Source organism: Odocoileus virginianus, chromosome 19, assembly GCF_023699985.2.
Source record: "Odocoileus virginianus isolate 20LAN1187 ecotype Illinois chromosome 19, Ovbor_1.2, whole genome shotgun sequence".
Taxonomy (NCBI): domain Eukaryota; kingdom Metazoa; phylum Chordata; class Mammalia; order Artiodactyla; family Cervidae; genus Odocoileus; species Odocoileus virginianus.
Genome location: NC_069692.1, coordinates 18,405,112 through 18,962,134, shown reverse-complemented (window position 1 = coordinate 18,962,134; position 557,023 = coordinate 18,405,112). Strand labels below are relative to the sequence as shown.

At 40.5% G+C, this 557,023-nt stretch overlaps 1 protein-coding gene, 1 non-coding gene and 2 pseudogenes across 2 annotated transcripts; 2 read left to right on the top strand and 2 right to left on the bottom strand.

Moving 5' to 3' along the window:
• Positions 1-32,520: 32,520 nt before the first annotated feature.
• LOC110142499 (heterogeneous nuclear ribonucleoprotein A3-like) lies at positions 32,521-33,894 on the bottom strand (annotated as a pseudogene).
• A 57,108-nt stretch (positions 33,895-91,002) lies between these two features.
• Positions 91,003-500,922, top strand: SLC35F1 (solute carrier family 35 member F1). Its single transcript, XM_070449917.1, has 8 exons — positions 91,003-92,045; positions 337,516-337,691; positions 414,990-415,117; positions 443,223-443,382; positions 450,856-451,012; positions 453,105-453,157; positions 461,785-461,939; positions 497,561-500,922. Exons 1-8 carry the CDS (start codon positions 91,879-91,881, stop codon positions 497,783-497,785), a joined length of 1,221 nt encoding a protein of 406 aa, XP_070306018.1. The 5' UTR covers positions 91,003-91,878; the 3' UTR covers positions 497,786-500,922.
• Positions 244,711-245,436, bottom strand: LOC110142502 (glycine cleavage system H protein, mitochondrial pseudogene; annotated as a pseudogene).
• Positions 500,923-531,451: 30,529 nt separating the features above from the next.
• Positions 531,452-531,577, top strand: LOC139029759 (U6atac minor spliceosomal RNA). Its single transcript, XR_011481961.1, has one exon. It is a non-coding gene; the product is annotated as a U6atac minor spliceosomal RNA (small nuclear RNA).
• Positions 531,578-557,023: the final 25,446 nt, after the last annotated feature.

The window sequence follows — 557,023 nt, the reverse complement described above, 5'->3', positions numbered from 1 at the left end:
CTTGCCCTTATAAGGACAGGGAAAAAAGTATGCCTCAGGGAAGGAAAACCTGACCAAAATGATGAAATCAGAATGATGTCTAAGTGTCAACATAATATTTTTACTTGTATAACATGTATATTTCCTTTCTGATGATTGATTTCAACTACTAAATCTTTTATAAATTGGTCCGTGAACCATTCCTTTATTTTGATTAAGTGTATTTTGCCATGTCATTCCCCAGTAACAGCCATATGTAACAACTGCTTAAAGATACTTGTACAGAATTCACTAGAGAAGTAATGGGTAATGGTAATAGTAACCAACTGTTTTCCCCAGAGAGGAACCTATATTTTAATTAGGTTTCAGATAATTAGAAAATGGGGCATCAAAATATGGAAGTTGACTCAACTGGAGATATTTGACAGCATCTATGGAGTGTGGTTGTTTACTCCAGCTGGAGTGGTCATGCCCACTGCTGGACATAGGACGATGTCTGGAGGCAGTTTTATTCGTCCCAGCTGGGTGAGGAGAGGAGTACTCCTGGTATCTTAGGAGAAGATCCCAAGGCTGCCGCTGGCAGTGCCACAATGCATCTGACAGCTTTCAAAACAACTGTCCTGCCTCAAATGTCAGTAGTGCTGAGGCTCAGAACCTTTGAGGAGGGTTGCCTGGAAGATGCTGTACGTAATTGTGGGGGAAAAATACAGTTTGTTTAGATTTGAATCCATAGAGCATAGTTTAGAGATGAAATATTTGTGTGCATATTATATGATGATATAGTAACTTTCCCACTCAGGAGTTCTATTCAATATTTTTACATTTATCTTTGACATTTTGAGATACCTACCAGTTTTCCAAAGCTTGTCAGCTTTTGTCTAAATTTATTTGAAAGAAAGTCATGTTTTTTGAAAGATGGTATACACAGGTATGATATTGTAAGAAATCTAATGCTTCAAATTACTCATTGTATAAACAAGTTAGCAATTTCTTTCATGCATCCTGTAGGTAATTTATCTCCATAACCATTTATATTGTTCTTAAAAATTATATGTATTTTTAAGCTTTTTATTTTGTATTGGGGTCTAGCCAGTTAACCATGTGATAACTTCAGGTGAACAGCAAAGGGACTCAGCCATACAAAAAATTATCTTTAAAATGCTTGTATATATGCTGTATGCTTATTTTTGAGATCCTATCTCCAAGGACAATAAATAGGTTTTATATTTCTTTACCTCTTGTTTTTAAATAATTTACCTTTTTTAGCCTTCTGAAAATATTGATAGAAGTGGTTTCAGTCTAATGTGATTTCCCCAAATACTACCTGCAATTTAAATAAATAATTGAGAGTGCTCCTTGTGAAGAGATTTTGCTTGGCCTGGACACAGGAATTTTCTGAGGGATAATTAGATACAAACCTTCTTATATCTGGGTGTTCATGGGATGTATGTATGTATACGTGAAAACAGTGAAGTTCACCTGTATATAAATACGCAGAATATTAAGTTTGCAAAATCAGTCCTTATCAGCTACACTCTGAAGTTCTCAGCTGACCAGATGGAATATAAGACCAGCTATGCTGCTCAGCATGTCAATCTGATGGTGCTTTTAATTGTTTTAAGAGAAAATCATAATTTACCTACTACTTACTCTTACGGCCCAGGAAAAGAAGAAAAGTGAAGTTAACACAACCAGCGTGTGTACATATTTTATTCATGCAGGTAGAAGTAAGATTGTGATTGATTTCTGTGTCAAAAGGTAATTATTGCCAAATCCCTCTTCATAGGACCTATACCATGTTCTACTTCCACTTGCAGTGTATGAGATTGCCATTTCCTAGAGTCTGCTGCTGCCAACTCTTAGATTTTTGCAATTTGATGGACAAATTTTTTTGTGCTTTTAATTTGCATTGAATGGTAGATTGTGTTTGCAAAGATGGCTGCAAGAGTAATTTCTATTCCATGTGTTGTTTTTTTTTTCCTCATGTACTTTTTAACTATGTTACTTTGCCAGTTTTTCCTAATGAGATAGATAGTCTATTTCCCTGTTATTTCCCTATTCCTTGAATCTGGGCTGACCTCGTGACTGACTATGGTTAATGTATGTGTCAGAAGTGACACTCAGCTTGCAAGCCTGCATCTTAAAGATCTTGCTTCTTCCTCCTTTTTCTCAGAGCGCTGACACATAATGAGGTCTGTCTGTCTTACTGGATAGACCACGTGTGAGTGGAGGGGGGAAGGTCTCAGTGAAAGGAGGAGAGAAGGAGAGAGGTTTAAAAGGGGCTATAAATGGAGATTTAAAAGACATCAGTCAGTTCCCTTGGGTAGACCTTATTTTAATCCAAACTTCTGTTTGTTATTTTTATTTGTTTCAGGTTAAATGTACATATTAACTTGGAGAGAACTGATATTTTTATGGTGTTGAATTGACCAGGTCCAGTGGACATCATTCATTTGTTTAAGTTAACTCTTGAGGTTTTTAATCCTTCAGGATTATTTTAAAATTTTATTCATGTAAGTATTGCAGATTTCTAAGTTCACATGCAAGTATTTGTGGCTCAGCTAGTAAAGAATCTGCCTGCAATGCAGGAGACCTGGGTTTGATCCCTGGGTTGAGAAGATCCCCTGGAGAAGGGAAAGGCTACCCACTCCAGTATTCTGGCCTAGAGAATTCCTTGAACTGTATAGTCCATGGGGTCACAAAGAGTTGGACACGATTGAGTGACTTTCATTTTCTTTTGTATAGATTTTTTGTATGTTTTTTTATATTCTACCTCATTGTATTCTCATATTGTTTATAGTAGTTTTGCTTTTGTTTTTCTTAGGTTTTCTAGATATTCTATCATATCATCACCAGATAGAGATAATTTTACCTCTACCTTTCCAATTCTTTTAACTTTTCTAATTATGTTTGCTACTACCTCCAATGTAATAAGTGGTAGAGGTAATGGGTCCAGTTCAGTTCAGTTCAGTCGCTCAGTTGTGTCTGACTCTTTGTGACACCATGAACTGCAGCACGCCAGGGCTCCCTGTCCATCACCAACTCCCGGAGCATACCCAAACTCATGTCCGTTGAGTCAATGATGCCATCCAACCATCTCATCCTCTGTCATCCCCGTCTCCTCCTGCCTTCAATCTCTCTCAGCCTCAGGGTCTTATTTTAAATGAGTCAGCTCTTCACATCAGGTGGCCAAAGTATTGGAGTTTCAGCTTCAGCATCAGTCCTTCCAATGAACACCCAGGACTGATCTCCTTTAGGATGGACTGGTTGGATCTCCTTGCTTTGGGATTGCCTTTCTTAGGGGTTAGAATGAAAACTGACCTTTTTCAGTCCTGTGGCCATTGCTGGGTTTTCCAATTTTGCTGACATATTGAGTGCAGCACTTTCACAGCATCATCTTTTAGGATCTGAAAGAGCTCAACTGGAATTCCATCACCTGCTCTAGCTTTGTTCATAGTGATGCTTCCTAAGGCCCACTTGACTTCACATTCTGGGATGTCTGGCCCTAGGTGAGTGATCATGTCATCGTGATTATCTGGGTTGTGAAAATCTTTTTTGCACAGTTCTTCTGTGTATTCTTGCCACTTCTTAATATCTTCTGCTTCTGTCATGTCTGTACCATTTCTGTCCTTTATTGAGCCCATCTTTGCATGAAATGTTCCCTTGATATCTCTAATTTTCTTCAAGAGATCTCTAGTCTTTCCCATTCTATTGTTTTCCTCTATTTCTTTGCATTGATCACTGAGGAAGGCTTTCTTATCTCTCCTTGCTATTCTTTGGAACTCTGCATTCAAATGGGTATATCTTTCCCTTCCTCCTTTGCTTTTCACTTCTCTTATTTTCACAGCTGTTTGTAAGGCCTCCTCAGACAGCCGTTTTGCTGTTTTTGCTGTGCTTTATGCCTGACTTCAATGAGAATGCCTCTACTGTTTCCCCTTTTGTTGGTGCTGATTTGAAAGCTAAGCATATGTATATGTTTGTGTTTATACATATAAATTATGATAAATATTTAGCATTTCCTATTTAAACAGTTGATTAAATATTAAGAATGGATGCTAAATTTTGTTCAAGACTTTTTTAGGATATATAGGGGAGATCATATGATTTTACTTCTTAGATCTTTTAATATGGTGAATTATACTAATGGTTTCCTAATATCATCATTGTATTCCTGGAATAAACCACACTGAGATACATTATTCTGTTTTTAAAAATGAACTATGATTCTATTTGCTGATATTTTAATTCAAAGTTTGCATTGATGCTCATAAATTAGTCTGAAGTTTTCTATCCTTTGCAATATAATTCAGGTTTTTGAATCAAAGTTATATTTCACAGGATACACTGGATGTTTTTCTTCTTTTAGAACAGTTTAATAGGGTTGGTATTATTTGATCTTTGAAGATTTGATGGAATTTCCCTCTGAAACCACCCAGACCTGGTGCTTGTTCTGGGGTTAGTTCTTTGATAAGTTTGTAATTTCAGTTTATATTTTCTATCTGAATAGATGCTAAATGTGGTAAAATATATTTTCCTAGTATATTCATTCAAGTTTTCAAATTTGTTTGGAAAGACATGAACTAAGTTGTCTTTCAGTGTTTTCTTTTTAAATACAGCCTTTGTTTCCAAGTTATTTTTTTCCTTTTCATTTCTATGTTGTGTATTTATGTTTTCTTTTTCTTTTTTTATTAATTATCTAGTCCCCTCATTTATTTCATTGATTAGTTTTTAAAAAGCATCTTTTAAATTTGTTAGTTCTGTTGTTTCATTTTGTTTCTAAACTGTTATTTGTACCTTATCTTTATTATTGCAAATTTCTTCTTTCAGCTTTCTCTGTTGTTATTTTTATAGCTTTGAAGTGACTATTTAATGCAGTATATTTATTCTTTATTTTTCTTAATGTATACATATATATATGTATATATACTTTATATTATAGGCTTTAAATTGTTCTCCTATCACTGATTTAATTGTATCCTACATATCCTGATAATGTGATGCTTTTATTATAATTTTTAAAGAAATATGGCAATTTTGGCTTGTCTTTTTGCTGTTATGTAAGTTGTTTAATAAGTGGTTTTTAAAATTCTGGTAAAGTGACATTTATGCTCTTAAAAACTTGTTTATTGTCTTATAATTTTGTTATATTGTGATCAAAGAATATCATTTGTGTTTTCCTACTTTATACAACTTTTTGGAATGTTCTTTTTGACATAATACATAGCCAGTTTTCTCAAATGTTTCATGTTTCTTGAAAAAAAGATAGGTTGTTTAATACCATAGTACAAATTTTTATATATATTCATTCATATAAGTACCTACCTTATTAAGTATGTTATTAATATTTAGGACTTTTATATGCTTAGATGTATTTATTTTTGCTTTATCTGTCTTGGACTAATAATGATGTGTTATTAATTTACCTTGCAAATCTGTGCATCTTCTGAAGTTTCTGCTTTATGAAGGTGGCTGTGATGTTATCTGGTATAGAGATACTCAAAACTGCTATATTTTCATTATGAATTATGGACTTAATGTCACACAGTGTCCTTTATCTTTGGTCAGTGCTTTGGGGCCTGAATTTGCCCTGTTGGACATTATGCTCACAGCTCTGCTTTCCTTTTGTTTGCAACTGCCTAGTCTCTTCCGCCTATTTCTCTAGTTTTAGCCTTTTTGAGGGATGTCTCTTGGAAACAGCAGAAGCTTGGACTTTACTTTGTTCAGCTATATGGAAAAAATAAGTAGTTGGTTAAGCTTGTTTACATATATTGGTATATCTTACTTCCCATAAGTAGTTGGTTAAGCCTGTTTACATATATTGGTATATCTTACTTCCCCATAAGTAGTTGGTTAAGCCTGTTTACATATATTGGTATATCTTACTCGGTAAATCTATGCATTGATGTGGAGATAGTTTGCTGAAGACTTCCAAATTCATGCTTCCTAAGTTTTCAATAATGTGTATTATTTTTATAGATGAACACCTATATAGAGTAAACTTTTATATTAGAAGAGCTGGGGTTTTATATTTTATGTGCGTGGGCTTCCCAGGTGGCACTAGTGGTAAAGAACCCACCTGCCAGTGCAGGGATATGAGACGCAGATTCGATCCCGGGGTTGGGAAGATCTCCTGGAGGAGGGCATAGCAGCCCACTCCAGTATTCTTGCCTGGAGAATCCCAAGGACAGAGGAGCCTGGCAGGCAACCGTTCAAAGGGTCACAAAGAGTTGGACACTGCTGAAGTGACTTCACATGTGTGTATTCATTGTATATATTTAATTTTACTTACATAGTTTATATATGTATAATATTTTTTATTTTAAAATATCTTGCATGACTTTTTTTTCCTTTGATTGACAGTGTTGACCTGAAATAAATAGACTGACAAGTATTTCTCCAGCAAAGGTAGATTTATGTGGGATCAGCAGACAATTGCAGGTCTGGGTGAGCCTTGTTCAAGTCCCCACACAGCAAGGGAAGGAGAGGCCTTATGCAGAGAGGCCAAAGGACGGTAGGGGTGTGGTAACAGAAAGCCCGTGGCTTTTTACTGGCTGAGTCCTTGTCAGGAAAGGGGTCTTTCTTCTTCCATTGATCTATTGTTGCAGGGCGTGACAGCTCCCCGTTCTGGTCTGCCAACTCTATTCCAACTGAGGTTCCTGTGTTAATTTTTTTTTTTTTAACAACAGTTTAAAAAAATCTGTGCTGTGCTTGCTGAGCAGTCCTCTCCCACTCTCTGTGACCCCTGGACTGCAGATCCTCTGTCCACGGGGATTCTCCAGGCAGGAATACTGGAGTGGGTTGCCATGCCCTCCTCCAGGAGATCTTCTTGACCCAGGGATTGAACCCAGGTCTCCAGCATTGCAGGTGGATTCTTTACCGTCAGAGCCACCAGGAAAGCGCTTGATATTTTCATTGTCATTTTCTTTTGTCCTTTTTTGTTATACCTTCTCCCACCCCATAGTAGTCACCTGCTCATAGTGGGTATTTGGTAAATAGTAAATAACATGAATGACTGTCCCTAGGCAACTTTAATCTCTGTTTGAATGTGTCTGCTGGAACCAGATCTGTGATATAAATAGAGACCAACAACACTGTGTGACTCGACATGATCTGGCCGTTCTGTTTTCAAGGAGAATTTAAAACACTACTGTTCATCATTTCCTTGAACTCAATTTCCCCTTAAGCTGAATGTGTCATTCTTCTTTAACTGGGCACTTTTGTCTTTGGTATTCATATAACATGCCGAGGAAATGGAAATTTAAAAAATACTATTTAGCAGCAGATTGTGATGGTGTTCTAGGCTGAATAATGGCCACCCAAAGATAGCAAGTCCTAAACCCTGGAATATATAAATGTTATCCTAACATTGGAAAAATGGTTTTGCAGATGTAATCAAATTAAGAATATAATTATACAATTATTGTATTACTATTTCTTCCTTCAGTCCTGTTAATATTTGCTTTATATATTTATGTTCTCCTATATTGCTGCTGCTAAGTCGCTTCAGTCGTGTCCAACTCTGTGCGACCCCATAGATGGCAGCCCACCAGGCTCCTCTGTCCCTGGGATTCTCCAGGCAAGAATACTGGAGTGGGTTGCCATTTCCTTCTCCAACTCCTATATTGGGGTGCATATATATTTACAATTGTCATATCCTCTTGATGAATTGACCCCTTTGTCGTTACACAGTGATGTTATCTGTCTTTTTTGACTTAAAGGCTATTTCATCTGACATAAGTATAGTCATTTATCTCTCTTTTGGTTATCATTTGCATGGAATATATTTTTCCATCCCTTCACTTCAAGGCTTCGTGTGTCATTAAAGCTAAACTGAGTCTCTTGGAGGGGCCAAATTGTTGGTCCCCCGGAGCAGGTACTGGGGTCCACCACCATGCTCACTTCACTCTCCTTCCCCCAAGGGAGGACGACTCTGCCGTGCTGCCTAGTTTTGCGGTAGGGTGAAAGGTGAAGTGTGAAACTGTCTTATCTCCCTTCTTCAGTGCATCTTTTCTTATTTGTTCCATCCAGGTTCTGCAATCTCTCACCTGAATCCTTAGCTCTTGTGCAGGTATTTTTGTGAGTTGTGCAAATTGATGTTTCTGTGAAGTGACCAGTGCTGGAAACTCCTGTCACACCATCTTGCTGACATCACTTCAACCTGCTTTAAAAATAGATGAAATAAGGGCCAATTTTTGATGCAGTAATGTTGTCGCTATCCATGGCTTGTTGTTATAAATCTCATTTCTCAAAAAGAGTTGCAGCATCAGCAGATTTCAACAACGTGGTTATTAAGCATATCTGGCTCTTCATGCGGCAGAGTCACTTCCTCGTGATCTTCATCAGACAGAAACTAACAAGTTTTGAATATGCTAGTCTTTGTGTAGTGAATATTAATGTTTTCTTTATTTTTCCCAGTGATATTGTATCAAATGGCATTTGACAAATCAGTCAACTGAAATAAAATTCTGGGGTTGTCTTCATCCCTCTTTATTTCATTAGGGGTGGAGTCATATCCATTGTGATTCATTTTTCTTTTTTTATTTTCATAGCCAGATACATGATTTAATCTTCCCTCGTAGCTCAGTTGGTAAAGAATCTGACTGCAATGCAGGAGGCCCGGTTTCGATCCCTGGGTCAGCAAGATCCCCTGGAGGAGGAAATGGCAACCCATTCCAGAATTCTTGCCTGGAGAATCTCATGGACAGAGGAGCCTGGCAAACTACATTCCATAGGGTCACAAGGGTTGGACACAACTTAGCGACTAAACCACCATCACATGATTTAAGGGCAGTTTACTTGGAGAAACTGCATTTCTCTTGGATATGTTACATGAAATAGGAAAAACCTAATTCTTCATCAAAAGCATCAATAAGTTGATGCTTTTGGACTGTGGTGTTGGAGAAGACTCTTGAGAGTCCCTTGGACAGCAAGGAGATCCAAACAGTACATCCTAAAGGAGATCAGTCCTGAATATTCACTGAAAGGATGGATGCTGAAGTTCTAATACTTTGCCAACCTGGTGCAAAGAACTGACTCATTGGAAAAGACCCTAATGCTGGGAAAGATTGAAGGCAGGAAGAGAAGGGGATGACAGAGAATGAGATGGTTGGATGACATCACTGACTCGATGGAGATGAGTTTGAGCAAACTCCGGGAATCAGTGATGGACAGGGAAGCTTGGCGTACTGCAGTCCATCGGGTCACAAAGAGTCAAACGTGATTGAGTGACTGAACTGAATTCTCTATCAGAATATAGGAATTTATTAGACATGTATGCCCCTACTTCATAGGACTGAAAAGCTTCCTTTGGTGTCTCCCGAGACTATTCAGATACGGGGCTTCTGGAGTGAAGAATTTGTTGTCAGACTGAATTACTGGCTGATGTTTCTCCTGTCGTCCATGTTCAGGCTGCAGATCCTGCTTCTCCCTCTGCACCGATCACTAGGATGCTTAGACGTGTTCCTCACTTCTACTGAGTGTAAGAATAAATCCTGCCTTCATATTATAATCTTTAGCCTCATTTTTCACCAACTCCAATTTCCTCCTTTACTTATTTTCATCTTTAAAGAGCTTAGCTGGTCATATTTAGGTTGTCCTAAAAAGGTGGATCTCATCTTTGCATGTTTTAAATCACAGAGTTTTGCAGATGGGTGAGTGTGTTACACAGGCTCCATCAGGAAGCATAACCCAGTTCTTGCTGGTTCTTGCTCTTGCACGTTTTCCCTCCTCTGGGCTCCAACTCCTGTCCTCCTGGTGACAGACACATGCTCTCTCTCCCTCTCGAGGCTCCCTAGGGCAAGCTCCTCTAGCAGATATTCTCCATCCACCCCTTCCCCATTCAGATCATCTCATGCAAATAAATATCACAGACTTGGAAATGCACTACTTCATAAACATGCTTTCTTTAAAATATTCTCTTTACTTTAAAAACATTTATTTATTTATTTATTTATAGGCTCTGTTGGGTCTTGGCTGCTGCGCAGGCTTTTCTCTAGTTGCGGTGAGTAGGGGCTACTCTCTAGTTACTGTGTGTGGGCTTTTCATTGCGGTGGCTTCTCTTGTTGCAGCTCCTGGGCTCTAGAGTTTGGGATCAATAGTTGTGGTGCATGAGCTTGGTTGCTCCTTGGCATGTGGGATCCTCCCAGACCAGGGATCAAATCCGTGTCTCCTGCATTGGCCCAGTGGATTCTTCACTACTGAGTCACCAGGGAAGCCCCATAAAAATTCTTGAAATCCTTTTAGCTCAGCCCAGATCCACATTACAGGTTTATTCAGCCTAGGAAGTCAGGAAGTATGCGGAGCACAGGAGAGTGATCCAACTTGCTCTATTGCTTCGGCCTACGTTTTGTTTCTCTGCAGCCCCAGGGCTGTGTTCCCATTCTCCAAACATCTTTACTGCTCTTTTCTACCACCTCTGAGGTCACAGTCAGGGTGCACCCATGCCGGCGATGCCCTCTCATGAAGTCTTCCTATCCATGATTTTCTTGCCTCTAATGCACATGCTATTCATGGGATGTAGATGGACGTTGCTCCATTTCCTGATGCTTTGTTGAATATGTAGTTCTTGAGAAAAACAGTGTACACTGTTAATTGAGAAAAGTCTAGGGGTTCTATGCCCTTTACAGATTCAGAGGAAAAAAGCATTAATTAAGTAAACTATTCTTTTTTTTTTGTTTTTCATTTAAGTCTTTCCAAGTTGTATAATCGAATTATGGTTTTATAATTTTTCCCATTCATTAATTATCCCCTTTAGCTATTTGATTCAAGTTAGTTCAATTAAATATTGAACTGTACATATGGCATAAAATACATGAGCTATAAAATAAACAAGGCATTGCTCCTACTCATAAGAAGTTTTAGAGTAATACTTTTTTTTCTCACTTCCCTTGGGGAGGATTTAAAAACACTGATGTCAGCACTCTAGTCCCAGGAACTCTGATATAAATGGTTTAAGGTGGGGTCTATGACATTTTTTAAAATTGAAATATAGTTGGCGTACAGTATATTAGCTGCCTGGCTGAAAACCTGCTCCTTCCTCAAGGACATTTTACTGCCCTCTGGTGGAAACTTGTGGTAAGCCAAGTACTTTATTAGGTCTCCAATGTGAATGGTGTCACTTAGATGTGGGCTGAAGTAAATATTTTTGGGGGGCTCCAAAATCACTGCAGATGGTGACTGCAGCCATGAAATTAAAAGACGCTTACTCCTTGGAAGGAAAGTTATGACCAACCTAGACAGTATATTAAAAAGCGGAGACATTACTTTGCCAACAAAAGTCCATTTAGTCAAGGCTATGGTTTTTCCAGTGGTCATGTATGGATGTGAGAGTTGGACTGTAAAGAAAGCTGAGCACCAAAGATTTGATGCTTTTGAACTGTGGTGTTGGAGAAGACTCTTGAAAGTCCCTTGGACTGCAAGGAGATCCAACCAGTCCATCCTAAAGGAGGTCAGTCCTGGGTGTTCACTGGAAGGACTGATGTTGAAGCTGAAACTCCAATACTTTGGCCACCTGAAGCAAAAAACTAACTCATTTGAAAAGACCCTGATGCTGGGAAAGATTGAAAGCAGGAGGATAAGGGGACGACAGAGGATGAGATGGTTGGATGGCATCACCGACTCAGTGGACATGAGTTTGGTGAACTCCGGGAGTTGGTGATGGACAGGGAGGCCTGGCGTGCTGTGGTCCATGGGGTCGCGAAGAGTCGGACATGACTGACCGACTGAACTGAACTTAACTGAAGTAAATAACTCAAAGCACAGCAAAATCAGAGGTGAAACATTTATAACTGAATATAACTGACTATCTCATGCTTCATAACAGAACACTGGTGCCTCCCCACTTAGTTATTCAGAGTGTCCCCTATGGACGCCTCCTCATCCTCTACCTTTCTCTCCAGCCCTCTCACTCAGCAGTCTTCCTCCAGATCTCCTCACTGACTGGTCTACCCTCTCTTGGGAAACACCACTCTTCCCCACCAAGTAGATAATGCTTATTTGCAGGAACATTTGTTGTTGTTCCGTCTCTCAGTTGTGTCTGTCTCTTTGCGACCCTGTGGACTGCAGCATGCCAGGGCTCTCTGTTCTTCACTATCTCCCGGAGTTTACTCAAACTCATGTCCATCGAGTCAGTGATGCCATCCAACCATCTCTTCCTCTGTTGCCCCCTTCTCCTCTTGCCTTCGATCTTTCTCAGTATCAGGGTCTTTCCCAATGAGTCAGCCCTTCACATAAAGCAGTCAAAGTATTGGAGTTTCAGCTTCAGCATCCGTGCTTCCAATGAATATTCAGGGTTGATTTCCTTTAGGATGGACTGGTTGGATCTCCCTGCTGTCCCAGGGACCCTCAAGAGTCTTCTCCAGCACTGCAGTTCAAAAGCATCAATTCTTTGGTGGTCAGCCTTCTTTATGGTCCAGCTCTCATATCTGTGTATGACTACTGGAAAAACATACTTATGTTAAAAGCTGTTTGTGTTTATCTGAAGTTTAAAATTTAATGGGGCATTGTGTATTTTTGTTTTGTCTGACAACTACTCCCTGGGCCATTAGCTGTCATTGGCAGCACAGACTTGGTTCTAGGGTCAAACACATATGAGGAATGTGGTTGATTCCAGAGTCACATTTCCCCAAGGCAGGTCTGACTTGGCCTAAAACGTAGGTTCTCTTCCCATTGCTTGTCTGTCACTTAGAGAAACTTCTCTTCATCAGCCCTGGTGGGTTTCTTCCAAGTGCAGCTTGGAAGATGTTAAAAGAACCAATAATACCATATTATTATTATTTATTGATAATTGATAATAAATGATCATTTAATTACTTCATTTTTAATATGGCACTTTGCTTATATGCTGGTATACTTTTCCATATATCATCATTTACCTCAAAGACCTTATTAAAGGAAATTCCCTGGTGGTCCAGTGGTTATTTGATCCCCAGTCGGGGATCTAGATCCTGCACACCACAACAAAGATCCCACATGAGGCAACAAAGATCCTAAGTGCCCAACTAAGATCTAGCACAGTCAAGTGAATTTTTAAAAAGTGTTTTAAATCAATTTATTTAAAAAAATTCAAAAATACCCAAAAACTCTATTTAAGATCTTTGGGTATGATGTGTCTGTCCCTTTGCTTTGTTTATATTTATTCAAGCATTCATCAGTAAATATTTTAAATACTTTCAGTGAATAGGACATTTGGTAAGTACACTATGCAAACAGTGTAAGACCCTCTCACTGACTCTCTGAACTTCGTGCTTTGACAAGGATACCCCAAATACTTGGAAATTTGTATTAGTCGTTGATACATAAGAAGTCAATCCACCAAATCTCAGTGGCTTAAAACAGCAGCCTTCACATCTCCTGGTTTCTGGAGGTCGAGAGCTGGGTGCAGCTTACCTGGATGCTTTGCTCCAGGGTCTCTTTCAGGTTGGTCAGGGGTGTGGGGAGCGGGGGAGTTGCTCCTCCAGTCTCCTAGGTGGTTGCTGGCAGCATTCACTTCCTTCATGGTTGTTGGGCTGACGGCCTTAGTTCTTCGCAGGCTGTTAACTGGAGACTGACCCCAGTTTCTTCCCACACAGACTTCTCTCTGCCGTAGCTCAGAACACGGCAGCTAGTTTATATCAGAGCAGATAGACAGGAGGGCCAGGGAGTGCCGGCAAGGTGGAAGTCACATTCTTATGTAACATAATCAAGACAGAAGTCACAATTTTTTATAACATAATGTCCTAACACTTGTATGATATTCTGTTTGTTAAAAGGAAGTCTCTAAGTCCAGCCCTTAAGAGAAATCATGGTTAGGGGTGAAAACTGAAGTCACCTTTAATAACTTTACACTCTGGCTTTTGTTTTGCAGAAAGTCTGACCTTATTTTTTTTTTAATGATAGTTTTATTTGTTTATTTTTGGTTGTGCTGGGTCTTTACGGCTGCACGTGGGCTTTCTCTAGCTGCAGTGAGCAAGGGCGGCGCTCCGTTGCAGTTCATGGGTTTCTCTTTGCGGTAGCTTCTCTTGTTGCAGAGCGTGAGTTCTCGACGCAGGGGCTTCAGCATTTCAGCTCACAGGCTCGAGTCTGTGGGCTCAGCAATTTTGCTGCACGGGCTTAGTTGCTCCGCAGCAAGTAGGATCTTCCCTGACCAGGGATTGAACCCACTGTCCCCGGCATTGGCAGGCAGATTTTTATCCATTGCACCACCAGGGAAGTCCCAGTCTGACCATATTGAATTGATTACTTTGAGGGACAGAGGAGAAGAGAGGAGAATGCTTTTTAAGTGATGAAGGCGGGGCTGGAGAGATTTCCACAGGAGTAGAGAAATTGGAAGTCAAGGAACCTGTGGAGAACTACTGCCCTTGGTTTGCATGGAGTGAGGGATCAGAGTTGATTTTAAGTACATTTAAAGGATAAATGGGTATTTCTTACACACCCATATAAATTTATGGACTGAGAGTCATAGTCAGTCATGGTATTTGTTAATGTTTACTTATTTTAAGAGTAGATATGGGATTGAAAGGGAACTAATAACAATGTGGTGTTGGAGGAGACTATTGAGAGTCCCTTGGACTGCAAACATATCCAACCAGTCCATCCTGGGGAAATCAGTCCTGAATATTCATTGGAAGGACTGATGCTAAAGCTGAAACTCCAATACTTTGGCCACCTGATGCAAAGAACTGACTCATTTGAAAAGACCCTGATGCTGGGAAAGATCAAAGGCAGGAGGAGAAGGGTATGACAGAAGATGAGATGTTTGAAAGGTATCACTGACTCAATGGACATGAGTTTGAAAAAATTCCGGGAGTCGGTGATGGATAGGGAGGCCTGGCATGCTGCAGTCCATGGGGTCGCAAAGAGTTGGATACAGCTGAGTGACTGAACTGAACTGAATACCAATGTTTTAAACAAACTGCATTTATGGATTTAAATCTTGGTGTGTCTAATTTAAATTGGTTGTTTGTAGAATTCTGTAAAGCCTATTAAATCATGTTAGGTAGAATTAGTTCCAGAACAATAATCAGTTCTTCCACCAGACTTCATATTCTTTTTCTTAATTATTTTCCAATACGTGAAATGCTGTAAAAAGACCAGAACAACTGAATTTTTGCTCATTTGCTATTTTGAGTTGTCAGAATATAGTATTTATTGGACTTGGAAAATAAAAATATTACAAACATTTTCAAGTTTGAGATAAAGTCTTAGTAAAATGAACAAAAATGATACATCCATGTCTCATTCTTCATTCTATGTCTCCTTCCATTTGAAAAAAAATGTGGACATTCAACACTGACTAATGTTTCCTCTGTCTTGGGTCTCAATGGAAGGATGGTTGCCCTTCCATTCCCACTGCTGCCATCTTGGCTGGAGCAGACAGTGCATCTGTCTCTGTTGCACTCCTGCCAGAATCTCCCAACAACACCTCCCACCCCACTGCCCCACCACCCCTGCCCACTGCCACTCCTGACCCTCGAGCCCCACCTGTGCACTGCAGGAGAGTGATTGTCAAACAAATAGAGTCAGATCACCCCACCCCCTTCTCAAGACCTACCCACAGCTTCTCACCCAATTTTGAATAAAGCAGAAACGTCTTAGCAATCCTGAGCCAGCCCTCCGGGGTCTGCTCCACTCACCCCTCATTCTCTCTGCATTTTGTTCTGTCCTCAGAGTTACTAAACTCCAGAGCCTGGTTCAGACGAGGCAAGCACCCTGACAACAGAACAAATGAGTTAAAAAAAAAAAAGCACATCTCCCCAAGGTGGTCTAAGTGTGCATACTGCTTGTTTTTAATAGACACCTTTTCCCATAAGCTTTTGCCTGGATCCGTTCAGGTTCCGTCTCATGTATTAGCTTCTAGTTCATTCTGTCAAATGACTGAATATAATTAAGAACCTCGTGTGGAAAGCAGATAAATGCAGACTTCTCTGCTTCTCTCCAAGGTGAGTAAAGATGACCTGTTTGGCTGTTCAGCTAATTTTTGTTGAGATTTAGAAGACTGATAATGTTTATCTGTTTGATGAAGTTTAGCAGTAACACTTGTGGGTCAGATATGTCATGGTATTTAGGAACTGGACAGTGGATTGTGAGACTGAGGAAAATTTGTTATTAAATTTTCTCTCCTTCAACTCACCAGTCCTCACGTGTAGAAATCTTCTAGTTTTCATAAATAACCTGCCCGTCAACAACCTTGGAAGCCCCCCATTGGCCATGTCCTTAGAAAGGAGATGCATCTTCTTGATTAAAAAATACACCATCAAGACTTCCGTGGTGGTCCAGTGGTTAAGACTCTGCACTGCTACTGCAGGGGCCATGGATTGGACCCCTGGCTGGGGAGCTAAGATCCTGCATGCCAGACGGTGTGCTCCCCACCCCCTCCAAAAGGTAAAAATATACCATTTCCAAAATCCTGAAAATAGAGTTATTAATCATTCTCAGTGATCTTGGAAAAAGCAATTTCTGTGTTAGCAAAGCAAATCATTTCTCTTTGGCTAAATAACAAAAGTGGACTCTAACCTCTCCTTAATTTTGGGTCGTGTCTGAGAGCCTGGGTCTGTGCAAAGTCTGTAGGGCCCAGTTCCATCTCGATGGTACTCTTTCTTCCAGCTGTCTCTGCATGGTGGACAGAATTAAGCCAAGCTTAGGTTACCTTTCCTGGAGATTCTGTGTTAACTTACACAGTTCTCTCAAAGCACATCGTGCCTAATGGACTTTAAGTTCTCAGGGGAAAAATGACCATGTATAAGCCATAGAAATGTATCTTAAGAGATGACAAAAACACAAAATGGTACATTTACAGCTTTTATCACTTTCTCCAGAGAGTGAAAGATATACCTATTAGGCACCTATGGTGCACTTAGTACTTGGCCAGGCTGAATAAACCATTTATTTAGGCACTGTATAATGGCAAATATACAATGATGAATAATATACAGCATGATAGAAGACAAAACCAGGGACTGTAGGAACTGAAAGGATGGCAATCAAGATGACTGAGGTCAGCAGCAAAGCCTTCAAAAGTCTTCACTGATAAGACGATTTACCCAGGAGTCTAAGCATGTTCTCCTTATGGAGCCTGCACAGTAGCTTCCTTGATTTTTGCTTTTGTTTTTTTATTTTTCAAGCTATTGTTCCACTCCCTCAGAAATGTGATCATTTGGCCACAACTGGCCACTTCTAAAAAGACCCTAAAGGAAACCAACTCTGAATATTCATTGGAAAGACTGATGCTGAAGCTGAAGCTCCAACACTATGGCCACCTCGATGCAAAGAGCCAACTTGTTGGAAAAGACCCTGATGCTGGGAAAGATTAAGGGCAAGAGGTGAAGGGGATGACAGAGGATGAGATGGTTGGATGGCATCACTGATTCAACAGACAGAAATTTGAGCAAACTCTGGGAGATAGTGAAGGACAGGGAAGCCTGGTGTGCTGCAGTTCATGGGGTCACAGAGAGTCAGATACAACTTAGAGACTGAACGACAACAAAAGAACCCAAGTCCTTCTCTGTCTATTTCCTGGGAACTCCAGATATTTGCAGAGTATGGTTCAGCTTATAGAACCATCCAATCCCATTTCTGCCTTCAAATCTGGGCTCAGGTTTCTTTGGAGGCAGCACAGTAATTTCTTTGCAACACTCTATTTAGAACCAGACCACCATACACCGTCCTCTGTAACAGAGCCTCAGTGCCTGAAGGACCCTCTCCAGATGCCCAGCACCATAGTAAATGCACCATGGCTGCACGCTCACACGCAAGCCTTTCTCTTTGAAAGCTCAGGCCTTTCATCTTTCTCCTTTTCATCGCCGTCTTAGCTGGTCACTCGTCCACACTCAGTAATGACTGTGGGCTGTGGCTCACATCTTCCTCTTCATCCCAGGCTCCACCATCATTCGTGAAAGCAGCACAAGCATTGGAATCAAAGAGAACTGGTTTTGAAACACAGCTTTGCCCTCTACCAAGTGTGTGACCATAGGCACATTGCATAATATCTCTGATCCTTAGTTTCTCCTGTAAAACTTAATAATGGTGCTTATTTCAAAAAGGTGGGGAGACGTGTAAATTGCTTATCACAGTGGACAACTCATAGAAACTGATAAATAAATGTTGCCTATGAGTATTGCTGTGATGTCGACAGTCAACCTCCGCATCACCCAGCCACTTTCAGCTTTGGGCTACACGCTAGCAATCTGAATTGTTTTTCCTGCAAGATCTTAAAAAAATCTACCTTCTTTACACCACATTTTTCTGTTATTCTATCCCTCTTATTTCTCTGTTCAACTTTCCTTGATCTTCAATTCCTCATTGTTCTCCACCCTCTCTTATGTTTCAAAGGAGCGCAGACCTCAAGATGTTGTTAACAGCTTTCTTAGACAGTTGCTTTCTCGTCTTTTCTCTGCATCTTTATAACAAAATCCCTAGTGCTAAATCAAACCAGGTGATTTCCACTTCTGTTTTTATGCCCAGTCTCCAGAGAGCTGTTAGAAAAATGAAATTGCACTTCAGTGAGGATCTACAGGTTCATGGTCTTCAGCCTCGCCCTGGGAGCTGCTGGGCCATGTCTTATGTTTCAACCCACAACATTCCCCTCCTTCAGGTCACCTCTCTGAAAGTTCCTGCTGAGTTCCTACACTCTTGCCATCTACATCATAAGAGGAACTTCCTTCACTTCCTGCTACATCCCACACCTCAGTCCTTTCCCAACTCCTCCTCCAATGATACAGATCCACATGCTCTTGTAGCAGAAGATTCTGTACTTTATCCTTCCTTAGGGATGTCATTCCACTGTCCGTCTCTGCTGTCTTCATTGCTTTACCCTTCTTCCACCTGCTTGCTGTCTCTTTCAAAATACAAACATGTTCAGGATATTCTCTCCTTCAGCTGATCCCCTTCCCCGGACACTATTGGCTGTGTTCTCCGTTTGAAACATGTCTCCTGGTATTTCCTGTTATAAATCTTTTCCCTCTCTTCCTTCTCTCTCCTGCCCCCCCTCCCCTTGTCTCCCACTCTTCCCGCCAACTCCTCTTCCTTCTCCTGGTCCTCCTCTTTCTTCTCTCTGCTTCTCCTTTCCTCCAATAAACACATGAACATTTTTCAGGAGTCTGTCCTCCACCCTTTCCTACTGTTATTCTGGATCATCTCATACAGAGGTGAGAGTCACAATATTTAATAGCTGGCACAGTTGGGCACTGACAGAACAGATCCTGGCCATGAGCATCAGATTTAGCCATGCCAGAGCGTACCAGTTGACGTTAGTCCTGCCTTCAGGGCGTCCACAGTCACCTTTGTCTCTGGGCTGTGCCTCTTGTCCCAAACCTCTTTCATAAGTCCAAGTAGGCATGCTGGCCGGGATGGGAAGGATGACGGGTACCATATGTTTTGTTGTTGTGGTTTAGCTGCTCAGTCATGTCCAACTCTTTTGTGACCGCATGGACTGTAGCCCACCAGGCTCCTCTGTCCTCGGGATTTTCCAGGCAAGAATACTGGAGTGGTTTGCCATTTCCTCCTTCAGAGGAACCTCTCTACCCAAGGATTGAACCTGCTTCTCCATGTCTCCTGCATTGCAGGCAGATGCTTTACCAAAGTCATGCTAACTGTGTCTTGTCCATTTCTACGGCATCTCTAGGCTACCTGATCCACTGTCATCATCACCAACTCACCCTGACCGCTTTGTTAGAATAGCTCTTACTTATCTTTAAAAACTAGGTATGCATTTCTTTTAGGAGGATTTTTCTTGAGATCCCCAGTGTGCAGTTGTGGGTTATGTGAACTCCCCCTGGTCTCATCCTCATGACGGCCTCTTCCATTCCACTTACCAGGAGATACTGTGTCTTCTACCTGGTCACCTCTCTAGCTCTTCCCTGCCACGTGAAGCCCTTGAAGGCAGTCTGGACTTGTGCTTGGCACTCAGTAGACGCTCAGCAAGTGTTTACAGATTTGAAGGACTGATCACCCCAGGCGGGAAGACTGTAACACACTGGGTGTGTTCATGGTTACTGGACAGACTGTGCTCATCATTTGGAAAGACTTGAAACTGGCAATGTGGACAACACTACCTGGTCTTTGTTCAGTGTTTGGGGGAAGTATCGGGACACCCAGTGTCCCTCGGGAGTTCCTGAGAATTTAAAATCGATTGGAGGGCTCTGTGAACATCTGCTGCCTTCCCCTGGTACCCGTGGATTCTTAATGAATCTTGATTGACTGACTCTACCTTTCTCTGTGCTTTGCCAAAACATACCCATCTGCTTTAGGTTCCTTTCATTTGCCTCTGTCCTCCTTTCTGGATTTTTCTTTCCTGGAGTAGAAATAACAGCAGAATGGTTGAAAGTTATAGTCTCACATTCCTCTTGTGTGATATTTCTAGTGCCTTCACAAACCCTGCTTTTCTTTTAGTCATTTCAGTAAAATGAAATTATTTATTTTTATATGTTTCTCTTTTGCCTTGTAACTTTGTTACATCAAAATTATGTTATAGACATAAATTGCAGTTTAGCTTGTTTTTCTGGATCCTGCATTGCCTGTAACTATTTGATTTAAGCTATCAATATTACAGACAGACGCTACACTTGCTAGAGACTCAAGCTTCTGCGCCTCTGGTGACATAGGGGTGGTGGCCAACATGTGGGGAAAACACAATCTGTGAGTAATAAAGCAAGAGGCCTCCTTTAGTCAGTGGAGGAGGCAAAGTTGTTTGGAGCATATTAACCTCCACACTAGTAAAAGGACCCTTTCTTCAGAGTTGTCTTTTAAATTCTTGTCCAAAGTGTGGTTAAAATATTTCCTCCCTAGCTCTTGTATTTTTATTTCATCTCATCATTTCCCCCCCAAAGACGATTCACAAGTAGAAAAAATGAATTTCTCAAATTCTTAACATAGAAATTCAAGCTTATTGTATCAGAGCATTTTATTTTTGTTAGACAAATACTACCTGGTGGTAATTTAAATTTGGCTTGTGATTGAAATGCAGAGTAACTCTTCTATCCTGGATCCTTGCTGGGGTTTCCTGAACTTGTTATCTGTGTCAGGCCATTCTCACGTTCTCTCTTTCCACTAGGTCTCACCACTACACCTTGTGTTATGTTGTCAATGGCAAGCCTGGTGTTGGTTCGTTTCATATTATTAAGGAATGCAGGAAATTGGCTCTCACTGATCACACCGAGTACTAAAGCAGAACTGAGTGCTTTATATGTGCTGTCCTGTTTTAATTCCCATCATAATCCAGTGATGAAGAGATTATTTTCATCCTGTTAGATAAGTGCACTAGGGTTCGGAATGCTTAAGTAATTTGATTTGACCAATGGACCACAGAGCGGGGCGGGGAGCCTGGATTTCAATCCAATTATGGTTGCTTTGGGAAGCCCGTGATTATTCTTCTATACAAGGTTACATCTTAGTGTGACCAGGGAGCACCACAAAATTTAGTATTTATTTTCTTTTTTATTGGTATTGACATTTTTTCTCCTAAAATTTCACTGTGGTTCCCAGTGGATCCTCTGCGTCTCTTGTAAACTGCTTTGGAGGTACGCTATGTACATATATGCATACGTGGACATGCGTGAGAAATTAGAGATAGTTTTGTTGATACGTTAGAATATGTAACCAGTTGCATTTTCTACTGAGGATTTTTCTCTTTTCTATATCCCCGGTTTGAGAGTTTTATTAAATTGTCTCTAGCTTACCAAAGGAAAATGTACTGGGTTGGCCAAAAAGTTTGTTCAGGTTTTCCTGTAAGATGCTATGGAAAAATTCAAACAAACTTTTTGGCCAATCCAATACCAACAAATGGCTTCTCTGCACAAATGATGGAGTGGTTGTATGTGTGCGTGTTCAGTCAGTCGTCTTCAACCCTCTGGGACCCCGTGGATTGTAGCCTGCCAGGCTCCTCTGCCCATGGAAATTTTCCAAGCAAGAATTAGTGGGTTTCCATTGCCTCCTATTCCCACCCAGGAATCAAACCTGCATCTCTTGTGTCTCCTGCTTTGGCAGGTGGATTCTTTTACCACTAAGCCACCTGGGTGTGGCTGACATGGTCCCAATTCTTCTATTCTGTATCGGTCCTCATCTCCTTCCCACCTTATTTTCTCTACTTGTCATTGTGTTCTCTTGCAACTTGGTGTCCACTGAAACCAATTCCTAGAAGCTGACCTGCCCCTCCTGCACCCTTCTCTTTTGGGGATTGGCTTGTCTCCTTTCAATGAAACCTTTCTCTACTTACTGTCACCTTTGACTCCTTTTAGTCAGGACCTCACAGTTGAAACAGTGAGACAGGTGATTGTTAGCAGTATTTCTGCAACTAAATTACAAGTGCGAGAAGGTTGGTTACAAGATTTTATCTTTTCAAAAACTTAGCTAGAGTGACTGCACAATGCTGACATATGGTGAGCCCTCAGCACACATCTTCAGGTAGCTGGTCAGGGCTGACTGTGTGTCTATACAAGAGTAGGGACTGTACAACATGGCATATTAACCAATTTGGGGTTTCTTTATCAAGCACTTTGAAAATGACCAACCCAGTGAACGGGGTGAGGCCTGCCATCTGCCAGGCACATGTAGATCAAGAATCTTTAGCGAGAAAAGGCTCTTTAACATGAGGAATACTTTGGTGTCATTTAGTGCCAAGTCAGTTAGATGATGTGATGTAAATCACAAGCCAGGGCTAAAGTTACTCAGTGGTCTTTTGAGCCCTACTTTTCTTCTGTCCTAAACAAATCCAATCCTTTGCCCAACATCTGCTTTGTGACACCCAACCCAGTCACAGCCCTGTCTCCATTTTCACTTGCTGAAATTTTCTAAGGCCTGTGTGTGCTACCAGAGCATCCCGTACTTCTGCTAGCAAAGCACTTACAACCATTTAAATTATGTGTGTGACTGGATAATCGATCACAGCCTCCCTGGGAAGCTATTAGATGCTCATTGCTTCAGAGGAGCAGTGTAGAGAGCAGAAAGCGAAAGGCTTCTTCAACATCCTGGAAGTAGAAGAGCTTCCCCTTATAGTGAAATTTGCTGTTGCAATCACCAAAACCCCTTTCGTTTTTCTCTTGCACACAACAGCTAGATGATGTTTTTCGGACTCCCCTGGAGTCAGATGAGACCATGACTAAATCCGACTTATGGAATATTGATGAAAACAACCCGGGCCCGAAGAAACCTCCCTAGCAGTCCCGGCTCCATCTCTCTTCCTCTGCTGGCTGCATAAAGAGGACCGTAAGGACCCCGAGGATGGTGGAGCCATGAAAGGGAAGGAGAATAGTTCCCTAAATCACCACGTGGGAGATCTGCTGCTGCACACTTCCAGTGAACTGTCTAATGAGGATGGAGGATGAGCTGGGGACAGAAAGACCTGATACAAACAGGTGGAACCTGAAAACAAACGCGGAGAGCAGGTTGGTAAAAGTGAAAGTGAAGTTGCTCACTTGTGTCTGACTCTTTGCGACCCCATGGACTGTAGCCCACCAGGCTCCTCCATCCATGGAAGTTTCCAGGTGAGAGTACTGGAGTAGGTTGCCATTTCCTTCTCCATGGGATCTTCCCAACCCAGGGATTGAACCTGGGTCTCCCGCATTGTAGGCAGACACTTTTACCGTCTGAGCCACCAGGAAAGGTTGGTAAGAGAACTCTGCCAAAAAAACATGTACGGAGTGAATCTTGAGTCCCTGAACACCATGCAGCCCAGCTCAGGCACAGGATACAGGATTGTGGGACAGAGGCCATGATGAATGAGGGGCCTGATCAGTCCTCATCTCCTTCCCACCGTATTTTCCCCTCTTGCCACTGTGTTCCCTTGCAGCTTGGTGTCCACTGAAACCAGCTCCTAGAAGCTGCTTCCTCCCCTCCTGCACCCTTCTCTTTTGAGGGGTCAGCTTGTCTCCTTTCAATGAAACCTTTCTCTGCTTACTGTCATCTTTGATCTTCTCTTAGTCAGGACCTCACAGTGGAAACAGTGAGATAAAAGTTAAGTGATTGTTAGCAGTATTTCTACAACTGTGAGAACTTTGGCTATGAGATTTCATCTTTTTAAAAACTCACCTAGAGTGGCTGGACAGTGCTGGAATATGGTAAGCCCTCAACAAACATCTCCAGGTGGTTGGTCAGGGCTGTCTATGTGTCTCTACAATAGAGGGACCATACCAAATGGCACGTTTACCAGTTTGGGGTTTCCTTATCAGGCACTTTGAAAATGACCACCGCTTGTCACTGGTGACCGCAGAGGCTGACTCCAAGCATCAGATGGAATGCTGGATGTCTCAGCAGATGCAAGCGGGCAGGTAATCACAGGTGACCTCAAGGACAGAGTTGCCCTTCCTAACCCCTCCCTAGCAACTCTTCAACACTTTATAAGACCCACCTCCAAAATTATATGCAGGCTGTGGAAAGAAGAGGCCTCAAATGGGCTGAGATGATGTTTCTGCTACTCTAGGGGAGTGGGAGCTTAAAACAGAAAGTAGGTTAGGTTGTAGATTAAGATTCAGAAATGTGTATAGTTAAAATTTTTTTTATTGAAGTATAGTTCATGTAATCTCTGCTGTATGGCAAAGTAGCTCAATTATACACATATAGACATTCTTTTTTTATGTTCTTTTCCATTATGGTTTATCACAGGATATTGAATATAGTTCCCCATGCTATACAGTAGGTCCCTGTATATCCATCCTATATACAATAGTTTACACCTGGTAATCCTAAATTCCCAGTCCTTCCCTCCTCCATCCCCTTCCTCTTGGCAACCACAAGTCTGTTCTTTAAGTCTGTGAGTCTATTTCTGTTTCCTAGATAGGTTCATTTGTTGCATAGTTTAGATTCCAGACATAAGTGATATCATATGGTATTTGTCTTTCTCTTTCTGACTTACTTCACTTTGTATGATAATCTCTAGTTGCATCCATGTTGCTGCAAATTGCATTATTTCATTCTTTTTTTATATCTGAGTAGTATTCCATTGTATATATGTATCACAACCTCTTTATCCATTCATCTGTCAATATACATTTAGGTTGTTTCCATGTTTTGGCTACTGTGAATAATGCTATGAACATAAGGATGCACGTATCTCTTTGAATGATAGTTTTGTCTGGGTATATGCCCAGAAGTTGGATTGCTGGATCATATGGTAATTCTATTTTTAGTTTTTTTAGGAACCTCCACACTGTTACCTATAGTGGCTGCACTAACTTATATTCCCACCAACAGTGTAGGAGACTTCTCTCTTCTCCACACCCTCTCCCACATTTGTTATTTGTCGACTGCTTAATGATGGCCATTCTGACTTGTGTGAGGTGGTAGCTCACTGTCATTTTGATTTGCAAAACAAGTATGTGTTTTTCACCACCAAGGATGAGGACTAAGATTCATCCCGGCTCCCTCATTTGCTTGCCTGTCTTTCCTGCTGTCCTGGGGGCTCTGTGAGTCAGGGCCTGTCTGGCTCACCAGGGTGTCCTCAATGCCCAGCACATGGTAGATGCTTTATGATTATTTATGAATATGTGAACAAATGAACAGTCTGTGGGTGAGAGAATGGTCCCATTCCAGTTTGTCAATAATGGCTGTGGGAAATAACTTCACATCAGCAAAAGCAGAGAATCAGGTTGAGAGAGCCTTCTGGTGGCGGATTTTGTCGTTTCCTTTGAAAGGTCAAAGGGTTTCCCTGGTGACTCAGAGGGTAAAGAATCTGTCTGCAATGTGGGAGACCTGGGTTCGATCCCTGGGTTGGGAAGATTCCCTGGAGAATGGAAAGGCTACCCACTCCAGTATTCTGGCCTGATGAATTCCATGGACTATAGTCCAGGGGATCACAAAGAGTCAGACTCCACCAAGTGACTTTCACTTTCACTTTTCTTTGAAAGGTCAAAAAGCTAAATGTCACTGAATCTATTTCTGGGAGACAAGGTTAGCTCCTAGGGCCTTAAAATACAAATGACCAATGACAGAACACTGTCATCTTTGTGGAGGCTTCCTTTAATTCATGTTTAACACTTAGGGTACTAAGTTCAGAAGACAATAAGCAGATGCAGTGGCAGGCTTCCACTGTGATATTTGCTTTTACAAAAAAACACACACACAAAAAAACAAGCTTCTCCATTTTACATACTGTCTCTCCATAACTCTGATTTCAATCATAATGATCATGAGTAAGTATCCATAGTACTTTTATATGAGCTGGGAATACTACTTTTGATAATGGTTTGAGAGCGGTTATTTTTGACGTATAAGGGTCTAAGATAGTTTCAATACAGGGTTTTCATTTTACATGGTAATTATAATCATGACAATAATTATTAACATTGTTATGGTGTGGACCACTTATTCAGTGCTTAGCACTAGTGGTAAAGAACCCGCCTGCCAATGCAGGAGAAATAAAAGATGTGGGCTTGATCCCTGGGTTGGGAAGATCCCCTGGAGAAGGGCATGATAACCTACTCCAGTATTCTTGCCTGGAGAATCCCATGGACGGAGGAGCCTGGTGGGTTACAGTCCATAGGGTCACAAAGAGTGGGACACACTGAGTGACTTAGCAAACATGCACACAGCCTTAAGCCAAGGAACGCCAAGGGTGGTCAGTAGTCACCAGAAGCTTGGAGAAAGTCACAGAGCAGTTTCCCCTGAGAGCTTCCAGAAGGAACTAACCCTGTAAAAACTTGACTGCAGGCCTCTAGGCCTTTGAGAGGATTCATTTCTGTTGTTTTAAACTACCCAATTTGTTTGCTTGTTTCTTTGTTTTGGCCACGTGGCATGTGGGGTCTTAGACATGGCATGTGGGGTTTTAGCTCCCTGACCAAGGAGCGAACGCAAACCCCCTGCGTTGGAAGCACCGAGTCTTAACCACTGAGCCACCAGAGAAGCCCCGAAGCCCCCCAATTTGTGATCGTTTGTTACAGCAACCCTAGGAAACTAAAACAGGAGTGGGGCCACACAAGAGCGCTGGCCTGTGGTGGGAGGTTCTGGGAGCTGACAGGCACAGCAGCTGTGTTCTGATTCCTAAATTGTTGTTGGTCATTTGCCTGTTTGCTCCCACTCCTCCCCGACCTTTTGAGCTCTCTGTGGAAGGGGGTGCAGAGACTGTGAAAAGTTCCTGTGCAGATTCCCTCTCCAAGTAGTGCCTAATTAGTTTTGGCCGATCAGTATCAGCATCAGTTCAGTTGCTCAGTCATGTCCGACTCTTTGTGACTCCGTGGACTGCAGCATGCCAGGCTTCCCTGTCCATCACCAACTCCTGGAGCTTGCTCAAACTCACGTCCATCGAGTCGATGATGCCATCCAACCATCTCATCCTCTGTCATCCCCTTCTCCTCCTGCCTTCAATTGTTCCCAGCATCGGGTGTTTAAAAAAAAAAAATTCAACCAAGGAAATTCTAAAGATCTTATTGGTTTTATTCAGCTGGTCATGAATCAGGCATCATTTCATTTAGCAGAAAGAAAAGAACTGTGGGGAACTGTACAAAATGAAAGGCTTCTATGGGCACAGTGAAGCAAGAACAAGGAAGTTATACTATGAAGAAGTGGATTGGTTGTGGCAAGGTCACTTTTCTTTAGGGGAAGGCAGGGGTCCATCTGTCACCAGATGACCTCACTAGTGCTGATCAGATGATACTTGATTGACTAGTTTGTGATTTTATTTCTGGAAGAACCGAAACTGTAAGTCTTAAGTTTCAGTTTGGTGTCATAGGACTTAGCATAAGTGACTTCATTTGGAGACTACTGTCTCTCTTTTAACACGAACAGTGTCAGGAGACTGGCAAGGCAGGGATAGCGAATAACTGAGTTCCATCCACCTTCTTTTCATACTGTTGAAAAGGTCCATTTAGTCTGAGCTATGGTTTTTTCAGTAGTCATGTACGAATGTGAGAGTTGGACCACAGAGAAGACTGAGTATCAAAGAATTAATGCTTTCGAACTGTGGTGCTGGAGAAGTCTCTTGAGAGTCCCTTGGACAGCAAGGAGAACAAACCAGTCAATCCTAAAGGAAATCAACCTTGAATGTTCATTGGAAGGATTGATGCTGAAACTGCAATACTTTGGCCATCTGATGCAAAGAACTGACTCATTGGAAAAGACCCTGATGCTGGGGAAGATTGAAGACAGGAAGAGAAGGGGATGACAGAGGATGAGATGGTTGGATGGCATTATGGACATGAGTTCAAGCAAACTTTGAGAGATAGTAAAGGACAGGGAAGCCTGGCATGCTGCAATCCATGGGGTCACAAAGAGCTGGACACAACTAAAGTGACTTAGCACACACGCATGCACGCACACAGTCTTTTTTTGTCTTTCCAGTCCTTCCAACACTGTTGCAACCAACACCTGTATTGAATTTCTTGTGTTTGAAATGTCAAGAGAAATTTGGGGTTCTTTCCCTAACTGAACCTGACTGGTACTCTTTACTTCCAACTACAGCAGAGAAGGCTGTCCCCCAGCGGACAGTTTCGCCGAGCTATTCTAGGAAACATTCCTGAAGTCTGCGTTGAAAGATTCTCCTTCAGCCCTTCTTCTCAGTTATACAGGAGATACCAGATATCCTGCACCTAAACTTTCCACTTAGATGAGCCCCAGTGACTCCTATTCTCTGCAACTAAACCAACCCTGACTGAAATGACAGGATTCTGGGATTCAAAGACTTGGTCATCTCTCTACTGCTCTGTCTCTAAAACATCTGTGCACACGTCTCACTGGCCGAGCATCAGACTGTGGAGCCACACATATATTCTGGTGACCAGAAATCCAGAATCTAAGACAGTCTGCTAACTGCTGGTGAGGATACAGGGCAGACAGGTCTGGGGGTTTATGGGCTTCACTTTGTTGGGCATTTGTGATTACAATGATCAGTTCCAAGAGTCGTTTGGAGGTGACTTTATTGATTTTACACACATTGGCAGTAAAAGGAAGTATGACAGATATGCACACAAGTTTTAGTCAGACACATCCGAGTGAGTCCAGCTCCTCCATACATGGCTTGCAGTTCTCAGTTTTCTTGTTGGAGCATGGGTAAAATATCAGTAACAGCTTTAGAAGATTCTTGTACAGAATTAGGTAAGATAACTTATGCATATTGGTAAAACACTTAGCCTGGTGACTGGCATATGCTAAGTAAGTATTCAATTTTTTAAAAATAGCTATTATTTTTAAAATTAATCAATTAATTTTAATTGGAGGATAATTACAATATTGTAATGGTTTTTGCCATATATCAAAATGAATCAGCCGTAGGTATACATGTGTCTCCCCATCCTGAACCCCCCTCCAAACTCCCTCAAAAATAGCTAGTATGTTCCTAATTTTTCAAAATGGTTTTGCTTGTAGGTATACCTTTTAAAAACATGGATGTGTAAATTCATGATTTAACCAACTCCACCAAACTTTGGCAAGATCGCCTGGGCCAGGGCTAAGGCCAGGGCCAGGCTGTGTCATTGAATGTTGTGCCTTTTCCTCCTGACATACAAACCCAGAGGTCTGCATTCAGGACTAGAGGAGAAAATGCCCAGTTATTTCTGTCAGCCACAGTGATGGTTATTCAGGAAAGAGCATGAAGGAACCTAAGTGTACTCTGGGTGTGTTTCATCCATAGATTATTCCCAAAAGGCAAATGTGGTTACGGAAGAATGTAAAAGACTGCTGATGAATAAGTTCCATTTTTTCAACAGAGTGCACATTTTGACTCTGGGGACAATTTTCTAGGAACGTCTCCATAAAACTAGTGCTGTTTCTGGGGCTATACCTTCCAGGAATTGTTCTTAGGAGAGATTCTGTGAAGAAAAATTTGAACACCAGAATGGTCAAAGGGTTACCTGGCCCATTGTGCGGGAACTTTGTTTTCTATGTCATACACTGCTGATGGCCTACTCAATGGTTGTTTCCTCTTCTCCTTGTTTACAGAATACAATTTTATTTGGACTATAACTTGTGATGAATCATGAACGAACTAAGTCAACTAGAGCAATCCTGTTCCCCATTGCCAACAATTGGTTTAGGGGTCTAGCCAATGGCACAAAAAGTCAGGAGGAGTGTTCTAGGAAAAATCTTCCTTTCTGCTGCAGGAGAGTCACCCCATCCATCCTGCTTTGGAACTTTTCATGTAAAGTTGTGATGCTTGGAGATGTTGCATCCATGTTGCAACTATGAGGTCAAGAGAATCCCACAGATGAACATGGAGAGCTCTTACATCATTGATCCACTGACCCCACCCAGAAAGTGACTACCTTCAGACTTTTTGCTAAGGAGATAATAATGAAGAGGCTAATTTATTATGCTACTTTGATCCTGATTCCATCTATGTGCAATTTGATGTTCTAGTCAGAAGATAATTTAGTACAAGATCTAGTTGATAATTTCTGGTTAAGTGTTAAACTCAAATTTTCCTAATTTTACTCTTTGTACTGGTCTCTGTTTTATAATAAATGGCAAAGGAGTCTGACTCCATTTTCTGTCTCTTTGGAAGAAGATCGAGCAGAATGTGACTGCTCTTGATCCTGGTTCATCTCCAGTTAACAAGTTTATTCACACAGTTGTGTAGGGACAACAGAGATTCCCATACTGAGAGTCTTCAGTTATGCTATTTTTAGTTGCTTGCAGACAGGGTCATGTTTGCTGCCATAACCTCAATAACTGGTTCTACCCCAAAAAAAAACCAAACCTGAAAACCAAACAATGTCACAAAAAATCCAAATGATATCTTAATGATGGTTATGTATTTTTTCTTTATATTGGCTCTTTACAGTGCTTCTCTACCATCCTGTTTTTTTTTTTTTAATTCTTGAAATCTGCTGCATGCTTGACATAAAAAATGTGTTTTGCTAGTCCTAGTGGCTAATTACTTGAAGTGGGAAGAAAAAAATCTCAAATACAGACTGATTAACAGTGTAAGCTTACAAGTTACCACCCACACATGGAGCCACACTTCTTCAATGAAAATATTTTGTAGAATTACATAAATTCACCAGGAAGCTTAAACTATATATTTTGGGAGAAAAGGAAGCAGGCTTCCTGTAGGAAGACCCTAGTTACCTCTATTTAGCCACTCTGAAAATCTTTTTGTATGTTGATAGCCTTGTCATATTTTAGAGTCAAGAATGGGCAGTGAAGCTGCTGGAATTTTTGCTCAAATAACCTAAACTGGATGTACATTTTTAGTAAGAAGTTTTAGAAAAAGTTATTATAAACTAACAATATTCCACAAAATAAAATACTTGCACACATGTATGGAGAGAGTAGCATAGAAGCATATACACTACCATATGCAAAATAGATAGCAATGGAAATTTGCTGTATGGCTCAGGAACTCCTAAAGGGGCTCTGTAACAACCTGAAGGGGTGGGATGGGGTGGGAGGTGGGAGCGAGGTTTAAGAGGGGTGGGACTTAAATATACCTCTGGCCAATTCATGTTGATGCTGGCAGAAATCAAACCAATATTGTAAAGCAGTTATCCATCAATTAAAAATAAATTAATTAAAAAATAATTTATACAAAGAATTGCAATAACATCTTGTAAACTTGTTAAGCCATTCCCCCCCCTTTTAAGAGATCTATCTTGTTCATTTTGAGTGTAAAAGTAACATATGCTCCATGACACAGATTCAAACTCCACATTCAGATGTTCAGCTGTATAGTGTGGAAGTTTCCTGTCAGCTTAGCCTCCTACAGACCACAGCTACTATTTTGTGCACAGACTTCCCATTTCTTATGCATACATAATATATTTGTATAAATGGGATCTCACTCAGCATACTGTTTATAAACTGCTTTTGTCACTTAAAATATATATCCTGAACATCTTTCCAAGTCAAAAGTTACATACTTCATTTTTTAAAACAGATGCCTAACTGGCCAATGGGTACATATACTATACTTTATTTAACCAAATAAAGAAGAATTTTAAAGCTTTTTAAAAACTCTTGTCAAAAAATCTATAGGGGACATTCTATGTACCTACATCCTTTTGTACTTGTCTGATTATTTTTCTGAAGATATATTCTAAGAAGTGGAATGACTATTAAAAGTACTTTAAAATTTTACTACACATCAGCATATTTCTTATATTGATTTGCTCCCTTATATACCATGAATGAGAGGACCCTCTCCCCAATATCCTTGCTATTGCCAAGTAACAATCATTGGAATACTAGTTAATCTGCAAGATAACATCATTGATGTTTTGTTCTGTGTTTAACTGATGACTAGTGAGGCTGGACACCTTTTTCTTGGCTTATTGACCACTTGTATCTCATACTTTGTTAATTGCTTGAGCATATACTTTGCCTACTGTCAACAGGAGAAGTTAATGTTTTACATGGAAGAGTTTTTATATAGTAAGGGCACCAGTGGTTTGCATTTGTAGAAGTTACTTGCTTATTGAAGGACTATTTATCCAGCTTATTGAGGGTTAGTTTCTCACATAGCTCCAGTCTTCTTGGAGAGAACATAAGTTGGGTGGTACCTCTTCTTTGATTCTGTGGTACTTTGTTTTTTTTTTTTTTTTTAAAGTTAAAAATTCCTTAATTTTTTATTCCTGGTACCACTACCACAATTTACAGGGCAATATACCTGATGTAATGAAAAGAAAAAGAAAAAGCTACAACAGATAAAAGACCTCAGGAATGTACATCTAATTGACACTACATTGCATTAATCAATAGCTGCACTTTTTGCAAACTGTGGCTATGACAGTCCTGAACAAGAAGGGTTTCCTGTTTAAGCTGCAGTAACTTTTCTGACTATGGATCATCGTTCCTCCTGTGGCAGATTTTTACAGTTCCTCTAACGCATTTGGGACGACTGTCTCAAAGTAACCTGCAGCTTTCCTGACAACTCCTCGCTCTCTCTCCTGCTAAGAACTGTAGCCCTTTTCTTCTGAGTTTTTAGAACCTTCTGCTACCATATCCACCACTTCCACCACCAGATCCATAACCACCACCATAGGGACTGCCCGAGCTTCTTCCACCAAAACTACTCCCTTTCATGGGTCTGTTATTTGATTGCTGTTGTCCACTATAATTTCCAAAATCATTATAGTTTCCACCACCACCATAGTTACCACCTCCAAAATTTCCTCCTTCATTGTAACCGTCATATCCTCCACCACCGCCACCATATCCACCACCTTGGTTTCCATATCCTGGTCCACCACCACCGTAACCTCCTCTACTACTATAACCAGGACCACCGCCATAGTTGCCACCATCACCTCCAAATCCATTGTATCCACCATCACCTCCTGCATAACTCCCTCGGCTGCCACCACCTCCACCACCATAGCCTCCTCTTCCACCAAAGTTTCCACCACGGCCAAAGTTACCTCCACCACCTCCAAAGTTTCCTCCACGACCCATAAAGTTGCCAGATCCACCTCCACGACCTCTTTGTGATCCAGCAGATTGCATCTCTTGTTTAGAAAGGGCCTTTTTCACTTCACAATTATGCCCATTAATAGTGTGGTATTTCTGAACAACAATTTTATCAACTGTATCATGATCATCAAAAGTTACAAAAGCAAATCCTCTCTTTTTCCCACTCTGCCTGTCTTCCATAACTTCTATGGTTTCAATCTTGCCATACTTTTCAAAGTAGTCTCTCAAATTATATTCTTCTGTATCTTCTTTAATACCACCAACAAAAATTTTCTTCACTGTTAGATGGGCATCCTCTCTAGAAACAGCTCTCTTTGGCTCCACTACACGCCCATCAACCTTGTGTGGTCGTGCACACATTGCTGCATCCACTTCTTCAACACAAGAGTAAGTCACAAAGCCAAAGCCCCTGGGACGTTTTGTTTGGGGGGTCTCTCATCACCACACAATCTGTAAGCGTGCCCCATTTCTCAAAATGTTCTCTTAAGCTATCATCTGTAGTTTCAAAGCTCAGACCACCGATAAACAGCTTTCTCAACTGCTCTGGTTCCTTGGGATCATGACCCTCCATTTTGAGACCGGACTCGCCTCTTCCAACTCGAGTTCAATATGGGACCGAGAGGCTCTGTGGTACTTTGGATATGTATCCACTAGAACACTTGCGCCTAGTAGGCAGAGTTTCAGGAACTGACTCCTTCATTAAACCTGTAGCTCATGGGAGGCAGGGAGAGTTCTTGTTTCTCTTCGTGCTTTGGATCCAAAGGTGACACTCCTAGAAAGTGGCCACTAAAATGGTAGCAAAAGCAAACCCAGCTGGCTTTCTTTTTTCTCTTTCTTCCAAAACGCACCCCAGGCTGGATCCGTGGAAGATTAAGACATACAATCTTGCTCTCTTCATCCCAGTGTTGAATACTAATGGCATGCCAGCATTATTCCAAAAGCAGCTCCCTGTAAGGGAAGCACCGGACTCCCCTGTTCAAAACACTGGACTCCTCTGCTGTTTTCCAAGTCAAGGAAAAGGGGTTGGTCCCCAAATTTGCAAAGTGAAGACCAAAACATTAAAGCCACTGTCTCCATATATAATGCTGTATATGAATGGAGAAAATGAAAGCAAATGACCCATGCTGGGAAGAATTAGCATTGCAATGCCTCAAAAATGATAGATTCAGAAAGGACCATTCTATATTTTGAAATGCAATTAGATATTTACTCATTTATTTCTAGCTGCAAATGTATCTCATTTTTTAGACTAGTTTTGTAGCTTATTCTCTTTTTAGTGATCATGTTGATAACTGAAATTTCTGAAGAGCTGTTGCTAAGCGATGTAACTTGAAGCATGTAATGAAGCTTTCCTGTGACTGACTTAAATGTAAAAAAGTACTATCTTAAGTTTACTACTTCATAATCAATCTAGTTTTCATGTTTGTATGATTGTGTCTTCTCCCTTTACCTAATTTAAAAAAAAGTCATCTAAAACTGATCTAATAATCTAGCAGAAGACCAAGGGAGAAATCTTTTTCAGAAAAAAATGCTTAGAGTGACAAAGAGACATGACTTGAGTATTCAACATTGGGTTAGCTGGCATTATCTAACTGGGTAACTCTGAGGATGTCCCTCTCTCTTTGTGAGCCTAAGACTTTATTGCAAGTTCCAGCCAATGTTACAAGATGTAAAAGACACAGAGTATAAGCATTAGAAAAAGACATTTTCTGTATAAAGTGAGCATGTGCATGCTCCGTCACTCATTCGTGTCCAACCCTTTGTGACCCCACTGGACCGTAACCCGCCGGGCTCCTCTATCCACGAAATTTTCCAGGCAAGAATACTGGGGTGGGTTGCCATTTCCTACTTCAGGGGATCTTTCCAGTCAAGGGGTCAAACTGGCATCTCTTATGTCTCCTGTACTGGCAGGTGGATTTTTTTTTTTAACCACTGGTGCTACCATATAAGTTGTACTCTATTATAAATTTGAAAATCCAAATGACTTTAAAGACAAATTATTAGATATAATGAAATAGTTCAGCAAATTTGCTAGTAAAAGATTAACATACAAAAATAATTTATATTGCCATATCAGCAATAAGCAAATAAGAATAGAAATAGGAAAAAAAATGTCAATCTAAGAGCAACAGAAAAATATGTGCAATTCATCCATGGAGAATATTAAAATATGTTACTGAAGGACCTAAGGAAAAAAGTGAACAGATAGAGGTATATACTCTGTTAATATATGGAAAGACTTGATATTGTAGTTTATGTTATTTCTTTCCTGACAAAACTTACAAACTCAATAACATTCCAATAAAATCCCAATAGAGTTTTTTATGAAATTTGACAAACTGATCCTGAAATTCATATGAAAAAGGCTAAGAGGCCTTTTGTATAAAGGGGCAAGAGAAGCCAAGACAATTTTCAAGAAAGCAAGAAGGAGAGGCTTGCCATTCAGATATAAGGACAAACTATAAAGGTAGGGTACACAAGGTGGTGCTTTTTTCCAGAGATAAACAAAAAGATAAATGGAACAGATTGGTAGAAAATAGAGCTCAGCAAAAGCCCACACTCATATGAGCACTTGATACATGACAGGGATACCATCATAAATCAGCAGAGAAAGGATGGGTCTTATTAAATAATGTCTGTATAATATAATAATGCTAGATAAAGTGAAAGATAAATCCAGGAAGATTAGACAAATCTGAAGGACAGAATTTTAAAACTATTAGAAGAGAAAACAGGTAAATATCTTTATAATCTCTGTATAGGGAAGGGTCTCGTAAATGCAAAGACATGATTGAAGGCAGGAGGAGAAGAGGGTGACAGAGAATGAGACAGTTGGATGGCATCACCTACTCATTGGACCTAAGTGTGAGCAAACTTCAGGACAGAGAGGACAGGGAAGCCTGAAGCGCTGCAGTCCATGGGGTCACAAAGAGTACGACACGACTTAGCGACTGAACAAAAGACTTGAAAAGCACGAACAAAAAGGCTGATAAATCTAATTATATTAGCATTGTAAAGCTTTTTCATTATAAAAGGTATTTAAAGGGCTCAATTACAATCTGCAGACTGGAAAGATCTTTGAAATAAATATAGTTGGCAAATAATTCATTCTAGGATACATATAAAACACCAATGAATCAATAAGCAAAAGGCAAACAACCCAACATAAAAATGGGCAAAAGAAATGTGTGAATAGCCAATCACTGACCAAAGAAAACACCTCACTGGCCTGTGAACACATGGAAAACCACTCACTTTCTAGCGAGGGACTTGAAAAAAAAACAATAGTCAGATAATATCTTAAACACCTAAGACTGGCAAAAATGGAAATGCTTAATATAGCAAATTCTGCAAATCTTTGGAGAAATAAGAGACCTTTGCAGTCTAGGGGAGGAGAACTTAGTATTTAAAAGGGTGGACTTTCGAGGGAGCCTGTCTCCTTCACTGGCTGTGTGACATCGTCAAGTTATTTCAAATATCCATATCTCAGCTGCTTCATCTGTGAACCACAAATGACAGTAATAGCCAAATGTGAAGAGAGCTTACTTATATCAAACCAGGCCTTGTTCTAAGGGACCTCACTGAGTTTTTGTGAAGATTAAATGAAAATCTTTAAATAGTTCCTTCTCCAGTGTTAATACTATATAAGTGTTAGGCATTTTTTTTAAGTGTTAAGCATTTTTATTTGTTAATATCTAAAGTAAAACTAAAGTAAAACTAAAACTAAACTAAAGATGTCAATATCTAAAGTAAACAGTCATTCATATACTTTAATCTGATGACTGCATTTTGAAGTGCAAATTCTTGAGAAACGCTTGTACGTGTTCTCAGGGGGCCTATATAATATTATTGCAGTATTGTTTATTACAGCAAAAATTATCCAAATGAATAGGAGGAAAATAGATAAGTAAATTGGGTGTGTTCATGTAAAAGAATTACATGTAACAGCATGGGAAAATGTCAAACACATTAATTGAAAAGCAACATGCATTTTGATAAACCTATACATTAAGATACCATTTGTTTAAAGTTTAAATCCATGCAAAACATTATGATGTGTTTATGGACAAATATAAATGGTGCAAACTTATACAAACAGGTGTGGAGGACATTATCAACTTCAAGATGATGGTTACGTGCAGGTGAGAGAAGGGCATCCAGAATCAGGAGAATAAAGGATCCGGGTGGATGGGAACTCAGTCGTATTGTGGTTGCATCATCTGGACCACACAGCTCTCTGTTGCTGCTGAAGCAGACAGACAAGACAAGAGAAACACCAGTGGGCTTTCTACCACCTCAGCCCAGAAATGGCACAGATGGTTTCTGCTCACATTTCACTGGCTAGAACCAGTCACGTGACCCCGCCGACCTGTGGAAAAACTGGGAAAGTCTTGCTTGTGGTGAACACATGATGTTCCCCACACTTGGCCAGTGGACTAAATGTAGCCAGAGCATATACTGAACTTCAGAATAAATAGCTTCATATTGTCCTTTTTTCTCCCCTCTTGATCTGAACCTCTCCAGTAGCTCAGTTTACTTGGATCCCTCAATCGTTTGGTCTTCAATGACTAGATCAAATGCCTTGAATACCTTTATAGAGACCAGCTGTTCCTTTCACCAAATCAGCAGATGGGAGCAGAGGTTACTAGGATTTTCTTCAACAGTGACTCAAAGAGAAAGTCTGGAGTGGTTCTACACCTTTGAAAGATTTTGTGTGAGTGTCTAGAATATTTTGAGTCTTCCAAAGTAAATGTTAAATGTTAATTGTTGTTGCTATTCTTTTAAAATAAATTCGGATTTATCCCTTAGTGACTTAATAAGGCTCTTTGATTAGGGAGTCTTTGAATGAGGTAAATGCTGGCTGGTAGATCATCTATGAGCTTGGGAGTCTTTGAAAGGATCATTCATCAAAGCCAGCAGTTTTGGCAAACTCTGAGCTACAGCTTTAATTAGCATTATGTTGCTTTCTTCAGTTTGGATTTTGCATAAGTTAAAGCAGCCAGGGAAATATTTTACTAAAATCCACCTGCTCACTCAGCATTAGCTACCCCTTTGGTTTTCCATAAATAGCTCAAAATGAAGAGCTGACACTTTACTTGTTTCCGTACTCACAGCTTGGGTGCCTCAACTGAACATATGGAAAAGTAAAGTTTACGACTCTTCTTGACCCAGGGAAGTAGGTACCCGAGGCTGTTTTCTCAGTGTTCTCCTCGATCCCCATCTGGCTCTCAGGTTTGGAGCTGGCCTCGTAATGAAGTCAGAGCTCTAGCTGGCTTTGATGCTGCCCTGGCATGATCTTTTCTCTTTTTTCTGAATATGCTTAAAAACCCAGCTCTCTTAGAAGTCACTCTCAGAACTGCCTGGATCTGTTACTTAGTGTCAACCTGTCTTCAGTTAAGTACAGGTGATAAGTAATTTGGTTATACCATGAAGCCAGTTTCTATAAACATAATATTGAAATAGGATAAAAATTATTTTGATAACACAGGATACTCTGTATTTAGCAGTTGGCCTCCCCTCTTAGTGATATATTCTTCATCTGAAAAGTGAAAAAGTCTTAGTTGCTCAGTTGTCTGACTCTTTGTGACCCCGTGGACTGTAGCCCACCAGGCTCCTCTGTCCATGGGATTTCCCAGGCAAGAGCACTGGAGTGGCTTGCCATTCCCTTCTCCGGGGGATCTTCCTGACCCAGGGATCAAACCTGGGTCTCCTGCATTGCAGGCAGACTCCTTAGAGACTGAGCCACCAGGGAGCCCTATTCTTCATCGACTTCCATTCAAACAGTGTATGAGATTTGTGAGTTTCTCTCTAGTACAGGAGGAAAGAGGAACAGAAGTATGGATGGAGGTATGTCAGTGGTGATGGTGCTAGCAATTCACCATGATAGGAAATAGCTTAATGCTTTCTGGCAGTTTGGGTGGATTCTCTTTGTCCTCCATAGTTTCTGGAAATGAATATCTGACTCTACAGAGACCTCCATATTTCACAAAGCTTATTGATCCCCTTAGAACCAACTGAGCATATTCAGTGCCTTTCAGGATAAAAAGGGAAATAGATTCTTGCCTTCCACGTTCCATATTCTTTTCTTAAGTATAACTGGAGCTGTAAGAACAGAAGCGTGTCCACCTTAATCAAGCAAATTAAGACTCACACATGGTGAAGCTGACCATGGGCAAGCAGCTCTCATCAAGAGGCTAAAGTTTGGGAATTGGAGCATTGTCTTGAGGGAGTGGTTAATATGGGGTGTAATGAAGGGAGATTATTGTGCCCCCCACCTTCAAGTAAAGTGACAATGGCTTCCAGGGGCCACCCCAAGGGCTGGGTCACATCTCCCACCAAAAGGAAGCTGGAAATCAGCCTGGGGCCACAGAGCACAAGACTGCGGTTTAGGAAACAACAATCCCACCAGTGATGGAACAAAGAGGGACACTTTCCATGATGGGCTCGAGAGAGAGAACTGACCTGGAGTCTTCAGACAGCACTTGGCACAAGAGGGCTGCCGGGAGGGGAGATTAAAACAGAAAAGTCATGCAGGTGGATTACTGAGAGAGGGCTTCCCAGGTAGAACTAGTGGTAAAGAACTTACCTTCCAATGCAGGAGACATAATGAGACGTGGGTTCAATCCCTGGGTGGGGAAGACCTCCTGGAGAAGAGCATGGCAACCCACTCCAGTATTCTTGAAGAGTCTCAAAGACAGGGAAGCCTGGCAGGCTGCAGTTCGTGGGATCACAAAGGGCTGGACATGACTGAAGGGACATAGCATAGCATAGCATAGCGTAGCATAGCATATTACTGAAAGTCAGAACTAGAGGGGAGTTTTAAGAAGCTGATAGGAAAGCATACCTCATGCCAGGAACTGCAGGTGCCAGCCCGGTGATGGGGGTTCCCCAGGAGCTCATTGAGGTCTGTTCCTGAGGCCAGATTGGCTTTAAACATCAACATGTTCTGGGAGCTAATGCTAGCTCACTGTTGGAGGGTGCCCTCCTCCAGCCTTTTCTTATCTACTTTTCTTTCTCTTCCAAATGCCCACAGCCAGCTAGAAAGGGGTGAGAAGTCCGCCAAGCCTCTCTGCCCCCCAGCACGATGCCTGTGACAGCCGCTAGCTGGCAGGTGCTAGATGCCAGAAGATGCCTGTTTAGAGCATTAAAAGCTAATATTACATTGTACCTCATCTATTATTTACTTAATGGTGACTGTTCTTTTGCTTTGAAGTTACTGAAAGCCTTTTTTTCTCTAGGAGAAAGGCTGTGAGAACTGCCTGGGATTTCATTCAAGGAGGAGGTGGGGCATGGGTTATGTGTAGAAGGGAGCTGATAACAGATTTGCAGTGGCAGGACTGAGAAAGCAAGTTGCTGGATGAATCCACAAGACCAAGGTAATGGGTAAGAGTAGAGACTGGAGCCAGATTACATGTGTTTGCACCCTACACTCCGCTGTTTGACCTTAGGCAAGTAAGATCCCCTGCAGGAGGGCATGGCAACCCATTCCATTATCTTGCCTTGAGAATCCCCATGGACAGAGGGGCCTGGCAGGCTATAGTCCATGGAGCCACAAAGAGTCGGTCACAACTGAGCGACTAAGCATAGCACACCACAATTTACTCGAGTTCTCTCTGCTCTTGGGCTTCCCCTGTGGCTCAGCTGGTAAAGAATCTGCCTGCAACGTGGGAGACCTGGGTTTGGTCCTTGGGTTGGGAGGATCCTCTGGAGAAGGGAAAGGCTACCTACTCCAGTATTCTGGCCTGGAGAATTCCATGGACTATTGCATGGGGTTGCAAAGAGTTGGACACAACTGAGCAACTTTCACTTTCACTGTTTCCTTACCTATAACATGCCTATAATAGTAGAATCTACCTCATAAAGTCCTTATGAGAATTAAATTGATTAACACATAACGAACACATGCAACAGGGCCAGACACCATGAGAAATGCTTTATAAATATTGGCTGTTATGGGTCCAGCACTCAGGTTACCTGTTACATAAGCAAGCAGAAGGGTCTCAAGGATGACCATTCCAGTAAGCCAAAAAGTAAGTGAAGTGAATTTCCTCCCTGGTTGAATTAGGAAAGATTGGTCTCTGCTCTGCCGTCCAGAAGGGGCACGTTCATTATCATTCTACAGATAGTTCAGCAGATTTCCTTTCTCTCTAGGAAAACGTAGGATGTACTTATGCACAGCTAGTAGTATAAACACTGGCATAACTCCCTAACAAGTCTTGAAAATGCTGTTTTATTTTAAAATAAATAGCACTTCATCTTAAAACAGCATTTAAAATTTTATGCTCCTCCTCGCACCAGGGCTGAATTTTGCTTTCATCTGCACACCAGCAGGAGGCGCTGTCCCTGAGGAAATCTAGTGGAACTGGCGCATGCCAGTTAGCATTCAGGATACTGCATTTGAAAGTGAATGTTTAGCATCACTTGAATAAGATTTCTGGTCTGTCGTGTTGATTCTCATAGTCTGTGAACTCCAGTGTCAGTTAATAGGAAATCTTTTTCGGTTCCTTGCCCATGACTACAATATGTATGTTTACAAAGGAGGAGGGAATACAAACGTAGATTTTTTTTCATCTCTTGGAAAATGAGATGTCTGAGGTTTGGAATCTGTCTAGCTGTTTCCAAGTATTCAGAACAGAATTTAAAACAGGAACTATGACGAGAATTTGACATTTAATTTCTATATCAATGAGTCATGTCACTTGTTCTTAACTATGATCTACACACTTAGCATTTAAAATCAACATCCATTTGCACCACATGCAGTTGAGTTAACTAATAGCCACATATGAACAAAAAGGTCAAGGATTTTTTTTTTCATCCTCTGTTCCAGTTTGCTTGTCTCGGTCTTGTATTTACTTCTCTTGTCATATAAACAATCTGAAACTAGGGTGATGACTGAGATATCACTATGATATATGATTAAATTACTATGAATACAGAACAGATATTACCTTGCAACCTGGGACACACAGATACACACATAAATTAACTGGGGGTGTGTAGTTTGGCCTTCCTATGTATATTTATCTCTGTGACAAATTTGAGTTTAAAAAATCCAGCTGAAGTTAATGACTTGTTCAAGTTGTTTCTCATATGGGCCTTTGAAACAGAGACCTAGATTGAATAACTTTAGTTAGTTCTGTATCCCCAAGATTGCTGTTACTTCACTGGAAATCTCCGAAAGAGGTTTTGCCTGGATGGGTTTATGTCTGAAAGGGTGCTTCAACCAGCTTTAATGTGGAATGATTGGGCCACCCTAAAGGTTAATTTTCTGGCAGTTTCTTTCTCATTCGCCATGCACTTACTGGAAGGAGCAATGTGTCCACAGTTATGGATGTGGTGGGAGAGAGCAGTATAATAGTGACTGAGCATTCAGTGCCTCTATGGTGTTAGTTTCATAGAAATGCAATGGACTCCTACACACAAAGGGAATACAAGAGAATATGTGTTTCCTTTAATGTTAATTCAAGGAAAAGTGTTTCATAAAACTCTTTTTAAATCTCTTATACACATTGAATAGTAAAACCCATATACAAAGCTCTTACCCATCATACATAGTCTTGAAAAGATCCCAAGTAAACTACACAACCGTTGGTCTCATCCAATTTAACATAGCATAACTATAGCTGAATTGAGTAGCAGACCTACCTGGCATAAAATATAATATATTTAGCCTGTTCTGGGTAATAGGTCTCTATAGATTTTCTGGGCATGTTTCAACCAGAAATGTAGCTAGTTGGTGAATTAATTGCTAAGGGTTCTAATGCACCGCTTAAGGGAGAGTTAAATCAAATAGGAATGTTGCTAGTCCCAAGAGTTGAACCCTCTGATGGACAGTGACCAGAGAAAATTTGCCCTGTAAGCCTGGGTAGGATTTAAGACAGTTCAGTTAAACTTCTGTATTAGACGGTACATCTACAAGATGCCAGACATTGCAGAAGAAATCCAAGGCCTTAGGAAGTAGGAACACATTACTTTTCCATTAAAAGTGTTAATCACTCAGTTGTGTCCAACTCTTTGAGACCCCATAGACTGTAGTCCACCAGGTTCCTCCATCCGTGGGGTTTCCCCAGCAAGAATACTGGAGTGGGTAGCCATTCCCTTCTCCAAGAGATCTTCCTAACCCAGGGATCAAACCTGGATCTCCCCACATTGCAGGCAGATTCTTTACCATCTGAGCCACCAGGAAAGGGTAAACTCTTCATAAATACCAGGGAGACCAAACCTAGAGCTTCATAATGAGCATTAAGGGCAAGAGGGTAGAAGCAGGTTTAGAGAATAAAGAAGATTCTCTTTACTTTGGAGGATAACTGAAAACTCACTTGTGTTATTTCTCTGTTTCATTTTCTCTTTCTTCCATTCTTCTCATTCATTTCTTTTCACCTGTGTGTAGGTACAGTCCAATGAACATTTATGGTAATAGACCCCATGTAAATACTATTGTTGCTGTAAGATTTGGTGCCTGATATTGTTTTATTAATAAGTAGAGTTCCAGGTCATTTCTGAGGATTTACTTGCATTTTTAGATGATTCCCAAGCATTGTAGTTTAATTACTAACAGAGTAATGGCATATGTGTTGAGATAATTATAAAAGTGAGAAAGATTTATTCCTTAGCACCTCAATGTGATTTACTTTCATCTTAGTTATAGAAAATCCTAAAGGGTTTTCTTCACTTGAGATTAGTTGTTGGCAACTCATTAACAACTCACTACAGATATTAAAAAGGGTCAGTGATTAAAATATGTCCACCTCATTCCACTTGTGAATTAAGTGAAAAATATTCATCCAATTTTGGTGAATTTTTCATTATTACCTAGTATCTTCAGATTGGCCCTGAATGCAGTGAAGGTAACATTTATCCAGTTAATAAAATGGTAAAAAGAGGACTACATTTATGTACTGCAAGGAGATCAAACCAGTCAATCCTAAAGGAAATCAGTCCTGAATATTCATTGGAAGGACTCATGCTGAAGCTGAAGCTCCAATACCTTGGCCACCTAATGTGAAGAACTGACTCATTTGAGAAGACCCTGATGCTGGGAAAGATTGAAGGAAAGAGGAGAAGAAACGACAGAGGATGAGATGGTTGGATGGCATCATCGACTCAGTAGACATGAGTTTGAGCAAGCTTTGGGAGTTGGTGATGGACAGGGAAGGCTGGCCTGCTGCAGTCCACAGGGTTGCAAAGAGTCGGACACGACGGAGTGACTAAACTAAACTGACATTTATGTACATGAGAGATGCTATCTTGGGTCAGATTACAGGCAGGTGCCTGACAGTTGAGCCTAGAGCAGTGCCGGGAGTGGCTTCACGTGGGAGGCAGGATGAGGGGATTGAAAGCACAGTGACCTTGATTTAGGCAGACCCTTTGAGGAAAACTTCCAAGTCATTAGGATTTTATGTATTAGGTTCTGAGTTATAGGTTATTTTGTTTGACCCAGGCCTAACTTTCTTCATATAAAGGGCTTCTATTTTAGATTTTGATGTCATTTCCAAATCAGGCTGTCCAACTCTCATGAGACATAGTTGAAGCATTGAGAAGAAGCCATTTATTACCAACTTCCACACATGTCCTATTCCTAGACTACACTGACTATGAATTAATGTTCTATTTATTATATATGTACTGTTCTGTGCTTAGTCACTCTGTCATGTCCGACTCTTTGTGACCCCATGGACTGTAGCCCACCAGGCTCCTCTGTCCACGGGGATTCTCCAGGCAAGAATACTGGAGTGGGTTGCCATGCCCTCCTCCAGGGGATCTTCCCGACCCAGGGATCAAACCTGGGTTTTCTGCATTACAGGCAGATTCTTTACCATCTGAGCCACCAGGGAAGCCCAAGAATACTGGAGTGGGAGCCTATCCCTTCTCCAGGGGATCTTCCTGACCCAGGAATCGAACTGGGGTCTTCTGCATTGCAGATGGATTCTTTACCGGCTGAGCTAACAGAGAAGCCCTCTATTGTATATACTTTATATCCAAGAACTTATTTATTAAATGAAAACATTCATTGAAATATATAGAAATGTGTAATTTCATATTTTTAACATAATGGTAGCCTTGTAAACAAATAAAAGTAGCTTGGCCTCTATTATATATATATATATATACATATATATATATATATATGGTACATAATTTATTAATACAATATACATAAGACTGGTTAATTAGCATTTTAAAAATGCCAATTAGGAGTCCATATCCCAGAGGTAACTAGTTACCTGTTGTTTTCTAAATCTGCACCAGTGGGTTTTGTTATTTAGCCAAAAGCGTGTTACAAATAATTACTCATTGAAGAAATGAGTAGTGTTTAAAGTGTATGGTTGGCTAGAACGACTGTACAGCCAATTTTTATCCTTTTATGAAAAAACAAATCAAGCACCCAGAAAACATCTTGCAAACACAGCAGCATAAACTGAGTGAGGCCTTAGCTCTAGAGCTCCTTTAGGTCATTTGTGCCTCCTGCGATGGAGAACTAAGAGGCTTATTGATCCTGTTTTCAAAATATTGTTGGATCTGCTTTGTAGTTTTCCTACGGGATGCTTTTCGGAGTCGAGCTGTGTTAGCACGGGCTGTAATAACAAAACACCACAGACCAGGTGACCCAAACAGCAGATCTTTATATCTCACAGCGCTGGAAGCAAGGCAGTCTGAGGTCAGGGAGCCGGCGTGAGCTGGGTTCTGGTGAGAACCATCTTCTTAACCTGGTGACTGCCTTCCTGCTGTGTCCTCATAGGATGGAGAGAGAGAGAAGGAGAGCTCTGGTCTCTCTTTCTCTTTTTAGGAGGGCACTAATCCCATCATGGGAATTACCTGTGGATCATGTAAATCTAATTACTCCTAAACCCCACCTCCAAATATCATCACACCGGGGCTAAGGGCTTCAACTATGAATTTGCACTGTGGGGGGACACAGTGTGGGGGTACTTTAGAGAAAAGTTTAAGCCTAAAAGAACAGGTTGTATGACTCTTTTTGTATCTGCGTGCAGACAAATGTTTTTTTGTGTGACACAGTTTAGTCTGACTTGTTTTCATTTATCATACAGCCTGGCAGCCAGGTGGTGGGGAGGAAATGTATAGTTCTCAGATCTCTAATTGTCGCTGTCAAACTTGGGAGGCCCTGCTCTGAATGTAACAATCCTGTTCTGTATCTTCATTAATATTTCAGACTGAAGAAGCAGTCCTTCTTAACTGCATTACAATTTTTTCCACCAACAAAATCAAACCATGTAAATACATGAAATTAAACTATATGTAAAGAGCCTCCAACATGGTGTTGAGATTTTTCTTCATGCAAAGAAATCATTATTTTTTTAAAAAGCTTATTGAAGCAAAGCTGATTTGAATCCCCTGGCAGCTCATACAGTCAAGAATCTGTCCGCAGTACAGGAGACCTCGGTTTGATCCCTGGGTTGGGATGATCCACTGGAAAAGGGAATGGCAACCCACTCCATTTTTTTTGCCTAGAGAATTCCATCTACAGAGAAGTGTGGTGGGCTAAAGTCCATGGGGTCGCAAATAGTCAGACACGATTGAGCGACTACACTTTACTTTCAATGATTTACAATGTTGGGTTAATTTCTGGTGTACAGCAAAGAGATTCAAATATATTTTCTTTTTCATGTTCCTTTCAATTGTGGTTACAGGACAGTGACTATGTTCTCTGTGCTATGCAGTCGGATCTTGTTGTTTATCCATGCTATATATAATAGCTTGCATCCACTAGTCCCAGACCCCAAATCCCTTCCCGGTGCAATCATTCCTTATTATGGTGAATTCTTGAACTGCAGGAGGATGGGTCAAGATAACCACGACAGAGAGTTGTCAAGCACTGAAACTGTTCTCAGTGATGTTCAGAAGGAATGGGGACAATCAATGGATTATTTCATTATCAGTGACTCAAACTGTACAGGTCTACTTAATTTTTCATATTCCTAGTCTGGAAGTCAGACGGACATTCTTTAATGTAAGCATTGTTGTGCCCATAGAAAACAAGTTATTTGAAATTCATTTTTATCTTTTTTATCTTATTCATTTGGACATTCCATAAGTCTCATTTCCAGGCTTGTGATTTTAAAGGGGTGATCATTTTGAATCTCTTAGCAGCAGTGACAATGTGTTGTTTTAGAACTATTTCAGATGCTTTGTTGATAAGGGATGAGGTACTTGGGATATGGAGTTCAAAGCAGAAATCAAAATGTGAAGGAAAGAACAAATGGATAGAAGTTTCAAGGCTCAGATTAATGCCTTAGGATCTTGCCTATTAAAAGTCTTATCTCTTTATTAAAATCTCTGTATATGTGGAACTGAGTTTAGTAACAGTTAAGAACTTTTTACATTTTTAAATAAGGTTCTACTGTATAGCACAGGGAACTAAATTGAATATCCTATGATGAACCAGAATAGAAAAGAGTATGAGAAAGTGTATATATGTATCACTGAATCACTTTGCTATACAGCAGAATTAATATAATGTTGTAAATTAAATATACTTCAATAAAAAATTTAAAAAAAAGAACTTTGTACATTTTCATTGGATCAGTGTTTGAAAAGAATATCTTCAAGTGCCCTGAGGCATTTGATTAGCCAGGAAGGATTTTGCTAACAAAAAACAGGTTCCATTTTCCCCACTGGATGTTTACTCATTTGTCCAGAGACCCTATTCATCAGTATGGAAATGAAATCCACTGACTTTAGAACCCAAAATCTCCTCTGGAGTCTTTCATGTAGGTGAATTTTCAGGGCAATTCATCAGACCTCAGCCATGAGTAAGATCTTATGGATTCTGAGTTTCACTCTTTGCCAAGGATACTATAATTAAACTTTCAAGCTTCTTCACCAACTTAGCACAGGGGCTTCCCTGGTGGTCCAGTGGTTAAGACTTCACCTTCCAATGCCGTGGACGTGAGTTCCATCCCAGGTTGGGGAGCTAAGCTCTCACTTGCCTTGTGGCCCAAAAATCTAAAACAGAAGTAATATTACAACAAATTCAGTAAAGACTTTAAAAATGGTCCCCATTTAAAAAATCTTCAAAAAAAAAGCTTGACCCAGATTATTTTTTATCTCTACTTTATTTCCTAATATTTCCTAATTAGATATAGAATATTAGTATTTATTACTGTTATTTGATGTATTATCTTTGATATATTATCTTCAAAAGGCAATTGAAAGTAGAAATTTTCCTTTTCCCAAGGTAAAGACCAAAAGGATATCAAATGGATGCATTTTTAAAACTGAGTGCTCCTCTTGTTCAAGGCATTATGCTAACTGCTCCAAGCAACTAAAGACACATTGTTTCTTGCTTTTTAATCTCCTGATTGCATCCTTTGCTCTCTGATTATGTAATATTCTCTCAGAGTTTGAAGCTGGTTACCTTTCTTTGAAATTTAAAACATGCATTTTTATTCTTTGCAAGGTCGTCCTTGAATTCCTTCTTGTGGTTGTGCCTTAACATCTAGTTTCTTCTTGCTTCTTCTCTCTTTGGCCATCTTTTCATTTTAAAAGAACACTTTCTTCTCTATGATGTTCCTCCACCCCCACCCCATGCCCACTCACACCCCTCCCCACTCCCAGGTCTGATTACTATGTCACTTGGTCTATATTTATTCCAGGACTTTGAGAGGTTGTATTAAGTTATTGCCGGTCTTCTTGGGGGCTTCAAAGACTTGTGCTAAAAGACAGTTATTTGTCTTTTACTAGCTTTGCTTTTCAATCTCTTATATTGAATTAAAAATTCTCTGTTATCATTATCTGATCTATTATTACTTCTTCTTCAATGTCATGTAGCTTTTTCAGATCAGTTCTATTTTCCAGTCCAAGGTTAATTTTGTCATGTACAGAACCACCCACAGAAAGTCTGTAGTTCCTTCTTTATCTAGCAAGTTATTTCTGCAATGTTTCTGTTTTCTTTTTTTGCATGCAGTCCATTCTTAGTCCCACTTTTTAATGTATCTATATCTTTCCTTTAGAATTCAAGCTCTCCCAAATTCCCCTGGCTCTTCCTTTCTTCAAGGCTCCAAGATGCTCTTAGTCAGCTTGGGTTGCTATAACAGAATGCCATAGACAAAGTGGCTTAAGCAACAGACATTTATTTCTCACACTACTAGAGGCTGGAAAATCTAAGGTCGAGGTGCTGGCAGACTTGGTCTCTGGTGAGGACCGCTTCCTGGATTGCAGATGGCTGCCTTTGTGCTTGAAGAGATCTCTAGCCTTTCCCATTCTATTGTTTACCTCTATTTCTTTGTATTGATCACTGAGGAAGGCTTTCTTATCTCTCCTTGCTGTTCTCTGGAACTCTGCATTGAAATGGGTATATCTTTTCTTTTCTCCTTTGCTTTTTGCTTCTCTTCTTTTCACAGCTATTTGTAAGGCCTCCTCAGACACCCATTTTGCTTTTTTGCATTTGTTTTTCTTAGGGATAGTCTTGATCACGTGCTTCCTGTACAATGTCACAAAGCTCCGTCCATAGTTCATCAGGCACTCTGTCTATCAGATCTAGTCTCTTAAATCTATTTCTCACTTCCATGGTATAATCATAAGGGATTTGATTTAGGTCATACCTGAATGGTCTAGTGGTCTTCTCCACTTTCTTCAATTTGAGTCTGAATTTGGCAATAAGGAGTTCATGATCCGAGCCACAGTCAGCTCCAGGTCTTTTTTTGCTGACTGTGTAGAGCTTCTCCATCTTTGGCTGCAAAGAATATAATCAATCTGATTTTGGTGTTGGCCACCTGGTGATGTCCATGTGTAGAGTCTTCTCTTGTGTTGTTGGAAGAGGGTGCTTGCTATGACTAACGTTGGCAAAACTCTATTAGCCTTTGCCCTGCTTCATTCTGTACTCCAAGGCCAAATTTGCCTGTTACTCCAGATGTTTCTTGACTTCTTACTTTTGCATTCCAGTCCCCTATAATGAAAAGGACATCCTTTTTGGGTGTTAGTTCTAAAAGGTCTTGTAGGTCTTCAAAGAACTGTTCAACTTCCGCTTCTTTAGCATTACTGGTCGGGGCATAGGCTTGGATTACCGTGATCTTGAATTGTTTGCCTTAGAAATGAACAGAGATCATTCTGTCGTTTTTGAGATTGCATCCAAGTACTGCATTTCGGACTCTTTTGTTGACCATGATGGCTACTCCATTTCTTCTAAGGTATTCCTACCAAGGTAGTAGATATAATGGTCATCTGAGTTAAATTCACCCATTCCAGTCCATTCTAGTTCACTGATTACTAAAATGCTGAGGTTCACTCTTGCCATCTCCTGTTTGACCACTTCCAATTTGCCTTGATTCATGGACCTAACATTCCAGGTTCCTAGGCAATACTGCTCTTTACAGCATCAAACCTTGCTTCTATCACCAGTCACATCCTCAACTGGGTGTTGTTTTCGCTTTGGCTCTGTCCTTTCATTCTTTCTGGAGTTATTTCTCCACTGATCTCCAATAGCATATTGGGCACCTACCAATCTGGGCAGTTCATCTTTCAGTGTCCTATCTTTTTGTCTTTTCATACTGTTCATGGGGTTCTCAAGACAAGAATACTGAAGTGGTTTTCCATTCCCTTCTCCAGTGGACCACATTCCGTCAGACCTCTCCACCATGACCCGACTGTCTTGGGTGGCTTAGTTTCACTGAGTTAGACAAGGCTGTGGCCCACGTGATCAGATTGGCTAGTTTTCTGTGATTGTGGTTTCAGTCTGTATGCCCCCTGATGCCCTCTCTCATCACCTACCATCTTATTGGGGTTTCTCTTACTTTGGACATGGGGTATCTCTTCACAGCTGCTCCAACAAAGTGCAGCTGCTGCTCCTTACCTTGGACGTGGGGTATCTCCTCACGGCCACCACTCCTTACCTTGGACGTGGGGTATCTCCTCACAGCCACCACTCCTAACTTTGGACGTGGGGTATCTCCTCACGGCCACGGCTCCTGACTTTGGATGTGGGGTATCTCCTCATGGCCACCACTCCTGACTTTGGACGTTGGGTATCTCCTCACGGCCACGGCTCCTGACTTTGGATGTGGGGTATCTCCTCAAAGCCACCACTCCTGACTTTGGACGTGGGGTATCTCCGCTCTAGTGCCACGCAGCCACCACTCACCGCTCCACTTATATGTGGGATCTAAAAAATAACACAAATGTATAAGCAATACAGAAAGCCTCAGATACAGCAAACAAGCTTGTGATTATCAAGGGGGAGTTAGAAGGGTGGAGGGGCAAATTAGGGGTATGGGATCAAGAGATACAAAAGTCTATGTATAAAATAGATAAGTGACAAGGATATAGTATATAGCACAGGGATTTATAGCTGTTATCTTGTAATAATTTATAATGGAGTATAATCTGCAAAACTGTTGAATCATTACGGTGTACATATGCAAATAATAAAATATTCTAAACCCACTGTACTTCAATTTTAAAAATTAAATAAAACAGAAATAAGATATCTTGGATCAGTAGATCTTTGGAAGTAAATAGATCATTGCAGTATACGTGTGCTAATTCTGTTAGAATTGCTCTATAACAGATGTAATCAAAATTGTTCTGTCTATTCAACAAAATGAATTATTTATTCTCTTATGGACAGTGTTATAAAGGCTCAGAGTTTTAGCAGTACTATTGGAAACACAAACCAGAGTAAGGGGGAGGTTCAGAGACTGTTGGTAAATTTGCATATTGCTGTGTTTATTTCCTAAGGGAACACTAATAACTTGGTGGGGAAGCAGAAAGAAGAAACACTTATTCTCCTCCATGTATAGTCAAATGCAGCATCTTTAGTTTATTTTTCAAAGACTTTATGTGTTCATATTTGAAGATATGAAGTCCTGAAGACTGATCTTTCAATTGTTTAAAAATATTAGAAATGATAGCAGAAAACAATGTTTTCTGGTGTGATTTTTTACAAACTCTTAGAAAAATACTTAATAAAAGAGAAATATATTCTCTTTGGTGACATTTCAAACAGCATATGTTTCAGTTTGAAAAAATATATTTCAGCTTCATAAGGAATAACAACATAAATAACCAAAATATATATTAGGAAATAAATCCTTGAGTATTTCTTCTGAACCAAATTATTTTCTGAGCAAATTCTATTTTCTGAAATAGAGACTGACTCCTTCAAAGAATAACTCTATCCCTTTTCCTATCACTAGGACTAGGCAGTTCTGTAAGGTGATGGTGGTGTTCTATTATAATACTGACATTTGGAGATTGAAAACAACATTTTTAATGAGGTTTGCAAACTTAATTTCTGTGATTTTTGTCTATGTAATGCTCTGCCAATAAATCAAACATATCAATAAAATCAGCAAAAATAGATATCATTGAGTTCACATTCATTCACTCAACAAATTTTTACTGAATCCCTACTATGTGCTAGATACTATTCTAATCACAATAAACCAGAAAAACCTTTTTGACTTCAAGAAGCTCAGATTCCAGTAGGGGAGACAGATAAAAATAAATAAATATGTAACTAGATACGTATCTAAGTACCTGAAAGAGTGACTAACATATAATAGGATTTCAGTAGCTTTTACAAAATCAGTTTTTATTGAAGTAAATTTTCTATAAAGTGTGGTAGGCAAGATGATGTCCCCCTAAAAATGTCCATGCCCTAATCCCTGGAATCAATGAATGCTACTTGACAAGGGGAATCAAGGTCATGGATGGGATTAAGAATGCTAATAAGCGGACTTTAGGGTAAGGAAGTTATCTTGTATCATCTGGAGGTACCCAAAGTCATCACAATGGTTCAGATGTGGAAGAGGGAGGCAGTGTCAGGGCTATGCAGTGTGAGGAAGCCTTGAATGGCTATTGCTGGCTTTGGAGACAAAAGGCAAGCATAAACCAAGGAATGTGGGCAGCCTCTAGCAGCTGGAGAAGACAAGAAATGGATTCTCCCTGAGAGGTCCAGAAGGAAGAAACCCTGCCAACACATTGATTTTAACCCAGTGATACCTAGTTTGGATGCCCAGAATGATAAAATAGTAAGTCTGTTTGTCTTAAGCCAGTAAGCTGGTAACAATTCCTTGCAGCAGAGTAGGGAACTAATACAAACAGTGAAGTTTACAGATCTTAGCGTATAAATCAATAAGTCTTAATAAATATCTTTACTTATGCAAGCAACCAAGCTACAGATAATCCCATCACCATCATCATATTTCCTTCACTGAGGCCTTCTGGTCAAATCACTCTCCCCCAAACAGAGGGAATTGCTGTTCTAATTTTTATCACATTAAATTACTTTAACTTGTTCTTGATCTTCACATAAACCAAATCTTAGAGTATGTATTCTTTCGTTTCTGATTTCTTTCAACATACTGATTTTGAAGTTTATCAAAGTTGAGTTTACCTGTTCAACCCCCCACCCCTTTTTCAAAAAGTCTTTTTGGCCAGGCTGTGGCCTGTGGGATCCTAATTTCCCCGACCAGGGATTGAACCCACAGCTCCTGCAGAGGAAACAAGTGGAGCCTCAACCACTGAACTGCCAGGGAGGTCCCAGTAGTTCAACCCTTTTTACTGCATAGTAATATTGCATTTAAGCACACAGTCAGGTTAGATCAGGGCCATGCCTGAAATCAGAACTTCTGTCATAATCCACTGGTCAAAGCTGTAGCAGCACCTACCCAGATCGAAAGGGATGGAGAAATAAATCTGTCTCATTTTAAACTTTTTCCCATTTTTAAAACTGAAATAGATTTTAATACACACAACGAAGAGAGCATTTTGCAAATTTTTCACTCAAAGGGATATCTCTATTTGAGGAAATCAGCATGTTACACTTTGAGAGATGAAATGCAACAGAATGTGCACCAAAATCAAAAAATGAAATTGAATTAAAAAATGAAATGGTTATGCCAGGTGATGCAGGGTAGGAGATCAAAGGTGAAGGGTCATAACAATATCCAAAAGAAATTCAAAATGACGGCCGCATCATGGTCTTATTAATGTTCCAAAAGTGCCTCTCTTTGGATAAACTTGAGCATTTTGGCAGACATTCAAGCAGCTTTATCAGTAAAAAGATTTTTACATGACTACTATTGCTATTCCTGTGATTAACTTCTATTGGTGGCACGGTGTTGAGAGCACAGTAGGTGCTAATGCTGCAGAATACACTTGGGTAAATGCTCTTCGAGCTTGTTTTCGCAGTCATTTCCCCTCCTCATGCTACTCCTTCTGCTCCTTGTCATAGGACCTTGAGTATGCACTTCTTGTCACTCCCACCGCCCACAACTCTGCCTCTTGAGGTGAGTGGCAAAGGCCCTATTGTGGACCAAGCTGTCTCCTCAGATTCATGTGCTAAAATCCTAACCCTCAACCCCTCAGAATGTGAAGGTATTTGCAGATAGGGTCTTTAAAGAGGTGATTAAGGTAAAATGTGATCTTGTGCACGTGCCCTATTGCAATATAACCAGTACCCCTTATAAGACGGCTTCCCTGCTGGCTCAGATGGTAAAGAATCTGCCTGCAATGCGGGAGACCTGGGTTTGATCCCTGGGTCGGAAAGACTCTTTGGAGAAGGGAATGGCTACTACTCTAGTATTCTTGCCTGGAGAATTCCATGGACAGAGGAGCCTGGGGGGCTACAGTCCATGGAGGTCGCAAAGAGTCGGACATGACTGAGCAGCTAACACGTGCAAGAAGAGGTTAGAGCAGGGACACGCACAGAGGAAGAAGACAACGTGAATACCCCGGGAGAAGATAGCATGGACAAGCCAAGGAAAGAAGCCGCAGAAGGAAATCCTGCTGACATGGTGATCTTGGACTTGTAACCAACCAGAATCAGGAGGAAAGAAGTTTTTGTTGTGTAAGACACCTGGTCTGTGGCATTCACTACAGTAGGCTTGGAAAGTGAAAACGAGTACAGACCCATGCAGAAGACGGGAGATATTATTGTGGCGATGTATGGTAAGTACCGTCTGCTACAGTGAGGTTTAAGCCCCCTGCTTTCTGATAGTTTTCCGTTTGTCCCATCTGTTTCTAGTGTTCTATTTCTCCCTACCCCCCACAACCTTTCTTGCCTTCCTTTGTTTTAATTATTATTATTATTTGCAATTCTGTCGTTCCTCCTTTTAAGCTCTAACTCTGTTGTATTCTCTTAGTGGTTGCTCCAGGGGTTGTTTTGCATCCTTATTTTATCACAGCCTGCTTAGAACCAACATCGCACCACTTTACCACTTAAGAGACTTCAAACAGTATGATTCTTTTGGTGCTCTCGTCCTGTATTTCTCTTCTACGTATATTATAAACATTATCTTTTAAAGAAACTAGGAAAAAAGAAAAGAGACTCATAGTTATGTATGAATGGAGCATTTCTGGAGTTCTTCATTTCTTTTTGTGGATCTGACTTTTTGATGTAGCATTTCCCTTTGTCAGGCGAGTGTATGCTCCTCGGTTCTGTCTCATCACAACAAAGATTTGGAGTGACGGACATTAAAGCCCTCGGCATGTCACAGCTCTCGGATCTTGGGACAGACAGTGTTATAGCTCTCATGTCTCAAATGGACTGTGTTATAGCTCTTAGACAAATCAGTGTTACAGCTCAGTGTTATAGCTCTATTTTATTTAGAAGATAGCAGGAAAATCCATCTTCAAGGTGTGAGGGCACGTGGATCCAAAGACACGAAGAGAAGAGCTCCCCAGCGCGCAGGGGAGAGACAGAGAGCCTGCTTTGGCTCCTTTTTATATGTTTTTTCCTCCCACTAGGTCTGCCCTGTGTAAACTGGGCCAGCCAGGAGTGCTGTTTGTTCTATCTGAAGTCCTCACTCCAGTCCTCGGACCTTCCTTTGTTTTATTTTTGTGGGCTTTTCCTTGTCTTTTAGCCACCGCCATTTTGGACTTCTTTTCCCTATTTTTACTACCTTATACCTTCAATCTAAAGAATTTCGTTTAGCATTTCTGAAAATAAAGGTCTAGTTGCAGAAAAGTTCCCTGAGTTTTATCTGAAAGCACACACACACACACACACACTTTAATTTTACCCTCATTTTTGAAGCATATTTTCACTGGATATAGAACTATAATTTGACAAAAAGAGACTCGCAGATTTAGAAAATGAACTCATGGTTGTGGGGCAGAAGGGATAGTTAAGGAGTTTGGGAAGGTCATGTACACACTTCTATATTCAAAGTGGATAACCAAAAAGGACCTATTGTATAGTGCATGGAACGCTACTCCGTGTTTCATGCCAGCCTGGATAGGAGGGGGGTTTGGGGGAGAATGGATACATGGATATGTATGGCTGAGTCCCTTTGTTGTTCACCTGAAACTACCACGACATTTTTAAAAATTAATTAATTTATTTTAATTGAAGGATCATTGCTTTACAATATTGTGGTGATGAAACTACCACAACACTGTTAATTGGCCATACCCCAACACAAAATAAAAAGTTTAAAGTTTGAAAAAAAATAACTATAGTTTGCAAGGTTTTTTAAATGTTCTTTTGCTATGGGTTGATTTGTGTGTCTCTCCACCCCTCCTCCCTGCTTCAAGTTCCTTTGTTGAAGTTCTCATCCTCAGTACTTGACCTTATTTGGATATAGAGTCTTTACAGACGTAATCAAGTCGAAGTCTGTCATCAGGGGAGCCTGATCCAATATGACGGGCCTCCCTGGTGGTTCAGATGGGAAAGAATCTGCCTGCAATGCAGAAGACCCGGCTTCAACTCCTGGGCAGGGAAGATCCCCTGGAGAAGGAAATGGCAACCCCCTCCAGTATTCTTGCCTGGAGAATCCCATGGATAGAGGACTCTGGCAGGCTACAGTCCATGGGGTTGCAAAGATTCAGACATGACTGAGTGACTAAAACACACACCCCAGTGTGGTGTGGTGTCCTTAAAAAAACAGAGGAGATGTCGATAGAGAGACAAACGCAGAGGGAAGAGAATGTGAAGAAGCACCAGGAGAAGGCAGTCATCTGCAAGCCAAAAACAGAGGCCTGGACGAGACCTCCCTTCATAGTCCTCAGAGACAATCAACCCTGTCAAGGAACCAACCAACCCTTGGCTTTGAACTTCTAGCTTCAGAACTGTGAGACAATAAATTTCTGTTGTTTAAGCCATCCAGTCTATGGTACTTCCCCAGCAAACTAACACACTTCTTGTCACTTTAAAGATCTTGTTTCACTTTCTTCTGGCCTCTGAATCTTTTCTAACCAGAAGTTAGTTGTTTTAATTATGTCCCTATATGTAACATTTCTTTTTTTTTCCTCTGGATACTTTTTAAGATTTTATTTTTATCTTTGATTTTCAGTAGTTTGAAACTTACAGGGCCCAGTGATCCTGCTTGGAGGTTACCTGTGAATTAATTTTGTCATCCAATTTGGATATATTTTTTCCATTGCATCTTAAAATACTTTTTTCTGCCTTATTCTTTTTCTCTTTCTCCTGGACTCAATCATCAAAGGAAATACTATACCACAGGTTACTAAGATTCTGTTCATTTTTTTCCAGTATTTTTTATTTTGGTTTTTCAATTTGAATAATTTCCATTTATCTGTTTTCAGGATTTAGTTCTTTTTTATATTTTAATTCTTTTCTAGATCTTTTTCCATTTAGTTCTTTTTAAAATATATTTTCCATTTCTCTGCTGAGACTCTCCATCCATTTATTCTATCATTGTCCATATTCTCTTGAACAAACTTACAGTAGCTTTTAAGACCCTTTATCTACTAAATCCAACATCTGGATCATTTTGGAGTCTGTAGCTATCATGTGCTATTTTGTGTGATTGTGGGTCACATTTTCCTTCCCCCATCACTAGGAATTTGTATTATCTGCAGGACATTTTAGGTAACAAATTGTGAGGAGTCAGAATTATATTAAATTCTGTTCTGGCAAGCAGGTCAATTTACTGGTGAATCCTTTTGGTATATTTTGCTTTGGTCCTGTCCTGGGTCATGACTTTTATTCTCGGGAGTGCTGCTTACTCGTAAGCCTTTCTGGGTGGTACTTGAAAGCCCGGTGCTCAGCCAGGTCTCTCAGCTTTGGCATGGCTGGATTCCAGTTCCTCCAAGAACGGCCTGGGAGCATTTCCATTCAGCCATCTGACGCCCAGCGCTTGTTCTCTGCTATACCCTTGGAGTCTTATGTTGCTTATGTCTGTCCAGCACTCAGACAAGTACTCCAGGGTACTCAGCATATAAATATCTGGGGACCCCTCTGTACTGCTTTCTCTTAGCTGTACCATGACATGTGCATTCCAGCCACCTCAGCAGCCTCAAAGTACTCTGCCTCCTCGGATCACTGAAATCTTTATTCTCCTCCCAGGTTCCACATTTCTGGGTGGTCAGGAAACTGCCCCAAGGAACTGTAGTGAATGTGCAGCTCACTTTGTGTTTCCTATCTTTCAAGCATCAAACCACTGCTATCGTACAATTCCTGAAAAAAGTTCTTCCACTTATTTGTCCTGCTTTAGAGTTGTTCTTGGTAAGAGAACAATTCCAATACCACTTACTCCACCATAGCCCAAAGTGGAAGTTCAACACTCAGAACATTTTTATGCATAAATGAATGAATTTGACTTTGCCTTCCTAGTGTTCAAATCTGGCACAATTGGAGCTTAATAAATTTCTAAGATTTCAAAGAATATCTACCCTTAAACTCCATTATTGGTCCACTATAAATGTGGAAGATAGGAGTAGGGGAAGGTACTAAGTGTTAATATGGATCTTTTTTTTTCCCCTGATTTTTAGTTAGCTTGCACTTTGTGCAAATGAAATATTTCTGTATCCAGAGCTGTTTTATCGGTAAACTCTAAAGAGGAGATTGAGGAACACTGACACAATGCAAGTTATTTTCTAGGTGGAGGGAAAATGACATCTGTAGTAGACTTGGCTGGGAAGAAGCAACCATGTTGTTGAGATCAGAAGAAAAATAATTTTCTGTGAGGAATAAGAAAGGGTGATTTGTTAAGAAATTCGTATCTTATTTGATTGGGGATGTCATCATCAACTTCCCAAGGAGCTTTATGAAGAGGGCGACCCTCTCTCCTTCTCAGCAATTTTCACCTTGTTTTCTGAGGGATTTTTTTTTTTTTTTGTGGTTTCTCACCAGACTCAACTGGGTCTAAACAAGATCAGCTGGGGGAATCCTTCCACATTTGGGTCCCACAGGTCCATTCTGTGTCACCAACTAGGGTGGGAGTGGCCAGCATCAAGCTTATTCCTCAGTGGAAGTCTACCACTTTGAATAGCATGGTGACACCTCAACTTTATGCTAACAGAATAAAATGTTCATTGCTTCAAGTTTCCATAATGATAAAATATTCACTTTCCTTCTTTTCAAACTGAGATTCCCTCTAGAATATCATTAGGGGAATCCACTGTGATTCATTGTCACAGCTTTGATAACCACTCTTCTCCTTTAACCCTTTTACTCCAATTCTTTGCACATCACATGGAGATACAAACTTTTGTTCTTGTTTCCTAGAGAAACAAAGAAGCAGCAGAGTTAAAATTTGCTAATAAATCACATGACCATCTGTAGTACGAATTTTTATTGAAAGACGGAACTAGAATTATGCAGATCTCCCTAGCTGCCTGAGTCCTGACACTTCCTCCTTCGGAGAATTAATTTGATTCAAGACTCTGGAAAGCAAGAAGATGAATTAGTTATTAATAAGATTGATTTATGCAAAAGAAGCCACAACAATGAATACATTGTGCATTATGCAAAGCAGAGGCAATGTACTTCAGAACAAGAGTCACTTGAAATCTTAATTACAGGTTATATATTGAAGTACATGGCAATGACAATGTCCTGCATTTAACCTCAGTGATATCAAATGAAAACCAGTTTTAAAAGAAATGTTTAAAAAAGTTATTAAAAAATCACAACACCTAAATTGTTATGAATTTATATGGATTTCTTGACTTAAATGTGACAAGATGACACGTGATAGAAGACAGCTGAGCACATTTGACGTGTGCCTTTCTGCTCCACAACACACCTTATATGCTTAATGAGGATGTAACCTTCTCTATTATAACACAGTGCACATCCCAGCGGGGAAGAAGGCAGCCATTAATACACAGCTGTTGGCTTCTGTGTAATAGAGATATGGAACAAAACAGCCTCTATTTTGCCGTTGCCTTTTTGTGAAACAGCCGTGAAATTTCCTACAATAATAGTAATGATAATAATCTCTTACAGTTACTCAGTGATTTACAGTATGCAAAGCTTTTGGAGACTTAAAATAACAATGACTACCAGTTATTTGCTGTGTTTCAGGCACTTTCTTAAATGAATCACATCTACTTTGTCAGTTGAACTCTTAACAGCCACTCTATGAGGTAGCCTCTGTTTTTTTCTCATTTTCCAGATGAGAAACTGAACGTTAAGAGATGAAGTGGCTTAACTAAGATCATGTAACTTGCTAAGAGGTCAGAGCTGAGATCTATGTGACTGCAAAATCAATCGTTAAAAACTCTGCTGTCCCGTCTCACTGGATGTCACAAATAGATTTGAACGTTAAATACTTACAGCTGTTCCCTGCTGTGCTCCCAAAGTGTTACGATTTGAAAAATAATTTATCTATATAAAAGGAAAAAAATGCAAGAAGCTGTTGCCTGGTAAAATTTTTTTCTCTTCATTTGCTTAATTTTTCTCATATCTTCAACGGGCTCATATACCATCACCTCAGGCAGAGCCCACCATTCTTCAGCATGTGTTCCGCTGTCTGTTAGCCTAAAAGTCCTCCTGGCTACCAGTCATGAGACAGCTGTGTTCAACAGGGGATTCTGTTCTTCCATCATAAATATTTTACTCTGTGTGTGTGTGTGTGTGTGTGTGTGTGTGTGTGTGTGGACACAGGAGAGAGTAATTAGATCCATCGGGAGCCAAGTTTAACTAGCTCACACACAAAGGGAGCAATCTGTTTTTTCTGCTGCAATAATGGCGGTTCCTGTGCAGTAATTTTGAGAATTTGTTGAGCTATGCCTGGTATTCATTCAGTTACTAAATAATACTTGAGCATCTTACTCTATGCCAGGCTCTGTATTAGACGCTGAGAATACAGGTAAAAGTATAGATACGTTATTCCTTTCACTCATGAAGCTTTTAGTCCAGTTGGGAAAAACGATAATACCTATGACAACTGGGTGTGGAGAAGGAGATCTTGAAAATAGTGATAGAGTATAAATCAGAGATCAGCAAACGACTAAGTAGCTTTGGGGAGCGGAGAATCACTGGCTCCCAGCTCCTGATATTTCCATCCTTGTTGGGGGACATGAATTTGCATAGCATCTTTCAGTTTGTATTCTGGTCTCTGGATGTCACTAATGTTTATCATCAATCTTTTTCTCTACCCTTCCCCATTCAATCTTACCTGATTACGGAGTTCGGGAGGAGGATCCAGACACAGATACACATATAGTCCCATTCCTTCCACTTCCTTTCCTTTTGGGAGCGCCTGCCTATGGAAGTATATATGTGTATATATGTATATATACACACACATACTCTTGTCTGCTCCTCCATACTGCCCTCTGGGAAGGTCTGTGAATTTCAAAACTGTTGAGACCAGGTGGGTCAGTCTATCTAATTCTGTGGTACAGTATTAGAAACATATTGTTGCTTCACATTTAAGCCACATTCTTTCATATCAACTTAAAAACTAATAAAGGTGATATTTTAACCCTAATGCATCTTACTCTTTTGCATTATTTCTCAAGTGGCTCAGAAAGCTATATAGGTGGGAGAGACTGGTATTAATTAAGTTCATGTACTGATTATAACAAGTATCTTTTAAAGCATCTCTGTTTTAGAGAGGAGATCCAAGAAGCACAGAATTATTCTCATACTCTATTTGTAAATATGATTACTGACTGTTATTTCCTACAGAAATGCTATTTGAATAAAAGTAGTGCTGAAATGAAATTGTCAGGAGTTCAGTTATTAATATAGAATTCCTCTGACCTTTACTACATATATAATTATTAATGATAAATTTAATTTGGGCTGTTTTATAAATGAGCTTTCCTCATTCCATAATATTAAGACACAGAAATTCATTTTGCTTTTAAAAATTATTATATAACATTTATACAGAAAAGTGTATGAGCTATAAATGTCCACTAACATGAATTAAGTTATTTAATTCCTTGAGTTATCACTGGACATCCACTGTTCAAAATATAAATTCTGGTGAGGAAAAGAATATAACGATTTTGCTTTTATATTTGTTGATTTGTTAATGAAATCGAGGAAGCTCTGATATCCACTAATATTTTGGTTCCCCTTTCTCTTCCTAGCCATGCAGCAATGCAGACACCTCCCAACGTGTGAACTACCTCTTATCAACTGTGTGAGGAGGGCTCTTAGCTCATCTTCATCTGTCCTCACGCATGTGTAAGTATATGAAGGTCCATAGAGAGAAGCTGTCAATCTGATGGTACTCTTAAATTTTTTAGGGACGTAGGAGGATTGGAGCGAAAAAAAGGAAATTTTAATCACCTTTACTTTTTTTCATTTTAAATGATTTGAGTTAAATTTCAAAGATGAATCCGCCAGCTCACTTCTGGAGAGCTGCAGCTTTGCTTGATTAACACTAATCTAAATACAATCAACCCTTCTTCTAAACCATACACAGGCACATTTTCCCCACATAAATTTGCATGTACTAAATGTTCCTTTAACCACTTATTGAATACTTAGTAAGGCCTTTCCTGGGTCTTAGAAATGCAAAAACGAACCCGAAACAGAATTAGGACAGGGTGATCAACTCTAGAGTAAATTTCGGAAGTAGATTTGGGAGCATAGACGTGTGTCCCTGCGTGCTCCCGCAGTTGTGTCTGACTCTCTGTAAACCCCGTGAACTGTAGCCCGCCAGGTTCCTCTGTCCATGGGATTTTCTAGGTAAGAATACTGGAGTAGGTTGCCATTCCCTTCTACAGAGGATCTTCCCGACCCAGGGATCAAGCCCGCGTCTCCTGAGAAAGTGCTAAAGAGCCAACAGAGAAGACTTCACCATAAAATAGAGGGTGGGAAATATTTTGGAAGGAGAAAAGTTTATTTACAGAGGATTTGGGAGCTCAAGGGGCACAAAGGAACAGGTAAAGGTGAAATTCAGAGGTGAGGAGACAGGAACGGGGACAGACAGGTGGAAATGAGGGTAGGGAGAAGGATGGAGGATCCTAAGGCTTGCATTGTGGATGACTAGGCTGTGTGACGTGAAGAGAATTAACTGGCTCCAAGTTTCCAAAATGAATGACAAGGAAATGCTATTTTGGACATATCTGAACTTCAGCAATTTAAAAAATATTTATGGGAATGCTATTAGGGTCAATTCTGCTCACTACCTGGCTTCCCAGGTGGCGCTAGAGATGAAGAACCCGCCAATGCAGGAGACAGAAGAAATGCGGGTTCGATCCCTGGGTAGAGAAGATCCCCTGGGGGAGGGAATGGCCACTCACTCCAGTATCTTGCCTGGAGAATCCCATGGACAGAGGAGCCTGGTGGGCTACAGTCCATGGGGTCACAAAGAGTTGGACAAAACTGAAGCGACTCAGCACGCACACATGCTCTGCTCGTTACCAATTAGAAGGGAGAAATGTTGGAGGGAGAGAATGACAGGAAAGAGTTTGTACATCAGAAAGTCAGAAAATGCATCCAATACCTGGGTATTGGAAAAGACTCATGCTGGGAAAGATTGAAGGCAAGAGGAGAGGGGACGACAGGATGAGATGGTTGGATGGCATCACCAACTGGATGGACTTGAGTTTGAGCAAGCTTGCGGAGTTGATGATGGACAGGGAAGCCTGGTGTGCTGCAGTCCATGGGGTCGCAGAGTCAGACACGACTGAGCAACGGAACTGAACTGAATACCTGGGTGGTGATCATTAGAGCTACTCTTTTATAATATGTGAATATGATTTTACATTGTTTTTGAATTTTGGTTCTGTGGTCTTTTTTTCTAAATAATATGGAAACTATTACACTTCAGGAATCATACTTTGTAATTCCTTTATTTACTCTCCCATACATCACTATATAGTACAGAATGTTACATGTTTTGTTATAGCTATCAGTTATAGCTTTCACTTTTGGGAGAAACTTTTAAAATCATCCTTCGTTATAACCTTCTATTTAGCTACTTAATACATGTTTGTTGGAGCTACAAAAATAGAAATAACTTGGACAGTGGAGGCTCAAGTGTTGCTATGGTCTATGAACCCATGGAAGGTCTGAGAACACACATCATTTCCTGGCATGGAAACCAAACAAGTCTGCATGAACATTCAGTCCTGTTGCCCTGGGCTGAATATCCAACATAAATGCTTACATCTACTCTCTACACCCAAAGAGAGCATTCTCTGTGAAATAACAGAATATGCCAAGAACTGTCAAAGCCAACAGCCATAGATATTAATGATTTTTCTTGATTTTTTTTCCCCTGCAAGTCTAGCTTAAATAGGCTTTAGAATAGCAGTGGAGTGTAGGTTTTCTTTTCTAGGTAACACTGTCAGCCTAAATGTGTGTCTTGTTGATGTGAAAAAGGAAAAAAAAAAAAAAACCAGACACTAAGTATTTTCTGTTATTTGCACATTTGCCTCTATATGTTTTACCTTGTATGAAAACTGTTGTTGACACTTCATGACTCCAGATCCCAGAAGGGATATTTTTAATGAACAGAGAAGCAAGCAATATGGTGCTGAGCGACGATTACTTAGCAATGATGTTCAGTTTTTAAAATGATTTTTGAACACAATTTTAAAATAGTTGTAGATTTACAGAAAAATTACACGGATAGTACTGAGTTCTCATATAACTTTTTCTCAGTTCTCCCTGCCACTAGCATCTCACATACCAACATCTGAATCAATGTTGGTATATTATTATTATCTAAAGTAAATGCTTTGTTCAGAATTCCTTAACTTTCCCTTAAGTCCTTATTTATTCCAGAATCTCATTCAGGATACTGCATCACATTTAATCACACTTTCTCCTTAGGCTACTTTTGAAGGTTGGACATTTGTACCAAGTAATAGGAACTAAGATGAATGAGCCCTTAGTGGGTGGATTTGCATTAACTGGGCTGGACGTCAGGCTGTGTTCATGTTTGCTCTTGCTACAGGTGCCAGAGCCTTAGCATTTCTTTAGGGGCCCTTGTTCTTGTCTCCCTTCCTGACCTGAGGCTTCCCCAAGTCCTCACCCTCAGAGATAGTCTGTGTCCCACAGCTCTTTCAGCTGCAATCAATCCACGGATAGTAAACTGGAGCCCTGTGGATGTTGTGATAAAACCTGGAAGTGAAATAGCATCCTATAATCTTATGATTAAATCTCAATCTTTCAGTGTGCTGTGACTTTACCAAATATTTCTCAGCGGTGAAATTCTCCCATCCCAATCCTGCTTCCAACTCCCTTCTCTCACTGCGATATTGCCAATTTATTTCCCTGAAGCTCTGATCTCTGGAGTGCGCTTTTTCTCCTTTTGTTGAGTCCTTTCAACAAGTACTTGTTCGGCATTTACTGTGTTCCAGGTACTGCTTTGTCACTGGGGAAATGATTTAGTATTGAGAAAAAAGTTGATGTTGCAGGAGAAATTAAGGATAATATCTGGAATGATGTCCTCGATTAAGAGGTAAGAGGATGTGACTTAATTTACAAGCAGAGAGGTTGACTTTAGACAGGAGCTTGCACACTGGATGCTAGGAGCTTGTAACAGGAAGGAAGACAGTAATTTGGCCCAGATGCAAGTAGTTTGGTTGATTTGGTCCCATAAGGGACTGAAGCCAGGAAAGTCATCAGAAACAGACAGATAATTCCTTTCTCTTTCTCTGATTCTTAGACATCGTGGTGTCTTGTAAGTCTCCCTGTTTGCTTCATTCTACATTCTCTTTGATGTCTAATATGCAATACTTAAGCAGGGATATGATAGAAAATGACTCCACTGTAATTCTTTCAGGTCATCAACCTAAGAACTTAGAGGTACTATGCAATTTCAGTTATAAACTTCTGGAAGAGAGAACCACACCATTTTCCCATCTGAGGTTCGGGGTCTACCAGGGTTTCAGTTATTTACAGTTGGTATTTTGCCCCACTGTTCATTTTGCTGGCACTGTGAAGACCCTCTCTCTGAGAAGCACATTTAAGCTGGTTCTAAAAGGGTATGTGGAGTTGGGGAGGAAATGATTCCAATCTCTAGCTCTGTGTGTGTGTGTGTGTCTGTGTGTGCACAGGTGGGCAAGGCATGCATGTAAAGCATCCAAAGTCAATCTGTATCTTTCATTTATCATCCTTAAAAATACCTATCACTCTGCTCAAGTGAATTTAGAATCTCATTTTGGAATTAAGAACCCAAGGAAAAGGAAATTGTATTTTAAATTATGGCTTGAATTATTAATGCATAGTTTAAATTAGCATAGTTTAAGTTATTGGTGTGCATTCTCTTACTAAATTTAAATTCCTTAAGATACTGTTGAATATTGTCAGGCAAATTCTACCGTGCAGGGCTGAACCATGGCCCTGTAGGTGCTGAAGCAATTCTCCTTCTGCTTCTAGTTCTTTCACCATATCCCCTAGCCCCCCAGTTTTTAAAAAGCTAGCTGTTCACCCCATATGGAATCTGTTGTTCTGCTTGATGACCACTCAAGACAAAAACGAATGCTTCTTTGTCTTAACACTTGATAACACTGGCTGAATTATTTAGACAGTTAGACACTCTTGGAATTATCCCCCAAAAGTCCTGTCCACTTGGAAAAAAAGCTAAATTCCATAAAAGTAAAATGCCACAGGAAAAAATTCTACTTTGGATTTATGAATATTAATATTTCTTTAATTATAAAGTATTGTGATTTCACTATCTATCCAGAAAGAAATGTTCGGTAAGTTTAGGAAACTGCTTTCATTTGGTTAAGAGACTTAAATGGGAATAAAAGTGGAGAAATAGATAATGTTTGTTCTGTCAGTGATGTTTTATCGGCACAGATGGCTTCCAACTGTCCCCTAGTATTGATCCACCCTTTTTCCCTTGGTGATAGAGTCTACAATTCTTAACTAGGCACAGGCAATAGAAATAAAGACTGCATTTTCTGGTCCTCACCTCTTGTAGCTGGATGTGATTATTAGTAAGTTCCTGTATTAAACTTCCAGAAAATTTCCTTAAAAGGAGCATTTGCCCCCTTCTTCATCTCTTCTTTTTTCCCCACTGGCCAGAAGTTGGATGTGATGGCCAAGCAGTAATATTGGGTCATGAAATGTGCTGTGGGCTCAGTAGCTTCAGTCGTGTCCAGCTCTTTGCAGCCCTATGGACTGTGGCCCACCAGGTCCCTCTGTCCATGGGATTCTCCAGGCAAGAATACTGGAGTGGACTGCCATGCCCTCCTCCAGGGGATCTTCCCAACCCAGGGATCAAACCCGCGTCTCCTATGTCTCCTGCATCGGCAGGTGGGTTCTTTACTACTAGTGCTATCTGGGAAGCCTGGGTTCATGAAATAGCCACAAATTGAGGATGCAGAGCAGCAAAATCAAGGTAAAGGAGCATGTGTCCCTAACACTTCTGAGCTTTCTCACTTGCTCAGATCGCTTTGTTCCTACATCAGTTCTCTGTTGCCACAGTAATATTGAGTAAGAAATGTTCACAAAACCTCAGCAGCATGTGACAATGCCTGTCTCTCACACATATGTGGGATTCAGCTGCTCTGAGGCTGGGCCCCCTTCTGGGGGTCAGCAGAGGGTTGGTGACCTAGGTTGGGTTCAAGTGGGGCAACTTTGGACTCAGCTCTGCTTGGCCTGCCTTTCATCCTCCACCAGAGCAGCTGCGGCACATCCTTATCGAGTTGTGATGGAGGCACACAAGAGCCAGTGGAAACATGAACAGTCCCTGAGGGTGTAAGCTTGGTACTGGAACACCAGCATTTCTGCCTCATACTACTGGCTGAAGTGAGTCATAAATAAGCCCAGATTCAAGGGAGTGGATTCTACCTCTTTACTGAGAGTAACGACAAGCTACAAAACAAAGGGGGTGACAGTGGGAAAAGTGGAGAACAGAGGCTATTTCTGCAACCTCTCACGTTTTACACTTCTTTTATGTAAAAGAGCAAACTATCTTGTTGAAGCTTCTATAACTTAGCTTCATTTTTTAAAAGATAGAATGCTTTATTGAGTAGTTAAAATATCATTTTGATTCCCAGAGGAATCGGGTGCAGAGGGAGGTGGGAGGGGGGATCCGGATGGGGAATACATGTAAATCCATGGCTGATTCATGTCAATGTATGAAAAAACCACTACAATATTGTAAAGTAATTAGCCTCCAACTAATAAAAATAAATGGAAAAAATTTATCATTTTGAGATGAACAAAATTAGATAAAAATTAGATAAAAATTCTAAGCTGAAAGTCTGTTAGGTCAGCTGACCCTAACCTTCATTGATTTATTGAGTTCCCACTGGAATGTGAACTTCATGAGGGCAAAGATGTTTCTTTTTAAAATCACTGTTTATGTCCACAGAATGGAATAATGCTTGTTCCATAGTAGACAGTCAGTACTTTTTGATAGAATAGATAAATGATACGGCAATTAAGCTCAATATTTTAGGAAAGAACTCATCTGTAGAAAGAATGCCAGCATGAAAAGTGGTGATGAACAATTGGAGAAAAAAAACAGGATTGTGAATAGCTTTAGAACTCATGGCTCAGACAGAAAAGAATCTGCCTGTAATGCAGGAAACCAGGTTTGATCCCTGGGTCAGGAAGATCCCCTTGAGAAAGGAAAGGCTACCCACTCTAGTATTCTTGCCCGGAGAATTCCATGGACGGAGGAGCCTAGTGGACTACAGTGGGGGTAGCAAAGTGTTGGACATGACTGAGCAACTAACACTAGTTAGCTAACTAGATTGCTATACAATAAATATTTTTTAAAATGTGGATGTATCTTAAAACAATCTGGTGACTGTAGCTGATAATATAATTTGGCTCACTCAGCTCCCATTCCAGTCACTTTGAACTTGACTTCTAGAAATATAAAGACTGTAAAGCTAAAATCTACATTCCACACTCTCTAGCCACCAGTGTTCCCCAAGCTACCTAGGTTTCATCACGTTGACTCACCTACACTTGATTTGGAGGGAGCGGTGAGCAGACGGGTTCGGGGGTGGTGGCTGTGCAGAGTGTCTCCTGAAAAGACGGATGGCAGAGGTGCCCAATTTTCTTGGGTCGGATACAGTGAAGTTTCTGACTTGGAATCACAGGATTAGACTGCTGGGGGCACTGCAGCTGTGTCTCCCCTCTAGTTCCAATGCTGTCTTTCAACTTTTCTCCTCTTTGCTCTGTTCCTAGCTGTGTGATATTTAAACCTAACACTTGGAGACTCCAAGACGTTCTGTAGACTACATAATATTTTCTAAAAGAGCTTTCTTTTCACAAACCAAAAAAGAGGAGATTCAGTTGTCTGTATTTTCAGAAATGACAGGAGATTTGATCAATTTTATTAGCATCACATTTGCTAGAGTGCCATTTTTATAGATCTTTAGTCAAAATGTTGTGGAAAGTTATTTTTGATTAAGGATAGAGGCTGAGCAACTTCATAAATAGGTATATTTTATAAACATATCTTTGACTTTTGTTTACTTTAAAAATATTTCTTAGTAGGAAAAAAGTGATGTTACAAAATGGACCATGATTAAAGAAACAAGAAGTGAAAATTATTAATATTTCAATTGTATTTTATGGTAATTTTTTTCTATATCCAGATAGCATGGAGGTCAAATTTTAATTGTTGTTTCTTTTTCTATATGCCCTTTCCTGTATTCTTGAACAGATTTTTATCCCACATAGAATACTGATAAACTTGAAAATTTGGAAATAATGCATTTACTTTTGGTGATCTTTTTGATAATGTTTCTATACAAGTAAAGGAAGCTGATTTTGTGAACACTCCTGTTTATTTTGGGGGAAATAGATATAAATGACAATATGGAATTGTAAGAAAAATAAGTAGAATTTACACGTGAGCTTACACCTGGCTTTCTCAACCTCGGCACTGATGGCATTTTGGGTTTGGTAACTCTTTGTTGTGGAAGGTGTCATGTGCATTGTAGGATATTAGCAGCATCCTTGACCTCTTATACTAGATGCCAATAGCATAAACCTTCCCAAGTTATGATGATCAAAAATGTCTCCAGGTGTTGCCAAATGTGCCCTGGGGACAAAATCACCACCCACCTCCCAGTAACAGACACTGTATTACACAAATATATAAAACATGGAAGCAACTTCTAGTGAAGTGCTTAATGATATTCTTTCAAGTTCTTGAAAAAGGGCTTCCCTGATAGTTCAATTGGTAAAGAATCCGCCTGCAATGCAGGAGACCCTGATATTCCTTGGTCGGGAAGATCTACTGGAAAAGGGATAGGCTACCCACTCCAGTATTCTTGGGCTTCCTTTGTGGCTCATCTGGTAAAGAATCCACCTGCAATGCAGGAGACCTGGGTTCAATCCCTGGGTTGAGAAGACCCCCTGGAGAAAGGAAAGGATACTTACTCCAGTATTCTGGCCTAGAGAATTCCATGGACTGTATAGTCCATGGGGTTGCAAAGAGTTGGACATGACTGAGCGACTTTCACTTTCAAGATCTTGAAAAGCATCTTAATACATGAAATATTCACCATAGAAACACCTTAGTATCATATCAAGGGATGTAATGATATAGATGCATCTTTTTCACTCTATTGCACTCATTATGTAAATTTTTTTTTTCATATTGGATCCAAATGAGCAAGTTGTCAACTTAATAAAGACAAAAAAGCCAGGCACGTATACAATGAAAAAACAAAACAAAACTGGAAGCACCTAGCAATTACCTGTGATTCATTTTTTTTGTTGTTGTTTTCTGTGATTCATTTTTGAGCCTATGGTGTTTCTACTCTAATTCCTAAGGATATTTTAAACAGTTGGAATCTAGACCTCGGGGTGAAATGAAAAACTATTTCCTTTTCTTCCCAGCAGCTGAAAAGAAAAATGACTGTTTACCTGAGTTTCATTCTCAAACCATGTTGGGTGGCCTTTGGGCTGTATTGTCACTATTGTTTGTTTATATGTTCTATGATCTTTGAAAGTGCTTCAGGGTTGCAGGGGCAGTTTTCAGACCCCAGAAATAATAATTAAGCTTGAAATACTCAGTAAAAACAAAAACTTTTTCTGACCCAACAAACATTTGTTTGAAGCACAACATCAAAAATTTTATGTTGGAATGAAAGTTTCAATATTTAGTATCCAGAGAGGCTTTTCAAGTATTATGCCAGAGTGACAAAGTCTATGATTACAAACATAGACATTTGGTTTATTTAGGTAAATTGAATAAACTACCTTACTTTTAAAAATATCTAGAAATTCAAGAGATCCAAACTTTTATTCTACTACTGAAACAACCTAAGCCAGTGATTTTGAGCAGAGAGAGAGGAAACAAATGTTTAAAAAATAACTCTCTGGCTCCACATATTTTTGCAGGTACCTTACTTATATTATTTCTTGTCTCTTAAAACCCCTCTCTGTTTGAGTCCTTCACCCTCAGATCAGCTTGTTGGATCTGGTCAAGGAATCCAATTGAGATCCATGCATGAGATTCAGAGAGGAGGTCCTGAGAATTCTATAATGATGTACATGTATGTATGTGTGCTAAGTCACTTCAGTTGTGTCTGACTATTTGTGACCTTGGCCTGCCAGTCTCCTCTGTCCGTGGGATTTCCCAGGCAAGAATACTGGAGTGGGTTGCCATTTCCTCCTTCAGGGAATCTTCCTGGCCCAGGAATGGGACCTGTGTCTCTTATGTCTCCTGCATTGGCAGAGGGTTTGTTTTTTGTTTTTTACCACTGAGCTACCAGGGAAGCCCCAGTATTTAAATGCAGATGCATATGCGTGTGTGTGTGTGTGTGTGTGTGTGTGTGTGTGTTTCTGAGAAGTAAGGTAGGATGATGAATAAAATATGAAGCATGAAATATTTTATTTTAGGATAAAATTGTGTGGAGAAAGTGGGATTAAAATACAAGCTTAAGGGACTTCCCCGGTGGCCTAGTGGGTAAGACTCCTCACTCTCAATGAAGGGGGCCCAGGTTTGACCCCTGGTCAGGAAACTAAATTCCACATGCTGCAGCTAAATATTGTTGTGTGCTGCAACTGAGACTGGGGACAGCTAAATAAATAAATATTTTAAAAAATACAAGTTTAAGAAGAAAGGGGATTATGTACACTTTCCAGCTGTCAAAGAAGAACTAATTCAGGTATGTGTCAATTTCGCCATATATTGCAATTCTGCTTTAAACACAAACTTGTTTGTAATATATTAACCTGTGGGTATTTTAACATTAATTTCTGTTTTTATTGTATTACTTCCTTTTTTCTATTTCCTTTGGGTTTAATTTGCTGTTGTTTTTCTACCTTCATGGGAAAACATTTTAATCATTTTTTTTTTCTAACTTTCACTTTGTATCTAACAAATTTCCTCAAAACTCTAGTTGATATCCACAAATATCCATACATTTTGATATGTAATATCTCATTATCTTTCAAAGATTTTACGTCCAATATGTTGTTTTGAACATGGGTTTTTCAGAAATGCATTGCTTAATGCATTTCCAACATTTAGGAGATTGTGTTGCTGTTGTTACCGATTTCTAGTTTAATTATAGTATCAGGCAAACATATTCTGAATGATTTCCATTATTTGACAAGTTTTTTGACCTGATACATCGTCAGTATTGGCAAATGTCCCATGTGCGTGTGAGAAAGACATGGAACGTCCAGTTTGACCTGACAAACTCGTCCTTTCCCGACTCCCTCCCAATGTCCCTTCACAGGCTTCGACTTCACGCACCTTCTGATTCGTGGCTACTCCAGTCCTGACACCTGCTTCCTAGAGGAGGATGTGGAATAACACAACCCACTCACTCTCTATTGCCTTTTGTGCAACTGTTGTCGTGTATTTATTTGCACATTAAAAAAAAAAATTGAAGTATGGTTGATTTATAATATTGCTTGCACGTATGTTTTAAATCCTACAAGACATTATTGTTTTTTATAGTCAGTATCTATTTGTATTCATTTATGCAGAAATTTACTTTTTAAACAATTGGTCTTTATTTCTTCTCGCATTTTCATGGCCCCAAACTCCTAGGACTGGAATCATATTTTATTATGGCTTAAGAACCCCTTCAGTTTTTCCTTTAGTGCTGGTCTCTTGCTGATAATTTTTTTTACTTTATCATTCATTTGAAAATATTTTTATTTGGGCTTCATTAAAAAAAATTCTTTGCTGGCTATATAATGTTAGGTCTTCTGCCAGCATCCATGAAACTGGCAGACTAACTTGCTAGCTTGCAAATAGGGTACAACCTCAGACCACTCACAGCTCTTGGTTATTACTGCCGGAAATTGTATTTTTATTTGCCTACTTGTATACATTGTCCAGCTCCTTCTCTAGAATTTAAGTTTTATGAGGGCAGAGACTTGATTTCTTTTCACCCTGTATCTTCAGGATGTAAAACAGTCCTTGGCATATAGTAGACACTCAAAAAATTTGCTGACTGAATAAGAAAATAAATGAAAATCTTTTCTTACACATATTACTAGCATAACGTTTCAAAAATCTATAGAGCTGTTTTCCTCATCATAACCTAAAGGCAAACCGAATCTTATTTTCTCAATGCTACCTAGATCATTTTTCTTCCTGACTCAAATGTTTCTTAAAGTCTCATCTCAGCATAATCATATTAGTCACCATTTCATCCAAAGCACATTGCTTACATGTGTTCCTGTTGTAGGAGTTTTGAGCATTGTGGGTAATGTACTTAAGAAGACAAATGGTGATACTATGAAATCTGGAGTAAACTGCTTCTCAGTCTAGTGCAGGCTTTACTCTTTACTTGCAGTGTATCCTTTAGCTAGTCTCTTAACCTTCTACATCCCAGTTCCTTAATCTTTAAGATAGGGATAATGATAATGCCTAATTCATAATACGGGAAGATCCCCCGGAGGAGGAACTGGCAACCCAGACCAGTATTCTTTTCCAGAAAAATCTCATGGACAGAGGAGCCTCGTGGGTTACAGTCTGTGGGGTCGCAAAGTGTCAGATACGACTGAGCACACACTCATTCAGTTCATAATGTTGCCGCAATTATAAACGGACACCTCACAGGTAAAATACTTAGTCGAGAATTGTGTCTATGTACATTTTGAATAAACATGCACTGAGTTGTCTGTGGAATTTGGATATGATTTTTCCTCAAGTGCCAACAGTGCTGGAGCGTTAGAACTCTGCCAATTTTGTTCACAAGTTCTTTGCTCCACACCGAAGGAAATCACAAAGCCAGTGAACAATAATAGGCTTAGAACTGTTAAGCTCTGGGTTGGGCCACTAAACTTTCTCCTAGCTTTCTGTTTGGTGCGGGTGATCCGAGACCCCTTCTCCAAGGTAAAGGATGAGCAGAAAAGCTGGGCAGATCTTTTGGAAATTCCAGGAAGTTAAAAGAAATACATTTTGAGTTTTTGAACTGCATTTCTGTGTTTATGGTAGATGACATTTTAATGAGTTTCCTTGGTCAGAATTTCTCCCTGAATGATAGTGTCAAAGCTCAGCTTTATTAAAATGAGAGAATAACAGTATCATTGAAGTCTCATTTCACAAGACAGGAAATTGAGACGTTGTGTTGTTATTCAGTTACTAAGTTGTGTCTGACTCCTTGTGACCCCATGGACTGCAGCACCCCAGACCTTCACTATCTTCTGGAGTTTGCTCAGATCCATGTCCATTGACTCAGTGATGCCATCCAACCATCTCATCCTCTGCCACCCCTTCTTCATTTGCCTTCAATCTTTCTCAACATCAGGATCTTTTCCAGTGACTCAGTTCTTCACATCAGGTGGCCAAAATATTAGAGATTCAGCTTCAGCATCAGTCCTTCCAACGAATATTCAGGCTTGATTTCCTTTAGGATTGACTGTTTTGAATTTCTTTTGCAGTCCAAGGGACTCTCAAGAGTCTTCTCCAGCACCACAATTCAGAAGCATCAATTCTTAGGCACCCAGCCTTCTTTATGGTCCAATTCTCACATCCATACAGGACTATTGGAGAAACCACAGCTTTGACTATATGGACCTTTGTTGGCAAAGTGATGTCTCTGCTTTTTAATATGCTGTCTAGGTTGGTCATAGCTTTCCTTCCAAGGAGCAAGCATCCTTTAATTTTGTGACTGCAGTCACCATCTGCAGTGATTTTGGAGCCCAAGAAAAGAAAATCTGTCACTGCTTCCTCTTTTTCTCCTTCTATTTGCCATGAAGTCTTGGGACTAGATGCCATGATCTTTGTTTTTTGAATGTTGAGTTTTAAGCCAGTTTTTTTCACTCTCCTCTTTTACCCTTCATCAAGAGGCTCTTTAGTTTCTCTTTACTTTCTGCCTTTAGAGGAGACATTGTGGTGAAATGACAAAAATATCATAATGAAGATGTAAATCCTGGCTGGATAGATGTTCATGAATCTATAGCCCAAGTTTAAACCTAAATACCTGTGCTGAAATTATTATATAAGTTATTTAAAAAATCGTTATGTTGCTAGATAGGAATGTAACTGCTTCATTCTGATATAACATTTTATTTTATTTTTTAACTGCAGAGACTATCTGAGAAAAGCTTCTGACCAAGAGGAAAATTTGAAGATGGAGAATGTTTCTTTTGTGGGGTAGTACAAAGACTCAGACACTTAGTTCTCAAATGCTGGCAGCCAGCAGTCATGCACATCCAAAGTCGCAGTTCATCATGAACTCCACGTCAACACCAGTGCAAAGGGTTGCTAAAAACTAGACTGAGAGCTCTAGAAATAGATGAATTTCAGAGGACATAAACAGAAAAGGCTTGACATTCTCAGATGGTGTTATATTTACAAGTTGCTCTGGCAAATGAAACCGAAAGCTGGTGACAAAGCATTCACCAGAAAATAAGTAACAGAAACAGTCCCTTGGGCCTGTGATAGAGGATGGCATTTTGCTACATCATGCAGAAAACTTTCCTTAACTAAGGCTAAACTTAAGGAGTGTGAGACAGGATAAATATAAACAGCAGCTTCACAGAGACAAATGCCAATGCAGAAATGGCATGGGGCACATTTTCTTCTAAGCACCTTATTATCATCGTATTATTGTTATCAGTAACCCTGTGTTCATACTAGTTGGACCACACAGCATGCATTCTGGTGTGTTTGGACTGTACTGGTTTGCACAATCACACATTGTTCCCATGACCCTGCCTGTTAGAGTTCACAGTCACTCTCACGAGTGTCCTGGTTTAGGGATGATAAATTGTATAGTCACTCTGTGCGTGGTACATTGTTAAGCATTTGGAGGCTAATCCAAGAAAAGCTGTGGCTCCTGGACTTAATGATACTTATTTTTCTCCTTTATGGGTGCAAAGAGTTCCCTGCTGGGCTCTAGAAAATCTGGTGCAGGGAGGGGTAGCGTTGAAGGGAGCACAGGAGTATCCAGTGCCTTGGCACTTGCAAGGCTTAATAATAGGTGGGTGAAAGAAAAAGAAAGTGTTAGTCACTCGGTCATGTCTGACTCTTTGCAGCCCTGTGAACTGTAACCCACTAGGTCCTCTGTCCCTGGAGTTTCCCAGGGAAGAATACTGGGGTGGGTTGCCATTCCCTTCTCCAGGGGATCTTCTTGACCCAGGGATTGAACCTGGGTCTCCTGCATTTCAGGCAGATTCTCTACCATCTGAGCCACCAGGGAAGACCCAATAGGTGGGTAAGTTGGTTGAATTAAATACTTAACCACCCCAGAGCCTCTTGGATTTAGGTAAATGCTACAACTCTGATGAAGATTCTGAGGAGTTTAAAGAACACTGCAGGCCAGACAAAGAGAAATTGTGTTCAGTCTTACCATATTGGAAAGCAACCATGGTGCAGTGTTTGGCTGGAAGGCTGCACCAAAAATAGGACCAGTCCTTCCTTCATGCTGAGAGTGGGGAGTGAATGCATCTTTGTTTTTATCCTGTTCAAAAGGTCCCAATCATGAACTTGTTAAACTCGTGAAGCTACTGCTTAAACATGTTTATGGATTCAGCATCCCTTTGCCACTTATCAGGGGAAGTAACCAATCAGCTGGGTCCTGAGTAGAGTTTATTATTTGGAGATGTTTATGTTCCCAGAGTATCACACTGAAAATAAAAAAAATTTGGACTTATCCTTTTAAATGAGTAATCTAAATGTGTGCTTCTAAACTTCATGCAGGTGATGAGAAATTTCACCCAATTTACAGGCACAGATTTTGGTTTCAGTTTCTGTTGTTCAAATGCTCAGTCATGTCTTGGCGACTCTTGGTGACCCCATGGGCTGCAGCACATCAGGCTTCCCTGTCCTTCACCATCCCCCACAGTTTGCTCAGACCCACGTCTGTTGCATCAGTGATTCTATCCATCTCATCCTCTGTCGCCCCCTTCTCTTCCTGCCTTCAATCTTTCCCAGCATCTGGGTCCTTTCCAATGAGTCAGCTCTTCGCATCAGTTTCTTAGGACAAATCTTCTCTTCATCACTCAGTGTTGCCAGCCTGCTTTCCATGATATGTTTTTGGGCTAGTGAGCAGAGCTTATTCTCTCTCTGTTTAATGCACTGGGCTCTTCTTTCTGACTTTTATCTTTTAAGCAGGGAGCTCAGTCCCCACTAAACCAGGCTGTGCAGCCTCAGCCACAATCCTCGGCCAGACAGCAGATCCTGCCCTCTTACCTCATGTCTCCTGATACTTCTCAGGACTGTTTAGCTTCTGTCACCCCTTCAATTTTCACTTTCTTCATCGTTTCTGGTATCTGTGGGCATCTTTATCTTACTTTGGAACTCTAGTGACTGTAAGAAAAAATAGTTGATGTATTTATCTAGCATTTTTATGTATGTGTGTGTATCTTCACGTTAGCTTTGTCCACTGTATTGAATAGAAATTCTGTCTTTTCACAGCTAAGGAAACAAACACTAGAAAATTTGCAGGACCAAAGGTTACAGAGTGACTTGGTAGGAGAATCCTGTGTATGCCCATCTCTGGTATTTCTGCTTTACTTTCCTGCTCTTGGGGTAACTGGAATTGTTTCAAAATGTTTAAGCCTTTTCATATATGACTTCTCCTTTTCAAAAAGGCAATCAGTTCTAAAGACTTCCAGAGTTCTATATTGTGACCAAATGCCCTTGAAATGTTGCTGTAGAACAGATAGAGAACAGAAGATCGCATTAGACTTAGAATGGATTCCACTTCATTCTGGGCAACCTGAAGTATATTTAATTTGCCAGCCTAATTTTGGAACAGGATAGTACTTGGTAAACACAAATACCTCTAAACCTGCAGAATATTAACTCAAATATTAGCCATATGCAAACTCATCAGTTTGCTGGAATTTACAAAGACAATATTTATAGCCCAGCTGCTCATGTGAAAAAATATTTAAAATGATTAGATTAAAATATCTAGATTTAGGGATGTAGGTCAAATTCTGGACTTTCTCTTGCTAAGGAAGAGGCTGATTTTGGTATATCAAAATGGGAGTAAAACGTTTGTTTTATAGCTAAGAGTTTGGAAGAAGAAAATTACCAAAATGCTCTCTTTCCATTAGGTCTTCTTTATTCTTCTTTACTGCATAGTCTTTATAATAGTTGGTTGCATATTTGTGGTCTCATTACATATAAAAAATAATACTAGTCAGCTGTTTACATAACTGAATACACTCAAAATTAAAGCTCGTTACTGACAGAATGAATCACATAAAAGAAGTAAGTTAATGTGAATTTAATTCTAATTTTTCTTGAGAAACAAGTAAAGACAAAATAAACACAAACCCAAGAGCCTTCTGTATTGTGTTGTAACCAAACTTTCCCATTGATGCCAGATTAATTTTAGTTATAAAATGTAGCTGATACTACATTGCTCATATTATTTTTAAGCAGAAGGAATGATTTTATCAAAAATGCAACCTAAATAATTCATCACTGTGATGTGAGAATCACTTAACTAGATTTCTTTGCTTAACTCCATCTGTGCTTAACATCCATATTAATGATGTATTATGTTGATTAAAATTCAAGGATCAGTTATGGTTGGGTAAACCACAAATGTTATTTTTTAAGTCCAAATTCTCCAAATTTTTGTAGTAAATATTATGTGTAATCAATCTTTTGTATCTATTTGTGGACTGCTCCAAGTAAATAAATTAGAAGTATACCTGTGCATTTTGTGGGAAATTATTAAACCCTTTACAAATATAATCACTGGAAATATATTTTAATCAATTTATTCTAAGAACCAAAGTGCAGTGTACAACCAGACTTTTTTTATTCATGGTCATTTCTTATGAAATTAACCACATCCTAGTGTGATTAATGTTAGTTGGAGATAAAAGAATTCATTTAATGTCAATATTTGTACAATCTAAACATTTTTACTCATCAACATAGTCTGGCAAATATTAAAGAAATTTCTATTGAGCCTGATACAGTTAATTGTTCTCTTTCTAGGAAAAACTTAGTGATTATGAAAGAGAGAAAGCTCAGTGCAAGATTTTTGACTGTCATTGACTGTAACTTTTTTTGCCTTGTCTATGAAAGGAGAAAGAGATGTAAATTAAGGTGGGAGGGGGGATCAGGATGGGGAACATATGTAAATCCATGGCTGATTCATGTCAATGTAGGGCAAAAACCACTACAATATTGTTAAGTAATTAGCCTCCAACTAATAAAAAAAAAAAAAAAGAAAAAAAAGATGTAAATTAAATGAAGTATTAATATATGTTCATTGTTACAAAGAGTCTTACCAGTAATCACTGAGAAATAATTTGAAGGCCCAAGAATTGTGAGCATTTGATAAATCAATATATTAAATTATCTCTGGAGTGTCTTGGAATTCCAGTTGTTCTCTTTACTTTGAGACTGAGGTGACTCAGGTCCATGGGTCTAATATTGAGAAGACAGAACCTTCACATCTGCTTTCATGCCTGCAGCAATTTATTGGTTTTTTTTCCACATCTTTTCCAGAAAGAGCAAACCTTTATTCTGTACAACCGTGCTCTATTCTAACAGTAAGCTCTTTTCCGTTTTGATTCCCTCTCACCTGCTTTCAGAAATGTTTATGGCAGCTTATCAGAAAATAGGATCCATGCCCACAGTAGTCACCATCGGGAACGGATCACTTTCCCTGGGGGGTTCCCCTCCAGTGGGTCCACGTGCGGTACCTGAGAGGCTGCTGAGCCGGCAGCATCTTGGTGCACAGAGCAGATTGTACACACGCTACTGAGGCCTCGCACAGGCACCCGCTTTAGTGTCATTCTGCAGGCACAGATGAAATGTCCTTCAAAATAAAGGAGCAAAGCATTTCCATTGTTCCGATTTACTAGTTGCCTTCTTTTGGTTTGCCCAAACACGTGTGCTTTCTCTAAGAAAAGAGGTAGCCATATGATCCTTTGATTAATCCTGTAAGTCCCAGCTGGGCTTCACTGAACAAAAAGCCTTTTCAAGGGGACAGTGGGAACATTTTTCATTGCTATTTCTGAAGAAAAAGAAAACTAACACAACATAACATAATAGAGTGGTAGTTCTATAGCATTAAAGGTCTACCTATCTCTTTTACCCATTTCTTTCTGGAAGTTCTAAAAGCAGAATTTTTTACTCCTGGTGAGGAGAAAAAGATGTGGAGTGTCTCTGTGTGTGTGTGTGTGTGTGTGTGTGTGTGTGTGTGTGTGTGAAATAAGATGAAACAGAGAATTGGAGGAATATTAAACCCCTTAAAAAAAAAAAAAACCCTTCATTTTCTTTTCATCCTCCCCACTCCTCTTTCCCTTAACATGTCCTGAGAACTCACTGTGCTATTGACACTCTGAACACATTTCCATAACCATCTCATTAGGCAGCAGAGTCAACATCTGGTTAAGCTCTTTTGTCAATCAACAGGTATTTAGTACTTGAAAAAAAATCCATTTGAAAAGATTTGACTTTTCTCTCTTAAAAATACCCCAATTATTTTAAAATGATGATATTAGCAATTACAATTGCCCTCCCCCAACAGGATCCTGCCTATCTTCTCTACAGTAATAGTACTGATTTGACTGCTCTAATGAAGTGGTCCTCCCTCTGTCACTTAGCTAGGTAACTGATCATTGGCTTATCTACGTTTTCTAGATGTTCTTGGCAAGTAAACAATGGTAACATAGGAACTTGGCACTTTGACAAGATGATCAGACTCTTTGATACTGGTGAAACCCCAGAGGGGAGAAAGCTTATTATATAGAAGTCTTTTGTGAAGTAAGTGGGACTGGGAGCAAGGTATTTTAATAGATCTATGCCCAGTTATGGTATCTAGTGAAGAGTAGTGGGGATGCTAAACACCCTGCAGAAAGTAGGACGGTCTTTTAAAAGGAAGAACTGTCCCATCTATTGGCCAAAAGTGCCCCTGGAGAAAAAACCTGGGTCTGGTGTGTATTGTGAAATGAAGAATGCCTTTAAGTCCTCTCGAGTTTCCCCCCTAGCAGTTGCTCCTCTGTGTCGTATGAAGTCCCTATTACTCCCACTTGTACCAAGGACCACTACTCATCTTGCTTCTAGTCACTTTATGACACTCCTGGACACAGTCTGTTTCAGAGAATGTTACTCCTTCTCCCTGGAACCAAAGTGAGGACTGATCCCACAGTGCCTCCCTACTCCACACTTCTCCACTGTGTTATCTGATCCTATAGGAATTTGGCAAAACTAAAGAAAAAGATGTTGTAAATAGGAAAATGTTTAAAACTACACTAAATGTGACTTTCTGTATAGTATAATGGGGAAAAAAGGACTGGAGTTAGTCATAGTGCTAACCATTCTTAAGTCTGAGACGCCCCGTTAGAACACTCTAAATCTTTGCCATGTGAATCCATCTTTCAGAAACTTTGTGCTATAACGATGAAATTATTTTTCCCCAGGATTCATCACCTTCCTCAGCAACACGTTTTCTGAGGTCTGGGTAAGTCTGTCTAGAACTATAACAAATATGTACACAAACACACACACATATACATACTTATATGTATACACATCTATATGTATATAGTGTAGTACAGTGATAGTGTAGTATATTTTTATATACTGTATATGTTATATACATTGTATATACTAAATATATGTACACTTATGTGTATAACATGTAACTTATTACTAAGTGTATATATATTTAGTATATACAATGTATATAACATATACTAAGTATATATATGCGGTGTGTGTGTATGTGTATGATGCATACTAGAGGTTTAATCAAGGCTCATTGAATGGATGAATAAATGAATGAATGAAAATATCCCCTCTCCTCTATTCCTGCAGTGACTCTTCAATTTTTCTTAAGATAGATTTGATTTCTGTTGCTTGAAGTTAATAATCCCGACTGAGAATTGCACAGGTTTTTTTTTAAGCCCTTATCTTTTGAGAAGAAAAAGTGAAAGTGAAAGTGGTTCAGTTCGACTCTTTGTGATCCAATGGACTACGGAATTCTCCAGGCCAGGATAATGGAGTGTGTTACCTTTCCCTTCTCCAGGGGATCTTCCCAACCTAGGGATCGAACCCAGGTCTCCCACATTGCAGGCGGATTCTTTACCAGCTGAGCCACAAGGGAAGCCCATCTAAATTCATTATTTTCAACTACAGAGTTTGTCAGTTATCCCTGGCTCAACTCTGCTCTTGAGCACTTTCTCAGAAACACAGTTGGGTAATACTTCACTCCAACCTCTTTTCAGATGTTCAGCACGCTTTCTTCTACTGCAGCTCTGTTGAACGGACATGAGTCTTCTTACTCTGCCTTCTGACTTTCTAACACTCTGAGTAAATCACATACACAAGAGCTTCAATCCCGATGCAGGCTGTCCTCAGCAATACCTGACACCCTTACCTTAAAACTTTATGAGAACTGATCCTCCACAAGTATCAACTTCTGTAACCCTCCCTTCTTTGTGCCTGGTTGTTTTCTGGGAGTAACTATCCCTGAGAAACAATAGAAAGAGCTTCTGAGGGGGAGTGAGGTGGAGAAGAGACTGACTTCTCAAGAAGCATCATTCACAGGGCAGATGGGAAGTTGCCAGGTTTTCTGATTGATGTTTTTCTGACCCAGTGATTAAACAGTGGGGAGTAGTAAAGTTGTCTCACTCCCTATTATCATGTAGGTATCATATGGCTCCTCTGTATAGTTAGTTTGATCTGTTGTACACTTAGAGGAAATGCCTCTCAAATCTGAGCATCAGCTGAGTATCGTTTTCAGGTTGCAGCCTCAGAAATCTATATATCCCTTTATGGTTCTTTATAAATATTTTTTGTGGAAATTTGGAGAGATCATGTTAGAACTGAAACTAAAAGGTCCAAGAATTATTCATATGCAAGTTATATTTCAAGTGTTAAGGGCCTTTTACCAAATATGACATATACTCAAGTATGAGTCCAACTATTACTAGTATTCATACATTTCAAATTTTGATAATGTGATTCTCTAATTCAGAGGCATAGTTTCCAGCTTTGACTTTGACCATTGTCAGTATTGGAACTCTGGTTCCCCTATCTCCATTTCAAATCCTGCTGCCCACAAGAAGGTGTTAAGAGTTTCAGTGGTATGTTGTCAAATGTGCCTGCTGCCTTGAGGCTCTCTGCTGTTGGACCATTATTTCCAATGATGGTGGTGGCCTTGACTTGACTTTAAGAGCTTGTCTGGAGCCTGAAGTTGGTTGATGGCAGCCACAACTTCCTCACTGATGACTGCACTTGGGCTTCCCTTGTGGCCCAGCTGGTAAAGAATCTGTCTGCAATGTGGGAGACCTGGACTCGATCCCTGGGTTGGGAAGATCCCCTGGAGAAGGGAAAGGCTACCCAGCTCTGAAAGTGCTCCTATATTCATTTAGATTTAAGTTCTTTGGATGTGGGAGACATTCCTGTACTTCGTAAGAAGCCTACAGACCACATGGACACTCTGGTGTCCGGTGCAGAGGTGACATCTGATGGCTGTTGGTTTATTGATTACCATGAAGGTGGAGGTTGTCATGTGTGAAGTGGCAGACTCGCAGAGTGGGAAACTGAATCTCAGCTTCACATGTCGTTAGAAAACCATGCTATGAATGGAGAAGGACTTTCCATATGTTTCACATGTATTTATAGGTATTTTCTATGTTTGTAGCCACTAATTCCTATGTGCTGTCTCATTTAATTTACTCTTTACTGCAGACATAATTATTACATTTTTCACTGACAGAACAATTCAGGTTCAGAAGTGATTATAAGGTCACAGTAAAGAGAACAAGAATAACTCTCAGGAAATTCCAAGAATTTTAGGAATTATGAGCCATGAAGACCCAATGTATAAAAAATGTATTTCTTATAGATCACAATATCACAGCCATTCACTGAATTTGTGAAGTTATTTCAGGAGAAAGATACTGAATTCAGTTGAGTATTTTGGGTTCTAGATGTTTGTGGGATAAAAAAGTAGAGATAGTAGGCAGTAATCTATAGCAGTCAGAAGCTCTAGAGAAGGACTTTGTTCTGCAAAATCATGTCAAAATGATTTGAAAGTCATTTCCTTTCAAAATTGAGGCCATAAAAACATATGAGATCACCTAAGGAGAGGTTGTGGAGAAACCAGTTACCAAATTATTTTAGGATACATGGCTATCATCATGTGTGGGGTGGCTTATAACTCAGAAAGCTTGTGATTTTGTAAGTAACCTCAAGGAAGAAGTCTAGAGACTGAGACTTGAGGAATTCTGACATTTGATGGCTGGGGATGGGAGATTGAGTTTATAGAAGAGACTGAAAAGGAGCTACCAGGTTAGAATTAAACCAGGAACATGTGGGTAATGATGGGATTCACTGAGAAATCTAATTTTATACAGAAAGAATTAGTATCATCAAAGGCTAAGGTGAGGACTAAAACCTGTGCTGAGTTTTACAACATGGAAATCATTGATAATCTCAGTGAAAGTTTTTATGTGAAGTTACTGGACAGAAGCCAGACTGATTGAGGAGTGAAGGAAAAGTGAGAAAGCTGGGATAATGAATCAATGAGTTCAACTGTTTGGCTTTGAGGGGATGGTGAGAAATGGGAGGGTGATGAGGAATCTAGAGAAGGTACCTTTTTTAAGATTGAAGAGGCTTAAGTATGTTTGAATATCTGCAAGACAAGGAAGATGTCTCATACATAGGAGGGAGAAGAGACAATTGATAGATAATATAACTGAGAAGGAATGATAGAATAACGTTTCTTCTCAGAGAACACACCAAAAAAGTTTGGTTGGGAAGTCAAAGAGTAAAATAGCTGGAGAAAGAGTGTCAGAAGTAAAGCTAGTGGCTTTTGTGTTTGATTTCTAAACTACCTTTAATCCCAGATATTTAACCGATCATGGTCACATCACTCTTTTTGCCTTAATAGTCTAGGACTGGTAGGTGACCTAGTCATGGTCAATAACATGTAGGAGAGATCTGCTTATGGGTTTCTGGAAGACATGGCTCTTTTGTTTTCTGGATGTTGGTATATTTGGATTTGACACCCAGAAATGCAATCTCTGGCAACACTGAAGGAACCAAGGTAAGGGCAGAAACAACTTACTGAGGCTCGTAGAGAAAGATGGATAGAATCTAGTTCTACGGCAATATCTTTGAGATGTTGTATTAACTGATTCTGGCTCCTGCCCAACTCTTGTATAATGAGGACATTATACTATACAGTACATTTCCTATTGTGTGAGCCAGTTTGAATCAAGGGTTTCAGCTGTTAGCAGTTGGATATGTTCTAATAGGACAATAGGACTAGTTGCTCTCAGGACTGCACTGACCTTGGAGTACTAGCTGGCTTCTAAGACTAGATAGTACTCATATTTTTAGATCCCACAGTAATCTGTGAGCTTTACACTTATTCCACATGGAACATATGCTGTTTGTTGTTGTTTCTGAGCTGAATACACCTTGGTGCTGGGTGACAGAGACATTATTTTAGGACTGAATCAATACACAAGTAACTAGTGCTCATAGAGTCTCATGACCTTGCAAAGTCAGCCCTAACTAAATTATCCCCGAGAAAAATTGAGCCTCAGTAAGGCTGGGCCTCTGTAAAGTTTATTACCAAGTAGAGAATATGGCAGGCTCCACTGTGAGTCACAAAATAAAAAACTGGAGTTAAATACAAAATTAGGAGCTCACTTGAGTTTCTGAGTAAACAAAAATTTCACAAATATGTTTTTTGTATTTATGGGGAAAAATAAGTAGAAATTCTTTAAAAATAAAAAAGAATTTATAGGTAAAAGAAAAGTTGTTATTGAGTTGGAGGTAGGCTACTTGCCTTTTCACTATTTGACAATTTAATGTTGAAAAATACCTGATATGAGATAACTTATTTCCATTGACTTATGTTCCATTGTGAACAACTCATTCATGTTTACAACCTTAAAGGGTAAAGACAAATCTACTGTATCCAGTTGAATGAATAAACTCAACCATGTTTAATTTCTGATTTGTCAAGTGAAAAAAAATGTTTACCATCTTCCTACCTTCCCCACTTTGCTGTCAAAGGATATTAACTAGAAAATGATGTCTTACCATCAAATTAATATTCTATCATGTTATATCAACATTACAGACAAGAAATTATTGAATTGTAGCTAAATTAATCTGTTGGGAAATAGAAGATTTATCAGTGAGGAAAGGATAGATCTCTCCAGAGAATGGAAGCACAATTAGCAAATTAATTAATCTACCTATAGATTTACTGTGATGATTATCTGTTAGCTTAACTAAGAAATTGTTGCCGCTCTTGGTAGAGACCCCTACTTTCCCCTGTTAGCTGCATTTGCTCAGGCAGGTGTGTTGACACCTCCAAGAATTCAGTGGAGGAAATACAAAGTCAGGGTTATACTTCTGTATTTCCCCCCACATTTTTTTTTTTAGAAAAATTTATATCTGCACATTGTTTATTTCTTTTTATTCTATTTTTAATTGAAGGGTAATTACAGTATAGTGTTGGTTTCTGCCATACACCAACATGGATCAGTCATAGTTTACATAGCTTCAAGATTCAATCCCACAAGATTTGGTAAGCAAAACCTTGGTTTTTTTCCCTTCCACCATTTTTTCCCTTCACCAAAAGCAATCACTTTCCACTGTCTTAGTTGATTCTCTTATTGATTGATTTCTCGCTATGGAAGCTGTGGGTTTAGCTTTCTGTTTTCCTATCCATAAATATAAATATTCATCATTCCATCCTCTCATCAATCAGGTTTAGTTATAAATTTAGCTAGATCAAGAGGCAGTGTCTGCACTGTTATGGCTCAGCAAACACTATTCAGAGTTTAGACAATTAATGAACTATGATTACATTTCATCTCCTGCCTGAACAATTCTTGGTTATCACTGGAGTTCTTCAGTACCGTTTTAAATTTTTTATTTTTTACTTGCTGTTAAGATCTACTCATTCTTTTCCCTTTACCCTCTCCACAAATTTTCCACCAGTTTGCTTTCTTCTCTCTTGTGTGAATTCAATTATGTGAATGAAACTCTGAAACTCTGTCATTCGAGATGCCACACGTTTAGTAGTGTGTGTTGAGCAGATTCAACCCGACTCAGGAGAGAAAGAAAAGAGTGATATAATGGCACAGGGAAAGTAGATGGGCGCTGGGCATCTGCAGCAGCACAAGCAATTCCAGACAACTGTTGAGCAATCTGGGGAGAGTCATCAGTTACTTTTGGAGCACGACTTGGAAGTTTTTGTCTGATAAACATACAAGTGTGGTCTATGCTAAACAGATGGGTCAAAATGCCTGGTGATTCTGAGGTCTGAATCACAGATGAAATTCTACTCTTTCTTACCTGAGTGGAAGTATCTTCAAAATCAGCAACGTTAGAGAAGGTGTAGCTGAGAGTCAACTTGTGCTTCCTAAAGGAATTCAGAAGTGGTAGTATGTGGGCTTGCCTGGTGGCTCAGTGGTAAAGAATCTGCCTGCCAATATAAGATGTGGGTTCAATCCCTGAGTCGGGAAGATCCCCTAGAGGAGGAAACAGCAATCCAGTTCAGTATTTTTGCCTGGGAAAACCCATGGGCAGAGGAGCCTGGGGGGTGGTCTATGGGGTCACAAAAGAATCAGACACGACTTAGTGACTAAACAACAGAAGTGTGTGTCTTAAGCAAGGCTCAGAAGAGGTAAGTGAAGAATAGAATGAAAATTTTGCAATAGTGATGTGCCACTAACCACAACTGGCCAGAGAGGTAAACTGAGCAATCAAGTATGACCCTGACATCCACGTACCAGCACTGAAAAAACTACATACATCCCCAGCCAACAGACCTCATTCCTTTTTTGTTTGTTTACAGCTCACAGAGGATAGATTTTCAGGCCGAGGAGGCAGCAGGGAAAAGGGAAATAGGCCTTCCCACTTCTTTTCTGTTTAATTCCATTTAGATACACCACTTGACCTTTGCGCTTTTGGTACCTGTTTCTGGCTCTCAAATGCAATTCAGCTCCTTTTTAAGAGATGCTTATGAAATGCAGAATTGGGGGATGAGAAGGGGAGCTGATGTTGTATCCCCTTTACCATAAAGAATAATAAAAACACAAGGCTGGAGGCTTCTTTGGGGTCTTTATAGCGAGACTGAAATCCTACATCTCTCATCCTGCTCCCTCCCATCTTGGTTTTCTCCCTTTCTGACTCGCTGGAGATTTAGATCATTTGCTTTCAGCGGTCTCTTGAGGAGAATGACCAGGCACAAATGCTGACATTAAAGTGCAGACACCACACTGAGTTGTGATGGGCCAAAAACAGTCAAAAGGAAGCAAGCCAAATGTGAAGGAAGAGGGCACGGAAGCAACCAGTCATTCTAGGCAGACACCTGAAATGGCCATAAATGTTTTAATGCAGAGACTCCAGCCACGATTTGCTGCCTGTTTCAGCTGAAGTGCATTTTGTTCATGTCTCCTGCACTTGGTGGGTCTTCCAAAGGCAAACTCATTATGAACTATTAGAATTTTAATGCCCATGAGGTTACAAACCCTGGTCCTATTTGTAACAATTCTTCAGAGTGTCCAAGGTGGAAAAAAATTGAGAATGAAAGGCTGTTGAGAAAGAACAGGACAGTGTGTTCATTTTAAAAGGGGAAATGTTTTAATTTGAGTTAATTTTGGTAGAAAAAGACCTTAGGGATATTTCAGGTGGGAACTAGAATTTACATAAATTGAAACATAGATCGGAGAGCTTTTTTAGATGGCTGTTTCCTCAAATATTTCATGGTTTTTAAAAAGGGCTCCCAATATTGTTACAGGAATGGAAACATACATTTTAACAACAAAAAAAAAAAAAAGAATCTCATCGTCTTTTTATCCACTTCTCTTCCATTTCCCCTCTGTTAATCAGATAATTAATTCCTTTTAAAAAATTAACTTCTTTATTTTAAAACTATTTATTTTGTATTGGGGTATAACTGATTAGCAAACAATGCTATGATAGTTTCAGGGGAACAGCAAAGGGACTCAGTCATACATATACATGCATCCATTCTCCCCCAAACTCCTTTCCCATCCAGTCTGCCACATAACACTGAGCGGAGTTCCATGTGCTATACAGTGGGTCCTTGTTGGTTATCCATTTTAAACAGCAGTGTGTACATGTTCATCCCAAACTCCCTAACTATCCTTTCCTCCCTACTCCTCCCAACCATAATCTCATTTTCAAAGTCTGTGAGTCTGTTTTGTAAGTAAACATTTGCATCATTTCTTTTTCCATTCCACATATAAGGGATGTCATACAATATTTCGCCTTTTCTGACTTCACTCAGTATGACACGCTAATTCATTACTTTCTTGAATGTTGCTTTCTCCACAAACCCCTTTTCTGTGGCAAATCCTATCACCAGTGGTTTTTATTTGCTGGTTTCCAGTGCATTTGGCAGTGGTGGTATCAGCATATCTCTCCACAGATATGAAAAGTGAAAGTGTTAGTTGCTCAGTCCCGTCCCACTCTGCAACCCCATCGACTGTAGCCTGCCAGGTTCCTCTGTCCATGGGATTCTCTAGGCAAGAATACCGGAGTGGGTAACCATTCCCTTCTCCAGGGGATCTTCCCAACCCAAGGATCGAACCTGGGTCTATCTAGAGCAAATAATTCCAAATACTGCGTGAAATGGGGGAAAAATTAATGTGTATCATTTTTCACTGTAGAATCTCTATCCAGGGAATCTAGATAAAGTAAAACGTAAAAAATCTCTCTCTTAAGGAGTCCACTATTAACTGGGATCTGGATCAAGGGGTCTAAGAGATGCTTGGGACAAAGAATCAGTTTCCTTTGGAGGCAATATGGTATGCAAGTGTAAGATTTCTGAGCCAGGTACACAGGGGTTCTCCCTCGGAGAGTGGAGATGCGAGGTAGAACACCACGACCCACCATCAAAGAAGTTGTCAGGGTCCCCTGCTGGGTGGTTCCCCTCATTTAACTCTTACAGCTCCACGGGGAGAGGGACACAAAGTAGCCTCGTTGCACAAACGAGTCTGTGTCTCAGAATTCAAGTAAATGGCTTAGGGAGTCGCTGCTAATAAGTTTCAGAGGCACGAAGGGAACTCAAATCTGCCTACGTGTCTCTCGCCGCGCTCTGAAACCGAGACGCTGAGTTGGTCCGCTAGGCATTTTTCCAGTTCCCAGAATGATCGTGAGACGTTGTTTCTCCTCCAGTTTTCTCCAGGCCCATTATGGTGACTGTAGGTGTATTGTTTTTGATACCCACTCGCGTTTGGGTTTGTAATCGGGGCGGCAGGCTTCTCAGCATCCTGTCGCTGTCCCGGGAGGGTGGTGCTAGTTTCTGGGGCTTCTCGGCAGGAGCGGGGATTCCCCGCCAACTAAAGAGGAGGCTCTATTCTCAACCTCACAGGCCGGGAACCCGCTCCCCGCTTCCCAGCTCCCCCTCCCCTTCCCAGCCTAAACAAAATACCCCCCTCCCGCCCCCAGCAATCGGCGCCTCGGGTGGACGGGGACCGGGAGCACCGGGGCATCGAGGCACCTCGGGAGCGCCCTCTGGCGAGAACAGAGCGCGCGCGCCCCGCCCGGCCCCCCTTCCCCGCCGCCGCGGCGCCCCCGCCCGGCTCTCCGGGTTCACTCTCGGTCCCTCACTCCGAGAGACACAGACGGCAGCCTTCCGAGCGAGCCGGGGAACGGGCTGAGGCAGCGCCAGCACCACTGTCGCCGCTCGCTCGAAGCCGACCTGGGCACCGGGAGAGAAGGCGAGGCCGGAGCCCCATCCTCTCTCTCCGCGGGGGTCTCCTGAGCTGACCGGCCGCTTGGCGCCCCCGCGCGACACCCTCCACGGCCACTTCGCGGGGCGTGCCGCGACTTGGGGGACGCAGCTGGGGAAGCGCCGGGGCGGGAGGCGGCGGCGGAGCGAGGGTGCGCGCCCTGGGACTGGAGAGGAGTGAGCCGCGGGCTGGGCGGCGGCGGCCGTAGCCGCGGGGGCCTCCCCCGCCTCGCTGGTTGGCCGGCAGCACCGCCTCCCCGGGCCGCGGCCGCCCGGCCGGGTCCTCCGCGCGTTCCCGGGCCCGGAGCCGGCGCGCGATGCGCCCGGCCGCGTTCTGATCACCGCCGCGCCGCCGCCTCCGCCGCGATGATCCCCCCCGAGCCGCAGCCGCACCAGCCGCCGCCGCCGGCCCCGCCGAACCATGTGGTGACCACCATCGAGAACCTGCCGGCCGAGGGCAGCGGCGGTGGCGGAAGCCTGTCCGCCTCCTCCCGGGCCGGCGTGCGCCAGAGGATCCGCAAAGTGCTGAACAGGTGAGCGGCGGCGGGGGCGCGGGGCAGGGGACCCCCTCCGTCTCCCGGGCGGCCCCGAGGCCCTTTGGGACGGACGGAGTCGCTGCGCGGAGACCGGGGAGGACGGAGGACGACGCGCCCCTCGCTGGCGGAGAGGCCGCTCGGCCGCTTTGTCCCGGAGCGGGGAGCCGTGGAGCGCCCGGGCGCCGGCTGGTCCGAGGCGGGAGTTCGGGGAGAGGCGGGGTTGTGCCTGCCGGGTTGCGGTTGTCCGCGCTCACACCCTCGCACACGCGTGTTGCCTCAGTTCCCTCTGCCCCGCGGGCCCCAGCTTTGCGCTCCGGGGCCGGAGAGGAGCCGGGGGTGGCCGGGAAGGAGCGGGGCTGCGGGAATGGCGTGGAAGTCGCCGGCCTCGGGTCCGCCGGGAGGTCTCGCACCCCGTCGCATGGAGAAGGGGTCACGGCGGCAGCAGCCCCCGCGGGCGGTCGAGGGGACCCACTTCTGCCGCCCGGTGCTCCAGTTGCTGCTCCGACTCCTCCTGGCCAGGAGCGGGGAAGGGGAGATTAGAGGCCTGGGTCAGACCCAGGCAAAGTGCACAAATGTTGCGGGAAGGGGGTGAGGAAGGAGGCGCCCGGTGTTGCAAAGCCAGAGGAAGCAAACGCTGGCGGCCGGCTCCAGTGCTGGAATCTGCGCAGTGAATGGAGCAAGGATGAGGCGTTCTGGATGAGAACCCGGGTTGATGTGAAATGGGGCCCCTCTGGCGCCCCAGAGTCGGCTGTGATGCGAAAGGGACTTTTTCTATTAAAGCAACTTGACATGGTTGAAGAGCTGACCCTTAAAATTCAAATAGAGAACTGGTTTTGTGTGTTTTTATTTGGGTACCTGTGTGCCTTTCCATGCATCTATTGGGGATAACTCAGAAGGTTGCTCTGTTCATACAGGTTTTTGTAGGGCGCTTTTGTGGGTAGCTGAGAGTCCCACACGGGATTCACCTCGAGCCCTTTGGGGCTGGAAGCGCTAGTGGGAACACAAAATATGTACACAAATAGAAACCTGAAAAGCTCCGTATTTTCCAAGTATAGTGTAATTTAGTTATATGAAATTCCAAACCATTCAAGAATCCCTTGTGAAGACTTAAGGTATATTAGCTTGTGGGTACTTCTGTATGTTTCCATTTGTTATCAAAGGAGAAGAAATTCACTCTGAAATGAGACAAGAGATGATGATAGAAACTCAAGTCTTTACTTTCCTCTGATTGGTAGCTTAGATTAACACCTTCCAAAATACTACATTTAAAAGATAATGAGCAGAATAAATCAAGAAGATGCTGGCTCAGTACATATTAGGAGGGCTTCCTAGTCTTTATGAATATCTGTGATTTTTTTTGAATCATAAATGCCTTGGCATTGGATATTTAAAATTTTATGCAGAATATGTTAATTATTAATTTCCCTCATCAAACTGGGGAAAAAAACCTGGTGCTACAGTTCATTTATGTTTGCTTGATTACAAGCTATTATTGATTCTGTGCAGGTTATTTCATGGTATTTCATGAATCTTAGAGTCCAGAATAACACGATCACTGAGGCAGAGCTGAGGGGACTTGGTTTGTCATGACTCCTCTGCCGCTGACTTGCCATGTGGCTTGGGGCAGAGCTGTTCATCTTGGTCTCTGGTTTCTTCACTTGTAAACTGTGTTTTATACTTGTCTTACCTCTCTTATCATAGTGTTGAGAAATAGATGGGGTAATACAGAAGAAAAGACTTGGGAAAGTATAAAGCTTTACACGAATTCGTTGTTCAGCAGAATTCTGTTATCTAAGGGAGGGTGGTGGGAACATCATAAGCAAATTAATTGAAGTCATGGGACATTGTGGGGGCGGGGAATGTTGTGTTTTATTAGCTTTCGGTGATCTATGACATGAGTTTTGTAGAGGAGGAACTTAGACTGAAAGGTTGAGTCCATGACATTCCACGGCTTGTACATCTGTGAATGGAACCCTAGCGTTATAGCCTCTAGACTTCAACTGAAACATTTGGTTGTCTTTCAAAGTTTTGCAAAATTTTCCATATAATATTTGGCATTAAATAATGGTCTTTCCTTATCCTTAAAGGATAAGAAAATATTTCTTTTGAGAAGGAGTGCCTTTGGTAAGGAGACTAAAAAAAAATCAGTATAAGTATAAAAATCCTGGTGGATTAATTTCATTAGCATGCTGATGGGCCTGACTATTGCTCCGGGGTTATGGCAACAGGAGACAGCACTAGTTGTAACTGCTGAATGAGCATGGAGTGGGGAGTGGGATTTTTGAGATTCTGTGCCGGCGTTTCAGTATGGCTCCCCTCCGGTTTGAACCCTCCAGGTGTGTCGGACTAGTCCAGTAACGACTTTAAGGCTGGCCCATGGGATGCCATATCACACGTATCCTTGTTCATTTTTCTAAAAGCTAAAGATCACCTTTTCCTCCTTTTTTCCCTCTTCTTCTTTCCTTAATATTTGTATTTCCTTCACCTGTCTTGCCCTATCAACTAATTATCTTCTGGACTTTGTTTCCTTTCATCTAACCCTGGCCTGCAGCAGCTTAGCTGCTAGCAGAAAGTGAGGTTGCAAATCTGGAAGCTTTGGAGCCAATATGAAAAATACCCCTCTAACTTCTGGCATGGAGATGTACTGCTGGCAGCCTTCTATTGCTGTGAGCCAGCCAGTTGAGTGTCTTTAGTGACTGAGAGGGGCCTTGCACCCCGTTAGTTACTCTGAGCATCCCACTGGGCCGGAGGGGTGGTGCTTAGAGACTGAGGATGATGTTCTGGGATGAGGAGGGTCAAAGTGTGAGCACCGCAAGCTGGCAAGCCTGGTGAACTGCTTGCCACTGTCACAACCTGTAATAATAGCTACCTGCCAACCCAGAGGAGGAGACGCAAACACATATGTTACCTGTATCCTGTCTACCTAGGGACAGGTAAAGAGAGAAGTACTGATTAATAATTAAAGGTACTTGCTCTCAAAAATCTTAGAAGGAAAATCCAATGTTACCTTAATGCAACCTGCCTTGCATTGTCCTGCATCATTTTATTTTCCCAGTGTATCTCCAAATCCTTTTCCCCTTTCATTAAAGGCTTGTAGAGTTGGATTGTTACCTTTCGTATATGAAAAATGGGTTGCCTCACTGATTGACTCTTGTGCTGTGCTGTGCTTAATCGCTCAGTCATATCTGACTCTTTGCGACCCCATGGACTGTAGCCCGCCAGGCTCCTCTGTCCATGGAATTCCCCAGGCAAGAATACTGGGGTGGATTGCCATACCCTCCTCCAGGGGATCTTCCCAACCCAGGGATCAAACCCAGGCATCCCGCATTGCAGGTGGATTCTTTACCATCTGAGCCACCGGGGAAGCCCCCACTGGTTGACTACTCCCTGTAAAACATTCGAGTAGAATATAATAGTATCCATGATTTTGGTGAAAGAGAAGGTGCTAGATAATTATTTTTAACCAATTAATGGGATATGTCACATGCTTCTCCCCTGTACTAATAAAAATTGCTTCTGTCAATGCAAAAAGTACCAAATGATTTAGCTGCTGATATAATGGTTACTTCTTTAATTCCCAAAGATTTAGAATAATGTCTTGGTTCAAAGAAGAAAAAAATTATAGCAAACCCCGATTCACTTGTTTCTTGAGTGTGGAATAGCATTTATTATCCTGCTACAGGCAAGCAAGGTATGGCAGAAAAGAAAATACTTGAAGGGCAATAGTTGATGACCCTCTCACAGAAGCTGTTGATACTAGTAGATTTCTTAGAAACATATGAGTAGATACTTACCTATGTAGTATCTGAAGATTTTCTCCTCTAAAATTATTTCTTAATAAAATGTTTGTGAAAAATCAGTGATGGCTTGTTTTATGTTTTGCTTGTGTGTGGTTTTATCTTTCCCCATTTGAATATTATTTTCAGATCTTAATAATAATCACCATGACTTTCCAGCTTTGGCCCATTTTCTCTCTAATAAGAGATGAATTGGGTTGTCTCAAGTTATGAAGGGGTTCCTGCCTTTTTGAGTCTTGTGGTGGGGATACTTGATCATTAGAATGGAACCATGAGTGTGACTCTGGGTTATCCATTCATCTGATTTAAAACTAACTGGTTTCTAAGTTACAGTTTGATATATTTCATTAATTTTTGAATATGTGGAACTTTTTTGAATTGAAAACTAAAGAGCATTAAAGCATACATGGGAGAGTTGGTAGCAAGCCTACACAGAATTGACATCCACGTGGGGAGTTACCGTATGTGATGGAACAGTATGTATATATAGCTTTTCTGGGTTATTAAATAAAGTGGAGAGAACATGGTGAACCAGCAGAGTGCCTGCCAAAAACAGGGTTATGCTTGTCCTGTTAAATACAGTTGATGAAGACATCTATTATCTCTTAGGTGATCCTTACTTATCAAATGGTTTTTGGTAAAAAATTGATAAAGAGGTTCCTCCTCAAGCTGCTTCTCCTAACAGATGTCAGAATGAAAGGGGAAGACCAATCAGTAATGAGGATAATTGATACAAAGTATTCCAAATGGAACAGGATGGTGTGATTAAAAACAGACATTTCTGAGATCAGTAGTAAACACAAGATGTCTGAAGGACACATTTATTTTTAACTAAAGGACAATATTATAAAAATAAAAGATCAGTGTGGTTTTTTTTTTGCACAGAGCTTAGAAAAATGAATGTTCATATTAAAGGAATTTTGGTTTCCCCTGGATGAAGACAGTACATTTCCAAGGAAGTAATGTGGAAGGAAATGGACCTATCTTCATGTAACTTTTCTGTGACCTTTTACCTCTCTCAAGATCTTTTAGGGTCACAGGAATATAATAAGAGATGTCTGTTTTTACTGTACACTGCTATAGATGTAGATGATATAGCAGATTGACTCGACTGCCATATAGTTCTAAGTTACTTAATGCAAGTGCTTATTTGGCTTATTTAATTGTGGCTTTATTTAATTAATGGCTTATTTAATTGCCATTTCTCATAAAAGCAGAATGCAGCATGCAAAAGTACTACCTCCAGGTTTAGTTTAGCTTTCTCATTCGAGTTCAGGCCAGTGAGCATTCACTGTACCTTGTTCAAACACATTAATTCTTGATTATGTTTTTAAAAATGTATACTTAGGAAGTCAACTCCAAGAAACACCTGGAAAAATACCCCATACTACTTGGTATATTTCTTGACTGTGGCTTAAGCGTCTGTAAGTACACACTCATTTATTCTTTTATTAAGGGCCAAAACCACTTGACATAAAATTGACCATCTTAACCACTTTTAAGTGTATAGTACAGTAGTCCTAGCTGATGGGTATTATTATGCAGCTGATCTCTATGATTTTTTCACCTTGCAAAACTGAAAATCTGCATCTGTTAAACAACGGCTCCTCTTTTCCCTTCCCCACTGACCCTGGCAACCACCATTCTACTTTCTGTTTCTAAGAGTTTGGTTATTTTATTAATAGATACCTCATATAAATGGAATCATGCAGTGTTTGTCTTTTGTGACTGGCTTATTTTATTTAGCATAATGTTCTCAAGGTTCATCCACATTATCACAAGAGGCACGATTTCCTAAAGCTACATAATATCTATGTATCTATATCTCTATATCTGTCTATATCACACTTTTTTTATTCACTTGTTGAGGGACATTTAGGTTGCTTCTATTCTTAGCTATTGCGAATAAAGCTTCAGTGAAAATGAATGTGCAAATGTCTCCTCAGGATCCTTTTTTCAAAAATTTAGGCTATATACCCAGGAGTTGGATTGCTGAATTTCTGTTTTTATTTTTTTAACATTTTGAGAAACCTCCATACCATTTTTCATAACAATGGTACTATTTTGCATTTTCCAGTGTCTGCACATCCTGCCAACACTATGTGTGTGTTTGTTTTTGATAGTGGCCATCCTAATGGGTGTGAAGTGATACCTCACTGTGTTTTGATTTTCCTTAATAATCACTGATGTTGAGCTTCTTTTCATGAACTTATTGGCTATTTTTGTATCTTCTTTGAAGAAATGTCTGTTCAAGTTGTTTAGTCGCCAAGTCATGACTGACTCTTTGTGACCCCATGGACTGCCCCACACCAGGCTTCCCTGTCCCTCATTATCTCCTAGAGTTTGCCCAAGTTCATGTCCATGGAATTGATGATGCCATCAACCATCTCATTCTCTGTCACCCTCTTCTTCTGCCTTCAGTCTTATTCAGAATCAGGGTCTTCTCCACCTTCAGTCGTTTGCATCAGGTGGCCAAAATATTAGATCTTCAGCTTCAGCATCAATCCTTCCAAAGAATATTTGGGGTTGATTTCCTCTAAGATTGACTGGTTTGATCTCCTTGCTTTCCAAGGGACTCTCAGGGGTCTTTATCAGCATCACAGTTCAAAAGCATCAGTTCTTCAACGCTCTGCCTTCTTTATTGTTCAGCTCTCACATCCACACGTGACTACTGGAAAGACCACAACCTTGACTGTATGGACCTTTGTCAGCCAAGTGATGTTTTTGCCTTTTAGCACACTGTCTGTGTTTGTCATAATGTCTATTCAAGTACTTTGCTCATTTTTAAATTGGATTTTGTTGTTGCTTTTGAGTTGTAGGACCTCTTTATATATTCTGGATATTAACCCATTATCAAATATATGATTTGCAGATATTTTCTTCCATTCCATTCATTGCCTTTTCACTCTGTTAATTATATGTACATTTATTTGTCTTTAATCACTTGCTGTGTTTTGAGGCATCTTCTGGAGGACACATTCATAGCAAAACATTATTCTTAGCTTGAAGGACCTCAGAATTAACTGGGAAACTTGGCATAGGTACTGCTGTTGAGAGTGAATGATTGTAATCTATAATCTGAATTTTTATGTTTAATGCTTAATTTTATGCTTCCAAATGTCTAGATACTAGAATCATAGAAATAAGTTGTCCAATAGGTGATCCATATTGAACTTATTCTGTGTTATACAGGTACTAGCTGAATGCAAAAAAGTTGAGAAGAAATTTCCCAGGAAATGGCAAACGAAACACTAAAATCAATGTCTCAGAAAATGTTTTCTTAGAAAAATGACATGTGTCACTCAATGGCCACATGAATGTGATTTAAATATACTGTTACTAAAATTTTAAAAATATTGTTTTCTATTGCATTTAAATTTTGAACATTATCTCAGGAAAATTTACCTTTTAACTGTGATGATTAAAAAGTACCTTACATACCATTTTGCAGGTTCTGATATTCAGTTCAGTTCAGTTCAGTCTCTCAGTTCTGTCCAACTCTTTGCGACCCCGTGAATTGCAGCACGCCAGGCCTCCCTGTCCATCACCAACTCCCAGTGTCTATTCTGAGATTATGAACCATCAATTTCTGCCATTTTAAACAAATTATTTAGAGAAACTTAGTACAGCTGAAAATGCACTTAAAGGGGGTTAAAAGCCAAATCATGCTAATTATATTCAGATTTAGAGTGGTAGGACTCCAATTCCTAACAATTCCTGGCTTAGAATTAGTATAAGGTTCTGATCCATTATATAAACAAATACTTCAATGCATTCTCTTTTTTCTCATCCATTCATTCATTCATTTAATCAGTCATTTATTTAATGAGTCTTTATTAAATGCTTACTATATATTGAGTACTGCTGGATCACAGTGGTGAACCCGACAGGTGTGGACTGAAGTGGACTCCTGAGTGCATTGCTCAAGTTTCTGTTATTACCCTTCCAATATCCATCAAGTGGATAATTTAAGTAAAGTAGAAATAAAGACAACATGCATCTTTTCTCAAAATGATTAGATTTTTCAAGCTGATCTAACAGAGATTGTTTTTTAAAAGTCCCATGATTTAGCTGTTTCTCCTGTAGAAAACTACTCAAAAGGGAGACTGAACCCATAATAAAATTACTTGAAGTATACAAAGAGTCAGAGGCAGATCTTTCTTGATGAATACAATAAAATTTGTTTCACTTATGACTTAAAAAAAGACAGGATAACCCTTAATGTTCATCTAGTTTCAAAGTGTTAGAAGGAAAAGGAGAAGAGACTTGGATCTCATCCTGCCATTTCAGGGCGAGCCTATCCAGGCCATTGCCATTATAACCCAAGAAAATAGAGCTGCCTAGAAATAATAACATTCTGACAGTGCATACACAGTTTTGAGGGAGCTTGGCCACATGTTCGTGCATTGCAAGGTAAGAGAAACATAAAATATGACAAAAACATGAGGATGAGTTGGAAGTACTAGATTGCTTTACTATAGAATTTGATATAATCTCTGAGAGTGTTTGAATGAGCATGTAGATAGTGGCTCAAGTTCTTAAATTTTTACATTGTAAAGCATACATTTTATATTATGAAATTTTACATATGTAAAATTTCTCAAAATCATCTTTTTATAGATATGGAAACCAATCTTTATGGCCGTGCAACTAAGTGCTTTTATAAGACTACAGAAGGAGAGACTAGGCTGGAGACGGGGCAGGAGGCTTTAGGGCTGGCATTTGTCTTGGCCTGGAAAGATGGTGTCTAAGGTTGGGGGGATATAACAAAATATCAGAGACTGGGTAGTTTAAACACAGACGTTTATTTCTTACAGTTCTTGGAGGCTGAAATGTCTGAGATCAGAGTGCTGGCAGATTGTGTGTCTGGTGAGGGCCTTCTTGACTTGCAGACAGCTGTCTTCTTGTATCCACATATGGTGGAGGGAGGGAGGGAGAGAGAAAGAGAGAGAGATCCTTTCTCTTCTTATACGGATGCGAATTTCATCATGGGGACTTCACCCTCGTGTCCTCATCTAAATCTAATTACCTCCCGAAGGTTCCACTTCCAAATACCATCACACCAGGGAGTTGAGCTTTAACACCTAAATTTTGGGGGAACATAAACATTTGATCATAGCAGATGGATAAGATAGGAACTTGTACAAGAAGGGGGTTGATAGAAAGATGAACCAAATAGAGAGTAAAGAGGTTGGAGGAGGATTAAGTGTTCAGTTTGACAATATTATGTATAGGTAAAAAGGCAATAAAGTAAGGCTAGAATTGTAGGATGGAGTCAGACAATGGAAAGTTTTATACACTCCTATAGGAGTTAGACTTCATTCTCTACATTCTTGAATAGAGAAAGGACTTAATCAGATATGTGCTTGAATATGATATTCTGGGTAAAATCTGTAGGATAGAGGGACAGGGGATGGGCTAGGGTTTGGGGGATCAGTTAGGTGTCTACTGTAGCCATTTAGAGAAGTGGAGATAGCAGTCTAAATGGGATGGAGATGAAAGTGCTGTGATTTGAATAGAGTGTGGACCAGGGCCAGAGAGAGGAAAGTTAGATCAGATTATTTTTGAGAAAGTACTCAACAGTGCCTGCAACATAGTGAGTATTTAATACTTGCTTGTTGAAAGATTATAAACTTGCTACAGGGAAACTATCTGCTCACTAGGGCAGAAGAGACCTAGTGTTACCCTGAACTAGAGAGTCAGCCTGAGGACCGCAGCCAGCTACTCAAGAGTGTGGGCCATGGACCTGTGCTGATTCACAGACTGTGTAACCAGACTGTGATGAGGACACAGATCAGGATTGCACATTTCAAAATACCTATAGCAACTTGACAGATTACTTTTATGTTTTTTCTTCTAATATTAAAATACTGAGTCATGTATTTTCATTTTTTTGTTTTTGTATTTTATTTTTCTAGCAGTTGATTTTTTGAACTGCACTTTTCAAAAGAATTGTCTTCAGTGAATTGAAAAAAAGAACTGATATTCTGTAATAGATCATTTGAGAAGTACCGGTTCCAGCCCAGTATCCAAGAGGGAGCAACATCGAGTCTGGATTCTGGAAGTACGTCTGATCGTGGGGCAGGATAGCATCTTAGGGCGATGCTTGTCATGGCCCTGGAAATCTGTGTATCCCAGTTGGCGATGAGGAGGCAGCAGGTTGGGCCTGAAAATAGTTGCGTCAAGTATCAAGGACTCCACCCAGTCACCTAAAAGGGACCCCCTGGAATGGGGAAACTATTTAGAGATGAGAAAGGGTACAGTGCAGCATCCCAGTTCTGTGAAATAGGCTACAAATGGACAGTGCTACTTTCAGGGACCCTGAAGTTAAAGAGAGCAGATTCTAGGTCTGAGTGACAGAAAGGAGGGTCAGGGTTACATGGGGCCTCAGCATGAGTGGCGGGAGCACTGGCATGGCTCTACTTGAGGCTCTGAGGGGCGCAGAGTAGGAATCGAGAGAACCTCGGGGGCCAGACAAGCACAGCGTCAGCTGGTTGGCATGGTTTGGGGAGGGATTGTGAGGTGGGGGTTTCTAAACAGAACTTTTGAGAAGCTCTGCTCTGACTAGGAGCCAAGTAAATGAAGAGTTCGTTCATAGAGGACATCATGCAAAAGGTCTGTGTGCTGATGATATGATACAGTGGAGAGGGAAAAATTGTACATGGAGGAAGGAGTGGGATGAAGGAAGGCTTGGGAGGACTGAGATGGTGGGAGCCAAGGTGCAGGGGAGGGGGTAGGCTTTGAGAAGCCAGGACACTCCGTGGTTCAGGAGGGGAGAGGGAGAAGATGGGTATCAATGAAGACAATTGGGTAGATTTGGTGGTGAGAAGAAAAGCTGATTCCTGTCTTGTGGCTTTTCTTTGTTGTTGTTTTTAATTAATTTATTTTTATTTGAAGGATAATTGCTTTACAGTGTTGGTTTGATTTCTGCCATCCATCAGCATGAATTAGCCATAGGTGTACTTATGTCCGGAGAAGGCAATGGCACCCCATTCCAGTACTCTTGCCTGGAAAATCCCATCGAAGGAGGAGCCTGGTGGGCTGCAGTCCATGGGGTCGAGAAGAGTCGGACATGGCTGAGCGACTTCACTTTCACTCTTCACTTTTATGCATTGGAGAAGGAAATTTTGTTCTTGCCTGGAGAATCCCAGGGATGGGGTCACACAGAGTCGGACACGACTGAAGTGACTTAGCAGCAGTCGCAGTACCTATGTCTTGAACCTCCCTTCCACCTCCCATCCTTTCCCAGCCCTCTAGGTTGTTAGAGCGCCTCAGTTTGAGTTTGTCATACAGCAAATTTCCACGGGCTCTGTGTGGTGGCTTTCTTTTTCTGTGAACTCTGAGCTCATCCTATCAGTTCAGACTGAAGGTGCTGGGCGGTGAGGAAGGGGTATAGGGCGTCTGTATAGAGACAAGAGGGAAGCAGTCATTTTGGTGAGTCAGAAAGGAGACAGAATAGAGAAGCAGAGTAGGATCTAAGGATTTATGTGCCTATTTAACATTTGTGGTGGGGAAGGGGTGAGGAGTATGACGGATGGGAAGAAGCTACTGATGTTTAGAGTGTGTCTTGGAAAGGGTTAACTCCGAAACAGATCTGGGCCCTGGTGACAGGGCAGGCAAGAACCCTCAGTGGATGCAGCTATGAAGAAGTCAGGATATCAGTGCAGGGCATGTTTAGGGGAGCTGGGGAGGATTTGGGGCTTGATTGTATTTGGGAGTGGGGTGTGAGAAGAGGGGGGTTAAACATCCCTTGGAAATTTTGTGGGCCCCTGGAGTGATAACATCCCCTTCAGAATGTGAAATGTCAGCTGTTCTGTCTCAGATAACTGGCCTTCCTCTTTTTTTTTTTTTTTTTTTTTTTCAGGGCGGGGGGTGGTCTCAAAATTCTAATTTGTAAACTGGTTAAAATAATCCCAGCCCTCTATTTCTCATTGCATTTGGGGAAGTTTTAAATGAAATAACATCTGGGAGAGGGCTGGGAAAGCTGCCAAGCCCTATGCATCTGTTATCTTGGTCACAAAATTGGATGGGGAACCCGGTTTCTCGTGGCCTCGCGCAGTCCCAGCCCGGGATGAATGCTGATGGGCGCCCTCCGCGCGGAGGACTTGGAGATGCAGGCGCTGCTGGCTCCGGGTTTTCCTCCCGAGCCTGGTCGAGAGTCTGCAGTAGAACCCACCCATCCATGAATGAGGCACAAATCTGTTTATTTCAATGCATTCCATTTTTTCCGAAAGCTAGATAGATTTAAAACACTTTTGGCTTTATTTAAAGAAAGACTCTTCTAGGGGAAGACTGACTTGGCAGAAGGTATCTGTCCTGCTGTCTGATCGCGCCCCTCAGAGAGATGGTTCCTTCGGAGATGCCTGTGTTTGTTTAGGAGAGTCTGACAGGCTTCAGGAAAGGGTTAGTGCCTCTTGAACCAGGGAGATTTCACAATGAGCGTGCGCCTAAAAGGCTCCATAGAGCCCGGCAGTGGGACACAGAGCGGCTCAGAGGGAAGGGACAGAGCAGCTTTAATGTGCTAATGAGGGGAAGCCCAGATGCCCGAGGATCAGAGGAGCTCTTTGTGACACGCGGATGGCTGGAGGCTCTGTCCTTATCTGGATCCTGCCGCAGGCGGGAGAAACACTGTGTCCTCACAGAGGGGCCCTTTCCTCCAGAGATAGCCCTCCACGGGCTCCCAGTGCTGCTGGGCGCTGAGGGGCCTGCGCAGAGTCCCAGGGTGAGGTGAGGGCTGGAAAGCAGGGAGGCTGGGGGTGGGGGACGTGTAAGTGGGGAGATTGGAGGATGGGAAGGGGGAGCGCTGTCCTGCAGGGTGTGTGGAGTCAGAGAATTAGGAAAGACCTTTGTGTTAGTCGCTCAGCCGTGTCTGACTCTTTGCAGCCCAATGGACTGTGACTTCCCAAGCTTCCCTGTCCTTGGGGATTCTTCAGGCAAGAATACTGGAGTGGGTTGCCATGCCCTTCTCCAGAGGATCTTCCTGATCTAGGGATGGAACTTAGGTCTCCTGCATTGCAGGTGGATTCTTTATCATCTGAGCCCACTAGGGACGCCAGGAACAACCTTTATAGCATCAAAGAATGACCTGTTGTCTCTCCAGTGCTGCCCGGAGCTTGATGAGTGGCAAAGTCCAAGCCTGTCTGGAAGGTGGTGACCTGTCCTTGAAAATAGCACAGGTCAGTTTTCATCTAGTTATGGAGTAAGTCTGAAACACCACAAAACCTAAGCAAATCCAAAGTACCATCAGCCAGTGAGTGCTGGGATGAATTTCACATTCTGATTATTCCATTCAGTGATGGCTAGTGGGGAGGGGTCAGGAGCAGGATCAGGGACCTGGTCCTAAAGATGAGTTTGCATAGAAGGACATAGTATTTACAAAGATCGTGTGTTTGCTTGTGCTGACCCACCTACTGATGGAGAGACTGGGTAGGCAAAGCACACCTAGCTTTGCTACTGTCTCTGGAAGTACGAGTTCCCAGAGGAGATCAACAGATGAAGCCCTTGGTCCATGCTGCCTTGACCTTCTCTTTATCTCTCACTTTTCATTTCTGAATCTTTCTAGGGATATGTAAATACTTAAATATAATATCTATTATATATGTGTGTGTTTGTGTTAAGTTGCTTCAGTCATGTCCAACTCTTTGCAGTCCCTTGGACTGTAGCCTGCTCCTCTGTCCATGGGAGTCTCCAGACAAGAATACTGGAGTGGGTTGCTGTGCCCTTCTCCAGGGGATCTTTCTAACCCAGCCATCGAAGCCTGACTTTCTTTATGTCTCCTGCATTGGCAGGCAGTTTTTTTTTTTTTTTTTTTTTACCACTAGTGCCACGTGGGAATCCCCATCTACTATGTGTATTATTTCCCACATAATATGGATCCCCAGGTGGCTCAGTGGTAAAGAATCCACCTGCCAATGCAGGAGACATGGGTTTGATCCCTGGGTCGGTAAGATCCCCTAGAGGAGGAAATGGCAGCCCACTCTAGTACTCTTGCCTGGGAGAATCCCATGGACAGAGGAGCCTGGCGGGCTACAGTCCATGGGGTTGCAAAGAATCGGACATGACTGAGCAACTGAGCACCAAAAAATGTATATTTGATATTATTTGTAATGAATCTTTGTCTAGTCATTTGTCTGTCTCTTTCCACCTCTGTTTCTCTCTGACGCACACACACACCCATACACAAGTTGATAGAGAATAATTTTCCATTTGGAATAGTTTGTTTCCTTCTTGAAGATAGCCCTCAACTTTCCTTACCATGTTTTTTTTTTTTTTTTTGGCTCAGAGTTGGTTCAAGGAGAATGCTTTATTTTTAGTGTGTTGGCTTTTTATTTAGGAACCACACTGAATTGGTATCACTTAAGAAAACAAAAATATTCAGTGTGGAATTACCTATGAGCTAGCTATATCTGAATGTGTGAATACAACTGTGGAACAAGTCAGCACAGAAAGCTTCTGTCTCCCCCTCCTCCCCTTTCCCTGAGCCGCATGTGGTTTCATTACAACACTTCAGTTCCAAGTGGTGACGAGTCTGGTGACTTTATTTAATTTTTTCTTCTTCTTGTTCTTTTTAGTTCTTCTTTTCCTTAATGCTTCCTATCTATTTCCTGCTGTGCTAATAGGGTCCATGCATTTTGGGTTGTCCTTCCCCAGTGCAAACCTAAAGAAGTATAGTAGGCAATAAGGTGCCTCTTGCACTGGTTTTAGAAAATTGATCATATGCAATTCTAATGCTGATTAGTGGACACATCTGCATCCACTGTGAAGAGACCATAATTATTATCTGCTTAGCCCCAAAGTGCATTGCAACCTGAGAATATGCCTTTGACGATGACAGAAGAAAAGCACCGTCCAATGCACTTACAGCGATGGATATCAGACTGCTCCTTTTGGACATCAGTTTGTCAAAGAGATGAAAGTCTGCAGGTGGGAGTGTATGTGGATGGACTACCGGGCCACGACTGCAGTTGCCTGGCCGGTGGTTGGTGAATTGAGGTACGACAACAAAAATGTCACTCCCTGTTTTCCCCTTGTCACAGCAAGAAGCAGTTCATTGGGTTTAGGAACCTCTTCGTTTTTAGTTATTCTTGGAGTAGCAGGTAAAGGAGTCAGAGCCTATAATGTACTCTTTTACTAAAAAAGAATTTTCTGCAGTCTGCTATTCTTTACCACACACTCTTCCAAATGGTGGGGGCAGGGGGGAAGTAAGATACATACGAGAAGCAAAGACATTTTCAAGTGAAATACAGAAAGAAATGGGGGAGCCTTTCAGAGAGCTAAGCTTGCATTTCTAATATTCTCTGCTATTTTAACCATTGAAGTAATTAGCTTCATAAAGCATAAATTATCGATCCCTGTCCCTTCTTAGGTAAATGCTAGCAAGTGAACAAATGAAGAAAAAAGTCCCAGACAGCATGTGACATGTGAATGAGTCGAAGTAAAAAAAAGTCCAAAAAATTGACTGCTTCATCCCATGTCAAAAATTCCAATTTTGATGAACTGTTAATGCTCTCTGTGGAAATATTTTGAACTTAAGCGATGAATAAAGTAAAGCTGTGAATGCCATGATAGAGCCCTGATCCTCTATCTTCAGGTGCTGCTCGGCAGTGCTGTGAATGCTTCAGAGTACAGTCCAAAGATGAACTAATGTAGAAGCTCAGTCTGTGAGACATTGTAATTCTTCAGCCAAACCACAGAGGCACCGATGCATCTGAAAACGTTGACGTCAGACCCTCAGCCCCCAAGTCTGGGTTTCGTGTCCCATTCCATGTGCTGGCTATTTCCTGTCATTTCTTATTCTATGTTATTTACTTGTCTGAACCCTCCCCACGTGTTGTAGGACCAGAAGGGTGTTCTTTACTCAACATCTTACATAAAACCTGGCATAAAGTAAGTGCTCAGTATATATTGAGCCCATTGAGTGATGGGCCAAATGGTCTGCTAGAGGCCCTTTCAAAACAGAAGTTATTTTCAGCAAATTGATGTCCTCTGATTTTATCTTCTCAAATAATGTGTGCCATAGTGCCTGGCATAGAGTTGGTACTCAATAAATTTTAGTTTTAGTTTTTTTAAATTAACCTGTGGACAGGTAGGGAGTATAGAAAAAGTATAGAAGGGTAATTTGAATGGTGACAGAGTTAGGAAAACACTAGGTATGCTAATAGGTCCTACTTATACTTTACAACTCAATTCACATTTCTATCAACTCTCTTTCCCCCATGTTTTCAATTCTTTCTGCCCAGAAATTTCTTGTGGGATCATCAATTGTAGGAATGCAAATAGAAGTCATTTCAAGCTCATCATAGGCAGCAGTGGTTATGAACAGGGCTAGACTACCTACTGTAGCACCTGAGTGCTCTGATCTTGGAAACAATTTCTTCTGTTTTTCTAGGTTGGTGTGAGGACTAAAAGACTGTATCTATCACTGAGAATAGCATCTGACGTATAGAGAGTTCTACTCAAACTTGTATTATTATTATTAGTGTCAGTATTAATATCAACCATCATCACCATCATCATCACTGGCAGGTAAAAATCCCAGGAAAAAATAGGGAAGAAGGAAACTAATTGCTAAGAAGACTATGAAAGTAGGGTCCATGTCTGTTTTTTTAAAAGATGTTTCTTTATGTGGACCATTTTTAAAGTCTTTATTGAATTTGTTACAATATTGCTTTAGTTTTATGTTTTTTTTTGTTTGTTTGCTTAGCCTTGAGGCATGTGGGGTCTTAGCTCCCAACCAGCGATTGAACCCTCTTGCATTGGAAGGTGAAGTCTTAACCACTGGACCTCAAGGGAGGTCATCCATCTGGTTTGATTAGTGCTTTTTGCCCGGCTGCCAGCATAGCTCTTGGGCATAATAATGTTGATAATACTTGTGTAATGAATTAATAGTGTGGTCTTATGGTGTCTTGAGAAAACAAAGGTAGGAGAGTTTTATGATAGAATTCCTGCTCAAAGCAAGTGAGGTGAAGGGAGAACACATCTTATTCCTGTTCATAAATATTTTCCAAAACAATTTATAGCAGTTCGAAATTACAGTTAAATTTCTTCTTTAAATATATCACCTTGGGAAAATTAAGCAAGATTAGATTTATATCCTTTGCATGTCTGCTTCAAGGGCATGCTGTGCTAAGTCACTTCAGTTGTGTCCGACTCTGTGCAGCCCTATGAACTATAGCCCGCCCGGATCCTCTGTCCATGGGACTCTCCAGGCAAGAATACTGGAGTGGATTACCATTCCCTTCCGCAGGGGATCTTCCTGACCCAGGGATCGAACCTGTGTGTCTTACATCTAACCTGCATTGGCAGGCAGGTTCTTTACCACTAGCGCCACCTGGGAAGCCCCTGCAAAGAAAGCAGTTCTAAGTGTGGTTAAGAGATGCAAACACATATGAAGTTAGGTCTCTGCTTGCCAGTGTTTTTTATAATCAGTTATTATTTCAATTAATCAATTAGATTGCTTCCCTCTTAAGAGCTGACATTAGTCACGGGAAAGAATGGAACACTGCTTAAAGGTGGCTTTGGAACATGAGGCATTGGCATGTTTGTACAGAGTGGGAGATTGTGGCACTAGAGAGCTGGACGCCTCCTGGGGTCGAGAACAACGCCCAAGTGAGGGAGACCACTAAAGATCAACTTGGCTGTCTCCGAACTGTATCCGAAACTCCCCACCTGAGGAGCCAGAATCAGCTTTACCCGAAGTCTTTCAGAGGCTTACTGGTCAATAAATGTTTGAGGATGTGTCTGTGTGACAGCTGTGAGAATTCTGACAGGTCATTTGACATACACAGTCACTGAATCCCTCTCCAGCTCTTAGGATATTTGATTATACATGACAACAAGACCCAAAGGCCTTCTGACACATCAAATGCTGTTTATTTCTAAAGCATATGTGTAGTCTTTCTTCTTTAAGTGTTGGTCCCTCAGAATAAAATGACAGCTCAGCCATTTCAGTGGTGGTTCCATGTCCTTGTGTCCTGGAGGCAAAGAGCTTATGCAGAGAGTTTAGAAGTTAAAGATCCTGTGTGCTAGATTAGAGTTTCAACCATGGAATTTTTGGACACCTCAGTATACTTAGATAAACCCTGCAAAGATGAATTCAGGATAACTTGACAAGTTATCTGCTCTGGAATAGAATGGACATTAGCATACACTTTTTTTTTTTCCCTGAAAACAAGTTGGCTTTTAAACTCCTTTTCCAGAACACACAAATGTGACACTTTGGGAAGCAGGACAGATTCACAAGGTTGCTAACTGTGACAGCCTGTTTTTCCCTCTCTCCAGCCTTTGTTGCATCACTAAGATGTGATGTTTTTGCCTTTGTGGAGTGATGGAAACTTCCACTTTATGATATTATCAAAGATCTGCATACATAAAAAAGAGTAATGAAGTCATTTGGCTTACATTCTTAATATCATTTGTATTGCCTCTGTGAAGGGTTGAGTGAAGCTGTTTTCTATAGCTGCTGTAAGCAGTAAGCCTGTAAATATTAAATGCTGACTCAACATAAGCATGTCTGCAGAAAAGAAGATGATTAACTCGAAGAGAAGCTAACGTCAGCAAGAAGAAATACAACCACACATTCAAAAGGAATAGGGAGTATTTCCATGTGACATCTTCAGGAGCCTTTGCAAATAGAAAGAGAAAAATACAGTAATTGCGTTAATGTGTCACTGAGTATACTCTTTCTTTTCTATCCTTGTTGGAGATTTTGTTCTCCAGAGCCTGTTTTGGGTCCCTCATTGTTGTCCAGTCGCTCAGTCGTGTCTGACTTTTTGCAACCCCATGGACTGCAGCATGCTAGGCTTTCCTGTCCTTCACTGTCTCCCAGAGTTTCCTCAAACTCATGTCCATTGAGTCCTTGATGCCATCCAACTGTCTTATCCTCTGTCGCTGCCTTCTCCTCCTGCCATCAGTCTTTCCCAGTGCATCCATCTAACCCCAGATCGTCTGCATAATCCAGTGAGTTCTTGGCATTCTTCCACAGATTGTTGTTGGTTTTAAGGTAGGCGGCATAGGTCCCAGGTTGGCCCAATCAGAACGAAGGGGGAGACTTCCATTTGGGAAGAGATTTCTCTTTCTCTGCTGGATTTGAACACAGAAGCAGCCATCTTGCTATTAGCTGTTACTGTATGACCAAGAAGGAAAGCAACCTTCGGATGTCAGTGATGGCAAGGACAGCAGAGTGGAGAGTAGTAAAGTACCTGTGTCCTTGAAGATATTATTGAGCAACTGACTGCATTGCTGCATGCTTGGAGCTTACCCAAGTCACTGGACTTTCATTATATGAGATTATAAATATCCTAACCGTTTTGGCCAGTTTGAGTTGCTCTTTGACCTGACATTGAGCTCTTCCTTAACGGATGGACACATCTCTCATTCTTTGCTCTGAAACTCATGGCCTTTGATGAATACCAGCCAGGGCCATTTCATGTCTTTTATCTCTTTCTGGACATGTCTGCCAAGGAAGAGCAGAGGCTGGTTTGCTCCAGTCTGTGGTATAAAGAGTTGGTTTTCCCAAGATGTGGTTGCATAGGAAGCAGAAGGAGTGGGCTTGATCACCCACAAGAGTCTGTGGCACCTTTGATAATCTCGGGCTGGTCTGGATCAGACACATATTGAGGGGATGGACGTGCTGGATGGTAGGTTCCCCACCGCATCGTCCATTTATTCCCTTTTTTGACAAGCATCTGTTCTGAGCCACATTTGCGCCAGGCCACTGAGCCTATGACAGCTAAGCCAGCAACTGGAGAAGGAGGAGGATTTAGAGTGAAGAGAGGCGTGTGGGTGTGTGGTGAGGGTTTATGGGGAATGATGTTTTAGGCCGAGGAAACAACACATCACAAAATTGTGAGTGGAACCACGGTGCATTCTGGGAAATGAAATTGGTTCTGAAGGCAGCAGGTATGTGTGAAAGGCAGTAAGGGGTTAGAGGCTGGAGTGGCAGGTAGGGCTCAGATTAGGCTGTGCTTTGGAAGTTTAAGTTGTGTGTGTACAACTTAAGAGGACTGAGCAATATTGGAGATGCTAAGCATGAGAATAATATGACCCATGTATACTTTCATAAGCTCTAGCTACCTGCAGTATAAACAGTCCATTTGAATACCGTAAGATTTGTCTCAAGCTGGGAGATGGTTGCAGACGTGAGATGTGGCGTTATGATATACACTTAACCTTTAGTTTCTAAAACCATGGGTTTTGATTGTAATTACTATGTAAGAGAAGGTGAATCGGGTTTGATGGTAGGTGTATGCGATTTTATTTGGTGTGACAGTTGCATGATCTCAGACGCATTGCCTAAACTGAATTTTTGTTTCATCATCTATGAAATTACAATAAAAACACCTACCTTACAGGGTCACTGAGGAGGTTTAAATATGATTATATATTTATAGTCCTTGACACCATGCCTGAAACATGTTCGTCATTATAATTATGAATAAATGTGTAAGGAAGAAGCAGAAGAACAAGGCAATGGAAGAGCTTTCTACTTGAGTTCCTTTGTAGTCGGGGACTTGAGAGTCACATGAAAATCTCAAAGCAAGTATAGTTATGGTGTTATCATGTTTTCTTTGGGAGGAGGATTGAATTTATTGTGTAGACAACAGATTTCTAATAATCATTGTTCTTGGATGGAGAAGAAGTAGAAATCAAGATAAGAAAAAGGGTAAATAGAAAGTATGCTTGGGTATTGATTTCTCAGGGCAGCGGGAGAAGTTAATTTGGTCCTGGGAGATCTGGGAGATGCTGGGAGCAAGGGCTTCCAGAAGACCCATGGTTTCTCTGCAGTGACAATGTTCTGCAGGACACAACTGGAAGTTTAGATGAAAGCAGGTGTATTTCTTTAGGGCAGGGGCTTTTGTCTGCTTTTTTTTGTTTGTTTCTTTTTAATCATGTAGAACAGCTGCCATAGAGTAGCTATTGTAGTCAACAAATATTTGTCGGATGAATGAAGAGATGGATGTGCTTTTACCAAGCTTCGAAATTCTGGGCTCAGAATTTCTGCCTGAGGTCTAGGCACATGCCAGATTGAGTTCCCTCCATTTGCCACCTACAAAGCAGCCTTGTATTTTCTTACAGTCATTAGAGAAGCTAATTAGAGGAGCTGATCAATGGCTGATGAACTGATTCATGGAGATAGATTTCTCAGGCCAGAGTTTGAAAGAAAAGAACAGATTCTTTCCTTGGGCTACGTGAGCAGCTATTTTTAGTCTGCAGGTGTTGCAGCTTTTTAGAAGCTTTTGGCAGGGTTTCCTTCTACTTCCATTTTACCCAGAATATGTAACTTTCATCCCTTCCATTCCAGAAACATGCTGCTTTGTGTTTTCTGAGTAGGAAAGGGGATTGTGGGAAAGAATAACCAAGGAAAAATATATGAAGTGCTTAGCACAGAACCTGGCCCCACAGTGAATGGGTAGTCAATAAGAGAGGAGACAGAAATGCCACAGAGCAGGGAGATGGCAGAGAGATACTGCCTACCGCTGTATGTGAAGGAAGTTTCTCTGCATCCCTGGAAATAATGCATGGCTTCCTGCTTCCTCTGAATCAATTCCTGTGCCAAGAGCCTTGGCTTATAATTTTAGATGTCAATACGTATTAGCTAGGAAGCGCCGATCAGTATTCTTTGTGCATTGCTTAAAAACAAATCCCCTCCGAGTCAACTGGTGAAAACACAGTGACTTCATGCTTTGAAAAATGGATCCCTAGGAAACTGTAAAACATACAATTCTGAGATGAGAACTGTCTCCAGAACAGTTATTTCCTAGGATAAATTTCCAGTCATACATTAGATTTATACCAGAGATGGATAAAGTGGAAGCTACAAATATTAATTTACTCTCTGTTTATGTGTTCCACTGTGAGATGTCATACTTAGGTCTTTGATGAGGACAAGCCTGGAAATGTCTTGCTTCTTGGAGAACAGTTGTGGAAGTCAATCAGATACACTAGTGGCTTGCTTCCAGCTGACTGTGCATTGTCTCGGTTATGGATTGTGTTCTGACTGGTACTGCAAAGGGATGGGGTTTGGAAGCTATGCAAGTTGTGATGACTGTATCAGTCAGGGCTCTCCAGAGAAACAGAACCAATAGGAAATAAAATATGTATTTATAAATAAATATAAAATAAAATAAATATATTTTATATATTATAAAAATAAAGAAATATTGATTTGTATATATTGCAAGAGATGTTTTTCATTTTTTAAAAAAATTTATTGATTTTTTTTTTTTTTTTTGGCTGCTCTGGGTCTTTGTTGCTGTGCGTGGGCTTTCTCCAGTGGCAGAGAGTGGAGGCTTCTCTCTAGTTGCGGTGTGTGGGCTTCTCATTGCAGTGGCTCCTCTTGTTTGGGAACACGAGCTCTAGAGTATGGGCTCAGTAGTTGTGGCACACAGACTTTGTTGCCCCATGGCATGTGGAATCCTCCGGGACCAGGGATTGAACCCATGTCCCCTGCATTGGCAGGCAGATTCTTAACTACTGGACCAGCAGGGAAGTCCGCAATGTTAGTTTTAAGGAATCTACTTACCCAGCTGCCGGGGGCAGGCAAGTCCAAAATCTGTAAGGCAGGCCAGTACACTGAAAACTCAGGCAGGATTTCTGTTGTAGTCTTGAGACAAAATTCTACAGGAAAATTCAGTTTTTGCTCTTAAGACCTTCATTTGATTGTATAATAATGAGACCCACCCTCCTTGTTAAGGGTAATCCGCTTTACTTAAAATCAGCTGATTACAAATGTCAATCACATCTATGAATACCCTGATAGCAGCACCTAGACTAGTGTTAGACCAGATAACTGGGCATCATAACCTAGTCAAGCTCACACATACAATTAACTGTCTCACTGGTGGTTTTGATGATTGTGACGGTGTTGTTTGTAGCCCTCAGATGGCCTGGCATTACCATGTATCAGTTACTGGGGGCCAAATGCTTTCTGCGTGTTATTCTGTTTAATCTTCTTAAGCCTTCATCTCTGTTTGAAAGATGAAGATATTGAGTCAGAGAGATTGTTAAACTGCCCAGAGTTGCCCAGAGACTGCATGGATTGCTAGGGCTTAGTTCTGAAGCCCATGCTATAGTGTAGCATTTTATACGGCAAATGTTAATGGATACCTGTTTGTTTCCTCCCAGTGGCAGAAGCCTAACTGGAGGATACAGTATAGTGTCTCTCACCCTTGGGAAGTCTAAGGTGACTGGCTTTTGGCACAACTGGACCCAGGAGCTAAAAGGATGTTGTCAGGACTTTGTCTTCTGCTCCATCTCTTGGCCCTATTTATTTCCTCTTAGCCTTATTCTGTTGACAGGCTCTCGGTATGTGGAAGGTAGGACTCATCCTCCGACTCAGCAAGCACTGTAGAAAGGGGCTTTGCTCTTCCATAGCTGTATAACGATTCCAGGAAATGGTGTTGGCCTTGCTTGGATGATGCGCCTGTTTCTGGTCTAAATCCTAGGTCCCAAACATGCACCTAACTCTCGGCTCTAACTCTGGACTGGCAGACTGGGAATCCGGGAGCAGGGCAGGATGATGGAAAGCCTAGCTGTATAGAACAGGTGAGGTGGAAGGGCCCTGTAGCGTTCAGTTCCCTGTGGACATCTGCTTGGAAAGGATACCTCCTAGGACTAGGCTGGGTGTGACAGTTTTATATTCTCCAGGAGCAGAAGTGGGCTTCCCAGGTGCACTAGTGGCAAAGAACCTGCCTGCCAATGCAGGAGACTCACGAGACGCAGATTCAATCTCTGGGTCGGGAAGATCCCCTGGAGGCAACGCGCTCCAGTATTGTTGCCAGGAGAGTCCTATGGACAGAGGAGCCTGGCGGGCTACAGTCCATAGGGTTGCAAAGAATCATCTTGACTCAAGTGACTGCTCACGCATGCATGCACACACACACACACACACACACACACGGGCAGAAGTACTTTGAGGCCCTTTGAGGGAGCGCTCTTTTGACTTCCTTGGTCTATTTGAGAGGAAAGCCAGCCCTAAACTCTAGGATTTAAATGTAGAATTACAATTTTTTTCCTCTGATTCCAAGCAAAGGACCCAGGCAAAGGTCTTTTCAAGCTTTAATGCTAAATTAGTTTCCCAGTAGGGACCTAAACATCAAAGGCTGTCTTAGGAAAGGAGATGGTACAACTGAATGCTCGTATTGCCTCATCCTTTCTAACTGCACATCGAGGACTACCCTGAAATTTGGTTGTTTGTATTCCTGTCTTATCTTCTGACAATCTTATCTTCCTCTCAACTGTGAGCTATTAGGGGGCAGGGCCCAATCTTATTTCTTTTAGTAACTCCCTACAGTTCTAGCACAGATTTCTGTCGCAGTGGGCACTCAGTAAAGTGCTTATGAGCAAGTGAATGAATCTGGGTCATCATAGAGCAAACCACCCATTGTGTGCTGCATTCACAGCATTCTCCGGGGTGCATTTTTAAAGGGCCAGAACACAGAACGGGTCTAAGGGCGCTGGTCTGGGTCAGCCTGCCTGACACTTTCTAAACCTCATACCATCATTTACCAAGTGGAGATTGTAACAACATACTACAGAGATCTTAAGATACATTGTAAGCTTCTGGCCCATGGTTAGTATTCAGTAAACATGAGCTATTGTAATTACAGTTAACCCTTGAAGAACACGGGGATTAGCGGTGCCAACCCTCCTTGTAGTGGAAAATTCATGTGTGACTCTCAGCTGACCCTAATTGTACTCGATTCCTCCTTATCTGTGGTTCCACACTCTCAGATTCAACTAGCAGTGGGTTGGGTAACAAGCACTGTAGTAGTTACTATTGAAAAATATCTGTGCATAAGTGAACCCCTGTAGTTCAAACCGTGTGGTTCAAGGTACCAACTGTACTGTTGTTATTTGATTACTAGAAGGTTACCAGGCTCTGTTTGAACCTGGCGAGCGTTTGATTTAGTTATGCTCATCATGTGCCTCTATCACAGGTCAGAAGTTCTGTCTATTCTTACTCGCATTGCAAAAGTAAAGAGATATATTTCAAAATAAGTTTGTTCTTTCCCCTTTTATTCAGACAAGACTAGTATATATCTCATCAAGCTGTTGCAAAGACATACACACAAGCAAGAAACAATACTAGTGTACAGGAGGCTGTTCTCTAAAGATCCTGGTCTTAGGAATTCAGCACTATAAAGCTGCCGCTGGCTTATCTTTTTTTCTTTTAATTTTTTGGTTGTTGTTGTGGACCATTTTTAATGGTCTTTATTGAATTTGTTGCAGTATTGCTTTTCTTTTAAGTTTTGGCTTTTTGGCTGCAAGGTGTGTGGGATCTTAGCTCTCCCACCAGGAATTGAACCTGTGCCCTCTGCATTGGAAGGCAAAGTCTTAATCACTGGGCCACCAGGGAAGTCCCTGCAGCTGGCTCATCTTGATGATCCCCAAAGATGTTCTTCTTTAGGTCACAGAGATCTACTTTCATGACGGGTGTGCCATTTCTCTCCAAGCTAATGGTCGACTAATGACTTAAACCCTCCTATGTTCATTCTCATATGCTACAGTCAATTCCTGGCACATCATTTAATCATCTTTATGTACCAGATGCGCCCAAGTCACCAAGGGGGCGATTTCACTTTCTGCATATGTTCTCAGTCGCCTCTGACTCTTTGTGATCCTATGGACTGTCAGCTGCCAGGCTCCTCTGGACATGGGATTTCCCAGGCAAGAATACAGAAGTGGGTTGCCATTTTCTTCTGCAGGGTATCTTCCCAACCTTGGGATCGAACCCACATCTCCTGCATCTCCTCCATCGGCAGGAAGATTCTTTACCACCTAGCCACCTGGGAAGCCCCATTTCATTTTGCAGATAGAGGTAGGGGAGGGGAGGGGAAAGGAGGAGTGGAGGCTGCCCAGACTTCTCTGGAATTCTCTCTCTGCATTTCCACCTTGGGGAGGATGAGAATTACCTGTAGCTTTGCTATGGTTGGTGCAGACAAAGGAACTCTTGAAGCAGTTTTCTGCTTCATTGTTACTGTTGGATTCTGAGAAACTATGGATAAAGAAGTGCCTCCAGATGAGGTGGGAAATGCATCCTTATTGCTTTTTACTGTTGTTGCCTAATACGTTTTCAATTATCATTATATTTGTCTCACAGAGAAGGAAACCAGGCATTACAAAGTTGCAAATAACAGAGCAAGTAGCCAAGCTGAGATGTGAATTCAGGTTGACTTTAGGGTCGGCTATCTAAACCATCACAGTATACCTACAAAGACAGCATGAAAGAACACCTTTTTAAAGCCTCCTGTGGTCTCTGCTCAGATGAATTAATTTTCCATACCCAAATCCAAGATGGAGAATGCTGGGTGACTCAAATCTCAGACAAATTGAGGCTTTTCTTCTGGCAAAACCATTACATTCAAAACCATTCATTTCTAAAAGTTTTCTATGTGGTGTAATGTTTCAAGATGTATATGACGTTTCGGGGAAATGAAAAAACCACATAGGACCCCTAAAACTTGGACTTACAGAGGTCGATCCAAGTTTTCCTTTAGAGATGGTCAGAAAATGTGAGCTTTGGAGGCTCTTCTGATCCAAGATACAGGACACCTACTTGACTGAGGTTGCCAAGCTGGACAAGCCAGCAGTTTGTCCCTGGCCCCTGGCCCATCCCCTGTACTTTCAACTTCCCTAACTTTCCTGCTGGGCTTTCTCAGAGGTACTGCTTAGAGAATAGGTGGTAACAAAATCAACTTCTTATGTTGATTTCACTAAAGCTCAGAACTTGTTTGACTTCTGCTTTTTGTGCTTCATAACTAGGAATCGCACAGAGACATCTACTGATGCTTGTGAAGTGAATCTGATGCGTGTTGAGATATGTCACACATGGGGATACAGCAGTTATTTCTTCATGATAACCAGTTCCTTTTTTCCATTTTTTGCTCCTTGTAATGCCCCTTGGACATGCATACATTGTAAGGCACTATAAACCATATATAGGCCATGTGTGTACACACACACACACACACACACATTTGTTGTTGTTTAGTTGCTAAGTCATGCCTGACTCTTTGTGACCCTGTGGACTATAGCCCGCCAGGCTCCTCTGTCCATGTGATTTTCCAGGCAAGAATACTGGAGTGGGTTGACATTTCCTTCTCCAAGGGATCGTCCCAACCCAGAGATCGAACCCACATCTCCTGCATTGGCAGGTGGATTCTTTACCACTGAGCCACCGGGGAAGCCCCATATACATACATACATAGTTACGTATATATCTTAAATCGTTTTTTAATATGTACCATATTCAGTACCGAGATTCTTCTTTCTTTAGTTTTCTCTCTTCCAGCAGAAGTAAGCCCCCAAGCACTTCAGATTGTATTGTTTTGGAGCAGCCAGTTGTCTTAAAGCAACATCACATTTAAGGAATTCCCATTTTTAAAGCATTATTTTCTTTTAAAAAAGATATACTGCACTCACAATATTTCTGAATAAGCACAGATGTCTTGCAATGTAATGGTTGCTATAGAAATTAATCACCTCCAAAACAGAATGGTGAATACAAATCCATGTAAATCACCTAAAACAGTGGTTAGAACTGCCCTCTGGGCATGTTGGTTTATGAGGAATTTCAGGAAAAAAAAAGGATGCTTTTCTCTTTCATGGAAAAAGGAAGGAGAAAGCTGCTTTTGTGCTCTGGTCGCCCGGCCTTCTCCCTTCCCACTGGCAAGCGCCAGAAGGTTGCGGGGCAGGAAGGCAGTCACTTTATCTGACAGAGAAGGCTCTTGTGATAACTAATTGCAAAATACACTTGGGCATGGCAGGGCCCATCACTTTATGAATATTCTGCATTCAGTTCTGAATCGCCTGTGCACTTTCCAAGACCCTGCGAGGAGAACTCAGAACTCAGGGGCCCACTGCTTTGGCAAGCGCTCTTCTGCGTGTCCCGACCTAGGTCTTTCGAGTTGAGCTGGAATTTACCACTGATTTCTATTCAACAGAAATAACAAAAGTGGAAATTATTTTGCGGGTTGACCATTGAGCAGGGATCTGCTGAGACAGAGGAAAGCATTGTAAAGGGAAATTCATGAACTCCAGAAAAAAGGGCTCAAAAGGGAGTGAGCAGCTCAAGGATGATTTCCAAAATTTAAGCTATGTTGAGCTGTGCCATCTGGCACCTAGAATAGGATTTGCCTTTTTGCCGACTCCTTGTGGGTCAAGACCTGTAGCTTCCAATCCTTTCAAAGACAGTCTATCCTTCAGAAATGTGATGCATTCCGGTATGGCTGATGTATAGGGCCATTCCTGATTGAAAGGATTTCTTATAGAAAGGTTAATGGAAGCAGGTTAATATATTGCAGGTGTTTTTAGCTAGGACAATTCAAGGAATCATATTAAGGAGATATTCTGTGACAATATTGGGGATACAAGTTTTGATAAGGGAATATCTGATAGTTGTTAAGGATATATTTTTAAGTAGAATTAATAGTCACAAAGAGAAACCTCAATAATTCATGTGCAGGTTTATGTCACTATTACATGATAGTTTAAAAGTCACTTGTCAAAGTGAATTCTGGCCTCAATAAAATGCAGAGTTGCTTTTGGCTTGGAAAAAGTTCATTTCCCAATTATAAAAATTATAATTATTATTTTGTGACAATATTTGATTGAGATGTAAATATCAAACACAAAATTTAAGAAAACCTTTTATGTTTGATGGCTTCATTTAAATGAAAATGATTCTTTTCTGATACTGTTGTATAAAACAAATTTCAAGATACGAAAATTTTCATGTTTGACTAAAGAATAAGATACAGAATTCTAGATAGCCCTTATAGATCCCTCTGGCATGAAAGCTCACTTAGTCACTCATGTAATTTATGCACAAATTCTACACCAAGAACACTTACCAATTTGTTCCACTGAACGGATTTTACTCTCCTGCAAATACCCCTTGAATTAAGCACATTTAATACAATAAGTGATTTCTTACTTTTTCAGTATTTTAGTTAATGCTAGAATTTCTAACCATGACATATAAAGTAGCAAAATTGGAAGCATAGAAAGGGAGAGAAATTTAAAATTGATTTTAATAATTGTAGTGTTTCAGATCAGAGCCAACAGAATTAGATTTTATTTCATTTACATGAATATCAATTTTTAATGGAAAAGTTATCCCTACAGCTTATGAATGTCCAAATAGACAGTTCAAATAGACATCCCTGAAAAGTTAGCTAAGCTATCTCCTTCAGTCCTCAAAATTTGCCACTAACCATGTAGATAGTGGATATGCCTTTAGTTACAGGAACCAGCACTTTATCTGCATCTACTAAGTGTTCAGTACCATGTGGCTCTAATCTGTACAAGAGCCTCGTGAAAGTTATCAGTTACCCAATGGGTAGTCAGTATCCACTGCATTTCAAGAGATGAGGAAATAGGTTCCGAGAAGTTAGATATGTTGTTTAAGGTTGTATGGACAATACTGTAGTTGATATTCAAACCAAGATCTGTTTTTATTACAAAGCCCTCATTTCTTCTCTAGGCAGTAATTTTCAAGTGTTTTAGACAGTAAAATTACTCTTTTTGCCTTATATGATTTGTTTTGGGAACAACATCATATCTAACTGCTAGAAAAAAAGACCAAGTGCCTCAGATATATTGTCTTCATTATTTGGTGAAAGCACATCATCATTGGTGGGAAGCACGAAGCGTCACATCAGAGCCCTAGTGTTCTGGGAGGACCCAGTGTGGGACCAGTGCCTGGGCAGGCTGCCAGTCACAGCCTAGAACTGTGCTAGGTCTGAGAGACTAGGAGACTCTGCCACTTAGAAAAGCACATGATTCTTAAACGCATTTTAAAACAGGCTAATAGGGCTTCCCCGATATGGCTCAGTGGTAAAGAATCAGCCTGCAATACAGGAGACTCAGGTTCCACCCCCGATCTGGGATGATCCCACATGCCGCGGAGCAAGGAAGCCCGTGCCCCTCAGCTGCTGAGCCTGTGCTATAGAGCCGCGCTCGGCAGCAGGAGAGGCCACGGTGATGAGAAGCTTGCCCACCGCAACTAGAGGGTAGGCCCATCTCTCAGCTACTGGGAAGAAAACCTGCACAGCAATGAAGGCCCAGCACAGCCAAAAAATATAAATAAAAAATTATTTTTAAAAAACAGGCTTAAAAATTAGGTAAACATGCAATAAGGTAACCCAGCTTTTTGACTAATCTCAAATGAAAATAGTGGCTTCTGTGACCTAGTCTAAGTGTGGAACCTCTCAGATGGCACAGTGCTAAAGAATCTGCCTGCAATGCTGGAGACCCAGGTTCCATCCCTGAGTCAGAAAGATCCCCGGAGAAGGAAATGGCCACCCACTCCAGTATTCTTGCCTGGAAAACTCCATGGACAAAGGATCCTGGTGGGTTACAGTTCATGAGGTCACAAACTGTTGGGCACAACTCGGCTGAACACACACACACACACACACACACACACACACACACACAGAGTCTAAGTGTACACAGCATTGAGGAAACAAGTCTCCAGAGAGGGCCTGAATTGACTTCTAATGTGTTTTCCCATTTGCTGAATGGCTTTACATTTTGTGTCTCCTTTCTCAACTTGACCTATTTTGTACCATACCAGTCCTTCAGTGAAGTGTCTGTGTGTGTGTGTGCTCTCAACTGTGTCCCATTCTTTGCGACCCCATGGACTATAGCCCTTCAGGTCCTCTGCCCAAGGAATTTTTCAGGCAAGAATACTGGAGTGGGTTGCCGTTTCCTTCTGCAGGGGATCTTCCCCACCCAGGTATTGAACCCGAGTCTCTTGCCTCTCCTGCACTGGCAGGAAGATTCATTACTACTGCATCACCTATTAACGGTCCAATTTAGTTCAGGACAGGATTATAACTGTTTCAGTGCTAGTTACCTTAAAGTTAAGTTAGAGAGGTGGGGTGGGTTTGAGCATAATTGGCAGTCAAAGAATTTTAGATAGCATTCCTAATTGTTGCTCTGATTTTGGGAAAAATCACTTCTTTAGGAATATGACTTGTTTCCCTCTTTAAATTCTCTTTTGCTTTTTTATTCCCCCTTCCTAACCTTCCTCTTGAACTTGTTAAGCTTTGGGATGTCAAAGCATTCTTTTCCAAGAAGAGAGCAATGTTTTTTCCCAGGGGTGACACTGGCCCGTAAAGTCCATGAAATATCCTGCTGTAGGATTCAGGGGTTTGCATTCCTTTCATTTTTTACTGTTTCCCAGCATTTATCTCCTTGGACCCCTCATAGGCTTGTAATACTTTTGTAGTCACCACTTAAAAAATACAAGTGGTCATTAAAGAAGTCTAAAATATAGATATATGTCTATATAATTATTTGGAAACATAGTACTTAATAATGATCAAGTTGTGTCCCATGTCTTCCTCATGAGTTTATTTTTTGTTTTGTTGAAGTATATTAATAATTCTTTTGGAGTAGATTTATGAGTGATAAACTTTCAAAGTCCTTGCATTAAACACAAAAATTCCTTGGATGCTAGTTTGGCTGAGCCTAGATTTGGTTCTCAGATTTATTTACTGTCAGAACTTTGAAGATATTATTCCATTTTCTTTTAGCATCTAGTGTTGTCCTTGTGAATTCTGAGGTTAAATGAGTCTTGTTCTTTTGCAGGAAACCTAGTTTTCACTCTGAAAGTTTTTAAGATTCTCTTTTTATCCTTGGTGTTGAGTTTTACCACAATGTGCCCACCTGTGTACTTTAAAATTCATCCTGCTGAGCACTTAGTAAGCTTTGGCAATTTGAAAAGGTATGTTTCTTTGATTTTGAGAAATGTTTCTGTTCTCTGTCTTCTTCGGTTCTGAAACTCTTACTAGCTAGATCAAAACTTTTATAGTTCTAATTCTAAACTTCTTTTAGTCATTTTGTTTGTTTTTTTTTTTCTTGTCTCTTTGTGGTATCTTTGGGAGAATTTTGGCTTAGTCCAACTTGCTAATTTATTCTAAAGCTAGTGTCCGTTTTGCTATCCAGTATATATACTGATTTTGCAGTTTCTACAATCACATATTTATTTACTAAGAATCTCAAGTTATTTTTTCATACAGTCCAGTATTCTTAGATGCAATAGCCTTTCCTATTCATGTACATGCTCAGTTGCTAAGTCATGTCCTACTCTATGTGACCCTCATGTACGGTAGCCTGCCAAGCTCCATTGTCCATGGGATTTTCTGGGCAAGAACACTGGAGTGGGTTGCCATTTCCTCCTCCAGGGGATCTTCCCCACCTGGGGATCAAACCCACGTCTCCTGCCTTGGCAGATGGATTCTTTACTGCTGAACCACCTGGGAAGCTCTGTGCTATGCTGTGTTCTACTTAGTCGCTCAGTTGTGTCTGACTCTTTGCAACCCCATGGACTGTAGCCTGCCAGGCTCCTCTGTCCATGGGGATTCTCCAGGCAAGAATACTGGAGTGGGTTGCCATGCCTTTAGGGGATCTTCCCAACCCAGGGATCGAACCCAGGTCTCTTGCCTTGAAGGCAGATTCTTTTACTCTCTGAATCACTCAGGAAGCCCAAGAATACTGGAGTGGATAGCTATTCCCTTCTCCAGAGGATCTTCCTGACCCAGGAATCAAACTGGAGTCTCCTGCATTATAGGCAGATTCTTTACCACCTGAGCTACCAGGGAAGCCCAGGAAACCCCATATGAGGGTATTAATTGTACAATCAGTTTTCATTACTCACAGGAGTTATGATCTATTAAATTTGCTGTGAATTAGTGAATTAGCAAATACTGAATTAATGACTATTGAACCATTGATCCCATGGGAAATACAGCATTAGATGCTGCCTGTGAGTTTCTGGTCATAACATTTTATTCAACTGTGAAATAGTGAAAGTCACTCAGTCATGTCCGACTCTGCGACCCCATGGACTATACAGCCCATGGAATTCTCCAGGCCAGAATACTGGAAAGGGTAGCCTTTCCCTTCTCCAGGGGATCTTCTCAACCCAGGGATTGAACCCAGGTCTCCCGCACTGCAGGTGGATTCTTTACCAGCTGAGCCACAAGGGAAGCCCAGGAATTCCGGAGTGGGTAGCTTATCCCTTCTCCAGAGGATCTTCCCGACCCAGGAATCAAACCGGGGTCTCCCGCATTGTAGGCGGTTTCTTTACCAACTGAGCGGATTCTTTACCAACACATGACCTTTTGTAATGTGTGTTTTTGTTGTAGGCACCTTATTTAATAAACAGTAGGCTTTCTGTGTCGGCAGATGCAGAATTTTAGGATATAGAGGGCTGACTGTTGTAAGTCATTTTATATAATGGACTTGAGCATAAAAAATGTGAAAACCATGGCACTAAATATGCCCCCAGAAAAGACACCTGTTTATAGTATGAGCGCTGAGACAAGAAGGCAGAGCATTGCCTTGTGTTCACCTTGTTTGAATGTGCAGAGCAGACCTGTCAGAAATTTCCCTGCTCCGTGCATGTCGTGATTGACCTTGAAAGTGCGACGAGTATCGATTTGGGGTTACAAATTAATTTTAACTAGTAGGTGAATTCACAAGTATGGAAACCACAAATAGTGCAGATCAACTATACATCTTTCAAAGTCATCTTCCGTTTATTCCATTAAAGTCTATTTCTTTAGACATTTGAGGTTTCCTTAATTGAGTTTGGTGCCCTGTCTCAGGGGTTGATTTTCTTGAAATATTTGGTAATTCTTGTGTGTGCTCATTTTTATATTGGAGATTCTTGGCTTCTCTGTGAATACTCTTCCCAGAACCCATCTTCTCTGTTGGGTGAGGGGAGCTGGGGTGTGCTGCCGAGGGGTGATGTTCATGTGCTCCTCTTCTGGAAATGAGGACTTGCTGTTCTTTCTGGCGATGACAGTCCACGTCCGTCTCCAGTCTACTGCCCTCATATGATGCCTAGGCCAGGGGGTGGGTAAAGCAGCTACTGCAGCTTGTGGTGGTGGTTTTGCAAGGTGGGAGAGCAGGGTGTCCTGGATCGTTCACCAGCTAGTTCCTGAGACACCTTCCTCAGGACTCCCACCTGCCGCCTAGTCTGTCATCTCAGGGCTCTGAGTGTTCCAGAGTTACTCCCACCTTTGCAATTGATGGTTCCTCCATGTGACCTGGGTTGTGGTTTCCCCATCAAGTATGATTCTGTCATTCTTCCTTACTTCTGGATATCCTCAAAATTCCCGTCCATCAATTCCACCCATTCTTGTTTTCCAGCACTGTTGTGAATTTATTCCTTTTAAAGACAGATTTTCTGATATTTTTAGGAAATGAAGGTGGGAGTAGATAGGCATAAAGTCTTAGTCTGTCATTTTGATCTAATTCCATACTATTCTAATTAGAAAAATAATACAGTTCTTTAAAAAAAAAAAAAACAACTTTGTATTTTTCAAATGTTCCAGACAAAAATGTCTCGATTCCAGATTTTAAGGCAGGATTTACATGGAATTCTTTCTTGATGACTTATACAGGCATCTATGGGCTTCCTTGATGGCTCAGATGGTAAAGAATTCGCCTGCAGTGTGGGAGACCTGGGTCCGATCCCTGGGTTGGAAAGATTCCTCTGGAGGAGGGTATAGCAACCCACTCCAGTATTCTTGCCTGGAGAATCCCCAAGGATAGAGGAGCCTGGCTGCGGTCCATGAGGTCGCAGAGAGTTGGACATGACTGAGCAGCCTAAGCACAGCACAGCATAGGCATATGTGAGAACACATTAGTAGATTCCAGTTTATTATTGTTAATGGTTGTATTTATTATTGTGTGGATTATTGTTATTGTCATAATTATTCAAATATACTTTATTCATCGTATTTTCATATGAGTACCTTCTGTGCTCTAACATTTGTATCAAAGCAGTGATGCCAGGCACTTTATGGTTCATTATCTCATTTACTTCTCACAGAGATCCTATAATGCAGTGGTGGGTCGTTTTCATTTGGAGGAGAAGGAAGCGGGTTCAGTGGCTTTAACTTTCCAGTGGGTCCCAAGAAAGTAGAGATACTGGACCTGACCTACCTGCTCTCTGGCTCCAAGTTCATCCAGATATCGCACTCTTAGGGAAGACTGGCGCTGCTTCCACGATGCTGATCATCAGCTCTCTGCGCATGTGCTTGTGTGCATGAAAATGAGGATGATGGGAAAGTTATGAGAAATGGGATTTACGTTGGAGGAACCGTGTGGTAAACATTTTGGCATATGCTACAGCCTCCTCTTACCGGATTCGTCTCCATGTTAGAAGGAATAACTATTTAAAAACTTCATCTTTCTAAAAACAAATTAATGATCAATTTAGTGTCATTATCAACCATTAAAAAAATTCCATCCTAATTTAAGGCATAGCAATCAAACATTTATTTAAGAAAAATAATTCTACTCTCCCCAGGGTTTTTCATTTGAATAAACAGATAGTAAATCAAGAAATACTGCACACAGCAGGCATCTAGCTCCGAACAGCTCAAAAATTCTTCCATCATCTGTATTGCAGAAACGTAAAGGAGTTACTTAAGGATTGAAGTCAGAAAAATACTGCTGCTTTTATCTGTAGAGATGGTGAATACTTTAAATAAAAGCAACAAGATCCCAGTTTCTAACTTCTCCAGTTTGAGCTGTTTAAAATCAGAATGAACTCGAATTTAAGAGAAATTTCCTGAGAACATGGCCTGAATATGGCCTCATGTTACAGCTCCTACTGTCTCCACCCTCTAGTCTCTTATGGATCTGATTGGAAGAGTAGAGTTAGGTCTCCACAGGTGCTTTGAAGATGCAATTTCCTGTCTGTGGGTCACTGAAGCATTTTAGATACTAGTTCAATTATCCATGAAATAAAATTTAAATATAAGGCTGTGGAAATCAGACCTTGGGTATCAAATAAGCCTCAAAAATATTCCTTAACTTTCTTATCTCTTCACCTTTTTTTTTCTTGGTGGAGTTAGACAAGAAGATGATTTGTTGAAATTCAAAGGTTCTTATCTCTGCCATGGGCTACCCACTGCAATAGTCTGGCCTGGAGAATTCCATGGACTTGTATAGTCCATGGGGTCACAAAGAGTCAGACACGACTGAGCGAATTTCACTTCACTTCACTTCACTTTATCTCTGCCAAATACTAATTTCTAATCTGTTAGTCTAAGTCATCTGAGAAGCATTATGGAGAAATAAATCTCACTGACATTAAGTTGGATGTCTGTTTTATAGGAGCAGAAGAAAATGTCAGCTCTCGTGATTTTGGTTAATACCACACGAGAACAGGTTTACATTAATAACTGAGTCTCACTCTTCTAAATCTGAGCTTGTTCTGACAGAAGCTGTAGTTTCTCCTGGTAAACTTTTGAGTGTTGCTTCCAGTCAGGACTCCCCTGCTGCCGGCCTCCTCATCCATCCTGCATGGAGACCCCCACCCTTGGCTGCCCTGGCGTTCACCCAACTGGAGGAGCAGTGTCCTGGCAGGTCATGAAGGCTTCTGATAAGCTCCAGCCTGTTCCTGCAGCTTGGCCAACTAGTGAGGAGTGGAATGCACAATGAATCCACCCCTCAGTAATAGTCAACTGAGAAGGTCCCAGAACACTGGCTCTTGGGCCCACACTGTGGCAGACTTGAGTATGATGGCTTTGCCATGTCGCTCAGAGTTCTTTTCCTACCTGAGATTTATCCACGTCACCAGGTGGCTTTGTTTACCTGGATTTCAATACCAACTTACGAATACTGCGCTCACACTTCCCTTTCTTCTCCACCCTCAGGAGAAGATGTTAGACACCTTTGTTAGACAGCTTTGCCCTTAAAGTGGATTTTCTTCTGCAGGCAAGTCTCCACTGTCCTTTCTACACCCTGGTGTCCTCCCTTCTCCTTCCCGAGTTCTGCCAGATGTGGCTGTACATGCCTGGACACGACATGGAGACATGTATCAAGTGTGTTCCTGCCTCCCCCAGGAAGACTTTTTAGCCCTAATGTCAACCAGTGTATACAAATAGGTACTTTAAAGAACAAGGGGCTTCCCTTGTGGCTCAGGTGGTAAAGAATCTGCCTGCCATGCAGGAGACCTGGGTTCGATCCCTGGGTGGGGAAGATCCCCTGCAGAACGGAACAGGCAACCCACTCCTTAGTCTTGCCTGAGAATACCATGGACAGAAGAGCCCGCTGGGCTACAGTCCATGGGGTCGCAAAGAGTCAGACACGACTGAGTGACTAACACCTTAGCTCTACTTCTCAGATCTGAGTCTCATGTCAGCCTAGCCAAGTACTGTGTATAATTTTTCCATTTGTTTCTTTTCCTCAGGAGCTCTTTCTCTGGTATTTTTATGGTTAAACAGCAAGTTATAGTACACCGAGTTTACATAGGTGTTCTGGACCTGAGTCTCCATAATGCCCAACTCATCTGTGAAATTTTCTGACACTCATTGAACGTTACTGAAAGATTAGAACACAGAGGACCTTCATCTCTATAAATTTCCTGCAACGTGCCAGTTAGAATGGACCTAAAGTGTATAAACCCAGGGGCAGGCACAGTAGTAAAGAATCCTCCAGCATTGCAGGAGATGACAAGAGACCCAGGTTCACTTCCTGGGTCAGGAAGATTCCCTGGAGAAGGAAATGGCTACCTATTCCAGTATTCTTGCCTGGAAGATCCCATGGACAGAGGACCCTGGTGGGTTACAGTCCGTGGGGTTGCAGAGTTGGACACGACTGAGTACACACACACACACATGAAGTGTATAAACCTGGAAAAATAACCATACTGTGACGTTTATGGAAGAGGAAAAGAAGTAGGGAGGAGGTGATTTTTAAAGTGACTGAATGTTTATGCGTATGCTCACATTATTTTCCTTTTCTACTTTTAAGTTAGGAGAATTCTCTCTTTCAATGAGCTTAGAGAGGCAAGCCCAAGCATGCTCAGTGGGTACACGTCATCGTATCGGTGTTGCCTTGGTGGGTCAAAGGGGCAGAGGGACCTGACGTGGTTCCCACAGCTCAGGATGCAGCCCAGCACAAAAGTGGGAATGAGTGAAGAGCAATGAGCATGCACCTTCAGGCCAGACCAGACCAGGAGCACATGGTGGGGGCTTCTTTAGGTCGGCCTTTTCCCTGTATCTGCTGATTGAAGAGCCCTACTGGGAAATGGCCATGGCAGTTTAACCAAGTGAGCAATGGCGTGGAGGATGTATGCAAGGAAATCATTTTTCATTTCAAAATGAGTGTAGTCGGAGGAGAGAAATACATAAGGGTCAAGAGCTCTTTCCTAGGCTCATTGCTTTTGATCTCGCATACATCCATTTGCTGAATACCCAGAGGGACAAAAAAGGATGTAGCCTCTGTCACCCATCAGACACTAGGCAGTTGCTGATGAAGTGTTGGTTGAGGATGGAGTTTTATCTCTGAGGCTCACTGGGGATCTTTCATCTATACTAAGACACTATTTATTGCTTTTGTGGTTTTTTTAGATTATGTTTCCGCCCTTGAAACTTTTCCTAGAAATACAATAATGGCAATTTGCATTTGTACCCATATGGTGCTCACTGAGCTGAAATTCAAATTTGATTGCTGGTCACAGTTTGTCTCCTTGAGTCTTTTAAGGCTTGGTGGTCACATGTTGGCTATGCTGTTCCTGTTTGGTTTGAAGAATCTAGACATATCTTTCTGATTTATAAATTCCATATTAAAGGAAGTGTTTTCTAAAGCAAAAGCTCTAGTACCTCTTGAGGGAAAATCTGTATTTAGAATCAATTATTTTTAGGCTTTTATGCTGCAGATGAGAAAACATATTAGAAAGATGTTTTGCTGTTTTAAAATGTGTAGGAGCAAATTAGTCTCACCACATTGTTTAAATTCAGGGTAAAGCTATAGCTGTTTTCATCCCTCTTCTACTTCTATAATCAAGGTAAGAAGGTTTACAGAATAGAAGTAATGTCTTTGATGAAGCCCTAAAGTCTAAACCAGTCAACAACAGTAGCAAAAGCAGCAACATCTACTACGATAATGACCCTTCAAATAAATCAGAAATCATAGGAGGTCAAGGGCGGTTCATCTGGTTGTGAAATGAATCTTTGTCTTTTAACCAGTGACTTTTGTTTCTTTCTTTCATTCAGTATTGTTTGCCTTTATTGAGTCGATTTCCAATAATGCAATTACCATTTTTTTTTAACTTTTAGGTTGTGTGTATTTTTTTTTCAGTAGACAGCATTGTGCATCTTAAAAAAAAATTTTTTAACACCAAAACCATATTGTATTGGGGTGTAGCCGATTAACAATGTTTTGATAGTTTCAGGCAAACAGCAAAGGGACTCAGCCATACACACACATGTATCCATTCTCCCCTGAACCCCCTCTCATCCAGGCTGGCACATAACATTGAGCAGAGTTCCATGTGCTACACAATAGATTTTTGTTGGTTATCCATTTGAAATATTGCAACGTGTATATGACCTTCCCAAAGTCCCTAACTCTCCTTCCCCCGCGGCAACCATAAGTTCATTTTCTAAGTCTGTGTGTCTTTGTTTTGTAAATAAATTCATTTGTGTCATTTCTTTTTAGATTCTACGTATGAGGGATGTCATATGATAGTTCTGCTTCTCTGACTGACTTACTTCAATCAATATGTCCATCCATGTTGCTGCAGATGGCAATATTTCATTCTTTTTAATGGCTGAGTAATATTCCACTGTATTAATATATATGTATGTATATATATACCATATCTCCTTTATCCATGTCTTGGCTATTGTAAACAGTGCTGCAATGAACACTGGGGTGCATGTATCTTTTTGGGCCATGTTTTTCCCTGGATACATGCCTAGGAGTGGGATTGCAGGGTCTTATGGTAGCTCTGTTTCTAGCTTTTTAAGGAACCTCCATACTGTTTTCCACAGCACCAATTTACAGTCCCACCAGCAATGCAGGAGGGTTCCCTTCTCTCCACACCCTTCCTAGTATTTGTTGTTTGTGGATTTTTTTGATGATAGCTGTTGTGACTGGTGTGAGGTGATACCTCATTGTAGTTTTGATTTGTATTTCTCTAATAACTAGCGATGTTGAACATCTTTTCATGTGCCTACTGGCCACCTGTATATCCTGTTTGGAGAAATGTCTATTCAAGTCTTCTGCCCAGTTTTTGAGTGGGTTGTTTGTTTTGATGCTATTAAGCATTGTAAGCTCTTTGTAAATTTTTTGAGATTAATCCCTTATCCATCACATCATTTGCAAATATTTTCTCCCAGTCTGTGGGCTGTCTTTTCATTTTGTTTATTGTTTCTTTTGCTGTGCAAAAGCTTTTGAGTTTAAGTAGGTCCCATTTGTTTATGTTTGCTTTTATTTACATTATTCTGGGAGATGGATCAGAAAAGATTTGTTGTGATTTATGTCAGAGAGTGTTCTGCCTATGTTTTCCTCTAGGAATTTTATAGTGTCTGCTCTCACATTTAGATCTTTAACCCGTTTTGAGCTTATTTTTGTATATGGAGTTAAGGAATGATCTAATTTCATTTTTTTTACATGTGCCTGTTCAGTTTTCCCAGCACCATTTGTTGAAGAGACTGTTTTTCCATCATTGTGTGGTCTTGCCTTCTCTGACATAGAATAATTGTCCATAGCTGCATGGGTTTATTTCTGGGTTTTCTATCCTGTCCTGTTGACCTATATTTCTATTTTTGTGCCAGCACCTACTGTTTTGATGATTGTAGCTTTGTAGTGTAGTCTGAAAGCAGGGAGCCCATTTCCTCTAGCTCCTCTTTTCTTTTTCAAGATTGCTTTGGCTTTCAGGGTCTTTTGTGTCTCCATACAGATTTTGAGATTTTTTTGTTCTAGTTCTGTGAAAAATGCCATTGATAATTTGGTTGGGATTGCATTGAATCTGTAGATTGCCTTGGGTAGTATAGTCATTTTGACAATATAGATTCTTCCAACCCACAAACATGGTATATCTTTCCATCTGTTTATGTCTTCTTTGATTTTGTTCATCAACATGTTACAGCTTTTGGAGTACAGGTCTTTTGTCTTTTGTCTCCTTAGGTAGGTTTATTCCTAGGTATCTTTTTTTTTTTTTTGATGCAGTGGTAAATGGAATTGCTTCTTGAGTTTCTCTTTCTGATCTTTTGTTGTTAGTATATAGAAATGCAACAGATTTCTGTGGATTAATTTGTAACCTGCAGCTCTACCAAATTCACTGATGAGTTCTAGTAATTTTCTGGTAGCATCTTTAGGATCTTCTACATATAATATCATGTCATTGCAACAGATTAGCTTTTGATTCAGAAACAAATTCATTCCATGGAATGAATTATTCAGGTACCACTTAAGATTTAAACAGTCTATATTTAAACAATCACATATATACTTAACCCTATTTCTTATTTACCTGAGGCTTTTCTGAATGAAAACAGACTTCTTTTTTCAACTGGAATCCCCATCCATATCTAGAAAATACTCATATTATTAACATTCCTCAGTAGTTATTGGTGATCCTCTAGGAGTTAGCTGAACAGATTTTCTTCTTCATCATCTTATTATTTGCAAAATAGTTACCTTGTATTTGAATTCCTACTGTGTGCCAAACATACCTCTTTCTCAGGATCATAAGCATCAAGGAGAAAAATAAAGTAACAGAAAGGCCAGTGCAGGCCTATTTTATACAAATTATCATTTAGTCCTCTCTACAACACTTTGAAGTATCATCTTTTTACAGACATTGATACTTGCCATCAGAACCTGGTCACTTATTTACAATTACACAGCTAGAGAGTGTGTGGTAAGGATTTGAACTCAAGTTTCACTTACAACCAAGGCCTTTTACTCCTTATAGAATTTGGATCTAATTGTGTTGTTACTATGAATTATGTGAATATTATAAACTTAAATATAGTAAATATTCAGGGGAAAAAAACAGGTTTTTTTTGTGTGTGTGTAGTCAAGAGATCACAGCCAGTTTGATACAGAATCTTTTGACTCTGAGGATGTTCATAACTTCATGTTTGTGAATTTCAATCTTTAATAACTAACACCAGTTAATTTTAGTCTTTTCTAAAAGCAACCTCTATTCTACTCAGAACAGCTCATTTCATTTTTCAGCTTATTTTTATTTTACTAAAATTAATTTCATTGGCTCACTTATATTTGGTGTAATTTTTAAAACAATGATTTAAAAATACATTATTCAGCTTTTTTCTTTTTTCTATATTAAAATGATAATGATTATAGCTTCTATCATTGAAGTATAAGCCCAGGTTTCTTGGTAAAATGCTGTCATGAGTGAGGTTTTAATAGAAAGATTTAATTCTTCTGTCAATGGTTAGCCATTGTGTTTCATGCTGGTTATTTCTACTAAATCTGATTTTTCAAGATCATTGTCACTAGCAAGATGACATGTGTGGCTGAAGCTATGGTAAATTTTATTTTAAGCCATTTATTCTTACCAGTAATGTATTCATTTAGAAATGAATAGAAACCTGATAGTTTTTATTTCTTTCTTTCTTAGTCCATGATTGAAATTTGATTTTATGATTAAAGTTTGTATCATCACAAATTGTCCTTTGTCAAAATACCATGCCAGTCTCAAATTCTTTTAATTTTAGCACAATCAATAGTCAAGTGCCTCTGAGACAACTTTTCCTATCAAATGCACCAATCTTGTTATTGATCCATTTTTGGATTGAGTCCTGTAGATCCTGTTAATGGATTTCTAAGATACAGGGTACTTTATTTCACATTCCATTTGAAGGTGCATTGTGTATCTCTAACCAAATTATTTAGTAGATCTTAATAGCTGATTTATATTTCATGTTGGGACCAGATTTGTGGAGGTAGCCCAAACCATATTTTTCTGAACCAATTTAAAAGTGGTTGTAGTTTTCTAATATATTAATTTGCTATGGTCTCCAGTGAATTGGAGCTTACAAATTAGAATTTAGGCAAGTGACACAGCTATCTCCTCTACCTGAACTAAATATATAATATTATCAGATGCACTGTTAGCATTCTGCACTCTTTCACTGGATTGTAAAAATATCTGAAAAAAATTTAATGTCATGGAAAATTGAACAGATGAATTAATACCACTTCTTCACACTTGATCTTAGCCAAAAGGGATTAATAATATGACTTCTTAAGCTGGTAAAGAATCTGCCTGAAATGCAGGAGATCTGGGTTCAATCCCTGGGTTAGGAAGATCCCCTGGAGAAGGGAATGGCAACCCACTCCAGTATTCTTGCCTGGAGAATTCCGTGGATAGAGGAGCCTGGCAGGCTATACAGTTCATGGGATTGCGAAGAGTTGAACAGAAAGAACTGAGTAACACTTTCACTTTCTTTTATTCAAGTCTATGGGCATTGATGTCAATGTGAAATTTTGTGTAATGGCCTCTATGGGTTTAAGCATACACTGGTGGTAGATCAGAGATCATTGAAATCATCTTGTAATGGAAATTGCCTAAATCCTAATCAAAAGAGTTGGCTCTATTTTGAATGTTCTGCCAAGGAAAAACCTTTTCATTTGATTGTGGCAATGAACACAAAGACTACTAACCAGCATCAAACCAAATGAAAGCTCTCCATATTTGCAGGTCTAAAAATGTTGTTAAGCCTCAGTTGTGTCAGAGCAATGGTTTTGCTGGTACTGGAAGAAGTTCCTTTAGATTTACATCACTTCTTGTCATCACATCTGGCTCTGGTTGTTCCCCTTTTTGCTTCCCTTTCTTGTGGTCTGATATGCATAAATCTGAAATAAAGATGGTATTTCCAACTTTATAAGCATTGGTCATGGAAGCACAGACTCTGGCAACAATACCTCCATGAGAATGTTCCTTCACCATCCATAGATGATGTCTCTTCATGGAGATGTGAAGTCTAGCTTTGCAGGTATGAGAAATACACTAAAAATGGATGGCTTCATTGCTGTTTATTTTTGAAGATAAGTAGCCATCACAACACAATTTTCTGCAATTATATTTGATAGTCTTGTTGTTCTATATTTGTGCTTGCTATTTAGACACAAAACATGAGCAATTATGACCAATTTTTTCTATAATTGAACTTTGACCAGTTTTCCTATTGGTTATCACTTTGCTTCCTGTCTACTGTCTGTATATATTATTGGCCATTCAAAGGCCATTAAAAAGGAAATTATAAAGGATCTGGGTGAGAGAAGGGACAAATCATCTCTGAGGACAAAGTTGTGAGAGCAAAATCCTACTTCATTGTCAGATGTAGCATAAATTCTGTTGTTGGGCTCAGAAATTCAGAGCTATGCTATAATTGGAAAATGCTATGAATAGCTGGAAAGTTCAAAATGTAATGAAGAAAAAAACACAGTAAAATTTAACATCCTGACAAACTGGTTGTTATTTTTGTTTTATTTTCTTTAAAAAGTTTTCAACTTTTGAGATCCACCTCTTCTAGCACCGAGACACACACACACGGTGAGAATATATTCTAAATGTAAGCACATGATAAGTATTTGTTGATTTGTTTCAACTTATTTTACTGCCATTTTATGGATGCATCTGTTCTGGAGAGAGAATGCCTGCATACAAACAAGGCAAATTTAACTAAACTTTACAGGATTCCAGTTTTAAGGAGTAATTTGTAAGTGGTTTTCGAGATGTGATTCTTATTTCTGTTTGAAGCTGTTCCTACTCTTAATCTCAATTACACTGTCTAATCTGAGTGTTTTTACAGTACTTCTAAATGGTCTGGATTCATGCATAAATGTAGCTGGAACTGTCTTTATGAGGTACAGCAGATTTGCAGCAGGTTGGAAGGGAGTGCAGAGAAATCTCTCTTGGCAGAGAGTGTGGGCAAGCTGCCAGGGCTCCGGGGGCCAGCGCGGTTCCCATCCACGGGTCATCTGGCACTTGCCCAGTCTCAGTCAGGGTATGTTACTGCCTCTCCTTAAGGCACGTATAGATGGGGTTGGCCCTGTTTGGAAAGATCTGCTACAATAGAGGGTGTATTTCTCCTTGTTTTAATTTTTTTTTCACATACAGTCACAAATCTACTACTATTTATTTAATACTTGCTACATACATTATGTGAGTTATCCTCATAAAATCCCACAAGGTAGGCAGTATTTATTGCCCTGTTTTACATTTGAGGAGACTGTTCTTTAGGGAGAGTAACTTGTATGATATATGTTTATATATCGATAATATATTCTTCACAGCTTTTCTGAAAAATAAAAGCTAACTGCTCATGATTACTTTAGAGGGTGTTGCAAGCATTTTTGCCTGTTCTCTAGTTTTTTAAACCTGCAAGTAAAGACTTGCTTCCGGCGCTGCAGGTTTAAGGAGACTCTCCTGGCTTGTCGTCATTCATGCTATGCTTATTCGAGTTGCTGTGTCTTTGCGGTGGGATTGTAATGGGAAATATTTCTCTTCTAGATAGTAACAAGCATTTCCTTTCATAATGTAGAGGTGTTTTTAATTTTGGAAAACGTTATGAGTTGCTCAATATAATGGTCCCTCAGAAATGAACTTTTAGAGATGGCTCTTGGAAGAGCTGAAACATCACAAGGAGAGAGACCACAGTCCTGAGAGAAAATGATAGTTGTTAAAATGTGGTTCAGATATAAAGGAGTATTACTCAGCCATAAAAAGGAATGGAATTGGGTCATTTGTTGTGATGTGGATGAACCTAGCGTCTGTTGTACAGAGTGATGTGAGTCAGAAAGAGAAAATCAAGTGTCCTGTATTAATGCATATATATGGAGTCTAGAAAAATGGTATTGATTAAAGTGATTGCAGGGTGGGAACAGAGACACAGATGTGGAGAATGGACTTGTGGATACAGGGAAGGCAAGAGGAGAGTGGGACGAACAGAGAGTAGCACTGATACATATACACTGTCATGCGTAAAATGGATGGCTAGTGGGAAGCTGCTTTATAACACGGGGAGCTCAGCTTGGTTCTCTGTGATGACCTAGAGGGGCGAGATGGGGGAGGCGTGGGAGGGCGGCTCAAGAGAGGGGGAATATATGTACACAAGCAGAGATTCACGTTGTCATACTGCAGAAACTAACATCTCACTGTAAAGCAGTTATTCTCCAGTATAAAAAAATGATGAGCACTTTCCATGAGTTACAAAAACTGGAAAGAAATTGCGGTTGGCATTGTTAGTTTAGAACTGAAGAACCCGAACTCTGACTCCTTCCTTGTGCTCCATTATTCTGACTTTGGTTCAAGAATAAAAGAAAATGAACCGGATGGTTTTCCTGGTAACACCCATTTCCCTCCATTCTCCTCACACCTTACTTCCAAGTCCTGACTCATTTTGAGACTTTTCGGAAAACATCTGAGATTTGAATAAGAGAAGAGGAGAGTATAAATGGGTTTGCACTTAGTCCAGAAATGTAGATTTTACAATTAGTCTCTTAATAACAATGACATAACCACAAATCAAATGATGCTGTGAAAGCAGTCTACAAAGTGCCATTCAGATAACTCAAACCACTGTAAGATGACAGAAGGGCTGATACTGTGTTTCTCAATTGAAATCTGAGTAAGCAGAGGTTTTGAGAGATTGATGCCTCTCCTTAGAAGGTGCTGAAGGGGTGGAGCTTGGACGAGAACTCAGCTCACATGACATTTGGGGCAATCTTCTTCAGATCACTATGGCTGTCTCGTTTAAACTGAATTTTCTGTGGTAAGTATGAAAGATCATGTAATATATCCCCCTTTAAGGTGCGTATGAGCTTCCCAGGTGGCACTAGTGGTAAAGAACCCACCTGCCAGTGCAGGAGACATAAGAGATGCTGGTTTGACCCCTGGGTTGGGAGGACCTCCTGGAGAAGGGCATGGCAACCCACCCCAGTGTTCTTGCCTGGAGAATCCCATGGACAGAGGAGCCTGGTGGGCTATAGTCCGTAGGGTCGCAAAGACTAGGACATGACTGAAGTGACTTAGCACGCATGCACAAGGTATATATAAAATGGTCTTTGTTAACTTTTGTGTAAATTCTTCTAAATTATTTGACCTAGAGGAAAACCATTAGTGGCTAAATGGAAATGTGCTTTGTGACATTACCAGAGAAGTAGGGACAAGTATCCTTAAAAATTATTGACCTTTTTTTGACACTAAGATTATTTAGATTACCTGATACCGAATTTCAACTGTGGAAGACTTCTTTTTTTTTTATTTTAATTAATTAATTAATTAATTAATTTATTTATTTATTTTTATTTGTTGGAGGCTAATTACTTTACAACATTGCAGTGGTTTTTGTCATACATTGAAATGAATTAGCCATGGATTTACATGTATTCCCCATCCCGGTCCCCCCTCCCACCTCCCTCTCCACCCCATCCCTCTGGGTCTTCCCAGTGCACCAGGCCTGAGCACTTGTCTCATGCATCCAACCTGGGCTGGTGATCTGTTTCACCCTAGATATACATGTTTCGATGCTTTTCTCTTGAAACATCCCGCCCTCGCCTTCTCCCACAGAGTTCACAAGTCTGTTCTATACATCTGAGTCTCTTTTTTCTTTTTTTGCATATAAGGTTATCATTACCATCTTTCTAGATTCCATATATATGTGTTAGTATACTGTAATGGTCTTTATCTTTCTGGCTTACTTCGCTCTGTATAATGGGTTCCAGTTTCACCCATCTCATTAGAACTGATTCAAATGAATTCTTTTTGATGGCTGAGTAATATTCCATGGTGTATATGTACCACAGCTTCCTCATCCATTCGTCTGCTGATGGGCATCTAGGTTGCTTCCATGACCTGGCTATTATAAACAGTGCTGTGATGAACATTGGGGTGCACGTGTCTCTTTCGGATCTGGTTGTGGAAGACTTCTTAAGCAGTGATAGGATAGTATAATTTGTTTTTATTGTCAAAATCTAGGTCTGGAATGCAGGGAAGCTGTTTAATGACCTGATTCATTCATCCATTTAACAGGTGTTTATTTGAGTGCCTACTCTGTGCCAAGCACATTTTTAGGTTTTGGGGGAACAGGCAGTGAACAAAGTAGACAGAAAGCTCAGCCATCATGGAGTTTACATCCCTCTGGAGACAGGCATACAAAAATAAGATACATATGTAAAGTATATGATATGTGGGATAAAGTTAATGGCTATAAAGTAAAACCTAAAGTGCAGGGCTGATGTGAAGTATGGCAATGATGATGAAACTTAAATAAGGTGGTCAGGGAAAGCCTGACTGAGAAGCTGACTTTTGAGTAAAGACCTGAAGGATATGAGGGAACAAGCTCTTGTTTGTTTAGGGAAGAGCTTCCCAGACAGAGGGAACAATCAGTGCAAATGCTAACGCTATACGTGCCTGTGATGTTCAAGAAATAGCAGGAGACCAAGGAGACTGGAGAGGATTGGGAGGAAAGTGGGGAAAGAAGTTCTAGAGATGAAAACAGAACTGATCCTTGGAGAAGGGTGCTGTGGACCATTGTAAAGACTTTGGCTTTTCTCTGAGTGAAATGAGAGATTTTTAGCGAAGGTAAGATGGGTTCTGATCTATAAGAGCTGTCTTGTGAAAGATCATTCTGGCTGCTGCATTGAGAAGAGACAGTCCTACGTGGGCAAGAATAGAATCAGAGATCATCTAGGAGGCGATGGCAGTAATCCAGGTGCTAGTTGGTGGCAGCTGTGTAGAAGACAAGAGGTGGTGAAATTCCGGTTATATTTTGAAGGGAGAGCCATCAGCATTTCTGGGCTGATTGGGTGTGAGGTGTGGAAGAAGGAAAGGAGGTAAAGATGACATTAGGTCTTTTGGCCTGAGAAACTGGAGAGAGAGAATTGCAGTCACCTGTGATAGGAAGGAGGCAGTGAGTGGGCAGGGGTGAGGGAAAGACCGGCAGGTTTAGTGTTGTATTTGGAAGGTGTATTAAGTATTCATGTTGGTTGTTGATGAGGCCTTTGAGTCTAGGAGTCTGGAGCAGGGGAAAAGACTGACTTGGCATACATGTTAGGGAGTGATCACATAGTTAATATTTAAAATCACAGTACTGGGTGAAATCTCCAAGGAAATGATATAGGTGAAGGAGAGAAGAGGACTGTGGACAGAACCCAGGGTCACTCCTACATTGTGATCTAAGAGGAAAGAGGAACCAGCAAAGGAGACTAAGAAGCAGTTATCCATGAGGTATGAGTAAACATTTTTTATATTAGTAGATTAATTTGTTTCAGTGTTTCTTCTAGTTATGAAGCATAGGAAGGAATGGAACCTGGAAAAGTGGCCAGTGGTATGGGGGAAAACCAGGAAGATGTTCATAGGTGACACGACTGTGTGTGTGCGTGCTGAGTCGAGTCCAGCTCTTTGAGGCCCCATGGACTGTAGCCTGCCAAGTCTCTCTGTTCATTATCTCCCAGGTGAGAATACTGGAGTGGGTTGCCATTTTCTGCTCGAGGGGATCTTCCCAACCCAGGGATCGAACATGTGTCCCTTGCATCTCCTCCTGCTTTAAAGGCAAATTCTTTACCACTGAACTACCAGGAAGCCAGGGCTTAACTAAGACAAATCCTAACTGGATAAAGTGGCAGAACTAAGTCTGTGTGGTGGTCGGGGATGAAGAAGCAATTACATTTATTCCCCACTCCACAGTCTTGGCTCTTGAAGGTATACCAATTCTAATTACTTTGGGTTTGACTTGGTATTAAAAGAAAATTTAGGCTCTGATATCCTGGTTACTGGGCTTCCTAGGTGGTGCTAAGTGGTAAAGAACCTGCCTGACAATGCAGGAGACATAAGGGGCCCTGGTTCGATCCCTGGGTCGGGAAGATCCCCTGAAGTAGAAAATTGTAACCCACTCCAATATTCTTGTCTAGAGAATCCCATGGACAGAGGAGGCTGGTGGGCCACAGTCCATAGGGTCACAAAAAGTCGGATACGACTGAAGCAACTTACCATGCATGCACATCCTGGATACTAGGTAAACAGCACCTACTCTGTTACTCGGAATTGGGTCCATTGCCCTCTAAATTTTTTTCATATACTGGGAGTTTAACTTTTCTAATTTGATTCTCAGTTATATACTTTTATTCTGATGTTTGAGGATAAGAGCATCTTTGTTTCTGGTGGTGGTGTCTAGACTTGTCTTCATGGCCTTCATTTATTTATTTAACACACATTTTTCAGAACCTATGGGCTTCCCTGATAGCCTAGATGGTAAAGAATCCACCTGTAATGCAGGAGACCCCGGTTCAATTCCTGGGTCAGGAAGATCCCCTGGAGAAGGGATGGGCTACCCACTCCAGTATTCTTGGGCTTCCCTTGTGGCTCAGCTGGTAAAGAATCCACCTGCAATGCGGGAGGCTTGGATTCAATTCCTGGGTTGGGAAGATCCCTGGAGAAGGGAAAGGCTACCCACTCCAGTATTCTGGCCTGGAGAGTTCCATGGACCGTATAGTCCATGGGGTCGCAAAGAGTCGGACACAGCTGAGCGACTTTACTATTATGTATCAAGTTTTGCACTTCGTTGTGAGTTTACAAGTACCCAACAAGCTAACTCCCTTTCCTGAGCATTCCCATTCTAGTGTGCACGAGCAGTTATCATGTGGTCTGATGTGTGCTGCAGTGGCCATGAGTGTTGAGGGGAGATTTGTCAAAGAAATTCTGGAGAGAGCAACCAACTTCCTGGCAAAATTGAAGAGTGCTTCTCAGAAGAGATAATGCTGAAGCTTTGTCTTGAAGGATCAATAAGAGTTTTCCAGGGAACAAGAGGGCAAAGGATATTCTAAGGAGGAAAGTAGTATATGTCTGGGCAGGATAACTTGGAGCCTAGAGTTCAGAGTCTGTACAGAGTTTAGAAGGCATGTGGAGGAAAAGTCAAAATGGTTAGCAGGAGCGGGGTTATGAAAGCCATCTTTGAGGCCTGTGCTCAGCACTGTTAATGCCTTTTATGTATTTACTCACTGAATTCTCACAACAACCCCCTGGGGTGATACAGTAAATCCATTAAATCCATTTTTTTGCTGATGTGTGTCCTAAGGCATAGAGAGATTGAGTGATTTCTCAAAGCCAAAGTAGATTTATAGTATGTGCAAGAGCCAAAGTAGATTTATAGTATGTGCGTCTGATGCTGAAAGTGTGAGTTGGTTTGTCCTAACACTTTTCCTCATTTTTTTCTTCTTGGAATTATTAGGGACCTCCTTCTTTATGGCTTATCGTTTCTTCTTCACAATACACGTACTACCCTCCATCATTATCAGATTTGACAAGGGCCTTCATTTTTTTCTGATGATTTTTTCACCTCTTTCCACAAATTGGAATTTAAAGCCCCTTTATCAGGTTGGCAAAAATGTTAGTCACTTAGTCGTGTCTGACTCTTTGCAACCCCATGGACTGTAGCCCACCAGGCTCGTCCGTGGAATTCTCCAGGCAAGAATACTGGAGTGGGTTGCTATTTCCTTCCCCAAGCCTCCTGCCTAAGGCTTGGTTTATGTGATATGCCATTGAACCCCTGTGAGGAGCCCTTGGTCCTGGCATTGTAAAAACCATGGCTCAGAAAAACTTCCATCCTTCAACACTGTCTGTGGAACCCACTGTTCACACACCTGCTGATTTCCCTCCTGTAATAATCACCTTCAGGTTGGACAAGATTTGAAAATGGTGTCTGTTTACTTGTGTCGCTGGGGCTGTTGGTTTCCTGTGCTGTAGGTTTCTACTGAATGCGTTGTGAATGGTAGTGTAGGTGGCCTGGGACGTGGTACACCTCCTCGTTAGACATAGATTTACACGGCTCACATTTAGTAACATACATCTCTCTCTGGGAGGTAACTGGAGTCCTTGCACTTGATAATGTGTCTTCTTTACCATTCTGTGGAATGAAATGCTTCTTCATTTTCAGGTCTGGCCTTTTCCTCCTTGGACAGAGCCTCACAGTTTTTGAATAACTCTCGGAGTAGCTTTTTCTTCGATATTACTGTCTCCCATTTGCAGCCCTTCAACTCGGTCTTCATTCTATGTTGCCCATGTTCTTCTTTTTCTTCTGTGTGTTATTTCTGCCCAGGGATGATTCATCTTCTTTAATAAGGTAGTAGAGAGATTCCTCCAGCTCTGCCACATTCTTCCCTAGCAAGGAGTTTGATACTAGTCTATAATATGATAATTGGGGGCCACATGTCTCCAAGGTGCATGGCTGAACTGACATTTTATCTAGACCCTCCTGACTTCTAGACTTTGGGTGCTTTAATTGAGGGCCATTAATATCCCGGAACATGCACTGCCATCTCAAGAGGCTTGAGCCTTCATTAGCTGGACTCTGTAGGCAGAGCTCTTGGTTACAGGTTCTGCTGCTGCTCCAGTTCTTTACATTAAGGACAATTGGTTTTTCTAGTTTTGTTCAAGAAACATTTATTGAGCAGTGTTTATTGACTACTCTGTGCCAGATGCCATGTAAGCTCCTTGGCATACAAAGGTCTCTCCTTTCAAAGGGACTCATTCTCCAGTAGAGCGACTCAAGGACCAATGTGCAGGACTCTTGTCATTGACTTATTTCAAGCATTTCAAACATTCCATTTCAAAAATTCCTATCAATTCAAGTAGAATAGAGGGCTTCCATAAAACTAAGATGGTGGATATAGGGAAGTCATCTGATAAAATTTTAAAGTTTAAATGAGCATTAAACGTTAGCAATAAACATACTCAGATCCTTTGACTTAAAAATGTGCAGTGTTAGAATTATAATTCCCTAAATTACAATTAAGGCAGAGAAGGAAGCAGATGTTTAAACAACATTAATGTTGATAAATAAGGGACTTTTAAATAGTCTCAGATATTTCTAAGAAGTGGAAAGGATTTTTTTCAAGTTCTTTAACATATAGTCAAAGAATTCATTCTTAAATATGTCTAAAATAAAACTCAGAGACATGCACATCTGAATGAACTGCTTTCTTACTCGCTTATGTCTGGATGTTCTATTCTTAGACCTGAATGGGAACATTTCTCTTCATAAGGAATTTATTTCAATTGCATGAATGTGATCTATGAAAAAGAAGATTTTTTTTTAGGATTTGTGTAGAGCTCAGAATCTGTCCAGAATGAACTGAGGGAACTTTGGGGCAAAGCTGGAAAAGCCTAAGATTTAGGAATGAAACTCAGTGCCTAGAACGAAGGGCTTAATTAATCTGCTCTGTCTCAGGAAAACAACAAAAAAAGAAAGTTACATTAGAAAGAGTAAAGAGTTTTCTGCTGGGGAGATTAAAAGTCTTAGTTTTGTCTTGATAACAGTATGGACATGCTTTAAAGATGGGAAAAAAAACTCATTTACTAGAAATTTAACAGTGTGGTTTTATTTTACAAAGAAAAAATGAGCAAACAAGTTAAGTAGAACTGAATGATCTGGCAAAAATTATAAGTACAAATAAGATATATCAAATAACAAAGGAAACATAAAAATCACAAAAGGAAAGAGTAAAAAACACTTCTGCAAGTTGGAGGCATTATCTAATTTTTCTTTCTTCCCAATTTCTGGTTTCTTTGAAAGAATAGTTAACAGACTTGCATCTTTGTTTGCATAGGTCAAGGAATATGTTAGAGATAAGAGACTGGGAAAAGGCCTGTGTTCAAACCAAGGCCAATGTTCAAGGACCCCACACTAATGCTCTTTTTGCTAGCAGCCTGTCCTTACCCCAAGAATGACAGTGGTGGAAGAAGGCGGGTGGAAGGCAAGACCAGGGGAGACAGATGGATTCCGTCCTGATTGCCAGCGGACTGTGCCTAAAGTTGTCCATTAAATCCAAAGGATTCCCTGCGAAATGTCTGCCGGTGGAATGCAGAGCTTCTGAAAGGAACCTTAAAGTGCAGCTGGGAGTGAGCATTGCCTGGGCCGTGGCGTGGCTGCCAGCCGGTGGCCCGCCTCGTGCTGTGCCCTTCTGCCGAGCAGCCATCTGCTGCAGCTTTAATGAATGAATCTCTCTCTCTCTCTCTTTTGACAGAACAATAGCTTCTGTGATGTGATCTGCATTCCGATGGACGGATTGAGTCCTTTGCTGGCACTCCCGTGTGTTTGTGTGTGTGTGTGGTGTGTGTGTTGCAGGGGGGTGGGGTGGTGTGAGAACAGAGCGATGGTGTGTGTCTGCATTCTCTCCAGTAGGAGATGGTGGATGTTGTAAGAAGGTTAATGCTTTAGGTTGGTTTTTAATTGGAATGCTCCATCATCTCTTCCTTTGGAGAACTGGACAGTTGGGCTGCTGCTGCTGGTATCTCTACATGTCCTTTCTACAGCTTCTTTTTCTTCCCTCCTGAACACTGAAGGGGTGGCCCGGGCAATAAAGAATCTGCCTGCAATGCAGGAGACCCAGGTTCGATCCCTGGGTCGGGGAGATCTCCTGGAAAAGGAAATGGCAAGCCATTCCAGTATTCTTGCCTGGAGAACGCCATGGACAGAGGAGCCTGGCGAGCTACAGTCCATGGGGTTGCAAAGAGTTGGACACAACTTGAGTGACTAACACTTTGGAACACTTTGGAAACACTGAAGGATGGAGTCACTTCTTTCCAGAAGTGCTAGTGAAGTACAGGCCCATGGAATAAAATGTTTAAGCAGATTTTTTTTCCTTTTTTCTAATCATCTGACATTAACTTGGGTTGATTAATCTCTGGCCCTCCTGGCCAGTGTCTGTAAATCCATTGTTCTGCCTTTGATGCAGTTCCCTGGAGAAAGTCTCTGTAGCGCCCCCCCTCAATATTTCTTTTCTCTGTGGTGTTCATCAAACTACAGGCTGGTTCTTCTTAATTACCAAAGAGAGAAAGAAACACCCCAAAAGACAAATCAAAAACTTTTATCACGAGACAATTGATTTGGTCTTTGGTTTAATCATCCTTGGAAAAAGAGAAAATCCTATTTTGCTTGTCAATAATGGTCCTGTGGTTATTATCATTAGCCTAAGGGAACTGAAGGAGAAGTTAATTTAGGGGAAAACTTTTGAAGATTATTTTGAAGATTTGGTTTACAGGACTCATTAAGATCATCTAGTTTCTAGTTTTCAAGAAAAAAATAATTTCAAGTAAAATCTTACTCAGAACCTTCACAGATAAATCAGACGCAATTGTAGCTGGTCTGGTTGAGGTAGAGATAAGTAGGCAGGATAGAGGCTCAATCTTACCTCACAAAGTTCTGCATGTACAAGGCTCTGTTGGATGCAGTTTTAAAAGCTACTTGTAGAGCATATTTATTTGTTTGGGGGTAAAATTATGCTAAACTATTGTAGAGAGTAATTGTTATTATTTTTGCATTTTTATTGTTATTCTGCTTTTTCACTATTAGCAGAAATGCTATTTTATAACTTACACTAGTATCACTTCTGCTCATCAATTTGGGCTACAAAAGGCAGAGGCTGGGATAAATGGTAACTAAAAATCCCTTCCATTCTAAAATTCAAAGTCAAATGGAAATTTTTCACTTTTACATTTTTTGTGAAAATTTTCTTATGTAGTTGTCACATGATAGCCTTACCATTAGGTATGGAAGAACTGTGCTTTAATTTTATTGAATTTATCTTTCTATATATGGATGTATTTATAGATATAATGCCTGTATCTATTTATTTATACACATGTACATATATAAAACCCATTTTGTATAATTCTTGCATAGTTCATTTTGAGAAATACATGTATCTCTAAGTAGACAGCAACATAGAGCACTCCTGAAATTCCTTTATACAAATCCATTTACCAAACTCTAAGAAAATCCTTTTTATAGAGACATCAAGAAAGCCTCATCAAATATATGTTGTTGCTATTTTCAATTTAAGGTTCAGCCAGGGCCTAACAGGCTTTCCTGGTTGCTCAGATGCTAAAGAATCAGCTGCAGTGCAGAAGACCCAGGTTTGATCCCAGGGTTGGGAAGATCCCCTGGAGAAGGAAATGGCGACTCACTCCAGTATTCTTGCCTGGAAAATCCCATGGACAGAGGAGCCTGGTTGGCTACAGTCCGTGGGGTCTCAGAAGAACTGGACACAACTTAGTGATAAAACAGCAACCACAGAGATTATGTTGCTCAAGCTAAATCTGCAGAATTAAAGACCACAAGTGACGAAGTTCAGATGGAGATACAGGGGTGAAGATGGCAGGTAGAAATCATACTCTTGACTAGGTATATGCTCTACTGCAGCCCAGCATCTGAATATATAGGAATATATAGGTCCATACTTTCATCTGATGGCTCCTGATCCAGACTTAGCATTCATAAGGTCTGGGGCTCCTTACCACATTCTCTCTGTGCCTCAGTTTTCTCATTTTTGCAAATGGTTAAATGTTCATGAAATACACTGATGACCCCAAGGTTTTCTAACTCAGTGACTATTAATATCAAACTCAGTATAAAATTTGAAATGTTAAACATATTGTATTGTACTTCTTTGAAAAGTATTAACTCACCTATAATTATTTTGGACTGTCCATTAACCTTAATATTAAATTAAGCTTCACAATCCAGTCCAAGACTATTTCAAACACCTAGGGGCTAATACTTCATTTAAAAAATTTATTATGAGAAGATTCCTTCTTATAGCTAGTACATTTTTTAGCATTAAGTTGACTAACATCTGAACATGACATTTATGCCACTTAATCTATTGTAGAATTCTTGTGCTATTTTATATCTCAGGACTCATACCTCCTGATTTTTAAGTGATTTTTAAATTGCTGTTCCCGGAAGAAGCACCTTTTAGGAACTGCAAGCAAAATTAGTACTTAAATTGCATTTTGTAATATTTATTCCCTACCCAAACTAGACACATTATTTCCAAAGTGATACTTGGACCCTATTGTTCAAAGCATAGTATGACAAGTAGCCTGAGAGTGGAATGGACTGCATCTTGGAATCAGGACCTTCCCAGCCTATGGTGACCACACACCGAGCAGCCAGCATCGGGGGAACTTAGCATGAGGTAGAGCTCTGTGAAACTTCTCACGTGGGGGTTATATTATCCTTGGTTTCAAGTTCCTTATTGCTTCTTTGGATCATGAGGGGAGTCTGTTGTTTTTTTTTTTTTTTGACAGGTTTTTATTTTTCATTTTTAAATTAACTGTTTTAATTCGAGAATAATGACTTTACAACATTGTGATGGTTTTTGCTCTACATCAGTGTGAATCAGCCACAGGTACACATGTGCTCCCCCATCCTGAACCCCCCGCCCACCCCATCCCTCTGGGTTGTCCCAGAGCACCAGCTTTGGTGCCCTGCTTCATGCATCGAACTTGCATTGGTCTTGATGCTCCATAGTTGACAACTATGGACAAGACTTCCAAGCCCCCAAAATGGTCCAGGAATTTTTCCCACCTCACCACTTCACCAGAGACCCAAGGTAAAGAAAGGCACTTAGAGTAATCAGAAACTAGAGGGGATCTGAGAATGGTAGGGACTGGGCGGGGGCCTCACCTTAGTGGAATTCTGGTCCAGGTTTACCCATGTTCTCTCATTCATGCCTTTGTTGACTCAGTTACTGCCTCTGTCACCTTGCTCAGGTCAAAGTTCCATACCTGAACTCAAGTGCCCTGCTGGAGGATGGTCTAAGGTAATAAAAAGCGGAAACAGTAGCATAGAATTAAGGACCAAAGAGCATTTTATAACCCTGGAATTTCAGCTGCCAATGCAACTGTGCTGACTTACACCGGCTGGCTGAGCTCTGGCTGGTGGGTAAAGTGATGTCGTGCCATTGGGAGGTCTGCACAATCCGCTTTACAGGAATGTCAGGAGCCTCCAGCCAGAGCTGAACTCAGACTCTGCTTCTGGGCCCACTCACATGTCCTTTCTGCATCTGTGTTGGGCGCCTCTGGGCAGTTCACGGCTGCCTGTTCTCCAGTTCCCAAGCAAGGTGTCTTCCTGGCAGACAGAAGGCAGGCGCCTCGGGCTCTGTCTCTAGTCGGTGATGGGTGTGAGTACACTGGGCCTCTGGACAGGAGAGCATTGGGATACTGTGGGCTTTTCTAGAAGATGAGCAAGCCCGGGTCCTTCTGCCTTGCCCAGCCAGAGAGAACAGGTATGGGGCCGTGCATGTCTTCTGATGTGCTGTTGGGTTGCCTTGCCCAGTGAAGGATGCTGGTCCCTCCATTGTGGGTGGGAAACTGTGATTAAACCGTCAATGAGTGCTTCTTTACTAGCCAACGGGGGGACAGGGCCTGGAATCTAGTCAGTTCATTGATAAAACTCAAGGTTGAAAGCATGACTATTCCTTTGTGCGAGTGTATCCAGGCCTCATGAACGGGCTACTGCCCAACTCGGCCATCTGATCCAGCCGCTGGGTGTTCGGAGGCATTGCAGAGGCCATTTTAAAGTGCTTACAAGTGAAGCTTTTAATTCCTCACCGGAAAGTGTTGGGACTTGCCAGCTGTCACCGAGGCCCCTGTTGATGGGTTGGTATTTCAGCAGATATTAAGGAGGCAAGGAAACCCCATCCTTAGTGGGCATATTTTCAGTATTTTAAGCAAATATCTGACTTCCAAGTCAGGCATTTGTCATAACTCTTAGCATCCAAATGAAAGCTGAAAAAGGGAGGAAGATGAATGCGGACATACATTGTCCCGAGTTTTGTCCGTGGGGCAGTATTCTAAGCCTGTGGTAATGATTTCCTTCTTGGTCCTGGTTGGGAGGTGTTCCTTCAGATACATGCTTGGTGAGCATCTCCCCTCAGGACTCAGCTACTCTGAATGAGTTGTGATTCTGCCTCTGCATCCAGTAGGTCATCCTTTATCTTCCATCTTTTCCAGGTCAAACAAACATTTCAAGAGAAAGAACGACCCCAATTGCCCAAGTGAATATTTTAGTATTTCTTGATTCTAACTTCTTTTTTTTTTGGCTATTCTACACCACTTATAGAAATATCTTGGTCACATGCAATTTTCAGAGGTTAGTGATTCTTGAACTATATTATCCTGGGGCTCTGCTTTGGAGACAGCCACAGAAGTAAAGAAAAAAAAAAAGTAGAGCATCAAGGTGTAAAGCATTGTAGTGGTACTTTCTGTGTATTAGAATCTTCAAAACAGATTCCACCAGTCATCCAAAAAAGCTTGAATTTTAGATGTGAGCTTTGATGGAGGCATATGAAAAGTAGTTTTGCTGTATAATCCATTATTCCTTTAGAATGTATACTGAGAAATTGAAGATTTATATAGGGTTGTGAATTCTTGGTATTGACTGTTTATATATATATATATATATATATACTATTTAAAAATTAAGTTTTCCTCTCATTTTGTGGACAGTTCTTAGCAGCAAAGAGTGCTTCACTGAAAGACTGTGGTTAAAAAAATGCCTTCTTTTGGTAGAACTCTACGTTTTTAGAATTTCTGATCTCGGACTAACTTACCATTCACAAGCTTGGAGAGGTAGTTTAGTGGAATTAGAGCATGGACTTCAGAGGCAGACTACGTGGTTCAGATCTTGACTTCTGCATTTGTTGCGTGACCCTGGGTAAATCACTTACCCACTCTGTGCATTCATTTCTTCATCCATAAAGTGGGTATATTCATAGGGCTGCTCTGAGGCTTATTGGGCTGATCTCAATAATGTTATGTAGAACAGGGCTTCCCTCGTGGTCCAGTGGTTAAGAATCAGCCTCTCAATGCAGGAGACACTAGTTCAATCCCTGGTCTAGTAAGATCCCACACACCATGGGGCAATTAAGCACGCACAACAACTACTGCGTCTGCACTCTGGAGCCTGTGAGCTACAACTACTGAGCCCACGTGTAGCAACTACTGAAGCCCACATGCCCTAGAACCTGTACACCGCAACAAGAGAAACCACCATAATGAAAAGTCCATGCACTGCATTTGTGACAGGAGCTCCTGCTCTCTGCAACGAGAGAAAGCCTGTGCGCAGCATTGAAGACCTAGCATTGCCAAATTAAAAAAAAATAATAATGATGTTTTGTAGACAGCATGACTTCCCTGGTGGCTCAGTGGTAAAGAATTTGCCTGCCAATGCAGGAGACTTGGATTCGATCCTTGGGTCGGGACGATCCCCTGGAGAAGGAAATGGCAGCCCACTCCAGTATTCTTCCCTGGAAAATCCCATGGACAGAGGAGCCTGCTGGGCTGCAGTCCGTGGGGTTGCAAGATTCCGACCCGACTGACCTATGAGCTTGCACACAGACCAGTGTAACACAAAGTAACTTCTCTGAATATTTGGTGTTTCCTAGCATTCTAAGCCTGGAGATGGGTATGGAAATGCACTCTGAGCAGGATAAAGAACTGCCCACAGGGGAGATTGAGGCAGCTGAACAGCTCTATTATTTGGGCTGAGTTTGGGGACTGAGTACCCTGCTCCTTTAAGTACACAGAACTGAATTCTGTCCTCTGCATCCAGAACTTGTGAGACTTCCATGTAAGAAGGGCCCTTTGACATTTCAGTAATGAAATCCTTGCCTGCAGGGCTGAGGCAAAGTTTCTAAGTGCTCAGGATTATTCTACAACTAAGAGTTTTCCATTTTGGTTCCAAAGTATCGTAACTGAGGGGAGGAAAGCAGTTCTAGCATCTAGAAACTGGTCTACCTTGCCATACCTGAGATGTAGGAAAAATAAGTAAAATAGATTCCTATGTGAATATGTAGCTATTAACATAAAAATAGGACTTAATAAACTTTTTGGCTGACATATGCATGGAATAAGAACAGAAAGCATGTTCTATGTGCAGTTGAAGAATAGTTTGCTGAACCAAGAGGTTTTTCAGAAACATTACAGGAGAGATTCTAATATGTATAATGCTGAATTTATATAATTTAATGACACTAATTATAAATTTAAGCAATTCTTTTTGATCACCTCCTATATGTTAAATACTTTCACAAGCTTCCTCAATGTTCTTCGCAGATTATTAATTCCATGCTACCATTTTCATTTTTAGTAAGTAAAGTTATGAGAGCTTTGCTTGAGGGTATATATAACTAAGAATTGACAGCAGCATTCAAATCTGGGAATTTTTGACTCTGAACCCACATGCTTGCCGCTGTAATCGTATTGTCTTTCAAGGATGATTTAGTTCAGTCCAGTGGAAAACTAGCAATAGCAGCTCCTATTGTGTGCAAGGTGTCAGGAGGTACTGGGATCCAGGCAAACAAGACAGGCTTCATGCTTCAGGAAACTGACAGTCCAGGTGGGATGACAACGCTTAGCAACCAACTGCGTTTACTTTTCTCTTTCTCTTATGCATTCCTTGATGTCTGCCTTGAATAGACACTGCTACTACCTTGAGGACAGTTTAGACAGTTGTTCTCTTGAAGGTAATATTTTTAAGTGTTCTTATTTGTGCAGAAAGCATGTGCACCTTAAATTCTCACCCCTGTTACCTACCGTTGCCACCTGACGTTGGTAACTTATGGATTAGATGATACATAGTATAGGCTCATCGTCAGCTTGGTTACTTTGAAGGATCAGCAGGAGAATTATAAGTTAGTTAGGTTATAACGTGTTTCATGTTAAAATAAGACATCTGATTCTATCAGTTTTCAGACTCCTTACGTGATGCTAGTAAAGCTGAAGTTGATTTGTTCTGATATTGTGGAGCTCACATAGAATGGGAAGGGAAGAACGAGAAAGCAATCCTGATGTATTCCCAGAGAAAGTGGATTGGGTATGGATGACGTATCCTTGCTGGAAAGAAACATTGTGTGACAACTGATGCTCCATGGAGAAGGGACAGATTATTAGTGCAGGCAGGAGAGGGACAAAAGTCAGGTGCCCAGAGAGGCAGGGAGAAAATGAGGCTTGACGGCAAGTTTTAGAGCTTATTTAGGAAAATCTGCATCATTTGTTTCTTACTACTTCATAGCTATATGAAACTTGCATTCCTGCACTGAGCATTTGCCCTTAGAATTTGCTTTTTAGTTTCACTTAAGAACTCAGGAAGAGAAAAATGACCTATGACACCCTGCATCCAGTCACTCATTGTTGGCTAACTTGGTGTCACCTAATATAGCCTTAAATCTGCTTCAGGTCTTCGCTAACATAATGCAAGGGAATCAAAGAAGGATCAGACTGTGTTGTGAATTGCAAATTTCTTGTAGGCTTAGTGTTTTATTTTTTTCCCCCATCCTGAGTACTTAGGCGGCTGCTCATTTATAATGGGAAATCCTATAAGGAACTCCATGAAACACTTGGAAATGAGTCAACAGAATCTCAATGAATGGGTGAGGAAAGCATCTCTAGCAGATTCAGTTCTTGTGACTGCATTTCTCCCCGGCTTTATCACTGAGACTATTCAGAAAACCAGAACAATTGCAGGCAGGGCACCAAGACTCTGGTCATCACCACAGGATGAGAACATTTAATAAAACCAAGTGGAAACCTTGCTATCTCTTCCTTCCCAGCTGACACGCGGGCCGCCAGACAAAGGGCTGATTAACAGAAGGGAGCCCGTTGTCAGGCTCCGGCATTGTTGGGTCAGGCCGAGAGGGGCAGTGATTCCAGGTCTTCTCAATCCCGTGTCTGTGTCCGGCTTCTTCCTTCTCCGCTTCTCTCGTGGCCCTTTGTGCTCAGTTCATAGAAGGCACAGATTCACGGAGTTTGCTGAGGGACATGACTGTCATTGTTCTTGATCCCACTATTGGTTCATTTTTAAAAATAGTCTCTATTTTATTTATTGATCATTTTAAAATTTTTATTTATTTATTTTGGCCGTGACATGTAGCATGTGGGATCTTAGTTCCCCAACCAGGGTTCGAGTTCACACTAACTACAGTGGAAGTCCAGGGTCTTAACAACTGGGCCACCAGGGAGATCCCAGCTGTGGGTTTCTTTAAAAATTAGTCTGAAGTCTTGTGTTAGGTATACAAACTAACATCTACAAATTTAATCTTTCCCAGTAATCTACTGTAAAATGAGAGATTTCTTCCAGTGTTGACCGTACGAACATGTGACATCTCTTATTTTTTATAATTCTAATTTGACATAACTAAAATCAGTATCCCCCTTTACATTTCTGTCTCTTCTGTAATGTATCTTCTTACTGATTACAGATAACGGTATGTGAAGAAGAATCTCAGCCAGTGTGAGATAAAGCAATGATGGTAGAACATTTGCAGATGGAATAAATGCCTGTACTGACTATTACTCCTGTATATGAGGATGAGTGTCTGATGATACTATTGAGGGGGTTGTAGTTATGTTTCTATCCTCTTGGATATTTACTAACTCTTGTATTATGGAAGGAATCCCTCAGTTTCCATTTGGAGGTTTGGAGTCCGTGATGTGTAACATTTTTTTTAGAATTTCAGGATCAATCCATTGCCAAGCCAAGATGTAACCACATACAAGAGGCAAGATAGGAAGGTGGTTTGCTTTCCCACCCAGTCTACAAGTCTCCATTTTCACTCCTTTGTATGGGTGAGGAGACCACATAACTCATGGATTATCCCTCCAGGATTTTAATACAGAAAAACCAAAATCCAGGTGTAGTGTTTTGTAAGACATTGAGAATTGTTGTTTTCTCTTTCACTTATTAAAAATCCCCACTGTTTCTGTAGCCCTTTCAGCATGTTTACATCTTGAAATGAACTCCCCCCCCTTCCCTGCTTTTTAAAATGCAAGACCTTGAACATCATCACACACACACAAGTGCACAAAAGGTTTTAAGAGTCACTCTTCTTTGATGTAAAACCACGGGGTCTTGTATAATCATCTGCTCACCCAGAGCGCAGATGCTGCTCTCTTTCTCGGCAAACAAAGCTTGGATGTGAAGGGCAACAATGCGCAGAAGATGTTCACGCCCACCACCCTTCTCCCACCCAAGAGCTAATGCTGGAGGCTGCCAGCTCCTGTCAGGGGCTCCTCCCGGGGCCTTCCTGAGTGATCAAAGGAGAAAGTGTCTTCAGGGTATAATGTGCTGGAGAAGAAATGTTGAAAAACGTGGAGACGTGGGGCTCTAGATCAGCCGGGAGCTCTTTAATTGCGATAGGCCGCTCTTGCCCACTTTGCATAATGCGGGAAAGCCCAGACGCTCAGCGTGTGGCAGCTGATGCTGGGGGTCACAGGGCACCTGGGCCCCGAGTCTGGCTCCACGACTTCCTGGCTCTGTGATCTGGGCGAATCTCTTAAATCTCTGCGCCTCAGTGTCTCACAGAGTGCTGTGCTGGTAAACTGGCTCAGGGTCATGTCGGGGAGGGTGGTGGTGGAGGGGGGAGGTGAGGGGGTTAGGGGAGGAGTTCTGATTTGTAGCTTTTGCCAATTTCTACTTCTCCCGCTATGGCGATTTCCACTTATCAAGGGTTGTAGCTTGCAAAACTCCTGAATATTTAACAACAAGCTCAGTAGCCAGCACAAGTATATCATTGAGGATCTGTAAAATGGACCTAATAGAGTTCACCTCCTAGGCTGTGGTCAGGATTAATAAGACAGTGTATGCAAAGTTCTTAGCACTGTAAATTCTGGAATATGGTCAGTACTTATTGAATAGAAACTGTTTCAGTGATTCTTGGCTGCATACCACTTTATTTATTATTTATTTAGTTGCCTGCGCTGGGTCTTAGCTGTGGCAGGCGGGATCTTCGATCCTTGTTGTGGCATTTGGGTTCTTTAGTATGTGGGATCTAGTTCCCTGACCAGAGATGGAGCCCTGGCCCGCTGTATTGGGAGAGCAGAGTCTTAGCCACTGGACCACCAGGGAAGCCCCTGCATACCACTTTTAGGGAGTCTCTGTGCTAGTAACTAGTAATCCTGGCTTCCGATGATCACAGAAAAAATGTTATGATTTGATACAGGATAAAATTAATCTTCTTTTAACTCTGAAACTAATCATGTATATTACATACCATTTTAGAGGGAAAAGAGAGATATTAAAAAATGTGGAAGTGTACGCTGCCAAAGAAACTATATTCATTGATGCTTTTTAAACTCCTAAAATCTTTCTAAAAATTAAAAAAACAACAACAAAACTTCTTGGGGATCTTTTTGCCAAGTCTTGAGTATTTTCTGTGTTTTTAATAACAGATCCCGGGCTGTGTTTTAAACAGGGAGCCTCACTAAGGAGCTTGTCTTCCCCCTGGAGGAGGAAATGGCAGTCCACTCCAGTATTCTTGCCAAATCCCACCAACAGAGGAGCCTGGCAGGCTACAGTCCATGCAGTCGCAGAGTCAGACACGACTGAATGGCTGAGCGTGCACACGCACACACACTCATACTCATGGAGGGTCCTCACTTTGGTTGGGTCTAAACAGGACTTGTTTTGGTTCTGCTTACCACGTTCAACTGTGCTCTCTCAGCTCGTCCTTGCCTAGGCATCCTTTCATGACATCCTGGGACATCCTTAAACCTTTCTGGTCGAGTTTTAAATTCTTCTTACGTTGAAGTATAGTTGACTTACAATGTTATGTTGGTTACAGGTGTATAGCAGAGTGATTCAGTGACACTTTGAACCTTCTGATGTATTTTTTGCCCTTCCAAAATATACATTTATGCTGTTTAAGCCACCATCTAGCAAAAGCACGTTTGCTATCCCTCTAATCTGGGGATTATTTATTACACCTTGCTATGGTAACACCGGACTTCCCTGGGGCTCTGTGGTAAAGAAGATGCCTGCCAAAGCAGAAGATGCAGGTTCAGCCCCTGGGTCAGGAAGGCCTGATTCCCCTGAAAGTCTCTATTCCCCTGGAGAAGAAATAGCAACCTGCTGCAGTATTCTTGCCTGGGATAATCCATGGAAGGAGGAGCTTGGAGGGCTGTAGTCCATGGGGTTGCAGAAAAGCCCAACACAATTTAGTGACTAAACAATAAAAATAGCACATGGCAACACCACAGCTTACCAACAGGTTGAGATGTACTGCTAATCCTAACACACCAAAGTGGGAAGCTCATATTTAAATGAAAAGAATTTCTCAAGACTCCAGTTCCCATGTCTATAATTTAATAACACTGGCAACTTTCCCTAAGATGCTGCCTGCCACTCCCAGGTCAAAGTTTAATTGCCATTTGCAGTTAGAGGACTTTAAATTTGGGGAAAGGCATTTATAATGCAGTTAGCTCTAATCAAATCTTTTATCTCAACCTTATCAAAAGTATTTTTCTAGCTATTTAATGTTCTCATTTATTTTGAGGGTGAACGTTATCACTGAAGGGTGTGTGAATGACATGGAAAAGCATTTTTGTCAACTTTCTTCTGTACATCAAAGGAAGGAAGTAAATATTCCCAACTGTTGAGATCATTACTGCTGATAAACAGATGACTGCCAGCCCTGAGGTTGTGGATGGCTAAAGGACTTGGTTTGGATTGGTGGCCATCAAAGTATGGTCTGGGGGCTTTAGGAGCCCCTGAGAGCCTCTCAGAAGCTCCACACTGTCAAAACTATTTTCTTAATCACACTAAAATGTTATTTGTCTTTTGCCTTCTCATTCTCTTACAAATTTTACAACAGATGATGCAGAAGCAGATGTGACTCCACCTGTCTTCTGTGAAGCCAGACATTAAAGAGATTTGCAAAAATATAAACAATGCCACTCTACTCACTGAATTTTTTTTTGCTTTGGAAAATTCAGTTATTTTCCGTAGAAATATGTTGCTTATGCTAACCCACAATTGGTTTATTTTGTTATTTTGGACAATACATAAACATTTTTAAATTTCTCAGTTTTAACTTCTATTGTGGTTAGTATAAATTGATATAATCCACATAGCAAAAGCCCTTTGGGTCCTAAATAATTCTGAAGTATGTACTTGGGTCCTAGACCAAAATTCCTAAGAGCAGCAGTCAGAGAACTCTGTGTGGCCTCAGCATTAAAAAGTTACAATATTAAATTCTGAGGCTCCAGAAGGATCTTTCTGAATTTTCACAATCAAAGCAACCTTCTGCTTTGCCTCAGAGTTTGACTTTGTACTACGTAGGATCCAAATTAAATTCCACTTGAGTACAGAACTAACTAGAAATATCATTCTTACACCCATTGAGCAAAAATCTACTGAGTACCTATGATATATAAATACAACTATGTTTCATAAATTGCTAGTTTAGGAAAATAAAACAGTATCTCAAACTAAACAAAAAAATCTGTGACTACCTCTGAATAATAAGACCTAATGTTTATTAAATACATGCTATGGCCTAGATACCATCCTTAGTGCTTACTGGAATAAATAATTTACTCCCAGGATGAATTCTGTGTATTATTATTATTACTCCTTTTTTTTATAGCTTCCCTGGTGGCTCAGTCAGTAAAGAATCCACCTGCAATGCAGGAAAGCAGGAGACTCAGGTTCAATCCCTGGGTATGGAAGATCCCTTAGAGAAGGTAATGACAACCCACTCCAGTATTCTTGTCTGGAGAATCCCATAGACAAGGAGCCTGGAGGTCTATAGTACATGGGGTGACATGAGATGACATGACTTAGTGACTAAACCACAACCGTTCCTTTTTTCTAGATCAGGAAGCTTGGATACAGAATGATTAAGCAATTTGCCCAAAGTTTAAAGCCTGGTAAGTGGCAGACCCAGGATTTAAACTAGCAGAATCTCTGCAGGGAACCTCCTCAGTGTACGCGACACCATCCAGCACAGTCTCCAAGCTGGACATTGGGACTAAGCTGCATGTGACTTAGAGCAAAACCCAAAACACTCAGCTTTGCTGGAGTTAGTTTATTCTGGCAGAGCTGGAAGAAACCATCACTTCAAGTCTATCGTTTATTCCTGGATTCTTCAGATTAGACTACAAAGTTCGACTGACTGGAACTTTGGGTTACCTTAACATGTTCAGTCATATAAAGTTGTGAAGAAATGACCCTATTACACCAATAATCCCAAACAGTTTTGACCTTGAAATGGGGAGTGAAGCCCGGAGAGTGTACTGTCAGCAAACCAGCTCCCAGTAAAATGATTTGTACACATTCAGTCTCATCCATTTTCACATAAATAAATAACTCAATCAATCAAATATGCTGTCATGGACTGAATTCCTAAGCTGGAGTCCAGACCCTCAGGACACCTCAGAATTGCCTCTTATGAATTTTAAGACAAGCTAACCCTGTATCTAGGGCTTCCCCAATAACTCAGCGGGTAAAGAATCCACCTTCAATGCAGGAGACAAAGGAGATGCAGGTTCGATCCCTGGGTCAGGAAGATCCCCTGGAGAAGGAAATAGCAACCCACTTCAGTATTCTTGTCTGAAATATGGGCAGAGGAGCCTGGCGGGCTATAGTCCATGGACTCCTAGAGTCAGACACGACTGAGTGACTAGACAGCAACAGCAGAGGTCCTATTTAGCATTAGGCTCCTCCCTTTCCAAAACGCGCTGTATGTTGCAGACCTAAATAATCAAGAATTCTGGGATGATTTTTATTTCAAGCAGAATGGTCTCAGTCTAGTGAGCACAGTTGTATGTTTTCTCCCATGGTGAATAACATACAACAGTCTCTTTCCGTTCTCAATATTTTATTTTTATTTTTTTTCCGTTCTCAATATTTAAAAAAATTTTCATCCCTTGCTCACAAGAGGGCGCTGATTCATATTCATGCCTAAAGTGGCAAAAGAATACATTTACTCAAACTGGAGACACAATGGCAACAAGAAAACTGTGACTTGGCTTCTTTTAGCAAATAATCTCAAATTTTACAGTTCTTAGGTTGTAAAGAAAACAAATAGAACCTATTACATACTTGTCAGATAAATGTGAAAAACTAAGTTTTGAGGGGAAAATTGATTTTGACAAAGGTTTTGTTAGTTCAGTTTAATTCTTGTCCATTTTTATCATATTGTTGAGATGTTAATAAAGAGTTGCAAGACATAAGGAAATCTATAAGTCTATAAATACAAGTATTTTAGTAAATACCAAGATATTAATATATGAGTCTAAGCCTTGTGCATATTCTTAAATTAATTCGTATTAATGTTTTCCTTCTTATTATAAATCAAAGCTTTTTAGGTAAACCTAGTTGCTATTTTTCCCATTTGCCTAAGAAGTACACATTTATTGTAGAAACCTCAGAAGATATAAAAAATGTTAAAAGAAAATAATAATTACTCATTCACAACTTGATTAATCATAGTTTGACATATTGGTATATTTTCTTCCATGTTTGTCATATATAATTGTGATTATGCTGTATTTAGATATAAAAATAGAGTTTGTGTGACACTTGGAAAACTTAAGTTATATCAGTTATTTTCAAGTTATTTTCAAGATTGTTTAAAATGCAATTTTAATGACTCTCCAATATTCCATTTTAATTATTCTTTTATTCATGAACATTTACATGGGCTTCCTTGGTGGCTCAGTGGTAAAAAATCCGCCTGTCAGTGCAGGAGACACAGGTTTGATCCCTGGGTCAGGAGGATCCCCTGGAGAAGGAAATGACAACCTACTGCAGTATTCTTGCCTGGAGAATCCCATGGACAGAGTCTGGCAGGCTACAGTCCAAGAGGTCGCAAAAGAGTTGGACCCAACTTAGCGACTAAATAGCAATGAACGTTTATGTGCTTTCTTTTTATCTACTGTAAGTGGTAGTGGATATTTTTGGTCATAAATCTTTGATGAATCATCTGATGACTTCCTTAAGATACATTCCTAGAAGTGAAATTCATTCGTGGAAGAATGTGGTCATTTATAAGGGTTTTGACATATATTGCTAAATTGCTAAATTACTTTTTTTTTTTAACAAATGTGTACAATAGTAGAGGATTTGATGCTCTCTAAATACCTTCATTAATATTGAATATTTTAATTTAAAAAATAATAGCTAATTTGATAGGTGAAAGTGTTAATGATTGATGTGATTAGGACTTGATTGATTGCTAGAGAAGTTAATTATTTTCTATATTCATTGACCATTTTTTTTCCTGTGAATTATCTTTTCATGCCTTTTGTCTACATGGTTTGGACAATTTTGTTTTGAATAAGCTCTCAGTAGTGTAAGGGAGATATATATTCATCTACTATATTTGGAGTATTTCCCAGTTTGTACTTTGCCATTCAACTGCTTGTGACTTTAAGAAAAATATTTGAGCAGTTTTTAGTTTTTATGTGTTTAAATCTATTGAGTACCTGTGTGATTTCTGTCACTGATTTTTTTTTAATGTGTAGAATATTTAGATGATTCTTTATTGAAATATTTTGATCATAGGGAAAGGTTTTCAGAACCTGTGGCCTAAATTTTAGCTTCATTTAGCAAAAGATTTGCAGGAGTTTAATCTGTTTCTAGGAGTACAATTTCATTTTCAGTTGGAATAATAAATGTTGAGGGATAAAAAGCCCTAATTTATTGTTATGCTAATTTTGGAGTAGATTAGAATTTTACTGGGATTTTGGGAAGATTTTGCTCCATATTGCATCAAAGCTTCTTCTGGTAGGCTAATTCAAGCATTTATTACAGTCTTCTATTTCCTTAGAATTATGAGGATGATTTCACCTCAAGGCACTTTTCAATTTCACAACTTATTTGTGAAGTGTTAGTCATGTTTTCTAAAGACACCCCAGTCACCAGTAGCTCTAGTGAGTTAGTTGACTGTAAACTGTTCTTATTTGTTTGTTTTCTGATGCACAGTATCTGGAGCATAGTAAGTACTCAGACATGTTTGTTGAGTGAATGAATAACTGAATGATTTAGTATTTTTATTTTTTCAGAGCAAAGTACTTGTCTTACCTCTTTAGGTGTGCTTATCTAGATTGAACTTGGTTTCCTGTTCTATTGGGCCCATCTTCTCTGAAGCACTAAAGAGATACTTCATTTTTGTGTGTGCTTTGGAAATATCAGAGAGCGGAAATAAGGGTCTGCCTCCTCTTTGGTTCTACTTTCAGAGAATGTTCCTATGTGAGAAGAGTGTCTTTCTTTCTGGCTGTCTGGCTCTCTCTTGCTCCACTTTGCCAGAACAAACACTCTTGTCAGATGACCAGATGCTGTGGGGTCCAGGTCTGCCTTATTATTGTCACTTAGCCTTTCTCTTCTGGCTGGCCTCATTGTTCCCTTCCATCCTCATCACAATGAAGAGCAGTTGATGTAGCCTTGGTGTCTTTTATCTATGGGACCTACTTGCTTATGGCGAAAGTCTTACTTCTTTTCTCTGAACAATATTTCATTCCCAGGCCTCTTCCTCTGGATCCCAGCATGGTTCAGACCTTGGTCATCTTTCCTTGGCTAAAACCAGTGGTTCTCTCTTGCCAGATTCCACACCTTTAACAGAGTCCCTCTCCTATGACAGCTTAATACTGTTCTCTGTGCTAAGAAACCCACTTCATTAGGGTGTTATGAATCAGGTTGTCAATTCTCATCCTCTCATTTAAGGCCCCATTTCCCATTAAGGCCTCATTTCTCTCCTTTAGGATTGCCAGATTTAGCAAATAAAAATACACAACAGACGCAATGCCCTGTTAAATGTGAGTTTCAAGTAAACAAAGAATAATTTTTTTCTGTATATTGCATGCAGTATTTGAGACATACTAATACTCTAAAATTCTTTGTAATAATTCTTTTAAAAAATAATACTTAAAAATAATTGTTTATAGCAATAATTTTGAAGCTTAAAGACTGGTTTTGCCTTGTACTGTTTTCCCCTTTTCTAACAGAAGTAGATTTCAGTTATATTCCTTGCACCTTACCCGCATCTGCAAAGTATTAATAGTTATTTTCCTTTCACCAGCGCAGCTTGTTCTCTAGCAATCAGCCCACTGGTATGTTCCCAATCCTGCTGTGCCCTCTCTTTACATCAAAAAGAGAAAAATCTTGCTTAAATCACTCTTTTTGAAGCGCAGAGGCATTAGCATTCTGTTATTATTTCTTTTCTTCTCTTAGGCTCTTAGCCCAGGGTTATGTAAGAGGGTCTGTGGTAAGAGAACTGAAAAAAAATCCAGTTCTCTTTCCTCCAGGATGGGCCACATGATCCTTTAACTTGTGTCCAAAAGATCCAGTTGATGTGGTTTCCAATATTGGAGCCTTTTGTTTCGCAGCATGATGGCACATGGAGCTTTTCGTACAGCTCGGCAGGAATGTTTGATGTGTGTTTCTCTTTGCTCTGCCAGTAAAAATTACTTACCAGGAATTTTTTTCCTTCACAGTGGTAACAAGTTGCTGGTAGCACAATTATGAAATTCCTTCTACCACTGTACTGACGTTGGAGCTTCAGATTCTTTTGAAGTCCCCGGATGGGTTTCCCTTGGTGCGTGTGTGTATGGCAGTGATGGGGCCAGTTGCCCTGCACGTTGTCCTAAGCCTCAGCTGTGTGATTGCAGCAGCAAGACAGTGTCTGTTTATGAAGCACTTTTAGCATCTCTGTTGATTTTGGAAAAATGTGTGAGGGAAGCTTCAGAAACCTACCTGACTAAACCTTTGCACCAAGGAGCAGATGATGGAATGGGCTAGGTGACCTTCAAGCCCCCTATGAAGTCTGGGATTCTTGAAGGTGCATCAGGAAAGAAATATGGGGGAGGGCAGGTTAACCCCTGACACTATTAAACACCCTGTGTGTGTGTGTGTGTGCGCGCGCGTGCACACGTGCGTGCTCAGTCGTGTTCAACTCTTTGTAACCCTGTAGACTGTAGCCTGCCAGGCTCCTCTATCCATGGGATTTTCCAGGCAAGAATACTGGAGTAGGTTGCTATTTCCTTCTCCAGGGGATCTTCCCCACCCAGGGATCAAACCTGTGTCTCCAGCATTGGCAGGCAAATATTTTACCACTGTGCCACCTGGGAAGGCCTGAACACTCTTGGGAAGAGCCTAATTATTCTCATTTCATGAGACCTTGATGACCTTGTAGAATTACAAGAATTAGGTTGAGTGTCTGGTTCTCATGTTGTATTTGTTGAGGTGTCTAATTCAATGCTTATATATCTCATTGGAAGATGTTACATTTTCTAGAAATATCACAAGATTCAGGAAAAAGCAAAAGTGGAACAGAAAGGAGTTTCCATTGTCATTTGTCTACTTACTGGACAATTGTTGAGGACCCTAGCACTGTGTTGGTGGTTGTCCCTTCAGCTTTAGGGAGCTCAGAGTTTAAATGGAAAGTGTAATCAGAGTATCTTGTACTGCAAGCTGATTAGACTTATTAACAGAGTATCATATGAGCACTGAAGAGTCTGTGTAAGAGAATCAGTCAGTGATGCTTAGAGACCAAAGTAGATGACATCTGAGTGAAACCTGAGAGAAATGGAGGATTTAGCAGTTGTTCTAGAGATCATTCAAGTTGGGGGGGGGATATGAATGGAGACCCAGGGATGGGTGAGGTGTTGAGTTATCTGGTAGCAATAGGGAAGCCTGGATAATTTTAAGCAATAAAGTGACATCAGCAATTCTGAACTTAAGAAACACAATTCAGAAAGTAGGAAGACCAGTTATGGCTATGATAAAAGCATGCAGTAGAGGCAGAGACCCTGGAAAAGGAGAGGAAGAGGTGAATTTGAGACAGCTTTAGTTGTAGAGGAGCAGAAGAAAATACCCTCTCACTGGGGGATCCAATGTAACCAGGTATGTTGAGTTGCTGTTAAATAATATAGGAAACCAAGGATGAGAGAAGGGGGAAGAAGTGTACTAATTATATTTTGGCTGTTTTGGACTAGAGGTGGAACATCTAGATGAAGACGTTGGAAATGCCCACCTGCCATGCAAGAGAGACAGTGGCACAGACACAGATGTGGTTACACAGACATAGGGCCCGGTTAAAACTGTGGTCTTGGAAGAGCTCCCCCAGGAAGAATGAAATGTATGATCCCGAGGACGGAATCCTTGGAACATTTACGGTGGGGGAGTAAGACAAGCAAGAGAAAGACTGCAGGGAGGCTGACTGGGGGGCTCCATCGGGGTTGGTGATGGAGCATGCAGGGGCACATGAGGTAAGGCTGGGAGTTGAGAGCTAGAGTCAGAAGTCATGAGGAAATTCATGAGCCTCGCTGGAATGACTGCAACATTGACATTAAACGTTTAGATGCCTCTATCTTGTTCATTCCCAGGTGTCACCAAAGGGCTTCTAGTGTATATAAGAGCACTGAACTGTGCAAGCTTTCCTTTGCAGTGATGAAAAGGAAATAGGCCACATGAAGTGGATTATGGTTAATGGTTATGTTTACTCTTATAATCTGCTTTAAGCTTTACATTTTCTAACCTCTGCTAAAGAATATGATAGTGGTTGAATACATGTTTGTTTATTCACACCACTACCTACATTATTCTCTTATAGCTCCAACCTGTAGAGTCGTTGTCAGTATTGTTTGTCCTTTGATTTTTTGGGGGTCTTTTTTGAAAGAGATCTTTTCAGAGCAGGTGGAACTCTGATACCTCTGTGACCTGATGGGCAGAAAGGATACTGATGTGGGTCTGACAGGCCATGCGCTGCATAATATACATCTTTCAGGATTGCAGCTCTGTGTCACGCTTTTAAGGGTACAACCAAATAGCAGATTCATACTTAATCTCTGCTCTATCACAATCCCTAAATCTATCTTTTCAAACTTGTATTGGAGTATATATTTAAGATTTCTGTTTTTCTTTGTAAATTAATTAGCCTTTTCTGATTTCTTTTCACAATGATGTGCTCTGGCTCTTAAAAATCAGTTATAGGAAAAGGAAGTTATTTTCACTCTAACTTGACTCTGTATATTTCTGACATATATTTCTTGTTAGCTTTCCCTTCTGAGATGACAGAGCCTATCTTTGAAAATGACTGAAATGCAAAATGCAGGAGAGGAGACCAAGAAGTCAATATTTAATGAGGATTTGGATTAGCAGTGAAACCTTCATCTGTAATCCAAGAAATAGAAACGCCTATGATTTCAGAGAAAAGCAGGTTCTTTCTTTCTGGCTCTTAGTTTCCATTTCCTTACATATAAAACATTATGAAAATCAGAAGGGCAGAAACTTTTTCAATTTTCTTTGACCACAACACCCAAAACATTAGCTGTGCTGAATAATGTGGGTGATGACTTGGCATTTAACTGGAACAAAATTCATGTACCGATGGACAAAGGGAACCTCGGAGGAGCTGACTTAGAATAGATTCCCCTGTGACTGGAACGTGCTTCCAGCTGGTGGAACTGTATGAACATGATCAACAAGGATTTCCTAGAATGGAAAGCAGTCAAGACTTGGTCTAGTGCTTGGACCACTTCTGTTCAAAGAGAATGAACATGGAACTGAAGCAAAAACTGGTGTATTTTTTTTTTTTTCTCCTCTGAGTTTTCTATACATCCCCACTCCTTTAAAAAAAAATATCAGCAGAGTAACCTTTGTGATTTTGAGACATTACCTGGGAGACACTCTACAAATACATTCACTAGTTTTTCTGTGTCTTCAGGCTCTCTGATAGGTCAGTGGGTGAAGAATCTGCCTGCGATGCAGGTGACACCAGAAATGAAGGTTCAATTCTTCGGTCAGGAAGATCCCTTGGAGAAGGAAATGGCAACCCACTCCGGTATTCTTGCCTGCAAAGTCCCCTGGACAGAGGGTCCCCACAGGCTACAGTCCAAAGGGCCGCAAAGAGTCAGATGTGATCAAATGCCTAAGGACACACAGGTTCTCAATTGTAGGATCTTAATTATCCAGTGTGTGTGTGTGCGTGTTCAGTTGCTTCTATCGTGACTGACTCTTTGCGACCCTTTGGACTGTAGCCCGCCAGGCTGCTCTGTCCAGGTGATTCTCCAGGCAGGAATCCTGGAGTGGGTTGCCATGCCCTCCCCCAAAGGATCTTGCCCATCTAGGCATCGAACCTGCATCTCCAGTGTCTCCTGAATTGCAGACGGATTCTTTACCCACTGAGCCACCTGGGAAGCCCAGTTATCCAGCCTTACCCCCTAATTCCTTATCGAAGTGGTGGCATATGAATTTTGCATGCTTCTTCATCTATCTACCTTTTTTGATTTCATTAATCAAACTGGAGAGACTTGGTCTGGGACACTTGCTTTAGAAGAAGAGAAAGATGTAAATTTGCTCCCTTCTGTCTTCTGTCAGCAAGTGGTGGCATTTAAGTTTTGCATGCTTCTCCATCTATCTTCCTTTTTTGACTCCATTCATTAAACTGGAGAGACTTGTTCTGGGACACTTAGTTCAGAAGAAAATAAAAATGTAAATTTGGTCCCTACTGCGTTTCCGTCAGCAGACTTGTAATTGTGTTGCCTTGGTCTCAGAGGACAGCCAGCACTGGAGTGGTGGTAGAAGAGCTTAAAGACTTGAAATCCAACCCCAAGCACATGCCTTTGCACAGATGGTGGGTTCACTCTTTGATGGATGAAGAATTGCCAGTTCTTAACTGCTGATGCTCATCCATCTAGGGAAAGCTCTTACTAAAGTGGATTTCCTCAAGTCCCAGTGGGTTGTTGGGTTCACCTGCCCTAAAAAATTCAGAAGCAATTATGAGTCCAGGTTATGACTTTTAAACAGGAAAGCAACTTTTTTTCTGGTCTACAAAATTTTCCTCATTCTGATCCCACTGGTGAACTGGAAAGGTCTTTAAAGATAAAATAGTAAAACTCACTTATTGTATAGATGAGAAAGTGAAACCAAATTGGTCATTTCTCTCTGTGTTTAATTAAAATCCATATTGATACCTTGTTTCTATTGTGACTGTTGTGATATTTTTGAATATTAGCTATGTAGGGCCATTTAACTGCCATGTCTAGGTTGCCATATAAAATTAGACTAAATTAGAAGTTGTAGTATGAAGATTGGGCTTCTCTGATCCTTCTTGAGCTTTTTGAGAGATATAGTCTATCATCTCATGGGCATTCATCCAGAAATTCCTGTTATAATCTGCCTTCCAATCGCAGTTTAAACTGTACGAAAAAGAAGCACATTTGCCCCAAAATATCTCTATCTGACAGTAACACAGTCCCTCTTTCATTTTCAGATATTGTTATTGGCAGTAATCATAATATTTTTCAGGGTTGGCTGTGGGGCAGGCTCTCTGTCTGTTCTTGAATACAAGTTAAGACTAGTATTTACATTTCTGAGTGGTTGAAAAATCAAAATAAAAATATTTCATGATGGGAAAATTATATGAAGTTCAAATTTTGTTGTCCAGAAGTAAAGTTTTGGAGCACAGCCATGCCCGTGTATTTTTTATATATTGTCTAAGGCTGCTTTTGTGTTACAAGAGCAGAACTGAGTGGTTGCTGTGAGTACTGTGTGACCCACAAACCCTAAAGTACTTACTATCTGATCCTTCCCTGGTGGCTCAGATGGTAGTTTGCCTGCAACCAGGAAGATTCCCCTGCAGAAGGAAATGGCAACTCACTCCAGTATTCTTGTCTGGAAAGTTCTGTGGACAGAGGAGGAGTCTGGTGGGCTACAATCCATGGGGTCACAAAGAGTTGGGCACGACTGAGCGACTAAAACTTTCACTTCATCTTCATCTGGTCATCACTATCTGGTGCTTAAAAACTCTGCCAACCCCTACTCTGTATCACATACTCTAGTCTTTGTTAGTTCCCCCTAATCCTTACAGCAATGCTGTTTGGTGAGTCTGTTTACTATTTCCTTTCCGATGCTGCTGCTGCTGCTAAGTCGCTTCAGTCCTGTCCATCTCTGTGCGACCCCATAGACGGCAGCCCCCGTCCCTGGTATTCTCCAAGCAAGAACACTGGAGTGGGTTGCCATTTCCTTCTCCAATGCATGAAAGTGAAAAGTGAAAGTGAAGTCGCTCAGTCGTGTCCGACTCTTAGCGACCCCATGGACTGCAGCCTACCAAGCTCCTCTGTCCATGGGATTTTCCAGGCAAGAGTACTGGAGTGGGGTGCCATTGCCTTCTCAGGTTTCCTTTCTACAGATGAGTATATTGAGGCTTAAAAGAGTATGTGTGAATTGAGCAGAGTGAAACAGCTAAGGGATGACAGAGCTGAGATTAATTAATACATGTTCATCTGATGGGAAAGTGCTAAGCCTTTTTGTCATATACTAAATTGACTCTATTATTGCCTAACAAGTCATTCCTTTTCTACACTGTGTGGCTGTCTTCCACACTGCTTCTTAATTCTGTCACCATTAATTGGAAGAGTTGGTGAATGCACATGATTATACAGTAAAACTGAGCATAATATAGATCATAATTTGATAAATCTTTTTCCTTAATTGAATAAGTCATCTGCCAAACTCTACTGTTGACTGGGCCTTTGGTAGAATATATGTGAGACTAAAAACGCAGTGTGGTTTGCCCCCCATTTCCTCAGTACTTATCTGATGGACTTTCTATAGCCCATGCTGAGCAAACAGATGTGAGAATAGGTTGAAGCTAAAAGAATAGTTGAACCACAGAAGGAGGATATCATGAGTAAAACTAGTGCTTTGAATTTGATGCCTGTGACTTGAGCTTTTAAGATTGAGCAGTAATTGTAATCATTTCAGTTTCTCTATTTTTGATGGTAATACTTAGCTAAAAACAAATGTTACACAAATCACAATTCGCTTGTAATGGGTACTTGTAATGGAAGGAGAAAGTGCTTGAGAAACACTCTCCGAATGTATGATTCAACTTGTGTGCAGAGTTGTTTGTTATGTAGAAAAATGCAACAACTAAAAAGTTGTTATGTTATACATTTCAAATTGGAATATCTCAAGACAGTCATTAAACAACACAAAGGAGCATCTGAGGCCATTGACTACCTGGAGTTGAGTGATACAAATATCTCTATATGTGTAATTTTAAGCCATATGCTCCGAATGTTGTTAAAATATCTTCAAAGAAACTGTGAATAGCACCTCTATCCATCAATTCATTTCCTTTCGACTTTCAAGTCTTTCAATTAGTGAAGAAAGAAAATGGTTCATAAAACTACTTCCTTTTTTTTCTCTTAATGTATCTTTACATTTGTAGAAAAACTGAAGTAAGTATGTCTGCATTTAAATTGGTATCTGACGTCAAGTAAGGCCTCCTTTGTTTGCTGGGAGTAGTTGCAGACCATATCATCAGCTTGAGTGAAAAGGGGAAATTGTAAACATAGAAATGATCCAGGGGTATCTCATAGAATCTAAAAGCATTTGGTATGATGGAGTATCACAGAGAAGCAGGGCTAGAAATGTTTGAAGGTAAGCAGCTGTGTTTCATTTTCTTTCTCACTGGGTCAGGGTCTCTTGATTCTGATTCTTTCTAGTGTCTTCTTTAGGCTTTTCTTCCACAGTCCAGTCTTTTGTGCTTCTCCATTTACATTTTGGAACATGACCTTCTCACAGGTCACCAGAGACTAACCACTGTCTCGGTTCCCAACGTCTAGGAGACAATCTGGTTTAGCTTGAATCTGGGGCCAATTAGCTGTGGCCATGTATATAGGTCCTATAGTCGAAACATGGCCATTAACATCTTGGGTTAGGGAGAAATTTTCAGGAAAAGGAAGTGGCAGTCTGGGTGGAGTCTCAGAAATGATTCTACTACCTGTCCTAATTGCTGATGTCAGACCAAAAATGAATGGACTACTTATATATTAGCTTTACTTTTTCTTGCTTAACTCAGGAAAACTTGCTGAGATTATCTGTGTGTGTGTGTATGTGTGTGTGTTTGTATGTTTTATTTTCTCCACGTGCTTGTGCTATCCAGGCAGTTGGGATGTTTGTGGCTGCATGATGGAGCAGCTCACCCACTGCCCTGTATCCAAGCTTTGTTCCCGATCACGTCTACCACTGGCTTCTGAGGGCAACTGACCTCTGCATGGCTGACCCCACTCTGCACAGCATGCTTGGTTTTCCAGCTTCATTAGTCAGAAGTTGCTAGTCTATTCTTTCACCCTGGAGTTTTGCAAGATGATGAATCTCTCTATTTACCCCACTTGTTAAAGATGACGAAGGGTCAAATATTTCTGAGGTGCCATTTCTTTCCAGCAGCTCTGAAGAGCTTTTGTTCTTGACAGCAGTGGTAACTCCCACCACTGGAGGTGATTTCCAGCAGTTTCTATTGGACCTCTTACCCTTAGTTCAGTTTCCGACCCATTATGTGCCCAGCAACATGTAGGGTGCTGGAGGTACAGACAGGTAAAGAATTGATTTCCACAATTAGATAGGTGTATTGATTTTAAAATAAACAGAATACTAAGGACCACAGAGGAAGGCCGTTCAGATAAACTACTGGGGAGGAAGTGATGCTCCTTATAAAAGTCGTGTTGAAAGAACAAGCCTGTGCCTCACACCTACCTGCTTTCTCAGTTTTACTTTCCCCTCTCCTGCTGGAGCACTGTTGTCAGCAATCAGAAAACTCTATGTGTGTGACTTTGGTTCTGGGTCCTGTCCACTCATCTGCCTGCGCTTGTCTCAATTCTCTTCTGTCTTAAGACTGTGATTTTTTAACAAGTTCACAGTCAAATAATGTAGGTCTTCTTGCTGCTTTCTTCTTCCTCCCCTTCCTCCCCCCTTCCCCTTTCCTGGTAGTGCATCAGGATTGCCTTGACTGTTCATTTGCATATCAATTTTAGAACCAGCCTTTCAGTTCCCATAAGAATTCTAGCGGGATTTTGATTGGGATTGCTTTGAATCTGTAATTCATTTTGTAAGAACTGATGTCTTTATAACATTGAGTCTTCCAATCCATGAACAAGGTATTTGAATCTTTTAAAAATGCTTTCAATAAAGATATATAGTTTTTAGTAGTAAGGTCTTAGATACCTTTCATTAGATTTGTTCTAGGGCATTAAATATTAATTATGGGTTTAATATTAAATGTGAATTTTTTCTTTTTTTCTTTTTTAAATTATGAAGGTATGATAACAGATTTACAGGAGACTTGGAAAATACAGAACAAGGTCTCATATAGTTCCACTGTATATTACAATTATTTTTTAAGTAGATAGATTAAGATTTTTAGTTTGAGTTCCAATATCAAAGTCTCAAAAATTAATAAAATGATAAATATGGGTTTTAAAATTATAAATGGTAGCTTTGTTAAACTATATTATTTGCTGCTAATATAGACATAAAACTCATTATTTTGTATTTCTGTGTATCTGTAGTGACTTGGATACATTCACTCATTAATTCTGTTTCTAAGTAGATTCTTTTGATTTTTCTGCATTCAAGAGATGTTCAAGCTCTCACTCTTCCGGCCCAATCCAGGACACCCAACCCAATCTCTGCATGGACTTAAGGTTTTACCACAGCCTTTGAATCTGAGCTTATTCCACTTTCCAGTCTCCCAGCAAGGCATCACAAAGCCTGCTTAGAAATGGGGTGGGACCCCAATGTTCATCGCAGCACTGTTTATAATAGCCAGGACATGGAAGCAACCCAGATGCCCATCAGCAGACGAATGGATGAGGAAGCTGTGGTACATATACACCATGGAATATTACTCAGCCATTAAAAAGAACTCATTTGAATCAGTTCTAATGAGATGGATGAAACTGGAGCCCATTATACAGAGCAAAGTAAGCCAGAAAGATAAAGACCATTACAGTATACTAACACATATATATGGACTTTAGAAAGATGGTAACGATAACCCTGTATGCAAAACAGAAAAAGAGACTCAGATGTATAGAACAGACTTGTGGACTCTGGGAGAAGGCGAGGGTGGGATGTTTCAAGAGAACAGCATTGAAACATGTATATTATCTAGGGTGAAACAGATCACCAGCCCAGGTTGGGTGCATGAGACAAGTGCTCGGGCCTGGTGCACTGGGAAGACCCAGAGGGATTGGGTGGAGAGGGAGGTGGGAGAGGGGACCAGGATGGGGAATACATGTAAATCCATGTAGGGTAAAAGAGCGAGGGAATGGATCTAGGAAGAACAAACACAGATGACTACTTCAGTAATTATTGTGCCTGCAGATAAAAGGTCCTTGGATAGTAAAGTGCTGTCCTCTCCCAGACATGTAGATTAAGCTTGTGACTCATTTTGTGCCAGGGCGTTTCCCCAAAACACATTATTTTATGGCTTTTAAATGACTGACAATTTTCATTGGCAATGCAAAATTATAACTTTTGCAGTCCAGGCAGTACTCTTTCTAAAGCTGAAAAAATAGCTTTTATTTCAGTAAGCTTGAAGCTTGAGGTGCAGAGTCAGAATGTCCCACCAGTAGTGGACATTCAGAAAGGGAATGGCCAGGATTTCCAGTTCCACAGCAGGGACAGCCCTGTGAGGCTTCATCCCTCCATTCAGGACATTCCGGAGGACACACCCCACTCTCCAACAGCACCATGTAGCTGGATCACTGCTTAGTTCCCAAACCCTAGCTCTCGCAAGGTGTAGGGCTCAGCAGGTACCCAGCAGTGTTTATTAAGTGAATGGACACAGGGAAGGACAATGAGTATCTCGTGTGTGGATCACTCAGCACTACCTTATTATTTTATCCCCAGGTGGGAGGAAGATGGTGGATTTTTTTGTTTGTAGTCAGCTCACACCTGTCCCAGAGCAGCAAACCCATCTAGAGTGATATCATGTAATAATCCACTCTGTATTTCTTAATTTAGTTCAAATCAGAAATGCAAGGATTTCTCTGAGTCGTAGAAGACCTTTCTTAAGACCAAAGGGAAACCTATAGAATAAAGTGAAATTCTCAAATCTCCCAGCTCTGTTTGTATCTGTGCTGAGTAAATGAACTGAGTTCCAAGCCCCAGCACCTCAACAGAGATGATGCTTCTTTGGAGAGAAGCCCGCAGTGTGAAAGTTATTTCAGTGGTATTATTTGAATATCAGAGATAGATGTAGCTATTATTAATATTGACCATCCTGCCCATAAACTCTGTTTGACTTCTTGTATGATACTGAGTAATGTGCCAATATAAAAGATTTCCCTTGAAGAAGATAAATGTTATAGCTTCCTAACGTAAAGTTGGTTTCTTACTATTTATTATCAGTGTCTGACTTAGGGCTGAGAGGAGGAGGAAGCAGGGAGTTGTTAGTTCCCTTTGGGATGATGAAAAAGTTCAGAGAGTGGTGATGGTTATACAACGTTGTGAGTGTACTTAATGTCACTGAATTATATAACACACATAGGAGTCTCTGTAGCAAAATAGGTAGAAAAGAAGTTCTTCATACCCAGGAAGACAACATGAGCTCAAGTTCCAGATGACTTATGGCTAGTGACCACATATTGGTTATCTCTATAAAGGTCACTGCGTAGGGACCCCTACCCTCCACCCACTCTACAATCCCAGCACCTCTAGCCTATGACAGGGCTCTGTCTCTAAGACACAACAGTTACAGGACCAGCATCCTTGTACATTTCTGGCTGAACACATTTTATTCCTTTTTCTGTTCCCAGATGGGAAGCCTTCTCGTACTGTCAAACCATGCATCCTGTTTTCTAAAAGACTGACACTGGTAGGGGACATGCTTCCTACTTGTAGCCTGTCAGATTATTTGAAATTCTTCTGCATGTGAAGTAGCATGTCTAAGAGAAAAAGATCTCCCACTCAAAGTAAATCGTGGTCTGATTTTCACTGGCAGTTTTTATTTTGAGGAAAAGTTATCTCAGGTATTTAATTGTGGGACATTTTGAAGCCCTTTTGATTTACTGAGGAGGTGTAAAAAAATGGAACTTGGATTGTAATTTCTGACTGATTTGCTTTATTATTAATTAAAAATTATAACCAATAAGTATGGTATTTAAAGTTAAGTATTCTAATATTGGCAATAATCTCTAAAGTTAGTGTTGGGTTGATTTCATTTCTTCATTGAATATGGATACAAATTTGTAATTCTGGTTTATAGGTAGAATAAACTAAGGTGATAAATATTAACAGCACTAACAAAGCTTTGCTTTATGAAGAGGAATAAAAAAAAAGTAAAGATTACTGGAACAAAGCCCCTAACTTGATTTTCTTGCAAAGCCTTCCTAGAAACATGAACTTCATTTGGAATAACTGACTGTGCTTTTTCTATTTTGCAAACTGCTTTGTTCAACTTGTTCTTTTGTTTGTTTGGTTTGGTCTTGGTGGCAGGGTTGAGTCCAATTTAGCCTATGATCGTGACAGCGAGACACTTAAATTCAGAATTTTTTTTCTGCTGGAATATCTGTTTCAAATTGGCAGTTGACAGTTCTCATTTCCTTTGGTTAAAAGTGGTTCAGTGAATAGCTCCCATTTTAAGGGCACTTGAATTATTGAAAGAAAGAAAAAGCAAACAGGTGAGATTCTTTCATCTCATTGTACTTCTACTGATTTTCAGTGAAGAATTGTGAATCCTGAACTTTGGAGTCTAAAAAGATTAACTAGATATGGATACTCAGGAACTTCTGTCTTATTCTGAAGGCCTGTGGGAAGTGTGAGTAGTTGTAGAAGACAGCCTCCCATATGCAGTTTGCACCATATGCTCCTTCTTCTCTCCTCCAGGTAGAGTTTCTTCTCTGGCTTAACCAGTGGTAAATTTCCGATGAAGTCACTAGATAGCTTCCTTTGCCGTGCAAAAGCTTTTAAGTTTAATTAGGTCTGATTTGTTATTTTTGTTTTTATTTTCATTACTCTGGGAGGTGGGTCCAAAAAGATATTGCTGTGATTTATGTCACAGAGTGTTCTGCCTATGTTTTCTTCTAAGAGTTTCATAGTATCTGGTCTTACATGTAGGGTCTTTAATCTGTTTTGAGTTTATTTTTATGTATGGTGTTAGAATATGTTCTGATTTCATTCTTTTCCAGATAGATAGCTGTCCAGTTTCCCCAGCACCATTTATTGAAGGGAATTTCCTCCCACTGGGTAGTTTTGCCTTCTTTGTCATAGCTAATTGACCGTAGGTGTTTATTTCTGGACTTTCTATCATGTTCCGCTCTATATTTTTATTTTTGTGCCAGTGAGCACATGCATGCTAACTTGCTTATGTAGTGTTTGACTCTTCATGACCCTATGGACCATAGCTCACCAGACTCTTCTCTCCATGGGATTCCCCAGGCAAGAACACTGGAGTGGGTTGCCATGTCCTCCTCCAGGGGATCTTTCTGGCCTAGGGATCAAAACTGCATCTCTTACATCTCCTACATTGGCATGTGGAAGTCCCTTTTGTGCCAGTATCATACTGTTTTAATGACTGTAGTTTTCATCAGATTTATCTGTGTTGAGAAAGCTGTTACTTTTTCTGTGATGTAGCTATGTCTAGAATCACACGTTACTTCTATGTGAAAAGATAATTTAAAATAATTCAATTAATGTATTCATTTTTGGAGGATAGAGGGAATGAAAAGTGCCCACTAAACTGAGAAGGACCTGGGGATCAAAAAATGAGGTAGGCAGGTGCATATAATCAATGGATCAGTTTATTATAGGATAATTAACTCATAGGGTAGGATAAAGATATGGAGGAAATCATCCAGAAGCATTCACAGCTGCACTCGATTCCACTAAGGGGCCATTGAGCCACTTTATAGTTAACCTGGGATGTGAGGGTTCATGTTAGGAAACAGGATGTGTATTACTAAGTCAAGATTTATGAATGGATACCTAGTCTGAAGCTCCAGTACTTTGGTCACCTGATGTGAAAAGCTGACTCATTGGAAAAGACCCTGATGCTGGGAAAGATTGACGGTAAAAGGAGAAGGGGGTGACAGAGGATGAGGTGGTTAGATAGCATCACTGGCTCAATGGACATGAACTTGAGCAGACTTCGGGAGATAGTGGAGGACAGGGAAACCTGGCTTGTGGGTTGCAAAGAATTGGACATAGCTTAGCGACTGAATGACCACAACACCTAGTCTGTGGGCCCTGGGAATACTGTCTTCTCCATTGTATTTGGACTAACAGAGCATAAAGGCCACTTTGTCCTAATGATTATTAAACAATATCTATTAACTACAAAGCCTCTGATGACAGAGATGTTATTTACCACACAATATAGTCCTGGGTAGGATCTACGAAAGAACAGGAGGAACTGTATGTGCCCAAGATGGCATCAGTTATGCTAACAGCCATAAAATTTTAACCATATTTCAAAGGAATTTTGTAATACAGAAAAAATGGATTCCTTATGCTCACATTCTGCCACGAATACTCTAAATGGGAAGCTATTCAACTCAGTAGCATAATAAAGGAATGACGCCTTAAAAAAGTCACCAGATAACTGAAGGAGTATATTACTTCAATAATTTTCAAGTTCACAAAAGAAATAGGACATTGTTATGTGAAATAGTGCAACTACAGAACTCATCAATTACTAGTTGCATTCACATCCACAATTTGTAGCTTAAAGAGTGATCAAATGCACACCAGCTCATTCATTCTTAAAATGACCCTGTTTATAAGTGCCTACTGCATGCTGAGCCCTGCTAGACATATAAACAAGATAAGGAGTTGGCTTTCATTCTTTTAACAGCTGTTCTTGATTTTCACGAAGTGTTAAAAAGTCTGTGATATTAATAGGAGAACAGTTGCATGAAGGGGTAGGAGGCAGCCCAGATCAAGCTAGGGTAGTTGGTGTCTCTCTAATAGCTGTGATTTGGATGTGGTCCCGCCCACCAGGTCTGCTATTGATTCTGTAGTATATCCTCATAAAAGACCAGGACTTGGTGAAATTTGGCCAATTTGTGGGGGTTAATGCATTGTCTCCCAAATATCAGAAATAAGGTATACATTTATAAAATGAATGGCTTAGTGATTCTTAATTTTTTTTTCTGATTTCAAAATTGAGTGGACATTCCAGTTGCTGAAATTGTTGAAATTTCAGAAAATGTAAAGAAGAAAATAAAAATTGTTTGTAGCTAGGACCAGTCAAGACATTACACAAAGAATAGACAAATACAGCGCCCTCAGCCCACACTGTATTTCAAAATAAAAACAATACTAAACTGTGCAATAAATGTAAAGAAGTCCAGCTACGTTATGATTTTTGCATGATGACTAATTCTTTGTCTTATTTAATCATGAAGTTTTTTTTCAGAAAAACTTTTTTACTACCTTTGCTCTCATGGTATCTTAGCCGCCTACTGAGTGACCCAGTGCTGCCTCTCTGTGCTACTACCTAGAAATAACCATTCTTTCTATTTTGGTGTATATTCTTGTATATTTGGTGTATATAAGAGTTTTCTTATATAGATAAGAGCAAATTTTATAATTCAGTTTGGGTGCTGAATATGTAACTTTTTATCTTGATTTTTCACTCACCATATCTTGACGATATTCCCATGCCATTAAGAAGTTTTTGAAGAAACTTTCAATATGTCAGTCATGGCTCTATTGAAGGAGTCTCTGATAGTTTTTGATTTTATAAATTTGCTTAAATAAGGTTCTCTGAACAGACTGCTGTATATATCTTTTAATCCATTTCTGAGTTTTATTTGTGTTAAACTTAGATCTGGTTTGGGTTTCCCAGGTGGCTCAGCAGTAAAGAACCCACCTAGCACAGGAGATGCAGACTCTATCCCTGGTTTGGGAAGATCCTCTGGAGAAGGAAATGGCAATCCACTCCAATATTCTTGCCTGGGAAATCCCATGGAAAGAGGAGACTTGCAGGCTACAGTCCATGAAGTCGCAAAGAGTTGGACACAACTGAGCACACACACAGACACACAGACACACAGACACACACACACAGATCTGGTTTACATGCTTGCCAGTAAATCTGTCTCTTGGTACCTTTGACAATCCAGAGTGGTATTATTTTTAAAAGGAATGATAAACAACTTTTCTCACTTGATAGAAAAGACAGCACCTTGTTTTATTTTACACTTATTTGATTAGTAGTGGAATAAATGTTTGCATTTATTTATTGGGCAATTTTTCATTTCTGCCCATGTCCTTTAAATATTTTTCTCTCATGACTATCAAAATTTTTGTAACTGCTATGTCTCTGTTAAGGATATCAAACCTTTTTTCATATTTGTTGAAAATATTTTATATCTGTTTTTCTTGCCTTTAAATTTATGGCATATTTGATATAAAAAGACATGTTTAAATTTTATCAATATATTTCTGAATTTATTATTTAGAGAGCCCTTCCCCCCCCCGAGATCTAAAATCCAAGTAGGTTTTCTTCTAGGCATTGAAAAACTATTTCTCCTTTTTTTAAACTTCTACCTCCTCTGACTGATTTCTGTTTCATATAAGGTATTATTTATTTCCACTTACTAGTTATTTGACATAATTATATTTGAAGTGTTCAGTCCTTGGGTTTGGGAGATAAGATAAGATGATCTAAAAAGTCAGCTGAGTGGATCATCTTTTTATATTCTCCTTTTGATCTTCTGGCATTGTGTGCTGGACATCAGAGCAGGTATGAACTTTCCATCTACTCCTCAAAACATTCCCTTTTTCCTTCTTTGCATCTGTGTTCCTCTTTACCTCTCATCATCCCCTAATTAGCATTTGAAAAATACAAAATCTGTCTTTTGTCTTCTCAGCCAGACAGGTATGAAGACCTTGGTCACAGAGAAATCAAATTGGGAAATTTGATTACTTAGCACATAATATGCCTTTTTGACCGAGAGAAATTGCTGATGTTAGAAATATCTCCTAGTCAGCTCCATGTGTTTTTCTGTGAGAGCAATTTTTAATGGAATGGTTTAAGGTTGTTTTTGAATGCAGTGAAGAGACACTCAGTAGTGAAAAAATTTTAAAGCTAGCATAGTACAGAGAGAAATGCGATTTCTTATTTTGAGTTAATTGATAGTCTTTCCAGGAGTCATCCATATTTCTGAAGAGTATTTTAGTTACATTAGCTTCATCCTTCTACAATCTATATGAGAATGATAGGATTTTTGCAGATGTCATTGGTCCATGCTTCATTTTTGGTCAAATCACATCATAATGATGCCACTTATTCATCCATAAAAGCTTATGGAAGTGCACTGAACATCTGCACATAATGCAGCCATTCATGCAAAAGAAGCCAAGAACCCTGTTTATCTCAAGGGATCTGTGAACTCTGTCTTCCTGCTCAGTCTGCCTCAGGAGCTTCAACTGTCCTGGGAGAGAAGTGTCCGCAGCCCATTAGCCTGATGAGCCAATCCACAGAAACATGCTCTCTGCCCTCCCGCATGCCTGGCCTGAGCTGGGGAACAGCCAGTATTCATTTAGTTCTTCTGGAGCCCATCAGCATCATCTTCGTTCTTTATCCCCAAAACACTGCCTGGACATGCGGCTCCCCATGGTAATCTTTACCCTTAATCACGTGTTGTGCATTCAGTTCAGCTCAGTTCAGTCGCTCAGTCGTGTCCGACTCTTTGCGACCCCATGAATCGCAGCACGTCAGGCCTCCCTGTCCATCACCAACTCCCGGAGTTTACTCAAACTCATGCCCATCGAGTCGGTGATGCCATCCAGCCATCTCATCCTCTGTCGTCCCCTTCTCCTCTTGCCTCCAGTCCCTCCCAGCATCAGGGTCTTTTCTAATGAGTCAATTCTTCGCATGAGGTGGCCCAAGTACTCGAGTTTCAGCCTCAGCATTAGTCCTTCCCATGAACACCCAGGACTGATCTCCTTTAGGATGGACTGGTTGGATCTCCTTGCAGTCCAAGGGACTCTCAAGAGTCTTCTCCAACACCACAGTTCAAAAGCATCAATTTTTCGGCACTCAGCTTTCTTCACAGTCCAACTCTCACATCCATACGTGACCACTGTGCATAGCTTTTAGCCAAAGCAAATTTAAACTTTTTGAAATTAGAGCAGTTCCTTAGTCAGACATTGTTACAAAAGTACTAGTTCAATGTAAAAGCAGCCATGAAATTTAAAGACTTCAGCCATGAAATTTAAAAGACGCTTGCTTCTCGGAAGAAAAGCTATGACAAACCTAGACAGTGTATTAAAAAGCAGAGACATCATTTTGCCAACAAAGGTCTGTCTAGTCAAAGCTATGGTTTTTCCAGTGGTCATGTATGGATGTGAGAGCTGGACCATAAAGGAGGCTGAGTGCTGAAGAATTGATGCTTTTGAACTATGTTGGAGAAGACTCCTGAGAGCCCCTTGGATGGCAAGAAGATCAAACCAGTCAATCCTAAAGGAAATCAACCCTAAGTATTCATTGAAAGGACTGATGTTGAAGCTCCAGTACTTTGGCCATCTGATGCAAAGAGCTGACTCAATGGAAAAGATCCCGATGCTGGGAAAGATTGAGGATAGGAGGGGAAGGGGATGCCAGAGGACAAGATGGTTGGATGGCATCATCAACTCAATGGCCATGAGTTTTATCAGACTCTGGGAGATAGTGAAGGCCAGGGGGGCCTGGCCTACAGCAGTCCATGGGGTCACAAAGAGATGGACACAGCTAAGCGACTGAACAACAACAAACCAAATGTTTTGCTAAGTACCAGTGAAGACCTTTGAGAATTCCATTCAAATTTAAGTCCCGTGAAGGGAAGTTGTCTTGTACACCTGGTGCCTAGAACCTGACACATGACACATGGCTAGTGCTAAATAAATATTTATTGAATGAATGAAATAGTAGATGGATGATGAATTTATATTTTTCACATACACAAAAGGAAACATTTAAGTTCTGGTTTAGAAATGACCAAATATTTTTATTTGGATATTTTAATAGATTGGATGGATTGTCTTGTATAGAAAAGAGAGTACATATTTTTTTATATTCCACAAAAGGAGGCAAACTACCATTGAATAAATTTTAAATGAAATATCAATGTAGGAAAATTCATTAATGCCATTTCCCATTTTGGAGGAACAGGTATTCTCCATGGCTGAGAGAACATTACAAAGACTATCCAAACACCATACAAAAATGATAAACCACGCATATCAATTTTCATTATATTTTTAGTGTGTATATAATTATCTATTCCACAAGATTTTTTCCTGGGATCTTCACATTTAAGATAAGAATATAAAAACTTTGTGTTTATATTTTTTAATGAAGAGTTCAAAGAAAGCATTTGTGTTGAATCTGCAGTGTTTGTAATGCAATTGTTTTACAATTCAAGAGTGTTAGATTAGTGCAAATGCAAAAACTTGCACAGTTGTGCTATATAAAAAGAATCTTTCTTTCCAGTTTAAATAATGGTTTTCCAAGATCTAATTAGACCTATCTCAAGTGATTAATAGCTGTACAAGACATATGAGAAAATATAACCTTTTTCATGAGGCAAGAATTGCTAAACTATATGGAAGAAAAGTCGTAAGAAATAAGAAAAAAGTGGTATCAGAGAACTTAAAAATATTTGGCAGCTGTTCCAACAACTCCAAAGGTGGTATCATTAAATCTGTTTTATATTATTCCCGTTATTTGTGCTTTTTCAACATCGCTTCATCTCTCCACACTTCCCCACGGCTATGAAGTGAGGCTTATGCAATGTTGACACCTCTACACATGATATCCAGATTCTACCCAGTAAATCTACCAGCATACATACAACACGCTAATTCATTCAGAAGGACACAGAACCAGAGAGGTTTGCTGCTGCTGCTGCTGCTAAGTTGCTTCAGTCGTGTCCGACTCTGTGTGACCCCATAGACGGCAGCCCACCAGGCTCCACTGTGCTTGGGATTCTCCAGGCAAGAACACTGGAGTGGGTTGCCATTTCCTTCTCCAATGCATGAAAGTGAAAAGTGAAAGTGAAGTCGCTCAGTTATGTCCAACTCTTCACGACCCCATGGACTGCAGCCTACCAGGCTCCTCTGCCCATGGGATTTTCCAGGCAAGAGTACTGGAGTGGGGTGCCATTGCCTTCTCCGGCAGAGAGGTTTAGTTTTATATCAGTTGAAACTCAGTGTAAAATAGTTTAGGATGATCTTTCAGGGCTCCACCACATCAAAATTTCCTTCACAGTGGAATAGCTGAATCCCTGTGCATGTGGAGGCTCAGGCATGCCTGAAGAGGTTAAGATACCTCTTCCAGCAAATCCAGAACCATGAAAAACACAAAGAATAATGAAAAAAGGATTATTCCTGAGATTCTATCACGGTAGACATAGCGAACTTTATAATCATCACAATAACATAGGAGGTGGTGGCCTGGATGCAGGAGGTTCTGGTTGATTCTGGGCTGGTTCCCATGGCAACCTCCGAGAGGCTGTGGTCCCTGGATAGGTCTCATCCAGGAGGCTAGGGAGCCAGCTGAGTTGAGAGTGGGAGCATGCAATGCTCTTCTGGTTAGAAGTTCTGGCACTGGTAGGCACCTTTATTCTGGATATAATCTAAAGGCATGCTTTCCAGATGTTTGAGAGAGTGTCATAGAGAAAACCCAAATCATAATTCAGTTTTCTTATCTGTAAAATGGAGATAATCATAGGGCCTATTACTATGAAGATTAAGTGAGTTCAGATACATGAAGTCCTAATGTTATTATTCGCCCTTAACTTTATATTAATGACTGCAATTATTTTTCTTAGAGAAGGCATTCCAAGTTGTTTAAAGCTTCACGTCCCACAGAACCTGGGTCCGCCCTGTCTGGCCGATAGAAGTGAGAAGCGCAAAGTCCGTGCTCCCGTACGGGAGTTGAGGTAGAAGGAGAGGCTCAGGACTTGTCCAGCCTGAGCATCTACATCCATCAAATGGGGAGGGTGATGTCCTGGCCACCTCACAGGGGCAGTGTGAGGCTCAGATGAAGAAGGCACATGAAAGTAACTTTAACATGTAAGTCGCTAGAAGATAATAGCAAATGAAACAACTGACAAAGGATTGATTTCCAAAATATACAAGCAGCTCATACAACTCAATACCAGAAAAACAAACAACCCAATCAAAAAGTGGGAAAAAGACCTAAACAGACATTTCTTCAAAGAAGACATACAGATGGCTAACAGACACATGAAAAGATGCTCAACATTGCTCATTATTAGAGAAATTCTAATCAAAACTACAATGAGATATCACCTCACACCGGTCAGAATGGCTCTCATCAAAAAGCCGACAGATAATAAATTCTGGAAAGGGTGTGGAGAAAAGGGAACACTCTTGCACCGTTGGTGGGAATGTAAACTGATAGAGCCACTATGGAAGATGGTATGGAGATTCCTTAAAAAACTAGGAATAAAACCACTATATGACCCAGCAATCCCACTCCTAGGCATATACCTTGAGGAAACCAAAATTGAGACACATGTATCCTATTGTTCATTGCAGCACTATCTACAATAGCTAGAACGTGGAAGCAACCTAGATGTCCATCAACAGATGAATGGATAAAGCAGTTGTGGTGTATATATACACAATGGAATACTACTCAGCCATAAAAGGAACACATTTGAGTCAGTTCTAATGAGGTGGATGAACCTAGAACCTATCATACAGAATGAAGTGAGTCAGAAAGAGAAAGATAAATACCGTATTCTAACACATATATACGGAATCTAGAAAAATGCTATTGAAGAATTTACTTACAGGGCAACAGTGGAGAAACAGACAAAGAGAATAGACTTATGGACATGGGGAGAGGGGAGGAGAGGGTGAGATGTATGGAAAGAGTAACATGGAAACTCACATTACCATATGTAAAATAGATAGCCATGGGAATTTGCTGTGTGGCTCAGGAAACTCAAACCAGGGCTCTGGATGAACCTAGAGGGATGGGATGGGGAGGGAGACAGGAGAGAGTTTCAAAAGGGAGGGAATATATGTATACCTATGGCTGGTTCATGTTGAGGTTTGACAGAAAACAGCAAAATTCTGTAAAGCAATTATCCTTCAATAAAAATCAATTAGTTAAAAAATTTTAAAAATGTAAATCACTAAATTATCATCATCATTGTTATTATGTGGCAGTGTTTGTATGCAAGTCTCTGTAGTCTGCAAAGTCAGTAGGCAGTCTGGATAAATGTGCACCAGGTCACCTTTTAATTCATTACATTTTTGCTAAGCATTTATTTGTTCTTGAAAGATGGTGCTTGCACAGATATCTAGAGTGTACTGTTTTGAAATTTTTATTTTTATTCACTTCAGATCTTGAAATTGAGTAGTCCTTCTAGATGTTCTTGTGGAGGTAGTACCGGCCGAAACTTTGGGGATTCTATTTAGCCTCCCGAGTTTCTATTTTATCACAGTGAGTTTTAGTTGAAGGTGTTTTTTAAACTGTAGGTATTTTGCTGATTGTCTGAAACCTAAATCCTTAAATATGCTAACCATTCATTTGGAAAACAAATTTCAAATTGTACTAGCTTCTTTCCTATCATCACCTGAAATCCAGGTAAACTCAATTCAAAATTCGTTCAAGAAATATTTAGAGCATCTGCTGGTTCCAGTTGCTGGGGGCATATGAAATCAAATAAGATATGGTCCTTGCTGTCTGGGAGCTCAAAGTCTAACGTGGAGAAACAGACACACAGGAACGTCTAAGCAACTTGATGGACATCAGGACAGAGGTGTTTATTCACAAGGGTTAGCACACGATTAGAGAAGTGTCATCTACATTAGGCTGGTGGATGTGAGGGGAGTTCCCAGAGCAGATGACACGGAGAGAAGATGTAAATGTGACTAGAAGATGGCCAGGAAAGGCATGGAGGAGCAGTGTGGTCCTCCACGATAGAGTGGCCCGCATGCGTGTGTCTGCCGGATGCTGAATTGTGGAGTAGAGCCAGAATAGGGGCTTGGCCTCAGGGAAGTCTTCAGTGTGATGCTTAGGAGCTTGAGTGATCTTCTAGAAATCTTGGGAGCCACTGAAAGGTGTTTTCCCTGTCCTTGTCAGTGAAACCACTTTTCTCCTAGTTTTGTAGATTGAAGGTATGTTTCTTTTTTTAAAAATCAATTTTTATTGAAGTGTAGTTGCTTTATAATGTTGTGCTAGTTTCTGCTGTAAAGTGTATATTCCCTCTTTTTTTATTTCCTTCCCATTTAGGGCACCACAGAGCGCAGAGTAGAATTCCCTGAGTTTTACAGTAGGTTCTCGTTAGTTGTCTGTTTTGTACATAGTATCAGCGTCTATATGTCATAGTGTGTATATTATTGCTGCTGTTTTCCAAACCGTTTACTAATTCTTCTTTTAATTTGTTCTTCATGGTGTCTCTAGACTAGGTATTTTTGCCCTGTTTTAGTCTCATCTTTTCTGAGTCTTCCCTGGAGGTTCAGATGGTAATGAATCTGTCTGCAAATGCAGGAGACCCAAGTTTGATCCCTGGGTCAGGAAGATCCCCTGGAGACGGAAATGGCAGCCCACTCCAGTTTTCTTGCCTGGAGAATCTCATGGACAGAGAAGCCTGGCCGGCTACAGTCCATGGGGTCGCAAAGAGTCGGACACGACTGAGGGACTAACCCTTTCACTTTTCCTGTGCAGGGTCCATTGAGGGGTCCCCCTAAATGCACTCCCTGCCTCCCCTCTCCTCCAGTCTGTTCACTGTCTTAACCCTGACAAGTTCATCTACTTAAATCACTTGGGCTTCAGAAAGCCTTAGCCTCTTTATGTGACTCATGGTATTCTGCCAAATACAATAAATAAATAAATTCCAACTTGTGTTGGAATGAACTGGAAACCTCCTCCCTTGACTCCCCAAGCCCGTGATACATCAACAACCAACGAATCATCTCCCTGCAACTTCCCTTCTTCCTAAACCCACCCTCTCATCAAGCCAGGGTTAGCCTGCCGTGTTCCTCCCAGCTCTGCCACCAAGCCACCTTTGGGTGCCCTCTGTAGGAGTCCCTGCTTCCTCTCCATTTCAGTTGCTGCTTCTGCCATATACGTACCTGGCCCATCTTGACCCATATATGCTGCCTGAAAGTGTTAATTATTATTTAAGTTATTTTACAATTATATTTGATTTCTTCAAATTTTAAGCTCCTTGAGGGGAAAATTTGTGAGAGAATCCATCAAGTGCTCAGCATAATGCCTAGCTCATAGTAGGCTCAAAAAATTATAATTATTGTTATTATCATTTTGGGTTTTTTTTTTTTTTAAGGATATGGCTTGTTTGCATCCATAGAGCATTTAGTAAAAGAGGCCCGTACACAGGTGTGCTGTCCAGACTGAGCAGCTGGCTCAGCACTAAAAATGTCTGGCCACATGTTGAGAGTTAGAATGAAAAGATTTTCTCCTTGCAATTGTAAATCTTATAAAGTGTTTGATTCCAGGCACGCTCTTAGATAGAACTTTCTTATTGTTAAAGTATATCTATTATTATTAAAAAATTGACACTTATTGTGTAATTTTCCAAGGATGTGAAGTATACACAATAAAAAGTAACTTTTCTTCCATACCCACCTTCCCCTCAATTCATCCTCCGAAGTAACTCCTGAGATGAATAGATCTTTAACCATTCTGTTTCATGTATGATAAAATACATGATAATAACTTTAAGACACTGCAGATTTATGAAGTGTATACTGAATCATCAAAAAATATGTTCATTATTCTCTTAATTCTTGAGACATTTTACTTATTGTTGCTGTTCTGTCGCTAAGTCATGTCCGACTCTTTGTGACTCCATGGACTGCAGCACGCCAGGCTTCCCTGTCCTTCACTGTCTCCTGAAGTTTGCTCAGATTCATGTCCATTGAGTTGGTGATGCCATCCAACTGTCTCATCCTCTGCTGCCCCCTTCTCTTTTTTCCCTTCAATCTTTCTCAGCATCAGGGTCTTTTCCAGTGAGTCAGCTCTTAGCATCAGGTGTCCAAAGTATTGGAGCTTCAGCTTCAGCCTCAATCCTTCCAAACACTGGAGTGGGTTGCCATTTTCTACTCCAACGGATCGTCCCGACCCAGAGATTGAACCCTCTAGAGTAATACCATTCATTATTGGATGACTTGTGCTAAAGGCTACTTTAGCCATTGTAAACTGGAGCTCATCCTTTCTCATATTGTACACTGAATGTAACTCCCCCCTATAACTTTACTCATTCTCATGATTTTATAATGTGCTTCTGATTCTTTACCTATTGTATTATATTACTATGTAACACAATGACCACAAATTTAGTGACTTAAAACAGTACCCATTTATTATCTTACATTTCTGTGGTCAGTAGTTCAGGTATGGGTTAACTGGGTCCCCTGTTTAGGGTTTCACTTAGATCAGGCTGAAGTTATCACCTACAGAGTCCTCTTCTCAGAGTGTGCTTGAGAATTCAGTTCCCACAAGACAGAATTGATGTCCTTGTTTATTGTTAGCTGTTGGCTGAAGGGACCACTTGCAGCAATTAGAGACTGGCTCCACTCCCTATAGTCTCCATCGGCCTTTTCACAGCATGGATATTTGCTTTCTTCTAAGACAGCTGGGGTGCATCTCTCTGACTTCTGATCCCTTCTGTTCTGCTATGATAGACATGTAACTGTAACCTAAGGGGAGTGACTGTCCCATCACAGTCACCTGCACTCACGGGAAGAGATGGGTGTACATGCCAGGAAGCCAGAATTCTGGTGGGTGCTATAATATTTTGCCTACAGTACCCATGTATGACATTGATATGTTAAGGTCAAGATTTAATTTAGTTCCAAGTTAGACTTGTAAAAATGAAACAGAGGCTAGACTGTGAGAAGGTTAATTACAAGACCGCTACCCTTACTTGGCATTCACGGGAGGCTGGGCTGGATGGGCCATCGCCTTGACCTTATGAGAACATTTTAATGTTCTGCTGAAATAGTCCAAGGATAAAAATTTAGCTCACAATTCAGAAAATGATAAGGGAACCTTTTCTGGAATTTACTTAAGAGGAGCAGAATTTAAACTTATATTTAATGCTAGTGACAGACCTGATTAGACCTAAGCAGATGGCCAGTGACAACTGCAGATGGTAACAGCCTCAGTTTAAAAAGTGTGCCTATTTCTGTGGGGAATAACAATCTTTAATATTTTGCTTTCACTGTCCAAATTCCCTCTGGAGTTGGCTTTGTAGTTTTCCTCAGAATTTAGCTCTTCTTCTAATGTTTTCATCTCGGTTAATAGGAACCAAAGACTTACATGGAGAATTTCAGATGGCACTCTGATTATTACTGAACATGCCACGTTGTAAAACTTAAAATACTGATCGCCCTTAAGAATGTGTGTTGTCAGGACTTTCCTGGCGGTGGTCAAGACTCCGTGCTTGTAATGCAGGAGGCACGGGTTTGAACCCTGGTCGGGGAACTAAGATCCTACATGCCTGCCACTTATGTGTCCAAGAAAAAAAAAGAAATATGCGTTGTCATGGCACTTATGTGCTGCGCTTAAGTATCATTTATCATTTCCTGTAGGTATAGTTATTTAATAGCTTCCTTGGTGGCTCAGCGGTGAAGATTGCCCCTGCAATGCAGGAGATGCAAGGGACTCGGGTTCAATCTCTGGGTCATGAAGATCCCCTGGAGAAGGAAATGGCAACCCACTCCAGTATTCTTGCCTGGAGAATCCTGTGGTCAGAGGAGCCTGGTGGGCTCTAGTCCATGGGGCTGCAAAAGAGTCGTACACGACTTAGCAACTAAACAATGACAACAACAAATAGGCATAGTCACTGAACAGCCAACGAATCAAATTAAAGAGATGTATTGTGTTGGATGCAAAGCACAGACTTGTTCATTTATTCTACAAATATTTTCTGAGTGCCTATCGTGTGCCAGGCATGGTGCTCATGCTCAGGATATGACAGAGAACAAAACGGACCTGGCTCCTGCCTTCAAGGGGAGGGGATTGAGGGATTAGACAGGCTGAAGAGATCCTAAAGATCATTTTATTCTTTTATTCTCTAAAATTAGACTTTCTGTTTATTGTCCAGACAGTGAAATGATAGCCCATCAAGGAATGAAAGACACCTGAGGTCAGGCTGTGGGCGGAGTCGTATTAGTAATGAAATTCCAAAGTGCCAACTGTCCAGCCTTGTCACATATCTCCCTCTTTTTGAATCTGGAGGCAGCTAAGTGACATTGTTTTGAAAAAATAAAGTAGGCATGAAGAAACTCAAAATCTCTTACCTGCTCTTCTTCTCATTTCTGTGCCCCACACTAATGCAATTGGGCCATTTTGCCCAGGGTCACAGAGCTAATTAGAGGCGAGACAGTGATTTGAATCCTCTAAGTCCAATCATCTTTTGACTACAGCTCCATGAAATACGTTAACACTCTCTGCTCTTCTGTCCTTTGTTGCCATTTTCTCGTGTGCATATAATTATTCATTCAGTAAAATGACTTTGAAAGTGACAACCTCAGCTCCTTAGTATAAATTTTATTCTCATTTTCTTTAAAGATTTTTTTTTTGGTCCAAAGCTGTCCAACTGTATTTTCAGATATTTTCTCTTAGATTTATGTTCCACCTATGCCTCCATAAGAATAAATTTTCCTAGTCTCAGGCATCTGGCTTCCAGATAAAGAAATTTTGTTGTTCTACTTAGAAGGAAATTTGCATGCTAGGAAAGTTATTGACCTGGAAATTTATTGACTGCTTAGTTTACAGTTGACCTCTGAAGATGGAAACCACTTGTATATGTGATACTTTTATTATCTTTGGGATTCTTTGAAAAATAAGATATTTATCTATAAGTGGGAATTGACTAGAAAATATCCTCCCTAACTAAATTTAATTTTGTTAGCAAATAGAGGAAGTTTAGTGTTCAATGTGCTAAAATTCTGGAATCTGACACAACAAATTTTCCTTTATGGTCCAAGAAGGTTTCTATATCCTGGAACTAATAATGAATCCAAGATTTACTGATGTCTTGACACATATCTTTTCAAGAGCCTCTTATTAGTTTGTATTTTTTCAGAATGGTAATGCCACTTGCTCTCACATCTGCCTCTTCAGTAAAGATGATACTGATTCTTTCGAAATTAGTGTGCTGCAAGGATTAATTAGTTGTTTATAAAATGCTCTTGAATATATTTCCAGAGCTGATGAATACAGCCTTGTGATAAAGATAAGGGAAAATAAAAGTGGTTTATTATATTCCAACAATGTACTCTTATCCTCAGTTTTTTTTTTCCTGTCTTATTAGGCCCTATCAGTAAGTAGATGCCAAAAAATGTTGGTTTATTAACACATGCAAGAGGTAGAAGAAGCATATGTTTCTGTTAGAGTCAGTCCATTCATAAAATGGACTTGGGTAGAAAATGTTACTCCTTAGTGCTTTTTATTATTGTTTTATTTTTTCCCCCAAGAAACTCAAAATTCTTTAACCAGTATTATGGTGTTCACAGCAGTTCTCTCAAGGCCAGTGTAAGGTGAGTAGATATTATTAGAAAAATAATCTCTCACCTTACTGATTTCCAGTTTCATCCATCTGTACCTGTGACACGCACAAAAACTCAAAATAACTTCCCTTCCTCTCCAACTCATACAAATACTCAGACAGCCAGGCAATATCATCTAGATGAGTGCTTCTCCACTGAGGCTGATTCTGCCCCCCAGTCCCCCTCCCGGGGGGACATTTGGGGGCTGGAGACATTTTTGGTTGGTACAATCTGGGGGGTAGGGATTGCTGTTGGCCCCTAGTGGGTGGTGGCTGAAGATGATGCCAAACACCCTGCAATGCACAGGACAGCCTGTACAACACAGAACTACCTGGTTGGAAATAAACATAGTGCTGTGGTTAAGAATCTCTAATAGAGAGGAAAAAGCACTGGGTGGAGGGCTGAGAGATATGATACATCTTAATTTGTCTCTGCTTCTTCTAGGCCCATCAGAAAGAGAAAAAGGTACTCTGAATTTTCAGAATGAACACCTTATATGTATCATAATCCTTTAAAAAAGATAATAATTCTAATGTTAACAAAAGTTGCATAGACTTTTAAGAAAAGGAAAGAAATCGGAAAGAAAGGATTAAAGCATCTTGTTTTAAGTGTCTTGACATTATCAAAACTGATACCCTATTACTTGAAACATCAGTGACCAAGATGGAGAGGGAGAAGCAGGAGGCAAAAGAAAAGGAGAGGAAAAAGGAAAATGTATGCTGATTTATTTAATGAGACTTGTGATACTTCTTGCTTTTTAATAAACTTGTGTATGCATGTGCTAAGTCGCTTCAGTCTTGTCTTCTTTGCAACCCCTTGAACTGTAGCCTGTCGGGCTCCTCTGTCCATGGGATTTTCCAGGCAAGAATACTGGAATGAGTTGCCATGCCCTCCTGCAAGGGATCCTTCCCACCCAGGGGTAGAACTCGCGTCTCTTTATGCCTCCTGCATTGGCCAGCAGCTTCTTACCAGAGCTACATTAGCAACTGTCATTTCATTGATCTTTGCTCTGAGCTTGGAGCTATCACAGGAGACAGTATGTGGGGGCAATAAATGATTGTAAGAAGACAAAGTAAACTAAAGGGAAGAAAAAGACCCTTTGGACACATGAGTGTGAGAGTCTTCATGGGGGTGGTGTAGGAAGGATTAGCAAGCTGTTGTCAGTTTAGTCCTGACTGCGAAACCTGGGCTGAGATGCCAAGTTTGGTGTATGGACCCTGAGTTATTGAAGGAGCCTGCTGCTTCTGTCCATATTTTTACTTGCCAACTTCCTAAGCGATTCCTGGCACATCACTTACCCTCCCTGAAGTGAGATTATGCCTCACTTTATTTGCTTTCTGTGATTCAGTGAGAATGGAGAGAGATAGCAAGAGGTCTCCATCTAAAGATGCATGCTATTTTACTGGTGTTATTACTTAACTTCGTCATTCATTAATAACATGTTCAACCACCCAAATGGAAACAAGTGCTTCTGTAATACTACAAACTATTAAGCTCTCTGCTAAGATCTAAAATCTTATGTCATCCTCAGGAGTAACTTCAAGTTTTGCAAGCAGTGTCTTTTGCCAGAGCTCGCCTTCTCTGGTGGTTACTTGGAATTTCTATGGATGGGAATTTTTTTTCTTTTTGAGCAATTAGTTCATTGCTGCAGCACTAATCATGAAAACAGGTCAGAGCCTTCTTAGAGCTGGGTTCTTATGCTTCCCCCTAGCCCCCCGGAAAACAGCACTTAAATATTAATAACATCAGTGGGAAAACACGGCAGCTATTTCCCCATTTTCTGCAGCTCAATGAAGAGCTGTTCAGCGTGGACCCCAGCGCTCTCCCCTCATGAATGGAAGTGATTGTGAGGAAGCCATCTCCTACTAAGGCAAGATGTGACACAGTGAACAAAGGCTGGTTTTTAGCCTGATGTGATGAGCTCACCCCAGTGCCCATGTGGGGACTTTGAAGCTTATCCAGGTGCCAGCTTTCTGTGTATATGACATTCTTGGGGACTGGGCAGCAGGCCTTTAAACATTGATCTGTAGTGTATGAATTACAAGGTCAGATGGGGTGAGATGTCATAATTTCTATTTAGCCTGAATTTCCCCCAGAGGAGGCATATTTCCTTTACCCTGAGTAAAGGAAAAGTATAATATTTTCAAGTCAGCCAAATCAATAAAGGTGTTTTAAAAGTAAATTTGTGTAATTATTTTCTGGGGTGGATATGGCTATAAATAAGAAGGTTTATTTCTCCTTTTCAGTACCTCCCACACCTTCTGTTAGGCTATGCTAATGCTCAGGAGAGATGCAATTAGGAATCCAGCTTCAGCATAGGCAGCTGAGATGAGAGAATCTCACAGAATCAGTATTTTTTTAAACTGAAGTAGTGTTGACATAATATTGTATTAGTTTCAGGGGTACAACATAATGATTTGATATTTTTATAGATGACACACCATATAAACTTATTATAATATTATTGACTATATTCTCCATGCTGTACTTTATAGCCCTATAGTATTTATTTTATAATTGGAACTGTGACCTCTTAATTCCCTTCATCTTCTTCACCTCTGGCAACTACTGGTTTGTTCTTTCTGTCAGTGAGTCTGTTTCTGTTTTGTACAACTCAATATAAAAAAAACAAAACAAAACTCTAGCAATAACAGGTAATCCAGTTAAAAACTGGTCAGAACACCTGGATAGGATTTTTCCAGAGAAGAAGTACAGATGGCCAACAGACTCGTGAAAAGATGCTTAACATCTCTGATCATCAGGGAAATGCAAATCAAAACCTCAGTGAGGTATCACCTCACATCTGCCAGAATGACTACCATCAGCAAGACAAGAAGCAACAAGTGTTAACAAGGATGAGGAGAAAAGGAACACTCTTGCACTCTTGATAGAAATGTAAATTGGTGCAGCCGATCTGGAAAAACAGCATGGAGGTTCCTCAAAAGACTGAAAATAGAAGTGCGATACAATCTAGCAATTTCACTCCTGGCTACATAGCTGAAGAAAATGAGCTGAAATAATTTAATAGCTGAAACTAATTTAAAGAGATTCTTAAACCCTGATGCTCTTGGCAGCATTATTTATAGTAGCTAAGACTTGGGAGCAACCTAAGTGTCCATCAACAGATGAATGATAAAGAAGATGTGGTATATATTCACACACAGTGGAATCTTAGCCATAATAAAGAACAAAATCTTGCTATTTGCAACAACATGGATGGACCTGGAGGGTATTATACTAAGTGAAATAAGTAAGAGAAAGACAAGTATTGTGTATTCACTTACACGTGGAATCTAAAAACAAACAAATGAACAAATATTACAAAACAGGATCCATCTTTGATTCACGTGATGTCTTAGGGCCACTCTGGTATTTTTTCTCTTTGAATTGACTGATTCTGTTGTTTCATCATCCTGTAGTCTTTGTTTATTATATTGGCTGTATGCAAATCCATCCAACTACATCAAAGTGAAATTAAATCATATTCATTGTTTTCCACTTATGTAGAGGTTTTCCAGTCACATTATATTTTGTGTATACAAATAGTTAGGCATCCACAATACACATAATACTGTGTTGGGTGTTATGTGAATTGAGAACAAGAGCAATTTATAGTCTAGACTTATAAGAAAAATGACTACAGAATAAGACTGATATTGCTACTTAGTGGAAAAGTGGCATCCTTTGAATCAATGTTTATTAACTAAGAAAACCTTAGGTAAGTTAGTTGAGCTCTGAGTTTCATTTACCTCACTTGTGAAATGAACATAATGCTACTAACCATGTAATACTACCACCATGTAACTGTGATACTACTAACCGAGGGACCTGTATGCATGCATGCTTAGCCACTCAGTTGTGTCCAACTCTTTGTGACCCCATGGCCTGTAGCCCGCCAGGCTCCTCTGTCCATGGGATCTCCCAGGCAAGAATACTGAAGTGGGTTGCCATTTCCTTCTCCAGGGGATCTTCCCAACCCCGGGATCAAACCCACATCTCCTGTCTGTATTGCAGGCAGATTCTTTACCCACTGAGCCATCAGGAAAGCCCCTTGTAGGTACATGATCAAAATAAAATAAAGCATTGTATACAGCACATTAATGCAGAGTGGATGCTTACTAAATGTTACCTACTATTATGAAGACCCCAAAACATGCACTGTGGCTCTCAGGATTCAGGGTAGGAATGTACTCTTTGTGAGTTAGGGTAGTTTGGGAGGAATTCATGGAAATTCCTCTTAATTTGAGCTCTTAATGGTCTATGAGAAATCGTGGGTCCTAAATGTACAAGAATTTGTACATCCTGCAAAAGATGCCAGGATGTATTAACCATGGTAACATTTTGAAAATGAGAATTGGTAAATACCAAAATTGTATATTGTGTAGTATTCAGATTTTGATACCAAAACTCACACTTGTCACTTAATCTCCTTAAAACCGAGCTGTGATTAGATATCTTGGGGGTGGGTGTGGCCAAAACAGTCAGCAGCATTGGTTTTCTCTTGGGCTGAAGTTACGTGTGGAGGGCGTGGGGAGCAGAAGTCAGAGGTAAAACGAAAATCTGGAGAAGAGAGCCACTGTGTCCTTCCCAGGGACAGTCATAGAGATGCTGAATTTGGAGGAAATAGAAGTGGAGCTGTCACAGCACAGGTGTTCAGTGTCACAGACATAATAAAAATGGACTAAGAACAAGCAAGAGGACATCTTAAGTGCCTTAAGCACCAGCCACCCTCTGAGGCTCACCTGTATCAGTTAGCAGGTATATAATAATTAGGTAGATCAGGCTGACTTAGACCAATTAGAAATTCCTGCCTGCTCTAAAACGAGAGTCTTTCCATGTCCTGGTTGATCCACAGGATGACTTTCACTTCTAACTCTCCTTACTTTTCACCCATCTACTCCAACTGAGCTTGTGGTCTCAATGTTTTCTTTTTACACATATTTTCCTAAACTCAAGCCTTTTTCTTTATATCCAACCTGAATTTCCAAGTGTAAGTCGCTCAGTCGTGTCTGACTCTTTGCAACCCCAGGGACTATAGGCTGTCAGGCTCCTCTGTCCATGGAATTATCTGGGCAAGAATATTGGAGTGGGTTGCCATTCCCTTCTCCATGGGATCTTCCCAACCCAGGGATTGAACCCAGGTTTCCTGCATTGCAGCAGATTCTTTAATGTCTGAATCACCAGGAAAGACTGTATTAGTACATCCTTGCACTAGCACTGTTTTCCAGATGTAGTCCATGCCTCTCAGAGAGCCCTGAACAGCTAAGGAAACCAGTTATTTGCTAAATAAATCTGTATTTTTGCCCTTGGAAGATGATTTTCTACATTATTATAATTCCCTGAGGATTTTCTTTTTAATCAAGGAAGCTTTACCACTTATGAATGATCACACCTGCTTGTTGAGATGTAACTGACTTCCAAAACATACACCCATTGTCTAGTTTTATGTCAGTGAGTTCTGCTGCTCAAGAATTCAATTCTTCTCTGTTCTAATCTCAGGATCAGTTTGCTGTATTTTTCATAAGTCGTCCTGTAACCTCAACATTAATGTTTTCTCCTGTGAAATGTTTCTAAGTCAGCCTCAGGGGATCAGGCATCCAGTCCCATGGGTCTTGAGTGAGTGTTTTTATAGCTACGACCATCAACACTCATGCTGCTTTTGTGTCATTTCAATCATTGGGGTAAAAGGCATCCCTAATATTTACTATTTCATGCTGAATACAGAAAAAAAATCATTCATTATGTAATACTGTTTTCCATAGGCAAAGAAATCTGAATTCTGTAAGCTTTTTAAATATTTTTAAAAACATTATTTTGCCCAGCCTCGGTCATCAGCAAAGGTGGGAGGGAAAGAGAATGATTTGTGTCCTATTCCTTTTAGACTGAATAAAATTCATTGCTTAAATCAACATTTTAGGGTTAAAACTGCAAATATTCTTTGTTCAAGAACTTCTATTTTTATAGAGGTTCCAAGCTATTGTGTGAAAATGATTCAGTGGAATCAGTGCCTGCACCATGTCGAGTAGTTAATATTTGCTTAATGCTTGAATTAATCAGCACTAGATTCTTTGCTGGTGTCCTGGGTTCTTCTTATCCAAGAGATTTTTTTAGGCTCACATGCTGCTTTCAAGGTTAAAAGACTTGCCTTCTAATGAATATTTTCTAAAGGAACGGCTCCAAGCCATCCCACCTCTTCCCCACAATCTCCCCTCAAAACTTCTACCACCACCATTATCAACAAAAAGAACACCTTAAACTCTAGGACTACTCTTTTTAAAAAATATTTATTTATTTGGTTGCACTAGATCTTAGCTGCCACACATGCAGCGTAAAGAATCTGGTTCCTTAACCAGGAATTGAACCCAGGTCACCTGCACTGGAGGTGTGGAATCTTAGCCACTGAACCACCAGGGAAATTCCTCTAGATGACTCTTGCTGTGAAGTTTGCAAGGTTGTTTTTCCTTCATGTGAAGCTGACTTTTAAGATTCTAAGGGGATTGTGCCAACTGGGTCTCCTCACCCCTATGCTAAACCTAGAGACCCACAGGATTGCTTCTAGAATAGGATCATGGACTCTCCTGTCTTTTACTCCTTTGACTATTTCTGGAAAATTAAGTAGCTTTGAGATCCGGTCTAGGAAAGGGAAAAATAGAATTAATATCTTGCTTAGTTGTATTTGTTCAGTTGCTAAGTAGTATCTGACTCTTTGTCACTCCGTGGACTGCAGCATGCCAGGCTTCCCTGTCCTTCACTATCTCCTGGAGTTTGCTCAAACTCATGTGCATTGAGTAGATGATGCCATGCAACCATCTCATCCTCTGTCGTCCCCTTCTCCTCCTGCCTTCAGTCTTTCCCAGAATCAGGGTCTTTTCTAATGAGTCAGCTCTTTGCATCAGATGGCCAAAGTATTGGAGCTTTAGCATCAGTCCTTCCAGTGAATATTCAGAGTTGGTTTCCTTTAGGATTGACTGGCTGGATCTCCTTGCTGTCCAAGAGACTCTCGAGAGTTTTCTCCAGCACCACAGTTCAAAAGCATCAATTCTTCAGCATGTGCTTATTTGGGTTCCCTCTAACACTGACGTAAACCAGCAGTGTTTGAATGTCACGTCACGCAGGCACAGGCCACATTCAATGGGTTCAACAGGATGAATCTCTGGGGCCCTTCCTGAGCCTGGATTAAACTGCAAGCAGGATGCAATCTGCAGTGTGGATGTAGGGGCCGGCCAGCCCCTACTAGACTGGGTGCCTTTGCATTGGTGTGAAATTTCCCAAGAAACTACTGTACTCCTTTGTCTATTTTTTTTTTTTTTGGTCACATTATGGAGTCATAGTCCAGCCAGGGTAGGAATGTGGTTTCTCATTAGAGACCTCTTAGCAATGCTCCCCCAGAATTCACAGCAGGATCCTCTGTTCTCGGTCTTCACTTGCTGGTGACTCGTAGCAAAAGCTCAACTTGTAGAGAGGGCTCTTCTAAATAATAGCAACTTGGCCACTGCGTGAACTCATATTAATTATGTTTCTGTCACTCATCCGTGGTAGATCTTTTGCGGCTCTTGTATAAAGTAGCTCCAGGGTATTATTTCTGCGTACTTATATAAGCTCTGCTCATTAAATAAAGTGCTTGAAGTTAAGTTCCCTTTTAATTTTGTTTTCTAAGATCATCTTAATAAGCAACGGACTGCAGTGTAGTAGGCCCTTATTGTAGAATAGTTAATGGCAACTTGATATAAGATCAATTTTTTAAAAAGTGCAAAGAAGTCAAGGGGCCATATCATTACTTTACACTTTGCTTTTTAAAGTTCCTCAGCTCTTGTCCAAAGTGTCACAGTAACAATTCATTCGGTGTCTCCCAAGTAGTCATTATCAGAATCTGGATTCTTTAAGTGGAAGGAGTATTAGACTTGCAATCAAGAGAGGAATTTTATCACTGTCACTTAACAGCTACATAAATCCCTCGATTTCTCTAAGCATCTCTTCATCATTTGAAAATGGGCATAATAATTTTTACCTTACAGGGTTATTATGAGAGTAAATTATTCCTTTGTAGGTGTGATTCCTTTATCCAAAGTCCAAAGCACTTTGTAGATGGGCAAATTCTACGTGTCTTTGATTTTGTCGTTATTATTTTTGTTAATGCCAAACTACTTTAGATAGGGCTATTTTAAATATGCTCTTTGGGCTTCCCCTGGTGGCTCAGTGGTAAAGAATCTGCCTGCCAGTGCAGGAGACACAGGTTCGATCCCTGGTCCGGGAGGATCCCACATGCCTTGGAGCAACTGAGCTTATACACCAGCAACTATTGAGCTTGTGCTCTAGAGCCTGGGAACCCCAACTACTGTGCCCACAGGCTGCAGCTACTGAAGCCCTCTGGCCCCAGAGCCTGTGCTCTGCAACAAGGGAAGCCTCTGCAATGAGCAGCCCGCGCACCGCAACTAGAGAAAGCCCGCCTGCAGCAACAAAGACCCAACAGAGCCAGAAACAAAGAAATAAACAAAATTCTAAAAAGATATGCCTTTCGATGTAAGCTAAGGGTTTTACGTTGGGGATTTAGGCATAAGGCTTTACAGGCATCTTTGAATATTTCTTTTAAGAATAACTATAATGAGTGATATTGTGTAGAAAAATCTCACCTGAAAAATTACGTGCTCCTTGTTGACCCCATGGAGCTGACTGGTGATGTGTGGCTAATGGAACCGGTCGCAGCTGCATGGTGTCCGAATTTGTATTGTTGGGCTGTGCTATGCACATTCTAGTTTGATTGACCTTTACTGACTCTTTCTTAACTCGGACAGTTTGAGGAAATTCCAATTCATATGTCAGGCAGAGAATTCCAATTTGCTTTGTGACAATAACACTTGATGAGGACTGTCACAGTAGACTTAAAATCATTTAAAACAATTTCAGTTCTTTAAGTTGAATGTGTTGGGTCAAACAAGATCAATGGAGTTGCTGCTTCTACACAGCTTTTCTTTTACCCTGAAAAACGGTGGTTTTAATGCTTTACATGTATACATTTGTAACATGGTTTCCATAATGTGAAACTAACCAAGATTTAGTCATTCCTGGGACTAGATTTACACAAACATAGCCTTGATATTAGAATCTGTTTCAATATATGTTATATTTGGTATTTTACATCGTCAGTACATCCTTTTATCCATATGTATGTACATATTTTATACAATAAGTAAAAAACTTTATGTGGTCTTTTCAGTGACCTAATTAAACATGTTTGTGGTTTGATCATGTGAATGCATCTTCTGTATAAGTGTGAATAAAGATTAATAATATATTAATACAGAAAATTGATAGTTGAAGGAGGTTAAAGATTTCTTTTTACTCTGGATAGTTGTATTCAATTAAATTATCAGTGGATATTTAACACCTTCTATGCGATGAAACATTTTTGTAGCTATATTACGGATTGGGGAAGAGGGAGAAGGGAGAGAAACTCTAACAATTTAATATTGTTTTTTAGTTTTCAGACCCAAATTACCCTTATATACCTCTTTCCAGTAGTTCTTGTTTTATATTATATAACACACGGAATAATATATCATCCTCAGTGACTCTAATAACATCCATTTTAACTCCCTTTCTTCAGATTAAACCCCTTGGGCAACACTAGTGGGAAAAATATAGGTCTACTTTTTGTAATATTAATAGTTAGATGGTGGTGATGTTGTTCCATTTGGTTGCTATTTGTCTTCAGTGAAAAATCATTTTAACCAAACACTCCTTCTGCTTGTGTTGTACCTTTTATCATGATGGCTCTAAATCACTGTAATTTTTTTTTCAGTGAGGAGTGTTTTAAGAAGTGTTAGATAAATGTCACAGCATCTGGAACAAGATCAGAGACTGGCCTCTTGTACATTTGAACATTCAGTGAAAGAAGATGTTTCTTCTCCTTTTAAACTAGCCATCATGAGTTCTTCATGGTGCCTCCATTTATACCCTCTTTCTCAGAGACCTCATTATTAGGACATAGTATGCTGCACTTATTATATTGAACTAAAACTAAGCACCAGTCACCTCTTATAGGCTGCAAAGTCCGTGTGGTATTTGCTTATAACTTCTAGTTTGATTGTGAATTATGTGTCAGGCCATCACAGGTTACCTGATCAGAATATGACATGGTGCCCAAACCCTAAAGTGTCCTAGGTGATTGGAGAGTGAAGGAATATGATTACAAAGGAAATATTTGGAACACAAGTGCTTGCCCAGGGTGGAGGAGGGCAAGCCTGGGGAGAATGGGCTGGATCTGGATTAGAGCCTTGGAAATATTAGTGAATTTACAAATATTCCAGCTGGAAGCTTCAATCCCCTAAGAGTACAGTTGTGAAAACAGAAGTCATTAATCTGGCTTCAAACAACTACTTTGGGCAAAGCAAGGATTAGCATCTTGTCTTTGATTTGGGATCCAGGGAGTTGACAGAGGTAGAACTTGAGTTGGTTCCAGAAGAATGGATTAGGAGAAGGCAAAGCTGAGATGAATGAGCGTCCATGACTGACTCAGGGCAGGGGGTTACTGTTGAGCATTTTCCATGTAGCTGAGAGAATTCAACTGTATGATGAAGAGGTGACATACAAAGGAATACTACTAGGAAATAAATTTGTTTTTGTTTTGTTTGGGGCCTGTTCTTTTTTTATTTTTTCAATTAATTTATTGATTTTTGGTTGTGCGGTTTGTGGGATCTTAGTTCCCCGACCAGGGGTTGAACCCGCACCCCTTGCGTTGGAAGCACAGAGTCAACTGCTGGGCCATCAGGGAAGTCCTTTATTTATTTATTTATTATTTTATTGGAGTATAATTGCTTTACAATGTTGTGTTAGTTTCTCTATACAGCAACAAGAATCAGCTGTATGTATCCATAGATCCCCTCTCTCCTGGACCTCCCTTCCATCTCCCCTCCCCCATTAGAAAATAAGTTTGGGTAGATTGACAGGCTTGAGGGTAGGAATCATGGGAGAGCCCTTGAAAGTGACAAAGAATGCATTGACTTGATGAGATGGGAAATAGGGAATTATTTCTTCTGTGTGTGAGAGAAATAAAAGGAATCTTGTTCAGAAAATTAGTCTGAATGCTATAACTTAAAATATTTGGAGGGCACTAAGCTAGAGCTTAGAGTCTAGCCAAGGCATGGCTCTGTAATTCAGTTAGGGATCTAGACTCAGGGGAGAGCATGACACTGGGAATTGAGGGGAAAGGGCAGATCAGAGACCTTTAGAAATAAGCAGGGATGAGATTTTAGAGAAATTGAACTGGAAGGCAAAGGAGAAAAGGATCAAAGATAACTCATAGGGTCCTGGTCAAGGATACTGTATATTTTGAAAAGGGAGAACTGTTCTAGAAACTGATGGACAAGTGAAACTTTTCATCTAGTGCTATAGGTATACAAGGAGACACTTCTTCAGCAGCCAGTGCACAGCATGCTGAGTGATGTCAGGAACCTGCAGGGCCCTAGGGCCCCTGGAGATCTGGGTTCACAACTCCCCCCATATCACACTTCTCCCACGTTCTGTTGGTCAAAGCAGAGTCACAAGGCTGGCCCAGAATCCAGGAGGAAAAGAAAGAGATTCCACTTTTGAGGAGCATTGCCAGAACTGCTTTGCCAATGGGCATACAGACAGGAGTGGGGAGAATGTGTGGCAGGGTTTTTTTCAGTACATCACAGAATATGATCAGATTTTTATTACAAAATCTTTAAGACTATAGCATGAAAATACATTTGGTGACCAGGAAGAAAATTTAGACTGGAAACATGGGGACCAGCTAAGATGTTATGGTAAACCAGGAAAATAGTTATGGGTGTGTTAATTAAAGCAATGGCAAATGGATGGACAAATGTGAACAGATCCAAAAAATATTAAGATGGAAAAACTTGGAAATAATTTTGATGTGGAGAAGAGTCAAAGTTGACTATCAAGTTTCTTGTTGAGGCAATGCAGAATAAAACCATGATAGTCACTGAAATAGGAGCAGACTTAGATGGGTAGATGAAGACTGCTGTTTGAGTAATGTTAAATCCGCGAGATTTATAGGACGTCAATGAAGAAAAAGGAAAAGGTCTCACCTGAGGATGAAAGGCTTGATAGGGTTTTAAGGAGATTGGTAAAGTTGTTGTTGTTGAGAATGAAGGGAACAGATGACTGGGAAATGTGGGACAATGGAAAGTGTTGGGCAGAGAGTAGAAACTACGAATGTGTGTGGCTCAAGTCTTCTGAGTTGAGCAATTTTTTCTAGTAATGGTAAGCCATAAAGTATATGGGTATGCTCCGCTTTTTTGAAAGTTCACTTTATACCACTTTGCTTTCACGTAAGACCTATGTTAGTACCTGCTTTGATAACTGAAAGAAACCTGAAAGGGTTTTTGCTTTGACGAAAAAAGGAAGAAAGCGAAAATTGCTTTTAGTGCGTGTTTTGCAATGAGCTGTTATAGAGAGTGCACACCCTGAGCTGGGGAGGAGGGGTGGGTACCACCAAACTCCTTCCCTGGTAACTACGCTCAGCATCTCAGCATCCAGGTGCCATAGCTTTGAACTGTGTATCTGGGCTTTATCTCAATCTGTCTGTGCGTCTGTTAGCAAGGTATGACCTAAGGTCATTGCTTCTTTGCTTTATGCCAGTTCGGCTTACTAAAGTTTTCGTGTGAATCCTCTACTTTGGGATAGTGGGGGAAACCTGTGTAGGCAGAGAGAATTCCATGGATCAGCCTTGACAGTAGGTATTCAGTAAAATGCCTCTGCTGGATGTAAGGAAAATAAGTGTAGGTAGAGATTTCTGAAGATCAAGATAAGGTATCTGAAAAGGCAATGGTCAGGACCAGCAATATATTTTGCTGGACACAAAGCAAAATGAAAATATTGAGCTCCTTCTTCAAAAATGATGAAATGCAAGATGGCGGCAAGAAAGCATTGGGCCAACCTGGGGGCCCTTCTGTACATGTCGTGTGCGCAGGACACTGGCCTGGCAGTGGGGAAACTATCTATAGACTGAGGAGAACACAATCACTGTGAAAATTTGGATATTTCTCTCTGAACATCCCTTTCCTTCCTCTTCTTTTGTCAAACCTATAAATAACTAAGGTAATAAAAGTGATGGATGCTAAGGAGGTTGTGGACATGGAGGAAGTTGGCTGGCATGATATATTTGGGGGCTGACCCTCACTATTTATCTCTGCCTATTTAAATGGAAAAGCTGATCTCTCTGGCCTCGAGCCCTGTATCACTGTCTGTGTCTGCACTGTGACAGCCCCGCTGAGTTCTCAAGCAATATTAATTTGAAGGTTATCATTTTAAGCACAATTTTCCTAAAATCCTCTATTCCTCAGGAACATTTGAAGCTTTCTTCTTCATTCTTTCCCTTCTCTTTGAATCTGCCTGAATGCTGGCTTGCTTGTGCTGAAGAAAGAGGGGTTACTCTCTAGCATTTTTGAAGAGTCCAAGGAACAAGAAACCAATTTGGGGAGGTGAGAATTCTACCACTGAACCACCAATGCATGAAACAAATTTTGAAATCAAAGTTGAGTTAAGTATGCTGGTCCCAATGAGTCCTAGTTTCTGCAGCACAATTTCTATTGCAGACACATAAATTCCCATCTTTATTTCCCTTAATTTCGAAGAGCCTGCCCTTGAGAGGGTGTGGGGTTACTGGGAGTCAAGCTCGCCATCCTTATTTGAAAGGCAAATGTGAAATTATACTCAGACTTTAGATTTTTTTTTTTTAGCTAGAATGAATTTAGAGATAAGTGATTGTGAATTATAATCTTTTCATTTTATAAATGAGGAATCTGAGACCCAGAGCTGTGATTTGCTTCACATCAGTTAGCTGGAAGGTATTGACTAGAGAGACTCTAGAGGAACTCTTACAATATCCCAATATGCTCTGTTATCTTCCATCCTAAACAACAACTAACTACACAGACAACAACCCTCTCCCAGTTCCTGCCACCACAGTATCTCGAATAGTAATTGGGAAGAAAGTCAAAGTGTTCGTTACTCAGTCGTGTCTGACCCCATGGACTGTGGCCCACCAGGCTCCTCTGTCCATGGGATTCTCAAGGCAAGAATACAGGAGTGAGTTGCCATTCCCTTCTCCAAGGGATCTTCCAACCCAGGGATCGGTCCCAGGTCTCCCGCATTGCAGGCAGATTCTTTACCATCTGAGCCACCAGGGAAGCCCATTTTGTGAGAGGGGGAAGGATTAAAGAGAAATCAATGATCTCCTTAAGTGGAATTTATTTTAGATAAAGCTTACCACGGAATGAATTTCTGTAAATAACATCATTCATTTTTCAATATTGCTTTCAGTATAAGATCACATTACTTCTTTGTGAACTTAAGATAAAGGAAATCATATGCAATAATGAAGCAATTACTTTTGAATTATAAATAAAACAATTTTAGAATAGATATTAGAAATATTCAGCTTATTTGTTTTCAGAAACTTTATCTGCCACTTTTTATCCCGGACTACAGTATGTCGAGGGAAGTGTTTCTCTATAGGGTGAGTTTCATGTGATATTACTTAAATCTTTATTGCCTAGAAATATTTTTTTGTTTCAGTATAACTTGTTAACATTTGAAACTTGTGTATTTTTTCAAAAATAAGCTACATTTTATACAGTTGTAGCTTTACAGGCAATTTTCAAGGATGGTACAGAGTTCCCATTTATTCCACATCAAGTTCCCTCATGGTTAACATTCTATGCTAGTATGTTATCATTAACAAGTCAATAATTATACATTATTATGAACTAAACACCATTTTCGTAGTTTTCTTTTCCAAAGTCCTATGCAGGAGAACACATTATTTGTATTCATAGTTGTCTCTCCTCCTGGTTCTGACAGTTTCTCATACATTCCTTGTTTCTAAAGACCTTGACAGTTTTGAGGAGCACTGGTCAGGTATTTTGTGGAAGGTTTCTTACTGAGATTTGTCTGATGTTTTTCTTGTGTTTGGACTGGGATTATGTGTTTAGCAAAGGAAAAGTGCCATTCCTATCACACTGTATCAAAGATACATACTCTCAACTCGACTTACCATTGATTTTAGTCTTGATCAGTCGGCTGAGGTGGTATTTGTCAGCTTTCTCCCTCTCCCATTTCCATACAATATTCTGTAGAAGGAGTCACTTTAGCCCGTATAAGGAGCGGGGATTGAGTTTCACCTCTTTGATAGCAGTAGATCTGTATAAATTATTTATAATTTCTCTGCAATGGGAGATTGGTCTCTTCCCTCTATTTATTCAATCATCTATTTATGTCAGTATGGATATATATTTTATAATTTTAGTTACATTCCCATGCAACTTTATTTCATTTGCTGCTCAAAGTGTTTTAGCTTTCGCCTTTGGGAACTCTTTCCGTTGAATTTGCATCTATTTTATCTGATAGTTTTCAAATAAGTGTGTTATACTTTCAAAAGACACCAGAATCTATCTTATATAAGAATAAGTCTATTACCTTGACACAAAGCAGAGGTCAATAAAAATTTCAAGTGGACCATTTTCTGTGTTTGCACCACATTTTCTGCAATCACATCAAATGCAACTGACTCTTAATATTCAGCCATTCAACACATGTTTATTGGGTGGCTGTTCCTTCAAGACACTGTACTAGGTGCTGTGGGAAGTTTGAGGATGACTCACACAAGGCTCCAGCATCCATCGGCTTGCAATCCAGTGGACTAATTATGTCAGGACCCACATAAGTCTGTTGTAGAAACGGGGGAATTGTAAGAGAGATGCCAGGCAGTTCACAAAAGGCAGAGCACACCACTGATCAGAGGATGTTCAAAAGGACCTTGAACTTTTTAGAGCATGAAATGGATACTGAAGGACAGCACGGGTTCAGATGTGACGAAATGGGAAGAAGAGCACAACCTGTGCACAGAACACAGTAAGCAGGACTTGGAGGTGGGAAAATAATGGTCACCACAGGGACAGGCAAGTAGTTCAGTGTGGCTGGAACTGCTAGTTATTTTCATTGTGAATTTATAGTGGGTGGCTATACTTCATTTATAGATGGAGTTCACTTTTAGCTTAAGACTTTTTATTAAAGGAAAAAGTCATTCTGACTTCAGGATGTGTTAGTAAGAATGTTGACATCACATTGGAGGTTCTGATCAATTTCTTGTTTTGTGAATACTCTTGTTGTGAATCCCAGAGTTGTGGAAATTTCATAGTTTAAAATTTTTACTCCTATTCTGTTTGCCACAGGTAACTTTTAGAACCACTCTGAACATTGATTTTTGCTATTCAAAAGATTTAAAGATGTGTCATTAAGCTGATACTGAGAAATGTTTTCAGTATGAAGATGGGGGGACCGAAGTTAGCAAGGAGGCTGTGATGAGAAAAATTAAAAAATTACCTTCTCTTTTCTGGTTTTTAAAACATCTTGATTTTTAAAAAAAAAAAAATTCAGGTTTATTGAGGTACAACTTATATGCAGTGAAATTCACCCTTTTAGGTATGAAGTTCAACGAGTTTTGACAAAAGTATTCAGTTGTGGAACCACCACCACAATGGAGAGAGAGGGAGAGAGAGCATTCAAACACTGCAGACACTTTCTGGTGCCCTATGGTAGTCAGTCCCACTGCCAGACCCTAGCAACAACTGATTAGACTTCTGTCTTTGCTTTTTTCCAGAATGAAATAAACAGAGTATGTATAGAATCATACAGTGTGTAGCCTTTTGCGTCTGGTTTCTCGTCCTTAGAATAATGCTTCGAGATTTGTTCTTATTGGTGCATATGTCAATAGTTTATTGCTTTTTATCATGGAAGTATTCCATTTTATTTGTTTATCCATTCAACCCAGCTGATCAACATTTGGGTTGTCTCCAGGTTTTGGCGGTTGTATAAAAGCTGCTAGAAGCGTTCATGAGCAGGCCTTTAAATGGATGTATCTTTTTTTTTTCTCCCATCTGTGGTAAGTACCTCAGCATGGGATTGCTGTATCATATGGCAAATATTTGTTCCCCTTGGTAGGAAACTGTCAAACTCTTGCACAGTGGTAGTAGCTTTTTATAGTCTCAGCAGCAGTACATGAAAGTTCTAGTTACTCCACATTCTCACCAGTACTTGGGATGGTGAGTCTTTTAAATTTTTACCTTTGTTATTGGTGTGTAGTGGTATCTCACTTTCCTAATAAGTTAATAATAATAAATATCTTCTCATTTGCTTATTGACCACCTGTTTCTCCTTTATGGCAAAATAACTGTCAAATCTTTTGTCTCCTCCCTCACCTAAAAATCTTCTTATTGATTGGATTGTAGGAGTTCTTTATGTAATCTAGGCATAAGCTCTTTATCACATATGTGTTTTGCAGTTTTTCTTCCCAGTCTGTATGTAGCTTGTCTTTTTAGTCATGTGATAATTATCTTTCAAACAGCAAAAGTTTTTGATTTGATAAAGTCAAACTTATGTATTTTCTTTTATGGCCCACACTTTTTATGTCTTTTATGATAGTTCTTTGCCCAACCCAAAGACATCACAAAGATTTTTGCCTGCTGTTTCTTCTAGAAGTTTTACTTTTAGATGCAGAATTACACTTAGTTTTGCATCCATTTTGACTCAGTGTTATTTAATGTGGTACAAAGTTATAGTTTTATGTTCATATTTTTTATTAATTCTTAGATTTCACAATCAAATGCAAAATCCAAAATATATACCCGACTTTTAAATTTTCTTGTATACTATGGCCCGCTCCATTCCATTAATGCATATGATAGTTTGATTGTGATATAAGGACTGGCAGACAACACACCTTCAGAGGTAAGTGTCTCTGTTTCCCATCTCTTGTATTTTCTTCTTTTCCACTGTAATAAGTATCAGTGAGACTTTATTTGTAATACTTTTTATATCTTTCATTTTTAGTCTTTTTCAAAAGACTCAAAGGCTCTGGAAGGAGTCTAGTGAGATCAGTGAAAATAAGTAGTCGGAGGCATAGTCATGACTCTGTGGAATACAAAGAGAAATAGAGATGATTAACACAGAGAAGTATTTAGGTGAGGGAGAGAAACTTATATTTCAAGGATTCTGGCTTGCATACACAGGACAAATTAGGAAGGATCGTAATAGAGCCACTCCACTGAGGCAGGGGTTGGTCAGGTTGTAGTTATATTCCCCAGGGGGAAGAAAAGCAGGATAGGGAATGGAGAGGGGCCAAAAGAACACAGTAACAACTGAAAGAGTGTGCGAAGAGTGAGAACGCTGAATAGTGGGGGTGGGAGAGAAGGCAGAGAAGCTACAGAAAATAGTAAAGATAGAGCCAACATTCAAAGTTTTGTAGACAGGGAAAATGGTATGTCTAGGGGGCTTTCACTTTTCACTTTCATGCATCGGAGAAGGAAATGGCAACGCACTCCAGTGTTCTTGCCTGGAGAATCCCAGGGATGGGGAAGCCTGGTGGGCTGCTGTCTATGGGGTTGCACAGAGTCAGACACGACTGAAGCGACTTAGCAGCAGCAGCAGCAGGGGGCAGAAATGGGAGGGGTGGGGATGAAAATCCAGTTTAAGAGGATGAAGATGCTGGATTTTTAAACTATGCTCTTTTGCAAAAGATAGCAGTTGGCCCCGTCTAAATTGGTCTTTGGAAATATAATTTGGGATTTCGTTTAGAGTCATGAGATCATTACAGCTGTGAAGATTGAAAATAAAAGATCAATCTGAGGACAAGAAGAGTAGAAGAAACTTTAACTTTTGAAGTGCATCTAGTTAAAAATGAAAGAGTAGATTGGAAACAACTGAGGAAAACAAAGGAAGAATATTGAGAGAAGTAGCAGGGGAACAGAGCAGGTGGTAATTTAACAAATGGAGATGCTTCAGCAAGTGCTTTAGATCACAGGGTAGTGATCAAGAAGGGTTAGTTCAGTTCAGTTCAGTAGCTCAGTTGTGTCTGACTTTGCGACCCTATAAATCACAGCACGCCAGGCCTCCCTGTCCATCACAAACTCAAGAAGGGTAAGGATGTACAAAAGACAATTATATTCATTTAGAAGAATGATTTTAGTCATTTTTCCTTGAAGGAAAGGGAAAGTACACAGGGGCACCATCTCTTAGCTGTGTTCCCCAGCTTGTGTGTTGATAGCTATTAATAAATGCCACAAGATTAAATATTTTGTTTACAAAAGTTTGACAAAGTTAAAAATATTTCTTTACTGAAAAGGGTTAATTTTTTTTAGTAATACTTGGCAGCCTTCAAGATACTAATGTGAATTGTTGTTGTTTAGTCTCTAAATCATGTCTGACTCTTTTGCAAACCCATGGACTGTAGCCCACCAGGTTCCTCTGTCCATGGGATTTCCCAGGCAAGAATACTGGAGTGGGTTGCCATTTCCTTCTCCAGGGGATCTTCCCCCATCAAGGATGGAACCCAAGTCTCCTGCGTTGGCAAGTGGATTCTTTACCACGTAGGTAATGTGCATGACTGTGCTCTGAAGAAGAGGATTACACTATCCAACTTTTCCTACTTACTGGGCTTTGCATCCTTCTCCCTCTTATTTATTCCAGTGAGGGGAGAGAGAAAATAAACAAATAAGTCAATAAACTCTATAGTGTACATGTAGCATGAAAAGTATTTTGGATAAAAGTAGAGACAGGGTATACATATGTGGAAGAGGTCCATTTTAAGGGTGGCCAGAGAAGGGTGACATTAAAAATTAGAAGGAGGTGAGAAAGCAAACCATGCTTCCCTCTGGGGGAATCACATTCCAAGTGCAGCGCTGCAGAGGCTAGAGCAGTCTAACACATTTGCAGAATGACAAGAAGAGTAAAACTGGAAGGGGAGAGTAGGCGGAGATATGGTCAGAGATGTGTGTCTGATATTGTTTTAGGTGATGCTTTGACGGTGCAATTCCTGGGTCTGGGACATTGACGTGGGATAATCTAGCCTGGGTTTTTGGTTCTGTGTTTCCCATCACTGTTGGCAGGTCAGTATCTTACCTTGCTGCTTCTCATCTTGGCTAGTGGCTCATGGCCACAGGAGGAGCCTTGGCCAGAATGCTTTCTGCTCTAATCTATTCTGAGTAGGGTGTGATTTTGTGCAGCTTTGGAGAAACAAGTAGAAGCCAAGTAGAGAATACTGCAGTCTGGCTAAGGATGTCCTCAAAAGGAGAGATTCGTTGAGGTCCTGTGATAAACATTAATCATTTACTGGGGCTGGACATATCAGAATGTCACAAGCTCCTGCCTCAGTGAAGTGGAGTAGAAATAGATGCCTCAACTTCACATATCCCCTACTCTTTCCATCCCTCCCTTTGCCTTTTCTCTTCCCCCCTTTGGCTATAAAATAACAGGGATCAGACCTTATACAATTTATATGCAATGTAGGTTATTTCTCTCCCAGTAACAGTTCCCAGTGACTCCAATGTAATAAGAATGGTTGTTAGGAAGGTTATTGTGGGTATTTTTAAAACTCTTTGATATTATTCAGCCTACTTCTTTTCCCTAGGCTGTGATTTATCATCGTGCTCTCCTATAACATAGAAAAGCTATTGGCTTTAAAGGACTTTACTTATTAAATACCTTTCAGGCGCCAATTCAGTTCCTTGACCTTGACTCTTTCAATCTATATTTTTCATAGTTTAAAATCCCTTCCCTTGAATTAAGTTCTTAAGTCTTATAATCGTTCCTATTTAGCTTTTCTCACCTTTCTTTTTTTTTTAATTTATCCACTGGGAACTGAAGTTTGTAGGTGATGTGCCATTAGTCTTGTTTCTTTTTTGGTATTTTTTCCTCCAGTTCCAAGTCATTCTGATTATTTTGGTCACCATGTTGCCTTATAAACATGGTCATCTCATTCAGCACTCTCAAATATGTGTTCCCTCTGGTGGATCACCAAATTTTTCTATTTCGTTAAATAAATAATTGATTCCATCACTTTATCCAGAAGAACATTCTCAGTTGCATTTTGTTGAATTATATTTTATTTTTTCCCCATATTAATGCTGCCCTTGACTCTTTTTGACAATCTTTCTTACACCTTCTGGATTTAGAACCCAAATAATTATCAGTGGCAAAGTAAATGTTAGCTAATGCTTTTTAGCACATTAAGATGCATATCCTTTGGATCTGGAGATTTTTACATTAACTTTAAAATAGCATGTTATTTTTGGATGCATTAACAAGACCTCCTCAGCATTATCTTTCCCTGATGCTCAACTGTGTTAGTTTTATTTTAAATGTGAGATTTACAAAGGAGCTTCCATTTGGGAGGAAGTCCATTTGGGACTATTTTGAGACACTCAGTTGAGGAAGATAAGGCTACAATAATATATTTTATCTGTATACATTCACATTAGTTTTTTCATCATTTGTTTTGAAATGTATTATTACCTTTTTATCATAATGATGAGAAATGTCAGGTTCAGAATAGCATGACATCCAGTGCATAGTGTAAAGTAAGCTCCAGCAGCAAAAAGATGGCGTATCTAATCCTTGTTGCTCCCATGACTCTGGAAAGACAGGGCTGGGACGATTGAATCATTCATTGACTAAACACTGAGACCCCTTCTGTAGAACCTGTGGACACGTTAAGGGCAGGCGTGCTTATCTGGTACATCATTATATTGCAGATGTAATGGTCTAGCGACTGATAAATAATAGGACTGGCCCTACACAAAGGAAATCAGCCCTGAATATTCATTGGAAGGACTGGTGATGAAGCTGAAACTCCAATACTTTGGCCACCTGATGCGAAGAACTGACTCATCTGAAAAGACCCTGATGCTGGGAAAAATTGAAGGCAGGAGGAGAAGGGGATGACAAGAGGATGAGATGGTTGGATGGCATCACTGACTCAATGGATATGGGTTTGAATAAACTCCAGGAGCTGGTGATGGACAGGGAGGCCTGGTGTGCTGCAGTCCATGGGGTTGTAAAGAGTCAGACACGACTGAGCAACTGAACTGAACTGACATATTTGGGCTTCTCCGATGGCTCAGTGGGTAAAGAATCTGCCTGCGATTCAGGGAGACACAGAAGACATGGGTTTGATCCCTGGGCCAGAAAGATTCCCCTGGAGAAGGAGATGACAACCACTCCAGTATTCTTGCCTGGAGAATCCCATGGACAGAGGAGCCTGGCTGGCTACAGTCCAAAGGGGCACAAAGAGTCGGAAATGACTGAGCTCTAGCACAGAGACTAAAGAGAGATGACAACTAAATGCAATATGTGATTATTAAATGGATCTTGGACTTAAAACACACAAACACACAATATAGTTAGGGCAATTGGGAAAAGTTGAGTAATTATGAATAATTATTGGTAAATGAATGGTAGAGAAGCTAATAATATTGTATCATGTTAAACTTCTTGAGTTTGATAATTATATGGAGATTTTTCTAGGAGAATATCCTTTTTCTTGGGGTATATATGCTTGAGGATTTAGGAGTGAAGTGACTTGATGTTTGAAAGTTGCTGTCAGTTGACTCAGAAAAAGAAAAGGGGGTGGGCACGCTGAGGGGAGAGAGAAAGGAAAAAAGTGAAAAATAAAAGTAGCAAAACTAACAACTGATGAATATAGTAATATGGTGCATGCATGTGAAAGTGAAGTGAGAGTGTTGGTCGCTCAGTCATGTCCAGCTCTGAATTGCCATGGACAGAGGAGACTGGTGGACTATAGTCCATAGGGTTGCAAAGTGTCAGACATGACTGAGCATGCACATATTTGTTGAATGAATGAATGAATCAATAGGGAGCAGAAGCTAAGTGTAGGGAAGACGACAGGAGGGCTGGCGGGTGTCCTGGTTTCTAAGCACAACAGGCTACCCTCACCTCCTGATAGTAGAATGATAAAATTACTTCCTGTCATAAACTTGTTACTCTAACAAGGATAGCAAACCTGTGTGTAAAGGTCAAAGAGTAAATATCTTAGGTTTTGCAGGCCACATGTAGATGCTGTCACTTCTTTTTTTTTTTTTAACAACACTTTTAAAATGTAAGAATCGTTCTTAGCCTGCAGGCATTACAAAAAAAAAAAAAAAAAAAAAGAACCTGAGCTGAATTTGACCTGCAGGTTGTAGTTTCTCTGCTATAGAACAAAATCATTATAAAAATTATCCAGAGAGTACATGTTATACTATATGTTTCACCGGAGGCTGTATTATAATCTGGTCCTTCGAGGCCTTTCTATAACGAAAGTCGTTTGTGTGTAGTCCAAGACTGTTACAGGATTATAAAAATAATGGGACTCTACTTCTTAGAAAAATTCTACTACTTCATTAAGATATAATTTATAATCTTCTTACTCAGATTTTGGTGTTGGGTTATACTGACCTTGTAAAATAAGTTGAGCAGTATCTTATGCTCCTAATTGCAAAAGTTTGTATAAAATTGGTATTATTTCTTTCTTGAATGTTTCTTAGAATTTAGTAGTAAAACCACTTGGGCCTGAAGTTATCTTTGGGGAGCAGTTTTGATAAGGAGTTTCTTTAATAGAAACAAGGTGATTCAGTTTCCGTTTCTTTTGTGTCAGCTTCCCTGAGTTGTAACTTTCAAGAAATTTGTCCATTTCATCTAAGTTGTGTTGGCATAAAATTGTTCTTAGTAGTTTCTTATTATCTTATAATGTCTGTAAGATCTGTGTTGATAAGTCTTTCCTATTACAGCTTTCTGTTCTCTCTCCTTTTCCTTAATCAGTGTAGCTGGAAATTGGTCAATTTTGTTGATCTTTTCAAAGAATCAACTTCTAGTCTTGTTCATTTTCTCTTGTTTTCGGTTCTGCTTTCACTTTTGTTATATCCTTCATTTTCCCTTGAGTTTACTTTGCTTTTATTTTTCTAGCTTCTTAAGGTTGAACCTGAGGTTATTAATTTTTGTTTTCTCTTCTTGTCCAATACTAGCATTTCTGTTTTCTTAAAAGCACTACTTTAGCTGTATCCCACAAATTTTGATATATTTTGGTTTTTATTGTCACTCAGTTAAAAGTATTTTATGCTGTTCTTTGTGATCATGATACATATATTTTTAAGAAATGTGGTTTAATTATCAGACAGTTGAGGTTTTCTTCAATGCCTTAATACTAACAATTTCTAATTCAATTCAGTTGTGAACAGAGAAGGGGCTTCCCTGGTGGCTCAGATGGTAAAGCGTCTGCCTGCAATGTGGGAGACCCTGGGTTCGATCCCTGGGTCGGGAAGATCATCTGGAGAAGGAAATGGCAACCCGCTTTAGTATTCTTGCCTGGAAAATTCCATGGATGGAGGAGCCTGGTAGGCTACAGCCCATGGGGTCACAAAGAGTCAGACACGACTGAGTGACTTCACTTTCACAGAGAATATATCTGTATATTTATTTTAAATTTCTTGAGACTTGTGGTAAAACCCAGTTTATGGCCTATCTTGGTAAATGCATATGTGCACTTGAAAAAAAGGGTATGTTCTGCAGTTTTAGGATGCTGTATTCTACAAATATCAGTAAGGTCAAGTTTTTTGATAGTGTTGTTCAGATCTTTTGTCTTTGCTGATATTTTCATGAGGGCTGTCTATTAGTTGCTGAGAGATGAATTTTAAGTGTGATTTTTTTGGAGTGACTTGATTCTCACTTTAATTCTGTTAATTTTTGTTTTGTGTATTTTGAACCTCTATTATCAAGCACAAATACATTTATAATTGTTTTTTCTGGATGATTTTTTTTATCATCATGAAGTGTTTCTCCTTATGTCTGGTAACATGTTTTGTTTTGCTATCTATTTTACCTGATATTGATATACCATCTATAGCCTTCATATAACTAATTTTTGCATATTATACTTTTACCATCCATTTTTATTCAATCTTTCTGTTTTACTTTTTAAAGTATGGCTTTTTTAAGGATATCTAGTTGAGTCTTGCTTCTTATCCACTTTTGTCAGTCTCTGCCTATTAATTAGGGACTTCAAAGCATCGGCATTTAACATAATATTAGGTATATTTTGGATATTGCTTTACCATTTGATTTATTTTTTCTTTTTATCACTCTGGTTTTGGTTCCTTTGTTCTCCCTTTTTGCCTTCTTTTGGATTATTTGAGTGTGTTTTGGTACTTAATTTTAAATTATGTTCTGATTTTTTGCTATATTGATTTAAATTTTTTTCAGTTTACTTAGAGTTAATATTGTACCATTTCAGGTAAAATATAGAAATCTTGCTGTCAGATAGATTCCATGACCATGCCCTTTTGCTATTTTTTTAGTATTATGGTTGTCATATGTATTAAATCTACACTTGAAAACCCATTGGAAAATGTTTCAGTTTTTATATAAAGCAGACCATTTTAAAGAATTTAAGTGGAGAAATCCAGTCTTTAATATATTTCTAGTCAGTTCTCAATTTCTAATTTACTTTTGGTTGTTATTGTTATTGAAGAACCAAGTTTCCTTCTAATATTACTTTTCTCTTCAATCTGAATAACTTTCTTTAGCATTTCTTGTAAAACAGAACTCAGGACAAAATTTGTTTCAGTTTTTCTTTATCTGGAAATGTCTTTCTTTGGTCAGGACTGTGTTGAATCTGTAGATTTATTTGGGGAGTACTGCATTTTAACAATATCATGTCTTCCAATCAAAGAACTGGGGTGTGTTTCCATTTTCTTAGATTGTCTTTAATTTCTTTCAACATTGCTTTGTAATTTTCAATCTACATGTATTTTCTTTTGTTAAGTTTATCCCTTATTGAATCTATTGTAAATGGATTTGTTTTCTTAATTTCATTTTTGGATTATTCTTTTCTAGTATATAGGGAAAATGATTGTTGTTTATTGATATTATATCATGCAACCTGTCTCAACTGATTAGCTCTAATAGATTTCTTTCTTAGATTCCTTAGGGTTTTCTAGAAGTCTTTATCTTGCCTTTATTCCTGAATGATATATTTGTTGAATATAGAATTTTGGTTTGGCAACTTTTTCCTTTTAACACTTTAAAGATGTTGTTATACTGTCTTCTGACCTCCATAGTTTCTGATGAGAATTACATGATTATCTGAATGTTTGTTTCATTTATGTAATATTTTATTTTCTTTAGCTCATTTCAAGAGTTTTTCTTTATTTTTAATCTTCAGTCACATGGTTATGATGTATATAAGTATAGTATCCTTTCAATTTATTCTGTTTGAGGTTTACTGAGTTTCATGAATTTGTCTTTGCTGACTGCTCTGATAGGATTTCTTTCTTTTCCCCTTTCCTATACATCCATCCACTCATATTGTGAGAACTTGCCATGTTATTCATTGAGCATTCACTATGTACCAAGCACTGTGGTAAGCATTAGGAATACAGAGATAAGTAAGACATTATCCCTGCCATTGCAAACCCCATTATTGAGTGAAGATGATAGTCATATGAGCAGATAATTATGATTAAGCATGATGAGTGCCATAGCTGATGAGAATGAAGCATGTTGATTGGGGGCACAGAAGAAGAAACAACTACTTCTACTTGAGTAGAGATTCAAAGGATGAGTAAGGAGTTTGTGAGGGGAAGTTGAGGAAGGCTATTTCAGACCGTGTGTGAATATGCAGAGACATCAAAATGTGAGGGGTAAACACATTGCGAGTTCGACTAGTGATGGAAATCAGGTGATGGAAATCACCAAACACTTGGGCACTGGGTTCCAGGAGGCTGTACAGAGCCTCCCAGGCCTTGTCATGGAGTTTAGACTTCAAAGCTATGGAGGAAGGAAATGTGGAGAATGTTAGCTGGTGGCAGTATGCAGGATGCTCTTAGGTAGGAAGAGAAAGAAGGTGGTGAGTCATGTTGGTCTGGCGAAAGAGTCCAAATGGATGATGACAAGCGCCTGAATGTAGGCAGTGACAGAATAAGTGAACAGGAGGGGCTGACTTAAGGGACAGTTCTGTCTTAGAAACTACCAGTGTTGGTGACCAACTAAATGTGGAACATTTGGGAAAAGGCAAGCTTTGGAAGGCTGGCTTGGGTGAAAGTTGCCTTCATTAACTGAAATAGAAAACAGAGGAGGAGCATGGTGAAAGTAGAAATAATTAGTTTCATTTGGAAAGGTTATGTTGGCAGTTTCTGCAGTATACCCAATATACCGATCTTGCTTATTTTGTTTGCAGCTCAGTTGGTACTTGGCATCTGATGTGGTGTATGCTGCGTGGTTAGTGTTCTGTGGATAAGGATGACTTATGTCACTAGGCAGAATGGTGGCCATGAGAGAACAGAGCCATGAATTTCACTTTCCCACATGCTCTTTAGCAGTACGCACATGGCCTGTTCCTAACAGGTGCTCAATAAATACATATTTTAAAGGATAAGTAAATAGAATTGTAACATTGATGACTTGTTCTTACAAGTTGCTTACCTATTATTTTGGACCTTTAAGCACTAACAGAACATGAACTAAGCTCACTGGTTAAGTGCCAGCCTGGGTTTCTACTCGTGTCTACCTTCACTCTTGAGTTAGAGTGGGTGAATGTGTAAAACAGCTAGTTGGAAGCTGGTATATAGCACAGAGAGCTCAGCTAGGTGCTCTGTGATGACCTAGAGGGGTAGGGTGTTGGGGGTGGGTGGAAGGCCCCAAAGGGAGGAGATACATATATACATAGAGCTGACTCATGTTGTTGTATAGCAGAAGCTAACACAGCATTGTAAAGCAATTATATTCCAATCAAAAATAAATTTAAAGAAGAGATAGGAAAACGGGGTGAGTCTTATCAGTAGGTCTTTCACAGAGGAGAACTCTGAATGGGCCTTTGTATTTTCCTTAAATGGATTCTTTTTATGATTTGTATAGGAGAAGGTGATGGCATTTTTGTGGCAGGTAAATGGTACCTCTTCAAGGTTACAGGTAAAAAAGAGGGAGGGATCATGTCAGTCTTATTGTCAACTGTTTACCTGGTGTCTAGAGGTATAAACATTAATAAATATTTAACAGATTGAAAGTGAAGTGAAAGTGTTAGTAGCTCAGTCGTGTCCAACTCTTTGTGACCCCATGGACTATAACCTGCCAGGCTCCTCTGTCCATGGGATTCTCCAGGCAAGAATACTGGAGTGGGTTGCCATTCCCTTCTCCAGGGGATCTTCCTGAATCAGGAATGGAACCCTGGATGTCTGAATTGCAAGTGGATTCTTCACCACTGAGCCACCAGGGAAGCCCTCATTTAACAGAATTTGTGAATTAATGTAGAGGTTTTCATATTTAATTGGTATTTCTATCTAAACCTGAAATCAAGGGTGTTAGACATATTCGCTCACACTCTATCCTCCCTTTGTTCTGAAACTTCTTCAAATGTGTTGTACAGCTCTGGAACTTTTAGAAATTTCACTTTCTGATCTTTGTCAGCTCTCCCAGAAAGGCATCGTGAAGAAATATCCTAAAGTCCTTTGTTGAGGTCGACAGAAAAAAATTGTTTTTCCCTTCTGTCACTGCTTTCAGAATTGCTTTTACAAGAGGCCTTTGGGGAGAATCTGATTTTCTCCATTGTCTGTACAGGCTTGACCGGTTCCCCTTGGTTTTGACAAGTCTGTGGTGATTACTGACAGACGAGGGCGGCGAGGATAGTCCGCGCTCTCCTGATTGCCCTGGATGCAGCAGGCCGGCCACTCGCTGTGGGCCGCCAGCATGCCCCCCGCCGGGTGCAGGCCTGCCATCTGCCCGGATGTGACAGGGAAGCCCTTGGGCAGCCACAAAGCAACGTTCCCTTCAGTTTGGTCCCGATGCTTCGTGCACAGGAGACTCATGCAGGTTCCCGTTCTGCCCGGCATCCGTAGCCATGATGGGCTATCCTGGGGTGTGAGGAACCTCGGCTCCACGCTTAGGGCTGCGGTCCAGGGCTCCTCTCCGGTGCCTCTCATGTCCTTCCCTGCCGCCTGGTCTTCCCATCTTTCTTCTTGTCTCTAAACAGTTCTTCCCTTTCCTTCCATTTCTCTGAACTCCTTACCTCCGTGAGAGTGGCCTGAAATTCTTCTCCAGGGCTTTTCCTTTTGGATCAGCAAAGGTGTTTTCTGAGTCACCAACAGCTGAGAGGCTCTGACAGGAGACCCCAAACATTTGCCTCTCTTTCAGACACAGCTGGTTCAGCCTTCGTGGGGCAGTGTGGTCAGATGTGCAGCTGAGGAGCCAAAATAATTGACACTTAATAGCCCAGATAGTTGAGAATTACTCAGGTTTCTTTGTGGGGGTGGGGGGGGGGGAACAACACAGCTCACAGCTGCATTTTAAAAAATCCTCTTTCTCCTTTTGTCCATTCTCTTCACACCCCAAACTGTTCTCTTCCCCATTCAATTACACTCTTTTTATTCCTCAATATCACCCTTTTCTTTCTCGGCACTTTATCATGAAGCAGAATCAACCTTTCTTTCCACAAGATGTTCTCCTTCTAATTTTGGAAGGAAGAGAGGGAGCTAGGAGCTATTGGAGAAAGAAAGCTTGTGAACATCCTTCATGTGATAAATTTTGTACTATTATAAAGTACAGCAATCTGTTTTAAGTAAATACTTCAAGATGAAGTCTTGCATACACTACTAGATAGGAAGAAAGTTTTTCAAGAAAATAATTCCAGATTATTTGTTATGCCACTTCTTTCGAAGGCAAAATATGAATTGCCAGAGAACTGACTCCGTGTCTGACATATTTACTCTCAAATGATTGGCTTTGTGATGTTAGAACTGGTGAAATTTCCTATTTTGGAATTGTGCCTTCCATCACAGGCTGCATCGCTCGTCATGGAGAGATTTTGAAATAAGATATGCTTTGCCACCAGGAAGGAAACACATACAAGAAAGCAATAGTTCCTAGGCTGCTAGCTATAAACATCGCCATTTGTCAGTTGTCTGAGTTAAGAAGGTCTAAGATCGAGTTCACTAGATAGATGCTGTTTATGGCTCAAGGGGTAGCAAGGGCACAGCACAGAGCCTGCCTTATAGGAAGCTCTTGATGGATGTGTACTGAACTGAACTGATAGAGAAGCTTTGAAGTCCAGAAATTTACTTTTGGACATTTAGCTCCCACAGCTATTTGTCTTAATTTCTGAAGTCGCCTCTCACATTCCTCCTTCTCTTCCCAGTCACATTTGCACAAAACCCTCACACCTGACTCATGTCTTTGGAATTCACTGGGTATTTTCTGCCTGGGTGTATATGAGCTTCAAAAAGGAAGATGAAGGGGCAATGTCTCAGTGCATGGGGCCCACCCCCAACAGCCTAGATATATACTTAGGCATGATGCTGATGATTTTATTCTAGTGAGACATATATTGGAGGAACCGCCGAAGAATGCTATAATCATATGACCTGATTCATTTTTCTCCTTCTCTTGGCATTGTCAACATTTGTTCGTTTTCCCAAGTATCTGTTTTATCTGGGATTGATACTCAGGTCAGTTAGTGGATGGGAAAATAGGTGGTTCGACAGGATACTTTTTTCATGACATTGTGACTCAACAAGATAATCATACACCTGCTATGTTATAAAGTACTTGAATTATTTGAAGCCAAATGCTTCAAATGCACAGGCATTTAAAGAAATCTGTGAGCACTTTCCTACAATACTGCAGGAATCTACAGACACATGTGCTTTTGGAAAGTGTATTAGCTCTGTAAGCAAAGTATGACATCTTTAACACTATGACTAACTTAATGCCTTTTCATACACTGTTCATTGCAAAGTAAAATGTGATTTGCCTCCAATCTGACTCTCCTCAAAATTCAGTAATGACTGTGGCATGTCCTTCTTTGGGATTGGAATGAAAACTGACCTCTTCCAATCTTGTGGCCACTGCGGAGTTTTCCAAATTTGCTGGCATATTGAGTGCAGCACTTTAACAGTATCATTTTTTAGGACTTGAAATAGCTCGACTGTAATTCCACCATCTCCAATAGCTTTGCTTGTAGTAGCATCCAGTCCGTTACTTCATGGCAAATAGATGGGGAAACAATAGAATCAGTGACAGACTTTATTATCTTGGGCTTCAAAATCACAGCAGATGGTGACTGCAGCTATGAAATTAAAAGACGCTTGCTCCTTGGAAGAAAAGCTATGACCAACCTAGAGAGCATATTGAAAAGCAGAGACATTACTTTGCTGACAAAGGTCCATCTAGTCAAAGCTATGGTTTTTCTAGTAGTCATGTGTGGGTGTGAGAGTTGGACTATAAAGAAAACTTGAGTGCCGAAGAATTGATGCTTTTGAACTGTGGTGTTGGAAAGACTCTTCGAGACTCCCTTGGACTGCAAGGAGATCAAACCAGTCAATCTTAAAGGAAATCAGTCCTGAATATTCATTGGAAGGACTGATGCTTAAGCTGAAAATCCAATACTTTGGCCACTTGGTGCAAAGAACTAACTCATTGGAAAAGACCCTGATGCTGGGAAATATTAAAGGCAGGAGGAAAAGGGGACAGCAGAGGGTGAGATGGTTGGATGACATCATCGACTTAATGGATTTGAGTTTGAGTAAGCTCTGAGAGTTGGTGATAGACAGGGAAGCCTGGTGTGCTGCAGTCCATGGAGTCACAAAGAGTCAGACACTACTGATCAACTGAACTGAACTGTGGCATGTCACCAATAAGTGACCAAAATGTGATAGTGGCTAAAATTACATGGCACCATGAAGCCAATACCAGTTCTATTAATGAGATTCCTTTGCATTCATTCCTGTCTATTCTCAAATTGATTAATGTGATACTTCAAATATGAGGTTCATAATGTTAGCACTCATTACAAAGTGCTTTTTCAAAGAGTAGCATGGAGATCTGGGTATAGGCTGTGAAGTTGAACAGCTTGGGCCTGAATTTCAGGTACAGCCTTCACAGCTGTGACTGCGGGTATGTGGCTAAGCCTTCTAGCTTCAGTTTCCTTGTCGGATAAATGAGGGCAATAACAACCAATCTCAAAATTGAGAATAAACCAGAAGATATACATAAAGTTCCCAGTATAGTGCCTAGAATATTGTTAGTATTTCACATATGATTGGAGTTAGTAGAGCCAGTAAGCAGGGATTACCATTATACCCATCTGTCAGATGAGAAAACAAAGTCCCAGAGAGTTAATGCTACTTGCCAAAGGTCACACAGCAATTTAGAGAGTAGAACTTGGCCTCCATCTAGGATCTCTGACTCAAATTTTCCAATTTGAAGATATATCATGATTGGTTTTATCCACATTTTTCAATTGCAGGTGGATTTTTGAGACAGAAAGGAAGTCAAATTAGATTTTCTAATCTCATTGGAAAGAATTTCTATCCATTTTCCTCCCTCTTTTCTCCTCCAGGTTCCCAGAGCTTCATCTGATCTCTCACTGTCCTGTCTCTGGGGCTCCATCTGACCCTTCTCTTTTCTTCTGCTCGAATTAGCAGCATCCCCTCAGAAGTGCAGGGGTGGGGAGGTGACTGGGTGCTCAGTCGTGAAGCCTCTCCTGCCTAGGAATATTCTCTCCTCTGGAATCCCAGGCTTCATCCACTTGAAATCCAAATGAAGAGGAGGGTATTGGAATTGACAAAGACAAGAAAATATTAAGAAACAAGGAAACAGGAATTTCCTAGGCTGATGATAAGTGGCATCTGCTTCAGGGAAAATGGGGCATCTGAGAGCCCAGAACTCGGAGCCATAGATTTTGGGTTCTAGCCCAGATTGATGGAGAAGGCAATGACACCCCACTCCAGTACTCTTGCCTGGAAAATTCCATGGATGGAGGAGCCTGGTAGGCTGCAGTCCATGGGGTTGCTAAGGGTCAGACATGACTGAGCGACTTCACTTTCACTTTTCATTTTCATGCATTGGAGAAGGAAATGGCAACCCACTGCAGTGTTCTTGCCTGGAGAATCCCAGGGACGGGGGAGCCTGGTGGGCTGCCTTTGGGGTCACACAGAGTCAGACACAACTGAAGTGACTTAGCAGCAGCAGCAGCGGCAGCCCAGATTGAAATTCTATCTAACTGGGCAAATCATTGCTCCTGTTTGTGTTCAGTGGCTTTCTTTGTGAAATTAAGGGACTGGTCTGGCTCTTGGATTACAAGCTCAGAAGTCCACAGACAGGCAGGTCATTTGTGTGGACACAGTGGGCCAAGGGAAAGGGCTTGTGCAGGGTAGTGTGAGTGGTGGGGTCTGTGAGGAGTTGGGGGCTGCATCTGCTTTTTAGCTCCAGGCATTGCTGATCTAGAAGAGAGGATCATAATCTGTCCAAAAGCAGATCCTCAGATTAGAATTTGGGGGCGTGTGTGTGTGTGTTCAGTTACTCAGTCATGTCCAAGTCTTTGGGACCCCATGGACTATAACTGGCCAGGCTGCTTTGTTCATGGGATTCTCCAGGCAAGAATACTGGAGTGGGTTGCCATTTCCTCCTCCAGGGGGTCCTCCCAACCCAGGCATTGAACCTGTGTCTCCTGCATTGGCAGGTGATTCTTTACCACTGCTCCACCTGGGAAGCAGAATTTGGGTACTGTTAGTTTATTTGGGAGTGGGTCCCAGGAAGCATAGTGAGGAAAAGGGGAAGTGCAGCTGAGAGGGTTGAAAGCTAATAAAAGATGCATTAACACAGAAGAATTTGTAGGATAGTGAGACTACTCTGTATGATACTGTAATGATGGACATATGTTGTTAGTAATCTATATATGTTTGTCCAAACTCATAGAGCGTGAACGCTGGTGTAAGCTATGGACTTGGGTGATAATGATCTGTCAATATAGGCTCACTGATTTTGACAAAGGTACCACTCCGGTGGGAGGTGTTGATAGAAAAGGAGGCTATGCATGTGTGGAGGCAGGGAGTATAAGGGAACTTGCTGCAGTTTCTGCTCAATTTTGCTGTGAACCTAAAACTGCTGTAAAAAATAAAATTTTGTTTTTTAAAGTATATTAATGCATGTGGGCAACCGAGGTTTAATCAGCCGTGAGAACCTTCTGAGAGGCTGCTTATGGCACGACCCAGAATCATGCTCTTGAGGACTGTGAGGCTGGCAATGATAACTGTAGGCAGGGAGATAGCTTGAAGTGGGGAGCCTTTGGTTAATAAGGGAATTGCCTCTGTAAGCCATAGCAGATGCAGTGGGTGTATGGGTGGGTGGTCACCAACTAACAGTATCTGCTGCCTGACCTTTTGCTTTTTCAAGAAGCCAGAAATCTTACTTTTTATGGGAAATTCCTCGATTTTAAAATTGGCCACTAAGCCAATTTCTTATCACCTGAAATGATCAAATAAAAGATGTCTATAGTCATATTTGCCCACTGGTCATCTGGATGGGATCTAATGCTAAGTGTTTTCCAAGAATTGTGTTATTTAGTTCTCAAAGGAACAAAAAAGAGATGGCTGCCATCATGACCCACGTTTTAGATGAGGAAATGAAGGTACACAGAGTTTATGACTTGTCCAAGGCCCAGGAGCTGTTAATGGAACCAGGATGTAAATCCAGTTGGCTGAGCCACTGCGGCTCTTTGCCCTGAATTTCACTGATTACACCCAGACCTGAAGTTCACTGGGAGGGACAAACCAAAGTCCCACCAGCAGCTGACTTTGCCCCATGTAAAACTGAAGATTTTAGATCACTTCAATCTGTGACCCTGTGATGAAATGGTTTCCAAAATAAAAGTTCAATGCTGAAAAACAGTTTTCTCTGACATCAATTTTAGTCTCAAGGTATTTCATTCAGACAAGAGTGACTGGGACCTGGAAGAAAAGGCACTTATTTAAACTAAGTCTGGAGACTTGAACGAATTTTGGTAAGTAAGCTTTGAAAAAAAACCAGGAAAAGATGTGTTCTCAGAAATTCTAATAATTATTACACACATATTTTTTCAGCTGAACACAGGGAGGCAAGAAGCTTTGCCAAAAAAAAAAAAAAAATGTTCTATTTTAGTTCCTGAAACTCTCTGCTGTTTTGCTCTCCCATCAATTCAGCCTGATGGGTAGTTCTATTGTAGACATGTCAAGGTGGGTTGTGGCAGTTTTTCTTCTATTGTTCTTATCTTTACAAATGTTAGAGACAAAGAATTTATAACATCCTCTTCAATTCAAAAGGGAATTATGTTTGTAGACATAAAATCTGTGCATTCATCTAATAAATTTGGTGCTCTCTGTATTGGCTTTGAGCCCTTGAGGGATGGCTGCAATTACTAAGTGTTTCTAGAGTATTAGGTTTTATTTGAAGCGTTTGAGCAATATTTAGCAGATATGAACTTTTCCTAGTTGTCTTTTTACTCTTTTCAATTAAAAATAAAGTTGGCTGACAAACTTCATAAAGAATTCTTCAAAGACTGAGCTTTGCCTCTTTGAAAGCAAATGTTTCTTTTTTTCCTGGACTTTTTTAGCAAAAACACATGGTGCTTTCCACCACAACATCCATTTTTTGCAATAATGCGAATTTACAAACTTCAAAAGCCTTATCTGTGGGTAATTCTAATAATTAAGATTTACAACCAGCACTGAAAATCATACCAATAAACAAGATGGTAGCTGTTTTCAAAGAATTCTCCATATACTGGGGGGATAAAGGCAAAAAACCAGAACAAAACAAAAAACCTGACAATTGCATTATAGTGCAACAGTGCAGTGATAGAAGTCCAGAGACACTGAAGGCCCCAAAGAGGGGAGTAGCTAGCCTTGGGGCTCTCCAGGTGGCTCGAGTGGTGAAGAACCCGCCTGTCAATGCAGGAGACTAAAGAGATGAGGGTTCGATCCCTGAGTCAGGAGGATTCCCTGGAGGAGGGCATGGCAACCCACTCCAGTATTCTTGCCTGGAAAATCCCATGGACAGAGGAGCCTGGGCAGGCTACAGTCCATGGGGTCACAAAGAGTCGGACACGACTGAAGCAACTTTGCACGTGTGCAGGTAACCTTGACTGTGAGAGGAAGGCACAGGACCAGAGAAGACTTCTGAGGCTGAGGAAGAACAGAAATTATCCAGTCAAAGGAAGAAAGGAAAGGAAGAGTGATTTAGGCAGAGAAAAGAATCGATTTAGAGGGCTGGAGAAAAGCATAAGGCTTGAGGAACTGAAAAAAGTTCCCTATTGAATCCTAGTTGGAACAGGGGTCTTAGGGACCAGGAGCTGAAGGAGAAGATGGGGTCAGCCAGGTCACTACTATGGACCATGTTTCTGGAGCTTGGCCCGGGTCCTAAGCAGAGTGAAAAGGCATTAAAGTGAGGATCAGCTGGAGGGTAAAGAAAATGTCTTAAGCTGATGAAACCTCTGTGAAAGGGCAATCCCTCATCCTGTAACTAACTTGACAGGTGAGTCCATTGACATCTAGAAGATTTTCCCCTTCTACCATCATATTAAGTTATAGAAAATAGTGTACATGTTTCATTAAAGGAATTCTTTATGTGAAGAATTTGTGCAATCTGGATTTAAAATGTATTTTAAGTTTCCTAGTTGTCTGGTTTGTCAGCATCTTACTATTATAAAAGCTTTGCCTATTTAAGAATTGTACCCATTTAATTATCATTATGAATCTCTTTCTCTTCGAAATATATTATTTAATTTTCAAAAAAAGAAGCTTCAAGTATATTCCCTTTTGTTCCTCTGTTTAATATGCATTGATTCTTTCCAAGGACCCATTGTAGAGTCAGCCCTGTTGACAGCTTTGCACTTGACTGTAGCTCAGTACCTCACTGAATAATTGAGTAATTTTCTAATTATACATTGTAATGAGTGTGATGTGGTGTGTGTTTTAAAAAGAAAGATAAATAAGAGAATTTTCCAACTGTTGTCGTTAGAAGAAAAATTAATTAATAATAAGTACAAATTTGTCATTTGCCGATCATACAGCCATGCGCGAGTGTAAAATATGTTATACTCGGACCCTTGTAATTCACAGTATTGGTGAGGAACCAGATGACACATGGAAAAAGTGAGGAATAATAGATGGCAGATATTAAGAACTGAGAGTTATGGTTGAAACAACATAAAGTGTGATAGGGGTGTAAAGAAGGAAGACCTCAGAAAGAGCCAGAATCATCATGGAAGTGTACAGGAAGGATACTGAGTGTGGCTTGCCAGCTGATTTGGGGTGTTAAATGGCTTGTCTTGCCGGGGAAGGTTTTATGTGTGAAAATAATCTTGATGCTTATCGTGGTGCCAAGGAGAACAGAGTGGTGATGATCAGGAACTAAATATATGGTCTCAGTATACTTCTCGTCCAGGACCAAGCACTAACATTTTGCTTTGCCATGATTTGGATCCAAACTGCCTTCCTAGTTTCATCAAGAGCCCATCACTCCCAGGCTTGTCTCCAGTCTGCAGTACTTCGTGGCTCCTGGAGATCGACCTGCCTCCTCTCATTTCACACTGTGTGTGCATGCTCGTGTTCACTCACGTACGGCTCTTTGCAACCCTACGGACTGTAGCCCCCCCCCGGATCCTCTGTCCATTGGATTCTCCAAGGAAGAAGACTGGAGCGGGTTGCCATTTCCTCCTCCAGGGGAACTTCCTGACCCAGAGATAGAACCCACGTGTGTCTCCTGCATTGGCAGGCAGATTCTTTACTGCTGAGTCATCTGGGAAGTCCTGTTTCACACACTGCCTGAGGCCATTTGTCTAGTAGAGCAAGCCTTCCCAAATCTAGATATGATGCTTGGAGAGATGACGTGCAACTACCTTCCTCTGTCCCTCACCATTTGGTAAACATGAAAGACATTTGGTGCTAAACACTACCTGTAAGCAATCCATGGCATAAGATGCAGCTTTACCAATTCCAGATGCTGTTCACACACAATTTCAAACCATTAAAAGAATTAAAACAGAATTTAAAATGGAAAATAATAAAAAATAGAATTTAATTTAAAAAAAGAAAGCAGAATTCCCTAAATGCTAATAGGAGGCTGAGGAAGTGAAACAAAGTCTCTGAGTCTGAATTATTGCTACCTCTAAGACTTTACCTCAGTTTCTGCTCTGTGAATAAATTCAATATCTAGTTACTATTGAACAAGGATGCTCCAAAACAAAGTTAGTTATAGGTGGGAAGTACTTGAGGAGCAAATTTAAAAGAAATCTGAAAAATATATTTCTAGATAAGTAGAAACCAGTAGATAATTTAATATAAGTTATTAGCTAGCATTATCAAGTATTATCTCCTTTTCAAATTACTTTCATATCTGACCACTGAGAAAAGCAAAGATAAAGTTTAAGGGAAAAGTTTATTATCAGTTAAATATATTATGTCTATAGTTATTTCTATACATTGGTTTTTCTTATTTAAGAGAATGGTTATTAAAAACCCAAGGATTTAAATATTAATGTTCTTTTATTGTATGAGGCAGTCACAAGAATTAGAATTTTATGAGAAACTAGTTTATCCTGGGCTAGTACAGAATATCAACTAACATCTTTTTCAGAAAATACAGAAATTCCTTTTCTATTTTATATTTTCAGGGAGGAGAATATTTAGATGAGATAGTCTTCCATAAACTCCCAGTTATGTTCAAAAAGAATGTTTGTCTTTTTCTTAAAGCACCTTGTGTAAATCAATAGTGCACAAAAATAATTACTATCAGAAAGAGAGCTTCCCAGGTAGTGGTAAAGAACCCACCTGTCAATGCAGGAGACACAGGAGATGTAGGTTTGATCCCTGGGTCGAGAAGATCCCCCAGAGGAGGGCAGGGCAACCCACTCCAGTATTCGTGCCTGGAGAATCACACAGACAGAAGAGCCTGGCGGCTCCCATTGGGTCCCAAAGAGTTGGGCACTAGTGAAGCATCTTGGTATTCACGAACATGCAGGCATGCATGAGACACTTCAAGACAACAACAGTGGAAAACCCTGAACTCACCTCCTCCCACAGACACAATAAATCTGCCACTACATGTGGAATAATTCCATCTGAAAACTAGATGAAAAGAACTGGGACAGCATCAAGACATGCAGGAAAAGCAGGAATATGGCCACAAATCTTTTCCCTGAAGAGCAAGGGATTTGAGCTCCACTTTAGGCACTCCCAATACCTAGATCCTGCTCAGGAAAGATGAGCCCCCCTCAAACACCTGCCTTTGAAAACCAATAGGACATATGACCAGGAAAACTATAGAACTGCAGAGAACAGAAATCCTGTTCTCAAAGGACTCATGCACAGACTCACTGAACCCCCAAATCAGTGCGAAAACACCGGATTGAGAAGTGTGCAGACCGTGAATGAAGGGGACCCACATATTAACTGTGAAGTGTCTGCTGGAGGGGCAGGAGCCAGGTAAGCTGCTTGCTTCCCTGGGGACCGAGACCCTGGCAGGAGCCAGTTATGTCGTCTCAGGCTGCCTCGCCAGTATCGTTGCTGTTGGGCACCAATTTGGAATTCTCCATCTAACCTGTCAGCTCCCCTTCGCTGGGTCTCACTGCCAGTGGAGCTAACCACTGCCCACCAGTGCCCCATGGCAGCTGCAGTCCTCCCTAAGAGCAAGCTGCTCGCAGCCCACAGAGGGGGCAGCCTCTGAGCGCCTGGCACTGGTGGCCAGGCGGGACTGCGCTTTTAAGCCCCAAGGGGCATCTCTTAATAAGACCATTTCTTCAAGATGAGGCGAGAGAGCTGATATAGCGGTGTGCATGTGTGTTAGTCAGTCATTCATGTTCGACTCTTTGCAACCGTATGGACTGTAGCCCGCCAGGCTCCTCTGTCCATGGGATTCTCCAGGCAAGAGTACTGGAGTGGATTGCCATTCCCTTCTCCTTGATAGTGCTGTGTTGTGCTTAATTCATTTAGTCATGTCCGACTCTTTGCAAACCCATGGGTTGTAGCCTGCCAGACCCCTCTGTCCATAGCGATTCTCTAGGCAAGAATACTGGAGTGGGTTGCCATGCCCTCCTCCAGGGGATCTTCCCAACCCAGGGATCAAACCCTGGTCTCCTGCAGTATAGAAACAAACAGAAAATTAGTCAAGACAAAGAGACAGAGGAATATGTTCCAGTCAAAAGAACAAGACAAGACCTCAGAAAAGAAACTAAATGAAATGGAGAGAAGCAATCTACTTGATAAAGAGTTTAAAGCAATGGTCATAAAAGTAATGATTTACTGAACTCAGGAGAAGAACAGATAAATATGTAATAAACATCTTCATGCAAGTATTATTTTTATGATTGAGAGTTTTTTAGGATAAGTTCTCTAATTACTGGGTCAAAGTATAAAAACACTTTTATGATTCTGGATATCCAATACCATATAACATTCCAAAATAGTAAAATCTAGTTAATACATCTTTATTTTTATAGCATGATATTTCTGTGATATGCCACATTGATAGCACTGAGAATTTTCCCTTTTTTCCTAATTTAATATATGCTTAACAGTACTCTATTGTTATTTTAATGTACATTTCTTTGATAATTAGTAAGACTGAGAGTGACTCCCTGTGTTTGTTGAACATTTCTCCTTCCTTATCTTTGGGGATTTGACTTACATGCCTTGAATTCTCTTTTGGAGTCTTGATTTCTTTCTGGCTGTCATCATAATTTTTGCAATTGGTAGGCAATGAGCAAGGCTTTGGGGGCAGAAAAAGCACTTTCTAGACAATGAGGCATTCAGAGAGAGGGAGCCCTGGGAACAGAATTGATTTGGCCGGGGGAAGACTGCATGGTGATAGAGTTCTCTGCAATAAGTGTCTGTTCATTGTGTGAACAGAAATAAAAAGGATATTGCCTTAGTCACATATCATACTACAATTTCAGAATCCTTTGAAGAATGTTTTTGACTGTGTGATTGAAATGTTTTACTTAGGGATAACAAAGATTGTTTTCCATCTGGGAATATAATTCCCTCTCTTTGGCACAATTACATCCTGAGATTAGAGAGAGGCGATCATTCTTCAGAGTCTTGCATTCTTTTTTTCATGCCATCTTGGCATCAGAGATGATGTAGATCTTTGCAGGAGTTGTTTCCCCTGGTGATATTTCACATTACCTGGCACCTCATTTCCTCTCTGACACTGCTTCACCCTAATCTGTTAGAACTGATGGGTGGCAGGTTTGACATGCTGGCACGCTCCATTTTTCCAGCTGTATGTGAGAGAAGCCCACTGCTGGGTTAGCTGTATGAGTCCATCTTCCATTCTTCTCGATCAATGGATGAATATGTCTGGGTATTTAAAGAGTGTTTGGATATTAACATCTAGTTTGGAATATTAGTAGATGTTACTTTATTGGTGTTTGAAGATATGTTTGTTACTTGATTCTACTTTAAATTTTGTATTCTTGAGGCTGTTGTGTTTAAGCTATGAGTCATGAAGCATCATAATGTAGTTCTGGTTGGTTTATCAATGGCTTCATTGATTAAATATTTACAATACAAGCATTGTTTCTCATTGTTTGTAACTTTTTTATGTAGTCAGATTTTGATTTAAGGAACCTGGTTTTGATAGCATAGTGAACATTTGGAAGAAAAGTCTCTTTGATATTGAGTGCCTCTGAAAGTCATTGCTGTTGGCCTCTCATTGTGTACTCTAAGAGGAACTGTCATTTAGGAAGGGACTATTTTTAAAGTGACTAAGGTTTTTTTATATTTTTCAAATTAAATTGGCAATAACAGCATGAATCGTGATAATGCTTGGCTATCTTGTAAAATGCTGGGAGACATCTTCAATCCAATAAGTTATTCTTGGAAATGTTGCCTTGAGGCTGGGTGGTAAAGCATCCTATCATCCAGTGTTGGAGCCAGAGCTGTAGTTTGTGAAGCAAAGTTAGAGGCAAGTGATGGATGAGACTTGAGCCAAAAAACGCACTTGGATAAGAAGGCCCCTGGAGGGAGCAGTACCTTGATCATTGACCAACACTTGTGACCAAACTAAGTGGGCTAAGGGATGGTCCCAAACAAGAGTCAAGTTTGCCTTTGCATCCATGACAGGCTAGACTTCGGTTCATAGTCAGAAGTCAGGGCCAGAGGCACACCTATGAGAAACCACTTTTGTGGTTTCCAGAAAAAGCAGAATCTGTATGACTTTTTCTCTAGAATGATTTAGCTCCTCCTCAGCAACTTCATCCCTGGGATTGTCCTTGAGATTAAAGATCTCAAAATGGGTCTTAATCTTCTGAGTGTGTCCTCAGTTATTCAAGCCTTTTCATTTCTGTCTAGAGTCTCTTTCTAAATGGGAAGAAACTTAGGGGAAAGGTGTGAGTTACCTCTTCTCTATGAAATCTGCAGAGTAGGGAGGCAGGGGAGACTGGGAAACTAGACCAGATGGAACCAACAGCTCAGATGGAACTGAGGAGCTGATCGGAAGGTTGGGACCTGGGTGGTGGTAGTGGTGTGGTAGTTTAGTCACTAAGTCATGTCCAGCTCTTGTGATCCCATGGACTGTAGCCCGCCTGGTTCCTCAGTCCATGGGATTTCCCAGGCAAGAATACTAGAGTAGAAGGTAGTATTGAGGGGTAACCTCAGATTTCTGATTTTCATCAAAACAGGACAGGATTACCAGGAACCTCCAGTGCAGGTGGAGTCTGGAAAAATTCCTAAGGTGCTGGCTTAAGAACACTTTCAAGGGGGGGGCCTGGGGTTGGCCGCTACCTCTTGTTGGGCAACAAGGTATTAAGGGTTTTCTGTCAACTCAGACAATGTTAGGTAGTACTAATATTATACCTGTTATCTCTAACATGCAAAATTATTTTGGGTTTATTTTGTTATTAAAATGTCTTTTGCTTAAAATATACTTTAAATATATAATTTTCTTTTTGTGACATTCTTAAACAGTTTTGTTCATTTAAAATCCTTTTAGCTAAAAAAAAAATCCTTTTAGCTATAACATCCTTCTTCTTTCATGAAAAATTAATACTGTTTCTCTTAAGAAATAAATCCTGACTCAGTATGGATGCATTGATATACATCTGAAAAGTGGTGCTAGTCTTATAGCTTCTATTTAATATTTCAGATTAAGAAAATATAAAAGAAATCATTTTCATATTTTAGTTCAATTGATCATAAGTTCCCAGAGGAAGGCAGTCCTCTTTCATATTCTGGATGGCTCTTTGAATCTATGAATATTCAGCCAACACTAAATCAATCTATAAAGGCTTGATAGAGGTCAGTTTTGCAACTCAAATCTGGTTGCATTCTCAGGCAGACAATAACCACAGGCAACTCTATCATAATCAATGGTGAAGTTGATACCTTATATTCTAGTTCAGTGAACCTAAGAAGAGTATGTGTGTTCAAGTGTGGAAGAAAAAAATGGTTTGTATTTATACAAAGGCTTTTATGGGAATTTCCTTGAGCTTGATGATCACTGTCTTGATGATTAATGCCCCAGGGTAGTAGAGAATTGGTCTTTATATTGTTCCAATTTTGCATTTGAGAAATGGAAAAACAAAAATAAAAGGAGTGCTTTGTCCTTGTTTATAAAACTTGTTTGGCAACACTGACAAGCAGGACAACTTTAATCTTTTTACCTTGTTGGTCATAGCTGTTTAAAAAGAACAAGCAAATCAGGGTAGTAAGAAATTAAAGGTGCAAAGTGTGCTGGTCCTGAGTTTTTTCTCCACGTATAGATTTGGTGATAATGAGATAATTGCATTTGGGAGTGATTACCTCTGCCCCGTGTAAATTTAAACTCCAGAGTGTATGAGAAGGCTGCCATTAAGGTTGCCATATCACATGAGCCATTTAACAGGAGCAAATAAAATTAGGCACTGAATTAGTCTAGTATTTACAGCACTGTTGTACCAGTGTCATGTTAGAGATGTTTGTAACTTGCCATTCAAGTTCTTTAATATGGGCTGTGATAGTAAGATTAGATGGTGGTGGGACCACATGGACATGAGATCCTACCTGGATAAAATCACACTTGTGCCAATCCTAGAGGATCCTTCTGACGACAGCAGTGACCTTGATCACCCCTAGCAGGAGGAGGGGATGCTGTGGAATTCCAAGGAGAACGCTGTACAAAGTGGGATTCTAGCCGATGAGTTGTAAGGCTGAAAGGTGAAGTTGTAACTAACCATCTAACAAAGTATAGTAAAAAGAAAAAAAATTCCTCTTCTTAATTTAATATGCGATTAACTTGCCAAAAAGCTATTGTCTTAATCTCCATGTTTTGTTAAATGAGGTTTTGAAACGTGGTGAGAAGTTGCTATGGTGGAAGTAGAATACTGGAAAAATTTTGATCCTGAAGGTTCTGGGAAAAATCAAGAGTGGAAGAGGTCTGGTGGTTGTGTCCAGCGCATTGAGTTGGTAAAACAAGTTAATGATTCTTCACAGGAAAATCTGAGACACGGAGACAACTGTGTACCACAGGAGGAAGAGACATTTGAGGTGTGAATGTCTGTTGTTTAGAAGCTGGTGACTTGTTAAGTAAGTGGCTTATTACATAGGGCCTGTGCATCTTATAAATTATTGTTTTAACTTGTCAGCTAGTCTGATTCTTGTCTTATTTCCATACATTTGTATTTCATAGACCCCATTTCTTTGTTTCTTTTTTTTTAATCCCATTGCTCTGCATACATTCCTGCAGGCCACCTTGAGATATTTATGAAACAAGGTGGGGAATGTATAAATAAAGTTGAAAGTATTCTTTTAGAGAATACATTATTCATCAAGGTAGTAGGACTTTCCAAAGCAACTTTTATTGTGAAGTCTTTAAGAAGCTTGAAATAGTCAACTTATTAGAAGTGCTATTTGTCTTGATAATCATATTTTTCTCCCTAATAAACCTTTACTTTGCTGTTTTCCTGTTGGCCTCTGATGTTACAATAAATTGGAATTACAAGAACAGTTCTTAAAATAGAACACAATTCTTTTTCTATAATAAGATCAGCTTTCATTTAGTTTCAGTACAATGAAAATATAATGAAAACCTCAACTGCAGAACATAGAATCTGGAGAAATTCACTGTCAGTACCAAAAGCTGTTCATCACCTTTTCAAGATATAACAAAATATTTCATTTCTCATGGAAATTATTTGTGGGGATTTAAAAATATTCTTCTGATAATGAAAGACATCACAAAGTTAACCTTGATGAGATGATTTATTGCAATTCATAGTTATAAGAATATAATTTAATTAGTTATTCAGGGTGTAAGAAGGCATACACCACAGTATTTAATCACTGAGTCCAGGAAAAATGCATTCTATGCATTTGAGTTACTGGTCATACTCACTGCAACAGAATAGAGAATGTACCTTAGCTGGGACTTTTGTCAACCTTGGATTCACTTACAACGACAGCAAAAGTAGTAGATCATGGTATTTAGGAGAATGGCTTCTGTATAATGTCCACAGTGTCTTCCCAGCCTTACCCTCATGCTTATGTCTCAGTGGCACAAAAGGGGGAAATGGCTGAAGAATACAACCTAAGGAAGATGAAGGCTAATTCTGTGGACTTTCACACTGCAAATACCTATGAAAGACTATGGTAAATTTTCTGTCCTTTACTCTCTTCTATGTTAAATTGGAATCTTAAGGTAAATACCTTTTTGATGAGATTCTAGGATGCTTTATCAGTCAGTACAAACCAATTTCTGCTGTGTTAACATTCAACTCCAAAATTCTCAGTGGCTCACAATAACCATATTTGGATCCTGCTCCCTCAACGTGTCCATTACAAGTTGGCACGATAATTACTCAGAAACCCAGGTGTGGTAGGTGCCATCTTCACCCATGATTTCACAAGTGCTGAGGCAGGGAGAAAAAGAATATGGAGAGTCATGTGCTGGTTTTACAGTCATCATTTCCACTATGGGCACACTGCTTCTGAGCAATCCAAGGGTTACAAAATTCTACCCCATACCAGAGGAAGAGACCCAGCGTATGTAGACGGCATTAATGACAATCACAGGGGCCAGTGATTGAAAGATGCAGTGCCAGTCTAAGGATGTCAGTGCATTACTAGTCTTAGGATATCAGCTTCCCCAGTGGCCCAGTAAAGAATCTGCCTGCAATGCAGGAGATCCAGGTTTGATCCCTGAATTGGGAAGATCCCTTGGAGGAGGGCATGGCAACCCACTCCAGTATTTTTGCCTGGAGAATCCCACGGACAGAGGAGCCTGGCAGGTTACAGTTCACAGGGTCGCAGAGTTGGACACGGTTAAAGTGACTGAGCATGCATGCATGCATGCTAAGGATATCATGTTTAGAGAGGTGGAAGAATAAAACATTATACTGTGTACCATAAGGTTTAGAAAATAAGCATTAGGGCTGCATATTAAAGACATTGTTTATACTCTTAAATACTTTACATTTGAAAGGGGAGGTAAGCATATAATTACATGAGACTAGATAATGATATCTGGTTAGAGAGAAATATCTTAAATTACAAGGATAAAAGCCAAATAACATAACAGAGAAAAACAAGTACTTTAGACTTGAGCTCACACATATTCTCTCCTTCTTGCAGCTGTATGGTTTAACCTTTCTGTGTCTGTAAACAGGGAATAGTGTCTATGCCATTGGGTTATTGTGAGGATTGATAAAATGCCAAATACAAAGTGCCTGCCCCAGAGTAGGCACTTGATCAATGATAAATGTTATTAGAACACTTTAACATATAAAGTATTTTGCTTCAACACAGCATACATGTAGATAGGCTCTTAATGAATGAGTTTAATCATGTATAATATTTTCTATTTTTAGGGAATATAAATCCAAGTCTATATCTGGTGTCATTGTTTTCTTTTAAATGATAAATTCAATAATAATGTATTTTTAAAATGATTTTAAAATTGTCCGTCTACCACTACACAAAGGATATCCACATTCCTATTGTGCTTGTTACTTTGCAGTGGCTAGTGTTATTTATCATTTAAATTTACTTGAAATATTCAGAAACCTTAAGCATTTGACTCACTTGATAAGATTTTGCCAACTTTCATAAGCAAAGGAGGCTTAATATCAGACAATATGAAACAGGTGAACATATGAATGCATCACAAAAAGACTAAATTACTAAATTTTTGTGAAATCAGACATAATTCTGTATAATTTTGCCAACTTGAATTGAAGATTTTTAGTAAAACAGAGACAACAGCTAACATGGATTAGCTCATCTGCTTTTCACAAGAAGAAGACAGGTGCTCCTCTGTTCCACGTTTTACAGACATGGACACTGAATTAAGTGGCTTGTTCATTGTGGAACAGAGAATAAGAGATTGAGCCAGGCTGAGACAATGCAGTGTGGCCCTTGAGCCCAACCTCAGGCACCATAGTTCTGCCACTCATTCGTTCGTTTGTTCATTCATTCACTTTTCTTCTTCTTTTTCTTCTTCTCTCCCTCTAGTTAAATTATTTGCATTTCACAATTCCAAATATATTGCAAGTCTTCTTGATAAACTTATCGACAAGTTTAGGCCAAGTGATGGTAACAGAATGGACAGGCATTAGTAATCTCAACTGCCTTCCTATACTAAGGAGAACATAAAAAGGAGCAGGATGGACCAAATCTAATCCCTTAAGAGGCTGGAGGCCACCATCATGGACTTGAAATTGCTTTTTGTATCCATCAATTGAAATGATCACAGCATAGCAATTAGATTTAATGAAGGGAAGCTGCTGATAACTAAGACAGGCTGCCAGACCTTCTGTTGGTTATTTTTAGAGGAAATAGATTGTACAACCTATTTGGCCCCAATTTTTATCCTTCTAAAATTGCTTTTCTTGATGGGTTTTGCTTCTTTTCCTGAATTCCAGATCAAGAATGAACTCCTAAAGATAGCTTACTTGATAGCTTTAAACAAATGCCATCATTAAAAAACTGGATGTTTGATGATTGTCCTAAGACCAATTATGTATAGATATAAAGATGCAGACATAGGCATACTATATACATACACACACATAATTACATTTATGTGTGTATATATATATATATGTATATATATATATGTATTTGTTATGTCTTTTATGTTGTTATTTAATGGTATGTATGACCTAGGACTTCTTTTCATAGTTTTCCAATAAATACATAATCTTTTCATATTTTTAGAAAAAGTAACTAGAAATAAAGAATCCATCTGTACACCTGAGTGTTTTTTGTATACTGAGCTTCCTACCAATGATTAAATGTCTGCAGAATTTGTCACTTCAAAAAGGTGCCCAAACTTCAGTTAAGATAACTTTGCTGCTGCTGCTGCTAAGTCGCTTCAGTCGTGTCTGACTCTGTGCGACCCCATAGATGGTAGCCCACCAGGCTCCCCCATCCCTGGGATTCTCCAGGCAAGAACACTGGAGTGGGTTGCCATTTCCTTCTCCAATGCAAAATACCTTTAAAGTTACAAGAAACCAAATTTCTTGTCAGTGCTAACAGAGGCCTGTTATTTGTCTCTATTTCAAATTTACTGGCCTAGCAAAATACTCAACTGACTGCATTAAGCTGAGCAAAATGTGTCCTTTAAAAACTGATAATAGAGCCCTTGAACTCTTTATCTAATAGGAAAATCAGAATGAGATTTTTGAAAATTAAAAATATATTTTAAACATGAAGATTATGACTTTTATACAAAATAGCAGTTCTAGATGAAAATATACTGAAAGAAAAACCTCACCCCATAAAAATCACATAAAAGATGTGATTTTAATTAATAAAATTATTGATTGCTTATGGTGTCAAATAACTGATAAGAAGAAGTGGAAAAAAAAATCCCACCAACTCCTAAAGTTTCACTGCATCAATATTATTTGATACTTTCCTTAATTAAAAAAATTACAGCAAAATGTAATTATTTTTAGGGGATTTATGGTGCTTTCTAAAAGCATTTTATCTTTTAATGCATGGATTTGGGGGGTATGGTATGTCATATAATTCTGTTTCTCATGTTTATGTTGTAGAAAAAGGCAGCTAATTTTTCAAAATTTTATTGAAATATAGTTGATCTACAATGTTGTGTTAGTTTCAGGTGAAAAGGAAAATGATCATTATGCATACACACACACACACACATATTCTTTTTTAGATTCTTTTTCATTATAGGTTATTGAAAGATATTGAGTATAGTTCCCTCTGCTATATAATAGGTCCTTGTTGGTCATCTATTTGATATGTGGTAGTGTGCATATTTTAATCCTAAACTCCTAATTTATCCCTCCCTCCTCCTGCCCCTTTGGCAGCCATGTTTATTTCCTATATCTGTGAGTTTACTTTTGTTTTGTAAATAAATACATTTGTGTCATTTTTTTCAAGATTCCACATATAAGCAATATCATATTCTCTAGGTCCATTTATGTTGCTGCAAATAGCATTATTTCATTCTGTTTTATGGCTGAGTATATTCCTATATATGTGTATGTATACACACACACACGTGTGTGTATATGTATATATACACACATCTTATTTATCCGTTCATCTGTTGATGGACACTTCCATGTCCATCGTGGAAGGTAGCTTCCATGTCTTGGCTACTGTAAGTTAAAAAGCAGCTAAATTTTAATGTCATGTTGTTACATAGTCACCAAAAGATTGGAGAGCTACAGTCTATAATCAGGTGTGGAGGGAACAGAATATATTTTGGGTGAAGCTTCCCATAAATTTTCATATTTATCTTATAGTTTCCCATACATTTTTCATATTTAGTTTGTCATCAAATGTCCACAGAACTATTCTAAATTTTTTCTACTGTAAGTTTTCAGTGGAATTACGTTTATTACTCCATTAGAGAAGATTGTGAAAACAGAGGAGAGAAAATTTTAATTAGCAAAAAGATTTCATTTCTTTCCTTTCTGTGAATGCTACAAACAGAATCTATTTTGGGTGAAACTTCCCATAAATTTTCTTATTTATCTTATAGTTTCCCATACATTTTTCATATTTAGTTTGTCATCAAATGTCCACAGAAATATTCTAATTTTTTCTACTATAAGTTTTCAGTGGAATTAAGTTTATTACTCCATGATAGAAGATTTTGAAAACAGAGGAGAGAAAATTTTAATTAGCAAAAAGATTTCATTTCTTTCCTTTCTGTGAATGCTACCATCCTCACACCAGTTCACTGCCTTTCAAGACTCCCCTTTGGGAGTATTCTATAGTTAAGGATCCAGAACCAGACAAATAGGCGAAGTGTCCCTAAAGGAAATTATGTAATATGTGTGCATTTTTTTCCTCTGTATTTTTATTGACATACTTTTCAGTTATTCACTGTTTAAAAGGCTGATTGTTTCTGAAATTCAGAAATGGGTCAAAAGCCATCCTTCACCACACCCACACCCACCCCCACCCCACCCCCCTATGTCTAAGCTTGTGTTTTGCTGCCTGGAGCGTTCTCCCTCAATGAAGTCATTCTTTCTTCTCCTCACAATAATCACTGAGGATTAGCTATTGTGAGTGACTGATGCACGTAATATTCATCTTTTACTATTTCATCGAGTGGGCTCGTGCTGCCAGTATTTTTGATTCTACTCTGAGATCAGATGATGTGTTCTTCGAATACCTAAAAAGAAACTTGGGATGACTTTGGAATAATTTTATTGAAAATTTAATATCAACTTCTTTTTTTAAAAAATGTCACTTTGGTGTAATAATACACCAAAGTGACATGATTAAATCATGTAAAGAAAACATCTGCCAAGGCTGGAGGAAGCGCACTCAATAGCTTCTTTACAGGTTCTGATCATTTTAATTTAATGGTTCTTGTAGAATTGGGGGGTTACTTTTGCATCATAGCCTGACATAGATAGTAGTCAGTACATTCAAAACCACAGCACATCTACCGAAGCCATCACACCTAGAGTTGTCTAGGGTCCCCATATACCTGGGCAACTGGCAGTCAAATAGCACCCATCCATCGTGCAGGTGACAGGGGGGCCAGTCAAAGACTAATGTGAGTGACCCGAGCTGGGCTTTGGCTGACCCAGTGAGCGCATAGTGAATGCTTCTGTTAGCAAGACTCAGGTCTCCTTGAATTTTGTCAGACCCCTAGACTGCCTAGAAATTTCAGACCCAGTTTTCTATGAAGAAATAATAAAGCCAAATTCCAAGCTTGTTTTCTGAATTTTGTAACAGCTCTGAGGAATTAACCACTTTCTACATTATCCCATGTACATATTGCTTATCTGTTGTCATGTCTTTTCTCTATTCCTGGTTGCTAAAGGATGCTATCTTCTATATAGTTTCCATCCCCCCCTCCCCAGTGTCTAGTACTTATTGGCTACTTGATCTAGATGTGCTGAATTGAATAACTCAAAGCACGGGAAACCGAATGAAAGGTTCCACTGCCGATTGGTGTATTAGGGAACAATCACACAGCTAATTTAATTTGGGGTGGAAGTGAGAGGAAGTTCACCATATTACCTGAATTAGTTGGATTTACCATGGGGAAGAATCCTAAATTATTGCATGATCCTTCACTAGAGACTGATAATGGAATATAGAGAGATTGAAGCTGTGTATCTAGCTTCTAGGTTAGTGCTGTATTCACTAAATGTATCACAGAGAGATTCCTGGGTAAGCAGAGCAGAAAAAAATCTTGCTTTCAGATATTTCAGTGCAGAATAGTAAACTAAACATGAATTTATATTCCAATAATCTGTAATCTGTCTTCTACAAAAATTAAGAGACAGACAAATTAAGACAAAGACAGGCAGAGTGGATTAATACTAAAAGACAGCTGGATTAATTTTAAATGTGATTTCATAGGGTTTTTTCTGGCCATTGATGTTTAATGATTGTCAGATTTATACTGCATTGTGTTTCTTCAGTCAGGCCCTGCTCACAACAAAAAAGCATTCTGAATAGGAAATAAAAAATTTTAAAAATAAAAGTATTGTTATTGAGCACAGAAAAGATTGAACTGATTCCTTATTGGAAGATTTACATAAAACTGGTTGACATTTTTTAGTAATTAAATTTAGTGGAATTTTATTGTAATAATTCAGAACAGTTTAATAGTTTAACAGTTTATTAGGTAGTGATTTATCATCATGGAATATCTTTGATTTGTCAAATCATGTTATTGATTTGAGTTATTCATTTTTGCCTGATTTTGGAAGCAGATGAATCATCACTAATATAACTGAAGGATTTTTTTCCCCTTGTATGTAATTTTCCAGCTTTGCTGGAAGATTTTGTTTGTTATCAAAAATAAGACATTTATTCCTACATGTCTTTATTTTTCTTTATGTCCTATGGAGTGGTGGTCACCAAAACGTGATCCTTAGATTATCTGAATTAGATTCAGCTGGTGTGCTTGTTAAACGTGATACTTACTGAATAAGAAACCTAGGGGGGGTGGGGTGGAGTTCTAGAAAGTGTACTTTTAACAAACACCCTGGAGAGTCTTCTCCAGAGTGTTACAGACTTGGAAAGTAATATTTTTATGACATTGGGATTTGGCTTATTTCTAATATTTAAATCATTTAATGACTAGGCAACTCAGTTGAAATATAGATTCACAGCATCTTCAAAAAGAAAATCTCCATTGTTTGATGTCAACAGAACATCTAAAGGACAAGACAAAATTTCCTCTTTTATCACTGCTTGAACTCTAAGTGGGAGGGAACCGCAGGTGGTTTCTGGTACCCGAAGGCAAGCTCCAGCTGGTAGTCAGTAAGAAGCCAGTGTACCTCAGCCACACATCATAAGAAAATGAATTCTGCCCACAACCTAAATGAGCTTGGAAATAGTTTCTTCCTAGTTTAGCCTCCAAATGAGAGTGAAGCTCAGCCAATATAGGAAGTGCCCTACATGTGGGCGCATGCTCAGTCGCTTCAGTCGTGTCCAACTCTTTGCGACCCTGTGGACTGTAGCCCACCAGGCTCCTCAGTCCATGAGATTCTCCAGGCAAGAATACTAGAGTGGCCTGCCATTACCTCCTTCAAGGGATCTTCCCGACCCAGGGTTTGAACCCACGTCTCCTGCATTGCAGACAGATTCTTTTTTTTTTTATTAAATTGTTTATACTCCTGCAGGCTGTTGCTTCACTGTATAAAAATAGCATCAGCAAACACAGTATATTGCAAAGTTAAGACAGTAATATTCTTCACTGGACACTATACAACTAACAAACTTTTCTCCACTGCCGGTTATTTCTAGTGGGAAGATCATTTTGACCCAAATCCAAGGATAGCTGTAAGCAACTTACAATGTCATATAAGGTATAAGATAACCATGTTATCCTTGAATTACATAATTTTTATAATTACTTTTATCAGAGATAATTTCAGGAATTCTGAATATTATAACTGGAGTCTAGCCTAAAAATCACAGGATGCTGTGGAAAAGATACACAGTGTTTATCTGAAGGCATTAGAAAGTTAAGGGGTATTTTCTTCAGGAAACATTGTTAGAAGTAGTTTGTTTTGCTAAAAGTTGCTTTTTAAATATCTATCCACCACTAATTCAAGACAGCTATGCTAGATTAAGTTGTTTCAAAGTAGTTTATTTAGGGGTTCCATTTTCATTCCTCAATAGATTTTATGTATTTTTCATATGCTTCTTCACTCATTAGTTCATCTAGTTCTGAAGGGTTACTGAATGTCGTCTTGATCAGCCAACCATCTTCATAACAAGACTGGTTGACAAGTCCTGGATTTTCTGCTAGCGCTTTATTAATTACAGTTACTTCTCCTGATAGAGGGGAATAGCGTTCACTAGCAGCTTTCACACTTTCCAAAGCACCAAACTCCTCTTGCTTGTTCAACTTTGTCCCAACTTCAGGCAGACTACAATAAACAACATCTCCCAAAGCTTCCTGTGCAAAATTGCTGATTCCCACTGTTCCAACACCGTTTTCTGTTACCCATTCGTGTTTTTCTGTGAATTTCCGCACCGACAGCGGAGCAGGGCCGGTGCGCAGTGCCCGGAGGGCGCCCGCCCGCAGTCCCCGGGGCCGCGGCGAGCAGGGCGCCCTGGGTGCCGAGACGGCGCGCAGGCTGCCGACCGCGGCCCGCACACTCCGCACCGCTTGCAGCGCCCTGTTCGCACGGGTGCAGCGGGTCTCCGCGCCTGCAGGCAGATTCTTTACAGACGAGTCTCCCGGGAAGCCCAAGTCCCCTACATACGAACCTTCAAGTTGTGAGCTTTCGAAGATGAGAACATGAGAACCTTCACTTGTCCAGTCCTGAATAGCTGCTTCAGCTTTCATGTACCATTCTACATTCAGGTCCTCTGCCTCACTTACTAAGAGTGCCTCCTCAAATCAAGAAAATTCCCTTGACGTTTCCTGGGTCATGAATTGCTTTGGTTCTTTAGCAGTACCAGCTACATCACTGATGCTTCTACGCTTGCTTCCAGACATCCTGGGCTTGAAATAATGATACTGTACTACTGTACCCTATAAACAGCAAAGTGCCCAAAAGCACAACGCTTGTAGTAGATGCATGCATGTGACAATATATGCCCGACATGTGAACTAGCATACATGACTGGACATGTGAACACACGTATGGAGCTTTGTAAGTTTGAATCTTGAAGGTTCATATGTAAGGGACTTACTCTAGTTAAGAGGATTCAAGGATGATATATAATAGTTTCCCTTTAACAAGGTTTTTAGTCATGATTTCAAGTACATGTACATAAAGTATTTGTATTTACTTGTGGTCACTTATCATATATACTTGAGGCCATTTAATATTTGTGGATATTAATTAGCCATCTCACTTACTTCATATGCAACTCTTCCTTTGATACCACTCATGTTTTTGATCATTTCCCCATCGTGTCAAAGTAACCTTAAAATTGCCTTGTAAGACACATCAAACCTAGTCTTGACATGATCCTCAAAGTCCATCTTAAGGATGGCCAAGGAAATTATGAAAGTTTTTGTGGCTCTTCACCTGAAGACCAGTATATCCTTGGAAGAGGGGAAGGAGGAGAGGAAAAGGGAAAAGAAAGAAGAGGAAGAGGAGCAGAGAGGGGAAAGGATCTGTTAGTCGTCAGCTCAGTCACTCAGTCGTGTCTGACTCTTTGTGACCCCATGGACTGCAGCACACCAGGCTTCTCTGTCCATCACCAAGTCCAGGAGCTTGTTCAAACTCATATCCTTCGAATCGGATAGGGGTCATGGAAGAAGAGGAAAGGGAGAGAGAGAGGTATGAGATGTCTTATTTAATACCTTTTTTGACAGCCTTCCCCTTGGAATGTATTTAGGATCAGGTCCAAAGAGATAAGATGTTTTCTATTAACATTCCCTTTCTACTAAAACCATCTGGGTTAGTAAGACTCATTTTCTTCAAGTTCCAGCTTGCCGCTCAACTTTGACAGTTTTATGAGATACATATGAAAATAAAGCAAAAGATTGTCATAGCAATGATTAGCCAGTCTCATTGTTGGCTTCTCTAGCTAATATCTAGCTATTAAACTATTCTTTGCAGCAGAAATAATTATACTTATTTACTAGTCTGGAATGATGGAGAAAGTACAGTGTACCCAATGTAAAGCACACTTCTATGTCTGAAAAAACAGAGATTTCCCATATTTAGCTGCTTACTCAAAATGAGATCATTTATGCAAGAATGTTCATTTAATTAAGAACAACTTAATTGATGCATTATAAATTATGCAGTGAAAGCTAAGGAAATCTAAAATAGGATTAAAAATAAAACACTTCTCTCTTCAGAGAAAGGTAAGGACCAATTTCAAAGAAAAGGCAGCCTACACTAAATCTTATCAAATGAGTTTAATTTCCAACTGACATTTATGTTTCTTCTGTGGCAGAGTAGGTATGGGAACATAAATCTTGCATCAGGGAGCTGGAATCTACTTTAATCAATGACAGTCAGCCCTATACTCTTGGATAGGAGTTAAGCACAGCAACCAGTCAAGTCTCATGAGAAAAAGGTGTTCATGCACATGCCTAACTACACACGTGTGTGTATATACGTATTTTTTTTTTGTATATACGTATTTTAAAAATTGAATAGTATCAAAATTTTTTAAATACTTATATACTTATTTTATTTTTTGACTGTGCTGGGTCTTCATTGCTGCACAGGCTTTTCTCTAGTTTTGGAGAGTGGGGGCTACCCTCTAGTTGTAGTGCAGAGTCTTTTCACAGAGGTGGGTTCTCTTGTTTCCGAGCACAGGCTGTAGGGCACTTGGGCTTCAGTGGGTACATCACATGGGCTCAGTAGATGTGGCTCCCGGGCTATAGAGCCCAGGCTCAACAGATGTGGTGCATGGACTTTATTGCTCCATAGCAATGAATGTGGGATGTTCCTGGATCAGAGATCAACCCATGTCTCCTGCGTTGGCAGGTGGATTCTTTACCACTGAGCCCCGAGGGAAGCCCTCAAATTTTTATAATTGCATCCTATTGCACCATATTCCCACTTTACCACCAACACTCATGCTTCCCAGGTAATTTCTTTTAAACTTCTATAACTATTTCTTCTGATAGTTACTTCAATTTCTCTAAATAAATTGCCTTTCCCCTTTGCTGTTTTCTTTTAAGAAAATTTTAAACATCTACTAACTTCTTGTTATGGTAGACAAAGATTTCTATACACTAACTCATCTTCCATCTCCCAACTGCTCGATATAGTGAAATTACTTTCTATTTTAAAAAAATTGATTATTACTGCTTACACTATGGCTGTGGATCACAATAGCAATATTTGTAAGTACTGCCCACACAATAGTGTACTATGATAACATTTCCCACCTGTATAATCTCTTGCTTTCCTGGAGTTGCTAATTACTCTTCTTTATTTCTTGCCCTATTATGGTATCTTTACCTTTTTTTCACAAAAGTTTCATCATGTTAGACATTCTATTAAGAGTCCTTTTTCCTTTTCCTTAGCCCACCATCTTTCAGCCTTAATCAGGGTTGCTTCTCTCTGGTTTTTACTGCATTGGTCAAGTCTTCATGTTTAATGCAAAGTCTTAGGCTCTGTTTTTGATAAGATTCTCAGGAGGATTTTTGCTAATATCTGTGAACCACTGACCTAAGGTGAGGAGAGCACATTGATAGTGGCTCAGAGAAGATAGAGACATGAAATAGCAGCCCTTATTGCACCTTGAATTTTATTCTGTGTGTGTGTGTGTGCTCACTCAGTCCTATCTGGCTCTCGGGTAACCCATGGACTGTAGTCTGCCAGGCTCCTTTGTCCATGGGATTACCTAGGCAAGACTACTGGAGTGGGTTGCCGTTTTGTACTCTAGGAATCAAACCTGTATCTCCTGCAGTGGCAGGAGGACACTTTACCACTGAGCCACCTGGGAAGCCCTTATTCTCTATGGAAAAGACTAAAATGTACCCTAGAGTTTAAGAATTCTGCCTTTGTAGTCAGGCAGCTTAGATTTTACTAGCTGAATGACCTTTGAAAGTGGTTGAAACTCACCAGAGTTCAGTTGCCTATCTTTAAATTGAGTATACTTATAACAACCACCTCTTATACAGAGTGAAGTAAGCCAGAAAGATAAAGACCAATACAGTATACTAACACATATATATGGAATTTAGAAAGATGGTAACGATAACCCTATATGCAAAACAGAAAAAGAGACACAGATGTACAGAACAGACTTTTGGACTCTATGGGAGAAGGCGAGGGTGGGATGATCTGGGAGAACAGCATCAAAACATGTATATTATCAAGTGTGAAACAGATCGCCAGTCCAGGTTGGATGCATGAGACAAGTGCTCGGGGCTGGTGCACTGGGATGACCCAGAGGGATGGGATGGGGAGGGAGGTGGGAAGGGGGATCAGGATGGGGAACACATGTAAATCCATGGCTGATTCATGTCAATGTATGGCAAAAACCACTACAATATTGTAAAGTAATTAGCATCCAACTAATAAAAATAAATAGGAAAAAAAAAAAACAACCACCTCATAGGGTGGTAATGATGATTAAAATAAGATAAGGCTTGCAAAGAGCTGAGTACATAGTCAGCACTTAATGATTATTTACTCTTATTATTTATTGTTAAAGTATATATTCACTTTACCATGAAATTGCAAGGAACAAAGAATAAATAAAATGCTTTTCATAAATTTAGATGAGTAAATCAGTTATAAAATTCAATATATTTAGCTATATAACCTAATATTAAAATGAGGTTTATGCATGAACCTAAATTTATGTCATATATTTGGACAGACATATGTTAGTATTATTTTTCAGTGTCAATATTAAAAAGGAATTTCCTGCCTTATTATTTAAATAGTGAATAATGTATATTTTTACTTGCAGCCTTATGTTGTATTTTAGAACACCATTTACAACCTAATAATTTATTTAACGTAAGACAAACTAGCCTTTTGTTGTTAAATTGGCCCACACATTTTAAATTGATTTATAATGTAAATGACACAAAAATTACTTATCATATTAAAATTTAAGGAAAGAAATATGGCTCACTATTTTATTGTTCTGATGTCAGCAAATTCAGGAAAGAGCTGCTTGTCAAAATTGAAAAATGTTTCCTGCTGATCATGTAAATCCATATCCTTTAGGTTTTCCTCATAGACTATCTTATTTTTTTCACTTATTGTAGCATATTTTTATAATTATGCCTTGGCAGTAAAGAAGGAGCATTGTACCATACATTGGGAAACTTGGGTCTAATCCTGTTTCTACAGCAGCCTCTAAGTATATCCTTTCTGTTCCCTGATTTGTGTACAGCCTTAAGGCAAACACAAGGCAGTCAGGCTTCTTTCAAATTCACTGCAGTCGTCTTAAGCTTGCACAGATACCATTCCTACCGGTGGGAAAGAAATAGGGTCATTCAGGTTGTGTAATTCAATACAGTCGTGTTCGCAGGATGGAGAGTTGACTGAATTAGTCTGACTGTTGGAGCAGCTCTGTAAAAACCTCTATACCCAGGCATGCCCTCCTCAAAAGTGCATCATCAGCTTGACTTACCTGATACCATTTGTCATCCAGCAATCTCGTATTCTCAGTTCATATCTTCTTCATAATTGAAACCAAGTTTGAGGTTCTGGTGGTTCAACAGTTCAGGGGAGTGATTTGTTAATTATCCAGTTACTTTGAGATTTAAGAAGTAGATAGGTGGGATGGGGCAGAGGGTCCACCTAAGTGCCAAAGCTTTCCTTTCCTATACAATGTTCTTGCAGCCCACTGTCTCTGTATGCCTTCGAGGTGAATGAGGAGGAGGCATGTTCGGTTTTACAACATGGCACTTATTTAGGGAGAATGATGAGTTCTCGAACCTGCAGTCAGGATCTTTTTTATGTTGGTCAGAAAATAAAACCCTGGGACTCGGGACATTTCTCACTTCTAATTCTGCTTCAGAGGAGTTCTAGTTTCTCCAGTGGCTTATGCATTCATTGTCATAGAATATTAACAGCGATCCAGTAAAGGCTTAAATCTACATGATAAATGGGAACCAGTGTTGTTTCCGAAAGAAAACCTGTAATTAATTTTATATTGGCACCTTTTTAGCATTGCAAAATAGTCCATCAGGTTTTGTGGTCACACATGCAGTTTTTTTCTAGAAACATTTCATAACTGCAAACCAAGATGCACTGGGAGCCTAATTAAGGGGACAAATATTATAATTAGATGTACAAATAGTAGTAGCCCCTGACTAATATAATATTTAAAACTGCATCTGTATTTTTGTTTGCACTTTAGTCGTTGAGGTATGCAAATAACAGTATTTTTGACCTACTATCGCTTTACTTTTGGAAACAACCTGGTTGCTATTTGGAGTTGATTGTAGTTCTTAAATGTGTATAGGCTTAAAAGCATATGTTATACATACATGCTTATGACTTTCCTATGTGCAAGAGAATATAAATTTTTTTAAAAAGCAGAATGGTTTTATCTAGTCTGATAATTGCTCATTTATGTTATCTGCTTGGCCTCTGTACTTATTTCAGTTTATGATTTCTGCTATATAGATTTGGCTTTTTGTGTTATGGTTAGAAAAATTTTCCCACTTCCAAATCATATAAGTCATTTTCTGTATTTTTTTATGGTATTTTTATGCTCAGGTTTTACATTGAAATATTTAATGCAGTAAAAACTAACCTTTAATCTAAGTTGTGAGGTGGGAACTTTCACTAGTTGTTTCCAACACTGTTTGCTAAATAATTCATATCCTCACAGTGAATTTAAATGAATGTCTTTATTGAGATTTTTATGAATAATCCAAGAATAATTGTTAAAAACATGTGTATTAAGTTTATGTAAGTGGAATAAAAGTTTTATGAATGGACTTTCCAACTACTTTCTTGTCTTTTTTACAGCTTTTCTTTTTCTTTTGGTTCTGAAACTTTTCTAAAGAAAATTGTTCAGTTTTGGAAGTGTATTCCTTATTCCTCCTATTCACTTCCCAGGTAGCGCAGTGGTAAAGAACCTGCCTGCCAATGTAGGAGACCCAAGAGATGTGGGTTTGATCCCTGGATCAGAAAGATCCCTTGGAGTAGGAGTAGGAAGTGGCAACCCACTCCAGTATTTTTGCCTTCAAAATCTCATGGACAGAGGAGTGTGGCGGGCTATAGTCCATGGGGTCGCAAAGAGTCAGGCACAACTGAGCAACTGAGTACGCACACTTTATTGTCTACTGTTATTATGTACAATTAGGTATACTCTTCCTATAGGTACACAGGCTTACAAGCTTTACCATATTTATTATATATAGAATGAGCTCTTTTCTCTTTCTGAAACCTTCTTGCCTATTTTTATGCAATCATTTTTTGTTTACTTTAGAATGATTTTTCAAGCCCCCTTTCCTTCCTTCACCTACATTAGTGTTTCCAAATGCTTCATTTTTAAAATCAAAACTGAAATCTTACTAATGGATTAGTCTTTGGAAAACTGACATCTTCTGGTTTTCAGTGGTTGTAAATAAAATGCTAACATTTTCTTCACTGCAACCAGACAATGGTACCAACAAGTTAGACACTCAAAAACATTCCATGTAGAGTGCGCAGGGCTAGGAGCACTCAGGCAGTGCTGTCCTGGGAAGGCTCTGCAGGGAGACTGTGTGTGGGTCGAGGTTGTAGGTGGATGGGAACGCACATGAACAGAAGAGGAGCCACATGGATCTCTTGAGCTCCGTTGTCATGTCAGGATTCTCCAATATATCACTTTGCCAAGCCTAAAAACAGACATAACTGTTTGACTAGTCTGTAAGAGAGATCGCACAGTGCCCTTTGAGAATTTCAGTCAGAAGTTTATAGAGTTACTGCTGGAAATGGAATGGATAAAATTCTATCAGTTTTTTTTTCAGAAATATTTTTGTCTAATTGATCTTATAAATCACTTCAGTATTGTTGCCTGGAGACTCCCAGGGACAGAGGAGCCTGGTGGGCTGCCGTCTATGCGGTCGCACAGAGTCAGACATAACTGAAGCGACTCAGCAGCAGCAGCAGTAGAAGATCTTATAAAACTTGGGGCACTTTTAGTTTACACATAGTAAATGTAGAACGTGATAACAAGTGTTCAACAAAGCAATATATAATCTAAATGCTGGACAACAGATTGAGGACTTAAGACAGTTTTATTTTGAAGCTTTGTCAGCATATCGAAGGCAATTTAGAGCATACAGCTACCCCTGGAGAGTCCTGTGACAGGCAGAATCAGCAGACTGGGAAATAAATTAACTACATTTAGTAGTAGAGGGAGAGAATTCCCAAAAAACTCTGAAACAGCAAGACATTACAGTATAGAGATCTTTACATCCAGTCATAAATGTATTATTTGCACCATTTTCACCTAGGCGGGCTGTGTTTTAATTTTCTGTCTCACTGAGTTTTTCTCAGTAGAGGGTTAAGCTTGCAATGGTAGTCAACTTAAGTTCTGTCTCTTGAGGTTCAAAAAAAAAAATTGTCAGAAGGCGGTTGTCTTTCATTAATTGATGTCCTGCAAAAACTAAAGCAGTGGAAACTTTTTTCTTTTCTTCTTCTTCTTTTTAAAATGGTGTCTCATTTCAGTAATGTCTCCTTAAAGGCCTGGCATAATCAGTGGAGTACTTTTAAAATTCATGGATGAGAGAAAGACCCAATACTCATTCTTTCTGTCTTTCTATCCAAAGTTAATAGGAAGACTGTAAGGCCAAATATATGTCCTAATCTAGGGACTGCTGAAGTTAAATGTATAAAGGAACAAAGAGATGGAAAGTATCCTTGGAGGACACTAATAAAAAGAAGAATGGGTAGAATTTGGGGGCAGCAATTCAGAAACCGGAGCAGATTCACCTCTTATTTGTGTTGTTTAATATTGTAATGTTACTTTTCTGACAAAGTTCCATATAGTCAAAGCTATGGTTTTTCCAGTAGTCATGTATGGATGTCAGAATTGGACCATAAAGAAGGCTGAGTGCCAAAGAATTGATGCTTTTGAACTGTGGTGTTGGAGAAGACTCTTGAGAGTCCTTTGGACTGCAAGGAGATCCAATCAGTCCATCATAAAGGAGATCAGTCCTGGGTGTTCATTGGAAGAGCTGATGCTGAAGCCGAAGCTCCAATACTTTGGTCACCTAATTCGAAGAGCTGACTCATTAAAAAGACTCTGATGCTGGGAAAGATTGAAGGCAAGAGGAGAAGGGGACAACAGAGGATGAGATGGCTGGATGGCATCACCGACTCCATGGATATGAGTTTTAGCAAGCTGGGGGAGATAGCAAACAACCAGGAAGCCTGGTGTGCTGTAGTTCATGGAGTCACAAAGTGTCAGACACAACTGAATGACTGAACAACAACAACAAAGTATTGAAAAAGTTTTAGAAGAATGCATTGGAAAATTGGAGGAAGAGAATAAGAATATATACCCTATTGATATGTCAGACTGAGGACTACAGACCTCATGCACCAGGTTCTGTAGGAGACTGGTACTCACATAGATAGTAGATGGATAGATAAATTTGTACTACAACTGATCTTATCCTGCCCCTTGAAGCTTTACTATTCTGGTGGTAGATTACACTGATTTTTTTCAGTTAATACAACCTTGGTTAAAACTATGTCACTTGGTAATAATCAATTCAGAGCTTAGTAGCTCTGTCAGGACTCTTTCCCCTTTTTTCTATCACATTTTTCCCTTCCTTTAAGCACTTCTTCAGCCCAAGGTGGCATCAGGATGCAGGAGGAAGCCTGTGTATCCTTTTAGCATGGTGCAGCTTGATAGGGAGACATCTAATGTCCCTCTGGCCCTGGTACTGGCTTTTGAGTCTTCGCTGGCCTCCGTGGAAATGCTCTTCGGCAGCCTGAACAATGAGCAGCCCGAGTCATAGGTGTTTGGGGCTGGTTTGTTGGAGTGACTTATGGGCATTCACCACTGAAATCTGTTGTCCCTGCCATGGCCTTTGAACACTATGTGGACTACTAGTCTCTTGGCCAGAACACTAAGGGTCCACTGAAAATTTGTTTTATAGTGGTAAAATCCACATAATGTAAAATTTACCAATTTTTAAATCTACAGTTCAATGGCATTGAGTTCACTTGCAGTGTTATGCAGCCATCCCCATTATTCACTTCCAGAATTTTATCACCATCTCAATCATCAATTCTGTACCTTTTAAACAATTATTTCCATTCTCCTCTCCCCACTGGATCCTAGTAACTTCTACTTTCTGTCTCTATACATTTGCTATTCTAGGTCCCTCATATACCTGAGATCATATAACATCTGTCCTGTGTTTGGCTTATTTTGCTTAGCATGATGTCTCCAGGGTTCAGCCAAGTTGTAACATGTGCCAGAATTTCATCTCTTTTTATGGCTAAATATTATTCCATTGTTTGTATATGCCACATTTTATTTATCCATTCATCTGTTGATAGATATTTGAATTGTTTCTGCATTTTAGGTATTGTGAAGAATGCTACTATGAACAGGGGTGTACAAGTATCTGTTTAAGTTCCTGCTTTCAGTTATTTTAGGTATATACCCAGGAGTGGAATTGCTAGAGAGGGGTCTACTTTTTATATTAGTGATTTTTGGTAGCCCCAAATTTTGGAGATCTGAGAACTTTCTTTCGCCTGCTTCCTCCATACGTCACTGAGGTAGGCAGGACATTTTGAGACTGTTCTCAAGTCTGTGGGCCTGGCTGTTTTCCTCTGGTATTTCCCTGGTGCTGGCTGAACTGGGGACTTAAATGTTGATGCACAATATTCACTGGACAAAGGAACAACTTCTGTGCTCTGTAATTTCTTCCAGCCTCTCTGGTTTGAGGTTTCAGCTGTGAGAGGAAGTGAGCCTAGGCACTCATACTCATCACTTGATCTTCTTTGTCTTGTTCCTCAGTACCAGAGGACTTTCTGTTTCCACTCCTGGTTGTCAAGAATTTTCCCTACATCATATCCTCTGACCTTCTTTGTTAAGACTTACAGTAAAGCATGTACATCTCAAACTTATCTTTTAATATGTAAAGCAACTCTTTCAGAATTTAGAAAGCCTCTTATTGTCAACAAAATCAGGCTTTCAAATCTGTTGTATCATTCTGAACATTCAAAAATTTAGCTTAAAACTTAAAGCTGTGCACTAACATCTTCCCTCTTTATGGTATTCACTGAATTTTAAAGTATAGTAAGAGCCGTCTATTCAATAAATGGGGAAATGACAGGGTAGGAAAAAAATACATCAGTGAAATGTATCAATACTACTGTCATCATTATTTAGCAACACTGTTTATGTGGCCAGTTTCTGCTCAGGGTCTCTCCTGTGCTCTGTTCCTATGTCTTAGAAGCTGTGTGGGGCCAGTTGGGATCACGTTTGACTTGTTGAGCTCTGGAGCGAGGCTTTAAATGGCTTATTAGCATATGCATATAGGGTCTGTTTTCAGATATGGTGAGTATTGTCAGATCAGAATACAGCCTAGCTAAAGCTTTTATACACATATCTTAAAGTAATATGACAGAGGTAAAGAAAAATAAATTGGCAGCATGGTCAAAAGAACTGCAGAAGTTCAGACTACTGTTTTGTGTGATTATTGATTTCTAATGGCTTTGCTGTGACTTAATTGAGCTATTAGAGGCTCAGTCAGGTTTGAAATAAAAGGAAAGTGCTTGTTGCATATGCAGGAGCTCTTCCAGATTGATTGAAATAGAGATTGGGAAGACAGTGGGAGTCCTTCCTCATGTGCTTGGGTTCCTAGTGGCTATAGAGCTAATATGCATCACCTTGCTAGGAAACAGTGAGCTGTCCTGGGCAGCATTTCCATTGTCCTCAGCTTGGAGAGTAAGGCACTCAGGCAGGGAAAGCTGTTAACAGTCGGTGAGGAGAGAAAAAGTTAATGAAGAAATCAACAGTTCTTCAGAGCACATCAGTGCCATTCTGCTGATTTTTGCCAATGTCTGTCCAGAAACAGTAACTTCCAGCCCCTTTTGCTCATTCATTGTATATGAGAAGTTGGTAAGCCAAGGTCTTCCTTCAGTGCCACCATTTCATCATGGTTAATTTCATAAGCTCAGAGATTCAGGTAGAATCTTCTGTTTATCCTCTCTTTTACTCTGATTTACTTCCATTTGGTCCAGGGAGCTACTGAAGTTTTCAGTAATAGAAAGTCTAGTTTCTCACTTATATAGCATTTTATATTTAGGACACACTTTGTAGAGATGTTAGAGCAACACTTGTGCCTGCACAAGAATGCATATAGAGAAAAGACCAGAATGATGAAACCTACAGTTGTGAGCTTCTACTGGCTTTCAGCTTATATTTCCCTTAAGACCACCAACTCATTATAAAGCAGAGACATCACTTTGCTGACAAAGGTCCATATAGTCAAAGCTATGGTTTATCCAGTAGTCATGTATGGATGTGAGCTGGACCATAAAGAAGGCTGAGTGCTGAAGAACTGATGCTTTCATATTGTGGTGCCGGAGAAGACTTTTGAGAGTCCTTTGGACAGCAAGGAGATCAAATCAGTCAATCCTAAAGGAAATCAACCCAGGATATTCATTGGAAGGACTGATGCTGAAGTTGAAGCTCCAATACTTTGGCCACCTGATGTGAAGAGCCAATCCATTGGAAAAGACCCTGATGCTGGGAAAGATTGAAGGAAATAGGAGAAGGGGACGACAGAGGATGAGATGGTTGGATGGTATCACTGAGTCAATGGACATGAGTTTGAGCAAACTGTGGGAGATAGTAAAGGACAAGAAATCCTGGTGTGTTGCAGTTCGTAGGGTTGCATAGAGTTGGGCACAACTGAGTGACTGAACAACAACAGCAAAGACAACCAGATCTGTTTTTGCTTTTATGGATGGCATGACCTGACCGGATCTCTTGGCATGGCTCATCCATGCTCAACATGTCACTGTACAGATAAATGCTGGTCAGTCCAAAGCCTTCCAGATCTCAGGAATTCTCAGCCTTTGTTATCCCTTCAGAGGTTCTTTGCTCTGTGTCTGCAAAATGACTGTGAACACAGCTTCGTGAGGGTTGAATCAGTAGTTCTGTCATTTAATCCAGTAGTTCTTATACCTGAATGGTCATCAGAATCACCCAGGTCACCATTAAAGTTTCTAAAAGACCCATTAGATTGAAATCTCTATGAATTTGTCTTAAGAATTTATTTTTTTTTAAAGAGGTCACCATGATACTGATGATTAGCTGGATTTAGGACTCATTGACTTCATCCATTTTTCTTTTTTAAAGAAGGTACCTGTCTAAAATAGTTACAGGTGATTTTTAAGTCAAGGCTATATATGAAACACAAAGCTTTTAAAAATACATTTCAGGACCTCAATCTCTGAACTTCAGAGATAGCTTATTGAGATTGGGGTCTTAGGCAACCATAATTTTCTTAAAAACAGAATAGATATTTCTGGTTCATATGCCAGTCCTATGTGAGATTCCCTGATTGAAACCATTCTGTCCAGAAAGAAAAAAGCTTAGTTTGTTCTTGTTCAAGACATTAGGAAATGTCTTAAACTATATGTATGTCTTTATCATAAGATGCCAGTAACTAGAGATAGAAGTTGAGGAAATTTGAAGAATTTGGGGAACTGTTTTAAAAAACAGTAGGAACAAATAGGGCCTGGAGTTTATCCATGAACAAAGAGGAGAATTTGAATTTAGGAAATTAAAGAAGCACTGAATATGAAGATAAAACTGTAAAGTCTGGCCTTTCCTTTAACAATTATGGTCAAGTGTCTTTTGGTTACAAGTAACAGAAACTCACCTCCAAACAGCAAGGAGTTTTTTTGTTTGTTTGTTTTTACATATAGGAGAGGTCAAAAATTAGGACAGCTGAGTCCAGAAACTAAAAAAATGGTAGAACGTTCTTTGTCTTTCATCTCTGTTTTTGTCTCTGTGTTAGCTTCATTCTCAAGCAAGCACTTTACAAATGACAGGGACAGTCCACTGACAGTCTCAAACTTACTCCACTAAGTAATCCAAAAGGAAAGAGTGTCTCTCTCCCTCTTGTGGTATCCATAGTTCAGATCTTCAGGAAGGCACTGAAGGGCCTTGCCTCAATCACTGGCCCATCGCTGAATTTGTCCTGCTGGCCTGGGGAAGGAAGGTGGCCAAGTGGTCAGCCTGTGACACACCCCCCTTTGGAGTTGGGGATACCAGCATGTCCCCCAGGACCCTGAAAGTGGAATACACTGGCTCCCCAAAGAAGGGAAGGGGAAAGAATTATTGGGCAGGGAAAAGCCAACAGCTACCCTCTAGAAAACAAACTGAATGATTTTGCTTTGTCTGTCCCAAGCTCTAGAATTCGCTTAACTTTGTAAGCTGTGGGGAGTCACTCATCAGACACTCCTGGGGCAAGGAGAAGAAGTTTCTTTTCAGGTTATGTGTATTTAATGGTCCATGGGGAAGGATGTGTGGCTGAAATGGAAACCAAATTTTCCCACATTTAATATTATCAAACTGAATTGATGAAGTATACAAATGTGTAGATAGATACGCAAAAAGGCACTTTATAAACCTTTCCAAAATAAACAGGCTGACCTAACTGGTAAAGTAATAAAGATTTTGCTATTGCAATATATTTGCATGCAAATGTGTTCCTGTGTTGAGAATATGACCTTGAACTTAAGCCGCCCACAGTTTTCTAAAATCTATTTAGTGATGCTTATAAGAAAAGAAATGAGGAAACATTAAAGGAAAATATTTTCAATTCAAAAATCATTAAAATCACCCCTGAAGTACTTCCCTTTGATATTAAAAGCAAATAATTAAGGGGATCCATATTACTAAATCGAGTGATGCTCTCGTGTCACTGTTAAGTCAAGGTCAAAAAATAATTTAGTATTTGGTTCTCGGTTGTATGATGTGCCCTTGAAAAATGTTCTGTGGTTGATCTTGATTGGTTCTTGGCAGTATATGTTTGGCTTCTGGCACAGATCAACAATAATTTGCAATTTAGCTATAACGAATTAGCATCATTTAAGGGCAGTTATTATTGACACTTCAAGTTATGAAAGGCATCTTTCTCAGCTTCACGAATGCAAACACTCTGCAGTTTTAAGGTTTCACCAATTACACTGAGATTATTTGGATGGATTTTAGAGCTTTGGCCATTTTCTCTCTCTTCACATGTGGTTGCATAATGATAACATCTTTTGAGTGCTTGCTGTGTTATAGGTGCCCTTTGTATATGTATTTAATTCTCATAACAGTCAGATGCAGTAGATGCTTTGATTTCCCCACTGTACATCTGAAGAAGCTGAGTCTTAGACAGTTTAAGTAACTTGCCCAGGTCACACAGCTAATAAATTCTGGCACCAGGATTCCAGCCCAGTTATGTCTGGCTTCAAAGCTCAACTTCTTGATCCCAGGCCCTTTCCTCTCTTTCTCCTTAACCTGTAACTGTATGAAAGAAAAAAAAAAGAAGAAATTTAAAGTTTTAAAATTACATGAAGGAATCCAGCCACACAAATCATACATAGTCTCCCAACTTGATTGTTTTCCATCAGTTCAGTTCAGTAGCTCAGTTGTGCCCAACTCTTTGCAACCCCATGAACCACAGCTCGCCAGGTCTCCCTGTCCATCACCAACTCCTGGAGTTTACCCATACTCATGTCCATTGAGTCGGTGATGCCATCCAACCATCTCATCCTCTGTCATCCCCTTCTCCTCCTGCCCTCAATCTTTTCCAGCATCAGGGTCTTTTCAAATGAGTCAACTCTTTGCATCAGGTGGCCAAAGTATTGGAGTTTCAGCTTCAACATCAGTCCTTCCAATGAACACTCAGGACTGATCTCCTTTAGGATGGACTGGTTGGATCTCCTTGCAGTCCAAGGGACTCTCAAGAGTCTTCTCCAACACCACAGTTCAAAAACATCAATTCTTTGGTGCTCAGCTTTCTTTATAGTCCAACTCTCACATCCATACATGACTACTGGAAAAACCATAGCCTTGACTAAACAGACCTTTTTTGGCAAAGTAATATCTATGCTGTCTAGGTTGGTCAAAAGTTTCCTTCCAAGAAATAAGTGTCTTTTAATTTCATGGCTGCAGTCACCATCTGCAGTAATTTTGGAGCCCAGAAAAATAAAGGTCAGCCACTGTTTCCACTGTTTTCCCATCAATTTGCCATGAAGTGATGGGACCGGATGCCATGATCTTAATTTTCTGAATGTTGAGCCTTAAGCCAACTTCTTTACTCTCCTCTTTCACTTTCATCAAGGGGCTCTTTAGTTCTTCTTCACTTTCTGCCGTAAGGGTGGTGTTGTCTACATATCTGAGGTTGTTGATATTTCTCCCAGCAATCTTGATTCCAGCTTATGCTTCCTCTAGCCCAACGTTTCTCATGATGTACTCTGCATATAAGTTAAATAAGCAGGGTGACAATATACAGCCTTGATGTTCTCCTTTTCCTATTTAGAACCAGTCTGTTCCATGTCCACTTCTAACTGTTGCTTCCTGACCTGCATACAGGTTTCTCAAGAGGCAAGTCAGATGGTCTGGTATTCCCATCTCTTTCAGAATTTTCCAGTTTATTGTGATCCACACAGTCAAAGGCTTTGGCATAGTCAATGAAGCAGAAATAGATGTTTTTCTAGAATTCTTGCTTTTTTGATGATCCAGCGGATATTGGCAATTTGATCTCTGGTTCCTCTGTCTTGTCTAAAACCATATTTAGCTTTCCATATTTAGCTGTAATAGATGCTTTAAAAGGTGTCATAGATGTTGATTCTTATTTTAGCTGCAGTTTTGCACATATACATTTACAGACATTTCTAAAAGATTCAACACAAACAAGGCCGTTCTCTGAATTTCTTGCATCCCTACTGTATTTTCTAATGTGTCAAAAGAGATACAGAACAATTTAAACACAATATTTTCCTGTGAATGCATTATGTTCTGTATTAGTCAGCTTGGGCTGCCATGAGAAAATATCATAAACTAGGTGGCTTGAACAACAGAAATTTATTTTCTCATAGTTCTCAAGTCTAGAAGATCTAAGATCATGGTGCCAACTTGATTGAGTTCTGATGAAAGCCTACTTCTTGGCTTGTAGACAGCTACCTTCTTGCTATGTCCTCCCAGGGTGGCAAGGGAGCTCTGATGTCTCTTCCTCTTATTATAAAACAGCTAATTTCATCTTGGGAGCTCTTCCCTCATGACTTCATCTTAATGAATTATCTTCCAAAGTCCCCAACTCTTAACATGTTCTCATTGAGGATTAAAGCTTCAACATAAGAATTTTGGAGGGACACATTCATTACATAACAACTTCTATTACAGAAGATGTTGTTCAGTCGCTAAGTTGTGTCCGATTCTTTGCCACCCCATGGACTGTAGCACTCCAGGATCCCCTGTCCTTCAGTATCTCCTGGAGTTTGCTCAAACGCATGTCCATTGAGTCAGTGATGCCATCCAACCATCTCATCTGTAATCCCCTTTACCTCCTGCCCTCAGTCTTTCCCAGCATCAGGGTCTTTTCCAATGAGTCAGCTCGTCGCATCAGGTGGCCAAAGTATTGGAGCTTCAGCTTCAGCATCAGTCCTCCCAAAGATTATTCAGGGTTTATTTCCTTTGGGATTGCCTGATTTCATCTCCTTTCTATCCAAGGGACTCTCAAGAGTTCTCTCCAGCACCTCAATTTGAAAGCATCAGTTCTTTGGCACTCAGTCTACTTTATGGTCCAACTCTCACATCTGTATGTGACTATTAGAAAAACCATAGCTTTGACTATATGGACCTTTGTCAGCAAAGTGATGTCTATTCTTTTTAATATGCTGTCTCATATGTCATGTTGAATGCTGATATACTGATCTTATAACTTCCCTGGATGAATTCATGATTATGTCCAATATGATTGTGTGAATGAGTTGCCTTGAAAGGCAACGGGTTTCTAACCACTGGAGGTGTTCAAATGTAAGCTGGGTCACAAAACTGGTGGAAATTTAAGCGTTTGATGGACTGGGGGGCTAAGTCACCCTGATGGATCTTTCCAATCCTGAAATTCTACAATTCTTATTTTTTTCTGTGGTACATCTATGCTAAACATCAAATTTCCCCTTCTTAAATGCTCAGAATCCACCCAGTTGAGAAATTTCTTCTGAGACTGCAGTCAAACTGTTCATTTTGTAGTTTGCTGACCCCTTGTTCTTCCTTTTTGGTGACAGTCAGGTCAGCATGTGCCCGTCTCCTGTCGTGGCTCCCTCTTCCATTTTCTCTGCTCTCTCGGAGGTCAGCATCAGCAGTTCTGCCATCCATTTGCAAGTTCTGCGGTCACCTCCAGATGTGATTTATTCTTGAACTGTCTTAGGGCAGCACATGCTCTTTCATCATCCTTCACCTCCCTTCCTTGACAATTTCGTCTTACCAAGAATCATTCCTGTCTCTTCCATGGAAGCTCCTCGCTGACAAAGACCGAAGCAGGAGGTGAACGGAAAGTTCTGCGGTACAGCTATTGTTTGGACACATTAAAGCATCTGCCCAGCCTGGGCCCCAGCCTCCCTTAGTTTGGGGGTATCAGCACTAATGTTTTACTTTCATGTATTTCTTTTTAAAATGAGTAATTTATTGATGTATTTTTGACTGCACTGGCTCTTAGTTGCAGCACACGGCATCCTTTGTTGCAGTCCTCAAACTCTTAGTTGTGGCATGTGGGATCTTAGTTCCCCCACCAGGAATCAAACCCACATCCCCTGCATTGGAAGGCGATTCTTAACCACTAGGCCACCTGGGAAGTCATGTTTTATTTTTAGATGCCTCAATTCCTCCTGTCTTTCTGAGGTTTCTGACTAGTTTGCACTTGTCACAAATCTTTCCTTGATTGTATGTCTTTCTCTGCGTATTTCGTACATGTCTTTTAAAATACAGGCTCAGGGGTGGGGGTGGGGTGCAGCGAGGTGGAGCTTGCCCATGCAGTTTCTTTGCTGTCTCTTCTCCTTCCTCATCAGACTCACAGAACTGTGTAGTCTTAGAAAGCGTATCATGCCCGCCTCTGAACTTACTGCCATCTGTAAAAGCCCGTCTGTAACACCTGGTCTGCATGCCTTGCATGTTCTCCCTTCTCCCTATGCTCAGAATCTCGGAGATGCTGGCGCCCTGTGTTAGTTTGCTACAGCTGCCACGACAAGAGCTGCGGACCGAGGAGGGCTTCAACAATGCGAGTTCATTTTCTTATAGTTCTGGAGGCTAGAAGTCAAAATCAAGGCGTTCACAGGGTTGTTTTTCTGAAGCTTCTCTCCCTGGCTTTTAGATGGCCATCTCCTCCCTGTGTCTTCATGTGGTCTCCCCTCTGTCACCATCTATGTCCAAATTTTCTCCTCTTAGCAGAACACCAGTTAGATTGGATTTTCCTCCCCCTAATGAACGAATTTTAATTTCATTACCTCTTTAAGCACCCAATATCCAAATTCAGTCACATGCTGAGTAGTTAGGGATTAGCACTTCAACGTATGAATGACGGGGCAGGGGAGACACAGTTCAGCCCCTAACAAGCCTCTCTTCATTTTAGCAGTTGGCGCTAACAGATGAGAATTAGGTCCATGATACTTGTTATTTTGCCTTTCTGTTTACCTTTCAGAGATGCAGCAAAATGTCAAGCTCATCTCTGTTTGTCTGCTTTTGAGGAGGCTCAGCCCGGTGTTCCAGGACTGAATTCATTTAACTCTCCTCTTCCTTCCTTCCTAGAAAGCAGCCTGAACACATGTTTTCTGTGCCTTTGTTCAGGGCTTCCCCACTGGCTCAGCAGTTAAGAATATGCTTGCAATGCAGGAGCCGTAGGAGGTGTAGGTTCAGTCCCTTAGTTGGGAAGATCCCCTGCAGGAGGGCATGGCAACCCACTCCAGTATTCTTGCCTGGAGAATCCCATGGACAGAGGAGCCTGGCGGGCTGCAGTCCATAGGGTTGCAAAGAGGCAGACACAGCTGAAGTGACTGAGCACGCACACATGCTTTTGTCCTAATTCCATCTATCAAAATCCTCCTATCCATCAAGCTCAACTCAGATACCACCCACTGTTTCCCTGCTCCCTGCTGCCATAGTCGTCTGTCTGTATGGTAACGTTTATAGTTATTTACTTTTCCTATTGTGTTAGTATTATTTGTGGCTATTCCTTCTTGCTCATGGGCTTCCCAGATGGCTCAGGGGTAAAGAATCCGCCTGCAGTGCAGAAGACCCAGGGTGGATCCTTGGGTCAGGGAAGATCCCCTGGAGAAGGGAATGAAAACCCACTCCAGTATTCTTGCCTGGAGATTCCTATGGACAAAGGAGCTTGGCGGGCTAGAGTCCATAGTGTTGCAAAGAGTCGAACACAACCGAAGCGACTTAGCAGTCATGCTTCTTGCTCATATACGATGATAAGCATCTTGTAGAAACATTCTGATACCATATTCATCTTTATTCACCCTAAAGCATGTGGTTTGTACCCAGAAACCACTCAACAAATATTACATTGGTTTGAATTTTATCATAGATTTAGACTAGCATTCGAAACAACAAAGTGTAAAATTGTATTTTATAGTTACAAATATTTTCAAAAGAACTATGTAAAAAAATCATTGCTAGGAAGAAAATAATCATTGGATTATCTTAATAGTTACTTTTAATGGCTGCTTGAAGTATTTAGCCTAATTAAAATGTATATTTTTTCATAAATTTTTCATGGTGATCTCACCTTCTAAACTCCCAAAGCACTGTTTGTTCCTAGCAGAGTTTCAGATATATTATTAATGATGGCGTACCTTTTTATCAGCATCTTTTCTAGTCACTTATATTAAAATATATTAAAATATAGTGAGCAGGGGCAATGGTTTATAAATGTTCCATCCCTGACACCTGTTACAATAAACAGTAGATAATGCAAGGCAGGCCACAGAGGGTTACTCTCATCAGTTGTGCAAGTTGCTATCAGATCACGGTCACAAAAGTACTGTCTTGGAAAGAGCTCATTTGAAAGAATTGTTGAATCTAGCAATTAGGCAGCTTTCCTCCTGGTTTATCTCTTAGCCTCTTTTTCCCACTGCGTCTCACCCAGTCACCTTTTACATATTAAAATATTAATGAGCACCACTTGTAATACATTTTATCCTGGAAATAAATAGAATGTCTTGAAAGAGAATAATGTTTGTGGTGGTAGTAGGGCCAAAGCTACTATGTTTGATGTGCATGTTGTACACTGAGCAAAAACATCAGCCAAAGGGGTGATGCAGCTGAAACCAGTCTGATTAAGCCTCATCAATTCATGCATCCCAACATGCAGCTATGTTAACCCAGAGAAAGGAAGGCTTTTTCTAATTAGCATGAAAGTACTGTACATTTATCAAACTCTGCATCTGTAGAGTTTCATCCACCCCAAGGGACAACTTTTTTTGCAGCTTTTGTAAAGATACCCTGTGAACTGGCAGCATCCCTGGGGGTTAGAGAGAGATGGATCTATCACATATTGCACAACTGGGGGGCCAGAGTGGAAGTAGAGAAATTGGTTGATAATCTCTTGTAGAAACCCAGGAAAGAAATGAGGTTGTCTAGGACCAGGAGATGGAACTGAAGGACCTGCTGATGGATTAGAGACAGGGGTGTGGGAAAGAAGGGGTAGAATGGGTAGGATCACCGGAACACTGGTCTGAGCATTCAGTGGTCAGAGTTGCCATTTACTAAGATGGGAAAGACTGGAAGTGAGGGCCAGAATTATAGAAAAATTTAACAGTTCTGTAAAGACGTCTCACTGTAGTTGCTGCTTGAGGATTTTCTACTTTATACATCTCTGAAGTTCCAAAAACACAGCCATGAGAACGCTCATTCTATTGTGTACCCAAAGCCTAAAAAAAGTAAAAGAGCCTGGGAATGACCATTTAGATAAGCGAGCCACCATCTTGGGGCCCATTTGCCATTACTCATTAGGTACTCATTAGTGCCAAAGTACTTTCTTGCCATAAAACACTACCATTAATTTCTATATCCTTTTGCTCATTTTTGTGATTTTATGTGTGCATATCACTCAGGAAAAGAGGGTGGCATTAATAGTAAACTAATGCATATTCTCCAAGCAAAAAAAACACAAAATCAACAATACAGGCAGAAGCTTCAAGCTGCTCCCTGACATATGTATTTCTTTTCTTTTTTTTTTTTTTTACAATAGTACTGGCTCAAAGACAGACACTTGGAAGACTTGTGGACATGTTTTCATGCCTGCAATTCCAGTGAAAGACTACTCTCCTACCCTAGATTTAGATCCTAGGGGAGCATCTGTGGATTACAGAGTGTTCTGTTAATAGTTCTCTCCCAGATAGTCATCAGCCTGCAATTTGACTTTGCAAAGTGGGAAGCAAAGTCCTTCTTCCATAAGCCAATTTCACAAAACAAAAAACAGTGCCTCAATTCTTGACTTGAAGCCTAAAAGCTGTAATGGTCCCATAAATGATTAAAGCAGCAGCTGGTAATGTCTTGGAAACAGATTGATCAGTTGGAATGCTTTAAAATCTGTCTGAATTCTGCATGCCTTTGAGCAGTAGGAACTAACTCTGATGTGAGACTGAGAGTGGGTGTTTAGAACTCAAAGATATCCAGAGAGTTATTAAAATCCTGGCAGGGATTGCATCTCTCTAGGACAACTGCTAGCATATTTTAACCCCGAAGTTGTATATAAATTTTAGAAACACTTGGCATAATGAAAACTCATGGTATCCCCTGTTTAACTGGCCAGGATGCTCCAAGTCCATTCTTCTAGGACGGTATTGTCATTTACTCATAGCAATTGGGTTTTGAATGCCTATGATGAATGCAGTGGTGATGAGATGGAATCCCTACCCTTGTTGAGCTTATGTCATGGTGGAAAGAAACAGACAATAACTTATTAAATAAAGATTATATGTAAATTCACATAGTAATAAAAGTAATTTCCAGCTGTGCTGGAAATAAAGCTGAAGTGGTAAGATACTACTTTAAAATGAAATATCAGGAAAGGCCTCTCCAAAAAAATAACAGTTGAGCAGAAGTTTCAATGATGAAACATAAAGAGCCAACAGGATACATACCTGGAGGAAGATCTGCATGCCAAAGAAAGAACAGCATATGTGAAACCTTGGGGAAAGAATGGACTTGGAAAAGTTGAAGATTGGTGAGAAGGCAGGTGGGGCTGGAGTCTGTGAGGAGAAGAAAAATTGGCAGAATCCAGATCAAGTGTTGCCTTCTAGATCATAAGGAATTGGGTTTAATTCTATGGAAAAACAGAGTTTTAAATAAGAATGGGATTGACCAAACTGGTTTCTAAAATCATCCCTCTGACTACTGTGTGGAGAATGGACTCTGGAGGGCACACATAGAGGGAGAAAGACTGAGCAGGAGATAATTGCAGTTGTCCCGGCAAAAGGAGATGGTGGGACTGGACTAGGGTGCAAGTGAGAAGGCTGGTCAGAAGTGGCAACAACCCAAAACCTATGGGACACTGTAAAAGCAGTGCTGAGGGGAAGATTCATAGCATTACAGGCCTACCTCAAGAAACAAGAAAAAAGTCAAATAAATAACCTAACTCTACACCTAAAGCAACTAGAGGAAGAAGAAATGAAGAACCCCAGGGTTAGTAGAAGGAAAGAAATCTTAAAAATTAGGGCAGAAATAAATGCAAAAGAAACTAAAGAGACCATAGCAAAAATTAACAAAGCTAAAAGCTGGTTTTTTGAAAAAATTAACAAAATTGACAAACCATTAGCAAGACTCATTAAGAAACAAAGGGAGAAGAACCAAATTAACAAAATTAGAAATGAAAATGGAGAGATCACAACAGACAACACTGAAATACAAAGGATCATAAGAGACTACTACCAGCAGCTCTATGCCAATAAAATGGACAACTTGGAAGAAATGGACAAGTTCTTAGAGAAGTATAACTTTCCAAAACTGAACCAGGAAGAAATAGAAGATCTTAACAAAACCATCACAAGCAAGGAAATCGAAACTGTAATCAGAAATCTTCCAGCAAACAAAAGCCCAGGACCAGATGGCTTCACAGCTGAATTCTACCAAAAATTTAGAGAAGAGCTAACACCTATCTTACTCAAACTCTTCCAGAAAATTGCAGAAGAAGGTAGACTTCCAAACTCATTCTATGAGGCCACCATCACCCTAATTCCAAAACCAGACAAAGATGCCACAAAAAAAGAAAACTACAGGCCAATATCGCTGATGAACATAGATGCAAAAATCCTTAACAAAATTCTAGCAAACAGAATCCAACAACATATTAAAAAAATCATTCATCATGACCAAGTGGGCTTTATCCCAGGAATGCAAGGATTCTTTAATATCCGCAAATCAATCAATGTAATACACCACATTAACAAATTGAAAGATAAAAACCATATGATTATCTCAATAGATGCAGAAAAAGCCTTTGACAAAATTCAACATCCATTTATGATTAAAACTCTCCAGAAAGCAGGAATAGAAGGAACATACCTCAACATAATAAAAGCTATATATGACAAACCCACAGCAAGCATCACCCTCAATGGTGAAAAATTGAAAGCATTTCCCCTGAAATCAGGAACAAGACAAGGGTGCCCACTCTCACCACTACTATTCAACATAGTTTTGGAAGTTTTGGCCACAGCAATCAGGGCAGAAAAAGAAGTAAAAGGAATCCAGATAGGAAAAGAAGAAGTGAAACTCTCGCTGTTTGCAGATGACATGATCCTCTACATAGAAAACCCTAAAGACTCTACCAGAAAATTACTAGAGCTAATCAACGAATACAGTCAAATTGCAGGATATAAAATTAACACACAGAAATCTCTTGCATTCCTATACACTAACAATGAGAAAACAGAAAGAGAAATTAAGGAAACAATACCATTCACCATTGCAACAAAAAGAATAAAATACTTAGGAGTATATCTACCTAAAGAAACAAAAGACCTATACATAGAAAACTATAAAACACTGATGAAAGAAATCAAAGAGGACATAAATAGATGGAGAAATATACCATGTTCATGGATTGGAAGAATCAATATTGTCAAAATGGCTATACTACCCAAAGTAATCTATAGATTCAATGCAATCCCTATCAAACTACCAACAGTATTTTTCACAGAACTAGAACAAATAATCTCACAATTTGTATGGAAATACAAAAAACCTCGAATAGCCAAAGTAATCCTGAGAAAGAAGAATGGAACTGGAGGAATCAATCTGCCTGACTTCAGACTCTACTACAAAGCCACAGTCATCAAGACAGTATGGTGCTGGCACAAAGACAGAAATATAGATCAATGGAACAGAATAGAAAGCCCAGAGATAAGTCCACGAACCTATGGTCACCTTATCTTTGACAAAGGAGGCAAGGATATACAATGGAAAAAAGATAACCTCTTTAACAAGTGGTGCTGGGAAAACTGGTCAACCACCTGTAAAAGAATGAAACTAGAACACTTTCTAACACCATACACAAAAATAAACTCAAAATGGATTAAAGATCTAAATGTAAGACCAGAAACTATCAAACTCCGAGAGGAGAACATAGGCAAAACACTCTCCGACATAAATCACAGCAGGATCCTCTATGACCCACATCCCAGAATTTCAGAAATAAAAGCAAAAATAAACAAATGGGACCTAATGAAACTTAAAAGCTTTTGCACAACAAAGGAAACTATAAGCAAGGTGAAAAGACAGCCCTCAGATTGGGAGAAAATAATAGCAAATGAAGCAACAGACAAAGGATTAATCTCAAAAATATACAAGCAACTCCTCCAGCTCAACTCCAGAAAAATAAATGACCCAATCAAAAAATGGGCCAAAGAACTCAACAGACATTTCTCCAAGGAAGACATACAGATGGCTAACAAACACATGAAAAGATGCTCAACATCACTCATTATCAGAGAAATGCAAATCAAAACCACAATGAGGTACCATTATACGCCAGTCAGGATGGCTGCTATCCAAAAATCTACAAGCAATAAATGCTGGAGAGGGTGTGGAGAAAAGGGAACCCTCTTACACTGTTGGTGGGAATGCAAATTAGTACAGCCACTATGGAAAACAGTGTGGAGATTTCTTAAAAAGCTGGAAATAGAACTGCCATATGACCCAGCAATCCCACTTCTGGGCATTCACACCAAGGAAACCAGATCTGAAAGAGCCACATGCACCCCAATGTTCATCGCAGCACTGTTTATAATAGCCAGGACATGGAAGCAACCCAGATGCCCATCAGCAGACGAATGGATGAGGAAGCTGTGGTACATATACACCATGGAATATTACTCAGCCATTAAAAAGAATTCATTTGAATCAGTTCTAATGAGATGGATGAAACTGGAGCCCATTATACAGAGCGAAGTAAGCCAGAAAGATAAAGACTATTACAGTATACTAACACATATATATGGACTTTAGAAATATGGTAACGATACCCCTATATGCAAAACAGAAAAAGAGACTCAGATGTATGGAACAGACTTGTGGACTCTGGGAGAAGGCGAGGGTGGGATGTTTCAGGAGAACAGCATTGAAACATGTGTATTATCTAGGGTGAAACGGATAACCAGCTCAGGTTGGGTACATGAGACAAGTGCTCGGGCCTGGTGCACTGGGAAGACCCAGAGGGATCGGGTGGAGAGGGAGGTGGGAGGGGGGACTGGGATGGGGAATACATGTAAATCCATGGCTAATTCATATCAATGTATAACAAAAACTACTGTAATGATGTAAAGTAATTAGCCTCCAACTAATAAAAATTAAAAAAAAAAAAAAAAAAGAAGTGGCTAGAGATGGAATAAGGTTTGAAGGAGAAACTGATGGAACTCGGTAGAGGATTGGATTTGGGAGATGAAAAAAGAAAAAGAAGTAAAAGATGACAGTTGTGACCTAAATTCTTCACCCTTAAGCAATTGGGTGGATTAGTCTTAACTGGATGAATGAATTGGGTCTTTAACCCAAATGAGTAACAGATTTAGATGGAGGTGATGGAGAAATTCAGAATTTAGTCTTGCACTGGTTAATGTGAGATACCTATTATCCAAGTAAATGATGATGTCTAGTCAGTCATTAAGGCTCACTTGGATGAGTTACCAAGGGAGTGGAATAGACGAGGAGAAATCTAAGAAACAAAACCTAAGGCCCATTAATCTTAGTGAGTACACAGGAAGAGCATCCAGGAAAGCAGGAGAAAACCAGCAGAAAATGGTATCCTGGAAGCCAGGGAAATGGAGTCCCAAGAAGATGAGTCAGTAGAAGACTGGTAACTGACTACTGTATTTGACAAGACAAAGGCCATGGCTATACTTGGCAATAGCACTTTCAGTGAAGAGGTGGGGACAAAAGCCTGCAGTGGATGTGTGGAGGGTAGATGAGTCTTTGAAGTTTTCCTCTAGAGGACTTGAGGGAAATCACATGATAGCTTGGAGGGGTTGCCTTTCATTGCAGTTCTGTTTTTGAATTCAAACTATAGCTGTTTTGGCAGTTATAGTATGAATCTGTGCTGTTGAGAATGATCAAGAGAGAAAATCAAGATGCAAAACAGACAGCCCAGATATTCTCAAGAGCAAAATCATCTATAAAGTGAGAGAAGATAGTGTCTAGGACTTGGAGGGAAAGTTGGCCTTTGATAAGAGCAGGGATTGTCCTTCCAGGCAAACCTCTGTGGAAGACCACAGAAGTGAAGTGAAAGTTGCTCAGTCATGTCTGACTCTTTGCAAGTCCATGGACTGTACAGTTCATGGAATTCTCCAGGCCAGAATACTAGAGTGGGTAGCCTTTCCCTTTTCCAGGGCATCTTCCCAACCCAAGGATCGAACCCAGGTCTCTTGCATTGCAGGCAGATTCTTTACCAGATGAGCCGCAAGGGAAGCCCAGGGAAGACTGCATATACAGGACCAAATAACTTAACGTGTGTAAAGGACATGATAAGTAAACCATGCAGATCTTACAAGAATGCTTTCATTTTTCCAGTGAAATGTGAAGCAGAGTTCATCAGCTGAGAGTGAAGAAGGCAGAGAAAGTGGCATTGAAAATTTAAGGAGAGAGAGAAAGCAGATTTTTCAGGAAAATAGGGTATGGTTACTTGGTAACATCTAATGCCCTCAAAAGATATGTCATTAATCTGAATTTATGCTCTTTGTTCTGTTCATTGAAAATCTCAATGAAAAAAGAGCATGGTTTGGGGCAAAGGATAAGGGGGCAGGGGTTAGAGATTAGCTGTGTAAACCGGGACACATTATTACATTGGCAAAGTCTCATGTTCTTTATCTGTAAAATGGAGGTGGTAGATTCTGCCCAATGGGGTAATTGTACATATTACATTGGACAACATATTTGATGAATGTTTTGCTTTAAAAAACTTGCTATCAGTCTTCTTCTGCTCATTTGTCATTGGATAAACAGCTATGGGGATTGGTGATTAATAAGTGGTATGCAGGTTTTTTCCTTTTTATCTGACTCAGTCTTACATATTCGTTTGTTTTTTACTGGAATATAGTTGCTTTACCGTGTTGTGTTAGTTTCTGCTGTGTACTGAAGTCGATCAGCTATATGTGTACATAGGTCCCCTCCCTCTTGAATCTCCCTCCCGCCCCTCCTCCCCTCCCCACTTCTCTAGGTCATCACAGAGCACCAAGCTGAGTCCCCTGTGTGCAGGTTTCACAAGTGCCTAAAGTGGGCCTAAAACTTTGAGGCTTAAGGAAAAGGAACATCAAACGAAACATGACCAGTACGTTTCCCAGGGGCTCAAAAAGAAACAAAGCTGATAGAAGCCTGATATGGAGGTGCAAATGGAGTTGGAGTTAAAAAGAAGCAACTAGGAAGGAAAGAAGGAAGTAGAAGCAGGAAAAGTTAGAAAGGCCAGGAGTCTGGTATGGAGTTGTGGACCGGATGAAGGTCACAGACATGTATTTCAGCATTTGTGTGTAGGGTTAAGATGGCTCCAGAGCTGATCTTCATCATTACCAATTCAGTTCCAAACCCTAGACCTGAGTCCCCAGTTTATTCATTTTACTTTGACAGAGGAAAATGTGAGAACGTAGGCCATGGGAGAGGCATGGTCAAGTGTACGTCTCTCAGGAGTAGGGAAAGGAGGGAACTGAATCAACAAAAATTTGGGACATTTGCTGCTAAAACCTATTTTTCTGAGCTTTTTCTGTCCCAAACTCAACCTCTTCCTTCAGTGAAGAGGGTTGCTGATTCAGGACTGAGATTTGCAGTTGGTAAATACTGAATAAATAATGAAATGCTAATATATGCTAATATCATGGACATAGATATTTTTAGATAAGCCTAAAGTTTTGGCCTAAGAATTTACACCCTATAGCTGAATATATAAGGTTTCTTTAGTTAAGGCAGAAGGCAGTGAATATAAATTGCAAGGAATAAAACCACTTGTAAAACAAGTCTTTGTAGCCATGGTGCCTTTTTTAACTACTGCAATTCTTTTTTGGAAAAGGCAAGGCTATAAATAAATAATCATAGTTCTCTTGGCTGGGTTTCCAAAGTGCTTGGATCTTCAGCTTTGACTGCTTCCACACTAAACAGCCCCTGGTCACCCAGGCACTGTTGTAAAATCTCTTTAGAATGCACAGTAGATGTGCCTTTGCTGTTTCTCAAAATCCGAAGTGTTGGCTGTGCAGGATCACACTTCATCTCTAGTTTTCTTCATTCTAGAACTTTCCTACTGAGAAACTTTCAGTGAGCTAAGGAAGATACATCACTTACTTTTCTTTTCAACTGTTTGTTCAACGTCTAACTGTAGACATGCAGTAACATTACTGGAAAATGCAGAACCGTGATTGGAAATATGTTCTACTATTCATGGTATCATTCTCCCCCAACCCCATTCTGCTTCTTTTTCTACTATGTCTGTATTTCTGTGCTCAAGCAGAATACTCCCTCTTTCTCTGTTGTTCTGCACAGAACTGGTCATACTGTTCTATCAGTTCCACCTGTTTTGCAATTGCTGGATCTCTTTATCTTCTTTTCAGCTCAGGATCACAGAAATCTCTTGCTTCATTGTTAACTGGCCCCTTTTCCTCTCTTTACCCTTCTCTCCGTGTTTTTCGTTGCAGCCCAGTCGCTTCTTCTAAAAGTCAAAGCTATCACGTCTCTTAAAATTCATAAACCGCTTCCAGTTGCCCCAGGATAAGGGTACACTCTGAGGCTGATTCATTTGGTTCTCCCTTACTGGACCCCACATCCCTTTCTGGCTTCATACATCCCAGCTTCCTTTTATCCTATACCTGGGCCACACTGTAGTACCTTCAAGACAGCTTCATAAATGTTGTGGAACCAAGGAAGGCAGGCAGGAAGATGGAAGGAAGGAAAGAAGGACAGAAGGGAGGGAGGAGGGAAGGAGAAAGGGAGGAAGGGAGAGATGGAAGGAAGGAAGGAAGAAGAAAGGAAGGGAAGGAGGCAGAATGAGGAGGAGAGAGAGGAAGGGAGGAAGGTGGGCTTCTAAGGAGAGAAGGAGGGGCCGAGGCAAGTGGTGTTTTCCCTTCCTTTTAAAACATCTCCACCCCATTTCCACTTGTCCTGAGCCAGAGCATTAAAGGCTTTATGTTTTCTTCTCCTTTAGAAGATTTCCAATAAGTTATGTCTCAGGGGTGTGCGTATATCTCTGCCTCTTTTCCTTTTGGACCCAAGGGCGACGGAAGCCATTTTGGTCTAAATGTCAGCCGTCACCAGTGGGATGTCTGAGGTTACAGCCAGAGCTGTCTGACAGCGATATTTTTTCTGTGAAGATCGCTTTGTACAGGAGAGAATATTCAATCTCAAATCTCATTTAGAGAATTATCTTGTTGCTAATACTAGCTGCAGCAGCTGATAATGCCCCAGTGGTCATTCTTTGTACAGATTAAACAAAGGACACTAAATCCATTAAAAACAGCATTGAGCTTAAATTGGTAATAATTGTCCCATGATTAACAGTTACCTAGCAGTTATTCTAGAATAAAGTTTTCAGTCTTGCTAAGTGAATAGGTGTGGTCTAGGAATTCCTGCTGTTCTCACATCTATTTATAAATAGGTTTATTTCCAAGTACCAGTGTCTCCTTTCTAAAAATAAGATTATTATGGCTCTTTGTCCCCTGTGTGCTCTGCCCTCACGCAGTGTGAATGGAAAATTCATATTAATACCAATATCCTTCATTAATAACAAGAATACTTCAGTTCATTCCATAAGTATCTATAATCTATTATGTGCCAGCACGGTTCTAGATGCTGAGGATACAACAAATGAATCAGTCAAAAATCTCTGTGCTCCTGGGGTTCATGTTGTTGCTTCACAATAGGAAGTTACCAAGCACTTTCATATCCATGTCTACTTTTGATCATCACAATAATATTATGAGGTATGTAAGGCTGTTGTTGGTGTTTTAGTCAATAAGTTATGTCTGACTCTTTGGCAACTCCATGGACTGTATAGCCAGCTAGGCTTCTCTGTCTATGGGACTTCCCAGGCAAGAATATTAGAGCAGGTTGCCATTTCCTTCTCCAGGGGATCTTTGCAATCCAGGGATCGAACCCATGTCTCCTGTATTGCAGGAGGATTCTTTACCACTGAACCACTTGGGAAGTTCCAGATAAGGCTATTATCCTTCACCTAAATTAAGAAAACCTAAGCTCAGGCTGTGTCTTGATGATTTTAAAATTCATAAAGCTGCCTCCAGTTGCCCCCAGATAACAATTGCTCCCATTTTTCCAGATCAGAATCAAGATCTCCTGATGCTAGAGCCAGTGCATTTTTCATCATCCAATCCTTCTACTGGCAATCCAGTTCCTCCAGCCAGTAGGCCTTGTGCACTGTACGCTGGAAGTGAAGATCACTAAAGCACCCCACACGAGAGACCTACTGTTTTTCTATCAGCTTCCCTTTCTTTATACTTCTAATAAGTTTTTGCTTCTTTCCCTAACTCCCATATTGTGTGTTTTTGTATACTTCCCTCTTTTCATTTAGGCAGCATCTTTGAATGGCTCTCCATTCAAGGATAGAAGTCCTCAGTGGCCGTATCTTCTCCAATATATTCCTGATATGAAGACTAAACTAATGTATCTCATAGTATGCCTTTGGATAAAATGATTAGAAGTGGAATTTTATTTTTACTAATCAGGGCAAAGGAGAAATAAAATAAGACAATATTTATTCTTATATTTCATTAATAAAATATATGAAGAATAGAAGGAGGGGGTGTCCCCTTCTCAACATGTTCCCAACCCTCCCAGGTCCCTTTATTTTCTCATCATGGGCTTGGCTTCTTCTCTAGGGTTCCTGCTTTGTGTAAGCCTCTAGGACTGCCTGTGAATGATGGATGATGGTGTGATAAGGGCCATGGAGAAAACCGCATTGGGAAATGCAATGGTGCTAGAGAAGTTAGATGAAGGGAAGGTCACAGGGAATTATGCTCATGGTGTGAAGGACATAACCGTATACCCTAGAGGTTAGAGGGGAGATTTCAGCAAGATGGGCGCCAGTGCCACTAAGACAGGCCAAGATTTTCTGATCTGAGGGCAACCTCATATATTCTGACAAAATCATTAAGAGCAGCGATTCTTAAACTTGAGCAGTAGAATCTCTTGGAAGCCTTGTTTAAAGAGGTTGTTGGTCTCTTCTGATGTGGGAGGTGTCATGCTATTAGCTGGGGGACTCTGCTTTGAGAACTACTGATCCAGATACTACAGCTGTCAAACAGGGAAGACATATAACCAAGAAGACAGCCACCTCTCTTTCTCTCTTCTTCCTCAACCACCACCAGAATCCCTTAGTGCTGACTGCTGATTCTTGGAACTGAAATGCTGTCATGCAATCTCTCATATAAATGGACTTGATTGCCTGGGGAACTGGAGGCAGTGACCTCAGGCTGAAGTGGCCTAGTGACCAAGGGCACATCTCAGGTCAACGGTGAACCAAGACTGTCAGTGCCACCTGCCCCTGGGGAGTCCCACCTTGTACAGCCTGCAGTGGACTTAGCTAGGGTTCCAGGTCACACCTGGATGGATTAAAGAGGTATCCATCCTTATTCCTTTCATGCTCTCAGAATGGCAATGGAAACAGCCTTTGGTTAAATGTCTAGAAGCTATTGGTATATTTTTGCTCCTTTGTTATTTTTAATAGAAAAAACAATGCATTAGTTTGAGTGTGATAAGTAACCTGGTGCGTTTTGCATGCATAACATATTTATCCTCACTACAATCCAGTAAGGTAGGGGTTGTTAGTTTTACACTCTTTTTATAAAATGTAGTACGTGAGGCACAGAGGGTTTAGGTAACTTGCCCAAGCTCACTCAAGGTATAAGTAACAGAGGCAGGACTTGTACCAAGGCAAAAGCCTGTTTTTTGAACTATTATTATCAGACCGTTTGTATTTATCACCTAAGTTGGAGCCTTTCATGAACCTTAGCAAAGTGGTTCCTAAATATTGAACCAAATAGACCACTGAGACAGCTACCCAGAATTAGCCAAACTCAAGGTTAAGGGCACAGCATTCCACAAGACTGCTCTCACTTCAGACACCAGCCTGGCCCAGTTAACGGGGTTCCCACAGCCACCTTCACTTCAGACTGGCTCCAGATGTGGGGGTCCCTATGAACCCCCTCAGGCTTGTTAATTTGCTGGAATGACTCATAGAACTCAAGAAAATGCTCTACCTAATGATTAAATTTTTATTATAGCAAAAGCATACACATTAGAAACCAGCCAAAAGAAGAGGCACATAGGGAGAAGCCCAAGAGTGTTTCAGACGCGAAGCTCCCATCATCTTTGGGGATGTGTTTCCCTTCCCATATCAAAGTGTAAGAATATTCAGAGTACTACCAACCATGGCAGCTCACCTAGGTGTTACTGATGCTTCCTGATGCAGGCATGACAGATGGAATCATCAACCACATGGCTGAACCCAGTCTCCAACCCCTCTCCTCTCCATGGAGTTAGCGCTGATATCAGGGGCTCAAAGCCTGGACATGATTGGTCTTTCTGGTGTGGCCAGGCTCCATGCTTGAAACACATCCTCAGCATAAAGTCTCAGGTGTGGTCCAGGGACCCACCATGCATATCAAACACACTCCCATTTACTTGGGAAATTCCAAAGGTTTAAAGGTTGCCTCCCAGGACTGGAGACAAAGGCCAGCTAGATTCTTTAGTACATGAAAGCAGAGCCCAGCAAGGTGGTGGAACAGGGCTGCCTGCTCCCATGTGACTTTTATGACATTTTTTTAGGTCAACAGCACTATTTCTGGGTCAGGCAGTCGTCTCGCTGTCATAGAAAGGGGAAGAATTTTCTCCTGGAATTTCTGCAAATAAGCACTAAGTCAGAAAAAGTAACACGGAAGAGAGTGTCTAAATTGGGAGAAAGCCAGAGAGCTCTAAGCGACAGCGGCTACTGGTGCCACAGCCCTGCAGCAATTTGCAATGAACTCGCTCGCAGACAAACCAAACAAACTCCTTAGTAAGACAGCCAGTGTCTGCTGTGTGAATTGAGGGCCACAGAACTCCACAGTCGTGAAGCTTTTATACACCCCACATGTAAATTACAGTGCTGGTGAATTGGGGTTGGTTCACATGTAAATGAGAAAATGCCAGAGTTAACCAAGTCTGTCTTTGAAAAGAATGGATATCTAGGAACTAAAGACTGTACTGAGGTACTTGCAAATAATAGAGAGAAAGAGCTGTTCTGATTCCAAGAGACCTCTAGAATGAAAAATAATGAGGGATGGAAGGGGGAAGGGAGGGTAAAACATCAGAAGAAGCAATCTTCCATGAAAATCTGCCTGTACACCATTAATGTCTGTCTCTACAAATAAGAACAAGCAGATGAGAAAATAGTAAGGAGGTACATAAAAAAGCAGGGGTGAGCTCTGAAGGGAAGCCTGTTATGCATGGATGGAGCCTTTTATTTTAAAGGGCTGGCTGTTATAAAAAATATGCACATTACACACATGTTTAGAGCTCACTCAAAACATGGGATTTCCTATTATGTTCAGCCCTCTTTTCTCGGAAAATGAAGCCCATCAAATCTGACGAATAGAATCAGGATTTCCACTACGAAGGAGGAAGAGGTGAAGGAACATTTTATTTTGCCTGAGTATACGCATCTGAGTATCCTGGACATTTGCAACATAGATTGATTTGCCTTCTCATTGGCAAGCGAGTGAACGAGCTAAGTCACTTCAGTCATGTCCAACTCTTTGTGACCCCATGGACGGTAACCTGCCAGGCTCCTCCATCCATGGGGATTCTCCAGGAAAGAATCCTGGAATGGGTTGCTATTCCCTGCTCCAGGGGATCTTCCCAACCCAGGGACTGAACCTGCATCTCTCATGTCTGCAGCATTGGCAGGCAGGTTCTTTACCACTAGCGCCACCTGGGAAGCCGTGCTGTCTTTATTCTTCACTTGCTAACTAGACATCTGAGAGAGATGGGATTTTATGATCACTATGGCAGCTTTTAAACTATTAAACTCCTCCCTTTAGGTCCAGTGCTTCTGGGTTAAGCAACATAAGCTGGTACCCAATAGCAATGTACAGCAAGCACTGTTTCCTTTTTCTGCCCAACCCCCCTTTTTTTAAGAAAAGCTGAGTGAAACTTCTATGTCATGGCACAAGCGGCGCTGAGATCAGTTGCTTCACATTAACAGAAAGCAGCCACTGCTGTGCTCAGGAACTCAGCCGTGGGATCTGAGGCTTAATGCCTCCCATCCTCTTTGAATTCTCCTTTCCTCGGTCTGTCCCCATCAGCCAGAGGTAAAACCAGTGCTTGGCAGGAAAGGAAGTGTTTCCCTGAAAAGAGCAGGTCTAGATACAGAAGAAAACTCCCATGTAACACAGCTGGCTATGATACCAGGGCAGTGAAAAGAAAATGGACTTCTGTATGTGCCTAGACCTACATTTGTACCCCTGTTTGGTGCTTAATAGCCTTGGGCAGTTTATTCTACCAATCTGAACCTCCATTTGTAAAATTGAGATAATCTTTGAGATAATTGAGATAATCTTTAGGTCTATATCCCAAGGTGGTTTTCAGGATTAAATAAGTGAACATATCTGTAGTTTCTGAAACACAGTAGATGCCCGCTCCTAAGAAGAATACATTGAATATCAAGTGAGTGAATTTCTAATGGGAAACTGAAGCAAAAAACAATTATCATTGACTTCAAAAGTTGAGGCATGTCTTAGAAAAACACATGTGTATTTTCCTTTACTCAAATACTGCTACACTTCTGACACCTGATGTGTGGAAAGGCTTTCCACACATCAGGCAATTCTGTGACACCAGCTGGGTGTCCTGCAATTCAACTCAGTTCTTATACTACCTACCTTGTGTTAGCATCAGATCCACAAACTAATATTTCCAAGCCAAACTGCAGTCTGCTTGCCTGCCACACAGCAAAGCCAATCTACTGACACCTGGCTGTAGTGAAGGAGAGTACAGCATTTATTTGTAGGGTGCCAGGCAAGGAGGACGGGCAACTCACTGGCTATCAGTGGAGGATTTTTAAAGGCAACTTTTGGCTTGAGGGTTGCAGCTTGTAGACTTCCTTCTGATTGGATGGTGGTGTGGTAACAAGGTGGTATTTCTGGGATCTTAATCATTAAGCTTCTTGTTTCCACCAGCCTGAGGTCCAAATGCTTGTGGTCAGCATGTAGTCACCACCCCTACCTGGCAGACAAACTTCTTATCTGCAAAAGAATTCAAAATATGCATCAGATTGTCATGTATATTGCTTGAGAAGGAACTAGGACTCTATTTTATCACTGAATGTATACATATATACACACACATATAATATATATATATTTGATCTATCATTACTTTTCTTGCTTAATTGCTTTTCCTTTCTTTCTGCATTCCCTCACTTCCCTAATTAGTAACTGTTGAGTCTGCTCACTGGAACTCACAGAAGGCCTAGGACACTAAAGCTTGTTTCTACAAACAAGAAATGGGGGACACAGAAGAGTTTTTATAAGTGGGAGGTCCCCACAGTGTCCTGCTATTTCCATCCCCTTTTTTTCTTCAATACTCCACAATCCTGAGGGGAACAGGGGCAGGGCAAGAAAGGGAATGAAGTTTTGGATAGAAAAGTTAATCATGAACTCCGCAAAGGAATTCGGTTTTAGGGGGATTCAATTTCATTACGATCTCTGTCCCACAACAAGGCTCTGATTTCAGATGCTAATTGCAAGTTGCAAGTTGTCACCTATACTTCTTACCAACCGGATTTAAATCAGGACTCCTACAGCCCCTTTATTGGGTTTGATAATGTGCTAGAAGAGGTCACAGAACATTTACCAGTTTACTATAAAAAGATATGGTAAAAGATAGAGATGGACACCTAGATGGAAGAGATGCATAGGTCAAGGATGAGGGGAGGACCTTGGAGCATCCCTGCCTTCTTTGTGTGCACCACCCTCCCAGCATTTCCATGTGTTCAGCAATCCTGAAGCTCTCCAAACTCCTTTCTCTAGAACTTTCTATGGAGGCTTTGTTACACTGGCATGATTGATTAAATCATTGCCAATTGGTGATGGAACTCAAGTCTTCCAGCCTCCCTTCCCTCGCTAGAGGTCAGGGTTGGGGCTGAAATGTACAGTTCTCTAATCGTGTGATTGGCTCCCCTGGCAACCTGGCAGCCAGCCCCCATCCTTAAGGGCTTTTCAAAAGTCACCTCATTAACATAAACTCAGATGTGGTTGAAAGGGGCTAGTTATGGGACAATAAAAATCCCTCATCTCACCTTTATTGCTCTGGAGCTATTTCAGGAGCTGGAAACAAAAGGTGCCCCTTTAGTTCTTTTTGTTTTTTAACCTTGATTTTATATTAGAGTATAGCCAATTAACAATGTTGTGATAGTTTCAGCAAACGAACTCAGCCATACACACACATATATCCATTCTCCTCCAAACTCCCCTCCCATCCGGGTTGCTACGTAACACTGTAGTTCTTATCACTTAGGAAATTGCAAAGGATTTATAAGCTCTGTGCTAAGAATCAAGAATGGAGACTAAATACCTATTTCTTATCATAAATCACACTATCACAATGCCTAATTTATCTTATGAGCTGTCAACTCAGTGACCTGCTGTACTGGGGTTGTAAGGTCCAGCTGAGAACATTCATCTGTTGGTTGGCAGCATGCCCTTTGGCTCTCCTGCGCTGATGCCTGCTGCCTAAGCAGAAGGCTGATTTTGTCTGCATGTCGAGTGGGTGGAGCAGCCCCACCCCAAGACTGTGCCCACCTAGACTGCTGCCCTCCATGCCCAGGTCTGGGAAGCTTTAGGGAGCACTTTTCAATCCACTTGCCGAACATGCTGCCCCAGAAATGGCAGGGGAGTCGCCACATGGTGCCTAACGATCCCAAGTGTGGGTTGGCTTATTTAGGGAAATGTCAACTGTCTCTGGGAGGGGAGACAGCTTATCTGGAGCTGTGAGCGGCACCTCTCTACCCTTTCCTGTCCTTCTGCAAGAGAGAACAGGTATTTGAAGAGAGGGGTCATGTCCCAGCACATCTAAGTTTGCTTTGTTTACAGGCGAAGCTTGTCCAAACTCGAATGATTGTTCAGCAGCCTGGAAATGGTTTTTATACTGAACGTTTTACACTGAACATTTTCATTTTCCATCATTTAGTTCTGCCAGAAGTTATTTTTAACCAATAATGCCACTTTAAAAAACCTCAGAGTTCGAAGTAGATGACTAGTTTTATCAGCAGATGCCTCCTAGTGAACTTACTCTGAAAATGTCAACACACGGAAGAAATACTGCGTATTGCTTCCTGGCCAGGTAGCATTTTAAAACCATGCATGCCAGTTCAGAATCATACTGGACTTTTCTCCTTTCTTCTGTAAGGACTGGCTAAGCAAAGGCAAGAAGAGTCTTTTCCTGCCTTGAATTTCCAAATTCAAATTAACAAGAGAAAAGCATCACATTTATTTAATATAAGTTCTACCTGACATGGAAGCCTCATGAGGAAATGAAAGAAACAGACCTGAGATATTTGCGCTTGGATTGATGAAGAGTCAAGGGTCACGTGGGCTTCCCAGGTGTTGCTAATGGTAAAGAATCCGTCTGCCAATGCAGGAGACGCAAGAGACATGGGTTCTATCCCTGGGTTGGGAAGATCCCCTGGAGTAAGAAATGGCAACCCACTCCAGTATTCTTGCTTGGAAAATTCCATGGGCAGAGGCGCAAAAAGCTGGACATGACCAAGCAACTGAGCACACAGTCATGTAGCAGTATGATCAGCCACAGAGTGTGAGGTGAGTGGAGTAAACTGGGGAAACTGAGCAAGCCCTGTTTGTTGGGTTCTTCTCGGAGTCCTTTTATCTTGAGGCTGTGTCTTTCCTGTAGGGACAAGGAGGCCACCTCTCACAGGAGGGTTTTATGACCTGTTAAAAGCGAGAAGGGCAAGGAGTGGGAGGGAGGGGAATTAGGGCCCTTCTTTTCTCTACTGTTTTCTCAAACTCCTTTGGCATAAAACATTAAATATGTCAATGTGCCATATTCTGGAGTAGGAGGTCTTGAAACCCCCCCTTTTTTAAACATTATTGAAGTGCTTGTATTTAAATACTCCAAGGTACATTTAGAGATTAGATTGTGTGTCTAGCCTGGTTCAGAGGTTGTATGGCATGGTGCTCTAGAATAAGACTGCCCAGGATCAGATCTTGGCTTCCCCATCTATTGGCTGTAAGCTCTTGGGAAGATTCCTAACCTCCCTGATCCTTACAGCACCCATGACATGTAAACACTAAGGTCAGAAGCATAGGATTCTCCTGAGTTTCAGGTAACGCATGAAGCAGTGTCAGACATATGGTAAAGTGAAGTCGCTCAGTCGTCTGACTCTTTGCGACCCCGTGGACTGTAGGCCACCAGGCTTTTCCATCCATGGGATTTCCCAGGCAAGAATACTGGAGTGTGTTGCCATTTCCTTCTCCAGGAAATCTTCCTGACCCAGGGATTGAACCGGGGTCTCCCGCATTGCAGGTACGCAATAAGGGCTCCATAAATGTTAGCTACTTTCTTCCTTCGCTTATGGGGAATTTTGTAAATTTTAGTAACATTGTTTTCATTGTTTGTGGTTCATTTCTCAAGTTCAGCCCCTGTAGGCTTTGTGCTGTAAGCAAATACATAGAAGGGAGAAATCATGAGGCCCTAACCAAGACGTTTTTCTTAATGAATAAAGAACTGAAAATAAAGAAAATGTATCATTCTGCCAAGTCTCACTATGGCTCCTGAAGGCAGGAGCTGCAAAGCTTTGGACCAATGTAACAAACCCCAGTGATCTTCAGCCATTTGCCTAGTGCCCTTTCAAGGGAAAAAGCTCCTGAGACTGAACCTACCTGTTCTGTCTTCTCTGTGTTAAGCCCATAGAATGACTGCTGCCCTCCAAGTCCAGCCCCTCTAGTCGCTACGACTGTGGTGTTCTAAGCTTCCTTGTCCTCGACAGGGACCTCGTTGCTCCTTCCCCTTCTTGAGGCCTTCTGTTGAACACCCCAGAGCCGCTCCTTCACTCTCATATTTCCATAGCCTGTTCTCAAAGCCTTCCCGCCACTCTGCCTGGCTTTCTCTTGAGAACACCACTTTTCTCAAAGGGTAGCTGAGTGTTATTTTGCATCTGTGGTTCCTCGGGGTAAGGCAGCAGATCAGTTGCTCTGTTTGCTTTGTTATATCCAACTATAACCTTCTTGTGAACATGCCATTCACTGATGCCCCCCTTTCTTGCTGTTTCCTCCTCCCCAATCCTGCTCATCCATAGAAGACTTGGATAATTGCTTCATAGTCTCCATCTCCATCTCCAGGAAGGCCTCAATGGGCGATTTCAATATCCACGAGTGGATGACCCATTTAACACCATGCATTTCAAATCTTTCACCTGTGTATCTCCTCTTCCTTGACCTTCTATCATCTTAGAAATGCACTCCATGTCTACCCCCGGACTTTGTGTCACCATCTCCAAAATAAATAGCTCTGGCACTCGACATTCTGTCTGAAACCTTCTCTTGTTCTAATTTGTTTGCTCCACTATGCACACTATGCCCAATCTTTGATATTCTTTCCACTTCATCATTCCCTCTGATTCACTGACCTCTTTACTCATTGCCCACGTGTCTTTTAATAGCATCCTTAACTATCTTAGATTCAAAGGTCTATTTTTCTAATAGGACTCTAGCTGATACCATTAACTTCCTTTCTTCTCTGTCTTTTCATTAACACTCATTAGATAAGAGATTGAACTCTAGAGGAACACACTTTAATACTCAGTTCATACCTATTTCTGACCAGTGCAGTGCTGATAAAGAAGAATCACACATCAAAGTAGATAATATGAATACTTATTCATGGTCTCTGCTACCTGACAAACTTCCTCCTTTTTTTCTATTCACTCTCCCAAACTCCACAATAAATATTTCAAATTATCTCCAGTCTTCTCAAATCTCAGTTACCCCATCTCTGCTTCTTTGTACTTTAAGGGCAAATTAGTAGCCATAAGCCAGCAACTAGGTCTTGATAAGACTGATGTTATCAAGTCTGAAAAACGATGACAGTGCACATCTCTCCCCCTCACCTCCTGTAGGATAGGAGAGCAGACCCTTTGTAAAACTAGTAATGACCCCTCCACCCAAGCTTTATAAACTATCCTTCTGTTTTCTCTAGAAACCACAGCTGTCAGTTCTCCTTGGTCTCTCATTGCAGTGTTTTACTTTCAACAGGAACTTAAGCTCAAGAGAAATCTTGATTCCTCTCGCCATACCAACCCAATGATGTACTCTCATTTTTCTTTTTCTTGATGGCACCACCTTCTACCCAGTTACTCATGGCAACGTCCTCAGACATCCTTGTTCCCTGGTTTCTTTCTCAGCCACGTGATCCATCAGCAAGCCGTGTTGGCTTTATATCCACTGTTGAGCTAAGTTTGATCGCTGCTCAGTTTCACTGCCACGTCTCTCTTCCACATACTGGAGTGGGAGCTATCTAATTGGTCTTACTGGTTGTTTCTTTTGATCTCTTATAATCCACCCCTACACACTAACAAGGAGACTAATTGTTTTAAAGTTTAAATAAGCTCATTTACTACAAGATCACTCCCCCTGGTGAAAACTCTGTGAAAACATTCCTATTGCAATTAGAATAAAATTCAAAGTCCCTTCTATGACAGAGGGGCTATGCTTCCCTCTCATATTTTATTTTGTACTTCTCCTCATTTTCCATACTCACTGACTGCCCTGTGGTCAGCCCTTTGGACCCACCAGGCTGTCTGTTCCCTCTGTTACACATGGTCCTTCTCTTCATTTCAGCCTCCACAGAAATGCCTTTTCACCACCAACATCACTTTATATCATTTTCTTTATAGCATTCATCATCAACTGAAATTAATGTTATTTGCTTATCATTTATTCCTGGTTTCCCTAATACATGGCAAGTTCAGAAAGAAAGGGGATGGAGCCTGTCTTGCTTGTTACTATGGTCTAGTGCTTAGAACAATGATATATAGTAGATGGTGAGGACCCCCCAAAAGGCTAAAAGTGCTAGGAGTCTGCTTGCAGATGCTTTTTAACGTACGTGTGTAAAAACACCTTGGATGTATGATTAAAGCAAAGGGAATTACTTGAAAATCTTTTCTCAAGAGCAGTTGTCTCCCTAAAATACCTTGTCTGTTTTTGCACCATGTTATTATGAGAGCGTGGGTTGGGGAATTGTTTTGGATTCCATTCTTACTGTGTTTTCCCCACGCTGAAAACTATCAATCAGCTACTATCTATTAGAATTTTTTTTATCAAGCAGCAGACAGAGAAATGAGTTTAGCTTCTTGTGTTACAGTGACATTTTATGGATGTATCATTTTCTCATGCTGGGAAAATTAAACTTCTCATAAGATTAAATTGTAATACTTATTACTTTTCTTTGTTTTGAGTCATTCTCAAGTCCTTTAGCCTGTGCTTCTTTGAAGGCATTTCTGCTGGGTATATTATAAGAATTTCAAGTCAGAGAAACTGAGAAAACACAGTGAAAGTTAATGAAGACGAATGTCAAAGGAATGGATTAATTTAAGATGAAACTTCACATGTAGGAACAACTTCTCTTTGTAGGAGTATCACAAGAGACAAAAATGAGACTCATATTCCAGAGGAAAGATGAGATTCAGATAAGAAAAAGTAAGGCAAAGCCTATGATAAAATCTGAATATTTGAATTGGATTAAAGAGGCTTACCTACACAGATGAGAAATGGATGATATAAACAGATGCGGAGCATATGGAGAAATTTGGATGGCCAAAGGTGGGTGACTGTGCCAGGCCCTCGGCCACAATCTAAGCGAGCAGGAGTGAGTGACTGTGGGAATGCTAGCTCTTAGAATTCCAAGAGCATTGACTGATGCGTCTAGGGATCTTTTCTAAACAACCCTTCTCTTTATTCTTTCCAGTGCCAGAGGTATGACAGCATTCTGTTCAAGGCTCACACATAAACTTTCTCTCTGCACTTCCTTGAAAGGAAAGTACCGTGTTCTAAGTAAACAATACTCAGAATCACGCTTCAGTTGGATATGAAATCTCATTAGGGTTTCAACATCTAGCACATAGAATGTAAGAACTGGGAGAATATACAAACCTTTCTTGGGGGAAAAAACAAAAACTAAAGTTGATCTAAAATAGTTTGAGAGAAATGTGTATTAGAAAGAGGAATTATTCTAAGTTGCTTTATCTTTGAGTATGAATAAATCACACAGGATGGTGTATTGGTAAATAGAATACCAGTAATCCACACATGGGAGATATTCAGCAATTTATTTATTGAAGGAAGATAGTAATTCTGAAGCATAAAAAACTAATCCTCTATTGAGATGTAACAATGTAAACCTTTCTAAATCCCTATGAAGAAATGCACTGATCATGAGGATATCCTTAGGGAGACTAATGTGCGCGCGCACACACACACACACACACACACACACACAAAGAAACAGGAAAAGAACCTGTAAGGAACATTGAGAGACTGGTAGATCCATCCTCTCACTTTCTGACAGGAGAGAACTCAGAAACTATGCCAGAAACACCAGAGTTGGGCTACTTTTAAAGATACATGGGAAGGGAGATGTCATAACTTGGCTTAGTGACTCAGCCCAGGTTATTAACAGCTTTAATAATATTGTTTAATTTTTTTACTTACTTAAAATATGTTGTCTCTCTTCTATTCTATAACTGTTAATATTTTGTAGTTCGAGTGTCATCTGTTAAATGATGTATTTGCAGTTTTCAGTGACTTGTTTGCTTGTTTATACTCAGCATAGTATAATACCTAATACTACAAATAATGATGCAAAAATACTACTATTAGCTAACTTACATTAAGCCCTTTTATATAGCATATATCATTTAGCTTTTATTTATTTTTTTTCCATTTATTTTTATTAGTTGAAGGCTAGTTACTTTACATCATTACAGTAGTTTTTGTCATACATTGAAATGAATTAGCCATGGATTTACATGTATTCCCCATCCCGGTCCCCCCTCCCACCTCCCTCTCCACCCGATCCCTCTGGGTCTTCCCAGTGCACCAGGCCCGAGCACTTGTCTCATGCACCCAACCTGGGCTGGTGATCTGTTTCACCCTAGATAATATACATGTTTCAATGCTGTTCTCTTGAAACATCCCACCCTCGCCTTCTCCCAGAGTCCACAAGTCTGTTCTATACATCTGAGTCTCTTTTTCTGTTTTGCATATAGGGTTATCGTTACCATCTTTCTAAATTCCATATATATGTGTTAGTATACTGTAATGGTCTTTATCTTTCTGGCTTACTTCGCTCTGTATAATGGGCTCCAGTTTCATCCATCTCATTAGAACTGATTCAAATGAATTCTTTTTAATGGCTGAGTAATATTCCATGGTGTATATGTACCACAGCTTCCTCATCCATTCGTCTGCTGATGGGCATCTGGGTTGCTTCCATGTCCTGGCTATTATAAACAGTGCTGCGATGAACATTGGGGTGCACGTGTCTCTTTCAGATCTGGTTTCCTTGGTGTGTATGCCCAGAAGTGGGATTGCTGGGTCATATGGCAGTTCTATTTCCAGCTTTTTAAGAAATCTCCACACTGTTTTCCATAGTGGCTGTACTAATTTGCATTCCCACCAACAGTGTAAGAGGGTCCCCTTTTCTCCACACCCTCTCCAGCATTTATTGCTTGTAGACTTTTGGATAGCAGCCATCCTGACTGGCATGTAATGGTACCTCATTGTGGTTTTGATTTGCATTTCTCTGATAATGAGTGATGTTGAGCATCTTTTCATGTGTTTGTTAGCCATCTGTATGTCTTCCTTGGAGAAATGTCTGTTGAGTTCTTTGGCCCATTTTTTGATTGGGTCATTTATTTTTCTGGAGTTGAGCTGGAGGAGTTGCTTGTATATTTTTGAGATTAATCCTTTGTCTGTTGCTTCATTTGCTATTATTTTCTCCCAATCTGAGGGCTGGCTTTTCACCTTGCTTATAGTTTCCTTTGTTGTGCAAAAGCTTTTAAGTTTCATTAGGTCCCATTTGTTTATTTTTGCTTTTATTTCTAAAATTCTGGGAGGTGGGTCATAGAGGATCCTGCTGTGATTTATGTCGGAGAGTGTTTTGCCTATGTTCTCCTCTACGAGTTTTATAGTTTCTGGTCTTACATTTAGATCTTTAATCCATTTTGAGTTTATTTTTGTGTATGGTGTTAGAAAGTGTTCTAGTTTCATTCTTTTACAGGTGGTTGACCAGTTTTCCCAGCACCACTTGTTAAAGAGGTTGTCTTTTTTCCATTGTATATCCTTGCCTCCTTTGTCGAAGATAAGGTGACCATAGGTTCGTGGATTTATCTCTGGGCTTTCTATTCTGTTCCATTGATCTATATTTCTGTCTTTGTGCCAGTACCATACTGTCTTGATGACTGTGGCTTTGTAGTAGAGTCTGAAGTCAGGCAGATTGATTCCTCCAGTTCCATTCTTCTTTCTCAGGATTACTTTGGCTATTCGAGGTTTTTTGTATTTCCATACAAATTGTGAAATTATTTGTTCTAGTTCTGTGAAAAATACCGTTGATAGTTTGATAGGGATTGCATTGAATTTATAGATTGCTTTGGGTAGTATAGCCATTTTGACAATATTAATTCTTCCAATCCATGAACACGGTATATTTCTCCATCTGTTTGTGTCCTCTTTGATTTCTTTCATCAGTGTTTTATAGTTTTCTATGTATAGGTCTTTTGTTTCTTTAGGTAGATATACTCCTAAGTATTTTATTCTTTTTGTTGCAATGGTGAATGGTATTGTTTCCTTAATTTCTCTTTCTGTTTTCTCATTGTTAGTGTATAGGAATGCAAGAGATTTCTGTGTGTTAATTTTATATCCTGCAACTTTACTGTATTCTTTAATTAGCTCTAGTAATTTTCTGGTAGAGTCTTTAGGGTTTTCTATGTAGAGGATCATGTCATCTGCAAACAGAGAGAGTTTCACTACTTCTTTTCCTATCTGGATTCCTTTTACTTCTTTTTCTGCCCTGATTGCTGTGGCCAACACTTCCAAAACTATGTTGAATAGTAGTGGTGAGAGTGGGCACCCTTGTCTTGTTCCTGATTTCAGGGGAAATGCTTTCAATTTTTCACCATTGAGGGTGATGCTTGCTGTGGGTTTGTCATATATAGCTTTTATTATGTTGAGGTATGTTCCTTCTATTCCTGCTTTCTGGAGAGTTTTAATCATAAATGGATGTTGAATTTTGTCAAAGGCTTTTTCTGCATCTATTGAGATAATCATATGGTTTTTATCTTTCAATTTGTTAATGTGGTGTATTACATTGATTGACTTGCGGATATTAAAGAATCCTTGCATTCCTGGGATTCATTTAGCTTTTATAAGACAGAGGTACTCGTTTCACCCCCCTTCTTCTGATGGGAAAACCACATCTCAGAGAAGCTGCTGCAGAACTTAGCCAAGGCTGCTAAGTGGCAAAGTTGAGGTTTGAATTTGGCTGCATTGGACTCCAGAGCCCAATACTTAGCCATTACACCTTACCTTCCCTCTATAAATACTCCATCATCATCACAATAATGTTTCAGGTTTGCTTCCTACGTTTAGTCGGTATTGTTGGAGTATTGTAGCCCACAAGTGAATTACCATGTGTATTTTCTCCTGGTTTCTTATATTCCCTAAATATTGCCATTACTTGTGTTCTTCAGGTTTGCCTCAAAGATATCTGGCCTCCTAATTTTCTTTCAGTGATTTCATGCTCTCATTCCTTCTTTCACACCAACTGTTGAAGTCTTTGCTTTTCCTTTCCATTCCACAGCTCACACGATTCAGGTATTGAAACAGGCCATCCTGTTGTATCAAATTGGAATCATGACCACTGGGTTGGGAGGAAATAGTTATTTAATATATCCACTGTCTTCATTCAGTGTAACAATGACTGCCTTTTTTAAAAAGTAGAGTAGCTTAAGCGACACATAATTTGCTGCATTTAATAGCCATGCACTTCTAACAACAAGAATATGTGGAAGCCACTTGGCACAGAAGTTGTTTATTTTAGAGACTTCTAAGGTAGGATCCAGACTCTTCTTCCCAAACAGATGCCTTCAGTTATTAGTTGACTTTTAAACTCACAATTCTTTCCGAGGGACTCTCTCTCCTCTTGCTTCAGATAATGACGGGCATCAATCAGCTGATTTTATTGCCAGCACAGTTCTGCATTGACATAAAACAGGAACTAATAGTATTTACAATGTGCTATGTTTTCTGACAGGTGCTTTGCTGTCCTCTAATCAAAAGATGAGTCATAACTAGAAGTCCATTTCCATATAATTGCAGCACACTATCAGTGCCATTGTATGGAATTACATTTTTAACCATGAAAGACTAAAACGACTGTTTAGAAAAGCACCACTAGGATATCACCACTTTCGTGAAATAGAGGTGTAATAAGGAAAGGATCAGTCGCTCAGTCATGTCCGACTCTTTGAGACCCCATGGACTGTATAGCTCACCAGCCTCCTCTGTCCATGGAATTCTCCAAGCAAGAATACCAGAATGGTTTGTCATTTCCTCCTCCTCTTCCCAATCCAGAGATTGAACCATGGTCTCCCTCACTGCAGGCAGATGCTTTGTCATCTGAGCCACCAGGGAATAATAATTCAGCCACTCAGTCGTGTCCGACTCTTTGCAACCCCATGAACTACAGCACGCCAGGCTTCCCTGTCCATCACCAATGCCTGGAGCTTGCTCAAACTCATGTCCATCGAGTCGGTGATGCCATCCAACCATCTTATCCTCTGTCATCCCCTTCTCCTGCTGTGCAGTTAAAGAGACTAGCCTTGACCTAAGCATCTTCATTCAAGGTCATTGTTTATTGTGTTCAGAGACACAACTTTGTTTCAGACCTTGTGGCTGGTCCAGCTGAGCCTCTTGGGTGCAGCTGTATCCCTAATTACACACTGCTGAGCTTGTCGCAGTGCTCCAGGAAGAAAGATTTATGCTCGGGATGTCAAAGCTAGCCATCACCTACCTGCAGGAAAGGAGATAAAAGGAAGATTTGCATAGGAAGATAAGGTTCTAAAAGTTGCTAGAGAGGAAGAAAGCGCACTGACCAGAGAGCAGGCATGCAATTGGCACATGTTGATTGACAAATGAAAGTAGAAGGAAAATTAATAGTACCAATAGGGGAAAAAAGTCAGGCGAAAGAGGAATCAAGGACAAAGCAGTGGTTTTAATGATCACATCTTAGTCTCTTCTATTTATTCAAGAAATGTAAATACATTTATTCATAGTATTTTGCAATCCACACAACATTTAACATCAGGTTTTCTTTGGGGCTGCATCACCAGTCCTTAAGGTGAATGGTACATTCTACAGATGCTGAAACTGGCCAGTAGGGGCGCTCTTTGCACCACACTAGGTGTCTCTGACCCTGAGACAGTCCAAGTAATTCTTAATCTAACCTCTGAAGTTTTCTTCTCGCATTTTCACCTAACCACAAAATAACTCTATTAACTTAATATAAATTTAAAAATGATAATAAGGGATAAATGATGAAATAACTGGTTGGCAAAATGACAGAGCAAGGTGACTTGTACCCAAGTAAAAAATGAATATGGATTTATCATATCCAGAAAATATTTGGCTAAGGTTAAGTGTTAGACTTCCCAGATGGTGCTAGCGGTAAAGAATCTGCTTGCCAATCCCCAAAACATAAGAGATACAGGTTCAATCCCTGGGTTGGGAAGATCCCCTGGAGAAGGGCATGGCAACCTGCTCTAATACTCTCGTCTGGAGAATCTCATGGACAGAGGAGCCTGACAGGCTACAGTCCATAGGGTTGCAAAGAGTCAGACACGACAGAAGCAAGTCAGCACGCATGCAATAAAAGTGTTAATATGAAAAATGTTTTAAAGTAAAAGGTTTATTGTTCAAGTCTGAATGAAAAACAAATATTAAGTATCAGCTTACCTTCCATATCTTTTTCTTTCTTTGACTATTTAATGCTGAACTGTTGGAGAGACATGGAAATTTCCTTTTCATCCTGGAAATAAATTCATGCAGCTGAGAGATCTGATGTCTTGGTGAAAGAAGGCTTGGAGGACACCGTGTTTCAAACTGTCCCTTTGTGTAGTGTTCCCAAGTTCTGTTTATACCTCATCTCCCTTGGCCATGCTGAAATGCAGGATTTGTGAGAGGTATTCGTTGCTGTTGTAAACTGGGAGAAAGAAGATTGTATAAGAGATGAGAAAGGAGCTCCTGCTTGACATTCAGTCATAGGTCTTAGGCAGATCCATAGGAAAGCTGATGTTCTGCAAGTGGGTTGTCTTCAAACCGACTGTACTTGCAAATCTTTGCACAGTTTCCATGGGGACCCATAGCCCAGTTTGAAGACCACTGGATTGTAAAATGAATACAAGTATGGTCAACATTTTGCAACTGTGAAGCTAATGAAAATCTTGAAGACATGTATAGAAATAAAGCCTTCCTTCTGGGGGCATTATATATGTATTTTTGGAATATAATGTCTATAACTGTAATACGATTCAAGTCGTATTTACAATTATCTAAGATTCACAGAGTAAGCAACACGCACCAAAATGAAAATGACTTGACAATTTATAGTCTTTAAATAGTGCTTTAGCACCTAACAAGTGGAAAAGATAAATACATTATTATATTAATCCATTCCAAGTTGCTTTAATATGTTATTGTTCTGAAGACTCATTATTTTAAAAACAAAAAGAAAATTTAAGGTGTGTGTATCAAACAGTAAAACTAAAAAAATGCAACCAATGAAAAGAATGAAGAATTTGGAGGTAAAAATCCTGAGTGTGATGGTTTGTGTTTTACAAGGGAAGAGTGGCTTGAGCTGGTTAATTCATTTATATTTCTGTGGTTTTCAAGATGCTTTCCAGAACAGTTTTCCTTGTAAATCACTCAGCTCACTTGTGTTCATTGAATCTCTGCTCTGCGCTGGTGAGTACTGCTGGGTGCTGAGGCTGTGGCAAGGAACACGACAATCTCTGTCACAGGATGCTTGCTGCTTCTCTTTCCCACACTGGGCTCTACGCACTGAAAGGACAGTAGAGTTCAAAGAAAGAGAAGGATTGTTTGGTTTAGAAGACCTGCTTCATATCCCAGCCTCATCATATGAGCCTGGTGACCTAGGTGCCATGAGAGTCTCTAAGCCTACTTAGGCGCCTACAACAGAGTTGTAGCAATTAAATAAAATCATGTTTATAAAAAGCATTGGTAAAGTACCATCAAATGTTGGTTATTGATGAGATTGTTCCCTTTCTGTTCTTTTTAAAGCCCCCCAAGCACCTTCTGCTTTACCCACAACATTAAACCATCTAGCTTCGCTGGGTCTTTAGAGTTTACTACATGAATGCTGCTGTTTTCAGGAGTTGAAATTCTCTTTTCTCCCTTGATTTTTCACTAAGACTGGACTAAACCTTACTCTCAGACCTAGATCATCTGCTGTCTGCTTTCTTTGTATGGGAATCACCAGGAGAGATACGGAACATATAAATAACCCATCCAAGATGGTTTAATTTTATGTTGACACTTGGGTCTGTTCAAACATCTTCTCATTCATCTGTTGTCCACTCTGTGTTTCTTTAAACTCTCAGTCTCATTTTCTTCAGCTCCTTTTCAAAAGACTGCCTCCCATTTTACTGAAAAGATGGCAACCATCCAGTGACTTTATTTCATGTACAGGGACCCACACTACATCCTCTCATTTTCTTTCTCTCTCACTTCAATTTCCCCTTTGCCGCTTGCTTGCTTCCTGTTGTGTTTGCAATAATGTTCTTAAAGAGAGGGGAGGTACTCACTTGACCCTGCTGCGACCCTGCAACATTTACCATTGTTTTCTTACTTTCTGCTCTTTGTGACCAAACTTCTCAAACTTGCTCACACAAGTGGTCTGTGACCACTAGCTCATTCCTTGTGCAGCCTAGATTTTTTGACCCATGGTTTTGGTGGGTCAGATGTCAGAAAAGCAGATGTTGTTGTTGTTCAGTTGCTAAGTTGTATCCAACTCTTTGTGACTCATGGACTGTAGGCCACCAGGCTCCTCTGTCCATGGGATTTCCCTGGCAAGAATCCTGGAGTAGATTGCCATTTCCTCGTCCAGGGGTCTTCCCAACCAGGAATCGAACCCACTTCTCCTGCATTGGTCGATTCTTTACCACTGAGCTACTAGGGAAGCCCTTATTTGCATATCTTTGATTCTAAATATCACAACTTTTATCAATACAAACATTTCCAAAAAAGAGTCTTGTAAAGAATTGTTACTACATTTCCCTGAGTGAGAGGATACACGTTTTTGCAGAAAAGCTTGCTTCTCTGAGAACAACTATCCTTGTTGCTTATGACATAGATCAAAGAGAGAAAAAAATAACACATGGATATTTGAAGTAACTCCATTCTGAAAGCAGCAGCTGCTCCTAAGTGGCGTCAATCGTGTACAACTCTGTGTGACCCCGTAGATGGCAGCCCACCAGGCTCCTCTGTCCCTGGGATTCTCCAGGCAAGAACACTGGAGCAGAAGGAAAAAGAAAAGGAATGGGGCATGTCAAGGGAACAGTGCTGAAGTAAGAGGGTGTCTGAGATTATCAGAGTTGATTTGCTTAGTAACAAGGGTCAATAACTTGGAGTCAATTTTATCAATTTCTGATAAATAGGATGAGTCAAAACAGCAGTCTAGAATAAAAGTTTTACGTTATCATTCACATGCAACAAATCAGTCAGTGTTAATGTACAGTTTGATACCACAATCAATATACAGAATGTTTCCAAACCATAAAGATTCTTTGTACCTTTGCAGAAAATTCCCCCCTGAAATCCCCGAGCTGGAAATAGCTGTCCATCTGCTCTCTGTCACTGTAGTTCTGCCTTTTCTAGAATTTCATATAAATGAAGCCATTCAGTCAGTTGTTAACTTATGTCTGACTTCTTTCTCTTAGCATGTTTTTGAGATTCATCCATGTTGTTCCATTTATTAATATCTCTTACTTCTTTATTGCTGAGTATTTTTCTGTGGTATAGATATAGAACAAATTTTTTATTTACTTCGCACTTGAGGGAGATTAAAGTTTTCTTTTTTTAATTAATTTATTTTTTGTCAAAGGATAATTGAAAGCTTTCTTTGCTGTTATAAAGAATGCTCTGTGAACATTCTCATATACATTTTTGTGCATCGTTTTCTAGGTATTGGATAAATACCTAGAAATGCAAATTGCTGCTTCACTCAAGGAGATGTCTGTTTAACTTTATGAGATTTTTCAAAGTGGCTATACTGTCTATTTTGTATTCATATCAGCAGCCTGTGAGCGTTCCAGTTCCTCTGAATCCTCATTAACACTTGGCGTCATCAGTTATTGTAACTTGAGCCGCTCTAGTAGAGGTGTAGTGGGATTTCATTGTGGCTTTAATTTGACTTTCTCTGATGACTAGTGCTATAGAGCATCTTCTTAGACCTTTCTTGGCCATTCGTATATCTTGTGATGTGTCTGTTCAAATTTTGTGCCCATTTTTAAATTGGGTTATTTGTCTTCAAAAAATTGTTTTAAAGAATTCAGGAGTCTCTGAGTTCTCATGAATGCCTTCTAATGTGAAGGAAGTAACAAATCCGGTGGATAAACAGAGGAGAATTCACTTCAGGAAGGAGCAGAGCTGGGAGCTAATGAGCCTGTTTTCCCAGGCTGGCTGCTCGGTGTGTGGAATGGTGTGTCCTGCACATCAATGATGAACTGATACCCATGGTAGGGTGTGAATGCAAGACCTTGTGATGAAAGTGGCAGCTTCCAGAGATAGATATGTTTTGCATTTTTATTTATTTATTTTTGCTACAGGATCCAGGCATGGGTTCCTCTTGAGCTAAGAGATATTAAACTATTCTTTTTTTGGATAGAAGTTCATCCAAAATAACATAAGGAAATTTTTAGACATATTGAAGTGAGAGATATTTCAAAGCTATGTGGTGGATAGATCTCAAAGCACAGAAAGTTTAACATGGTCATTAAACCTTATGTTAAGAAAAGGATTATAGCACAAGCATTCTTTTTTAAAGATTTAAAATAGAATGCTTATATACCAGATATAAAATAATTTAGCAATGACAGGATTTTTTAATTTTAGAGATTATTTAAAGATTTCTACATTGTTGTATTAATATCTCATACTACTTTATTGCAGAGTTTTGTTCTGTGGTATAGAGATAGAACAATTTTTTAATTTACTTAACACTTGAGGGGGATTAAAGTTGTTTTCTTTTTTGCTATTATAAATAATGCTTTTATGGTCATTCTTATATATGTTTTTGTACATCATGTTTTCATTCCTATTAGATAAATATCTAGAAATGCAAATAATACAATATATCCTATCTATTACATAATAATTTTATACTAAGGAGTCATTGCCACATAATATTTATTCTGCACCATTGTGTATGTTGTGAGATACCCATGAGAATTACCCAACATAATCTCAATAATCTTGGCAGTTTACCAAGAAATAGAAATTTTCTCTGAAAAATATTGAGCTCATTTCTTTCAAGATGAAATAATAGGCACACATTGTTTGAGGGACATTCAGATCACTGTAGCTGATCTTTTGTAGATATCCAATTCAAATTGCATAAATAACTTAGATTTTGCAGTACTGAGCATAATAATTGAGTAAATAAGAGATGGAGATAAAAGAGATAAAACAAATTAGGGGGTCAAAAATTATGATAGTCTTTGTGAAAATAATAAGATTATATACTGAAAAAGAGAATTGTTGACATGGAAACCAGAAAAGACAAGTGACATAAAAAAGGAGCAGGTTTTGGCCACAGCACAAAGGACTACTCCAGCCGCTAGGTTCAGGTTGGATCTGATATACCCTGAATTTCAGAGCATCTCCTCTTTTCTTCTGGGCTAACTTGACACCAGTGATAAACATGCAGATGGTTTCCCACAGTGCACAGTGCCTAGCATGGAATAGACAGTTGGTACAATTTGATGAGCTACTTGGAAATTCTCAAGAATGTGAAGAATTGTATCCAGAGCAAAAAAGATAATTTTTAAAAACTTTCATATCTGGTGACAAGCATTGAAGCTACAAATAGAGTTAGCCGAGACCAGGCTTATGAAGCCTACACTATCTGGATCATTCCTGAAAATCTGCTTGCTTTTGTACAAATACCACCTCTTTAAGCATCACTTCAGCCAACCACCTGCTCATCATATAGAATCAAATTTAACTCATAATTCAGGAAGAAATTGAGAATTTACTTTGTATTAAAAGCAGTTCAACAGTTCCCTCACAGATGCATGCTCATGGTTACAATACCCTTAAAAGTAAGGAACTCCCCTTATATCTATCGATTTAAATTTAGAAGGAAAGCATTTGGCCATATTATCCTGTGGTTTACCAACCCTTTTTTGCACATAGTTCAGACTTTATAAAAGTAAGTTTGTTGAGTTAGGTTTTCTGCACATAAGCTATTTTCATCTTTTCTTGAGATAAATCAGAGTAACAAACACAGTCTCAAATGCTTAATTCATTGTACTTTGAAAGTAAAGACGGGAATGGGAAAAAGTTGATGGTGGAGAGTGATGGGTGAGCTGAAACCTCATGAAAGGTTTGACAGGCCCTCACAAGATCCAACACTGAAGAGACACAGACAGAATTAATTCTGTGAAGACTAAGAATTTAACAATAAAAGAGGCCCTTTGCTTTGGCTGCCAGGACTCTCAATATTAAGCTTGCCTTTTTTAAAATTTATTTTTTAAATAGCACAATCACCTTATTTTTTTAAGTTTTGGCTGCACCCTGAAGCGTGTGGGATGTTAGTTCCTTGACCAGGGATTGAACCCACACCCCTTGCTTTGAAAAGTGGAGACTTAACCACTGGACCACCAGGGGGCTCCCTAAACTTAAGTCTTAACTGTAGTAGCTCAATGATGATCGACAGTTCTTGGCATAATGACCTTTTCTTTCTTTGTTTTTTAAAACTGCTGTCCTTTAAACCCTGTGTTTAAATGTTTGTTTTGTCAGAAATATAATATATATATACATATATATATATAAATTTTAAGTGATCTCAAAGCTTTTTTGAAAGTAGAGCACCACTTCAAAAATAGATAAAAATAACAACAATGCAAACAAGTTTAATGTTATGAGCCATCAAAAACCCAAGAATTAGGCAAAAATTGATTTGCTTTAGCACCCATTTCTTATGTCTATCCCCTGATTTGGTGCAGTGGTACAGAATCTGCCTGCACTGCAGGAGCCGCAGGAGATGTGGGTTCAACCCCTGGGTCAGGAAGATCCCCTGGAGGAGGAAATAGCAACCCACTCCAGTATTCTTGCCTGGAAAATCTCATGGACAGAGGAGGCTATATTCCATAGCTATCATTGCAAAGAGTCAGACATGACTGAGCGCACACACACACACACACACACACACGCACAGACATACAGACACACACGTCACACACCCTGATTGACCATGATGGGCATTAATACAGAGATGTTCACTGCTTTACTTTATTATGCATTCAGGGAAGCTATTCAGAGGCATAAATTAGAATCTGTGGCACTACTCTTATTTTTAGAAAGTTGAAAGGGACCTTAATAAAATTAAGTATTACCTCTAGAAAACACAGGATGATAGAGACACTATGGTAAGGCCTTACTAATACTGATCTAATTTAATATTCACAAAACCATGTGTGACATCATGACCCTCATTTTATAGTTGAGAGAACTGAAGCCCATGAGTGTTATGTGTGTTGATCAAGGTGACATCTCTAGTAGGTTGCAGAACAAGGATTTAAACCCAGCACTGTCTGGCCAGATTCGTTGCCACTGTATAGATACCGCCTCCTTGAGGATGAGTTCAATGAACCACGCTCTCCTTGCTCATTGCATAGAATCACATTTAAGTTATTTGTGTTAATGAGAAATTATTTTGTCTTCAAAGACACTAGTCCTGCCATTCCTTCGAGATACATTCTGATGCTAAATATTCCCATCAAAGGTCTGAAGTCCTTCTTTGTATCCAGATTTATCTTTGCTATGCTCTCCCATGTTCTTTCTCTTTTGTCTTTTTGTCATTCGAGGGCAAGGCTCTCAGACACACTGCCACGCTGTGGGAGACTTAAGGGAAAATGCAATCCTCAGATTTTTAGATATCAGTAAAGTAAAAATTACTAGGTGATTTACTAATAGTACAACTGGGGATTTCAGAATAAGTTCCTCTTACACTTTATGTATGAATAGCTGTAGCTGTTCTTGTCTTTCAGAATCCAACATTGTCATCAAATCCTTCAAGAAAAAGATTCCTCCATTTCAAAGTTATATTTTCTTTCAAATTAAAGTTGCCCTCAGAAAATAGGAAACTGACAAAAATGATTTCTACCTTTATTTTTGGAAGGTAGTTCATGGCCCAGTGAAATTTTATTTTTATATCTCAAATGAGGCAAAATACCAATATAATGATGTATGCTAATTGAAGAATTTAGCATGGAATTTTTACATGTTTAATATATAAGAGCATCTTTACTCCAGTATCCTCATCTCTTTTCTTCTTTTTTTAATTCAGAAAAAAAAATGGAAATAGAATAACATAAACTCTATTGTAAGCTAGTACCATTGAAACTCAACGGTGGGGAGCTTGTGACAAAGTGCCTGGTAGCTTGATTTCCAATGGCCGATTGCCCTGTGCTTGCTAATTGGAAAGGACTCAGGACCAAGTAAAGCTGCTCGTGAAACAAGCTTTTGCCAAGTCAGAAAAACTTTATTTTCACTGCCATAATGTAAGATATCAAGTGCAGTTCTGCCAGCTTCCAATTTAACCCCAGCACTGGGAGCGTGGAAGAGCCCGGGTAAATGAAAGGTGCATGATCAAGTCTGCTTTCATTGTGTGCCTTTAATACACTACCTTGCCAAACTTTTACCCAGAGCTGACAACAAATGACAAAATGAGCTTATGTGAGTCTCCAGGCTTTTATACCTACCCTATCCCGCCCTTGTTCCCTCATGAAGGAACTAACAAGCCATGCTGTGGCCAAAAGGCAGGCTGCAGAAGAGAAATGGAGAGAGAGCTAGAGTCAAGTTAATTCCGTCCCTGGCAAATTGGTGTCCAAATAATTAAGAGCTGGCTTTAAAAAAATACCTAACACCTAATAGAAGCTCAGCAATGTCTACAACGTGGGAAAGAGCATTGAAAATTTTGGAACATTTATCAACTATTGGGGAGTCCAAGGCTATGGGGTGAAAGCAGGAAGTTAGATAGAAGCAGAGACCCCAGTAGGAGAGAAGGAAATTAGACAGCTAGCTGGCAGCAGCGAAGTCATCTAAGAGCTGGAAAAAAGATCAGCTTTCATTTTCAGTGATGAGATGGTGGGTAATTGGTAGTTTGAATAAGATTTATTCTCAATAGCACCCCCTCCATTTCTTTTTTTTTTTTTTGCTTATTTTATGTTTCATTTATGTTATATAATAAATACCTATCTACAAACTAAAGTTAGAACCCCGAGAGAAACACTTTTCTGGCTATGTCTCCAGATTCAGTTAAAATAAGGGTAAGGCAATTACTCAGAAGATTTAAAGGAAAACAGTCGGGTGGCTAATGCACACACACAATCTCATTTTTGCCTTTATTAACTGGCAAATTCAATGAAAAACTAGACTTTAACTTCAGCACTTAACTGTTGTTTGGTAGAATTGATGACCCAAGGTAAAATATTTAGTGGGTATTATAAAACTATTTCTAGAAATTCAATAGCAAATGACATATTTTTTTACAGTTACCATAGAGATAGGTTCTACACTAACAGATAAGATATTTAATAAATGGCAAGGAAAGAAATTGCCTGTGTACACTTTTAAAAAGTGAGATCCTTTTGTGCCTTGCTGGTTTTTTTTGAGCTGAAGTTTTGGAAAATGCCAGTGAACTCAGGGGATCTTTGCAGCCCTTAGTATTCCTGGAACAGAATGACAGTCTCAGGTTTAAATGAAAAGCGTTTCTGAATTGACATCTTGCAGTCTTTAATGAACTCCTATCAATGTCAAAACATCCCGCCATTCTCCAAAACAACTTTCTTGAACTGAAGTTACGCTTTTGTTCCATTGATGAGAGTTTCTAGAAAATCTGGGTCAAAATGATGATTCTGGAAGCATTCACTTTTAGATGAACTAAGGAACCCTTTGTAATCAGACCTTTGGGGGTCTGTTTAGTCAGCTCAGGCTATGCAGTGACTGGCCAAGCCTACCATTGCCTTGGGAAGTGGTGTGGTTGTAACTGATCCATTCTATACACAGCCAATTGGCCTCTGTAATGGGCTTCCCAGGTGGCACTAGTGGTAAAGAACCCACCTGTCAATGCAGGAGATGTTAAGAAATGTGGGTTCAATTCCTGAATTGGGACGCTCCCCTGGAGAAGGGCATAGCAACCCACTCCAGTATTCCATGACTGAGCAGTTAACACTTCCTTACTTATGCATCTTGAGCAGAAATCCAAATCACAGACCTGAAGAAAGCTGCATTTTGAGTAGAATTTGTCTCTTGAGGGATTTGTAGTCTTAGGGGATTTCTGATTTTCTCAGGGACCAAGAACTCTGGGAGACAGAAAGGAATGATATCTGGATTAAGAATCAGAGGATCTAGGCTTTAGGCTTGGCTTTGCCACTAGTAAGTTGTGACCTTGAATTATCCACTTAGCCTCTCTGAGTTTTATTTTCCTTGACTCTAAAATGAAAGAGGTGGACTGTGTGATTCTTAAGCTCACCCAATCTCTTGAGATCTCACAATCTTAAATTAGTGTATAATTACTCTCTAGTCTCAAAGGCAAGAACTGTTAAATCTGTTGGATTTGGTTTAAAAGATAAAATCGTGGAAGTTCTGGGATAATCATTCTCTTTCTCTGAACGGCACTCTCCAGTCCAAGAATCCCCTCTACAGTATTAGACCTGCATATCCCTATCTCTTCTCAAAGAGGAGAGAAATAAAATATTTACAGTTATACCCACACTGGAAGGAAGCACAAAATCCTCCACTGCCTTCCCCTTATCTGAGGGCTCAGGCCTCTGTGTTGTAAATGAGCCCAAGTCTAGGCTGACTTGATCTGCTTCAGGTGACATCCCAAGGTCACCTGTCAGACTGCTTGAAGATTCTAAACCTAATGCAAGACCCACATCCTTATTTACATGCCTTTTCCTCCCTTTCTCTTGGGTAGCACCCAAGTGCATTTATGCAAATCTAGTCTCAGCACACAGTAAGAAGTGCCATGTATTCTCAGGGTGCCACTAAAAACCTAACTATAAAAATGACTGTCAGTTACAATTATAAATGCTATTCTTTCTGGTGCCTGACCTCTTTCTTTCTGCAACTCAATATTCTTCACCATGTGCAAAATAGACAGCAACAGAATGAATGAATAGTAAATTATAATGAAGCAAAACTTGATCAACCAGGAGCCATAGACAAAAAAATGCTGGAAGGGTGTCTTGCTGCTCAACTTCTCATATATATTCCCATATTCTAGCATCTCAAAAGCACAAGAAAGTATTTGCACAAATTTTTGTGTCTTCAGATATACAGATATATAAGTAGGTACTTGCAGGCATGTGTGTGTGTGTTAAAACAAAAATAAAGAACATATTTATTTATAGAAAAAAATGGTATTTTCAGAATTAAGCACTTGGGTTTTGTTTCTGATTGCTGAAATTGATTAAAACTATTAGCTAAAATCTCTTGTTATGGGGAGTATAGCTTTTTTCCCTCCATGCTATCTTAACTTTTACACATTATTTGGGCAAAGACACCAAAAAATGTATATGTGTGTATATGTACATATTTACATGTCTATATATATATATATATATAATTTGAATATTTTAAAAGCTCATTTGTCATACTTACTGTAGATTTAATAAGTTTACATATGATATATAGTTATTCACTGACATTTTTCTAAAAAGTGAAAATGAACAAATGATATGTCCGTGAGAAGGTTTTGTGGAGCAAGAAGTAGACTCCAGTTGACCTGTTTATTTGTGAGCATCTCTTGAATGTTCTCTTGTGGCTTAGCTAGTAAAGAATCTGCCTGCAATGCAGAAGACCTGGGTTATATCCCTGGGTTGGGAAGATCCCCTGGAGAAGGGAAAGGCTACCCACTCCAGTATTCTGGCCTGGAGAATTCCATGGACTACAGTCCATGGGGTCGCAAAGAGTTGGACATGACTGAGCGACTTTTACTTCACTTTCACTTGAGTGTTCATGGACTTCCCTGAGCAGTGTGAATGAAGCTTCATAGGAACTCCTCCAAAGTTCCTCTCTTTGGTTAGCATTCATAAAATATGAGAGCCCACTAACACAGCACTCAAGTAGTCTCATAATTGGAACCCCAAGCTGGTTCTACTTTTCCGTGTTTCTAAGAGGAAGGGTTTGCCAATGCACCAGAGATGAGCAAGCCGAGACAGATGACATCTGTGATTTTGATGAGATTTTGGAGAAAAGGCATATTGAATACCTACCTTGTTAATATTGTTACAGCAGTTCTCAGCCAGTCACCCCAGTGAAGGAGGAGGACTAGCAGTTTCATGACCTGGAGCCTCTTTTGGGCTACTGCCCATGTGGATCATCTCTATTCTTTTTTCCAGCTTCTTTGGCTTAATTCCTTAGGGCAGTAGACATTTCTTGCTAGCATTTGGCCATGGAAACCCTGCCTGAGTTAGAAATAATATGAGATCAGTACATTTTAAGAAAATAAATTCAGGACATATACAGTCGGAGTTTTACCTTGAAAGGCCGAATAGTTAGTCATTAAGACTTTAAAGATGATAGCCCTGATGTTCCATTCACTAACTAACAAGTAATGACTCTCTTTTCTGGACCTGGTGTCTCATCCATTAAAAAATAAAAGGACACAAATAGCACTCACCTTAGAGGCCTATTGTTAACATTAGATGAAGAAACTCATACAAAGCACTTAGAAAAGAGCTTGCCATATAATAAGTGCTGCATTAGGTTACTTTAAAACAAAATCTTTGAATGTCAGTGTTTTAACTTTGGGTATTTCATGAAAATGATGAAGCAATACCTGCTCAGCATACTCATTGCTCCCTTTCCAATATTTCACTAGATTGTTATTGATCCATTCATCCACTGTTTATTAACAGTCTCCATGTAAGGGGCGAGGAACTGGACAGGCAAGATACAACGTGCATAGCGGATAGCCCAATCTCCTCACAGAGCCAAGTCTAGTTGGAAAGATACATGAAAAATAAGTGAGCAAATGAGTAAGTCAGATAATTATGGATTTTGATTAGTGCTGTAAAGGAAATCAGTGGGAGTGGCAGTAAAGAATAATAATAACAGAATCTCAGGTTAGGTGGAGGAGATGAAAAATGGTTTCTCTGAGGAGGTACTGCTTGGGATGGTTTATGAAGGCTGAGAAGAGAGAGGCGAGCATGTTCTGAGCAGTAGGGAGAGAAAGAAGGTGTAAAGGCAGAGGCACTATCCAGGGACCAGAGTGGCTGGAGCAGAGGGAGAATGAGGAGGAATCAGAGCGTCAAAGGCTTGTTAAGCATAAGGGTTAACGTACTGTGGTTTGCATTTCCTAAAGATTCCTTTAGCTGTATTATAGAGTGGGATGAATTGGGAGAATAGCATGGAAACAGATACATTACCATATGTAAACTATGTAGCAAGTGATACAGGGAGCTCAGCCTGGTTCTCTGTAGCAACCCAGAGGGGTGCGATGAGGTGGGAGATGGTGGGGGGGGGCGTTCAGGAGGGAGGGGGTGTGTGTATACCTGTGGCTGATTCATGTTGATGTAGGGGAGAGGCCAACACAACATTGTAAAGCAATTGTCGTTGTTCAGTCACTAAGTCATATCTGACTCTTTGTGACGCCATGAACTGCATGCAGCACACCAGGCTTCTCTGTTCATCACTATTTACGGAAGTTTGAGCAAACTCATGTCCATTGAGTCAGTGATACCATCCAACCATCTCATCCTCTGTTGCCCCCTTCATCTCTTGCCCTCACTTTTTTCCAGCATCAGAGTCTTTTCCAGTGAGTCAGCTCTTTGCATCAGGTGGCCAACATATTGGAGTTTCAGCTTCAGCATCAGTCCTTCCAATGAATATTCAGGATTGATTTCCTTTAGGATTGGCTGGTTTGATCTCCTTGAAGTCCAGGGGACTCTTAAGAGTCTTCTCCAACATCACAGTTTGAAAGCTCCAGTTCTTGGGCACTCTGTCTTCTTTATGATCCAACCCTCACATCCATGTAAAGTAATTATCCTCCAATAAAAAGAGAGAGAGAGAGAAGAAATATCAAAAAAAAAAGAGAGGTTGAAGTGTGTGGAGTGAGGATGATGGGAGCAGGGAGATTGGTGGTATTCCCAGAGTCTAGATGGGAAAGGTTGGTGGGTTGGACCAGGGTATTTGCTGTGGTGGTGGGAATAAGGGGTGGCCTTGAGAGATGTTTTGGAAATCAGATCAATAGGATTTGCTGCAAATGGACTGGAACTGGGAATATTAGAGATAGGAAAAAATTAAAGTAGGGAAATAAAAGTCCCTGCCTTAATTTTGATGACAAATATGATGACTATTAAGTCAATGCTGACAAAGGAACAATCTTTACATATTTAAGAGAAGATTTACATATAATGCATGTAAATATAGGATCCTATACTGCATGATATGGAACAGAATCTAATAGCTTGAAAAGTTGTATGATGTTTGGGAAATTTCTCTGCTGAATAGAAGAATATTAGGTAAGTTTCCTAAATTTATTTCTCCTTGCTAGGTTGCCTTCGATGTATCACCATTAATTTTCCAAACTCTCCATCCCCTTATATATACCGTAGGTTATGATTTCTAAACTGCATGATATTTACAAAGCACTTTATAATTCTAGAACTTTTTAAGCATTCTGTATGAGCAATTTGAACTATTATCTTCCTACCTTGAACCTACAGCAAATAATAACCTCCCTTTAGTGACTTCTTCATCTGCATACTGAAATTTAACAGTAGGACCTTCCTTAATGGGTGGTTGTGAAAATTAAGCAACTCAGTACCTATAAAGTGCTATGCAATGCCTGTCACATAGAATTATTTCAATAAATCTTAGCTCTTACTATTAGTCTAGACAGGCTTCTTAGTAAATGTATGCTTCAGCTTCTTCATCTGTGAAATAAAGATGGGTCCCTTCTCAGAAACCAGTGGAGAGTCTGGTTTATTACAGAATGCTGAGCCTTTCTAAGAAGCTGTTAATCCAAACACAGGGTATTCAGTTCAGTTCAGTTCAGTCACTCAATCAGGTCTGCCTCTTTGCAACCCCATGGACTACAGCACGCCAGTCTTCCCTGTCCATTACTAAGTCCTTTTTATAAAAAATTAATTTATTTATTTTAATTGGAGGCTAATTACCTTACAATATTGTGGTGGTTTTTGCCATCCATTCACATGAATCAGCCATGGGTGTACATGTGTCCCCATCCTGAACCCCCCTCCCGCCTCCCTCCCCATCCCATCCCTCAGGGTCATCCCAGTGCACCAGCCCTGAGCACCCTGCCTCATGCATCAAACCTGGGCTGGAGATCTATTTCACATATGGTAATACACATGTTTCAATGCTATTCTCTCAAATCATCCCACCCTCACCTTCTTCCACAGAGTCCAAAAATCTGCTCTTTACATCTGTGTCTCTTTTGCTGTCTCATATATAGGGTCATCATTACCATCTTTCTAAATTCCATACATATGCATAATATACAATATTGGTGTTTTTCCTTCTGACTTACTTCACTCTGTATAATAGGCTCCACTTTCATCCACCTCATTAGAACTGATTCAAATGCATTCTTTTTTAATAGCTGAGTAATATTCCATTCTGTATATGTACCACAGCTTTCTTATCCATTTGTCTGCAGATGGACATCTAGGTTGCTTCCATGTCCTGGCTATTGTAAACAGTGCTGCAATGAACATTGGGGTACACGTGTCTCTTTCAATTCTGATTTCCTAGGTGTGTATGCCCAGCAGTGGATTGCTGGGTCATATGGCAGTTCTATTTCGAGTTTAAGGACTCTCCACACTGTTCTCCATAGTGGCTGTACTAGTTTGCATTCCCACCAACAGTATAAGAGGGTTCCCTTTTCTCCACACCCTCTCCAGCATTTATTTTTTTTTCCATTTATTTTTATTAGTTGGAGGCTAATTACTTTACATCATTACAGTAGTTTTTGTCATACATTGAAATGAATTAGCCATGGATTTACATGTATTCCCCATCCCGGTCCCCCCTCCCACCTCCCTCTCCACCCGATCCCTCTGGGTCTTCCCAGTGCACCAGGCCCGAGCACTTGTCTCATGCACCCAACCTGGGCTGGTGATCTGTTTCACCCTAGATAATATACATGTTTCAATGCTGTTCTCTTGAAACATCCCACCCTTGCCTTCTCCCAGAGTCCACAAGTCTGTTCTATACATCTGAGTCTCTTTTTCTGTTTTGCATATAGGGTTATCATTACCATCTTTCTAAATTCCATATATATGTGTTAGTATACTGTAATGGTCTTTATCTTTCTGGCTTACTTCGCTCTGTATAATGGGCTCCAGTTTCATCCATCTCATTAGAACTGATTCAAATGAATTCTTTTTAATGGCTGAGTAATATTCCATGGTGTATATGTACCACAGCTTCCTCATCCATTCGTCTGCTGATGGGCATCTGGGTTGCTTCCATGTCCTGGCTATTATAAACAGTGCTGCGATGAGCATTGGGGTGCATGTGTCTCTTTCAGATCTGGTTTCCTTGGTGTGTATGCCCAGAAGTGGGATTGCTGGGTCATATGGCAGTTCTATTTCCAGCTTTTTAAGAAATCTCCACACTATTTTCTGTTTGTAGACTTTTTGATAGCAGCCATTCTGACCAGCATGAGATGTATCACCAACTCCTGAAGCTTGCTTATACTCAGGTCCATCGAGTTGGTGATGTCATCCAACTATCTCATCCTCTGTCATCCCCTTCTCCTCCTGCCTTCAACCGTTCCCAGCATCAGGGTCTTTTCCAATGAGTCAGTTCTTCGCATCAGGTGGCCAAAGTATTGGAGTTTCAGCTTCAGAATCAGTCCTTCCAATGAATAGTCAGGACTGATCTCCTTTAGGATGGACTGGTTGGATCTCCTTGCAGTCCAAGGGACTCTCAAGAGCCTTCTCCAGCACCACAGTTCAAAAGCATCAATTCTTCAGTGCTCAGCTTTCTTTATAGTCCAACTCTCACATCCATACATGACTACTGAAAAAAACATAGCTTTGACTACATGGACCTTTGTTAGCAAAGTAATGTCCCTGCTTTTTAATATGCTATTTAGATTTGTCATAGCTTTTTTGGGTGGTTCACACCAAATGCACAACACTTGGCCATTCACATTATGTGATATCAAATGTTGAAAAGTGTGGAAAGATATATTCCTTAAGGCAGTAAGTTTATTTTTTCAATTTTATGTACAGTTTTACCTGCAGAGACTGGCCAGTACTTTATATGCATGAAGTGTTATTATTATTTCTTATCTATTTACACTGTGCTACTTTCAGAAAGGATTTGAGATGGACTACAGTAAGGGGCTCAGAGATCATAAATCATTAAAAGTAGCAGAACTAAAGCAAGTTAAAGAAAGGGAAAAGTAGAGATTTTATAAATATTTTATGTTTTCTATAAGAATTTTTTCATGCAATTACTTCCAGTTACTTCTGCTTATACTTCAGAAAATGTGTATCATGGAAAGGTTGCAAACACTGCCATCACACCAGGAGTGTGAACATGTCACTGTCCTACTAAAGTCAGAGGTTAGGCATAGTTGGCAAAGGTGCTGATTGCTTCAGTATTTTGCTTTCCTCAAACACATGCATCTTTCATCAATAACATTTTTGTCCTGCAATTTTGAGTAACTTTGCAATTAACTTAATAGAGGAGGATATATTCAATAGTAAGAATTTTTTAATTCATCCCATCAAATCCGTAACATATAAGGAAAGCAAAAAAGAGGCAAATCACTCTGTTGATATGCACAAAATAATTTTATGCAGTTTTAAACAATTTTTATTACAATGTTTTTCACTTGACATTTTTTTAAGCATTTTTATATCTCTGCAATCTTTTGGCAATAGTATAAAACTACTGCCTACCAGTCAATCAGACTGATGCCCTGTGATTAATGAACCATTAAGTTATAATAACATTTAGGTCATTTCCAAATTTTTGTCTTTATGAATAATAATCCTGATACAAGTCTGGTTTATCCATCTTTTTGGATGACTTTCTTATAATACATTCTCAAACAGGAGATTATTGGAAGCATTAAAGAATATGAATATAGTTGTATCTGAGTATATGAAATTGTCAGTAATACAGGACATGTTTTGCCTCCTTTTTAAAACATGGGTGCTTTCACCTTTTCTACTTTCATGAGTATAAGTTGATGAAAGTTTCTCATACTGATGCAGTGACTAAATTTTGCATTCTGGCAATCAAAGACAGTTGAATTTGTGCTATGTTATATTAATATTCTGTGCTATAATATCATATACTACACACATGGAAATATAATACTGATATAAAATATCAGTATTTACAGTATACTTATATACTTATGTAAATAATGTGTATCACCCTACTGATGAATTATTTTATCTTCATGCTAAAACTAATGATCTTGTTTTTTTAAATAAGCTTTTCTAGAAATAAGTAACACCACATAAATATAATTAAATCTTTTAAGAAAACTCCATAAACTCCGTAAGTGGCAGATACATAATCCATCTTTTATAGGAATACTATTTTGTAAGGACCTTAGCAGCAGCAAAAAATAGATAAACAGATTTAGTAAATGATTCAAAAGATTGGGCCTTGTTCTTAAGAAGTTGTTATTTGAAGAATCATAAGCAGAACAGAGTGATAGAAAAATTGAAACATTGAAGACTAAATGGGTGCAGAATATATGAAAAAGAAAAGTAATGAAGTAAAAAAAAAAAAAAGATAGAGATGCAGTTAAGCAGTGTAACATATGTTGGTGAGCACTTGTGTGATGTGTCTGTGGCTAAGGACCCAGGAGCTGGGATTTGACTGTTTGGATAACATTTCTGTCACTTGCTAACTGTGTGATACTGGGCGGGCACTTAACCACTTTGCGTCTGAGTTTCTTCACCTGTAAAATGAAGAGAATGAAGATACCTGTCTTATGGGATTATTGTGTGATTCATGCCTGGTACATAGTAAGTGCTTAAAAGTTTTGCGATTTTAAAAGTTTTGCAATGCTATAAAAGCATTGCGATTTTATTATTACTGTATGATAAGAACTGAAATATCCAAACTGACTTGTTTCTTTCAGTAAAGAATAATTGAGTAGATACATTTAATTCTCCTTCATTTTGTAACACGTAGACGACTCCAAGATATTTGCCCAGAGGGTGTGATTTGAGCAGTACGTGGAAGACTACTCTCAACCCTTGCTGTTGTTTACTCACTAAGTCGTGTCCAGGTCTTTGCAACTCCATGGACTGTAGCCCGCGGAGCTCTTCTGTCTTTGGGATTTCCCAGGCATGAATACTGGACTGGGTTGCCATTTCCTTGTCCAGAGGATCTTCCTGACCCAAGGATTGAACCCACATCTCCTGTTTGGCAGATGGATTCTTTACCACTCAGACACCTGGGAAGCCCCAACTCTCAACCATGTCTTCCACTAATTTGTCAAGCCCTACTATTATACCATTCCTTTTATTGAGTTTTGCCCTTCTCCTTTCATCACCATGTTTTGAAATGGAGAAGAATGGCATATTATGTCACTATCTCCTTGGCATCAACAGGATTAGCAGAATTTCTTGAGTGGTCAAGACGACACAGGAGCTTGCTTCTTCTAAAGGAAGGCATGGAGGTGGGGAAAAAGGCCTGAAAGGGGCCCGTGGGACTGAAGGTGGTTCCTGCTGTGGAGGGGAGAAAGGGTGACATAGAGCTGCATACACTTTGGGGGTTTTGCATCTGGATATAACTAGAATGAGGGCTTCCCAGGTGGTGCTAGTGGTAAAGAACCTGCCTACCAATGCAAAAAATGTAAGAGATACAGGATTGATCCCTGGGTCAGGAAGATCCCCTGGAGGAGGGCATGGCAACCAATGCTAATATTCTTGCCTAGAGAATCCCATGGACAGAGGAGTCTGATGGGCACTGTCCATGGGGTTGCAAAGAGTTGGATACAACTGAAGTGACTTAGCACGCACGCACACATGGCTAGAATGGACTTGAATCTCTGCAGAGGACAGATCCAGGAGCTATACAGTTGATCTAAACAAGACGTCTCTACATTACACTTGAAATGATGTTTTCCTAGAACTGGTAATCTGTGATTTGCCCTTGGATCCGGGGGCAGGATCTGTTCCAAAGAACTCTGTAGGCAAGACCTCCTGATGGCAAAGAAAAAAGAGATGAAAGAAGAAAAAAAAAAAAAAAAACAGATAAAACCCAGCTGCAAAAGCGTGCATTCTCAGTGAAATGAATGAGCAGAAAACTCTTGCCTTGACTTAGAAGGTTTTTTCCAAAATTAAGTGACAGAACTATTTTTAGGTTCTTAAAAAATGTCATTCCTTTTTACTAAAGCTATCTTTTAAGTGTGTAAATGGAAACATATCTGGCTAGGAAAAAAAAGAATTTCCACCTAGAACAAGTTTATAGAAAGGTTAATCATACTGATAGAATAAAATAGACCAATTTTTACTGCAAAGAAACATTTCAACGTGCCTAATTACCAGAGAGGAGAACATTTTTCTCTTGATTTCCATTTTGGAGTTAAATTTACAGAAAACAGCATTCAGTTCTCAAGGAAAAAGCATTTTGATTTTTTTTTCCCTTTTCCTTATAATGCAGCGATTTAGAACACTATTTTGTTATTGGTATTATTGATGCTTGTAGATTTTCTAAATGTCAAAAATAAGGGATTCTTCAATTTACTGATAGATCACGTAACTCCTAGAGGTGATTACACACATCTGCTCTGACCTCACTTATCACAGTCTCTAAAACTAGGACCATGTTGCTGTGGTTCTCACTGGAAGCCCAGGAGCTACATAGCATGGTCCTGTTGAAAAATCTAGGGCTCTGCTTCTCTGAGTCATTGGCCTTTCTGTCCCTGGAGAGCCTTCTTGGTTAACACCTGTCCACTGCTTCCTCATGTCTTGACAGCTCTGTTTCCTAAGAGTTTCTGAGACCATTAAGGCAATCTCAATGTGTCACATGTTTGAGGGTGTCCATCTATCTGTCTCCTTTCTATAGAAAGTGAAGCACAACCCACATCTAAAAATGCAATCCTTGGGATTTCCCTGGTAGCCCACTGGATGGGAGTCCACCTTCCAAAGCAGGGGACGTAGGTTCCATCCCAGGTCAGGGAACTAGAATCTCACATGTCTCAGAGTAACTGAGCCTGTGCTCTTCGGCTAGAGAGAAGCCTGCACACCGCAATTGAGACCCAACACAGTCATAAATAAATAAATTATCTTAAAAAAAAATTCAAATCCTTATAAAATCTGAAGTTAATAAAGATATATCAGTAAGAAGAATAGATTACTGCATCACTAGAAAAAGGAAGACAGCCCTTGATACCATGTTCAAAGGTGAACTGCTTATGATGGTTATTGAGCCTTAAAAGAAAAATACATTGTTAGACAGGATCAAGGTCTTACTTCAGAGAGGAAAATAGTTTGGCTGCATTTTATAGTGTCTTATCTCATTGCTTACTATGAAATTCTTCTCTCAGCCTTTGGGACACTTGCTTTATCATCTGTCAAGTCCAGTTGGAGACAGGGGATTAGGAATGTTGTTGGCTGTTTCCAGCTCTGATTCAGCATTTTGGGAGCATGAGAGCCAAGAGAAATGTGTTGGTCTGCAAATGAGCTGCTCATAGCAGCAGATGGTTGATAAAGGCTGGTCAGTAAATACTGCTGAGTCCCAGAATGAGGCCACATGATACAGAGTTTAATAAATACAGTCCCAAGGTGAATTTTTTAAAGAGTTATGCCATGTTTATTTTTACTTTTCTATAAGTTAAAAAGCTTTCCCAAGATGAATTTGAAGCAGAGACATAGAGCAAGGTGACCTGATATGGGCAGTAACATTCTATTTATCTCTGCTTTCTGAGTTTGATCCTGTGAGGTAGGCGTCTCTTGGGGTGTGCAGCCAGGGACTAGAAAGATCTCGTGCCACACAAAAGAAATGCCCTCCAAGATATGCCCACATGAAGAGTGACTCAGAAGTGCAGTTTTAGAAACTTGTCATTGCTTCCCTCCATAAAGCAGCAGAAGTAACATCAGGATCTGGTCTACTTCCTCCTCTTCCTTCCTCTTCTCCCTCTTCCTCTTTCTTCTCCTGCTTATCTTTCTTCCGTTCCTCCAAGTTTTGTCTTTCATTTTTTCAGTCAGGGATTAAAATTTGAATCTTGACTTCAAGAAACTTACTTTGTAATAGAAATTATATATGCAAAGGCTGGAGTAGATGGAGAAGCTCAAGTAGGTAGCGATCAAGACAAGAATGTTACCTCTCTATGGTCTTATGAAGAAACAATGCCCCTTTCCTATGATGTATATTTCTTTTCCCCCCCTCTCCTTTCCATTTAAACAGTAAAAGTCCCCATGACTTCACAAATGTGTCTCTTTTTTAAAAATCAATTTATATTGGAGTATAGTTGCTTGTGTGTGTACGTGTGTTAATCGCTCAGTCTGACTCTTTGTGACCCCATGGACTGTAGCTCGGCAGACTCCTCTGTCCGTGGAATTCTCCAGCAAGAATACTGGAGTGGGAAGCCATTCCCCTCTCCAGGGAATCTACCCGACCTAGGGATCAAACCGAGGTCTTCAGCATTGCAGGTGGATTCTTTACCACCTGAGCCACCGGGGAAGTCCAAAAGTTGCTTAACAATGTTGTGTTAGTTTCTGCTGTATAGCAAAGTGAATGAGCTATATCATCCGTGTGTGTGTGTGTGTGTGTGTGTGTGTGTGTGTGTGTAAGTGAAGAGGAACTAAAGAGCCTCTTGATGAAAGTGAAGGAGGAGAGTGAAAAAGTTGGCTTAAAGCTCAACATTCAGAAAACTAAGATTGTGGCATCTGGTCCCATCACTTCATGGCAAACAGATGGGGAAACAGTGGCAGACTTTATCTTTTTGGGCTCCAAAATCACTGCAGATGGTGATTGCAGCCATGAAATTAAAAGATGCTTACTCCTTGGAAGGAAGGTTATGACCAACCTAGGCAGCATATTAGAAAGCAGAGACATTACTTTACAACAAAGGTCCGTCTAGTCAAGACTATGGTTTTTCCAGTAGTCATGTATGGATGTGAGAGTTGGACTATAAAGAAAGCTGAGCACTGAAGAATTGATGCTTTTGAACTGTGGTGTTGTAGAAGACTTGAGAGTCCCTTGGACTGCAAGGAGATCCAACCAGTCAATCCTAAAGGAGATCAGTCCTGAATATTCATTGGAAGGACTGATGTTGAAACTGAAACTCCAATACTTTGGCCACCTGATGCGAAGAGCTGACTCATTGGAAAAGACCCTGATGCTGGAAAAGATTGAGGGCAGGAGGAGAAGGGGACGACAGAAGATGAGATGGTTGGATGGCATCACTGACTCAATGGACAAGAGTTTGAGTAAACTCCGGGAGTTGGTGATGGACAGGGAGGCCTGGAGTGCTGCAGTCCATGGGGTTGCAAAGAGTCGGACACAACTGAGTGACTTAACTGACTGTCTGATATACATATTTACCCATTTGGTGGGGGTTCCTTCCCATTTAGATCAGAGCATTGAGTTCCCTGGGCTGTATAGTAGATTCTCATTGTTATTCTATACATGGTATCAATAGTGTATATATATCAATCCCAATCTCCCAATTCATTCCATTCCCCCACCATTCCCTCTTGGTATACATGTTTGCTCTCTATGTCTGGGTCTCTGTGATGTGTATAGCTATGGACCACACTAGGCACTTTGAGCAGTGTCCTGCCCCACACCCCAGCCTTTTTTCTATAAGTGTGCTAAGGATACTAGTTTGCCAGAGAGCCATTAAAACTCAAAATAGCCGCATTTCAAGTATGGCTCTTAATTACTGGCATGATAATAAACTGAGAAGTTAAAAATCCTTCTAGCATTCAAAATTATTCTCCAGCTTATAAACTCTGTCAGTCATAGCATTCTCTTTAAAATACTATTCAAGAAATGTCAATTGCTACCTGAACTCTCTGTTACGTTTCTACAGCAGAAATATTGTGTATGTTGTTTAACGAAAGGGCATATATGGAATAAAGGGGAGGGTGGAAGCACTGTGGAATCTCCACCTTTGGAAATGTTTAGGCGTTTGGTGCCAGCCATCTGCGCTGGTTGTTGTGTGGGACCTGCCCAGGCCCTTCATTGGGCTCAGTTCCTCTGCAGGCCAGCAGAACGTCCCCCTTGGCTCACAGTCCAGTTGGACTTAAGCATCTGTCTCTTCATGCCCAGATTAAACACCTGCTGCCTTTTAAACCCTCTGAAGACCTTTGCTCCCCATGGAGTGAAGGGAAGTTGGAGCTTGGACAGTGCATTTGGGCAGTTTCTGACACTACAACTAAATACACTGTACAAAATTCACATTCTCTCCAACACAACTCCCTTACTAATTCTCTTCCAAATATTTCTGTAGATGGAAAATAGCATCAGGTGTCGACCACCTGTCTCCCATAGTTGGGAGGTGAATAAACTCTTCCTCATGGGCCCAGAAGCCAGAGACTCACTTCTGCCAGTGGTCCTGCAAAAGACTGGGCTGCCTGGGTTCCCACGCCATGTGCTGGGATTTAGGGAAGACCAGGACACAGAGGATCAGAAACCCTAAGGTCATAGTCTTAGGTCCTTGCCATCATGTTGAATGCAGTTATTGGCTTTGACAAACAATCACCACCATATAAACACTGTCTCTGTTACAGTGTCTCCCACAATGCCATATTGTGATCATGTCATATCTCTCCCCCACTCCCTGCCCTTAGCTGGCTACACTGTGCTATAAGTTGGCATTATTTTTTTAAAATAATTCTCCTGTTGTTAACAATAGTCTACATTTACCTGAGAATATTTGTGAAGAATTCAGATGTCTCCTTATCCTTGTCTTGTGCGTAATCTATAGTTACTAACCCATTAAACACACTGTTCTATGTCTATTTGTTTCCTCTTTGAAGAGATGTAGATACAAAATTGTCCCCATAGTGCTGAAGCATTTAACAAAGTTCATTAAAAAATACCCTCTGGTCTATTTGAGTGTCTCTACTTGAGGCTTTTAGGTCTCTATGCTAACATGCATGCCTTGATGGGAATGAAACATTTTTTCCTTCTAGTTTCTAATTTTATTATAGTTGAATCACAGTGTTTGTATCTTGAAGGAATTTTTGCACTAGTAGAAGATGGAGCCTTGTTTCTCTCATTAGCTGTCTACTTTCACCCCTCCCCTTTTTGTTCTTAGAAACCCCCAAAGCGGTTCAGGAGTCTTGCTCTACTTCCACTCATATACTTTCAATAAATATTTCCATGACTGCGTGCATGCTCAGTCGTGTTTGACTCTTTGCGGACTGTAAAGACCTGGGCTGTAGCCCGCCAGGTTCCTCTGTCCATGGGATTTTCCAGTCAAGAATACTGGAGTGGGTTGCCATTTCCTACTCCAGGGATTTCCATTCATACCAAACGGGAAAATGCTTGCAGATGTGTTCTGAGACTGTCAACTGAACCAAAAGTTTGTGTGCCAAACATGAAAGAAAGGGTGAGTTAGTGAGAAAACTTGCGCCTCTCATCTCTCTCCCTGATCTAGCTCCGACAGCGCTGGGAATGTGCAGAAGAGCACACTCCATAAGAAAACGTTTTTGAAATATGTATCACAGCAGCTATCATGTTCTGCTTCTCAGACGGCTTCATTTCTCACCTTCCTCAGATTGGCTATGGAGCTGGAATGTAGTTAGCAATATCCATCCATTCATGGCTAGGTAATATTCACAGGTTCTTAACCCATTTTGCTTTAATTTTATATGTTGTTTTAGAAAAATGAGTAACTGTCATATGAATAGCTCTATTTTTCTAGCCATTATTACACATGATCTTGTCTGCTCCTCATTCAGCCTTGAGCACCTAATTTAAGTGTCTTTTAGCTTTATGAACCTTTCTTTTCTGCCCCTTCCCCATCCTCTCAGACTTTACTTGTCACTGTCTCCCAAAGTTAAAGAAACTATAACCCTTTCCCATAAAAAAGTTCCAAGCCTTTCCAAAGAAGGAGGAAAAGAGGGCATTTTAGGGAAGCAAAGTTCTTTGCTTGTGAATGACTTCTTAGCTAACCAAAATGGAAGTTAAGTTTCCCAAGAGTGGAAGAAATTGAGACCATCTCTTCCACAAAGTTCCACAAAGCAAATTAAATCTGACTCCAAGTTTCTTGACTCTGGACTCAGAGAAAGTTCTCTCAGCCATTTGGGGGAGGGGTTCCCTTTTCTCATTCCCAATTCACCCCAAATCCTACCATCTCACTGCTTACAATCCCATCCGTTCCTTTAGGGCCACATAGATGACGGGCTCTCATGCATGTCAAAATACACTGGACTACCAGAATGCAGATTTCCCCAGCCTGCACTGTCCCTTGGAATCCCAAAGCTTTGTGAATTTTATGCCACCATGGCACAAAAATCAATTCAGTCTAGGAGCCCTGGTTCCTGGGATATAGCTTCCCTTGATGGCTTACCAAGCCAATTCACCCAGATGTCTGCTCCCTTCCCCTCCCCAGAGTGGCCCTTCCCCAGGGACTAGTTCTGGGTCCACTTCATTTGTAGAATCAACCCTAATCTTGAGGACTCTTCCCTCAGCTTGATACTTCTATGCCCTCCTCTCTTTAGCAGTCTGCCTTCCTTACCCCTGACACAATCCATTCCAGGGATTCAAGAAACAATTTAGCCCTCTGTTTTTAGTCCTTTGTTTTCCTTCCCAATAGTTCTTATGCCAGAGAACTCAAAGGCTGAAAGGAAAAAATATAGGGGGAAACCTATATATCTAAGTGCCTCAATAAATTATTTCACTATCAACATAAAGTAAACCCTAGTCTCTTTTTAGCCAGTCTTTCTGAAGTTAATGTAATATCTGTCTTACTCAAGAAATAAAGGACCCAAGGTCAGTCTGACCTGTTATTCCCTCTAAGAGAATATATCAACAACTGAGTCCTTAAATAAAGCCCATTCTGCCTTTCTTACTCATAGAACTTCATTAGGTTTATCTAAAATGTACTTGAAATATAATCTAATGTATCTTGCTCCAAGTAATTTAATTAGAATTCAATTAAATTCAGCAGAATGCATACATCATTGTAGATGTTGCACCTTGATTCATTTTATTTGCTATTTTTACTTTATAGATGCAGTGGAGTTGTTTAGCCCTGCAGTAGCCTATCCACAGTAATCCATTTCATGCATAAACTAACTGGTCTTCAGGAGCACTAAGGGAAACAAAATGTGTCCATCATTATGCATACCACATGCAACTCATTTGAATTTAATCTCTTTGGCAGCGTGTGCGCTGGGAAGACAGGTACTTGAGGTATCAGTTCACTGTACTTCCAAAACAGAGACCTCTTTAGCCCCTCCTTTGTTTTCCTTTAGACACACACACACACACACACACACACACACACACACACAAATAGATCAATAAAGGAAAAAAGTGATATTTAGACTCTATTCAAGTCACCTTCACAGTCACTATCGAATCTTTAAGGTGTCAATCCAAAAGCACAGGCAACAGAAGCACAAATAAACAAGTGGGACTACATCACACTAAAAAGCTTCTGCAAAACACAGGAAACAGTCAACAAAATGAAAAATGCAATCTGCAGAATGGGAGAAAACATTTGCAAATCGTGTATCTGGTAAAGGGGATTAATAGCCAAAATATATAAGGAACTCATATAACTCAATAGTAAACAAAAGTGAAAACCAATTTTAAAACAATGTCCAAAAGACCCGAATAGACAAATTTCTGAAGAAGACATGCAAATGGTCAGTAGGCATATGAAAACATGCTCACCATTATTAATCGTGGAGGAAATGCAAATCAAAGCATAATGAGGTAGCTAGCACCTCATACCTGTTTGAATGTGTATTATCAGAAAGATAAGAGATTACAAGTGTTGGCAAGGATGTAGAGAGAAGGGAACTCTTGTACACTGTTGTTAGGAATGTAACTTGGTACCTTCATTTTGGATATGGAGGCTCCTCAAGAAATTAAAAATAGAACTACAATATGATCCAGCAATCCCACACTGAGTACGTATTCAAAAGAAATGAAATCAGTATCTCAAAGATATATCTGCACTCCTATCTTCATTACAGCATTATTCGTGATAGCCACAATAGGGAAACAACCTAAGTTGCCTCAGCAGACAAATGTATACACACACAGATACACACACATTTATCCCAGGGGCACTAGTGGTAAAGAATCCGCCTGCCAATGCAGGAGACATAATAAATGCAAGTTTGATCCCTGGGTCAGGGAAGATCTCCTGAAGGAGGAAATGGCACCCCACTCCAGTATTCTTGCCTGGGAAACCCCATGGACAGGGGAGCCTGGCAGGCTACAGTCCATAGGGTCCCAGAGTTAGACACGACTGTGGCGACTTATCATGCATATATTATAATATATATACATATTTTATTTATATATATATATATATCTCACATCTGTCTCTCTATCCATATGTCTCAGGCTGTTATGCATATCCAAACACATTGGGCTACTAGGATGCATATTTTCCAAGCCTTCATTGTCCCTTGAAATCCAGAAGCTTTTATCTAAGGAGCATTAGGTAGTTTCAAGAAGTTAGGCTGGAATAAACCAGGGGTGGGGGACGGGGGCCGGAGTAGGAAATACACCTATAGCAAAAAAAAGTTAGAATTAAAATTGGAATATTTGTTTTTAGCTCTTGAAGTTTTACATAATTTCCCTGTTAGTGGAACTTTAAAAAAAATAGATGAAGGCATTCCCTTAAAAAAAAAAAATTGGAAAGACAGTATCTTAGTATTGTCTCCTTTGGTATTTTGCTGCATACTCATAAGATGTGCTCTGTTCCTTGGACACTTTAGAATCATCACTACAGGCTTTACTAGGTGACACAGGTGAGCTAGGTGAAATGATGTGAAAGATCTGAAATTGCTTGGATTTACCTAAATCTTGAAAAGGAAGGAAAGGTGGTTTGTAAATGGTTTCTGTTGGAGATAGTGAATGACCCTTTTCCCAGACGTCCTCATTGTAAAAGGGCCAGACATGATTGAAGCCATGGTGAAGGTTAGGAAGGGACTTCACCCACCCCTTCCTACTCTGGGGACTGGATTTCATGAAGTCGGTTGTCTCAGAGCACACCTTCCGACTTCAACAGCATTTCTCAGTAAGCTCAAGGAGGAGAATGGTGAGTGTACAGTTTATGTTTACCTAAGTGCCCTTCATTTTTCTTTTCCTCCTTGTTCTTAAAGAACACGCCTTGAGGGCCAGAGACTGGTTTTCAGTCATCACTCCGGCAGCCACTCCACTTACAAGAATAAACTGATCTCCGTTATATAGAACATGAATTTAGTGAGAATAAAAACACTCAGAACAAAAATGATATGGCACCGCTGGCTTGTAATCTGCCTGATATTTCTGTTTGGCCTGACATGTTTACCATAATGCTTAGTCTTGGTACCTTTAAAAAAGCTGGAATATTCTGTACCTCACGAACCATCCTGAGTTGTCTTTGAATGGCTTTCCCAGGGGGTGCTAGTAGTGAAGAACCTGCCTGCCAATGCTGAAGACATAAGAGGCAAGGGTCAGGAAGATCCCCTGGAGGAGAAAAAGATAACTCACTCCAGTGTTCTTGCCTGAAGAATCCCATGAACAGAGGAGCCTGGTGGGCTAGAGTCCACAGTGTTGCAAAGAGTCAGACATCACTGAAGTGACTTAGCTCACACTTGTCTTTGACCAAATTCCTCAATTTAATATTCTTATTTTCTTTTTTTCCACCAGCCCCTCTCCTACCTCAAGTCTTAAAAATTTAAAAATCCTCCTTTGATTGCCTGGCCTCAGGGGGTGCCTGCACTACCTCTCACCCCGGTCTGTCCTCTGTCCTCTTTCATCTTAATGGCAGCTGAGAACCTTTTGGTATTTCCCATTTGTGGACATCCCTTCCTTCTGATCCTCTAACTGCCATTTCCTCTTTAACCCTGAAGCAGAAGTGGCAATAATTTTTTTTTATTAGAATCATCCCTACATTAGAAACTTCAATAGGTCAAATTTCTTAAATAAGTAATATTTAATTATGGTTAATAGCCAGTGTTCATTCTTGCAGAAGACGTTTTCCTCTAGAATGAATTTTGTCCAACCCGTGTTGCAAACATTGGATTTTGATGTTAAGTTTTAGTTGTTTTTCAAGGTAGTATGTCAGGAGTACTGAGAAGAAATTACTGCATTGTTGTCAGATCCTTGTGATGGGACAATTGGAGTCATCTTTTGATGCAAAGAATGAGGTGGGAAAACGTCAGCCAGTCTCCACTCAGAGAATCCTTTTATGACTTGAAAGCAAAAGCCAGATATATTTGTCTTCTAAAATGAAGCATGGCTTCTTTATTTTTTATCCTGAGTTCCCTGCAAGTTCTTCCAAGTAAAAGGCATAATGGATGATCTCAGTTGATTATACATTTTTCAAGCAGGTTTTAATTGTATGTGAAGAAGTTCAGCACTTAGTGGAATCTAATTTTCCCAATTTACTCTCCTTCAAATACACTACACTTCATGCATACAAATTTGGTAAATATGTAATAAAATAATGGAGTTTGACATGGGTCTTTATTTTTAAAGAAAGTGAGTCACCAGTCCACTTGCGTACTTTCTTTGTTTTTATTCATTCAATAGATTTTAAAGTTAAATGTTTGCCATTTGGCCTCAGGGTTCACTAACATAATTCAAAATGCAAAGTTAAAAGCATTTTGTAATGAAAAATGTCAAAGTCCTTTAAGAAAGAAGACATCAACGCAGTTAGCCTAAAAATGTAGAAATTTATTTCTTATTCTCCAAGATGTTAGGAAGTGTAAGAATTCAAGTCAGAAATTCCTGTTTAAAACTAAGATCTGTTAGTTTCATAGTAGTCATGTCAGGTAAAACTCCTTAAATATTCCTCATTCTTTTTTGTTTTTGTTTTTTTTCCTACTGTTTCTTCTTCTTTGTTTTCTCTCCTTCCCCAATTTCTGAAGAGCAGGAATCCTTTAAAATTTCTATATTTAGGAATAAATTAATTAGTCAGAACTTAAAAAAATAAATCTGGGATGCATGTTAGCAATACTTTCTCTTTTTTCTCAACGTATCATAATGCAATCATATAGATTTAAGTAATCAATAAGAACATTTGGTACTTACAAAGTATGCTAAAATCTAGTAAGAGCTATTATTCTGAGTATTTCTTATGAGCCAGGTACTGTAGAAAGCAGTTTATGTCAACTGTCTCATTTAGTCCTCCTGATAGTCCTGAGAGAGATGTATTATTAATATTATCCCTATCTTCTAGATGAAGAAAACGAGTCCCAGCTGGTTAGTGTAGAGTCAAGATCCAAATTCATTTCAAGACATAAACTTTTAAAAATGATATTAAAAAGCACATACTTTTAAGGCACATTTTGCATTTCAAAACATATACTTTTTTCATATATTTTATGACACCATGCAGGCTCTCTGAAGGTGGATGGCAAAGGTTTTTACCTCAAAAATTCAGGATTAAAAACATCTTTTAAGTCCATTGTCTCCAAAGTGAGAATACACATCTAAAAGAAAATATAAGTTGATCCCCTGGAACCCAGGAAGAATATATCATCATTAATTTGTATTTGGGGGGGAATAATTAAGCTTGACTAATTTTTAGCATTCAAATTGACCCAGGTAGCAGCTTCAGTTTTTAACTGCTGTGTAATTTTATTTTTCTTTCCTTTTATCTTTTTTTCCTTATCTGTTTTATTTCCTCCTCTCTTCCTTTTTCCTCTTTCATTCTTTTTAGTAACCGCTTTATTGAGATATAATTCACATAGCATACAATTTGTCTATTTAAAGTGTATAATTCAATGTTTTTTAGAATGTTAGTATTTTGTAGACAGATATGTATGACTAACACCATAGTCAATTTTAGAACACTTCATCATCTTGAAAAGAATCCCCCTACCCTTTAATTATTACCTCCCCATCTCCCCACCCCGCTAACCACTGACAACAAGTAATCTGCTACTTGTCTATAGATTTTCCAATTCTGGACAAGTCATATAAGTGGAATCATGCCAACTGTGGTCTCTTGTCACTGGTTTCTTTGGATGGTTGATGCTTTTAAGGTCACCTTAAGGTTTAAGGTGTATGAGATTCTTTGATAGAGGAGTGACTGTTCTTCTGACAGATGGGGTTCATGGTAATCCCTGACCTCACCCAGTTAATGTGAGTCTGGGTAAAGGACTTAGCAGTTGTATCATCTCAGTAACAAAGCTTCCCAAAGAGGACTGTTGACTTATAAATGATTCCCACACAAAATTTGAGAATCAGAGATAATACCACAGTGTATCATAAATAACCAAAAATGGTGCTCAATTGAAATTTCTTTTTCTTAATTTGACCTTTCTCCATCAGCTATGTGGCAAACTAAAACAAACACAGTGAAATGAATCATGTGTAACAAAAATATTAGCTACAATTTGTGATTGTCAATAAGACAATAAAAATATGCATTTCTTCTACTTTTATTAAGGATGGGCTTTGCTCTCAGTATACGGTGTGCCTTAAGATATTACCTGACACGTTGTTAGCAAGCAATTAAAAAATTAAGCAACCATAACATAAAAATAACCTTTCCAAATTTAGGATGAGGAAAGGAAGTTAAGTGTCATACCATCCATCATTTTAAAAATGCTGTTAAATGTAATAATAATTATTTAATCCTCCTCAATTGGTATTTCTTACTTATTAATGAGTGATCAAAACCCTTATACTTCTGGAGAAATTCCTCTTCTTTTTATCACTGTAAGGATGGCTGTTTTACACTAGAAGAACAAAATGGTAACAAACTAAAGCACAGTCTGCAAATTATGTTGAAAGTGAAAGTGAAAGTTGCTCAGTCATGTCCGACTCTTTGCAACCCCATGGACTGTAGTCCATGGAATTCTCCAAGCCAGAATACTGAAGTGGGTAGCCTTTCCCTTCTCCAGGGGATCTTCCCAACCCAGAGATCAAAACCAGGTTTCCTGCATTGCAGGCGTATTCTTTACCAGTTGAGCCCCCAGGAAAGCCCAAGAATACTGGAATGGGTAGCCTTTCCCTTCTCTAGCAGATCTTCCCAGCCCAGGAATCAAACCAGGGTCTCCTGCATTGCAGGTGGATTCTTTACCAACTGAACCAAATTGAGAGGTGCATAACAACCTCTGCTGAAGATTTGAAGAAGCAAAAATTAAAAGCCTGCAGCTTTGCAGTGTTGAGATGAAAGTGGAGATAGGTCTATCACACTGAGTCAGGGGTGGATGTACCATGGAACTATAGAGTTTCAGGGTGCCAAACTTACAGAAGCATCTGGCTTTCCAATCTTTCTCCTCATTGAAACTTTCCCACCGTAATACAAGCAGGATTTGGTTCGGACTAATGGAATGAGCAGAGAAATTTGGGAATATTATGACGGGAGCTTGCTTCATTTTCCTTGCTCAGAAATTCCAGAGAACAATTCTTACCGAATTAAAACTCTGCCCTACACTTTAGGTTCCTCTGTTTCTTACTTCTCTCGATCCATCTCTACTGTTATCAGAATTCTTACCAGCCAGCCCAATGATTTGATGTAGCAGCTTCTGAAACAGCAGTGTTCTTTTTTCCTGAGATAGCATGCCAAGTTCAAAATATCAAAAGTACCCCTCTTCCATTATTTAAAACAACCCCCCCTGCCCAGAAAATTCTCAAAACTATGCTCTTTGTGAAACTTTTTCCATATTTGCTTTGCCCAATTTTAAAGACAAATTATTTACAATAACTTCTAACAGTTTTATATAGACTTACTGAAGTCCATAGGTATTTTTATGTTCTCCATTCAGATAGTTTCATTTGTTTACGCTCCATGCCCCTCTATGCTTTTTGGAGGCAGGGACCAGACATTCCTTTCTCATAACCTGTACCCAGGAAGCCTTGTCAAATGCTATTGACTGGTCTGTTTCTCTGCAACTAATCCTCAAACCCACAGAGTGTGTGCATAATAAATGAGTGAACATGGCTGGTAACTCAGCTACCAAAGAGTTTAATCAAATACACTAAAGGAATAGACTTTAAGATCGAAGATACCAATCTCAAGAGCTAATGATTACACATCAGCGTTTTCTGCAAGTAAGTCACAATTACAGAGTCGAAGGAAATGTAAAGCTCATTATCTTAGCCTGAGTTCCCCAGAAAGCAGAGGTTTAAGTGCTGTTACTTTATTAAGGACTGCAATTCAGGGAGCAGGGGTGAGGAGGGGAAGGAGAGAGAGGCCGTACTGGGGCACTGAGTACCTCACAGAGCCCCCGGTCAGCCAGGACCATCTTCAGAGAGCTTGCGGAAGTGACTGCTTCTGGGGATGGTCTGCCTGGGAGGAGGCGAGGAGAAAGGAGAATCTGTCTGTCTGCTTTAGTTTTCAGGGTGGTTTTTTTTAATTTTTTATTTTTAATTGAAGGATAATTGCTTTACAATATTGGGTTAGTCTCCGCCATACATCAACTTGAATCAGCCATAGGTATACTTATGTCCCCTCCCTCTTAAACCTCCCTCCCACCTCTTACCCCATCCTACCCCTCTAGGTTGTCACAGAGCACTGTGCTTTAGTTTTCTGTTGCTCGAGGACAATAATTCCCTAGCACCTCCCAATCCCTGGTGAGTGGGCACAAAATTGGTCCCTACAAGGTCTGGACCTCAGCATCAACCTGGAATCTCCAGGGTAAGAGGCACAAGATGTAAAGAAATAGTGTTGATTGCAGTTTATTTATAGTCTTTCATGGCAGTCACCACTGGAGCTAGGGTAGTGAGAGAGACCTTGGACATAACGAGACCAAGAGGATTTGAAAGAGGATATAAGTGTCTCGGGGCTTCCCAGGTGACGCTAGTAAAAAAAGAACCTACTTGCCAAAGCAGGAGATACAAGGGATACGGATTCAATTCCTGGATCGGGAAGATCCCCTCGAGAAGGGCATGGCAACCCACTCCAGTATTCTTGCCTGGAGAATCTCACGGACAGAGGAGGCTGGCGGCCTACAGTCCATGGGATCACAAAGAGTCAATCCCAGCTAAAGAGACTTGGCACACCGGCAAGCACACACGTGCATAAGTGATATCACACACTCATCAGTTAAAATATCCTTACTTTGCGCAAAGGAATCCAAGCCCTGAGTTGGAGATGCACGAGATCATGGATCTTAATCAGTGGAACTCAAGAGCCAGGGGCTTAAATTTCCTATTTTGTGCTTTTCACTCTTCTACACACTTCTCTAGACATACAACATCTGATACACATGCACGTCTCTGACTCATCCTCTCACACTAGAGCTTCAAGTGTCTCCTATGCTTACTACCTCCCGGAGTCAGTGGAAGATCATTTATGAGGGCTTCCTTATGGTTTACTTGAGTTCAGTTCAGTTCAGTCACTCAGTTGTGTCCAACTCTTTGTGACCCTATGGATTGCAGCATGCCAGGCCTCCCTGTCTATAACCAACTCCTGGAGCTTGACAAACTCATGTCCATTGAGTCAGTGATGCCATCCAAGCATCTCATCTTCTGTTGTCCCCTTCTCCTCTTGCCTTCAATCTTTCCTAGCATCAGAGTTTTTCCCAATGAGTCAGCTCTTTACATCAGGTGACCAAAGAATTGGAGTTTCAGCTTCAACATCAGTCCTTCCAATAAACATTCAGGACTAATCTCCTTTAGGATTGACTGGTTTGATCTCCTTGCAGTCCAAGGGACTCTCAAGAGTCTTCTCCAACACCACAGTTCAAAAGCATCAATTCTTTGGTGCTCAGCTTTCTTTATCGTCCATATCTCACACCCATACATGACTACTGGAAAAAAATGTAGCTTTAACTATACAGACCTTTGTCGGCAAAGTAGCATCTCTGCTTTTTAATATGCTGTCTAGGTTTTTCATAGCTTTTCTTCCAAGGAGCGTCTTTTAATTTCATGGCTGCAGTCACCATCTGCAGTGTATTTGGAGCCCAAGAAAATAAAGTCTGTCACTGTTTCCATTGTTTCCCCATCTATTTGCCATGAAGTGATGGGACCAGATGCCATGATCTTAGTTTTTTTAATGCTGAGTTTTAAGCCAGCATTTTCACTCTCCTCTTTCACTTTCATCAAAAGGCTTTTTAGTTGTCTTTGTTTTCTGCCATAAGGGTAGTGTCGTCTACATATATAAGGTTATTGATAGTTCCCCCTGCAATCTTGATTCCAGCTTGTGCTTACTTGGTTTCTTCTAAAAAACAAAAACACTGACATGACAGAACCAGAGAATAGGTTAAATTCCACAAATGCAGAATCTGAGGCAAAGAAACACCAGTTAATGTTAATCCTCTGGAGATGTGTATTTGCTTCTTGCCTAAAAATCTCCTTACATCGAAGTTTAATTAATACTCAAAGGGAATAAATCCTTTCAGCAAGGAGCTTCAAGAAGCCAATGTTCTAACTTCTGAAAACAGGAGTCTTGTCAAAAAACATAGTAGAACACATTCTTCCCATGGTCAAATGGTATTGTGTTTCATCAAGGCAGTGTAAGTGTTCTTATGTTTGTATATCTGAATTCGTATGCTGACTCAGATCTTACATGATTTGCCTGAGAATAGTTAACAGAATGATGATGTCTCTACACAAAGATTGATGTGCTCTCATTCAAGATGATGACATAATTGTTTCACTCTCATGCCAAAGAATTACAAAGCAGTATGTTTATGTAACTCTGTGTTGAAAATTTTCATACCTTTTTAAAGGAATGTATTCTTTAATGTATTCTTCTAAGGGAAAAAAATGAGATTCAACTTATGTTTTATTTTAAATCTTATTATTTTTGAATATCGACTTTGTAAAACACAGGTTTATTCACAAGATTCTAATGTCTATTTCTTTAACAGAACAGAGTGCTGTTGGTAATGGTTTATGTCAGTCTTTATGAATACAAGCTCTATTATAACAGGTATTCAGCTTCCAACAGCACTATTTTTCCTGAGACTCATGCATTTTTCATTGTCTAGTCATTCTGAATTTAAAGTGGATAGGATGTCCTTTTAAATGCATAAACAAAGAAGACAAAATGTGTATCATAGTCTCTTCTCCATTTCTGCTGCTAAAATTATAGGAACTCTATATTCTATGTTAAAATGCATCTGGTGTGCTATTCTATAAACTACATGAATAACCAACAACTCCCAGTGCAAAATTCCACCCCACACCATATTTAGCATTATTTTTGCAAGATAGCACCTTACCAGGCTTGTGCAGAAAATAGTTTATTAATCTCACTGTCTAACTGGCAGATGGAATACAGGCAAAACTAGGTGTTTTTGTCTTTTGGAGCTAATAGTTTTTCAAGATAAGATAAGCAGCCATATTTCAACTCTTCTGATCTTTTTTCATTTATAGATATTTGTTCACTTGTGAATGTGTTCATTCATTCTTCTGTATTTATTGAGTATCTATCCCCTTCCTGGGACTTCCCTAGGTGGCTCAGTGGTAAAGAATCCTCCTGCCAAAGCAGGAGATGTGGGTTTGATCCCTGGGTCAGAAAGATCCCCTGGAGAAGGAAATGGCAACCCACTCCAGTACTCGTACCTGGAAAACCCCATGCACAGAGGAGCCTGGTGGGCTACAGTCCATGGGATCACAAAAGAGTTGGACATGACTGAACAACTTAACAACAGCGTCTCCTTCCCATTTAGCAGTCTTCAAGGCAACCAGGAATATAGAAATGATTAGAATGCATTCTCTTTTTTTCAGGAGCTCATGAGTTATACAGTATGGGAAGCACAAGTAGAGATAGGAATATACAGATGAGGATGCTTAACTCAGCCTTAGTGAGCAAGGGGCGGCCAAGGGGTGGCTTTCTGGAGAAGATGGTGCCTTAAAATTATGAGGAGTTAGGTGAAGGGACCACTCATCTCCTCTAGTGTACAGGGAAAAGATTGTTAGAAGGGATAAGGTGACAGGAAATGAAGTGAAAAGATCCTAAATCACAGACGGTGGTAAGAAGACATTCTGAGAAACATATCCCCGAAGTATTCATCCTGTGCTAAAAAAGAACAGAAGAGAATTTCATGAGAGGAAGACAGTGGGGGCAGTGTTGGGGGTGGGCATTGGAATTCGCAGAGTGTCAGCATCTAGGTTTACTTGTATTCTTAATTATTTGCCTATTTATTTTGCTTTGGTGACTGTAATAACTTAGTGTAGATTTGCAGACTACAGTAGTGACAGTATCGAGCTCCCTTCACGTGGAAAGGGATTGGTGAACTAATCTGATAAAAGGTCCCTTTCTTTCCTTCTTGTTTTACAAGTCATGTTGATTAGCATGATGGATAAAACCATAATTTGCCTTTTTATCAAATCACATCTGCAGCACCTGAACAGCATGGCCACTAATTAAAAGGAGAAATTGAATACAGTAGATTTGCTGTTTTGTTTGGCTGAGGAACAAGAATAGGCTTGTGTTGACCTCTGTTGAAAGGCACACATTACAGATGTTTTGGTGGAAGAGCTTTCCTCAGTCAGTTGGGCTGACTTATGTTATCTTCACCTTCCCCAGAATATTTCTGGAAGCCAGCCACTCAGGTTTAGCACCGTGATCTGTACCCTTTGTGAGGGCAAAGAGTACTTTGGGGGCAGCATAATGGTGGTGTAGCATAGTTGTTAGGAAGTTGGGATTTGGAATCATACGACTTAGTTTCCATCCAAACTCTTCCCCCTGCTAGCTCTGTGACCTTGGGCTGGCTGCTTACCTCTGTATGCATCAGTTTACTTATCTATAAAATGCAACCATGATAATATCTGCCTTATAAAGTTCTTGTGGGGATTAAATAAAACAGTGTGTATAAATGCCAAGCCTAGGACTTGGCATGCAGTAAGGACTTATTAAATATGAATCGTTATTTCTGTTTCATCTATTTTGTAGGAAGTTACTTGGGAACTAAGCTCCAAGATCTTGGCTTAGTAGGTCTCCAGTGACAAGGGCTGTGTCTTATTCATCTTTGCATGTATAGAGCATGGCACGTGAAGGCTGTTTTATAGTGTATTGGCACATACACATTAAAAGGTCTAAAATCTTATTCTCTTATGTCATTAATGTGTCATTCTTTATGGCCTGATTTTGTTCAATATATTGCCAAGGTTTCAAATACCATGGTTGTAACTTAAGCACGTGTAGGAATGACCATGTCCTAGCAGTAGTTGTTGACCTTCTTTTCCCAAGGAGACATACTCCATACACAGCATCCTTTAGTAGACATACTCAGCACCAGTACCCACTCTCTAGTATAAGAGTTGTAGTTCTCCCCTATAGCTCATATTGAAGATGTAAGTTATTATGCAAATAAAAATGACCCAATGAGGAGGATAATCATGAATCCACTCTAAATTATTTTTAATCATTTTAAACATTATTATTTTAACTGTTACTTTATGTTGTGTGGTGACTAGATCAAACTTACGCAAATAATTCTTTGAATTCTTTAAAATTCTTCAAAATTAGTACCTTTGTTTCTCATCACTTCGTGTCCAGTTAGTACCACAAACTGTGTGTATGTCTGTGTGCTAAGTTGCTTCAGTCATGTCCAGCTCTTTGCAACCCTATGGACTGTAGCCCTCCAGGCTCCTTTGTCTATGGCATTCTCCAGGCAAAAATACTGGAGTGGGTTGCCATACCCTCTTCCAGGAGATCTTCCTGACCCAGGGATCGAACCTGTGTTTCTTATGTCTCCTGCATTGGCAGGCAGGTTCTTTACCACTAGTGCTTCTGTGAAGTTCTCTGTTCCCTTGTTTTCCATGATACCCCTGTTGCTCTGGTATTCTTCACTCAAAAGTGGTCTTACAAAGGCTGGCAGTGACTTTCAAATCATCTCCTATCAGTCCTCATTCATCCTGCCCTTTAAGCAACTTCAATATTACATCTGTTTCTTCCACGAAAACCCCTATTCCCTTGGTTTCCTTGACACAAAGAACTATCGTGGTCTTCCCTTTAGACTTCTAACAGCTTGTTTTTTTATTTATTTTTAATTATTGGACAATTGCCTTACAATATTGTATTGGTTTCTGCCATATATCAACATGAATCAGCCATAGGTATATATAATCCCCTCTGTCTGAACCTCCTTCCCACTTCCCACCCCATCCCACCTCACAGAACACTGGTCTAACTGCTTCTGACTCCAATGATATGCCTCTAGTTTCTTCCCTAAACCCAACCTGGGGATTCTCCAAGGATTTTTCCTAGGTCTTCCTATTTTCTCTCCTTTCTTCCATGATAATAGCATCCAGTTCTAGTGCTTTAGCCACCACGTTTATATGTATAACTTCCATATGTTTCTCCTGGTTGACCTCCCTATTCAACTCTGATCCCAGAATTCTAATACTGCCGGATCATTTGGAAGTTCATTTGGCAGCTCAAATTCAATATACCAAAAATGTTTATTATCTTTACACTAAAGACAACTCCTTATCATAATTTTTTTGCAAATCATTTTTAAAAAATTTATTTGTCTGTACCAGGTCTTAGTTGTGGCATGAGGAATCTTCTGTCTTCATTGTAGCATGTAGGATCTTTAGCTGTGGCATGTGGAATCTTTAGTTGTGGCATGTGAGATCTAGTTCCCTGACCAGGGATCTAACCCAGAACCCCTGTATTGGGAGAGTGGAGTCTTAGCCTCTGGACCATCAAGGAAGTCCTGCAACTCCTATCATGATTTTTGTTAGTAGATATCACACTTCCTAGGCTGGCTTAAACACTCTTGAGTTGATTCTGGTACTTCTCTTTACTTCTGCCTTTAAAAAAAAAAATCATCCTTTCATTTCAACAAAATCGTTTGGTGTTGCCTAGTTGTACCTACTGTCTTTGAAGTGTTCATGTTCTACTTACTTTGAATGGTATTGCCCAGCTGTAGACAGAGTGAAGAGCATTGTACCAACTTCCCAGTAAAAACAGTCATTATAGAACAACGACACAGAAGTAGAGGAGATACATCCCAGGGAAAGAGAGGGCAGAGAATACTTCTTAAAGGGAATAACATAACATGTGGGCCAAATCTTGAAAGATGAATGAGAGTCAGACTGACAAGTTGGGATGAACACTCTGGAAATAGTAACACGTGAGAAGAAATGCTGACGAAGAAGACCTTGACTCATTGTTGAAGTGCAAGGAGCTCTGCAGGGCTGGAGCTGTGGCTCCCTGGGGGAATGAAGTGGGGGAAGCAGGAGGTAGGGCTCCAAGGTGGTAGGAGTAGAGAGTGGAGGGGGCATTGAAGGCCTTGCTGCTGCTTGACAAACCACCCCCAACTTCATGCTCTGAAAGCACCACTATTGATTATTTCTCACGGTTCTCCAGTTGGGCAGCAATGTCTGGGGATGCTTGATCTCTGCTCCACATGACTCAGGTTGGCACCACTCCACTGGGGCCAGAGGATCCACGATCCTCATGCACATGTCTGGTGCTGCAGCTGCGGTGGCAGTGGTTGGCTGGGTCTCTCTTTTCTTTTTCTCACAGCCTCTCAGTATTCAGTGGTCTACCTCGGGATTCTGTACATGGAAGTTGTATCCTAGGAGGGCAGAAAATGGAAGCCACAGAGCTTCTTAAGACTTAGGCTCAGAAATCACTTGACATCTCTCCCTCTGCTTTCTGTTGGTCAAAGTAAGTCACAAGACAAGCTCAGCTTCCTGAAAAGGAAAACAGAACCCACCTCCCTTTGGGAGGAGCAGCCTGAGTGTAGAAAGATGTGAGGCAATGTTGGCAGCCATCTTTTTAGACAGTGTAACATAGGCTTTATGGATCACTGCTTTCTATAGGATGCCATCTATGGGGTATCATCTATAGGGGAGGATTTTAAACTGAAGATTAACATTTTAAACTTATATATCTAAAAATATCTCTGACTCCTTTATAAAGATTGAATTGAGGAGTCAGGGCCAATACTTGGGAACAGAGCAGTCTACCAATCTGTCAAGGCAGCCTCTACCAATAGATTTCAAGCTAACCTGTGGAGAGTCTTTTTCATGAGCCCACATGCCTTGCCTCAGTGTTTCCTCCTCATGGAAGCAAACAGGATGAGTGATGGATTTGCCATTTTTTTAAAAGGATACCACCAAGATATCTACCCAGCTGAGGCCCAGAGTCTATACCAGGCCAGGAGACTCTGGCCCATGTGTCACATCTGCTCACCACCTGTTTTGGTACATAAAGTTTTATTGGAACAAAAGAAAGGTATCTACCCAGGACCCTGTGCAGGGGACTCCCTTCCAGAAAGATGGATTCACATACACCATGGGGAAGGAAATATGTAATACTGCAGATGCTCTGCATAATACTTCTTTGTTTAGAAATATGACTCTTTGCTTATTCGATGTTGCTTTTTCTATAAATAAATTAAACCTGGAAAGTCAGGTGAGACTCTTGGTGAGAGCAGAAGCCTGCTTTGCTGAAGCTAGGGATTCATCTTGTGTCAGAGGATACAGGTGTATGTGACCACAGAGCCCACATGAGCATTTTATTTCTATGCAAAGTGAGCTCTTTGACTCTTGCCAGTAATCTCGACTACAGAAGACTTTAGGGTCAGTGCCTATAAAAATGCCATGGAAAATGTTTATAAAATTTGAAATCTCTTACTACACCACTTCACTTACTAAATTCTCATTATGAATAAGAGTTTTAATATATCAACAACTGCGACTTGAGCAGAGGAGAGCAGAGACTAGTGCTTATTAGTGTTCGTTAGAGATTCAAAATCTGGGAATGGAGAGGAGATACTCCTAGATTTAAGGGGTTGGTATAGCCCTTTCTTCTAAGTGTTCCTAGAGCCAAGATTTCAGTCTATGAAAGAGAAGAGTCCCTTTTTTGATATGCGAACCTTAGGACAAGGCTGGAATATGGTCCCTCCTGGTCAGTTTTGAGTTCTCTCTCGGGTTTCTGAACATTTGTTCTTGCCATGGTGGCAATAGGAAACTGGTAATTTCCGCTAGAGCTCTAGGGGAAGTGGAAAGAAGCCAGGAGCACTTGGAGAATTTAATCTCAACTCCCAACTTTGTCACTAATTATGTGACTGTAAGCAAATTCCTTAACCCTTCTAAACTTTGGTTTCTTCCACTGCATGCATGCTAAGTCACTCTAGACGTGTCTCACTCTTTGTGACCCAATGGACTGTAGCCCACCAGGTTCTTCTATCCGTGGGATTCTTAGGGTAAGAATACTGGAGTGGGTTGCCCTGCGCTGTTCCACAGGATCTCCCCAACCCAGGGATCCAACCGGTGTCTCTCTCTTTTTTTTTTTCCATTTATTTTTATTAGTTGGAGGCTAATTACTTTACAATATTGTAGTGGTTTTTGCCATACATTGACATGAATCAGCCATGGAGTTACATGTGTTCCCCATCCTGATCCCCCCTCCTGCTTCCCTCCCCATCCCATCCCTCTGGGTCTTCCCATTGCACCAGCCCTGAGCACTTGTCTCATGCATCCAACCTGGGCTGGTGATCTGTTTCACCCTTGATAGTATACTTGTTTCAGTGCTGTTCTCTCTGAACATCCCACCCTTGCCTTCTCCCACAGAGTCTAAAAGTCTGTTCTGTATGTCTGTGTCTCTTTTTCTGTTTTGCATATAGGGTTACCGTTACCATCTTTTTAAATTCCATATATATGCGTTAGTATACTGTATTGGTCTTTATCTTTCTGGTTTACTTCACTCTGTAAGTGTGAACTGGCTCCAGTTTCACCCATCTCATTAGAACTGATTGAAATGAATTCTTTTTAATGGCTGAGTAATATTCCATAGTGTATATGTACCACAGTTTCCTTATCCATTTGTCTGCTGATGGGCATCTAGGTTGCTTCCATGTCCTGGCTATTATAAACTGGTGTCTCTTATGCCTCCTGCATTGGCTGGGAGGGTCTTCACCACTAGCACCACCTAGAAGCCCCCTTCCTTTGCACAATCCCAGTAATAACTGCTCCTTCCCAGTAGGATTGCTGTGATGAATTAAAAGAGTCACTGTTTATTGCATGTAGCCTAGTGAATGGCGTAAGTGCTCAGTAAATTTTAAGTGATTGTTCTATTGGACTTTCTGCTGATCTTTGCTATGTTTCTCTTTATTTCTCAGGGAGATGTTAATCTCTGTGGCTCTAGGCCAGGTGTTATCCCTCCTTATTTGTGGAATTAGCTTGACCAGCAAGTACCTGTCAGAAGATTTCCATGCCAATACACCAGTCTTCCAGAGTTTCCTCAATTACATTCTTCTCTTCTTGGTCTATACCACCACACTAGCTGTCAGACAAGGTAAGCATGCCAAACCTGTTTCTCTTTTACCAATATCTTCAAGAGTGATGAGCTATGACCAGATTAAATTTTTTCACTTACAGCATCATAAGATGATTCAAAACCCCAAATCTTGCTGTTCTATTTTGTGATAATACAAACAAAATGAATGAATAAATCACAAAGAAGCATGAATTATATGAATTCAGCGGGAAGTAAGAAATGCATGTATAGGCTGAAAAGTACAATTGCTTACTACTTGAATTCCTGTTAGCATTTCTTGTACTCTTCAGTGAATCTAAATAGACAGCTTCCCTGGAACCTGAAACAGTCCTGATGAAGCTGTCCCTAATACCTGCTAGCCCTGAGAAATCCAAGGGGATTGAAGACAAATATATGTCTTTGGGAAGGAAGATAAAAATAGTAAACACAAACAACTCTAGTAATAACAAAAGGGAAAAGAAAGAAAAAACAGCTACCACAGTCATGTGATATGTTCTGTCTAAACTTAAAATAGCTAAGGCAATGGAGCAAATAAATCCTTTAAGACTCGGTACAGGAAAAACTTATTAAAGGGCAGTTGCAGTTGAAATCCTTGTGGTATATCTCTGGAGGGTATACTTTAGAGAGATATGATAATACCATTGAATCTGGTATAAACACTCTTATTTATGGCCCAGAAATAGCCAATAATGTTGCTATTATTAGCTGTAGCTATCGACTATAAAATATGCACTGAAAAGTAACCATAATAGGTTTGAAGATAATTCTATACCTTAATAATGAAAAAAGATACATGAATAGCTGTATACAATAATCCTAACAGTTATACTTTTTTGAAACTTTGCCACAAACCATATCTCAGCATTGTATTTTTACATGTGCTTATTTGGATTGTCATCCAGAATAATATTGCTTATTTATAATGATTTGGCCAGGACTAGATTTCATCTTAGTAGAAGAGTACAAATGAACAAGTTAGGACTGACTTCCAGTTTAACTTGGGATTGTCTAAGGTATTGGAGAAGCTAATTTCATTTACTTCTCAAAAATTGGTATTATTGGTGTTTGGTTTTTAAAATTCAGCATTGGTAAACATAATTAAAGAATAAATTTTCAAACAAAACCTCAGGCTATGAAAGTTAAGACACTGAGTCTCAGCTACATTTCCTCAGTATGATTTGGAAGCCAATGATTTTGAATGCTACAAATGCATTATCTAAACCGTTGCTTCAATCCAGGAAATGACTTCAGAAAATGAGAAAGTGGAGGAGATATATAATTAGAAATTTACTTATGAGAGACTGTCAATATGAAGAATGTATCATTTGATCGTATCAAGAAGAGAGAGCTATGCAGTTTGACTTAAAAATAATTTAATGAAAACTTGAATGATAATTTAGAATTATTAAAAGAGATAAAATTATTTTAGCCCAGTACAAGGATTATAATTAAAAATAGTGAGATTGAAGAACAAATTTGCAACATTCTGATATAACAACAACAACAACAGAATCTCACAGAAGTGGTAAATTTGTGTTCTCTGGAGATTTTTTAGAACCAAACAGTCTGCCAGTGGTCCCCAACCTTTTGGCACCAGGGACTGGTTTCATGGAAGACAATTTTTCCATGGACCAGAGTGGGGGAATAGTTTTGGGATGATTCAGGTGCATTACATTTATTGTGCACTTTATTTTTGTTGTTACATCAACTCTACCTTGGACTGTCAGGCATTAGATCCCAGACACTGGGGATCCACTGCTCTGGACTATAAGATGATGAACTGCATTTATTTTTTGGGTTCTTGTCACTCTTGCTTTCCAGGAGCCCAGAGATTTAACAAAAGCTCTCATCAGGGGAAAAAAATAAAAGTAAGCCATTCTAAGAAACAGAATAATTTCACAGTTACAGGTAGAGACAGAAAAGCTTTAAAAAAATTAACTGTAGAAAAAGACCCAAAGTTAATAGTAATACATTTTGTTGAGACTTTATAATGTGCCCACCACTATGTATGTGAATTACCTCTTTTATTCCTTCAAACCAAGGAAATAGGAATTATTATCCAAAAGTTTATCAGTGAGAAATTGGAGGCTCCCCTGGCATCAGGAACCTGTTGTAGGCTACAGAACTAGGAAGAGTAAGTGTCCCTCTGAGGCCAGGTTGGGTACCTTCATGGTCCACCCCGCCCACCCATGTGGAGTCCAGGAGAGGAAGGAAAAGGGGAGGGAGACATGTTTGAGCAAAAGGAGGGTTTCTCCCCTTGAATTTCAAAACCCTGGATAAGAAACAAGCCCTGGGTGAGAGGTCCAGTGACGCACAGCAGTGAGGTCAAGAGGATATGGCTGTATGTGGTGCCGAGAGTTGGGGGGCATAGGGGCAGGGCAGAGGGATGACTGGAAAGAGGCCAGGGGCTAGAAGCAGCAAGGAAGTCACAGGCTCTTTGGAAGAAAAAGACTGAAAAGGACCTGAGAACATTCTGTCATTATGGTTGATGATGGAATCACCTTCTAAAATGCCCTATCCAGAGATATCTGCCATGGCCTCAGATTATCACCAAACTTGCTGGCATGTCTTCATTTGGGTGTTTACTCAGAATGTTTGTTTGTTTTAAGCTTCATCTTTAGAGGTTTTAATAGACCAGCATTAAGCTAACATCTGGAAATCAACATAGTAATTACATTAATTTTGTATAGGCTGATTCAGTGCCATGTTCTAGCAACATAATAATCTCTTTCATTATGCACCTCAAGATGTGAGAGGGGATGAACAGAGCAAAGAGGAGAGGGTGGAAAATGAGGTGTGTGTGAGGGAACCACTGTTTTAGCCACATTTCCTCCTCCATTCCTAGTGCCCCCTGACTAATCTCCTGGGAGGGCTGCAGGTTATGGTTGAACAAGATGCAGCCTTCTCAATTCTTCCAGCATAGACGTCACTGATCCTACAGGGCCACTCTATTCATTTGATACCACCTTATGCCACATAACAGGGGTTAAGCCACTCTATTCATTTGATACCACCTTAGACCACATAACAGGGGTTAGACTCAAGAACCAACGATCTCTCTGTATCACTTAAATCATAAAATGTATGATTGTCACATGTAAACACAGTGTGATAAATGCCAGAAGCCTTTCAAGAACATTAAGGGCCATGTCATTGCAAAGTCTTATAGAAATTTGACTTCTGAGTTAAAGTGAATTCTTTTCATCAAATTTGCATTGAACCTATGATCAAAGACTCTGAAGCAACAGACTCCAGTATAAGTTTCAGTGTAACTCCCAGTTGAAGCTGGAGTTTGAATTTGCCCCTGGTTATTAATTGATTCCTACAAAATTTGTAGAAAACCAAAAATTGATTCCTACAAAGACCATCCTCCTAAAATTGTGTATTATAGAACAGGTTTTAAAACTACCCCTTCTTTATTGGAGCTAAATTGTTGTTTTTTTAATTCCAGATGGTTCTAAAATTTTTAAACATCTTGCCATTTATCATAAAGAGCCTCATTAATACAGCACTGTAGAAAAAATATACTTCAAAACACTAGTTCTAATAAGATTGTATCAAATTTGAGAATTTAGATAAAATTTAGATAACTGTTACTTAGTTAGCTGTAACCACTTTGGGGAAGCTACTCAGACAATTAAAATATACCTGTTGATTGAAGTAATGCCTGAAATCCAAACACAGGCTATATGGGCAAGGTGGAGCTTTAGGAACTGTAAAGGAAAATGTATTCTTCCTCTTGTGTTTCTTCTTTACGCTCACACTACAGTTCTTCTGACACCAGATGTGTGGGGCTTTCCCACACCCTGCAGTTCTGTGGCACCAGCTGAGTGTCTTACAACATAAGTCAGTTCTGACAGTTCTGTTGGGAGATGGATGGAAGTTATTACTGGTGCATCTGCTCTACCTGCTATAGGTCAGAAGTTGCCACTAACCTTCCTTGGATTTCGTTACTTTACTAGAGCATCTCACAGGACTCAGGAAAACAGCTTACTTAATGTTTACTGGTTTATTACAAAAGGATATGATGTATTTTTGGATAGAAGAAGTGAGTAGGGCAAGGTATGTGGAAGGGGGCATGGCTTCTAGAACAGCTCTCTCAGAACCTCTATGTCACATGTTCACCAACCCCGGCGTTCTCCAAACTGCATGCTTTTGGAATTTTTATGGAGGCTTCAGTAAGTTGACATGATCATTAACCTCATTTCCAGCTCCTCTCCTCTCTCTGGAAAATGGGAAGGCAGGGCTAAAAAGTCCAGTTTTCTAATCATAGCTTGGTATTTCTGGTGACCAGCGCCATCCAGGAACCCACCAAGAGTCAACTCATTAGAAGAAAAAACTTCCTATCTCCCTGGAAATTGTAAGGGATATAGGAGTTCTGTGTTAGGAGCAAGGGTCAAAGACCAAATAGAACAAATATGTTCCTAGTGCTTTGCATGTGTGCTTAGGTGCTCAGTCATGTCCAACTCTTTGTGGCCCCATGGACTGCAGTCCGCCAGGCTCCTCTATCCATTAGGATTCTCCAGGCAAGAATACTGGAGTAGGTTACCATGCCCTCCTCCAGCGGATCTTCCCAACCCAGGGATCAAACCCAAGTCTCCCTCAATGCAGGTGGATTCGTTACCAGCTGAGCCACCAGGTAAGCCCAAGAATACTGGAGTGGGTGGCCTATCCCTTCTGCAGGGAATCTTCCCAACCCAGGAATCGAACCAGGGTCACTGCATTGAAGGGGGATTTTTTACCAACTGAGCTACCAGGGAAGGCCGCTAGTGCTCTTATCACTTAGGAAATTGCAAGGGTTTGAGGAGCTCTATGCCAAGAACCAGGGGCAGAGAACTATGTGTATATTATCTCACAGGTAAATGACTAAGAAAGTGTAGTGCTGCCAAAACTTACGGATTTGAAACCTCTTCCTCATGTATCCTTTTTTCTTAAAATTCCATGTAATACTAGCTGAAATCAGGAAACAGAAAAAACACAAAAAGCAGACTATGAACAACCAAGGGCTTCTTCCCTGGTGGTTCAGCAGAAAAGAATCTCCCTGCCAATGCAGGAGACACAGGTTCAATCCCTGGGTGGATAAGATCCCCTGGAGAAGGAAATATCAACCCACTCAAGTATGCTTGCCTGGGAAATCCCATGGACAGAGGAGCCTGGCGAGCTACAGTCCATGGGGTCACAGAGTTGGACATAACTTAGCAACTAAACACACACATATGAACAACTAAAGACCATGCAGTTCTTGCATTTGTGATATAGAAGCTAGAAATGTGACCAACTTTTAAAACAAAGGTGAAAGATATATTTCTTATGAAGAAAAATTATGTCATCACACTTTTTCCATAAGCTTCTTTTATCAATTATTATACGAATCCTGCTTCCTCCCAGAATCACTTTCAGCAGTTCTTAAACAATAGATATCCATGATTCTTCTCTTGGCAGTTTTTAACTTCTGAATATATATAAATCACACAAATTTTTTTTCAGCTTTTAGACTTTTTGTTTTGTGTTGGGATGTAGCCAATTAAGAATGCCATGATAGTTTCCCGTGAACAGTGAAGGGATTCAGCCATACATACACATGTATCCATTCTCCGCCAAACCCCTCTCCTATCATGTGGTCATATAACATTGAGCAGAGTTCTGTGTGCTATACAGTAGGTCCTTGTTGGTTATCCATATAAACCATAAGATTTTTAAATAGTCAATAATTTCTTCTTCTTTTTCTTCTGCCAAGTCTTCTCAGTTCTTCCTCTCCATTTCTTTTTATTTTCCCATCAACAAGCTGCTCAGTGATGAGGGAGGTAAGGATTGCGAGGCAAAAGCAGGATGTTGAGGGTGAAAAGAAAACATTTTCATCCCTTATTTTCCTCTTCAAGTCGTGATGGTGGGGAAAGAATGGGTATCTGTAATGAAAACATGAATGGAACCAGAAGTGCCTGCTTCATTTTGAATACAGACCCTGGGAAGAGAAGAAAGTTTGCCAGTATTGGGCATCAGTAGAGATATTCCTGGTGACTGGTTCTGCAAGTTTTGCTTTTTCACTGAGAGAGTTTTTTTTATAAGCTCTTCTAATTCTAAATAACAGATAAGCTTGCAGCTAGAAACAATTTGATGAGTATTGCATGAATTCTAGAAAATTCTTACATAGACATTAAAATATTTGTTGAATCTTTTATATATTTCTTTGTGTGAGTGTGAAAAATGAAGCAAGTTATTAATAGTACTAACAGCATACTCAAATATATCACTGTGTGTAGTCTGAATTTTTCCAAAGAGAATACAGACACGTAAATTCATGCCATGTTCTTCAAGAGAAATACTCTTGGTTTGAACACTAAATACCATAAGACAGAAATCCTGGAGGTCTAGGTTCTAATTTCAGTTGTCAGTGGAGAGGCCGGTGAAATGAACTTGCCTCAGGCCTATGGAGCACTCACCCTCTCCTGGTCCCCTTTACCCACTATCTTCTTTTTCCTTCCAGAGCACTGACGTGCTGACTCATTAGAAAAGACCCTGATGTTGGGAAAGATTGAAGGCAAAAGGAGAAAGGGGCAACAGAGGCTAAGATAGTTAGATAGCATCACCGATTCAATAGACATGAATTTGAGCAGACTCCAGGAGAGAGTTGAGAGAGAAGCCTGGCATGCTAGAGTCCACAGAGTCGCAAAGAGTCAGGTAGGACTTAGCGACTGGGCAACAACAAACACTGAAGTAGCCGGATTGGTGAGGCAAATATATAAAGATGACAGTCTTGTCTATACACAATAGGTACATCCAACTCATGGCGCAGTAGTCTAGTCCCTATAAGAACATTCTCAGAAGTTGTACCAGAAAAAGTATTCCTCCACTAATCGGAAGATGATAGTTGCCTCTTCCAATGTAAGACAGACTTCATATGTGCTCCCTGCAGAAACACTACACTTCTTATAATTATGTAAGCTAATTTCTCAATTACCAGTGGTGCAAGATTAAAAATACCTGTCTAATTAGAAGAAATGTAGAACTTAATACAAAATAATATAGGCCTCTGTGAAAACCGCAACGTCTGGGGAACTTAAGTGTCCAGCATTTCACAGTATGTCAGACGCTGGAGTCCCCCGAAGATCTCACCTCCCCACTTCTGTTTGTATGGCTCTGCCTCTATGAACCTTTGCCCCTTGCCTTTGTTGGAATTTTCTTTGGTGCTTACTGTAAGAAATCCAAGACATAGGACAGAGCAAGAAAAAGAGGTAAAGTGGGATCCAGGATTTTCTCAGAGCAGAAGCTTGAATTCTTGTTTTAAAATGTTTATTTTATATGAGAGTATAGTTAATTTACAATGTTGTATCAGTTCCCATTGTATGGCAAAGTGATATATATCATTTCATGGCAAATAGGTGGGGAAACAATGGAAACAGTCACAGACTGTATTTTTTGGGGCTCCAAAATCACTGCAGATGGTGACTGCAGCCATGAAATTAAAAGGTGCTTGCTCCTTGTAAGAAAAATTATGACCAACCTAGACAGCATACTAATAAGCAGAGGCATTATTTTGCCAACAAAGGTCCATCTAGTCAAAGCTATGGTTCTTCCAGTAGTCATGTATGGATGTGAGAGTTGGACTATAAAGAAAGCTGAGCACCAAAGAATTGATGCTTTTGAACTGTGGTGTTGGAGAAGACTCTTGAGAGTCCCTTGGACAGCAGGAAGATCCAACCAATCCATCCTAAAGGAAATGCTAAAGTCCTGAATATTCATTGGAAGGACTGATATTGAAGCTGAAACTCCAATGCTTCAGCCACCTGATGTGAAGAACTGACTCATTTGAAAAGACCCTGATGCTGGGAAAGATTGTTGATGGGAGAAGAAAGGGACAACGGAGGATGAGATGGTTGGATGGCATCACCAACTCAATGGACATGAGTTTGAGTAAACTCCGGGAGTTGGTGATGGACAGGGAGGCCTGGCATGCATCAGTCCATGGGGTGACAAACAGTCAGACACGACTGAGTGACTGAACTGAACTGATATATATATATATATATATATATATATCCATCCATTCATTTTCAGATTATTTTCCATATAGGTAATCACAGAATGTTGAGTAGAGTCCCCTGTGCTATACAGTAGGTCCTTGTTGATTATCTATTTTATATATAGTTGTATGTATTTGTTGATGCCAACCTTCTAATTTATCCCTCCCCCCATGTTTCCATTTTGGTAACCATAAATTTGTTTTCAGAGTTGTGAGTCTGTTCCTGTTTTGTAAATAAGTTCGTTGTATTGTTGTTGTTGTTTTTTCCTTAATTCTACCTGTAAATGATATTGTATGATATTTGTCCTTGTCTGACTTAACTAGGTTCATCCATGTTGCTATAGATGACATTATTCTCTCTTATAACTGAGTAATAGCCCATTGTATATATGTGCCTCATCTTTATCCATTCCTCTGTTGACGGTCATTTTCACTGCTTCCATGTCCTGGCTGTTGTAAATAGTGCTGCAACAAACAACGGGGTGCATGTATCTTTTCAAATTATGGTTTTCTCTAGATATATGCCTAGGAGTGGGATTGCTGGATCATATGATAGTTATATTTTTAGTATTTTAAGGAACCTACATACTGTTCTCCATAGTAGCTGTATCAATTTACATTCCCACCAACAGTGTAAGAAAGTTCCCTTTTTTCCACATCCTCTCCAGCATTTATTGTTTGTAGACTCTTTGATTATGGCCATTCTGACCAGTGTGAGGTGATATTAAACATGACATTAAGCATTAAATATGTTAAGCATTTTTCATGTGCTTCTTGGCCATCTGTATATAGAAGCCTGAGTTCTGCTCATACGTAGCTTGTTCAGTTTCCAGTTCTGTGGGTAACTTTGACTAAATCACGGATTAGAAGGGATTCTTAGAGAGTTGGATAAGGAAGGACTTGGCAAATGTAAATACTGAATTATAACTCCCTTGTGAGTCCTGAGGGAAATATTACTGTCACTTACCTAAGTCTGGTGAGGTAATACTCACTGGAGCCTCTTAAATCATCTTCCTTGTGGGAAACTACTTGGCAGACTTCCATTTCTATTCATTGTCAGGTTGTATTTATGTTTACATGTTGGAGAGTTTTAGCCCTCATAGTGTAGAAAGCTTGTACTTCAATGACTTTTGAAATGAACCTTAGTGGATATTCCCTGGGAATTATACTTATATTGATAGGGGAAGGAGAAGAGAAGGTGGGGATGAGGGGGGCAGGCGGGGGGGCAGGCGGGGTATCGAGATGGGGAACACATGTAAATCTGTGGCTGATTCATGTCAATGTATGGCAAAAACCACTACAATATTGTTAAGTAATTAGCCTCCAACTAATAAAAATAAATGAAAAAAAAAAAAAAGAAGAGAAGGTGAGGCAGAGGATAAGGGTGGAGGCTCCTCTACAAATCATGCTGGGAAATAGTGAAGATCACAGGAGAAAATAAAAATCCAGTTTTAGAAAAATGACTCCTCAGTATGTGAAGCAACTGGAACTCTCATATACTGCTGCCGGAAATGCAAAATGATATGGACAGTTTGGAAAATGGCTTAGTACTTTCTTATAAAGTTAAATGCCTACTTACCATATGACCCATCACTCACATTCTTCCAAGAGAAATGAAAACATAATATCCACAAATATTATGTGCAAATGTCCATTGCAGTTTTATTCATAAGCTAAACTATAAACAACCCAAGGGCTCATCAGCTTGTGAAAGGATAAAAGCTGTGGTAAATTCCCACACTAGAGTATGACTCTGCCATAGAAGGACAATGTTATTGATACATGCAATGATGTGTATTAATCTCAAAAGTTTTATGCTACATGCAAGAAGGCAGACATGGGACCATATACATTGTATAATTACATAATGCATAGTAATGCAAAGTTCTGGAAAAGGCTTAAAACTATAAGGTCAGGAAACAGATCAATGATTGCTGGAGTGGGGAGTCAGGGGTTGGGAGTGATTGACTACAAAGGGACACAAGGGAACTTTGGAAGTAATGGAAATGTTCTATATGTCTTGATTGCTTAGAGGTTACATGACTATATATGTCTGTCAGAACTCTTCAAATTATACATTAAAAGGAGTTAATTTTATCACATATAAATTATACTTTAATATACCTGACCAAAGGGGAAAGAAAAAGAGAAAGACTTGACCACCTGCTCTCACCCCATGGCTGCCATGATGAAATTGCATATCAGTGGGTTCGAGTTCCCACTGGATAGCTTTTCCCTCACTTATGGATATTAGGAAAGGCCATTAAAATGTCCTCCTTCATTGTGGCATGCTTTCAGACTGCAAGAATGAGTACAGTTTCCCCCCTACTCCAGAAAATGTACTTACCCTAAAGAACTTGCTAGTGGGACACGAATTATTATTTATCAAGCTCACAATCCATTAAATAGTGTAAAAGTACATATATTTCATACATACGCAGTGCTTACAGGGCAGTCTGCACCAAATCAAGCCTCCCACAGTCTTCATCAAACTTACAGTACCTAAGAGTGCATGTCCTGTTTGTGTGAAAGTGGCTGACTCTCAAATAAAGTGATACGTTAGCCAGAACTTTCAATATGACTTAGCACAATCAATAACATCTAGATGGAAGGAAGATGACATGCATATGCAAGGCTGTCCCTCATTCCTCATGCCAAATACTTCATTAACAGATATCCTTCTGCTTCTTCGCTTCCAAACAGTTTATGAGTTGGGAGGGAGGGATTGTCTCCCTGTTTTATCCAGAGTCTGTGTTGACTGTTAATTCTGGAAATCTTTAAGCGTCATCTCTCCATGCTGCGAGCTGGCACAGAGCGATACTCATTCCTGGCACGAAGCTCCAGCATTCTTGTGGGAGATTGAAGGGTGGTTACAAGATGATAACTATATTGCCTCAAGGAGATAAGTCCCCTTCTGCCAAAATAGTGCTTTGTATGTAATTAGTGTAAAAATTCAGAGGAATAGAGTTTATCCTTACAATCATCTTTCTCATTAAAAAAGAATCATAATGGAAGAACAAAGCAGTCCCTGCAGTGAATTGAATTGCTTTCCCAAAGTTTTCATTAAATCAAAAACTCAGCGGTTAGCCATCTTGCAGACACTGTTGCAGTCGGCTGCAGGATATTTTCAGGGGGGAGAAAATAAAACAATGAAGGGGACTTTTTTTTTTTTCTTTCCCAGGAGTAGAATTGCCTTGTGATTATCTTTAGATCAGAGTTCCCTGTCCGTGCATTTTTTGAGTGTCTGATCTCATTGGTTTCTGCTTCTGAGTTTTTGAGAACCAGGAAGAAGAAGGTGTAACTCACCAAATTTATGTGATTCTTGCAAATGGTGGGTTCTAACTACAAGTTGGAGTAACTAGGCCCCTTCAGTGACCTACAGGAGGAAAAACATAAAGAAAATGACTTCTAAATAAGAGAAAAAAATGATCAGAGTTTATATTTTTGCCAATTTTTTACTGTTTGACACTTCCTTGTATGAAAGAGCATGAATATTACATTCTTTTACCTTTAACTGCCTAATTAGTCATGTCTAAGAAAAAGTCTCCCCTTAAGAGTCATATTCAGAAATTACTTAAGTTCGCTAAATCTAAATCTAACTTTAGACAGTTAGGATCTAGACTTTTTCTGTTTCTCAGTTCAATCAAAATTCAAGAACCATTGTGTCATCCTGGTTTAACTTGCCTGTATTATATTTCTTCCTTTCATAAGTCAGGATAATAATAGTAGCTTCCTTCACTTTCCGTGTGGACCAAATGAGGTCATATATGTGGGAAATTTCTAGCACAGTGTCAGACATAGAGAAAGCATTCAACGAATATAATCTGCCATCATTGGTATTAGATTTGCTTAATAAATGACTAATTTCCTCCCCAGAAAGTTGGATTTTACACATGTACTCCTAAATTTGAATCTGTTCTATCATGAGGACCCTGAAATTCATGAGTCATATCCCCACCACTTATGTTTATCCTTAACTTGTCACTGGATGTCAGAGCAGGCACTGATATGATTCATAGAGGGATCCCAAAGGAAAGACATTTTAGATACTTTCTTACCCCTATGGTGTCCATTGTGAGTGAGGGAATTCAGTGATATAATGATCACACTGGTGCAGGACTAATTCTACAGTGCCTGAGCCCAAGTCCTCCTCCCCGGCATGTAGAGCAGGGCTACTGCCGCCTGAAGAAGCCACGTTGTGAGAGATCATGGGTACCCAGAGTCTGCTTAGAAGGAGCCAGAACCCCTGCTTCAACTCTGAGGCATAACTGCGATCAAACGGTCCAAACTACGAGAGACTGTAAGCAGTGGGAGGGTTGCCAAAGGAAAGAGCTGAAAAGACAATTCCGTTGGCAGATGCTTGCCCCAGAAACGAGTGCATATTTTATTCTAGAGCTTTGAATATGCCTGTGAAGTCTCAGGATAGAATCACTTCCCACCTTTTCTCTCCCAATGGTTTTCCTGTGTGTTTCCCATCTCTTCTCCTGTTTCCTCTTTTCACCCAGCGGTTTCCTTCTCACAGTCAAAAATGATAGACAAATTGGAGGCAATGGGGAGGAGAATATGCAGGACTGTCATTACAAATTCAGACCCTACAGAGAAGATCCAGATTATGTTTATGCCACGTCTGCGAATAACCACTCCAAGTACCTATCCTTTGTTCAAGAAAAGGCTCAGAGCACAAGGTCACCAATCAAGATCAAGTATGTTGTAAACCAAGCTTGACTACATTTTTTCCAATGTTTTTTCTTCCATAACACACACAGAATGTATCTGTGAACTGCAACTAAGTGAATACACATGCAGAAAGCAAAGCAGAAAGCGGCTGAGAAAATTACATTCCCATTTGGGCTGTTTGACTGAGGCACATACTGGCTAGAGAAGTTGAGAAGATAACACTGGGGTTTGGCCAAAACCGGGAGAAGATGGCATTTCTGTCCCTGATAATTTCCATCAAGAAATCACTTCTTAGAGCAAAGGCCATACATGCTTCAGCAGACCCTATCATTACAAGAGTAGGCATTCCCAGGGGGTGAGTTGGGTCACTCTTTTATAGTAGAAATGCCAAAGCTCTGTGAGTTATGTGGAATAATCAGTGAGCAATACAACCCTTTTAAGGCCATTTTAAGGGAAACCATAGTGAGATCTGTAAGCAGAGATTTAGTCTTACTAATGAACTACTGCAGGGAAAAGAATTTTCTTCATATGAGCTCACTAGAAGGAACGTCACTCCCATTTTTTTGACAGGGTAAGAATATTATTTTTAAGTTGAAAAATAAAGTCAGGGTGGAGATTGGAAAAAATAAAAGTAATACAAGAAGAAAAAGAGTTGCAAAATACCCAGAGAGCACAGATCACTGGGGGCTACACAGCCCGAGAAGTGGCCGCCAGTATGTCGTTTTCCAGCTCAGAAGCGGGGAGGCTATCACAGACCCTGGAGCCATTGCTCGGCCATCTTTCAGCAGGAAGAACACTTTGCAGACAAACTCAATGGACGACTGGGGGGCCTCACCAAATTCAAAGCAGCAGGTTCTATGCCTACAAGCAATTTCAACTTTGGGCTTAGTGAATGTCATTCACCAGGTCGCAGTTTCCAGCTGTGCTGTGTTAAACTCGCACCATTTTAGCACAGCTTTAAGCAAACTATTGATTTTAAGCTTTTGTCAGGCTAAAAGAAACTAAGTTAGATCATTCAGGAGCATGCAAAGAACTCGACTTCTAAAAATAAAGTTAAGGAACTTGGTAACTTCTTTTTCACAGAGGAATGTGTAGGCAGAGCTTATGTAAGTGGCATAAATACAGAAGCCTCAGTACTGTTCAAAACTAAGTTATTTACTATATGGAAACCTAATAGGTCTCAATCCCTGATTTCTCTTGTTTTGGCATCAGATACGTTAACTGATTTGTTTAGATACCCAACGGGAAAGTCAGTGATATTCGGTCAGTTCCTATACTCAGCGCCTCGTAACTGAAGGAATGAACAGGGTGTACAGGCCAAGGAGGTGGGCTTCCCCCAGCCTACAGAGGTTTATAGTTTTAGTTCTGCCCATGATTACTTTATACAGAAGCTTCTGGAACACCCTGACCTGATTACATCTATTCAACTGTAATGTGAGAGTTGGACCATAAAGAAGGCCGAGTGCTGAAGAATTGATGCTTTTGATTTGTGATGCTGGAGAAGACTCTTGAGAGTCCCTTGGACAGCAATGAGATTCAAACCAGTCAATCCTATAGGAAATCAACCCTGAATATTCATGGGAACGACCGATGCTGAAGCTGAAACTCCAGTACTTTGGCCACCTGACGCAAAGAGCCAACTCATTGGAAAAGACCCTGATGCTGGGAAAGATTGAAGGCAAAAGGAGAAGGGGGCAACAGAGAATGAGATGGTTGGATGGCATCATCGACTCAGTGGACATGAGTTTGAGCAAACTCTGGGAGATAGTGAAGGACAAGGAAGCCTGGTGTGCTGTAGTTCATGGGGTTGCAGAGTCAGAAACCATTGAGCAACGAAACAACAACAATATCTAAATTTATCTTACATTCCTGAGTCACTTAATTCTTCTTTCGTGGATTAATTCCTTCCTTAATTTCATTCATTAAGTCTGCAATCCCTCTTTTTTTCTTTTTTTTTTGGCCTGCACATGTGTGCATGTGAGAGCTTAGTTCCCTGACCTGGAATCAAACCTGCGTCCCCTGCATTGGAAGCATGGAGTTTTAACCACTGGACCTCCAGAGAAGAGTCTCTTCCATTGCAAAGGTGCAGACCTGGGGGCCTCCCTTCACGTTATCTCCACCAAATCTCGGTTGCAAAAGAATTTACTTCTCTCCTTTTTATCACTCCATCCAGCCACCCTTTCCCAGTTATTCACAGCAGAAGGATTCAGTACAAGCAGTTAAAATCAATCCATTGCTGTTTCCTGTTCTTCCCTTGCCCTTTTCTTGATGCACTCACCTTGCTCTAGGACCCTAACTTTACATCAGAAAGAGCCTCTGCTGTTCCCGGGTCCCTGCATTACCCTCCCCTCTCCCAGCCACCACCACCACTCTGCCTCCTGGGAGGACACAGCACAGACATCATCTACTTCCTTTATTTAGACTTGGCTATGGAAACCTCCTGGCTGCTAGGCTTCTGTGAGCTAGAGCACTGGGTATTTATTAGTGACTTCCAAGGCCCTCAAAGGTCTCTTCTCTTAAAGGCAGTTTATCACAGATTTACATCTTTTTACCTAAGTGACCCCTCTTTGGGGTGGCAAATAGTCCTTAACTTTCCTGGCTTTATCCTTTTAAGAGGCCTTTACCTTTCTGGTTTTGAGGAATGTACCTTTAGCACTACTGGTATATGAATTTAAGCTGCTTCCAAGTTTCTAACAACCCCCATAAAATAGAAATCACAATAATTTAATGTTATAAAATGAAATGTAATGAGTGTAGGATATCAGAGTTCACAGGCTTTATCCCAGGACCTGACTGAGTAAAAAAGCTGCCAGTTACTCACTGGGATCTTTAGTGTTTGTGGAGGAGTGGGAGGGAGGATATAATATCAACCACTTGCTTTCAACCAACTAGCTCATCTCATTTTCTTAGTGTATGGTGTGCTCCGTTCAACACATATTCACCACAGCACTTTCAGATGGTTAGGTTACTATTTGGTAGTATTCTAGAGAGTTATAATATGTACAATTTCTAGTAGTCCCACTTCATTTCCAGAAAGTAGCACAGATATATATCCAACCAAACACAGCAATGATTATGATTCCTTTGAAGAAATCATTATTGCATCCTCTTAATCTTGTGCCAAAATCCCTGATTTAAATCTATTTATTCTTGGTTTCATGTGAAAACCAGAAAAGAATATTCCCCCTTAGCAAGCATCTCCAACCACAGGTATCCTATGTGTGTATCTACGCAGTTCCCAAGGTTAAAGTTTAAACACACCCAGCAACCAACTTAGAAAAGTCCTGTCATCTCTGGGGTTGAAGTTTCATTTGATGGTAGAATGTATTGACTGGTACAAGTGGTCTTCAGTTAAATTTCACAAATATTTATTGAACTTACTGGGTACCAGACACCAGGCGAGACTCCTTCAGATGCCCTCTCTCCATCCCCACCAGCCCTGGCCACTCATCTCTTCTCAGCTGGACCCCTGCCATGACGCCTGAACAGCTCTCTGCCTTCCTCTGCCACATCTTCATCACTGTCGTGGTAGTGGTGGTTTAGTTGCTAAGTTACATCTGACTCTTGCGACCCCATAGACTACAGCCCTCCAGGCTCCTCTGTCCATGGGATTCTCCAGGCAAGAATACTGGAGTGGGTTGCCATTTCCTTCTCCAGTGGATCTTCCCAACCCAGGAATCGAACCCAGGTATCCTGCACTGCAGGCAGATTCTTTACCAACTGAGCTATGTGTCCCTTCCTTAAAATTTATTTGTGCTAAAATTAAAGTGCAGCAGTCAACCAGGCTTAGGATGATCATATAAACCCTTGTTTGTTTGTGATTTTTTTTTTGAAATCAGAAGTTTTAAAACAACTGGGGGAAGAACTGGTTAATAGAAGGTGATTATTTTCTATATCCATTGAAATCAGCATTTTTTCTTCCATCTTCATTTTATGAGCCAAAATAGTCTTTTAATAAGAATTCAAAGAGACTTAAGATCAAGATACTACAGTGTTGCAATTTCTGCTTTCTAATTAGCCCATCTCCTTGAGGAAAGGAGGCCAGAGATATAATAACTAATTTTTGTTCACTGAATAGGGTGTCTTCTAAAGTGCAAGCCAAGTTGCCTTGGACTTTAGAATGGGACATGCTGATCCTCATGTAAAAAAATAAACTCAATATTTAGGTACTAGTTTCAAAAGAAATAACTGAGTCCTACTGTGCTCCACACACAGCATTATCACTATAACTCAAAGAATTCCCTGGTGGTCCAGTGGTTAGGACTTGGCTCTTTCACTGCTGTGGCCCGAGTTCAATCCTTGGATGGGAACTAAGATCCCATAAGCTGCATGGCTCCCCCCACTACAAAAAAGATAAGAATTCAGTTCATCTCTTAGTGTAGAAATTCCAGTTAAAATTGGTTCACTTTGGCTGACAGTTAATATAAACTGAAAGATCTCCTTAATAACAAATATTCTGATCAAAGATTTTTCTTGGACTAAATCTAAGGCAGATGCCTACTTCATAAAAGCTGTGAAATACTAAGAAGAAGCCATGAAAACTGAAAAGATTCTGAGACAGTATTTGAGGTGACAATGTTAGAAACATTTACAAAGTTTATTTGTATTTTTTAAATTACTCAAGTAATACATGAATATAAATATTACAAGCATTCATAAACAATGTAAATAAAGAAATAACATTTTTAAAAAAGAGATAGTGCTTCCCAACCATCATATAAATGCCACTCTCTTCTTCCAAGGAAATCTTTGTTAAAGTTTTGTTATTCACCTTTCACAGAACTTTTTTATGCATATGCATTCATATACATATTTATAATGTGTTTTTGATTTAAATGTGAGGAACTATACATATTGTCCTGAAACTTTTTTTTTCACTTAATAATATATCCTGGAAAATTTCCATCTCAGTGCAAGTACGTTTACCTTCTCACTTTTAATTGTTACAATAATATTGATAAACTCACAATTTATGGTGATATTGATTGTTTCCAATTTTGCATTACTCCATTTATTTATGAGAAACAATGTTGTAGGTATATCTTTAAATATATGTGAGAGGCAAGGGATATTTTAAATATTGATACATATCACTGAATCTGTCCCTTCTAAAAGGTGGTACCACTTCAAAAGTATACTAACAGTATTTAAGAGTGTTTCTTTTCCCACTTATTTATTGACACTTGATATTATCAGTAAGTTTTTTTTTTTTCAATCTGAAAGGAGAAGAATTCTTATTGTGAATTTCATTTCCTTAATTACTGGTGGATGAGCATCCTCTCATATATTTATGGGAAAGATGAAATAACTTTTAAAGCCTAGAATAAAAGTATGAAATGATAAAGATCCCTCCACGGTCTGTTCTTGGAGTAAGAGTAAGTCCCAGTGGACTACTTTCCTTCTGTCTTGAACTCAGTCTCTTGTCTTCATCTCCTTGTGAATTATTGCAAAGAAGGGAGAAAATGGGCCCTGTGATACCTGCCTCTGGAAGAATGCCACCACCACAACATTGGAATAATAATATAGAAATTTATATCATCCATAAACCTTTTATAGTAATGTAATTAGTAGGACTATTAATACTACTCAAGCCTAGTTTTCTTTATAGCTGTAAACATAGCTTGTGATCACATAAATGACATCAGTAATAATCCTTTAAGGCATCATGTAAACTGCTTCATTTTAGCTGTGATTTATTCAGATGTTAAAAGAATGAAAGTGTTAGTCTCTCAGTGCTGTCCGACTCTTTGTGACCCTATGGACCATAGCCAGCCAGACTCCTCTGTCCATGGAATTTTCCAGGCAAGGATACTGGACTGGGTAGCCATTTCCTGTTCCAGGCATCTTCCTGACCCAGGGATCGAACCCAGGCCTCCCGCATTGAAGGCAAATTCTTTACCATCTGAGTCACCAGGAAAGCCCTTTATCAAAATCTCCATTCAAAAAACAAAAGATTATTTTTGCTTAGAAAGCAGAGTATGAGAGATAACCCATGGGCATTTTCTAGCATCTGGATATTGGATTCCAGAGGCGGTTTACTGGTGTTAATATGTCTGGGAAGAATGGATTGGAGAAATACAGACATTTTAGCCAATATTAATGAAGGAATATGACCATCACCAAATAGAAGCTGTTTCTATAGCTCAGTGTTATTTACATATGGTTCTCTTAACTCTTGTGGCATTTTTGTTAATGTTTAAGCCAAAAAGATGAAGTGAGTTTAGTATATATGATTCTTATCTCTTCTGTAAAAGATAATGAATGTGGCATGGAAGTAGGTCCCAGGAATCCCAAATTAGTATAAATTAGCAGAATGGTTTGGTTGACTGCTGTGGGATTCAGGACAGTCATATCACATTCAAGGATGGTCTCTACTAGGGTTATGTTCCCTCCTTAAGCAGGTAAACTTAATATCTCTGTGACTCAGATTTCATCCCTAAAACAAATGGGGATGAGTATAAAATAAAAATTGTTTACTAATATATATTGATCATTTTATATACTCCAAGGTTCATTAAAATGTCAATCTAGCTGATATTTAAGAGACAGTATTCAATTATATTTGACTTTTTTAGGGTTGACCTTTTATTTGCTCTGGCTCTGAATAAAACTAGTATATTCCAAGATGAGTAAGATTTTTCTGAAGCAATAGGCAAAATGCCAGTTCATCCAACTTGGATAATCATTGACAGAGAATAGCATACTTCAATGAGGGAGAAAGAAAAAAAAAAACAGTGCACAGTGAGTTTGTTTGATTTTATGACCAAGCTATGCACCGTTTCAAGTGCCACCCAAAGGGGAAAGAGAAAGGAAATGAGAATATATAACACAACTACATCATCTATAGGCCTTGTAACCATCATTTAGGTCATTTTATGGGTAATGAAACTAGGGCTTTGAGATAAATTAACTTATCAAAAAGTAAATAGCTACTTCTATTTAGCATATAGTAAGTCACAAAAGACCATGAGTCTCACTCTGACAACAGCAATAACAATACAAACACAGACACATGCATACACACACACTCACCACTGTTTTTATGAATTTACCAGAAATCTAAGAAAGAAAAGAGACCCAAATGTATAAACTCCAGAAAATTCCCCTTTTAAGAGAAAAAAGCTTACAGCTTCTCTCATTCATGGCAGAATGACAAGAGAAGGAATCCACAGAGAGATAAGAAAAAGGCAGCCCAAACTTTAGGTTTTACTAGCCACATGTGAGCTGGTGTGACAGATTTTATTTCTCGAGGACCTCAGAGGTTCTTGGACACAGGACACAGAGAAGGTCTGTGTGTACCTGCAAACTGTATTTCATGGATCTGTGCCTAGTGCTGGGCATGTAGTATACAGAACCTGTGGGGTGGAACAAGAGAACTAAAAGAGATTCCGCCTGAGATGTGTGGAGCCTCCCCAGGTGCATAGCAGCTGTCCTTTGAGGTTGGAGGGAGCAGTACATGTGAACTGAGAGAAACGAACTTGAGGTACTATATACATTCACCGCTCAGGTAGGTCTTCGAGGCACTGCAAGATAGCTGAGGGAAATCTCTCTGAGACATTCCAGACAGAGAGAAATTTCTGTAATGCAGAAAGCCTATTACACACCTGGAGAGCAAAGAGAATTCCCCAGTAACCTGAACAATAGTCTGCTGAGCTATAATGCAAAGATATATTTTTAATGATTCAGACAGTTGGTTGCTTGGTTACAAAGTGCAGAGAGATCTAAAACCTCACCGGTGCTCAGACTCTAGGTCTTGAAGAAGAGTAGTATTGATCCTGCTTGCTAACATTTGAAGTCAGCAGGGAACGAAGTCAAACCAAACGTACGAGAAAGCTGACTCCCACTGGTCACATTGACTTAACCCCCTAAACAAGTAGCCTGACATAAAAGGACATCCTCTTTTGGAAAGTAAATATTACTTAGTTCAGTCTCTACTGTTATTTCATACGAAATGTCCAGATACAATAAAAAATTACTAGACAAGTGAAGAAGCAAGAAAAATGTGACACATGGTCAAGAGAGAAAATACTCAATAGAAGCAGACCCGTAGGTGTCATAAAAGTGACATGAAGTGATGTCACAGATACTGGAATTATCTGACAAGAAGTTAATAATAACGATGATAAAAATCTAGTGGAAGAGGTCAACAACTTCAAATATAGAAGATAAAGAGATTTTCATCAGAGACCAGGAAACTACTTTAAAAATAGGCAAGTAGGAATGCTAGAGATTAAAAAAAAAAATCAACAGAAGGAGTGAAGATTGTAGAATTCAGCAAAGGAAAGAATCTGGAAACTTGAACATAGCTGAGTACACAATATCCAGTTGGAACAGGGGAAAATGAGTGAAAACAAAAAGAAAGAAAAACAGAATAGACTATCTGGGACAAAATGAAATGATCCATTATCCATGTAATTGGACTACAGAAGAAGAGAAGAGAGACAATGGGACAGAATAAATATTTGAAGAGATCATAGCTGAGACCTTTTCAAATTTCCTGAAGGACATCAAATAGATCCAAGAAGCTCAGGAAATCCCACGTGGATAAATGCAAAGAAAGCTACACCTGGGTATATCATAGTCAAACTGTGGAAGACCAAAGAGAAGAGAACATCTTAAAAGCAACAAAACAAAGAATATGCATTACAAAAAGGGGAAAACATCTCTTGCTAGAAACAATAGATGCAAGAAGGCAATGGACCAACTTTTTTAAGGTGCTGGAAAAAAAACCTGTTATCTTATAAGTCTGTATATCTTTTTCACTTTATCTTTTTAAAGTGAAGGCAAATAAAAAATAAATAAATAAATAAAGTGAAGGCAAATAAAAGGCATGTACTGATTAAGAAGCAGGGCCAAAACTGGAACCAGACCTGTCACACCACAGTCAGCTCTTTCTTTACCTCGTTGTATTTGTTGTGTTTGGGGATATATCATCGGCAATGCCAAACTTTAAATGTTTTAATTTTTGCAGTTTATTTTTATCATAAAAAGAATGAATGTCTTATAGAAATTTAATCAGTAAGAAGTATGGAAAGTAAAATCCCCTATTTCTTACCTCCTACAGACTCAAATTTGGGCTTCCCAGGTGGCGTTAGTAGTAAAGAACCTGCCTGCCAATGCAGAAGACATAAGAGACTCAGGTCCAATCCCTGGGTGGGGAAGATCCTCTGGAGTAGGAAATGACAATCCACTCGGGTAGTCTTGCCAGGAGAATCTCATGGACAGAGGGGCCTGGCGGGCAATAGTCCATAGAGTCTCAAAGAGTCATACACAACTGAAGTGACTTAGCACAGCACAGATTCAAATTGAGAAATCTGAAATGATAGACAAGATCTGTTGGAAAGCTCAATGTGGCTCACTTTCCTTGATTTCTTTTTTTAGACTTGAGTTGGGAAAAGTCATAACAAGCATCCTTGTCAACCCTTCTTTATTAAATTACATCCTCATTGGCAATAAAAATAAGAAATTCAATACCTTAAATGTGCAAGTTTGAAATATTTTATTTCTTTCTAACTCAAAAAAAAAAAAACCAGAAATAGCAAAATTTTCCAATGAGTTTACCACAACAACACTTAGGTAATTATCTGAGTTATGTGTGTGTGTATGCAAAGTCACTCCAGTTGTGTACAGCTCTTTGTGACCCTATGGATGTGTAGCCCGCCAGGCTGCTCTGTCCATGGGATTTTCCAGGCAAGAATACTGGAGCGGATCGCCATGCCCTTCTCCAGGGGATCTTCTCAACCAAGGGATTGAACCCAATCTTAAGTCTCCTGCATTGTCAGGTGAGTTCTTTACCACTAGCACCACCTGGGAAGCCCTCTCTGGGTTATAAAAGAAAGCAGAAGTTAGATGTGGTTTCCTCCTTCCAAGTTTCCTCTGTTAACTCCACATGCCATTGTTCCAATGTTTTCCAGTTTGGTGACATGAAGCAGCCTCACTTTCACCATTTTCACTGTGAAGCTGTTAAAGGACAAAAAAGAATTAATGGATTACTTTAAGAGTCATCTACTCCAACTGTAGAATTTCTACTTCTTCAATATCCAGGGACTCAGAGTATACTTAAGTATTTAAAAAAATTTTGTTATTGGAGTATGACTGCTTTGCAATGTTATGTTAGTTTCTGCTGTATGATGGAGTGAATTAGCTGCGTGTGGAGCCCCTCCCTCGTGGGCCTGCCTCCCACCCCCCTCACCCCACCCCTCGAGGCCATTGCTGAGCACTGAGCTGAGCTCCCCACGAGGTATCTGTGTTACACATGGTAGTGTGTGTATGTCAGCGGTACTCTTTCAGTTCGTCCCACCCTCTCCATCCCCCACTGTGTCCACAAGTCCATCCTCTACTTCTGCATCTCCATTCCTGCCTTGCAAATAGTTTCATCAGTACCATTTTTCTAGATTCCATATACATGCACGATCTTTGTTTTTCTCTTTCTGACTTACTTCACTATGAATGATAGACTCTCGGTCCATCGACATCACTCAAATGACCCAAACCTGTTCCTTTTTATGGCTGGATAATATTCCATTGTATATATGCAAACTCCGGGAAATAGTGGAGGACAGAGGAACCTGGCATGCTGCAGTACTTGGCGTCACAAAGAGTCAGAAATGACAGTGACTGAACAGCAATATATGTACCATATCTTCTTTTATACTTAAGTATTTTGAGCTCATTATATTCAGGGAAATTCATCCCATCTTTGGGTAGCTCTGACCATTAAATTTCTTCCTTAAGATGAATCAAAACCTGTTTCCTTTTCCCTGATCCCTTATATCCGAAATCTATTTTGGGTGGCCCGAAAGAATATCATGGGACTCATTGGAAAAGAACCTGTTGCTGGAAAGATTGAAGGCAAAAGGAAGAAGAGGGCAGCAAAGGATGAGATAGTTGGATATCATCACCAACTCAATGGACATGAACTTGGGCAAACTCCGGGAGATAGCAAGGACAGGGAGGTTTGGTGTGCTACAGTCCATGGGGTTGCAAAGGGTCAGACATGACTTTGCGACTGAACAACAACAGCAATAGACTATTAAATTCTTCTTGAGCTATTTGAAACACACTTCCTGTACGTTTTTCTCCTCTAGACTAAATCTCTCCAGTTCCTCAAAAGTTAACCTTCCTCCATTCTGATTTCTTATCATCTTCCATTTATTCCTTTTCCCTTTGAGAAAAACCCACTTCCCTGCTGTTCAGAGTGAAAAGAGAATAATCACTTCCCTCTTTCTAAATAATACACTTTAAATAAAATTTTAACCTGCACTTGATCTCTTTTGTATTCAAATCTCACCTAAATAATGCCAGATGAAAAAGTGATTTATTTTCTTACATATTCCCATGTCCTTATTGTAGGAAAGAATTTTCCCAAGCACTTACTTCCATAACTTTTAACTCGTTTAAGTTTTTTTTTCTTATACCTCACCAGAATTTCTGCCACTGTGTTATAAACCCACTTGTTTCTAATTATCTCTTGTATCCCTCAAAGTCACCTTAAGTCATATTAAATCACTAAAACCTTTACATCTTTGATTAAGCACTACTGCACACTTTTTAGAGCTTGCTTCATAGGTCCTTTTTTCTATGCTTATTAAAGCTTTCACTGCCCACCTTTATACTCTCTTTGATCTCTCCATCGTTCCTAAAAATGGAAGCTATACATTAGATACTGTTAAATATAGTATAACTGACAGAAGTTCATCTTTTCTGAGTAAGCCTCCCTATCCTTTCACCATCTTAAACAAATTTTACTTTGTTATATTTCTCCTATTACATCAAAACTTAGTTGAATAGTTAAGAAAGTAAAGGAGGTAAGCCCTTCTATGCCCCTTATAGCTGGAGAATGGGATAGTTGTATGGTCCATTGTGGAAACTCAAAATGAAAAGGATGCTTGGAATTTCTTTAACAATTTTCCTCTTGAGTTTAAATGGGAAAATGCCCGAACCTTTGACAGGGAATGATCTCTGTTCTAATCCAGTCCAGTCTCTTGTTTTACTGTCCTCTAAACTCCTCATTGATCTGTGACAGATTGGTTATAGATTTCAGATAATTCTGTCTTTTTTTTAATAATCAATATTCATACTTTAAGTAGAATCTTCCTCATTAATCATTCCATTGCTCTAGACAATGATCTTTTCATTTTGGGGAAGAATATTTAACATAGGTTTATCATTTTAGCGTCTGCCTACAATGCGGGAGACCTGGGTTCGATCCCTGGGTCAGGAAGACCCTCTGGAGAAGGAAATGGCCACCCACTCCAGTACTCTTGCCTGGAAAATCCCATGGATGGAGGAGCATGGTACGCTATAAACCATGGGGTCGCAAAGAGTCGGACACGACTTCACTCTCTCAGTATCATTTTAACCATTTTAAAGCGTATAATTCAGTGGCATTAAGTACATTCAGTTGTTATGCCATCACCACCACTATTTCCAGGCCTTTTCATCTCAAACAGAAGCCTGTGTACCTGTTAAAACAATAATAATTCTTCATCCACCTACTCCCGACCTCTGATCATCTCTGGAGAGTGATCTTTTTAATTTGTTACTGTGGTTTCCAAGTCTCTTTGGCATCTACCATGAACCCTGAGAAGAATGGTCTCTGCCTGCTTGGGAATGGTTTTTCATTGCATGAATGTTAAGGGACAGTGGGTACATAGACCACACTGACCTTTGACCGGAAGACAGTGTCTTGGCTGTTGTTGGTGCTGTTTTGTTGCTAAGTGGTATCTGATTGTTTTGCAACCCCATAGACTGTAGCCCGCCAACCTTCTCTGTCCATGGGATACTTCAGGCAAGAATACTGGACCAGATTCCATTTCCTTCTCCAGGGAATCTTCCTGACCCAGGGATGGAACCCTCATCTCCTGCATTGGCAGGTGGATTCTTTACCACTGAGCTAGGAGGGAAACCCAGTGTCTTGATTAAGTGCTATCAAGCCAGTCCCTATTCCTCTTTACTTCTTTACTCCCCGTGTCCCACTGTTAAACCTCCTTTTGTTGCAGTCCTGGGCTGGGTGGACGTTGAATTCTCTCATGCTCACTTTGGTAAGGTATGGATGCTACCAACAGTAACTTTTCCAACCTTGCAACTCCAGTAACCCCAAAATGAAAACCACAGTGAACCAGAGCCCCATCACCACTTTCTGTCCCTTCTGTTCCGACTGCTAGCACCACTAAACATCAACACCTCCTAAGACTTGGTGACGTGGATTTTTGACCCTCCTCTGGAGGATGTCAACCCTTCTGTCCTCTTACCACCCACCCCCATTCTCCACCTGGAATGCTCTGCCTCACCTCCTCCACACCTCTCTTGTTAAAACACCCTGTTTTTACAGCCCAGCTGTTGGCCCATGTGTGGAAGGATATATTTTGACCTTGTGTTTCTACAGCCAGTTTTTTTAAATTTAATTTATAAAATAAAATTTAAAAAACATTAATTTATTTCTTTTAGTTGGAGGCTAATTACCTTACAATATTGTGCTAGTTTTTGCCATACATTGACATGAATCAGCCATAGGTATACATGTGTCCCCCATCCCAAATCCCCTCCCGCCTCCGTCCCCATCCCATCCCTCAGGGTCATCCCAGTGTACCAGCTTTGTTTTGAGGGCCCTGTTTCAGGCATCTAACTTGGACTGGTGATCTATTTCACATATGCTAATATATATGTTTCAATGCTATTCTCTCAAATCGTCTCACCCTCGCCTTCTCCCACAGAGTCCAAAAGTCTGTACTTTACATCTGTGTCTCTTGCTGTCTCGCATATAGGGTCATCATTACCATCTTTCTAAATTCCATATAAGTTCGTTAATATACTGTATTGGTGTTTTTCTTCCTGACTTAATTCACTGTGTAATAGGCTCCAGTTTCATCCACCTCATTAGAACTGATTCAAATGTGTCCTCTTTAATAGCTGAGTAACATTCCATAGTGTATATGTACCATAACTTTCTTATCCATTAGTCTGCCAATGGACATCTAGGTTGCTTCCATGTCCTGGCTATGATAAACAGTGCTGCGATGAACATTGGGGTGCACGTGTCTCTTTCAGATCTGGTTTCCTTGGTGTGTATGCCCAGCAGTGGGATTGCTGGGTCGTATAGCAGTTCTATTTCCAGTTTTTAAGGAATCTCCACACTGTTCTCCATAGCGGCTGTAGTAGTTTGCATTCCCACCAACAGAGTAAGAGGGTTCCCTTTTCTCCACACCCTCTCCAGCATTTATTGTTTGTAGGCTTTTTGATAGCAGCCATTCTGACCAGGGTGAGATAGTACCACATTGTGTCTACAGCTATTTTTTTAAAAAGCTTTCATGTCCTTTTATGTTTGTATGCCATTCAGCTGACCATCTTAGTTACAAGAATTTACTTTTAGTATTGTTTTTTTAACAGTGAAAGTGAATTTTGGCATGTTATTTCTCGTGATGCCTATTACCTAACATTTGCTTATAAAAGAAGGATCAAAAGTAGCTTAAGGAGAATCATATGAAGTAAAACCAGATACCTTTTTATTCCACTATACCCTGGATACGAAGAAAATTCCCTGCACTGAGCTTCAGTGAGGACACCATCCTAATCACAGTCGACTAGAAGAGACGACAGGACTGATAAAGAAACCCAGACAATCACAAGACAGATGTAACATTTATCCCAAAGATAACTCTCTTATCTTGTTTCCAGGATTTTTCAGTACCTGCGTGAGTAGATTTGTGCTCTAAAAGCCCATGTCTGTGATTGACACAAAATCAGATTTGCCCATGGTGGTTCAGAAATTCAGTCTCTTAAAACTAAACTCGGGTAAATAGCAAAATAGTTTTGAACATAACCCTTAGGGATATTTTTATGAGGAGCCATAAAAAGAATATTTCCACATTACTAGAGATTTTAATGAAGACTTTATCATGCAGAACATGTGTGACTGAATGGATTCATCTCTTTTCTAGACAGAGATTAAACTAATTTTTGTTGTGATTGTTAAATTCATGTATACCCCTTCTGTACCTGGGGACTAAGGAGAAACAGACAGGAGCCAGGCTTATTTCAGAGGTTTTCAGGACAAAGGCAACTCTATACTTCCCTTCTAAATGTATATCTAGTGTTCAGAGCTGCAATCAGAGCCTGTCCTCCTAGCCTTGGGAAGGTAAAGAGGTAGTTTTACTATTGATGTAGTTGAATGGGTTAACCTTCAAGAATTCTGTGTGTGCATGCTCAGTCATGTCCAACTCTTTGTGACCCCATGGATGTAGCCCAGCAGGCTCTTCTGTCCATGGGATTTTCCAGGCAAGAAAATTGGGGTAGGTTGCCATTTCCTTCTCCAGAGTATCTTCCTGACCCAGGGATCAAACCCGTGTCTCCTACATTGGAAGATGGTTTCTTTATCACTGTGCCACCTGGAAAATCCCTCAAGAATTCTATAGCCTATAAATAGATTAGTCTCTGTCTTCTATTTTTTATTTAGTATATTTTGGCAAGGTGGGCCTGCATGTCTTTTTATGTTACTGGAATCCAGACAATGAATACTTTTCAGAATGGCCACATCAGGATTTCTTTCTTTTTTTTTTTTGATTTGTAAACATGACATAGGATATATATTCTGAGAAATTTTTCCCAGTACAGCACCTCTAAGATTATGATTTACAGTGTTTTAAGAGTAAATTATTATTATAGTTATATAATAACATAATAATGGAGAAGGCAATGGCAACCCACTCCAGTACTCTTGCCTGGGAAATCCCATGGACAGAGGAGCCTGGTGGGTCCATGGGGTTGTGAGGAGTCAGACAGTGACTTCACTTTCACTTTCATTTTCATGCACTAGAGATGGACATGGCAACCCACTCCAGTGTTCTTGCCTGGAGAATCCTAGGGATGGTGGAGCCTGGTGGGCTGCCGTCTATGGGGTCGCACAGAGTCAGACACGACTGACGCAACTTAGCAGCAGCAGCAGCAGCAAGTGTCTTTTCGGACACACTGAATGACTAACACTTTTACTTTTTCTTCTTTGTTAAGTGTAATTGACCTTACAGGAGACTTATGGAAATTTGTAGAGGGCAGACACAGTTGTCAGCCAGCAGCCAATCTGAATGGACATACAATGGTGCTGTTCACCCGCTTGTGTGCATGTTAGGTCACTTCAGTTGTGTCTGACTCTTTGCAACTCCATGACTGTAGCCCACCGTGCTCCTCTGTCCATGATATTCTCCAGGAAAAGATACTGTCCTGGGTTGTCATTTCATCCTCCAGGGAATCTTCCTGACTGAGTGATTGAATGCAAGTCTCTTATGTCTTCTGCATTGGCAGACAGGTTCTTTACCATCCTGGCGGTTTAGAGGCTGATTTTAGAAAATGGGTTTTAATGGGTCACCTGTATGCATTTAAAAGTAAAAGCCTAGAACGCAACAAATATGGACTGTAGGACCAAAGACCTAGAATAAATTCAGGACCTAGTAATATAGATTAAAAATGGATAAGATAAAAACTGATTCATCAACATGGGAGATTTTTTAAGTGGCTTTCAGTAACTGATAGATCAAGAATTATTGTGAAATATGTTTGCTATTTTTTTTTAAAAGAAACAACTTTTGACTTGGATGATACTCTCTTTATGTCTTTGTTTTCTTTTATTATTTTCTCCACTTATCCTTTACTATCTCCTTCCTTATCTTTTTGGGGGCATTAAGAAATTCAGTAGAGTACAAAATAAACCCAAGGCATTAATAACTCCTAGCATAAAAAAGCAATTTGAAAACAATTAAGAAGTAAATGAATATAGACATTCTATATTATTTATTGTTATGAAATGACATTATTTTCATTTCTAAATATATGCACAATAAACATTTGAAACAAAATTATACTTTTATACTTATCAAAGCCCTGTAATGTAAAATAATTTGGTTATTTATTATTATTATTTGGTTATTTATTATTATTGGCTTTGCTCTTTCATGACCAAATTTAATCCTTAAAGACCATTTGCTTAAAACTTAGGTGATTCTCGTGGTTCTTCTGTTCAAATAAAAGACGTAACACATATTCTTGCTTTTTGGAAATGTTTTCCATGAAAGGATTTCTCTTTGGTCTGACTCTCAAACTTAAAACACCTCTCTCAAAATCTGTTTCAAAATAAGAGTAATTATATGGCTCAGGTTGCTACAATCAATTGTGGTCCCTCCAGATATCTTGAATACCTCCAGCAGTGAAGACTTTTATTTTCCAAAGCTTATTAGGTGGCTTTAAAACCCATGACAGATAGTGATAGATAGCAAATGATTGGGTGGCATGTGTTCGTATATTTTTGTGGTCACAATTTAAGTTAAAATTCCACTCTTCAAAGTTAAGATTAGAGGTAAATTTCACCTGGATATTTGAGAACCATTATTGATGACAGAGGGTGACGGTGTCAGAGCAAAATTTTTCTTAGTGCTAAGACCTGCATGAAAGAGGAAATTGCTTTTTAGAGAAAAATTGGATGGATCCTGTGAAATGGCAATACTATGAGTAGAGACAGGTACACAACAGTGGCTATCAAAAAACACCCGTTTTAAAATATGTCCCTGAAACCCAAAGCACATGCTTCCCAACAAGTTCTTGTCACCTAGAATCCCAATCTAGTTAGTTCAAGAAGAGTCAAACACTCTAGAGATGCCTTCCTGGAGTAGGGCTCTGTAGGCCTATGGTCTACAACCCACTCGGCAAGTAATTAAAAATTAATTGAAGTGTTTTGCAAATTACTATAAACCCATCTTTCTTCCTACTATGATCTTTTGCTGTTTCTTTTCTCTTGTGTGATTTTTTGAATCATTTATTTTATAGTTTTCTTATAAGCATGAGGTAAAAATAGTCTCTATTCTTTGAACTTTCATCCTTTTCCCTAATCTTTCAGTATCAAGGAACAGAGAAAAATTTGTCTCTCTCTACACCCATCTTGGGAGAGTGAATCTTCCAGCAAAGACCTTATGAAATTGCACACACATCAGCACAAAGTTCACCTTCATTATTGGTTCAGATTCCTCTGGGTCATGTAGAAAAGAGAATTTTCTAGTAATTTTTTAGGATGTGATGTTTTCCTGACAAAGCGCAGAGAGCAGATCACAATATAACATGTACCATATACCATGAGAGGACCTCTGCACAGGAGGGTTTGCCTGTGGCAGTCCTGTTGCGCTTGTGTCCTAAAATACTTACTAAGAGCATGACTTTTAAAAGTGTTTCTAGATGATGCGTTACCTGGCCCTACCACGCATGGGTCAGATTTTCTGGAAATGCAGTCTGAGGGGTGCCTGAGCTTCACGACAGCATGGAATCCTTCTTAACGACTCTGTTAAAGGCGAATAATATACCATGTGAAGCCTTCTCTCACCAGCATCCTGAGACCTCGCTCTGAGAAGGTGACAATGCCCCAACTCCACTCCTCCTGCGTATCAGTCCCTCAAAGGACAAGAATACCCTGCAGCTGAATTTTTAGGGAGGGAGCAGCAGGAACTGTCTTTAGTGGCAAAAAAAAGAAAAATGTGTTCCATATCTGTATTTTTAAAAAAGAAGAGTTCCAAAGGACTTAATATGAAAACATGGACACTTTCGTGTATGACGCCTACTACTACAAATTGTAGTGGGTTTCAGTTTCAAGTCACATCCTCAGATTTGGAGGACATAACACATCTTCACATTTTTTGGGACTCACTCTATCTTTACCTTAGCTGCCCACTGATGAGGAGGAAGAAAACCTCACCTCAGTTGCTCTTGGGGCTCTCCTCTCCCATTAGAGTTGTGCCATGGTTCCAAGATATTTTCCAAGGTCAGGGATGGTGCAGAGGTTCTGTGGTCATGCGTAACCAGGAGATGTAGTCTCCACTAGTTACTTGTCTGTATGGCCCCCTCTTACCAGCTCCCAGCTGCTATGGGATACAGCTGTAGCCTTTGAACTGTCTGCAGACCCCTCTGTCTAGAAGAACCAGCAGTGACTGGATCCCGGGCAGGGATCCCTACTTCTCTGAAGCCCATTATTGTTTCTTCTTTCCTCCCCATACCTCTTCCCACTCTGGGAGGTGTTTCTTTCTTGCTTGGGGCATAACATTAGTGGTGTTTTGTCCTGTGAATATCCAAGGTTCTGCATATACTGGAAAATCTTTTCTTTCTTTTACCTCATCTGCTAATTACTCCTAAGGTATGAAGCTTTGGGAAAATAAAAGCCAGAAAGATTTGCAAGCTAATTCTGCATTGGCCCTGTCATATTTTCTCTGAGGTAATGAAACGGAAACTCGGCTCTCAGTTTGAATAAGTGGAAGGAATAGGAGGAGGAAGGGAAAACACAAAACGGATTCTAGCCACAAAAGTCAACATGAAAAGAAAATCAAATAATGTAAGAAGTGCTCTCCTGCAAATGGTAACTTCGATGTAGATGCTTCCGGGAGGCATTCTCTAGCTAGTATAGGGGAACCCCTTTAGGGCTTCAGGTAGTACCCTGATGATTCTTTTTGTCATAATGATTTACTAAAATTGTCTAACACAGAAGTAAACTGGCAACAGTGGGTCTGCATGGCCAGCAGCAACAGCCCCAGGAAGTGAGCTGCTGAGGCTCATCCCCCACACCTCGACGCGACAAGCCCCTCCAGGTGGCCACCATCTCGTCCTTTACCCAGCCGGTGGGCACTTAAGTTTGTGAGCCCCGGTCTACGTTTGTAAGTTTCAAGTTCTAGGATATCAAGGAGGGTCTCTCGTTCATTTACAGCAAACACAGAGTCTATTGCATATTAGGACTCAACATATGTGTCTAAAATGAATAGATTCAAATCCTTTTCCCTGCCAAAAATAAAAATTTATTTTTATTCAACTCTGCTTTGTTCCCTCCTTCAAGAAAAAATTTGATGTGTTTATATGACTATTCTGCCATTTCCCCACCATGTACAAAGTCAATAAGCTTAAGTTATATTCTCAATGGTCTCATTTTAGGGGACCTAACACAGAAGACATAGTCAGGGACTCCTTGGCCTCCCAGAGCTAACCTGTCCAGAGCCAGGGATGCCTTTTCTAACACACACACATATACAACATGCAAAAACACACATTACACACACCATACACCCCCACCATCACCACCTTGTATCTTGGCTATAGAGAGTTATTTTTGATGCATATGTCTTGTCAGTCTTCACATCTGGAATGTGAGTGCCAGGAGAGGAGAAAGAAGAGTTTTTTTCTGTCGTGGCCTCAAACCCAGCGTAGAAAAGGGCACTCAGTACACGTGAACGGAAATAAAAGACCAACGTCCCTCATTTAAATCCAGGACAGTTCTCAGGAGTACAATTCCAGGGCATCAAAATGTACCTTCCTTCAACCTCTATCCTGTCCAATGCCCCCAAACCACTTTGCAAGCCCATTTATTCCTAGCATACCATGTAAGTCACTGCATCTTTTTTCCCTCTTCCCAGTCTCCATGTTTCTCTTTTCTAGCCCTTCCTATTGAGTAAACTTATTGTGAGACAGTCTGCCCCAATTTTTCAAATGACAGATAAGTGTTTTGCTCAACTACTCGTGGCACTGATTCAATAAGCATTTATTGACCTGCTTTTATTTGCCGGGTGCCCAGCTAGGTACCAGGGCTGGAGAGGTGAATGAGAAGGGAAGCCCACATTCTCTAAAAGGGGACCACAGAGATCTATCCCCAGGGAAATGGTGAGCTTGGGGAGCTCTCCCCACACCCCAAATACAACTTTTCCTGTCTGGTGAACTGCTGAGGACTTATGATGAGTTTCCTGGACAACTGGAACCAAAGCCAGCTTCCCAGGGCTTTGGGTACCTTCTCAAACTGGGTGTGGCCTGGGCAAATATTTTCTCTAGAATCCCATTTCCCTCTCAACATTTCCCCTTTTTTCTCCTATCGGTCCCATTACTGTGCCCAGCTGTTTCTCTCGTTGCATCTCAACCAGCTGTCTTTGGGAAAGATCTCCAGTTTCCCCGATGTGCACAGTTGGGGTTTGCTCATGGCCCGTGCTCTCTGTCCCTGAGTCAAACCTGTTAAATGAGATAATGTGTGTGCCAAAACTCTGTACAAGGCAGACACGTGAACGTTACCCCTCTTCTCTCTTCATCCCTGAAGAGCCGAGGCTGAAATTGCTTTTCTGTGAGATGGAGCACTCATTCTCAGAGCCTATGTTTGTTTCCATGTTTCTCTCTTCACCACCTTTGCTGAGACTGACAGGTGTTCCAATTAATGCCAAACCCCCTCCCGCCAAATATAAGGGGGGAAAAAAGAGGCCTGAAAACTGTAACCAGCTCATAATGACAGTTCTCTGAGCATATACCGCAAAAAAGATCCAACAACCAAAAGAAGTTGAATTTTTTTCTGCACTAGTTCACCTTTTGGTCACAAAAGCCTTTCTTCAATCATAAAGGAGTTTACACTTTGCTCTGTTTGGGTTTTTTTTCCCTTGACAGCCCCTTAATCAGGTTTCCTCTGGTTGTCTGGTGTGTGGGTGGCTGAAGGGACTTCTCTGGAGGCTGTGGGATGAAACAGCCCTCTCGAAGAGAGATGTGCAAATAAAACTTGCCACCCATTCCAAGCACAGAACCTAATGAGTCATTGCAATTTTAGGAAGCGTATTAATCTACATGATGCCTGAGCCAGAAAGCAGAATTTTCTCAACTGAGAGGATTGAAAATAGTCTTTGTTACAGGCAACAAGACGCTCTTCTCCCTCTTGCCCTATAAATCATCCGCCAGCTCCACACTGGGAAGGCGCTGACACCAGTCCCTGTTGGCCAGAGATGGAGTTGTTTCAAGGATAACGAGATAAATTCCTATTGCCCAACACCCCTGGAACCACAACAGAGAGTGTTTAATTCACATAAGTCTTTGAGTGATCAGCTCTTACCAAAGCATCTAATACTGGCTCAATTGCTTCATTATGTGCAACTGTCCTTAACTTAAGCCATGATGCTCCAATAACACTTAGAACCTGACCCAGGCTCACATATTCGGGGGAGATAGATCTCCTCCTATGGACCCCAGCTGGGCTTTCCACAAAATGATTAGATCTTTCCTGGGGATGGCACTTCTGCTTCATGAAAATTCCTTTTATATTTGTTGTGCTTCCACTGTCTTTTGAGCTGTCTTCAATGACTGAAGTCCAGCCAAAGAAAAATCACAGAGCAAGAAAAACTATGCTTCTGGTTGAAATCCCTTCAGCTTATCAGAGCACTGGTAACTCAGTGGTGTGTAAAGAATTTCTCAGCCTGCCTAAGTTATTTTGCTTAGTGATCGAATCAGCTATTTGCCACCCCCCCCCCTTTTTTTTCTCATTTTTCTTTTCCTTTTCAAACTTCTTCCCTTCCCTCAATGCCTCCCTCCCTTCCTTTTTTTTATTAGATAACCTAAGATGTATCTTTGATTCTCCAAGTGTCTAGAAACCAAATGACATGAAAAATTAATAATGTTAGAATATTTCTTTTTTTAAAAAATTCAGGGAGTCTTTGTGCTGCCTTTATGACAAAATACATGAACAAAAGGAGGTTTTACTTTATTATGAAGTTTCCCACATCTAGCTTAGAAAGCACAGAGGAGCAGACCAACTCCACTCTCTCTCAGATAAAGGAAAAGTTTCCCTATCTGATTCCACTGTAATATTAATATGGTGAAAGAGGATTCTGGAAAATATACAACTCTGAGCTTAAAAAAATTGATCTCCCACCTTGTAAGGCTTCAGCCAGAATTAAGACCATGGCCTAAGGTCCAGACTGTACTCAGCCCTTACCAAATGGCCTTGTAACAATTCGGGGTGGAATTTTTAAGACTTAAAGTTGTCTCCTTTCAGAGGGAAGAAGGCAGAGGGGAAGAAAAAACCTACTTTACATTTGAAAAGATCACTTTCTGAAACGGCTGGTTCCCGCTGGGAGAGCCTCGGATGGGGTTGGCGGTGGATTTGTAAAGGCATCACTCTAATCTCCATGCAGACAAGATAAATGCTGCTTTACATCTGAAGTCTCTTCTCTGTCCTAAAATCTGTACGTTGTTTGCAGTTATGTAAAATTTACACAGGAAAAAAAAATTTTTCTTTTATTAAGAGCAGTTTTTATATCATAGGTATTTTTCTTCTGGAACACTTTTCCTGCTAAAATATTCAATTGACTTGAGGACTCTCCGCTCCATTGTAAATGTTAGTAGATATAAATGGCAGGAAATGCTGTGATCATTCGCCCCATTTATTCAGACAATTAAATCAACTTGGAATTCAATTGTGCAATCTGTGAAGGCAAGCATCCTGTGTTTTTTGCAAGAATATCTTTCTGGTTTAGGTAAAATTCAGAATTTGAACTGATGAATTATGAAATTGCTTACAGATATTCTAATTTCTCTTTATATTGCTTACTTCCTGCAGTCAGGAATGACATGCTTCAAATCTTGTGATCTTATATCACAGAAGTAAAATTACCATAAATTGTTTTCCTTTCACACTGGGACAGTTTAAAGAATGAAAGGGGCCCTTGTTATTCATATGGAAACATCAGGCAGAAACCTGGACTGTCCTGAGTAAATGTACACATGAGGGATTGAGTTTTTAAATCTGAAAATAAATCAGCACAAGATAAACATGTTCTGGCCCATCCCACTGCATTTTTTTAAATGCACTTTTTTTTGTGTAAAAGTGTAATTAATTTTTTAAAAAGCCAGAAGATACATTTAAGTGTATAGAATAATGAAATACTTCTACTTTAATTTCCAGAGATAATCTCTGTCATTATCTTGATGTGTATTACCCCAGAACTGAAATATATACCCGTATGTCACATTTACGTTTACACACACATATACATATTTAGTAGGAAAGGAAAAACTTTTCCTCAGTCCTCTTAGGGTCCCTCGGTTGATCTGGAAATTAAATTGACAAAGACAGATTAACGGAAGAAAAGCCTGTGAATTTCTTTAATACAAATTTCTGGAGCTTCCCTGAAGGCTCAGATGGTAAAGAATCTGCCTGCAATGCGGGAGACCCGGGTTCTACATCCCTGGATTGGGAAGATCCCCCGGAGAAGAGCGTGGCAACCCACTCCGGTATTCTTGCCTGGAGAATCCCATAGACAGAGGAACCTGATGGGCTATAGTCCATGGGGTTGCAAAGAGTTGGACACGACTGAAAGACTAATACTTTCACTTGCAATACAAGATTTACATGAGCCTTCATAAAGAAATAGAGACCTGAACAAACAGCTGAATTGAGTGGTTTTATTCTAGGTTTGGTGAAGAGTGGAAGAGAAATATTATAGAGCAAGAATAGGAACTAAGTGTAGTGAAGTAGGGGAGATTTAGCAAGGCCTATGTTGTATTCAGTCTTCTCTGAGCGCTTCCATCCTGGAGCTAAGGAGGCTCCTTTCCTCTGGGAACAGTCAGGGTACCTGTCATAGTAGGGTCTTAGGACTGCTTCCGGGGAGGAGGGCAGGGGAGTGTCAGAAAGACCTTTCTGCTTCTGCTGTTTTCTCAACTCCGTCAGCTTAAAATATTTAATACGCCAAGGTGCCATATTTTGAAGTGGTTGTTGTTTAGTCACTAAGTCGTGTCCAACTCTTTGCGACCCCATGTACTGCAGAATGCCAGGATTCCCTGTCCCTCACCATCTCCCACAGTTTGCTCAAACTCATGTCCTTTGAATTGGTGATGGCATCCAACCATCTCCTCCTCTGCTGTCCCCTTCTCCTCTTTTCTTTTTTTAACTTAAAATTTAAAAAAAATTTTTATTTTGGGGTAGTGTGTCCTGAACCCCATCTATATATACATATTTATATTTACATTTTTATATGAGAAGAACTCTTGTTCTGTGTTTATACACTGTACATTAGTTCTGCAGCTTGCCTTGTTGTTTCTGTATCAAATGTTCTTCTGTAGCAACAACTTTTAAGGCTATGTCGCATCCCGTTATATGAATGTATCATATAATCTCCATATTAAAGGGTACATTTTAAAGAGGGTAAAATCATGACTCCCATACAAGTTTAAAACAAATGTATGTCAAAGATTTTATCTCATTAATTAATGAGGAACCAGGAAGTTATTACAACCTGTTTTAAAAGACCTCAAATTATCTCAGATGTTTAGAGTTAGATAAAGAATACTGAATTAAATTTACAAATAGATGCAAAACTGATAAAAAAAAAAAAAAAAAAAAAAAAAGATGGTCAGCATCCACAGAGAAATAATCAGTTGTTTTCCACCAGACATGATTTGTATTTTTGTAAACAGGAATTATTTGCAGTACTATTTGTTTTCTACATGTGAACTTCTCTCCAGAATTGTGAAATAGCACACTTAAACACAGATAATGATAGAGAGCTAAACAGAACACCTCGTAAGTTTCAAAATCTCTAAATTTTTCCTTACAATCACACTGTTACGTCATATTTTCCAGATAATACACTGTACTGTGAAAATTCCAACAATGAAAACCCTGTTTTATTTCATTTTAAAATTTAGGATAAATTGCTAGAAATGTAATACCTAGATCAGAGAGCATCAGAGTTTACAACTGAAGGGGTGGAGAATTAGCTAGTATTTTAAGGCGGTTGACACGTAGTGCCAAATTGTCCTCTAGAGAGATTGTACCATTCACACTCCCACCAGCAGTGTAGGTGAGTGCTAGGTCCCCCAGATCACACTAGAATTTACTCAGCTCTTATAAACGGCTTCAGTTTGTGATGGAGATTATGGCTTTTTAAAACCTCATAAAACTCATCCCTTCAGACTCCTGTCTCTTTCTCGTCTAAGGTCTATTTCATAGCACTCTTGAACTGTAGCTTCAACAGCCTTCTATTTTGTTTGTTTTTTAATTTTTGGCTGCACTGGGCAGCCTGTAGGATCTTAGTTCCCTGACCAGGGATCAAACCCATGCCTCCTGCATCGGAAGCACAGAGTCTTAACCACTGGACCGCCAGGGAAGTACTGTCAACCTTCTATTTTGAAAGTCCTGTGAACAATAAGAGCTCCAGAGTGGCAGCAAAGCCCTTGAGTATGTACCAGATATGATCTTTATTTTCTGCCTCAATTTTCACTTTCCCCATGCTTTTTTGAGCATCTTCTTTGGTGTTAGTTTAAAGCTATCCCTGGCTGCTCTTTCTAATCTTTAGCTATTGTTGGGGAGCCTCAGGCACAGAGACTCCGGTCACTCTGTCCAGAGCTAGCAATTTGGTGCCAGTTGCCCTGGCCATTTCCTCTCCCAGGTTCTTTCTCCTTTTCCCTTGACCCTCTGATGGTTGTGTGCTAAGTTGCTTCAGTCGTGTCTGGCTCTTTGTGACCCCTTGGACCTCAGCCCATCAGGCTCTGACTCAGTCCGTGCAGTTCTCCCAGCAGGAGTACTAGAGTGGGTTGCCACGCCCTCCAAGGGACCTTCCCGACCCAGAGATCGAACCCATGTCTCCTGCGTCTTCTGCATTGCAGGTGGATTCTTTACCACTGAGCTACCTGGGAAGTCCCCTGGTAGTTAGAACACAGAGCTAAACACCTGGTGGCCTGTGGAAAAAGTAATTCAAAAAGCAGAATCGCCCATGTTTACATAATTTTATATTCTCTTGTTTCTCTGCAGGTGGAAGAATTTGGGTCTTGGCAGTAAGTGCAGGAATTATAGTAGGAAATGATTTTCAATTTTTCCCACAAATGAATAGACACTGGGACAGTTGTTATTGTTTGTTCATTTCCCTGTTTGCTTATTTTCTCAAATGCTTGATGATATTTTCATGGCAACTTGGCCTTCCTAAAGTGGGCTTATTTGAACAAATATCAAAGTTTGTTTGCAGTCCCTGAGTTAGAATCTATCCCTGAGTTAGAATCTATCCCTAAGTGTCTTTTACCATCTAGTATGGTAAAATGAGTGGAAACGAGTTTAAATTACTATTAAAGTTAGTGAGAAAGCAGGAAAAAATGAAAGGTATAGTGGGAAAATAAATCAGGAAGGGAAATGGAGGGGGCTGGATGAGGCAATGTTTTTGCTAGGGGATCAACCCAGTGTTTTCTAGATAATTTACATATGAACACCATGATGTTTTGTTTGTTTGCCTTTATGTTTTAGCATCACCTACCTGGACCACTGTATTTAACCACAACTACCTTCTCCCCTACCAATGTCACTCCACGTAGCTGGTTGCAGGAGTTTCAAGGAATAGAAGAAAGCAAACCAGGGTTAAGTACTAAAGGCAATGTGCTGTGCTTAGATGCTCAGTTGTATCCGACTCTTTGCGATCCCATGAAGGGGACGACAGAGGACGAGATGGTTGGATGGCATCACCGACTCAATGGACATGAGTTTGAGTAAACTCCGGGATTTGGTGATGGACAGGGAGGCCTGGAGTGCTGCAGTGCATGGGGTCGCAAAGAGTCGGACAAGACTGAATGACTGAACTGAACTGACTGACTGGACAACAGCCTGCCAGGCTCCTCTGTCCATGGGGAATTCTCCAGGCAAGAATACTGAAGTGGGTTGCCATGCCCTCCTCAATAAAGGCAATAACACATGTCTAATCAAAGGCTGAGTGCTGAAAAATTGATGCTTTTGAACTATGGTGTTGGAGAAGACTCTTGAGAGTCCCTTGGACTGCAAGGAGATCCAACCAGTCCATCCTAAAGGAGATCAGTCCTGGGTGTTCATTGGAAGGACTGATGCTGAAGCTGAAACTCCAGTCCTTTGGCCACCTCATGCGAAGAGTTGACTCATTGGAAAAAGCTCTGATGCTGGGAGGGATTGGGGGCAGGAGGAGAAGGGGATGACAGAGGATGAGATGGTTGGATGGCATCACCAACTCGATGGACATGGGTTTAAGTAAACTCCGGGAGCTGGTGATGGACAGGGAGGCCTGGAGTGCTGCGATTCATGGGGTCACAAAGAGTCAGACACGACTGAGCGACTGAACTGAACTGAACTGAACTTAATCAAAGCTTGATAAAATGATCACTTAGTGTGATATAAGCCTAGATTCTTAAGGGACTGAAAGGGGCCTCACAGCCTACAATATTTGTATCTTCTTCTTATAGCCCAATGTGTTTGTTAGGGTAACACTGGGTTTTGCTTTAGTGTTAGTGGTGTATTTCTTCCTAGCATAAGAGGGAAGTTATGGGTCAGCTTGTGAAGTTTGCCTCTACAGAGTCTTTCGGGGGCTCAAGCTGGTGAAGACTTTGCCATTTGCAACATGTGGCTTCCAAGATCAGCTTGCTTCTTTTCATTCCATTGAAGGACGGGAGGAAATGCCTGTAGAAGTAGGCAGAAGATGTTATGTACCAGACTTGAAAGATCTGTTCTTTAGCCTTACACACTGTTAGTTAACTCTTAGTTACAAGGTCACCCAACTGCAAGGGAAGCTAGAAAATGTAATCTAGTCGTGTGACTGAGAAAAAGAAGCTGCAGATTTTACTCAACAAATAGCAGTCTCCACCTCATTTTTTGTAATCAGATTTCTCCTACAGAATGAGAAATAAGGTGGGGATTTGGCACAAAAACTACAAACAATAGATTATTTGTTCTTGAAAGTAGAGATCATAGTTGTTAATCTGTGTATCTCCCTCATTTTGCCATGAGCCTGCTGCAATGTTGGAAGATTGAATGAATGAATACTTTCAGCTGTCATGTATGGTTGAGTGATTTTATGATAGTTTTTTATTATTAAATATTTTTTATTAAACATAGACTTCTAATACTAGCTTTTTCACATAAGAATGTATATATCATCCAATTCACTCAAAGTATATAGTTCAGTGGTTTCTAGTATATACTGAGTGGTTTACAGCCATCACCATAGTCAATTTTAGAACATTTTCATCACCCCAAAAGAGATCCTATACCTATTAGCAATCACTCCTCACTTCAGCCAACTTCTCTAGCCCTAAACACATATTAATTTTCTTTCTGTCTATATAGGCATGCCTACTGAACATTTTATAGAAATGGAACCATATAATATGGGTCTTTGTGAATGGTTTCTTCACCGATCATAATATTTTAAAGTTTCATCCATGTTGTAGTATATGTCAGCACTTTATTTCTTTTTATTGCCAAGTGATATTCCACTATATGGATATATCATATTTTATTTATCTCTTCATCAGATGATAAAAATTTGGGTTGTTTCTACTTTTTGTATATTATGAATAATTATGCTAAAAATGTTCATATACAAATTTTTCTTTTCTCTTTGATACATACCTAGGAGTGGAATTCTGGGTCATATGGTAACTTATGTATAATCTTTTGAAGAACTGTCAGACTTTTCCAAATTAACTGAACCATTTTACATTATGGAATGACTTTTTAAATCTCCAATATTTTAATAAATAAATTTATTGAGCTCTCAGGATGTTTTAAACACTGAAGTTATGATGATGACAAAGTTCCTGTCCTTGTGGAATTTATGATCTGGTAAAGGGGGACAAACAACTGCAGAAACAAATCACATGGATGGATTTCATGTTATAACAGATGTTATGAAGGTCATTAGATAGGCTTGTGTGATGGAGCAGCTTATATGAGACTGGAAACGCTCCTATAGGTTGAGTCTTCAATGAGGCCTCAATGAGGAGATGACGTTTGAGCTGAGACCTGAATGGTAAATTCTAGTTATGAAAGAATGTAGGTGAAGAGTGTTCCAAGTAGAGGTACCAATGATTTTGATTACAAATTGAGCATAAAAACCCAAGGAAGTAAAAAGTCTGAACCAACTTCCTTGAGGAAAGAGAGGCCGTTGTTCCTACCTGTGGCTAACTGATGTCTGGCAAACTGTGTTCAACACAAGTCAGCCCAGCTGCTCTTACCAAGTGACTAAGACTTCAGGGGAGAGCTCGGAGTTCTCTTGCTCATGCCTGTTATTCACCCCTGAGCTGGGCCGTGTCTCACGCACTCCTCCACCTTGTCGATGAAGAATCTCAATCCTTGTCTGAGAGTCACAGGGTTCAGGGCAGTGGTTCCCTTACGTGAAGCACAGCCCATTTGAGCAGTCGTGTCCTCCTGCGTTAGCACTCTGCTATCAAGGACCATCTGTGTGAATGAGCATCAAATGCCAGAGAGATGCCTGACCTTGGAGCTGCCTCTCCAAAACTCAAGGCAGGAGCTTACAGAGTGACGATTCTCACAGCCTCTTCTGCAAGTGGCTTGTACTAGTCTCTTTCTTTCCTCACATTCTCTCATCTTTCGGGAGGGCACCTCTAAACATATTGTGAGGTCTCTGTTTGCAATAGACAAGTGTCCGAGGCTATTGTAGGGACACCTTGCTCTGTGAAGGGGAAGGAACCATGCCTTTGGGAGGGACATATCTGTTTCCTGCCAAGACTCATAGGCAGGTCTGTCCCCAGAGAGACGCTAGAGGAGAAATAACTGCAAACTCCCCGTTACTCCGAGCTGAGTGCCCATCTAATCTAAACCGCCCTTTGGAAACCACGTTAAGGGAGCACATGCTGTTTGTTTGATGTGTTCCACCTTGACCTGGTTTCTTTCCAATTAAGTTAGAGCCACTCCTGGCTTCATTTATTTACGTAGCAAATAGGCATTTCTGCAACACCGAATGTGCAAGCACTCGGGAAATATAGCCATGAATGGGACTGACAAAGACTCTGCCTTCATGGAAGATGATATGCTAGTGAGGAAGACAAGTCATCAAGATAATTGTGTATGCCATAAAAGAAAGAAACAAGAATATGATATAGAGATTAATAATGATGGAGCGCCTGTTTTACACAAGATGGTTTAAAGAGGTGTTGAGGAAGTGATGCTGAGATGGACCAAAGGCAAGAAAGAGAGGGAGAGAGAGAAGTAGCAAGTCATGGGGACAGGATCCCAGCAGAGGGAGCTGCAGACACGAACGTGAGGCTGTGGAGGGTAGGGAGAGGGGTGGGTGGCCTTGAGGAACTGAGGGAAGACTGCAGCATTGAAAGCCAGGAACCGTAGGACCAGATGCCGAGGCAGAGACAGGCAGGCGCATGATCCGGGAGGCCGCCTGAATCAGGGGAAAGATGGCAGGCTTTGCTGTCACTGAGCTGGCAAGTCCCGGAAGCATCTTACTTTGGAATCAGAGATGATCAAATTTCCCTTCAAAAAAACATCATTCTGCCTTATAATAACAGTTGGGAAAATAAAGCGTCTTCTCAGGATTCCTGACCACTAGAAAACTTCTATTTTTGTTTTTCTGAACTATTTAACAGCTTTTAGGCTTGAGTCTAGATGAGCCTTTAGAGGTGGCTTACTTACTAAATAGGCTTATCACGAAGCTCTTGAATCTGTTGAGTGGGCAGGATTTTTTCTTCTTTTCTGATGCTTTGTTGACATATAACATACATAGAGAATAGTCAGTAAATTATAAGAATTTTTTGAAATGTACTACATAGCTCTGTAATCAGCATCTAAATGAAGAAACAGAGTATTACCCACTTCCCAGAGCAGAAGCCCCGCTCAAACCATAACTTCTTTAGTCTCTGTTCTCTTCTCAAAGTTAACCACAATCCTAACTGCTAACAGCATAAATTAATCTTACCTGGTTTTTAACTTTGTGTAAATGGAATCATTAACATTTGTACTCTTTTATGTCTGACTACTTTCAGTCAACATTATATTTATAAAATACATTCACATTTGTTGTACATAGTTGTAGTTCATTCCTTCTTAATGCTAAATGGTTTTTCAATGTGTGGATTCACCACAATTTATTCCACTGTCTATGGGCATTCAGGTATTTTGCTGCTATAAGCTTTCTTGTACCTATTTCTTTCTCTGTTGAGTATATACATTGGTGTTCTGGAACCAGCTTGTGCCAGCTCACAAAGCCAGTTGTTCCCGTTTGTTCCCATTCTGTGCTCACTGATGTCAGACTGTAGCTTAAAATCACACAATGAGAATATTTATAAGATGGAAATAAACAAATGCTACAAATTGGGGCTTTTATTTCTTGTTCTTTTTATTGTTCCCAGAAGGGTAGTTGTTAAACATATAATAGCACCTGTGGGTAGATACTCAAGAGAAATTCTAGAGCCTTAGCTATGTATATAGTCATCTTTAGTAAATACTGACAGGCAGGTTTCCCAAGTAATCGTGCCAATTTCCACTCCCACAGGAAACCAGCAATCTAGGAGAATTACTATCACTCTATATCTTCGCCAACACTTAATTATTTCTGTCTTTTTAATTTTAGCCATTTTGTTGAAGATCTCAGTATCATTTTAATTTGCATTTCCCTGATGCATAATGAAGATTGAACACTTTTTCATATGTTTATTGGTTATTTGTATGTTTATATTTATCTTTTTTTGTGAAATGTGTGAAATGCATATTTAAGCCTTGTCCATTTTTCTTTGGAGTTTTGTCCATTTCTTATTGATTTGTAACTCTTTAGATATAGTGAGTATAAGACTGTGCCAGTTATGCATTCCTGAATAAGAAACTATCTCAAAACTTCGGCTTAAAACAATGATTCTGCTGTTGCTCATGATTCTGTGGGTTAGTAGTGACTTGGACTGGACTCACCTGCACTTGATCATGTGGCTGCAGGTGTCCGAAGACCCCACAGAAGCTAGACCATCTAAGATGGTCCCACTCACATGTCTGGTTGTTGGTTGGAGCACCTCTGTTTTCATCCATGGTTTCTCCAGTAGGTGGACTCGGGCTTGTTTACATGGCAAATTCAAGGTTCCAACCACAGCCTGAAAAGAGCAAACCTCAATGCCCAAGTGCTATTCAAACTTCTACTTGGGTCGTGTTTGCTAATGACCCAAGGCAGACCCCTGGCTGGTCCAGAGCTAGTGTGGATGGGACTGTGCAAGGATATTCTCCTAGGAAGGCATGACTCTGGGGGCCACCATTGTAATAACCTACCACAATCTACCACAGACCCCTTTGTCTATTTTTGAAATCCAGAATGAGAAGAAACTTTTCATCACATCATCCATTCACCAGTTGATTAGGTACATTAAAAATGAAGGCTCCTTAAGAACCAAGGAAAAAAGGCAAGAAGATCCAAAAAGCAAAGGATCCCATGAATAGTATGACATGACCCTGGTTGCAAGAAAGCCACAGTGGAGTGAAAAGGGTGCTTGCCTCTCATCTCTACTTCTTTGGTCTGGTTTTTTGGCTCCTGCAACATCCAGCTCCCCCCGCCCCGAAGATGTTCCCCTTCTTTCCTGCTGCACATGCACCTGCATGCTCCCGTCTTCCATAAAGACGGGACAGTGCTGGGAAGGAAGGTCACAGGACATTGCAAATCTGTGTGCAGTCCTAAAGTAGGGTGTAAGCTAGTGGGGGCTTCAGGCAGATAGAAGACGGTGCCTGTGCTGTTGGTTAGAAGTAAAGCAACATGTTAAAAAGCAACCACCTACAAAAACGACACAAAAATCCAATTCAGAAGTGAGCAGAGATCTTGAATAAATATTTCTCTAAAGAAAATAAGCAGTCAATAAGTACATAAAAAGTGAATACCATTGGTTGTTAGGGAAATGCAAATGAAAACTTCAATTAGTTATCACATTTTATCTACTAGGATGAATATAATAAAACAAACAGAAAACAAAAGAAGCGTTGTCAAGGATATAGGTAAATTGGAATCCTCATGCATTGCTAATAGGAATGTAAAATAGTGTAGTCACTGTGAAAAACAATTGAGCAGTTCCTGCAGAATTTAAACATAGAACTACTGTATGACTCAGCAATTTCACTTCTGAGGTATATATCCAAGAGAATTGAAAGCAGTAGCATTATTCACAAGAAACAAAAGTAGAAACAAGTCAAGTGTCCATCAACTGATGAATAAGCAAAGTGTCATGTATATACATATACACAGTAGAATATTATTCAGTCATAAAGAAATGAAATTATGCTACATACCAAAACATGGATGGACCTTGAAAACATTATGCTAAATGAAACAAACCAGACACAAAAGGCCACATAGTATATGATTCCACTTACACTGAGGTACCTAGAATAGGCAAATTTGTAGAGGCAGAAAGCAAAATAGAAGTTGCCAGGGGCTGGGGGCAGGGAGAAAGAGGAGTTACCATTTAATGGATACAGAGTTTATGCTGGGGATGATGGCAAAGTTTGGAATATAGAGCATGCGGATGGCTGCACAACCTTGTAAATATATTTAATGCAATGAATCGTACAATTACAAATGGTTAAAATTGTTAAGATTATGTTACATGTATTTGTGTGTGTGTTAGTCACTCAGTCTTTGTGACCCCATGGACTGTACAGCCTCCTCTTTGCATGGAATTTTCCAGGCAAGAATACTTTTACCACAATAAAAAAGAAAAGCTACGACTCATTGATTCCTTTCTCTGCCTATTTGATGACTTGGCTTTCACACTGTACCCTTTAACAAATTTTTTTGTCATCCTCTTAGCCATGATGTTAACATCTTTAGAAAAAATTTTGATAAGGGGCCAATTTTGTAGAAAGCATACCCATCCCTCTCTTGTCTTACTTCCATGATCTGTGGCTTATCCCAGTGGGAGGGCATCACCAACAGACAAAACTTTTTACATGAAATCAAATTTTGAATTTGTGAATTCTCATTCAAAGCAAAGCTATAGAAAACATTTCTGGATTCTCAAAGAATGATGTGACTACTCTAACCTTCTATTTCCATATGTTTTTAAACAGAAAAATATACAGCAAGGTTTGAGAATCTTGCAGTCAATCATGCAGGGCCACAAGAGGTGGGCCATTTCCACTTTTTATGTCACAGAGGCTGGTGAACAAACCGACCCTCCATCCTTTTCAGGGAACTAAGAGGCAAACTGAATTATCTGTACTATATCTGGCAGGATCACAGCTTTTGCAGAGAAACGTTTATTTTCCCTATCAAATCTCTTAGCACTTAGAAGGCTCAGGACTTAATTACTTGTTGCAGCCGAGAAGTTGATATTCTGAACAATTTTCCATATTTTCTTGAAAAAATTTTTAAAAATTTAAAGCAATTCATATAACAAGTTCTAACACGTGCTCACCTTTGCTTATAAGTAAGACTCTTGATTGAGAAACGAAGAGAGAGAAGTAAGAAGAAGTATCCTTTAGGGAAAATAAATGGGTAAAGTAAGAAAAATGCTTGGATCTCTGTTTACATAAAGGCTAAGTCTAGGCACAAGCATACTGTAAAAGGAAGGAGGAATATATGAGCAAGGAATGTGAGCACACACCTCTGAGGGAACCTCAGGAAACATTTGTTGCCTTTTGTAGGAGAAAAGATTGGGTCAATTCATCAAAATTAATATTCCTAAGTTATATGTTAGAATAAAAAGGCATATTTAAAATAAATCAGTATATGAGTCAGAATTTTATTGACTGGTTAGTTGACTGATTTTAAGCAGTAATTTCTTTTAAAATATACATATGTAATGACTTGTAAGACTTAGGAGGTATTTTCCGCTGAATATGATTTACAGTCCATTCCTGGACTTTTAGGCACCTAAGATACTTGTATGAAGTTAAAAAAGTGAAAATGTTAGTCGATTAGTCTTTGTGATCCTATGGACTGTAGCCCACCAGGCTCCTTTGTCCATGGAATTCTCCAGGCAAGAATATTGGAGTAGGTAGCCATTCCCTTCTCCAGGGGATCTTCCTCACCCAGGAACTGAACCTCGGTCTCCCACATTGCACGCAGATTCTTTACCACCTGAGCCACCAAGGAAGACACATGTATAGAAACCATAAAGGTTACATTTCTCTATACACGTGAAATTTACTGTTCTACTCAAAGGCAAGTGGTGGTCATCAATATGGGTAGAAATTTGGGTTGGGGTGATGGCCCACAGATGGTGAGGGACAGGTAAAGTTCAAAACAGAAAGACAGTTGGAAGACAATGTCAGCAGAAACTTCCTAGGTACCTAATGAAAACTGAAGCTGTTCTCTGTTTTTCCAGATTGGAAAGCTAGTCTGATTTCAGGGGCAAGAAACTGTGTCTCCTGACCGCCTCCCTCACCCCCTGCATCTAAACTGCCTGCTAACCATCACCTCAAATTCCCTTAATTGAAACCCCCCCATTATTAGACATAAATACCATTGACATTTAAATATTTAATAGAGTTAGCCACCTGGCATGAATGGAATCCCTTAAGTTTAAGGGATAAGAGCAATTCTTTACTTTACCTTTTTGGATCAGGGTGATGATTTCTGCCCAGGACCCCGGATGCTGATGCTGCTGCTGCTAAGTCACTTCAGTCGTGTCTGACTCTTAGCGACCCCATGGACCACAGCCTACCAGGCTCCTCCATCCATGGGATTTTCCAGGCAAGAGTACTGGAGTAGGGTGCCATTGCCTTCTCTGGCCCAGGGCCCCTAAAGAAGGGCAATAAAGCCCTTAGAAGAAAATGAAGGGATCAAGGGAGGGATGAGCACATGTGCATGCACGTGCGCGCGTGCGCGCACACACACACACACACACACATGCTCACATGTGCACAGTTAAGCACGTCCTATGTGACCTCCCTATAACCTCTACTTTGCCAGGTTGTGATGAGGTCTCCAGTTCTTTATGTTCAACTCCTAAGTGACCCTGGAAAGTAATTTTCTCTCTCTAATCCAGAAGCACTGGATAATGAAATGAGAACCTACCCCAGAATGTGAGGAATGCTCATAAAATAATGACAAATGACTTTGCAATTTCCTTTGACCAAGACATTTATTGGTTGGTAGATTAAATCATTCTCTGATTTCTTAATAAATCTTTTTAAAATTATCAGAGTTCAAACTTGTGAAGAGAAATTTGTCTTAACTATTTTATTATTTGGAGTGCACAGGATTTTTATTTAATAATAAGTGCTTTTTAATATGAAAGCAATTTATGCTTACTAAAGAAAATTAGGAGAATACTTGTAACCAAAAAGAAAAAACACCCACTGTGCCAATCACAAACATATCTGTTAGTATTTTGACATCATTTTTAGAGCCTTTCTATACTTAAGTATTTGTGCTTTTATTTTACATAATTGAAGTCATACTGTATTTACAGTTTTCACACTTGATTTTTACACATTTAATATTTCATCATTTTACATTGTTTTACAAAGCCTTTCTAAAAGTGCGTTTTTTTAAAAAAAAAATAACCGTTAAATATTCTAACAAGAAGATGTAGTAAATCTTACCTTTATAGTTGGGTTATTAGGTATTTAGATTCCCAGAATGACCATATTGGTAGGACATTGCCAGACTCTCATAGAACCAGGAATACCACAAGTTTGAGTTTATAAATTCTTTAGAGATAATTTAAGGTAATTTTATTACCCTGGTGAACAGGGATTAGTATTTTTTTCAATTATCAATCTTTTCTTTTTAAAGGTTTTGTCCGTACTTTTGCTTTTCTAAATTAACTCAGTAATTGCAGTGATCGTTTCAGTGGCCTGTAAAACGTGAGTTATCTCCTGTGGGGACCTGAATGGGAAGAAAATCCAAAAATGAGAGGATGTGTGTGAACATATAGCTGATTCACTTTTACAGCAGAAACTAACACAGCACTGGGAAGCAACTATACGCCAATAAAGACTAATGAAAAAAAGGAAGTTACCTCTCTTCTAGGTAACTGTGGAAACATTAGCAGGGCATTCCAAGACACTTCGTTGGAGCAAGTAAAAGGACAAAAGGAAATTTATCATATTTTATTATGCAAATATGTGCTTTTCCACCTGGAGCAGGTTAGCTGAAAATGGAGAAAGTGGCAGGCCGTGTTCTGCCAAGTTATTAGTGCTTCTCTTACAATTAAACTCAGATCTATTTAGTGATTATTACTATTACTCTCCAATACTTTTTAACAATTAAAAATTATCCACCTGATTTTCATGTCCCCCATTTTCTATTAAAGACATTTTTCCATGTTAAGCTTTTAACACCTGATCTATGAAAACTCTTTGATTAGAACACCTACCAGTTGGGAGCCTTGTGATGACTAATGATAAAACAAGTCATTCTGATTTGCTTGAATAAAACAAAAAGAAATTTTAAAAAAAGACTGGAGAAACTGAAGGGTAGTGCTGGCTTCATGTATTGAATAGCTTGACCTGGCTCAAATTATGTGTTAGGTCCTATTTGTCCATTTCTACATCTTTTCATTCTGAATTTCCCTGGACGCTCAGTCATGTCTGACTCTGCGACCCCATGGACTGTAGTCCACCAGGCTCCTCTGTCCATGGAATTCTCCAAACAAGCATACTCAAGTGGGTTGCCATTTCCTCCTCTGGGGGAGTTTCCTGATGCAGGGATTGAACGTGCATCTCTTGAGTCTCCTGCATTGATGTATTTTTCACCACTGCACCACCTGGAAAGCCCTGCCCTGGGTACTATCCATTATCCAATGAGCCTTTTCTCTGCTTGTGATTAAGAAATCTACCTCAGTTTTAGCCTCCAAACTCTACCTCTATTACAGCTGTGCATGCGCTGATATTATATATGAAGAGAGAGATGACTCTTTGATGAATTAATACCTGCAATGTGGGCAATGTGAAATGAGATCTTTTGCAAGACCTAAGTCTAATTCATTTCACACTGTCCACGTTGCAGTCATTAATTCATCACATAGTCATTGTGTGCCTGCAATAAACCATGAGCGTAGCGTGATCTTACTAGTCACTCAATAAATATTTGCTGAATGAATAAATGTGACCCCGAAGAAGCAGGTGACTGTCGTGAATCGTTATGAAATGTCAGTTCTTAACATTTGATCAATTGAAGAACAGCAACCCAGAACAGATGGACCTGTGAGGAGGAGAACTGGTGCCAAGATCAGGTTATGCTGACTACAGTATTTTAATATATTCATGTTGCTTATCCCTGCAGGGCTAGAGCTTACATAGCATTAACAGGTCATCATTATAATAAATTCCTTGTCTGACCTTAGCCAGAACTGTGCACAGCTAGGTGGAAAGGAGTGTGAGAACTTAGTTGATACATTACCTAAATAATTGGATTTCTCAGGTTTGGGTATTAACTGTTGATTTTCTCACACTGAATGCAATACGGAGGCATCCACAGATTATAAAAGAACCAGAACCATGTATCATAAGGCCTCCTGGGGTGAACATTATTGTTTGCACTCAACCAGCATCCATTCACTCTATTTCAGCAGAAGCCCAACTTTTGTCAGAAGTAAGTCAGTGTGCTGGGGTGGTCAGCTTTCATTCAGAGGAAGGTTGCCAGACCTTTAAGAGGTACTGAGAGGTTTCTTGTTGCTCTGGAATTTTTGACTTGGATCTAACGTAGCTCAATCAGTAAAGAATCTGCCTGCAGTGCAGGAGATCCGGGTTCGATTCCTGGGTTAGGAGGATTCCCTGGAGAAGGAAATGGCAACTCACTCCAGTATTCTTGCCTGGAGAATCCCATGAACAGAAGAGCCTGGCAGGCTATAGTCCTTGGGGTCGCAAGAGTCGGACACGACTTAGGGACTAAACAACCACCACCAAGTGTGTATTCCAAGTTTAATGCTGGCAACAGTGATTTCAGCACTTGAGAAAAGACCTTAGCTGGATGAGACATAGGTTGTTTCCCTTTGTGAGAGGAGAGTGTGTGAGTTTTATTTTGGATGTAAATGTAAGAAAGCCAAGAAGATATGTAAGGATGTATGAATATTGAGCAGCCGAAAAGGTAAATGCCAGTAGACACGTGACATTTTCTGTCCCAACATGAAACCACCCTCTTGCCTTGATTTGTCCCGCTCCTTTCTCAGTGTATTCAGGAAGGGTAAATCTCGTGCTGGTATATAGCGGAGCCAAGTGGTTCAGAAAGACAGCTGCGAAGATCAGCCAGGAGATGAGTATAGCCCAGGTTGGATACATGAGACAAGTGCTCGGGCCTGGTGCACTGGGAAGACCCAGAGGGATCGGGTGGAGAGGGAGGTGGGAGGGGGGACTGGGATGGGGAATACATGTAAATCCATGGCTAATTCATTTCAATGTATGACAAAAACTACTGTAATGACGTTAAGTAATTAGCCTCCAACTAATAAAAACAAATGGAAAAAAAAAATAGTTTAGGTGAGAAACTATAAAAAGACTTAACTTGGATCAGCACAGGAAGTTAGAGAAGTGGTGGTTGCAGAAGAGAAAGCAGAGAAAGAATCAGCAGGGATTCAAAATGACAAGCTGAAGAAGAGGGAAACATCAAAGATGATTCTGCGGCTTGAGACTTTGTTGACAACATTAGCAGAAATTGGAAGTCTAATGAGAGGAAAGCATTGCAGAGTACGGCATACGTGCACTCAGTTTTAAAGATTCACTTGTTTACAAGACATCCTTTTGGATATTTGGGGGGGCATGGTCTGTGCCGTGAGGTTTTGCCGGTGGTGGAATCACACAGACCTACTCAAGCTATAGTCTGCAGGCTCACCAGCTTTGTGGGAGCCCCCTGAAGCATGGTGCTCTGCCTGTGTTGGTCATTCTTGGTATATAGTAGACATTAAAGATTTATATTTGTTCCACCCACTGTGTGTGGCAGCTATTTGCTATTTTGTGCCAGTTTCCTCTGTTTGCTAGATTATGCCTTTTTTTTTCCCCAGAGAAATAAGCTCTTTTCCTATGTATGTATTCTTTGTGTAACTTTACTTAAGGCACCCCGTCTTCCTCTGATCACGAGCTGGGCATGTGATATAAGCTAGGTCAATGTTTCATCTTCTCCCAGGACTTTAAATCTTGAGTAGAGTGGGGCATATTATTAAAACAATTGGTCTCGATTTGTTTCAGCCATTGAATCCTAAAAGACTATCTGTCTTTAGAGATGTCCCAGAAATCCTGGTTCCTGATTTTTTCAAACCCAGTTCCCCAACCTTCCAACAATTGTCTTTTCTGCTTATCATCTATCACAGCTGATGTTTGTTGCTTTCAATTATAAAAATCTTGCTGCAGAAATAATCATATAGCTAGCAGTCCTCCACCTTCTTATATGAGCAGTATTCTAAGCCATTTAGAGCAATAATTAATCTAGTTTTCTTATAGAAACAAATAGTGTAACTGACTGTGGGAAATCTCCTAGTGTTCGAACACCATTTATATTGGGAAGTAATTCATATCTATCCTGGGCCTCACCTATAAAAAGTTTAAACTGTAAATATTGAAGAAACTACTTAGAGGTGGGATACCCTGCAATATTATTATGTGGTTAATCCAAGTTAAGGCAAGCCTGGATGTACCTGGACATCTTTTTAAAATTTAGCCATGCAGAAGGATGCACTCCAGCTCTTCTCAGGTTATCACATCTCAACTCTCAGTGAAGAATTACTTACCTCTTTATTAGAACCCACTGTGTTGGAGGGAAGAGATAAACTGGCAGATTGGGACTGTCATACACACACACTACTATATATAAAATAGATAACTAATAAGGACTTCCTGGTGGCTCAGATGGTAAAGTGTCTGCTTACCATGCGGGAGACCTGGGTTCGATCCCTGGGGCAGGAAGATCCTCTGGAGAAGGAAATGGCAAACCACTCCAGTATTCTTGCCTGGAAAATCCCATGGATGGAGGAGCCTGGTAGGCTACAGTCCATGGGGTTGCAAAGAGTCGGACATGACTCAGCAACTTCACTAACCTAACTAACTAATTAGGACCTGGGGCTTCTCAGGTGGGACTAGTGGTAAAAAAACCCACCTGCCAGTGCAGGAGACATAATAGACACAGGTTTGATCCCTGGGTCAGGAAGATTCCCTGGAGAAGGACATGGCAACCCAACCAGTATCCTTGCCTGGAGAATCCCATGGACAGAGGAGCCAGGTGGGCTATAGTCCATAGAACCTCAAAGAATTGGACAAAACTGAAGTGACTTAGCACATAAGGACAGTATAGCAGGGAACTCTACTCAATACTGTGCAATGATCTATATGGGAAAAGAATCTAAAAAAGTGTGGATATGTGTGTGTGTGTGTGTGTGTGTGTGTGTGTGTGTGTGTGTGTATCACTGATTCACTTCACATACAGCAGAAAGTAACACAGTCTTGTAAATCAACTATACTCCAATAAAAATTAAAAAAAAAAAAACCCACCATGTTAAAGTCAGCAAGTCTACAGCATGTTACAATTATGGGAACTGTACTAGCCATCATTTAAGGATTATTGAATTTCATTGTCTTGATCACAAAACATAAATTTGATGAGAGCTTATCCTCCTTGTCTGTTGAGAGATAAGCATGTGAGATGTGTGTGGTTCGTATGGGCAAGGATGGGAAGAAGGAAAACTCCAGTACACTGCAAGTGGAGTGTAAATTGGTACATTTTGGAAGTTATTTGATTATAGCTAGGAATGTAAAACCAGCTTGAACATCACGTATGTTGAAGATCACGGTTCACGTATTGCTGAAGCCTGGCTTGGAGAATTTTGAGCATTACTTTACTAGTGTGTGAGATGAGTGCAATTGTGCAGTAGTTTGAGCATTCTTTGGCATTGCCTTTCTTAGGGATTGGAATGAAAACTGGCCTTTTCCAGTCCTGTGGCCACTGCTGAGTTTTCCAAATTTGCTGGCATATTGAGTGCAGCACTTTCACAGCATCATCATTCAGGATTTGAAATAGCTCAACTTGAATTCCATCACATCCACTAGCTTTGTTCATAGTGATTCTTTCTAAGGCCCACCTGACTTCACATTCCAGGATGTCTGGCTCTAGGTGAGTGATCACACCATTGTGATTATCTGGGTAGTGAAGATCTTTTTTGTACAATTCTTCTGGAGATCCAACCAGTCCATCCTAAAGGAGATTGGTCCTGGGTGTTCATTGGAAGGACTGATGCTGAAGCTGAAACTCCAGTACTTTGGCCACCTCATGCAAAGAGTTGACTCATTGGAGAAGACCCTGATGCTGGGAGGGATTGGGGGCAGGAAGAGAAGGGGATGACAGAGGATGAGATGGCTGGATGGCATTACCAACTCTATGGGCATGAGTTTGAGTAAACTCTGGGAGTTGGTGATGGACAGGGAGGCCTGGCGTGCTGTGATTCATGGCGTTGCAAAGAGTCGGACACGACTGAGTGACTGAACTGAACTGAACTGATCTGAGGAATGTAAAAAATATGCATTTTCCACGAACCAGTAAACTTGGGAACTGGAATGTCTGACACAGGCATAGATGCATACTCATTGTAGCATTATTTATAGTAACAAATGTTGAAAACAATCTGTGAGTCTTAGAATGAGGGGAATGAATAAGTAAAATATACATGCTGTTCAGATTTTTAAAAATGCCCAGGTTTATTTGTATGAAACATGGCTAATTCACAAATATAATGTTGAATAGAAAATGAGTAAGTTGCAAATTGATATAGAGTAACTAAAGTATGATACCAGTATTCTAAATTTTATATAACTCTTACTAAACTATGATATTTATGGATATGTATACATATGCATGTACATATGTATAAAAACAAAAATGGATTGGAAGGCAATTCATAAATTCCCTATTTTTCCTTCTGAGGATGGGAGAAATGTGTTGGGCGTGAAGGAAAATGAAGACTTCAACTTTATATGGAATGTTTTACTTTTTATTTGATTGTGTTCTTAAAATAGTTTTGAAGGTATTTTGGAAAATGTTAAAAATTACCATTTTTTCATTATTGATAATGCTGATGCTGCCAACTATTTTTCTGTATTTTTGTTTTGTCAAAACCAAAAATCTTCTCAAGTCCACCACTATCTATGACACAAGATGCTTGATTCATTCCTTCATTTTTCAACACATATGTGTTACTTGACTGCTATGTTTAAGACACCATGTTTGGTACAATAGAAAATAACAAAGGCATAGAAGACATCAGTTCAGTTCAGTCATTCAGTCATGTCTGACTCGTTGCGATTCCATGGACTGCAGCATACCAGGCCTTCCTGTCTATCACCACCTCCCGGAGTCTACTCAAACACGTCCATTGAGTTGGTAATGCCATCCAACCATCTCATCCTCTGTTGTCCCCTTCTCCTCCTGCCTTCAGTCTTTCCCAGCATCAGGGTCTTCTTAGTCCTTTTCAAAAGGATCTTGTGGCTTTAGAACTTAAAAGTCCTTCTGCAAACAGTACATATGGACTTAGGCATGCCTCAATGTAGAGATATTTTCAATAGGCACATGATATGAAATTATCCCAGTTGTTATGAACTTACATGTGGGTGGGCTTAACTCTATGAAAACATAACAAGAAAATCACCACTTATGAAAGATTAAAGGAGAGTGTGATTGACACTTTAAAAAGGAATTATTCCTTTTTTAAAAAGTGATTGACTGTAGGTCCCTTTTTCAAAGATACAAAATCTGATGCTATTTTTTAAAAATCTCTTTGCATTGACTTTTTTTGGGTAGCGCATTCATTATGTAAAGTAAAGAATACCAGCATAGGACAGAGATGTGTCACCTGGAGAGTGTTTCACTGCTACAGTACGTAGGTCAAGCCTGCATGAGACATGTAGGTGGAGACCTTCAGAGGAGCTCCTTGTCTGGCTCTGCACTCTTTTCTGGAAAATTGGTGATTATACTCAGAGTGTCTTCTATCCATTTCTGCATGACTATACATCATCATTTTTTATGCTTTCCCAGTATCTCTCTACAATATCGATATTCCAAGTGGATAAATCGCATCATACTTGGGCTGGAAATCCAGTGGAAAACCATCATCTGGGGTGTCTCTCCAATGCAGATGCCACAGGAATATAATAGGTGATATAATAGGTGTTAAGAAACACAGAAAGCTGCAAATAGGGAAGGAATTTATTTGGGAAGAATTGCATTGGGGAGACATGGATTGGGGTAAAACTAAGTGCTCTGGGGAAGAGAAAGAATCAGGGGCTTAAAAAGGCAAAAGCTGTGAGACTTCCCTGGTTGCCCAGTGGTTAGGACTCCACACTTGAGCTGCCGGGGGCACAGGTTCGATCCCTGGCTGGGCAGTTAAGATTCTGCATGCCACGTGGCGTAGCCAAAAGAATTTTTTAAAAAATTTTGTTTTAAAGGCGAAAGCCATGAGGCTATACTCTGATACAAGAAAAGAAATATTTGTCTATAATGCATGGCAGTCACAAATTGTTTTAAGATAAGGGTCTGATAAGTAGATAGACTGTCACAAGTTATTTTAGGTTAAGAACTCAATAGGTATATCAGCTGTCATAAGTTATTTTAGGATAAGGGTCTGATAAGTATCTTGAGTTTCTGGCAGATGTTCTGGATGCCTTCATTAGGACAATAAGTGGCCTAAAGGTCAGATTCCAACCAGGACAAGATGTGCAAAAGTCATACATCTGCAGTGGCCTCTCAGCTCCATTTAGAGAGCTCTCTTGGCAAAACCAATTCCATGTTTATTTTCCTTCCATACAACGACAGTGGATGGAACATACAAATTATTGTTGCAGATGCCAACAGTGGGGGAAGCAAGGTGAAGAATGGTAACCTGAAAGCTATCTATCAGAAGTCAAAGAATCGCACCTCTGACCTGACTAGAAAGGGGATGGTGGATGAGTTTTAGAAGAAGGGGCAGAATCCAAATATGGTCTGTGCTTTTCATAGAGCTAATTAGAAAGGTGAAAGTCATCAGTGAAAGCAAAGAGAATTGATAATGCACTCTAGGTAAGAGGAGAGGAACTTGAAGGGTGCTGATAAGGCAGACTGTCCTTCAAGGTCTGTACCTTCAGTAGAAACTCAACGTGTGTTCACTGACTGAGGTCTTGAATATTGAATGCGTCGTACATGCATGAATCTTCTGGGACATCAAAAGGAGTTTGAATCCACAGCATATACAGCTTACTACCTCTGAAGGTAAAGGTTGAAACATGACACTCACAAGAGCCCTGCCCTTGAAGGATGATCCTGGGTTGGTTCCCTCAGCTAATACAATGGCTTTCCACATTGTCTGTGGTCCCTTTTTGCACCTTGTCTGTGCTCTCTTTTCCCTGAGGAACCAGGTTCGATGTGATGGAAGAACCTTGTCTGTGCTCCCTTTTCCCTGAGGAACCAGGTTCGATGTGATGGAAGAACCTTGTCTGTGCTCCCTTTTCCCTGAGGAACCAGGTTCGATGTGATGGAAAAACCCCTAAGCAATTACAGAGAGACAAAAAATGGCAGGCTGCCTCCGTGTGTGTGTGTGTGTGAAAGAGCAAGAGAGAAAGAGGAGGCCAGAAGTACAAATGGGGAGTGGGCGGAGGGGAGCAGAAACAGAGAAGCAATAACATCCTTAATTCTTTTAATGAATGTGTGACTTTTGTCCTTTAGTTTTTGTTCCTTCTCTGTCACTTTTCTTGAAATTGTAAGTGAAAGATACAGCCTCAGTATTTGGTGAACAAAATGTATCCAAAGATATCTCCCCAGGAAGCTTGCTTATACTATTTTCCCTAGTGTCAGGAGGCGGGGAGAACCTTAGTGTTCCTCCAGGATCTGGCCACTGGCGTCCTTGACTCAGGTAAGGTGCACTATACGGCAGGTGTCACTGAAAAGCCAGGAAAAAAGCTGTCAACCACAGTGTACGTTGGCATTCAGATGTGTTCCATTCCTTGGGGATTTCTGTATTTGGCAAGGTATTGAGGTAGATAAAGCAGGAGAGATTTGAAAACTGCACAGTGAACCTTCCCTTGTTGTTTTATATGTCAAAAAAAGATATAATTTAAAATGCATGTGAGAAAAGGGTATTTTTGAAAGTTTTAAAAAAGAAAGACCAAGAAGTACTTTCAACTAATATGTATTAAAGGTTATTTGCCTGCATAGATAAGATGGTCTTGTTGCTAGGCAACAGAAACACCAAGACAATGGTGGGCCAGAAAGGTAGAGGAACTCATGAGTATTTTAGTGTGAGTTCTTGGCACAATAGGAACTAGGCTGACGAGCTTCTCCTATAATGGGAAGTGGCAGAAATGATCTGATAGACTGAGCGAGGTGATGTGTCTTGATTTATTTGCCTAATATACCAAATTTTTGTGTGATACAGTTAATATTTTTAACTCAGAATGGCCTGTTTATCTGAGATTTTTTTCAACTTTCTAGCTTGTGATGACTGTCAGTCAGAAGCTCCAGGATTTCAGAGTATATTAGACAAATATTACAGGCAGCAGCAAAGCTTGATTATCATAGCAGTGTGAATGTGGTATTTCAAATTAGAAACAAGGACTTTTGATTCTTCAGTCACCTATCAAAGAAATTTGGTTGTCACTTAAAAGTAACATGTTAAAGTGTATTTCATATCATGATTTTTTTTCCATAGGGATATAAATGCTGTTCATTTCAAGAATTCAAAATTTTGGATGTTTGGCAATGCACAGTTCTTATTCTAGATCCCATAGTCTTTAGAACTCTTATTTTATCGTTCTTACTACTAAAAAGTTTTATGGGAGGTAAGGAAGGTAAGTATCTCCAAAAAAAAAAATGTTGAAGAAAAGAAACAGGGGGCTTTCTAATTATTTTATGTTGGCAGAGTTAAAAGTCAGGAAATGGTTGAAATTAATTGGGTCAGAGGCTTCAATAATAGTTTATTTACAAGAAAGTCCTTATAAGAATTGATGAAGATTATTCATTCACTGTCAATCATATACTTACAATGTAGGATTGATTTCCTTATGGTCTTTATTTGAAGCGCTTGAAATATTACACAGTATTACTTTATTACAGTCCTGATTTCAGAGGTTCACAAGATTGCAAAATTTCGATTTTTTTAAAAATTTTTTATTTTTTTCATTTATTTTTATTAGTTGGAGGCTAATTACTTTACAATATTGTAGTGGTTTTTGCCATACATTGATATGAATCAGCCATGGATTTACATGTGTTCCCCATCCCGATCCCCCCTCCCACCTTCCTCCCTATCCCATCCCTCTGGGTCTTCCCAGTGCACCAGCCCTGAGCACTTGTCTCATGCATCCAACCTGGGCTGGTGATCTGTTTCACCCTTGATAGTATACTTGTTTCAATGCTATTCTCTCAGAACATCCCACCCTCACCTTCTCCCACAGAGTCTAAGATGGTTACCGTTACCATCTTTTTAAATTCCATATATATGTGTTAGTATACTGTATTGGTATTTATCTTTCTGGCTTACTTACTTACTTACTTTGTATACTTACTCTGCATAATGGGCTCCAGTTTCATCCATCTCATTAGAACTGATTCAAATGAATTCTTTTTAATGGCTGAGTAATATTCCATTGTGTATATGTACCACAGCTTTCTTATGCATTTGTCTGCTGATGGGCATCTAGGTTGCTTCCATGTCCTGGCTATTACAAACAGTGCTGCGATGAACATTGGGGTGCATATGTCTCTTTCAGATCTGGTTTCCTCGGTGTGTATTCCCAGGAGTGGGATTGCTGGGTCATATGGCAGTTCTATTTCCAGTTTTTAAGGAATCTCCACACTGTTCTCCATAGTGGCTGTACTAGTTTGCATTCCCACCAACAGTGTAAGAGGGTCCCCTTTTCTCCACACCCTCTCCAGCATTTATTGCTTGTAGACTTTTGGATAGCAGTCATCCTGACTGGCGTGTAATGGTACCTCATTGTGGTTTTGATTTGCATTTCTTTGATGATGAGTGATGTTGAGCATCTTTTCATGTGTTTGTTAGCCATCTGTATGTCACCCTTGGAGAAATGTCTGTTTAGTTCTTTGGCCCATTTTTTGATTGGGTCATTTAAGTTTCTGGAATTGAGCTGCAGGAGCTGCTTGTATATTTTTGAGATTAATCCTTTGTCCGTTGCTTCATTTGCTATTATTTTCTCCTATTCTGAAGGCTGTCTTTTCACCTTTCTTATAGTTTCCTTTGTTGTGCAAAAGCTTTTAAGTTTAATTAGATCCCATTTGTTTGTTTTTGCTTTTATTTACAATATTCTTGGAGGTGGGTCATAGAGGATCCTGCTGTGATTTATGTCATAGTTTTGGAAGTTTTGGCCACAGCAATCAGAGCAGAAAAAGAAATAAAAGGAATCCAGATAGGAAAAGAAGAAGTGAAACTCTCACTGTTTGCAGTTAACATGATCCTCTACATAGAAAACCCTAAAGACTCTACCAGAAAATTGCTAGAGCTAATCAGCGAATATAGTAAAGAAAGAAATCAAAGAGGACACAAATAAATGGAGAAATATACTGTGTTCATGGATTGGAAGATCAATATTGTGAAAATGAGTATACTACCCAAAGCAATCTATAGATTCAATGCAATCCCCATCAAGCTACCAATGGTATTCTTCACAGAACTAGAACAAATAATTTCACAATTTGTATGGAAATACAAAAAACCTCAAATAGCCAAAGCAATCCTGAGAAAGAAGAATGGAACTGGAGGAATCAACCTGCCTGACTTCAGGCTCTACTACAAAGCCACAGTCATCAAGACAGTATGGTACTGGCACAAAGACAGAAATATAGATCAATGGAACAAAATAGAAAGCCCAGAGATAAATCCACATACCTTTGGACACCTTATCTTCAACAGAGGAGGCAAGAATATACAATGGCAAAAATACAACCTCTTTAACAAGTGGTGCTGGGAAAACTGGTCATCCATTTGTAAAAGAATGAAACTAGAACACTTTCTAACACCACACACAAAAATAAACTCAAAATGGATTAAAGATCTAAATGTAAGACCAGAAACTATAAAACTCCTAGAGGAGAACATAGGCAAAACACTCTCTGACATAAATCACAGCAAAATTTCAAATTTTATAAAGAGTGAAGTGGTTTTATATGTGAACTTTAGTTTAATCCCAAAATAGCAGCTATCCAGGATTCCCATAGAACTTGAATGTAATAATGTGTAAGTCCCACTCTCATGCCTATCCTCATTCACATAGACTGCTCTTAAGCTGAGTTAGATTCCAAAGTGATAAAAATTGAATGATTATCTAACTGGCCTGAGAATCCAGTGATTTCAAAGACCCAATGTTGATGACTACAAAGAAGGGCCAAAACAATCGTGAAAAGAGTTCTCTGTAGTAGCTTCTTCATTACATAGCTTGATTAATGAGTTCAGAATTTATAAAAAATCATTACCTCAATTCCACTTCCTCATATCTACCCAAAAGAATAAAAGCAGGGACTTGAGCATATACTTGTAACCAATGTTCACAGCAGCATTATTCACAATAACCAAAAGGTGGACCCAACCCAAGGGTCCACTGACAGATGAATGGATAAAGTGTGGGACATACTTATAATGAAATATTACTCAGCCTTCAAAAGAAATGGAATTCAGGTACTTTCTAGTAATACAATAGGGACAAACCTTGAAAATGTTATGCTGAATGAAATAAGACACAAAAGAACAAATAATGTATGATTCTATTTATATGAGGAACCTAAGTAGTCAAATCCATAAAGACAGGAAATGGAACAGTGATTACCAGTGGCCAGCAGAAGAGGGAAATGGGAATCACTGTTAAACAGGGGTAGAGTTTTAGAATGGGTTGATGAAAAAGTTCTGGAGGTGAGTGGTGGTGAAGGGTACACAACAGTGTGAATGTACTTAATGCCACTGAACTGTACACTTATAACAGTTAAAATGGTCGATTTTATGTATACTTTACCACACGGAGAAAAAAAAAGAAATGATCACTGAAAAAGAATCATCTCATCCGAACTCAGCGTTTGAAATATTCCTTGCTGAACCTGTGCTTGTCTGCTTTTTCCACTCCTGACCTCAGGTGCAAAAGTATAGCAGTGACATCACAGTGGGCCTTAATTTAAACTCTGGTAGGATACTGCAAGGTCAGTGTAATAACTTCCTCTCCTGGAAATTTTTCTTTCTGTTGCTTTCCTGAAGCATTATTTATTTATCTGTTTACTTGCTAAGGTCAGCTTCATGCTTGGAGCAGCATGGAGATGACAAGAGAAAAGCCTAGTTTTTCCTGCCCTGGATGGAGCTTGTAGGACAGATGGCAGGGTACAGACGGCAGGTTCACAGACTGGACAGATGGCCCAAGTTTTATTCTCAAGTAAGAATGCTAGTCTTGGGATTTGGGTGCAGTTATATCAGTCAATTGATGGGTCTAAATTTCCATTACCAAGGAAGAAATGAGTGGTAGAGGTCTCTCAGAAAAATGGTTAAGTAAGGAGAATGGAGGAAGGGTGCTTACTTGCCTGGTGCAGTCCGATGACCAGTGGGAAGAAACACACTAAATGCCCTTTGACACTGTGCCTGTTCACGGTCAAGTTTCCTCCAGAGAGGTTAGCTGTGTTAGCATCTTCATGTCTCAACCCAGTGAATACCCACAACCTTCAGGCAGACTTCAGACAACCTCCATAACCTTCACAAAAGATGTCTCTGTTTCAGTTGAAGTCAGATCTAAAAATAGACTGGGTTTGGTGGGTGTGGAGGATGATGACACCACATTTGGTCTTGAATATGATCCAAGATTTGAAAAGTGAAGAAAGCAAGGTTGATAGGACTACTTGAGTGAATAGGGGCTACTTGAGTGAATTATCTTCCAGATTTACACTAGGGATGCTAATTTTAGCCTAAGCCTCCTACTTCTGATCCAGACTGGTTGGAAATCTGAGGAGTTTTCTTTTATTCACTTTTAAGCTCTTACTATTGCTCAGTGTCCTAGGAAGTCCCAATGGAACACCGTTTTAAAAGCTATTGCTTAGCCTGTGATTTCTGGAACACATTCATAGACACTATTCTTTAAACTCACAGAGGTTTACATTCATTGGATGGACACATATCCAAGAACAGAAACAGTTTTTCAAGCAAGACAATTAGTATGGGGTCATTAGGGTATGTATTTGTTGTGGAGTTTTGTAAAAAATATTATATGGTAAAATGGACCTATTCCTCAGAAGTATACATGTCTATGAATTTTAACTTGGATTATTAGGTTTTATCAACACTGGCAGTGCATACAAACTGTGTCACTAGTGCCATAGTTGACACACAATAAATAAATGAATAACTTTGTGGAAAGTTAAAATCATCCTAAAACGTAATAGAAGATAATCAAGATAGAGGTTTTAGGTCCTATGGAATAGCTCTAGAATATATATATTTCAGGATTGGTTTGTAATAGAAAGTTAAATATTTGTCAAGCAGACAATAATGTATGTAGCAGGAAAAAAAGAAGTATAAAATGGAGGCTTTGCTTTCCCTAAGTTTAATACTATCTCAGGACAGGAAAAATACACACTTGCAAAATTTAAAAATATGAAAAATGATATAAGTTCCCAAATCAATAGAACTATGCATAAGGCCTGTAAGAATTCAGAGGAAAAGTCAATGTGGATGAAATTGGGGCTGTTTCTCTTAGAAGATAGGGTTTAGGACAAAGCTCCATTTATCCATTAATAGCCCCTCCATTCCCCTGAGGTCGATAGATTTAGAACAGACATCAGAGAGCCACCCTGTCAGATGGTTCTGGTCACCAGCTGACCAGGTAGTCGGCCCAGGAGATTAAATGCCTCAGGGAAGAATAGGTCAGTTTATGTATTAGTTTAGATCAAGATTGCCAACATGTAATGGAATAAGTGACAAGCAGCACTGAAGTCTCTGGGAAGCATTTTAAAATGCAGATTCCTGGGCCCTACCCAGACCTGCTGAGTAAGAATTACTGAGGTAGAGCCCAGAAACCTGCAATTTTAAAAGCTCCCTAAGTGATTCTACTGTGCCCTCAAGGTTAGGAGCCAGACTAGAAAAGCTGGTGAGAGGGATGTAGTGGGTAGAGATGGTAAAAATCGATTTCATCAAGAAGTAAACATTTATATAATCTTAGAAACAACTGAGGGCTTCCCCGGTAGCTCAGCAGTAAAGAATGTGCCTGCAATGCAGGAGGCAGAGGTTTGATCTTTAGGTCAGGAAGATCCCCTGGAGGAGGGCATGGCAATCCATTCCAGTATTCCTGCCTGGAGAATCCCATGGACTGAGGAACCTGGTAGGCTACAGTCCATAGGGTCACATAGCGTCAGACATGACTAAAGCGACGACTTAGCACGCACGCAGAAACAACTGAATCACTGGCTATCCCGTTGTTTTTTTTTTTGGTCCAAATATTTTAGCTTTGTCAAATGGCTTATTCCAGACCTATGTCTGTGGTTAAGGATGGTGACATGGTCTGGAGCCTCCCTGCACTATGACCTGAAATAACTGATTGATATCTGTGGCTCTGAATGTGTTTGCCGAACGACACAGGAGGCTTTGCTTGGTATGGACATTAGATTATTTTTTGCCATTGTTTCCTCTCCTGGTTCTTGTTAGTCACGATGCCATCTCTTAAAATTGTGTCTGATGTTACTGCACTCAGCGGCCTCCACTTTTACAGCATCTATCGGCCTGAACACGGCGCCCCCGACCCTGAGAGGCGTGGCTTCTCCATCAGTAACTCGACAAAGCTTCAGTGGTTGGTACAGATGCTACATTGCACCAACAAAAGATTCCCTAGGAGGGTTTTGGGGGTCCAAACCAAGACAGAATTTGTCTGTGAAGGAAGCAACAAGGCCAGGGAACATCTTGGCCGCGAGCACAAGGGCGTCGCTGCCACAAACACAGAACGCAAGGAAATGAACAAGCTTAGCATTGGAGAAGGAAATGGCAACCCACTCCAGTGTTCTTGCCTGGAGAATCCCAGGGACAGGGGAGCCTGGTGGGCTGCCGTCTATGGGGTCGCATAGAGTCGGACACGACTGAAGCGACTTAGCAGCAACAGCACCTAGCTATTAAGTGTTTGTCAGAACCTCAGCTGGGTGAGTCACCAAGTGTTCTTCCTGACCTCCCAGACTGAAATGAGGACATGAAAGAAACAGAATTCCAACTTCTGCATTCTCTGACTGTCAAAGAGGATAATACCACTTGCAACTCAAAGACACTGTAAGGGGAATATGACTACACTGGTAACATGCTTTAAAGGACTGCAGGCACACAGACACCATTGATAATCAGACATTTGGCCAGTGCTACTCTACCAGCTAAACTCTTCACAGTGGAACTTCTCTTTATAACTTTCTTATTATGAAAATTTTCAAATGTATAGGAAAGTAGTATAGAATAATGAACACCTATGAGCTAGTATATCAGATTCAACAAATTTCAACTCATGGTCAGTCTTATTTTATCCCTAACTCCTGCCACTTCCCACTTCCTGTATGATTTTAAGTTAAATCTCAGATATTATATCAGTTCATCTCTAACTATTTCAGTATGTGTTTACAAAAGATAAAAGCTTACAAATAACATAAGCATGATATCATGATCATATTTAAAATTAACAGTAATTTCAAATATCCTGTCAGTGTTCACATTTCTAATGGTCTAATAGATATACAGTTTGTTTGTATCAGGATGCAAATAAGGTATGCAAATTGCATGTGATTGATATTTTTCTTGAGTTCTTTTAACCTACAGACTTCATTTTAATTACAATTTATTTGAGAATCATGTGGCCCACACAATCACTGCTTCGCAGACTATGATGCATACAAATTGCCTGGGCAATTGATCAAATGCTGATTCTGAGTCTCAGGTTGGCCTGAGAGTGTGCATTTGTGACAAATTCTCAGTTGCTGCTGTCCCTGCCATCCTCCAGGCCAAACTGAGTAAACTCTCCTACAGTATATGCCACAGTGTCAGTTCAGTTCAGTTTGCTCAGTCGTGTCCGACTCTTTGCGACCCCATCGACTGCAGCACTCCAGACCTCCCTGTCCATCACCAACTCCCAGAGTTTACTCAACTCATGTCCGTTGAGTTGGTGATGCCATCCAACCATCTCATCCTCTGTCATCCCCTTCTCCTCCCACCTTCAATATGGACTTTTGCTAATTGAATGTTTCTAGAGCAATTCAACACATATGTGTGTAACTTTTTGTTTTGCTTTGGGGTATAGCCGATTGACAGTGTTGTGGTAGTTTCAGGTGAACAGTGAAGGGATTCAGCTAACATATACATGTATCCAAACTCCCTTCCCATCCAGCCTGCCACATAACACTGAGCAGAGTTCCATGTGCTACACAGTAGGTCCTTGTTGGTTATCCATTTTAAATATAGCAGTGTCAACACATACTTTTGTGACCTCTATATTTGAGAAATTGGTATAGTTAAGTCCTGAGACTCCATCAGGTTTGGTTTCTTTTTTTTTCCCCCCCATAGGTAGTGTTTTGTTCCTCTATCTGGAAGTATATAAAACATTCATTGCCTCTTTCTTTAAAATGCCAGTAGCTTAACCTTCAAGGCATATATCCATTAGTTCATTAAACAGTACAAAAATAATGGTATTCTAACTCTCTTATTTCCTCTTCATTAGCTAGAGTAATACCATAAAGAACAATCTCCCTTCATCTACTGAATATTAGATACCTAGTGGCATTTTTCATATAAGAATCCTTGAGCAGAAAACTTGATTCTTTTCCTTTTCCAATCTTCAAAATAATGAGTTGGTTTACTACTACTTGCAATAGTGACCAGTTAGTTTTTTCAATTTGTTTGGTTGTGATTCTTGTTATTGCTGTTGCTTTTGGATTCTTTATGAACTCATAGATTTAAGTGTATCTGATGCATTTCAATCCATTTCCATTATTTTTATATGAAAGACACTTCAAGTTGGCCTCTGAGTCCCTCCAACACAACTCAAGTAGTTTTTTATTGCTTCCTTGCCCTTATGTATAAGGAAATGTTCCAGGTTTGACTTGTATTACATTTCCTGACTCAGATCTGCAATCGATCATTTCTTCAAGATTATTATTTCTTTTGGTGGAAACTTTTAAGATGATAATCTGAGTGCTATGGTGCTCATTTTCATTAGGTTAGTAGAGTGGAAATTCTTTAATTCCATGAACATATTCTTCAATATTTCAGATGGAAATATATTTCAAAACATATGTATGTGTATTCTATGTATTTTTAAAGTATACATTGCATACCATTATTGCATTGCTTGGAAGATGCTGCCTGTTTCTACTGAACTTAATTTCAGAAAGATTATATAAATAAAAGACATTTCTGATTTTTTGCATTAAACATACCTTGTAAACAAAAAGCATCTTTCTTAGAATAGTGAATGCTTTGCAGTAAAAATCAGGACAGACCTTGGACAAATTGCAAAAACTCCTTCAAAACCCAATTTCATGATCTGAAATCATAAAGCTTTTTCATGAGGCTGTTAATAGCAAAACTGTCATTCACTAAGTATTTACTGGAAGCCAGAAACATTACATACATTTTCTCATTTAATTGGTACAGCAACACTTTAAACTAAGTAGTGTTCTTTCCCTTTTGTAAATAAGTAAACTTTCTCAAGGTTAAGTGACAGAGTCAGTACTTTAACACAGGTCTTTCTGATGCCACGCTTTTAACCTACAATAGAGCATGGCAGTTAAATGAGAGAGTAAGTATATGGTGCCTCTGGCCTTGTCCTGACAAATGGTGTTCAATGAAAAATAAATGTCAGGTAGCAGAAGTGGCTTTGGTAGATCTGTGCTTGACATTTGGGATGGGAGATGGGAGCACGGACAGGAAAGGGGAGGCCGCCAGCTTTCTGCTTAGCCAGGCTTCCGGCCCACTGATGCTCCTCTTGCTAATTCCCCATGTTCGGTCTAACCTATGTGTCCATCATGACAGATGCTCTCATGTCAGAGCTCAAGGTCAGCTCTCGAGAGTTCAGCTTGGCACCTTCTGTCACACTGTCTTTTGAATATGCTCAGCGAGTGGCAGGAGTCCGGAGGCAAGGCTGCTCTGGCCTCCGCCTCACATCGCGTGTCATTAGCCACTGCACAGCTCTTTGTTCAAAGCAAAATTCACAGAGCTGACAGAGTCATCTGCTAATGTCGGAGGCATCAGAGCCAATTACTGGAAACCTTCAGAAGGCAAATAGGGTCACTTTTCACAAAATGGGATGAAGAAAAGGAAAATAGTCTTGTCATTAAAAAGGACAAATACATTTTCCTCTCTGCGGACTCGCCGCAGGAAAATAGATTTATATTTGTCCATCATTTCATTATGACTGCTTTAAATAATTTCAAATCAAAGCATCCCCTCCCTCCCCTCCCCCCACACACATACAGCCAACCTATCATTAACCATTTTGAGCTGATGAACAGTATTTCCCATTGTAAGTGATCTCTTTATAATGATGGAAAATGTAGGTTAAAAGCGCAAAGTTGTAATACTCTTTCAAGGCCACAACTAATCACATGCATTGTTTAAAATCACCTGGAAAGACACTCGTTTTAATTTGAATTCAGACCTGAAGTGTTCTGGGTTCCGGTTTTGTTGAGATGTGCCAAATACTGTACTCAAGTTCTTGAGCAAATGAGGGACAATTTTAGCTGTGTTTGAGGAAAACCAAGTGCAAAGTTTTAGGGGCACAGCCTCAACACCATGGTTACCTCACACCAGTGTGAGAGTTTAGTCCAAACAAGAAAATTTAGAGTCCACACAAGAACACCCTCACTCCTGAGGCCAGTTGCACGTTCACAGATGGAACTGTGGTCTCAAACCACTGCCAGTTTCAGAAAGTTACTAAGCCTCAAAGAACTCCCTGAAAGCGATTACATTCATGCTTATAGCTATGACAGGAAAAGGATTCACTTTAGAATCAACCACGGGACGGAGTCCTAAAGAAGTACCAAGTCCAGGGCTTCCATGGTCTTCTGCCAATGGAGACAAGCCATGTTCCTTTCCCAGCACCAGTGTGTGACAGTATGGACAAAATATCACCAATCATGGAAACTCACTGGAACCTCTGTTTGGGTTTTAATTGGAGCTCCATTATGTAGGCATGATTGACTGCCCATTTGGCAGAGTCTCTAGCCCACTAGATCTGAGTCTCTAGTCACTAGGCATGACCCAAAGCCTTCTATGTCCCTACTATGGGACAATAGTATTGGTTTGTATTTGATCATGCAACAACTGAACATCTTTAACATTTCAGGTTCCTCTTCCAGTGATCAATAGTGACAGTGTCTAGCCATGCAAGTGGTTGTATTCTTTACAGTGTGTTCTAAGAATATTGGATGGATGCTCTAAATGTATATCTAGTTTTTCAATTCTCAATGGACTTTGGGGGAGTTGTTTGGATCTCACACACTATTTTCCTTAAGAGGTAGAGAAACTTGTAATACCTAGCTTTTAGTCAACAGAGTTTAATAGTCAGTGTGCAGTTTTCATGTATGTGGTTTTAGATATCCCAAACTTTCAGAAAAGCTCTTTGTTTATCCATTTGTTATAATTGCCTTTATGGTAAAATCTAAGTAGCCTGGCACACTCATACTGCCTTTTATTATTACGAAGAAGAAAATATTAGCAATTGTGTTTTTTTCTCCTATGATATATCAAGAACACAGTAATATTTTCTATTTCAAAGGATGTAGGGTATATGTATGCCACATATAATTGTGTGTCTTAGCTTCATAAAAGATGACAGCTTCAAAAAAAAAAAAAAAACAGAAAAAAGGTTGCTAAGAGCTCTGTGTCATGTTTAAAAGGGTAATATACATAGAAAGATACATGTTGAGAAGTTGAGATTTTCATATCACCATGTGTACATGTTTTTGCATCAGAAAGGTTTGTGTTTGTAATTAGAGCTAGAATACTTTGTTTTACTCATCGATGCAAAAAGGTAACTTTGAAAAAAATAAAATTTACTGTTAAGAAACCTATCCTTTATACAATCATTTTTATACACGTGTGACTTTTAAAGTCACGGCCGCCAGAACCTTACGTGATTATGATTCATTTTTAGTTGCTTTTAGATATTTTTCCAAACCTTTGTTAGGCATTTCTGAGAAAACAGCCAGATGATTGAGTTGATTTTAAGGGTGTTATTCAGATATCTTACCTTGATAACAAGGTCTTACATTGAGTAATAATTTGTCTAAATCACTCTGCTAGGCTTAGTTGAGGATATGTGAAAAAGAGAAATAAGTGCTGAGTGGGGAGCAGAGAACCTGGGGAAGCTTCACATGGGAGGGAGCGTTTAGCTTGGGACGCTCAGACTAAGTGGGAGCTTGGATGAGAGGGACATGGAACGAGTTAAGTGGGACCTGAGGCCATGTCTCTTCTCCTCTCGGCTTTCTTTGAGTTCTTTAGTGTGGTTTCCTCTTCTATGTTTTGCTTGTCATGGGCAGACAATGTGGTCACCTTGGAAACACCTCTTGAGAGACCCCTTACCCTGGAAAGGTGGACTAGCATCGCAGAAAACAAAGTCAGGTCTAGTTCAAGGGAAGGGTATGTTCACATGGCCTCCATTCCCAGATCAAGTAGTGAGATCCAGAGGGCCACGACGAGGATCTGGCCCAGAGGAGAGGCATCAAGGTCAAGGACATAGCCCTCCACCTGCCTCTAGTCTGGACAAACAAGCATCATATGTTGGCTGCAGTGTGATCCATCACAGTCACGAGAGTAAGAGACAGAGGATGTGCGGCCAAAGCCTTAATGAGACATGAAGAGAGTTCACTTTCCTGGGCTTCCTCTATGCAGTCTCCATCACACGTGCTGAGCATGTGTGCGGTGTGTGACTGGTCAAGGATTCAGGGATTTCAGGACCCCACTACTTGCTACCTCATCTTGTGCACATACCTGGCATTAGATATTAGCTTAAATGTGACACTCATACTGCTTTTAATCTACAATGCCCTATTAAATTTTTGTGACAGTCCCCATTTTACAGTAGAGGAATTAAGGCTCAGAGCCATTAACCAACTTACACTACTAATGTACATCAGAGGCCAAACCAAGGTCTGTTTGCTATTAAGCTAAAACAGTAAAGGATGGCCTTCTATGCTCTTCTTAATCTCACTGTCTGACTCTAATAGTAAAAATGAATAAAACAAAATTAAATGTTCATTATTTGTCTTTTTTATAGTCCATCCCTACCCTCCGATTCACAATAGAAAGTGCAATTGGTTGCAGTTCTTTTTGTGAACTATTTTCATTTCCTTATTATTAGCACATTTATTTGGTTCACTTTTCTGACGAAGGAGAATGGTTTTGAATTCTACATCCTAATACTAAATTTCAGCTTTTAAAGGTGAGTGATTGAAACTTCCATCGTCAGTCATTCCTTTTTTCAAATTCACTGATGAATATTTAACCTCGTCCCTTGGAGTTCTGCTAAAGGAAGATGGCATTATGGCCTCAAGCTGTGAGCCGAGGAGGGGTTCATTCAGGCAGGGGTCTCTCTCCCTGAGCGGGGGCTTCACTCTTGCTGTGGACCCTCTGTGCAGTGAGTGCTGAGTTCTGTTCTTGCAGAAAAACACCATGCAGGATCACACCACCCATGACAGCCCTTAATGAAAACGCAGCCCCGAGAATAATGAAGCTTCTTGTTCCTTTTGCTGAATTCACCTCGGGTGCTGTCTCGCAATCCTTTTATTCTCTGCTCAGCCCACCACTGGGGGTGAGCAAGAGTCCTATGAATCAAGGCCCTTCTGTTTTCCAGTCGCTGCCGTGAACGTGGCAGTTGTTTGCACAGGGGTTTCCTCTTCCTTCATTCAGCATTTATTAACCACCGCCACGCTCGCCCTGCTCCATGTGCGACCGTTGTTATTATGCCCGAGGCTTCAACTAGCAGGACAGCATGTAACAGGAATTTTTATCGTTAGACTTTAAGTCATAAATTTGATTTAAAGCCTTATTTTACATTTCACAAGGGAAACGCTGTCGTGCATTTAGACAGGGAGGCATCAACGTGTTGGTACTGAACTGATGGTGATGGGACACATGCGCATCCCGAAGCAGCTTCAGGAGTGGACACGGCTGGGCACCGGCAACGCCAGGGGGCGCCATGCACGTAGGCTTCAAGGTGACGGGCACTCCCCTGGAGCTGGCTGCGGGTCATCCTGCAGGAGAGTTTGGATAAACAGGTCATGATAGCTCCTTTAATGAGAAATGAATGACTCCTGGGGACAGTGCCATAATTACAAACCAGTGAGGCAAAATTGTGCAGGACCAATGAGTATGAAACCTAATGCCAGATTGTCCTGAGTTCAAATTCTGGCTCATCTGTGTGAACTTTCCGGCAAGTGACTTAGCTCCTCCAGGTCCCAGCCTTGTCGTCTGTAAATAAAGTTAACAGAAATACCTAGCATACAGGGTTATTATAAGTATTAAGTAAATTAATATTTGTAAAGCACATAGACACTGCCTGATACATAGTCTCATATAAGTATTTGTTATAAAAATGAAAAAAAAAAACACATTGATCATTCTGTTGATGCTTAGTGAAGTAAGGTATGACTCACATGACCAAGACTGTTTAATAATTTCTCTGTCTATTCTCAAGTATTGCCATAATTATTGTTGCCAGAATGCTGCATTAGTTAATTAAGAGGGCACCTTTATGTTTTACACATTTGTGAATACTTGCATATTCCACATTTCTTTAAAAAGAAAATGAAAACAAAATTAAACTCTAAGCCGATTACAGACATACATATGTACAAGGATGTTCTTTAGAGAAAAATTGGAAGCAACTTAGGTGTCTATCAGTGGGAGACTGGATGAATTGTGGCATACTCATAAAATATATCTATTATTATTGCATATGATTTATATATGTCATATATATGATCATATATATTACATATGATATTATATATGATTATGTATATATATTTGAAAGATATTACATTTATTCTTTACATAAAAGATAGGGGTACATTTCTAGAAAAATGTTGAGTTTAAAGAACCCTAGAAGGATGACATGTACAGTACATACAGTAAACTTTCACTTAAATACACAAACATATGTAGGGTTTTCCTGGCAGCTCAGTGGTAAAGAATCTGCCTGCAAGTGCAGGAGACACAGGCTGGATCCCTGGTCCAGGAAGAGCCCACACGCGGCCGAGCAACTCAGCCTGTGTGCCACAGCTGTTGAACCTGTTCTCTAAAGCCCGGGAGCTGCAACGCGAGAAGCCAGCACAATGAGAAGCCTGCGCACCACAAATGAAGAGAGGCACCTACTCGCTGCAGCGAGGGGAAAGTCCGAGCAGCAACGAAGACCCAGCACAGCCAAAAATAAATACATAAAATTATTTAAGAAATACATGCACGTGTAGAAAATGTGTAACAGAAACATGAAGGATATGCAACAATATCAAGATGGAAATTTAAGAAAGGAGGGAAGGGAAGGGAATCTGGCAGGAGCAGAAAGGGGACTTCAGTTTCATCATTTCAGCATTTCCTTTCTCAAAAAAAAAAATTCTGAAACAAACATGGCAACATTTAACACGGATTAAATCAGGTTGAAGATTACCTTATCGTATTATTCTCTGTGCTTTCTATTTGTATTTGAACATATTGATAATGATGACAGAACCCATTTAAATGCCAAATCATACTTCTAAAGTTCCCACCCATAGATTTTATTACTCCTCCTAGTTAATTTTTTTTTAATTCTTTTTTTCTTCAAAATGTTAACATACTACCAGTTGTGCAAGTATTTTTATGGATGGCCCCATTTCGTGAGGTTTAGAAAGCACTTTGGCACAAAGGCTCTTAAGAATATATCTTCATTATTCTAGAAAGAATTTTAATGACCTATCGTTCTTCAGTGTTAATGACAGTCATGTAGATAAATCCCTAAGCAGTCCTTTTAAGGGTTGCATTTTTTGCTTAGTCAAAAATAAAAAGTGCTTTCTTGACTTCCTGGATAATTTTGCTAAGCAAGCGTGTTGTATACTTTCAGGTGCTCAAATGAAACAATTGGGAGCATTTGTTCAGTGTTTTGCTTGCAAAGTTCTTCAACAGAACAGCAAGAAACAAATCATCCCTTTGAATCTTTATCACTTTGAATATGTATTGATTGGTGAAACAAACAGCACCGTGACCTAGATTTTCAATGTCACATATTGAAATGTGTCTGGTGTGCTCTTGAGTTTAGCAATTCTCTGTTCATTGTATAAATTAACTGGGACAATGACTTGTGACCTTAGAATTGCAGCTTTGTGGCTCAATATGCCATTGACCTTTTTATGTCCTATCTATGGAGTATTAATGTGTAAAATGGTCACCAAATTAATTTATGTCAGCTGTTGTCTACATTCTAACTAGAAAACAATTTTCATTGTCTGGAGGATGAAAGTTTATAGAATACATATTTTAAAAATTAAAAATTTCAATTTCAATGTTATTTAACATTGCAGAGATTATGGAACATGAAATGTGTTCATAGACACTGTATTATTTATTGACTACTGACCATGCACGGTTGGGTCTTAGAGTGGTGACCGAGACAGTGCCACTGTCTTCAAATTATTAATAATCTAATAAGTAACAGAGTCAAGAAAACAGACTACTATAATACAGGAAGATAATACTGTATCTGTGGCATAAGAAAGACGGTTAAAGGAACCCATAGCAAGGAAACCCAACTGAGCCTTGGAAGATCAAAGTGAGAGATCCAGGAAGGCTTCCTGGTGGTAGAGTCTAGGCTGCTTCTTCATTTGAAGACTGGCATAAGAATAGTCCCTGTAGGGGAGTTCACACTTGGAAAGGCAAGAGAAAGCATGTTGTTGTTGTTGAGTAGCTAAGTCATGTCCAAGTCTTTCGCTGCCTCATGGAGAGTAGCCCACCAGGCTCCTGTCTCGCAGGCCAGGTAAAAATACAGGAGCAGGTTGCCATTTCCTTCTGCAGGGCATGTTCCCAATCCAGGGATTGAACCTGCGTCTCCTGCATTGCCAGGTGGACTTTTTATCACTAAGCCACCAAAGAAGTCAAAGAGAAAGTATACTGTGGGCCAGATATTCAGATTGTTTCTTTGGCATCAAGAATCACCATTCACTCAGGGTTTTTGCATATTCCACAAAACGCAAATATTCTTCTAAGAATACCTCACAAGTTGGCCCCAGAAAGCTATAACTATTAATAACATGTTGCCCTACTTTGAGAAAAGTTATGTTTCAGGCCTGAAACATGTAAGAGTAAGGATGATGAACTAAGCAGCTCAGAGACTTGTTTCGATGCCACCAGCTTAAGCAAGATGTGAAGGTTGCAGTTGCCGGCAGCATTGAAGCCAAGGCCCATGGCCCTCTTCTTCATCCATGAGTGACCCCAGCTTCCTCTGTCTTCCCATCACCCACACACCACCTGAGTGTAAGGTTCAGAGCTGAGCAAACCCTCCTCGTCGCGTCCTGGAGCCTGACTGTAGGTCTGCAGCAGAGCGCAGGCTTTTCTCCGCTTGACCACCTCTTTCTGTTTCTGTCTAGTTTACCACAATCCAGACATTTCGGATGATTTAGATTCCATGTGTTTATGCAGCCTTTCTGAGTACTTTTCCTTTTCATTTTACTTGACCTAATTTTTTCTCAAATGTTCATGAGAAGTTTTTTTTTCAAATGTTCATGAGAAAATTAGTTCACATCATGAACTAAAAACTGTCTTGTTCTGGGATAGGAGCTAATCTGAAGGGCTGAAATTTACCATAAACTCTAGTAAACGGCTGAAATTTACCATAAACTCTAGTAAACTAAGTAAAAACGTCATTCTTTGACACGCTCGTGTATTTGTTTAATTAAACGTTTGATAAGGTATGGTAAAAAATATATATATAGAATACTATAATTCTTTTCTGTTGCTTAGTTGCTAAGTCATGTCCGACTCTTTGTGACCCCATGGACTGCAGCATGCCAGGCTTCCCTGTCCTTCACCATCTCTCGGAGCGTGCTCAAACTCACGTCCATTGAGTCGGTGATACCATCCAACCATCCTCTAAATAGAGTTTCTTAGTGTGTTCAGAACTTAATCCATTTCTTTTTAACTTTGTAATGCAGGAGAAGAAAACCTCCTGGCAATTTTACGACGAAGATGGTGGAAATACATGATCCTGGGACTGATAGACTTGGAAGCAAACTATCTGGTGGTCAAGGCTTACCAGTACACGACTCTGACCAGCATCCAGGTACCAAGGCTCTTTTTTCTTCTTACCTTCCGTATCATCTTATAGATGTAGTTTGCTTTCAGTTTAGTCACTTGGGAATCTGAATACTAGTCTGTAGATTTTGCAATGAGAGGGAAATCAGATGTATAAAAATTAACTTAAACTTTCTGTGTTCTTTTAATTTTTCTTAATTCACATGTAATTGGACATCTCTTTCTTCTTTGATTTTAGTATCCCACAAGAACCATTGTCACCCATTAAGGGAGAGGTGAGGTAGATGGGTGCTGGGAAAACAGCCACAGCGCTCCAAACCCAGCCTAGTTTCCACCCACCACCAGAAGCCCCACGATGACAACACACCCCTCTGTCTCTCTCTTGTATGCTCCCAGCACTTCATTTTAAAGCTCTGTCTTCATAGTCTGTCTTACCTAAGAATGCTGTTTGACTATTTCCACTTATTCCACCTAGCTGTGAGCTCTTTCACAGCAAGAAGGATATCTTCTTCACCTTTGAATCTCTAGTACCTCATAGGAAACCCAGGACATAATAGACACTCAAAAATATTTAAAGAACTTAATTAAATTGCATTGATTTCCAGAAATTCCAAGCCATTCTCTACCCACATGTGGAGGCCCCTGGAATGTCTATACCGATATATATAGTGGGAGAAGAAAGAGGAACACTGGCTTCATGGTGAAACTGGGCCCATTAGTACAGAATCGAAACTTATAAATTGGCTTGGGGAGCATGAAAAGGAAACTTCTCCCTTTGGAAATCCAGTTGACCTTTGTTTTCTTTTGTTAAGCATTGAAAAGTCACAACCAATTACTGGTTGCTTAAGTTCTGTGGGGATTTATACAAATTTTTTTTTCAGCTTCCTTTTGTGAACAGTGACAAGGTTTTTAACAATGTTCCCCTTATCCTCAAGTGTTTTGTTCAACCCATGTTATGCACAACCACTGATCCATCCAACACCGCTCTCAAGTTAACTGTTTCACACCCCATTGAATGCTGCAGTCTATAAAAAGTTAATTTTAACTCTGTGGAAAGGCAGAAAAATAATAATGCTACCGAAATACATTTTTCTTCATTATAACTTACTGAGCAAGGGATGGGGGAAGTAAAAAAGCAAGTTGAATCTTAACAATTTTAGAACCTTTTTGCTTCCTACAAAAAAAACTATTAAATAATAATAAATGGTCAAAAGAAAAGGCATTTGCTCTTGGAACCATGTTGGTACCATTGTTTTGTATTTCAAAAGCTTAGGGGCAGGAAACCTGAGGAATATGATTGGAGAATAATTATTCCAGTTTGATTCATTCGGTCACTTCAAAAATAAGTACTGAATACTTCTCTGTTCAAGTCAGTGTATTAGGGAGGGAACACTTGTGAGCAAAAGAACAGAATAGATACTTTCTGTATTCTCATGGAGCTTCCAGGAAATGGGAAAGGCAGCTTTTGGTCAAATAACCAAGTGAATGGAAATCTTGTCTCAGCAGTTAAGAATCCACCTGCCAAGCAGGAGACATGGGTTCAATCCCTGGGTTAGGAAGATTCCCCTGGAGAAGGAAATGGCAACTCATTCCAGTATTCTTTCCTGGAAAATCCCATGGACAGAGGAGCCTGGTGGGCTACAGTCCATAGGGTCACAAAAGAGTTTGACACGACTTAGCGACTAAACAGCAACAGTATCATTATAGTCTGGGATAAAGGTTTTAAAAGAAAGCAACACAGTTCTATAAGGACATTTGTCGGAATGACCTGACCTAAACTGGAAAATTGGGGAGGTTTTTTCTAAGGGATTGCTGATGGAGTGAGATTTGTGAGAGAAGTAGAATACTAGTTGGGAAAGAAAGAGATTCAAGCAAAGAAGACAGCATGCCCAAGGCTCTGTGGTGGGAAGCACCATGGTGAGGATGAGGTTGTGAGCACGGGCTTGTGACTGGGCGAGGAAAGTGAAAAAAAGAGTGGTAAACAAAATGGGCTGGGGAGGGAGGCGGGGAGCAGCTTCCACGAGTCTTGACAGCCAGCACAAAGGTTTGAGTCTATAAGCTAAGTGTCGTGGGAAGCCACATTTGAGTTTTAAAAGCAGTCAGGCTATGGTGCAGAGAACAGATTGAAGCAATGGGTACTCACAAGGGAATAAAGGAAGACAGAGCTAGAAAGTTAAGTTGGGGTCATACAAGAGGAGATCTTTAATGCCAGGATGAAGAGTCTGGCTTAACTTTGTAAGTAAGAGACCCATGAAGTTTTCTGAAGAAAGAGATGATAGAATGTGACCCCACCACCCTTTTTATAGGCACTTCTGCTTGTACAAGACAGTCCTCATTACTAGCAGGCAGAACACCAAATACATTTGTTTTCTGACTCTCTTAGAAACAGCGATGAAGAGCGTCTCCATGCTTCATCCTCCTGCCCTTTCAGTTCATCCACCAAACTTAGGATTAAATGTCACAAGCAATTGATACATGAAACATGAGAGGCAAATACATATTTCTGAAATGATTATAAACTCACAGGGAACTGCAAAACTACATAGGATTCTTTGAACTGTTCACACAGCTTTTCCTCAATGGTGGCATTTTGTATGACTTTCGTATAATGTCAAAACCAGGATATTAACGTTGGTACAATATTGTTAACTAGACTACAAACCTGATTCAGCTTTCATCTCTTTTCCTTCACTCGTGTGTGTGTGTGTTAGTCACTCAGTCGTGTCCAACTCTTTGTGACTCCGTGTACTGTAGCCTAGCAGGCTCCTCTGTAGCTGTGCCCAGTTTGATCCACATGTAGGTTTATGTAACCACTGTCACAGTCAGGATGCAGAACTGTTCCATTGCCACAAAGGGTCCCTCATGCAACCCCTGTGAAGTGACGCCCATTCCATCAGCCTCATCCCTATCCCTAGCGACCACTACTCTATTCTCCATCTATATGATTTTGTGAACAGGAGAATATGCATAGAATGGAATTATATGATATTTAACCTTTTTGTTGTTGTTGTTGTTGAATTGCTAAGTCATGCCCAACTCTTTGTGACCCTAATGAACCGTAGCACACCAGGCTCCCCTGTCCTTTACTATCTCCCGGAGTTTGCTCAGATTCATGTCCAATCAGTCAGTGATGCTATCTAACAACTTTATCCTCTGTTGCCCGCTTCTCCTCCTGCCCTCAATTTTTTCCAGCATCAGAGTCTTTTTCAGTGAGTCAGCTCTTTGTATCAGGTGGTCAAAGTATTGGAGCTTCAGCTTCAGCATCAGTCTTTCCTTTCAAATGAATGTTCAGGATTGATTTCCTTTAAAATTGACTGGTTTGCTCTCCTTGCAGCCTGAGGGACTCTTAAGAGTTTTCTCCAGCACCACAATTAGAAAGCATCAGTTCTTCAGCACTCAGCCTTCTTTATGATCCAACTCTCACATCCCTACACGACTACTGGGAAAAACCATAGTTTTGACTATATAGACCTTTGTCAGCAAAGTGATCTCTTTACTTTTTAGTATACTGTCTAGGTTTGTCATAGCTTTCCTTCAGAGGAGCAAGATCTTTTCATTCATGGCTTCAGTTACCATCTGCAATGATTTTGGAGCCCAAGAAAATAAAATATATCACTGCTTCCACTTTTTCTCCTTTATTTGCCATGAAGTGATGGAACTGTATGCCATGATTCTAGTTTTTGAAACTTTAGAGATTGGCATTTTTCACTAATCTTAATGCCCTGTTGTTCAGTCACCGCATTGTGTCTGACTCTTTGCGACCCCATGGACTGCAGCATGCCAGGCTTTTCTTTCCCTCACCATCTCCCAGAGTTTGCCCAAGTTAGCGTCCATTGAATCAATGATGCCACCCAACCACCTCATCTTCTGTCACACTCTCCTCCTTCTGCCTTCAGTCTTTCCCCAGTATCAGGGTTTTTTTTTTTTCCCCAGTGAGTCAGTTTTTCACATCACGTGGTCAAAGTACAGAAGCTTCAGCTTTAGCATCAGTCCTTCCAGTGACTATCAAGGTTGGTTTCCTTTAGGATTGACTGGTTTGATCTCCTTGCTGTCCAAGGGACTCTCAAGAGCCTTATCCAACACTACAGTTTGAAACCATCAATTCTTTGGCACTCTGCCTTCTTTATGGTCCAACAATCTATAATGCCCTTAAGTCCATCAAAATTATTGCATATATCCATAGTTGAGTAGTGTTCCATGGTGTAAATATACCAGAGTTTGTTTAACCATCACTTGTTGAAGAAATTTTAAGTTGTTTCCAACTTTGGGATTTTACATTTAAAGCTAGTAAGACATTCATATGCAGGTTTTATATTAACATAAGATCTCATTTCTCTGGGATAAGTGCTCAAAAGTGCAATTTCTGGATCATGTGGGAAATGACTATTTGGTTTTAGAAACAGTTAGACAACTGTCCAGAGTGGCTGCACGCTTTCACACTCACACCAGCAGTGTATCGGAGGTCCAATTCTCCCTGCCCTCACTAGCATTTAATACTATCATTATTTTTTATTTTAGTCATTCCAAGAGATATGCAGTGATACATCATTGTGCTTTTAATTTTCAGTTCCCTAGTGGCTGCAGTTCATGGGGTCGCAAAGAGTTGGACACGACTGAGAGACTGACTGAATTGAACTGAACTGAATGGCTAATAATGTCAAATATTTTGGGGGAAAAAAATTTTAGCTTTGCCTTTATAGTAAGAGGATAAAGAAAGCTAAAAATGGCAAGAGATAGCATTTATTCAGGAAAAAAGGTGATGAAAGATGGACATTGAAGTGAAGAAATCGAGCTGTTTTCTTTATGAAAAAGTCACACGAGAAATGGTAACACCATCACATTGGATTTATAAGGGTTTTAGTCTAAAGACAGATTTGTGGATTTGTATCTCTTGACTTGTAGAGAATTAATAGATTGTGTCTGTGACTTTGAGACAGATTAGCAATGACATTTGGATAAATTCTAAAAGCTGTGCTATTTTTATAACTGTGCTCTATGAACCATTTCAGTAGAAATACCAGCTTTACAACTTCTCACCCAAAGATGATTCATCTTTCTTCAGCCGTGTAGTACTAAAATGCAAACAGATGAAACTAGTGTATCTGTGAAATAAGAAACAAGAAGGTCTCTTCAAACCTGATAGTTTGGTAATTAAAATTAACTCACATGGGAAACAATCTCCATTTCTCTTGCTAAGCATGCTGAGGAGGCTGCATCTCCGACACAACCGTTCCTTCACACAGTGCATGTGTCCAAGCTCTTCCCATTTTTAAGCAGTTTTCCAAGAGCAAAGAACAAGAAGGAAACCCTTCTAGTCATGATTATTTTCCTTCTGCCCCGATCCTCTCCTTGGGTGTGTGAGCAGAGGTTAGTATAGAATGAAACCAGCTTCTCCAGTGTGCAGTGTGATACATCGGCCACTGTGCACTGACCCTGGGACTCCTTGTGCAAGGCACACACATGCAGCCTACATGTGCTGCATCCACAGCATAGAGCACTATACTCATGCAACAGTGCTTTACTAAAGCAATGGCTTTTTGTAACTCTCAGTTCTTTCTAGGTCCACTCTTCGTGACTTTTCACTAGGACTGGAATTAAGTTGTATATGATAGAGAGGCTGAGTAGTTTGTACCATCTTATGTCTCTCTGGAGTCTAAAGTTTAAGCCAAATGAATAGCTTTGGCATACAGATTCCTTTATTGATTAAAAAAGTGCCAACACTGTGGCTCGATGCTGGGGACACAGACGCTGATCAGACCTGAGCTGTACCATGGGGTGATAGACAGCTATGTTAGCAATTAGAATACAGTATGGCAGTATGGTAGGAAAAATACGCCTTCAGCTCAGTGCAGACACAGGAGAGAGGCACTTGTCACCCCGGAGATTTATATAACGGTGGTCCTATAGTCAAGAAGTTGTGACGCATGAGAGAAAGTCACAAAGTAGACTTTATTTGTAGCCAACCTCGATTTCCACCTCCGTGGATGAGCAGAGAGAAAGCATGCCTGTGCACATTAGAAACATGTCCCGTGGGCTTGAGTTTACGATTATGAGCTCAGCTTTTAAGACTGTATTTCCTTCTTTATCCTCACTGTTTCTACCTGTCCCTGACGCAGGAGTCTGGCAGTTTAATGACTATTCAAGAGCTATTTTAAAGTGCATTTAAAGGCAAAGCATTCAAAAGCAACATTCTTACCCCCAAAGGGAACATGATACTCTGACTCTCAGATTTCTTAAACCCAGACTTCCTATTCTCATGATTGTGAAAATAACATATATGTAGCAGTCTAAATCTTAATAGTTGATTGGTTGTGGCACAGTTTTCTATCTGCCTTTTGTCCTAATGTAGGGGAGAGCCCCTTGTACTTTATTGAAGGGCATGCTAAAACTACCTTCAGTCTTTCTTTAGTTCCATATGATGCCCATCCCTAAACCTGTCTTTAAATGTGTTCTTTCAAACTACCTTCTAACGAAGGGAGCTTTCATACTCTACCTCCACTGACCCTGGTCGAATGGGCTAGTCCCCCAATGCCATCAGGTAATTCCATTGGCAAATAAGGAGAGCATCTCTCTCCCTTCCTCCCACTTCATGCCACAACAGCCAGGCTCACAGTAAAACATGCATTTGATCCTGTTTTGACTCTGCTTCTTCATCTTCATCATCCTTATTGTAACTGTCACTTTCTACTTTATTTGGTAGCTGTTCACATATTATATTTCTTTTCTCTTTTAAGTCTATAAGGTCCTTGAGGTGAGACCTGTGTGCCTGATATACAATAAGTGCTGAAAACAATGTCTGATGTATTGAATAAATGTGGAAACAGTTCATCTTTGTCTTCTTCACAATATCATGTACATATAGATGTCAAAAATACATGAAATACTTGAAAAAAAAAAAAGCTTAAAGAATGAAAGGATTAATTTGTAAAGACCAGCTTTTGGGCCAGGCTGCACAAGTCACCCTTAATAGTTTTATTGTCAGGAAGTGCATTTATTCATATAAAACCCAAGTATGGAACTCTAAAACACCTTTTAAGTATTCTACTATGCTCTGGGGATGTAAAGATGATGACAGAACTGTCCTAGCTCTCAAGAAGTTCAAGTGTTGTGGGTATAGATTCATTCATGCTCTGCTTAGATGTTCAAAGTAATTGTGCCTGCATGTGTGCACCTGTGCTATTAGCTTCAGCCACGTCTGACTCTTTGTGACCCTATAGACTGTAGCCCGCCAGGCTCTTTTGTCCATGGGATTCTCCAGGCAAGAATACTGGAGTGGGTTGCCATGCATTGTTCCTCCAGGGGATCTTCCCGACCCAGGGATCAAACTCTTGTCTCTCATATCTCCGGCATTGGCAGGTGAATTCTCTCATCTTCATAGTGAACCTTCTCTAAGTATCCTCGAGGTAGCTAAATAGCAGTGGATGGAGGGAAAATTCTGGTTAGATGTAAAACTTGCCAATTTCTTCCACTTAAAAAACTTGGTTTGGATATTTTAGTTGCTTTCGCTCAGGCTCGTAGAATTCCTCTCTCCCTGATGCATTTCTGAGAAGGCACGTGGGTCTCTAGGGTGACCTTTGGCCTCTCGTTGGTACTTTAGCTGCGGCCCACCCTTGGGCAGTTGACCGGTTGTTGAGTGTGTACTTGCTGGGTTGGATGTGGATCTGTGGCTCAGTTCTGTGCCTGGCCTTCTGCTGGCCTCTGTTGCTCGCTCCCCGATTCTTGAGCCTCCCCTGATTCTCTCTGATGCTGTGCACCTCCAGGTATCTGGCTGTGAGTGTGTCTGGTCCCCAGCTATGGTGGTTCCTGCCACATAGAACCCCCTGTTCCACCCCAGGTCAGCCAGCCTGCACCTCTTTGCAGAGCACTCTGACTTCTGGCAAAACAGGGGTTGAGAATGGTGCTGGGGAGCCAGAGTTTTCTACCGATGACGCTCCACCTCTGCTTATTCTCGATGTGGCCTCGTCAAGTTGGTGTGGTGCTGCCCCAAAGGAAACTCATGATTTGCTTTCAGTTTCCTTTCAAACTGTCTAGCATTGTTTCTCCCCGCTGGGACTTCTGTTTGGAGAGAGGCCCTCTGGGCACAGATGATTCAGCACCGATTTCTCCTCCGTCAATTTCTTTTCCTCTGGCCATGTCCACAGGTGGGAGGGACAAGTGCTCCCTCCCTCATTCACTCTAGCATGGACTTCCTCATCACACACCCTCCTTTTGAGACACCTGCCCTCCTGGCTCAGCCCTAAGAGAGGAAACGGCAACCTTCCACATTCTGGAGAAAACTCTAGTGGAGTTGGATTCTTGATAGGTTGGAGGGAGATTATAGAATTTTGAACCCCTTCCCCTTCCACACACCTGACTCTCCAGACCCTTCCTTGCTAAAGGCATCAGGAGAATTTGTTTTGTGTTTAAAAGCTTGTCAGGGACCTCCTACATGCTGTGTGCTCAGTCATATCAGACTCTTTGCAACTCCATGGACTGTAGCCTGCCAGGCTCCTCTGCCCATGGGATTTTCCAGGTAAGAATACTGGAGTAGCAAGTAAAATAAATAAATTAACTTACAAAAAAAAAAAAAGAATATTGGAGTGGGTAGCCATTCCCTACTCCAAGGGATCATTTGATCCCAACCCAGGGATCAAACCCGCATCTCTTGCATCTCCTGCATTGGCAGATGGGTTCTTTACCGCTGAGCCACCGTTTACATCAGTGATCTATCTCCCTGCTCTATAATCACCTGCTCTTGAGTTCCTCTTGGCTCAGGTTTACAGTTAGAAGGTGGATGGGGCATGATTTAAGAGGGAAAATTAAATTTCCAAAAAATTTTATCCTATTTTACTGGAAGAAAGATCTGTAAACAAATTACAGGAAAGACAGCAAAATGGATCTCTACAGAAAATCCTGTGGGATTACAGAGGTGGAATGACTGAATCCACCAGTTTTCAGAAAAGCCTCTGGAGGACCCATTTCAGGGGGCTTTACTGACAACATGAATATAACAGTAAAACTAGACAACTTGACTCCCTGATGATTGTCAGCTCCCCTGGCTTATGTAGAGGATTCTAAAATAGTGAAATGACCTCACGTGTTTGTTCTCTCTCTCTCTGAACATGAGTTTCCCCTCTTATTTGGGGATCGAGGTTCCCGAGGGAGGGGATATATGTGTACTTACAACTACTGATGCGGTCGTGTGGTGGAAACCGACACAACATTGTAAAGCAATTTATCCTGCAATTAAAAACAAATTTAAGAAAATTTTAAAAACCAATCTCCTGCTGCAGTTGTGGGTATGCAAATATAACATCCCATAGTCCATGTTTCTCTACCAGCTCTAAGGCAAAAATAATGCAACAAACAGTAACACCTGATGTTGTCTGATCCTGCCATCATCTCCTAAGCATACTCTAGCACCTTTCTCAGTAAATTTCCTCTGTCTTTCCTACAAATAGATCTGTCTCTGCTCTTCTGACATTCTCAGACTTGTCTGAGGTCCATGTGACAGCCAATCAGCCAATCAGTGATGCAGATGCTTTAGCAACGCTTCCAAAATGTAGTAGATGCTCATTAAATGCCAGCTCCTTTTACTCCTGTACTTTTCACTTCACATATTCTGTCCATTGACCCAGTTTAAGGAAAGAAAAGTTAGAAAGAGACTCGTTGCCTAAACCACTCCATCCTCTCTCACACTCTCACTCTTATACAGCAAATTTAAGAAGAGCAATGAAAAAATTCACACTTGTGTGCAGAGCAATCTAGGTGAAAGAACCTGTTTGAGACACAAGGAGAAGTTTATGGAAATCCACGTTCCAATTAGCTTTGCCCCTGACTGCTGACTGCGTTACCTCAGATGGGACCATTTACCAGTCAGTGGAGGTGAAATCTCGTAAAGATTAGTGAGGTTGTTGCTAGGTACAAACAAAATGCTCCTAACCCACTCTGTTCGAGAGTGAAAATATCAAGGGAAATTGTACAAGGAAATATGGTAATATCCTATTTGGAGTGTTTTCACAGTACCAGAGGCTAAACAAACCTTAAAACCCTGGAATGCTGTTGCTTGACATGTAAAATCAAGAAAATTTTCTCCTATGGTACAATGGTACCCCTTTTCAGCAGTGAACATGTTCCTGAAGTAATACCTCCAAATAACTTTCTATGAATAGCTTATATTTTTAACATATATTTTAACGTAAGTGTATGGAGTATTTCTTGCAAATTGAAAAATCATTTTGTGCTATGAACAATAACTCATATTTGTTTTCTTAGGTATTCTTTCTGTGTACTGAGTTTGTGAAAAGTGAAACACTCCTATAGTCCTATATTGTTGTTGTTGGTCGCTTAGTCGTGTGCTGACTCTTTGCGACCCCATGGACTATAGCCCGCCAGGCTCTTCTGTCCATGGGGTTTTTAAGGCAAGAATACTTGAGTGTGTTGCCATTTCCTTCTCCAGATCTTCCCTATCCAGGGACTGAACCCACCTCTTCTGCACTGGCAAGTGAATCGTTTACCACTGAGCCACCAGGGAAGCCCAGTAGTCCAGTATTACACCACACACAAATGTTCATAGTTTTCAGAGCTAGTGGCCAGATTGCCCAGCCTGCTGTATTTGGTGGATGAGGGTGAATAGGGCAAGTGAGAAGGTATAGGAGGTCCAGCCTTGGCTGCCCTCAAAGCTGCTTTATGCTCATTGGTTCATGTGTTAACCACTGACTGCCTGAGACCTTCTGAACATGAATGGTGTCTACAGAATACAACTGGTAGAATTGTGGGCTAATGATTGTACAAATGGGCACTTGTAGTCAATGGTGAGAAATTTGTGTGTGTGTGTGTGTGTGTATGTGTGTGTATGTATGTGTGTGTAAAAACAGGGAAAGAGAGAAATAAAGATAGAGACAGAAAGAAAGTTTAGCACTGTACACAAGTTTTCTAATGGCAAAATAAATAAAATTTTAAAACCCAGATTTTTCTTACTTCAGAAATTTATGACTTATAAGCCTTGATACAAGCTAATTTTAAATTTTCTAAAGTCAGAATGTTCCAATTAGTCATGCTTTAAGATCTTGCCAGTTAGGGTATGTTCATTGGCTGAATGTATTCATTTGGCCTTTTAAGTGATTTTTATAGATAAGAAATTCTTTCATAAGAATTTAGAATCATGGTTTTAAGTCATCCTTCCCAACTTTCTTGAAGCAAAATTCTATAAATAACATCACTGATAATTTTCTCATACGTGGATCCTTAAACTTTAAAGATCATTAGTAAGATGAAAGAGAAAGTCAGTCATTTCCTGGCTTGGGCACAGGACTTGAGGATTTTTTTAAAACCAGTGATCTAGTTTTGGATCATTTTAAAGCACGATACTATAGCCTATGAAGGACTTAATTAGAGAACACAATATGAAAGATAATGGACTTGAAAAGAGCTAGTTTGTAACAAATAGCTTCCATAATTAGGCAACATAACATAAGAGTTAAAAGTAAGCAAACTCCAAATAGTTTCATCAGAAACATGTTATATAAAAATTCTCTTTACTTTTCAAATAAAACTGTCCTTGACATAATGATATTTTACTATACACAATGTAAACAAAGTAGTCTATTAAATAGCAAAATTTTATGCATTCAAATCAATATTCAAAGTGCTTATCTTTTATTATTACATACTTATTCTGATGTGACTATCAGTGTTCAAAATATGTTATAATTTCTGTTTTAAAATCTTCAGAGCCAATCTTAAGTTATGCAGGTTTCTTTATAATTTGTTCTCCTTTTGGGTCTAGAAAGTATTATTTAGCTTAATCTAGCATTTTGCTTCTTTCCAAAAAATAAATCTTGATCTCAAAGAATGAGCAGTTGCTTCCATTAAGGATATGCCAGTGAGTGCTCTGAAGGCAATTTCAAAGAGTTCAAACTGTTCTTGAGCAACAAGAACTTCATTAAAATACACCCATGACCTTCAGAGTGACTACCTTGAATGACAACCATGTTCACATGAATGAATTCCAGGGTGTTAAAGAAGATTAGGTATGTAAACAACTGCATACCCTGCTCAATAAGCAGCAATTTTCTTTTCCTTAAAAAAATCCTCATTATTTTAAAAACACACTTTTCATTATGCATGAACATAGCTGGTATAGTGGCAGAATGAAGACCCCACAGAGATATTGATGTTCTAATCCCTGCAATACATAAATACATTACTTTACAATATGTTACACTGTTTTAACACAAAAGGGACTCTGCAGGTATAATTAAATTAATGAAGTTAAGATGATGTGATTATTACAAAGTATCTGAGTGGCCTCATGGTAATCACAGAAGTTCTTTGAGAAAAGGAGTAGAGGTCAGGGATGCGAGTAGTTGTGACAATGGAATCAGAGGTCAAAGAGAGAGAGATTTGAAGATGCTACACTCCTCGCTTTGAAGATGGAGGAAGGAGACACAAACGAGGAATGCAGGCAGCCACCAGAAGCCAGGACCGGAAAAAAGGCAGGGAAAGGGATTCTGCTCTAGTGTCTCCAGAGAGAACACGGGCCGGGCACTGCCTTTGTTTAGTATTTCTGATCTCCAGAGCTATGTTGTTCAGTTGTGTCCGACTCTTTGTGACCCGATGGACTGCAGCATCCAGGCTCCCCTGTCCTCCACTGTCTTCCAAAGTTTGCTCAAATTCATGCCCGTTGAGTTGGTGATGCCATCCAGCCATCTCCTCCTCTGTCGCCCCCTTCTTCCCCTGCCCTCAATCTTTCCCAACATCAGGGTCTTTTCCAGTGAGTAAGCTCTTTGACCAGGTGGCCGAAGATGGGAGCTTGAGCTTCAGCATTAGTCCTTCTGGTGAATATTCAGGGTTAATTTCCTTGAGGATTGACTAGTTTGATCTCCTGGCAGTCCAAGGGACTCAGTTCACAGCACCACAGTTCAAAAGCATCAATTCTTTGGTGCTCAGGCTTCCTCATGGTCTGACTCTCACATCTGTAAATGACTACTAGAGAAACCAGTAGTCATATAGCATTGACTATATGGACCTTTGTCAGAAAAGTGATGTCTCTGCTTTTTAATATGCTGTCTAGGTTTGTCATAACTTTCCTTCCAAGGAGCAAGCGTCTTTTAATTTCATGGCTGCCGTCATTGTCCTCAGTGATTTTGGAGCCCAGGAAAATAAAATCTGTCACTGTTTCCACTTTTTCTGCTTCTGTTTGAAATGAAGTGATGGGATCAGATGCCATGATCTTAGTTTTCTGAATGCTGAGTTTCAGGCCAGCTTTTTTCTCTTTCACCCTCAAGAGACTCTTTATAGTTCCTCTTAACTTTCTATCATTAGAGGGATATCATCACCAGAACTGTAAGATAATGAATTTGTATTGTTTTAAGCCACTACCTGTATGGTCATTTGTTACAGCAGCAATAGGAAGCAAATACAGTTGGAGATAATATTTACTTCCTCCCCCACCTCCTCCCAAGTGTATTTGAAGGCGTTGAACTTTGCAGGGCTTCCTCCAAAAAGAACCTGAGCATGGAAGCTGAAGCAGGCTTCTCTTGCCTATCTGTATTGGTGTTTTCATCCTTTGAGAAAAGAGTGCTCCCAATGCCACCTAGATGGGCTCCTGAGAGGATCACTTCAGTGCTGTCTGCCACAAGTAGATGCACCTAAGCATATTCCCCTGCTTGCTTTTAGAGAACTTCTCATTTTGACTCAATCACTACAGAATTTTCCTGTAATAATGGTTAAAGTGAGAGCACGGCCTTGCCCTTAAAAGAAAAGCATGCACAGTCTGCGTCCTTCGGCAGTGCATTTGGAGGGATGTGTTTGTTCGTAAATCAGGAGTCAGTAAAATCCTGTGAGCCACTTGCAGTCTGAAGGGTGCAGTCTTAAAGCTGTCAGACTTTTTAAGACTCAGACAATGAGAATTCATAAAAACACCAACATATGAGAAAATAGCAGGATTTATTTTTGCCCCTTTTCTTCCTGTCTTCCCTCTTGTTTCTATCTTCGAGGCTGGGGCCATTTCCAATTCAAGAGCCCTTGAACCAGAAGACAGAGTGTGCCTGTGCATTTTCTGGGGCCATCAAGCTAGGGGGCTCCATGACCAGATTAGGAGTTGAGACACCATCTGGGCCAGAGGATGATGAGGCAACTAGCAACTGCACAGGACGCTCGGCTGCAGCTCCTCTTGACTGAAATCAGGTCAAATCGAAGCTTTAGCCAGTACTCTTTACCTCCGCGGCAACAAATCTCCCCTAAGTGGCTCAGATAAACCAAAATTATTCACTCACGATTTATTCATTCATTCAACATTTACTATCTGCAAATGGAATCGCACCTCTGGACTTTACTCAGGGGTCAGTGAGTTCTTCCCCGACCACTGGTTAAAAATCGCAATATCCTGCCCCACTCAACACTCCCTTCCCTCTGCTTCCTTTTTCTCCATAGTTCTTATTATCGACATGCAATATATATTCCTTGTTTGTCTCTTCTTACGCAAGATTACAAACCCCCATGGGGGGGGGTCCTTTATTACCTAGTTTTTTTATTTTCCAGTTTAGTAGCTAGCATCTGGAAGAAGCTCCATAAATATTTTGGAAGGAATTAACAAACTACTTAAGGGACCCTACTGTATACTAAGCACCATCCCAGCTGCAGGAGGTAACTGAGTGCATGGGAGGAGAAGTTGTCTCCTTATGGAAGGAGTTTGTGTTTTAGCGTCACAAGTACAATCTGATAACACAGAGATCAGTAGGAGACCCTGATGTGCTGTGCTAAGTCTCTTTGGTCGTGTCCGACTCTTTGTGACCCCATGGACTGGAGCCCACCAGACTCCTCTGTTCATGGGATTCTCCAGGCAAGAAGAGTGGAGTGGGTTGCCATTTCCTTCTCCGGGAGACCCTGAAGAGGGTATCTGATCTCTACCTTAGGAAATCAGAGAGAGCTTCCTGGAGGAAGTATTGTCTGAGCCCTGAAAGATAAGACTGAGTGAGCCAAGGAGAAATAGACATGAGAAGACCATAGCATGTTAAGGAACTAAAAATGCCTTAGTTTTAAGGCATTTTTAAGAAGGATATAGTCAAAGAAGAGAATGCAGGAGTAATTGGTGACAAATCACAAAGGGACTTATACGCCACATCAGAGAGTTTGGGCTTAACCTTGAATGTTGCTTGTGTAGGAATGGCATGACAAGATGTGCAGTTTAGAAAGAGTCACATGTCCTAATGAAGAAGGAGCAGGCAGGATAGTACAAGAGATTCTAGAGATATTTAGGTGGCTAAACAGACGGGACTTGGTGACTTATTTAATGTGTGAGTGAAAAGGAAGGATTAATCTATTTTAGTCACTCAAATATTTTGCAAATATTTATTGAGCCTGTATTATAAATATGGAGCTTCCCAGGTGGTACTAGTAGTAAAGAGTCCTCCTGTCAATGCAAGAAATGTAAGAGATCCGGGTTCGATCCCTGGGTTGGGAAGATCCCCTGAAGGAAGGCATGGAAGCCCACTCCAGTATTCTTGCCTGGAGAATCCCACGGACAGAGGAGGCTGGTAGGGTACAGTCCATAAGGTCGCAAAGAGTCAGACACGACTGAAGCAACTTAGCACAGCACAGTACATATTATGTATACTTTTCCATGATGCTAGACATATAGCATGAAGACAGCACTCTTACCCTAGTGATGCCTCCCTGCCAAGTCACGCTTAGTTTTTATTCTCTGTCTCTCCCACTAGAATGCAGAGGAGTGACATATGTAAAGATATGGGGGGAACAGTACAAGGGTGACAGTCCTGAGCATGCATATTTAAGAAATGGAAGGAGTGAATGCATTTAATAGTAGTAACAGATGACAGTAGGAAGGAGGGAGGGGCCAGATGCTAAAAGACTGTGCAAGTCAAGGAAAGGAGTTTGACTTTATTCTGAGGAAAATCATTAGTATGTTCAGAGCAAAGGATTGACATGAACTGATTTGTATTTTGAGATCACTGTGGCTGTGGCTGCTCACGGAGGATTGATTACATGAGAGGAAGAGTGAATCTGGTTAGAAGTCAGGAGGCCGCAACTCAAAGTTGATGGTGGGGGCAGAAAGGAAATTTCCTGGACGGTCCAGTGGTTAAGACTCTGAGCTTCCACTGCAGAGTGTATGGGTTCAATCCCTGGTCTGGGAACTAAGATCCTGCATGTCAGCAAATCAAAACCACAATGAGGTACCATTACACACCAGTCAGAATGGCTGCTATCCGAAAGTCTACAAGCAATAAATGCTGGAGATGGGTGTGGAGAAAAGGGGACCCTCTTACACTGTTGGTGGGAATGCAAACTAGTACAGCCGCTATGGAGAACAGTGTGGAGATTTCTTAAAAAACTGGAAATAGAACTGCCATATGACCCAGCAATCCCACTTCTGGGCATACACACCGAGGAAACCAGATCTGAAAGAGACACGTGCACCTCAATGTTCATCGCAGCACTGTTTATAATAGCCAGGACATGGAAGCAACCTAGAAGCCCATCAACAGACGAATGGATGAGGAAGCTGTGGTACATATACACCATGGAATATTACTCAGCCATTAAAAAGAATTCATTTGAATCAGTTCTAATGAGATGGATGAAACTGGAGCTCATTATACAGAGTAAAGTAAGCCAGAAAGATAAAGACCAATACAGTATACTAACACATATATATGGAATTTAGAAAGATGGTAACGATAGCCATATATGCAAAACAGAAAAAGAGACACAGATGTACAGAACAGACTTTTGGACTCTGTGGGAGAAGGCGAGGGTGGGATGTTTCAAGAGAACAGCATCGAAACATGTATATTATCTATGGTGAAACAGATCACCAGCCCAGGTTGGATGCATGAGACAAGTGCTCGGGCCTGGTGCACTGGGAAGACCCAGAGGGATCAGGTAGAGAGGGAGGTGGGAGGGGGGGCTTGGGATGGGGAACACATGTAAATCCATGGCTGATTTGTGTCAAACAAAAAAAAAAAGAATGCTGCTTTAATTGATGGCCTGAACTGCTAGGTTGTATCATGTGATGAGATGAACAAGGCTGGAGACTAGCTGATGTGGATCAAGAAAGTCAAAGGTTCTGTCTGGCCATGCAGGTTGGATCTTCCTGTGAGCATCCAAGCAGAGTTCAGTAGAGGCGACAGGGTTTATGTCTCTGGTTCAGGAGAGAGGTGGGATTGGAATTATGGATCTGAAATCATTTCCTATAGAAGATGCTGAAAGTCATGGTCTGATTAGATCACCAGTGGAGTGAGTATAGATGAAGGAAAGTAGGCTGAGAAGGGGCCAGTGTGCTAAGAGGAGAATCTGAAAGCAAGCCAAGACTGTTATTTCAAGAGGGAAGGAGTGACACCACCCCCCCCCCCGCCAGGCACCAGACATGCTAAGTTCCTAGTGGTTCCATCCACCCAGGGAAGACTCAGGTGAGGGAGGAGCATTCTGGGCACCTGGCTGAGCCACACTGAGTGGTAGGCGTTCCTGGTACCTCCACACCTGATCATCAGGAGGTTGCGTGGCTCTGGAGTGTAGAGCTGGATCCAAACTGGAGATGCAGATCTGGGAGTCACCGGTATAGAGACTTTTCAAGCCAGAACAAATAGGTGAAATCTTTCAGGGTGAATGTGGAGAGTTGAGAAGAGACACTGTGAGAAAGTCCTGAGCGTATAGCATTTGAGAAGGTAAGAGTAGATCTAGGGGCCCACAGTCCAGGAACACGAGGCATGAGAGATGAAATGGGAGGCAGAGGCAGGCGTGGCAGGTAAGAGCCAGCAGGAGGAGGGAACGTCAGATGCTACGCAGAGTAAGGGAAGGACTGCGATGTCTCTGCCCGGTTCAGAAACGGGGGCTGTGTTTTTGAGCGATTTTGATGGTGTTTGGGGAACAGAACCCCGACTGCCCTGAGTTGAGAGGTTGAATTGATTACAAAGAGATGGAGACCATGGCTGAATGCAACTCTTCTCAAGAAGTTTGACAGGAAAGGAAGTCAGAGTTGGGTGAGAACTAAAGGGTACCTAGAAAATGGAAATGGGAGAGCTAAGGACTGAACCGCAAACACACCGATGATGAGGGACAGAAAGAATAAAATGAGTCCACAAGAAGTCAGATGCGAGGGAGGAGGAAAAAGAAACAGACAGGAAAGAAGGGGACTCAAGGATGCAGTAGTTAATAATGCCAAATGCTGCAGAAAGGGTTAGTCCAAAGTGAACTTGCAGTGAAGCTTTGGTCTTCATGGCAAAGGCTGTTGTCAGTATCAATGCAGCTTGAGGAATGGATGGGGCCTAGATATAAGAAACAGACTGTAGATTAATTTTTCAGGAAGCCTCGCTGTGAAGAGGGAGAGATAAATAGCTACAGAGCAATTGGGCATTGAGGGTGAGACTGGAGCATGCCTATATGGTGAAGGAAAACAGGCAGGAACAAGGGAGGGATGAAGACCCGAGAGGAATGCAGGGAGAAAGGGTCCCAAAGAACAGAGGGCAGAATCTCCTTCAGTGCCAGGCAAGTCCTTAAGGGAAGACGCAGGCTGTGAACTGGAGGAAAGACTTGTGTGTTAATTGACAATTGTCTACTTGAATCTCCATATAGAGTGTTTGGGTCATGCCCAGCACCTGTAGCAATGCTGAGCATGCAGTAAGCAATAAATAAATACCTGCTGACTATAGCCCACCGGGCTCCTCTGGTGGAATTTTCCAGGCAAGAATACTGGAGTGGGTAGCCATTCCTATCTCCAGGGGGATCTTCCCAACCCAGGGATGAAACCCGAGTCTCCTGCATTGTAGGCAGCTTCTTTACTGTCTGAGCCCCCGAAGAAGCCCAGTGACAAGTATAATGTAATGAAAATCTGACTTCACCTTTTTTTAAATAAAACCTGAAATAGTTGAATAGAGATAGACCCCAAAAGGTTCAAGATTCTTTCCTTTAGCTTTTGAAATTGTTTCTCCCTGCTGTTTCAATGCTGGGAAGAATCACAGGTAATGTAAAATTAATGGGAAATTAATATTTTATCAGAAAACGTTCATTTCCTTCAATATGTGCTTTGAAATGTGTACTTTCTTTAATGTTATTGTTCATGTTCTTGTGTTCATGAATTCCATAAATAAGAAATACAAGTTCATAGTGCTTGAATGACTTAAGGCAAGCACTTCTCCAAAAGCACTCAAGATAGCTACACAGTATCAGAAACCCATCACTAAAAAGAAACTATTCTGATTCTCATACAGTTTTCTTATACCTTTCACCTTCTTTGGTGTGAAAAATGCAGACAACTAGTGATTAGTTTTTCAGTACTCTAGGAGTCTGCCTCTCTCCTAGAGTGCTCTCAGCTTAAGAGAGAACATTCAAACCTGCTCGATCGAGTTGAGGCTGGCCCAGCCTAGACTGTTATAAGAACTGGATCTTATGTGCTTTCTTCACCTAGAGGGCTTCCCTGCTGGCTCAGATGGTAAAGAATCTGCCTGCATGCAGGAGACCTGGGTTTGATCCCTGGGTTGAGAAGATCCCCTGCAGGAGGGCATGGCAACCGACTCCAGTATTCTTGCCTATATAATCTCCATGGACAGAGTCCATGGGGTCACCAAGAGTCGGACACAACCAAGCGGCTAGGCCCAGCACTGCACTTAGACCTTGACTGCTTAGGCTCACTCTGTGGGAGAAGAGCAGACCCGGGACCACATTCTGGCTCTGACTCTATTATGGGGCTTCAAGTAAGTTACCTGTTCTCTTTAGCACTCTGTTTCCTCATCTGTAAAATGGGGAAAGAGAAGAACTGGCCTTGCACCTATGGTATATGGTAGGCATTCAGTAAATGTTAATTCCTTGCTTTCTGCTTTTAGAATCCAGCTTGACAGTCAGAGCTTGTTTTTAAATCTGATTAAAGCTCTTGTGATGCTCACGTGTGGGAGATTTTCCTGTGGGAAAGCTCCACTCTCACCCAAGAAAGATTTCCATGCAGCAGAGCTAGAGAGCTGTGTCTTCCTAATTACCTGTATCTTCCAGTGCTTGTCCCAGATTTTTAAGTGATCACCAGAAGGTGCAGGCTTCCCTGCTGGCCCAGACAGTTAAGAATCTGCCTGCAATGCAGGAGACCCAGGTTTGATCCCTAGGTTGGCAAGATGCCGTGATGATGGCGACCCAGTCCAATATTCTTGCCTAGAGAATTCCATGGACAGAGGAGCCTGACAGGCTACAGTCCATGGAGTCTCAAAGAATTGGACTATGACTGAACAACTTAAGAGATGCTCCAGTGGTCACCTAGATGCTCCAGTGGTCACCTAGTGCGTGGTAGTGTCTTTCTTTCTTTCTTTTTCCTTTAAGAGTTGAAGTCGAAAAAGTAAAATAAGATATTTTAACAAGTAGGAAGTTCTGATGAATTGCACAAAGAAGCATAAAATTCCCACATTGAAATCCTTATCAATAGAAATAAGAAAGATAGTTTGGTGAAAATCTCTTTCCAAATTCTGAAAATAGGACATTTGCTGGAAAACGACTGTCATATAGTCATCATAGTGACACGTTTTATGAGTTCAGATCTCCTGGGCAGCTTGATGGAAACACGGCTTCATCCATTATGGACATTTTAAGGCAGTAAAACCTAAACATTAAGTCCTAAGGTTTGGGGTTAGTGGGGGTCCAGCTGTTATGAATACAATAGTCCTGGAAAGAAAAAAATCTGGTGGGGGTGGAGGGGGTCAGGGCATCTACCAGAGAAGTCTGTTCCAGATGAAAGATACTGCTCCCTGAAACTGTATTTGGGTTTTCAAATGCTTCTGGCCTGGCTGCATGTCGAGGCCACTGAATCAAATGGTTCTTGATTGCGTGTGAGTGTGCATTTCCTGAGTTATAGTCCGCTCTCTTCAGCTGGACTGTCAGCTAAAAGAGGACTTTTGTTGTGTCTGTGTTACTGAAGTTTGTCTTTTTTAAGATCCTTCCCTGTTAACGATTCAGTTTTACTCACCGGAGATGAATTTATAATATACATCACTTTTAGAAACACGGGAGGATTGCCAATTAGGAGCAGAGGCAGGGAGAGAGGAAGTGTTCTCTTTCCTGGAATCACCTACCAGTTGCCTCGGGTTTAGCCTCTGACAGCTGGGCCGTGTGCAGGGCGCGGAGCCCTGTGCATTGCCGGAGGGGAGCGTTAATGAGGAGCTGAAGGCGGATGGAGGAGTCTCTTTTGGGCAGAGAGAATTAGAAAAAGGGGTGAGGTCACCTCCTCATTATGCTCTCCTGGAATGGGAGCAGTTGGGTATTGGGGCATTTTTGTATGACTTTTTGTTTTTTAAAACCGTTTACTTCTTTACAGAAGACTGATCTGACTCTTGTAGATTTTCTGCACTCTCATAACTGGTGTTGTTTTATGTATTTTGAAAGTACTATATGCACATGAGAAGAAATTTGGAAACCACAGAGAATTGGGTGGGGCGGGGTGAAGACTCAGTGATCCAAAGATAGCCATTTTATTTGTGTAGATTCTGATTTTCTTCTTCCAGAGATTTTTACACCTAACACTATGATGTGTAGATTTTCAATCAAGAACTTTTACGTGAAGATATCTGTCACCCAAAACCAGGTGGTGGTAGGGAAGGAATGTCAAGGGACTTTTCTCTTCTCCCCATCATACCACCCAGGAGAACAGGGGAGACATCCATTCCCTTCCGATGCTGGGACACTGGAAGAAATCTCTTCCTCTCTGCCCATTACTTCTTGCTCCAACCCAGACGGGAAATAGCTAATTCAGTATCCAGTGGGGACTTGACCAGTTGGTGGTGTTGTTATGCCTTAAAGGTAAACAAAAAGGAGAAAAGGAGCTGTCTTCAGAGTGTTTCATTGTTGCCTGCTTTATGGGTTGGTAAGAACTGTTCTTTGCTGGAAGGACCCCTGAAACAGGGACTCCAGTATATCTGCCTAAGAAAGTTCACGTGCATGCTGTCGCGTCAGTCATGTCCGACTCTTTGCAACCCCCACGGACTGTAGCCCACCAGACTCCTCTGTACATGGGATTCTTCAGGCAAGAATACTGGAGTGGGTCACCATGCCCTTCTCCAGGGGATCTTCCTGTCCCAAGGACTGAACCCAAGTCTCCTGTGTCTCCTGCATTGGAGGCAGATTCTCTATGGCCACCTGGGAAGCCCATAAGAAATTTTACGCTAAATTAAAATTGGAGTGGAAGATAGGAGGCAACACTGCTTCTGTAATCCAAGTCTAAAGTTAATGTGGTGGGGTGGGTCTCATCTCTACTTGGTTCCTTGCATCTCTTAGGTGAACTATGTGAAATTGTCAATGTTGAAATAGTCATTTTTTTACCGACAAAAATGATCATTCCAAATGGATCAAGCTATTATTTTCTGCCAGATAGAATCCAAAGGTGAGAAGACATGACTACAAACATCCAACATTAAAGAAGAAAACAGTACATGGAGCAATTTAGACCCAAAATACAGCCTCTAAATACAGACATTTTATCAGAGTGAAAACATAATGCTATGCTCAGCTTTTCTGAAGATATTTAAGGGTCATATTTTGATGATAAGCCATGCTGAATTTTTATATCCAGAAGTACAAAATGGAACTACCTATTTTTAATTTGCAAAGCAATTCTTCCATCTTAGTTTGTCTGCTAATTATGGGCAAGTAAGTAGCCACTTAAGTAGCAAGTCGTAAGTGGACAAGTAAGTACTTACTAAATAGTAAGTAGTTACTGAAGTAGTAAGTGCACAAGTAAGTAAAACAAATAAGGAGTCAATCCTAAAGGAAAGCAGTCCTGAATATTCATTGGAAGGACTGATGCTGAAGCTGAAACTCCAATACTTTGGCCACCTGATGTGAAGAACTGACTTACTGGAAAAGACCTGATGCTGGAAAAGATTGAAGGCAGGAGGAGAAGGGGACGTCAGAGGATGAGATATTTGGATGGCATCACCGACTTGATGGATATGAGTTAGAGCAAACTCCGAGTGTTGGTGATGGACAGGGAAGCCTGGCGTGCTTCAGTCCATGGGGTCTCAAAGAGTCAGACACGATAGAGCGGCTGAACTGAACTGAAGTAGCTGCTAACTTCCTGGGGAAAAAAAAGCAGTATGCATCCATAGTTTTTTTAAATGTAAACTTTGTGTGTGTGTTAGTCACTCAGTCATGGACTGAGTGATCCCATGGACTGTAGCCCACCAGGCTCCTCTGTCCATGGAATTCTCCAGGCAAGAATACTGGAATGGCTGTAGCCATTCCCTTCTCCAGGGGATCTTTCCAACCCAGGGTTCAAACACAAACCACCTACATTGTAGGCAGATTCTTTATCATCTGAGCCACAAGGGAAACTCAAACTTTGAACTCTGTAGTTTCCAGCCAGGAATCTATCCTAAGGAAATATTTAAGACTACCAAGCTCAAATAATAATCCTGGTATTATGGTAATGACTTCAGAGAATTTGTCTCAGCCACTAAGCCTGGTGTTCCTCAGTACCTCATCAATAGACTCAGATAATTTGGGGTCATAGACCTCACTGGCAGGTATCACTTAATGATTACTGACATAGAAGAGCAAAACTAGCTTGCATCTTTAGAGGGGAATGATACTATATAAATCTAAGAGGTAACGAACTTCTCTTTCTAAAGTTCTTCTCGTTCTTTGAGATTTTTCAGAGTGTAAGATGATTATGAAATAGTATTTGTTGATTTTTTGGTTTTGATATTTTATAATTTCCTTTTGGATATAGAAATGTATGCAAAGAAAGGTAAATCTACTAGTTTTTCACGTCTTTTTCTGCTTTAGCAGTCCCAGTCGTGAGCATATGTTACAATGCTGCTCTCTATTATTACTCTTAACAGCCACTTTGCTCAGGAGTTAAGCTACCAGAAATCTTTTGGAAAATTATTTTGTCAGTATGTTTTATGTGATAAAGCCACAGGGGAAAAGTTGGAGACAAAAATCGCTAAAAAATAATAGCCTGTTTACTAATAGCAACTCCCAAATATATCTTTTTTTCTCTCTTTAGTTACAGATACAGTGGTGTGATCTCCCACCTGTAGCAATTTCTGTCACTGACCTTCATTAAAATATGGTTTAAAAAATCAGGACAGGATTGTCTCTGGTATCAGCCGTTTGAGTGACCTGGACCTCATCACTTCACTTGTTGAAACTTCTGAATCCTGTGTTTAAATAAAGGATTCTGTGATTCTCAACTGGGGAGATACTGCCTCCAAGGGGCGCTTGTAAATGTGTGCTGTGTGCTAAGTCACTTCAGTTGTGTTCAACTCTTTGTGACCCTATGGATTGTAGCCTGCCAGGCTCCTCTGTCCATGGGATTCTCCAGGAAGAACTGGAGTGGGTTGCCATGTGTCAACTCTGCCACCCAGAGATCAAACTTGCTTCTCTTATGTCTCCTGCATCCACAGGTGGGTTCTTTACCACTAGTGCCACTTGTATAGGAGCACTTATTTTTAGTGGTCTCCACTTTTCCATGATCGTCAAGATGGCAGAGCAGAATACCAAAATTGCAACTAGCTGCTCAACATTTCTGCCATAATAATATCACCCTTATAAGAGAAAGTGAAGAGGAATTAAAAAGCCTCTTGATGAAGGTGAAAGAGGAGAGTGAAAAAGCTGGCTTAAAACTCAACATTCAGAAAACTAAGATCATGGCATCTGGTCCCATCACTTCATGGCACGTAGATGGAGAAACCATGGAAACAATGACAGATTTTATTTTCTTGGGCTCCAAAATCACTGCGGACAGTGACTGAAGCCATGAAATTGAAAGACTTGCTTCTTGGAAGAAAAGCAATCACAAACCTAGACAGCATATTAAAAAACAGAGGCATTACTTTGCCTACAAAGGTTAATATAGTAAAAGCTGTGGTTTTTCCAGTCGTGATGTACAGATATGAGAGCTGGACAATGAAAAGGCTAAGTGCTGAAGAATTGATGTTTTCAAACTGTGGTGTTGGAGAAGACTGTTGAGAGTCCTCTGGACTGCAGGAGATCAAACCAGCCAATCCAAAAGGAAATCAACCCTGAATATTCATTAGAAGGACTGATTTTGAAGCTGAAACTCCAATACTTTGGCCACCTGATGTGAAGAGCCGACTCCTTGGAAAAGACACTGATGCTGGGAAGGATTGAAGGCAGAAGGAGAAAGGGACAACAGAGGATGAGATTGTTGGGTGGCATCACTGACTCAATGAGCATGAGTTGGAGCAAACTCTGGGAGAGAGTGAAGGACAGGGAAGAATGGACCCCAGTCCATGGGGTCACAAAGAGTTGGATAAGACTGAGAGACTGAACAACATTTTTAGTGATCAGAGCCCAGGGATGCTAAATGCCCTGCAGAGAGCATGGGGCTGTCCTGCAAAATGAAGAACTGTCCTACTCCCAGTGCCGGAAGCAGCCTGGATTACCTCTAATGTCTCTTCTGACAGTCAGTGATACCAAATGCCTATCCATCCTTTGGTTCATTAGTCACCCGTTATTGATCCCTACTGTATGCTAGGCACCAAGGTTCCCAGCTGAAATGTCCCAGAAACCCTGGCTTGTACTGTAGTATTCTTTCATCTTCTCTTCTTTCTAAAAGTCCTCCCTGCCCATAGGACCAACTGACACTCACAAGTACAGGTTTTTCAGCTCAGCTCTTTAAGGGAACAGATGCCAGGACTGCTCGAGTGCTTTGGGGTTTCTAATGACACTGAGAACCAGAAGAGCTCACTTGAGCCCTCCTCAAAGCCTGGATGGTGGCCTGGCTTGCCATCCATCGTTCAGCTTCACTGACTGAGGGCTTCCAGCCAGATACTGAAATCCCAGTTGTGGAGCATGCAGCTAGATATTTTAACTGTTGAGTCAATCATTTCTAATATTTAAAGCAAAACACCAGCTGTTTTATGCCCAGTGAAGAGTTTTCACTGGCAAACTCAAATTTCCTAATAAATGGTATTTGAGGCCAGTTGTAAAACTTGCCTTAAGAGCATTTTATCACATCAAGTAGTTATCATTAACTTGACAATTAAGTGTGCAATGAGGGACTGTATGCTGGAGTGCCATCCTACCAGCTTTCACCCCTGTACTCATCCCCTCCCAGAGCTCTGTGACCTCTGGGCTCAGCCCCTAGTCCATCATGATGTAGCTCAGTATCATCATTTCCCAGTAACCTCAGGGACAACTCAGTCTTCTGATGGCTTTCTCCATTCTGCAGAGATGACTGCAACACGGAGAAGCATGAGGGTCTGTCCAGGTCACAAAAAGCTTCATGGACAGTGAGGATCCCAAGTGTTGTTTACAGGGCCAAAAAGCTATTCTGATGGTCAGGGGTGCTTAGGAAATATAACATTTTTTAGCCTTTAATGAATCTTGGCGACCCCATTTTGATGCTACTGATTATTAAAAATCCTTGTATGTATTTGTTCAGTAACTATTATTGGATGTGTCTCATGAGCCCAGCAGAACTCTGGGTGCTAGAAATGTAGTCCTGCTCTCAGGGACCTCCAGACTAGTGGGGAAGTCAGACATTATGGCAATAATTCCATATTAATTATGAATTATTATAATTGACACTGTAAAGGAGAGGTATAGAATGCAAGGTAATCATTGACTAGAACCTGACCTAGCCTAGGGACCCTAGAGGCGGTTTGAGGAGGCAGTATATAGGTGTGGGCCTGAAGAAGGAGGCAGGTCCTCAAGAATTGGTTGGAGCATTCCAGAAGGAAGGAGATGCATGAATGAAGACCCTGAGGCTGGAAGGAAGGTCTTGCTCCAGGTGGGAGAGGATGCTAGTCCAGTCTACGTGGCAGACGTGGTGAGAGTAGATTTGAGAGGTTGTTTAGAAGATGAGCTGGCAGAATTTGGTGATTCACAGGATGTAGACAATAAGAGGGAAAGACTGTTGGTTTGTGATCCATAGGATGTAGACAGTAAAAGGGAAGGGGTATTAGTGACCACTGCCCTGGATCTGGCTCCTGGGCGGTAGGGTGACCTATTTAGGATTCTAGCAGAGGAGCTGTACTGGGCCATGAGAGCGAATTACCAGTTCCTCATTTTTCTTGTTTAGTCCATGGAGTCTGGAGTCCTGGGGGCCATCCATGAGTCCAGTGGAGACCCTGCCTCTCAGAGGCAGGTCCAGAGGTCACTGCATCTTACCAGAAGGTGGTGTAGACAACCAGTTCTGTGGAGTCCAGAGCAGTGTGTTTGGAAGCAGGACATAGACTGGAATTGGGGCCCTCAGAATTTATAAAATGGTTTCACATGGATTATTTTCAAACTTCACAATGATCCTTAGAGATAGTCTTCATTTATACTAATAGGAAATTGAGGCTCCCTGAGTTTGTGGTTTGTCCAGGGTCATACTGCTCTAAGTAAGGACTTAGTACTCAAATTTAAGTCTTTTGGGTCCCGACACAGGGGTCTTCTCATTTCATCAGGTTCTCTTACTACATGATCAGGAACAAATTCTCCACCATCTCTTAGGGCTTCCTTGTCAGATGGAATCTCACTATTTGTGCAAAATATATAAGAAATGAAATCAAAGATTTCTTAATACTCTGCTCTTTCTTTTCTCTCTCTCCTTTTTTACCTTTTTTAAATATTTGTAAAGTTCTGAGAATAATATTTGTATTTATATTTAGGTTTCTTTTCCTGTAAAGAATGACAGGTTAAAACAGATTAAAGTAATTTTTATTGGTAGTGGGGAGAAAGCTCCAGGAGAAATTAAGTTCAACTTCTGTCTAGATCCTAATAATTTATAGACTAGTATAAGACCACTGCCCCTCCACCTCCCATTCCCACATCTGCTTCCAGAGTTCTGGGACCATCTAAAATGGCTCTGTCTATTCACTCCACATCTGAGTGTCTCCATGGAGTCAGCCTGGGTGCTGAGAAAGATGAAAGCTGGGCTGCCCTGACACCATAGGGGCAGGAGAATCTTCACACCACCCTGACTTATTGATTCGCCTTCTCCCCTTTTCTTCAAGGCTTGAGTTTAAGTAAAGTTCATGTCATTTGTTTCAGAGTCTGTCTTAATTGCATCACTTCTGGGTCTTCCCCAAAACTCAGCTTCAGGGGAAATGTCCTCTCTGCAGAGAGAAGTCATTTTTCCGACAGTTTCCATCACATGGAAAGCTTCCTTCTGAACTCCTGACTGTTGTTTCCCTCCCTCCCTGCCACAGCTCCTGGACTGCTTTGTGATCCCGGTGGTGATCTTGCTCTCCTGGTTCTTCCTGCTGATCCGGTACAAGGCTGTGCATTTCATCGGCATCGTTGTCTGCATCCTGGGGATGGGCTGCATGGCGGGCGCGGACGTGCTCGTGGGCAGGCACCAGGGTGCAGGTGAGTCTCCAGTCCGCCGGGTTACTTGCCTCTGTGGGTGAGCCCAGGGCAAGATGTGGAACGTTTGTGGCTCGTGGTGCGAACCAGGGACCAGGAACAAACTCGTGTTTGTTCCCTTACACCCAGGAGAGTGGCACATAGGACGTGCTTCGGATATGTTTCCTGAGTGAACAAAGGAAGCAAAACACAGCTTCCATGCCCATTCTACAGGAATTCAGAAACATTCAGACTGTATTTAAAGCTGGGAGTCATGACCCACTTGGAGCATGGGCTGGAGGCTAAAGCTGCCTGCCCCAGACCAGCCGTTAGAGACAGTTTCAGTGGGTCAGGCCATTCCTGAGCCACCAGGACCACCCCCCCCCCCCCCCCACCACCTGCCTATGCCTTCTCTCCCAAGTCAGGAAGACTGAGCTTTCCAATTACTGGGTGAAGCTAGTCATACCGGCCTACACACGGTTACTTAAACTTTGAAGACTAGATTAGGAATGCTCGATGTTTTTATGAGAGAGAGTCAAGTTCACTCTCCTCATGAATCTTTTTTGTTGGTTTGTTTGTTTGAGGGGAGGGCTTTGGGTAGCAGTCCCTGTGGCTCAGACAGTAAAGAATCTGCCTGCAACACAGGAGACCTGGGTTTGATCCCTGGGTTGGGAAGATCCCCTGGAGAAGGGCTACCCACTCTAGTATTCTTGCCTGGAGAATCCCATGGATGGAGGAGCCTGGCGAGGTACTGTCCATGGACTCGCAAAGAGCTGACATGACTGAGTGACGACTAATACTTTCACTTTCACAGGTAATTACCTTGTAGACCTACATGGTAAGCTTCAACGTTTACTCGTCAAAGTGCTATGATCTTCTGGGGAACACTGATCCAGAATGCTTTCTAGAGAATCACTTTTAAAGCAGTGTAGTTCTTTAAAAGATACCCCAGATCCTCAAGCTACAGAAAGTTTCAGGGGGCAGGAAAACAAAAAAACAATGTTCTTTGTCAGCATCAGGAACAGGATAAAGAGTACAGCTCTGTCGGCTGGAAATTGCCTTTTCCTCGAGGGAATTAAGGATAAAAAGTTAAAATTGGGGCATTTCTCTCTGAGACTCAGTCATAGGAAATACCTGAAATGAACATCATTTATGTTTTTAAGTTGCACCATAGAATTTTTTGGCCGAAAGGGACCTTGTCTGGCAGCCCTGTATTTAACAGACAAAAAATGCCAAGACACAGTGAAGCCAAGCAAGCTCTCCAAGGTCACATAGCTGAGATTAGAACAGGCTTCCTTCCCTCTCCCACCTTGCTGGAAGCTGAAGGTATAACACAGAGCAAAAGAGACAGTCTTTACCCCTTCCAAATGCTCTTACACAGAGTCATCAGCCCCCACCACCGCAGATGTGCTAAAAACACATGCACCAGCTCTTCCCAGATTCTGTTCTGTGAAACAGTATTCCATGGGAATTGATAGGTATGACATGAAAAGGCTAGTTCTTGCTCTATTCCCATCATGATCCCAATGTAGATCATCTCTTTGAACCAATGAAACAGTATTTTTGTCCGATACAATGTGCGTGGCTAGTTGTCACAAAGTCACAATTGAATTACCCTTTCTCAGCTTTGCTTGAGCTGTGTAAGCACAGACTAAGCAGCAGGTGCTCTTATTTATGAAAATGTTGCTCTGCTGAAACTCCCCATTCACCTTGGCCATTATTTTGCATCATAGTCGAGGAAGACAATTGTCATGATAAATCTAAGCATTTATGCCGCGAATGTTAAACTGACTTGAATTGATTTCACTAGGTTATATTCACTAATCCTATAAAAAAAAAGTTTTTTTTTTTTTTCAAGTGAAGTGTTAGGAAAGGAGTACTAGTACTATTTAAGAAAAAGAAAGTAAGTTTATTTGGGAGTCTTTCTAAAGTGGTCATTTTTTAAAGGAATGAAACATGTGGTAGCAGTATTTTGTCTGTTGGTGTGACTGTTTAAAGCCTATAGCTTTATTCCTGTTGTAACATATGAAGGGCCAGTTATAACAAAATTGAATTTTATCATTGTTGAATACCATCCATGCTCACATAATGGTGCCCAAGTATATGGCATGATGTCCTGAGGGCAGCCCAAATTTAGGATCCAAGGGTTCATTTTATAAAATAATGATTGGACACATCTCATGTCTCTAAAAAATATTGAATTAGATAGTAATTTAAGCTATCATATGAAATATTCTGAAAAGAGAAAATAACACACTGGTTTTGAAGACAATATAAGCCTTGTGTGCATCATTATAAAAAATGTTCCATTAGTTACCCTAACTGTAAGAGTTGGTTAAATTGCATTAACTTGCAGGGCCAGAACTTTTGTAAAATCCTTCAAGCACTCACCAGAACTTGAATCAGGCATTCAACTCAATATAGATTGTCATCACTCTATCAATAGCTTTTTGCAGAAAAAGAGGATGCCTGACTTAGTCCTTTTTATATTGCTAGTCCATGGTTCTCCTTAGCTTGGGATTTTAAAAATTCTGTCCTCAAGGACTTTTTTTTCTTGACTTGATCTGTTACCTTTTTATTTTGTTTTTTAAACCTTCAATTTTGTATTGGGGTATCATCAATGAACAATGTTGTAATACTTTCTGGTGTATAGCAAAGGTACTCGGCCATACTCATATAACATGTATCCATTCTCCCCCAAACTCCCCTCCCATCCAGGCTGACACATAACCCTGAGCAGAGGTCTATGTGCTATACAGTAGATCAGTCCTCAAGGACTCTTGATATTGTCCATGAAGACTGCCTTGGAGCCTGTGGAATGGTCTACAAAGTTGGATGGAAACAAAAACACATTCCAGTTCTATGCTTGTCTTGGGAACAACTGATCATCTACCACAAGTGCTCCCAGGCTGAACTCAAAGGAGATGTCTTTTCCAAGTTTGTCAGTGAACCTCAGGGGGCCTAGTATGTGCATTCATTCTTTGCCACCTTCCTCCAGCCTCACAAGCCTCCTCTAAGAGACCAGCTCTGCATTTACTGTTACCTGCGGGAAAGACATGCTAGAAAGTGGCTCTTGAGAATAGGTGTTGGAGGGTGTAAAAATGATTTAGTGATAAGGCCAAAGAGGTTTCTCCATGATATTTCTACTTTCTTTGGAAAACGTATGAATATATAATAAAAGAGAAGTTTAGAAAATAATAGGTTTAAGATTAAAACTCAGTTAAAATAGATCCTTATCATAAAATTATTTCTTACTCTTCAAAATATCTCCTTTCTATCACAATACATTTATATTGCATCTTATAGTTCACTTATCAAAGATGTTAGATAACATAATGATACTTTTCTTTATTACCAGGTATAACTTTATATTTATTTCAAAAGAGAAAAAATATTTTCAAGGAATTAGATAATTAATCATAATTTTAGAAGGTGATAGTTTTATTGGTGCCAAGTACTTTCCTATGCATCATCTCATTTTATCCTCCTAATTAGGCAAAGAAAGTATTTTTATTCTCACTTTTGCAGTTGAAGAAATCACAACTCAGGGAAGATAAGAAACTTGTATAAGGGCACACCACTACAAAATTGTGTCGTAGGATGTGAGATCTTTCTGCTACACCACTTAATACTTATTTTTCCATAAGTGTGACTCTTGTAAAAAATTGTTCAATTGTACTATTGTTCAATTGTAGTAAATTAGGATGAATGACTGTCCCAGGTTGTCCAGAATGGAGGTGTTTCCCAGATGTAGGACTTTCTGTGCTAAAGCCAAGTGAGTCTCAGAGAAACAAAGCAGTTGGTTCCATTTAAAACTCAAAAATGTTTAGTGAGACGGCTTCATTTTCATAAATTTCATTAGTAGTCTTTCAACACTCTAGATTACTATGTTGTTGTTCAGTTGCTAAGTCATGTCCAGCTCTTCGCCACCCCATGGACTACAGTGGGCCAGGCTCTTCTGTCCTCCACAATCTCCTGGAGTTTGCTCAAATTCATATCCATTGTGACAGTAATGCTATCTATAATTTACCACTTATTCTTGAACTAATGGTAAGTGGTGATTTTAAATAACATTCCCTCTTCTCTCTCTACTACACAGACACAAGTATCCCTCCAAAAATAGTATTCCTAGTACTTAATGAAAACTTTAATAAGGAAAACCAGTTCTTGCAAAGCAATTATGACTAGGTTGTTTAGAACCAAGAAGCAATCCAAAATGAGAAATGGCCAAGCCGAACTGACAGGTGGTGATTCAAAGAGAATGATTGATTCACTCTTTTTGACCACCATTTAGTGAACACTTAATAAGTGCCAATATACTAGGCATTTTGCATTATTTTGCATTTTAAAATTTTATTGACATTATTTTACAGTATCCTCACCATAACCTCATTTTCAAATAAGGAAACTCAAGTCAGAAAGACTCTATAGCTTGCCCATGTTCAACAAGTATTAAGTGACAGAGATGCAATTAGAATCCATGTCTACCTGAACTGAAAGATGTCGCCACTCAACGTCTTTAGCACAGGATTGAAAAAGAGAGACTTTTTTTTTCAGTTCAACTCACTGAAGCATTTATTGAGAACTTACAATGCGCCAGAATCTGTGCTAGGGCCCACACAGAATATAAAACCAAGTAAGTCACAGTAGACCCTTCAACCCTATTGTGGAAGAAAACAGGGAGAAGGGAAGACATGCAAGGTAACAAATAACAGATGTGAAGCAGAATGCAGTGAGGGCCACACACAGGTACAGTTCAGTTCAGTTCAGTCATGTCTGACTCATTGCGTCCCCATGGACTGCAGTATGCCAGGCTTCCCTGTCCATCACCAACTCCCAGAGCTTACTCTGGTACTCACACAGGTATAAGAGTGTGAAATTCAGAGGAGACAAAGAAGGCATGGGCTTGAATGGACTTCTCATAATTTCAAATGTGTCCATTTACCCCAAATCTGCAAAACATTTTCACTCATTGTGGTTTCACCCACACATAAATGACACATTTGCTAGATATAATTTTCCCTGTGAACATTCAGAAAAACTGACTCAACCGTGTCAAATATCTATTGCATTAATAGGGCATGTTATAATTTCCAGCTAACTACAAATTGTATTATATCAAACACTTCATTTATGATATGGTTAGATAAAATCATGTCCTGGTTAGTTCAATTATATTTAATCATCTAAAATTTCATACATGCTCTATGTGTAAGTATCTACTGTCAAATGATTTAAAAACTGATAAATACATTTACTGGTAAAATTTTAATAGATAGTATTTAATCATTTTGTCTCCAATAACTTAGGAAATACTTCTGAACTTGAAGTTACACAAAGTTGTATCATTATTAACAAAAATTATGACTGTGAAAAATTCAAAGTACTGGGGAGTAGATGCCACATAGTCAAAGGCTTAACAGAATAGACCATAATGAAACAAATGTGGAGTTTGAAAAAGATTGGTGGGACTATTCATTGAAACAGTTCAGCCTCATTTTAAGACTTTTAAAAGCTGGACTGATGTTTCTCTAATTTCTATTAAAATATTTCATTATAATTTAACTTTCCTGAATCCATTCATATAAAGTTAATTTCATTAACCAAGAATTCTATCAAGCAGCATTTCCACACTTCACTAATACAACAATAATTGATATTCATAGTAATTGCCCCATGTCACCACAAGATTCTGAAATGACTCCTTATTGAAAAGTGACTGAATCATGTTCATTATAATCTTATAATCTTAGTAATGGATGCTTTTTATTTTATCAGTTATTCCTCAAATGAACTCCTTAAAATTATGAGTTCTGTCATGATTTTCTAGTTGACACATAAAAAAGATTATTCAGTTTTGTAAGTTCATTTGTATCATTTATTTTTAGATTCCACATATAAGGGATGTCATATGATATTTCTCCTCTGTCTGACTTACTCCACTCAGTCAACAGTCTCTAGGTCTATCAATGTTGCTGCAAATGGCCTTATTTCATTCTTTTTAATGGCTGAGTAGTATTCCATTGTGTGTATGTGTGTGCGTGTGTGTGTGTACACCACATCTATCACAACATTGTTAATCAGCTCTACCCCAGTACAAAATGTTTTGGATGTTAAAAAAATAAAAACTAAATTTAAAACAAAAGAGATGAATCAGGTTACTGTAGAATGGCAACATTAATTTCCCCAGAAGACACACTCAGGACACAGCCCTGAGGTTCCTTGGAGCCTCATCATGTTCTTGGGTCATCTGCTCTCCAAGAGCCCAGTGAGGGCTGCCAGCCCTCTCTGATCCAGACTCTCAGCTCCATTCCCTTGAGAGGGACCCCAGCAAACTCTTAGCCTTTCAGACTATCTTCTCTCTCTCTGATCCTTACTAGGAATGGAACTTGTCTTAGAAAAAGTGACACTCATTGGAGTCAGTATCTCTGGAGGTGACCACAGAGGCTTGAGATCTCTCCCCAAACCCCACCCAAATTCTTTAACGTGAAACCTCTTGGTGGAGAGTATGCAGTGCTCCCAGCTATACAGAGATAATCTGGTTCTGCAGTTTTAGATTGTTCCAGCTGAGTTGGGAATGCAAGGCTACTCTAGGGTGAGTCTTTCCCTTAGAATCTCGCTGGACAGAGTCCCCTCCCCAGCTTGCACCTCTTCTGCCCCAGAACTTCACGTCTACTGAGCGCCTATGAGCCGACTACACAGGTCAGAGTTGGAGACCACTTGGGCACAAGCTTACTATGAGGCCTCCAGCTGCTGATTCCCACTCTCCTTTCCTGGCTTCACACTTCCTGGAGTAGAAAGAGTTGCCCTAATTATAGAAAATAGTTGGGTACATAATTTATGAGAGATTGGACATAAACCAAAACTAGCCAAAACTGAATTTAGAACAAATAGATACTTTTTATGAAAGAAGAAAAATATTGATGTGATAATCAACTACATATATTTTCACTCTTCTGTTGCTTGCTTTAGGGGAGTTGAAAATTTCAACCCATAGTCCATTTCAGACTATGAACTTTTCAACCCATGGACAGAAGACATGGGACTCTTCAGAAACAGTACTAGTCCCTTTCTTAGCTAGGGAATACTTCTTATTGGGTAGACAGAGCAACCTTTTTACATCACAACATATCTGAAGCACACATAAACAGACTTTACTTAATCTCAGTAGGCAAAATACAGAACTTCTCTAAAATGTCAGAATAGACTAACCATGTGTGTTAGTTCCTCAGTAGTGTCTGACACTTTTGAGACGGCCAGTCTCCTCTGTCCATGAATTCTCCAGGCAAGAATACTGGAGTGGGTAGCTATTTCCTTCTCCAGGGGATCCTCCCAACCCTGGGATCAAACCCGGGTTTCCCTCATTGCAGGCAGATTCTTTACAGTCTAAGCCACCAGGGAAGCCTCAGAATAAGCACAGGAAGCTGATTTTGCTGGGGCCAAATTCTTGTTAGTAAAATGTTAATTAAAGCTTCCTTTTTCTTTTTCTGTTCCTAGGGGAAAATAAGCTGGTGGGGGATCTCCTGGTCTTAGGAGGAGCCACGCTATATGGTATCTCTAACGTCTGGGAAGAATACATCATCCGAACTCTGAGCCGAGTGGAATTCCTGGGAATGATTGGACTCTTCGGGGCATTTTTCAGTGGAATTCAGTTGTGAGTAAAAACTAACAAAAAACTCAGGCAGTTGATACGCTTAAAGCTTATTTTTAAAATATTTTCCATTTAGGTTATGGCTGTTCACTTTATTTTCTAAAAATCAGAGCTAGAAACCTGTTACAAACCTCCTACATGAAATGTGAAGACTCAGTATCTTTATTAATAAATTTCTTCCAAACTAAATGAATTTTTAATGAATTTATGTAATGGACTTTGAAAATAATTTATAAGAGAGCATTAAAAGTACATTGATTCTCCCAAACCAGCCAATGAGGTTTTATTAATACTTAGAGAAATAGGAAAACCAAGCATAAATGCCATGATTTGATGCACTTCCAAAAAGGGCATTCTGTTTACTAGTGACAACTAGTATACTAGTCTTTTACTAGTAATCACAACTTAGAAAACTTCGAGTTTTAAATTTGTCCTTTATTTTTTTTTAATTTGTCCTTTTATAATTTCTTTTATTGCTCATGGGTTTTCACAAGTGAACCACATTTCAAATTCATTTCTCAGGGAACTTCCTGGCAGTCCAGTAGTTAGGACTTCTACTGCCATGGCCAGTGTTCAATATCTGGTTGGGGAATTAAGATCCCTCGAGCCTTGTGACTCAGCCAAAAAAAAAAAAAAAAAACACCAGCAACAACAGAAATTCATCTCTTAGAAACTAGAAACTTAGTGTTTCCATTTTCCTTAAATGGGTCAACATATAACATAGGCATTCACTAAGCATCAAAAAGTCAGAAACAACAAGCTTTCAGTAATTCTGGCATTGGAGTATATATGTCATCATTGACTAGGGCTCAGAAGTTGCTATGGAATAAGTATCAAGCAAAGCCTAATTTTTCATCAATAAAGGCCATGTATTTTAGCTTCACGTAAGAGATAAAGAAGCATAATATATCCTCCTGTCAAATTTCAGCAAATCCTATCTGCAAAGTGAGTAATTCTGATTTTCACCACATCACTTTCTACAAGCAGGTTCTTTGTCATTGCATCTGTGTCTGAAACTATTTAAGGAGGCTATTTTTGCATCACTTTAAATCTGTTTTGCAAATAGGCTCTTTCCAAGAATTCTCTAAATTTTGGTGTCCTGAGATACAGGTGGGGAACTCCATAGCAAACAGGACCAGGAGATAGGAAGACTCTCTAAGACAGATTTATTTGGGATTCATTTTGAGAACATGATGGCTTTCTAAATTTTAAAGTTTCTAAATTTGGCACTTCAGCTTCATAAGAGGAAAAGAAATTGCCTAGTTCAACTGTTCGTAACCAACATTTTGTAGATGGGTGGCTCATTTTATGGATTATTATTCTTGAATCCAAAAAAAAAGTATCTTCGGAGATCTAGCACTCGTGTGCTTCAGTTATAGACCATTAGAACTGAGGAGCCCTTCAGACACACTGCTGCCAAAATCGTGGAAGAGGCGTATGAGTGTGTTTGGCAACTTGTCAGAAATGCACATCCAAGGGCCCTACTCTGATCTATTGAATCAGCCTCTGGAGGGATGCGGCCCAGGAACTGTTTTTTTATTTTTCAGACATTTTTTGGGGGCTTATTATTTATTTTAATTTTGGCTGCATTGGGTCTTCATTGTGGCGCATGGGCTCAGTTGTATGTGGGATCTTAATTCCCTGGCCAGGGATCGAACTTGCCTGCCTTACGTGACACGGCAGATTCTTAACCACTGGACTCCCAGGGAAGTCCCCAGGAAACTTTTTTTAACATCCTCTCCAGGTGGTATTTTTGTACATTTAAGTTTGAGAAACACTGCCCTGGAGAGTGCTCAATCAGAAAACAGATTAAACCTGCAAGCCCAGAAATTTTCCAACCTCGCCATGTACTTTTGAGAAAGCATCTGAGCGAGAAGTGAAAGCTAGAGGCACACTGGGTGAGAAGGACCGTGGTGGGTCTGCGGGAACCAATCTTGGGCTGAGCTACCTAATGAAACTAGCCTCTGTGTGATCTGGAGTTATTTTTGGAATTCAACTGGTTGCTTCACGATTTGTATAAATCTGGTTAGTGAACAACAACAAGAAAAAAAGTAGGCCACATCGCTCACCAGCTCTGCTTTCTTTCAATCCACAGAGCTATAATGGAGCACAAGGAGCTGTTGAAGGTGCCCTGGGACTGGCAAATAGGTAAGGGGTTTGCTCACCTGAGATGCTGCTCTTAGTAAACCAGGAAAATAACCTTTGGAGAGTGACTGGGGTCGTGGTGAGGCACCAACCGGGAAAGGACTTAGACTGCGGGGGACAAGAGAAAATGAAACCCCCCTTGTCACTCTGGGGACTCTCACCCTCTAGAGGAGCCTGATCTGTATGATTCATAATGTTTCTTAATTGAGCCTCTGCCCATTATCATCGTCAGGATGCCATTAGTGTGGACACAGAAGTGTGTTTTTAGGTTAAAGACCAACCAGAAAGAAAAATGCCCCGAGGTGCTGGTGGGACACAAATGACAGCAATTTGCTCTAGCTGAGAAACACAAAACTGATGTGATCATTAAAAAGTGACACTTTACTAAAGGGGAAAAAAAAAAGCTGAACTTAACAAAAAGGCACAAAAGGAAACAATGTAATGGACATTCTGAACCCATAAAAACCTTTTCAGAAGGGAGCAGTTTGCTCAAAAGACACGGTTAATTGATCTCCAAATGGACTCAGTGGAAAATACCAGACAGGCTTTGAACCACTTCACAGTCATCCAGGGCAGCTATGCACCACCTGTTTCGAAAGTCACTTTTCTCCTAAAAAAAAAAGTAGGACAAGGAGTTAAGATCCTAGGTGATGCTCTGATAATGATCACTCAGCAAGCCTTGGAAGGGGCTGACATTTCCCACCCTCAAAGGTCAGGGAGGAAGCCCTGAAACCTCCCCTCAGTGTCTATACCAAGACACGGGTTCCAGCACTGAGCCTGGAGGTGGGCTTATGAGGGTGCTTGGAAAATGCGTGCCCGATGAATGCAAATGGGAAGTGAAAATACAGGTGGTTCGCCACTCTGAAGCGGACTGTTCAAGCCATCCCCAGCTTACATGCTCTTTCACAGAACTAATGGTGGTGGTGGTCGTGGTGGTTTAGTTGCTAAGTCGTGTCCGACTCTTACAACCCCATGGACTGAAGCCCGCCAGTCTCCTCTGTCCATGGGGATTCTCCAGGCAAGAACACTGGCTGCTGCTGCTGCTAAGTCGCTTCAGTCGTGTCCGACTCTGTGCGACCCCATAGATGGCAGCCCACCAGGCTCCCCAGTCCCTGGGATCCTCCAGGCAAGAACACTGCAGTGCGTTGCCATTTCCTTCTCCAATGCATGAAAGTGAAAAGTGAAAGTGAAGTTGCTCAGTCATGTCCGACTCTTCACAACCCCATGGACTGCAGCCTACCAGGCTCCTCCGTCCATGGGATTTTCCAGGCAAGAGGACTGGAGTGGGGTGCCATTGCCTTCTCCAGGGATCTTCCTAACCCAGGAATGCGAACTCAGGTCTCCTGCATTATAGGCAGCTGCTTTACGGACTGAGCTACAAGGGAATGGCTCCCATCAAATTCTGCTTCTCTGAACAAGGACAACAGAGACATAAAGCTCCCTGCACCATTTACCTGGACCCTGAAGCGTCCAGGGTTGACTTGCTGCTGACAGATTCCCTCTGAAGACACAGCAGGCACTGCCGAACTCTGCCCCACTCCCCTGGGGTTCTCTCTAGTGACTTCACGCGCTCCCCAGCCCTTGTGTCTGTCACAGTCCGGCCGTTTAATTTCTCTCGAGTTTTGCTGTAAAATGACACAATTAAATGAAAGTCAATAAAGACAAGGGATTGTAGGGAGGAGAGGAAGGCGGCTGAGAAGGGAAGCCAGCTGCAGGTTACAGCCTCATGGCCTCTGAGAGTCTCAGAGCCAGAATGTTAGCTGTGCTTTGTAACACTTCACATGCAGTGGTCCATGAGTATAAATTAATTTTATATTAATAGTAGTAGCACTAATAAAAAATAATTTGTCCTCCAATTATGCAGATGTCATGTGCATGTCCACCAAGGCTCTGTTATAATTCAGTGTTAGTTAAATGTGTCATCAGAGTACATTGAGCCCTCATATTGCTATGAAAATGTCAATTCCCTGTGGTCCAAGATGATGAAGGGCCGTGTGAAAGGAACACATTGTAAAGCCATTTATTTAATTTTCCTGATTGGAAATGAGTCTCAAATGGTCTAGAAAAGGAACCAAATATTCATCTTTTCTTTCTGAAGCGTGGATAAGGGTCATCTTTGTCCTCCTACCTCATCCCAACCTACTGTAAGCTTCTAGTGACTTAGCTCAGTTCTAGGCACATAAAATTTAATGAAAAAGTATTTTTTAAATGAGTGAATGAATGAATGACAAGCCAAGGAGACGGGGCTTGTCTTACTGTCTCTCAACTTACAAAAATGTAGACAAAAGGGAAAACAGTGGAGAAAGGGCACGGGGCTTAGGCTTAGCTTTGACATTTCTTTCTGGAAAACCAGGAGATGGCATAGCGGCTACTGCAACTTGTGGGCCCTGGAGGCAGGGAGACACCCAGAGGGATGGAGCTCCCATCAAGGCCTGCCCACATGCTATAGGAAGTCACCCTAGAATCCTGAGCTGTGATCAGTGTGCTGTAGTTGACAGATCAAGATCCAAGACTCTCTTTATCTCCCACCAGTGATCCCATCACAGTCTCTTGCACAGCTCCTGTGGTTGCCATTTTACCAAAGTAAAAACATTTTTTGTTCTATGGATCAAATGGGATAATAAACATGTTTTATATTTTCTGGATTCAGAAAGTATTTTGTAACAGCTTCTGATATTTTCTAATAACATTGACCAATTGCAAGATACAAAGAGTAGTTAAAAGCAAGAAGATAACAATCTTTGATGCTGTTTGTTTTTATTTCCTAATTTTACTCTACTGAACAGAAAGACTGGGGCTGGTTATGTAATCATGAAACTCAAGTGAAATGTAGGACCTTATAGAACTAACATGGTCTCAGTGAGCAGGCGTGTGTGAAATCTAATAACTAGCTTAAGCGTTCCCTTTATCCCATTTGCCATTGTATTGAAGGACAGGTGTTAGCTGATATGCAAGTCCACTGTCAAAGGAAGGAAACATGAGAGGCGGGTCACCCAGAACCAATTTGTGGTGTGCTGGTGGTGGTTAGTCGCTAAGTCGTGTCTAACTCTTGCGACCCCATGGACTGTAGCCTGCCCGGCTCCTCTGTCCATGGGATTCTCCAAGCAAGAATACTGGAGTGGGTTGTCATGTCCTTCTCCAGGGGATCTTCCAGACCCAGGAATTGAACCTAGGTCTCCTGCACTGCAGGCAGATTACTGCATTGCAGGCAGATTCTTTACTGACTGAGCTACGAGGGAAGCCCCTGGGGCTTCACTTTTTTTGCCATGAGCAAAGATTGCTTTGGTTTTGATTTTGTCCAGGAGGCCAAAACAAGAGATTTGACCTTTTCCTGAAGATGCAGTAGTGGGACCACAAAGCAGAAAAAAACCTTACATATCATTAAGAATAGTATAGCCTTTCTTTTTGCTAATGCCGAACTGGAGCTGGGGAACTAAGGCCGCTTCACTGGGCTCATGGCTGCCTGTGGTGGAACTAATTGCACCCTCTGAGCCCGCCCCCCAGGTTGGCGCCTTAGTACATATGTCCTGATTTCATCTTACCTCGCCTTTATTTTTAAGAATTAAAAATGACATTTTAAAAATCTAGTCAAAGGAAAGTGAAAGAATACCAGTGTGATCCCAAAGAAAATGATGAGATAAAATATACGCAGCAAACCCAGACATATACTATATATATATATGTATATACAATATCCATTACAAATAAACACATGTATCACCTATCACATGATATATCATGCATTACAATGCACTGTGTATATATCCCATATAAAATGATATGCTCATTACAGTCAAATAGAATGCTTCATCCATGTCCTATTTCTCTTCATAATAATTAAACAATATAGGTTAGTGGTATGCACGCAGAATTTAAAGTCGGGCAGCCTGAGTGACCTGAAGGTGAGCTACTCGACCTCTAGAAGCTTGTCTTTTGCCTATCTTCTCACAGATTTGTTTCTTACCCTTACTCTGCTCTGCAGTGCAGAGACTGACCCTTGCAAACAATGCCTCCCAGGCCGGCATGTTAATTGACTTTGCTAGATTCGCCCTGGGAGGCAGTAGAAGGAGACTGGAGGGTGGGAGGAAGCAAGAGACCAGGATGTGTCTCCCTGTTTCAGGTCAAGTCTCTAGCAATGGCCGAGTGTCCTCTGATCACACCTTTGCTCCGCCTCCCTGACTTCTGACCTCTGATAACATGGCCTCCTGCCTGGACCTCTCTGGCCCCAGGGATATGAATAATTTACTGCCATTGCTAATGTCTGGGTTGTCTTACCATCCATCTTTCCCCATTGCCCGTTCAAACTCCTTTATAACTTGTACCCCATATTGTATTTCCTCTGTTGAACCTGCTGTGGACTGTGCTTATTAACCAATACATTCTATGAGCCTATTTCCTCATGTGTGTAAAGAGGATAACAATAGCAATGGAGTTATACTGTTGTGGAGATTAATGTACATAAAGTACATGACGCATAGCAAGTACTTAGTCTTAGCTGATGGTATTCTTCCCAGTTTCTCTAGCTTAAATCTCTTTAGCATATGAGGACAAGAGTTACCAAATCCTGTCTTTAGTGAGAGAGAAAACATTTCCGAAAAGAAACGATCATACATATACTTTGTCTGAAAATGTAGTTATTGTACCCACCATGTGCTTTATCAGTCAGAAGTAATTCAGTTTGTTTGATCCTGTCGATCGAGTGCTTGAAAAATCCCATAAGGACAGTAAGTTGGGCCTTCGGATGTATCGCTGCTGCTGCTGCTAAGTCACTTCAGTCGTGTCCGACTCTGTGTGACCCCACAGACAGCAGCCCACCAGGCTCCCCCGTCCCTGGGATTCTGCAGGCAAGAACACTGGAGTGGATTGCCATTTCCTTCTCCAATGCATGAAAGTGAAAAGTGAAAGTGAAGTCGCTCAGTCACATCTGACCCTTTGCATCCCCATGGACTGCAGCCCACCAGGCTCGTCCGTCCATGGGATTTTCCAGGCAAGAGTACTGGAGTGGGGTGCCATTGCCTTCTCTGGGTGTATCACTAATGTCCATTAACTAGTCAATTTTTTATCTGAGAACAAAAAATCAGCAAATTGCAGCCACACAACATGCCCACTCTCAATCTTGTGTTCATTTGGCTGCCTGGTTACCCACACACAGAAATGCTGGTTGACCCAGCAAAGTGATTGAATGTGATGGTGTTTGTATTTTATTCCCATCCCCCTAAATTTAATTTCTGCATTTGTAAAGAATAAGTTTAGGACGTTTAAGTGTTTAAGCTTGGAGAATCTCAAGGCAGCCTGATGAAGAGAGTGAACTCTGCCGTGTGTCTGCTTTCCTCCACTCCATGGCTCATCAGTTTGCTTGTAAAGTCACACTCTTCTCTCTGAGCTACCAATTACAAATCCACTCCCTACCGGACAAATCTTTTTGGATAATGCACAAGCATCTCAAACTTAACATGTTCAAAATGGAGCTTTTTTTTTCCCCTGAAAGCCTGGTCCTCCTGCTCAGTTCTCTGCAGCTCAGTAAATGATGTTATAATTCAGTGACAGTTTCTAATTAGCCAGAATCCACATGAACCCATTGTAGGTCAGTTCGTAAAGAATCTGCCTACAATGCAGGAGACCCAGGTTCGATTCCCAAGTCAAGAAGATCCCCTAGAGAAGGACATAGCAACCCACTCCAGTTATTCTTGCCTGGAGAATCCCATGGACAGAGGAGCCTGTCAGGCTGCAGTCCATGGGGTTGCAAGAGTCGGACATGACTTAGCGACCAAACCACCATCACGTGAACCCATGGGTGTGTCTGATGCTGTCCTTTTTCTTACTACATGCATCCAGTTTGGACCACCAGGAAAGTCTTGGGAGAACACAAATATTTCTGAACAACTACTTTGGAATGTTGTAAAATTGAGTAGAAAGATTTTAGGCTACTCCAGTGTCTCAGCAGTGAAGAGTCTGCCTGCAAGACTATGCAATGCAATGCAGAAGACTTGGGTTCAATCTCTGGGTCAGGAAGATCCCTTGGAGGAGGAAACGGCAACCCATGCCAGTACTCTTGCTGGGAAATCCCATGGATGGAGGAGCCTGGCTGGCTATGGGGTCACAAAACAGTCAGACACAGCTCAGCAACTAAACAATGACAGCACATCCAGTCAACACATCCAGACAACACATTCAGCAGGGCGTGCTGAACCTTCAGAAACCAGCCACTTCCCTTCATCACCACTGCCACTCTGAGCAAAAGCCACCAGCATCTCTTGCCTGGACGGAGACCCTGAGCTCCTCACTGGTTTCCTCTGAGCTTCGCTCCTTCATTCCCGTCTCCATGCATATCTAAAGCCATCCTTTAGAAAGGTAGATCAGACTACAAGTTAGCCTTCTGCTACAAATTCCTCAATGGCTTCCCATTACAACTAGAATAAGATATCAACTTCCTTCCAAGACCTACAAGACCCCACATAATCTACCCCCTGCCTAATTTTCCAGTCTCCTCTCTTATCACTGTCTCAGTCTGTTCATCCTGCTCAGATATTCTGGCCTCTTGCAGGTCCTGGAAACCATTAGGGTCTTTTCATTTGTAGGTCTCTTTGCCTAAATTATTTTTCCGCTGGCCATCTCCTTCTAGTCCTTCAGCATTTAAAGTCAATGCCGCTTCCACCTTTCCAAAAGCAATACCCCTGTAATTCCCCATAAGCAACGCTTTTCTTGCTTCATAGCACTAATATCAGTTCTAAGTTTCTTGTCTATCCTTTTTTTCCATTGCATGCTAGCCCATAGCAGAGTTCCTTGAACACAGTAGATACGGCAGTGAATACATGGTTGAATAATTGAATATACAACATCAGATCTCACATGTGAGAGTTCACAGTATATCAACACTAGGTCAGGTGATGGGAGGATAGGATTGTTGACCTTCCTAACTAAGTCATGCATAATCTAAATTTTAAAAAGTGATGGGGACGGAGGCCCTGGTTCCTGGACTATATTTTAATCAAGTTTGATTGCTTTTAGTAGATTAATTTAAGGGTGTATCTTATCCCTAGTCTAGTCTGTTCATCTCAGATTCCTTAAAGGAATACTGAATTAATTTTTATGTCTTTTCATGTATTAATCATAGGTTATTTAATATTGCCTTTTTAGTAACTTGTTTAAAAGAAAAATGAATTATAAATAGCATGAAACCCAAGTACAGGAAAATTGACCAATTTTAGGGACTTAAAACTTCAGACAGAGAGTCAAAAGCCATCTGACATGACTGTGACAGAATTTCCACAAGAGGACTTGTATAATTTACTGAACAATTAATAGAAAAGTGATTATTCTAGGTTCCTCTTAGGGCATCTCCACCACACTAGAGGGGGCTGTTGTACTGAGTTTGCTTACTTAATATTTTTATATGGACGTGACATGGCTATCCTTAAACTTAATATCAGAAACATGTAGAATAATAATTCATGACCTTAAATACTTCCCATATGGGAAAACCAAATTTCTCTTTGGAGGGATCCCTGTTCTTCAGGGTCAAAGGGACTGGGTGTCCAGTACCTGCCAAATCTTCCAAAATTCACAGGATTCAAAGAAAGTGATCTGCCTACAGCCTAAACCAAACATGCCATCAAGGTTCCCTTGGATAGTTTGGATCTTTTATTTAATATTATATAAAAATGCCCAAAGATCCACTGAGTTGTAATACTTGTGCTTATTCTATGCCTTATTCTTTTAAGGTAGAGAAATGGGCATAATTCTTCTGCATTTGTGTTGTATCAACATTGAGGAAATGATGAACCAAACCCTAGATTTAGCCATAATCTTCTGTTTTGGACTGAACAAAATTATGTACTTAACAATTGTATATTGAGTTATAATTAGAGAGAGAGAGAATTTCAGAGTTTGAGGGACTAATCATGTAGCAAAAGGGCATTTTTTAAAAATCTTTCTGTTTGGCAAAACTTAATTATTTGATGGCCTGCAAAGCATTTACCTATTTATAAAAGAGCAGAGCCTACGTATGAGAGCCCACATATGCTAGGAAAAGTGATGGTGGAATAGGACTCTGGTTTCAGGAGTAGTGCTAAGCAGAATTCAGAAATCTGGAAGAAACTGACAGCTCATGTGAAATGATCTATCCAAGGTCACACAGTTAGGATGTTAGTTCAGTACTGTGACTTAGTCCACATCTCTTTGACATGTAAGCGCTTTCATTTTAAGGATTATGCAGTTATTCATTGTTTTGAGCAATACATGGTACCAAATAGTTTTGTTCCTATGTTGCAGATAAAAAGAAGTGAACAAAGTTTTAAAAGACATGGGTACAAGAAAGTAATTACAGCACAACCAGAAGTAGAATTTAGAAGCCTTGACCCTATTTCTGATTGTAGCCACTCTCCTTCACAGCAGAGGCGAAACATCAGATGTGTGTGAGAAGCATATAGTTCTTGTTCCACATGCAGGTTTTCACTTATTTTATGTTTTAGCTATGTATTACCCAATAAAAAACATCAGTTGATGGAGTGAAAGAAAAACTCCTGGGTGAGAGTGGAATGGAGCGGGGGTGCTGTTCCCCTCCACCCACTGTGGCTCCACCGAGGCCCCGGAGGAGGCTATGATATCACCTGTCTTTCCTCTCCTTCCAGGACTGCTCTACGTCGGCTTTAGTGCCTGCATGTTTGGTCTCTACAGCTTCATGCCCGTGGTCATAAAGAAAACCAGCGCCACGTCGGTCAACCTCTCCCTGCTCACCGCAGATCTGTACAGCTTGTTCTGCGGGTTGTTTCTCTTCCATTACAAGGTAAGTTGAGTCAGTGCTCCTGTCTGAAGATGATACTCGTAGGAAAGAACACGTATAGGTAGGAATGCTCTGCAGTGGAGTTGCCCTAATTCTGCAATTTTGCATCAAGAAGGACTGCACTTCTGGATGCTGACCCCCATGACCTGGGTGTTTACATTCCAAGTGTTTCAGATGGAAAAGAAGCTGCCTGCAATGCAGGAGACCCGAGTTCCATTCCTGGGTTGGGAAGATCCCCTGGAGAAGGAAATGGCAACCCACTCCAGTATTCTTGCCTAGAGAATTCCATGGACAGAGGAACCTATTGGGCTAGTCTAAGGGGTTGCAAAAAGTTGGACACAACTGAGCAACTTTCACTCACATAAGACAGAGGCAACATTTTGTTATGAGAGACTAGTAACTATGACATTTGATAATGAAAGGTAAGAGACAGCCATAGAGGGAAGGGCTTGCAAACAATGGGGAACAGTTTTTCTGACATCGTTCACCCTAGAAGCTTACTCCTTTTCCAACCTAAAGCTCGGAAGACATCCAGTTCCCAAACTATAACTGCCAAATGGATTCTGACAAAGGCACCTGAGGAGTGTATTCTCTTTGGAGAAAAGACACAGTTCCTGCAGTTTCTATTTTGCATATATTTTCATAGTAAATATGAATGGAAAATGCTAATGCATTCAAAATAGTTTCTTTATTAAAAGACCAAGGTTTCAGTAAAGGAATGCAAAGAGATACTACGAAGCAGTTGCAGTTAATTTATCAGCCCTAAAGGAAAGAAGAAATCATTTAGTCCAAAGATAGCTGTCTCTTCAAGTGTAAGACTCTACCCATATCCTCAGCCAAGATAGGCATGATTTGACTGGCTATGGTTCCCTGAGCTAGGCTATCAGATGCTGTCTTTTAAATGCTATACTAACTGATTCATTAACAACTGGCTAGAATTGGTATGTGAGAAGAGACCCACTTGCCATTCCTTAACTAGTCCTATAACTAGTCAGCAGGGATTATGACAAGTGTGAAATGGGACAAGTATGGGATATCCAAGGGCTTCCCAGTTGGCACTAGTTTTAAAGAACCTGCCTGCCAGTGCAGGAGACGTAAGAAACTTGGGTTCGATCCCTGAGTTGGGACGATCCCCTGGGGAAGAATATGGCAACCCATTCCAGTATTCTTACCTGAAAAATCCCATGGACAGAGGAGCCTGGTGGGCTACAGTCCATCGGGTCGCAAAGAGTAGGACATGACTGACATGACTTAGCAAGCATGCACGGGACAGCTAACACATAAGACCAAACTAGGACAGGCAAAAGGAAAGAGGCATTGCTATGGCCACTTCTAGCCAAGTGCCTTATCAGTGGCATTATAGTTAATATCACCTTCTCACGGGTTTGGCCAGTGGAGGGGGCATCTTAGTGGGCGGGGCATCTTCAATCAGGTCACACTGGGTTGGGAGGTTCCCAGAGAAGTGCTGAGCTGGAGCAAGTATATACTTTAGAGGTCCAGAGGCAAAGCAGCAGAAGCAAATCGTCAGAAATATTACCGTGCTAAGCCAAATCATAGCCAAGAAACAGACCAGGAAGAGCAGACACAGGTGGGAAGGAGGTCACCAACAGGGTTGGCAGCTGCAAGGACCAGAAGCAGATCTGGAAGAGGAAAGGTGGAGAAAGCGGCTGTGGCAGCAGATAAGAGATAAAATGCTGAAGTCGCTGCTTTACTTGGAACCTTCTGCCCAGCCTTGAGGCAACAATGGCAGCTTCAAGAAACTGTGTATTGTTGGATAGCATTGATACATTGTTAGTATTTCATTTTCTCTGCTTGGTGCAACCTCTAAGTCTTGAGTGCACCCTGGTTCTCATAAGGGTAAAATGCAAAATCACAGCATGTTCCTCCCACTGCTCCCCACCACAGTGCTGGTAGGACCCCTTTCCCTCAGAATCACCCCCAAGCAACCCCCAAGCTGGGGTCTCACCAGCACAGCGCAGTGGCTGCCGTTTTTCTTCTTTCCTCTACAACTAAGCATCCACATCTAATCCATTCCTCAGCGTGAGTTCCAATCTCAGCACTTCCTCCTGTAATCCTCTTTATAAACTCTTGAACTAGAAGAATCCCTTTCATCGTCCTTAAAGGAAGATGACCGAAGCGTATTGTTTTTATGCAGGACTGCGGTCAGCTCTTGGGCATTCCAGATCCAGCTCAGCTGTCAGCATCCCTCAAGGCAGTGCTCAGAAAGTCTGCTTTCACCAGGGGAACTGCTAAAAATGCAGATTCCTGGTCCATAGCCCTGGGGCCACAGAATCTGTATCTGGGAATCTTCTGGGGGAGTCTGCTGCCAGTGAGGCTGATGTTCTCTGATTGTGAGAACAAATACCTGGAAGGGGTACCTGAATAGTGTTTGTGCCTGCTTGAGTCTGTCACTCTTCACACTTCATTTGGTTAGACTTGGGGCTCTCTACATAAACAAACATCAGGAGCTGAGAAGGTTGATGAACCAGGTAAATTCTAACCCTTCAAAGTCCATCTTCTCCACTTACCATTTATGTTACTGCTAATTTAGGAGAAGTAACTCAGGAGAAGAGGAAGTCACGTCAGACCTCTCATCATGCCATCAGAAGGGAACCTGTGTTATCTGGAAATGATATGCCTGGATTCACCAATTTGGAGGAGTCATAGAAGTTTTTTAATTCTTAAAACAATGCTTTGCACTGTACACATATATTTGGTTACAGTTTAACAGATAAATTCCCTTAAGGCAAAATTGGTTCAACACAATAGGTGTTTTCTCTATTTAAAATTCATTCCTATTGTTTTTTTAAAAATCAAACTTTCAAGACAAAGTTATAGGTTCACAATTTTGAATCTACAAGTTTTAAGAAATAATACGAGAATTCCCATTTACCCTTTATCTAGTTTCGCTCATTGGTGACGTCTTCCAAAACTGTGGTATAGTATCAGGATATTAACACTGACCCAGTTAAATTAACAAACAGAACATTTCCATCCCCACACGTGTCCTTATTGCCTTTTTATAAACATACCTACTTAGTGCTCACTCACCTCATTAACACCTTGAAACCACAAATGTATTCTCCATTTCTCTAAATTTGTCACTTTGAGAATGGCATGTAAATGGAATAATACAGTATGTAACCTTTGGGGATCGACTCTTTTCATAGCATAATTTTTCAGCATAATCATCTGAAGATTCATCCAGATATCTATATCAGTAGCTCATTCTATTTTATTGCTGAGTACTGTTCCATGGCACGGTTATACCAAAATTTATTTAACCACAGACTCAGTGAAAGACTCTGGGTTTTTTCTGTTTGAGGCTATTACATATGAAGCTGCTCTGAACACTCATGTACAACTTCTTGAATGAACCAAGTTCTCTTTTCTCTGAAATAAACACCCAAGAGTACAATTACTGGGCTTGTGGTTCTCCCACTCTGTGGTTGTGTTTTCATTTTCTTGTTAGTGTCCTTGGAAGCACAAAAATTTTTAATATTGATGAATTCCAATTTATCTATCTGTTATACTTTTAAAGGGCTTTCCACGTGGTGCTAGTGGTAAAGAACCTACCTGCCAAAGCAGGAGACTTAAGAGAGGCGGGTTCGATCCCTGGGTTGGGAAGATCCCCTGGAGGAGGGCATAGCAGCCCACTCCACTATTCTTGCCTGGAGAATCCCATGGACAGAGGAGCCTGTTGGGCTACAGTCCATAGGGTCTCAAAGAGTCAGACATGACTGAAGCATCTTAGCGCACACACACGTACTTTTAAAACCATGAAAAGGAACCAATTCAAGCCCACCATGGCCTTTGGGCCACCAAGCCTTCCCAGGTGGTTTCAGATACCACTCTTCTCCAGGGTTTAGTAATGACTGGCAGTTGCCTCACAGTGTCTGCTCTAAAGAGATGGTTAAAAGTCACAGTCTACAGAGTCCAAAAGTCTGTTCTGTACATGTGTCTCTTTTTCTGTTTTGCATATAGGGTTATCGTTACCATCTTTCTAAATTCCATATATATGCGTTAGTATACTAATTAGCCTCCAACTAATAAAAATAAACGAAAAAAAAATAAATAAAAATTTTAAAAAATTTTTCAAAAAAATGAAAAAGTCACAGTCTAAGGAAGAGAAGATTCATTTCAGGTCAGGGTGTCTTGATTTAGAGTGTAGTGTTGAAGAGAGCTTAAAGTGGCACCCCTCAACCTTGATTACATGTTGGAATCACCTGGAGAGTTTTTTAAATACTGATGCTTGGGTCCCACTCACTGATTCTGTATTTTGGCAGTTGGCAGTGCAGCCTGGGCTTTAGATTTGTTAAGGACCCCCCACCCCCACCCAATTGAGATGGTTGGATGACATCGCCAACTCCATGGACATGAGTTTGATGAGTTTGAGCATACTCTGGCAGATGGTGAAGGACAGGGAAGCCTGGTGGACTGCAGTCCATAGGGTCACAAAGAGTTAGACATGATTTAGTGACTGAACAACAATTGATCTTGGTGTGTGACCAGAATTGAGAGTCGCTTGTTCAGAATTACTGTATGTGGCTGCAAGCAAGTGGCATCAGGACCAGAGGGTGAAGGTTATAAGATTGTAGTGAAACAGAAAGAGACCTTGTTAATAGTCACCTGAAAGTAGAATAAACTGTCTTGGGAGTTCCCCTCACTGGAGGAAGTGGGACAAGAATGTGAGATGTGTGGGAGGGGGGTTCAGGATGGGGAACACATGTACACCCATGGCTGATTCATGTCAATGTATGGCAAAAACCACCACAATATTGTAAAGTAATTAGCCTACAATTAAAAAAAAAAAAGAATGTGAGATGGTTGCTGTGGAGGGGACTCACTCTTCAGTTCTGACGATTAACCCGTGACCTCTGGGATCTCATTTAGTTTTACTACAGTCTGCAGTTAGAGTTTGTTCTTTCAGCTCATCATGATGTCTTTGAACAACCTCTGGTCTGGTTATAAATATCTACCAGTTGAGAGAGGAGGGCTTTTTGCTCACATATGTTGCTTACCCAGGCAGAACTAAATAATTAAATGAAGCTCTCCTGCCCTACATTGATTATTTGCTTTTTTTTTGCTTTCTATCCTTGGAAAAAATCCATTCCCTTCCCCGCCCACCAGTCCACTGTCTGCAGCTTCTCTGCTTCTTGTGCTGACTGGGCAATAAAGACCCACATCTCAAGGAAGCAAAGGACTTAATTATGAATTAGGCTGTCTACATGGTATAGAGTTCTTTCAGACTCTAATTTTATGAGACTTTTGAGAAGTGGTCATGTTTCTCTTCTTTATTACACCAATGCTATGGAATCCAGAACAGTAAATCCACAGCAGTCCTTGGAAATTACAAGAGATGAGCTCTGTTGGACCTCAGAGATTCCCTAAAACCAAACCTAGGAAGAGATTTGCATGGGAAGTTTTCAAGTTGATGGTGTCATGGCTTTTCCAGGTCAAAGCTTGACCAGTTATGAACTCTATCCCCTTATTGACTGAACACAAAAACCCTTTTGAAATTGAAGGAGTATCCCTATGATGGCTGTAACAAATTAGCATGTACTTAGTAGCTAAAAACAACACAGATTTATTAACTTACAGTACTAGAGGTCAGAGACTTCGCTAGTGGCTCAGACAGTAAAGAATCTGCCTGCAATGCAGTAGACCTGCATTTGATCCCTAGATCAGGAAGATCCCCTGGAGAAGGGAATGGCAACCTACTCCAGTATTCTTTCCTGGAGAATTCTATGGACAGAGGAGCCTGGCAGGTTATAGTCCATGTGGTCACAAAGAGCCGGACATGACTGAGCAACTAACACTTTCACTTCAGTAAAGGTCAGAAGTCTCACCGGGTTGAAATCAAGAGTTAGCAGAGCTGTGTGGTTTCTGGAGACTCTAGGGGAGAATCTGTTTCCTTGTCCTTTCCAGCTTCTGGAGGTTACCTGCATTCCTTGGCTCGTGGCCCCTCCCTCCATCTTCAAATCCAGCACTGCAGCATCTTCAGATCTGACTCTGCCATTCATGTGTTCCCTTATAAGGACTCAAGTGATTATATTGGACCCACCCAGATAATCCAGAATAATGTCACCATCTCAAAATGCTTATCTTCATCACATATGCAAAGCCCCCTTTTACCACATAAGGTAATGTATTCACAGCTTTCAGGGATTAGGATGTGAACATTTTGGGGAGTCGATTATTCCGCCTGCTGCAGGAGGCCCATTAATAACTTACCCCAAGACAAGTAAGGGTACATTGGCTTCAAGCTGGACCACCTGGGACATGCGAATGTGCTCTTTGGAAGCTGATTCTGGGCAGTGAAGCCACCCTCCACCTATCTATACACACTGTGCTTTGCTGAATTTCCCAGCTGCTTTTTAAAGTAGTTATGTTGCCTGTTGATATGTGACTTTAAGAAAGAAAACACTACATCAGGTGGTGAGATAATGAATTGGGTGGGAAGATTACTTCAGTGTCTGCTGTGTCAAGCATGAATTCAGCTGTCTGGTGTGGCAAAATGAGCTTGGGCTGCAAAGCCAAAGGAGCCTAGGTTTAACTTGTGGTTTCTCTTTATTATTTAAGTGTTTTGATCCTGTTATTTATTCTCTCCAAACTTCAAGGTGATTAGACTTTCCTTAGGGAGCCTTTGAAGGCATTACATAATTTTTGAATGGTGACCAGTGGTGATGTATTTCTCTGAGTGAAAGTATATAGTTCAGGATTAGTAATCTCTCTCTCATTCAATTTTTAGGATGCTGCTCTTAAACAGTCAGATTTTATAACTGGATATGTAGCTTTAAACAATTTTGTTTGAGATTTTTCTTATTCCTTATCTGAAAAGGCAGAACTGGATCTCATGCATAAAATTTTTTAAAATATTATATTAGTCATTTTCAACTGACTTCCTTGATTCCTTCATTACAGTAGAATTTTTAGATGATACCATAAATTTAAAAAATTCAAATGTTAAAATAAAATATCAATTATTCTTTCATGATATTCCATTATGTACTGAATATTCTTCAGGAAAAAAAGTAGCCAGTGTTGAACATACAGGATATTCCCTTTTGCCTGATATTTAAAATAGAAAATGGCTTACTTCACTTCATCCTGCTATTACCTTATCAAGGCTTAATATTGCTCCAGAACTGCTGTAATGGTTAAACTTGAGAGTAACTTCATAAGAGGTGATTATTTTTTTCACTTTATCAAAATAAATAAAAAAATTGATAAAGAAAAATAATGAACACTGTAAAGCCTAAGTCCCCTTTGAAAATACTCCACTTAGTCCATTGGCTTACCTCGTTCCCCAGATGGAGCAGCATGAAGCCACAGGTGATTCTAATGCAAGAGTAATATTTCAGGAAAGTAAGGGCTTCATAGAAGTTACACACTTACATCAGGAAGATGTTTATACCACCCAAAAATTCACTACTGAAAAAGGGAGAGTTTTCAAAACTATTTGTCCAAGAAGGCCACTTTATTCTGGGTAATGTGATTCCTATGAATCACATTTAGAAGTTTATCTGTATGTTTTAGTCTCATTTTTTTTTTTGACATAAACAATTTAATGTGTTTTTTTTATGAAATGCTTTTTTATTTTTTTTCCCATTTATTTTTATTAGTTGGAGGCTACTTTACAATATTGTAGTGGTTTTTGCCATACATTGACATGAATCAGCCGTGGATTTACATGTATTCCCCATCCTGATCCCCCCTCCCACCTCCCTCCCCATCCCATCCCTCTGGGTCTTCCCAGTGCACCAGCCCTGAGCACTTGTCTCATGCATCCAACGTGGATGCATTTTAAACCACATTTTAACCACATTTTTAGTCTCATTTTTAAACACACTTAGAACTTTATTGGTATGTTTTAGTCTCGTTTTTAAACCAGCTTAATTTTTTGTAATTGCCATGAGTTATTTTTGACAAATAATCAGAAAAGTTTCTTACATCGCCAACTGACTATTCAAGCAATCCAGATTACATCCTATGAGGACAGGTGTCAAGCTCCCTGATTCAACCTGACCCTCTCTGTCAGTCACTAAAAATTACCCCCCAACATGTGCCGGTTTCTCTTACTGGTTTTGTTGTTGTTGTTATAGGAGACTTGGCGAGAAAAGTTTAATAACTCTGAATGTAGGGCTAATTTTATAATATATTGTTATGCACTAAATTTAAAAGAACTTCATTCAGCAAATGTTTGTGTGTTCTACGCCTGCAATGCTCCAAGCACTGTTTCAGCTCTTAACTCTTTATTTATAAATAAAGGTGACAAGAACAGCAAAAATCACCAGGCGGATTAATGCAAAGGATGAGATTCCAAACCACTGAAACTTGAATAGACCAGCAATTTCGAGCATCCTTAACATCTGAGTTTCAGTGCCAGAGTTTGCAGAGATTGCATCAAGAGTGGAATCTTTCATTAGCCATGGATCTGAATCTGCAGCCAAGCAACCCTGTTGATCCTTGGCGACAGTAAGCAATTTCAGCAATGGAACTGCACTTGAAAAGCCGGGGCAGGCAGCTCCAGCCCATTGCAACCAATAAGCATAAAGCAATACTGCACATCTTATTTAGAAAAATAGCCACATATGTGACCAGTTATATTTCTTTTTGTGAGAACAGCATCTTAAAAAGGCTGTGAATTTTAAGTTCATTATCCCTGATGCAATTATAAATGATAGATTTAAAAACTGACACTGCCTTTATGACTTCATATTTTTTTTAAACTGTGACTGGTGAGTAGAGAATTGGAGAAACCAGCTTCACTGAGGCATCAAAGTGTTTCACATGAAATAGCAGATAGTGAGAGCAATGAATGCTTGGACTTCGTTTCCCTCTGCCCAAAAACTCAGTGTAGTGTCTCCTAAGGTTTCTGTCTTGCTGAATTAGAGCAAGTGCTCTCATGGGTGGGAAGGAGGGCTCACCAGGCAGCCGTTCAGGATCCCAGGCTCCTTCCATCTTGTGGCTCTGCCATCCTCTGGAGCAAGGATCAAACACTATGGACTGTGAGCCAGCCTCCCATTTTTGTAAATATAATTTTATTGGACTATAGCCATGTCCATTTCTTTGTATGTTATTCATGGCTGCTTTTGGCAGCACCGAGGAGTTGTGACAGGGTCTGTATAACCCAAGCCTAAAATATTTACTGTCTGGCCCCTTAAGAAAAAATTTGCGGGCTCCTGGGCCAGGCTCTTGCAGTCCTCTTCAGGGCTCTCTGTGAGATAGCCTAGAGACTTTATGGGCTACATAACTTCCTCCTCATTCTATTGGCTGGAACTCAGTCATGTGGCCACACTCTATTGCAAGGGAGGCTGGGAAATGTAGTCAAACTGTTTGTGTGGAATGGAAGTAAAAGAGGTTTAGTGAGCAGGTAGCCAGTCTCTGGCGCATGAGCAATTTCCATTTACCAGAAATATTGAAAGAATTAGAGAAGTTGGGGATAAATTATGAGGGAGATCCAAAATTATAACCAGAAGTCAAAATTCCAGCTACACGAATCTATTCATAAACTCCACATCATAAGCAGATATTTTGAACTCGTCTCATCAGGACAAGCTGTAAGGAAGAACAGAATGAGCTAATAGTGATGCAGAAGTTTCAAATGGAAAGGCTTGTGGTTGGACTGGAGCATAGCCAGGAAAAACCAGCTAGCTGTCTTCCGAGAGAATGTGTGGGGTGTGTTTTTCATCATGGTGCATACCATCGCCCCCTCCTACATTCTCAGACACCTAATTTTGTCAGCAGACCTGTATGGATCCATCTCTCATGGATGGGGTCACAGAAACCAGAGCATCAGTTTGCTAAGATAAAGAACAAAGATTGGCTCAGACATTGTCTTGACTAAAGCTGAAACATCACTCTACACATCTTTAGGGGCTACTGCAGATGGGAGATTTATTTTTTAAAAGACTATGCTTAAAGTTTTGAGAGTTTTTATTTACTTCCCTCTATAAGAGATAATTCAATGCTATCCTTTCTTTATTTCCTGACTTCTGTTTCCTGTTTTTATATTGTGATTATTTTAATAGCTAATCTCTATCAATATAGTCTCTATGTAATATCTCCATACTTACTACATTTGCTGTACCACCGGTCTCTGAAATGCCAGCTCTTCTTTTCTGAATTCCTCATCTTGATTAATCTCTTATTTGGCTTAGTTTCATCACTGTTCACATCAGGAAGCTGGCATGCACGGTTGTCCAGGCTGCCCACAGTGCAATTTGTCCATTCATGAGGAACATTTTCCAGTAGATTATAGTCAAGTACCTTAAAGAAGGGAGACTATAGTCACTGCAAAAGTGCTATTGAAAAATGGGACAAAATTGCGATGAGACACTGATTAGAAGTTGATGTTAATAAGTGGCTTATTCTCAGTGTTAATTGACAAACACGTACAGCAAATTAAATGGTTTCTCTGTTTCTGTTTACCTCATTCTTTGTACATAACTAAAACTCTTCACTCTTACATTGCTAAACACTAACTTAGCCATACATGTAGTTTCTTCCTTATTTAAATATATTTTAGGCTATGTTTTTTTTTTTTTTAATAAATACATTGTAAACCACTCTGCAGGCCTTCTCATTTAGCAATGTAACTCAGTGTAACTTGAATGTAAATTTTGGCTACTAGTGTCACATGTGGTTCCTTCTTGATGTTTCATGGAACCAGGCACTTTTGAGCAGGAGTAGAGCTGTCTCCCATTGCTCTGGAAGTCTCAGCAGTTATGGATTGTATTGGTGTTGTCTTTGTGCACTAACCAGTCCCAACTTTAAATGAAAGTCCCGCCTTGTGTTAGAAGTAAGTCCTAAGTTCCCATGATAAAGACCATGCACATCTCCTTCTCTGCTGCATCCCTGATATCTGGTACAGTGCCTGGCACAGTAGGTGTTTGCAATAATTTATTCAATGTTAGGTTTACTTCTGGGCTTCCCAGATGGCACTAGTGGTAAAGAAACTGCCTGCCAGTGCAGGACATGCAAAAGATGCAGGTTGATCCCTGGGTCTGGAAGATCTCTTGGAGAAGGGCTTGGAAACCCACTTCAGTATTCTTACCTGGAGAATCCCATGGACAGAGGAGCCTGGCAGTCTACAGTCCATAGGGTCACAAAGAGTCGGACATCACTGAAGCAACTTATCATGCACATGCATGCAGGCTTACTTCTACAAAAAACAAATTAGAGGTTGAACTTCAGTTTTCTACACTGAATGTTATTTAGGAATGTTTACATAGGAAGCAAAAAGCTTTTGACTGATATGGACTCTAGATCTCAAGTTGATGACACCAGCTGAAAAGTTAAACATTTAGATCCCACAATAGCAAGTCACTGTTTTGAGTCATTCTTTGAGTTGATGAATTGCCTAGGGATGGATATTAGAAACCAGTTCAATAACATAATAACTGTATATGTTGTCATGGAAGATGAGAAAAATGGAACTCACATCAAGGGTTGAAAATTTGCTAAGAAATTTATTCTATTTACAGAAAAATCATATCTAATATTCAGATTTATTATTTGCAAATCAACCCAAACTAAAATTGTGAGATGTCATCATCATATACTATATTTTTGTATCTGTATGTGTATTTGTTGATGTGTCTACATCCACAGGGGTTCACAAGCAGTTCTATAAAAGAACAGATCTGTAACAGATACTTCAGACTTTGTGGGCCAGACAGTCTTCACAACTATTCAACTCTGCCATGGACATGGCTGTCTTCCAATAAAACTTTATTTACAAAACAAGGCAACTGCCAGATATACTAGTTTACTGACTCCTGACATAGACTATAACTGTCCTTGCAAACTTTTCCCTAATCTTCAGCACCAGGAAATAAGCATTTCCTCTGCCAAGTGCATCATTAATAAAATGAAAGCTCTACACAAAATGCTACAATTATTTTTGGACTTCAAGTGTGTGGACTTGTTTTCAAAGCTAATTGTAATCATTTCCATGCAGTTTTAGAATGAGTGGAGTGTCTGCCTCTTATTTGAGTTCTTGGCATCTAAGGGCACATCTGTTAGTTCTGTTTTAAGGATATCTGTATACAGTGAGAGGTCTTCAGTTTATTGGTTAATTGTTTTCATTTTACCTAAAGAAATGAGTGGACTGTCAGTGGTAAACAGCACCTCTGAGTTAAGATGAAGGATATTAAAGCCCTTGCTTACAGAGAAGGATGAGCAAAAGCTTTTGGAGACAAGGTGCACATTCTAAACTGATTTTCTGCATACACTGTATCCCAGAAGAAACAATCATATCAGGTAATAACAGTAAGATTAAAATGAACTTTCCCAGAATCACAAGTCCAGAGAAAAGATACCATTGTGTGTACGCACAGGTTAACTTGACAATAAAAAAGATCATTTCCAAGTGACAGATCTCTTTACAGCTTAGTGAGTTCTCACCATCTCCCTCAAAACTATATATTAAGAGAAACATATAGATGAGTATATCAATGCATGGATGTCAAATTTAGGGGATGCCTCTAGATTTTTACTTTTAAAACATGTTTATATAATAGTAACATAACCCAAAGGTCACATTATTTTCAAGTCTTAAGACATTAGATAACTTAATTTTTAAAAAACTTTAATTTTGTAATAGGGTATAGCCGATGAACAAGCAATGTTGTGATAGTTTCACATGCACAGCAAAGGAATACATGTGTATAAATACACATGTATCCATTCTCCCCTGAACTCCCCTCCCATCCAAGCAGAGTCCGTGTGCTATACAGTAGATTCTTGTTGGCTATTCATTTAAAATATAGCAGTGTATACATGTCCAATAATAGGTACAAAGTTTAAATTAAAAGGGGGAAAATGGGCTGGGATGGGAAGGGAGATGGGAGGGAGTTTCAAAAGGGAGAGGATATATGTATACCTATGGCTGATTCATCTTGAAGTTTGACAGAAACCAGCAAAATTCTGTAAAGCAATTTTCCTTCAATAAAAAATAATTTTTTTTAAAGGGGGAAAAAGAACAAGTGTTAAATGTCCGTCACATTTTTATAAGCACTTTATGGATTTCAAGTATTATGCAATTCTGGGAAAATGTAATGATGATTATATAAGATTTTATGATGAAATAACCATTTATTCTTCCATATTGCTGATACTTCTCAGTGATATTTTGGAATTAAAAAGTGAGTTTTGAGCGCTATTGTAAGAGAAGGTGACAGCTGTTTATCAGGTTCTGTGAATGAAGAATGTTACCTGCCTTATCAGTAAACAGAGAATGTTGCAGCCATCAAGCTATCAGCCACTGTAGTCAAGACTGTGTAACTTCAGGGGATTCAGAATGGAGAAAAACAGGATACTAACCCTAGATAGTTAACGAGCATGTCAAAGGAATGACTTCAATGACCCAAGACTCTTGTATCTTCCCATATATAAATGCTTTATGTATTTATTAAATTCATTAACCTGGGATATTTATTTTTTGTTTAATCAGCAGAAATCTTTTGATGTTTACCCAATTTGTTTTTGCAAAATGCCTGTATATCCTGGTTGCTCCCTTACTTCTTCAGAATACTCCCTTTTACAGCTCCCTGAAGACCTGTCTCCTGGGCTTAAGTCCTCAGAAAATTCACCAAATAAAACCTAAGTCTCAACTTATAGGGAGTGCATATTTTTTCAGTCGACAGTACCAAACTCCTTATTTAGGAAAAAAAAAATTGATGAGCCATGAAAACCGTACAGTGATTTCTTCCTTGACAGTTGCCACATCAAAATATTCTTCATGATAGTTATTTTGTTTTTCTGTCTCCCCTGCCACCACCAGGGGCAAGTGAGAGAAGAAAATGAGAAATTCCAACATGGTAGGGTGTGTGTGATCACTCATGTCCAACTCTCTGCGACCCCGTGGGCTTTTCCCTCTAGGCTCCTCTGCGCATGGGATTTTCCAGGCAAGAATACTGGAGTGAGTAGCCATTTCCTTCTTGAGGGAATCTTCTCAACCCAGGGATTGGACCCACATCTCCCGCATTGTCAGGCAAATTCTTTAGCACTGAGCCATCAGGAAGGCCCAATGCGGTTGTAGGAAATTTCATTTTTCATTTTGTCAAGGGGTTTCCCCCTCCTGTAGCTGGGATGTTTCTTGATGATTGTTCATGTCTATGAATTGGGAAAGAACAACTTCCAAATTCATCAGTAATCTATTAAACTTGTTCTAAGATATATTAAATTAAATTCTACCCCATGTAGTAAGAGATATGGATTGCCCTAGAAGCTTGGATATAGGGAATGGAAGAAACAAAAAGAATTATATTGCAATGCAGCTAGCCACTGCAATGCAGTTAGGAGATGGGAAGAGAATTGGGTGGAATGTCAAGGCCTCTGGGCACTGTGTCAGCTGTCACTGCAAGATGGAGCCCTAGGTTCTCTGCTAGACCTTCTCACACCTCCCGCTTCCTCAGCTCCAAGTAGTTCATCATGGAGCTCCATGCTTCTCTGAGGGACTAGTTTTCTGAAAATCAAATGAGATGATATACATGAAAATACTTTGGAGGAAGTAAACCTCGGCTTTGCTTGGTAGCTATAAATCTTAACTTAGAATTTTTAAAATAAATTTATTCATTTTAACTGAAGGCTAACTACAATATTGTAGTGGTTTTGCCATACATTGCCAAGAATCAGCCATGGGTGTACATGTGTCCCCATCCTGAACCCCCCTCCCACCTCCCTGCCCATCCCATCCCTCAGGGTCATCCCGGTGCACCCACCCTGAGCGCCCTGTCTCATGCATCGAACCTGGACTGGCAATCCATTTCACATATGATAATATACATGTTTCAATGCTATTCTCTCAAATCATACCACCCTCACCTTCTGCCACAGAGTCCAAAAGACTGTTCTATACATCTGTGTCTCTTTTGCTGTCTCACATATAAGATTATTGTTACTATCTTTCTAAATTCCATACATATGCGTTAGTATACTGTATTGATGTTTTTCTTTCTGGCTTACTTCACTCTGTATAATAGGCTCCAGAATTGTTTTGAATTATACTTTCCTACAGCTTCGCAAGTGGTGCTAGTGGTAAAGAACCCACCTGCCAATGCAGGAGATGTAAGAGATGCATGTTTTATCCCTGGGTTGGGAAGATGCCCTGGAAGAGGGCATGGCAACCCACTCCGGTATTCTTGCTTGGAGAATCCCATGGACAGAGGAGCCCGGTGGGCTACAGTCCATAGGGTCGCAGAGAGTCTGCCATGACTGAAGTGACTTTGCACACACCCATACATGCTTTCTTAAATATGGTTCTCATCTTAGAACACTTCTCAGGTGGCAAGAAAGTAGACTAATGGAGAAATGAGATAACTTTATAGGTTAAATGTTGGCAGGAATTGTACCTACAACACCACATAGTGTATAGTAGCACTATAGAAGATGTTTAGAGTAAATCCTCTCTGTTTAAAAAGATGATATATGACAACAGGAGGATAAGAGTACCATGAGAAATGCTTAGAAGAGAATCACATACTCTCAGAACAGTCAGCTTCAATAACTGAGATTCCTAATTTCTTTCTTCACTCCCTAACTTTCTGTACTCCATCAACAAATTCTGCCCATTCTCCTCCAAAATAGACTCCCTTCTGTTTCCACTGCCATCATCTTGGTTCAGAATACAACCATTTCTCACTTAGGCCATTTCAGTAGCCTCTTGGTCTTCCTGCTTCCACTTATTCCTCTTGTCAATGAAACATGCTGCCTGCCACACCCACAAACAAAGGCTGTTGCAGCCACCACTTTACAGCCCCCACTTTACAGCCGCCCGAGCAGTGAGCCTGAGGGAATTCAGGATAGAAACAGGATGCAACCACCGCAGCCACTCCTGATGGTGCACCCTGAGGACACTCAGATTTCGGCGAGCCCGTACCCTTGCATCTTCCCATTAATAGAGAAGTGCTAAATTCCTTGACTTGAGATGTCTGTTTTTCTTTAATTAATAGTAATCTTTTGATGTCTGACAACCTGGTCTTCATTTCACACACTCCTATGTGTCTGATTCCTGCCTTACCTCTTTGGAGCAGTCCCTTAGAGCTGTCTGAGAAGCAACATCCCAGGCTTCAGTCCTCAGTTTTGTCTGCCAAATATTCTCAACTTTTAGGCTGTGCTTTTTTTTTTGTTTTAGTTGACATACTCTACAGTTAATGGCCCACCAGAAGCCAGGGTGTTTCTTTTAAAATACCAGCCAGACCATGCTCTCTTTTTCTGAATACCACTTAATACTTCTTATTGCATTTTGAGCAAATTTTAGGTGCCCTCCTGACCTCTAAGGTCAACTTAAAGGTCAAATGATAACTTTCCTGAATGCCTATGTCCTCTGGCTCTGTCAGTTAAAAAAAAAAAAAAAAAAGGTACAACCTAAAAGTTGAGAGTTATATTTTATTTGGCAGCCTTTCTTAGGACTTCAAGTCTGGCAGACAGTCTCTCAGATGAATGCTGAGAAAACTGTTCCTAGGAGGAAGTGGGGGAGCCAGGATATATAAGAGTTTCTGCAGCAACACCAGTATTTCCCAAAGTTGTATTGCAGATTAATTCCTTCAACTTAGTTTTAATCTGTCTCCCACAACAGACTGGAAACTGAGAACAGGGTGATATCCATTTTATAGTATTTGTCACTGCATTCCCAGCACATGACACATAACAGGAACTCAGTAAGCATTTCTTGAATGGATGGATGGTGAGGCAATAATTAGGATCTCAGATCAGAGTTAAGCTCAGTTATTAAATAAATAATTAATTAGTGACTCCGTTAGTTTCATAGGACTACTATAAGAGATTACCACAAACTTCTGTGGCTTAAAACAGACAGACATTTATTCTCTCACAGTTCTGGGGCCCGATGTTCAAAACCAGCTTCCCCAGGGCAAGACTAAGGTTCAACAGAGCCATGTTCCAACTCAAGGTTCTGGGGGAGAATGTGTTCCTGGCCAGCTTCTCTGACTGCCAGCATTCCTTGGCCTGTGGCTGTGTCACTCCAGTCTTTGAGGCCAGCATCTTCAAATCTCTTCCTCCTGTGTCTTCATATCCCCTTCTTCTCTGTGAGTCTGAAATCTCCCTCTCCTCCCTTTTGTAAGATACACGTGATTGTATTTAGGGCCCACCTGAATAACTGGTATGTATTACTCTGCTCTAGCCACCATACAAAATACCACAGGCTGGGTGGCTTAGAAAACAGAAAAATTATTATCATGCTTTTGAAGGCTGAAAGTCCCAGATCAGGGTCCAGCAGGGTCCAGTTTCTGGTGAGGGCTCTCTTCGCGGCTTACAGACAACTGCCTTCTCACATCTTCACATGGCGTTTTCTCTGTGTGTACACACAGGAAGAGTAAGGGCCAGTGAGAGAGAGTTCTCTGATCACTTTTCATATGGATGCTAATTCTTTATGACTGCATTTAACCTTAATTAACTTAATAGAGCTGGAGAAGGGAATGGCTACCTGCTCCAGTATTCTAGCCTGGAGAATTCCATAGACTATATAGTCCATGGGGTTGCAAAGAGTCGGACATGACTGAGTGACTTTCACTTTTACTTTTCACCTTAATAGAGGCCCCATCTCTGAATACAGACACGTTGAGGGTCTTCGATATACAAATTTGTTGGGGGTGGGGGGCGGTGCACAATTCAGTCCATAGCACCCAGGCTAATCTATCATCTCAAAATCCTCAAATACATCTGCAAAGACCCTTTCTCCAAATAGGGTAACTAAGAGTCACAGATTCCAGGGATTAGGATGTGGATGTAATTTGGGGTCCACTTTAAAGCTTAACATAATGAGGAAGCAAAGTGAATTGCTAAACTTACATATACTCATGGCTGCTCAAACATGATTTGTGTCAATGGGGAGTAGTTGCTCACTATTAATAAACAAGGTAAAGCAGAATAGGAATTTATAAGGACTTATGTAATCACCATTGTAGGAAAACTTAAATAAGTCCAGATACTGAACTTATAAGCCAGGGGGTTATTATTTTCATTGCCAAAAAAGCCTTCTCTCCATATGGATTGATTGTCACACTCTTCTTTTAAGTTGCCAATTCTATAAATGCATTTGCAGTTCAACTTGATTCATGTTGAACTTTTCAGAGTTACTGAAGAAGGTTTTTATATCTATCTTTGCTTTAGCATTTACTCCCTCTGATGTAAAGTTAACAATATAGCTGACATTTATTGAACATTTGTTGTGTGCCAAGCACTGCACCAAAAGTTTTATACATGTATTTAATTTAATTCTCACAGCAGGGAGGTACTATTATTATCCTTCATTAACTGATGAGAAATCAGAGGTGTGGAGAAGTAAAGAACTTGTCCAAGACCATAGCAAGAAAGTGTCAAACAGATATGCAAACCCCTACATTCTGACTCCAGAGCTCATACTGTGAATCGCCACTTGATATTGCCTGGCAGTGATGGTTTAGTTGCTAAGTCATGTCTGACTCTTGCGTCCCCCTGGATTGTAACCCATCAGGCTCTTCTGTCCATGGGGTTTCCCAGGCGAGAATAGTAGAGTGGGTTGCCATTTCCTTCTCCAGGGGATCTTCCCGACCCAGGGATCAAACCCATATCTCTTGCATTGCAACTGGATTCTTTATCGCGGAGCCAGCAGGGAGCCCTGATATTGCCTGGAAAGTATCATTAAACACTCCATTTCTAAAATTTACCCTGGGAATAAATTGTTATAAAAATTCACATCAGTATCTAGACCTTTAGTATAACAGATTTTTGCATTGTTAGTTGTATTAGGGTTTTCCAGAGAAATAGAACCAATAGGAAGTCTGTGTGTTTGTGTATCTATCCTTCTATCTCTGCATATTCCCATCTATCTACCTTCCTGTTTAGAGAGATACAGAGATAGATTTACTTTAAGGAAGTGACACATGCCATTATAGAGGTTGGCAAGCTTGAGATCTGAAGAGCAGGCTGGCAGGCTGGAGTCCCGGGGAAGAGTTGGTGTTGTAAGTTGAGTCGAAAGATACAATTTCTTCTTCCTCAGTGACCTCAGTCCTTTCTCTCAAGACATCAACTAAGAGAAGTCCATCCACATCATGGGGGTTAATCTACTTTAATCAGTGTCTACTGATTTAAATGTTAATTTCATCTAGAAAATATTTCACAGCAACATCTAGACTGAGGTTTGACCAATATCTAGATACTATGGCCTAGCCAAGCTGACATGCAAAATTAACTATCACAAGTCTACATCTTCTCAACTTGGCACCCATATACACACATCTCCTTAAATCATACTTAATCTCAACATAAAGACAGTAACAAAGCCATAGTTTTGCCCAACATGACACAACTAGCCTGCACACAACTGAAAACACACTAACCTTTTCCCTAGAAGAGGATGCAAACAACTTGGGGAGTGTTCACTCTTCTTCTTGATATCCTGTTAGTTAAATACTAAGATATAAAGTCAATACATCTTATCTGATAAGGGGATAAGGGAAGGGAGAAAACAAAAATATTTTGTACACACACACACAGACAAGCATATTTAAAACGAAATAAGGAGTAAGTACTCATGACAATTACTGTCCTTATTTCTGTAACTGATCATATTACTGTAGCTGGAACTTATTAACTACCTTCTTCCAATATCCTTTCTGTATTCCACTTGTTTCAACAAGTATCTTAGCTAACACTGTGATTCTTTACCTGGTGGGGTGACCTAATGAGCCATCAAATGGCTTTGGTGTAACTGAGCCTATAATTAAACATTCCCACAGCCTTGTTGCTCTTCAATAACTAAGTCATGTTCGACTCTTTGTGACCCCATGGACTGCAGCACACCAGGCTTCCCTGTCCTCCACTATCCCCCAGAGTTTGCTCAAATTCATGTCCATTGAGTCGATGATGCTATCTAACCATCTCAAACTCTGCTACCCTCTTCTCCTTTTGCCTTCCATCTTTCCCAGCATCAGGGTCTTTTCCAATGACTTGGCTCTTTGCATCGGGTAACTGAAGTATTGGAACTTCAGCATTAGTCCTTCCAATGAGTATTCAGGGTTGATTTCCTTGAGGATTGACTGGTTGCTCTCCTTGCTGTCCAAGGGACTCTCAAGAGTCTTCTCCAGCATTACAGTTAGAAACCATCAGTTCTTTGGTGCTCAGCCTTCTTTATTGTCCAATTACCCACAGACTATTGCCCCTTTTATTCCACTTCCAACTTGGCTATGATGATCTTCTTTTGCTGGACTGCAGAGAATAGAAATCTGCATGAATGAGGATTTCTATCTCTTCATCAAACCAAGTGAAAATGTCTGTTTGTCATATAAAAGATAGTGGCAGGAATCCATTTTTAGTTCCTTATTGCTGTACTCATGTGTGAAATTACCCACAAGGGAAGAGATTTGCCTGTAAAAGAACCCTTATTGGCCTTAGATGTGATTGGCTGCACAGATTACACTGCCAAATGAATCGGTTTTGCAAACCGAACAGAAGGCATCATAAACTGAGCTCAGATTACAATGGGGGTATCTGCTTGCCATGAGTGACAGCCTCAGGCCATGGAGAGGCAAGGGCCCTGGCTTCTGCTTCTCTCCTTAACAATAAAATTATGGGAGGGTAAGTTGTTTCCCAAATATTTAAACCTTAGTGATGTCTTAGTTTTCTGATATGGATTGAAAGACCACTTGGCATTTGAACTAAGGCACTTATTAACTTATTTTCTGTCTTGATTAGATAAGCATGAATTTGGGGTTATTTCTTTTCCCCCAGTTGGAGAAAGCGTGTGGAACCAAGCTTGGAGTTCAGTATTCTTAGTCCCTAAAAACAACCAATTTTGGTGTCTGTCGTGTGCCATGCCACATTTAATATTTTCTGTGCTATGACTTAGAGTAAAGAAATATGGCAAAATATAGCCACAGAAATTTAGCCCACTTTTTCTTCCTTTAAAAAAATTGAAGAAAAAAGAAGAAGAGGAGAAATAAGAGGAGACAAGAGTAGGAGACAAAGCAATAATGAGGCAGATCCAAAGAATTTGAAAAAGCTCGGGCCTTTGTGGACAGTTTATTTCCAGCTCAGTAAACCCAGAAGCAGAACTTTTGCATTTTTAGTGCCCTTAATCATAATAAAAGTGATCTTGTTAGGTTAGGGCAGAGCCAAAATTAGGAGGTCAAGTACCAGCGTGTTTATGTTGGTGTTTCTGTGGAGGCAGGTCTGTCTAGTTTCCTTGCCCTGAATAGCAGCTGGCTCAGACTCAGGAGCAATAGATCAGAACTAGGCAGGGCCTTTTGTCACAGGATCCCAGTGAGGACACAGTTTGCAGCCTGCCCAGCAATGGCCAGCTGCCTCTGCTTCTCTCCCTACCATTCCATTCCCAGGTTCAAGGTGTGGTCTACAGACCCCTGAGATTCACACAGCTGCTAAGAGACATGTCATCATTGATAATCCATCCTCTCCTTCCTGCCCCAGGACACTCAGCAGGTCAGCTGTGGTCCACGGGGTCTACCTTTCAAACCACATATCAAATGGGGACTCGAGACCTTGGGCTTCTCAGGCAATTTAGTTATAAAACCCAATTTTACCTATGCATAATATTGGGACTTAAAAATTCCACAGCAGCAGCATTATCTTTAATTATGATTCATCCTTTTGATTGGTATTTTGCCCAACTTTGTCACTGATGAATCTTTAAACTACCCTGGTACCTATGATCTCCAAACTATGAAATCTGGTTCTGTTTAAAATAGTATTGGGCTCATTTTTTTTTTCTTTTTTTTGGTCTAGAACTCTCGATTAGATGTACCAGTAGCTTTATCTTTATATATGCATTTCATATCACAAAGAGTGGTAGTACTAGGGAGAGGAGCCTGTGCTTTATGTGCAGAATATTCAGGAAAGTTTCACAGAGTTAATGAAAATCTAATTCTTCCCAGGCATAACTTGCTGCTGGAAATGCCAGGCCAGTCTCCATACAGAGAAATTCTTCCTAGCAGCTACTGAACCTCACCTTTACCAGCCTGTGTGTATAACCTCCTTCATTCCATTTACCAATGGTTGCATTGACTTCTGAAGCAACTGTTAAGTTTGCAGATTCCCAGACTCTACCATTCTAGGTATTTTCTTTCTTTCTTTTTTTTTTTTTTTTTTTGTATTTTCTAGTTAAGAGTTTAAAATGTGGAGAGTGGGAGCTTTCCTGGTGATCCACGGATCAAGGCTCCATGCTTCCAGTGCAGGGGATGTGGGTTCAATCCCTGGTCAGGAAACTAAAATTCCACATGCCTCATGGTGTGGCCAAAAAAAAACCCAGTTATTTTAAAAAAATCAATTAAAAAAAATTTTTAATATGGGAACACTTGATTACATCTGAATCTCTTTAAAAGATGAATAAGAACTAGAGAGGATATCATTATAGTGGCCACATATTCTTTGTGTACCTGAAATACCTCCATGTCAGAAAACATGTCTAAGACTTAGAAATATCCTTGAATTCATTTCTGAGCAGCTTCCTTACACAGCTGAGAAACCATTTTCAACTCTTAACCATTCTCATGTTTCCATGGCAGGCTGACATTCACTAGAGCCCCTTTGTTTGGTCAAGGCAACTTGTCTTTTGAAGTTTTACCAGTAACGTTGGCCTTGAGCTATGAATGCTCAAACTACCACACAATTGCACTCATCTCACATGCTAGCAAAGTAATGCTCAAAATTCTTCAAGACAGGCTTCAACAGTATGTGAACCATGTTCAGATGTTCAAGCTTGATTTAGAAAAGACAGAGGAACCAGAGATTAAACTGCCAACATCCACTGGATAATTGAAAAAGCAAGAGTTCCGCAAAAACATCTACTTCTGCTTTATTGACTATGCCAAAGACTTTGACTGTGTGGATCACGACAAAATGTGGAAAATTCTTAAAGAGATGGAAATACCAGACTACCTGACCTACCTCCTGAGAAATCTCTATGCAGGTCAAGAAGCAACAGTTAGAACTGGACATGGAAAAAAAGACTGGTTACAAATTGGGAAAGGAGTACATCAAGGCTGTATTTTGTCACCCTGCTTATTTAACTTATATGCAGAGTACATAACACAAAATGCTGGGCTGGATAAAGCACAAGCTGGATTTAAGATTACTGGGAGAACTATCAATAACCTCAGATATGCAGATGATACTGCCCTTATGGCAGAAAGCAAAGAGGAACTAAAGAGCCTCTTGATAAAAGAGAAAGAGGAGAATGAAAAAGTTGGCTTAAAGCTCAACATTCAGAAAACTAAGATCATGGCATCTGTTCCAATCACTTCATGGCAAATAGATGGGGAAACAATGGAAACAGTAACTGACTTTATTTTGGGGGGCTCCAAAACCACTGCAGATGGTGATTGCACCCACGAACTGAAAAGAAGCTTGCTCCTTGGAAGAAAAATTATGACCAACCTAGACAGCATATTAAAAAGCAGAGACATTACTTTGCCAACAATGGTCCATCTAGTCAAAGCTATGATTTTTCCCGTAGTCATGTATGGATGTGAGAGTTCGACTATAAAGAAAGCTGAGAGCTGAAGAATTGATGCTTTTGAACTGTAGTGTTGGAGAAGACTCTTGAGAGTCTCTTGGACTGCAAGGAGATCCAACCAGTCCATCCTAAAGAAAATCAATCCTGAATATTCACTGGAAGGACTGATGCTGAAGCTGAAACTCCAATACTTTGGCCACCTGGTGCAAAGAACTGACTTATCTGAAAAGACCCTGATGCTGGGAAAGATTTAAGGTGGGAGGAGAAGGGGATGACAGAGGATGAAATGTTTGGATGGCATCACCGACTCAATGGACGTGAGTTTGAGTAGGCTCTGGGAGTTGGTGATGGACAGGGAAGCCTGGCATGCTGTAGTCCATGGGGTCGCAAAGAGTCGGACACAACTGAGTGATTGAATTGACTGACTGACTGACTGACAAGGTATTTCCTTCCTCCACTCTTCATATGTAGCCTTGGAACCACAGGAGGCTTGGAAGTGTTGCCCTTTGCCCATTTGCCATACATGAGAAGCCTTCAGGGATGGTGTTCTCTCAGGCTACTCAGCTTCTCTAAAGAAAAGTTCAGAATGTATTTGGATCATTGATGTTTAAAGTGATTATTGATATAATTGAATTATTGTCTACCATGTTTGTTACTATTTTCTATTCCTTGCCCTTGATTTCTGTTCCTATTTTTATGTTTCATTCCTTTTTTGCCTTTTGTGGTTTCAATTAAATATTTTATATCATTCAAATAAAGTGAAAAAAAATTTTTTAAAGCAAAGTTCACAAGGCAGGATCTATCAGGTCAGCCATTGTGGCTCCAAGGTATGTGTGTGTGTGTGTACATACACAAAATGAGACAAAGAGAAAAAAATACATGTTAAGTGAATATAAAAAAGAATTATATGGGGTGGGGGGTTGACTAATCCAAGTTTTTCAGTCATGTTTCCTCCTAGCTATTGAGAAATTTTCTTTTCCTATATCTTTTGTCTCTTTCATTGGACCTTATTCTCTCTGTTTCCACTTGTATTTTCACTAAGCTTCCTCAGTTCTATCAGTTCAGTTCAGTCGTTCAGTCGTATCTGACTCTTTGCGACCCTACATACCACAGCAGGTCAGGCCTCCCTGTCCATCACCAACTCCCAGAATTTACCCAAACTCATGTCCTTGAGTCGGTGATGCCATCCAACCATTTCATCCTCTGTCATCCCCTCCTCCTCCTGCCCTCAATCTTTCCCAGCATGAGGGTCTTTTCAAATGAGTCAGCTCTTCACATCAGGTGGCCAAAGTATTGGAGTTTCAGCTTCAACATCAGTCCTTCCAGTGAACACCCAGGACTGATCTCCCTTAGGATGGACTGGTTGGATCTCCTTGCAGTCCAAGGGACTCTCAAGAGTCTTCTCCAACACCACAGCTCAAAAGCATCAATTCTTTAGCACTCAGCTTTCTTTATAGTCCAACTCTCACATCCATACGTGACTATTGGAAAAACCAAAGCCTTGACCAGACAGACCTTTGTTGACAAAGTAATGTCTCTACTTTTTAATATGCTGTCTAGGTTGGTCATAACTTTCCTTCCAAGGAGTAAGCGTCTTTTAATTTCATGGCTGCAGTCACCATCTGCAGTGATTTAGGAGCCCAGAAAAATAAAGTCAGCCACTGTTTCCACTGTTTCCCCATCTATCTGCCATGAAGTGATGGGACTGGATGCCATGATCTTAGTTTTCTGAATGTTGAGCTTTAAGCCAACTTTTTCACTCTCCTCTTTCACTTTCATCAAGAGTCTCTTTAGTTCTTCTTCACATTCTGCCATAAAGGTGGTGTCATCTGCATATCTGAGGTTATTGATATTTCTCCCAGCAATCTTGAATCCAGCTTGTGCTTCTTCCAGCCCAGCATTTCTCATGATGTACTCTTGCATATAAGTTAAATAAGCAGGGTGACAATATATGGCCGTGACATACTCCTTTTCCTATTTGGAATCAGTCTGTTGTTCCATGTCCAGTTCTAACTGTTGCTTCCTGACCTGCATACAGGTTTCTCAAGAGGCAGGTCAGGTGGTCTGGTACTCCCATCTCTTTCAGAATATCCCACAGTTTATTGTGATCCACACAGTCAAAGGCTTTGGCATAGGCAATAAAACTGAAATAGACGTTTTTCTAGAACTCTCTTGCTTTTTTGATAATCGAGCGGATGTTGGCAATTTTGTCTCTGGTTCCTCTGCCTTTTCTAAAACCAGCTTGAACATCTGGAAGTTCATGGTTCACGTATTGCTGAAGCCTGGCTTGGAGAATTTTGAGCATTACTTTACTAGCATGTGAGATGAGTGCAATTGTGCGGTAGTTTGAGCATTCTTTGGCATTGCCTTTCTTTGGTATTGGAATGAAAACTGACCTTTTCCAGTCCTGTGGCTGTGGCCGCTGCTGAGTTTTCCAAATTTGCTGACATATTGAATGAGCATTTTCACAGCATCATCTGTCAGGATTTGAAATAGCTCAACTGGAATTCCATCACCTCCACTAGCTTTGTTCGTAGAGATGCTTCCTAAGGCCCTCTTGACTTCACATTCCAGGATGTCTGACTTTAGGTGAGTGATCACATCATTGTGATTATCTGGGTCGTGTAGATCTTTTATGTATAGTTCTGTGTATTCTTGCCACCTCTTCTTAATATCTTCAACTTCTGTTAGGTCCATACCATTTCTGTCCTTTATTGAGCCCATCTTTGCATGAAATGTTCCCTTGATGTCTCTAATTTTCTTGAAGAGATCTCTAGTCTTTCCTATTCTATCATTTTCCTCTATTTCTTTGCATTGATTGCTGAGGAAGGCTTTCTTATCTCTCCTTGCTATTCTTTAGAACTCTGCATTCAAATGGGTATATTTTTCCTTTTCTCCTTTGCTTTTCACTTCTCTTCTTTTCATAGCTATTTTTAAGCCCTCCTCAGACAACCATTTTGCTCTTTTGCGTTTCTTTTTCTTGGGGATTTTCTCGATCCCTGTCTCCTGTACAATGTCCCGAACCTCCATCCATAGTTCATCAGGCACTCTGTCTATCAGATCTAGTCCCTTAAATCTATTTCTCACTTCCACTGTATAATCATAAGGGATTTTATTTAGGTCATACCTGAGTGGTCTAGTGGTTTTTCCCACTTTCTTCAATTTAAGTCTGAATTTGGCAATAAGGAGTTCATGATCTGAGCCACAGTCAGCTCTATAAGTTAGACCTAAATTAGATTTAAATCTAAACCTTTCCTTTTTCTCAGATAGCTGCAGGAGCTGCAAGTCTCATTCCCCTGAACCCTACTTTCCTAAGAAACCCACCAATAACTGTTTTTTTTCCAGGTCTTTCCTCTACCTCTCACAAGTGATAGTTTCTATTTCTGTTGAATCTTTGTACTTTTGGAGACAAAACTACCATATATCTCTCTTTAAGAGCTAAGAGAATCTTTTAGCTTTTCATTACCTATTAAATCACAATTAGTTCTGATTATTAATAGGTCCAGGTCTGGTCATTGAACAAAAACAACATCAGGAACCTTGTAAAAGCCATGTTACAAAGAGGCATACATTGTAAAAGATGTCTTTTGACATTCATACTCAAGGAAGGAAGGAAAAACCAGGTCCTCCTGGAGGTAGTTGGTACACTCATACAGTAAAAGTAGAGCGTTAGCCCATGGTCACTTCATATCCTACTGCACACCTCTCTGAGGGTTGCCCATGTTCCTCTCTGCTCACCCCTGCCATCTTTTAGTCAATATAAAAAGAATGCCTCCTTTAAAAATTGTCCTCTTCCTCACATAATCTAGTCAATATATGTATAAAAGTACAATGAAATGGCTTTCAAACCATGTGGTTTTCTCTTCGTATAGATTTAGGCCCATTAAAGTCATCTGATTATTAAATCTCAACTTAGATGTTTAATACCAAAACTAAAATGAAAATGTGGCCTGTTGCTAACTGAGTGCCGAATGTCCCATTGTAGTTGGTGTTGTAGTCTCTCAGTTGTGTTCAACTCTTTGCGACCCCATGGACTGCCCACCGGCTCCTCCGTCCATGGGATTTTCCAGGCAAGATACTGGAGTGGATTGCCATTTCCTTCTTTAGGGGATTTTCCTGACCCAGGGATCAAACCCACTTCTCCTGCATTGGCAGGCAGTTTCCTTAGCACTGAACCACCAGGGAAGCCCAGATGTCCCATTAGCTAACAAGTAATTGGCTAAGCTAGATTTCATCTCTAGTTGAAGATAGAGAGATCTATATAGCCTTATCATCAGTCCTCCAAGCCACCCCGTTCTGGACAGTGGCTTATCCCAGATTGCTTTCAGCAACACCACAGATATTCTCCTTACGTACAGTGAGTACTTTCTGACCCTTGTTAGCAAAGAGACCCATCAAAATAGAAACAGGCAAGAGGAAAGTCAGCAGCATGTGCAGTATGGTAGTGAAAAAGGGTGCATCCTTGTGCAACTTCTCAAAATTACAAGTCAGATAAAATGCAGGCAAAGTGCAGCATTTCTGATGCTCACATGTGGACCACAGCATCTTCATCAGAAGATTGATGGGCCACGATTAACCTTGGAGAGGCTCACAGAGTATACTTCAAACAGCAGCCCATATTCACACAGGAAGCAGCAAACCTCCAGCTGAAACTCGCCATATCTGTCACTGGCAGATGGCTTTCTGGGAAGTAGGCATGAGTATTTCTTTGAAGTTAACAAGTAAAGCAGCCTGGAATGTGCAGACTTTTTGTTTGATTGATTGCTTTAAAAAAACAAAAAACAAAAACCACAACACTCTATCAGGATAAGTACAGCATCCAGAACTGAGGGTCATCCTGTTAGGTACCCCCTAATAGGGGTATTATCAATCTATAAAGAAAAAAGGAAAAGGAAACTTTTTCTTACCTTTTAAAATACCAAACCTTTTTGTAATTCACCATAATCCTTTCCTTTCTGATTTCTTTTTGAGCTTGTGTGTTAAATGAAAACTTTCTCTCCTGGCTATTAAACCTCTTCATGACTTCCAAGACACCTCTGTCATATAAAATTCCTTTCTGTCTGTATTTTGAACTATTTTAGTGTGAGTTCTGTTTGAATTAAATAGAAATGCAATGGAAGTAAGATATGTGTTGCCATTTGAAAGCTGTGTCCTAAAACCGCTTTGTATTGGATTTATCATTCAACTTAATAGTTGCATGTCTCAAAAGTGATTGGTTCAAGTAGTATTTTTTTTTAACACTGGCAAAGACATTAGCTTGACAAGAATTGGCTATTAAAATATTTATCATGTTAATCAAGTCAGTATATATGAACAAAATTCAGAAATTGAGAGAAATTCAAACCTTTCTCATACCCTGTATCAGATCTTTTCCTGTCCCTACATTATTTTAGCTGCCAAAGACTGTTCACCTCAAGTTATGAAACTTCCTCTGTCAGCTCTCTGATCAGCAGTCTGCAATCTTCTACCAGACTCTTGCCTTCTGCATTGCCCCTCCCAATTCATCATCTTATCCCTCTCCCCTAACTGATTACAGGTTTGAAGATGATGACTTTTGGGGTCAATGATTAAGGATCACTACAACAACTTCTCTCTCAAGGAGTCTCTGTTTAGCATTTTATGTATGAGAAATAATGCTGGATTGAGTCGAAAGCTAAAACATATGAAATCCACTACTGATACAGGCTAGTTTTTTAATTGTTTCTTTCTTTAGTATGAAACTTCACTTAAATGCATTAATTCATTCAAACTGTAAACAAAGAGCAAATAAAACTTAATGGAAATGGCAACCCACTCCAGTATTCTTGCCTGGAGAATTCCAGGAACAGAGGGACCTGGTAGGCTACAGTCTGTCGGATCGCAAAGAGTCGGACACGACTCACAACACACACACTATGCCAGACTCTGCACTTGACACTGGTCAAGAAAGACACAGTCCTGTAGTCAAGAGCCTACAAAAGAAAGGCAATTTAATCAATGATTATATAAAAATATGGTAACACTGATACATATACTCATTGATGATAACAATGGAGCCAATGTAGATTGAATAATATTAACAATGGAGTCAATATAGATTGGATTACTGTGATGTAGGCACTAGGATAAGTGCTTCACATGCTTTACCTAATTTTATCCTTATAACCATCCTATACAGTAGGTACAATTATTATCCCCACTGTACTGATAAGGAACTTGGGCCTGGAAAGAAACTTGTCCAAAATGACAGTCAGAGAGGAGTGGAGCTAGGATTTGAATCCGGTTTGTGGATAGAATGTACTTCTAATCTCAGAGCCCATTCTTTTTTTTTTTTTTTTTTTAATTTTTATTAGTTGGAGGCTAATTACTTACATCATTACAGTAGTTTTTGTTATACATTGACATGAATCAGCCATGGATCCACATGTACTCCCCATCCCAGTCCCCCCTCCCACCTCCCTCTCCACCCGATCCCTCTGGGTCTTCCCAGTGCACCAGGCCCGAGCACTTGTCTCATGTACCCAACCTGAGCTGGTTATCCGTTTCACCCTAGATAATATACATGTTTCAATGCTGTTCTCCTGAAACATCCCACCCTCGCCTTCTCCCAGAATCCACAAGTCTGTTCTATACATCTGAGTCTCTTTTTCTGTTTTGCATATAGGGTTATCGTTACCATCTTTCTAAAGTCCATATATATGTGTTAGTATACTGTAATGGTCTTTATCTTTCTGGCTTACTTCGCTCTGTATAATGGGCTCCAGTTTCATCCATCTCATTAGAACTGATTCAAATGAATTCTTTTTAATGGCTGAGTAATATTCCATGGTGTATATGTACCACAGCTTCCTCATCCATTCGTCTGCTGATGGGCATCTGGGTTGCTTCCATGTCCTGGCTATTATAAACAGTGCTGCGATGAACATTGGGGTGCACGTGTCTCTTTCAGATCTGGTTTCCTTGGTGTGTATGCCCAGAAGTGGGATTGCTGGGTCATACGGCAGTTCTATTTCCAGCTTTTTAAGAAATCTCCACACTGTTTTCCATAGTGGCTATACTAATTTGCATTCCCACCAACAGTGTAAGAGGGTTCCCTTTTCTCCACACCCTCTCCAGCATTTATTGCTTGTAGACTTTTGGATAGCAGCCATCCTGACTGGCATATAATGGTACCTCATTGTGGTTTTGATTTGCATTTCTCTGATAATGAGTGATGTTGAGCATCTTTTCATGTGTTTTTGTGCCATCTGTATGTCTTCCTTGGAGAAATGTCTGTTGAGTTCTTTGGCCCATTTTTTGATTGGGTCATTTATTTTTCTGGAGTTGAGCTGGAGGAGTTGCTTGTATATTTTTGAGATTAATCCTTTGTCTGTTGCTTCGTTTGCTATTATTTTCTCCCAATCTGAGGGCTGTCTTTTCACCTTGCTTATAGTTTCCTTTGTTGTGCAAAAGCTTTTAAGTTTCATTAGGTCCCATTTGTTTATTTTTGCTTTTATTTCTGAAATTCTGGGATGTGGGTCATAGAGGATCCTGCTGTGATTTATGTCGGAGAGTGTTTTGCCTATGTTCTCCTCTAGGAGTTTGATAGTTTCTGGTCTTACATTTAGATCTTTAATCCATTTTGAGTTTATTTTTGTGTATGGTGTTAGAAAGTGTTCTAGTTTCATTCTTTTACAGGTGGTTGACCAGTTTTCCCAGCACCACTTGTTAAAGAGGTTATCTTTTTTCCGTTGTATATCCTTGCCTCCTTTGTCGAAGATAAGGTGACCATAGGTTCGTGGACTTATCTCAGGGCTTTCTATTCTGTTCCATTGATCTCTATTTCTGTCTTTGTGCCAGTACCATACTGTCTTGATGATCAGAGCCCATTCTTAATCTCTCTGCCTCCATCTGCCGCAACAGAGGCATCCTCACACCCAAAACCTCCCTTGCAAGGTTCTCACTTGAAACTGGAGATGCATTAGGGTTTTTTTTAAATGAAAGTCAGTATCAAAATATTTGAAATGTTGCTACTGTTAGGAACAAGCTTATTTCATTTGTTGAAAGTGAAGTAAAAGTGTTAGTCACTCAGTTGTGTCCGACTCTGCAATTCCAAGGACTATAGCCCACCAGGCTCCTCTGTCCATGGAATTCTCCAGGCAAGAATACTGGAATGGGTAGCCATTCCCTTCTTCAGGGGGTCTTCCTAACTCAGGGATCAAACCTGGATCTCCTGCGTTACAAGCAGATTCTTTATCCTCTGAGACATCAGGGAAAGTTTCAGGTAAAGGATGAAGCTGTTCAGTTCAGTCACTCAGTCATGTCCAACTCTTTGCGACCTCACGGACTGCAGCATACCAGGCTTCCCTGTCCATCACCAACACCCAGAGCTTGCTCAAACTCATGTCCATCGAGTCAGTGATACCATCCAACCATCTCATCCTCTGTCGTCCCCTTCTCCTCCTGCCTTCAATCTTTCCCAACATCAGGATCTTTTCCAATGAGTCAGTTCTTCGCATCAGGTGGCCAAAGTATTGGCGTTTCAGCTTTGGCATCAGTCCTTCCAATGAATACTCAGGACTGATTTCCTTTAGGATTGACTGGTTGCATCTCCTTGCAGTCCAAAGGACTCTCAAGAGTCTTTTCCAACACCACAGTTCAAAAGCATCAATTCTCTGGCACTCACCTTTATGGTCCAACTCTTACATCCGTGCATGACTACTGGAAAAACCATAGCTTTGACTAGATGGGCCTTTCTCAACAAAGTAATGTCTTTGCTATTTAATATGCTGTCTAGGTTTGTCATAGCTTTTCTTCCAAAGAGCAAATATCTTTTAATTCCATGGCTGCAGTCACCATCACAGTGATTCTGGAGCCTAAGGAAATAAAGTCTGTCACTGTTTCCATTGTTTCCCCATCTGTTTGCCATGAAATGATGGGACCAGATGTCATGATCATCGTTTTTTGAATGTTGAGTTTTAAATGAGCTTTTTCACTCTCCTCTTCACCATCACCAAGAGGCTCTTTAGTTCCTCTTTGCTTTCTGCCATAAGGGTGGTGTCATCTGCGTATCTGAGGTTATTGATATTTTTCTCAGCAATCTTGATTCCAGCTTGAGCTTCATCCAGCCTAGCATTTTGCATGATATACTTCGCATATAAGTTAAATAAGCAAGGTGACAATATACAGCCTTGACGTTTTCCTTTCCCAATTTGGAACCAGTCTGTGGTTTCTGTTTCTTCTTGACCTGCATATTGTTTTGCTACCATCTTATTTTATAAACAAATTCATAAAGAAAAATAATTATTTTCATTGGAAGAAACTGAATTAATCAAGTTTAGTGAAGCTGTTATAAGCTGAATCCAGTATACAGCCATCTGAGTAAGCATTATCATATGACTATGATTGATAAAGGAATTAAAGGCAGTGATGCGGGCTCTAGAAAGAAAATAAAAAAGTGATCTTTAGTCTTAACTACCTTGCTGGTGCTAAAAGAGTGAGAGAGTAAGGTAAACAACAAAACATCACATCAGGGACTTTTAACCACACGAATAATTTTTCTATGTGCCACTTTCAAAACTGCCTTTCCTATTATTGAACGTTGTGGCATAGTGGTAAAGAATCCGCCTGCCAATGCAGGCGACACAAGAGATGTAGGTTCGATCTTTGAGTCGGGACAATCCCCTGGAGTAGGAAATGGCAACCCCGAAAATTCCATGGACAGAGGAACCTGGCAGGCTACAGTCCATGAGATCCCAAAGAGTCAGACAACTGAGCACACACACACCACACAGCCATCTTATAACTCTTTATTATAACATTGCAACTTTATAGGCTGTCTGGATCCTTTTCCTATTTTCTTCCAGCTTCCAATTAATTTTTTTTTTTAACAGTTTCTCCCAGTTTTAGTAAAGTGAAAGTATTAGTCACTCAGTAGTGTCTGATTCTGTGACCCCATAGACTGTAATCCACCAGGCTCCTCTGTCCATGGAATTCTCCAGGCAAGAATACTGGAATGGGTAGCCATTCCCTTTTCCAGGGAATCTTCTGGACCCAGGGATCAAACCTGGGTCTCCTGCATTTCGGGCAGATTCTTTACCATCTGAGCCACCAAGGAAGCCTGGTTGTTTTAGACTATGAGCATAAAAAAATAAAATAAGAAAATCAAATCTGGCATGGCAGAGTATCTCTTTGACAAGCACACCCTGGGAAACAGTGATAATGGAAGCCAAACCTCCTCAGCCTGGCTTCCTATAGACACAGGGGTGATGTCCCTAGTCACCAAGGCAGTACCTGCATATTTGCACTGCACCTTTTCTATAGGTTGTACCAAAATGTCTACTTAAGTTCTTTCCTTAGTACCATTCCCTCAAATAAAGTAATTGGTACCCCTCCCCCCAAAAGGAAAATCAAATTGATTCTTTTTTCCAAATGGATGTGTAATTGGGAAGGGTTAATTTTAAATCCATACTGGCTCTGCTTCTGTGACTTTAACTCTTATTTTGCTGCTTTTGTTATTATAGGCATGCTTAATGGCCTGCCTCAGGGAGCCCTGCCTGCCCCTCCTCCTCCTGACCCTTGGGCTAGGATGCCTTTGTTTGATTCACAGGGAGAGGGCCTGACCCTATCCACCTATGAAGGACTGTGACTTTCTTGAGTTCTTTGTGTGGGAAACGGCGCCCCTCATCTGCTGCTTACTAGAGTGGCTCAGAAGTTCATATTTGGAGAGCTGGAATTGCAGATAGCTGTGGCATCTTTGTTGATATAATAGCAGATATTCCATTTCATACCACCAGTGAAATGACTGTAAGGAAGTGAAACTCACACATCCCCCTGCCTGAGGCTTGCCATTCTAGGAGACATTTGCAAGAATTAAATGGTCTTTTTTACTTTGTGTCCTAACCTCCCCCCATCTCTGATCCATGGAAGAACCTGGCATCCAGGCCCTGACAAGATGGTTATTTCAAGCCATTAGTCTGCCATCTTTTGGGTCAAATGGCTCTCCAAAGTTGTATTCCTTGCCTCAAGATCTCAACACCTGGATTTATTAGCCTATAGTCAATGAGCAGAGTGAGCTTGGACTGGGTAACAGATGCAGGATGTGGTCAAGACTAGGACAACAGCCATCAACTACAATGAGAATCAGCATGCCATAAGTGCATTGTATTATTTTTTTCTATCTATACCTCTGGTTCTCCACTGAGACTATTCAGTCTTTGGTAGTAAGGACAATATGTTTTCATTTCTGTTTCCTCAGTACATAGTTCAATGTTTGATTCAGAGAAGGCATAGAAGAAACTAGTGGAAGAATGAAGGAGGGAATGAATGAATGAAACAACAGAAATGACAACACTCACATTGTTACCATGGCAATACTCATAGTGTTACCTCCCTCTCTCCCACTGACTACTCAAGTAATTCCATAATAACTACTCAAGAAGGCCCAAAAGTATAGTTTTTTTAAAAAACATATGCAAATTCTCAGAGAAGTTGTATACACCAATATTTTCTTTCTTTTTTCCCACAAAACTCTGAGTTGTCAAGCAGTAGTTTAGAAACATAACACTATATATCCATTCCTGCTTGGTTTTGGTTTTAGATTAGTGGAGCAAGAATGAAAGGGTATACTATTTCTTTCTATCCAGGGATAATCTAGTCTTGCAAAGATAGTTACCAAAGTCAATAACAATTCCTACTCAGAAGACAAATAGTGTCTGAATTGGATTAAGGTGAAACGAAAGTGCCTGCTGCAGCGGCGTCAGCGAGGGACTCGGTGTTTATGGCTTCATTACAACCTTAAGTGGTGTATCTGTATTTCTCCTGTGTTTAATGAAGCCACAAACAGCCAACTCTTTATTGAGTGGTACTGAAGAGTTTTCTGCTTTTAACTTGATGTATTTCAGTTCGTGATTAACTAGCTCTCCCACATCAGCTAACTCGGACGGGTGCTTTAGAGACAATTAGCTAAATGTTCCTCTGTGTTAGCCACAGAATCAAGAAAAAAGATAAGGAGAATCAATAAGACCAAGCCAGAGTGGAAGAGAACATTCATCTTCCATCAAGATCATTGGTGAACTCACCAAGCTGCCTGTCACGAGAGAAAACGACTCTGCTCTCTCTTTCTCCCTCTCACCCCTGTGTACGTAGTTCGGCTCTGGCTGCTAAGTGACTTGCCTGTTGTGTTGTTCAGTTTTCAGGACTGTATCTCCTGTCTTTCTTCACCATCCTCCTCGGGCTGGTGCTCTACTCATCCACCTCCACGTACATAGCCCAGGACCCCCGGGTTTACAAGCAGTTCCGCAACCCTTCGGGACCCGTCGTGGACTTACCAGCCACAGCTCAGGTGGAGCCTTCAGTCACCTACACCAGCCTGGGCCAGGAGACCGAAGATGAGCCCCGCGTGCGCGTGGCCTAGGATGACAGCCTCCCTGACCCCTGAGGACACCTCCGCAGCTGTGTGTCCGCCCGTCATCTCTGTTTTGTACATAGAGAAAGGTATTTATTAGGTGCGGTTTACAGAGGTGGACTGCAAGGTAGCAAATCCGAAAAGCCTGTAAGAGGCACACGCTGAACATCCCTGGAGATGCAGGCTCTGATCCGCCTGGAGGGATGCCTGCCTAGTGTGTATCCTGGTCACACACACACATACACCACCACCCCCGTCCACATTAATTACTGTGAAAATGTTTGAATCAAAAGCAAGTATTACTGTTTGTATGATATGGTTACTGTTATGATAGCGACTTTCAGGAGGAGGTTTTGTACTCCTGATGGGAACTCTCGCCAGACCCACATGTAGTTAGCATCACTCCCACTTTTCTATGGCAAGTCACTTTTTAAGAATCACACTTTATTTTTGTGCACCTTCTCTGAGTGCTGCATGCCACAGGAGCCCCACACTGCGACGCTTCCTTATCCTAGGCACCTGGGGGCTCATGGCTCCCTCTGTTACCTGTTAGATCGCCTGCTCAATATGTATTTCGTGCTGTGACCCTTGTGGGGAGTGGCAACTGACCATATAATTCTCTATTCTAGGAATAGATATAAAACAAACATTTTAGCCTTTTTATATTTCAACCTCGGATTATTCCAGGCCATTGCCTTTCTGTTGCAACACATGATTCTGCTAATCAAGTCCCTGTAATAACAGGATAAGGAATGTTCCATTTCTGTGGCTTATGGGAAACCCCAGAGTAATATCACTTGTGCTTAGGGTAATATCTTTTTTTTTTTTAATCTTTCTGCCCCTTCCTATGCTCCCTCTTCCAAAAAAAAAAAATTAATTTTCCTTTTCCCCCTAGATTTCTTTAGTGATAATATGGAGATCAATCAAGGCATTGGAAAAAGCCATGGTCCTCTGCCCTTTTGTGTGACACCCTTTTTGAAATATACCAGCATGGAAATTATCTTGATTGTGGGATATCATTGGTTGTCTGGCCTCCCAACAAAGTCAGGATGCTGCTGTGGTACCGCCTCTGACAACAGCTCATCTGATACGGCCACTGTGTAGTAGTAAAAATCTCACCGATGAAAAAGTCTGGCATGTTTGGTCATATTTGGCATCCATTTGATAGCAGAATGTATCAACATAGCATTCTTATGGATACAGAGAATATTCCAGGGTCCTGATAAGGCTTTGAGGAGTATGTCACTAATCTAATTTTGTCGCCTTTATAATAGCTCTTTCTTCAAACATAGAAAATCGAGAAACACCACAGAGCTCTGTGATTGACAGCAGATTCTCTTTCTTCCTATCAGCACATGTAATAGTCTTTATGTTTGGCTGGCTTCAGTATCATTCAGAAAGATCCTCGATAGAGTTACAGGATTTGTAAAGGAAAAACAAATGTTTGTGAAACTTTGGGCAATTCAAATCAGTTCAAGTTAAGTAAGCAAAGCAAAACCCCAGTGGGGTCTCTGTAAGGTAGAGAACAGATTGCATCTTAGTCAGAATTCCCATACTAGCCTGAACAAGGAAGGCCTAAATAGACCTGCAGAAGTGTCCCATGCTGTGAGTCAGCACCCACGTGGCGCCTCTGTCTGCCCTGTACCCTGAGGACAGGTAGTCAGTTCTGCCTTGGAGTTGGAGCAGACAAGTTATCTTTCCTGATATGCAAATTTGATGCTCATCTCCATTCATCCCTCTTAGAAGCCTGTTTTATTTCTGGTGAAAAAAATCAACATTAAAGCTGTATCAAATCAAAAGAACTTTGTCAATGTTTGCTCTCCGCTACCTTTCAAACCAATTAAATACCTTTCTCTGACTATTTTGTCCATTCAGATTTGAAGACCTTTAAAGACTGTGGTTTTATTTTTGTGTTTACATTCCTTTGGTTTGCATAATTTGTTTGATTTATTGCATTTTTAGTATTTATTTTCAGCCAAATATTTTCATCTTTTTTTATTCATTTTTATGACACGCATTTGTAGACGCTTAGTAAAATCTTAAGAGAAATAAGTGGATGAAAGTATTTCCAAGTCAACTCAGTGGATGCGAGTTTTTTTAAAATTTCAAAGAGGTTTGCAATCAATGGATGGCTACAGGTTGCCGTGTGAATTATTTTCTAGGATATTTTAATTGACTCCAAATTGTATGGAAACCAGGCGTGAATGTTAAGGTGAATTCACTGTATACCCTTTACCACCCCATGTCCTCGTACACAAGACTTTCATTTCACTGGGGTGCCTCACTGTGTTGGTTCTTCTCCATTTAGAAAGGCTGATAACATACTCGAATTGTCCGAGATTCATCCCATGAATCAGGAGTTCCAGATTGACCTTTTGGGGGGAAAAAGACAATGGCAAGAAACAAACTCTTTTTCTGTGTTAAGCCATCAACCCTTTGGGAGTGGGGTAGGACATGGGAGTAGGACGTCATAATCTCTAGCTGTTTGAGTTTCTGGAATTTCATAACCTCAGTAGACACCAGCAAGAATTTCAGCTTTTCAGTCTACCATAACTCTCTCTTCCACAAGTGAGACTTTAGCAATTTGTATAGCATTTGGTTGGGTAAGCAAACGCTAGCTCTCCTAAATCTCGCTCGAGATAAGTGGTGGTCCTCACGTACTCCATGACAACTTGCACTGGGGCGAGCGCTCACCTTGGTCACACCTTCCCACAGCTCCACACTCTGAAATACACAACCAGGTAGACCAAGCAATGGGAAAATTTGTACCACTGTGTCCCATGAAAATGTTTCAATGTTTAGTTTAGATATTGCTAACTTGTGCTATTAACCTTTTGACAAGCGTGTAGTATTGTTCGTTTTGGGTTTGTTTTTGATTTGTAACCACTTAGTAGTCCCCAGATAGCTACCAGTACAGATTTTTACCCCATGGGTAGGATTCTACTGTCAAGCCACATAAATAACAAGCACACTAATCCCAACACTGCAAAAGGAAAATATGAACCAAAAAAGGAAATTGACACCAATAAGTTGAACAAACTCTCCATTTTTGATATTTGCATGCTCCCCTATGGACTGGCTGTGGCAATGTAATGCCTGTATAATGTTTTCAAATAAAAATAAATGCTTTATGAAAGCACCAAGTTCTTGGTTTTCTTGAGTGTTTGTCTGCTCTATGACAACCGGGGAAGCAGCTCTCATGGGATGCTAGAAATAGCAACGAAAGTAGATAGCAGGGTACATGTCAAAACAAAAATCAGAAAGAAAATATTTCCAAATTAGGAAGGGCACAGTTGGTCTCAGAGCTGTGGCTTCAAAAAGCCAAATTAAACACGTTTGTAATTTGCAAAATTAATTATTTGATGGGTACGTAAGGAGACCATGGCTACAAACTCTAAACCCACATTTAAAATGTATGTAGGGCAATTATAAATTTACCCTCAAGAAACTGTTTCTCATAAAGAAGAAAGTTCTTTGTATGCCACCCTCGGCACAATGCCAGGCATAAAGAAAGAGCACGACATTTATAAAGCAGGGCTGTTTATGTTTCTGCTCTGAACTTAACACAGTATTGTCATGGTTACTTCTCCACTAACTGTTCTTGCTATTTAGTCGCTAAATCATGTCCCACTCTTGTGACCCCACAGACTCTGTAGCCCGCTAGGCTCCTCTGTCCATGGGATTTCCCAGGCAAGAATACTGGAGTGGGTTGCCATGTCCTTCTCCACTAACTGTAGTCATCCAATAACTCTTAAATACTTAGAGATGATGGTATATAAATTTACACTGTTTTGTCATTTATGTTCATAATCAGATCTCAAATGAGCTGAAAGACTGTATGTCCCAGTTATATATTTAAAATCTTTTTAAAAGAAAAACTCATTTGCAGGAAAAAAGGAACAGTCGCATACAGCCTTTACAAAGGACTCTTAAGTAGAGATCCATTGTCATCTGCTTCTATAAATAGTATAGTACAAAACAGTGCTTAACAAAAACAATGTGACTCAGTTTAAAAATAGCTTTTTCCTTGAGAAATATAACTCTTTCTATAAAGTATGGTTTATTTTTATTTAGTAAACTCTTTGATCAAAGATGAAATACAGTTGAACTTCAATCTAGTCTATGTCTAAATGTCCAGCAATTCTAAATGATTAGAGTCCAAATAGTATACACAATAAACATGTATCTCATGTTTAGACTGTGTTCCCATTGAATTATAATTTTCTTAAGAGAAGGAACTCGGTTACCTAAATGCTTGGAAGTTCTTAGAAAAGGAAGATAAGGCTGTACTTGAATGGTTTTTGTGATGATTAGCATGAAGGGAGAAACAAGTCAAATTCAGCACAGAACCTGTTAAGTGTTACATTCTCTTGATGTTTCATAGGAAGACAGATTATAACATCTGCAATAAGGCAGGACTGGAATCAGATCCAGCTAATCTCTTTTCAGGTCCCCCATGCAAAACAGGGAAGTCTCTCATACATCTTTTTTTTTTTTTAATGGCATCCTACTCCTAAATCAAAAACAGAAAGTACAAGGGTAAGATGTGTATTACAAAATGTTCCCCCTTTTCCTTCTACTTCTGTTAAGCACTTTTTTGGGTAAAATTCCTATTCCTGGAAAAGCAGAAATTATGAGATTCACTTAAATCACCCTTGAATTTTTTAACAAACCTTTAAAATGTTAGGCTGTTCCTTCAGGGTGACTTTGGGATAAAAAACACAGTGAAGCTCATTTTTCCCTTGCAAATAGTGTCTTTGAATTCATAACATTTCTTCTTAATTTTGTTCATTGTTATTTTTTTCTTCTCTTCCTTTTTACTTTGATTTCTTTTTTTAATCCTGCAAACATAAACAGAGGGTTCGCTATGGGCCACCTACTCAGTCTCTGCCCTTTATTCTCTATGTGGTCAGAAATGTTTAATTCAAAAAAAATTATAATACAGCTGGAAAGCCCCACACCTACCAGATGGCCTTTCATTAGTGCCTGAAAGGACAAGGCATTGCGTGTCACTTTTTAGACAGCCAGGCTAGTCGCCTCCAAGCACTACTGCAGCTTGATTAACAAGGGAAATTAATGATCAGAGGGAAGAGGTCTCTGGGGATAGAGTAAAATTAGGGGCGTCCATCTGGGTAGACAAAGGCCTGGTATAGATAAATCTACAAAAGCATGAAAATGAGCTTGCTCACCAGGCCTCAGCATTAGAGCTGGGAACCATCCCATAATGCTTGAAGGATAATTTCAGAATGGGTAACGATAAATATTACTTTACACAATGGGGAGTAATCTTCCCAAACTCATTATCCCACAGTGATGACACTGGCTAAAAATGTCCTGTCACTGAATAGCTGAGAGCACTACAATCAGGCAGTAAGTAGGCTGTGTAATTCATTATCCAATCCGTCAAGCAGGCAGTTTTAATCATTATGCCTGGACAACAGGTCCCTAGACCCTGTCTGTTGCAGAAGAACCGAGCTGTGTGGGTATACTGGCTGGAGGAGGCATGCCCCAACCTCCCTGCCCCTGGGAACTTGGGCAGCACCGTGGGTGGCTTTGACTCTCGGCCACTAGATGTCGCTGTCTGAGGGAAAACGTCGGATGACCGCCTGCCTGCAGCGGTGATAACGTTATTGGATTCTTACTCCCGGAGGGCCGCGCTAGCCTAGGTTCTCATCTTACGGTTCAGCCTTCCTACTTGGAAACATCTGTGGCCAGGGGCAGTGAAGTGAGAGGAGTTCCAGTGGTAATTTCTTGAATATCTCCACTGTGTCATTGCTAAATGTGTAAAAATGTAAAAGAACAAGAAAGAAACATGCAAGGCTAAAGGATACGAATTATTCAGAAGTAAATTACATTCAAGGGCAACGCACCCATCATTTCAAGAAATGATGAATGGCAGATAAAAGCGTGCATGGCCTCTTGGCAGCGGCTCGAAAGCCTCCTGCGCCTGACATTCCCCCAACAGTGTCCACAAACTCCATTTCTGGGATTTGGGGCTAAAAGATTGAAACATGGGGTGATACCTACTTTTGTGCAATGTTAGGTCTCATTCCTGCCTTTCTTGGCCTTGTCTTTGCAGGCAAGGAGAATTATCTCCCTAGTACCTCAAGAGGTTTGATAAATTTTAAGTAATAGTAACGATTGCAGTTTCACAGATGGTTGGCCACTTGCCAATTTCACAGTAAACTAGAAAAGCAATAAAGAAAATCTAGTTGTTCTTAAAATGACTACTTTTCTAAATGAAATTACTAAAGAGGGAGGAAACGGGCTAATCACTGGAATAATCAAAACAGTCTCATTATGGGACTCCCTGCGATCTTTTGTTTGAATTCTCTGATGTCGTTTTTTGGGCACTGAATAGGATTTTAAAAGCTAAATAGGTCACACATGCATATAAATGGTTGAGTGAATCACATAACTGCTTCATGGGCCCCATGATTCTGCCTATCAGGCTGCATTTTAATTAAAAGGAAAATCATCAGAAATAGAGGACAACTTAATGTGAGGAGTTTGGTGTCCTAGTTGAAGACTGAGACTTCACTTGGCATTCAATTTTCAATTCATAATTATACCCTTCAAACAACTGTGACATTAATTTTCATTTCAGTCACAAGCTTAGACACAGAACTTGAGAGCCAGCGAGAATATTGGCGATCACTTCGTTCAAAATCTCAAGTCATGTTATGACATCTAAGGGTAGAGATAATTTAGTTGAAGAAAAGACATTTAGCCTGGAGAAGCTATAGCCTTGTTCATCACTGGCAAGATCCTGTAGATAACAATGATGTGCAGTATTCCCATTCAAGAGGCTGCTTTGTGATCACCAGAGACCAGGGTCAGAGATCAGTGCAGATCCTTTCCATTAAACAGCCGGGCATCTTGTTAGGCAGCTTGTATAAATAATCATTAGGAGGATTCCCACTTCCAACCAACTCTGAAAGTGGGATCCCAAAGGGAAAATAATGGAAAAGCACCCAGTACATACCCAAGCTTGATTGTCTTTGTCCTTTGGATTGAATCCATCCAGGCGAATACACAGACAGGAAATTCTCCCTCTGCTACTCCTATTCAACACACAAGTGTTAAGAGGGTTCCTTGGGACTGACTTTGCCCGTGAGACTCCCAAAACCATCTGCAACAGCTATGCCAGAGTTGAGAGCTCACTGCTTCCGTAGGGGCATTTCTTATTCCCAGACACCCACTAGCCACCACTGCTGTAATCTCCCAAGACCTGTGGCAGGTCAGTGTCTCTAGTGAGGCCACCACCCTTGGTTATCTGCACTGAGCAGAGACCTAACTTGACTTGGAGGTGGAGGAGCTTCTATTTTCCTCCTTATTGGTGCAACAGAAACCACTCAGTCCAGTGGCCCCTGGGATGCAAAGATGTAGGGAGATAAAAGTTATTGAACAAGAAATCATGGTAACTGGAGATTCAAAAATTTTTGAAGCAAAATTTGCCCCCGCCTGTCCTGCGGCACCAGAGTCTCTTTAGAACCCTTGCAGCTCTGAGAGGCCACCACCCTCTACTCCTGGGTTAACAGGGTGGAAACACCCCTCTGCTATTTCTTCTGTGGTCGATTTAATGGATTGCATCTGTTTGTAATGCAGTCTCCTTTCCTGGCTTCTCGATGTTGTAAAGGAATAGACTTTTATGTACTAATACAAGTTTGATTATTTACATTATCATGAAAAAGTAGACTTTCTTTTTTAGAATGAGGTGCATGCTAAATCAATTACAGTCGTGTCTGACTCTTTGTGCCCCCGTGGACTATAGCCCGCCAGGCTCCTCTGTTCGTGGGATTCTCCAGGCAAGAATACTGGAGTGGATTGCCCTGCCCTCCTCCAAGGGATCCACCTGACCCAGGAATCGAGCCCACATCTCTTAAGTCTCCTGCATTGGCAGGTGGGTTCTTTACCACTAACACCACCTGGGAAGCCCTTCTTGTTCAGGGTACAATGTAATTCCCATCTGCTTCTAATGTGATTGTGCAAGTATCTGGGTTTTGGCCTCATACTATTTCTGTCCGCTCATCCTGAAGTGGCTGATCCAGCATCACTGCAGTGTCCACACCTCCTACCATCTACTCAGCTTGGTCTTTCTGCTTCACTAATTCATTCTTGCTGAGCATTCCTTCTTTGAGCATTTCAGGAAAATAGTTTTCTTCACTTTAGAATTCAATTGTATTTGATCTTTTGCCTTCAAAATTATTTAAGTAAAGGACAAAACTACACAGCAGGAATGATAGTATCTTAGATACTGTCTAGGCTGTATGCACTTTTGATTTTTACAAAATAGAATAGAATTAGATTTTTTTTATCACACTGCATAGTCATTAAATGAAAATATTCTGGGTCCTAAATAACAGTGATTTTAAAATCAAATCATGGTTTTTTTAAATTAAAGATTACTACCTTTTTCTAACATCCTTACCTGTCAACACCATATATCAAGATTCCCACATTAGCAAAACGCTGTGAAATGCTTTACTGCTGGTGGAGTTGGTTCATACCATCCATCCTGCAGAGTCCATCTTATTCTGTTCAATTGGGATTATTAGCTACTTTAATGCATTTTCACTAGCAGCGTTTAAAAAAATTTTTTTACACTATTCTTTTATTCATAATGTTCTCAAGGAAATATTCTTAAGAGGAAGTTATGACCAAGTAGATAATGTGGAGATAATCATGTATTACAAATAATGCATTGCTATCCTGATTACAAGGAACTAAAAGCTTTTCTTTTTTCTTACATACATTATCCTTAGAAGAACAGAGTAATAAATAAAAGTGTTAATGTTGGAGATGAAATATAAAAAAATAAGGCAATAAATTCAGGTCCCCTGAATCTAACTAAGTGAAAGTTTCGGTTAAAGTCAGATGTTTTGCGCCAACCCAGGTTCTGCCCTTGACTGACCCGCTTGCAGTAAATAGGACAGATGTAGACAGGATTTTTGAGACACAGCTCAGCTCACATGTTCAGCCAATGTGGCAAAGCAGGTGCCAGCAAAGCTCTGTGCCTACAAGGAGGCCAACTCAAGACGTGGTAAGAGAATCTAAGTTAAATGAAATAATCTAGGTCACCTATATGAGTCCAGGGTTGCTCCAGATAATGTTCCTATTTGGACTCGCCAGAGGGGATTCCAAAACCTACCTCCACGTGGGAACTCCAGACCACCTTTCAGCCACTTGCTTTCAGATTATGTCCTGTTACAAACATGAGATGGTGGTTTTCTCCAGGAAAGGAAATTTGAAAATCCTTTCTCCTCTTCTCCTTTGCAACTCGATCTAGTCTACTTTTACATTAAAGGGATGTATTCCTCTTCGTGTTCCTTGCTTGAACATCTTATTCCAGCTGTGAATCTCTGGCAAAGCTGTGAACTCAGCCCTCCAAGATTTCTCTGGGAAGCCCAAGGGCAGCTAATAATAAGACCAAAGACATTGATTTTGCCCAGCATCCCATGGCATATGTGGTTCAGAATGAGACAATGCCTGAGAACAAAGTAGTTACAATACATTCTTTCTTCCTGGATACAACTAGAGCTGTGCTTAGGACATGGTTCCCCTGAATGCCTTTTAAAGTTAGACCAATGAAAGCCCCCAAACAGGCGAAACCCAGCTTTTTCATTTGCATCTGTAAGGGAAACCCTGTTGCTCCCTTTATAAAATCAATCCCTGGTCCTCTGATATTGACAGTGGATGGAGACTGTCCCAATACTTGGGGAATAACGTTGAAGCTACAGTAATTAGTGCAAGATCTTCAAGGGGAAGATGAAGCTCACTGATACGTGTCATATCTCAAGGTCTCTCCTTCTATCTTGAAGCATCTTGATTCAAAATTTTAGCAAAGCCATTGCATTTTCTTTGAATCTGTTACAGATCTTTATGTTGCTGAAGCTACAACTGATATCATTTATTCTACTGTGTGCTAGACACTGGGCATTGTAGCAATTGCGTCAAAACAGCTCTGCGGATGGGTTTTAAGGTGTGTCCCAGTTTTTTTGCTTTGTTTTGTTTTGTTTTTGGTCTCACTGAGTGGCATGTGGTATTTCACTTCCCCAACCAGGGATCCAACCTGTGCCCCTTGCAGTGGAAGCGCTGAGTCTTAACCACTGGAGAGCCAGGGAAGTCCTGTATCCCTGTTTTCTGATGAGTTAATGGAGGCACACATGGGTTGTATAAAGTTGCCAAGTTTACAAAACAAGCAAACGATGAGGCCAGGATTCAAACCCAGGTGTGCCTGACTCCAAAGATGGAAGATCCCATTGAACAAATTGTCTTATAAAACTCAGAAAAGGGTTCAAGTTCATCCTGCCTTTGTGGAGCTACTCACAAGGATCCGGTAAAAACAAGCAGGTGGGGGAAGAAGGAAGTGACTCTGTAACCAAATAAAGATTGGATTACATTGTAACGATGAAATCAGTGAGCCTAAGAAACCAACGCCAACCATATTTATGACTCTTCTTTGATATGGAAATGGGTGACAGGCAGATTCACCCTGTGTAATCCCAACAGCAACACTGGTCTGAAGAAGAGAATAAACAAAAAAAAAACAGAAGAAATACTAGCTCGCCCTGGAGGTAGAAAGATGAGATCAGGGGCAATGTCCTTGACTTCTTCTCCAAAGGCCACATCCTACCTGCCAAGGCAGCAGGCCCCCCCCACCTCTCCCAGGGGGACATCTTATCTGTATCCCTCCTGCCCCTCCTCTCCGGATACCTGACACAGCCTACTGTGCCCTTCTTCCTGAAATGCTTCTCTCTCTTTAAGTTTGTGGACCACACTAGCCTGGCATCCCCGCACTCACAGGCCACTCCTTTCTGGTGTCTTTCACTGGATCCTCCTTCTCGTCCACAAAGCCTTTCTTTGGAGCTGCCCACAGCTCTGCCTTTAGCTTCTTTTTATCTGTACTCACTCACATGGCTTTAAACACCAGCTTCATGCTGACAGCTCACTTTTGCATCCCCATCCCAGCCCGCTTCTTGCCTGCTCCATGTCCCCATGTGGACGTCCACTGAGCCTCTTGTGCATGATGAACAGCAGCATGGAGTCACTTATGTCAAAGGACCTAGAATGAATCCAGGAGGCCTTTAGGGATGTGAAACTTGAATCTACATTGGATGCAATAGAAACTTTTGCCTCGGACTTCCTAAGCCCTCTGGAACATTTTTTTTTTTTCTTTTTCTCTTTAGAAATCACAGCTTAGCAACCAGCCTGCTGCCAAGTGACTGAGTGCCTGCACCAATCATAGTTCTGTAAAAATAACCTGTCTAATGTCTCTGGAACGTCTTTGTCAGTTGCCTTTATAAACCCCACGATTTCCTATTTTTCTCAGAACAAATTTGAGTTACTGCTCAAATCAGTGCCTCCTGAATTTCACTTCTTAAGGCCGCAAACACTTCTTATTTGCAGCCTTCAGCATTTCTTGGTTGACACTCTCCAACCTAACTTGTCCACAACAAAACTCTTAGTGTTCCCCAAATCTGCTTCTCCTCCAGTCTTGTGCATCTCATTAGCCCATCATCTACCCAGTTACTCAAGCCAAACACCTCAGAGACATCCTCGATTTTGTAAATCTGCTTCTCCTCCAGTCTTGTGCATCTCATTAGCCCATCATCTACCCAGTTACTCAAGCCAAACACCTCAGAGACATCCTCGATTTTGTTCTTTCATCAGCATCCGTGACCACTCTACCGGGAAATTTTGTCAAATCCTATGACTTGTGGTCTGAATCTGACCCCTCAGCACAGCTGCTCCTGCTGCCCCAGTCCAAGCCCCCTCCCTCTCTAGCCTCAGCTGTGGAAACTGCCATCCAAGTGCTCTCCCATCTCTCTATAACCCTCTTAGACTAATCTTTTAAAAATGTAAATTACAGGCTGTCCCTGGTGGTCCAGTGGTTAAGACTCTGCCTTCTAATGCAAGGGATATGAGTTTGATCCCTGGTCTGGGAATTAAGATCCCACATGCTGCAGGACAACTACTAAGCCCACGAGCTCTAGATCCAGGGCACACAATTAGAGAGAAGCCACAGTGAAAGATCACACATGCCGGCTAAGATTCAATGCAGCCAAATCTTTTTAAAATGTAAATTACATCCTGTTATTTCTCTGCATAAATCCCTCTATTCTTTCCCATCCGCTGTTAGAATAAAACTCAACTGCCTTGCATGGTTCTCAAGACTCACCAGACCTGGATCCTGCCAAGCTTTACAAGCGCATGTTTTTCTACTCTCATCACTCACTCACCACATCCTGTCTCTTTCTCCAATTGACCAAGCCTGTTCCTACCGTGAGGCCCTCATGTCCATCTGTAGGATGTGCTTGTCCTTAAGATTTCACCTCACATGCTATCTCCCTGAAGGGCCTGCCTTGATCATCCTCGCCCCAGTCTTATCCTTCTATTATCCTGGTTTAGTTTCTCATCACACCTCTTGCTACTTAACATCTTATTGTACTTGTATTACCATACTCTCTCCTGGAGCATAAACTCTGTAAGGCTAGAAAGAATATTAGGCAGTTGTTTTTGTTTGAGGCAACATAAACGGGCTCTGAGCAGATTAGTGTTATTCGGTCACTAAGTCGTGTCCAGCTCTTTGCGACAGTATGCCAGGCTTCCCTGTCCTTCACCATCTGGATTTGCTTGAACTCATGTCCATTAGGTCGGTGATGCCATCCAACCATCTCATCCTCTGTCATCTCCTTCATCTCCTGCCTCCAATCTTTCCCAGCACCAGGGTCTTTTCCAGTGAGTCATCTCTTCATATCAGGTGAGCAGATTAAGGAGGAAGAAATTCATTGGGAAGGTTCTAATTCTCTGAGGTAGAATTTTAAAATAGCATTTTTGCTCCTGGTATGACCTTTGTAAACAGAACCTGACTTACAATCACTGGGAAGAATTTTTTTTTTAAACGAGAAATACTGTTTTCAAAAATATTCAACCCCTTCACAGATATATAGGAAAGTGAATAAATGACTTTGGACTGTGGATCCATGATCATTTATCCAAGTCTGGACAAAAAGACAACAGCCTTCAGGGAAGTGGTAAAAATTTCTGGGTGAAAATATGAAGTTAGACAACAATGATGATGAACACTGTCTCTTAGAGAAATGATTCAGCTGGAACATTAACTCAAAAAAACAAAAGGAAAATTAAAAAATATTTATCTTGGTCCTGGTGGCAATGAACTCAAATATTTGTTTAATAAAACATGAACTAACCTTTGATACTGTAGGGGAATAAAAACTTTTCCTTGACTCCCTTGGGTCCCTGGCCGAGACTGAAAGTTAAACTGCTGAAGACGTGGTTAACAAGAGAAAAGAATACAAGTTTATTTAACGTAAGTTTTACGTGACATGGGAGACTTCCTCAAAAAATGAAGAATTAAAGAAATGGTTAAACCTGAGTGTTTTCAGGATAGATTAGGCCAATAGTGGACAGTTGTAGAGAATTATGGTAGGACAAAGGAGGTATGAGCTACATGTAATAAGCTAGGGAAACTTACTAAGTCCTATTTATTTGGACTTTTTTCTCTCCATCTTAGTGATGAGCGTACTCCTGTCCCCGGGGTGTGAGGAGGGCACGTCTCACAGGAGGGGAAGCCCAGGGGGAGGTCAGACAGACTCTCCTGCTTCCTGACTTTCTCTCTTACATCTTCAGCATAAAATACTCAATATATCAACGTGCCATGTTCCGGGGTAGCAAGTTCTGAACTCTGTCAATATCAAACTTGCAACTTAGTTTTGAATTTAAAAAATGTAAAAATTTACTGAAATAACTAGGATTTTTCTTGAACACAGTATGAAATATCCTTATTGAATAGCTCTTTCCAGATGCTCTTGACACTCAGCACAGTATACCTTCTGGAAACAACAGTGTCTGAAACACGCATGTTCTTTCAAGACCAGTCATTACAGTCCTGCCATAAACAGTTTGATATCCAATAGGCTGGGATTGAATCTTTTCTCTCAATGACAAAGTCTGAAGAAAAAAAGCTCAGAGAAACAAGATTTTCTAGTTATAGGAACTGAATTTGACTACCTTTTAGTAGTATGGAGGAAAAGTAGTTGAGGGTTTGTCAGCTGGACTTTTCATTATGAAATAAACACACCCTCCTATTGAAAAACAAGGTTTTGAAAAAAAGATTAATAAAAATTCTAAAAAGTGAATTTTAAAAAGCATTTTCATTACTTTTGTAATTCCTCAGTGTTAGCCCCAGAGACTCTGACTTCATGTCAGGAAACAATGATCTTCCAGAAGGAAAAGAAAAGTCACAAGTCTCAAGTGAACCAGTGCCTGCGTGCGTGCCGAGGGACCTCAGTCGTGTCCAAGTCTTTGCAACAACATGAACAGTAGCCTGCCAGGCTTCTCTGTCCACGGGATTCTCCAGGCAAGAACACTGGAGTGGGTTGCCATGCCCTCCTCCAGGGGATCTTCCTGACCCAGGGATCCAACCCCCATCTCCTACATCTCCAGCATTGGCAGGCTGGTTCTTTACCACGAGTGCCACCTGGGAAGACCCATGTGAACCAGGAATGCGTGGAAATAAATAATGGACAAAACTTTCAAAATTTCTAACGTCCTTCATAATTTCCCCACAATCTGATGTTAGAGTTTTTCAGGAACTTTCAAAGTGAGGTTATCAAAGTGATGCCTTACTGTCATCTAACATACAGGTTCTGAACAGCTCAGAAGGAGTGAAATTCATAGAACATGCTAAACACTTCATGTTAGTCGATGATTCCAGGCTTTTCCTCCCCAAATATTTTTCCAGAGAGCCTCACAAGTGGCCAAGTTGGCTGAAGTTAGTTTTGAATCCTCTCCCTCCTTCAAGCCACCCCTGACAGTTTCTAGAGACCAGGGAAATGCAGGCGGCCCACGGTCAAGAGCTGACGATAATTTATTTCCACATCCTCTTCTGCCTCCTGAAAGAATAATTTAAGGAACACTTGATATTGCATAGTAAGACATCAGATATTGCAATTCCTTCTGGGAAAAAAAATGGATGTGGGTGCACATTACAGTCAATCTCATTCTTAACGAGTTAGTTTCAATATTAGAAAAAATATGACCCAGGAATTGAGGAGAAGGAAAGCCAGTATCATTATCATGCTGAAAAGTCAAAAAGAAACTGGGCTTATAAACCATGTGAAACGAAATAATAGTGGAAGGTTGGAATTAAATTCTAAAATGCCTGAGATAACCAAATGAATTTCTTCCCATACATAAACATGGAGAACCTCTAAAAGAAACAGTCATAGAAATAAGGGCTAAAGAGAAATTTTCAAGGCTGTGAATGAGAGCAGAAATGAGTATCTCTAGAGAAACAGGGACATAAGGAGCTTTCCTTTCTATGCTGCTTTGCAGGAAGTTGAGCATGAAAAACCTCTGTTGGGAATGAAGACAGGATGAGCTATGCTGCGGCCAGCACTTTGCCTCCCTGGCCCTTCCACGCAGCAGGGACTGCAGGGAGAGGCAGAAGAACAGCCTCTGGGATCTGCCCTTGAATCCAAGCAACCAATGAGGCTTAGCCTGGAGACCAGCTTAGGCACCAGCAGACACTGCTCCGTGTTGACTTGGAGGCCCTGGTCTAGGGGACGAACTGGTGCTGTGGTGGGTTAAACAGTGGTCCCTCCAAATGATGTGTGTGCACTGTCAGTTCAGTTACATCTGACTGTTTGTGACCCTATGGACCGTAGCCTGCCCGGCTTCTCTGTCCATGGGATTCTCCAGGCAAGAATACTGGAGTGGGTTGCCATCCCCTCCTCCAGGGGATCTTCCCAATCCAGGGATAGAACGTGTCCTTGTCTCTTACATCTCTTGCATTGGCAGGTGGGTTCTTTACCACTAGCACCACTGGGAAGCCCTCTGAAAGATACAGCCAACCAGAACCTGGGGATGTGATCTGATTTGAGAAAAGGGTCTTTGCAGATATAATTAAAGATCTTGAGAGAAAATCATCTTGGATTACCTGGGGGGGCCCTTAATCCAGTGACAAATGTCCTTATAAGAGACAGAAGAGGAGAAGACAGAGAGACAAACAGAAGAGAAGACTATGGGAAAAGGGAGCCATCAACTGCAGATATGTAGCCTGGGTCATATTTGTCAATATGGCAGGAAAGTTCCTAGAAGTAAAGGTCTAAATTCATATTTGGGAGGGTTGCTCTTCCAGTGTCACAAATTACAGCCAATATCTGCATGTTATAATTTGTAAGGGAGAAAAAATATCTAAAATATCTTTTTTCTCTATGCTTCTAAGTTTTCTGCAGGGACCCCTATTACAAAAGACAGATTAACAAGAGAAAAACAGACAAATTTATCAAAGTTTTACATGACACGGGAACCTTTATAAGAAAATGGAGACCCAACAAATGGTTCAACCAGAGTGGTTCTATGCTGGGTTTGCTGAAGAGTGGAGGGCAGCTCTCGCAGGAGGGTTTTATGACCCACTTCATGAGAAGATCAGAAAGTCTTTCCTGCACCTGCCATTCCTCAAATTCCTCCAACTTGAAATACTCAGTACACCGAGGTGCCATATTTTGGGGGTAGCATGTCCTAAACACCATCAGATTCTTGGGATATTTGCTCTCCAGGCCAGGATTTTTCACTCAGTTACTAAGCACAAACTGACCACGATCTCCAGGATTGAGTTTCTGCCCCCTAGAGGTGTTCAAGGACCACTGTCAATGTGGATCCTAATATTGATTGTTTGTTTTGCCTTTATCAACTCTGTGGATGTGACTCTCTCAAGTTAAATCCAGAGTAGAAGGTATCTAATTTCTTAAAGGTCCATAAATTTAAAATCTATTGGCTAACCAAGTGTTCTATTTCAAATACTTCTTGCCCTATTACAAGGTTAGATTTCTTTGGCCTGTGTGTTATGGATAGGTATGTCAGGCATGGTTGGCTGACCTCTGTATTGCTTTCTGGAGACACAAGCTTTTCTTTAGCTTTCAGTTCCATGGGTGTTAGTTCTAGAAGGTCTTGTAAGTCTTCATCATCCATTCAACTTCAGCTTCTTCAGCATTACTGATGGGGGCATAGACTTAGATTACTGTGCTATTGAATGGCTTGCCTTGGAAATGAACGGAGGTCATTCTGTCATTTTTTATATGAAATTCAAGTATTGCATTTTGGACTCTTTTGTTTACTATGAGGGCTACTCCATTTCTTCTAAGGGATCCTTCCCCACAGGAGTAAATATAATGGTCATCTGAGTTAAATTCACCCAATCCAGTCCATTTTAGTTCGATGATTTCTAAAATGTCAGTGTTCACTCTTGGCATCTCCTGTTTGACCACTTCCAATTTGCCTTGATTCGTGGACCTAACATTCCAGGTTCCTCTGCAATATTGCTCTGTATTTACAGCATCAGACTTTACTTCCATCCCCATCACATCCACAGCTGGGTGGTATTGTTGCTTTGGCTCCATCTCTTCATTCTTTCTTGAGTTATTTCTCCACTGATCTCCAGTAGCATATTGGGTACCTACTGACCTGGGGATTTCATCTTTCAGTGTCCTATCTTTTTGTCTGTTCATATGGTTCATGGAGTTCTCAAGGCAAGAATACTGAAGTGGTTTGCCACTCCCTTCTCCAGTGGGTCCATTTTGTCAGAACTCCTCTGCCATGACCCGTCCATCTTGGGTGGCCCTACGTGGCATGGCTCATGACAAGGCTGTGGTCCATGTGATCGGTTTGGTTAGTTTTCTGTGATTGTGGTTTTCATTCTGCCCTTATCCTTATCCATCTGCCCTCAGATGGATAAGGATAAGAGGCTTATGGAAGCTTCCTGATGGGAGAGACTGACTGAGGGGGAAACTGGATCTTATTCTGATGGGCGGGGCCATGCTCAGTAAATCTTTAGTCCAATTTTTTGTTGATGGACAGGACTGTGTTCCTTCCCTGTTGTTTGACCTGAGACCAAACTGTGGTTGAGGTAATGAAGATAATGGAGACCTCCTTCAAAAGGTCCCAGGCATACACTGTCACACTCGGGGTCCCGACCCTGCACCAGGCCACCATTGACCCACACTTCCACCAGAGACTCCTGGACACTCAAGGGCAAGTCTGGGTCAGTCTCTTGTGGGGTCACTGCTCCTTTCTCCTGGGTCCTGATGAACATAAGATTCTGTTTGTGCCCTCCAAGAGTCTGTTTCCCCAGTCCTGTGCAAGTTCTGGCAGCTCTGTGGTGGGGTTAATGGCGACCTCCTCCAAGAGGGCTTATGCCATACTCAGGTCTGCTGCACTCAGAGCCCCTGCCCCTGCGGCAGGCCACTGCTGCCCCGAACCTCCACAGGAGATGCTCAAACACAGTTCTGGCTCAGTCTCTGTGGCCTTTTCATTATAAGGGACTGGAATGGAAAACTAGAAAGTAAAGAGATACCTGGAGTAACAGGCAAATTTGGCCTTGAAGTACAAAATGAAGCAGGTCAAAGGCTAACTGAGTTTTGCCAAGAGAATGCACTGGTCATAGCAAACACCCTCTTCCAACAACACAGGAGACGATTCTACACAAGGACATCACCAAATGGTCAACACCGAAATCAGATTGTTTATATTCTTTACAGCCAAAGATGGAGAAGCTCTATACAGTCAGCAAAAACAAGACCAGGAGCTAACTGGGGCTCAGATCATGATCTCCTTATTGCCAAATTCAGACTCAAATTGAAGAAAGTAGGGAAAACCACTAGACCATTCAGGTATGACTTAAATCAAATCCCTTAGAATTATACAGTGGGACTGACAAATAGATTTAAGGGATTAGATCTAACAGACAGAGTGCCTGAAGAACTATGGACAGAGGTTCATGGCACTGTACAAGAGGTGGTGATTAAGACTATCCCCAAGAAAAATAAATGCAAAAAAATTAACAGTTGTCTGAGGAGGCCTTACAAATAGCTGAGAAAAGAAGAGAAGCTAAATGCAAAGGAGAAAAGGAAAGATATACCTATTTGAATGCAGAGTTCTGAAGAACAGCAAGGAGAGAAAACAAAGTCTTCCTCAGTGATCAATGCAAAGAAATAGAGGAAAACAACAGAATGGGAAAGACTAGAGATCTCTTCAAGAAAATTAGAGATACCAAGGGAACATTTCATGCAAAGATGGGCACAATAAAGGACAGAAATGTTATGGACCTAACAGAAACAAACGATATTAAGAGGTGTCAAGAATATACAAAAGAATTATACTGAAAAGATCTTCATAACCCAGAAAACCATGATGGTGTGATCACACACCTAGAGCCAGACATCCTGGAATGTGAAGTCAAGTGGGCCTTAGAAAGCATCACTACAAACAAAGCTAGTGGAGGTGATGGAATTCCAGTTGAGCTATTTCAAATCCTGAAAGATGATGCTGTGAAAGTGTTGCACTCAACATGCCAGCAAATTTGGAAAACTCAGCAGTGGCCACAGGATTGGAAAAGGTCAGTTTTCATTCCAATTCCAAAGAAAGGCAATGTCAAAGAATGTTCAAACTATGGCACAATTGCAGTCATCTCACATGCTAGTAAAGTAATGCTCAAAATTCTCCAAGCCAGGGTTCAACAGTACATGAACCATAAACTTCCAGATGTTCAAGCTGGATTTAGAAAAGGCAGAGGAACCAGAGACAAAATTGCCAACATCCATTGGGTGATCAAAGTAATAAGAGAGTTCCAGAAAAATATCAACTTTTGCTTTATTGACTACGCCAAAGCCTTTGACTATGTGGATCACAATAAACTGTGGAAAGTTCTGAAAGAGATGAGAATACCAGGCCACCTTACCTGCCTCCTGAGAAATCTGTATGCAGGTCAAGAAGTAACAGTTAGATCTGGACATGGAACAACAGACTGGTTTCAAATTGGGAAAGGAGTACGGAAAGGCTGTATATTGTCACCCCGCTTATTTAACTTACATGCAGAGTACATCATGCAAAATGTCAGGCTGGATGCAGCACAAGCTGGAATCAAGATTGCTGGGAGAAATATCAATAACCTCGGATATGTAAATGACACCACCCTTATGGCAGAAAGTGAAGAGGAACTAAAGAGCCTCTTGATAAAAGTGAAAGAGGAGAATGAAAAAGTTGGCTTAAAGCTCAACATTCAGAAAACTAAGATCATGGCATCTGTTCCCATCACTTCATGGCAAATAGATGGGGAAACAATGGAAACGATGAGAAACTTTATTTTCTTAGGCTCCAAAATCACTGCAGGTGGTGACTGCAGCCATGAAATTAAAAGACACTTGCTCCTTGGGAGAAAAGCTATGACCAACCTAGTTCAGTTCAGTTCAGTTCAGTTGCTCAGTCGTGTCTGATTCTTCACGACTCCATGAACTGCAGCATGCCAGGCCTCCTTGTCCATCACCAACTCCCGGAGTCCACCCAAACCCACATCCATCGAATCAATGATGCCATCCAGCCATCTCATCCTCTGTCGTCCCCTTCTCCTCCTGCCCTCAGTCTTTCCCAGCATGAGGGTCTTTTCAAATGAGTCAGCTCTTCGCATCAGGTGGCCAAAGTGTTGGGAGTTTCAGCTTCAACATCAGTCCTTCCAATCAACACCCAGGACTGATCTGCTTTAGGATGGACTGGTTGGGTCTCCTTGCAGTCCAAGGGACTCTCAAGAGTCTTCTCCAGCACCACAGTTCAAAAACATCAATTCTTTGGCACTCAGCCTTCTTTATAGTCCAACTCTCACATCCATACATGACCACTAGAAGAATCATAGACTTCACTAGATGGAACTTTGTTGGCAAAGTAATGTCTCTGCTTTTTAATATGCTGTCTAGGTTGGTCATAACTTTCCTTCCAAGGAGTAAGCATCTTTTAATTTCATGGCTGCAATCACCATCTGCAGTGATTTTGGAGCCCAGAAAAATAAAGTCAGCCACTGTTTCCACTGTTTCCCCATCTATCTGCCATGAAGTGATGGGACCAGATGCCATGATCTTAGTTTTCTGAGTGTTGAGCTTTAAGCCAACTTTTTCACTCTCCTCTTTCACTGTCATCAAGAGTCTCTTTAGTTCTTCTTCACTTTCTGCCATAAGAGTGGTGTCATCTGCATATCTGACAGCATATTAAAAAGCAGAGGCATCACTTTGCAGACAAAGGTCCACCTCATCAAAGCTATGGTTTTTCCAATAATCATGTATAGATGTGAGAGTTGGACCATAAAGTAAGCTGAGTGCTGAAGAATTGATGCTTTTGAACTGTGGTGTTGGAGAAGACTCTTGAGAGTCCCTTGTTCTTCAAAGAGATTCAAGCAGTCAATCCTAAAGGAAATCAGTCCTGAATATTCTTTGGAAGGACTGATGCTAAAGCTGACACTCCAATACTTTGGCCACCTGATGGGAAGAACTGACTCATTGGAAAAAACCCCTGATGCTGGGAAAGATTGAAGGCAGGAGGAGCAGGAGACGACATAGGATGAGATTGTTGGATGCATCACCAACTCGATGGATATGAGTTTGAGTAAGCTCCGGGAGTTGGCAATGGACAGGGAAGCCTGGCGTGCTGCAGTCCATGGGTTCGCAAAGAGTCAGACATGACGGAGTGACTGAACTGAACTGACTGAGAACTTAAACCATGATAGCACTTCTATTGAGACTCAAGATGAGAAGAAATAGATGATCCATTGAGCTAAAAAACCATGTGATTTGGTTCTCCTCCTTTTAGTTTATGTTTAATACCATTTTGGGAATAGCACATCACACCACTAGATCTTCCCACTTACATATTCAGAACCCAGCAGTCTCTTAGATATAGGTGATGGGGTTTCCTCACCACAAACCAGAGTAACCTTAAATAATACTTCCCTACTTTTCTCGTGTCATAGGCCCATGGACTGTGATCACATTTGCAAGGCACCAGGTGTAAAGAGAAGTGGTTGTTGAAGTACAAGCATTCAACCGGGGATGTGCCCAGGTGCCCCAGCTGTCTGAGACCACCTTAAGACAATGCATACCAACACCTCAGTCCACCATAGACTCACTGAAATCCATCCTTCTATTAGGCCAGGTCAGTAGAAAGTGAAGTTGCTCTGTCATATCCGCCTCTCTGCGACCCCATGGACTTGTAACCTACAAGGATCCTCCATCCATGGGATTTTCCAGGCAAGAGTTCTGGGAGTGGGTTGCCATTTCCTTCTCCAGGGGATCTTCCCGACCCAGGGATTGAACCCAGGTCTCCCACATTGTAGACAGATGCTTTACCCTCTGAGCCACCAGGGAAGTCATGGTCTGTAGAGAGTCAAACAAAGAAACCATGCTGGTTTTTTTTTTTTTTTAACTGAATTCACAATTTGGGCAATGCCATTAATCTGCATTGAAGATTATTAATAAGTCTATAGTGATCCACTGCTATGTAGATGGTACGGATGGATGTGGTTCATTATACCACACACATCCTCTCCATCACAACCCACGGGAGATCTTTCCTCTGATCTCAGTAACAAGAAAAGCTGTGTGCTTTTGAGCACCTGTTTATGTTTGGATGTCCCAGGCAGGATACAGTGAATCTTGTAATGGATCAAATTCCTCTGCTAAACTGGCTCTGGGGGTTTAGAATAAACTTTGAAGTCTATATCTCACATGTTTATAGGACTCCCAGGCATGCGTCTTCTGAACTAATCTAACACATGGCTTCATCTCACTTTCCTACCCTTATGTTCCCCAACAGATTTTCATTTACTTCACCCTGTTATATTGTATGTAGTTTCATAATTCATTTGAGACCATTTTAGGAACAGAGTGGGAATGGAAGGAAGAGAGAGAGAGAGGAAAGGAAGGAAGGTAGGAAGGCAGACAGACTGACTCAAAATTCTAGACCAATTTACATCTTGTTTATTTGTTCAGTTAAGTCAGCCCTACAAGATAAGCTCTCCATGGTGTGAACTATAACTTACTTTTATACACTCAAACTTATGGCTCCCAATAAATAAGTAATTGTGGATAAAACTACTATCACAACAATGTGACTATACCTAATACTACTGAATTGTGTACTTGAAAATGGTTAAAATGATAAATTTTATGTTGGTGTATTATGTATATTTTTCCACAATAAAAAAATTTGTAAAGCTATTCTTTAAGATTAAAAAAATTCTGTAGCTCTACTGAAACTTAATCTTCTATTTACCTTTGTGATATACCTCTCAGCCAGCCTGAGTCTAGAACATTAAAATGGAAATATCTGGGACTTCCCTTGGTGGTTCAGTGGTTGGGAGTCCGCCTGGCAGTGCGGGCACATGAGTTTGATTCCAGATCCAGGAGGATTCCATATGCCTCAGGGCAGCTGCGCAAGGGCACCACAATAATTGAAGCCCACAATCTCTAGAGCCCATGCTCCACAACCAGAGAAGCCACCGCAATGAGAAGGACGTGCATAACAACTGAAGAAAGCCTGCACTCAGCAATGAAGATCCAGGAGAGCCATAAATCAACAAATAATTTATTAAAATGCAAATATCTGTGATTGATATATGGTTCTTCAATAGAATTCCCTGAAGATACAAGTAGGCTTCACACTTTGGCAAATGGTTATGAGTGTGAATTGGGATTCCTGAAGTTTCTGGAAGTAAGCTATTCATCATCTGTGGCCACTGAAATCCCTACCATTCCTTTGGGTTAAGCCCATACTGAAAGTCAGATATCTTCTGCTAAAAGAGAAATATTTTCTGCCTACATAATTTTTTAAAGCTATCTAGCCAAGAGTATGACTCTGCGGAAGGGAATTGCAAGACAGGTGAATTGGGGCTGAGCTGAAGTTAAGAAAAATGGAGATAGTATGTCAAACAGGGTACATTCCATAGCATGGCAAGCTTGTGAGACCTGGTGAGAGGAAGAGTTCGCACACCATCATGGAAAGCAGCAAGGTATTGAGAGGTTAAAAGGCAGGAAGGCCAGGGGTCTCCAAATGGAGGAAATAGGCTGCAAGTGTCAGATATTTTTTCTCTCTCTCTTAAGCGGCAGGAGGAAAGAAGCTACTAGTGTTATATTTTTTCCCCTTCTCTGTACAAATTTAGAAAGAGGTTTCTCTTAAAGTTCTGTGTTGCCATAAAGACACCCAGTTCCACCTGAGCTTAACTTTTCTCAAACCTTGAGCTAACCAACATGTTTTTTCTTACGGAAATGTTTGTCTTAAGCTATGTTAATGAACTATGTATTTACCCTAGATATTGTCTTTCTTCAGGCCAGAATACTGGAGTGGGTAGCCGTTCCCTTCTCCAGGGGATCTTCCCAACCCAGAGATTGAACTCAGGTCTCCCACATTGCAGGCAGATTCTTTACCAGCTGAGCCACAAAGGAAGCCCAAGAATACTGGAGTGGGTAACCTATCCCTTCTCCAGTGGATCTTCCAGACCCTAGACAGCATATTAAAAAGCAGAGACATTATTTTGCCAACAAAGATCCATCTAGTCAAGGTTATAGTTTTTCCAGTAGTCATGTATGGATGTGAGAGTTGGACTATAAAGAAAGCTGAGTGCTGAAGAATTGATGCTTTTGAACTGTGGTGTTGGAGAAGACTTTTGAGAGCCCCTTGGACAGCAAGGAGATCCAACCAGTCCATCCTAAAGGAGATCAGTCCTGGGTGTTCACTGGAAGGACTGATGTTGAAGCTGAAACTCCAATACTTTGGCCACCTGATGCGAAGAGTTGACTCATTTGAAAAAATCCTGATCCTGGGAAAGATTGAAGGCAGGAGGAGAAGGGGACAACAGAGGATGAGATGGTTGGATGGCATCACCAACTCAATGGACATGGGTTTGGGTAAACCCTGGAGTTGGTGATGGACAGGGAGGCCTGGCGTGCTGCAGTCCATGGGGTCACAAAGCGTCGGAAATGATTGAGCAACTGAACTGAACTGAAATGTCTTTCTTCAAATTCATTCCACCATAGACTCAGAACTGACTTGACAAACCTGTTTGTTTTACTCACACATTGTTCTCCTAATCTATGTTAATGAAACTGTATTACTTATCTGGAAACCTGCCTTTCTTCAAGATTCATATCCATACTTTTATGGCCAGGGATGACTCTCCTGGTGCCATATGTTATCTCAAAATGCATGTTGTGGGTGAGGGGCCTGGTGCCATTCTCTGAGTTTTGAGACATTTACTTTCTCTAATTAGCAGACTACTAGTAGCTATATAATATCCAGCTAAAGACTAGCAGGGGGCACTCTTTCTGCCCCCTTCTGATGTCTATGTCAGAAGCTTTCTCTATCTCTTTTATACTTTAGTAAAACCTGATTACACAAAATCTCTGAGTGATTAAGCCTCATCACTGGCCCCAGATTGAATTCTTCTCCAGAGGCCAAGAATCCCACCTTCTTTCGTGGTTCAGCAACAACCTTTCAGTATGGTCAGGGCAATAATTGTGTGACCCTGGTGGAAAGGGACATTTCAAAAGGGAGGAGAAGAGCTGCAGAAATTCTGGAAGGTTTTTATCATAAAGACAGAGCTGCTTTCTGCTCAGAGTAGCCTAGAATTGTAGGATTTAGAGCAAGAAGGAATCTCAAATATCAAGTAATGCCACACCTTTCTCTCATAATTGTAAAAGCAGAGATGCGTCAAGGGGCAGTTGGTTGCATAATCAAGAGAAAATTCAGACCCACAAACCAGTGCCACCTCCACTGTAGCCTTCCAACTCGTTCATATCGAATAGGCGATTTTTATTTCCTAATTTCTGCCCAATTATTTGATCCTAGCAGCTGGGACACCAATGATTTCTCTGAGTAATAGATTGCTTAATGGTTGTAAAAGCTTATGATGATAGCGGGGAATTCGCCTTGCAAATGACAGCAGGTGAAAATCCTGCACTGACTCGAGAATAACGTGCTAATCTTTCCCCAATGAAGGTAGATGATTTGTTTACATCTTAGAAAATACTTGGCAGCCTTTGCTGCCATTTTGCCAAGAAAAATCTCCTTCCAACACTATTTCCACTTGGGCATTCATCATCCCAACCCCACAGGCTAAAAATATCAAGGCATCATGGCAGGGAGTTGAGAAGGGAAGGAGGGCAAGCCTTCCTTGCTGTGGATGCCACCGTCTCACAAGTGCAGCTCTGTCTTGTGGTGTCCAAAAGTGGTTTCAGCCATTTTGCCAAACAACTCCTTCTCCCAGCTGCCATGACCACTCATTGATCCTTCCTCTCGTTGATGCTTCCCTCTCATTGATCCTCTTCTGGTTTTCTCCTTTTCTACCTCCTGAAAGCCCTCTTTTTTTAATAACCGTCTGGTTCATTACCACTTGACAGAGCTATCCTTCTTCCTTTTCTTTCTGTTTCCATGTTTCGGAAACACCTTAAATGTTTATCAGTGAATCATGCACACTCCATCTTTATTTAAAGGTGATTCACCATCTTTACAGAATCTGAAAACCACATCCCAGGTAATCAGAAACATGAGTGCATTAGTGTCTCCACCCTAACTTCCTCCAAAGAACCAAGGTTGCAGGTGGGTAATAGCATTATACTCACATGGGCTTCCCAGGTGGTGCTAGTGATAAAGAACCAGTTTGCCAATGCAGGAGATGTTAAGAGTTGCAGGTTCGACCCCTGGGTCAGGAAGATCCCCTGGAGGAGGGCATGGCAACCCACTCCAGTATTATTGTCTGGAGAATCCCATGGACAAAAGAGCTTAGCAGGCTACGGTCCATAAGGTTGCAAAGAGTTGGACACGACTGAAGTGATTTAGCACACACACACGCACAATGACTATAAACTTCTTCAGTTACAGATGTTTACATGGCACTTACTATGTTCCAGGCAATATCTTCAATGTTTTTGAATTTTTAACTCATTTAATCCTCATAACAACCCTACAAGGTAGATAGTATCTTCATCCCCATTTTTCAGAAGAAATGTTAGATAACTCACTGGTAAACTTGGCTAGTAAAACCTACACACTTTGGCCCCAAAATCCATTCTGGTACCCTCTGCCATCTCCACACCCACACAGACTGGGAGAAAATGATGCCTCTTCTTGCCCAGCAACACCAGCTCTGACCCCGTTTTTCACATTAGACTCCATTGCCTTTGGGGCAGTGAGATGGGAAACAGAGATGGAAAGGAAGTCTGCAGATGGGCTGCTCTCTGTGTAGGTTGAGTGGCTGCTACCAGGCCCATTCTGAGGGGGGACAATGGTGCTTTCCTCCTTCCATCCAAGGGTTCAATGATCCCTCTTTTTTTGCTTTCTCATGGGCCTATTTGTAGCCATTTTCAGCACCAGTTCCCTGAGGCTCTGAATTCGAGGGTGCTGTGCTCAGCCATGTCCAGCTCTGTGACCCCATGGACTGGCTTGCCAGGCTCCTCTGTCCATGCGATTCTTCAACAAGAATACTGGAGTGCACTGCAATTTCCTTCTCCAGGAGATCTTCCCAACCCCAGAATCATACCCGTGTCTCCTGCATCACCTGCGTTGCAAGTGGATTCTTTACCACTGCACAACCTGGGAATCACTGATACACATATTCCCTCTTTTTTTGGACTTCCTTCCCATTTAAGGTCACCACAGAGCATTGATTAGAGTTCCCTGAGCTATACAGTATGTTCTCATTAGTCATCTGTTTTATACATAGTAGTTTATTTGTGTGTGTGTGAATCCCAATCTCCCAATTCATCCCACCCTCTTCTTCTGCTCCTTGTGTCCATATGCTTGTTCTCTATGTCTGTGTCTCTATTTCTGCTTTGCAAATAAGTTTATCTGTACCATTTTTCTAGATTCCACATATCTGCATTAACACATGGTATTTGTTTCTCTCTTTCTGACCCACTTCACTCTTGTATGACAGTCTCTAGGTACATCCATGCCTCTGCAAATGACACAATCTCATTCCATTTTTATGGCCAAATTATATTTTACCATATATATGTACCACATCTTTATCCATTCCTCTGTTGATGGACGCTTACGTTGCTTCCATGTCCTGGTTGTTATAAATACCACTGCAATGAACACTGGGGTGCATGGTGGTGGAAATGTAAATTGATACAGCCACTGTGGAGAACAGTATGGAGGTTCCTTAAAAACTAAAAATACAAGTACCATATGACCCAGCAATCCCACTCCTGGGCATATGCCTGGAGAAAACCATAGTTCTATAAGGTACAAGGCAGGAAATTTTCATCTCTACTGTACAGAGAGGGAAAAAGAGACACCCGAGACCCCATGGCTTGTCGGAGCTCTTACGGCCAGTGAATGGAGGAGTGGCAGTCCACGGCCACCAGGCATTGCCACTGGTCTACTGTGGGGGTCACACAGCCCCTCCCACACCTGACCTGTCCCACGGTGTCTGCCCCTGTGTTCCAGGACCAAGAAGAATGCACCAGCTCCTCCCCTAGATTCACGATTCCCACTGGCTGCCTGCTGTGAAACACCCACTGCGAGAGTAACACAGGTAAGTGGAGTCTGCACAATGGCCTCAGATATATTGAAAATGCACTTCTTCCCTTTTCTGTGTCATTGGCAATACTCAGTGCCTTGAAGCACCATGACAAAAAGATCCAGGAAGTGGTGTTCCCAGTCAGCTCAGTTCAGTCACTCAGTTGTGTCCAACTCTTTCTGACCCCATGGACTGCAGCATGCCAGGCTTCCCTGTCCATCACCAACTCCCAGAGCCTACTCAAAATCTTGTCTGTTGAGTCTGTGATGCCATCCAACCATCTCATCCTCTGTCATCCCCTTTTCCTCCTGCCTTCAATTTTTCTTAGCATCAGGGTGTTTTCCAATGAGCCAGTTCTTCATGTTAGGTGGCCAAAGTATTGGAGTTTCAACTTCAGCATCAGTCCTTCCAATGAATATTCAGGACTGATTTCCTTTAGGATGGACCATTTTGATCTCCTTGCTGTCCAAGGGACTCTCGAGAGTCTTCTCCAATACCACAGCTCAAAAGCATCAATTCTTCAGCACTCAGCTTATTTTATGTTCCAACTCTCACATCTGTACATGAATACTGGAAAAACCATAGCTTTGACAAGACAGACTTTTTGTCAGCAAAGTGATGTCTCTGCTTTTTAATATGCTGTCTAGGTTGGTCATAGCTTTTTTCCCAAGGAGCAATCATCTTTTCTTTTCATGGCTGCAGTCACCATCTGCAGTGATTTTGGAGCCCCAAAGAATAAAGTCTGTCACTGTTTCCATTGTTTCCCCATCTACTTGCCATGAAGTGATGGGAACAGATGCCATGATCTTAGTTTTCTGAATGTTGAGCTTTAAGCCAACTTTTTCACTCTCCTCTTTCACTTTCATCAAGAGGCTCTTTATTCTGCCAGAAGGGTAGCATCACCTGCATATCTGAGGTTATTGATATTTCTCCCAGCAATCTTGATTCCAGCTTAAGCTTCATCCAGCCTGGCATTTTGCATGATGTACTCTACTTATAAGTTAAATAAGCAGGGTGACAATATATAGCCTTGACGTACTCCTTTTCCTATTTGGAACCAGTCTGTTGTTCCATGTCCAGTTCCAACTGTTGCTTCCTGACCTGCATACAGGTTTCTCAAGAGGCAGGTAAGGTGGCCTGGTATTCCCATCTCTTTAAGAATTTTCCACAGTTTGTTGTGATCCACATAGTCAAAGGCTTTAGCATAGTCAATAAAGTAGAAGTAGATGTTTTTCTGGAACTCTCTTGCTTTTTCGATGATCCAATGAATGTTGCTTGGCAATTTGACCTCTAGTTCCTCTGCCTTTTCTAAATCCAGCTTGAATAACTGGAAGTTCTTATTCATATGCTGTTGAAACCTGGCTGGGAGAATTTTGAGCATTACTTTACCAGCATGTGAGATGAGTACAATTATGTGACAGTTTGAACATTCTTTGACATTGCCTTTCCTTGGGATTGGCATGAAAACTGACTTTTTCTAGTCCTGTGGCCACTGTTTGGTGTCCCCAGTGGTTGTCCAAAATCCAATCCTCACTTTAGAAGTTAAATGTTCTTGCTTCTCTCTCCCTCTCTCTCTTCTTTTTCTGTCTTGCAACTCTATTTTCCTTTCCTTAATAAATCTAAATGTCAGAAACACATTTTCTCCTTTAGGGAATGTTAACTACAGTAGTCATTTTAAAAATCTATTATCTCACTCTGTCACTATTTAGGCAATAAAACTTATAAATAAATTTTATGGAGATAATGTCAGTTGAATATTACACAGCCAATTCAATTAACCTAATATTGAATTTAGCAGGGGAAATGGGCCTTCAAGGAGCTGGGGAAAGAGAGATTAGAAAGAGCTTCGAGGAAGATTAGATTAGCTAGATTCACAGACTGACTGCTAGCTCACAGATCTTGATATGCTTTGGCAAGAAAATGAAAGTATCAGGCCAATTTCACATTTGTTGGTATTATTTTACTCTTAGGCAGAATATCTAAGTTGTACTCATTCCTTGACAGAGAAAGAGAAAAAGGAAATCTTATTTGTACCCCTGAAACTTCCTTCACTGAAATAGGACGTTAAGAAGAGAATTGATAATGGTGGGAAAAATCTTCTGGCTGAAACTTATCTATTATCACCCCACTACCTCCCGTCAGTTGAGAATGTTAGGACAATGTATGATCCCAAAACGTCTATGTTAAGATGAACTCTTACGAGGCAAACAAAACACTATGTCAGAGATACTTCACTTACATTGTTCTTGTCTCCTGCTTCCTCATAGAACAGTGAGGAGTTTTCTGAAAGTACTAACTTAGGGTTTCAACACCATGACAAAAAGAGAAACACTAAATAGATGGTCATCTTGAATCAAAAATTGAGTTTATCCAGTTCAAGATAATTCAGATATATACAATTTTCACATAACCGTAGGATACAAATTCTATTCAAATTCTCATAGACTATAAACTAGGAGCCACTGGAACATTTCCAGGGACATGAAACAAGGTGCAAAACTTTCATGATCTAAAGGTATTCCTAGTGCTTTTCAGATCTGCTATATCCGTCTACTTCTCTGTATACTCATTCTATTAATTTTTGAAAGTTTGATTTTGAAACACCAATTAAAAATCTTAATTGAGCTATTTAAAAAATAACTGTAATATCCAGTGAAATTACATGTAACAGTGTCCTGTATTTTCCAAGTCGCCTATAAATGTTTTATCATTAAAAAAACAGTAAAGAAAAAAGAAACTAACACTTCAAAGGACAAAAAAAAAAGTGAGTTGATAAGAATGTCCATGTGCAAGTCCATTTGAGGCCAAAAGAGAAACAAGTGCAGTAAATACACTGCCTGGTGGGAAGCCCTCACACAGACCATCTTAGGGGACTCTAAAAACACTGCTCAAATGGAGAGAGGAAAGCAGGCCTGCCAAGAATGCTGCATATGGCAGCAGGAGATCGCATCTCACTATGACAGATGCTCCCAGGATGGACGAGGGGATCCCACCTATTATGATGGCAGATACATAATCCAGGACAGTACCACAGCCCGAGGTCGTTCACGAAAAGCCCAAAGCACACCTCCACATCTTTCCCCTCACTGAACCAATTTCATCAGTGAGAGCCCCTAAAGCACTATTTGGCTTTTGCTTTTGATAATTTTTTCACTGTAGCAAAATATACTTAAGATTTGCTATTTTAACCATTTTAAGTGCATAATTCCATGGCATGAAGTATATTCACAATGTTGGGCAGCCATCACCACTCTCAATTTCCAGAATCGATTCCAAAATTGATGATTTTTCCACCATCCCAAACAGAAACTTTGTACCTGATAAAGAATAACTTCCCCTTCCCCCAGCCCCCTAGCCTCCCAGCCCCTTGTAACTTCCATTTTACTTAATTTCTATGAATTTGCCTAGTGTAAATATCTCATATAAGTGAACCCATACAATATGGGTCCTTATGTGTCTGGACTATTTCATGTGCATAATGTTTTCCAAGTTTATCCAAGGTGCAGCTTGTTTCAGAATTTCATTCCTTTTTAAGGCTGAACAACATCCCAGTATGGATGGATCTACCACATTTCGTTTGTGCAATTTGTCTGCCAATGGACATTTGGGTTGTCTCCATCTTTTGGCTGTTATGAATAGCTCAAGGATTGGTTTAATCACTGAAGCATTTTAAGCAGAATGGAAATCTGATCAGATTTCTATTTTAGGAAAATCATCCCACATATCTATCAGTCAAGTTCCAGCCAGAAAACAAATTATATCAGTTATTTTAATAGAGTTTAATGTAAAGAGTTATTAGCTAGATAAATGAAAAGGCAAGAAGAGACTAGTACATTATCACAGGAGTGGGAACTATAGAAGGCAGCTGCTACCCCTAGGGGTTGGGGATACAGGAAGAAGAAGTTGCTAAGATGCAGAAGAAGCCCGAAACTATAGAAGGCAGCTGCTACCCCTAGGGGTTGGGGATACAGGAAGAAGAAGTTGCTAAGATGCAGAAGAAGCCCCTTGAAGCTGAATCTCAGACCCTTGAAGAGACAGTGCCACTTAGCTGGTATTGGCGTCTCTGAGCTTTGGCGGGAGGTGGGGGGGGGCTGTGGTATTTGGACCCCCAAACACTGAGGAAGAGTGCTGCTCAGCTAGTGTCCGTGTCTCTGTGCTCAGAGAAAACCCAAGTGATTAGGACCCCACCTTCCGAGGGGGCATTGCTTGGCTGGTGCTGATATCAGTGGACGTGATGAGAGTAATTCTGTGAGTATTGTAAAGACTGCAAGCTGAATTCAAACGCTGCTGCAGGAATGAACTGGCACAGCTGGGTGAAGAAGCAAGGTGGGTGAATCACACCAACAAAAACAGGAAGCTGCCCTTCTCCCGCCTCTAATCTTACAGGCTTCTCCTAGGGCCTCTGTTGCCGGAGCCTGGCAGGGATCCACCTAGCAGAGCAGAAATGTGGTTCACGGAGCCCCTGCCCCAGTGTTGCTAAACAGTGTACAAGTGGGTTTGAAGCCAAGAGATGATAACTTAATATTAGACTAGTCCTATTGCAACAAAGGAAGAAATTGGAGGCAGCAAGCCTGGCATCAGGAACAAAGGGTGTGTTGGGCATAGTCCCAGTGGTAGATGATCCTTGGGGGTGACTGGCCCAGTTTGATGTCCCTACATTGGGAACGGTCCTCCACGACCACGTCTGTATTATGTAATACCATCCACTGACCGTAGCTGACATATCAAGGGTGATCAAGTAACCCAAGCTGAACTCAGATCCTCTTTCTAACATTTGAAATCTGGAAAGGCTAAATCCTGGGGTTCATTCAAGCTGAGTTGAGTAAGTGGGTCTGCGTACACTTCCTGCTGTGGTCACCAGAGCTCATTCAGCCCTTCCCTTCCCGAGTTCTTGGTTGTGCAATTCCAGCTCTGATCCCATGAGATAGCCCAGAAACCATCCAATAAATTCTTCCTTTTCTTTAAGCTAGCCAGAGCCCTTTCTGTTCCTTCTGAGTTTTCTCTAACCTCCCAGAGTTTACATTCCTGGGGAGTTAAAGAAATGTAACCAACATCAACAATGAGGGTTGCTAAGCATTCTGAGAGGGAAGGAGCTGGAGCAGAGGGTGTGAGCCAGAGCGGGGGGCACCTAAGCTCATGGGGGTGGGGTGAACGTGAGGGAGAAGCAGGAATGGAGTGGGTGGTGTGGTTGAATATTTCAGATGCAGGAGTCAGCTTGAAACCCCACAGGTTAAAAAAAAAAAAAAAAGTGTGACACATTTGAGTGAATGAAAGCAGCTCAGAATGGCTCAAGTAAAGAAGTAGGTGGAGTGTCATATGAAAGGCAAGAAGGTTAGCACTCCCATTGACAAGGATGGAAGAAGCCCTTGGACCCAACAACTTGCGTTTGGTCAAAGCATTGCCACCTATTTTGTGGCATCTAACCATTGTTTTTAAATGAAAACAGAAATATACATACAGAGAACAGGTTAGTGGTTACCAGAGGGGTTCCACTGTATGGTCACACATGGAAACTAAGATTTTCATGGTAAGCAAGCTGGTCCCATCACTTCATGGCAAACAGATGGGGAAACAGTGGAAACAGTGACAGACTTTATTTTTGGGGGCCCCAAAATCACTGCAGATGGTGACTGAAGCTATGAAATTAAAAGATGCTTGCTCCTTGAAAGAAAAGCTATGACCAACCTAGACAGGGTATTATAAAAGCAGAGACGTTACTTTGCCAACAAAGGTCCATCTAGTCAAAGCTATGGTTTTTCCAGTAGACATGTATGGATGTAAGAGTTGGACTATAAAGAAAGCTGAGCTCTGAAAAGTTGATGCTTTTGAGCTGTGGTGTTGGAGAAGACTCTTGAGAGTCCCTTGGACTGCAAGGAGATCCAACCAGTCCACCCTAAAGGAAATCAGTCCTGAATATTCACTGCAAGGACTGATGCTGAAGCTGAAACTCCAAAATTGGCCACCTGATCTAAAGAACTGATTCATTTGGAAAGATCCTGATTCTGGGAAAGATTGAGGGAGGGTGGAGAAGGGGACGACAGAGGATGAGATGGTTGGATGGCATCACCAACTCAATGGACATGAGTTTGAGTAAACTCCAGGAGCTGGTGATGGACAGGGAGGCCTGGTGTGCTGCAGTCCATGGGGTCACAAAGAGTCGGACATGGCTGAGTGACTGAACTGAACTGAAGGTGTAATGTATACAGAAGTAGAAGTAGAATGTATACATGAATCTTATATACTGTTATAAACCAATTAAAAATGAATTAAAAAGAAAAAAAGAAGCAGGTGGACTAGAAAGACATGATGATATCAGTTCAGTTACTGGAGGTTCATTATGTACCAGGCATGATTGTAAGCAGCTCTAGGTGCTAACTGATTTAGTCCTTGTAACAATCATAAGAGGAGGCAATATTTTTGGGAGACGTGGATCCCTGGGAAGATAGAGATTGTTTCTCCTCCAGAGCAGAGGCAGGTTTGTTTATTATATTTTTCTATTATAATAAGGATAATGTCCCCTGCCAGACCAAAGTTTTGGCAGATTTACTCACAGCCATTTCAAGAGTTGGGATTCTTCAGCTCAGGGTTTCAGCTGTGATGCAAATGCACCACATGAGCAGTCTCTACCTGGCCTTGCATCACCTCACCCTGGGGATCTTGGAGGATAAGGGGGACCAATTCAAACATGAAGTTCATGTCACCTGCTATGCTGGGAATGATAGAGCCCTTTTCCTCTGACCTCAGAGTCTTGTGTCTTCTGCCAGCATCCATGGAAGAGAGGCACGCTGGCTGGCGAGTAGGGGAAATTCCCAGACTCCTCGGAGTTCTTAACCACATTTTCTTCTTCTTCTGGAGGAGAAACAGACACAGAGAACTCAAGTACTTTATCCAAAGTCACAAAGCTGGTTTGGGAGCTAAAACACAAACCACGTAGACCAGCTCCAGAGCCTGAGGCTTCACCTACAATGATGAGACTGAAAGGGCTACATCCACGGGAGTTTGTGAGCCACGCTAAAGGTTAAATACATCGTAAGAGTAAGAAGCAGTCTATTAATTTGGGTGGGCTGGCTCCTGTAACAGGGAGATGTCAATATGCATTTTGGCTCAAACTCAACAGAAAATGATTTCTGGCTCATGTGATAGTTTGAAGCAGAAGAATCTGGTCCGTGGGCCGCTGTGTTCCATGTGGTGTTTCAGGAACTCAACTCCTTCCATCTTGTGGCTCCTTAGGGTCTGATCTGTATCCAGTCAGAAGAGATGAGAAGAGAAGATGGTAAACCACATTTATTTCTTAAAATCCATAGCCCAGGGACTTCCTGGGAGGTCCAGTGGTTAAGACTCCGTGTTTCCAATGCAGGGGGCCTGGGTTCAATTCCTGGTTGGGGAACTAATCCTATATGCTATGGGGGCAGGCCAAAAATAAATAAATGTAAGAGGAAAGGTTTGGATTTCACAGAGAGCTTATTATTCATGGTAATACAGATAAATATTTTTTTAAAAAATCCATGGCCCAGCAGTGATTGGCAGCATGTTTACTAGCATTCCATTGCCAACAATTAACCACATGGTCACACCAGGAAAAAAAGGAGCCTGTCAGAGGTACCCTAATTCAGACTTCACCCCACTGAAAAGAGCATAACCCTGGAGCACAGGCATCGCTATGTGCCACAGAGTCACTCAGAGACTGAAACAAGAAGGATAGCAGGTTAGACTCAAAGAGTAGATTTGAAGGAGCAGAAAAGACGGCAGGAAGGACAGAAACCAGGGATATGTTATAGTAATCTAGGTGAAACTGGTGGAATAAAGCAAGCAGGAGAAAACGGGGAGGAAGGTGGGACGTAGCAGAAATCAGGAACTATTCAGAAGGTGAAATCTGCAGGATGCTCTCTCTCCGCTAAAGTTACCTCCATGTTCTTACCTAACCATGTGTTTGCTGGCTCTTTTTGATTTTGTCCCTGACTCTACTCCTGGTTGTAAATTCACAGCCTAATAATAAATGTTAGAGGGGGAAGGAGGGAAGAGATAGAGTTAATACAAAAAAAAAAAGGAAATTCAAAATAAACGCTTCTATGCAGATCTGCACACTCTCACAGAGACACACTCCAGACCCAGAATCGCCCTCTCTCCACTGTCCCATGGAGAGGGAGTGGTGAGCAGCAAATAATTTATTTGTGAGTAATCTATGCTTATTTAAGGAACACAGTTGTGTGTGTGGGTGTATGAAGGGATCTGTGTTCTAGTCTTTATCATAAAGATATACAGACTACAGAGACTGCACATGGCATAAAATGCAGATGAGATTTCCCAAGAAGCCAACTCTAATATAGAGATTGGCACATAGGAAAGTTTGTTTGGGAAGGATTGCTCCAGGACTCATTGCCTGCTGAGGCATGAAGGCAGTATAATTGGTCAGAGGGGGAAACTGGTCTTCAATGCAATAGCAACAAAGGCCTCAGCCCATCCTACATGGAGGTCTGGAGCTTGGATGATGTGTAAGTCAGGGTTCTCCAGAGAGAAAGAACATATTATATATATATATATATATATATATATATATACACACACACACACACATACATATATATATATATATAATCTCCAGAGAGAAAGAACCAATTACACACATACACATATATATAGCAAATTCAACCTTACTCTGCCTTTTTGTTCTATTCAGATCTTCAACAGATTGAATGATGCCCACCCACATTGGGGTGGGCCATCTGTTTTATTCAGTCCAACAATTCAAATGCTAATCTTTTCCGGAAACACCCACAGGCAGACCCAAAAATAATGTTTAACCAGGTCTCTGGGCATCCTTTGGCCCAGTCAAGTTAACTCAAAATTAACCATCACAGATGGGCTTCAGAATTGTCCTAAATTGAGGGAAGGAGACAGGGCATTTGTACTCCTGAATCAACCAGTCATACTGGGTATGGGCTACCCTCAGGAAGGTGGCAAGACCTCAGGCAAGCGCCTCTGTCTAGTTGAGGAAAGTCCCAAAGAGGAGCTGGGTGAAGGACTGTCAGCTGCCAACATTTCTAGAATCTGGGGTCCTAGTATCTGGGTTTTGGCAAGGGGCGGAGGGATCAGGATATCACACCTCAATGTCATATATATATATATATGCGTGCATGCGTGCTAAGTCGCTTCAGTCGTATCTGACTTTTTGCGAACCCTATGGACTGTAGCCTGCCAGGTTCTTCTGTTCATGGGATTCTCCAGGCAAGAATATGAAGTGGGTTGCCATGCCCTCTTCCTGACCCCCTGGAAGAGGTTCAGAGGTTCAGACGTGGGACTGAACCCACATCTCTTACATCTCTTGCATTGGTAGGCAGGTTCTTTACCACTAGTGCCACCTGGGAAGCCTATATATAGGCATGTATATATATGCCTGAATGTATAAGTAATATTTATGATAAATATTTGCAAACTGATTCTGGCCTTGACCACACACACACACACACACACACACACACACACACGCACACTTTCATAATATGGGTGAGTGTGTTTCTAGAAATAAGACACAATATATTGTAACACAGAACTTATCTAACTACTGGAGCATGCATTTCTTATCTATTCTTGCATTCCATCCTAGAGAAATATAATATCCTAGGGGCAGATTTTAGCTTATCCCCAAATTAATAATGTAATTCTTTCTTAGGAATCTCTCTAATACAGTATATGCAAACAGGCCTTGGAGTGAGGCAGAACTGCTGTTAGGTTCTAATTCTGCAGCAAAGATCTGTGTAGTGATTCTCTGGTCACTTAATGTTTATCAGCTTCACTGATTTTTTAATCTGTAATAGAGGAAACATTAAAGTACATTTAGTGTTGCTCTGAGGACAAAATGAAATAATGTAAGTAAAACATTTAGCAAGATTGCTGGCACTAGAAAGCTTACAACAAAGGATGCTATGATTAATAGAGGATGGATTTAAATACCAATGGGCCCAATCGTGTCTACTAGAAAACAGTGGTCAAGCAAGGTTCTTCAAGAACAGAAATAGTAAACATATTTCAGAAAGCTGCATGTAGACAAAGTCCAGTTTTGCTACCACAGATGAGTGTTTGAGAGCCTGCAAGTGGGTGAAAAGAGGTAAGATTTTGAAACAAGATAGTATTTCATCTTAATCTTGAAAACCCAAATGCTAAACCCTTACTGAGGGCAAGGTATGACATGCAGGGACTGGTCCCCATGTGTTGAGTAATCACCAACAAAGGCTTTATTTATCCATTCCCTCCAGGTCTAGATTTTGGGTCCTTTTCCCACCCTTCTGTGCCTATCTCTTCTTACAAGCCAGTTTTTAGGCTCTTTGTTTCAGTGCTTATATTATAAGGAACACTCACAAACTATCTATGCAGAAATATTTGTGAGACTGCCTCCTGGGCACGTGGGTGGATGACATTTCCTGAATCCCCCACAGCCTGGGGGTTGATCATTGGATAAGCTCTAGCCAATGAAACTGAAGTAGAGGTTAGTGTACCACTCCTATGGAGGGTGACCAGCTGTCCTGATTGTCTGAGGACTGAGGAGTTTCCCTGGATATGGAACTTTCTGCTTTGAAAGTAATAATAGCTCAGGGAAAGATAGGTCAAATTCATCACCTTATGTCTTGACCTAGACCATAAAACCTCTTGCACATCTCATGTTTTTCCTTCCTTCTAGTTTCTTAGAAGAAGGGATATCACAAACACAGCAAGCTTGGAAGCATAATTTGAAGATATCAGAGCCAAATATCTTCAAGAATAATCACCAGGAGAGGAAGCCACCTGACTGTCATCCATTGATCTGGAGCATCTACCATGGACTTTAAATGAACGAAAAAAGCACTTTGATTGTGTCTGACTTGTTACCTATTGCATGTGTTTTCGTAGCACTTCAGCCTATCCTGACTAATACAGAGGCATTCTACAAATTGAATTAAAATAGAGACTTTACCAACTAAGTGTAGCACTAAAGCAAACATATTTTAAATATATATGCTAATTTTCTGGGAAAGTATTGAAAAAGGAGAGTGAAAAACCTCACTTAAAATTTAACATTCAAAAAACTAAGATCATAGCATCCAGTCCCATCACTTCATGGCAAATAGAAGGGCAAAAAGTAGAAGCGGTGACAGATTTTATTTTGGGGGGCTCCAAAATCATTGCAGATGGTGACTGCAGCCATTAAATTAAAAGAAGCTTGTTCTTTCAAAGTAAAGGTATGACAAACCTACATAGCATGTTAAAAAGCAGAGACATTTTGACAACAAAGGTCTGTATAGTCAAAGCTACAGTTTTTCCAATGGTCAAGTATGGATGTGAGAGTTGGACCATAAAGAAAGCTGAATGCCAAAGAATTTATGCCTTTGAACTGCAGTGTTGAAGAAGATGCTTGAGAGTCCCTTGGACTGCAAGGAGATCCAACCAGTCCATCCTAAAGGAAATCAGTCCTGAATATTCATTGGAAGGACTCATGCTGAAGCGGAAGCTCCAATACTTTGGCTACCTGATGGGAAGAACTGACTCATTGGAAAAGACCCTGATGCTGGGAAAGATTGAAGGTGGGAGGAGAAGGGGATGACAGAGGATGAGGTGGTTGGATGGCATCACTGACTCTGTGAACATGAATTTGAGCAAACTCCAGGAGACAGTGAAGAACAGGGAAGCCTGGCGTGCTGCAGTCTGTGGGGTTGCAAAGAGTCAGACATGACTTAGCATCTGAACAACAACAATTTGAAAAGGAGGATGGAATTTCAGACCAATGAGAAGAAAGAAAGGAGGAAGAACAGGCTGATCCTCATATAAATTCAGCTCATGTTCACCATAAAAATTTTCAAATCTTCTCTTAGAGGTTAATACGAATATAATGAAATGTATCACACACGCTGACGTCACAGGAGCTCCAGGGGACAGAGCAGGGGATGGAAGTCAGAGAATACGGATTCATACCAGTTTCATCAAATAGCAGTTGTGTGATGTTGGTGAGTCAGTAACCTCCCTGACTTCAGACACTTCATCTAGGATGTGAAGATGTGTTTTGCCTTCTTTCTTTTATTTTTATTTTTTGGATGTGCAGCATGTGGGATCTTAGTTCCCCAACCAGGGATCAAACCTGTGCCCGTTGCCTTCAAAGCGCAGAGTCTTAACCACTGGACCACCAGGGAAGTCCCTGTTTTACCTTCTGATCAAACATCTTCTATGAGGCAGCCCTGGAGATACAAAGGTAAGATATTGGCAAAGTCTCCTAAACAGATAACAGGTGAGAAGTGTCTGAAAAGTAGAGTGTTGCCTGGGATTAAAGCGAGGGGACAGGAAAGTGACGTGAGGGGGAGTTTTAGGTCTTCTCTTTCTATCTGGAAGTGAGAGCAGGGGAGGGAAGCCCCAAGTGCACGGACTAAAGAGCAGGGAGCAGAGTCCAAGATCAAGGGGCCCACTGAGAGCAGGACAGGAGAGATCCCGGGTCAGCAAGCGCCCAAACTATATTCCATACCTGCTCTATGCTAGGCCTTGTGCATCCTCTGGGGTCCAAGGGTGAGGAAGACACTCTCCCCTAGCTCTTCTTAGTCCAGCAGAGTAGCAGATACACGTGCGACACCAGACCCAGTGATGGTGTTGTGTTGGAGCGGGACACAGGGGCGGGACCCATGTGCAAAGCCGTGACACTTGGAGCAGGCTTCCCAAGGCGCCGCTGCTAAAGCCTAAGTCAAATATTTGTTGTCCGGTGTAGGGGAGGGAGGAGGGGCTGAAAATGGGAGGGAACTTGATGAGGGGGCTGGAGAGAGCGACAGAGGGAAGAAGGTGCAAGGGACGGTACCCCCGAGGAATACAGGAGCCAGAGCAAGAAAAGATCTTTTACATTTTTTTCTGGGCATGTTCACGAGTTGGCACCTTATCCTGAAAGTTATAAAAAGCCATGAAAGGCATGTCAGCAGAGGAATGGCCTAAAGGAACGCCCTGGCAGCGGTGAGGAGCAGGGGTGAGAGAGGGAGGAGGAGGACCATTTGCATCCTCTGAGATCATCCCGGTGGGAAATGAGAAAGGCCCGACCAGAGCAGCCGAGGAGGTGAGACCTGGGAGGCAGAAGGGAGAGGAACCAAAAGCCGGGCCGATTGCCTCCAGGGGGCGCGCTAACTGGAACCTGCCGGACCAGAGACGCAGGTTCTCCAGGAAGGCTGAAGGTAAACGAAGCGCAGACATCAAAGGGCAGAGATAGACCGACTCGTCACTGGAAACGGCCTCTGTGTACAGCTGTGAAGACGGAGAGGAAGATGGAGAGATGTCCTGTCGTCAGGGCTACGGAGAGGCCCCGAGTGACCTCAGAGCAGGCGGCAGCCTCTCCAGAAATCTAGGGAGGCAGGGGTGAAAATCCTCGTGGAAGAAAAGATTGTGCAGTCCAGCTACTAACTCAGGAGCTTGGCGACATTCAGCTTGTGGCAAAAAAAGATGAAATGGCTCTGATCCACCCAGATACACAGACCCCGTTCTAGTTGATAGCCACATTCTTATTAAGCTGTGATATGATTAAGTAATTTCAAAAATAGTTTATTTAATTTGGAGTCTTTTCCCCTTCAGAGGCCAATGCTTTTGAAACAGTGCTGTTTCTCATCAAAATTTTACAGCATCTCTGTCTGTTTGTAATTAGAGATATTTTTTTAAAAAAAACTGGAAAGAAGGGGAAAGAATTCATATGACTAAAAAAGAAAAAAAGGTTTGTTATGTCTTTAGAGTTTGCCTTTCCAGAAGCTTGAACTGTCACCTTTTCGTTTTCTTAATATTCAGAAAATTACGAGGGAGTGGCCTTCAGTAGAAATTTGATAAATAGAGAATTTAATTATTTGTCATTTGTGGTTATTCAAAACCCAGGTGTATTTCTCTAAGAAATCTGTCTTGGGGGTGACTCCATCCTACAGAAACATGTTTCCTGGAAATCCAGAGAAAGCCTTTAGATGCGAAGAGTCAAGTTCCTATTCAGTGGACAGAGACAGCTGTATCTGCTCCCAGGCAGCATGCCGCAGGTCGAATGAATAGCCAATGGCTTCGCAACGTCAGGGCAACATCAGCGCCAGCAGGAGGCAGAGACCTAGGGTGGAGGTTCAGGGGAGGGGTGGAGGTGGGGAGCTGGGTGCTGACAAGAGCACACGCTCTGCAGTCAGCCAGATTTAGGCTTGAGACCTGCTTCTCCCACCTGCTAGGAGCTCCCCTGGTGGCTCAGATGGCAAAGAATCTGCCTGCAATGCAGGGGACCCCGTTTCGATCCCTGGGTCAGGAAGATCCCCTGGAGAAGCGAATGGCAACCCACACCATATTCTTGCCTGGAGAATCCCATGGACAGAGGAGCCTGGTGAGCTAGTCCATGGGGTCGCCAAGAGTCAGACATGACTGAGTGACCAATACTAACTAGCTGCCCCCTGCTAAACTGTCATATTCCTCAATCTCCCTGACCATATTCCTCAATCTCCCTCAGTTTCAACTTGGTCCAGTCTTGATCTGGTCCAAATGGAGTCAGTGCTTCCTTACTGGGGAAAGATCTGATTCCTTTCCACTGCAGGCCCACCCCAGCTGCTTTAGAAGCAATTTGGTTAGACATATCTCCCATTTTACAGACAGCATTTTATGTAACAAATTCTACCAAAGAGAAGATTTTTCTTTTCTAACAGGTAGGAGGCATTTGGGAATTCTAATCCTAGTTGGTCTATTCTCTGCTCTCATATCAAAATGTCACTGAATAAGTTGGAAAAGCCACCAGTGTATCATGTTTAAGGATGAATTCTCACCACAGGCAGATGCTGAAAGGGTTACGTTTCAGAAACTATATGCTGTATCAGAAACGTGGTCACGTGTTTCTCCCTAGCCACTAACCACGATGAAGAAACATAAAAGGCACATCCCAGGCACTAAACTTCAAGAACTGGTAGACAGGCATATTTACTTAGTTAGTTATAAGGATGTTAATTTTGTTTATCTGCATTTATAAGATTCACTCTGGCCCTGGTTCAAAAACTCAGTAGAAATCTACAATGTCCTCTAAGTTACTAAGATAGCTAGGATTATACAACTCTAAGAAGCTCCTACACTTTGAGTAGCAAGAGCCTAGTATGGTGTTCGCTGGAACTCTGAAAATAAGAATCACCTGGAGCCTCCAGTGAACTAAGAATGGATTACTGGTTCCCAACTCAGACCTTCTGAATCAAAGTTTCATAGGAGGAGAATGGAAATCTGCATATAGAGTAAGCATCCCAGTTGATTATTATCTTCAAAGAGATTTAGAGTAAACCAAGGAGTGACTCAGGCATTATTGCTTACTGTATCTATATTCAAATGTAATGAGGGAATCTCTATGCATGCTCCTGTCAGTCTGACCCTCCTACAGATAGCTGAAACCCTGGATGAATAACTACCTGAAGATTCTGGACAATAACAAAAGCAAGTAGTTTGGAAAGGAGTTGACACTCAAAAAGAAGGGACTGGTTACTTTCCATTTTTTATGGCATTTAGCCTCATATCAGTCATGTTGAAGTTTGCACTATTCAGGGCAGCTAAAACTTCAAAAACAAAATACCTAAAGTCTCAGAGGACAGAGTTCAGGGCAGTCACTGCCACTAAAATGTGAAGAGAGATGATGAGAGAAAGTGAAGACCCAAAGGGAAAGAGCTGCAAATTCTGTGTGCACACTTTTGTCCAAATCTCAGGCTAAGCCCTGAACCATGATGTATGAGTAGGACAGCTTGCACACAAACTAGCTGAAGATCAAAGGACTGAATGGAGACTGGAGTGGCTGACAAGAGGCCAAGTTTGAAGTTTAAGTCCAATAAACTTAATTAGCAGATAAAACAAAATTGTTCACATTCTTTAGAAGACTATGATAGAATCCAGAGTCTGCGTAACATAACATTCACAATATCCAGGACAGAAGCCAAAGTTACTCAGACTCAAAAGGACAAAAACTATATGATTCTATTTATATGTTGTTGTTGCTTAGTTGCTAAGTTGTGTCTGACTCTTTTGACTCCATAGACTGTAGCCCACCAGGCTCCTCTGTCCATGAGATTCTCCAGGCAAGAATACTGGAGTCTGTTGCCATTTTCTTCTCCAGGGGATCTTCACAACCCTGGGATCAAATCCGAGTTTTCTGTGTTGGCAGGAAGATTTTTTAACCACTGAGTCACCAGGGAAGCCCTCTATTTATATGAGGTACCAAGAATAGGCAAATTCATAGAGACAGAAAATTGATTACTGATTACAAGGGCTGGGGAGGATGGGGTATGAAGAATTATTATTTAATGGTTACAAAGTTTCCATTGCAAAAATGAAAAATTCTGGAAATTTATAGAAGTAGTAGCTGCACAATATTGCCAATATGCTTGTGCCACTGCAATAACACTCAAAAACGGTTAAAAGAGCAGATGTTATGTTATGTATATTTTGCCATGAGGAAAGAAAAAAGAAAATAAGCCTGATGTAGCAAAAACTAAAAATACCTCCTGTGAACTCATCAGTAGAGCGAAAATAACAGAGCAAAGGTTCAGTGACCTTGAACATACATCATAAAAGCTGAAGAACAAAGGGGAAAAAAAGAATTAAAAAAAGAGAGAACTGTGGGAAAATTACAAGCATGTAACATACATGTAATAGGAATACCGAAAAAGAAGAGAGAAAAGAACAGAGGAAATTTTGAAGTAATAATGGCTAAGAATTTTACAAAATTAATGACAGATAACAATGCTTGGATCCAGGTAGCTCAGAGAACACCATGTAGGAGAAATATGAAAAATGTACACCTAGGAATATTATGTTAAAACTGCAGAAAATCAAACTCAAGGAGAAAATTTTGAAAAAATCCAGAGACTAAAAACACCTTACTTATAGAGGAACAAAAATAAGTATATCATACTTATATTTGGAAACCATGCAAGCAAGAAGAGTATAGAATGAAATATTCTAAATGTTTAAAGGGGGGGGGGGGATGCCAGCCTAGAATTCTGTATCTAGTGAAATTGTCCTTCAAGTGAAGAAATAAAGACTCCCTCAGACAAACAAAAATTGAGGGAATTTGTTGCAAATGGACCTGTCTTGTATAAAATGTTATTTTTTAATTATTCAGAAAGAACAAAAAATTATACAGAAACTCAGATCTACATAAAGAAATGAAAAACATCAGAAATGAATAAGTGGAGATAGAATATTTTTTATGCTTAATTGATCTAACCAAAAATATTTTGTTGAAAATAATTGGCAACTATGGGAAAGACCCCGATGCTGGGAAAGATTGCAGGCAGAAGGGGATGACAGAGGATGAGATGGTTGGATGGCATCACTGACTCGATAAACATGAGTCTAAGTAAGCTCTGGAAGTTGGTGATGGACAGGGAAGCCTGGAGTGCTGCAGTCCATGGGGTTGCAAAGAGTTGGACACGACTGAGCTACTGAACTGAGCTGATAGCTTATGGAGATGTAAAATGAATGATAGCAATATAGTAGTGTATGGGAGGGAGGAATTTGGAATACTCAGTTATAAGTACCTGTACTACTTGTGAAATTGTATAGTGGTGTTTGAAAGTGGACTTGGATTAGTTGTAAATGTATATAGCAAACTCTAGGGCATCAAAAAAGACTTTTTTAAAAATGAAGTATAATTTATATTTTATTTTCTTGGGCTCCAAAATCACTGCAAACTATGACTGCAGCCATGAAATCAAAAGACACTTGCTCTTTGCACAGAAAGCTATGTCAAACCTAGGCAGCATATTAAAAAGCAGAGACATCACTTATGATGGCAAAGGTCCATGTTGTCAAAGCTATGGTTTTTTTAGTAGTCACATATGAATGTGAGAGCTGGACCATAATTAAATAATTAAAGAAGGCTGAGCACGAAAGAATTGTCTTCAAACTGTGGTGCTAAAGAAGACTCTTGAGAGTCTTTTGTACAGCAAGGAGATCAAACCAGTCAATCCTAAAGGGAATCAGTCCTGAATATTCATTGGAAGGACTGATGCTGAAGCTGACACTCCAATACTTTGGCCACCTGATGCGAAGAGATGACTCATTGGAAAAGACCCTGATGCTGGGAAAGATTGAAGGCAGGAGGGGAAGGGGACAACAGAGGACAAGACAGTTGGATGGCATCACCAACTCGATGGACATGAATCTGAACAAACTCTGGGAGATAGTGAAGGACAAGGAAGCCTGTGTGCTGCAGTCCATGAGGTCACAAAGAGTTGGACATGACTTAGTGACTGAAAAACAACACAATTTATATATTAACTAAAGAGAGAAATAAAATAATATAAAATGCTCATTTAAAACCAGAGAATCAGAAAAAGCATGGAAGACAAGACAAAGAAAAAAAGAAACAGAACGAGGGCAGAAAATAGAAAGCGAATAAAAATATGGTGGACATTAATCAATAATTACTTAAACATGAATGTATAAAAATACCAACTAAAATGCAAAAGTTATTAGAGTGGATTAAAAAGAGACAAATCAACAAAAACAAAAAAGGAAAAACAACAACTATATGTTGTTTAAAAGAAGTCCACTTTAAATATAAAGACAAATAGATTGAAATTAAAGGGACAGAAAGAGACATACCATGATAGCACTAATCAAAAAAAGTAACTATATTAATTTCAAACATAGCAGATTTCAGGACAAGGAAAATAAGGATAAAGAGACACATCACGTGACAAGAAAACATAACAATCCTTAATATGTGTGTGCCTAATAACAGAGTATCAAAATACAAGAGACAAAAGTTGTTCAATTCAGTTCAGTCACTCAGTCATGTCCAACTCTTTGCGATCCCATGGACTGCAGCATGCCAGGCTTCCCTGTCCATCACCAGCTCCCAGAGCTTACTCAAACTCATGTCCATTGAGTCGGTGATGCCATCCAGCCATCTCATTTTCTGTCTTCCCCTTCTCCTCCTGCCTTCAATCTTCCCCAGCATCAGGGTCTTTTTAAATGAGTCAGCTCTTCACATCAGGTGGCCAAAGTATTGGAGTTTCAGCTTCAGCATCAGTCCTTCCAATGAATATTCAGGACTGACTTCCTTTAGGATGGACTGGTTGGATCTCTTTGCTGTCCAAGGGACTCTCAAGAGTCTTCTCCAACACCACAGTTCAAAAGCATCAACTCTTCGACGCTCAGGTTTCTTTATAGTTCAACTCTCACATCCATACATGACTACTGGAAAAACCATGGCTTTGACTAGATGGACCACTGAAGGCAAAGTAACGTCTCTACTTTTTAGAGAGACAGTAAAAGTTGTTAGACCTACAAAAAAAAAAAAGAAAAGAATCCACTATTATAGTGGAAGACTTCAAAAACCTATCAATTGTTGAGGGATCCAATAGACAGAAAATCAGTAAACATATGGTTGAATTGAACGGTACCATCAATTAACTGATCTAAATGACATTTATAGCTATTTCATATAACAGCAAATTACACAGTCTCAAGCTCACATGGCACATTCACCAAGATAGACCATACTCTGGGCCATAAAACTCACTTTATCAAATTAAAAAATGTAGAAATCATGCAAAAGCTGCCTTCAGATCACAATGAAATTAATCTAGAAATCAATAACAGAAAGATATCAAGCAAATCCCCAAATAATTAGAGATTAAACAACATATCTCAATAAGTTTTAAGAGAATTACAAAAAAATATTTTGAACTTAATGAAAATACAACCTATCAGACAGAAGATGCAATGAAAACAGTGCTTGGAAGAAAATTTATAGTGTTGGATGCATATTTTAGAACACAGAAAGATCTAAAATCAATCATCTAAGCTTTCACCCTAGGAAACCAGAACTTAGTGTGCATGCTCAGTTGGGTCTAACTCTGCCACCCCATCAGCTACAGTCCATGAGATTGTTCTGTCGAGAATACTGGAGTGGGTTGCCATTTCCTCCTCCAGGGGATCTTCCTGACCCAGAGATCAAACCCAAGTATCCTGCAGCTCCTGCACTGGAAGGCAGAGACTTTACCACTGAGCCACCTAGGAAAACTAGAGAAGAAAAGCAATAAAAGCCTAAGGCGAACAGAGAAGAGAAATAATAAAAATTAGAGTCAAAATCAATGAAATTACGAAGAGAAAAACAATAGGGAAAATCAATGAAACCAAAAGTTGTTTAAAAGCTCTATAAAACTGACAAAGCTTCTAGGCAGGCAAACCACCTGAGGTACAGAAAAACTTAAGTGACTTGCTCAAAGCGACACAACAAGGAAGTATCAATTCGGGATGTGAGTCCAGGCAGCCTGGCTCTAGCATCCATAGCAGTAACCACTAAACCTCAATCCCACCAGTGGTGTTGGGTCTTCCATCCACCATGGCCCCCAGCGCCCAGAGCACTGCTGCTCTCTCACCTTCTCAGAAAACAGTGATTGGTTATGGGCCTCTTTCTTACTGAATCTGGACACAATGTTGAACCCTTTCGCGCACAATTGCATCACCTTCAAGGAGTCAGCTCTGATATTGAAACCAACATGTCCTTCTGACCAGATGTCCATTTGCTCCAATACCACTTTCATTCCATGGTCACTGACAAGCTATTCCCTGAGCTCCTATTCGCTGAGCACTTTTTCCCAGGGTTATTTTGACTAGGAACTAGGACACACAGAGAGGGAGTCAGTAACAGAGAGGTGGAAGGAAGGAGAGAAAGAGGGAGGGAGGAAACAGGGAAGGAAAGAAGAAAAGAAAGGGAGAGAGATAGGGACGTAAGGAGGGAGGACGGAGGAAACATTTTAGTCTTTCAGAGGCAACTATTCTTTCCATTTGTTTTTCCCAGGAAACTATGACTTCAGTCCTGTCATATGTAGTTGCATCCTGAACATCCACATTTCAATCGCTTAAAGAAATATTGGACAGAGGAGACTGGTCTCAGAAGTCTTGCTCTGCCTAGACAAGGAGTATGATAAAGTCACTCACTCTTGCACTAGCCTAGAACTCTGCAGCCGCATGCACGCCCACATTCAGCAGCTGATTAGCCTCTTTAGCGTTCATCGAACCTGTAAGTTGCTGGAAAAGAAAAACTAGTCATTGGAACATTTACAGATGACTGAGCGCACAAATGAGTTACAGTTTGATTTACAAGTTAGATTCTACCGCATCATTAATCCATAAGGATCACATCTCCAATTGTGATGAAGCTGTGCCTGTTTTTCTTCCTTATTCCAATCATTGCACACAGGAAGAGGGATATGACTCTTTCTTCTGTGCTGTGCTTAGTCGCTCAGTCACGTCTGACTCTTTGCAACCCCACGGACTGAAGGCGACCAGGCTCCTGTATCCATGGAAATTCTCCAGGCAAGAATACTGGAGTGGGTTACCAAGTCCTTCTCCAGGGGATCTTCCCAACCCAGGTATCAAACCCAGGTCTCCCACATTGCAGACAGATACTTTACTGTCTGAGCCACCAGTAAAGTGAAAGAAAGTCTACCCATGGATATGTAGGCTTCCCTGGTGGTTCAGATGGTAAAGTGTCTACCTGGAATGTGGGAGACCAGGGTTCGATCCCTGGATTGGGAAGATCCCCTGGAGAAGGATATGGCAACCCACTCCAGTACTCTTGCCTGGAAAATCCCATGGATGGAGGAGCTTGGTAGGTTACAGTCCATGTGGTCGCAAAGAGTTGGACATGACTGAGCAACTTCACTTAGAACAATTAATATTTGTTAAACAAAATGGAGAAAATATTTGGTTGGACACTGGCTTTTGTAGCACAGGAGGCTCAGATAATGTCGTGATTTGGAAGAGAATTTGGAAGGAAAGTTCAAGTGATTTCTATAGGAAGACTGTTGAGACTGTCGGTTTGTGAGGGTAAGGCAACAATGTCTAGTAAAACTTCTGGCAGCTTTTCTGTGAAATGAGCTGAGTATTTCTCAGGATATGGGCAACCCCTTTACAAAGACAGTACTACACATGGTGCATCCACTGACTGAGAAACTATGCTATTGATAGTTTCAAATTTCCCTGTTTTATCCCCCAATTAGAATCTTTTAAAAATCATGGATGAAAACTCAACCTTCCTGCTCAAGGTTACAACTGTTTGAGGTTTCTGTCATGAACTGGCACACATTCAACCAAACAAAAAATCAGAAAAAGTGCTGTCTGGGAAGACCGTGGAGATTTTGGATCAGACTTTGAACACCCAAAATAGGGGTATCGGGAGGACCTAAGGGCAGCTGATGCTTCCAAGGGAACCTGAAGATATGAGATCTAGTTGACAATATTTTTAAGAGGTTTCCCTAGAGAAGTCAAAACAAATCTGGTCATTTATTATGGTGTAAATAGACAGTGACCAGAGAGAATGATTTGTTGTTGTTGTTCAGTCGCTAAGTCGTGTCCAACTCTTTTCAAGCCCATAGACCACAGTACATGAGGCTTCCCTGTCCTTCACTGTCTCCCAGAGTTTGCTCAAATTCATGACCATTGAGTCAGTGATGCTATTTAACCATCTCATCCTCTGTCGCCCCTCCTCCTCCTGCCCTCAATCTTTCCAGCATCAGAGTCTTTTCCAATGATTGAGCTCTTTGCATCCAGTAGCCAAGCATTGGAGCTTCAGCATCAGTTCTTTCAATAAATATTCAAGGTTGATTTCCTTTAGGATTGGTTGGTTGACTGATTGGCTGTCCAAGGGACTCTCAAGAGTCATCTCAGTCAAGAGAATGGTTGTCAATGATCTTATTTGTAACATTGTTGAAGACCTAAGGTTCTTCCTCAGATCAGAACGTGCTGAAAAATGATTTCTTTATAACACTGAGGGACATCTCACCTTCGGAAAGTTTACCATTCAGGCAAGAACTTCTCCAAGCATCAGTTACAAATTTTGCTTTGCCTGGTACAAGATTTTTATTTTGTGTGTGTGTGTGTGTGTGTGTGTGTGTGTGTGTGTGTAGTAAGGACCTTTAACTTGAGACAGACTGTAAATTTTTCAGTATTGTAACTATAGCACTGCCTTGACAGCAGATCTCTAGAATGTATTCACCTTGCCTGGCTTTATATGCATTCACCTTACACCTGTTAAGATGGCTGTTATTTTTTTTTAAAGGTAAGTGTCAGTGAGGATTTAGAGAGACTGGAACCAATTGGTCCAATCAAACATGAGACATTTGTAGATATTCTGCTCTTGGTTGTTCTTGGATGTTCTGCTCCTTATTTTTGCATGACTGGCTCCTGATCACTCAGAGTATCACCTCCTCATAGACAGATTCCTCACCACACTTTGTCCTTTACAGGTACTTGTTTCTTCCCTGTCTCCTCCTACTAGACTATAAGCCCCATAAGAGCATGTTTCTTTTGTTCCACTGGGAGTGGTACTTGGTACAGGACAGGAGCAGAGATGCGTCTGCGGCATGAAGGGGAGAATGAGTCCTGGAATCAAAAGTTTGTCCTCGCAGGACCTAAAGCATGATTCCTGATGCTCTCAAAGAAACGTTGACTCTTCCAGCAGCCAGTTTTGAGCAGCACCCAGGATCAGTCTCCCTCCAATCTTTAACATTTTCTTTTTATTTATTATAGTGCTGAAATGGGATAACATAAGATCTGAAATACTCAGATCTGAAGTGTACCATTGAAACAGTTTTGACTAATCCATATGGAGACACAGACCTTTTCCAGCACCACAGAGAGTTCCTCTGTGCCCTTTTCGGGCACCCTCTCACCTCCATGGCAAATAATTACTGATCTGATTTTTTATCATCACGAGTTCATTTGCTAGAATTTAATTTACATGGACTCACATTGCATGCATTCCTTCTTGTGTGCAACATGCACAACACAACCCAGTATTTCCTCTTTTATTCAGCATGGTATTGGGAAAATTTGTCTATGTCATTGCCTACACTAGTACACTTCTCTTTTTATTGCTGAATGGTATTCCATGGCATGAATGCACCACTATGTGCTTATCCATTCTCCTCTTGAAGGACACCTGGGGTATTTCCAGCTTTTGTCTATTATAAAGTTTGAGTGAATATGAGTATTCATTTCTCTTGGATAAATACCTAGGTGTGGAATTGTTGGGTCATAGGATAGGTGTGTATTTAAATTTTTAAGCAACTGTCAAATAGTTTTTAAAGTGATTATGCTTTTTAAAATCCACTTTTAATTCCCTGAGAATGCACTGTGAAATTATCAGGTAGCCAAATATCTGGAGATCATCCATAAATACATATATGAGTAAATGCAGTATAAAGTATAATAAGCCAGAGAGCTCCGAGGGAGACTCCAATCCCCGGGGCCCCAGAGAAGCCCTTCCCCATTGTCCCATGGAACTTGGAGCAAGAGGGCTAGATGGTCCACACTGCCAGGGGAGAGGCAGGCACTGTGCCCTTGGGTCAACTCAACCTTTTCCACCATGTGCTTCTTTATTGGGTAGAAAGCTAGAAGCCAACATTCTGTTTTGTGTTTAGTTTCCTGGCCCAGGCTTAAGAGCAGATAAAGTCTGGCACATGTCTGGGGCTATTTCAGGCTCTCAGAGATGCAAGCGGCTGTCCCTCAGAGAAAGTGGGGCAACTCAGTATCATGCAGATATCTGAGTTTCCAGGAGGAAGGTTTACTCTGAGGATGGAGACTTCCCCTGGTGGTCCAGTGGTTAACACTCCATGCTTCTGCTCCCAGTCCAGAGGACCTGGGTTCAATCCCTAGTCAGGGAACTGGATCCCACATGCTGAAACTAAAGAGTTTGCATACCACAACTAAGATCCTGCAAGCTGCAATGAAGATTGAAGATCCTGCATGCCACAACTAAGACCCAGTGTAGTCAAAAAAAGCTTTAAAAACCCGAGGGTGGCTTTCCTCCTCATTAATAACCCCGTTTTTAGGCCGATAGCTAAAGGCAGTGTCCTTTGGTCATGGGGGGAGGGGTAGCTATTTAGGAACTTATTTCCCATCAAGAGTGAATAATTTCACTGGGACAAGGTCTAAGAGGAAGGAAGCATGATGCTCATAGACTTCTCAGGTCACCTATGTTCAGGCAGGGAACACTCTTAACGTCTTCTGGAATCTACCCAGAAAGGCTTTCGGATGGCTTCGAGCAGTCCTGGGAGTTTTCCCCTTTCTGCTGTGTGTTGGGAGGGGGCCAAGCGCCTCCACGACTAAGGCACATGCCTCCCAGAGGAACAGCTAGGGAGGGAGTGCCAGCATCCCAACCCCCAGACCCGGGGAGGCCAATCCATTCTGGCCTTTCAGGCCTCCAGCAACCCCCAGCAGCCCTAAAATACCTCCCCGCCCCCCACCCGAAGTCATTCTGGAAAAGACGCTGAGTTTCCCCAGAGCCAGGGGAGTCCTCAGGAACCGGACTGGACCGGTTCCTGGAACTGACCATCTGGAAAGGCAATGACCATCTGGAACCTTCCCCGGGGCCCAAACAAGCCACAGAGGTGACCAAAGGTGAACCCGTTTCCCACCACGTCCTCCATCTTGGACCCGGGCTTCCCAGCCTTCTCGGAGCTAGAGAATACCCCAAGGCTTTCCAAGTCTGGGTCCATATTTTCAGAGCTAGTGTTTGTTCAAGACAACCCCAAATTGGGATCATGCTTGCTGAGAATGAGCTCGTGTGGCACGGTTGTGGTGAAATTTCCTGTCAGTGACGATACTGAGGTAGAAACCACCTGGACTCTTCTGACTGACTAGGTCTCTGGCCTCGGATGCCTGAAGTATCAATTCCCACAGCTCTGTGCAGGCGTCACCTTGGCCTCTGAGGTAGACGTTAGGGGATGATTGTATATACCATTGTTCAGACAGACCCAAGCAATCAGGCCGTTAAATTGCTTTTACTTCCACTCTGAACTTTTTTTTTTTTCTACTGGAGATCTTACTTAATTTTTAATTTTCTAACTGGAGTATAATTGCTTTACACTGTTGGGTAGATTTCTGCTCCCACCCCACCCCCTGCCCACTCCCGAGGTTATCAGGAGCACTGCACTGAGCTCTCTCTGCTATATAACAGCTTCCCACTAGCTATTTTACACATGGTGGTTATAGCACCCTGGACTTTTTGTAGTGAAGTTCACCTTAAAAACAGATAGATGAACTTGCACTATAATATACAAAATATATAATCAACAAGGACCTACTATATAGCACAGGGAAACTTGACTCAACATTCTGTAATAAACTATATTGGAAAAAGAATCAGAAAAAGCATAGACATATGTATAACCGAACCGTGTGTACACCTGAAACTAACACAGTGTTGTAAATCAACCATATTTGAATATGAAATAAAAGTTTAAAAAAACAAGCAGACTAAAGCAGGTGAACTTGCTTTCCAAAGGCGCCTTTACAAAGACTCTGAGAACAGGATAAATGTTATGTTTTCTTGATAAGGCATTTATTCCATCCTCTGAGCACCCACACTTCATAGGTCAGGAACAAAACCCAGGTGCTGTTCTGGTTTGATAGACGTGGCTATCACATGCTATTTAGAGACCGTGTGGAAGGATTTCTTGGCTCCGACTGAGTCCTGGAATTCTGTTTCCCACAGGCTTTCAGCAGCCGGGGCTCTGAGTCATCACCCGGTGACCAGAAGCTGGAGTCCAGCAGCATGTGCTCCCCAGATAGTGAGGTCAGATGTGCCAGCCCCACTGGGAGCCCGATAACTGACTTATTAACGTCCATGAATGATAGCACTTTTGATTAAACGTCACATCTCTGTCTGTTCTTGCTCTTGCCCCAACTAAAATTAGAGTTGGCATTTTGATAACTGTGCCCTTGGTTGAACTTTAGGATGGTTCAAGGATAGAGGGAAAAAATCATGGTGTCCCTAGACTGTGACCTCCAAGGCAAGGGGTTTTCTGGGTCACAAAGCCTTAGACCTTAATTCAAGCCTTGCTGGCCTTTTTTTCCCCCTATGGAGTAAACTTAGATGTATTTTTTTAAGGGTATGTATGTAGATTTTAGAATCTTGGCATTTCGAATGCCAAGCTTCTGCTCCTAAACCAGATATATAAACAAAGTCACTTTACATCACTGTGCTTCAGATTCACATCTATAAAAAGGAAAGAATGATACTTCCTGAACTAGTATAAGGATCACCTAGGATAACAGAGATCCCTTTGTGAATAATAAAGGTAGTATATAACTGTGAGATGTTATTAAGATCACTATTATTCATGTTCTTAGATTTTCTAGTTTGTGGCTTTGTTTGGAAGCTTTAATTGCCAAAGTCAATTTTTGTCCCATTTTAATTTCAGATTTCAAGATGTAAAATATTATAACTGAACTTGGAACTATCTTCTAAAGTAACCCTGGACCTAGGAAATGAAGATGTTCCAGAGACAACAGGCAGCCTAAGGTCTCCACTAGAGTGAGGAGAAGGTCAAATGGCAGACAGATAAAAAACAGAGGACAAGTACAGTGAGACTGGACAGGGGTGTCAGTACAATAGAGTGTTCCCTTCTGGGGAACAGAAGTCTAGGTTTTCCTGCAGTGGGACAGAATGTTCAAGGCATCCCAGGGAATTAGGTTAAAGTGCATGTGCAAAGAAAAAAGTAGAAGGCGGGGGTAAGTGCATGAGTTCTTAGTCACTCAGTCATGTCTGGCTCTTTGTGGCCCCATGGACTGTAGCCTTCCAGGCTCCTCTGTCCTTGGAATTTTCCAGGCAAGAATACTGGAGTGGGTTGCCATTTCCTACTCCAGGAGATCTTCCCAACCTAGGGATTGAACCCACATCTCCTGTGATTCCTGCATTCACAAGTGGATACTTTACCACTATGCCACCTGAGAAGTCTTAGAAGTAGGGAGTCCCTTCCAAAGATATTGACTCACTTCAGGTGGAAAGTGGCTGCCGTTTGGACAAGGGTTTGAGCACAGCTTGAGGGAAGATAGGAAGTAAAGAATAAAACTGAGCAAAGACTCATTAGACTGAGAGATAAAGTGGGGGTGAGGCAGAGGCTCTGAGTTTGGGACATCGTGTGAGGATCTCAATGAGGTTACAGAGCAGGTGTTGTGGGTGTGAAAGTGTGAAAGGTGGGAGCTGAAGATCTTAGACAGGGGGATTCCAGTTGATGGGAGTGTGCACATGGGTGAGTACGATGGAAATAGGGAGAGGGGGTGACAGCACCCAAAGTGTGGAAAGTCAAGGGCCTAAAAGGCCCATGTCCCCTGAGTCCCCACATTGTGAATGGAGCCCCCAGACTTTAGGATATGATGTGCACAGGAGCCAAAGCTTCCCATGAATGTGGAGGACTAACCAAGGTTTAGAAGCTGAGTGTGACGAAAACGGGAAGGGAATAGTTTAGCCCCATGACAGGAGCCCATACAGTGGAGAATATGAATAGTATTTGGAATGCCAACTCTCCTGTCTCTTCTGATCTCTTCTTTCTCATTCCATTTTTCAGGCCCAAATCCAGAAACGGGGAAGATGAAGAAAGACGAGCAGCCCCCACATGACTCTTGAAAAGACTACAGATTCATGAGGCTTTCATCAGCTAGTCAGGCATCAGTAAGGAAGAAGAATAAGGAATTGGTCTGTGAGGAGATGGAAAGTGTAGATGCCTATTCATAGGGTGCAAGAGGAGCTGTGGAAAGAGCTGGGGATGGGGACAGCCATGGAAGGAGAAGATGAGAGGCAGAGCGTGAAGCCTGGGTGAGCAGAAGGCTTGCACTGGGGGCTGCGTCTGAGTGACTAGAGCAGACTCAAGGCAGGCTGAAACCTCAGGTCTTCCCCAAAACCCAACGGCAGCGAGAGTCGTATAATGATATATTACTGAGAAAGGTGTGCTGGCCAAGAACTACCCCACAGGTAAGCTCAGAACTAGGGTCTTCTATATGTTCTTCAGAGGACAGTGAGTTTGCATGTGCTAGGGCTTCATTGACCTGCTTGAGTAGAACATAGCATCTGCAGACCCACGGGGTAGTGACCTGTCACAGCTAGTTGGACCTGCCAATGTGACATCTGAAGTTTAGCAGCCTGAGGTCAGCTCTCAGTTATCAAAGGTCTGAACATGAGGCTGTGCTTTGCCCTTAGGTCTTAGATGATGTAGTGAGGTGGGTTGATTCTTCTTGCTCTTTACCCTTGCTTTCTTCCTCCCTTCTTCCCACATTTGCAACATTATTGGTGACCTTGAAAACTGGTGACAACCTAAATGCCCAACAATAAGAGAATGGTTAAATAAATTATAGTATATTTGTGCTTCAGAATGAGTGTGTGCATGGTCAGTCACTTCAGTTGGGTCCCACTCTTTGTGACTCCATGGACTGTAGCCTGCCAGGTTCCTCTGTCCATGGGATTCCCCAGGCAGGAATACTGGAGTGGGTTGCCATTTTCTAACCTCCAGAGGATCTTCACAACCCAGAGATTGAACCCACATCTCTTGCATCTCCTGCATTGGCAGGCAGATTCTTTACCACTAGCATCACCTGGGAATACTGAAAATCTATTAAAGAAATGGGGCAGTTGTACATGCTATTGTGAAAGGATCTCTAAGATGACTGTTGGGTGAAAAAAAAAAGGAATTGGCAGGATAATAATTAGTATTAGATCAAATACATATTTGGAAAAAAGTGAAGGAGGGAAGAGGGGAGAGGAGGAAGGAGAAGGAAGGTAAGAAAGAAGGAAGGGAGGAAGAGAATTAATTTTTGTGTTTACTGTGTATAAGTATGTGTTTTTGGGTGTTTGTGAATAGAGAAAAGTCCTAGACACAAAGATCCTGGGCTGATAACTGCAGTTACCCCAGACGTGAGCCTTGGGTTAGTAGGAAGGAGAGAAGAATTTTTATAGAGGAATAATTTTTACTTATACTACACATTTCTGCAATTTTCTAGAATTTTTTGCAGTTATTATTATGTATTACATTAGTAATTAAAGACATAAACAAGTCTATAAGCCATTCTCTCTAGATCTGGTCTTTACAAGCTCCAGTGCACACTCAAGTCTTATTAACTTGGAGCTTAGGCATGACAGAAAAAAGCAGTGAATATTTACTCATCGAAGACATATTGCTTGGAGAGACTTGGAGCAAAGGATGATGGAAGCAATTTGCAAAATCACTCAACAGAAACTGGAGAATGCTGTCAATGAGTTGGAAAATTGTCCTGAACAATTCATGATGAGGGTTCGTGGCCGAACTGAAGCTGAGAAACTTGAACTGCCTTGCTTTTGCATGGCATTTTCTATCTTCTGATTACAAGTAAGAGCTGAAATTATTAAAGTTTAAAATTACACAAGCCAGCAATTTTTGCCATTCTCAAATGATCAATTTAAGAGTCACACACAGTAATTTCAGATTTTAAGGAGTGGCATCTGAAACCTACACAATAAATATTTTGAAAAGCGAATTCAATTTCGCTTGAAAATACGGAAAGGTGAAGTTTTTAAAGAAATTTCCTATTTGATTTGCTTTCAGAATTTTCCACTCAAAGCCTAGGTGAGCCCCCTTTCCACCCGATCACTTAAAAACCTGTTAGAGTTGACAGCGATGATTTCATCTTATATTAGCTTCCTGTCTAAATATACCACTGAACAAATTACTGCAGACAACTTCGGTGTTAAAACAGCTTTCCGTACAAACACAGTCTCTCAAACAAGTGTGAATGAGCTGCACTTGAAAATTCATTCCTTGTCATTACTTTTCAAAGTCAGGGACACTTCACTAAGCCTCTGTCCCAGATCTCAAGAGAGGGAAAGGGTACAGATTGGCAGGGGACAAGATCTGTCCTCAGAGCCCGTCTCTCACAGTCTCTTTTCTGCCCCATTTGGCCCATGATGTTGGTTCCATCTTGGTTGGGTCCACTCTCCTGCCTCACCCGCCAGTCCCAGATTCTTTCCCCAGCATCTCTGAAGATTTCTTCTGTGACATTAACTAGGACACTTTTTAGGAGAAATTTTTTATTAAGCTTTTTATTTTGAATTGGAGTGTAGCCTATTAACAATATTG

Bases quoted from the DNA above. Each gene is read 5' to 3' on its own strand.
- SLC35F1 (XM_070449917.1), top strand. From the start codon at position 91,879: ATGATCCCCCCCGAGCCGCAGCCGCACCAGCCGCCGCCGCCGGCCCCG. The intron at 92,046-337,515 runs GTGAGCGGCGGC...TTTATTTCTCAG, and splicing joins ATCCGCAAAGTGCTGAACAG to GGAGATGTTAATCTCTGTGG. The intron at 451,013-453,104 runs GTGAGTAAAAAC...TTCAATCCACAG, and splicing joins TTTTTCAGTGGAATTCAGTT to AGCTATAATGGAGCACAAGG.